The 569447-nt window shown below is 44.4% G+C and overlaps 10 protein-coding genes, 1 long non-coding RNA gene, 1 other non-coding gene and 1 pseudogene across 34 annotated transcripts; 7 read left to right on the top strand and 6 right to left on the bottom strand.

The window, feature by feature from the left end:
• The first annotated feature begins 4990 nt into the window (after nt 1-4990).
• On the top strand, nt 4991-20587 carry POLR1E (RNA polymerase I subunit E). Of its 2 annotated transcripts, XM_003407855.3 has the most exons (12): nt 4991-5145; nt 5676-5779; nt 7027-7103; nt 8382-8467; nt 10593-10651; nt 11406-11550; nt 13244-13351; nt 16165-16261; nt 16732-16865; nt 17742-17823; nt 18624-18755; nt 20246-20587. In XM_003407855.3, exons 1-12 carry the CDS (start codon nt 5070-5072, stop codon nt 20403-20405), a joined length of 1260 nt encoding a protein of 419 aa, XP_003407903.1. In that variant the 5' UTR covers nt 4991-5069; the 3' UTR covers nt 20406-20587. The 2 variants fall into 2 exon arrangements, with proteins under 2 accessions (XP_003407903.1, XP_023400892.1); XM_023545124.2 differs by lacking the exon at nt 4991-5145 and having other exon boundaries at nt 5154-5779.
• Nucleotides 20588-23066: 2479 nt separating this feature from the next.
• Nucleotides 23067-76930, bottom strand: FBXO10 (F-box protein 10). 4 transcript variants are annotated; one of them, XM_023545120.2, is made up of 12 exons: nt 76817-76930; nt 73926-74044; nt 46716-47306; nt 44066-44896; nt 41063-41212; nt 39594-39730; nt 33814-33884; nt 32035-32187; nt 30602-30871; nt 28430-28743; nt 27120-27301; nt 23068-25096 (listed from the first exon to the last, which is right to left on the bottom strand). In XM_023545120.2, the coding sequence occupies exons 2-12, from the start codon at nt 73998-74000 to the stop codon at nt 24922-24924; spliced, it is 2949 nt and encodes a 982-aa protein (XP_023400888.1). In that variant the 5' UTR covers nt 74001-74044; nt 76817-76930; the 3' UTR covers nt 23068-24921. The 4 variants fall into 4 exon arrangements, with proteins under 4 accessions (XP_023400891.1, XP_023400888.1, XP_003407902.1 ...); XM_023545123.2 differs by lacking the exon at nt 44066-44896 and having other exon boundaries at nt 23067-25096; XM_003407854.4 differs by lacking the exon at nt 73926-74044 and having other exon boundaries at nt 76817-76887.
• Nucleotides 76931-92264: 15334 nt separating this feature from the next.
• TOMM5 (translocase of outer mitochondrial membrane 5) lies at nt 92265-95873 on the bottom strand. Its single transcript, XM_003407853.4, has 2 exons — nt 95659-95873; nt 92265-92483 (listed from the first exon to the last, which is right to left on the bottom strand). The coding sequence occupies exons 1-2, from the start codon at nt 95777-95779 to the stop codon at nt 92449-92451; spliced, it is 156 nt and encodes a 51-aa protein (XP_003407901.1). The 5' UTR covers nt 95780-95873; the 3' UTR covers nt 92265-92448.
• A 5429-nt stretch (nt 95874-101302) lies between these two features.
• LOC100676593 (large ribosomal subunit protein uL24-like) lies at nt 101303-102015 on the top strand (annotated as a pseudogene).
• Nucleotides 102016-178107: 76092 nt separating this feature from the next.
• FRMPD1 (FERM and PDZ domain containing 1) lies at nt 178108-281171 on the top strand. Of its 6 annotated transcripts, XM_064291715.1 has the most exons (18): nt 178108-178187; nt 179701-180158; nt 193170-193809; nt 229485-229589; nt 242329-242486; nt 243311-243413; nt 245718-245763; nt 253535-253642; nt 257398-257493; nt 262312-262437; nt 263574-263693; nt 264777-264913; nt 265979-266105; nt 266238-266333; nt 266704-266886; nt 267664-267811; nt 274085-274897; nt 278601-281167. In XM_064291715.1, exons 4-18 carry the CDS (start codon nt 229489-229491, stop codon nt 280973-280975), a joined length of 4737 nt encoding a protein of 1578 aa, XP_064147785.1. In that variant the 5' UTR covers nt 178108-178187; nt 179701-180158; nt 193170-193809; nt 229485-229488; the 3' UTR covers nt 280976-281167. The 6 variants fall into 6 exon arrangements, with proteins under 6 accessions (XP_064147785.1, XP_003407900.2, XP_064147787.1 ...); XM_003407852.4 differs by lacking the exon at nt 193170-193809 and having other exon boundaries at nt 278601-281166; XM_064291717.1 differs by lacking the exons at nt 179701-180158; nt 193170-193809 and having other exon boundaries at nt 178113-178187.
• Nucleotides 184182-184288, bottom strand: LOC111749905 (U6 spliceosomal RNA). The gene has a single exon (XR_002785077.1). It is a non-coding gene; the product is annotated as a U6 spliceosomal RNA (small nuclear RNA).
• Nucleotides 281172-286201: 5030 nt separating the features above from the next.
• Nucleotides 286202-308966, top strand: TRMT10B (tRNA methyltransferase 10B). Of its 2 annotated transcripts, none has more exons than XM_003407851.4 (9): nt 286202-286288; nt 293693-293905; nt 294523-294631; nt 296676-296800; nt 297889-298041; nt 299661-299739; nt 300424-300491; nt 302116-302239; nt 302808-308966. In XM_003407851.4, exons 2-9 carry the CDS (start codon nt 293720-293722, stop codon nt 302912-302914), a joined length of 951 nt encoding a protein of 316 aa, XP_003407899.1. In that variant the 5' UTR covers nt 286202-286288; nt 293693-293719; the 3' UTR covers nt 302915-308966. The 2 variants fall into 2 exon arrangements, with proteins under 2 accessions (XP_003407899.1, XP_064147779.1); XM_064291709.1 differs by lacking the exon at nt 286202-286288 and adding an exon at nt 286295-293326.
• Nucleotides 308967-309015: 49 nt separating this feature from the next.
• Nucleotides 309016-313878, bottom strand: EXOSC3 (exosome component 3). Its single transcript, XM_003407850.4, has 4 exons — nt 313527-313878; nt 312638-312787; nt 310785-310936; nt 309016-309459 (listed from the first exon to the last, which is right to left on the bottom strand). Exons 1-4 carry the CDS (start codon nt 313851-313853, stop codon nt 309258-309260), a joined length of 831 nt encoding a protein of 276 aa, XP_003407898.1. The 5' UTR covers nt 313854-313878; the 3' UTR covers nt 309016-309257.
• Nucleotides 313879-315843: 1965 nt separating this feature from the next.
• LOC104845677 (uncharacterized) lies at nt 315844-331080 on the top strand. The gene is made up of 6 exons (XM_023545353.2): nt 315844-316009; nt 316091-316193; nt 322763-322895; nt 325431-325530; nt 327184-327314; nt 329451-331080. Exons 1-6 carry the CDS (start codon nt 315844-315846, stop codon nt 329742-329744), a joined length of 927 nt encoding a protein of 308 aa, XP_023401121.1. The 3' UTR covers nt 329745-331080.
• Nucleotides 331081-332153: 1073 nt separating this feature from the next.
• On the top strand, nt 332154-377192 carry DCAF10 (DDB1 and CUL4 associated factor 10). Its single transcript, XM_003407849.4, has 7 exons — nt 332154-332704; nt 340619-340732; nt 350017-350217; nt 358740-358942; nt 360649-360759; nt 363982-364127; nt 365041-377192. The coding sequence occupies exons 1-7, from the start codon at nt 332169-332171 to the stop codon at nt 365407-365409; spliced, it is 1680 nt and encodes a 559-aa protein (XP_003407897.4). The 5' UTR covers nt 332154-332168; the 3' UTR covers nt 365410-377192.
• Nucleotides 377193-383121: 5929 nt separating this feature from the next.
• Nucleotides 383122-394954, bottom strand: SLC25A51 (solute carrier family 25 member 51). Of its 9 annotated transcripts, XM_023545115.2 has the most exons (6): nt 394824-394954; nt 389973-390097; nt 388403-388462; nt 386957-387088; nt 385865-386051; nt 383122-385131 (listed from the first exon to the last, which is right to left on the bottom strand). In XM_023545115.2, the coding sequence occupies exon 6, from the start codon at nt 385086-385088 to the stop codon at nt 384195-384197; it is 894 nt and encodes a 297-aa protein (XP_023400883.1). In that variant the 5' UTR covers nt 385089-385131; nt 385865-386051; nt 386957-387088; nt 388403-388462; nt 389973-390097; nt 394824-394954; the 3' UTR covers nt 383122-384194. The 9 variants fall into 9 exon arrangements, with proteins under 9 accessions (XP_023400883.1, XP_023400881.1, XP_023400882.1 ...); XM_023545113.2 differs by lacking the exon at nt 388403-388462; XM_023545114.2 differs by lacking the exon at nt 388403-388462 and having other exon boundaries at nt 385865-386011.
• Nucleotides 394955-394987: 33 nt separating this feature from the next.
• On the top strand, nt 394988-429277 carry LOC104845642 (uncharacterized). 4 transcript variants are annotated; one of them, XR_010323062.1, is made up of 7 exons: nt 394988-395193; nt 395850-396013; nt 397787-402087; nt 412984-413053; nt 414344-414452; nt 415188-415479; nt 418840-429277. It is a non-coding gene; the product is annotated as an uncharacterized LOC104845642 (long non-coding RNA). The 4 variants fall into 4 exon arrangements; XR_010323061.1 differs by having other exon boundaries at nt 414344-415479; XR_010323063.1 differs by lacking the exons at nt 414344-414452; nt 415188-415479.
• On the bottom strand, nt 411373-557335 carry SHB (SH2 domain containing adaptor protein B). 2 transcript variants are annotated; one of them, XR_010323060.1, is made up of 7 exons: nt 556403-557335; nt 506604-506724; nt 461130-461345; nt 445245-445416; nt 437582-437701; nt 430537-430872; nt 412395-412498 (listed from the first exon to the last, which is right to left on the bottom strand). XR_010323060.1 is itself a non-coding variant. In XM_023545352.2 (6 exons), the coding sequence occupies exons 1-6, from the start codon at nt 557117-557119 to the stop codon at nt 412315-412317; spliced, it is 1530 nt and encodes a 509-aa protein (XP_023401120.2). In that variant the 5' UTR covers nt 557120-557329; the 3' UTR covers nt 411373-412314. The 2 variants fall into 2 exon arrangements, 1 of the variants encoding a protein (XP_023401120.2); XM_023545352.2 differs by lacking the exon at nt 430537-430872 and having other exon boundaries at nt 411373-412498; nt 556403-557329.
• Between the last annotated feature and the right edge of the window lie 12112 nt (nt 557336-569447).

The raw sequence follows: 569447 nt of genomic DNA, 5'->3' as shown, positions 1-569447 counted from the left end.
TGAAATGTCTGACTCATAAGGTCTGAGTTGTCCATGTGCATAGGTGTATAAGCAGAGTCTGCATCTGGGATATTAAGAGAAAGGGAAAGATAGAAGGAAGAACAGGAGAGTGATATGAAACAGAAATAGAAAGGCAAAAAAAGAGGCAGGGGGGAAGAAAGGAAAACGAAAGACAAGGCAGAGGAGAGCAGTTTTAAGATAGAAGGTGAGTCAAGGCATACACCGTGGGATCTGACCTACCTTTTCAAGTCTTCATTAGCGATATCCTGAATTGCCAGCAGATGGCGATATCACCCCAGGAAAGGACTACTCTGCCTCTCCCCCCGACCCCCCGCCCCGCCAAAATCGTTTTCCTCTGAAAAATGATAGGAACAAAGAACACCGAAGTGTCTAAGTTCCCAAGTCAAATTTTCAAACAAACATTTTGTAAAAATTCTGCCCATATTCCATGGTTTTGTATACTCAAGCTTTAACTGGAATTTCCTCACTGGCAATGGGTTTGGTTTACCTTACTAATCTAGAGGAGACCCCCCATAGATTTTTGCATTTTGGGTCACTGGCTAAATAGAGCTCCCTCCACCCTGCCTCAACCCTGCCTCAACCCGGTTATATATGCATATATATGTGTATGTGTGTGTATATATATATATGTATATATGGTGTATGTGTTTTAATGATTGTTAAACAATAAAGTGGTATACCACAATTCCCTCGTCAGCTACCTCACCATTAATGCTTTCCTTCCTCTGATAGAATCTGACATTTTGAAATCCTGCCTGTGGTAATTCTGGAATCTTTGCTCTCAGTAGGTGTGTGGTACTTTTCACTCTTCCACCCATCTACAAAGCAGCCAATTCTGAGAGCTTTCACAAACTTGCTCTGACTGACAAAGATGTGCTTTAAAAGGGGAACAACATGGCGCTGGGTGTTTTTGTTTAACATGGTACAACCAAACCCATTGCCGTCCAGTTGATTCTCACTAATAGCGACCCTATAGAACAGAGTAGAACTGCCCCACAGGGTCTCTAAGGAGCGGCAGGTGGATTCAAACTGCTGACCTTTTGCTTAGCAGCCAAGCTCTTAAGCACTGCCACCACCAGGGCTCCATATTGTACAACAGTGGTTCCCAAACCCTAAATGCACAGGAGTCACCTGTGCAATCTTGTTAAAGTGCAGATTAATTCTGCGTTTCTAACAAGCTTCCAGGTGATGCGAATGCTGCTGGTCTATGAGCCACACTTTGAGTAACAAGGCCATAGACTGCGACCCTATATAAGGAGAGGCCAGGGCACTTCTCTCAAGAATGACATTTGACTTTGTGTAGCCACTCCCGCCTCTTTGTCATCCCATAACTATGATTTAACTGTTCATGTGGTCATTCAACCCATCAACACTTACAGAGAATCTGCTATCTGCAAACCCTCTGCCAATTCATTTCAACCAATATCTTTGAGTTCCGGTCCTTGTGTGAGGCTCTCAGGATTAATCACGATTAAGACCCTTTCCTTTCTGTCACACATTCAACATTAACTGAGGGTCTACTCTGTGCCAGGCACTGGTCCAGGAGCTGCAGCTACAGCAGCGAACAAACAGGCATAAATCTTTTTATTGCTTAACCCCCAAATTATTTTTATTGTTTTAGTATTTATTGTTAACCCCAAATAAATTTAGCGAGGGAACAATCAGGTGGGAAACAGGCAAATAATTAGAGAACTAAGCTTATTTTTTCCTCTTCTTCCCTCACCGCGCCCCACCCCCCCCCCCCAATAAATCTAAAAGCCATCAAGAGGAGTCAAGCAAAGGTAGATTTCCACTCAGAGCAGAAGGAGAGCCTGCAGTGGTCTAGAACAGGGGTGCTGGAGCCTAAGGAGTGTGAAAAGGCATCCATGTGGAAGGGTGGCCAGGTAAAGAGTGTCTGAGCCCAGCTAGGTGTCTCAGTTATCTAGTGTTACTATGAAAGAAATACGACAAGTGGATGGCTTTAACAAACAGAAATCTATTCTCTCATAGTTTAGGAGGCTAGAAGTCTGAATTCAGGGTGCCAGCTCCAAGGGAAGGCTTTCTCTCTCTGTTGGCTCTGGGTGAAGGTCCTTGTCATCAATCTTCCCGTGAGTCTAGTACCTTCTCAGCACAGGGACCCCAGGTCCGAAGGATGTACTCCACTCCAGGCTCTTCTTTCTTGGTGGTTTCTTGCTCATTTCTCTCTTTTATATCTCATAAGAGATTGACTCAAGATACAAACTAATCCTGTAGATTGTATCCTGCCTAATTAACATAACTGCTTTTAATCCTGCCTCATTATCATAGAGGTTAGGATTATCAACACATAGGTTAATTATATCAGATCACAAAACAAAGGACAACCTCACAATACTGGAAATCATGGCCTAGCCAAGTTGACGCACATTTTTGGGGGATACAATTCAATCTGTGGCACTGGGCAGGGGTGCAGCTTGGCTGGGGTTATCAGAGTCTGAGCAAAGTGAAGAGGGGATTCATGCAGGTGGTGGAATGGTGTTGGTAATGGCCCAGTACAGGGTGTTAGAGCCTGAATGAAGTAAGAAGGGCATCCATGTCAGGTGGTGGTGGTGGTCATGGTGGTGGCAGGAGATGATTACTTACAGAGGATTGATCAAATAAGTGAATGTATTAAGGCTAACTGGAACCAGGTTTCTCAGCGTGAGAGAAAAAAACAAAAACAAAAAACCATTGCCGTCAGGTCGATTGCGACTCATAGTGAACCTATAGGACAGAGTAGAACTGCCCATAGAGTTTCCAAGGAGCACCTGGTGAATTTGAATGGCTGACCTTTTGGTTAGCAGCTGTAGCTCTTAACCACTATGCCAAGGGAGTTACAAATATGAGACGAAAGAAAACTAGAATGAACCCTTGTGGTGTTGGATTAGAATCAGAGGTCAGTGTGAACTCATGATTTTCAGTATATATATACAGATCTAGAAATAAAGACAGTTGTAAGCATTAATACATGTATTTCCTAATTTGGTCAACCAAGAGGGCCTGGGAGCAGTGGCATGCCAAAAGCAAAATATATCTAACACACAGATCTTTGTTTCTAAATTCTATTTCTCAGCAAAAATGTCTTAGAGAAATTTCTTACGGCAAAAATTTCTTAGAGAAATAGCTGATTGCAGGGTTGGGGCAGGGAAAGTACAAGATGAACTGGGATACTTTGTTGTGCCAGGAGGTAGGGACATGCTCTAAAACTGATGGGGCATGTCAAAAGGACACAGCAGGCAACTCCAAGGGATTTCCAATGGCACAATCTGGAAACATTTCAACACAGAAACAAATAATGATAACAGCAGATTTTAATCTACTGAGTAAGATAGGAACCAACAAGTCCAAACTGACATAAATTAATAAACTGAAAATGTGATGAATGAGACACTTGCATAGTCAGTCTCTAAGTACCTTCCACAAAATACTAACTACAAAGGGACAAAGGATAACTTCGTGGTGGAGATGTCTGGTTGACACTACCTTAATCAAGTGATCAAAGTTAGTATCACTAGTAATGGAGTAAGTCGAAATTATGTGCCACCTGATAGAATACAAGAACACAAATAGTTCTGCCAAAGATGTATAATCTGAAACTAATCATTTGGAAACATTAGATCATTTAGAAACCCAGAGGGAAGTTTTACAAATCACTGGCCTGTGATCATTAAAATGGTCAAAGTTATGAAAGTCAAAGAAAGACTGAGGAACTGTTTCAGATTATAAGAGACTAAAGAGCTATAACAACTAAATGCACCACGTGATTGTGGACAGGATCCTTTCCCTACGAACAAAGTTAGTGCGACCAATGGTTAATTTACATGGAGTGTGAGGATTACATGGAAGTAATGCATCCATGTTAATTGTCTGGTTTTGATGACTGCATTGTATTTAGGGAATGTGTTTGTCAGTAGGAAATACTATACAGTCTTCAGAGGCAATGGAATTCAGGTTGGCAGCTTACTCTAAAATGATCAGGGCAAAAAAAAATAATTACTCATACTTGCTCGCAATACTTCTGTAAATTTGCGATTGGGTCATTATAAAAATGTGGCAACTGCTCAGGTAAAGGGAAGCTCAAGTGCTAGGTTTTTTTTGGAGGAGATTGGGTGTCTGTGTAGGGGGTGACAGGGGTGCTAGGGACGGCTTCTTAAGGCTGAAACCTGAACATAGTCTTGAAAGAAGGCGCTTTGGAGAACCGAGAAGAGCCAATCCGAGTTCTTGCCCTTCAACAGTACCGTCTTTTGACTGGCAAGAGGAACCCCTGGCCTGGGTCCATGCTTTAGAGGCCCTGCTCTGGTAACTTCCCTCGGGGAGCGGGGTGGAATCCTCAGGGCCAAGGGGACATGCCCATCAGGTCCACCTCCCCTCTTAGGACACAACCAAGAATTCCCTGCCCCAAAGCTCTGAGCCTGTTCGCTTCTCCCCCTGATCCTAGTGTATGCTCTCCTAGCTCATGGGGGAGGTGCTGGCGGGGTTGTGGACGCAGCTTGGACTAAAGGGCTGGGAGCCCACATGTGTAGATGGCAACTCTTAGAGAGTGGGTAGCTCTCCGCCAGCTGCCACATTTAGTCGTAGCTGGAGGAGATCCAGTAGGAGAATTCTAAGTTTGAACCTAGTTTTTCAGGTCTCAGGAAGATATATTTGTCAATGTAGGAGAAATAGATCATACTTTATCCAGACCATGCTGAGCAGCTGGAAACCAAACACGAAGCACAGACTGAAGCTGCAGACTTTTGGGCGCCCTCAGCCCTAGTCCCACAAAACCAGTATAGTGCAGGGGTACAGTGTGCCGGAGACCACACCTGTCAGCGCCGAGCTGCTGCGCTGAGTGGCCGGGGCAGCGCGCCGACACGCTCCGGGGAGGAGCGTGCAGGGGGCAGGGCGATGTCAGGAGGGGGCGGAAACACGTGTCTCCGAGCGCGCGGGGCGGTGCCTCACGAGGCCACGCCCTTCCGGTTCGGCGCACTACGCGGGATACCACGTGTGACCTAATGTATCCGGTAGTCCAGGCTAGTTCAGCTTCGAGTTGTGGCCGCTAGAGGGGCGAGATGGCGGCGGAGGTGTTGCCGAGTGCGAGGTGGCTGTACTGTGGGGAGCCCGACGGTAGCCAGAGAGCTGTACTCGGTAAAGACTGCGGAGCTGGAGCGGAGTTCCCTTTATCCCACTTCCGGCTCTTGGTACCTCTCCAGTCTCCCGCGCCCCGCCTGGCCCCCCTCCCACCTGGGCCAGTATCCCTCTAGTCTCTACTTATTGGGGCTCATTCAGGGCTTCAGCGTCATCCTGCCACCCTGTCACCACTCCCAGCTGGATGGGGACATCCCTGCCACACCCTCCCCAGGGCGGTGCCCAGGACCCTTTAGTCCCCTCATCCACCATCTCTCCTATCTGCCCCATTTCCCTCTCTCCTCTGGGTAGGGAGCCCCTTTGTTTTTCTAGAACTGGACCAGACCTCCTCTGTAACCTCTATCCTCCCAGTCATTCCCTCCTGTCACAGGCTCTCCCGGGGGCTCCTCTCACCTGTTCATCCCTTCTCAACTGGGTCAGGACTTCCTTCCCCATCTCCATTCTTCGAATCACTTCCAGTGACTCCCCGTTTCCTCTTCACATACACTGTGGGTCCCCTTCTCATTCTGCTCTCGGCTGCAACCTTACAGTCCAGTTCTCCAATGGAAAGCTGCAGAATCCAGGCAACATGCACTTTACCTTGTACAAGAGTAAAGACTCCACAAACCCCAGGAAGAGGAGTCAGCGAATCTTAGTAAGTCATGGTTGCCAATTGCCTCCACTCTGCAGACCTCAGGAGGTCCCTTCGGTGTGGGTGGCTGTGAAGGGAGTGAGGGAGGAAAAAAGGGGGGCAGCAAATGGGCCTTTAAAGAACTATTCCTCCCCCCGCCCACCCACAGCTGGTGTGGGGGCAGGCTTGGCCATCCAGGTTTGGAACTTTTGGAGAAGTGATGACGGTTAATTCATTTGTTAATTCAACAAGCATTTACTGAGCACCTGCTGTGGCCCTGTGCTATAAGCTGTTGGGGGTAAAGCCAAACTAGACCTGGTGCCGCTCTGAGGGAGCTCATACTCTAGAACAGGGTTTCTCAACTGCAGCACTATTGACATTTGGGGCCAGATAATCCTTTGTTGTGGGCAGCTGTCCTGTGCATCACAGGATATTTAGCAGCATTCCTGGTCTCTACCCACTAGATGCCAGTAACACTCTTCCCCGCCCCCAACCCCCAGTTGTGACAATCAAAAATGTCAAACATTGCCAAATGTCCCATTGTGGTGGGGGACAAAATTGTCCTGGGTTGAGAGCCTCTACTCTGGAGGGAGAGGTGAGAATTGGATGTGAGGGACACTCATACAAGTAGACAAAGCTCAAGGCCTAAGGGAGAGAGTACAGGGCAGAGTGAGCTCAGAAAGGGGAGAACTCTCTGCTTGCCAGAATGCCTTCTTGGAAGAGGGTTCACTGGAGCTGAGCCCTGAAGGATGGGGGTAGGAGAGGCTGTCAGGTGAGATTTCATATTCCAGGTGAAGAGGATAGCAAGAACTAGTGCTTGACTGTGATTGGGGTGTGAATTAACCATTTCCGTGGTCCTAAGAGTACGTAAAGAGTAGTCATGGTAGAAGTGAACAAAAAGGATAAAAGAGAATTTGGATTCCAGGCCAAGGAGGTTGCCTGCAGAATCACCTTGTTGCATGCCTATGTATATGTGTTGGGAGCCCAGGGCCTTTCCCCCAAGTCCTATGGTGCACCTCGGCCAAGAACCTTTAATATGGTTAGAACTCAGCACCTTCTGGGGCTTACCTTTCAAAAGTTCTTTTGCCCTTTCCCCAGGGGTACCCCAGATTCACTTAAGAGATAGTGGGGCTGTACCACCTCCCAGTGGCTCTCTAGTTCTAATCCACTGTGGTTCTGCATTCTAAAGCTTTTGCAAATGTATAAAAAGGAGACAAGATGCTTAGTACCTTTTGACATTAAGTGGAGCTTTTTTCCCTTCTATATTTTAGGCAGCTGAAACAGACAGACTTTCCTATGTGGGGAACAATTTTGGGACTGGAGCCCTCAAATGCAACACTTTGTGCAGGTAGTGATGGGGACGGGCAGCATGAAAGGTAATGGGGGGGGTAGAGGTGGTGCCACTGGCACTTTTGTTATCAGTCTTTATCATAGGGGCAGCGGGAGAACGTAGGGAGGTTAACAGGTCCCTGTGTTCCTGGACCCAGGGATCCTCATACCAGCCTGTTAATATTCCTGAAAGAGAGAGATGACTTCTATTTGTTGAAAATTCTTAAACCGTGTTAATTTGTAATATTCTTTATTTATATCTGTCTTATTCCAATTGGCAGCTGTCTCTACAAATTTGGAATGTGTGATTAGTAGACCAGACCTTGCCTGAAGTTTGCCTTGGAACTAACTACAAGAAAAGGATTTAGTAGTGTTGAAGGCTCTGGGCTGGGAAGGAGGGGCCCAGTGTTTCCATCTAGCTCCGTGGTAGTTGACTGAGCGACACTGGAGAACTCTGCCTTTCACTGACCCTTGTCCTCCCTCTCTGTACAGTGAAGATTGTCCAGCCGAAACAGTCTACAATTCTCAGGGGCTGGCATAATGCAGATGGGGTCCCTGTGATGCTACCCAACCCATAAAAAAACCTGTTGCCGTCGAGTCGATTCCTATTCATAGCGACCCTATAGGACAGTAGGACTGCCCCATAGAGTTTCCAAGGAGCACCTATTGGATTTCAACTGCCAGCCTTTTGGTTAGCATCTATAGTTCTTAACCACTACGCCTCCAGGGTTTCCTTACAGTGAACCACAAACAAGGCCCTGTCTGAACTCCCACTAGACCACATCCTGATACAAGTCAGATTAATGCACATAGGCTTAAAAGTATTAACACACTGCATCCCCTCACAAAGATTCTCTAATTCAGAGTGGTCTTCTCCCCATAATCAGTATGGTTTTACTCATATGTGCCTCCGTAAAATTTATACATGCAGCAAATTATAGTGTAATTCTAGATTCTTCTACCTAAAAAGGGTTTCCCATTACAGCAGGGAGTCCAAAGGTGATTGACTACTAGAATCAACCTGGTGGCTTTTTTTTTTTTTTTTTAAACCCAAAACCATGTCATATCTTCTCCCCTTTCCTCCTTCCCTTCCTCCTCCCCATGTAGGGGATTGCTGCTATAAGAGAAGATTGTTATTTATGAGCAAGCGATGTACTCCTCACATGTGTCGGGGCAGAAAGAAGGCTGAGAACCTTTATATAGGAAAAAGGAAGTTTATAAACAATATCTTTTTTTTTTTTTTAACAATGTATTTTGAGTAATCCATTGTTGCTGGTATTATTCCTTCTTTATTCAGACACTTTATTGGAGTTTTGAACAAGACCTCTGGCCAAATGGAAGTATATGATGCGGAGTTGTTCAACATGCACCCACTGTTTTCAGGTAGGTCCTAGCATGAAGGTTCACAGAAAATTGTATGCGCTGTTTGGGTTTACTGGGTGATTTGGTTTGAATTTTTGATTTTCAAAGCACGTTTAGTATTTATTTTTAAAATGGTGCCTTTCTGCCAGTTTTTTTTTTATTATTATTTGAAAAACTTTTAAAGTTTTTTTTTGTTCAGCAAATATTGATTGATGACCTACTATATACCAGGCACCAAGCTAGGCACTATGGATGTAGTAGTAAGCAAGACAGACAAGAATCCTGTCCCCACAGTGTTTACGGACTTGAGATCAGAAACTAATATTAAAGTAAGTTGTGCAGTGGTATGAGCAGAATATTAGAATTTCTGATACCAAATTGATTTCCACTGAAGATATTTATCTTCATTCTTTACCGTTTTAGTTGGGGTAGAAGGTTTTAGAATCTCTGGTATGGTGGGTGAGTGCAGTGGCTCACAAGGTTGTACTATAACTTTCATGTTGATAAAAAGTCTCAACAATGTGTAATTTGGTAGGGGGGATGTATTTTTTCCCTAATCTATTGGGAGAAGTTGCATTGCCTCTATATTTTGGCATCTTGAATGCTCAGGGCTGGAGTGAGATCTTCATAAATTATTAATAGAGAGTCAGATTCAAAGGGCCTCTGTTCCCTAAATCTCAAAACTGGGGCCATTAGTGATACCCTTAAATACTGAGAACCATGGAGGAGGGAGACTGTTAGATAAGGAAGCATCGTTAGAACCATTGGTAGAAGCCGAGTGATACCTTCAGAGGCATTAGTTCTGACTTACTCCCTCAAAGCAGTGGTTCCATACCTTTTGAGTATCTGGTAATGACCTGGACCTTCCTGGAAGTGTATAAGCCTATGAGATTTTGCATACAATTTTAAAGGGCTCTTGAATCCCAAAGCCTACCCAGGAATTTCTTGAGTCCACAGTCTCTAGGTTAAGAACGCTCTGGTTTACAAACACACTACTTTTAGTAAAGTGGCTAATTTCTACATTTAATCAGTCTCCAAAAGGTCTTCTAAATTCCAAGGAGTCAAGGAAGATTGTTAATTTGTTGATTAAATAAATTTTTGTTTTTACATGTAAATTATTTTTAGATACTGGTTTTTTCTACCTAGCATGTATCTGTGTATGTGTGTGCATATGTATGTGTATGTATATGTAATATATACGTAGAGAGGGAAACTCTGGTGTTGTAGTGGTTAAGAGTTCAGCTGCTAACCAAAAAGTTGATAGTTTGCATCCACCATGCGCTCCTTGGAAACCCTATGGGGCAGTTCTACTCTGTCCTGTAGGGTTGCTATCAGTTGGAATGGACTCGGCAGCAACCGGTTTGGTGTTCTGGTTTTTTTTTTTAGCAAGAGAGAGAGATCATTACTGTGTGCTAGACACTATTCTGAGCACTTTCAATATGCTACATCATTTAACTCATATAAGAACCTTTGGGGTAGGTACTGTTACTTTTTTATACATGGTGAAACTGAGACACGGAGGTGAAATGACTGTGGCGGGGACATACTTCACATATATGTGTATGCATATGTGTGTGTATATATATGAGCTGGGGATTAAACTCAGGCAAGGTCACTCCAGAGCTGGTGCCCTTATCCACTACGTTATGTTGCCCGTTGTATGAATACTTCGTGGGAGAGCTTCATGTAAGTAATAGATATAAAAAACCAAGCCAGTTGTCATCGAGTCGATTCTGACTCATGGTGACCACGTTTGTACCTGTTTTTGGTATTTTACAAGGAGGGCAAAACTATGCATGGGAAAGAGCTGAGTGCTTGGGTTCTAATCCCATCTCTGCTATGACTCGGTGGGCTGATCTGGGGCCAATCATTTCATCTGGAGGCCTCATTTTTCTTATTTGTAAAATGAAGACGTTGGACCAGATGATCCATTCATTTGACTCCTTAATTTTTTCTCTGAATTCTTTTAGCTGTGTACTAAAACAGCATTCCAAAGATTCACAGTACAGTGTCATCTTAGGCTCTGGGAAGTCCTGCAGTAAAGACTGTTTTACTGAAACAGTTCATAAGTATTAAACACCATTATTATATGTAGGTCTTCCAAGCTTGCTTTTTTCTTCACTGTTTTTGTTTTGTGTTTTGGTAGATGAGTCAGTTGAGAGTGAGCTGCTGTCACAGAGTCAGACTAAAACTTACAGAGAAAAGGTAAGTGTGACAGAACTAAGGTCTGTGACCTCAAGCAAGTTCCTTCTAGGCCTTGGGTGTCTCTGTCAGTAAAATGAGTTGGTTGAACTGAGAGGTCTTCTTGGCTGCTCCCAGCTCATTCAGTCTGTGGTTCTCTGGACAGTTCTGACTGCAGTGGCCTCAGCCTCACAGAGAGCAGTCCTGCTCCATCTGGGTCAGCTGTGTGCCGGTATTGGGAACCTACTCTCAGTGCTGATACAGGCGTGGTGTAACACGTGTTTTTAGGATTTATTACAAATCTCAAAAAATACTGGTTGTAGCCTGGAAATTTTCACATTAAAACAAAGTAAACTTCAGGGTTTTTGAGTAGAAGGTTCCTACAGAGGTCATCTCCCCCCAGGTTGGTAAATACAATCCCTCGTGGTACATGGAGCACTGTATTGAGAAGGGGTGTGAGGCTCCCTCAGCCTCGGGGAAGGAGTGATGTCATCTGTTGGCAGTGTCTGTTGTGGGTGTAGGATGGGAGAATGTAAACTGTGCCACAGATTACCAGCTCAGTTCTAGTCAGGTCTTTTCGTTTTACAGATGTTGTTAACGATTTGTAAATAGCCCTTTACAGTTTATAAAACAAGCACTTATTCAAATCTGCTAGTATCACCTGATTTACAGGTGAGGCGATGATGGCTCAGGGAGCCTGTGAGAGTTTCCCTGTGTCACACAGCTAGAAGCAGCAGTGCCAGGCCTGCACCCAGTAACTGAGTTTTCTCTTCCACAGATGGATTCTTGCATTGAAGCCTTTGGTACCACCAAACAGAAGCGAGCTCTGAACTCCAGGAGAATGAACAGAGTTGGCAATGAATCTTTGAATCTTGCAGTAGCTAAAGCCGCAGAGAATATCATTGATACGAAGGGGGTGACTGGTAAGCGGCTGGGGCTTTGGGTAAGAGTCTGCCCATAAAGACAGCTTTCTCTTCTTTTGAGATCTTTGGCCTGCTCCACAATGGAAATGATGGGAATTAGAGGCTGGATTCTTTCTCTCACTGAGGGCATCCTCAGGACAGGCTCTGGAAGTAGTAGGAAACATGACAGATGGCCCTGCCCTCAGCGAGCTCACAGACAAGTAGAGGAGACAGACGTGTGAATGGATGTGTGCACCACTGTGTTCCTGGTGCCCTTGTTGCAGCCTGCAGGGCAGTGTGGGCACAGAGGAGGGAGGAGGCCTCAGTTTTTTCTGTTGAGTCACAGGGAGGCTTTGGTCAAAAAAAGCTTGATGCGATGATGATTGACCTGGGCCACTAGAGACACCCTTTCACTTTGAGATCAGCGGACAATGTGGCAAGGCATTGTGTCTTTGGACCTTTTTCTGGTCCTGAATTCCTAGGCAGCTCGAGTATTTAATTGTATTATTTAAACATGTATTTATTGTTAAAAGGCATTATAAGAACACAAGAGAAAGGTTATATAAAAGCAGTTTTTCCATTAAGAGTAGAATTTTAGTAATTTAAAAAAAATTTTCCACACCCTATGATTATATAAATATCTTTATATGTTTTCTTTTTTATACATTCAGTTTTATGTTTTTACATTTAAACCTTAACTTTGTGAAGTTTTTTTTTTTTTTTTTGCCATATGGTGTGAGATATGGATCTAATTTTATATTTTCCAAACAATTTAGCCAGTTGTTCCCAACGCTGTCCTTTCCTTTTGTAAAAGATGATTTAAAAAGTCTTTATCATGTGACTACCTTCCTAAAACACTTCGTTGTGTTGTTCTGTTCCCTTGTTCTGACTGCTTATCTGGTAGCAGTACCAGGCTGTTTTGATTATAGCAGCCTTATCATTTGGTTTATTGTCTGATAGGACAAATTCATCCTTATTTTCCACAAGTGTATATTAGCTTTTATAGCATGTTATTTCTTCCAGGTGATCTTAATTATTTTGTTAATTTCCTTCAAGATCCAGCTGGGGAGAGCCAACACCTTTATACCCGGGAACATAGATATAGGTCTCACCATTGATTCAAAGACACACTTTAATATCTAAGTAAAATTTTTTGACTTTTTCCTTTACTTCTGGTATTAAAGGACATTTAAAAAGAGAAACAGTTTACCCATATTCCTGTCATTCCATCAGACCAACTATTACAATTTTTTCTGTTTTCTTCTCCACCCTTCTTTATATGCATACTTAATTCTTACATGTTTATTTTTGCAAGGCAGTTAGAATTTTATATTCTGACTCTCCCCTCTCCCTGACCCTCTGGTTTCAATATGTGGAGAAATTTTCTGGACGTTAAACTGTTAAAGACTATTTTGAATCTCCCTCATTTCTAGCTCCTCTCATATGGTACTATATTAGTATATCTGTTTATCCCAACTGCACTCTAAGTTACTTGAGTGGGGAACCATAGTGCTTGGTTAATGTTTGTTTCGTGAGTGAACATAGTAGTCCTGGAACGGTCACCCGATGGGGAGGTTGGGTCAGGTTGGTGGAAACATTCAGACGAGGTGTTTGTGGACCAGTTGTGGTCTTGAGTGCACGGGTTGCAAAGAGTGTTGGGGAACCTGAAGCCATGCAGGGTGGTACTGACGCTGATTGATCCTCTTTTGAAAAGCTCTGGTTAGTGATGCCATGCAGGATGCCTTGCAGGATGGTTCTGTGTACCTTCCTCCCTGTTACGCTGACGCAGACAAGCCGGAAGACGTGTATAAATTTGAAGATCGTATCCTTTTTGCAGTAGAAAATCTGCCTTGTTTCACAAATCGGGATGTTTGCACAGGAATGGCACAGCCAGGCTCTGAGGGTGTCCGTGTTCCTGTGACCTTCACAAAGACTACATGCAAACCTCTGCAGTTGCTCCAGTGTTGTTCCTGGGAGGTCAGCTGGGCTTCCTCACTAGCTGAGGGATCTGCTTCAGCCCCAGCCCCTCACCCTGTTCTTCAGCAAGATGCCAAATGCCCACTGCTCAGACCTTGGGGCCCCTCTCCCTCAGCACTCAAAATGGGACTTGAGTCTGCCAATGCCCAAAGTCTAGAGCAGACTAATTTTGTAAAAGGAAGGATTGTAGCTTAGAATTTCACTTCTCAGGGGCCTAGTCAGATAGAAGATGCCGCAGTGGCTTTATGATAAGAAAGAGAAGGCAGAAAAGTCCAGGCATTTGATAGGTAGCCACTCTGTTTGCAGCTTGTTCACAGCAGTAACCTTGTTGACTTGTTTAGCAGGTAACAGCTTGTCTGCCGGGATGTGAACAGATCACACATTGCCCCAGAGTCTCCCATCAAAGCAGAGCTCCTTAGATGCATAATACTGTGATCATTTTTTTGTTTTTTCCATTCACATACCATTCTTGTGACAATTCCATCCTTTCTCCTTTCTCTGCTGTTGGGGTAGGAGACTTGGCATCCTCCTTATGTTAGGTTCTTTTATGCTGAAGGACAGTTTTAAGACCTCAGCTGTACAGAATCAGATTAATTGTAGTCCTCATTTCCTGACAGGTGTTAGTTACTGTTGGTTTGGGACAGTTTTAAACTCACTTTAAACTTAACTACTTCAGAGTTTCTGCCTTTACCCATGATAACAATTTCACCAGTAATAAGAATGGCCTCTCTGTGATACTTCCCTGTTTACAAAACACTTTGCAGCGTACTGGTTGCCCCTCCTGTAATGAGCCCAGGATGGCAGCAGGGCAGCGACTCATTCCCTACCCCTTCCTTTTTTCCTTTTTGTTTGGCAGTTTTTTTAAACAGCTTTATTGAGATATTATCACATACAACACAATTCACCCACTTAATGTGTACAACTCAATGTTTTTTAAGTATATTCCCAGGGTTGTGCAACTATCATTGCAGTCTAATTTTAGAACGTTTTCTTTCCCCCTAAAAGAACCCCCGTGTCCATTAGCAGTCACCCCTCATTCCCCACCACCACTCCCAGCCCCTGGCAACCACTTACGTATATCAGGGTATTGATGTTTGAGTTTTTACATGTTGGTTATTGGGGTAACACTGCTATAAACATTCATACACCAGCTTTGTGTGGACATACGTTTTCATTTCTTTTGGGTGTGTACCTAGTAATGCAATTGCTACATCATATGCTAACTGTACGTTTAACCCTTTGAGGAACTGTCAGACTGTTTTCAAAAGCATCTGCCATTTCACCAGCAATGTAGAAGGGTTCCAGTTCCACATCCTCACCACCACTCGTTACTGTGTGTCTTTGATTAGAGCCATCCTAGGGGCGTGAAGTGTTATCTCATGGTTTTACTTGCCATTTCCCTCATGGCTATTGATTTTGGTCATTTTTATTTATATACACACACACACGTACTTTTTTTTGTACTTTAGATGAAGGCGTACAGAACTAGTTTCTCATTAAACAGTATGTACGTTGTTTTATGACATTGGTTAACACCCACACGACATGTCAGCAGTCTCCCTTCTCAACCTTAGGTTCCCTATTACCAGCTCTCCTGTCCCCTCCTGCCTTCTAGTCCTTGCCCATGGGCTGTCATGCCCCTTTAGTCTCATTTTGTTTTATGGGCCTGTCTAATCTTTGGCTGAAGGGTGAACCTCAGGAGTGGCTTCATTACTAAGCTAAAAGGGTGTCTGGGAGCCATACTCTCGGGGTTTCTCCAGTCTCTGTCAGGCCAGTCAGTCTGGTTTTTCTTGGTGAGTTAGAATTTTGTTCTATGTTTTTCTCCAGCTCTGTCCAGGACCCTCTGTTGTGATCCCTGGATTTTGAGCATCTTTCCTTATTGTAATTGGCCATTTGTATATCTTTGGAGAAATGTCCTATTGCCTTTTAACTGATGAGGAGCTGGGTCTGAGGATGGCGAAGTGACTTGCCCCTGGTTGTACAGCTTAGTAACAGACAAAAGGACTAGAACCAGAATTGCTGGTTCCCTGATCAAAACTGTTTGTACCACAGCTGTGAGAGCACCTTTTGTTCTTTCCCATCATGCCTTTTAATTTAAATTGCTTGTATCTTCTCTTGCTTAAACAAAAGGTAGTTAGGATGGGCTAATTGGAGAGAGTCTTCAACAGAATATTGACGAGCTTGAGTTGATAACCTTGCCTAGGATTGTCCTAGACAATACCTGTACAGAGAGTTAATGCTGTGCTGCAGAGAGAGGTGACTTAGGGGCTGCCTAGGCCCACGTGGTGCTGAGGATGGGCTGTGGCATCAGATGACTTGGCTTTAAGCTCTGTCACTTACCAGCTGTGTGGCCTTGAACAAGTGTGTTAACTGCTGTAAGCCTCTATTTTCTTAACTGGAAAAATGAGGCTAGCCGTTCTTGTCTAGCCTCTTAAATGGGTTGCTTGTGAGGCTCAGATGAGAGAATGAATATGAAAGATTTTTGAAATATAAATATAAGTAGACTTTCCTGTCTCCGGAACAGGACGGCCTCAACAGCAAAGGGTTGACTGTACATAAAAAAGAAAAAAAAAAACGGGGGAAGAAATTAAGGGGATGGGGGAAGGGCTAGTTTGATGTTTCCATTTTGGTTGGATTGGGTTCTTGACCTGTAACTAGTTCTTTCCCCTGCTGAGTATGAAGCTCTTAAAAGTCCATCTGAAGCATTCAGGACTGTCACATCAGAAGAAATACTGAAGATGATTGAAGAGAACAGGTATCCCCACTTGGGCAGGTGGAAGGTCTGTGGGAGTGATGTTGGGACACAACAGCAGTCAGACATGAAGCGGGACCTTTGGTGTCAGTGAGGAGGCATGTCTGTCCAGCATTTGAACGTGAATGAGCCAGTGTTTCCTTGAATGTTTGGGCCTCCAGGCCTGTTATTCCAAGGCTGTCAGTGGTGTTCAAGGGAGAGAGTTGGTCTCTGGTATGTGGAACCCAGCACGGGGCAGAAGGGTGGTGAGTTGGGGCAGGAACCAGAGAAGTTGCCTAAAATATTTACTCTCCAGCCCTTTACTGACACCTGCACTAAGCCACACAGGTAATGTTGAGTGTGATGGCCCTTCATTGACTGTTGAATGTGTCAGGTGTGAGAGGTGCCTGCTGTTCTCATTATGAGGGAGTGAATGGTTTCTGACAGACCCCATCTTATCCTAATACATGCCTCCCTTTCCCTTCTTGTTTTAGACACTGTTCCTTTGTCATTGAAGCACTGAAGTCCTTGCCATCAAATGAGGAGAGCCGAGACCGCCAGGCCCGATGCATTTGGTTCCTGGACACCTTCATCAAATTTCGAGCTCAGAAAGTGATTAAGCGGAAAAGTAAGCCCATGACAGGCATTTTATTCTAGTTATTTTTCAGTCCATTATTTGCTTATAAATCTTAAATCAGCTGTAATGAGAGAAGAAAAAGGATTTGTCTGTCCAGGTCTTTATTTTTAACTGTGCAACACTGAGAGTCCTCTTAGTACCGCTGACATGCCATGAGGACATGCCATACTCTTTTCTCTGTCTGGCTCTCCCATTTTCTCATCTGAAAATGGGGAAAGGTGGGATTATATGATTGCTTAGAGCCTACGTTCATTGCCTCTGTTCTGCATTAGGCAAAGTATAGTATCCAGGTCAAATCAAATGAAAACTTTAAGGGACTGTTACAACAAACATCAGTTATGTAGGGAGAAAAAATCGGCCTTGCTTATGGAGGTTTAATGGGTTGCTTGTGAAGAGGGGTTGGGTTGTGTCAACTAATTTTTGTCTGGGAGAGAGCCAGTTTCTGATGGTAACCTCAGTGCTGCCTGTAGCTAGGGCCATGGGTGGCTCCCATACCCTCTAACTCGCCCAGAGTTGGAAACCTAGTAGGAGACATTCACGGTTTTAAGCACCAGGTGTATTTGGGTCATTGTTACTGTGATTGGGGACCAAGAGTACATTCATATTTTTTGGTGTTTGCTTTCGAACTCTCTAGGCCTCACTTGAGTCTGTTTTTTCATTTTTGCTCCCATGCCATCACAAACGTCTCTCGTGTGTATGATCTGAAGGCTGAAGTACACCTGAGCATACTGTCATTTTAAAGTGGCTGGCTGTGCTTCTCAAACCATATTACAGTGGCCCAGCTGTTGGTCGCTTCTCCCAGCTCATAGATGACACATGGCCTGAGGGTTTTGAAAGATGATGATTAAGCTCAACTTTGTGTTGTAGGTGCCTTGGGACCTGGAGTTCCACACATCATCAACACCAAACTCCTGAAGCACTTCACCTGTTTGACTTACAACAATGGCAGGTCAGGGGAGTTCATGTCCCAGTTTCTGCTTGTGAAGTAGAAAGCAGGTTGGGGGCAAGGGGTGGAAGTGGGAAGTAGGGGCTTGGCTTCAATTCCAAGTCCAAGATATACAGTGCTGAAGAGAGCACTGACATTTGGAAGGGTTCTGGGATCAAGTTTAAGAAACATTTGTATGTACTGTATTCTCCTTGGAGAAATTTACTTACATTTTTGGAATAGTGAAGGCTCTGGAAAGTCCTACAACAAAGACTTAATTTCACTTCACACGCTCCTTTCGAGGAACCCTTCCTAAAGTCCCAGAACTCGTGTTCTGTGGAAGGGCAGTGTTGCAGAAAAGGGCAGGTTAACGTGATGACGAGGAAAGAACCCCAGGCAGCGCGCTGGGGCTCCCTTCCTGCCATCTACTTGGATCGTGCTGCCTGCTCCTGCATGTGCTTGGGAGAGTCATCAGCAACTACATTTGGGGTGACTGTTTTCCCATCAGCCCTGCTGAGCAGATAAGGGACAAAGACTCAGGGGTCCTCACCAGTGAGAAGCTCTAACTGTGCCTGGGGAAAGTGTAGGGCTGCCTTTCCCTGTCCCACTTGGAGGGAAACACTGGGATTGGCTTACTGTTGCACTGTGTGTGAAGGCTCAGGCACCTTTAAAGGGACAAGGAATGCTGCCTCAATTCCTTCTCCCTTTCCCCAAGATGGTAAAACATGGAGTGCGTATGAGAACAGTATTAGATGTTTTTGCTTTTGGAGAAATCAACTTAAGAGTTTAATTTTGTGTTCCCTTTACTATCACTGATTCTGCAGTTTACGGAACTTAATTTCGGATTCAATGAAGGCAAAGATTACTGCATATGTAATCATACTGGCCTTGCACATAAATGACTTCCAGGTTGACCTGACGATGTTGCAGAGGGACCTGAAGCTCAGTGAGAAAAGGTGAGCACAACAGCATAAAAAGCTCCCCCGTGAAACTGTTGCCACCAAGTCGATTCCAACTCATAGCAACCCTTTAGGACAGAGTAGAACTGCCCCAAAGGTTTAGCTGGTGGATTCGAACTACCAGCCTTTTAGTTAGCAGTCGAGCTCTTAACCACTCTGCCACCACGGGGACTTAATGTAGCCACAAAACCATAATTTGGCCTTTGCACTAATCTTTGTGGGCTTGCATTTGTTCATTCGTGTTAAGAAGTTTGCCCAGATAATGGGCAGAAATGTTTCCATTTACCTTTATTAGTGTGACTATAATTAGTATGGTGTATTACTAGTTCCACTGGAAAGCATGAGGCACCATCAAGGGAACTGGGGACGTTTTGTATGGGAAAGACTTGGGACCAGGTGTGGGGATTCAGGAAGGTAGGGCCTGGGGAAGTTGGAATCAAAAGCTCTCACAATTTCGGTGAGTGAATGAATGAACAACCAGACACTACTGAGTTTCTTCTCTATACTATGCACGGTATGAATTCTGAAGTATTATCTCTTTGATTTTCCAAAAAAAACAATTGAGGAATCTGGGTTTCAGAGAAGTAAATGACTTCCCCAAGGTCACTCAGCCAAGAAGGGGAATAGTTGGACTTCAGCCCTCAGCATCCTGTTCCTTTATAACCAAGCAGCCTCCACTCTCTGGATTGTTGTCACTGGGGAGGAGGATTCTGTATGGCCCAGAGGAGTGAAACTCATGGGTGGAAGTTGTAAGAAAACCCAGTTTTTCAGCTTAGCAAAAATAACTTTTTCAGAGTCAGATGGAAGGGGCTGCCACGGGATTCGTTCAAGGCAAGGCGGAGCTGTTGTTTGGCAGGGATGCCACGTTTGGGCTTCCCTGACTGGGCTGGGAGAGTGACGGAGATAACCTTTAAGGTCCCCTCTAACTGTTAGCAGGGATTTAGACTGAGTAGAGGACAGAACTCCCCAGGGTCCTGAACTGTGGGGTCAGTTGGCCTTTGTTGGTAATTTAGGGGCATCTGATGTCCAAGGACCCTGATGGCATTTCAGGGGAGCCTGTGAAAACACCCTTGTATGGAGTCTCTTGCAGTCAATCTGGAATGTTAATTCTGAGGGTTGTCCGCAAATGGCATTCTCATAAGCAGTGAGTTTGAAAGATCAGAGAACAGATACTGGAGTCTGTAAAATTCTAGCACGTGCCCTACCCTAGTTGCATTTACAGCTTGCCATAGGAAGCAAAGAACATTATTAATAGGGATCTAGATAACCTGGTTTTCCATCACCTATATAGTTGTTTTCTAATGGCAACACATTTAAGTGAAGTTGTCCAGCTGATGGCTTTGAGGGGGATCTTGTCTACCTCTCTGCTGGGGCTTTGCTTAATGGCCACTTTGGGGAATTTTGGAGCATGAGTGTACCACTCCCTCCTGCCAAGCCTCACTGGGCAGTCACATTGAGGGGTGTGTCTCCATTTGTTCCTTCCTTAGGATAATTGAGATAGCGAAAGCCATGAGGCTAAAGATCTCGAAAAGAACAGTGCCTGTGGCGGCCGGCAGGGAAGAAGAGCACAGACTGGGCACCCTGTCCATCCCGCTGCCTCCAGCCCAGACCTCGGACCACCAGTCAAAACGGAGGAGAGTCACCTAGCTGTCTGCTTTCCACACAGAGCATTTTGGCCACGTCATAGCCACTTCTTCTGCTCATTTCCTCTTTTATTTTTAGAAAGAAAAGAAAAAAGAAGCCTTGCTTTGGTGCAGGTATGAAGCCAGAAGCCTGCATCTCAGTCATGCTTGTCTTAAGCAGAAATATAGAGTGATGGCCAGATTGGATTTCATCTCCCTCCTTTGGTTTTGCTGTGATCATAAATGGCATGCGTTACTCGTGTTGGTTTACGGGTGTGGGGATTTGGGAAGGTGGGGCCTAGAGAAGCTGGAACTAAAAGATCTCTCCAGTGTGAAACCTGGGCCAAATCTATGGGATGAAGCCTTATAAAGAGAAATGTGAAATGGCATGCTTAGGTCCGGAGGATGTAGCCTGGTAGGCTGGAAGAGAAGGCTTTAGGTTTTATCACTGGCTGACTATGGGTCACCAGTGGGGTGGGGTTGCCAAAACAGGCTAAGCTAATTTGAGGATACCTTAACCAGGTAGAGCCAAATCAGAGGATGTGCTCACTTCAGTTGCTCTGCATGGCCCAGACAACACGGAGGGCTTAGGTCAGCCCTGAAAGCCATACTCTTGAGGGGTATGAATCAATCAGAGTTCAGTACGGAAAACAGAAACTCTTCTAGGTATTTTAAGGGATTTATTACATAGACAAAGTGCTCTAAAGTTGTAAGGTCTGGAGTTCAGCCACTCATTTCTACTGCCTTGTCTGTCAACACTGCCAAAAGATGAGGAAGCTGGCCTCAATCTTGCTTCCTTCTTATCCAAGTACATTTGTAGGAACCTAATATGCCTCTAGAATCTTAGCAGCAAGGGAGTCTTAGATTTCATCTCTCCAGCCCCTGTAATTATAGGAAGGTATACTAGAAGGAGCTGGGAATGGATGCAGTCTGCCATGGGAGATACAGTAATCTGTGTACACAGGGGTGCTGTGAGTACTGGGACTGTGACATGGAGAGACTTAGGTTTGTGGCCAGCACTCGGTCTCAGATCTCCAAGGCTTTGCAGGTCAGAGCAGGTGAGGTCTGGTGCTCAGTGCTGGGAAGCCAGGGCTAGTGAAGGAATGGAGGCTGTCTCCCTTCAGAGTTCAGCTCTTTCTGAAAATGGGAAAGGAGGAACTTTATACAGCACCTGGGCCATCCATTAGGGTCAGGTGGAAATGGGTTGTGGATGAGTGTTGGAACAGGTGGTTCCCTCATGTTCAAGTTCTGGGATGCTGTCATCGGAGCCGCTTATGTGGCAAGGACATGTGTAAAGTACATGTCTTCCATACTTTTCATTTGTCTTTGATCCTGGATAGTGACCATGTGTGGTATTTTGTCTCCCTCCAGCAGAGGTGTGGACAGGAAATCCAGATAACTCTTTTTCTTCTCTAAGCTGCTGTGAAAATAAAGTATGGTACTCTGCATCATAAAACAAAATTCTGATGTGTCTTAGGGAAAAGGCCTCCTAATGTGTTTACGGCTAGAATGTGATTTCCTGAATACCTTCTAGATTCTGATGGGTTTGACGCTTTAAGGCTTAATTTCCAGGAATGATTGGACCACAGCTTGTGACCGGGCCCCTTTGGACAACCTTGGTCCTAGTGAGGAAGCACCTTGTCTTCAGACACATCAAGAGGGGTGGTACTGGCTGACTGAAAAGCAAACTTCTGTGTATCAGGAGGTTTGTGTCTCCTTAGGAAATGTTCAAAATGGGGCCCTGTTCAATGTGAACATGTCCCATGACAGCACTAAGCACAGTGCCTGACATGGAGGTGGTCCTGTCAAGTGAGCCATAAACAAACTGCACTTTCCCTCCTGGGCGGGGTGATTAGACAGTAAACATGTAGAATGGAACTGTACTAGGTTTCTTCTAGCTGGAAAAATCCATTTATTTACCAGCACATTCACGGAAGGTACCTTTATCTCATCAATCATCTCCCGATATCCTTGTTAAGGAAAGGGAGACAGGGCTGGATGTCCATGTCCTTAACGAGATTTGTAGTTTGTGGGATAACTGCTGTGGATGTTTGTAACAGAATGAAGTCCGCTCCCTGGAGGGAAGGCTCTGCCTGCGGCTCTGACCTCTTGGACACTGTTCATATTTGCCCAGGATCCTAACCTGGAAATAGCTAATTAGATGACATTAAAAATATATATTTTTTGATACAATTTCACATTTAGAGAACTGCAAGACTAGTACAAAGGACTCCTACATACCCTTTACCCAATGATACTTTGTCTCATTGTTACTTGCTTTGTAGTTTTTGGAACCATTGGAGATAATCTGTGGACATCATACCTTTTTATCCTTAAGTACTTCAGTGTGTACGTCCCTAATAAGGACTTTCTCTTATGTAACCACAGTGACTTTGGCAAAAATTGGAAGATGCCGAGTTGGGAATATGTTAATGGATCTGAAAACTCTTCGCAGAGGGGCTGTTACTGATCATCAGAAAGCCCCAGGGGGCAGGCGGTACTGGAATTACAACCCCTGACTGACACTAAAACCCTGAGAAATGGAACCATGGTGGGAACGAGCTGAATTGACAGGCTGGTCCCTGGCTTCAACTGTCCCCTTCAGAGGAAGCGGTGATGCCTCTGGGGAAGGCTATGTGGAGCAGTGCTGTGCCAGCATCCAGCACCTGGGAATGCTAGCATATACCCAGACCAAGGAAACCCCACAAATAACACAGTACTTTATTTGGTCACTGAGATTCTCATAAGCACTTGATTCACAGAAAAGTCATTTTTTACAAAATAAAGGCAGCATTTTGTACAGCGACTCACAGTGGGGCCACCAAAGAGAAGTGCGAAGGGCAGTGCTGGGGACAGGCGGGGCCGGTGCTGTTGTGCCCAGGGTCCTCAGGGAGAACCCAGTGCTCCTAGCTCCCTCTGCTTCCCTCCTGCCCCACCCAGCAGAGCAGCACCCAGGGACTGCCAGGACCACTGAAGTGTACGACAGCAACCCCCCCGCCAACAGGCTGGTGAAGGCCCCGCATGGAAGGCTGAGTGAGGGGGGAGTGTGCAGGCTGAGCCAGTCCTGCATCCAGCCCACTTCAGGCAATTGGGGTCTGAGCCCACCTGGCTCTGGAACCTTGACAGATTTATATTATGGTTCAGTAAAGCCCTTTGGGAGCCAGCCTTCCTTTCCTCAGGACACTAACCCTGTCCCAGCTCTGGGCTGTGTACTGGGGACACGCAGTAGGACGTGGCCCTGCCCTACCCTACCCTCGGGGAACACACAGGCAAGTGGACAGGACAGGGTATGACCCGGACAGCTCCAAAACAAGGCAGAAAGTGCGTGGTACCCTGAGAGGGAGCAGAGGGGGGCTATTGGTGCTCAGAAGAAGGAAAGAGCATTGTCGTCTGGAGGGAAGAGAGTGCTGTTTATAGGTGGCAGTGTTAAAGCTAAACATGGAGATGGCAGAAAAAGGCATGCCAAGAGGAAGAAAGCATGAGCCAAGGCACAGAGTGGGGAAACATGGCAGGGGCAGTAAGGCAGGTGATTATCCACGAGGGAGCATGGATATATACAAGGGACCCTAGGCACATCCATCTTCTAGTCTGCAAGGCTGGTGCCTGGGAGGTGCAGCCGGTGTGGGTGCTCTCATGTGGGATTTGAATCTGCAGCTGGCACCGAGGTACCACCTCCTGAGTCTAGGAGCAACCTGAAGCATCCCCGTACCTGCCCAGCTTGGCACCTGCCTGCACTCCTGAGCCACTTGAAGGAAGCTGTCCATGCACCCCTACTGTTTTCAGCATGCCCTCTTGTCATCACTGGGGGCTGCCTTTCAAGAGGGGCTCCCAGCCCCAAGCCCCTCATAGGTCTATGTCCAGGTCTAAGAGAACTGTCTCCTTGAGTAAACCAAACCCAACTCCTCCTGGCTCCACTGGCAGTTGGGAGGGTGTGATGGTGTCCCTGGTGGGATCAAGAGAGACAGGTCTAGGAAAGGGGAAAGTTCTAGGGCAGTTTTGTCTTCCCACCTCAGCAGAATTATTTCCCTCCCTCAGGAGTAAATCTGCTCTTCCCTGAGAAGAGTCTGTATTTGGTGTGAGATGTGGTTCCCTGTAACTCAACAGAAAAACCTGATCAAAGCCTCACAGATCGTTTGCGTTTCCCTGACCCTTTATAATCACAAGAGCTCAAATGACTGGAAACACACCAACTTTTGTCTTTTTTCGTCTTTTTGAAATGCATTTCTAAGTTTCTTCCTACTGCAGGTTATGGAGTAGAAGAGTCTTGGAGGTACCTTGTTTTTAAAGTCTGCAGGAGACCTGGGAGCCTGTTTTTTCACATGGTGAAGGGTGGTAGGTTAGAGGAAAGAGGCCTGGAGTCTTCTCAGGTACTACTTCTTCCCTTCTGAAGGCTTCATGTCCTTGCTCTTCTGAGCACCTGTCAAGGCCTGGGCCTGAGGGCAGGGGATGTGGCTGCTGTTCCAGGAGTCCTCTGACAGCACTGCCTCCTGCCTCACCTGCCCCTTCCAGGCCTAGACCTGAGATGGGCCAGGTCTTCATCCTTATAGGATGGTGCAGAAAATGCTGCGGTTGCTGTGGTAACCACCTTCCACACGGGCTGTGATCCTGGTAGCCATGGCTGCCACCTTCCGCCCATTATGGGCTGCAGAGGGGCCTCTAAGAGAGTTTTCAAGGTGAGGCCGTGCTGGTGGGTTCACCAGGCGCCACGTATCAGACCTGGAGGTGCAAAATGATAGTGAACTCAGAGGTGTAGTGCACTTGCTGGATGTCCTATACAGTCATACCTTTAGCTCAAGATCATTGGGCCCATATGTAAGCCTGAGTGTAGGTTTTATCTCCCAAGTTAGTGACAGCCCGTGGAGGCAGGACATGCATGAGTCTACAGGGCAAAAGTCCTATATTCTCGTTCCAGCTCTGCCTTCAATGCTGTATGTAACCTGGACAAGTTCCTTCTGTGGGCTTCACTTTTCCTGTCTTTAACTAAGTAGCTTTCTTTTTTTCTTTTTTTTTCCAGCTGCACAACTCTGAGTATTTATAGCTTTAATCATAATGACCCAAAACTAGAAACTACCTAAATGCTATGAATGAATAAACTGTGTGGTTCATCCATACAATGGAACAGTGCTCACCAGTAAAGAGGAATGAGCTACCTGCATGCAACACCGTAGATGAATCTCAGATGCGTTAGGCTAAGTAAAAGAAGCCGAGCTCAAGAGACTACACACTGTATGATTTATATGAATTTCTAGAAAATACAAATCAATAGGAATGGAGAACAGACCAGTGGGTTTCAGGGGCTGGGGTGGGGGAAGGGGCTGACTACAAAGGAACGTGAGGGGATCTGGAGGGCTGAGGGAACTCTTCTATACCTTGCTTATGATGGTTATGTGACTATAGGTTTGTCAAAACATAAAGAACTAAAAAGGGTGAATTCTATTCTATGTAAGTTATATTTAAACTAAAACAGATGATAACGTAGTGAACGATGCCAAGTTGTTAGGTCTGGGCTATATCCTATAGCCTGGGGTTGTCTAAAGAGGGAAAGAGGACGTGAATCCCAGGGAGTCCACAATGTGATCTGGGATGTGGGAAGAAAATATTAAAATTTCTGTTTGTTATTTTATACTTTACAAATTTCTATTTTGATATAGTTTATAATATAAATAACGTACTAATAGAATAAAACACATAATTTTGCGTAAATATACACGTGCCGGGGGTTTCCTCAGCATTTTTACTGTGGTTGGGTGCCGTCAAGTGGTTTCCGACTCATCGCGACCCTGTGCACAACAGAATGAGACACTGCCCCAGCCTGTGCTGTCCTCGTCATCGTGTGTGTTTGAGGATCGCTGCTACAGAAAACGAGGATCCATCAAAGGGTTTCACCGTGGAAGTGACACGACCTGATTGAGAATGATTGATCTGGCAGGCTGCATAGGCCAGCCTGTGGGATGGGTTGGAGGGTGGCCTAAAGGCAGAGAGACGAGGCAGGGGGCTGCTGCCACAGAACGGGTGATATTAACAGTACAGGGGTGAAAGCAACAACTATTATTATAACTGGTTTAACACCGCACTGACCAATACAAGAATAGAGACCATACGTGAGGGTGAGAGGTGCTGAAATCTGAACTACGGCAGCAACAGGGAGAGGAGAGGAGGGACCAGGTGCAAGACTGTTTTAGATGCAGGATCAGGAGGACCTGGTGACTGACTGTACTTTGGTGTTAGGGAGGAGGAGGAGGCAAAGATTTTGTTGCCAGAATGCTTCGTGGACGGTAATGTCATCAAAATGGGGACCACGGAAGGACTAAGGTCTGGGGGAGAAGAGTGTGAGGCAACTGTGGTATGCTGAGGCAGAGGTACTAAAAACAACACCAGCAGCAGCAACTAGCATGATAGATACTCTACTAGGCCACATGGTCTTACTTCACCCCAAATTGATGCTACAAAGCAGATAGCACTGACTGGATTTTACTAAGGCTCAGGTATGTTAAGTAACTTGCCGAAGGTCACACAATCACAAACTGGCAAAGCTAAGCTTTGAAACTATATACTCCCAACTTTTAAAACTGGTTCCCTCCCAGGGAGTAAGGTGCTGGTCCTCAGCCCAGGCCTTTATGTGACCAGTGCCAGAAGCTGGCAGAATGGCAGGGAGAAGGGCAGCCACAATCACGAGGCCTGGGCCTCGTCACCTCACCGTGGTTCTAGAAGGCTGTTTCAGGCAACTCCAGGCACTTACTTTTTCTTGAAGACCAGGAACTTATTGTTTTGCATGATACATTCTCGGTTGTTTGAGATCTGCTGAAAGATGGTCTTATTGGTCTTGCCCTGGAAGATGATGTTCTCTTGCACCAGGGCCTTGGCGCGACCCCGTACCGCAATGCCGTAGGCCCGGAATGAATGGATCCGGTTCTTTATTACCTGGGAGAGGCAGCCAAAACTTGTCATACCTGAAGGACTCCTAGACTGATAGGGGAGCCATCAGTTACAAAACTGAGAGTTAAGAATATGCCAGGTAGGTCATCACAGAGCCAAAGGAGCTCAGAGAAGGGATATCGAGGCCACCTGAGAGGCCCATGGAAGGCTTCCTGGAGGAGGTGACAGCTACAATGTAGAAGTTTACCAGGTGCAGAGCAGCAGTAAGGTGTTCTAGGAAGAAGGAACAGTGTGCAAAGGCCTTGCAGAAAGGATGGGGCCAGAAGCTAGGCCACTGGCAACCCAACTGAGCCTGTGTGTCCCTGGCCTCTTCTCCCACAGTGCTCTGACACACAGTCCAGGAATTCTTTACCACTTGTCTAACAGCAAGCTGGAGAGCTAAAAAGGAGCCTTTGGGACTGAAATTCTACAAGGGCTGGGATGGGTCTGTTTGGCTTACACTGTAACTAGCACCCAGCACAGTGGTTTGCATAACATGAGTGCCGCTCAGAGCTCACAGTCCTATGGGGCAAACAGATAAGTCAAGGGACAGACACAAAGCACTGTGGGAACTGCTCTTTGAGGTAGGGGTGGGCATGGGCACCATGGAAGCCCAGAAAAGGGGCATCTCAAACAGCCTAGGGAATCGGGGGGGCTTCCAGAAAAAAGTGACAGCTAAGCTGTAGGATGAAAGGGAAAAACGGATATTCCTGGTATACAGAGAATAGGTGTGCAAAGGCTCTGTGGCAGGACTTCTCCCCTTTAAGCACTACTATATACCAGTCCTGTGTGAGAGTCTTCTGATAGGAAAGAGCTGAAATAGCCCCAACCTTGACCTGGAGACCACAAAGATAGCTCAGGTTGCTCCCAACACTGCGAGTCTAGGAGGTGACCACCCACCCCTGGCTTCCTGCCGGGGAACTGCTGCTCATCCTTCAGGGCCCCATTCATATGTTTTGTCCTATGTGAAGTCTCACCCACGTCTGCCAGGCTGTTTCGGCAGGAGGGACAATGCCCCATGCTGCCCTGAGTGCTTAAGGATCTACTTCTCAGCAGAGAGGGCACAAAGATTCTTCCAGTGCTGTCCTCTCTGTCAGCACCACACGACACACACACACATGCACACATACACACCTTTGTGTCGGACCTAGGCAGCAGCTGCAGCCCACTGCCGCGGTTGCCAATGATGTCATTTTCAATGACGACAGTGCTGTCACCCTTGGTGATGATGCCATGGCCTCTGTTGTCATAGATACCATTGCCCCGGAGCTCCACCTTGCACTGGGCCTCGACCTTGACCCCGCTCTGACGGTTGCAGGAGATGCTGTTGTTGGCCACATGGGTGAGCTGGCTGCTCTGGGCCACAGTGATGCCTCTGTCCCCGTTGGCGTGGATCACGTTGGTGATGATGTGCAGTGCCTCGCCACTCTGCACGTAGAGTCCTGAGGCTGTACAGGGCGGAAGCAGGGAAGCACAGGGTGGTCCTAGGGTCAGGCCTGACAACACCAGCCAGGGAGAACCTTCCCTGCATCGTGCACCCAGGAGACGGGTGAGGAAGAAATAGCAACCCACAGAACCAGCCCTTGGGTCTGCAAGAACATTGAGAAAATCCTGGTCCTTCTAAACCAAATCTTTATTAAATGCACCCAGGGAAATGTGGTGCTGAAAGAGATCAGCCAGCCTACTGCTATTTGCACTTCACATGATGGGGGGCTCACTACCTCCTCAAGGCTGCCCATTCCACCCCTAGACAAACAGATCTGCCTACTAGAAAGTTTCTTTGCTTGTTTTGTTTTCCTTCCCAGACTGAGCTGGAATCTGCCTCCCTCCTGTTTTGGGAAACTTCCTTCATAAGGGAAATTCCCTATTTTTGAGTAGAAAAAGTTAAGTAATATGTGTCTAAAATGTACTAGAAAATCTGAAAGGGAGAAAATGGTGTTGAGGATTGTGTGTGCTTAGAGACACTATGTGTTAGTAGAAAACAGCCCAGACTCAGCAGAACTAGAGGAGCATGACGTGGTCAGACCTGGGCAGGCGCAGGGCGAGGACTCTGCGGTTGTGACACCCACCCACCAAAGAAGCGAGAAGAACTGGGGTGGCGTTGGGAGGAGTGTGTGCAGGCCAATGACTGGGATATACAGGCAGCAGTTTGAGCTGAGCCTGTAACGCGGAACCTCTTGGTAGCACCTGCCTGTTGATTTCTCCTGGCTTGGCTGAGAACAACAAAACGAAATCAAGCATTTGTGAATTTATGCTGCTTTGCCTGTGCAACTGGACAGGATGGCTACCCGGAGGAGACCCTGAGCTAGAAGTGACAGAACTCAATTTCTGACTAAGAGGGCTGGGGCTGCTGGCTATTGATCTCCCTGCCCTCCACCCCTCCCAGAGGAATGAGCTTACCTGGTGCAGGGATACCTTTCCCGACATCTCTCTATGGACAGGAAAGGGTGGCCATCTATGAAAGATGACTCAAGCCGCAGAAGCCAGGGTTCATCAAGACTGGCTGATTACCCGGGTCATCCGGGGAGCTTCTCAGGAGTTCGGATTCCAGGCCCCACCTCAGCCCTCCTGAAGGGTCATCTGCAGTCAGGGCCCTGGAGCCTGTGCTCTTAACAAACTTCCCTCCCCCTCAGTGATTCTGATCATTGGCCTGGAGTTAGACAAACTCCACAATAAAAACTTCACAATTCAATAAATACCAAACACCTACTACAATTTTTTAATCAAGTCTCAGATAACATGGACTTAAAACACGCTCTTATTTTTTGTACCCCTAAGAAAGAAAAATCATTGCCAATAAAACCATGACACATGATCAACTGTAAGACCCATCTCAGCAGAAATGTTAAAATGTGAAAAATGTGTCTGAGAATTGATTACCAAAGCTCAGGGCAGGGCCCACTGGGATGAGGGAGATTCGCTTCCTCCCCCACGTCCACAGCCTGTCAGAGCTGATAGAACAGCCACAGGAACAAACAGAGTCAAGGGCCCCAGAGTAAGTGTCACCGGGAATGGTTCACAAAGGAAAGGGTGGAGGGCTGCATTCAGATGGGCTCTGAAGTTTAAGTCAGTTTGGGTGTATGGATGGGAGAAAGGCAATTTCAGGCAAGAGAAACCACACGAGCAAGGCCGGGGGTGGGGAGGTGGGATGGAATGGATTCAAGTTCAGGGAACATGAAGTACAGAAGGCTGGGGCATCAGGCAGTGGCAGGAAGAAGTGGCTGATAAGGCTGGAAGGGCAAGCTGGGACCAAGAAGGGCCCGTAAGGCAGTGGAGTTCACGGAAGGGTCCTGGGCAGGGGCTCACCTCCATTGTGGTTAATGCTGTTAGACTCCACAAGAGCGACGGTGACGGGCCGGCGCAGCAGGTCGTCATCCTTCTCCAGCTCTGTCTCCCAGAGGATGGCGTCCCCGTCCTCACTGAAGTTCTCCTGGGCCCCATGGCCTCCAGGGAACTCGCTGGAGCCATCCTTCTGGCTAAACACTGCCACGCCATACAGGCCATTGTAGCTGACATGATTGCTGGTGACGTGGGGCAGGCTGGACGACATCATCCATACACCACAGCCCTTGTTAGCTGGGAGAGCAAAAGGAGCTGGTCACTGACACCAAACCATGAGTCAGGAAGCACCCAGTTCTCCCCAAGAGGGGCAGCAAAAAGGCACTGGCCTTGGAGATGCAAGTCCCTGATTTTCTACGTGGCCTTGGACAAGTCACTTTATGACTCTGGCTGTAGGCTTCTCCTTCATACATGGGTTAACAACAACCAGGCCAACCTCACAAGCCTGGGATGATTCCACAGGGCACAAAAGTGTCCTGAGAACTGTCAAGACCACTCTTCCAGAGCAGTTGCACATAAGCCTGTAGTGACAGTGCCCAAGGGGTCTTCAGAGTTCACCCAGCCCAACCCCTCCTTGCACAGAGGAAGGGGCAAGCACTGGGGCCACACTGAGTTTGACTCCCAGACCTACGACTGCCTAGCTGTGTGACCTCTCTGTGCCTCTATTTTCTCATCTTTAAAATTGGGCTAATAACTGTACCTACCTCAGAGGGCAGTCATGAGAATTAAATATGATAATGCACATAAAGAGCATAGCAGAACCGGCCTCAATAAATGTTCGCTACTGTCACCATTACTGGAGCCCTAGTGGCGCCAGTAGTTAAGCATTCTTAATGCATTTTGAATCCACCAGCCACTCCTTGGAAACCCTATGGGGGCAGTTCTACTCTGCCCTATAGGGTCACCATGAGTCGGAATTGATGGCAATGGGTTTTTTTAATTTTTTATTCTTATTATCAGAGATGCAGTCCAGAAAGACTCAGGCTTTTCCCACAGTCACAGAGTTAATGAGAAGAGTTCCCTCTTGGCAGCATTACATTTTCAGTTCTCTGGATCAAAAGAAAGGGTAAGAGTTAGGAGTTAGATCCCTACATGTCAGAGCTTAACTGACCCTGGTCTTAGCTATGATCCAGCTCCTGTCTTTTGCCGTTTTAAACGGGGATAAATGTTCTCCATCCCGCTGACCCCACGGGGTCAATCTGAGGATTACAAGATTTGTGAGAGGCTCTTACACTCTGGGAGGAGCCAGAAATCATTCCTGTCCTTCAGATGAGGTCTCTGAGGCCCAGGAACGGTGATGACTTTCTCACGACCCACAAGCTGAAGATGGAACCCAGCTAGAGCCTGGACTTCCTGTCTCCCAATCCCAAGCCTCTTCCCTCTGGGAACATGCCCCTTACCATAGATGGTATTTCCTTCTATCAGCCCTCGGCCTTCGTCTCCCACAACCACGCCATCTGAATAGCCAAAGCAGATAAGGTTGCTCCTGAGGACAGGGGTCCCTCCACGACGGATGTCCACACCTCCCCACTGATTCTCGCGGATGACATTTTCTATGGAGAGAGACAGAAAAGGAGGCTGATACCCAAGGGCCACTTCCAGTGCTGGCAACGAGGGCTGGGACAGCTGAGAGAAGGGACACTCTGGACTGGTCTTATGTTGTCAGCAACCAGCACTTGGAATCTTGTCTGCTGTCTGCACCCAACAACCCTGAAGACTGATGATTAAAAATAAACTGGCTTTAGGGTCCCTGGACCAAGGCCAGGTAGGGGCTCAGAGGTGGTTATCTAAGGGCAGAATCCAGCCATTTCATCACATGCCTGGGAAGGCGCTAGTCCCTGTCCTCAGCCTTGGCTCTGTATTCTGACCACACTCTTCCTTTCCTCTCTCTCTGGAAGCCACCACCTCTTGGGGAGTGGGCTGAAGAGGCACAAGTCAGAAAGGCAGTTCTAGGACACTGCTGCCTCAAGCATGGAGGCAGGGCAAACTCTCAGCTTTCTGGGGCTGAGGCACAATGGCTCACAAAGCCCTGTGTGACTGGCCCTTTCTGGCCTCTGTGACCCATCTGTACTACTTGGCCCTTGCTCACTGCACTCCAGTCACAGGAGTCATCTCTCTGTTCCTCAGGCATTCCAAGTGTGTTCCCACAGGCGACTCTGCACAGAAGGCTCTTTGCTCAAGCTCCTCTCTGTTACTGAGGTTCTGGCTTAAATGCCATGTTCAGAAAGGTCTGCCCTGACCACACAATCTTAAATCCCTCTTAAATCCCTCTGTCACCTTATTTTAGTTACCTGGAGAGCACTCACCCCCAGATACGACTTCTCTTGCATGTGTAAGCATGCTTTTATTTATGTATCTGCTCCCCACTCCTAATGTCAGCTCCTGAGGGGAGAGACGGTGTCTGTTTTGTTGACTGCTATATCCTCACCTCCTGGAACACTGCCTGCATACAGGAAGTGCTCAATAAAAGTTTGATGACTGAATGAAGGCTGGATTCAGTCAGGAGTGTTCACTGGACTGATGCTTGCTGAGTCCCTTCTCTGTGCCCGGTATGGCTGTGCTCTGTGCCAAGGCTCCATTAATGTACTAGGCAGACTTGATCTTGCCTGATCACACTTACTGCCTGATAGCAGAGGAGACTGACATTAAACAACTCACTAAGAAATTAAGTAACTGTCCTACAGAGGAGGTGAACTGGGTACAGTGAGTCTCGGTATAATGGGAGGTAAGGGAAGGCTTCCCCGAAGAAGTGATATTTAAGCTGAGACTTGAGGATGAACAGGAGTTAGCCAGGCAGCGGGGGGCTGGGGGTGGATTTCCAGAGCAGGGAAAAGCCCATACAAAGCCAAGAGGAGGGATTCAGATGACTTGTTTGGCATAAATGTTTCTGAAAGTATTACGTGAGCCACCAAGTAAGGTTCTGTTGAGTGCTGGGCCTGGCAGAGCAGACCCTCCTTCTATGCTAGGCCCTCCTCTTGATAAGCACAGCCAGTGTGTGGAGCTGGTATCCCTGAGGGCAGCCCACCATTCAGAGGAGGCGGCTAAAGTCTGGCAAGGTAAAAAGAGTGATGTAAGATCCTGCAGCTGGGAGGGAGTGAACCAGGGGGTGTATTTAAGGCGTGGGGCTGCTCTACCAGTCACCTTGGTGGCCACAGCTCCAGGCACTTCTTATCCCATACCTGTGATGAGGCCTTTGCCGTTCTCATTCACTGCTACGCCAGCAGCACGGCCCTTAAAAATGTGGTTCCCACTAGAATGGAAGGAGAGCAAGACAAAGAGGTGACACCAGGGCCCCACTGTCATCCTTCAAAAACAATGCCCCACCCACGGTGATTACCTTCTTTTGTGGCTCAAAATGGCTCACGTCCACAGAGGCATAAAGTACTCCCAAAGTCCTATGAGCCAGGCATTTAGAAACCTTTACTTGTCACTGAGACAACTTGATCAAAAATTTAAACCCCTAACTACGCCATCTAAGCACAATGATATCTAGTTCTCTGTGGCCACTCCTTACTGTCACGCACATATAAACAGTATTTTAAACAGATGTGAATACAGGGCCCAAGTCACAGGTAGAATACTTGGTCTTGGTGGTATACAGAATCCCTAGGAGGCTGTGTTAAGCTTGCTTAGGAGTGTTTTGTGTCCAAATCCCGAATGAGACACTCTGCCTATAACGAGCCCACAATCTTCTGTTTGTCTCCAACATCTACTCTTAATCTTATTTCCTGTCAACTCAATCATCTATCCACTGAACGACAACACAAAATTATAACACGCCTTAAAGAAGAAAACCAGATTTAAAAAGGGGGTTTTAAGAACATCAGAAGGAGAATTCAGTGGAAACACGCACCACCTAAATGCAACCATTCTCTTTGTATCATAGTGACAACGTGTATGTGAAACCTCGTGGGTCGAATTAGCCACAAATGGAATGTATAAAAAACATGCTCCTACTCAGAGACACACACAACCCCTTTACTGCCACGTAAAGCCCTCTTGAATGATTTCTTCAAAACCAGACAACTGGCTACGTTAGAGAACATGTTTACTACCTGTGAAAACAAGCTAATCATACCCAGACATTGGGAGAATTGTGTCTTCCCTGGAGGATACACATCTTCTGTTAGTAGGAATGCTGTGATCTCCTGCTTTACTGGAATCGCATCTGCTCACTCTCTCTTGAGCGGGCCTCCCACACCCCTGCTGTGTATCTCAGGGATTCAGGGCCAAATATTCAGCTGGGCCTGTCAGGGACTAACACAGGGCCTGGCACCCCACAGAACATCAACGATCAGGGGTTGACTGATTAAGTTTTTCCATCTCCCAGGGCAGGGTCCAAACGGCTTACTTCCTTGGCAGAAAAACAGCAATTTGTGTTATTTGATACTGGGAAAGCTGAATGTCAACTGCATCTACACTATAATGCATTTTGCAGTTAAGCAGGTGAAATTATCTGTTAAAAAGACCTGTTTATTTCCTCAGACAGATCTGAAGAGGCTGCTTTGATCTGGATACAATTCAATCAGAAGTAACCCTTGGGCTAGGGCATGTCTCGTCCATATCTTGTCCAACAGGCAGCAAATATGTGGCTGGTATATCTTTCCTAACATACCTCACTTACCTCCAGAGAGGGTCCATGGCCACCTGGAGGAATATGTACATGTATGTACACAGGGCAGAATAAAGATAAAAGAGGGATCAGAAAACATTAAAAAGGGGACAGATCGCTGTACCAAGGACCAAGGGTGGGATATTTACCGTATATGAGCACCGACTTAGCCCTGCACTTCCTGGCAGCCAAGGCAAAAACCGAAACACGATAGGTGATGTTAACTCTCACTGACTAAAAATATGCTGTGGTTTGCCCCATCCAGGCCACTTCAGGGATCTCAAAATTAATTCCCAGCATTCATTCTATCCCTGGGTCACAGAGTTAAGTGCCTGACTACCAAAGATTGGTGGTGTGAACCCAACCAGAGCTGCCTAGGAAGACAGGCTTGGTGATCTGCTTCCAAAAGGCCACTGCCTTGAAAACCCTATGGAGCAGTTCTACTCTACGCAGGGGTCGCAATCAACTTGACGGCAACTATCAACAACAACCCTCCCCTAGATCCTTACCTCCAATCACGAACAAGGAGAAAAGGAAAAAGCACAACCTATTCTTTCAAGGTCACTATGTTTACCAAAACACAAAACACTGATCTGATCATGCTATTCCTTGCTCAAAACCCTTTAATGATTCCCCAGAAACCAAAAGGTAAAGTCCAAACTTCTTTGTTTGCTGTATTAGTTTTCCATTATTGCTGTAACAAATTACCATAAGTTCAATGGCTTAAAACAACACAAATTATCTTCTAGTTTTGGGGGTCATAAGTCCAAAATAGGTCTTATAGGGCTAAAAATCATGATGTCTGCAGAGCTGCATTGCTTCTGGAGGCTCCAGAGGAGAATCCGTTCCTTGTCCTTTCTACTTTCTAGAGGCTGCTCATATTCCTTGGCCTGTGACCCCTGCTTCCACTGTCACATTTCCTTTTGACAATGGCCCACCTGCTTCTCTAAGGACCCTTGTGATTACATCAGGCCCACCTGGATAATTCAAGATAACCTCCCCAGCTCAAGGTCCTTAACTTAATCACATCTACAAAGTCTCTTTTGCCATATGAAGTAACACCTTCACAGGTCCTGGGGACTATGACATGGACATCCTTGGGGAGCCATTACTCTGCCCACCACACTTGGCATTTGAGGTCCTTCTTGTTCCAGCTTCAACCTGCCTTTCCAAGTGGATCTTTTACTCTGTCCTCCCAGGCATCCTGTCCCCAGACACACATTTCTCACCATTTTCTCAGACATACCCTGAATTTCACTGCCTCTGGGCCCAGAATGCCTTGTCCACGGCAATCTGATCCTATTTATCCTCTAAACACAACTCAGATGTTATCATGCGTCCTTCCCTGATGTACTCAGCTGAAACTGGGGCTGAGTTCCTCTGGTCCTCTGCACAAAGACCTATTAAAACACTCATTTCAGTGAGTTTTCTATCATGGTTTTTGTTGTATGTGTCTACCTCCAACATGAGACTATAAACTCCACGAAACAGAGACTATCTTCACACACTTTTTATATCCCTGTCCCTTTAGGTACAAGCATTTAAATGTATGTTAAGGGAATGACACAAACACATATTCTTATATTAAATAATGCAAAAGAAGGTAAAAGAGTTCTATGACCACAAATGTTTATAGCAAGCTGTTTATAACAGTGAAAAATAGTTGCTACAACTAATACGACTGGTTCAAAAATTACTGAATATTAACACAATGTAATGTTCTGAAACTTGTCCAAGTGATAAAAGCCATACAACAACATGGAAAAAGTACATATAAAACAATACAAAAGGAAAAAACCCAGAATAGATCTGTCGCACATTAATGACAGTTAATTTTCCTCAAGCAAAAACATAACTGTGTGAGTCTTCTGCTAAAAAACCTTCCACAATTCCCCGTTATTCTCCTCAGAATAAATGCCTCCTTTCTCGGCTTGGTCTACATAAAGCCCTCCTCATCTGGCTCAAGCCTTTCTTCCATCCCTCCTTCTCACTATGCTGCATGGCAGGGATGGACTGTCAGAGGCACATAAAAGGTCATGCTGCTGGATTCGACTGGACAATGGGCTGGAGAGGGATGCTAGTGAGGAGTGAGCTTCTTGGATCAGGTGGACACTTGAGACTATGTTGGCATCTCCTGCCTGGAGGGGAGATGAGAGGGTGAGGGGGGGTTAGAAGCTGGCAAAAAGTACATGAAAACAGAGAGTGGAGGGAGACAGCGGGCTGTCTCATTAGGGGGAGAGTAACTGGGAGTGTGTAGCAAGGTGTATATGGGTTTTTGCGTGAGAGACTGACTTATTTGTAAACTTTCACTTTAAGCACAATAAAAATTATTTTTTTTTAAAAAAAAGGTCATGCTGCAGTGACCACAGAGCCCAAGATTTCTGGGATTGCCCCAATTTAAAATATCTCATACCAGTGTCTCAGCTTGTGCCACATTTTCCTCAAGCCGCAATGGACTGTTAGTTAAACCCTCAGTCTGTTATGCTCTGCTGCCTTTTTCACGCTGTTTCCTTTACTAGGAATGCCCACCTCCCATCTCCATCACAGTCCAAGTTCTACCCATATTTCAAAGTCCAACTCGATTGCCACCGCCTAAATGAGGCCTTCTTACATCCTCCTAATCAGAATGGTTCTCTCCTTTCCTCTTTCTCTTGGTACCACTTTGACAGCATTTTTCACAGTCTGTCCCGTCTGGGATGGCAGATACACGGCCCCTTCCCACGCCCTCCCTACCCATGGCAGACATCACTAGTTAACCATGGCGTGCTTTTATGCCGAGGCCAGATAGAGCCTCACAGTCTTAACACTGCACTTCAAGTAGCCACTACCAACTGACTGGAGTTGTCAGGTGACTGGAAATCTCTATTGCATCTGTCTTTTTTTAAATTTATTGTTGTTGTTGTTGAGAATATACACAGCAAAACATACACCAATTCAACAGTTTTTACATGTATAATTCAGTGACACTGATTACATTCTTTGAGTTGTGCAACCATTCTCCCCCTCCTTTTCTGAGCTGTTCCTCCCCCATTAACATAAACTCACTGCCCTCTAAGGTTCCTATCTTTCGAGATGCTGTTGTCAATTTGATCCCATATAGTTTTTAAAAGAATACAATGCTCAAGGCAGGTAATTTTTACTAGGTAAGCTAAACTACTCTTTGGTTTTAAGATGACCTCGGGGGATATTTTTGGCTTAAGGTTTAAAGATCATCTCAGGGCAATAATTTCAGGGGTTCATTTAGCCTTCATGACTCCAGAAGTCTGGATCCATGAGGATTTGAAATTCTGTTCTTCATTTTCTCCCTTTTGATCAGGATTCTTCTATAGAACCTTTTATGAAAATGTTCAGTGATGGTAGACGGGCACCATCCAGTTCTTCTGGTCTCATGGCAAAGGAGGCAGCTGTTCATGGAGATAATTAGCCATACATTCCTTTTCCTCCTCCTATTCCTGTCTCTCTTTCTTCCTCTGTTGCTCTAGGCAAAAAGAGACCAATTGTTGTGCCTTGGATGGCCATTTGCAAGCTTTTAAAACCCCAGGCATTACTCAAAGAAGTAGGAGGTAGAACAGAAGCACTAAACACGTTATTAGGCCAATTGACTGGGATGTCCCATGAAACCATGACCCTAAACCTCCAAGTCAAGGAACCAAATGAGGTATTTGGTTATACATAAGCAGCCTCAGCAGTTACTTTTTTTTTTTATATAATCTTTGTAAATATGTCTATCGTACAACTTTTACCAATTCAACTTTTTACAGGTGCACAACTTATTGACAGCACTTACAATAATCGGCTGTGCAACCCTACCCTTAATCAATGTGATTTTTTCCATCATCATAAACCAAAATTCAGTACCCCATAAGCAATAACCTCCCCTTCCCTCCCTTAGTAACCACTAATAAGCTTTGGTCTCTATACATTCGCCTTTTCTTGTCTTTTTATATAAGTGAGGTCATAAAATATTTGTCCTCTTGTGATTGGCTTATTTCCATCTCTGTCTTAAGAGTTATTTCTATGCGTACATGTCCTCCAGACTAGAGCAAGCCCCTAGGGAGGAGGGTTTGCCACTTATTTACCTTTGTTATCCCTTGTTGTAAGTGCTCAGCAATGCTTACTGAACAGAATGACTGCACATAGTTAACTGGAAGGGAACAGAGAAACACAAATGCAGGTGTGTTACTGTGGTGGGATTATGGGTGAAGTTTCTGCTCGCATCTGAGAGTTGTTTTAGTTAAATATGTTTTCAAATTAAAAAAAAAAGACAGCGAGTAGAGAAACAGAGAGATGAGAGAGTTAAGAAGGGATCACGGAAGAGTGTGATGGTCTGGGTCCAGAGGTGCATACCTCACAACTGGGTTTCCGTGGTACAGAATATAAATGCCAGCTTCCTTATTTGAAAATATTTGATTGTTTCGGATGATGCCTTTCCCATTACCAAGGACGACAATGCCAGAGCGAAGGCCGTGGTGGATCTGATTACACTGCAAGTGAAGATGAAACACCAGAGGAAGGGTCAGTCACGCCAGTGAGAGGCAGAGTGCCCAACGCTGCCTACACAACTGGGCCAGGAAGATGCTAAGCTCATGCCAAAGTGAATGAGACCAAGCTGCTGCCCTGTCCTTCCTCCACAGGTGCACACAGCGAAGCTGTAAGGGAGAACAGGAATACAGAAGTCTTCACTGCCTCTTAGGATGTACTCAGGCTGACATTGACTGCGGAGGGCCCTTGCTCTTCACCTGCAAGGCAGGCTACTGAATGTTTGTGAGCCTCTAAAGAGTCCCCCAGACACACGATCATCTGGCCAGAGCCATACCTCCCAGGGTCCAAGGAGCCCACGTCTCAGAGTAGGGTCCAAAAACCAAACCAAACCCATTGTCATCGAGTTAATCCCAACTCATAGAGACCCTATAGGACAGAGTGGAACTGCCCCATAGGGTTTCCCAGGCTGTAATTTTCATGACAGCAGACGGTCACATCTTTCTCCTGTGGGGCAGCCAGTGGGTTCAAACTACCAACCTTCTGGTTAGCAGCCAAGCACTTAACTACTGTGCCACCAGGGCTCCTTCAGGGAAGAGTTAAAAAAAAAAAAAAAACCCATTGCTGTCGGGTCAATTCCGACTCACAGATACCCTATAGGACAGAGTAGAACTACCCCATAGGGGTTCCGAGGAGCAGCTGGTGGATTTGAACTGCTGACCTTTTTGTTAGCAGCTGAACTCTTAACTACTACACCACCTGGGCTCCACCCAATATGACAGAATGCTGGCCATGTGGTCCCAAGGGCACTACATCCAGAGAAGGGCGAAGGCCATTTGGCTTTTAGTCTGCTTCTCACTCAGGGGAGCGGCCTCTGGGAGCTCAGTTTTCCCATGGGCATATGGTCATAGAAGGTATATAAGCTAAAGGATCCGTAGAGATTACTCATTTCTAACACTTTGTACAAATAGGGAAACAGGACCAGAGTCACATAGTAAGTTGGTGGCAGAGTCAGATCTGAACTTCTGCCTCCCAGGCCAGTTGTTTTTCCACAGTGACTTAAATTTTTAGACAATAAAAAATTATAATAAAATTATTTCAGTCTGTTAACTTATAGCCTAAATTCAATCCCATACTTACCACAGGAAGCTAGCCATATCTCTTCCAAAATGATTCCACAGAAACAAAGACACACAGAGAAAAGCGCAGGAACTATTTGCAAACAGGAAGCAACATAAATTTGCGATGGCAACATTTGTTTAGATATCTTCCGAAAAGGTTTCTGAAAACCCAGAGCTGCTCTGAAAAGGAAAGGAAGCAAAGGCAGAGAAGAGTACCAGTATGAGTGGGTTGGACTTCTTCCGGATGTCCACGCCAGCCTCTGCGTTATGATAAATGTTGTTGCCAGCGATCAAGCCTCCACCCTCCAAGCGAAGAAAGATGCCTGATGCTCTGCAACGGTAAACGTCATTCCTGAGCATGACGATCTAAGCAGGAAAGAAGGATGGAATTAGAGAATCACCATTTGGCAACCAATGGAGTAATAATTGCTTTGAGGCAAGAATCATTGTGGAGGCGAGAGCTAATGGGTGAAAGGTTGATGAGAAGCAGGATATTTACATAGTCTCAAAGTATCTTCCCACAAATTTATTAGTAAGTTCAAAATACTTACTAAATTTACAGTGGAGAAAGTGGTAGACTTCATTGTAACCACATGTTCAAAGTTAGCATCTCCATTAAAAAAGGATAAATCAACATCATACGCCTACTGATATGACTGATGGACTGAGAACACTGCATCATTCTGTGGTATTCCTGCCCAAAATACGTGACCTCAACTTAATCATGGTGAAACATTAGACAAACCCAAACTGAGGGACGTTCTACAAATAACTGGCCCATACTCCTCAAATATGCCAAGGTCATGAAAGACATGGCAAGACTGAGGAACTAAGAGAGATTAAGGCGACACCAGTGATCCTGAATTGGATCCTGGACACACAGAGGATATTAGGACAACAGGCAAAATTTGAATGGGGTCTACAGAATAGAGGGTAGGCTTATATCAGTGCTAATTTCCTGTTTTTGAGGGTTGTATATGAAATGATTCAAAAAAATATATCAATATATCTATAGAGAGAATAAAGCAAATGTAGGTCAATTGAGGAATCTGAGTGAAAGGTATATGGGAATTCTTCATTCTAATCTTACGACTTTTCTGTAGGTTTAAAATTACTTCAAAATAAGTCAAAAAAATTACTATTAATATGGAAACTGTCTGTACTTTCTGCACAATTTTTCCGTAACCCTAAAACTGCTCTAAAAAATGAAGTTTAATAAAAAAGAATTGCTATGACCACATCATAGCCAGTAAGATAAATACAATAACAAAGACAATAATAAGTGTTGGTAAGGATGTGAAGAAATTTCAACCCTCCACATTGCTGCTGGGAATATACAACGGGTACATCCACTTGGGAAAACATTTTGGTAATTCCTCAAAAAGTTAAAAATAGAGTTACCATATGGTGCAACAATTTCACTCCTAGGTATGTGCCCAACAGAAATGAAAACATACGTCCACACAAAAACCTATACGCAAATGTTCATGGCAGCATTATTGATAATAGACAAAAAGTGGAAACAATATTGAGTGGATGAATGGATAAATAAAATGGGGGCATATCCATATATTGGAATATTATTCAGCCATAAGAAGGAATAGAGTACTGATGCATGTGACAACATGGATAGCCTTGAAAACACTATGCTAAGTAAAAGAAGCCAGACACAAAAGGCCACATGCTGTATGACTCAATTTATATGAAATCTCCAGAACAGACAAATCCATAGAGATGGAAAGTACACTAGTGATTTCCAGGGCAGGGGCAGGGAAATGGGTAATGACTGCTAATGGGTGTAAGGTTTCTTTCTGGAGTGATGAAAATATTCTGGAATTAGAAAGTGGTGACAGCTACACAGCCTCATGAATATACTAAAACTCACCGAATTATATACTGTAAAAGGGCGAATTTTAATGGTATGTGAATTATAGCTCAATAAATAATAATAAATTGCTATGGCATTTCAGTTTCAAGGGATAATTTTAAAAGAGTGACTGTAACAGTTTTATTTTAAAATGTCAATATTTTAAAAATACCAGAAATTATATCCTTTGAAACTATTTAAACAAATGATGAAAAATTTTAGATGCCAACTTAAAAATGAGTAATGGGGAACACAGTTTTTCAAAATTCTTTTAGAGAATAAAAAACCCACAGCCACTGAGTCAGTTCTGGCTCCTATCAGCACATAGGCAGAGTAGAACTGCCCGTGGGATATCCAAGACTGTGATCTTCATGGAAACAGACTGCCACATCTTTCTCCCGTGGAGTGGCTGGTGGGTTTGAACTGCAGACCTTTTAATTAGCAGCCAAGCACTTAACCACTGAGTCGCCAGGGTTCCTACTTTTTTAGAGAATACACAAGCAAAATTATTTGAAGATCTGTGATCTAGTTCATCTCCCTCACTTTAAGATGAGGAAACTGGGATCCAGAAAAGGGAAGTGACTTGTTCAAGGTCAGAGAGCATATTAATAATAGACCCAGGGCTGAGATCCAGAACACCTCACTTTCACTGTAGTGTCCCTGGTCCCTAGAAGTATAGAGAGCACACAGCAGGTTCTCCATACATATTTTTTGAACAAATGAATGAAAAAAAAAAAAGATGAATCTGTAGATTGCCAAGTAAACATATAATAATCTCAATCTCACAGCTTCTCAGTAACTATTCAAATAAGCATTTTATATTTATACTGCTAAATTAGTTGTCTGCTTTTTTTTAAATATAAACTTTTCGTAACACCATAACCTGTTTAGTTATTCCAGTGACTCTCTAATATACGTAGAATTTGGTATAATCATTAAAAATATTTTCTTTAACATTTATGATGAAAATTCAGTTTGTATTTTAAGAAACAAAGACACAATTTTAGAAGTACTGCCTGGGGCCAGATAGATTTGCAGTTCTGGGAGCTAGTGGCTTTAAAAAGAAATAGGGGAAATAAGTCATGCAGAGGCAGATATAACTGCATCTGACAAGAATGGTGGAATGTGAGTGAACTTTCTGATTCCAAAGGCGTCAGAGGATTTGCAGTTTGGCATTTTAAATTCTGAAGGTGCGGCAGACCTTTTCCATTCTTTCTCTCTGTTTAGTCCAGTTATGATGCATGGAAGGAACATTAGGTTAGGAGACCTGCATTCAAGCCCTGCCTACTTGAAGCTGCTGTGTGACCCAGTGAGGTCTCACGGGTCTGCAGAGTAAGTCCCTATGACGGCACCTTGCTATTGTGTATACACCGTACTGCGTAAGTCAGGTTCCGGAAGACATTTCCTTCCATCTTGGCTCGACCACAGGAGCAAACGAAGACACCCCCCTTCCCATCCCGGAACAGGCACTTGCGGATGAGGCAGCCCTGCACAGAGCTGGCCAGGGCCATGGCCTCCTTGTCCTTCTGCAGCTCTTGCTGCAGTGAGTTCAGCACTAGGCAGCTGGGCAGCTGAATGGATGCTCCCGGCAGTGGTGGACTCAGAAAAGAGCCCCCCAATACTGGGCGAGGGCCCTGCACTTGGTAGGACAGTCTGTACGTGAGCTGGTCCACGTCCTCATCCTCACCGCTGGGACTCAGGCCTCCATCACTGCTGTCTGGGGTCTGTGCCACCCTTTCCCCATCGCTGGCCACCTCTGCCTCCTGTGAGCCAGCCTTGGAGTCCTTTGGGGAGCTAGAGGCTGGGCTGGTGGGGCTTTGGCTGCCCTCAATGACAATGTCACAGGTCCTTGGGCTCCAGGCCTGGTCCCTGCTCTCTAGGTCCAGGGACATTAAAGAGTCAGAGTCCTCTGTGGGGAGGAAACTGGGAGAGGACTTGATAAGCCCTAATAGATACTTGTAGGCCCAGTTCTTATCTGCAGATGGGTGGCCCTCAACGGTCACAGAGTTGTTTTCACTGCCCACAAATTCACAGTTTTCCAGGATACAAAGGGGCACGTTGTGCAGAAAGATATGGGTGTTTTTGAAGATGCAAAACTTCACTTGGCATGTGCCTGGGCCATGGACCTGGATGTGTCCATTCTCAAAGTTGCAGTTGTCAAACTGGACATGACCCGATGTTGTCTGGGGAATGAAAATGAAAACATGAATATAACAGGGATGAGGTTTGTTTTGCTGATCAGTGCTTTTTGCTCTCTAAGGAGGGTGGATCATGGAAAGGCCACTAGTTCTGTTGATGTATTTAAGAAAGCAAGCCTGCTGGGCAGGACAGAGGCCCCTTCCCCATGAGGGCGTGTGTGTCAGCTGGTCCGAGAGGAACTGGGGAGCTGCTCTGCATCAAAGAGGGCAAATAATTTGGAGGTGCCCACCCTTCCCAGCTCTCTGAAGATAGTCATTGAAAACTGCTGTAAAATCACCCTTGTCTTGGCTTTTTTCACGCAAGGCCATCCTAGGCCCTGTGCTTTTCCCAAAGACTTGCTAGTTTTTATCTCTTTCGTATTCTTTAGTTAAAAGACGGTCACGGACCAATCAGTAATATATACCAAGCACTAAGCCAGATGGTGAGATACAAAGAAGTCTTAAGGCCAGGCCCCACCCGTTGAGGATATACAACCACACTTCTGGTGGGGAGTACGAGCTGAAATTAACATATTACTCTAGCAATAAATATATTGTGAAAAATGATGTGTCTGGACAGTACTCTTTCTAGAACCAAAATCTCCTTCTGAGTCTAAAGACCAGCTCATCGGTCCTTTGGAAACATTCCAGAGCTAAAAAAGCAGGCTTCTGAGCTTCCAGGAAAGCCAGCATGATGTAATTTTAAAAGTGCTTAGTGATCTAAGTACTGACATCACTAACTACCCACTTGAGAAAGTTATTTAGCGTCTCTGAGCTTCAGTGTTCCTATCCGCAAAATGAGGATACTGCATTTACCCTGTCAAACACAAGTGTTTGCTGTGAGGATCAAGTGAGGTTACAGATGGAAAGTCACCTAGGTCATGAGTACAGTACAGGCTTTGGATCCTAGCTCTGTCCCTTACTAACTCTGAGACCCTGGGTATGTCACTTAATCTAGTTGAGCCTCAGTTCCCTCATCTACGAAATTTGGAGGACACTATCTATGTCACAGAACTATAGGGAGAAATAAATGAGGTAATGGCTATAAAGCTTGTGCCTGGCACACAGTAAGTACATCATAAATGACTGGTAGTATAATGATTATCACATACATGAGAGACAATTAAGTTGTTATTGGTAGTCATAGTGGCAATATAATTTTTATTGACTGGATACATAATCTAGGTTTTACAATCAATTTCTAGGTAACGTATAGCTATAAACCGTTATACCACGAACTACCAACAGCTCAATATATGCTTTGTGGTGAACACAACTTCAGCTCTCTGTTCCTGTAAGGAGGAGTGTTAAATTAATATTTCTTGGCCTTATCTCTAGTCACCCTTGAGAAGTGACTAATCCTGGTAAAAGTTGGACCTCTCCTGACCCTCCATAGGGCAGTATTAATGTGCTGAAGGTCACTGGTCCTGAACAGTTTCTCCTCTCTTTGGCTCTCTCTGGGCATGCCTACTGAGATCACCTCACATATTCTCTGCTACCTCAGAACCTGGCTTTCCCACCTAGCTGCTCCACCTGTGGCTGTTGGTCCAGTTTGGAAAAGGAGTACCAAGCAATTCTGGCCTTAAGTCCAAGCCTCACTTCTTAATCCAGCTTTGCCAGGAATAAAGTAGATATTTTGATCTCTACTGACTTCTTTGTCTATTTTTCAATTGGTTCAGAACTCAGAGGAGTGTACGTGTTTAAGAATACCTGTTAAACTTTCAGTGCCAACAAACAAGGGATTACAAACCCACCAAGAGAAGGCCCAGGCCCTGGAGTCAGGCCAGGGACTTCTCAAGACCATGTATCTGATGTGGACACCCACCTTATACATGATGGGGGAGAACCACGCCGGCATGAAGACGAGATTGCACAGGCGTGTGGTTGAGCAGTGCTGATCAATGCTGGCTAGGAGGGCCACTTCACCCAGCTTCCCGCGGCCTACAATCTCCACAGGCACCTTCAGGATGATTTCCCCTTGCTCTTCGTACACACCTGGGAACAGCACAATCCGGTCATATAGGCTGGCCATGGCCAAGGCACTGCCCAGGCTGTCAAACTCACGGCCTGACCCGACAGTCAGTGTACGCCGTTCCCTTCTCCGGCGAAACAGAGAAAAGCAGACAGAGGACTCCAAGTCCAGGGCGTTCTTGGTCCATGTCCTGGAGGCAAGGTAGTGCTGCTTGAAGGCCTCCCTCCAAGACTCAGGCTCCACATCAGGCTGGTTGGGCCAGTTGGGGTGGCGACACTCGGTGCAGCCCAGACACAGCTGCCGCCACCGGGTGCTGTCGAGACTGAGGATCAGCTCGTACCAGGCCCTGCATACCAGGCTACAGCGGCCCAAGTCGGGAAGGTGCAGGTAGGCTAAGATCACACGCCACAGCTCCAGGGGGAGGCCACCAGCGTCCATGGTCGCCTGGGAGACAGACACAAAACGAGAGGTTTTTGTTTACTCTGCATACCTTTCCCCTTAAAATACCCTCTGCCATCTCCTGACCTTCAGGGTGAACAAGTGAACAAGGCCCAGCCACTCAGAATCCTTCTTTGGGATTTTTCTACCAGGAATTAACAGGAAGACTCTCTTGTCTCTTTGGTCAGATACTATAAGAGTATAACCAAGAGTCGTTAGAAGCCAGGCTCCCCACCTAGTGCAGAAATCCTTGTGGTATCAGAGCGAAGCAGAAATAGGCAGAGATGAAGATAAAAAGAGAAAGAAAAAAATGAGCAACAGGTATGTGTCCTGGTGGTACTAATTCCAGATGCCTGAAGATGCCCTGGAATCTGCAGCTCTTCCTTCAACTCTGTGAGCTAAATGACCTTTCAATAAATTCTCTTTTTGCTTAAGCTGGCTTTATCTGGGTTTTATAACTTAAGCTAGTCTCTAGACACTTAAGCATTATAGAGAAAATGCTGGGCTTCTGACATTTGCAACTCTCCCAGGTTCCTGTGACAGTGATATCTCCTGTTCTCCACTTACTTCTTTAGTTACACTTTCTCAGGCTTTTTAAGAGAAAAAATGTTCTTCTACTCATTCTCCACCCATTCTCTAGCTGAGTGATCATATTCATGCCCTTGGCTTCAACTACATATGTAAATGCGTGAAGTCTTAGTCATCTAATGCTGCTATAACAGAAACACCACAAGTGGATGGCTTTAACAAACAGAAGTTTATTCTCTCACAGTCTAGGAGGCTAGAAGTCTGAATTGAGGGCACCAGCTCTAGAAGGCATTCTCTCTGTCGGCTCTGGGGGAAGGTCATTAATCTTGCCCTGGTCTAGGAGCTTCTCAGCACAGGGGCCTCGGGTCCAAAGGACATGCACTGCTCCTGGCACTTCTTTCTTGGTGGTTTGAGGTCTCCCTCCTCTCTGCTAGATTCTTTTATATCTCAAAAGAGATGACTCAAGATACTACTTAATCTTGTAGGCTGAGTCCTGCCTCATTAACACAATTGCCTCATTAACATCATAGAGGTTAAGATTTATAACACACAGGATAGTCACATCAGATCACAAAATGGTGCACAACCATGCAATGCTGAGAATCATGGCCTAGCCAAGTTGACACACATTTTTGGGGGGACACACGTCAATCCATAGCACATGAGTACAAAATCTGAACAGCCAATTGCCTGTTGGGCATTTCTATTTGGACATTCCGCAGATACCAAAATCTCTATATCATGTCCAAAACGGAACACTGATAGAAGGCTATGACAGAACAGCTGGAGCTGGATTCTCCCTCTCACCATAAACAACTATAAAGCTGGACAATACATGAGGCAACTGTTTTCAGGCATTGAACAGTAAGCTGCATAGAACTGTAATCTTTGAGAGAAAGGAAGCTCAGGATGTGAGCCCCAGTGCCGCCAGCTTTCATCCTGGGGGCACTTTACTACTGTGTGAGAGGTAGAGGCAGGCAGAGCAGTAGGCTCACTGGGCAGGCAGGTCTCAGTTCTTGCTGCTGAAAAGGCTGGAATCTGTGAGGCAGGATGCCACCACAGAGAGACATACACACAGTGGGGGTAGGGATAAGTGGGCAGATTTTTGGCTGAGGAATGGGCTGCATATGCGCAGGGCAAGAATTCATCAGACCTGGCAGGGATGGCTGCTACAAAATTGAGAACCAAATGATGATACTAGAAATCACACAGAGCTGGGAGTCGTTGGTGTTCCAGTCCAGGTAATATGGAGCGTTCACGCTGAGACTCAGAAAGGAGGAATAAGTTCAAATTCAAAAAATAAAAATAAGCCTGACAGGATCAAAAGGTTCTGCAGTAATTTAACTGCTTGCCAGAATAAAACTCCACACTCTTTAAGAGAGACAACAAATTCTAGACTCCCTCAACATACCAGTCACAATGTTCAGTACTGAATCAAACACTATCAGACATACAAAGAAGCAGGAAAATCAGACACCCCCTCCCCAAAATAAAATCAGCCAAGGGGGTATGGGGGAAATGAGAGTTATTGCTGAGTAGAGTTTCTGTCTGGGGTAATGAAAAAAAATTGGAGCTAGCAGTGGTGAATGTAATCAATGCCCCTGAATTGTACACTTAGAAAAACTTAAAATGGCAAATTCTATGTCTTTAAAAAAGACATCATTGAAAAAATGAAAAGACGTGAAATAGAATGGGAGAAAATATTTGCAATACATGTGTCAGACAAATGGTTTGTATTCAGAATATATTAAGAAATGTTACAAGTCAAAGATTTTTAAAAAATCCAATAAAAATGGGCAAAAGTTTTGAACAGAAGCTTCATAAAAGAAAAATGAATAGCTCACTGCTCATCATTAGTATTCATTATTATTTAATTTGTATTAAAACCATAATGAGATGCCACTTCATATCCACTAAAATGGCTAAAATTAAAAACACTAACAGCATCAAATATCTGTGAAGACGTGAAGCAACCCTGATACACTGCTGGTGGGAGTATAAAATACTAGAACCACTTCAGAAGACTGACAGTTTCTTCTGCAGGTAAACATACACCTACCCTGCGACCCAGGAACTCCACTCCTAGATATTTACACAAGGAAAACCAAAACATGAGTCTACAAAAAGACATACAAGAAAGTTTATATATCAGCTTTATTCATAATAGCAAAAACACACACATACACATACGTGCATGCACGCATGCACACAACCAACAACAAAGAAATAAAAAAGACAACAAAACTGCAAACAACCCAAAAGTCCATTAACAGAGGAATGGGTAAACAAATTGTGATACAGTCCTACGATGAAATACTACTTAACAATAAAAAGGAATGAGTCAAAAAGGAAAAAAAAATGAACCACTGATACACACAATAACATGGAAAACTAAAAAATGATATGCTGAGTGAAAGAAGCCTGACACAGAGACTACATATTGCATGATTCTATTTAGGTGAAGTTAAAAAACAGACAAAACTGTCACATTTTTGCTGTATTCTAGCCATCATGTGTGTTGGAATCAACTTGATGGCAACGGGTATCTATTTTTACAAGATTGGAGTTTGACTGTAAATCCAGGTTTGTATCTTGCTTTTGTCACCCTCAGTTACAATTGTAAACATTACCCTTTATTATTAAATATTTTAAAAATGAAAAAAGGCAAAACTAATGTATAGTGACAAAAATGAGAAAAAAAAAAAAACCCCAAACCCACTGCCGTCCAATCTATTCCTGCTCATAGCCACTTTATAGGACAGAGTAGAACTGCCCCATAGTTTCCAAGGAGCACCTGGAGGTTTCGAACTGCCGATCATAGCACTTAACCACTACGCCACCAGGGTTTCCTAAAAATCAGAACACTGCTTGCTAATGAGGGTGGGGATTGACTTGAAGGGGTTACAAGAAACTTCTGGGGTGAAGAAAATAGTTTGTATCTTGATTGGTATGTTAGTTACATGGATATATACATCTGTCAAAAAATCACTGAACTGTAAGTTTCAAAACGTATGTACATTTTATCTCAATTTTAAAAATAGTATATATTATCAAATTGTCCATATTATCATCTCCCTCCACCTCTGCCCTACCACCTGTATTCCATGCCCTGATAAATGGCACCATCTCTTCTACTTAAGTGCCCAATCAGTAACTAGGGAAACATCATGATTTCTTTTTCTCCTTTCCTTTGTCCCTGTATATCCAGAGTTTCTAAGATCCTGGGTTTCTGCCTCCTTGAGCACTCTCACATCAGTCCCTTCCTCTCTACCATCTCTATCATTGCATTAGTTCTGGACTCACCATCTTTAGTTTGGATTACCGCAAGAGGTTCTTAACTGGTCCCCCTGGAACCAGTCCTGCCTTCATCCAATCTATCTGGCACACAGCTGCCACAGGGATCTAAAATATAAATCTGATCATGTCATTTGAGGGCTTAAATTCCTCAGTGCCTCTCCGTGGCTTTCAGGATAAAGCTTAATATACAAGATAGCTTGTCTATTTCTCTAGCCTCATCTTGGGCATTTGCTGCACTCCACCCATACTCTCTCCATAATACTGCTTCCAGAGGGCCTATCCTTATCCTCTCTCAGAAATTAAGTGTCTCCTCTGAGCTCCCATAGTACTCTGACAACGGTTCTATCACAGGATTTTTAAAACATAAAGAAAAACACAGAGTACACAAAGCAAATGTATAGTTTACAGAATTATTTATCAACCAAACAACCTTATCAACCACCACCTAGATCAAAATAGAGAATTTTGCCAGCCACCGCAGAAGCCTCTCCATGTGCTCCATAACCCAATCCTCCCTCAAAAAGTAAATGTAATTGTGATTTCTGTAACAATCACTTCCTAATTTCTTTATGGCTTTATCACTCAAGTAGGCATCCTTAGATACTATAGTTTCTGTTTTGTCCTTAGGTTTTTCAGACTGATATGTCTTTTATTCTCATTTCATCCACTGGTTCTCCCTTCACCCATTTCTTTTCTTTATATTAGCTGAGGAACCTAAGTACTTGACCTGAGTTTCTCACAGTCTGAATTTTGCTGACAGCATACTGATGGGAGATCAACTCATCCCCATGTCATCTGTATTTCCTACAAATTGGCAACTGGATTAGACCCAGGTTCAATGCCTTTAGTAAGACTACAGTGGTACTGTTTTTTGTTTTTTAACCAGGAAGCACACATCTGCTTGTCTCCTTTTTGATGTTAGTGGCCACTGATGCTCAATGCAGGGATTTGTTAATTTACTGAAAGTAACAAAATGGTGATTTCTGTGTCATTTGGTTTTGATTTATTAGCTGAAATAACTTTATTACCATGCTTCCCTTCATCTACTACTTGGTTACCTAGTGGCACAGTACACACAGGAAAGGTCAGCTTGATTCTTTCTTATTTCCTAGTTTTCAAGATAATGAACTGGTTCTGTTATTCTTTGAAGGTGACCAATTACTTATATGTTTGTGTGTGTGTTAACTACTTTTATGAACTCATGAATTTAAACATATTTGGTGGGTTTCAATTCTTTGAAATTCCTATTATTATTTAAGCTCAAATTGAACCATCTTTGGCCTCGAGTTGGTTCCTCAGTCCTTTTGACACAACCCCAGTAATATTTTATAGCTTCCTTGCTATCTGGTATGTCAAGATGTTCCTGGCTCATGTTCTACAGACCCTGCCCAGACAGGGTTTATCAGACATTTCTCTAAGAAGCTCCATATTTTTTAATTGAAATTTTTATTGCGAAATTGTAGATCCACATGCAGTTGTAAGAAATAACACAGCGAGATTCCTTGTACACTTTGCCCAGTTTCCCACAATGGAAACATTTTGCAAAACTATAGTATATCACAACCAGCACACTGACATCGATACAATCCACCAAGCTTATTCGGATTTCCCCAGTTTTACTTGTACTCATTTGTAAGTGTGTGTGGGTACATGTATGTATTAAGTTCTATACAATTTTATCACCTGCATAGGTTTGTGTATCTACTACGACAGTCAAGACGCTCAATAGTCCCAACACCACTCCTTGTGGTGCTGCCGTTGTGTAACCATACCAACTTCCCTCCTGCCTACCCTCCCCCGTCCCTAACTCCTGCAACTATTAACCAGTCCTCCATTCTAAACTGTTATCATTTCAAAAATTTATATAAATGGAATCATACAGTATGTAACCTTTTGGGATTGGCTTTTTTCACTCAGCGTAATTCCCTGGAGATTCGTCTGAGTTATTTCAGGCATCAATAGTTCGTTCCTATTTATTGCTGAGTAGTAGTTCATGGCTCCCACGTGTCTGTCAGTTTGTCGTACTGTGGGGGCTTGTGTGTTGCTGTGATGCTGGAAGCTATGCCACTGGTATTCAGATACCAGCAGGGTCACCCTCGGAGGTCAGGTTTCAGCTGAGCTTCCAGACTAAGACAGACTAGGAAGAAGGACCCGGCAGTCTACTTCTGAAAAGCATTAGCCAGTGAAAACCTTATGAATAGCAGCGGAACACTGTCTGATATAGTTCTGGAAGACGAGTCAATCAAATTGACTACATCTGTGGAAAGAGATGATGGAAAAGCTCAATATCATCCATCAGAACAAGGCCAGGGGCCGACTTGCTCATATGCAAGTTCAAGGTGAAACTGAAGAAAATCAGAGCAAGTCCACAAGAGCCAAAATATGACCCTGAGTATATCCCACCTGAATTTAGAGACCATCTCAAGAACACATTTGATGCACTGAACACTAGTGACCGAAGACCAGACGAGTTGTGGAATGACATCAAGGACATCATCCATGAAGAAAGGAAGAGGTCACTGAAAAGACAGGAAAGAAAGAAAAGACCAAGACGGATGTCAGAGAAGACTCTGAAACTTGCTCTTGAGTGTCGAGTAGCTAAAGCAAAAGGAAGAATTGATGAAGTAAAAGTACTGAACAGAAGATATCAAAGGGCCTCTTGAGAAGACAAAGGAAAGTATTATAATGACATGTGCAAAGAGCTGGAGGTAGAAAACCAAAAGGGAAGAACACGCTTGGCATTTCTCAAGCTGAAAGAACTGAAGAAAAAATTCAAGCCTCGAGTTGCAATAGTGAAGGATTCCATGGGGAAAATATTAAATGACACAGGAAGCATCAAAAGAAGATGGAAGGAATACACAGAGTCATTACGCCAAAAAGAATTAGTCGATATTCAACCATTTCAAGAGGTGGCATATGATCAGGAACTGATAGTACTGAAGGAAGAAGTCCAAGCTGCTCTGAAGGCACTGGTGAAAAACAAGGCTCCAGGAATTGATGGAATATCAATTGAGATGTTTCAACAAACAGATGCAGCGCTGGAGGTGCTCACTCGTCTATGCCAAGAAATATGGAAGACAGCTTCCTGGCCAACTGACTGGAAGAGATCCATATTTATGCCTATTCCCAAGACAGGTGATCCAACCAAATGTGGAAATTATAGAAGAATATCATTAATATCACACGCAAGCAAAATTTTGCTGAAGATCATTCAAAAACGCCTGCAGCAGTATATCGACAGGGAACTGCCAGAAATTCAGGCTGGTTTCAGAAGAGGATGTGGAACCAGGGATATCATTGCTGATGTCAGATGGATCCTGGCTGAAAGCAGAGAATACCAGAAGGATGTTTACCTGTGTTTTATTGACTATACAAATGCATTCGACTGTATGGATCATAACAAACTATGGGTAATACTGCGAAGAATGGGAATTCCAGAACACTTACTTGTGCTCATGGGGAACCTTTACATAGATCAAGAGGCAGTTGTTCGGACAGAACAAGGGGATGCTGATTGGTTTAAAGTTAGGAAAGGTGTGCGTCAGGGTTGTATTCTTTCACCATACCAATTTAATCTGTATGCTGAGCAAATAATCCAAGAAGCTGGACTATATGAAGAAGAACGGGGCATCAGGATTGGAGGAAGACTCATTAATAACCTGCATTATGCAGATGACACAACCTTGCTTGCTGAAAGTGAAGAGGACTTGAAGCACTTACTAATGAAGATCAAAGACCACAGCCTTCAGTATGGATTACACTTCAACATAAAGAAAACAAAAATCCTCACAACTGGACCAATGAGCAAGATCATGATAAACGGAGAAAAGATTGAAGTTGTCAAGGATTTCATTTTACTTGGATCCACAATCAACAGCCATGGAAGCAGCCGTCAAGGAATCAAAAGACGCGTTGCATTGGGCAAATCTGCTGCAAAGGACCTCTTCAAAGTGTTGAAGAACAAAGATGTCACCCTGAAGACTAAGGTGCACCTGACCCAAGCCATGGTATTTTCAATCACATCATACGCATGTGAAAGCTGGACAATGAATAAGGAAGACCAAAGAAGAATCGATGCCTTTTAATTGTGTTGTTGGTACCAAAAGAACTAACAAATCTGTCTTGGAAGAAGTGCAGCCAGAATGTTCCTTAGAGGCAAGGATGGCGAAACTGCGTCTTACATACTTTGGACATATTGTCAGGAGGGATCAGTCCCTGGAGAAGGACATCATATAGGGTCAGCGGAAAAGAGGAAGACCCTCAACGAGGTGGACTGACACAATGGCTGCAACAATGAGCGCAACCATAACAATGACTTTAAGGATGGCGCAGGACCGGGCAGTGTTTCGTTCTGTTGTGCATTCATGGTATGAACTTACCACAGTTTAACCAATGACCTATTGAAGGACTTCTGGACATATTCTAGTTTTGAGCTATTAAAAATAATGCTGCTATGAACATTTGTGCAGTTTTTTGTGTGAACGCAAGTTTTCATTTCTCTGTGATAAATGCCGAAGATAGAAATTGCTGGGTCGTATGGTAATTGCATGTTTAGTTTTATTAGAAAATAGTTTTCCAGAGTGGCTGTACTATTTCACAATGTATGATTGATATGGTTTCTATACATTTTCACCAGTGTTTGGTTTTTCGTTTTAGCCATTCTGACAGGTGTGTAGCGATATCTCGTTGTGGCTAATGATGTTGAACATGCTCTCATGTACTTATCAGCCAAGTGGAATCTTGTTCAGTGAAATGTCTGTTCATTTTATTTCCCTATCTTCTAACTGGATTATTCGTACACTTACTGTTGAGTTTTGAGAGTTCTTTATGATCTTTTAGATAGTAGTCCTTTATCACATACGTGGTTTGCAAATATTTTCTATGGCTTATCTTTTCATCCCCTTCACATGGGCTTTGGCAGAGCAAAAGTTTTTAGTTCTGATGAGGTTCAATTGATCATTGTTTTCTTTTATGAATTAAACTTTTGGTGTCAAGTCTAAAAACTCTGCCTAGCCCTGGATCCTGAAGATACATTGTTTTTTTTTTCTAAAGGTTTTATAGTTTTACATTTAAGTCAATGATCTACTTTAAGTAATTTTTTATTAAGGCATAATGCTTAGGGTTTTTTTGCCCTATGAATGTCCAATCATCCCAGTACCATTAGTTGAAAAGGCTCTCCTCCATTTCTCCAGGGTGCTTTTGCACTCTCATAAAAAATTAGTTGAACCTATTTTTTTCCTGGTTTAACAGAAGTAGTATTTTAAGACCATAATCTGTTTTTTTTTTTGTGTATTAGAGATGCTTATTTCTGCTGGGCTGGTTATTGTTTCTAAACATTTTCGGGGGACAGAGCTGTGTTCCTCGTTCCCTCTAGTTTAGTCTTTGTTTCTAAAATAACTTTTATTTCTAATTCTTTCTTCAGTTTTGCCACCTTATTTCTGAGATTTTCTAATTCTGATTTATGTTGTTCTGTCATGTCTTCTATCATTTTATCAATGTCTTTCAGCTCATTTGGAAATAGTAAGTTTCAGTTCTGATTGATTTTTTGAGCATATCACATTTTTCCAACATTTTGTTATGAAAAATTTTCAGACATACAGTAAAAGTGAAATTTCTTTTTTTTATGGTGAATACCCATATACTCCACCACCTAGAGTCTACCGCTAACATTTTACCATACGTATCATATGTCTACCTATCTTCTTATCTAGGAATCCTTCCTGTTTTTTTGACACAAGTAAAACTGCAGACAACAGTACACTTCCTTCTAGATACGCAGCATGCATATCATTTACATTTTTTCTTTTGGTATAAAATTTATCTTCGATGAAATGCATAAATCCTAAGTGTGCATTTGCAGAATTTTGACACATGCATTCATCTGTGTAATCCAATTCCCTACCAAGAAATACAATATTACCGTCACACCAAAAAGTTCTCTTAGTCAATTCCCACGCCAACCCCAGAAGGCAACCACTGTTTTGGTTCTTTCCATCACAGATCATTTTTGTCTGTTCTAGAATTTCATATAAATGGAATCATGCGGTATTACATTTTGTGTGTAAGGCTTCTTTCGCTCAGGACGTTTCTGAGATTCATCCATATTGTTGCATGTATCAACAGTTCACTCCTCTTTATTGCTGAGTACTATGTAATTGTATAAAATATTGACATATCACAGTTTTAAAGTGGATTTTCCTATTGATGAACAACTGAACCATTTCCAGTCTGGGGCTCTTATGAACAATGCTGCTATGAACATTCTTGTACAAGTGTTTTTGTGAACATATGTTTTAATTTCTCTTCAGTAAATACCTAGGAGAATTGCTGGGTCCTTTATCCAAAAGGAGTTGTACCATTTTACATGCTCGCTAACAACTAATGAGATCTAGTAGCACAAAGCGCTCCTCGGAAACTGGGGCAGTTCTACTGTCCTACAGGGTTGCTATGAGTAGGAATCGACTTGACAGCAATGGGTCTGGTTTTTCTGGGTTAGCTGCACCACACCCTCGACCAACATTTGTTGTTGTCAGTCTTTTTAATTTTATCATCCTGGTAGATATGTAACTGTATCTCATTCTTATTTAATCTGCATTTCCCTCATGACTACTGATGTTGAGCGCTTCTTCACGTGCTTATTGGTACTCGTACATTCCCTTTTAAAATTTTTTTGTTGTTGTTGTTGTTGAGAATATACACAGCAAAACATAACACCAATTCAACAGTTTCTACATGTACCATTTGGTGATACTGATTACATTCCTGTCATTGTGCAACCACTCTCACTCTCCTTTTCTGAGTTGTTCCTCCCCCATTAACATAAATTCACCGCCCCCTAAGGTTCCTATCTAATCTTTCAAGTTGCTGTTGTCAATGTGATCCTATATAACCAAAAACCAAACCCGTTGCTGTGGAGTCAATTCCAACTCATAGTGACCTTATAGGACAGAGTAAAACTGCCCCATAGAGTTTACAAGGAGCGCCTGGTGGATTCGAACTGCCGACCATTTGGTTAGCAGCTGTAGCATTTAACCACTACACCACCAGGGTTTCCTTGATCCCATATAAAAAAAAAAAAAAAAAAAAATTTTTTTTTTTTTTTTTTTTTAGCAGCTCTTAGAAGAGCTTAATGCTTAAGGCAGACATTTTTTTTTTTACTAGTTAAGCTAAAATACTGTTTGGTTTTAAGAAGACATCAGGGGATATTTTGGTTTAAAGTTTAAAGATTATCTCAGGGCAATAGTTTCAGGAGTTCATCCAACCTTCACGGCTTCAGGAAGTCTGGAGTCCATGAGAAATTGAAATTCTGTTCTGCATTTTCCCCATTTTGATCAGGATTCTTCTATGGAACCTTTGATCAAAATGTTCAGTAATGGTAGCCAGGCCCCAACCAGTTCTTCTGGTCTCACAGCAAAGGGGGCAGTTGTTCATGAGGCAACTAGCCACACATTCCACATCCTCTTCCTATTCTTGACTCTCCATCTTCCTCTGCTCCAGACAAATGGGGACCAATTGCTGTGCCTCAGGTGGCCACTTGCAAGCTTTTAAGACCCCAGGCACAATGCAACGAACTAGGAGGTAGAACAGAAGCACTAAACACATTATTAGGCCAATTACTGGGATGGCCCATGAAATCATGACCCTAAAATTCCAAAGCGAAAAACCAAATCCCACGGGGATTTTGGTTGTACGTAAGCAGCCTCAGCAGCTACTCTTATCTTTTGTCATTGTTGTAAATAATGTCTATCACACAACTTTTCCCAATGCGACTTTTTACAGGTGTACAATTTACAGCAATTACAATAATTGGCTGTGCAACCCTACCCTTAATCAATGAAAGCGTTCCATCACCATTCATGTATCTCCTTTTTAAAGCGTCTGTTCAAATCTTTGGAGCCCTGGTGGGACAGTGGTTAAGAACTCAGCTGCTAATCAAAAGGTCAGCAGTTCGAATCCGCCAGCCACTCCTTGGAAACCCTATGGGGCAGTTCAACTTTTTCCTATAGGCTAGCTATGAGTTGGAATCGATTCGAATGCAATGGGTTTAGTTTTTTGTTTTTTAATTGAAATTTTGGTCTACTTTTTAATTGGGTTCTCTTTTTATATTTGAATTAAAGGAGTTCTTTATAAATCCTTTGCCAGGTACATGTTCTGTGTATATTTTCTCCCAGTCCGTGTCTTGCCTTTTCATTTTAATGGCAGATTTTGATGACACGTTTTTAATTTTGATGAAGTCTAATTCATCAATTTTTTTATTTTATGGTTGTTGCTTTCCGTTAACTGATTTGGAAACCTTTGCTAATCCTCAAATTATGAAGATAATCTTCTAAATTTTCTTCTAAAAACTTTGTGATTTTTAACTTTTTTATATGTCTTGTTCTATGATCCATCTTGAATTAATTTTTGTCATGGTGTGAGGTGGTAGTTGAGGTTCCCTTTCTTCTATATGGATTTCCAGTTATTCCAGTACCATTTGTTGAAAAGACTCTCCTTTCCCTATGGATTCCTTTGGTGCCTCTGTCAAAAATCAAATGATGATAATATAAACCAAAACCAAACCAAACCCACTGCTGTCGAGTTGATTCCGACACACAGCGACCCTGTAGGACACAGTAGAACTGCCCCATAGCTTCCAAGAAGCGCCTGGCGGATTTGAACTGCCAGCCTCTTGGTTAACAGCTGTAGCACTTAACCACTATGCCACCAGGATTTCCGATGATAATAAATATGGGTCTATTTCTGAGCTTTTGAATTCTATTCCATCATCTATTTGTCAGTCCTTAGGCCAATCTTAACACCATATTTTCAGCACTGTTTAGTTCTGTCTTCTCCATTAGATTGTAGGTACCTTTAGGGTAAAAAAGTAACCCAGTGCCATTGAGTCAATGCCAACTCATAGTGACCCTACAGGATAGGACAGAACCACCCTATAAGGTTTCCCAGATTGTAAATCTTTACAGAAGCAGGCTGCCACATCTTTCTCCCGCAGAGCGGCTGGTGGGTTTGAACCACCAACCTTTCAGTTAGTAGCTAAGCATTTAACCACTGCACCATGTAGGATCCTCACTGGATTTTTTTTATCTCTGAAGACTCAATACCTGGGGTTGACTGCCTTCTCTACTCCAACTCGTTGGGGTAAGAGAAAAGACAAGGAGAGCATTTTAAGCTACCAAGTGTCTAGACTACCCCTTTCTTGGCCAGTGGACACATATGTCCCACCTGTATTTTCTGCCTCTCGAGTTTATTGGGCCGTTGCTTTCCCACTGACGCTACTTGCAGCCATCAGGAGGGGACCTGTATAACTGTGTGAAATGGAAGACAGTAAAACCTGCAAAAGCTGAAATTCGTGTTAGGAGGGAACCTGTCAAAGAAGGAAAACTCAAATATTTTCCACTAATAGAGAGCAATAAAAAAGTTGTAAGCTGCACCCTGTCAGAGGCAGAAAACTTGTGAGACACGGAAAAACAAGGCAGTGCCTTTGAGTTCCGGCTCTCACAGTCCAGTCTCAAGGACCTTCTCAGAGAACCCCTTCATCACACAGAAATTCTTGAAGTCCCACTGTGAACGTGAAATTAAAGAATAAAATTCCCTCTTATTCCTCAGTTCACTGAGCCTTTACAGAGTGTGGGGAATACTGGAACAAGAAGGAAATGATGCCTACCTCTACGTGACAGGAAATGGACACAGCTAATGCTCACATGGGATAGTAAGAATTAAGCACCACTGTAGCTTAAAGGGAAACCCTGGTGACGTAGTGGTTAAGAGCTACAGCTGCTAACCAAAAGGTCAGCAGTTTGAATCTACCAGAAGCTCCCTGGAAACTCTAATGGGCAGTTATACTCTGTCCTACAGGGTTGCTGTGAGTCGGAATTGACTCGACAGCAATGGTTGTTTGTTTGTTTTTTGCAGCTTAAATTGCTCAAGAGAAAAGAACATCTTTAAGCCAGATTTGGTAGGATTTTCCATAGCAGTGGCTCTTAAAACATGCTCTTAACCATCCATGTCAGAATCATCCAGGGCCTGTTCCTAGCTCTACTTCAGATCTCCAGAATCAGAATCTCTGGAATGGAATCAAGTATCTGCATTTTTAACAAGATCCCTGGTGACTGTGATGAAAATGGTCCCGACCACACTTTGATGCAGCATCCTCAATAAGTTGCTTTCCTCCTCAGCGTCAACCGTTTCAGCTGCTCCTGTACTGTGGGAAGACTAATAATGTTGAAGTCAGAAGAACTGGGTTTAAGTTGTAGGTAACCTTGGGCAAGTCACTTAACCTGTCTAGGTCTTGCTTTCCTCATATGTAAGTTAGGGATCTTGATACCTACCCTGAAGGCTGTTGTGAGGATTAAAGGATCTAATGCATACTGCGTGTGACAGTTAAGGCTGTGTGTCAACTTGGCTAGGCCGTGATTTTCAATGCTTTGGCAGTTGTATAATGTGATCACTTCCTTGTTGAGATTTGATACATGATCACTCTGCTGTGAGTAGCCAATCAGTTGAAGCGGAGTTTCCTTGGCCATGTGGCCTGCGTTAAGTATGGCAGATATTCAGGTAGGATTCGGGTGCTTTTGCTCATTCTGGATCCTGCAGCTGGCTCCTGTCTGTCTGACCTCCAGTTCTTGGCATTTGAGCTAGCAGCTTACCTGCAGTCTTGCCTGCCAATCTTGGGATTTATTGATCTTCACAGCCTGTGAGCCCCAGCCCTGTCGATCTTGGGTTCACCAGCCCCTGCAGCTACGTGAATCAGGAGAAGCCTCTTTCCTGACCCACAGACTTGGGACGTTACAGCCTCTACAATCACGTGAGCAATTTCCTTGATATAAATCTCTCTATATGTACATTTATTTATACACTTTACTGGTTTTGCTTCTATAGAGAACCCAGCCCAAGACACTGTGTTAGTAAATAGTGCTTCCTCACCAACTACTTCCGGTTTTCCCTTCTTCTGGTCACATGACAGGATTGCACTCCCTGGTTCCTCATGTAGTTGAGTAGGGTCGCGTGACTAGTACTAGCCAATGGGTTTTGAGAAGAGATGTGTTACTCCTTGACTGGAGCACTTAACTGCCTATGAGAGATCACCCAGAACCCTCTTTCTCTCTGGCACAGCAAGTGGCAACATTTGAGATGAAGGCTGTCCTGTTAGCCTGGGTCTTTGAGTGATTAGGATAAGCAGAGTGCTCCTGCCAACCCCAAGTGGACATACACCATCAGTGAAAAATAAACCTTTGTTTTGGGTTAAGGCATTAAGAAGTTGGGGACTGTCTGTTACTATAGCATAACCTAGCCAATCTTGACTGACAGAGCATGTGAAACTCTAAAAAGCAGTATTATTAAGCCCCCAAACACCTTGAAATTGCCCATTCCATGGCTGGTCTGCAGCAACTTCAGTATTCTTCCCAATTCTTCCACTGAGCTGAGAGTTAGTTCTTAGTTACTCCCTAGCTGATCTCAGTTCTGCTCTGTGGAGCGCCTGGCGTTCTGTCTTCCTACACATAATGGCCCTCTGAGCATGTTGGTAATGACCTCAAATGCCAGACTCAGAAGCTTGTATTCTGTCTACTGTAGGTTTCTAAGGAAGTGAGTGAGTGGCCTGATCAAAGCTATCTTTAAGGAGATCCATCCAGGAGAGGTATGTTAGGTGGAACAGTGAAGGCAGAAACTCACAATTTCACAAATATTAAACGACAGTCGCGGTGCTTCCCTTGAGATGATGTGGGAAGCGTCTACGTTGGCACCTGACACACAAACTACTGGGAAGTCACTTTTCTTGGGGTTCTGAGAAGTCTACACCACAGTGGAAAGCAACTGGCACTAAAGCTAGACTCTCAGGGGAAGATGCTTTCATCCCAAAGATTCCCAGAGGGCATCTTCTGTCCTTCAGCACTTGCCTTCCTCCACAATTGCCTATGTCCCCACCCTAGGTAATACCAGGGAGTCTGAATCTAGAATGAGGCCAAGAATTTTCTCTTCAGAACGTCCCTCTGAACTAAGATCAGGATTTCCTTTTAATCAAATGCCATATTCACTGTTCTTTCACTTGGTTTATTTACTACTTCTTCATGCTAATCCATGGGGATTGATACAGCAACAGGGATTTATATAACCAGGTAACACTGTGTGTTTTTTGTTTTTTTTTTTTTTAATGTATTCACGTTTCGTCCTTCCTTTTTGCCACTGGGGCCTCTAAGCTGTGGAATTAAAAGTAACAAATGTCCCCCAGGGCCTACGCACCTAGAGTGTGATGCCTGTGAAAAACTGAGAAAACAATAGTGGGAACCTGTTTGGGGTGGGAAAGAGCAGGTCCTGAGATGGGCCCCATAGTGTTCCATTTCTCATGTTTCCAAGAGTGTGAGAACTCAAGGTTTCTGTGTGGCACCCTCCAAACCTCCCACAAGAGGTATCCACATGCCTTCAGGCCACCTAGTGTCCCCAGCATCAGTGACAGAGGCACAGGCCACTCTTGGGAGGTGAGTCCTACCAGTCTCAGCTCTCAACAAGTAGGTTCTACTGTCTTCTAGCCCCATGACTTGAGACAAGGCATTTAGCCCCTCCAAACCTATTTCATCACCTGTAAACTGAGGCTAATGCTAGCCGCCCTTCTACTCTTCAGGAGGATTTTGAGAATTTCCAAAAAGAAAATTCATTTAGCAAGCAAGTATTCATTGATAACCTACTATGTGCCAGGCACTGCTTTAAGTACTGAAAGGCAGTGAACAAGACAAAGTCCCTACTTTCAGAGACAGATAATAAAAAATAACAACAACAGAGAGTTGGAAGCTGGCAAAATTGTCACGAAAGGAGAGACTGGAAGGGCTGACTCATTAGGGGGAGAGCAAGTGGGAGTATGGAGTAAGGTGTATATAAACTTATATGTGACAGTCTGACTTGATTTGTAAACGTTCACTTGAAGCTCAATAAAAGTTAATAAAAAAAATAATAAAAGAAAATTAAAAAAATAACAACATAAATGCTATGAAGAAAAATCAAGTGGATTAAGAGCTGTGTGTATGGATGCATGTGTGTGTGCTATTTAAGACAGGGTTGTCAAGCAAGATCTCAGAGGAAGCTACATTTGAATAGAGATCTGAACGACATTTAAGGCCATGGGATGAGATCACCTAAGCAGAAAGTGAAGAAAGGAGATCTGATGACCAAGTTCTAAGGCAATCTAACATCTAAAGGGCATGGGAAAGGATTCAGTGAAAGAAAATGGGAGCGAACACCCTTAGAAAATTGTACAGAACTCTGGTAAACTTAAGGCACTGAAATTAAAGGTTTTGCTTTGTCTCTGAGAAGGCTGGGTTCTATGGGCTGTTTAGTTTGCTAAGCATCCTGATGGGCTGAGACAGGCATACTAGGGGTTGAGATAGGCAAATTCAAAGAAGGAATCTGAGAGAATGTGAAGTTGGGAGCTGGGGATGGTGGCAGGGACCTAGGCAGCTGAGGGCTGCATGGTGGAAGGGTCAAGGAGAAATATCCTTGATGTTCCAAAGGAGAAACACCCTTGATGTTGGCAGTGTTAAAAAAGGAACTTTGGAAATGTCTAATACATACTTTTAAGTTGTTTGCTGTGGGGTGTAAAATGAAGTCTTTTCCTTAGCTCCCCCACGAAATCTCTGGTAAGATCTATAGAGCCCACTTATGCTTCTATGTAGGTGGGTTTGGGGGTGGTTTTTTTTTTTTAGGTAAAGGGGACATGAGGAAGTACTGAGTTATCCACAAAGACTGTTGTTGCTGGTTGCCGACGAGTCGATTCTGACTCATGGTGACACCATACGTGCAGAGTATAACTGCCCCAGAGAACTTTCAAGGCTCTGACCTTTTGGAAGCAGGTTGTCAGGCTTTACTACCAAGAAGTCTATGGGTGGGTTTCAACAGCCAACCTTTTGGTTAGTAGTCCAGTGCTAAGCCATTTGCACCACCCAGGGATTCCTCCATAAAGACTGGCCACGTGAAATGTGAGACAGCTTTTGCAGACTCAGAGGAGCCAGCTGACACAGTGCCTGAACACCTACTATGAGCAAATTCACTATGATGAATTAAGACACATTTTCTGTCCTCAACGAGCTTATGACTTTATGTATGTTTTTCTATATTTACTGTCGGTCCCTTCTGAATAAAAGATAAGCTTATTAAAGGCAGAACTCTGTATCACTGCTTTATATCATGCCAGGCACATGATAGGTACTCAAATAAATATCTGCTGAATTAACAGTCACCATTATTATTATTTTTATTATTATTTAGTATATTAGTATAAACCCAAAAGCCCATTGCCGTCAAGTTGATTTTGACTCGTAGTGACCCTATAGGACAGAGCAGAACTGCCCCATAGGGTTCCCAAGGAGTGCCTGGTGGATTCCAACTGCCAAACTTTTGGTTAGCAGCTGTAGCTCTCAACCGCTACACCACTAGGGCTTCCAAATATTAGCTAAGGCTATTTAAACCATTAGTTATAGAATTCCTACTGTCATACAGATCCCTGAGGAAAAAAAAAAAAAACCCAAGTAAATAAAACCCAAGTACTAATTCAACTCTTGCTATGTATAAGGCTGTGTGGTAAGCACTGCAAGAGGAATCGGATGAAGACCCCTACCCACAAGTCTGGTAGGAGATGTGCCTACCAAAAACACAGTACAAGGGAGAAAGTGCTCAGTGCTATAAAAGAGGGGAAGCCCTAATTTAAAGGATAAAGATATGACCTCTAGCTAGGGAATCAGCCAGTAGTAACAGCAGGTAACAAAAACAGTGGCACCTATTAAGTACTACTACTTGAAGGGCATAATATTAAGCAGCTTTCAGGCATTATTTCATTTCATTCTCTCAACAACTCTTAAAAGGCTTGCAACTGAAAATGTGTTCCTAGGACTTGGGAGCTTGTTAGAAACGCCAAATCTTGGGCACCACCCCATACCTACTGGATCAGAATCACCATTTTAAGAAGGTGATCATGGAACTCACAGGCACCATGAGTCCGAGAAGCAGTGGTTTAACGTATTATTGTCTTCATTTTATAGACAAGGAAACTAAGCCTGAGAGAACTTATGTGACAAATCACTTGCCCCCAGTTTTTTGCTAACAAGAGCACAGCCACCTTCTGAGGCCAGGCCTGGACCCAATGACTGTTTTTAACCATTAAGCCAAGCTTCATGGAAGGGGTGGCATCTGAGCTGGACTCTGAAATACAGGTAGGATTGGGGCATCTGGAAAATTGCGAGTTTGTAGGCAAATAAAACTGTGTCAGCAAAAGCCCAGAGGTGGGAAACCTCCACCTGGCTTAGGACACAGTAACAAGTTTATCTGGCTGCCAGAGTCTGAAGGGGTCAGTGAGAAAGGCCAGCTGGATCAGTTCACATGGAACAAACACTCTTAGCCAGTGTGAATAGTTTCTAGTTTATTCAGGGGGCAGTGGGGAGATGCTTTGAGTTCTAACACAAAAGGCCCTACTACCCCATGCTGCAATGATTCAGACAAAAGGGACCCAAAAGGCTTTGCATTCTATTTTGGGCCCTGCCCCTCCCTCACTGGGTAACCTTGAGGGTGGGTGGCTTCACATCTCTGCTCTGTCCTATGTTGTATTGTAATAATAATAAAGCGCTTATTTTCTACCTAAGGAAGACCATATCAGTATCAAAGTGGTAGAATTTTTTTAATGTATAAGAGGAAATGATCTAGGGCAGCTCAGAACTCTAGTACTGCCAAGGAAAAAAAGACTTTTATCCAACACTATGAGCCACACAAAAGCACCTGCATAAATAACTGCAAACTGAATTAACTGAACAACTGTAATGGGTTAATGATTTAAAATCTTTCCTCAAACCAAAGTAAATTTTCCTAGAGTTACTGTGAAACTGTTCTAAGGTGCATAAATGAAAAAAAAAAAAAAAAAAGAAACGTACTGCCGTCGAGTCGATTCTGACTCTATAGGACAGAATAGAACTGCCCCATAGAGTTTCCAAGGAGCACCTGCTGGATTCGAACTGCTGACCTTTTTGTCAGCAGCTGTAGCTCTTAACCACCACACCACCAGGATTTCCTTTTTTTTTTTTAAGGTGTGTAGAGAGTAAAATATTGTGAAGCAGGAAAGAGCCATGAACATACATACACCTACACACACATACCCATGACTGGAAGTGAGACAAAACTTAAGACTTTGAAGGGTGACATAAATTGAAAAGAATAAAAATCTAGTTTGGCTTTTACCATTTCTTCAAATCTTAGCTCCGTCAGCCGGAGAAATAACCAGCTGTTCCTCATTTCCAGCTCTGAAATTTGATGACATACACCAGAACGCTGTGCCCTGCTGCAAGGATGGTGTTTCCTGAGCGTAGTGCAGAGCCCCGAGGGCCCCTCTCCCTCCTTCAACCCACTGCCCATTCAGTGTGATTCAACTAGAAGAGAGCACCGGCCTGGGGATCCTAAGTCTGAGGTCCTACTGATTCTAACACTATTCACTGGGGACCTAGAGCAGGGCAGGGTAAGGGGTATTTAGGCCTTTAGACACTAGGTGCTTTTTAAATTTTTTTATTTATTTTGTTGTTGTTGAGAATACATACAGCAAAACATATACCAATTCATCAGTTTTTACATGTAAAATCCAGTGATACTGACTACATTCTTCAGGTTGCACAACCATTCTCACCCTCCTTTCCTGAGTTGTTCCTCCCACATTAATACAAACTTACTGCCCCCTAAGGTTCCTACCTAATCTTTTGAGTTGCTGTTGTCAGTTTGATTCCATACAGATAGATCTTAAAAAACACAATGTTCCAGCAGAAATCTTTTACTAATTAAGGTAAACTATTGTTTGGTTTTAAGAAGACTTCAGGGGGTATTTTTGGTTTAAGGTTTAAAGATTATCTCAGAGCAATAATGTCAGGGGTTCATCCAGCCCCCATAGCTCCAGAAAATCTGGAGTCTGTAAAAATTTGGAATTCTGTTCTACATTTTCCTCCTTTTGATCAGGACACAGGTGCTTTTTAATATGTCATTTTAATGAGCACTTACAACAAGCCAAGAGGTAGCAGTATTCTTATTTCATTTTCCAGGAGTAAATGGTGACTCAGTTTTTTACCTAGTGCTGTAAGCAGCACAGGCCCCTGGGTGGTGCAAACGGTTTGTGCTCGACCACTAACTGAAAGGCTGGCTGTTCGAACCCACCCAATAACTGCACAGGAGAAAGGCCTGGTCTGCTGCTGCTGTAAAGGTCACAGCCTAGAATACCCTGTGGAGCTTAGTTCTACTCTGTGACACGTGGGGCTGGAATCAACTCAACAGCAAAGGGTTTGGTTTGGTTTGGTTTAGTAGCAGCACAGCTGAGGTTCCTGATGGGGACTGGGTCCAAAGGCCCCTGCTCTTTCCACTATAACAACCTGCTTTCTAATTCCCTTCTCAGCGTCTTGGGTTCCTCACTTGTGAGAGGACCTTCGAAGGACCTTCTAACCACATCATCACAAACAAACTCAAAGACCATGAATTAAGAATGAATTTAATCCTGTAACTGCCACACAATACAGTACCACACAATGTCTGAGTTGGACGTGACAAAACAGTACTCTGTTAGAAAGCCTGGCTCAAAAGGTTTAGGACCTCAAGCCAGAATTTGTGAAAACCAAGGACAAATCTACCAGGTAGCAGATCTCTTGGCCAAGAGGAAGCAGTGCTCAAGTGGACCCCAACCAATCCAAAGTTATACTCCTCTGACTCTGGACTCCTCCCTGAGAGTTTGGAATGTGGAGAGGACTATCCAGGCAGTGTCTTTTCTGCCACCTCCTGCCTCCCACTCAGCAGCATACAGCTTCACCTTTTCTCTTTAATCACTCTCAGTTTAAGGCAATTCCATACCAAGTGATTGTTACTTTTCATGCAAAATTACACATCCGATGGAGTCACACCATCTTCTGTCTCAGCTTCCTCATCTATAAAAATGGGGATAATAATACCTTAGGGAGTTTGTTGCAAAGATGAAATGAGAATGGATGGAAAGCACTTAACACTGTGCCTGACACACAGTAAACACACAATAAATGGTAATGAGTTCCCTTTCTGCTATGTCTCTTTTATCTCCCTAAATTCCTATCTCTTTTTCTGTATTTCATTCTGAGCCAACCCTTCCCACATCCTAAAAGAAATGAAATTAATTACAGTCAATAAATTATGTGTTTTTGTTGTGAAGGCAGGGAACAGGAAGACTATATCAAAAAAACTAACCCACTGCTGTGCAGTCAATTCCGACTCATAGCAACCCTACAGGACAGAGCAGAACTGCCCCACTGGGTTTCCAAAAGCTGAAAATCTTTACAGAGGCAGACTCCCACATCTTTTTCCCACAGAGCCGCCGGTGGGTCTGAACTGCCGACCTTTGAGTTAGCAGCTGGGCACTTAAATCATTGTGCCACCAGGGCTCCTTATTCAATAAACGACATGTTTTTGTTGTGAAGGCAGGGAACAGGGAGACTACAGACAATGCAAATACAGGTTTCGCCTGCTATCCAAAAGTAGAGCATCCCTCTGAAACCTTTCGTAAGCTGAAATGGCATAAAGCGAAGAAGCAATTACCATTAATTTATCTGGGAAAAATTTTTGAGCGTTCCCAGACCCAAAAAATAACCTACTAAACCATATCAAATAACACATAAAACCTAAAATAACACTAACATATAGTAAAAAAAAAAAATTTTTTTTTTTTTATAGTAAAAGCAGAAATGATATGATAAATACACTTAATCTCACATACTCTGGACATGTTATCAGGAAGGACTAGTCCCTGGAGAAGGACATCACACGTGGTAAGGTAGGCAGTCAGTGAAAAAATGGAAGACCCTCAACACAACGGATTGGCACAGTGGCTGCAACAATGGGTTCAAGCATAGCAACGATTTTGAGGATGGTGAAGGACCGGGCAGCGTTTTGTTTTGCTATTCATAGGGTTGCTATGAGTCGGAACTGACTCATAGCAAGGTACCTAATAACAACAATATAAAGTAGATGCTAAGTGCAGTTCCTGGGAAAGAGCTTGGCGACGCCACTCTCGCTGCTCAGGGGGCATGTTGCCTCTTTAACAGCTCACTGTAAAACAAACACTGAACGTTATTTCTGCTTTTTGCCTTTTTTCATAAACGCAAAAATCTTCTTTAAGTTTCTTTCGGTTGGTGAGAACAGGTAATAATGTAGGTCTTTCGTAAAAGCAAAGTGGCATCAAACGAACTTTCGAAAAAGGAGGGATGCCTGTATTCACTACCAGGCCAAGCAGTGGTTGTAGACGACTCTTTATCATGACTCAGCCAACAAGCTACCAATGGCAGAGAGAATAAGTTTTGTTATTCAGAGCAGAATGGTTTGAATAACTACATCAGCAATAGAAATTCACCTAGGTAGACATTGCCCCCGAGTTCTGGACATGTGTTCTAGTAAAGTGTTTTGATTGCAAGTATAAATAAGGGAGGGCTTATCATAAGAGTATACGTGGACTATGGATAAGTATGATGGGATCTTATGGAAATCCACAGACAGGACCATTGTAGCACTGGGTCTCCCAGAGTCCAGAATGGAAAGTCTGGATACCTGGTAGCCCCATGGAACTTCAGCAGCTGTACTTTGTGGGCCTTTACTCATTACATGTCTCAGCCATTCTCCATGGACCAGCTCCATTCTCCTCTTACCTGGAGTCTACACAAACTTTTCTCTACCTCAATGCCCTTACTTCTTCATAACATCAGCTTGCCAGAGTTCCTCAAAGTCCTGACTCTAGCTCATAGATCCTCTCTCTACACCATTTCAGCTTCAACTTCTATGGCTAAGTGTCCTTCCTAAATTCCCAGTTTAAATTTCTGAGATATAATATGAATCTTTTATTCACTAGGTCACTTCACAGGTCACTGGTGAGCCTAGGAATTGGCTGTTCTTGGGTCTAATGTCCATCTCTGAGTATGTTTTGGCTTGTGGGTGGGGAATGGAGCAAGATATTATAGTAGAAACATGGCTATCTAGGGCTACCCCTTCATGAACAGGAGTTTTAGATTTGGAAGTTGCCCTTAGGGCTGTGGGAATGGTAAGCATAAGGGCTAACACGTTGACTCCATCTACAGATACTACACAGTCCCATACTAACCTCTGCTGCTATGGGCTATCAAGGTGTCCTCAGTCAACAATGCCAACATGGTGGGCAAAGGAACTGTGTGACCCGACTCACCACAATAACATAAAATAAAAATTGTTTGATCAGACTCACCACTATTTAAAAAACAAAACAAAACTTGTGAACGTTGGCTGAAATAATATTTGGAGGAAAATGAACAGCCTTAAATGAAGAGAATGGATAAAAATTAACGACCTAAGTATCCATTTTGAGAAATTAGAAAAAGAACAAAATAAACTGAAGTAGAACGGAGGAAAAAATAAAAAGAGGAGAAATTAATGGATTAAAAAGAGAGCAAACCTACCACAAAGGACATCAATGAAGACAAAAGATGATCTTTGAAAGAGCCTCTACTGAAATTAAAGAAGAACAAAAAAAAAAAGTTAGGGCACAAAAATAAAATCAGAACCAAAAAGGGGATGTCTCTACAGGTTTTGCAGATGTTAAAATAAGAAAATATTATAAACAACTGTAAATAAATTAAAAACCTTAGAAGAGGCATATCCTTAGAAAAAAGATTACTAAAACTAAGAAATGAAAAAAAAAAGTTTTATGGCCATTAAAAACACTGAATGTGTAGTCCAAACACAAAACAAAATCTCCAGGCCCAGGTGGCTTCATCACTGAGTTCTATCAAGCATTCAAGGGACAAAGCAGGGGAAATTAAAATGGATGGTGGAGGAGGGAGAAAATGGCTACACAGTTAAACCTCTGGACCAACTGTAGCACCAAGGATTATAGTTTGTCTCACTAACCTTCTTCTTGTAAGTTTTCCCAGAAATTCTGACCAATCAAAATCCTGGAGAAGCTGTGTCTAGATGGAGTGAACTTAATATAAGAAGAAAGTATAAGTGAATGGTGCAAGGGGTGGACTGTAGAGAATGCTATTGGTGCCCTACCCAGATCCTCCTTACAGGCTAGCACACCCACATCCCAGCTGTAAGTGCCAGCTGATAACTGGCAGATGCCCCTTTCTCCAGAGAACTGTCACTTCACCTAACTATATCTCTCTTCCCCTGCTACTCCTACCCTGCTTCCCTCATTCCCCTTTTCCTGAGCACCTCTTCTAATATATCACTTGAACAAGAATTCTCATTGAAGCTCCTGCTTCTAGAGTTCAGGATCTAAGACAATAACCATTTAAGGGAATGAAAAGACAGCCACCAAGTAGAACATACCTGTAACACAGATACCTGTCAAGGGACCACTAACCTAAATATATAAAGAACTCTATAACAAATCAGTAAGAAAAACTGAAAAATGAGCAAAACATGTGAATGCACAATTCACAAAACAGGCCATCCAATTTGCCAAAAAAAAAGTGCTCAGCATCAGTAGTAACCAAGGAAAGCAAATTAAAACCACAAGAGATATCATTATACACCCATGAGAACAGTTAAAAAATTTAAAACCCACAATACCAATTATTCACAATGATGTGATGCAACATGAACTCTGACATACTGCTGGTAGCAAAGTAAACTGGTACAATCTCTCAGAACACTGTTAGGCCTCATGCAGCAAAGCATTTTCACTCCGATGTTATAACTTTAGAACTTCATTGACACATAATAGAAAATGTCTAAGAATGTGCTTAGATGCACTGTTCTCAGTAGTCAGAAAACATGAGCAACTCAAATATCCATCAAAAATATATTGCAACATACTCATACCATGAAACACTGTATAGCAATGAAAATAAGTGACGTCACCTCATGAATAAATCTCACAAAATATTCCGCAAAAGAAGCAAGATGCAAAATATGAACAGTACAATTCTTTATGCATGAAGTTCTTAAAACTAGTAAAACTAAACTACGTTGCTTAGGGATGTAGAAAAAGGGGGGTAAAACTATGAAGAAAAGCAAAGAAATGATTATCACAAAAGGCAAGATAATGGCTTCTTCTGGGGGGCAGAGATTATGATTTGGAAGGTGATGCTATTGCATATTGGTGATATTTTATTTCTTGACTTACGTGGTGGTTACATATGTACTCTTATGACTATCTGTTAAACTATATATTTGTGTTTTTTTCTGCACATGTATTTATTATATTTCATAGTTTAAAACAAAGACAAATAAATAGACAAATTACTGCTTGATTCTCAGAAAAACTGACGGAACTACAAATCCTTCATCTTTAAATTAAAACCTTGCCATGCCAAATCCATACCAGAATGTGTGTCAGCTAAATTTTAAATGATGCCTACTTATCTTAAGCCTGTAAGTGGAGAGAGAGAATCTCCTGGTAGCAGAACTATGCTTTGTCAAGAGTCACCTGAGGACCCCTCTTAGATGGGAAATGTAAGGTGAGTAGGCACCCAAAGTCCTAGGGTAGACAGCTTGTTGAAGGTTGCCATTCCTGGTAGGTGAACCCTGGAGAGGAAGTGGAATCAATTTGCCAAAGGAATTTGGGATAGAGTTACAAGGGAATCTGAGCCCTTAACCAAGGTTTGAAAATAAAGAAATAAATCTCTTGAGTGGTCTGGGGTGACCCTAACCAAGGCTGCTAGCAGAAGAGAGCCCCATATGTCCCAAAAGGGAACTCACCAGGAGCCTGGGGGAACCCAGCCTAATGAAAGGATTAACACAAGGCCCAGGTGCAGTGCTTTGGGAAGAAGAGCTAAGCATGTGAGCATAAACTAACAAAGCTCTAACCTTGGAATCCAAGCATGGGATCATGCTGGCAGGGATCTGGTCCAATAAGGGCGTTGAGCAGCAGTGACCACACATCCTTGGACCGGTCAGGACAGCTCTTCAACAGTGATACCATGTAGCTGTGTCAGAAATAACAACGTGGGTGGACTGCTCAGACTCGCAGTTCTCTCTCTGGAGAGTGGAAGTAAGACTGACCCCTTTGGACTGTATGAGCTCCCAGGGGGTTTGGAGAGAGACATCTGAATTCTCACTAATAAGGGCATTAGGGTACTTGGGAGATTACTTGGAAAAATAATTAAATATTAATTATTATTAATATAATACTGTATTGGAACTCAACTGGAGAAATGAGACATACAACTGAAATAGACCAAATCTTAATCAAATATCTTTTTGTGTATGTACCTTTATGTACACAATAGCAAATACTTAGATATGAGGAGAAACTATTAAAACACTAAGCTAACAGAAAGAGGGTAATGAGAGAACTTAGGAGGCATTTCAGTCAAAGTCCATGATAGGTGACAAGAAGGTTCATTCATTAAAGCAAAATGAAAGAACAAATTGCTTCTTGAACCATCTATTACTACTATGTGAATGAGACTTGTTTCTTCCACATCTTCCTTGAAAAGTACCTCAGTACGCAATAGCTTCTTAGTTGCCCAGGACACCATCCCTCCCATCTCTGAGCTCTCTTGTTGGCTCACTATCTACACCTTTATCAGAGACTCCATTGATCTGTCCCTTGCACATGGTACAAGGTGGGTGTGTGCCCTCTGTTTTATCCCCCTAAAGGTTCTGAGGTCCCTAGGGCCACCGTCTATGTTTTTTATCTCTGTCTCTACTTACTCCCACTACTCTTGGCCCTGCTACCAGTGCACGTTTGTGGAAGGAAGAAGGGAGGGAGGAAAGGAGGGAGGGAGGGATGACAGCATTGCAACTGAAAAACAAAAACAGAGACCACCACCAGAAAACAGAAACCCACAGCCAACTGGTGACTGTTTGACCATGGATTAACAGCTACCTGTGCTATAAAAATACAACTGCCCTGATAACCATGGAAACCAAAATTCAGGCACGACAGAGAGGGCGGATGTTTTCAGAAATCTTAAAATAAAAGGCCTGAAATTAAAAACACAAAGAAATCCAAGTATTCCAGGCCAGAAGGAAATCCCTTCCTAAAAGCCCTGACAAAGTAGCATTTTCTCCCATATATAAAACCTCACCAGGCTTTCGCCCTCCTGCAAAGGATCACAAAACCATTCGGGCCTCTCTGTGTGCTCTGTCCCTTGGGGCCAGCTGCTACCTATGAAGCAAATTCACTGGCAGTTGGAACTTACTGTTACTATAATTTGTACTGAGGACCAGAAAGGAAATTTTTATAATCTCAAGCTAACATAGCTAGGTATGAAAAAAGCCCCATGGGGCAGGGACCCTGTCCATGCTATTCATGGCTCTATCTCCAGCTCCTAGTAGATGTACAAGCACACAGTAGGCGCTCCATAAATACTAGTGAAATAAATGAAGAATTAAGGTTAGAGCTTAGGGAAAGCACAGTGCCTGGTAAAACGTGCATTCTCTCCACCATCCAGTGCCAGCACTGTTGGGATCTGAGCAAAATCAAAGTCCTATCCTCATTCAGGGTCCAGTTTCTCCATTTGCAAAAGCAGGCAGCTGGATGAGATGGTTTCCCAGGCATCTTCCAGCTCTGACAATCACTTACTGTGCTTTTTTTTAGTGGCAGCACATGCCTGGCACTTTTCTTTCCCCTCAGAGAGAATCTGATACCCATCTGCTCAAGTAAATTAATGTTCCCATCCTGCCTGACTCATCTCGTAGGAACAACAGGTTCACATGCCAATTTTAAAAGGGAAGGCAAAGGGGCCCCAGAAAGAGTAAAGAGGGGAGGGTCCCACAAGCCCCCTTTCTTAGAAAATCAAAACAACACTGTTTTTAGGATTAAAGATCTAGAAGCTGAAGTATGATTACTGCTACTAAAAACTCCTCACGTGGAGCATTCTCTAGCTTGTTAATTTAATAATACTTGTATTAATAACACTATTAAGCACTTCTGTACTGGATACTGTTCTAAACCCTTTAAACTTAATCCTCACAGCAACTGCATGAGCTAAGTATTATTATTATTATCTCCTTTTAATAGATGAGGAATCTATCTGGTTCAAGGTTACACAGCTAATAAGTGGCAAAACTAAGACCCGAATCCAGGTCTGACTGACTCCAGAGTTCCAGTTCTTTAAATGGCTTTCCCTTCTGTTCTTCCCTGTAGTCCTATGAGGGAGCCTGGGCAGGGGTTGTCAGCTTTACTTTAAAGACGGAGAACCCGAGTCTCCCAGAAGCTTAAAATTTGTACAAAACTCATGAGCGCCGTAGCAAGTAAGGAAGCCTGGCCCCAAGCTCCCTCCTGGGTTCCTAGCTGAGGGGGCATCCCATCTGAAAAGTCTGCATCTTCCTCTTCGACTTCACTTACTTGCAACACCTCGGGGCTAAAGGCAACCGCGGAGATTCACCCTCCCGGACAGGTTGTTTTACAGGAGGGGAAACCAAGGCAGAGCTATGGCTCCAGGTGCAGGCAAACGAGAGAGCAGCAGCGCGGAGCCGCGGGCGACCCCAGGACAGCCTACACGGTCCCTTCAGGATCCTGATTCCCGAAGCCGGACCAGACGCTCAGCCTCTGCCAGGAGCCAGCAGCGCCTCCATGGCCGGTCGCCTCACGAGGCGCCCCAGGCTCCCCGCAGACGGCCCCAAAGGACACAAGCCCACTTCCCCCGGTCCCCCCCTGCTCTGGATCGGGGGCATCCGAGGAACGCGGGCGGAATAATTCGCTCGCAGCCTCCGCGAGCGCAGCCTCCACGAGCCCAGCCACCTCTTACCTCGCAGGGTGGTCCCCGGGCGCTGGCCCACAGCAGTGTTCGGCCGCGGCAGCCGCGGACGCCCCGAAGCCGCCCGCTACCCCCGCCGCCGCTGCACGAACCGCCGGGGAGCCGGGAGGACTGCGGCGCGCGGCCAGGGGCGTGCGGCCACGGGCGGGCAGAGGCGCCGGGAGCACCGCCCCTCCCGCTCGGGGGCGGACGGTTGCCAGGGGCTGGTGCCAGGCCGCTCCGTCATGTGACGCGCGAGGAGGGGGATGTTGGGAACTGCAGGCGGGCGCCCGCGAAATAGTCCAGCCGGCTGGGGCCTTGCTTCCAGCCCACCGCGGCAGAAAGGAACCCGAGCAACTTCTGCAGGAAGGGGGCGGTCCTGCTGCGGAGGGCGCAGGGAGGGGCGAGGGAGAGAGACGCAAAGGGGGGCGGGTGGGTCTTCAGATGCTGCTGCAAAGGCGAGCTTGTGCAAGGGCGATTAAGGCTTGTATTGCATGGCATCCGAAGGGGCAAAAATAGAACCGGTGGGCGGGACTTGTAGGGAGGCATGCTGGGGTCGATATAAATTAGATTCTTCCAGCTACTGGAGTTGGGTAACAGCGTGACGGGCTGTTTTAGGAGGTGGTGCTGTTCCTTGTAGGTGTGGCCATATGGACTGGGTTCATTCTCTCCATAAACTTGAGCACTGGCTATGGGCCAGAGAATATACTAGGAGTATATATTAAATTAATATGTGTAGCACTTAGCATCAGGCCTGCACATAGTAAATGCACTGTTGCTGCTGTTATTTTGGACACAATAGTGAAGAAGGTGATATAGCTCCTGCTCTCCTGAAGTTAATTCTCCAGTGGAGAAGGTAGATATTAAAATGATCATATAGAAGATGGCGGAGTAATCGGACGCGCCTACTGATCCCTGTTATAACAAAGACCTGAGAAAACAAGTGGAACAATTATATATAGGTCAAGCTAGGAGCCCTAAACATCAAAGGCAGAGTTAGGAAATCGGACAGAATGGCAGGGGGGAGGGGAAAACGGTTCAGAGGTGGGGAGGAGGGGCCGGACCTGACTCAGCAGGAGTCTGCGCCCCTCAGGCACGATCTTCTGGCGTGACCGCAGGGCTGACGGTAGTGTTAAGGAAAAGGTTTCCTCAGGGAGAGACAGCGAGCTGCAGAGTCTACTCACCTCGGGAACAGAGAAGAACAGCGCTCTAGGCAAAAGCTAAGTACTTGCATTTATTTTACCATGCCCCTGGCTCCCAAACTGGCTTCAGTGGCTGTCGATTTCCCTGGGCCTGAGCTAGGTTCTGCTGCACATCCTGAGCCGTTCTCCCAGCGATGGAGAAGGGATAAATTAACAGTTGGGGGAAAAGATTATCTGCCAGGTCCACTAAGCTGGGGAGCCCAGGACAAAAGCGGCTCTTGTCCATCCACAAATGGTCTGCAGGCTTTGAATAGCTTGCACCCCTACATGGACCTGTGTGGGCCTATTTCAGGAGATTAGGCCCTTGTCGGCAGACTGCTTGAGATTTGACTTCAGTTGTTTCCGCTGTGCAGTGAAAAGGTGGGTTTTTTGATGTTTGACACCACTTTGCCTATTAAACACGGTCCTCACCTACCCAAATCAGGGGCCTCAGGACTGGTGGCTCCACCATCACCTAGCCACTTGTGACAGGGGTCCAAGGATAGGTGGTCCTTCCCAATCCTTACAACCAAAAGCTTTGGGAGCCCATGGTCCAGCTGCAGAACCCACCCACCTGTGCACTCTAGGGAACAGTGACATGGTTTCCTCACAGACACTCAGCCCCCTGCCTTGTTCAGAGTGTGATCCCCCCACTGTTGCAACCAGATACCTGAGCCTATACCAATCACCACTGCCCGTCTAAGACTGTAAGATAGAGCCAGTACCACACACTTGATGACCAACTACCAGGACACTTAAGCTGAATCCATACAAGAAAAGTAAATGGACTCCTAGGCTCATATACCTGGTAGCAGCTCTAGCCATCTGGTTACAGAACATTAGTGCTTCAAAAGGCGCAAATAATCAAGTTAGCTCACTCAAGCAGCCTATTTGGGCATATCAAAACAAAACAAAGCAAGAAGCTAGGATACAGTAAGTAAATATAAAAGTAAATTAATACAATAACTTATAGATGGCTTGGGGGGATAGTGGTCAATAACAAATCACATAAAGAAGCCGACCATGATTGCTTCAACGAACTCTCAGAACAAAGACTCTTCCAGATGAAGATGTATTCTGGAATTACCAGCTGTAGAATACAAAACATTAATATACAGAACTCTTTTAAGACATCGGGAAGGAGATCAGGCAAAATGCAGAATACGCTAAGGAACACCAGATAAAGCAGTTGAAGAAATTAAAAAGGATGTTCAAGAACATAATGAAAAATTTAATGGGCTGCAAGAAACCATAGAAAAACAGCAATCAGAAATTCAGAAGATTAACAATAAAATTACAGAATTAGACAACTCAATAGAAAGTCAGAGGAGCAAAACTGAGGAAATGGAAGGCAAAATTAGTGAGACTGAAGATAAAACACTTGGTGACAATATATTTGAAGAAAAATCAGATAAAAGAATAAAAAAAAAAAATGAAGAAACCTTAAGAATCCTGTGGGACTGTATCAAGAAAAATAACCTACAGGTGATTGGAATACCAGAACATGGAGGGATAACAGGAAACACAGAGAGAATTGCTGAAGATTTGTTGGCAGAAAACTTCCCTGATATCATGAAAGATGAGAAGATATCCAAGATCCTCATTGAAACCCACATAAGGTAGATCTTGAAAGAAAGTCACCAGGACATATTATAATCAAACTTGCCAAAACCAAAGGTAAAGAGAGAATCTTAAGAGCTGCTAGGCATAAATGAGAAGTCACCTACAAAGGAGAGGCAATACGAATAAGCTTGGACTACTTGGCAGAAACCATGCAGGCAAGAAAGCAATGGGATAACTTATGTAAAGCATTGAAGGAAAAAAAAAAAATTGCCAGCCAGGAATCATATATTCAGCAAAACTGTCTCAAATATGAAGGCGAAAATAGGACATTTCCAGATAAACAGAAGTTTAGGGAATTTGTAAAAACCAAACCAAAACTACAAGAAACACTAAAGGAAGTTCTCTGGTTAGAAAATCAATAATATTAGCTATCAGCCCAAGATTAGAACACAGGACAGAGCAACCAGATATCAACCCAGACAGAGAAATCACAAAAATAAATCAAGATAAAAAAAATTCAAAACAGTTAACAGCGATGACATTATGTAAAAGATGACAACATTAAAACAATAAAGAGGGACTAAAAAATGCAGTCATAGATCTTTCATATGGAGAGGAAGTCAAGGCAGTATAAAGAAATAAAAGTTAGGTTTAAACTTAGAAAAATAGGGGTAAATATTAAGGTAAACACAAATGAGAATAACAATCCTACACATCAAAATAAAATACAAGATAAAAATAAAGACTCAGCAAAAATAATAACAACAATGAATAAGAGGAAAAGACAATTTATAAAGATAAACTACTCAGCACAAAAAATTAAGTGGAAAAAAGGAACTGTCAACAACACACACAAAAAAGACATCAATATAATAGCACCAAAATCATACCTATCCATAATTGCACTGAATGTAAATGGACTAAATGCACAAATAAAGACACAGAGAGTTGCAGAATGCATAAAAAAAAAATCCGTCTATATGCTGCCTACAAAAGACATATCCTAGACTTAAAGGCACAAACAAACTGAAACTCAAAGGATGAAAAAAAATACATCTAGCAAACAACAATCAAAAAAGAGCAGGAGTGGCAATGTTAATTTCTGACAAAATAGACTTCAAATCCACCACGAAGGCTAAGGAAGGACACTATATAATGATTAAAGGGACAGTATACCAGGGAGGATATAACCATATTAAATATTTGTGCACCCAATGATAGGGCTTCATGATACATAAAACAAACTCTAACAGCATTGAAAAGTGAGATAGACAGCTCCACAATAATAGTCAGAGACTTCAACACACCACTTTCACTGAAAGACAGAACATCCAGAAAGAAGCTCAATAAAGACATGGAAGACCTAAATGCCACAATCAACCAACTTGACCTCATACACATATACAGAACATTCCACCCAACAGCAGCCAAGTATACTTTCTTTTCCAACGCACAGAGAACATTCTCTAGAATTGACCACATATTAGGTCATAAAGCAAGCCTTAACAGAATCCAAAACATCAAAATATTACAAAGCATCTTCTCTGACCATAAACCATAAAAGTAGAAATCAATAACAGAAAAAGCAGGCAAAAGAAATCAAACATTTGGAAACTGAAGAATACCCTGCTCAAAAATGATTGGGTTATAGAATAAGAATGGGATAAATAAATTCATAGAATCCAATGAGAATGAAAACACTTCCTATCAGAACCTTTGGGACACAGCAAAAGCAGTGCTCAGAGGTCAATTTCTATCAATAAATGTACACATACAAAAAGAAGAAAGGGCCAGAATCAAAGAATTATCCCTACTACTTCAACAAATAGAAAGAGCAACAAAAGAAACCCTCAGGCACTAAAAGAAAGCAAATAATAAAAATTAGAGCAGAATTAAATGAAATAGAGAACAGAAAAACAATTGAAAGAACTAACAAGAGCTGGTTCTTTTAAAAAATTAACAAAATTGATAAATCATTGGCCAAACTGACAAAAGAAAAACAAGAGAGGAAGCAAATAACCCAAATAAGGAATGGGATGACACTTTGAAATGTGGCGTCTGGGGTCTTAAATACTAACAAGCGGCCAGCTAAGATGCATCAATTGGTCTCAACCCACCTGGAGCAAAGGAGAATGAAGAACACCAAGGTCACACGATAACAAAGAGCCCAAGAGAGAGAAAGGGCCACATGAACCAGAGACCGACATCATCCTGAGACCGGAAGAACTAGTTGGTGCCCGGCCACAATTGATGACTGCCCTGACAGGGAGCGCAACAGAGAACCCCTGAGGGAGCAGGAGATCAGTGGGATGCAGACCCCAAATTCTCATAAAAAGACCATACTTAATGGTCTGACTGAGACTAGAGGAATCCCGGCGGTCACGGTCCCCAAACCTCCTGTTGGCACAGGACAGGAACCATTCCCGAAGACAACTCATCAGACATGGAAGGGACTGGACAGTGGGTAGGAGAAAGATGCTGATGAAGAGTGAGCTAATTATATCAGGTGGACACTTGAGACTGTGTTGGCATCTCCTGTCTGGAGGGGGGATGGGAGGATAGAGAGAGTTGGAAGCTGACAAAATTGTCACAAAAGGAGAGACTGGAAGGGCTGACTCATTAGGGGGAGAACAAGTGGGAGTATGGAGTAAGGTGTATATAAACTTATATGTGACAGTCTGACTTGATTTGTAAACGTTCACTTGAAGCTCAATAAAAGTTAATAAAAAAAAAAAGAAAGAAATGGGATGAGCAATATCACAACAGACCCAACTGATATTAAAAGAATCATATCAGATTACTACGAAAAATTGTACTCTAACAAATTTGAAAACCTAGAAGAAATGAATGAATTTCTAGAAACACACTACCTACCTAAACTAACACAAACAGAGGTAGAACAACTAAATAAACCCATAACAAAAGAAGAGATTGAAAAGGTAATTTAAAAACTCCCAACGAAAGAAAGCTCTGGCCTGGACGGCTTCACTGGAGAGTTCTACCAAACATTCAGAGAACAGTTAACACCACTACTACTAAAGGTATTTCAGAACATAGAAAAGGACAGAATACTACCAAACTCATTCTATGAAGCTAGCATATCCCTGATACCAAAACAAGGTAACGACACCACAAAAAAAGAAAAGTACAAACCTATATCCCTCATGAACTTAGATGCAAAAATCCTCAACAAATTCCAGCCAATAGAATTCAACAACATATCAAAAAAATAATTCACCATGACTGAGTGGGATTCATACCAGGTATGCAGGGATAGTTCAATATTAGAAAAACAATCAATGTAATCCATCATATAAATAAAACAAAAGTCAAGAACCACATGATCTTATCAATTGATGCAGAAAAGGCATTTGACAAAGTCCAACACCCATTCATGATAAAAACTCTCAGCAAAATTAGAATAGAAGGAAAACTCCTCAACGTAGGTAACAGCCAACATCATCCTAAATGGAGAGAGTCTGAAAGCATTCCCTTTGAGAATGGGAACCAGACAAGAATGCCCTTTATCACTACTCTTGTTCAACATTGCGCTGGAGGTCCTAGCCAGAGCAACCAGGCTAGGTAAAGAAATAAAGGGCATCCAGATTGGTAAGGAAGAAGTAACTCTATTTGCAGAAGACATGATCTTATACACAGAAAACCCTAAAGAATCCTCAAGAAAACTACCAAAACTAATAGAAGAGTTGAGCAGAGTACCAGGATACAAGATAAACATACAAAAATCAGTTGGATTCCTCTACACCAACAAAAAGAACATTGAAGAGGAAATCACCATTTCAATACCATTTACAGTAACCGCCAAGAAGATAACATACTTAGGAATAAATCTAACCAGAGGCATAAAAATCGCATACAAAGAAAACTACAAGACACTACTGCAAGAAACCAAAAGAGATCTACATAAGTGGAAAAACATACCTTGCTCATAGATAGGAAGACTCATCATTGTAAAAATGTCTATTCTACCGAAAGCAGTCTATAGATACAATGCAATTCTGATCCAAATTCCAATGACATTTTTTAATGAGATGGAGAAACAAATCACCAACTTCATATAGAAGGGAAAGAGGCCGTGGATAAGTGAAGCATTACTGAAAAAGAAGAACAAAGTGGGAGGCCTCGCACTACCTGGTTTTAGAAACTTTTATACTGCCACAGTGGTCAAAACAGCCTGGTACTGGTACAACAACAGATACTTAGGCCAGTGGAACAGAATTGAGGATCCAGACATAAATCCATCTACCTAGGAGCAGCTGATATTTGACAAAGGCCCAAAGTCAGTAAATGGGGAAAAGACAATCTCTTTAACAAATGTCGCTAGCATACTGGATATCTATCTGAAAAAAAAAAATGAAACAAGACCCATACGTCACACCATGCACAAAAACTAACTCAAAATGGATCAAAGACCTAAATACAAAATCTAAAACGATTAAGATCATGGAAGAAAAAATAGGGACAAAGCTAGGAGCCCTAATGCATGGCATAAACAGTATACAAAACATTACTAAAAATGCACAAACACCAGAAGAGAAACCAGATAACTGGAAGCTCCTAAAAATCAAACACCTATGCTCATCCAAAGACTTCATCAAAAGAGTAAAAAGACTGGGTAAAAGTTTTTAGCTATGACATTTCCGATCAGCATCTAATCTCTAAAATCTATATGATACCGCAAAAACTCAACAACAAAAAGACAAATAACCTGATTAAAAAATGGCTAAAGGATATGAACAGACACTTCACCAAAGAAGACATTCAGGCAGCTAACAGATACATGAGGAAATGCTCACGATCATTAGCCATTCCACTGCCATTTTGAGTCAATTCCTACTCACAGTGACCCTATATGACAGAGTAGAACTGCCGCATAGAGTTTCTAAGGAGCGCCTGGTCAATTCAAACTGCAGACCTTTTGGTTAGCAGCCATAGCAATTAACCACTACACCACCAGGGTTTCCCATTAGCCATTAGAGAAATGCAAATCAAAACTACAATGAGATACCATCTCACGCCAACAAGGCTGGCATTAATCCAAAAAACACAAAATAATAAATGTTGGAGAGGTTGTGGAGAGACTAGAACACTTATACACTGCTGGTGGAAATGTAAAATGGTACAACCACTTTTGAAATCAATTTGGTGCTTCATTAAAAAGCTAGAAATAGAACTACCATACGATCTGGCAATCTCACTCCTTGGAATATATCCTAGAGAAATAAGAGCCTTTACACGTACAGATATAGGAACACCCATGTTCATTGCAGCACTGTTTACAATAGCAGAAAGATGGAAGCAACCAAGGTACCCATTAACGGATGAATGGATAAATAAATTATGGTATATTTACACAGTGGAATACTACGCATCGATAAAGAACAATGATGAATCTATGAAACATTGTATAACATGGAAGAATCTGGAAGGCATTATGCTGAATGAAATTAGTCAGTTGCAAAAGCACAAATGTTGTATGAGACCACTATTATAAAAACACAAGAAATAATTTAAAAAGAGAAGAAAATATTCTTTGATGGTTACAAGTATGGAGAGGGAGGGAGGGAGGGGGTATTCACCAATTAGATAGTAGACAAGAACTATTTTAGGAGAGGTCAGCACAAATGGACTAAACCAAAAGCAAAGAAGTTTCCTGAGTAAATCAAAGGCTTTGAAGGCCAGAGTAGCAGAGGCAGGGGTCTGGGGACCATGGTTTCAGGGACATCTAAGTCAATTGGCATAATAAAATCTATTAAAACATTCTGCTGCCCATTTTGGAAAGTTGTGTCTGGGGTCTTAAACGCTAGCAAGTGGCCATCTAAGATGCATGAATTGGTCTCAACCCACCTGGAGCAAAGAAGAATGAAGAGCATCAAAGACATAAGGTAATTATGAGCCCAAGAGACAGAAAGGGCCACATAAATCAGGGACTACATCAGCCTGAGACCAGAAGAACTAGATGGTGCCTGGCTACAACCTATGACTGCCCTGACAGGGTACACAACAGAGAATCCCTGATGGAGCAGGAGAACAGTGGGATTCAGACCTCAAATTCTCGTAAAAAGACCAGACTGAATGGTCTGACTGAGACTTGAAGGACCTTGGAGGTCAGGGTCTCCAGATCTTCTGTTAGGCCAAGACTGGAACCATTCCAAAAGCCAACTCTTCAGATAGAGATTGGACTGGACTGTAAGATAGAAAATGATGCTGATGAGGAGCGAGCTTCTTGGCTCAAATAGACACTTGAGACTATGTGGCCACCTCCTGTCTGGAGAGGAGATGAGAAGGCAGAGGGGGACAGGAGCTGGCTGAATGGACATGGGGAATACAGGGTGGAGAAAAGGAGTGTGCTTAGAGGGAGAGCAACTACGAGTACATAGCAAGATGCATATAAATTTTTGTATGAGAGACTGACTTGATTTGCAAACATATAAATAAACAGGTATTTAAAATTATGGTAAGTGCACTGAAGGAAAGAAACAGCTGCTTTAGGGGATGGGGGTATAATTTAAAATTAGGGGGCAAGGGAGAGTTTTCTGGGACGACTTCCAAGAGGAATGACTAGGAGTTAGCCGGGTGGAAAAGGCAAAGAAAGCCCATGCAAAGGCTTTTTGGGTGGGGTGGGGTGCTGGTAAAGGCAGGAAGTTCTCTTTGGGAAAATTGAAATACACAGCTTGTCTGGAGCTTTTTGAGTTAAGAGGAGAACTGTGTAAGTAATGTCAGAAAGGTAGGTAGGGGGCAGAGCATGCAGTGCTTTGTGGGCCATAAGGATTTTTAAATTTTATGTACAAAGAAGCCCTTGAAGAGGTGGAGAATGTGGGTGATATGCTATCTTTTTAAAAAAGACTCTGCCAGCTACTTGGTGGAGAATAGACAAGGGCAAGAGCAGAGGCAGGGAGATGGGTTAAGACTTGGACTGCAGTGACGGTAATGAGGATGGTGAAAATAGATGAATTTGAGGTATATTTTTGAGGTAGTAGAGTCAACAGAACTTGGCTTGATGTGGGGAATTAGTGGATTCCTAGTCTAGCTTGACCTTCAGAGCCAATGGAGGTGCTGTTTTTTGGAACAGGAACTATTATAAGGGGAACTTATTTGGAAGTGGAGATAAAAAAATTCAATTTTGACCTTGTTAAATTTGCGATAGCAGTAAGTTATCCAAGTGGCATGACCAGAAAGGGAGTTGGATATAACCAAAAATCAGATCCACTGCTGTGGAGTGGATTCCAATTCATAACAACCCTATAGGACAGGGTAGAACTGCCCCATAGGGTTTCTAAGGCTGTAAATCTTCACAGAAGCAGCTGGTGGGTTCGAACCGCAGACCTTTTGGTTAACAGCCAAGCACTTTAACCACTAAGCCACCAGGTCTCCTTATTTGGATATCAAACCTGCTGCCGTCGAATCTGACTTATCACAACCCTACGGGACAGAGTAGAGCTGCCCCACACGGTTCCCAAGGAGTGGCTGGTGGATTCGAACGGCCAACCTTTTGGTTAGCAGCTGAGCTCTTTACCACTGCACCAACAGAGCTCCCATTTGGATACAGACCTCTGGATTTTAGAAGAGAATGCCAGTTACATAAATCTAATTTATTGAGAATGTTGTGGAAAATAAATGATTACATCACATTGAGGTTTGGACTAGCGGACCTCTTTGGTCCCACCGACCTCTGTCAGTCCTTGGTTCTATAGAATGTATTCTATAAAAACGTACTGCATCTATTATTACCGTATGATGAAATACGGGTGTGGCATAAGTTACCACGCAGCTGTTCTCTTTTATAAAACCCACTGCAGTTGAATCAATTCCAACCCATAGCGACCCTATAGGACAGAGTAGAACTGCCCCATAAGGTTTCCTAGGCTGTAATTTTTACAGAGCAGACTGCCACATCTTTCTCCTGCAGAGCCACTCGGTAGGTTTGAACTGCCAATGTTTCACTTAGCAGCCAGGGACTTAACCACCATGCCACCAGAGCTCCCATTCTCTTTTATAAATGGGGTGGGGGGGAACCAACTAAAACTAAAGCCAACTATTTTAAGTAAAGATACAAAGCTATACACACCGTAGCCAGATAGGGTAGAAAAACCACTGTGACTTTGGTCAGATCAGAACAGTGGTGGTCTCACACTGCAATGAGCTTGATGATTTATCTTTTTATTGATGACTGGCAAAGCTATGAAATGTTTAATCATTTGTAAAATGCCCCACTGTATGAAACTGGTGGTCTAAATGTCTGTCAATAAGCAATCAAATAAGCCTGAGTTTCTACATTTGCGCAAGCCAACTTTATTTTGACATTTCTATAAAATAGCTAAAGCCTTTCAAAAGAGTGCAACAGCATGTTACATCCTAGTCCACAACTCTTTCTGCAAGAGCATGCTGTCTGTCTTTCCCATTAGTGGTGTGAGCATCACATGCCATATGGAAAATTTGATTTTATATAAAGTACTTAAACATAAGAACACCATTTGTGAACTGCAATTGAGCTCTCCTTTCTCTACCCTCGTCTCTCCTGTGTAAACCTCTATCCTATCATTTGCTATGTTGATTTTTCTTCTCCGTTAGACTAGAGGGCAAGACTTGTTCATCTTTGCACACTGGAACATAGTTGTTATTTATTGCCAGAGAAATGAGTATACGCAATCTCAGCCATGTAAACGTTATTTATCTTGCTTTAATAGAAAAGTGATTTGTGCAGGGTAAACATAGCAGACGTCTGTCATCCTTTCTACCCTAGATCTGACCTCTCTTCCTCCTTATTCCCCACCTATGTGCTTTATTGGGAAGCAGAGCATGCCTTTCACTGTAGAAGCTGAAATTCCAGGTATTTTCTCAGCTCCTCCATGTGACCCCGACTCTGCAAATTAAATATTCCCCAGACCTTAAATTGGAGTCAGAGACACAACAAAGTGGAGACTAAGGATATTTCTCCTTATGCCTCCTGATGACACTGTACTACATATTATCCTTTTAATAAATTATTTTTCTCCTTAACCTGCCAGAATTGGGTTTTGGTGTTTTCGACTGAGAAATTTGACTCATATAGTCACATAATTGTTTTAGTCACATAATAAATAGCAGAGCTGAGGTGAGGTGGATCGCTTTTGTGTGGCCTTTCTTGCCATGTTGTTATAATTCCCACTCAATGATTAGGTGGGACTGTGCAAATAAGGTAATCATGGCCTACCAAGGGGCTTGGTCAGTTTTTCCATCCTGCTAAGCTTAAGAAAACAAATTCCAGAGCAGAGAGGATCCCACCACCAAGGAAGAACAGCCAGGAGCAGCGAGCACGTCCTTGAGACTCAGAATTCCTGTGCTGAGAAGCTCCTGGAACCAGGAGACTGAGAGTTGTAACATCGAAGACAACGAGAAGCGGTGGCAGGAGACTAGCAGCGGGAGATGGTGTGGTGGGTTTCCTGGCCCACAGAGTGAGGAAGCTGAGTGCCATCGAGCAGGAGGTTTGCTGGAGTAGGGTGCCTCTGGGCACTTGATGGAGCTAGGTTTGCCAACCCATGGGAGCTAGAGCTGAGCACCTTTGGGCAAGGCTTACTGGCAGAGTGGGGTGCCTCCGAGCACTTACTGACAGAGCCTTGCACTTGCCTGAGCAGGGCAGAGGCCAAGGCGCCAGAGAGTGTGTCTGTGGGCAAGGCTGGGAAAGAGCTGTCCTGGTGGAAGAACTATATCCCAAGTGTTCCTGAACCTGAATTATAAGCTGTTACCTTCTTAATAAACCCCATAATCGTGAGTATGGTCTGTGAGTTCTGCGTGGCCATTGCAATGAATTATCGAACCCAGCAGAGGGCCATGCAAGAAACGGTTGGTGTCAGAATTGGTAAAGATGGTGGAGAGAGGAGGCATGTCTGACCTCTGCCTCACAGGCATCAGCCCTGGAGTGTTGATCTTGATTCTCCTTTCCCTCTGTGAAGGTAAAGGAGGTCAGACACTACCTCCATGCCGTTTTTTATAAGAGCTGAAGCTGGAACCAGGACTTCAAACTTCTAATTTTAGTGCTCTTTTCATATGACTGGAGTCCTAGTGGCACAGTAGTTAAGCTTGGCTGCTAATGAAAAGGTCAGCAGTTCGAATCTACCAGCTGCTCCTTGGAAACCCTATGGGGCAGTTCTACCCTGTCCTTATAGGGCTGCTATACGTGTCAGAATTGACTCGACGGCAATGGGTTTTTTCATATGATTATTCTCCATTTGCAAACAACCCACATTTTTTACATTACGTATTGATGACTCTAAATCACCCTTTGTTCACCAAATTTACACTTTACTCTATCAGCTGATTAGTGAGCATTTCAAGTGACTGCATGGTGGGGTAGCTGTCAGATTTCAAATTTTAATTTCAAATGCAGCACCATCTTTGTATAGCTGTTTGTGTAATTTATTTTACTTTTTACATTTTCCCTTTATAGACATAAGAGGGAAATGAAAATACTATTATTAATTACTATTTCTAATGTGACTGAGACAAAGATGGAAATTAATAGAGTGCTTAAAGCAGATCTTTAGCCTTGGTAGAATACTTGTTGGACTTAAGCCAACTGAGTTTTATTTATGAAGGAAAGAAATGAGTCAACTTTTATACATGCAAGTTTTCATGAATTTGTATAAAAAGCAGGCTACTATTTATCAGCACACATGCCAATCTGTCATAGACTGCGTAGGGGCACATATCACGCAGTTAACATCTGTTCTGGGTCTCTGTGTGACATCACAATATAGAGTAGGAAAGAAACCTTTTGCTTTATTTCTAATTTATTATTTTAGCCTTCCCCAAAATAGGTTACTGAAAGTTGTTCTTGTGTTCTGGATTTCCAGGGCGCTGGTGGTGCAGTGGTTAAGAGTTCAGCTGCTAACCAAAAAGCTGACAGTTCAGATCCACCAGCTGCTCCTTGGAAACCCTATGGGGGAAAAAGCAAAGATTTTAGCCCCATAAGACCCACTTTGTTCTTCCGACCTCCAGAAGTCAAAAATAATAGATTTGTGTTGTTTTAAGCCACCAAGTTTGTAGTAATTTGTCACAGAATAGGAAATTAATACATATTTGTAGCGCTCCTTCCTCCTCTTCTCCTTACCATGTCCTCTTCATATCCAGGGTAAATCCCATTCCTGTTCTTTTGGGAACTTTATTGTTCACTGACTACCCGATCATTACTGAAATCACTTTCTGATCCTGAATCATTTTCTCTATATATACTTTCTCAGCTATAACCATTGATTTATGTAATTATCATCTATCTACAGGTAATACATGATGTTTCTTTCAAGCCAAAATATTGGTCCATATTTGGGTATCCAAATGCCCACTCAACATCTCCATCTCCCAGGTAACTCAATTTGGCAGGTCCAAAACCAAACCCATTTTTTTCCTTGAAATGCCTTCCATAATTCAGTATATGTCACCATTAACCCAGCTGCTTAAGCCAGAAATAAGGGAGTCTTCTTTGATTCCTTTCTTTTCCTCATGACATATATACAAATCAGTACTGGTCTGCTCATCCACCCCCTTGAACTCCCCTTAAAATCCAGTATCCACACTGTATCTGATGTTAGTTTAAACGGGCAACTCTGAACTCCCTACCTTGATCAATACAATTCCTGTGTGAACCTCAAACTAAATCCTGATATAAAAAAGTCAGTAGACAATGTCTGAAACAGAAAAATCATGAAGTAACAATACAGTTATCCTATTTAGAGACATGGGGGCAGTGGTGGTTTAGTCTTAGAATTCTCACCTTCTATGCCAAGATCCAGGTTCAATTCCTAGCCAACGCACGAAGTGCAGCCACCACCCATTTGTCAGTGGAGGCTTGTGTTGCTGTGATGTTGTACAGGTTTCAGCGGAGCTTCCAGACTAAGACACACTAGGAAGAAAGGACTGGCAAACTACTTCTGACAATCAGCCAAAGAAAGCCCCACAGATCATAACGGTCAGATCCACAATCAGTCATGACAGGACAAGGCAGCGTTTCACTCCATTGTGCCTGGGGTTGCTTTGAGTTGGGGGCTGACTCCACGGCAGCTAACAATTTAGAGGCACAGAGGTAACTACCGATATAATTAGCAGAAAGAGGTGAATGTTGTTGCCCTGGGGAAGAAGGTTAAGGACTGTCCTCCTCTCCAAACTTGGAGACCTATCAACTTAAAAAATTTAAAGAGTTTTCCTTTGGTGGTATTACATATACACAGCATCAAGCAGTAACACTGTCTTTTACAGAGTGCTTGATATAATGTCTCTTTAGCAGGATTAGCAATTATTCTGGTCCAAAACAAAAGGAACCAACATAACGCACCTTGTAATGATCACAATATTAAAAATAGTCTCACCAGTGATTGTAGGTTTGCAGCAAAAAGTAGGATAAGAAAAATAAAAGCCCAATTGTTTCTTAATTGATAAATTTATTAAAAATACAGACTAACAGTCCTGTGCTCCAATGTCATTGTGGTTATGTGCTGACTTCTACAAAGCATAACTACCATAATTGTAAGGGATTCTTCATAAATACACTCTGGACAGAAAAAAAGGTAAACAGAAATGACTGCCAAGACAGTACCATTTTAGGCACAATTCTCTTATAATTAATACTTGCCAGAAAATGAAGTTTGACATTATTTACAATCATACCAACTATCACTGAGGCTGAATATCACAGGCATACAGGCACAATACGACCACAAGAAATCTTTTCATACTTTCCAAATAGTTTTATATTTTAGCTATGAAGGTCAGTAACCACAGCAAACTTGTTCTTAACAAGTAGAACTTTTAGGCCCATTCAAAGAGTCTCTTGTATCTTTCTGGGACCACTCATTTGCAGATGGGAGCAAATGTTCTTCTTATCATGCATTCGCACGTGATGCCAAATCTTCATATGCTATCCAACTTCTTTAAGATAAAAGGAGCTAAAAGAAAAACAAAGCGAAAATTAGTTTTCAGTTCTATTAGTCACAAGTTCCTTTAGAGAATTACAAGATCAGGAGGAAACCTCACAGGTATAGTTCAACAATTGTTTTTAAAACGACTCCAAGTGATGGTCAAGCCTCTGCATGAACAACCCAGCCAAGGAGACTCGCTGCCTTCCATGGCAGTTCATTCCAGTGTCATTCCACTATGATTATTATCAAGTTCATTCTTAGACTACATAAAATCTTTTCTCCATGCAGTTCTCCTCCTTAAGGCCATAAAGAGTATATTCAGCCCTCTTCAAATGACAAACTTTTACTTGTTTTGGTGATTTTTTTTTTAATCTATTAAAGGAACAAAACTACAGCAAACAAATGGACAAATTTTCACCTTTAAAAACTCATTTACAGAAAGCAGAGGGTATGGGAAAACAATACTAAACTACAGAACCAGAAGAGCTGAACTCACATTTTGGTATTCCTACTGATTAACTGTATATCACCTATGTGTTCCAGTTCACATCAGAAACAGCCCTGCCTCAGTTATTATGAAATCCGTTAAGATGGTATATATAGAAATGTCTAGGAAATTAGAAAGTGCTTTATGAAACTAAAAAAGTCATATTATTATTCTGTGTAAAAATGCTGTGGCTAAGAAAGCTAATAGAATGACCTTCTTTCTTAAAACTCATACCAAATTAATGCAACATTTTGTACTAAACATACTGATCTGTCACAGCTAAGTCAGCAGTATGCCAGTCTTTTCTACTAATTCTTAATTAGAAAAATAAAAAATGAGCAGTAATGTCCATCAACCAAAAGGGTGGCAGTTCAAATTCACCAGGCGCTCCTTGGAAACCCTATGGGGCAGCTGTACTGTGTCCTATAAAGTCACTATAAGTTGGAATCAACTCGACTGCAATGGGTTTAATGTCAACTGATAAATGTATAAACAAAATGTATTACAGCCGTACAATGGAATATTATTCACCCATAAAAAGGAATGAAATACTGATACATGCTACAACATAAACCTTAAAAACATGCTGGGTGAAAGGAGCCAGACACAAAAGGCCACACACTGTATAATTCCAATTATATGAAATATTCAGCATAGGCAAATTCAGAGAGACTGAAAGTAGATTACTGTTAGCCAGGAGCTGGGGGTTTGAGGGACAATGGGGAGTGATTGTCCATGTTTTTTTTGGGGTATGCAAATTTCTAGATTCGGATAATGGTCAAGGCCGCACAACCTTGTGAATATACTGAAAACCACTGAATTGTACACTTAACAAAGATTTAAAAAAAATTTTTTTTGTTGTTAAAATTTTCTTAAAATGCTGAGTCATCCAAATACGAAGGTCATTCAAAAGAAACAAATATTTTAATCGCAGCTAGGTCAAAGAAAACAAAAAAGGTAAGACCAGGAAAAAAAAGAGTACATTTGGGAGTTGCCAAGGCTGTTGAACTAGCAGGATGGTTCTGGAGTTTCTGTTCCCTTTGGTTTCCCCCTGGTGGAAAAGCAGAGTAATACCACAGAAAGTGAAAGGGGCATTGATTAAGGGAGACCGTGTCCTAAGTGGTGGCCCTGGTTGCTAACCATTTGGCTGCTAACCGAAAGGTCAGCAGTTCGAATCCACCAGCCGCTCATTGGAAACCCTACTGGGTAGTTCCACTTTGTCCATTAGGGTCACTATGAGTCAGAATCGGCTCGACTGCAGCAGGTTTGGTTGGGTTTAAGCAAGAAAAGGATATTGAAGTGATGAGAATGAGGAAATTTGGGGCAAGTTACTTCTGAAACTCATCAGTAAAAGGAGAACACTGATCTATAAAGCTGCTTCCAGCTCTAACGTTCAAGCTTGCCTGTGATCCTGATACCTTGTGTAAGTCACCTCTGAAAGTTGAATTCTCGTTTGCAAAAGGGTTATAAGAATCTTTGGCCTGGGCCACATAAATCAGAGACTACACCAGCCTGAGACCAGAAAACTAGATGGTGCCCGGCTACAACCGATGGCTGCCCTGACAGGGAAAACAACAGAGAATCCCGGACAGAGTAGAACAGTGGGATGCAGACCTTAAATCCTCATAGAAGACCAGACTTAGTGGTCTGACTGAGACTAGAAGGACCCTGGAGGTCATGGTCCCCAGGCCCTCTGTTAGCCAAGACTGGAACCATTCCCAAAGCCAAGTCTTCAGACAAGGATTGGACTGGACTATACGACAGAAAATGATACTCGTGATGAGTGAGGTTCTTGGCTCAAGCAGACACACTAGACTATGTGGGCAGCTCTTGTCTGGGGGAAGATGAGAAGGCAGAGAGGGACAGGAGCTGGTTGAATGGACACGGGGAATACAGGGTGGAGAGGAGCAGTGTGCTGTCTCACTAAGGGGAGAGCAACTAGGAGTGCATAGCAAGGTGTATATAAGTTTTTGTATGAGAGACTGACTTGATTTGTAAACTTTCACTTAAAGCAAATTAAAAAAAAAATCTTTGGCCTACCCTCCCTCAAAGGGCTACTGTCAAGACCAAGTAATGGAAGTAACTTTCTGTCATCTGTAAAATGAAATAAAATCTCAGGTATTATCATTAATCCTCTAGACTCACATCCTTCTCATTCTTTCAAAAAAAAAAAACACAATTACTTTCTCATCCACTGTACAGATAAACAGAAAGGGAGTAAAACTCTTGGATTTCAAAAGTCAGCACTGATAGAAGGGCAACTGCTACGGAGTTAGGAATCCTGGATTCTAGGTCAGGATCATTCTCAATCGCTGAATGACCTTGAGCCAGACACTTGTCTACTGTTGAACGCAGTTTCTTTGTCTGCAAAATGAGAAAGTTGCTCTGGGGTATAATCTTTGAGGCTCTTTCAATTCTAACGCTCTAATACCTGGACAACCCAGGATGATTACCCAACGCAGACCCAGCCACCGCGTGCTCTTCTATACCTCCACCGCAACCAGCCGACCCTAGGCCACGCGTGCCCCGGCCGCCCTCGGCGCGTACACGCTTTAGTCCCCTCCGCCCGAGGCCCACAGCCTCTCCTCCTCCGTCCACCAGACGCCTCAGATCAGCTCCTCACAGGCCCCCAGCGGCCAGCAGGGCCAGGGTCGGGTGGGCGGTGTCAGGGAGCTCCCTGCTGGTCTCACGGTCCCAGCCTGGGGGAACACTCACTGACTCGCAGCAAGGCCACGTAGATGAGAAAGTTCCGTATGGAGGAGATCACGTCCTCGCGCATCTTCCGTTTCATTTCCTCCGGGTCCAGCTTCGGAGCGAGGCCCTCGATCCGGAACATTGCGACTCTGCCTCACTAGCTTACAGCCGTCGAGTTCTCTCTCCTCAGCGGCCTCTTCGCGCCCGGAATTCGGCCCCATACCACTTCCTGTTCCCGCCCCCTCATTCACACGCGAGTCGACGGGACGTTACGAGGGACAATTCTCATCGTGGCCGAGTGGTTTTGAAGAATGACAGCCTGAAGGGGGCGGCCGCAACCTTAGCGACGCAGGACTTGGCGTTTTCCAGGCAGTTTATTTAATAACCTCACCAGGCGCGTAATGTTGCAAAATGCTTTTACACCCCTGAAAAGACGGTACAACATAAGTTGCAGGGCTGGCTCATAGGTATTATCATAAGTAATAATAAAATGATAATAGCTAACATTTATTGAGTACTTAACCCTCTCGCTTTACGTTAGTACGTCATTTTATCCTCATTCCACTCCATGAATTACTTTAATCTCCATTTTCCTAGATGAGAAAGCTGAAGCACAAACATCTTAAAACAACAGCAAAACTTGCCCAAATGTGCTTTAAAATACCTCAAGGGGGAAAAAGTGTTGGGGAAAGGGAGGTGAAACAATATTAGGAAAATATCAGAACCTGCTTAAACTGGTGATTAGTATATTATCTTAGTTAATTATTCTAGCCTTTCTATTTTGAGTATGTTTGAAATCTTCCATGAAAGTTAAGACAAAGAGGACAAAACTTGCCCAAGATCACACAACTCGTCAATGGCAGAGCAGGATTTGATAGGAGTTAATTCTGTGCAACGCTGGATACAATGTTTTTAACCTTTTCCATATGATTGCTGTGTTCTTATTTCTGCGGTTAAGTGATCCCTACAAATCATAATTTGGCCCAATAATACAGCATGTATAAAGCAGGTTCAAATTTGTTCAACATTTTACAGATGAGGAAAGGGAGGCCCAGAGATAGAGTGCACAGCCCAAAGTCACTTTGCTAGTGAGTGCCAGTCTCAGGGTTCTAACTCAGATAGTTATAATGGCAAGTTGAATCTCTTTCCCTGCACCCTAATGCTTCCTTGTAGTATTTAACAGTTAGTACTTGCATAGATGGGCATCCCTGAGTCAGAAGGTAGGGGGTTAATGCAACCAGGAGATTTCCTATCATGGAAACATCAAAACAATGTTAGTAGGCTGCTGCCCCAAATTATGCATGTCAACTATCTGTGTATTATTCTTAGACGTGAACCAGATGACTGAATTGCTCACATAATTTCAAACCAGAATGTTTCTTCTTGGTTGCACATTGCATAGCGACAGTGAATTTTTGAGAAATAGAACAGTAATTTACTATAGGAGCAACTAATAACTATAAGCATTTCCACCCATCTTCCTGATTTACAGAATCAAAAAAAAAAAAACTCATTAAAAAACATTAGAGCAAGAAAGGGAACTCAAGTGCATATGCAGGCTTTAGTAATCTCTTGCATCTATAATTCATGCCCTAGAATAGCAAAGGCAGCTCTGGAATGGGAGGGGCTGACTTCCAAGGAATAGCTATCAGCCAGTCTTTCCCCAGTGTTTGGAAAGCCCGCACTGGAAAGCAGTAAGGGCAACGGAAAGAATCTGGACAGGAAGACTGGAGATAGCTTCTAGATCTGGCACTGCTACTAACTAGTCACATGACAAGGGACAAGTCTGTTTCATTGTAACTCTGTTTCTTTAGTTGTAAAGAGAGGGAATATGATTAGATGCTCTTGAAAGCCCCCTCCAATTCTAACAGTTTGTGTTCTGCGTTCTAATTGTGTCATCCTGGACATTCTGGTCTGGAGTGGATGGATATCAAAATATTATCAAATGTGGTCAGACGTCAACCAGCAAGTGTGTTCCATAGTAAGAAGAATTCTAACAATAAGGCATAGTTCCTCCACCTAAATTGTGAGGCAAAATGGTTTGGGAAGGAATGAATCTGTCCTTATGTGATACCAGTAACTTAGACCTCTAGTGCTGAGTTTAGATCATCAGTTTACATATGGAACTATCAATTGTTTCTTCGTTACTGAGATGCTTTAGGGTAACTTGCCTAGATTCGTAGGGAACCAAAAAGGGGAGAAACTAGCCAAAAATCATGTTTCTTGGTGAAAAGAACAACCAGTTTTTAGTATTTGAATTTTATTTATCAAATGCCATATTAAAGCAGCACTGTTTACTGTGTAAGTGATACAGTGGCAAATGGCTAGCCTGTTAAAGGGCAGAATTATTCTCGTAACAATCCTCTTAGAAAGGTCTGGTGCTTTCCTGTCTGAATGGAGGCAGGAAGGTAGTGGGTGAAAGTATGGAGTAGTTATGTGTTGGGGTGAGGAATTGGTTCTGATAGTCTAGGAGGGCAAACTGTCCCTGTCTCAGAAAGGTTCATCCTGATGATCTCTGTCTTCGCCGTGCGTAATTCCTTTGTTTGTAATGGAAGAGGTTAGACTCCTTTCTTTTTTTTGGCATGTAGGTGGTGGTATTGTCTAATTACGATCAATTTTTTTTTTTTTTTTTTTTATGGGTGAGGGAAATTGAGAGAACATTCCTCAAGAAGTCAACCTTGGAGTGAGCTATTTCATATTCATATCTTATATCCCTCAATGTTATTCTCATTGGGATGACAAGGGGTTTGGATCTAATCTTTAGAGTCACTTGCACCTCTAAAATGCTGTAATTCTGTGTTCATCTTGCCTATTCTTCCTTCATGACCTTGAACTAAAAGCTAAAAGGAAAGGATTCACTGTGATTTGCCGTGAAAGGCAAAATTAAAAGTATACACACATAATTTAATACTGATATTTGTATTATTTAGTCTGATCCCAGAAGAAATGGTAGCTAACAAAATTGTCTTATTTTCCATTTTGACCTCAGGAGGGATTTAGGATCCATTTCCTTTGCCTTGACTTCCCAGTCAATATGTACAAGCATTCAATGTGTACAGCATTCAATGTGTACAGCCTACCCTTAAGAGAATTAAGAGTTGTAATTTCCATCACCGGGGAGGAATTTGTATTTGCAAGGTCAGAGATCAACAGATGACTCATGGTTGGGGAGTAAATCCAGTAAAATCATAGGACCCTTGTGGTTCCTAATTCAGTGGGAGCTATAGGCTTTGGGTATTGAACAGTTCAACCCCTTTATTTGACAGATGAGGAAACAGAAGCCCAGAGGGAAGCTAGTTAGAGTCAGAGCTAGCTGGGACTAGAAGAGGTCTCTGGGCTACCCACTTGGCACCTTTTCCTATCATATGTTGCTGCTTTTAATACTTTAACCATGAATATCCTCATTGACAATCATCCTCTCAGAGGTAAGGATTGGAAAAATGGAGTGTTGTTAACCCTCAGATTGGGAGGGACAGGATAAGCAGTAGCTGCTACTTACCAACATACTGGGGGGCAGCTCTTCTTTCCATGTTTCCACACCCATCACCAGTTGTCAGTCTGCTCCACACCTCTGGTTCCTCATTCCTTTAGTAAATGAACAAAGTCTATAATTCCCAAAATAAATTCAGCTTTGGAGTCCACTGAGGAGCCCTGGTTGCCTAGTGGTTAAGCACTCAGCCACTAACTGAAAGGTCAGTGGTTCGAGCCACTGGCTGCTCAATGGGAAAAAGATGTGGCAGCCTGCTCTTGTAAAGATTACAGCCTTGGAAATCCTATGGGACAGTTCTACCCTGTCCTATAGCATTGACAGGAGTCAGAATCAACTCGATGGCAATGGGTTGGAGTCCAGTCAGGACCCAAGATGAATGAAACAAAGATCAAGACAAAGGAAAGACACTTGAACTCTCAGGAAGAGTTGCTCTGTGATAGGTGTTAGCCACGTCCACACCCAGGAGATGGTATAACTTACTACCAGAAATTACTGTCTTGCAAGAGGCAGCTTCAGGAAGAGGTATGTTTTGAACCTAAAAGGATGAGTAGACTTTTGATAATCCTCACCTCATTGGTATTTGCTTTCTGCAATACCTCATTCCCTGTTCTTATTTTTAGGACTTTGTTGTCTGGATGACTCAGAAGTGTATGATCTCTCTCCAACTGGACTGTAAGTGCCTCAGGTACAAGGAACATGTCCTCGCTCATTCTTAATCCTCCTAACACTGAACACAGGTATTTATATATGGCAGATACTCAGGAAATTACCCTTTGAATGAATGAACTTAGTGTCTGCTAACCTTCAGAATTCATAAATCGGTGGCTTTGTGTATTAGGTTGTAAGCAAATTGTGCCCAAAATATATGCATTCAAAGTTCTGCATTCTATTTTTATATAGTTACTTATTCTGTCACAGTCTTAATACAACTTGTTTTTGTTTGGCTAAATAAAATTATTTAATAGTTTTAATGCATCACAGTTAAAGTCGAAGGATGAACTTTGAAATTTATTTGCTTTTACTTATTTATAGCAGTATAATTATATAAAATTCATATTATACTTTTAATAACTTGTTTTTTCACAAAAAGAACAGTTATTATTATAAAATTTAGAAAATACAGAACTAAAAAAGAAAATAACAATCCCTCATAGTCTTACAACCACTGTTGACACATTGGTGATAATTCTTTCAGCCTTTCTTCTATTCGTATGCATATGTAGTTGTCTGTCTCTGTCTCTTTATATATGTATATATATACTTTCTCACACATTTATATATTTTTTTTTTAGAAAAACCGACTATATAGTATATGCTTATTTTAACTTGGAGTTTTCATTTAAGTTATATTGACTATCTCCCTGTATCTTTAAATATTCTTCTAAACATCATTAGTAATGGCTGCAATGTATGCCATTATATGGATGTACCATAATTTAACGAAACCTTTATGCTTGGAAACCCTGGTGGTGCAGTGGTTAAGAGCTATGGCTACTAACCAAAAGGTCAGCAGTTCAGATCCGCCAGGTGCTCCTTGTAAACCCTATGGGGCAGTTCTACTCTACCCTGTACGGTGGCTATGAGTTGGAATTGACTCAAAGGCAACGGGTTTGTTTTTTTTTTGGTTTATTCTTGGGTATTTAGGTTGCTTCCACTTTTCCCCTATAAATAATATTTCAGGGAACATCCTTATAACGCTGTCTTTGTGTACACTTTGCATTTTTTCCTGATCATTATAATTATTATTTTAAATTCAGAGATATCAATTTTTCCCATTGACCCTCTTTTTTTCTGAGGCAAAAAGGCACATTCTGGTCAAGAGTGTAGGTGTTCCATTTCTAGACCTTTTGGAATTACAAACGGGGGGTGAGGCTTTTGTTTGTTTTATAAGAGGTTTGCTTCATTGTGCTGGAAGTTCTTAATATTTTGCAGCAGAGAAAGAAAAACATACTTTGCATTGACATTATTAGCTAGAAAAAAAGAGCACATCCGAATTTCCAGCTATCCCCATGCGGAGGTTGGAGGGTTGGTTTTGTACCCCCTCCCCACACACAAAAATACGTGTATATGTTATGTAAATATGCTTATACAGATGGGTAAAGTTTATTTCCTTTCACTAAAAACGCAGTGTCGCTTTTCCCTTTTGTGGCCATTGCTAAAGCAGCAGCGGCCAAAATGTAGTTCAATCCGTTTGTGGCTTCTGACCGGAGCAAAAACCATAAAAGGCATTTCAGTGCACCTTCCCACATGCACAGGGAGATTATGTCTTCCCTGTTTCCAAGGAACTGAGACAGAAATACAGTGTTCGGGCCATGCCCATCAGAAAGGGTGATGAGGTTCAGGTTCTGCAACAACACTACAAAGGTCAGCAAATTGGCAAAGCAGTCTAGGCTTACAGGAAGAAATATGTCATTTACATTGAACAGGTGCAGTGAGATAAAGCTAATGGCACAACTGTGCATGTGGGTATTCACCCCAGCAAGGTGGTTATCACTAGGCTAAAACTGGACCAAAGCCGCATAAAGATCCTCAAGTGTAAAGCCAAATCTCGCCAAATAGGAAAGGAAAAGGGCAAAAGTAAGGTAGAAACAACTGAGAAGATGCAGGAGTAAAATAATCTTATATACAACTTCCATTTAAAACTGCAAAAAAGAAAAAAAAAAAGCAGTGCCTGGGATATAGTAAATGATCAATCAATATTTATCAAGGGAAGGAAGAAAAGAAGGGTCATTTGCTTATTATCTTTTCAATATTTTATTGTGTTTTTGGTGAACGTTTACACAGGAAATTAGGTTCTCATTTAATAATGTCTATATACATTGTTCTATGAGTCAGAATTGACTTGACAGCAACAGGTTTTTGTTTTTTTATACATGTTGTTCAGTGACCTTGGTTACATTCTTCACAATACATCAGCATTCTCGTTATTTCCATTTTGGTTGATCTGTTCCCATTAATCTAGCTTCCCTGCACCCCCTTGGCTTTTCATCTTTGATCTAGGGTAAATGTTTTGATTATTCTGTGTCATATTTGGAAAACCAGAGATTCCCCCTGTAACCTAATGGAAAGATGCCAGCAATATATTATCTATCTAGTTCTCAGTGGCATACTGTCATACCATAGATCGGTGTTGCCAAAATGCCACTCACCTCATTGGTGGATTGTATTGCCACATCATATTTCTCAAAATCCATATTACCAACCAAAAATTTAAACACACTCAATTAGTAAGCATGCACTCCAATATTGAAAATACATGCCATCAAAAAAAAAAAAATGTAGTAACGAAAGGGTTAAAAAACAGAAAACAAATATTGGTGAGGATGTAGGGAGACTGAAACCCTTATTCATTCCTGATGGGACTGCAAAATGGTACAACCACCATGGAAAATGGCTTGGTGCTTCCTCAAAAAAACTAGAAACACAGGTACTTTAAGATCTAGCAATTTCACTCCTAAGAATATACCTTAGAAATCTGAAACAAATCTATCAAGGCTTCCTAACTATCACACAGGACAGCCATAATTATGCTTGCAAGCCTTATCTCAAAGAAATAAAGGGGAAAAAAGCAAAAGTTTACAAAACTAACACGTCTAGGCAGCATCGTCTAACAAAACGCTCAGCCTACACAACAGTGAGGCTCCAAGTCTGGTCTGCTGAGCTTAACACATTTCAGAAGGGACCCACCTTGACAATAAATGCATTAGAACTGTAATAACACCTTACTTCTGAGGTCCAAAGGCATAAAAAGTGGCAGGCATACCGTTTATGCCAATAGTAATGAAAGTAGTAGGAGTGAGATGGTATCTCATTGTAGTTTTGATTTGCATCTGTCTAATGGCTAATGACCATGAGCATCTTTTCATGTGTTTATTGGCTGCTTGGATGTCTTCTTTGGTGAAGGTTCTGTCCATGTCCGTTGCCCATTTTATAACTGGGTTTTTTGACTTGTTGAGTTGTTGGAGTTTTCTATAAATTTTGGAGATTAGACCCTTATCTGATAAGTCTTATCTGAAGATTTTTTCCCAGCCTGTAGGTTCTCTTTAAGAAGGATCACTTACTGATTCATTGATCAGAGGTCTACCTTCTACAACGCTGGACTTGCTCTCAACCCCATTTCAGGAGCTCTCTGAGAAAGCAGTTTAGTGAACTCCTTACTTCTAACCTCCTCCAGAAACAAAGGCGAGGTACCAGTGTCCATTGTACATGTACTGCCCCAGACTTTTATGATATTTTCAGGATGACGGACCTGCTTAATCAAAGCCAGTGAGTAGATACCCACAAGCATATTTTCTCATCTTAGAAAAAACAGAGAGCTTCCGTAGATAGGAATACATTTTTCCTAACCATTTTCTCCAGAGGGTTTCTTGAACAGTCATCCAAACCTTTTTTGTTGCTTGGTCCCCACCTCCGACATCCCTGCTTCTGCTTGGGCATCTGCAGTGACAAGGAGTTCACCACTTCTCAGCAGTTCGTTCAGCGTTTGAATAGGCAGCTCTTCTTGGTAAAGCCAAAACCTGCCTTTCTGTATCGGGTATGCACTGGTCTCAGTTATGTCCTCTGTAGTGTCAAAAGCAAATCTGTCATTCTTCCTCATGGATGTTTAAAGGCAGCTCTTGGGTCTTCCTTGATGCTTCTTTTCTTCAGGCTAAAAATAATTTTAGCACAATTCTCTTAAAATTTTCCAGTTTTCTCTCACCTGCAACTTAACTTTTCTAGTTAGCAGTGATGGATTTTCTGGTTAGCTGAGCTATCCAGCCCTACGCTTCCACACACACATTTATACACATAAGACACTTATACACATCTAAAAAACCCATTGCCATTGAGTTGATTCTAACTCACAGTGACCCTATAGGACAGAGTAGAACTGCCCCATAGGGTTCCCAAGGCTGTAATCTTTAGGAAGCAGACTGCCACATCGTTCTCCCACGAAGTGGCTGGTGGTTTGGACCTCCAAAGTTTTGGTTAGCAGCCAAACGCTTAACCACCATGCCACCAGGGCTCCTTTCTTACATACTTACACATCTCAAAAGGGGGAGCATCTTGGGTCCCTGGCAAGGATTTCTGAAACTCGAAGCCAGAGACATTTTCTGCTTACTCAGAGATTGTCCCTAAACAAGTGTGTGCCTGGGTTATCCACATGTTTCCTCAGGTCTCTTATAGTGGAGTTCCCTGGCCACCCATTTTAGTTATTGGCTTCTGCGCTGTGAAATGAAAGCAAGCCCTGGGAATTATTTAGGAAGAGGGGTGTGGTTGCAGTAGAAAAAACATGGGCTTTGGAGTGGAGTTTAGGTTTAAACTTTAAAGCTTAGATCCACCATGAAGTTGCTTTGAGACCCTTCTGCCAGATGCCAAACCTTTCTAGGCTTCTTTCTTTTCATCCATAAAAGAGGGATGCAGTACCCACTTCTAAGTATTGCATTCAGGACTAAATAATATAATGTACCTAAAGTCCCTGAGTCATAGTGGCTCATAAACACTAGCTACTACTAATAAGAAATAATCTTTTCTTGGAAAAACTAAATGGAAAAAAAAATTTTTTTTTTTTTTACTACAACAGTATCTACTACTATTTGTGATTTAAGTTATCTCTGGCCTCTGGTTTGCAGTAAATCTTTTTTAAAAGAGTAGTCTTTTCCCACAGTCCGCATGTCCTCACATCCTACGCATTCTGCAGCTCAAGGCTTCTGGCTGTACCTGTCCCCTTAAACTGCCTCCATCGAGAGTTCTTATTAACAAACCCAGAGGACCAGTGTGGGCCTTGACCCTCCTGCAGTATTTGACACTATTGGCCACATGTCACTTTTAGAAAAGCTCTCTTCTCTTAGATTTATTGATATCACAGTCTTCTGGGTTTCCTCCTGCCTCTTCGGTTGCTCCACAGCCTCCTTCTACACCTTTCATTTGGGTCATCTCTTAAATGGAAGCATTCTTTAAGGTTCTGTCCCAGACCCTTTTCCCTTCTCTGCTCATGGACTATCTAATCTGGCTTCAATAGCCACACTTACGCTAATGATCCAAAATATGTGTCTCCAGCTTATATTTGGAGCCCTGGTGGCGCAGTGGTTAAGAGTTCAGCTGCTGTCTTAGTCATCTAGTGCTGCTATAGCAGAAATACCACAAGTGGGTGGCTTCAACAAACAGAAGTTTGTTCTCTTACAGTCTAGAAGGCTAGAAGTCCAAATTCAGGGTGTCAGCTCCAGGGGAAGGCTTTCTGTAAAGGCTCTGGAGGAAGGTCCTTGTTATCAATCTTTCCCTGGACTAGGAGCTTCTCTGTGAAATACCCCAGGTCCAAAGGACATGCTCTGCTCCGGGCACTGCTTTCCTGGTGGTATGAGGTCCCAACTCTCTGCCCACTTCCCTTTCCTTTTACCTCTTGTAAGATAAAAGGTGATGCAGGCCACACCACAGGGAAACTCCCTTTACATTGGATCAGGGATGTGTCCTGAAGAAGTGTGTTACATCCCACCCTAGTTCTCTTTAACATAATGTAATCTTGCCTCATTAACCACAGGCAGAGGTTAGGATTTACAATACATAGGAAAATTACATCAATCACAAAATGGAGGATAGCCACACAATACTGGGAATAATGGCCTAACCAAGTTGACACATACTTTCGGGGGACACAATTCAGTCCATGACAGCTGCTAACCAAAAGGTTGTCAGTTCAAATCTACCAGTCGCTCCATGAAAACCTTATGGGGCAGTTCTACTCTATCCTGTAGGGCCACTATGAGTCAGAATTGACTCAATGGCAATGGGTTTGGTTTTTCTTTTCTTTTTTTTTTTTTAGCTCATATCTGTCTCCATAACAACAGTCCTATATATCCAAAAAACCTCTTGACTAATTAACCACCAAGTTCTGTCAATTCTGCCTCCATAATATCTCTGAAAGTCATCATATTCTTTCTGTTCCCTCTGCCACAACTTAAGTTTAAGCCATCCACCACCAACTAGTCTTTCTTCTGTCTTAGTGCATTTTCCACTCTGCAGTCTGAGTGATCTTTCCAACTTATCGTTTTTATAATCTCAGTCTCTTGTTTAAAATCCTTTAATTATTTTTCATTGCCCTCAAGAAAAAGTACAAACTCTTTGGCCTCATTTAGAAGCTCTTTTATTGCTCTAGCCCCTATCTTCCTTACTAACCTCATCATTTTCCATTCCTCTGCCCCCACCAAGGGCCTTTTCTTCACCCTTCCTCTGTCCCTCTCCTCTTTTCCTTCCCAACATCCCACCTCTATCCTTACATACTGAACTACTGGCAGTTCCCTGAACTCCTCAAACTCTCAGCTCTGGGTCTTTGCAGATGCTTTTATTTCTGATTAGAATTCCTTCCTCTACCTGCCGTCTAGCTAATTCTAATACCACTCAGCAGTCAGTTTATGCCACCTCCTTGTGTCTTCGCTATTTAGTTAATAGCCCTCAGGTGGCACCAATGGTTTGTTCTTAGCTACTAACCAAATGAGGTTTGAATCCACCCAACGGTGCCTCAGAAGAGAGGCCTGGTAATCTGCTTTTATAAGATAATGGCCAAGAAAACCCTGTGGAGTGCAGTTCTACTCTGAAGCACATGGGGTCACCATGGGTCAGAATCAACTTGCAGGCAATGGGTGTGGGTTTATTTAGTTAATAGCAATGTACCAATGTGATTCCTTAGTTATAACAAATGCAACACAGTGATATGAGATGTTGACAATAGGGGAAATTCAGTTAGCAGTGTATGGGAACTCTCCGTACTATCTTTGCAACTTTTTTTGTAAATCTTAAACCATTCTAAAATTTAAAAGATAATACATTTTTAAAATCTCCCCTCACCCTCCTGTGCTGATTTATTTGCTGCTGCTGCATATCTACAAGACCTGCGCCTACACCTGTCAAAGTACTTAGCACATATCTTGCCGTTGTCTATGTGTCTGTCTCCTCCACTAAAAAGGGGTTAGAATCATATCTTACCCTTTTTTGTTTCCCCAATGCTAACATAAGTAGCCCTGGTTGCACAGTGGTTAAAATACTGGACTGCTAAACAAAAGGTCAGCAGTTTGAAACCACCGGCGGCTCCTCAGGAGAAAGATGGGGCAGTCTGCTTCCGTAGAGATTTACATCCTTAGAAGCCCAATGGGGTTGCTGTAAGCCGGAATCGACTTGATGGCAGTGGATTTTTGGGGGGATGCTAACATAAAAAAAAAAACAAAACATTGCCATCAAGTCATAGAGACCATATAGGACAGAGAGAAAGAACTGCCCCCATAGGGTTTCTAAGGCTGTAATCCTTACAAAAGCAGACTGCCCCATCTTTCTCCTGTGGAGCAGCTGGTGGATTTGAACCACCAACCTTTTAGTTCTCAGCCAAGTGCTTAACCACTGTGCTACCAGGGTTCCTTGATGCTAGCCTATTTAAAAAAAAAAAAATCCGTTGCTGCCAAGTCAATTTCAACTCATAGAGACCCTATAGGACAGAGTAGAACTGTCCCATAGGATTTCCAAGGAGTGGCTAGTGGATTTGAACTGCTGACCTTTTAGTTAGCAGCTCACTTTTTTTACAGCTGTGCCACCAGGGCTCCAGAGTAAATATTTGTTGTTAAACAAGTTGATTTTTAAGGTGCAGTATCAAAGCTTTTGTTAAGGTAACTGGAAATTATAGGCCTAGAAAAAAAGAAAAGTCTCAGATGTTATACATGTCTTTTAGGCTCTACTTGCTTCTCAGCATGATGGACTTGGCCGACACGCAATGATGAATACACTTGAACATTGCTTGCATCCCTACACACTGTTTATGTTTCCAAGGGAGTCACATGACACTCTTTTCTCTGTGGGTAAAGCCCCGAGCCAGCTGAGCTGGGCTAGTTCACTCCAGGTAAGCTTTGCAGGTGGCTGGCACATCTTAGAAGGGTGTGGACTGTGTGTTGAGTACACGAGAGCTAACTAGGGCAGAGAGCAAAAAAACCAGTTGGAAGAAGAATGACACCATAGGGAGATGAATCTCCAGTTCAGCAATTCTGCTCCCAGCTCTTTCATTAATGAGCTATGTGACCTTGGCCAAGTGTCTTCCTCTTTGTAGGCTTCAGTGTCCATATTTGTAAAATGAGGGCTTGGATTGGCTGGTCTCTAAAGTCTCTTCCAGGATTGCTGCTGTATGATTTTGTGAACAGCTAGAAGTGCTCTGCGATTCTGTGATCAGCTGGAAGACTGTGGACACCAGTGGAAGGAAACAGGTAAGTGTGTATTAGGATCATGTGGCAACCGAACCATCAGTTCCAGGTCAGCTGCAGTTTTTGGACAGAGATTTGTGTAAGTCACCATGGAAGTAGAGGCCACTGGGACACAGTAGCTCACTCTTGTGTTTTAGAATTTAACCTGTATATTCAGGAGGAAGCATTTCCAAGGGTTAGAGTGGAGGGAGGGAGGTGGCAGAACAGTGGTAACTGTTACTTAATAATAACAACACTACCACATTTGAGGAAAGTTTTAATATTTATTGGCCAATAGTTTTGATTATTTGCTGTGCACTGAAATTGCCCAAAATTTAAGAGTGGGAGATGATACAACAAGTACCACCTGAAACTTGGCCAGGGCAGACATGATAGCAATGCACTGTTTTTGATGGAACTATTAAGTGAATAAATTGAGATTATTTGGAGTTTGTATATGAACCTGTGAACTCTCAAGTCATGGAAGTTCAGAATTGCCTTAACCAAATTGAGAAAAACCCAGAGTTTATTTTGAAGTTTACTTGTCTTAATTAGTTGGTAAAACAAAACAGACAAACAAAAAACCCACTGCTGTCAAGTCAATTCCGACTCATAGCAACCCTGTAGGACAGAGTAGAACTGCCCCATAGGGTTTCCAAGGAGTGGCTGTTGGATTTGAACTGCCGACCTTTTGGTTAGCAGCTGAGCTAAGCTGGTAATGGTTTTTATAATTGTATTAAATATTCCTTGGGAAATGCAAAGAAAAGTGTGTATTTGTCTAGTTGAATAAACACACGATAAGCCAACCATTACTAGTTAAAAGGATCTAGTCCCTGGTGGAGAACTTAAGGTGAGCAGAGAAGAAAATAACATGATTTTTAAAAATCCTGTGAGGATTCTTTTTGTTCATTGTTCATTGTTATCAGAATTTCTGAGAGCTGGGTAGAAACTCCTACCTTTGTCCCTAAAAGAACTAAAAATATGTGGGTACAAGACGTGCTCAGGAACACAGGCTCCTGGCTGAGGGTGACTCCTTCCAAATCTGGTGCTTCCTCTGTGTTGACCAAGAGTTTCCTCTCCTTCTTAGAAAAATACTTATGCAATGATTCACTTGGGTTCAGAGACGGTAGCCAATCTCAACCTCGTAAAGGCTTTGGGTTTGAATACTAGTGGACAAGGCACCAGCCAAATGTTAGTGTGGAAAGGTGTCATTCTTGGCTCTCAACATTGAGGTGGTCCAGGAGCAAAGACAAGAGATGAAGGTGCCAGCCAGATACAGAAAGAATTAAGGGGAGTGGGTAAAGCTTTATTCCCCCGGGAAGAGGAGCTGAAACACAAAAGTAATGATGGTTAACATTACTGAGCCAAGCTTTGTTCTAACTCATTTAATATAATTTTCACATCAAACCTCTGAGGCAAATTTTATTATTTACATTTTACAAATGGAAAACTCAGGTACAGAGAGGTTAAGTAATTCACCCAAGGGTATTCAGGTGGCAACTTGTAGAGCCAGATAAAAACCCAGGCAGTTTGTCTGCAGAGTCTTTGCTGTTAACTACCATACCCTAGTGCCTGTACAACCTTTTGAGTTTGTGTATGATTCTCCTCTGTGTCTGCAGCATCCAGCCCTGGGCTGGCCAAGCAATGGGCTTTGTTGAATGTTCCTGCTTTGAATAGAACCAAGTATGTCCAGGGGCCAAGCAGACTCAGCCTGTGTTTAAACCTGGTGCCTGGAGTCTGTGAGAGGCTCTGTTTGACTCAGCACAGGACTTGGAAGAAGAGAAATGCTAGCTAGTCTCTGGGGGCTGGCAGCAAAAGCTCTGTCCAGCCAACTTACGAGGCTTAATGGGCAGGATTCAGTCTCGCTGCACTGAAAGGGGGAGGAAAACCCGGCTCTGAGGAACCCACAGCTGAGAAAGGTGAGGAAGCAGCCTGGCCACTCCATAGCACATACCGAGAACCCTCTCTACACCAGCCCTGTGCTGGGCACAGGCCACGCTGAACATAGAGTTGGATCATACATATTCCCTGCCCTTGATGAGCCCCCATCCCAAAAGTGAGAAAGGCTGCCTATCTGGTGACCAGCACCACCTGGCGTAGAGTCAGCTCCAACTCATGGCATCCCCATGTATGTTAGAGTAGAACTGTGCTCTGTAAGCCTTTCCAATGGCTGGTTTTTTCAGAAGTAGATCATCAGGCCTTTCTTCTGAGGTGCCTCCAGGTGGACTCCAACCTCCAATCTTTCAGGTAGCAGCCGAACACATTAACTGTTTGCACCACCCAGGGGCTCCTACCTATCTGATGTTGTTATTGTTGTTCGGTGCCATCGAGTCAGTTCCGACTCATAGGGACCCTATAGGACAGAGTGCAACTGCACCATAGGGTTTCCAAGGAGCAGGTGGATTTGAACTGCTGACCTCTTAGTTAGCAGCTGAGCTCTTAATCACTACACCACCAGGGCTCCTACCTGTCTCATAAAAAAAAAAAAAAAAATTTTTTTTTTTTTTAATTACCTTAGGACCTCTGCCCTGGTTTGTAGAGGCAGACAAGACTAATTCTAAGTCCTATTTTTACTCTGGATGGAATTTAAAATTTTTTGCCCACTGTCCACTAGCTGAACTTGGGAAAGGTGATATGTAGCCTTCAGACTCCTGGATGAACTTTCTGGAGCAAGATTATAGGGCGTAAGATAGACAAAAGGTTGAGCAGACAGGACCCTCAAAAGGATTCTGCAATTAAAATGGCTAGAAAAATTGCTGGATGGGGGAAAGGGGAAGAAGAGAAAAATATCTGCTCTTATAGTAATAAAACACTAGGAACTATTTATTCTGGCAGGGAAAAGAGGGCATTTATTCTCTGTATTAGCTATGGGACCAGCTTTGGAACTACCAGAAATATCGGTAGTTTAGGGACTCATTTGGTGATGAGCCTGGTTTGCCTGGAAGGTCCCAGTTTATGCCTGTTGTACTGGTGGTATTATTTATAGCATCTGTTTAACTCTCAAAAGTATCCTGGTTTGAATGATAAATTTTATGGCCACCCAACCCACAGGCAAAAAACACCTATATTTTCCTGGCGGAGGTGAGTTTTAAATTTTAAGGCCAAAGAGATGTTGGGGTATAAGCATTTCTTGCTAGATAAGCTTTTCCTCTGTCATCACTGTGCCTGAATAAGAACAAAGCTCCTCTCTTTTCTTCCTCAGCTTGGCTGAAAAAACATCAAACTAAAATTTACTTAAAAATTAATAGAAAGCAAAAAGGAAATGGAAAAATACTTTAAAATAGAAAAACAGAGACAGAGGACAGATTCATTAAGTTCTTGCCACAGATTAACTTGGTTGGCTCAGTTTAAAGAGTTACAGTTCTTGGGTCTTTTTGTTCTCCCTCACCTAGATTTCGGGGCATACCTCTGGAAACAAGCTGGAGTGGGTGCCCTCGCAGAACCACAGATTAAGGGGGGGGGGTCCTCGGCCCCTCCCACACCCTGCTGGACTGTGGTACCCTGAGGTGTTAGTCCTTGAGGTGCACTGCTCTCCTGACTCCTGGGAGAAGCATTATTTTCTCACGTGGTGACTTCCCAGGAGATTGGCTTGAAGCATAGTAACAGTGAATTTAGCAATTACAAACCTGCAAAAAGAGTCAGGCAGAAGGAATAAAATTGGTATTTGATGGAGCTTAATTGAGCAATGACCACCTCATTAGCAGCCATCAGTTTGGTTTAAGTGACCTCATTTAAAGAGGTAAGAAAGCAGGGCTTTGAATCAGTTTGTTCCAGTTCCAGCCCCGGCTCAGAATTTGCATTTCCACCCCGGATATACACAGAATCAGAATCTACAGTTTAACAAGATCCCATAATAAATAATATATCAATAATAAATTTTGAGACCCACTGCTCCACTAATAAGGAGTCCCGGTGGCACAGCGGTTAAAGCAATCCACAACTAACCGAAAGGTAAGCGGTTCAAAACTACCAGAGGCTCCAAGAGCGAAAGACATGGCAGTCTGCTTCCATAGAAATTATAGCCTTTGAAACCCAATGGGGTCTGTTTGAGTTGGAATGAACTCAATGGCAGTGGGTTTACTTTTTTCATTTTGGCTCTGCTAAACCACACTAAACTACTAAAAAAAAAAAAAAAATTTTTTTTTTTTTTTTTTTTTTTAGTGTGGAGTAGTGGTTAAGTGCTACGGCTGCTAACCAAAGGGTCGGCAGTTTGAATCCTCCAGGCGCTCCTTGGAAACTCTATGGAGCAGTTATACTCCGTCCTATAGGGTCGCTATGAGTCGGAATCAAGGGCACTGGGTTGGGTTAGTGGTTCTCAGGAGCCCTGGTGTTGCAGTGGTTCACAGCTCAGGCTGCTAACCAAAAAGGTTGACAGTCTGAATCTACCAGCTGCTCCTTGGAAAGAAACCCTATAGCATTTGGTTTGGAGTGGTTTTCAGAATTGGTCACTAACCAGCAGCATCAGCATTGCCTGGGAACTTGTTAGAAATGCAAATTCTCAGCCGGGCTTAGAACCAGACTGGTTTGTAGCCCTGCAAGGAAATAATGATGTGGAGAGAGTTTCCCTCTGGGTTACTGTTCCTTTTCTCTCTCTCCTCCCTCACCAATACATCTACCTGTGCCTGTTTTTGTGTTGCTGTTGCTAAATCCATCAAATCAAGTTCTGTAACTGTACACCACCTTAGCCATCTATTTGTTACAGAGGCATTTTTGGACTGTTTGGACTGTTGCCATCACCTCTTTCCTTTGGCTACAGATGGGGATTAGGAGGGTTATTAACAGGCAGTTAGTGAGCATTAGGCCTGTCATCGTTTTTGAAGAGAATTACAGGGTCAGGGATTTAAAGTCAAAATTTAAAGAGATATAAAAAGAATGAGAGACCTCAAACATTGTTTAGTTTTTGATGTTCCAAGCTCACAGCTTCAAAGATTTAGAAATCTGTAATAAAACCACACCAGCTCTTGTTTCCACCTTGCCAACATGAAACAGCTAAAGATCACCAAATAAATTAACAAAAGATACTAAAGATGTGCTTCCTCAAGGAAATTTCCTCTGAGAAGCTTGCAGTTTCACCAAGACTAGTCGTGCTTTTGTGAATCAGTTCTAAAAGGAGCCAGATAAACACATGACCAGTGATAGCATCTTAGCTATTGAAGTGAGGCAGGGTAGTCAGTTCTCATGCTTCACTCCATTTAAACCTCTTGTGTCGCAGAAGCCATGTGAATGGTCTGGGGGTTTCTTCCCTGCAGTGTCCTTGCTCATATTTAATTTCTCCTGATAAACCGCTTCAGTCTCCACATCAAACCCCTTCCAAAACTTGAAATAAATTTTAGGTTGATGAAGTAACATACTGATTATTTCAGAAATATATAGGAAATGTGACGTAACCTACCCATGAAGACTGTATGCAAAACCCTTCAAAATTTTAAACTCTGGGAGCTAGAAACCAATTCTGAAGGTGTGCCATCGCTCAAGATAATTTTCTTTTGCAAATCATGTCTGGGAAGTGATACCAGAAACAATGTATCAACCTTAAAAGCAACCAAACTCATAAATTCAAAATAGTGATAGAAATGCCAACTGAGGATACTTAAATTTTAATAAATAGCTGAAAGATATTGAGGGCATACTTTGTGCCAGGCCCTCCAGTGAGAGCTTTATATGCATTGTTGTGTTTAATCCTCCCAGTAACAAGTATTACTATGTAAACCCAACCACCAAATTATGTAGGTATTATTATTATTATTCTAATTTTACAGATGAATATTGATATGGCCTGACCTCTCTTGCAAATTCCTGACCAGACATCCAGCTGTCCTCTCAACATGTCTGTTTGGATCTTTAATAGGCCTCTCAAGTTTAGCATGTCCAGAACTCAGGTCCTAATATTCCTCTTCCCACTGCCCTGCTCCCAGCAAACTTGCACCTCTGCAGTCTTCCTTATCCCCAGTCATGGCAACTCTGACCTTCAGGGTGCTCAGGCCAAAAACCTTGGCGTCATCTTTGATTCCTCTCTTTCTCTCACAACCCACATTCAATCTGGTTAGCAAACCTTGTTGCTTTACCTTCAAACTGTATCTGGAATCTGACCACTTCTCACTCCCCCACTGATACTACTGTGGTTCAAGCCACTATTCTTTTCTCGCCTAACCCAAAACCCAGTGCCCTCGAGTTGATTCCAACTCAGCGACCCTATAGGATCGCTATGAGTATATCTCACCTGGATGACTGCAATGACCTCCTTCGGTCTTTGCTCCTTTCAAGCAACAGCTATCTCCATGGTAGCTGGAGTGCTGCTATTATAATGCAGATTCCCCTCCAGTGGCTTCCCATCTGACTCAGAGTGAAAGTCAGAACCTTTACGATGGCTACAAAGCCACAGTAGCACCCTCCCCCATCCTCCCACCCCCTCCCCGTTTCATTTCGGACCTAATCTCCTGCTTCTCTCAGTCTCCTTCACTAGCTGTAGCAACTCTGGCCTCTTCGCTTTTCTTCAAAGAAGCCAAGCTGCCTCCTGGCCCAGAGTCTTCACCCTGTCTCCTCTGCCTGGAGTGCTTTCCCCACCACCGTACCTATAGGGCTCATACCTGCCCCTCCTTCATTCTTCCCCTACCTTTTTTTTACACAGAAGTGGAAGCATACTGTTTATACTATCCTATCTTGCCTTTTTCAGCTAATAATCTGTTTAGAGATTATTTCATATCAGTACATAAATACTTTTCTTATTCTTTTTTTAAAGAAAACCTGAAAAGCCACTACCCTCGAGTCGATTCCTACTCATAGCGACCCTACAGGACAGAGTAGAACTGCTCCATGGGATTTCCAAGGAGTACCTGGTGGATTTGAACTGCTGACCTTTTTAAAGAAAGATGTATTATATTCCACTTTCCGTACTAAAATGTATTTAACTAGTACCCTATTGACAGACATTTAGATTGTTTCTAATCTTTTTCTATAATAAACAATGCTGTAGTTAATCTCTTTGTGCAAACATCATTTCACCTGTATAAAAATGCATTTGTAGGATAACTTCCTGAAAGTGGAGGTGCTAGTAATTTCAATAGATGTTGCCAAATTTCCATCCATGACCGTTCTACCAATTTCCATTCTCATCAGTAATTTGAGAGAAGGTAGAAGGTCTTCACCTTGGGTTCACAGACACTGAAATTGTATGCAATCTTTTGTGCATATGTGATTCTGTACATTCTTCTGGGAAGAGCCCTGTGGCTGTCACCATATTCTCAAAGGACTCCAGATCTCTCAAAAGCTTAACAATCACTACTTGGAAGAAGGAGCCCTGGTGGTGCAGTGGTTAAGAGCTATGGCTGCTAACCAAAAGTTTAGCAGTTCGAATCCACCCGCTGCCCCTTGGAAGCCCTATGGGCAGTTCTACTCTGTCCTATAAGGTCACTATAAGTCAGACATGATGGCAACAGGTACCTTGGAAGAACCCTCATTCTCAAAGATCTGAATTTAAAGGAAGGGAATCACTGAAAACATCTTGTGTATTTACAATACAATGAATTGTTTAATTAAATATATGCATTTGTTTTAGTGGACTTGTGACCAAAGTGTATCAGTCCTAAGAGGAGTCAAAGTAAAGCTCATTACAGTAAAATTTATATATAACAAAAAATGTTTGAGCTTCTAGTTGATAGTTCTCTTCTTTCAAATAATGTAAAACCTGTATGCATAGTGTTGGGACTGTTATGTGCAAGATGTTGTTTTAGGAAACTTTTTGATCTAGTTCAGTACACAGAGCCTAATACAGAGCTTGGCACACAGTAGGCCCTCAGTTTCTGTCCTCTGTACATTCTTCTCCTTTCCCGCATTAACCTAGAATTTGCAGCATTTCATAGAGCTGGTCATAATGAGATTGGAACCAAAGTGGTTCTCTTGGCCAAGGAGAGAGGCCAGTGGTGATTCCAGATGGATCAGCCTGGATATGGGCTGTTGTGTCACTGAGACCTCAACACTATCATTCTTTCTTCTGGTTGGGCCCCAGCATCCGAGCAAAACATGCTTAGGCCTCAATCTTCTTCCTCATTTCCTCTACCATCTATAGGCCTAGAAACCCTGCCCTATATCCCAGGTGTGTTATGTGGATAAATCAGTAAGCCATAATTAATTGTGAAGTAAACATTAATTATTGTTATCACTGCCAGTTCCGGTCTGAGTTCCTGTCTGCGAGAAGAACCTGCTGGCACAATGGCTCTCTGTGGGAGTCCAGAACACCACACAAACCTGTGAGGGCTGTGTCCTCCTTTGCAGCATGTTAGGAGTACTTCGCAGTACTTGAGTTCACACTAGAAAAGTGTCTTGTTTGTTAAGTGACCACAGGGAGCATGATCACTGTCTTCAAACATCAGTAGAGCTGTCATGGGGCAGAGGATGTGGATTTGTCCTTCAGGGCCCCAGAGGGCAGAATTAGGACTAGTAGGGAGGCAGATGTTAGCCCAAGGGTAGGAAAAACTGTAATAGCTACAGCATTTCAACTATGGCACCAACTGCCTGAAAAAGCAGGGACTTCTTCCTAATCATGGAAACGTTAAAGCAGAGGCTAGATGATTTGTCATTTTCAGGTAATTTATTGATATATCAACTACTATATGCAGGGCGTTTGCCCTAAGTGCTGGAGGGACCTAAATGTGAAATAGGCAAGTAAAAAAAAAAAGAGAGCTAGGGGAGATGAAATCCAGCCAGCCAGCCAGCTAGCCATTCAGTGAGTATACATTGACATCTACTATGTGCTAGCTATCATAGCACTGAGGATAAAAAAAAGTGAAAAAAATAAATGAAAATTTTTGTTTCTTACAGGTGTAGATGAGATTGACAATAAGGAACCCCTGAAACATGAAGAATTGAGAATGAAATTAGGAAAAATTTATATGAAACAAAATAAATTGGCCAATAGGAATGTAGCTATAACTAAGAAATCTTAAATATAACAAATCATATCATACTTTAACAACATTAGTGTAAATAGGGTGTTCTTTCTGGAGCTAGAAAACAGGGCGTTAGAGGAAAAATATTTGTGAGTTTGTCCCTAGACTTGTCTGAAGATAGGATAGTTGACCAGGACTGAAGACATCAGGCTGTCACAGCTCAGTGACACTGCTGTTGAGATCATTCAACTCATACTCTTTCAAGCACCCTCACCTCTTCTCCTGGCTAATTCCTACTTACCTTTAGGTTTTAACTTAAATGTAACTTTCCCAGGAAAGCCTTGTCTACACCCTGACTATACTATGTACTTCTCCTTCATGGCACTTAGCACACCTCTAATTTATTAATTGTTTATTTCTTTAATGTTTGTCTTCCCCACTAGACTGGAAGCTGCATGAGGGTAGAAGCCTTGTCAATCTTAATCACCATCATATCCCATTGCCTGGCACATAGAGGTACTGACCAAATATTTGTTAAATGACCAAATAAATAAGTGAAATACTGAATGAATCTGATTTCCCAGGAAGGTTTTTCTATATGGAAAGAATGCTCTGAGCAGAGAGAGGACTTGTGTTTCTGGAATTCTTGGAGACCTTGTTCCCGTGGCGGTACTCTCTTATAAGATAGAAAGTGCAAGTGAACAGGAAATGAGCTATGGGACTTTGTATAGATGGGAAAGCAATCTTGGAAGGGGTTATGGAAGAGAGATCACCTGGCTTGAGTCTTGAATCAAAGATGGAGTTTACCATGTGGAGCTGAGAAGCAGAGGGAAAAATGTTATTCTAGGCAGAGATGGATGCGTTTGGAGTCCATTCAGGGCAGTAATGGAAAATAACAGGAGGAAGGCAGGCTGGAATCCCAGTGGGACAGGCAGGATAAAGAGTTTGGACTTAATCATCTGTTGGCAGGCTTTGCTGTAGAGAGAATTCCCGCATTAATGGAGGGTCACTTCCTTCTGTAGTCTTTCAAAATGCATAAACAATGACAAGGACTGGATGATAGCAGAAGTCCAGTTGTCTGTCTCCCAAAAGGCCCTCACAGTGGCACTTTACTTCAGTAATCTGCCATGGGCCAGAAAGTTTCCCATCAGGCTTAGAAATCTAATTTTTCGGCTCTCAGGGGTAGATCCAAGTTCACAAGGCTCATGTGTATAACCAGGATGTTAATTTAGTAATTTATGTGGAAACTAGAATCGTTGAAGGTATCAAATACTCAAGTCCTATGGCCAGAGAATTCTAGCCTGTAAGCAAGCCACATGAGAAGTTAAAATCGGCTGTCAGTTTATTTACTTATGATAATGAATGTAACTGCTGAAGGATGCCCAAGTTCTTTGGCTGGTATATTCATTTCCTGTAGGTGGATGTACATGGGAAGCCAAACTATAATCAGGTTGCTTGATAAGTTTGGAGTTAGGACAAGGGAATATCATTGATAGAATGCTTAGGGGCATCTGGCCTAGACCTCTATAATAGGAAGATACTTGTCACCAGAATTATCCTGGTCATCTTCTTAGCCAGAGCACCCAATGGCCTGGTGGATATTAGATGGGCAATGCAAAGGTTCACTTGTCCAACCTCCTTTTTTCTGTGTTCTCCCTTTTGACAGATGCCTTCCTTCCTTCTTTAGCTGTATTAATATTTTCAGTGAGATTTCGTAGAGTTTTCCCAGTTTGAGAACCATTCTGTTTCTTTTAGGTGATTTAGCAAATCTCTGCTTTAATCCATTATGTGTTGATGTCCTAGGTTTAACTCTCAAGGGACAATCTAATTTCTGGTTTTTCAAGGATCACTCACTGTTGCCCCTAGTACTGACAACATTTTCCAGCCCTGAGATTCTAGGACACCTCAAGCCCCAGATGGCTTAGAGCAATGTTATTTAACATTGTCAGGATTTCACAAACTAAATAAAATCTCAGTGATAATAACCACTTCCATTCCATTCATGAGCTTCTTTGTAATTAAAACACATTGTACACGTCTGTTATTTTATTCCACCTAAAAACTCTGGAGGTAAAGAGGGCAGGGATTGAAGCTGGTGATAGCCACGCATAACAAGAAGCAGAAGCAGAGCTCAGACCCTAGGCTACTTTCTAGTATACCCTGTTGCTTTACTATGAAAGAGGTGTGAGGATTCTTTTAAATATTTCCTACACTGAAAAGAAAAGTCAAACAACACTGTTGTTGAATTTGTCCACTTGAAGTTAAAGCACAGAAGTCAGGTATTGAGGCTTAGAGTGAAAGCCGTGTTTAACAATTCTAGTTTCAGAACTAGGGTTTGATTAGCAGTAGGTGTGCCCAATCCTATTCCCCACTTCAAGGAGGCTGAACCTCTGGATTAGACAGACCTCTGAAAGCAGAGCTGGCAGGAGCAGTAGGAACAGAGACCAAATCATAAACCAGAAGGCCCATCAGTAAGCCCAGAATTGGAGAAGAGGGGACCCAGTGTCTTTAAGGGATATTGCCACCAAGCCGTAGGAAAAAGTGAGCTGAATGGCTCCTCTCAGATTCAGGACTCTTTCTAGAATCAAAATACCCTTTCCGGTGAACACTGCTTGCTGTGTATGGATACATTCTTACTCTTTGCTTTCTTTCCCCAGACTTCATGCAAACCACCTCTGTTTATGATAATGACCATTATTGAGCACCCACTCTGTGCCAGGCTTGGGGCTAGACACTTTAGTTCATTATTTTGCTCATGACAAGCTTGAAAATAATATTGTTACCTCCATCCCACACCCAAGAAACTGTAACCCTTAGAGGTTAAGTAAATTGCCAAGGTCACTCTCTAGTATATGATGGAAATGGAGTTCTAAACCAGGTCAAGCTTTTTCACTGTGCCTTGCTGGCTCTCAATACATTCATGTCTCAGAAGGGGATGTTACAATTCAGGCCACTGGCATGGTGGCCTCTCTGTTGTTCTCCTGTCCTGCTGATCAGGGTGATGAGAACAAGAGACCCTCTGACCTCAGAAAGGCAGCAGAGTGTTGTTTGTGTTCAGTATGTACAAGAGCCAGACCACATAGGTTCAGATTCAGGCCCTACCACATGCCAGCTCTGTGACCTAGGGCAAGTCTTATCCTCTCTGTGCCTGTTTCCTCACATGTAAAATGCAGATAATAGTACTTACTTCATAGAGTTGTTGTAAGGATTAAATATGTTAATGTAAGTACAGTGCTTAGAAAAGCATCGGCACATAGTAAGTGCTCAGTAAAATTAGATAATAAGATAATATTATTATCTCTTGATTAAATTGAGGTCTCCTGACCTCTTGATTTAATTTGGAAGACATTGCAGCCTCGTTAACTCCTTAATTCTAAGCTATCCCTTGAGGTGGGTTACTTTCCAAATGGGTCATCTTAATCATTTTAATGGGTCATCATAACCATTTTAACAGATCCTGATGTATATATCAGACTTTGGAATACTGGGGTTATACCATGGGTGGTCCCTACAATTTCCCCTTAACCTAGAAATCCCTGCTTAAGGTGACGGGGAGTTTACTGTAGAGTTGCCCTACTGTGAGTCCCAGCAGCCCTCTGGTCTTTAGAAGTCCCCACAACAGCCCATTGTTTGTAGGCTATGAAGCTCAGCGGGCTCCCTAAGTCTTCTCAGCCAGTGACACAGATGTCTGAGCTGGCAGGAAAGGGTAGGGCAGCCCCAGCTGTCTGCGCATCCAGACAACTGCAGACCAGTTAAAATAATGCGTGAGCTAATTAAGGACTGTGATGTACTCCACTGTTTCCAGGTGCCCCATAAATGCCACATAATGACAGCCTTGGGCAAGGTCATTCTTTAACTTAGAATTGGATGACTTAGGTGACAGGATTAAAAGAAACAGGACAAGACACCTATATGACATAAATTCATACTTTCAAATTGAACTTTATTTAATAGAGTTCAATTCCACAAATACCTATGAAACCTGCTCAGGGCAGGGAACAATGTTGGGTATTATAGGGGACACAGAAACTGGTGACACTCAGGCCTTGCCTCGAGGATGGCAGTTCTCCATCTCCACTGCCGCTTCTCACCAGCACCTACAGTCTCTCTCACCTGGACCACTCGAATCACCTCTCCACTGGTGTTCCTGTGTCTTATCTTTCCTCAGCCACAATCCATGCAGAATAAAACTTTGGTTACATTAACTCTTCAACACAAAATAGTTTACTGCTGCCTAAATATTACAGGTAAATGGCTTACAAACATTCAAAACCCCTGCAGATTGGTCAAAATTAACTTTTCCAACTACATTCCTCTCCCCTACCATGTACCTTACCTGCCAGCCTTATTGGCCTACAATTCCCTCAAACACAGTATTCATTCTTTCCCCATCTTCCTGCCTTCCTTGAGTCTGTCACGAAGATGGTATGCCATCCCTGTTTATCTTCGACTGGAGAAATCTTGTTCACCTTTCAAAGCTCATCTCAAATGACACTTCTTCCCTAATGTCCTCCTCTAATGGGATGTCATTTATCCCCACGTTATCTTCCATTGCACTTAGTTTATCCTTCTTTTGTGTCATATAGTTTTCATCCTGCAAGGAATTGGTCTTTGGATTGACCTTGTCATCTTTTTCTCCCACAACCTAGCCTAGCACAGTGCTCATGTGGAGTGAATTAAACTGAGTGGAATGGAAGAGATAAACCCAGCCCACGGTGACTAATGCAAGCCAAAATGCCTCAGGGTTCAATGACAGAGCTACAAAGTGGAATAGAATTCTGGTTGGAGAGGGGGTGAAATTTATTCCAAATGGAAAGACTGAGAAAGGTTTCATTTTTCATGTAAACCTTTCCCGACTTCTCCTCCTCTGTGACATGTATTCCTCTTGTACCTGCCCCATCCTCCTTTGTGGTATTCACAGTTCAATATTACGATCACATGTTTGTCTGATTTATCTACTAGATTAGGCTCTTATAAGATCCTTGAGGACAGGATCAAGCCTTACATCCGTATTATATGCTTGGCACCTAGCTGGTGCTCAACAAATATTTATGGGAGGCGGAAAGAGACAGTTGGGGGAGGGAAGGGGGGGTTGCTTATGTAGAGATGGCGGAGGGTAAAGGATGCAGCGGAATTGAATCCAAAGAGGTACAGTCACATTTGGGGACCCCACCATATTGTCCTGGTGGATTAGCTTGATACAGCGAAGGTGCACACTAGCTACGTAGTGCTTTTTGTAGGTACTAATTGACACTGAGTAAACGGGGTGGGAGGGGGAAGCCTATACTCTCAGATCCGTTTACTCCCCTCCTCCCCCTGCATTCTGGAATGGTGCTGTGATACATTCCTCAATAGAAGATAATTAGGAGGCGGCTGGCAGCTGCACTCCACTTCTGCTGTAACAGAGGGTCATTGTGATTGCTGGAGGTTTCGCTAACAGAAAGATTAGTCAAATGGCCACTTAAGTAAAGGTAGCTCTTTTATAAAAAATAAAATAAAAGACTCCCAGACGAGGCTAAAAGTTCTTTTTTCTCTTGCCTCTACACAAATAGGCAGAATTAGGAGTGAGACACTCACTTTTATCTGCCTCCAACTTGGAGCATCATTGCGTAGTGGAAGGAGCAGTAGCTTTGGCTTTACTGACACCCAAACACAGCTAGCAGTTTTGCCATTTGCAAGACACACAATTCAATGCCTTAATCGCTGAGCCTCATTTCCCTCATACTCTATATATTTAAAGGAAGAAATGTATCTTCTTCATGGTACTGTTGTGAGAATTAAATAACATGTGCTATAAATAGCTTAGTACAGTGTCCAGCATAGAGAAAGCCCTAAGTAAATGCTAGCTATCGATCATGATTGTTTTAAAAAAGCAATATGGGCTAAGGATTCAACAGCTTAGCAAAATAGAGAGCTGTTATATGATATTTCAGAAACCCTGTTTAGATGTTCCAGCTGTCTGGTGGAGCAATCTTAGAACACTCGGTATGCCTTTTGACTCTTGTTTTAATTTTATACCTTCCATATGCCTGAATTTGTATGCTACAAAAATTGTGGTATAGTTATGTTCTTTTTTAGTAATCATGAAATTCTCTACTGACCTCGTTTATTCTCAGTTTGTTTCCTACTATCCTAGATTCTGTGTACTTCAAAGACATGATAAAGCATCTTCTTTATTAGAACACCTTAAAGGCTGTGTGTTTGGAATAGCTCTTTGAATGACCCAATTCCAAATAGACAGCAGTCAATGCTTTGAATACAAATTCTTGGGCGGGAGGAAGAGAGAAAACAATTGATTCATCATTATAATATTTGAGAATGGGAAGGGACCTTAGTGGTGAAGAATAGAGTAAGTGAGGAAGAGGACGGAGGTAGGGGACAGGAAAAGCCTACACTAGGGTAGGCTTTCAATAATTGTTTGCAGACTAAATGAGTGAATTGTAACAAGGTGTTAGACTGGAACTTTCTACAGAGAATTCAGGACACAATAGCTATCAGATACCAAGGTTATGCAGCAGACCACCCAGGAGAACTTACAAAAAGTGTTTAGCAGAAAAGTGATTGTATGACTTGTACTCTTGCCCACATCAAGAGCCAACGGATGTGATTGTTAGAGACTTTTGAAGAGGATTTCTTTGGAGGGAGTGATGGACGTGCTAAGTGCCACCCCCCAGCCCCAAAAGGAAGGGATGTGTGGGTGCCCACCTCACCACACCTCGACCAGAGCTTGAGCTGTGTCCTCTGCAGTTGGGGGCCCAGAGGACTGAGTCTGACTCCTGCCTCAGAAATTTACGGTCAGAGAACAGGGGTAGCTGATGCTCTGGCAGCAGAGCAAAGGAGAGTTGCTGTTGCTTTGTGATTGATCATACTCCCAGAATTTGTTCAGGCAAAGAGTGCTCCAAGGAGCAAGTATAGCGCCCTTCAGGAGAGAGCCAGCATGTGAGGCACCTTAGATCTGGTTAATAGGGAGTGAATAGGAGTCCATGGGTGGTGCAAATGGTTAACTTGCTCTGCTGCTAACTGAAAGGTTGGAGGTTCGAGTTCACGCAGAGGTGCCTTGAAAGAAAAGCCTGTGATCTACTTCCAAAAAATCAGCTATTGAAAACTCTATGGAGCATAGTTTTACTTTCACACATGTGAAATCTCCATGAGTTAGAGTCAACTTGAGGGCAACTGGTTTTCAAATAGGCCCCAGTAAGGGAGAAGATGAATATGGGCTACAGGGATTTCTAGGGCATGGGAAAGAGGAAACCTCCAACCTGAATAGAATGTTTTTGCCCACTTTAAGGGATCCTCAAGTGAGAGATCACCAGGGTTTGGGGTGGGGAATCTCTGCAGAACTCCCAAGACTATTACACAAGAGATAGATATAGACAACTGCTTGGCCTAGAGAGTGTGACACCATCTTACTAGGGTCACAGTGAAGCAAGCACTTTCTGCCCACCTCTCTCCTCCATCTCACCCCTTATCCAGAGGATCAGAAACCCCATTTAGCAAGATGGAAGTATAAGGAAGGGAAGAGGAGAAAATGCACACCCTGGTTTCCCACATGCTGAATGAGGTTGGCAGTTACTGTTACCACATGGATGCCGATAGTTTGTTTTACTGAATTGAAACTGTGCTTGTAATTGTGGCTTAAACTGAAGGTAGGACTTTTGGTTACTTAGGAGTGACGAGCAAAGTCCAGGAACATGCTCAAATTTGTATCTAGCAGCAGAGAAAGCCCCATTCCACCCTGGATAAATTTAAAGGGTCAGTGGGAGTAAAAATAGTGTTTTCATTATATTCCATGAGTTTGGGTTGTTCAGTTTGTTAGCTACAGAATGAGCCAATGAACAGATGGATAAAGGAATAAATGAAAGAATGAGTCTTGTTTGTATTAGGATGCACTCTGATTCAAATTTAGGGCTTTTAAAAATTGAATTCTTGTAACATTTTATTACCCTTGCAAAATACGTACTTCTAAGTGCAGATTATTCTGAAGCTCCCAGCTATGCTAAATTAACAGCTGTCTGTTTCCTGCTGCTCCCAAAGCTATAGCAAGTTAGGGTTGTTGTCAAGGTCTACTCTTTGCTTGTTAGGCCCCTAACATTGTTTTACTCTCTTAATGCATGCATGACCTGATCAAAGCTTTGGCCAGCTGTTTGGTTGAGAAGATGCTGATGTTGCATTCCCACCGAGGTGCAAATGAGTTACAGAGTTCTATATGTGCTTATTTCCAGGCACATTTTTGCTTTAACAGTGAAAGTGCCTGAGTTCAAGGAAGCAATGACTTCATGGTGGATTTTGGCCATCTGCAGCAGGCAATGGAGATTTTTTTAGGTGGGGGCTGCCCAGCCCTGGGAACCATTCTTGGTAAGCCCCTGTGCCTGGGCACGTGGGTAGCTGCTCAGGTTAATTCACCTCCATGCAGGATCTGCCACAGCATTCACCTGAAAAGGTGAGTGCAAAAACACTTTGTAAACTATAACATAGCATGCAAATGTGAGCCGGTATGTTTTCATTGTTCTTTAATAGCTGTAGCTGATAACAACAGATTTGTAAACTTCTTAAAAGGTTAGTTACCCACATGATGCTTCCATTGTTATCAAATTATGTCCTGGTAACTGGAATTTTTTTGAGTGTCCCAAAGGGTCAGAAGCAACCCTCACAAATCAGACACGCATAGTTCTAAAAACCAAAGGTCCAGTTCCTCATCTGCACTTCTTTCTCCCTGTCTACTTCTACCTGTCCAAAAGCAATCCTGCTTCAAATCCTATCAGTCCCATCTTGAAACTGAGGCAGAAACTCCTGCCTGGACTGAGTTTTTCTGAGTGTTAGAAATGATAAGAAACAGCTGTCCTCGGACTAATGCCATCATCCTTGTTAAGATTCAGTCATTCAGCTGTGGCAGCAATTGTATGTTAGATGAATGTCTTTCTAAATTCAATCACCCCAAAATAAATACATTGCAGCAGCCTCATTAAACAAAATTGGATGCATGGAGAGGATGGAGCTGACTGATAGGAAATGAGAAAGAAGTAGGATATTTCAAAGCTGCATGCATCCAGTCGCCCCTCAGAAACCTCTTCTAGGCTCTTGCTCAGCTTTAGTACATCCTCTCTCTTTCTCTTTTAAAGATGTTTGTGTGTATGGTGCCACTTGCCCAAAAGAGAGATCTTTTTTATTTTTGAAATGACATACAATAAAATAATATGTATTTTTATTAAGGGACAGTCATACAAAATAGGCAAATGTACAAATTCGTTTACCTACAGCATCTCATGAACGGCACTTAGCATACATTACCCAGCTTGTTCAATAGATCATTCAGATATTTTAAAGTCTAACCACATGATAGAGATTGTGTTAGATGCTGAGGGGATTGTCAAATTGAATTAATTCACGCATTAATTCATCCAGTACTTGCTGAGACCTACTCTGTCTATACTATGCCCTGTGCTCATTGTTAGATACCATCATGAACCAGACAGCCCCTGCTGACAAGGTGCTTAGAGTCAGGTGTGGGGCAGGAGGGGCACAGGTAATTGTACTGACAGGTTCAAAGTGCTAAGTGCCATAAGAAAGAGATACCAGTAGATCCAAGAGAGTTTGGAAGAGAACAGCGGCTATTTATCTCTGTAGGAAGACTGGAAATCTTCAGGCAGGAAGAGGTAGTGTTTGGGCCGAACCTTGAAGTCTGTGAAGACTTTTGAAACAAAGGCCTTTCTAGACTAAGCAAACAGTGTAAACAAAAATGCAGACCATACATTTTGGTGACGGGTTAGGGAACAGAAGAGTACAGAAGCTCATAAGGGAGTCATAGATAAATCTGGGCACATAGGTGAGAATGCTACATGCTGGGTAAGGAGTTAGAACTTTATTCTGTAGGCACTTGGGAGCCATTGCAGGAGTGATGTGATCAGAATTGTATGCCAGGACATTTAATCCAGTAGCAGACTATGGATAGAATTGATTGGAGGTAGGAGGCTCTAGAGATGGGAAGTCCACTTAGGAGAGCATCACTAAAGTTCAGGCCAGGGATAAACAAGGGTCTGAGGTAGGACTGTGGCAAATAAGCACTGGAGAAACAGACATTAATTATTAAAAGGGGAAAATCAATGAATTTGGCACTGTGGATGTTTTAGGCTCACTGTGTTCCTCTGGCATTAGCTCTATTTTTACAGGTTGGGGTTGTGTGGGAGAGAGGCGTGTCTGGGTCAGGATCCTAGCGGGAAACAGAATCTAACCCTAACTGAGGTGGTTTAAGAAGCTCTGATGAAAGGATTATTTGCAGAGGTGTGGGCAAGGTTAAGGGAACCAACAAAGGGCAAAGTGGCACCTAGAGATTAGCAAGGGTGCGAAGCTGTTAACATTCCTAAGGGGCAAGTGGGAGGAAATAGTATTACCATTTTCCAGTGAGAGCTGGAATCATGGAAGAGGAGCCGCCCAGCAGGTGGGACAAAGAAGGGAGCAGGAAAGAAATATCGCTGCCTCACTCTGTTATCATACTTTGAACTGCCAGTTCCTTTCATTGCCTGCTCAATTGACACAATGACTAGATAATGCAGTTATTGGGGCAGGCCTCTCAAAACACAGAGCAAGGAGAAATGGGCAGAAATATATATGGAGGAGAGAGGTTACAGGGGAACAAATGGAGAATAGTCAACATAGAGCGCTAAGTTGTGGCGTATTTTAGGCAATGTTTAATGTCTTGGAGCTTCTTAAGTCCTAGAGGTTTCAAATTTGATTCAAACGTGATAGTTATCACATACTTGGTAATAAAGCTAGTGATATAATCTAAGTAATGAAGGGTGAGGACCAGGCTTGGGCACATAATTTAACTGTTGAATCTCAGTTTATCCGTACAACAACAATATTAATTCCTGCTTTGCCTTCTTTGGAAGCTATTATGAAAATAAAATGAGATAAACAATGTAAAATTGTTTTTAAAATTAATCTTGGGTATGAATCACTAGAAAGACATGAGGGATTTTTATTGTCATCTGGGATCATTCTTTTTTGTTTGTTTTGGTTCTCTCCACCCTACCAGCAGTGTCTGGCCTAGAGGACTGCTCAATCAATGTTTGTGGAATTGAATTAATTTGAATTGGATTCTGAACACACCTTTCTCCCATGGCTCATGCACAGTCTCTTTCAATCAGTTTTGCTCCTGTGGGACTTTTCCCCTTCCTCAATATACTTCACTCCTCTAATAACACATCAGAAAAAAATCAAGACCACTCAGGATTAAAATAGTTGGGAGATATTAAACTTCACTCCATCCAGGGAGAATTCCTTCATATATGTTGTCCAAGTATCCCAAGTCTGAACAGGAGATTCCTTACCTGACCTTAGTCATTTCATTTCACAGCTCACAACAGCTACATAAACTGTGATTTGGACAAGGTAACAGTTTGAAGGATGAAAAGCCATTCAAAGTTGCATGAAATCTCTAAATCCCATGTGTGAAAAGACTCAGTTCTTGATCTGTAATTGCTTTTCTTAGTCTGATTCTCAATGACAGGCCCTAAATGAGATATTAGTCTGGTTCCATCTCTAATACTTAGGATTTTACATTCAATTCTCTGATTTTCCTGAAATGGGGTAGATAAAATAAATGCAGACAGAGAGCTCCCTGCTGAGAGGTCATTTGAGGAAAGTCCAGTATATTGCTTGCTTGAACAAGCATAATGAGACTACTGTACTCTCAGGAGTGCTCCCCATTTGCTGGTCCCAGACCAGTACAAATCAGTGAAGGCGACCAAGGGCCTATCTCTCCTGAACCCTGGACTGTTCCTAAATGCTTAAGGGGTCTTTTGGCCACGGTCCTGTCCCAGGAGCCTGTTGATATAATTGTTTTCAACGCTGACGGTGAAGGACCTGGAGAAAGTGTATAAGAAGCTGAAGAAACTGTAGATGTAGAGCATGGAGAAGAGATAACTGGGGTAGGGGGGCATGAGTATAGTCTTCAACTAGGTGAGGGGCCATCAGATCTTCACCATTCAACCATCTCAAGGAGTAGGAGAGGACAGTCTCTTCCAAAGAGCAGCACCACTGGTCAGCAGATCAACAGTGTAAACATTACCTGGGAACTTGTTAGAAATGCAGATTATGGGCCTTACCTCAGACCTACTGAATCAGAATCTCCAGGGGAACGGGTCCCTGAAATCTGTGTTTTACAAAGTACCTAGGGAATTTGAGAAGCACTGGTTTACAGCACAGATATTGCTTTGCTGAAGAGTTTGAAAAATTTGAAAGTTAAATTATATGCAGAGAGGTCATTATAAGTTTGACTTAATTTCCTTCAGCAATTCATGTGTGATTGGACTTTTCTATTGTCACTGCCAATTCCACCTTTCAGGCCACCTTTAGATGGGTTATTTTTTGCTAATTCAATTTTTCTTACATTTACCTTTTCATGCCAGAGTTGTTAATTTCAACTCTCGTGGTCCTGAAGAAGCAAAGTCCTTCCAATCTATTCTTTCAACATTACTCCATACTGCAGTTTTCAAAGTACCGCAATTTCCAGCTTCATCCCTTTTCTTCAACCTCAAAGTGTCAGAATTTCCTTCTTCTGGTCCTTTTCCTTCCTGGCTCAAGGGGCCAGGTCAAATCCCCAAGAGACCTCTTTGCTCCCTCCTTTAAAAATTTTTCGTTTGTTCTCTACCTTCTTAAATTTCTGAAATAATAGCTCTCCTGACAAAATTTTATTTCTTACTCTTTGTATCTCTGACATTTTCCCATGTCACTATCTATGAGAGTCTTAAGATTTAGGGTTCTCTCATCTCATCTCCAGTCATTGTTAGATTTTTGTTTCAAACAGTTCGATTTTCATCTTGCCTTCCCCCAAAGTGGGTTTCTCCTCACCTCTTTAGCTTTGAGATGCTGGATAGAGGAGGATATGTACTCGGGATTATGATAAAGTTGCCAGATTTTGGTTTGGAAAATATATAGCATATTCTGGCTAGAAAATAATGGGAAGAATGGGGGGTCCATAAGAATAACCAGCAGGGTACAAGCAATTATTCAGCTCTAACAAACCCTGGTGGCGTAGTGGTTAAATGCCACGGCTGCTAACCAAGAGGTTGGCAGTTCAAATCCGCCGGGTGCTTCTTGGGAACTCTATGGGGCAGTTCTACTCTGTCCTCTAAGGTCGCTATGAGTCGGAATCGACTCGACGGCAGTGGGTTTGGTTTTTTTTGGTTAGTCAACAAACATTCATTTAGTGGCTGAACAACGTATAGGATGCATATTAGGTGCTCAGGAATAGGACCACTGTGTATAATGGCTCAGTTAAAAATACTGGATAAGGCTCAGACAAAAAGGAAAACCCCAAATTGGCAGACCTGCCCCTTTGCACAAAGTGAACACTTGGAAAATCTGTTAGAATATGGCCCTTGGACACCCTTTTAGCTCAATAATGAATTCACTCCTGAAGTTCACCCTTCAGCCAAAGATTAGACAAGCCCATAAAACAAAACAAGACTAAATGGGCACTCTAGTCTAGGGGCAAGGACAAGAACCCAAGAAGGGAGAGGAAAGCTGGTAATGGGGAATCTAAATAAGGTCAAGAAGGGAAGAGTGTTGACATGTCTTGAGATTGCTAACCAATGTTACAAATGAGAAGCTAGTTTGCTCTGTAAACCTTCGTTTAAAGTACAATAAAAAAAAAAGGGGGGGGAATCTGCTAAACAAAGAAAATATTTTCAGATTAAAATGCTTTTGATTATATGTGTTTTTTCACCTAATTGCTGTGAATTTGGGTTTTCACAGAAAGCTTTTTGTAGTGTTTATGTTGCAAGTCTGTGTGCCCCAATACTTCCAGTCCCCATCTTCCTTCTTCTCCTGTGATAATGGATAGGGCAGCAGCAGGATGGAGTTTTACCGGAAAATGTGAAGAAGACACTTGGACTCAGGACAAAAAAGAACTTGTAAACATATTAGTCTTTGGGGAAATGTTACTGCAAATTGCTTTGAAGGATGTAGATGGAGAAAAAGGAGAGAAAAACTGAAAGGGGGAGGAAAGAGAAATCAAGTTTTAAAAGCAAACAGATATAATATCTTAGATTGGATGAATTTGTTTCGTTAATAAGCCTAATGATCCACGGAGTCTTGTTTGATTATTAGCAACTGTATTTAAATTTTTAATATAAAACTTTAAATGTTATAAAGTGCCCATCATCAGTCCTCTCTGGGTTGGCAACTAACGTAGCTATCTGAGGGTAGGACACACAGTGTGGCTTAACGAACCTGGTTTAGGAAAGGGAACTCAGGCCCAGGCCTACCTCTGCCATAAGCTCAGTGTGTGATCCTCACCAAGCCTCTTCCCTTCTCAGGGCTCCCCTTTCTTCTCTGGAAAATGAGTCAATTAGGTTAGTGGTTCTAAAAGTGTGGTCCCTGAACCCACAGCACCAGCATCACCTGCAGGTTCAACTGAATCAGAAACTCTGGTGTGAGGCCCAGCAGTCTGTCCTAACAAGCCCTCCCAGGGATTCTGATATATGCTCAGGTTTGAAATCCACAGGACAAAGTGATTCTGTGTTTTTATAGATGAAGCAGTTGATGCACATGCAAAGCAGATATAGGCCATTGAGGCAGATGTTGGTGCTCTGTGCCTCTAGTTCACAGCTGCTTGGTCATGGAGCGAAGCTCAGCTGAGCTGCCGAATGGGGAGCAGACTGAGTCACAGCCTCCATCCTTCCTTTCCTCCAGTGCCAGCGCAATGAGCACATGCTCAGGTTACTAGCGAAGCAAGGTTGCCCACCAACATTATTCTTTTCGAAGGTGAGATAAACCCCAGCAGACAATTATAATGTAATGTGCTAATTGCTATAACAGAGGCAAATATAAATTGCTACAGAGGAAGGGAGAAATTAAGTCAGTCTGAGTTTTTGGGGCACGACTGCATAGGGGAAGTGTTGTCTACCTGGGTTTTGAAGAATAGAGAATCACTAGGTAGATGAGGAAGGAAAGAACAGCATGTTCAAAAGCACTTAGGGTACACTTACAATGGATGACTTTTATGGTTTGCAAATTTTGCCTAAATAATGCTGTTTACAAAAATAAAAGAAAGAAAAGTGTTTAAGTGCAAGGTACGCTTGGGAATGACAAAGGAAATCTTTGTGCCCAGCCACGAGAACGCGTGTGTGAACGGTGAGAGATAAGGTTTGGATTATAATCAGATTGTGGAGTCTTGCAGGTCATATATGAAGTTTAGGTGGCTAGAAGATTAGGAGAGAGGGCTGAGAAGGAAATAGAGATTTGGAAGTCTGCAGGAGAGACTAGGAAGCAATGAGCTTGTTGCTATCAGCCAGAAAAAATTGTTGTCAGCACTAAATGTAACTCTGAGTTTCTTAGTAGTCTGGGCAAAAAGAAGTGTATGATGAGTTAGATAACGTTCATTTACTGAAGAAGAGACAAATTTTCTTAGCTCTAAACTCTAAGGAATTCCAAATGTGTACCTTGAGATCAGGATCGTTGAACAACACAATTTAAAATAATAATCTCACAAAACCTGTGGCCATTTCTTATGCTAACTTCTGGGTAAAAGTTAAAATCATAATTTTTGTAAATTTTTTTCTCATAACAAAAGTAATTCATGTCCATTGCAGTATGTATACTGGTTATAGAAAATAAAATCGCTTGTCAAACCAGTTCCCAGAGACACTGTTAACATTTTGGTATAAATTGTTCATGTACAATATGGGATTACTTAATACATCTACTTGAATCTGTACTTTTTTTATGCTTAAAATATATTAGGAATGTTTCCCGTGTCTTTAATTATTCTACAATAAGATTTTAATAAAATCCACTTACTCATTATACAATAATTTAAAATACTATTGCTGAACCTGTATGTTTCTTTGTATTTTTTGATCTTCTGTTCAATATGTTGACAAACATCCTGGTAAATAAATCTCTGGGTCTATTCATGTTTTTTTTTTTATTGTGCTTTATAGATGAAGGTTTACAAAGCAAACTAGTTTCTCATTAAACAATTAATACACATTGTTTTGTGACATTGGTTGCCAGTTGCATGACATGTTAACATTCTTCCCTTCTGGACCTTGGGTTCCCCATTACCAGCTTACCTGTCCCCTCCTACCTTCTTGTCCTTGCTCCTGGGCTGGTGTGCCCATTTAGTTCCGTTTTGTTTTATGGGCCCATCTAATCTTTGGCTGAAGGGTAAGCCTCAGGAGTGATGTCGTTACTGAGCTAAAAGTGTTCCGGGTGCCATACTCTTGGGGTTTCTCCAGTCTGTCAGGACCAGTGAGTCTGGTCTTTTGTGTGTGTGTGTGTGAGTTAGAATTTTGTTCTACATTTTTCTCCAGCTCCATCTAGGACCCTTTATTGTGATCCTTGTCAGAGCAGTCAGTGGTGGTAGCTGGGCTAGCTGTGCTGGACTCATTCTGATGGAGGCCATGGTAGTTGTGGTTCACTAGTCCTTTGGGCTAATCATTCCCTCGTGTCTTTGGTTTTCTTCATTCTCCCTTGCTCCAGATGGGGTGAGACCAGTGGAGTATCTTAGATGGCCATTCACAAGCTTTTAAGACCCAGATGCTGCTCAGCAAAGTAGAAGGTAGAACATTTTCTTTATACACTGTGTAATGCCAATTGAACTAGATGTTCCCTGAGACCATGGTCCCCAGAGTCCTTAGCCCAGTAATTTGGTCCCTCAGGGAGTTTGGATGTATCTGTGGAGCTTCCATGGCCTTGCCTCGGACAAGTTTTGCCAGCTTCCCCAGTATTGCGTACTGTCTTACCCCTTACCAAAGTTACCACTTATCTATTGCCTATTTAGCGTTTTTCCTTCCCACCTCTCCCCTCCCTCCTTACCACCAAAGATTGTTCCTTTTTGAAAATCTTCTACATTCTACTTTGGTGAGTAGCGTCTGGGTTCTTAAAAGCCTGTGAGCAGCCATCTAAGATACTCTACTGGTCTCACCCCTTCAGGAGCAAGGGAGAATGAAGAAAACTAAAGGTACAAGGGGAAGATTAATACAAAGGACTAATGGACCACAACTACCACGGTGTTCACCAGACTGAGTCCAGTACAACTAGATGGTGCCTGGCTACCACCACTGACTGCTCTGACAGGGATCACAGTAGAGGGTCCCAGACAGAGCTGGAGAAAAATATAGAATAAAATTTTAACTCACAAAAAAAGATCAGACTTGCTAGCCTGACAGAAACTGGAGAAACCCCCAGAGTATAGACCTGGACACCCTTTTAGCTCAGTAATGAAGTCACTCCTGAGGTTCACCCTTCAGGCAAAGATTAGACAGGCCCACAAAACAAAACAAGACTAAAGGGCTGCACCAGCCCAGATGCAAGGACAAGAAGGCAGGAGGGGACAGGAAAGCTGGTAATGGGGAACCCAAGGTCGAGAAGGGAGAGTGTTGACATGTCGTGGGGTTGTTAACCAATGTTATAAAACAATATGTGTACTGTTTAATGAGAAACCAGTTTGTTCTGTAAACCATCTAAAGTACAATAAAAAATGTTTTAAAAGCAATATTAAATTACCAATTTCTTTTTAGATATACTCTTCTTAAGAATTGAAAATCTTCTATCAGTTAACATCAGCCATACTGTGAGGAAGTGACTGAGACAGGCTGAAAAACTTGTATGAAAAGTCCAAGAAAATATAGAATAAAATTGGGAAAGTAGATAAAAGTAAAAACTGGGGTACATTCCAGTGGGCTAAAAGCTTAGGCAAATGTAATAGAGGAAAAGTGTTTCCTAAGAGGACTGACAGACTGGGAGACAGATGGTGATTTAAAAAAAAAAAATTGTTTCTTTTTGTATGTAAACCTTTTCATGAGTTTTTATAGTAGTGGTCTCATACAATATTTGTCCTTTTGGAGTTGGCTTATTTCACTCAGCATAATGCCCTCTAGGTTCATCCATATCATGCGATGTTTCACAGTTTCATCATTTTTCTTTATCGTTGCATAGTATTCCATTGTGTGTGTGTACCATAGTTTGTTTATGCATTCATCTGTTGATGGGCACCTAGGTTGTTTCCATCTTTTTGCTATTGTGAACAATGCTGCAATGAACCTGGGTGTGCATATGTTTATTTGTATTTGTGGTGTTTCCTGTATTAGAGTTTTGGGGCTGAAAGTGTCAGAAGCCCAAGTCAAACTTGTTTAAGCAAAAAAAAAAGAAAAAGAAATTTATTGTTGTAAGAACAGAAAAATTCAAGGATGTACTGGCTTCAGGTATGGCTGGGTTTAAGTTCTCAAACGACATCATTCTGTGCTACGGCTTTCTCTATCTCAGCTCCACTCTCCTCTGTGTAGGTTTCATTCTCAGGCGGACCCTGTCTTCACAAAGTAGTAGAGATGACCACTGACAGCTGCAAGTTTATATAGTCTTCATGAATCAGTAGAAGAGAGAGCATCTTTACTGATAGTGCCAACAAAGGACTTGAGGGAACACTGATTGGCCCAGCTTGGGCCACATGCCCATCCCTGAACCAATCATTATGGCCAGCACTGGCATTCTCTAATTAACCAGAACTGAGTCATTTGGGGAGCCACGCTGGCACAATGGAGCCATGGTGGCATAGTGGTTAAGAGCTCAGGTTGTTAGCCAAAAGATTAGCAGTTCGAATCCACCAGCCACTCCCTGGAAACCCTGTGGGGCAATTCTGCTCTGTCCTATAGGGTCATTAGGAGCCATAAACAACTCAACGGCAACCGGTTTAGTTTGATTTGGGTCATTTGGGGTGGAGTGAGCCACCCTCAAATCACATTGATAAACAGAATTACTAGTGAGTGGGAAAGGTGTGATTCTTCAAAGGAAGGGATGCTGGAGAGACTAAAACCAAAACATTTCCTGAGCAGAAATTTCCACAAGAGGGCTATTTAAATCAGAGGAAATACTTTTTTTTTTTTAGGCTTCTTTTTTTTTAATACATATAGTTAAGTTGCATTCCAGAAATTTATAATAATTTTCACTTTCACTAACAGTGTGTAAGAAAACCTGCTTCCTTAAACACTCATAACTACTGGGCAATACCATTCTATTTTTAAATTTTTTTTGCTTTTACCAAAGTAATGCTTCACAAAAGAAACCAATTAGAACCAGTGGTATGCTGTAAATTGGCTCTTTTTTTCAGGCGGAAGCCCTTATTTGTAGGCTTCACCAATTTCTGTGCTATAAACACTCCCACCATGGCTTCCACCACGATGGCAGTGTTTAACAGCAGTGTTTAATAAGAAACAGCAGTCTCCTGCTCCGTCCCTCCCCACCACCCAATTCTTCTACCCAAAGGGAACCACACTTAACTATCCTGCTGTCTGTTGTATTTATACCTTCCTAAACGACATACTATACTGCTTATTATGGTAGGATGAAGATTTAGCTCTTCTACGCTATCTCCCCACTTCCCACCTTCATGGTTCCCCAGATTTAACTATTTTTTAGTTAAATTGATAGTCAATGTTTACATTATATGACCATTCAAATTTTCTTCAGTGTTAAACCAAGAAGTATACTCCATCATGCCTTCTTGTACAATCTTTAGCTTTTCTTGGAGTTAATGATTTCCTTCGTGTATTTTTTCTCATTTGTTTAATTTTCTCTGTATCTATTAGTATTTTTCTCCAAATAATCCAAAATATCTTGTACACAGTTACAAATATTTTTGATCTGCTTAAATACACTAATTGTTCTTCTTTTCTCCCATGCAAGTTTCCCTCTCATAGTCCTTGTCCTTCCTCTGCCACTGTGGACTGGTTGTTCACTAGACCTGCTGCACACCTCTTGTCCTGGATATTTCTTTCAGCTTTTTCTTATTGTGGCTCTTCTGTTTTCTGAAACCCATATCTTCTTCCTTCTTGATTTACTTACTCTTAATTTTCTAGAGAAGCTCTTCTAGTTGCTTACTAAGACAAGGTACATGGAAAGTAAAATTTGGAGAATTTTTTTAAAAGTCTGAAAATACCTTTATTCTGTCCTCCATTTGGCTGATTATTTGGCTGTGTACAGAATTTTACAGGTCCCTTGATGGTGCAGTGGTTAAAGTGCTCATCTCTTAACCAAAGGGTTGGCAGTTCGAACCCACCCGCTGCTCTGTGGGAGAAAGATGTGGCAGTCTGTTTCCATAAAGATTTACAGCCTTGGAAACCCTATCGGACAGTAGTTCTACTCTGTCCTACAGGGTCACTTTGAGTTGGAATTGACTTGATGGCAATGGATTTGATTTTTTTGGGTATAGACTTTTAGGTAGAAAACAATTTCCTCTCAGAATTTTGGAAAATATTCATCCGCTGTCTTTGGATTCATTTTCACTCTTCACTATTAAAATGACTATTAAAATGGCCAGTTTGATAGGAGGGAAATGACAACTCATTTGGTTTGCTTTTTTAAATGAACTACATAAAATGCATATTGGCTGTCCTCTGTGGCAGCCTCTTTTTACCTTGCACCAGCTTCGAAGAAAGGGCTCAAACTTTCTTTACAGATCCTTTCTAAGGAGAAGCAATTTCACAAACCATTAATGTTCACTGTAGAATTTATTAGAGGTTTTCTAGAGGAAACAGAAGAGGAGGCTTATGTTGCACAGCATTTAGCATACAACCTAATTTCTCATTAGACATAATTTGTCCCTTTTTTGAATTTGTTCTTTTTTTTTTAAATTAAGGTATATTTGCATACAGTGAAATTCACCCCTTTTAATGTGCAGTTCTGATAAACATCTGCAGTCATGTTACCACCACCACCAATCAAGATACAGAACAGTGCCATCAGCCCCCAAACTACCCCCCCCATCTCTTTGTAGTAAACTCTGCAAAAACCCTGCTGGGAATTAGTTTGGAATTATATTGACTATATCTGTCCAGGGAGAATTGACATTTTAACAACACTGATTCTTCCAATCCCCGAACATGGCATATCTCTCTATTTAGGTCTACTTTCATTTCTTTCATCAATATTTTATAGTTGTCAGCATACAGATCTTACATATATTTTGTGATGTTTATACGTATATATTTACTTTTTAATACAATTATAAATGGTACTTATTTTTTATTTTAATTTTCTTTTTTTTATCACTAGTATATAAAAATTAGGCTCATTTTTGCACATTAGACTTTGGGAATTTTCTATGTAGACATTCATGTCATCTGCAAACAGAGAGTATTTTATATCTTCCTTTCTAATCTGTATTTATTTTCTTGCCATATTTCACCAGATAGACCTTCAATATGATGTTGAATAGAATTGGTGAGAGTGGACACCTTTCCTTGTTCCCGCTCTTAGTAAGAAAGCATTCTTTCTTTCACCATTAATTATGATGGTAGTTAGAGGTGTTTTGTGCCTGCCCTTTATTAGGTTGAGGAAGTTCTCTTCCGTTCCTAGCTTGCTGACAGTTTTTATTATGAATGGATGTTAAATTTTATCCAGTTCCTTTTCTGCATCTATTGAGATGATCAAATGGTTTTTCTTCTTTAGTTTGCTGATATGGTAAAACCCATTGATTGAATTTTGAATGTTGAACAAGCCTCGAATACCCAGGATAAACCCTGCTGGATCATGATGAATTATTCTATTTGTACATAGTTGCATTCAGTGTTCACGTTCCTTAGATTATCTTTCCTACATGGTGCTTAGCTTGACTGACTCTGGCTTTCTTACTTTGTGATCTTCTCCATTTCTCTCTCATTTCTATAGAAGGAATTTACTTTTGTCCTGGCTCCTCAAACCATGAATACTAACACCTTTCCTCCTTCTCATAATCAAAGGACTCGCCCAATACCAGGATAACCCTCCTTAGGAAGGTGATGGTAGGAGGGAGATTGCATACTTTTCATTCGTTTAGGTCTTATTATGAATTATTTATCTATTTTTTATTGGATAGTTATCTCATATAGATTTATAAGAGCTTTTTATTTATTAAATGATACTTCTGTGAAGTTATTTCTATGAAGTATCAAAATATGGTAAACCTAGAATGTAGCTTTCAGATGGCCTAACTTGATACAGGGACAATGTTTAGAAAATATAGGAATGCATGCTTAACAGTCCCCACATTTTTCATATTCAAATATATATTGCTTCAAGCACGCACTTGAGAGAAGCTGGATAAAAGATAATTCTAGATTTAAAGCTCCATTAGTGTCATAAATCTAGTTATTCTTCACAAAAAGAAATCATTGCCGGGAAATCTACTGAACTCTCTTCCCAATTTACCTCCTTTCCTCCCAATTTCACTCCTGTTCTAATAATGTGCTGAATTAAAAAGGGCTTAAAATTTAAATTGTTTTTGTTGTAGAAATAATGATTCCCCTTTTGGTTCCCTTTTTTTAGAAAGCTAGGTTTGAAGAGAAAGGGACTGAATCAGGAGGCTCTGAATGCTCATACCTCTGCAGGGACCAGGTCTAGGAGAAGTGATCTGAGGAACATCTAAAAAAAGTGAAAAGATCCAGAGAAATGAACTGAGCCAGAACTCGCAGATTGAATGGGCCTTGCTGAAGACATCAAATCAACACACAAATCTGCTGGCAAGAGCAGGGCTGATAATGAAAAAGCTAAAGGTCAGAGCTGAGTAGGACCAGAAAAGAGCCTGAATTACTTGTGAACTAATGAGGAAGGTTCTCAGATGAAGACTGAGAGCAGAGACCAAGTATGTGGCTATCTTTGTTGACTGTGTAAGGAGTGAGGTTCTCCCTGCTGAAGCTTCTGTTGTTGCTAAAGCAGTCATCTTCATGAACCTTGTGCCTATCACTCAGCACTTGTCTTTCCCTCTAAATTTTGAGTCCATAATATGGGGACTATGTAACTCATCTCTATAACTCTAGAAGTTGAGGCTCAGTGAATACTGGAATGACTGAAGGACTCTCTGAGGTTTTGGGAGACTTGGTGCACAGAGCACTTTGCTTTCTGGATAGGATGCTGGCCCAAACCCCAGTAACTGGTGCTGTGCTTAGTCATTTAGAACCCATGGGTCAGACAGGGATGGTGATGGAGATTGGACACCCTGTGATCAACTTACCGTAAGACTTTGACAACTCATTTCTCGTGTCAGGATTAGGTTCAGTTGCATAAGACAGAAAATCCAAAATAAAAGTGGTGTAAACACGTAATGGATTAATTTTCTGTCATGTAAAAGTTGTCTAGAGTTATCGGTCCAGGGCTGAGATGACAGCTGAGTAGCCATCAGGAACCCAGGCTTCTTCTTTTTAATGTAAATTTTTTACTAAAGTATTACACATGTACAGAGAAATGTACACATCTTCAGTGAAAAGCTTGATGAATTTCCACAAAGTGAGCTCACCCATATGACCAGCACACAAATTAAAAAAAAATAAACAGAACGTCACCAGCATCCCAGAGGCTCCTCGTGCCACCTTCCAGTCAGCAGCCCCACCCAATGATAGCTACTATCTTGACCTCTAATACATACAGATTAGTATTATCTGGTTTTGAACGTTGTATAAATGAAATCATTAGAATGTACCATTTTTGTCTGGCTTTTGTTCTAACCATTTTATTGTGAAACCACACACAGATACAGAAAACCACAAACAAATATGCAGTTTAATGAGTTCTTATAAGGCGAACACCCTTGTAACCTAGGTCAAGAAATAGAACTCTGCAGCCAGCCCAGGTGCCCTTCCATGGGTGAACCCCTTTATGGAGGAGCAAATGATCCATGGTTATCCCCATTGTTGTTCTAGTATATCTGTAATAGGCCACATGAACCAATAGCCCTTTCTTTTCCTTCTCAAAACAATCGTTTCCCAATTAAAAAAATAAAAAACTTGTAACCTCAGCTAAGAGTCTTTCGCCCCCATAACCTTGGTTTCCTCATCTGTAAAGTGAGGAGCTGCCCTCAAGATGTCCAGGGTTTATGCGGAATTTCAGAACAAGTGAGTCAGAGGTTGAGCTAGGAACAGAATTCAGACATTTTAACTCCCAGCCCAGGGCCGAATATATGCTTCTTACCTCCTGAATTGGTCCCACCCAAACACACAATGAAACAGAAAAGAATCCCTCCTTGCCTTTTCAGAACTGTGTAATATAATTATCCTGATTACTACAGAGACCACGGACTGCTAAGCATCAGGATTCATGTTCTGTAATGCTGATATTCTATAGCAAAATCCTTTTAGGCTCAATTAGCCTCATGGAAGATAATGGAGGCCAATTGATGTCTGTATTTTTAATATACAAGCAGTTGTTTAGACACCTTTTGTTTGTTTCTCACTGCTGCTTCATGGGAGAAGCAAGTACTAGGTAAAGGTGCTTATATAAAAATATAATATTAATAATCAAAATGTTGCCTGATTAACATAAATTCTGAGAGCACTAACATTGGGCAAGCCATTTAATACAGTTCCCCTGAATCCTGAGCAACATTTAAATAGGACCCAAGACTACAAACTTAAACAGCTAATCCATAGAATAAGAATTGAAAATACCAGTAGGCACATGAAAACATATTTAGCTTCACTAGTAATCAAATAAATGCAAATAAAAATTTTAAAATAATCATCTATTTATATATATATATTTATATATGCATATAAAATTAGCAAAGGGTTTGTTGTTATTTCTTTTTTTTGGTTTTTAATGATAATACCCAGTTTGGCAAAGGTGGAGTGTAGTTGGTGCGTGTACATATACAATAGAATCCTTCAATATTGCAACTCTAGTCTTGAATTTTTTCTTCAGTTCTTTCAGCTTGAAAAATGCTGAGCATGTTCTTCCCTTTTGGTTTTCTAACTCCCGGTCTTTGCACATTTCTTTATAATACTTTACTTTGTCTTCTTGAGCCACCCTTTGAAATCTTCTGTTCATCTCTGTTGTTTCATCAATTCCTCCATTTGCTTTAGCAGCTCTGTGGTCAAGAGTAAGTTTCAGAGTCCCTCTGACATCCGTTTTGGTCTTTTCTTTCTTTTTTGTCTTTTTAATGACTTTTTGCTTTCTTCATGTATGATGTCCTTGTTGTCATCCTACAACCTGTCTGGTCTTTGGTCGTTAGTGTTCAACGCATCAAATCTATTTTTGAGATGGTCCCTGAATTCAGGTAGGATATAATCAAAGTCATATTTGGCTCTTGTGGACTTGTTTTAATTTTCTTCAGATTCAACTTGAACTTGCATATGAGCAATTGATGCAAGCCTTGAGTTGCAATATTGAAGGATTCTCTGGGCAAAACATTGAACAACGCAGGAAGCATCAAAAGAAGATGGAAGGATTACACAGACTGAGTCACTCTACCAAAAAGAATTGGTCAACATTCAGCCATTTCAGAAGGTAGTATATGACCAAAAACCAATAGTACTGAAGGAAGAAGTCCAAGCTACACTGGAGGCATTGGCAAAAAACACAGCCCCAGGTATTAGCAGAATATCAAATGAGATGTTTCAACAAACAGAATGCAGCACTAGAGGTGCTCACTCATCTATGCCAAGAATTTTGGAAGACAACTACTTGGCCAACCAACTGGAACAGATCCATATTTGTGCCCATTCCAAAGAAAGGTGATCCAACAGAATGCAGAAATTATCAAACAATAGTATTAATATCACATGCAAGTAAAATTTTGCTGAAGATGATCCAAAAGTGGTTGCTGCAGTGTATTGACAGGGAGATGCCAGAAATTCAAGGTGAATTCAGAAGAGGACGTGGAACCAGGGATATCATTGCTAATATCAGACGGATCCTAGCTGAAAGCAGAGAATACTAGAAAGATGTTTACCTGGGTTTTATCGACTATGCCATGGCATTCAACTGTGTAGGTCATAACAAATTATGGATAACATTGCAAAGAATGGGAATTCCAGAACACTTAATTGTGCTCATGAGGAACCTGTACATAGACTAAGAGTGGTTGCAACAGAGCAGAGGTTGGAACAGAGCAGGGGAATACTGAGTGGTTTAAAGTCAGAAAAGGTGTGAGTCAGGGTTCTATCCTTTCACCCTACTTGCTCAATCTATATACTGAGCAAATAATCTGAGAAGGCAGACTTTATGAAGAAGAACGTGGCGTCAGGATTGAAGGAAGACTCACTGACAACCATCAATATACATATGACACAGCCTTGCCTGCAGAGAGTGAAGAGGACTTGAAGCACTTACTGATGAAGATCAAAAACTACAGCTTTAAGTGTGGATTACACCTCAACATAAAAGAAAACAAAAATCCTCGCAACTGGATCAATAAGCAACATCAAGATAAATGGAGAAAATAATTGAAGTTGTCAAGGCTTTCATTTTAGTTGGATCTAGAGTGAACGCCCATGGAAGCGGCAGTGAAGAAATCAAACAACTTATTGCATTGGCAAACCCGCTGCAAAAGACCTCTTTAAAGTGTTGAAAAGCAAAGATGTCCTTTTGAGGGCTAAAGTGTGCCTGACCCAGGCCATGGTAGTTTCAATTGCCTCATGTTCATGCGAAAGCCAAACAATGAATAAAGAAGACTGAAGAAGAATTGATGCCTTTGAATTATGGTGTTGGTGAAGAATATTGAATATACAATGGATTACCAGAAGAATGAACAAGCCTGTCTTGGAAGAAGTACAGCCAGAATGCTCCTTAGAAGCAAGGATAACAAAACTTCATCTCATGTACTTTGGACATGTTATCAGGAGGGACCAGTCCCTTGAGAAGGACATCATGCTTGGTAAAGTAGAGGGTCATCAAAAAAGGGGAAGACCCTCAACGAGATAGAGTGACACAGTGGCTACAACAATGGACTCAAGCGTAGCAACAATTGTGAGGATGGCGTAGGACCAGGCAGTGTTTCATTCTGTTGTACGTAGAGTCGCTATGAGTCAGAACCAACTCAACAGCACCTAACAACAACATATGCACAGCAAACCAGTACATTCCTCCTGGAACACAGTTTAACAGTGTGTGAGAAGTGCCCTTTGACTTAGAAATTTTACTTTAGAAATTTATTCTAAGAACATAATCAATGAGGTAGATGTTGATTTATGTACAAAGGTATTCATCATAGCATTATTTAGGAAAAAATTGGAAAGAATTTAAATGTCTAAAAATAGATAAATGGTTAAATAAATTATAGTTCATCTGCATGAAAGACTATTGTGAACCGTTACAAATCATGTTTTGAAAAACATTTAATGTGGAAAAATATTAGGATATGAGGTTCAGTCAAAAGAGTAAAATAGAAAACTATAAAATACAAAATGGGTAAAAATAGAAAAGGATACTTGGATGTGGTACGATTATTAGTGTGATTTCTAAACTCTTCTGAATTTTCTAAATTGTATACCATGGATGTATATTTTTTTAACCAGAAAAAAATTAACATTATATTAAAAAAGAAAGAAAAAAAAGAAAAGACCCAAGAAGGGCTGAGATAAATTTATGATGGTGTCTAGAGTAGAAGTGCTCAGAAAGGCCATCGAAGTCCACCTTTCCCCTCTGTTGTGACCCTCCCAGAACAGCTTGAAGAAAAAAAATAGCATGAAGACATCTTTAGCCAGTTGCAGATTTACCTTGCTCTTCCCCAACACCACTTGGGGTCCCTTCTTATCCCTTACCACAATAATCTGAACCAATTTGGCATTTCTCATGTTCTTAAATGTTTCATAAATATGTGTTTTCAAGCAGGCCACCCTTCCTAGCCTGGGTTTTAAACTCCCCCCTTCCCCAGCCACTCTGAATCCAGATTCTGCCACAGGTTAGAGGTGACAACGTGCAAAATGACCGCTGCCCCCTCCCAGAGGAAACGAAAAGCACAGGCTAGCCTTGCCTTGATAGTCTGGAGAAAGGGGCACCTCGGGGGATGCTGTGTTCCTGCCATTTCCCCGCTGGCTCAACTCTTCCCAATCCAAGGCAGAAACCCCAGAAGAGAAAAAGTCATCATGTAGCAAAGAGGTGACAACCACTCACTACACTGCATGGAGAGTGGTGCTCAGCTTTGGGTAACTTTGAGAAGTCACACGCATCGCTTCTGAGATAGTCGCGAGCCTTATCAGGTTCAAAGGAAGGGAACATAGACCCCACCCCACCTCCTCACTTCTCAACGAGAGAGGTGCGTCGAAGTCACGTGGTAAGAAGCGTGTGTGGGGCAGGAGCTATTGTAGCAGCCATCTTTGGAAAATGTAACCTCTCACGGACAGATCTTCTGCGCTGTCCATACTTCTAAAGCCAAACCAGTTGCCTTTGAGTCAGTTCCAGCCTATGCCTGTGTGTGTCAGAGTAGAGCGGTGTTCCGTTGGGTTTTCAAGGCTGTGACCTTTCAGAAGTAGATCAGCAGGCCTTTCTTTGGAGGCATCCCTGGATGGATTTGAACCGCCATCCTTTCAGTTAACAGCCCAGTGCCTAACCTTTTACACCATCCGGGGACTACTGCCCATACTACTTCTAGATCTTAGCTAATTTCCTGTCGCAGGGAATAAGGTATTTTGAGACCTTCACTGTGCCCCTTTAATCATTTATACCGACTGGCACCACTGGTAAGCTTGCTTTTTAGAGTCTGTATAAACCTCTTTTCTTCCTCCTGTCCGCTATTTTCTACTCCATTACTACAGCATTTCATAAAGATCTCATAAATTGATAGACTAGGAATATTTTAGAGAAGTCACTTCGTCTGTCCAGGCCTCAGTTTATCTGTAAAATGGAAGCTGTGTCACCTGTCCTGTCGGCTGGGCATGCTGGTTGTGAAAGTGCCTTGAAAAGTAAAAGCGCTACGCAAGGACAAATGGTCTCCCTGGTAAAGGGGGAGTGAAAAAATGGTTTCAAGAGGGAAAGGCGATCGATCATCCTGGTTTTTGCTTTTGAATAGTCTGCAACAACTGTGGGCTTTAATTCTGATTTCAAATCAAAGTAGTTTATGCTTTTAAATGGAAGGAATTTTTTGTTACAGGCAGTGTGTGCCTCTGCGCCCTGAAGAACACCTTAACTGTTATGGTCAGTGCCAGGGAGGCAGCTGCCCACTTGCGTGATTATAAACTCTCTGCCCACAGACTTTTAGGAACGGAACCCATTTTCATAAGCCTTTAAAAAAAAAAAAAAAAATTTCTTTTTCAGGGAGTCAAGAATGTCACCTGCCATGGTCCGGTGAGAGAGATTTTCTCAGTCTGTGCCTCAAAGTTGATAGAGAATATGGTCCTTCTACTTAATGGACTTACTAAAAATTCTACAAGTTCCTGTCTTAGTAAGGTCTTGGGAGCTCCCAGGGGGAACTGTTGCAGACTGTTAGAGCTGTTGTCCCATTCTACTCACTCCCTTTGTTGCAGGCCTCCACTGACCCCCTGACTTCCCTTCACTGCCCGGTCCCGGTCCCTGCATGCCCTGATCAAACAGGGTAGTGGAATGTTCAGCGACATCAAATGTGCCTTCTGTGTTCTTGCTGCTTTTTTTCTTGTCTTCTGATTATTTGGGACTGATGTCAGGTAAGACACACCAGCTAGGAGGAAGATTTCCTGGGTTAAAGAGAGGAAGGGTGGTTAATTATTCTCCACAGGGTTTTTTTCCCTTAGGATAAATTCTGAGAAAAGGCTTTACTAGATCAAAAGGCACTCACATTTTTAAGGCTTTTGATAAAGTTTGCCAAATTGTCAACTGGCACTTTCCCTTGGGATTATTGGTTTCAGTTAAATGTTTTTGGCTTTGTTCTTCAGGCACGGGTTGTGGCGGGGGGAGTGGTACTGGTGAGTGAGGATTCTTCACATAGGAATTCTAGAGAGAAATAGACCAGGAAACAGCACCAAATGAGTAATTTCCACTTTTGCTATACATATATGGGAAATAAAGTTCCTCTCCTACTTACCTAGAGAAAATACAAACAGGGCAGGCAGCCCAGAGCACTAGTTCAGGAAAACGTGGTTCATCAGACCCCAGAATATCCCTCTTTCCAAGGGTATGCCCATAACTTGGACAACGTTTGAGGAACTCAGGGTCCACAGTTAAGAGAAGTGTTTTCTTATATTCTTAAGATCAACCATCTTTGTCAATTTTTGTTTGAGGCCTACTAGGTATGAAGCACTGTGCTGGGTCTGGGCAGGAATAGAAGGATGAGTAAAATAACAATCCCATCTTAGATTTGCCCCTTACGGGTTTCAAAGGTACATTATCTCCATTTGGCAAAAAATAAACCGAGGTTCAGAAGACCAAGTCACTGTTTCATAGTCACCCAGCTAGTTAAGAACAGAACCTCGAACTAAAATCTAGGTGTTCTGTGCTAGATGTCCTTACTGATAGGCGTTCTGCAAGGTGTCCCAGTCTAGATACCTGCCATGTCGTAATGTATTCTCAGGTGCCCAGGAATAGAGGGGAAAGGAAACAACAGAGAGCAGAGCTGTGGGCCCCTTCCCTATTGAAATCTCAGAATTCTCTGGTTTCCATGTTTCCCCACCTATATTTATTTCCCAGGACTCCCTTTCAGATGTCGTATAGTCTAAACTGAACGCCTCACTACCTCAACAACGTTTTGCTTGCTCCTCTCTGTGCCTTTGATCATATGTTGATTTTACCTTGAATGCTCAGCCTCCTCTTGTTCATAACTTACCTATTTCACAAGCCCTAGTTGAAATGTTAGCTTTTCTTCCACCTTTCAAAATCTATCCTGATTTTCATAGTCCCTGCCCTTCCACCTCAAAGTGACCTCTCCCTCCTATGAATTCCCCGAGAGCAGAGATTTCTAAACTTTCTAGTTTCATAGTGCCCTCAGTAATTTTTTCAAAGCACCCCCAGGCAAAAATTAATACCTAATAGTTCTATACATTAAGTAGTTAGATCAAAACAGCTTAATAAATACTTATGTCCTAATAGTTCAGTAGTCATTTGAAATAACAATACATATAAATTGAAAGAAAAAATGTTTTTGTTTAATTTTAAGTAACTACAATTACGTACCAATGGGGTGTGTATGCTTGTTAGGTGCTGCGCAACTTCTCGAACCTTGGAATCAGATTGAGTACTGCCACGTTCCTTTCCTGTTCTATGTTGATTTTTGTACAATAGTTGCTTTTTATTATAGAAACTGTTAAAAACCCAGCTTTGCAAAGATATGATGTCAGAGAAAGGAATGTAGCGTGGTCTAATATTGAAACTGTGAACTACCTTGAGGTAGTAGTTTGTGCAAAGTCTAATAGATTTTGAGTATTGCTGGTATGTCCCTCAAATAATTAAAATTTACCGTCATAGCCCTGTGAGTTTACTGTAGCTGCCCAGGGCACCTCAGCCCACAGTTTGGCTCTAGAGCTTTTCAGTTCCTCCAGTGGCAACGAGTGCATTCTGCCTTCTGTGATAGTTATTTGAGGACATACATTATGTTTCCTATTAGAGTCTTTTGAGGGTCAGGACCATGTCTGATTCATCTCTGTGTCTTCCATAGCACCTCTCAGTCAAGATAACTAACTGACACATAATGAACACTTACTAGGGTCGGAACATCCATACATCCATGAGCTGAATGACTTCAAACTCCATAAGTTTCCCATGACACAATTCCACCTCACCTAGCACAATGCCTTACCCATAGACTCCTAGTCAAGGTTACTTGAATGAATTAATAAATTTGCATATACTTAATTTGGGCCACGCCTTGATTCAGGCCCCCAAAGCAATTCGCAGAACCCATTTAGGTCAAGGAGATGCCTCTACATGTCCAGTATGGGGTTGTGGCATAGCGTTTGATTAAACAAAGCTCTGCCACTTGCCTCTGACCTCAAACAAGTGAATTACCCTCTCTGAGCTTCTGTTCTCCTCATCTGTGAAATGGGATAACAATATCTAGCTCAAAGAAGTACTGTGAGGATCAAATGAGGTGTCTGCGTAAGAGAACTTTAGAGGACATCAAGGTGGAGTGCCTTAAGGGGTTACTGGTCAGGTGTGCAGATACCATTAATGGCACACCCCTATCACATGCCTTGGATAGAGGAAGAAGGAAGGCTGAGCAGAGGACTGTGAGGGAGGCGAGAGCTAGAAGGAGCTATTTCTGTCCCCAAGTGACCATTCTCTAGGCATAGGCTGGAATTCCCTCTGGAGCCACACTAATGGACACATTAGTATCAGTTGACAAAGTACCATATACTCTGAAATGTTCTCCTCTTAAGCTTCATGGGAAGTGGCAGGAATTCATGGTCCATCACAGGAAATCTGCCTTGGCTTTAGCCTCCAGTAAAGCATACTCCTAGATCTGCTAGGCTCTGGGAGGTCAGGCTGTGCCCCTGACTGCACGGTGATGCAGCAGACATCACTTATTTTAAGACAGAACATCTGTAAAGTAAAGTCATCCTTGTGTCTCAATTTTATGTCATAAAAACATATTTTATTTTAGAAAAAAAGTATGTTTTAACAATGGGTTGTTTTGTGAATGCTCTTGCTGTTGGGTTTCAGTTTAATCAACATACATAGTAGTCATTCATCAAGGTCCAGATTATGAAAACGTATCATGTCTTCAGTGTCCTTGATAAGTACATGGATTTTCATAATTCACTACCTTGTATTTATGGTGCTTTCCATATTCCTTTACAAGAAGTATCATCTTTTGTAAATATCAATCACTCTGCATAAAAAAAGGATGAAAGAAAAAAAACAACCAAACTCCGCAAATTGTGAAAGAAAAGGCAAAGTTAGGGTGTCAAGATCTGGGGTTTCACAATGCATAAATGTGGCTGCCATTTATTGAATGCCTCAAATCCTGTGGTGCTTTATCCTTATTTCATTTAATCCTCACAACCCCCTTCAAGGTCAGTATTATCTCTATGTTGTGATAAGAAAACTGAGAGGTTACATTAGTTATCCAAGGTCACAAAGCTAGCAACGGCTACACTGGAATTCAAGCCACATGTAATTCCACAGCCCAGTTCTTTTTCAGGATATCTCTTTGACTCAAAGAAGAGAAAGAAACACAATGTTGCACTATACAGTACATAGTATCAAAACATGAATAAAGCCTTGTTTTTAAGAAAATATATGTCATTCATGTCTCTATCCCACACTGAAGATGGGAGAGAGCACCTTCAAGACTCGACACTGAGCCTGGAGCCTTTCCATGCACTATTTCCAGAACCTGGGATCATAAAGAAGTGTTTTAGCTAGAAGGGGTCGAGGCTAGTGCTGCCTGCTTCTCAGTCCCCCAGTTCCCTTCAATCGGGGCTGCCCTATTTATACTGGTCTCCTACACCGGGCTTCTGTTTAATACAATTTCAACTGAATAAAGGATCCCATTGGTCTCCTGTCCCTCAAAATTAGAAAAACGCTGATGAAGTCCAATCCTCTGTTTTACAGATGAAGACGCTGAGACATAGAGCTTGATCAAAATAACCCAGAAAGATAGGGCAGGCCCTTTCCGCTTTAAGGTTTTAATTATGTTCACTACAGAAAAACTAGTGGGGTAACAAAGATGACCATCATGGGGAATATGTTCTAAAAGCCTCCCCAGCCTGTTGACCAAACAAGGGATGGTAGCACAAACAAACAAAAAAAAACCAAACCCAGTGCTCTCGAGTCGATTCCAACTCATAGCGACCCTATAGGACAGAGTAGAACTGCCCCATAGTGTTTCCAAGGAGCGCCTGGTGGGTTTGAACTGCCGACCCTTTGGTTAGCAGCTGTAGCACTTAACTACTACGCCACCAGGTTTAAATCCTGTCTCTATAACCTACGAGTTCGGACGGTCTTGAACAAGTTACTTAAAGTTGCTGAATATCTTCATCTTAAAAATGGACACCCTAAAGCAAAGAAGTTTCCGGGGTAAACTGAATGCTTCAAAGGTCAGCAGAGCAAGGGCGGGGGTTTGGGGACCATGGTTTAAGGGGACTTCTAAGTCAATTGGCAAAATAATTCTATTATGAAAACATTCTGCATCCCACTTTGAAATGTGGCGTCTGGGGTCTTAAATGCTAACAAGTGGCCATCTAAGATGCATCAATTGGTCTCGACCCACCTGGATCAAAGGAGAATGAAGATCACCGAGGTCAAACAATAACTATGAGCCCAAGAGACAGAAAGGGCCACATGAACCAGAGACTTACATCATCCTGAGACCAGAAGAACTAGTTGGTGCCCGGCCACAACTGATGACTGCCCTGACAGGGAGCGCAACAGAGAACCCCTGAGGGAGCAGGAGATCAGTGGAATGCAGACCCCAAATTCTCACAAAAGACCATACTTAATGGTCTGACTGAGACTAGAGGAATCCCGGCAGTCATGGTCCCCAAACCTTCTGTTGGCCCAGGACAGGAACCATTCCCGAAGACAACTCATCAGACATGGAAGGGACTGGACAGTGGGTAGGAGAGAGATGCTGATGAAGAGTGAGCTATTTGTATCAGGTGGACACTTGAGACTGTGTTGGCATCTCCTGTCTGGAGGGGGGATGGAAGGATAGAGAGAGTTGGAAGCTGACAAAATTGTCACAAAAGGAGAGACTGGAAGGGCTGACTCATTAGGGGGAGAGCAAGTGGGAGTACAGAGTAAGGTGTATATAAACTTATATGTGACAGTCTGACTTGATTTGTAAATGTTCACTTGAAGCTCAATAAAAGTTAAGAAAAAAATGGACACCCTACTACCTGATTGTTGGAGTGCTTGTGATAATTAATAAGTGTATTAAAAACATCTGCAAATAGCAGAAATCAAACAATGTATTGCATTGGGCAAACCTGCTGCTGCTGCAAAAAAAAAAGTTGCAAAAGACCTCTTTAAACTGTTAAAAAGCAAAGATGTCACTTTGAGGACTAAAGTGTGCCTGACCCAAGCCATGATATTTTCAATTGCCTCATATGCATGCAAAAACTGGATAATGAATAAGGAAGACCAAAGAAGAATTGATGCCTTTGAATTAGTGTTGGCAAGGAATATTGAATATAACATGGACTGCCCGAAGAATGAACAAATCTATCTTGGAAAAAGTACAGCCAGAGTGCTCCTTAGAAGCAAAGATGGCAAGACTTCGCCTCATATACTTTGGCCATGTTATCAGGAGTGACCAGTCCCTGGATTTTGTGGACTGAATTTTGTCCACCCAAAAATGTGTGTATCAATTTGGCTGGGCCATGATTCCTGGTATTGTGTGATTCTCCTATGTGTTGTAAAACCTGCCTCTATGGTTTTAATGAGGAAGTATGGGCAGCAGTTGTGTTAGTGAGGCAGGACGCAATCTGTAAGATTGGATTGTGTCTTGAGGCAATCTCTTGAGATGTACAAGAAAGAAGTGAGCAGAGAGACAGGGGGACCTCATACCACCAAGAAGCATTGTCGGGGGCAGAGCGCATCCTTTGTTCCCAGAGTCACTGTCCAGAGAAGCTCCTAGTCTGGGGAAAGATTGATGAGAAGGCCGACAGAGAGAGAAAGCCTTCCCCTGGAGCTGACGCCCAGAATTTGGACTTCTAGTCTACTAGATTGTGAGAAAATAAATTTCTCTTTGTTAAAGCCATCCACTTGTGGTATTTCTATTACAGCACCACTAGATGACTAAGACGCTGAAGAAGGACATCATGCTTGGTATGGTAGAGAGTCAGCAAAAAAGAGGAAGACCCTCAAGAAGATGGATTGACACAGTGGCTACAACGGTGGGCTCAAACACAGCAACAATTGTGAGGATGGCACAGGACCAGGCATTGTTTCATTCTGTTGTACACGGGATCACTATGAGTCGGAACCAACTCAACAGCACCGAACGACGACAATAGCAAGTGTTTCTTCCCATCCTCGGAGCTTTCCCATAGGCTGTTCTCTCTGCCTGGGAGCTCTATCTTCCTTTTACCCTTTAGGTATCTAAATTGTACTAAATCTTTAGTTGCCTTCATTAGGCTCCCTGAGTTTAAATCCAAACTGTGCCATTTGTCAATTGAATGATCTTTGAAAAGTTAACCTTAGTTTTCTCATCTATAAAATTGGGATACAAATAATATTTACTTTAAGACCAGGCCCCCTGTCTGGGAGCTCTGGCTGCTTACAGCCACCCCAAGATTGCCGCACTGAGCTCTAGAAGGGGTGGGGCTTGGCCAGGTGGAGAGCCGAAGCTTTCCTACCATTTATATGTCACCTTTTTCTTGATTCAGCATTCACTTAGATGTTGTAATTCTTTGATTGATTTCCAGAGTTTGATTCTATCGTTTCCACCAATTTCTGGATTTTTTTTCTGTTTTTCTGTGAATAGGTAGGAGCGTGCAGCTATTTATGCAGCTGTCTTGCTCTACCTCTGATAATAGTTACAGTGTTTTTGAGTGTATTGATTTGTGTAGTCTTTTTTAAAGTATATTACACATGTATAACTTACCAGTCTACTGGCATTGACATTTTACCACCTTGAGTGAAATTTAGAAACCTTATCTCCATTTAGATCTCTTTGTCTGCTCTAATTGTCTTAAATATTTCCTCCAACATGCATAATAACCACGTCTCACAATATTATAATTTTGTATCCACCATCGAACATAAATTTAAGAACTTAAGAGGAAACTCATTGCTGTCGAGTTGATTCTGACTCAAAGTGACCCGGTAGTACAGAGTACAACTGCCCCATAGGGTTTCCAAGGAGTGGATATGAACTGCTGGCCTTTTGGTTAGCAGCCGTAGCTCTTAACCATTACGCCACCAGGGTTTCCAGAGGATTCCAGTATTTACTAGTATTTTTATTCTTTCTTCATTCCTGTTAACTCAAGTTTCCTTCTCTTATCATTTCTTTTCTGTTTGAAGAATTTCCTCTGGCCATCCTCTCAGAGTAGTTTTGCTGGCCACAGATTCTAATAATTTTTATTCATTTAAGAATGTCTATATTTTATCTTCATTCCTGAAGGATACTTTTGCTGGATATGGAATTCAGGGAAACCCTGGTGATGTAGTGGTTAAGTGCTACGGCTGCTAACCAAGAGGTCTGCAGTTCGAATCCATCAGGCGCTCCTTGGAAACTCTATCAGGCAGTTCTACTCTGTCCTATAGGGTCGCTATGAGTCGGAATCGACTCAACGGCAGTGGGTTACAGAATTCAGAATTGACAAATCTTTTCTTTCAGCACTTGAAAAACAATGTGCCACTTCCCTCTGGACATCAAATTTTCATATGAGAATTTTTCTGTCATTTGAATTGGCGTTCCCCTATAAGTTACGTGTCATTTCTCTCTGGCTGTTTTCAGGATTTTTTCTTTGTCTTTAGTTTTCAGAAGTGTCTTAGGTTGGGTTCTCTAGAGAAGCAAAACCAGTGAAGAGTATAGAGAGAGAGAGAGAAAGAGGGAGAGAGAAATTTATCTCAAGGAAATGGCTCACACAGTTGTAGAGGCTGGCCCGTCCCAAGTCCGTGGGTTAGACATAAGGCTGAAGGCTTCTCCTGACTCAGTCAGCTGATCATAAGGAACTCCCCATGACACCATAGGTGAGACTGGAAGAGGAAAGGTAATGTGACAGAAGTGGAAACTAAGGGCTTTGGGCCATTTCCTCATACAACTTACTTGTGCCTTCAGTTTCTACTCAGACCCAATCTCATGTATACAACTTCCATTTAATAATGGAGTGGTATTGTGCATGTTCAGCTTTATGACTCTGTGGGTCAGACAACACCCAGTTCATGATGGGGAACTCAGGCCACATGGTGACTTGGTGGACCATGCTTAAGTATTCAGTCTTTACTGTAGCCCAGTAACAAGCCAAAAGCTGTTTCTCAAAAGGAGAATAATTACCTGCAGTAGACAGCAGGGCTTTACTCCAAAATCCTAAGAGTCTGTGCTGCAATTCACCAGTAGGGACCTGCTAAAGACTCCAAACAGCATCTCTATCTGCCACTGACACTTCGAGCACTTCAAGCAGCCTGAACCTGTTGCAGAGCCTTCCCTTGTTCTGGGTCCTATTCAAAACTAGCAGCTTTTTGAGGCACTTGATAAATTGGCTGGAGAAAAAAAAAAACTGGCTGGAGAAGCACACTCAAATGAGGGATGTTGCACCCAAAATCCAAAGCGGCCCATGAGGCATTTTGCCTCCTTTTTATTTGTGGGAGGGGGCAGATGTAACAACTTATCCTTCACTTTAGAAGGAATATCTCAGCATGCCCCTCACCACTGGACTCCTTGAAATTTCACTGAGGTGGAAGGTGCCTGAATTTTTCCGGGATTAATTTCCCAGTCTCTAGCATGCAAGTGTTTTACAAATAAGTCCAGAGTCATTGATACTTCTTCCTTACTGGGTCCAATCAGCATATGTCATCAATATAATGGACCAGTGTGACATCTTATAGAATGGAAAGGAGATCAAGGTCCCTGTGGACTAAATTATGACATAGGGCTAGCGAGTTGATGTACCTCTAAGGTAGGACAGTGAAGGTATACTGTTGGTCTTGCCAGCTGAAGGCAAACTGCTTCTGGTGGTCCATCGAAACCAGAATTGAGAAAAAGGCATTGGCCAGATCAATAACTGTATACCAGGTACAAGAAGATGTATTAATTTGCTCAAACAATGAGACCACATCTGAAACAGCAGCTGCAATTGGAGTCATCACCTGGTTAAGTTTGCAATAATCCACTGTCATTCTCCAAGATCCATCTTTTTTTTTTTTTTGCATAGGCTAGATAGACAAGTTTAATGGGGATGCAGTGGGACTCACCACCCCTGTATCCTTCAAGTCCTTGATATTGGCAGTAATCTCAGCAATCCCTCTAGTAACACAGTATTGCTTTTGGTTTACTATTTTCCTAGGTAGGGACAGTTCTAATGGCTTCCACTTGGCTTTTCTGACCATAATGGCCTTTACTCTACCTGTCAGGGATCCAATTAAGGTTTTGCCAATTTTTGAGTACATCTACTCCAATTATGCATTCTGGAACTGGGGAAATCACTACATGATAGATTTGGAGACCCAAGGGACCCACTGTGAGACAAACCTGAGCTAACTCCATTAATATCCTGACCTTCATACACCCTGACTCTGACCAGTGGGCCACAGTGGGAGACCAGTTTTGGGTCTCCTGAAATCAGTGTCATTTCAGAGCTAGTATCCAGTAATTCCCAAAGTGTGATTATTTCCTTTTCCCCACTGAACAGTCACTCTCATAAAAGGGTGTAGATCCCTTTGGGGAAGGCTGGGAGAAAGATTAACAGCATAAATTTTTGGCATTGTAGTGGGATCCTTCCTCAAGGAAACCAGTCTCCCCTTCGTTCAAGGGGCTTTGGGTCTGTAAACTTGCTCAAGTCTGGGAATTGATTGAGGGCTGTGAGTGTCTCTTCTGGCGATTTGAGTTACACTGCTGTTCACTTGACCTAAAATCCTTCTGCTTGTACAGATCAAGTAAATAGTAGATTTCCCATCTATTTCACTCCTAGGAACACCAAGACTAAGTAGCCAACGCCATATGTCCATACAAGTCAGACTATTCTGATCACTGCTTTAACTCTGCTGTCCATTAGAGTAACCACACCCATTTTGTCTTTATCAATTGAGTGCCACCACTTAGTCCCTAACACCATGGGGGCCAATCAGCCCCACTGTAGTTAGGTGTCTTAATTCAGTAAGGGCAGTTCCCACTGTCAAATCTGACTTACGTAAAATAACAATTATGATGACAATCTTCAAGGGTGCTGGGGCTCCCTTCACAAATTTATTCCTCACCATTGTGGTAAAAGATGTGTCCTCTGGGCACTCCATTTGTCAGTCTGTGAGTCTAACCTGATAAATCCACTCTAACATACCAATTTCCCTAAGCCTTTGGATACCTTCTTCTGCAATAACCAAGGCAGATCTGGTACTTCAACTTGATTTACTGTAGGCCACCGTGTAAACCATGCTTCAGCAAACCAACCAAAGAAACTATTAAATCCTTTCCTAACTTCTTGAGCTGAAACACTGAATGAAGAATCTGCTTAGTGGACACATACCAATAAACTCATACTGAACCAACTTTGTGTTCCTTTAATCATTATCCCACACCCTTAATAGATATTCTCACACATATTTCCCAAGTTTCTATTTGTACATAATTAGAAAAATGGAACAGTTCTTTTGGAGTGTAGTGTACCTCTTCCTGGGCCACATTTTTTACTTCATCTTTGAGGCTTGCTGAGACTTAAGTCTAGTTGTAGGTCTAGTTATAGCAAAAATGTGTGGTGTGGATGAGTTCTGGAAACATTGAGCAATGTCTTGTAAGGCATCTACCCCAGGCAATGCCCCCAGGCAATGACCCAGATGCTGCCCTAGGTGATATCTCAGACAAAGGCTCTTCAGACCCAGCTGGCTTAATCTGATCAGCCGGGGGTTGAGAGGGTAATGGCGTTACTGAGGAGAATGTCTTAGCAGACAAAGGTGGAGTAATCTCTTCAGATGGGAGTAGGAGGACTGGTTCTGTTGGCAGGATTGATTCAATGGAATCTAGGGCTTAATGTCCCCAGCTTCCTTATTGTCTACCCATATGTTCCCATCCTAAGTTTCAGAATCCCACTTCTTCCCAACCAAGTCCTCACTTTAACTTCAGACACCATTTGATGTTGGGAATTCAGTTGGGGTTGTAATTTAACCACTTTTACAATAAAACTCTGGGTTTGATTTACGGCAATATCAGCTCTGTTACGACAAGAAATAAGGCTTTCTTTCAAGGCATAAGTGGCAACTTTGAGGTCCTTTATGTGAAGCTTGAGCTGTGACTCTGAAACCCTGAGCGCATCTCTTTCTTTCACTACTTTGTCCAGGTAAAGTAGGACCAACAAACCAGCTTCCCTATACTTCTCATTCTGACAAAATTGAAGAAAAGTGTCAAACATGCTGTCACCTGATATCTCGCCTCTCACCAGTAGTTGATCTGTTGGTGGTGATATTTTGTGCATTAATATTGCCACCCAATGCCATGGATTAGCAGCACCCTCTTTACTACTGTAGACAGAGTCATCAGCTCCTTTAAGACTAATCAGACTTGAGAACCAATTTAGAAAACTCATCCTTAGAATTTTGTTTCTCTAGAACCACTCGTGGTTCAAAATGTCTTAGGTTGGGTCTCTAGAGAAGGAAAACCAGTGAAGCATATATGTAAAAACCAAAAGCCCACTACCATCTACTTGATTCTGAATCATACCAACACTGTAGGGTTTCCAAGACTGTAACTCTCTGTGGAAGCAGACTGCCACATCTTTCTCCCATGGAGCTGCTGGTGGTTTTGAACCACCAACATTTCAGTTAGCAGTCAATCGCTTTAACCACTGTGTCACCAGGGCTTCTTATATATATGGAGGGGGTGCAGAGATTTATCTCAAGGAAATCACTCATGTGGTTATAGAGGCTGGCAAGTCCCAAGTCCATGGATCAGGCATCAGGCTGGAGGCTTCTACTGACTCACATAGCTTCAGGGGCTGACAAACTGAAAATTGGCAGGTCAGATGACAGGCTGCTGGCTCACAGGCTTCAGAGACCAATGAATCCAAGATTGGCAGGCAATATGGCAGGCCACTGGCTCAAGTCCCAAGAAGCAGAGGTCAGATGATGACAAACCAGATGCAGTAACCAGAGCAAGCAAGTAAGCTTTGCCAGAATGTCCATATATAGAGAGAGAGAGAGAATGCAGGCCACATCCCTGAGGAAACTAATCTTACAACTGATTGGCTGATCATATCAGATCACATCGTGGAGGATGACAACATCATTCCATAACTGCCAAATTTACATCATTCCATAACTTCCAAATTGCATCATTACATAACTGCCAAACTACATCATTACATAACTTCCAAACTACTGAAAATCGCGGCCCAGCCAAGTAGACGCACAACCTTAACCATCACGGGAAATATAATTATTATATCTTGGTGTGGATTTATTTGGATTTTTCATTTTTGGGATTTGTTCAGCTTTTTGAATCTAGACATGTCTTTTAGAAAATTTAGGAAATGTTCAGCCATTATTTCTTCAAATAATTTTTCAGTTCCACTCTATTTCTCCTCTCCTTCTGGGACTCCAATCATATATTAGCTTGTTAACTTAGTTCATTTCTTCCAGTGATATTTGGTCATTTCAGGTAAATTCTATTGTTCTACCCTCGAGTTTACTGATTTTATCCTCTGTTATCTCCACTCTACTATTGATCCTATTCAGTGAGTTTTTTATTCATATAATTTGCATTTTATAGTTGTAGAGTGTCCATTTGGTTCTTTTATTATAACTTCTATTTCTTTGATGATATTTTCTGTGTTTTCATTTGTTTCAAGAGAATTTGTAATTGCTAATTAAAACTTAAAAAAAAATTTTATTGTGCGTTAAGTAAAAGTTTACAAATCAAGTCAGTCTCTCATACAAAAATTTATATACACCTTGCTATATATACTCCTAGTAGCTCTCCCCCTAATGAGACAGCATACTGCTTCTTTCCACTCTCTATTTTTGTGTCCATTTGGCCAGCTTCTGACCCCCTCTGCCCTCTCATCTCACCTCCAGACAGGAGCTGCCCACATGGTCTCATGTGTCTACTTGATCTAAGAAGCTCACTCCTCACCAGTATCATTTTCTATCCTATAGTCCAGTCCAATCCCCGACTGAGGAGTTGGCTTTGGGAATGTTTCCTGTCTTGGGCTAACAGAAGGTCTGGGGACCATGACCTCTAGGGTCCTTCTAGTCTCAGTCAGAACATTAAGTCTGGTCTTTTTAGGAGAATTTGAGGTCTGCATCCCACTGCTCCCTCAGGGCTTCTCTGTTGTGTTCCCTGTCAGGGCAGTCATCGGTTGTACCCAGGCACCCTCTAGCTGTTCTGGTCTCAGGCTGTTGTAGTCTCTGGTTTATGTGGCCCTTTCTGTCTCTTAGGCTCATAATTACCTTGTAACTTTGGTGTTCTTCATTCTCCTTAGCTCCAGGTAGGTTGAGACCAATTGATGAATCTTACATGGCTGCTTGCTTGCGTTTAAGACCCCAGACGCCACTCTCCAAAGTACGATGCAGAATGTTTTCTTAATAGATTTTATTATGTTAATTGACCTAGATGTTCCCTGAAACCATGGTCCCCAAACCCCTGCCCCTGCTATGCTGGCCTTCAAAGCGTTCAGTTTATTCAGGAAACTTCTTTTGGTTTAGTCCAGTTGTGCTGACTTCTCCTGTATTGTGTGCTGTCTTTCCCTTCACCTAAAATAGTTCTTATCTACTATCTACTTAGTGAATACCCCTCTCCCTCCCTCCCTCCCCACTCTCATAATCATCAAAGAATACTTTCTTCTCTGTTTATAACTATTTCTCAAGTTCTGATGATAGTGGTCTCATATTTCACTCAGCATAATGCCTTCCAGATTCCTCCATGTTATACAATGTTTCACAGATTCATCATTGTTCTTTATCGATGCATACTATTCCATTGTGTGAATATATCATAATTTATTTATCCATTCATCCGTTGATGGGCACCTTAGTTGCTTCCATCTTTTTGCTATTGTAAACAGTGCTGCAATGAACATGGGTGTGCATAAATCTGTTTGTGTAAAGGCTTTTATTTCTCTAGGATATATTCCAAGGAGTGGGATTGCTGGATCATGTGGAAGTTCTATTTCTAGTTTTTAAGGAAGGGAAAAATTGATTTTCAAAGTGGTTGTACCATTTTACATTCCCACCAGCAGTGTATAAGTTTTCCAGTCTTTCCACAACATCTCCAACATTTATTATTTTGTGCTTTTTTGATTAATGCCAGCCTTGACAGCAGTGGTTTTTTTAGTGATTGTTGGAGTGAGATGGTATCTCATTATAGTTTTGATTTGCATTTCTCTAATGGCTAATGATCGTGAGCATTTCCTCATGTATCTCTTAGCTACCTGAATGTCTTCTTTAGTGAAGTGTCTGTTCATATCCTTTGCCCATTTTTAATTGGGTTATTTGTCTTTTTGTTGTTGAGTTTTTGCAGTATCGTGTAGATTTTAGAGATCAGATGCTGATCAGAAATGTCATAGCTAAAAACTTTTTCCCAGTCTGTAGGTAATCTTTTTACTCTTTTGGTGAAGTCTTTGGATAAGCATAGGTGTTTTATTTTTAGGAGCTCCCAATTATCTAGTTTCCCTTCTGGTGTTTGTGCATTGTTAGTAATGTTTGTATAGTGTTTATGCAAGGTATTAAGACTCCTAGCATTGTCCCTATTTTCTTCCATGATCTTTATCATTTTAGATTTTATATTTAGGTCTTTGATCCATTTTGAGTTAGTTTTGTGCATGGTGTGAGGTATGGGTCTTGTTTCATTTCTTTGCAGATGGATATCCGGTATGCTAGCACCATTTGCTAAAGAGACTGTCTTTTCCCCATTTACTGACTTTAGGCCTTTGTCAAATATCAGCTACTATTACTTGAATGGATTTATGTCTGTATTCTCAACTCTGTCTCATTGGTCTGTCTATGTGTCTGTTGTTGTACCAGTACCAGACTATTTTGACTACTGTGGTAGTATAATAGGTTCTAAAATCAGGTAGAGTGAGGCCTCCCACTTTGTTCTTCTTTTTCAATAATGCTTTACTTACCCAGGGCCTCTTTCCCTTCCATATGAAGTTGCTGATTTGTTTCTCCACCTCATTAAAAAATGGCATTGGAATTTGGATCAGAATTGCATTTTATCTATAGATGGCTTTTCGTATAATAGACATTTTTACAATGTTAAGTCTTCCTATCCATGAGCAAGGTCTGTTTTTCCACTTATGTAGATCTTTTTTGGTTTCTTGCAGTACAGTCTTGTAGTTTTCTTTGTGTAGGTCTTTTACATCTCTGGTAGGATTTATTCCTAAGTATTTTATCTTCTTGGGGACTGCTGTAAATGGTATTGATTTGGTGATTTCCTCTTCAACGTTCTCTTTGTTGGTGTAGAGGAATCCAACTGATTTTTATATGTTTATCTTGTATTCTGATACTCTGCTCAACTCTTGTAGTCATTTCTGTGGTCTTGCTGAGGGTTTTCTGTGTATAAGATCATGTCGTCTGCAAATAGAGATACTTCTACTTCTTCCTTACCAATCTGGATGTCCTTTATTTCTTTATCTAGCCTGGTTGCTCTGGCTAGGACCTCCATCACAATTTTGCATCAGAGTGGTGATAAAGGGCATCCTTGTCTGGTTCCCGATCTCAAGGGGAATGATTTCAGGCTCTCTCCATTTAGGATGATGTTGGCTGTTGGCTTTGTATAAATGCCTTTTTTATGTTGAGGAATTTTCTTTCTATTCCTATTTTGCTGAGAGTTTTTATCATGAATGGATGTTGGACTTCGTCAAATGCCTTTTCTATATCAATTGATAAGATCATGTGGTTCTTGTCTTTTGTTTTATTTATATGATGGGTTACATTAATTGTTTTTCTAATGTTGAACCATCCCTGCATACCTGGTATGAATCCCACTCAGTCATGGTGAATTATTTTTTTGATATATTGTTGAATTCCATTGGCTAGAATTTTGCTGAGGATTTTTGCATCTAAGTTCATGAGGGATATAGGTCTGTAATTTTCTTTTTTGTGGTGTCTTTACCTGGTTTTGGTATCAGTGATATGCTGGCTTCATAGAATGACTTTGGGACCATTCCTTCCTTTTCTATGCTCTGAAATACCTTTAGTAGTAGTGGTGTTAACTCTTCTCTGAAAGTTTGGTAGAACTCTGCAGTGATGCCGTCCAGGCCAGGGCGTTTTTTTTTTTGTTGTTGTTGTTGTTAGGAGTTTTTAAGTTACCTTTTCAATGTCTTTTTTTGTTATGGGTTTATTTAGGTGTTCTACCTCCGTTTGTGTTAGCTTAGGTAGGTAGTGTGTTTCTAGGAATTCATCCATTTCTTCTAGGTTTTCAAATTTGTTAGAGTACAATTTTTCATAGTAATCTGATATGATTCTTTTAATTTCAGTTGGGTCTTTTGTGATACCGCCCATCGCATTTCTTATTTGGGTTATTTGCTTCCTCTCCTGTTTTTCTTTTGTCAGTATAGCCAATGGTTTATCAATTTCATTAATTTTTTTCAAAGAACCAACTTTTGGTTTTCTTAACTCTCTCAATTGTTTTTTCTCTTCGCTATTTCATTTAGTTCTGCTCTAATTTTTATTATTTGCTTTCTTCTGGTGCCTGAGGACTTCTTTTGTTGCTGTCTTTTTATTTGTTCAAGTTGTAGGGATAATTCTTTGATTGTGGCCCTTACTTCTTTTTGTATGTGTGCATTTATTGATATAAATTGACCTTTGAGCACTGCTTTCACTGTGTCCCAAAGGTTCTGACAGGAAGTGTTTTCATTCTCATTGGATTCTATGAATTTCTTTATTCCATCCTTAACGTCTTCCATAACCCAATCATTTTTGAGCAGGGTATTTTTTAGTTTCCAAGTGTTTGATTTCTTTTCCTTGCTTTTTCTATTATTGATTTCTACGTTTATGACCTTATGGTCAGAGAAGGTGCTTTGTAATATTTCAATGTTTTGGATTCTGTTAAGGCTTGCTTTATGACCTAATATGTGGTCTATTCTAAAGAATGTTCCATGTCCGTTGGAAAAGAAAGTATACTTGGCTGCTGTTGGATGGAATGTTCTGTATATGTCTATGAGGTCAAGTTGGTTGATTGTGGCATTTATATCTTCGTGTCTTTATTGAGCTTTCTTGATGTTCTGTCCTTCACCAAAAGTGATGTGTTGAGGTCTCCTACCATCATTGTGGAGCTGTCTATCTCAGTATTTAATGGCATTAGAGTTTGTTTTGCGTATCTTGCAGCCCATCATTGGGTGCATAAATATTTAATATGGTTATATCCTCCTGGTGTATTGTCCCTTTAATCATTATATAGTGTCCTTCCTTAGTCTTTGTGGTGGATTTAACTTTAAAGTCTATTTTGTCAGAAATTATTATTGCCACTCCTGCTCTTTTTTGATTGTTGTTTGCTTGATATATTTTTTTCCATCCTTTGGGTTTTAGTTTGTTTGTGTCTCCAAGTCTAAGGTGTGTCTCTTGCAGACAGCATATAGACGGATCTTGTTTTTTTATCCATTCTGCCACTCTCTGTCTCTTTATCGATGCATTTAGTTCATTTATATTCAGTGTAAGTATGTATAGGTATGAGTTTAGTGCTGTCATTTTGATGTCTTTTTTTGTGTGTTGTTGACAGTTTCTTTTTTTTCCCACTTGATTTTTTGTCCTGGGTAGTTTATCTTTATATATTGTCTTTTCCTCTTATTCATTGTGGTTTTTTTTTTTTTTTTTGCTGAGTCTCTATTTTTATCTTGTATTTTAGTTTAATGAGTAAGATTGTTAATCTCCTTTGTGGTTACCTTAATATTTACACCTATTTTTCTCAGTTTAAACATAACTTTTATTTATTTATATTGCCTTGTCTTCCTCTTCATATGAAAGACCTATGACTACATTTCTTAGTCTCTCTTTATTGTTTTAATGTTTTCTTCTTTTACATAATGACATCACTGTTTCCCTGTTTTGAGCATTTTTTTATCTTGATTTATTTTTGTGACTTCCCTATTTGGGTTGACATCTGGTTGCTCTGTCCTGTTGTTCTAGCCTTGGGTTGATATCTGATATTATTGAGTTTCTAACCAGAGACGTCCCTTTAGTATTTCCTATAGTTTTGAGTTGGTTTTTACAAATTCCCTAAACTTCTGTTTATCTGGAAATGTCCTAATTTCACCTTTATATTTGAGAGACAGTTTTGCTGGATATATAATTCTTGGCTAGCAGTTTTTTCCTTCAAAGCTTTATATATGTCATCCCATTGCCTTCTTGCCTGCATGGTTTCTGCCAAGTAGTCCGAGCTTATTCTTATTGACTCTTCTTTGTAGGTGACTTTTTGTTTATCCCTAGCTGCTCTTAAAATTCTCTCTTTATCTTTGGTTTTGGTAAGTTTGATTGTAATATATCTTGGTGACTTTCTTTTAACATCTACCTTATGTGGAGGTCAATGAGTATCTTGTGTAGATATCTTCTCATCTTTCACGATATCAGGGAAGTTTTCTGTGAACAAATCTTCAACAATTCTCTCTGTATTTTCTGTTATCTGTCCCTGTTCTGGTACTCCAATCACTCATAGGCTATCTCTCTTGATAGAGTCCCACATGATTTTTAGGGTTTCTTCATTTTTTTTTTAATTCCTTAATCTGATTTTTCTTCAAATATATTGTTGCCAAGTGTTTTATCATCAGTCTCACTAACTCTGGCTTCTACTTCCACAATTCTGTTCCTCTGACTTTCTATTGAGTTGTCTAATTCTGTAATTTTATCGTCAGTCTTCTGAATTTCTGGTTGCTGTCTCTATGAATTCTTGAACCTTATTAAATTTTTCAGTATGTTCTTGAATAACCTTTTTAATTTCTTCAGTGGCTTTGACTGTGTGTTCCTTGGCTTGTTCTACGTATTGCTTGTTCTTATTCCTGATGTCTTGAAGAGTTCTGTATATTAATCTTTTGTATTCTGCATTTGGTAATTCCAGGAAGGCACCTTCATCCAGAAGATGCCTTTATTCTTTTTTTTTGAGAGCTTGTTGAAGTGATCATGGTCTTCTTCTTTATGTGATTTCATATTGATTGTTGTCTCTGAGCCATCTATAAGCTATTGTATTAGTTTATTTTATGTTTGCTTACTATATCCTAGCTTCTTGCTTTGTTTTGTTTTGATATGCCCAAATAGGTTACTTGAGTGAGCTAGCTCGGTTATTTTTGCCTTTGAAGGTCTAACATCCTGTCACCAGATGGCTAGAGCTGTTATTAGGTATATCAGCCTAGGAGTCCATTCACTTTTCTTGTATGGATTCAGCTCAGGTGTACGGGCAGCTGGTCATCAAGTGTGCGGTACAGGCTCTGTCCTATAGTCTTAGAGGGGCAGGGGTGATTGGTGTAGATACAGACGTCTGGTTACAGCAGGGGGTCATACTGTCAGTAAGGCAGGGGGATGACAACCATCCCCCAAGTGTTTGTGAGGAAAGCACATCCCTGTTCCCTAGAGCACACAGGTTGGTGGGTTCTGCAAGACAGCCCCTAGGCACCCAGTGCTTTTGGTTGTAAAAACTGGGAGGTACCAGTTATCCTTGGACCCCTGTCATGGGTGGCTGGGTGATGTGAGTGGAGGCACCAGACCTTAGGCCCCTGATATGGGTAGGTTACCCTGTTTAATAGGCAAAGAGGTGTCAAACATCAAACACCCACCTTTCCACCGCACAGGTGAAATAGTTGCAATCTGCTAACTGAAGTCTATTCTCCTGAAATAGGCCCACACAGGTCCATGCAGGGGGGAAAAGTATTCAAAGTCCATGGACTGTTTATGCCTGGACAGGAACCACTTCTGTCCTGCTCTCCCCAAGTTAGTAGAGCTGGAAGATAGTCTTTTCCCCCAATTGTGAATTTATTCCTTTTCCAAGTCTGGTAGAATGGCTCAGAGTGCTCAGCAGGACCTATCTCAGGCCCAGGGAAATTGACAGCCACTGAAACTGGCTTGGTGGCATGGGGCACAGTAAAATATACGCAAGTACTTAGCTTTTGCCGAGAGTGCAATTCTTCTCTGGTTCTGGAGGTGTGAGTAGGCTGTGCAGCTGGCCGTTTCTCCCTGAGGAAAGTGAGACTTTACGCTACCACCAGACCACCACAGTCGCTCCTGGGAATGGTGCCTGAGGGTTCCCGGTGACATAGGTCTGGCAACTCCTCTCAACTTCTGAACCATCTCTCCCTCCCCTTGCTTCTCAGTCCATTTTCTAACTTTGCCTTTGATGTGCAGGGCTCCTAGCTTGTCATAAGTATAATCATTTCACTTGTTTTTTCAAGTCTTTGTTGTAAGAGGGATCACCAGAAGCATCTGACTACTCAGCCATCTTAGCCCCGCCTCTACTGAAATATTTTTATGATGGCATCTTTAAAATTCTTGTCAGATAATTCCAACATCTGTATCATCTCCATTTTGGCAGCTGTTGTCTATTTTTCATTCAATTTGAGCTTTTTCTGATTCTTGGTATGATGAGTGACTTTGTATTGTATTCTAGACACTTTGGTTATTATGGTATGACAGTGACATCACTAGAAGGGTGCAGGGGGTGCAGACCACACTGCGTGACACTCTCAGAGAGGGTTACACCAAAATGATTGTCTATAAAAATATCACTCTAGTTATAACAACAAAAACATTTTTCATAAGCCCAGCTTACATGTATCAATATACCTACAAGGCTAAAACTTTATGTTGATTTACTTTCTGAACCTTCTAATGCACTCTGGTCAGAACTGTCGTTATTACCCAGTTACAATAATGCTTGGAATCACAAGGTTTCATCGGCATGTACTATAAACATGCACTGTTGTTTACATTGTTGCTGGTGTTTTTATAGTCACTGATTTTGTAAATTTTCTGGTGTTTTAGCTACAATATTGTGGTAATTAGTTTTTGTGAACCTATATCAATAACTTTTTTGAGAATGAAGTAGTAATTAAAGGAAAAGAAGGAGCAATATATGGAAATTATGGTTTACAAGTAACATTAGTACAAAAAACATTACTAAGGATTCTGTATGATCTGGTATGACAGGATGTCCATAGTGGAGATTGGGTGACACCATGAATTACCACACTGGGTAACACCAACCCTAGTGACATCACTGTGTTATGAGGTTCTGGATCTTATTCAAATCTTCTATTTTAGGAGGCCTCAACTGATACTGTACTGCTGGGGGAAGAGGAACATCACCTTGGTACTTCTGGGCAGGAGTTGAAGCCTAAGCTCCACACTTAGCCTTCACTGACTGGCGAGCACTGAGGGGTTTGTGTGCCTTTTTTTCTCATGGTGTTTGGCAGGAATAAAGTGGTTATTGTCATAAAAGTTTCTATCTTGTTAGGCTGCCCTTTCCTGTTCCTTTGGCTAGAGAGATCAAGTTTTCATAAGGCTTTTTTTTTTTGGTCTGTTCCTGTTGGCATTTCCTAGTTGTAAGTTTCTCTAGTGCCTAGGCTGGGATATACAGGAAGCAAAAGGAAGACCCAGTGAATTCATTACCATGTTGTTCCTGGAGTCCTGAGGGCCCTAGTCAAGCTACCTTCTTCTCTCCATCGTTCAGGATCTTATGTTTGTTTATACATTATATCTGGGCTTTTAGCTGTACTTAGTAGGAGGAATAGGGAGAAACATGTCCCCCCTGTTTTGTCCAGAACTAGGTATGTGTTATAAAGATGGATTGACACATTGGCTGCAACAGTGGGCTCAAGCATAGCAACTATCATGAGGAAGGCACAAGATCAGCCAGTGTTTTGTTCTGTTGTACACAGAGTTGCTGTGAGTCAACAGCACCTAACAACAACAACACTCAGTGAGTCTTTTCTACCTGAAAACTCAAGTTTCTTAAAGTTCATAAAGCTTCTTCCATTATTTATTTGGTTATTGTTTGGTCTTTGTTATTTTCACTCCTTTTGGTACTCCTGTTACTTGCATGTTTCCAAGATTTCTCATTCCTGTTTTTTAACCTTTTTGACTTGTAATTTCCATTCGTTTGTATTTCTCTCTTGGTATTGTGGGATAGTTCTCCTTTTTTGATGTTTCAAATCATCAGATCAGTTTTCAGTGGTGATCATTCTGTTTTCACTTCCACAACTGAAGTGTTTGAATTTAGAAATTGTCTATTTAACTTCCCAAAACAACTTTTCCTCATTCTGACCATTTCTTTGTAATCTTTTCTTGTATTTCATTAAAATTCTCATTTTAAAAAAACCTTGCTTTTGTGGCATGATTTTTTTTAAATAATTTTTATTGTGCTTTAAGTGAAAGTTTATAAATCAAGTCAGTCTCTCACATATAAACTTATACACACCTTACTACATACTCCCATTTACTCTCCCCCTAATGAGTCAACCCACTCCCTCCTTCCAGTCTTTCCTTTCATGACCTTTTTACCAGTTTCTAACCCTCTCTACCCTCCCATCTCCCTTCTAGACAGGAGATGCCAACACAGTCTCAAGTGTCCACCTGATACAAGTAGCTCACTCCTCATTAGCATCTCTCTCCAACCCATTGTCCAGTCCAATCCATGTCTGATGAGTTGTCTTCGGGAATGGCTCCTGTCCTGGGCCAACAGAGGGTTTGGGGACCATGACCGCCGGGATTCTTCTAGTCTCAGTCAGACCGTTAAGTCTGGTCTTTTTATGAGAATTTGGGGTCTGCATCCAACTGTTCTCCTGCTCCCTCAGGGGTTCTCTGTTGTGCTCCCTGTCAGGGTAGGCATTGGTTGTGGCCAGGCACCATCTAGTTCTTCTGGTCTCAGGATGATGTAAGTCTCTAGTTCATGTGGTGCTTTCTGTCTCTTGGGCTCATAATTACCTTGTGACCTTGGTGTTCTTCATTCTCCTTTGCTCCAGGTGGGTTGAGACCAATTGATGCATCTTAGATGGCCGCTTGTTTGTGGCATGATTTTTAAGCACTTAACTGCTAACCAAAAGGTTAGTGGTTTGAACCAACCAGTTGCTTTGTGGGAGAAAAGACCTGGCGATCTGCTCCCATAAAGATTACAGCTTAGGAAACCCTATGGGAAAGTTCTACTCTGTCATATATGTTCACTATGAGTTGGAATCGAGTGGACACACAACAACAACATCACCATATAAACACTTCCTTTTAGTTTTTTTCAACTTAGTCTTAAAGCTATTGAATCTCCTTAAATGATCTCTGATCTCCTTTGGTTTCTCATATCAACACCTGGGCAAGCCACACTATTATGGTCCCTTTGGTAACAGCAGTTTAGTAATCATGAGAGGAAAGAGAGATGCTTCTTCTTCAGTAGCTTAGTGGTGAACTAATCTGGTTGGCTGGATCCACTTGGCTGAGCTGAGGTGAGAGAGGCCTCTAGGGTCTTAGGACACTCCCTACTTGAGTGGAGAGAGGCTGGGCTTTTCTGTGCCATTGTTTAGGTTGTATACTGCACAGGGTACCAGGTTGAGAGGATAAGTAGGAACTAAAATCCACTTGCTGAGCTGTTTGCCCTGATGTGAAGCTGCATCTGCCTGATGGAAGGGACCATTATTTTTTCATTTTCAGAAGAGTATCTGAGGGGGATTGCCTTTTATATGAAGATGAAGTGTGGGCTAGCAGTGGTCCTGGGAGGGGTAGTGTGGTCCAATTGTCATTTCCTTCTAGGGAGGTAGACTTCAGCAGAATCAGGGGTCCTTCCTCAGGACTATGTGCAGGAAGTGGGCAAGGGAAGTTCTTCCTCATCTGCTAAGGGGTCCCACCAGTTGGGGTCAGTTGGGCCCCTCAAGTATCCCCAGAATCAATGGCTTTCAATGCAAGCACACTTGCAAGGTAGGTCACTGTCATGGATTGAATTAGGTCCCCCCAAAAATGCGTATATCAGTTGGGCTGGGTCATGATTCCTGGTATTGTGTAATTTTCCTTTGTGTTGTAAATCCTGCCTCTATGATGTTAATGAGGGAGGATGGCCGGGCAGTTGTGTTAGTGAGGCAGGACTCAACCTATAGGATTGGTTGTGTCTTAAGGCAATCTCTGGAGATATAAAAGAGAGAAGCAAGCAGAGAGACAGGAGGACCTCATACCACCAAGAAAGCAGCGCTGGGAACAGAGCGTGTCCTTTGGACCCAGAGTGCCTACTCCTGAAAAGCTCCTCAACCAGGGGAAGACTAAGGACAAAGATCTTCCTCCAGAGCCTACAGAGACAGAAAGCCTTTGCCTGAAGCTAACACCCTAAATTTGGACTTTTAGCCTACTTTACTATGAGGAAATAAATTTCTCTTTGTTAAAGCCACCCACTTGTGGTATTCCTATTATAGCAGCACTAGATGACTAAGACAACCACTTTCCAGGTTCTTGGGCCTTGGCCCTCCCAGACACCACACTTCACCAGTCCTGTAATGGCTCTCTCTCAGATGTGTGTGGAATCTCCTTCATGTTCCAGCTATACTGTCTGACCCCTTCTATTCACTGTCTCACAGTTTGAGTCACCTCAGCGGGTAGCTGGGGACAGTGGAAGTCAGCTCCAGGATGCTGGCCCCGTCTTCAGAGAATCTCCCTAGATAGTCACCCTAGGATGAGTTAGGAAATGTCTCCATAACACAATTCTGTTGCAGTCAGTCATCTTTTTTCCTCCAAGGATGGAGCTCTGCTACCCAGGTAAGCCTGGATTTGAATTCCATTTACCAGCTGTATGAGCTCATACGAATCATTTGACTTCTCTGAGCTTGTCTCAGTTTATTCATCTCTAAAATGGGGATCATAATGTTTATCCTGGAGCTTATCAAGGGGGTGTTGAGAGAATATGATGATTGCGGTGTCTGTTTTACAAACTGTGAAGCACTATGAAAAAGTAAAGGGGACAAATAAAATGGTGATGGAGATTGTGGCATCTGCCCCTGGGGTGATGGGAAACAGATCCGTGGTGTGAAGCTGCAGTCACCCAGCAGAAGCTGAGCCTGTTGGAATTAGAACAGATGTAGCTGGCAATGGTAGGGTCACACTACACTGACCACACCTCAAGGGCATGCCTTCCTCCCAGGAGCTGATCCTTCCCCTTCCAGAAAGAAGAAAGAAGATTTTAAAAAGAGATAAAAAGTAGAAGGTGAAAGATACTGAAGTCATCCCTATATTTTCGAAGCAGTCTTTCAGAACACTCAAAGATTTATCACCTTAGAATGAGATAAGCATTCATCTGACAGGAGATATAAAGAGCTTGAACGTTTTTAAAAATTTTGTGATAATCGTTCCCAACTCCACACAAATATGCCATCTTCTCCCTCTGTTTCCAATTGAGTCGTTAAGTCCACCGCATTAGCAATAGAGCAGAGTACAGTGTTATCAAGGAGCAGAGAATGTGATTCACTGAAAAACCAAACCCATTGACTTTGAGTCGAATTCTCATAGCGACCCTATAGGACAGAGCAGAACAGCCCCATAGGGTTTCCAAGGCTGTAAATCTTTACAGAAGCAGATTGCCACATTTTTCTCCAACAGAGTGGCTGGTAGATTCCAACCTTTGACTTATGACTTTTGTTAGCAGCTGTGCGTTTAACCGTTTCAACACTAGGGCTCCTGAGAATGTGATTAAACCCATTACTCTCAAGTTGCTTCTAACTCATAGCAACCCTATAAGGCAGACTAGAACTGCCCCATAGTGTTTCCGAGGAGCACTTGGTGGATTTGAACTGCCGACGTTTTGGTTAGAAGCGGTAGCACTTAACCACTACGTGACCAGGGTTTCTGAGAATGTGATTAGGAATGGGAAAAGAAATTTAAGCAGATATGGCTTATATGTTTTTTTTATGGCTTATATGAGAGCTAAGGAAGCAATCCAGAAAGGAGACATATTTTCCACTAAAAATAGGTCATCTTTGAGAGAATGAATAAGTGACCAGGCAAGGTTTGGAGACTGTTGGGAGATCTCTCTTCACTAATACACAGATAATGGACTTTCTCACCTAACTCCCTGTTCTTGGTAGCTTCTAGTAAGCTGTACAATTCATTTTTGAGACATGAGCAGTGAATGTCTTCTTCTGTGTCCTAGAATCTTGGGAGTAAGAACATGCCTTTATGTCATCATTTCTCTCGGAAAGCAACAATTTAATTGTCCTAAGGAGGTCATATAATCCTCATGATAAGTGCTTGGTTTCTTTTGCAGACATCATCAGAACCTCTCTTTGTGACTAGATAACACGTTAGCTTCCTTAATCTGGAAGAATCATTCAACTTAGAATTCAAGGAACCATGGCTGTCATCTGGTATTGTCCCCTCATTTTACAGAAGAGAAACTGTAGCCCAGAGAGGTGATGTGACTTTCCCATATCCATACCGCAAGGTAGGACAGAACTAGATTCTAGAATTCTAAGGCACTGCTTTTCTATCAGCAGCTCACCAGAAACACTGGCTCTTCTTAATGGTCCTCCTGCAGTTCCCCAACAGCTCATGGTTCGTGAACTACCAAAGTCTTGCTTTAAACTGTCTTTATTATAGTTCTGCATTAAGATCTTTAATATTGAAAACATGCAATCAGTTTTAAAAAAAAAATCAGTTTACATGGTATAAATAAAACTCTTTTAATCAAAGGATTCCATTCCCCATCCAGCCTGAATTTATATTTATATCACTAAACTTCAAAAAGCATAATTCCGTAGTAGACTCTCAACCATGTTGAATGAATGAATGACTACCTGTAGGCCCATTAAACAATCGTGCCATTTTCTATCGAAAGAGACTTTGGAGGTCATTCAGTCCCATTCCACCTTTCTCCTGAGGCCTGTTGAGTGAGCGGACTTGGGCAAGTGGCAGAACCAGTACTGGAAACCATTTTTTTCCTGTTCCCCCTACCAGTGTTCTTTCTTTAACTCTGAGCTGCTTCTCATTAATTTGATTTGAGAGTATTAAAATTGCCAATTTACTTGTGGTTTGGTATGCAAAATCAGTGTTTCTAACAGTGAAATTTCTTTTTGAAACACCCTTCCATACAAAATGAAAGGGTCCGGCTTTTTTTTTTTTTTTTAACCATATGGAATTTGATCACTCTGAGGAAGAGCAGAAACTTGTCCTAAATCACTGCAGACAGTAAAGCTGAAATTTGAAGCAGTAAACTATTCTATTTTGGGAACAATAGATATGAAGTCAGGAAAAGTTAGGCATTCTAAGAAGGAAATTGTATAGAAAGATAACTATTAAGTAAGCTCTCAGAAGTATTTGAATGCAAAGAAGATTAATACAGATAAGGGAAGGTATGGGCACTTAGCAGATGACAAATGGCACACTCATTGCCATAGAGAAAGCAAACTTTTAGCTGAAATGGTACTTATGGGAAATAAATTCAAACCTCAGATGCTTTAGTCAGGAAGTCTCATTAGGATGCAACACAGTTTCTCATTATGGGTTATTACAGAGTGTCACTAAAAAAAGGAGGGATGTCTGAGAGGGACAAGGCACAACCAAACAGCAATATGAGAAATTTCAGTCTGGCTGCATCTTGTTCTATGTCAATATTGGATCATTTGATGCTATCCTCTCACCAAGAAAAGCAAAAACAGCGACAAAAATGGGGCTGAAAAGTGATGTACGTTGAAATGATGGCTATTAGAGTAAAACTGTTTTGAGATCCTTAATGTATATTTTATTCCTTGATTTATTCATCCATTCAAAAAATATGGAAGGAAAATAAGATATTGTCTTTCTCAAGGAGGTCTCAAGAGGACAGACATGTAGATAAATCATTGGAATGTGATGTGCTGGGTGGTTTATTGCAGGCATATACCAAGAGGCACAAAGAAGGGACTGGGAAGACTTTATAGAGGAGAAGATACTTTTGACCAAGATTTGAAGAATGAAGAAGAATTTGTCTAGCAGGTTGGAGGCAAAGGTGGAGAAATGAGGAAGCTTCCCAAAAGGAGGTAGTAACTTAATGCAAAGTATTTAGCAGTGGAATCTTAGGCAAGTGTCTTAGGCTGGGTTCTCTAGAGAAGCAAAGCCAGTAAAGCCTATCAAGGAAATGGAGTTCACTGTTGTAGAGATTGAAACATTCCAAGTCTCTGGGTCAAGATAGAGGCTTCTTCTGATTCACGTAGCCACAGGGGCTGACAAACCCAAGATTGGCAGGTCAGAGAGCAGGGCTCTTGCTCCAGACTGTGAAGAAATTTGGCAAGACTGCAGGTAAACTGCTAGCTCAAGTCCCAAGAACTGGAGGTCAGACAAACAGGAGCCAGCTGCAGGATCCAGAGCTGGCAAAAGCCCACGAGCCTTGCCAGAATGTCCATTATATTCGGTGTAGTCCACACGCCCAAGGAAACTCCCTTTCAACTGATTGACTACTCACAGCAGATCCCATCACGGAGGTGATCACGTTATATCATATCTTATCATGGTAGTGATCACACTATAACTTCCAAACCACTGAGAATCATGGCCCAGCCAAGATGACACACAGCCTTAACAATCACAGTAGTTTATTTTATTTCTGGAGCCTTGGTCTCTTTCTCACTAAAATGAGCATAGTAATCCTCACTGCATATAATTGATCATATGCATTACTAGTATTGCCAGCTCTGTAGTAATTCTCTTAACCTTTACTCTATGATGTTGGTATTCTTGTTATCCTCCTTTAAAGAGGAAAAAAAAAAATTGAGGGGTTATGGAACTTTTCCAAGACCATTGTTGTTAGTTGCTGTCAAGTCAGTTCTGACTCATGGGTACCTCATATGTGCAGAACAGAACTGCTCCACAGGGATTTCAAGTTTGTGACCCTTCAGAAGCAGATTGCAGGCCTATCTTCCAAGGCACCTCTGGGTGGGTTCAAACTGAAAACTATTTGACTAGTAGCTGAGCGCTTAACTGTTTGCACCACTTAGCACTCTATTTTTCAAGATTATTGTTAGGTGCCATCGAGTTGGTTCTGACTCATAGCAGCCATATGTACAACAGAATGAAACACCGTGTGATCCTACACCATTGTCACAATCATTGTGCTTGAGTCCATTGTTGCAGCCACTGTGTCAATCCATCTTGTTGAGGGTCTTCCTCTTTTTTGCTGACCCTCTACTCTACCAAGCATGGTGTCCTTCTGCAGGGAACTGGTTCCTCCTGATAACATGTCCAAAGTATGTAAGATGAAGTTTTGCCATCCTTACTTCAAGATTATACAGGTTAAAAGGTGGCGACATAGGGATTTTAACCCAGACAATTTGACTCCAGTGACTGCATTTTTTAGCACTATGCTCTATGCCTCTTATTACATGAGACAGTGTATGTAAAGCACTTAGCACAGTGCCTGGCACATAGTAATAAATAAATTGTAGCTAGTTTTACTATTATAAAATATCGTGTGCCTCAGGAACACAGGGCTTGTGATGTGCAGGCATGGGGGTGAGGTGGAGATAAGTCTCCAGTGTTAAGTGCTCTGCTAAAGAGTTTGGATTTTATCACAACGTTAAGGAACAACGGGTATGTTCAGCAGGAGAGTGACTTGTCAAAGCTGTGGTTTAAAAAGTTCACAGGCAGCATGTGGAGGATGAATTGCAAATAAGGAAGGCTGAGGGTTACTACAGCCTTGGCAAGAAATGGAGGCTTGAACTAAAGCAAATGGCAGCAAGATGGAGAGGAGGAGACATGTATAAAAGATGCTAAGGAGCCAGAGTTGACTGGACTTAGTGACCAGTAGGGTATGGAGACGAGGAAGAGGGAAGAGTGTTGGGTGTCCCCTTAGTTTCTGACTTAAGTGCCTAGGGGGAAGGTGGTACCACCACCAGTTGAGATACGGAGGCAATACAGAAGGGGCAATTTAGGGAAAAGATGTGAGTAATTTGGTTATTAATCTTTATCTACAACACACACTTTTTTGAATTAAGCTTTTTATTTTGAGATAATTGTTGATTCACATGCAGTTGTAAGAAATAATAAAGAAAGATAAAGCTTACTTTATCTCCACCATGGCTTCAGCATTTCCCTTGTTTTCATTTATTTCCCCTAATACTGCTCACCTTGGAGCAGAATTTGGTACACCATGTATAGAGGGCAGACTGATGAGGGAAGCCGACCCCAAGGAGCAAAGGGCTCATTTAGCCTGGGGATCTGGGTGGCATTGAGAGAAAAGGGAGCTTTGGTTGCAGGTACCTAGGAGCCCTTTTAAAGACCAAGCTCCTCAGAGGAGAGTTCTTGGATAAAGGCCTGGATTTGGGGATGAAGGACATAGAGGAGATAGGTGCTGGAGCGGCTTTCTTGATCCAGGCCAGGTTTGCTCCAAAGGGCTGCAATTTTTTTTAATAAGGAACATACTTGTTAAAATCTGTCTGTGCTTCACTCGATCACCAGAATGATCTAACATGCCCATCTGATAGTGTCCCTCCCTGTTCAAAACTTCCATGAACTACCATTGTTCTGAGAACAGAGTGCTAACGCCTTGGCCAGGAACTAGTGCTAACTCTAGTGCTTCTACTCTCCTCAACTGTCCTTCCCTCACTCAGATCTCTTTCTTCTTGGGTTCTTTGATCCTGTGGCGTCTGCTTGGAAGGCTCTCGCCTTTTTGTTAACTAGGCTCCGTTGGCCTTCCCTCCAGGAAGCTTTCTTCCCTTATTCAAGCAACCCGCGGCCCCTCTTGAGGCTCCCTTGGTACTCTGGGATCTCGCTACTATTACAGGGACTGAACTAGTCCACCGGGCTGTAAATTCCATGAGGGCAGGGCCTGAGCTTTATTCGATGCTATATACTCAGTGTCTAACACAGGGCATGGATCCAGTAGGTGTTCAGTAAATACTTCAGCACAGAAAAGCGTTCTTGGATAGAGATGTACACGTGGGTATGATGGACAGATAGGTGGTAGGACCAGAGCCAGGGCAGTGAGCGAGATAGCACAGAAAGTCAAAAGAGGGTTGAGTGCAGAGCCCCAGGGCACTCCAGCATGTTGGGGCTGGGAGCTTGAGGAGCCCTCACGGAGGCCACGAAGTGGTAGGAGAGGCGGAGGAAAAGTCGTCGGGAGTGCGTAGTGTCCCAGCCGCGGAAGGCAGAGTTCGCAGAGGCAGGGCGGTGGCCCGCAGTGCTAAATCGAGGTCCACCTCATCTGTCTCTCCTGGCCCCGAGGACCGCCGCCCCGGGTCCCGCGTAGCTGGGGCTCTTCCAACAGCCTTGGAGCCCGAGAGTCTGGGGGAAGGTGGAGTGCGAAGGCGTAATTTCTTGGCATTCTTCTGGATTCCAGTTCTGGCCTTGCCGCCGCAGCTCTGCCTGACCGTGTGTAGCCCCTTCCCTCTACCCGCCTCAGTCTCCCCGTGGGTGCTCGGCGGAAGCTGCGCGCCCAGGCAGGGAGCTGGGAAAGGCCGGGGAAGGCCAGAGCCGGGTGGGAGCGGGACCGCCCACTGCGGCGGGCCGGGACCTCCGGAGCCCGTGGAGGCGGCGCGCGGGGCTCCTCCCCCGGGGTGGGGGTCGCGGCGCCGGCAGCTGGCGGCCCGCAGCTGCAGCCTCAGCACCTGCCGCGGCCAGACGGCGCGGGCGCGGCCCGGCCTTGCGCGCCCCCTCCGGCTGCAGCCGCGGCGCGGGAGGCGGAGCCCCAGCCGAGCCCGAGCCGAGCTGCTGCCCGAGCCTTGGCCGCGTCCGTGCCCGCCACCGGGCGGGGCCGCCCCTCGCCGAGAGCGTCAGCCCGCCAGGTCCGCGTTCGCGCGGGCGGCGCTTCCTCTGCAGGTAAGGGCGAGGTCTCGGCGCCGCAAAGTTTTGGGGGCACTGCCGGTCCCTACGCCCCGGCCTGCACCTCCAAGAGCTGCAAGCTCCCTGCCGCTCGGCTTCCTCCGCGCCGCCCTCCGCCGTGCGCTCCGCCTGCAACACCGGCCCTGGGCGACCCGTGTCCGCCTGCCGTCCTAGTGTCCCCACTCCCGGCTCGGAGGGCGCGTCCGCGGGCTCGCACGGCACCCTGATCAGGGCCCGCAACGGTTAAATCTTCACATAGTATCGATTTGTTGCTTAAGTTTTGGAGATCTGCATGGTGTAGTGGAAAGAGCGGCAAACTGGGAGGCGGGAGACCTGGGTTCACGTGCGGCTGTGGCCAGCGCCAACTTTCTAGTCACCTCGGTCCAGCCCTCCCTATCTGGCCTTGACGCCCATACCCGGACTAAGAGGGGTACGCCAGGGATGATCACCTGAAGCGCCATGCCTGTATTGCAGTTTTGTGAGTTCAGGGTCCCCCTGAGTGTTTCAGCCCTGGGACCCCATAGGGTGGAGAGAGAACGTTGGAACCCACAAAAGTCAATTTCAGGGTCACGTCGTTAACCTGCGACAGCTTCCGCAGAGCTTTAGGAGGGGTGTTGAGTCAGCCCCTGGGAGTAGCAGATGTTCCCTGGGCTGGGAGTCGAGGACCTTGGCTTCTGGTGACTCCTCTGCTGTTCAGTGACTGTGTGACCTTGGGCAAGTCCCCTCCACTGGTTTCGCTGCCTGTATAATAGGGGTAGAGGGTACGCGCTAGATGATCGATGAGGCCCTTCCGTGTAAATTCTGGAGAAGAGTAACCTCCGGGTCTCAGCGCTTAGGGTCAGTTTGGGGTGGAAGCAATGTTTCACCAAGAATCCACCCAGCACTTGCAAATGGGCATTTAGAAAATAAAGAAGGCATTTGCAGTTTGCTTTGGGAGGAGTCCCAAAATAGACATGGCAAGGATTGGTGAATACACTCCTTGCCTCCCTCAATGCTTTGGATCATCATAAAATATTCAACGGCATAATGGTTTGTTTTCAGAGTGGCTTATAGATCAGGAAGTGTTTCTGTTTGTGAGTCGGTTATTTTTGTAAAACCTCAAAATGGTTGTTTGAAAAAAAAAAATAATGCACTGTTTGGGGGTCCTGATATAGAGGCCAGCATCTTTTTGTTTCTAGTCTAAAGCGATGGATGTTTTCCAACCAAGACGATTTAAAACCACTCCAGACTCAGCATCCTTTGGTGGGTATTTAACATAGGTATGGTTGAAGAGGCCTACAGTTTTTGGGGGGTTTGGCAAGTCCATATTTTCCAGGGACAGATGAATTCAGCCACAGTAAAACAAGCACCAGGTGGTTAAACTTTGACATGCTAGAAGGTAAACTTTCTTCTTTTGGCCAGTCTCTTGTCCCCTGTTGAGCTCCAGTTAGCATCTCTGGAGTCTGTGTGAAATGCATTACTATGAAAGGATTCTTACTGAAGTGATTTTATTATTTTATTTCCTTCCTAGACATCCTGGTTTTAAGTTTCAAGCTTTATGAAATCAGAGGACTGATGAGAGTGTGCTTTGTGACGGGAGCAGGAAAATGGTGGAGTTGTGGTACACATGTTTGCTGTTCCCAAATGATGCTCTTTCCTCAAAGCTAATCTGCCCAGAACCTTTTTTTTCCTCAAATGACTTCAAATGCCAAAAGTCTTTTTCCCTCTTCATTTTTCATTGGTTCAACAAGCACTTTCTCACCACTCATTCAGGAGGAAGCAAACATGAAAAAATCCACCAGGCCCTACCCTCTAGGAGATCAGGTTCTAGTGAGGAAGAAAGAGGATTATGGCGCAGGGTATTCTGGGATTTGTCACATGCGACCTGGATTCAGAGTGCCCTGGGAACACTCAGAACGTGAATTCCAACTGAGGAGACTGGAGAAATCTGCACCATGGAAGATAGAGGGAAGAAGAAGATTTCAACAGGTAGAGAGAAGTGGAAAAGCCATTTTTAGATCAAGGAACAGGTATAAGAAAAGGCACAGAGGCCGGGAAGCACAGAGCATGGATGGAGAACAGTGAGTCTGGTGGAAGCACAAGAGAAGGCAGAACAGATCAGAGCAGAGGACAATAAAAGGCAGTTCAGGAGGCAGACACATCTGGGCTTGAATCCCCACTGGTTTGGGGATATTGGGCTGATTATTAGATAGATACTGCCCAGCCCCATAGGGCTCATTTCTCATTTGTAAAAGGGGAATAATAATAATCCCAAACTCAAAGAACTAGATGAAATCATGTGTGAAAGTGCCTAGCAACGCGTTTGCGATACAATAAGTACTTGATACAAGCTTGAGGCCCTGGTGGGGCAGTAGTTAAGAGCCATGGTGTGCTACGGCTGTGAACCAAAAAGGTTGGCAGTTCAAATCCACCAGCTGCTCCTTGGAAACCCTATAGAGCAGTTCTACTCTGTCCTATAAGGTCGCTATGAGTTGGAATCAATGGCAACGTTTTTCTTTTCTTTTTTTACACAAGTTAGTTTCTTTTATCAGTGTGTTCATGGACAAGCTTAGTAAATGTTGTTAGACACTGTTGGAGTATATAAAGGGTGCTTTTTGTTTTTGAGTGTGTGTTGGGTTAGGACCTCACCACGATTGTACAGTGAGGATGAGTTCCTGTGACAAGGTGATCTATGCTCAAGGTGTCTCCTGAGCCTGGGGGAGCTTTCTGTTATTACGAGGGTGCTCAAATCAGACACAAGCATCAATAGCAGCCAGTGCCCTGTAAATCATGTTAGTGGTGGGAGGCCACAGAGGATTGATCAGAGCCTCAGTCCCTGCCGCCCACAAGTTTATCACTGCAGATGGGCACATGTGCCCAGGGACCCAGGTATGGGGATTTGACAGTCAGACACAGTTATAAATATATCAGCTTTGTCCTCATATCCTGGGAACTGGACTCGGGGTTCTGAGCTCTGGACCCTGACTGCCTTCTGCCCTAGTGTAGGTTGCTGGGGGAGGTGCAGCGGTCAAGGAAGAGAGTGAAGAACTAAGCTGCAATACCGTATGATCTTCTGTAGTACTATGTAGAATCCACGGTACTGCCCTTCATTTGTTCATTCAACAGTTATTCATAGAGTACCTACTATGTGCCAGAGACTGTTCCAGGTGCCAGGAGTCCATTGCAGCAAAAGGAAAGGTCCCGGCCTTCCTGGAATTTATATTCTAGTTGCAGAAACCTGATAAAATAGTAAACATATATTATTGTTGTGTGCCGTCGAGTTGATTCTGTCTCATAGCGACCCAATAAGACAGAGTAGAACTGCCCCAAAGGGTTTTCTAGGCCGTAATCTTTTTCTTGCAGAGTGGCTGGTGGATTTGAACTGCCGACCTTTTGGTTAGCAGCCAAGCGCTTTAGCTATTGTGCCACCAGGGTTCCTTTGAGAAACATAATAAACAAGTAAATACATAAATAATTACTGATTATGATAAGAGCTGAGAAAGAAATAAAATGGGTAATGTGAGAGAAAGTGATGTGGGGGAGGGGACACCATCTGAAGGTGGTCAGGGAAGTCCTGTCTGAGGCATTGAGACTAAAGGTGAGAAGGAGCCAGCCATGTCTAGAGCTGATAAGAATACAGACTTGCAGACTCTGGGGCCATACCACATGGACTTGAATACTGGCCCTTCCACTAACTAAATAAATTCTGTGATCAGGTTGTTTAATCTTCTAGGCCTCAGTTTCTTCATCTGTAAACTAGGGATAATAATAGTACCTGCCCGAAAGGGTCGTTATGAGGATTAAATGAGTTGATAAATGTAAAGTACTCAGAATAGTGCCGGGTATGTAGTAAGCACCAAATAAAAGTTAAATTACAGAACAAAAAACAAACAAAAAAAACCACTGCTGTCGAGTTGATTTTGACTCATAGCAACCCTGTAAGACAGAGTAGACCTGCCCCAGAGGGTTTCCAAGGCTGTAAATCTTTATGGAAGCAGACTCCCACATGTTTCTCCCTCAAAGCTGCTGATAGGTTTGAACCTCCAACCTTTCAGTTAGCAGCTGAGTGCTTTAACCACAGGCCACCAGGGCTCCACAAAGTTAAATTAAGGGGGAAAACTGTTCCCGGCAGAGGGAACAGTGAATGCAAAGACCTTGAGGTCTGGAAGGGCTTGGTGCGCTCCAGGACTAGACAGGCTGTCTGCACAGATAGTGCTATCCCTACCATTACTGGGGAGACTCCAGAGCAGGTTCTCTGCCCCTTGAATACAAGACTATGTTTTAGGCGTTTTGAAAAAAGGAACACCCAGCCACAGCACTCTGACCTACAAGATCAGGCCCAGAGTGGCTTGGCAAGCTGCCGTTGCTGCTTTGGGGACTCTCGCTGTAGACCCACTTCTTCAGAATCTCTTTCCCTCCCTTCTTCCTCCCCTTTCATTTTCCTTCTGTCTTCTTCCTTCTCTTTCCCTCTCTGCACCCCCCTTTCTTCCTCCTCCTCCCACCCCTCTGCAGGCCCTGAGAGTAGTACCCCTGGAGGTGCTCTTTAACGTAAAGGTTGATATGTAAAGGGGGAGCTTGAGTGGGGTTGAGCCTGTGGTGCCACCAGCCCTGGTACCAAAGCACTGTCCCTGCTAGGTCACAGGGCCATCATCCCACTAAACCCTCCCAGCCTGGAAACTCCACAGCAGGGATGGGTAGCCATCTATGACCGTGCCTTCTCCCTCAATCCTTCCTTAGTGAAATCCAGTAGTCACTAAGTCCCATCAATTTTACTTCCAAAATTTCTCTCAAACATGTGCCTATCTATCTATTCACTCTTCAAACATCAGGCTTCTGCTCTCTGTACTCTAAAGGATGACTCTGATCATGTCATACCCCTTCTCGGAGACTTTCAGTGGGTCCCCTGTGTATGGGTAATGCCATCTGAAGCCCCTTTGCCCAGCAGACCTAATGGCCTGTCTCCATCCCTTCCTTCAGTTCCCCTCCCCCTGCCCTCCACACATAATCCTCTAATGCACCCAGAGATCATGTGCCTCTAGGCCTCTAGGCATTTGCTCCTCCTTCTAAGTAGCCTGTGCCTCACTCAGCCTTGGTGGTCTTGCCTATGCCTGAAGGCCCAGCTCGAATCCTGCCTCTTCTAGGGAAGCTGTCTTCCTGATCCCCACATCCCAGGGTGTTCATCCTTCTCTGGTCTCCCACTGAAATTGTTACCTCCTGTGGGGGAGCCCTTGCAGTCAGTCTTGAGGGATTTTGTGTGTGGTCACTTGTATGTGTGACTACGCCCACAAGGAGCTTCTGGGAGATCTGGCATAATGTCCCTCTTACCTCCACCCCACAGCCCTTCTCACAGAACATACTCTTAGCACAAGGACAGTATACGTTTGCTGTCGTGGTGTGACAAAAGCCTGAAGTCTGAATTATTTGAGTTCAACTGGGAACACCACGCCAATGCTTAAGGGTTGTGGTCCTTAGCTGACCTCTCTTGCCACACTCTGATGCCTTGACATGGGGATCCTTCATTAGCTAAAGAATGATGCAACCTCAAAAATGAGCCTGAATTTCGCTGGGCAACACGGCCTATTTTAAATAAATATACGATGTGACATTTAACTCTTCAAGCTAGATGAATTTGGCAATAATTATTTACATTACAAAAGGATTCTTTACTATACCAAAAGATTTAGTCCGGAAAGCTTTCAAATACCAAACGTGCCTGTGTACTTAACACCATTCAGTATATAAAATCTTGATTTATGCACAGATGTTGTAGCTGTACTTCTATATTCTAAGATATATACTAAATTTAAGAGACATTCATGGAAACAGGAGTAACACTGGCTTAAATCTGTTCTGGTAACTACAGATTACATTCTGTAGCTCTGAAAATAGGAAGATTTTAAATTTTATTTACTTTTGTTATCGTTGCAAGTATGTAACAAAACATTTGCCACTTCAACGTTTTTTACATGTACAATTCAGTGACTTTAGTTATGTTCATCGTGTTGGTCAACCATCACCATTATCTAAGATATGAATTTGTGTCTCATTTTTGTGCAGGGGCCATGCTAATCTTCTCTGTGTTGTTCCAGTTTTAGAATATGTGCTGTCGAAGCAAGCACAGGGTTTTTTTTTTTGTTTGTTTGTTTTTTTTGACTCTCCATCTGCCGGACAGTGGGAAGCCTGATTCGGTGCTTGGCTAATTGGTTTAAGGGCAATAGCCATTATTTTCACCGAAGTGACATAGCATGTTCAAGGACCCACCTGATGTTTGGAGACCTTTTTGCAGTGGTTAGAAACGGTTCAGGTTTCTAATCATTTCATAAGCTGGCTGCTAAATGACGTGTGCCCTCAACACTGGTTCTTTCAGGGGGAAAAGAAAGCCCACCACTAATTACAGGCTAGAAAGGTAACAGTGGGAATCTTTTGACCTCTTTTGAGGAATGACCTGAGAACTTCAGCTGTTTCAGTAAAAGGGTGACATGGCAAATTTTCAAAATCCTGAACGGAAAGAGCTTCAGAGGAATCCACCCGGATGCAGCAGTGCTTATTCTCTGAGATCTTGACTTAAGAGAAGACAGATGCGCCGGCAAATGAGAAACGCCGTGCTTCCTGTTCTCTGAGTGTCCACAATGCAGGGTGTAGGCTAGCGCTTGTTAAGACCAGCACCCTTTCCCAAAAAACCCTCTCCAGGGGTAACTTGTGAACATTAACACATTTAACTTCTGAATTACTGCTCAAGTTTGTTGTTTTCCTTGTTCCACATGTAGAATTTAGAAGGATCCAAAAGAAAAATCAATTGCTAAAATAAAGTTGGGGGTGCTATTTGTTTTTATGGAAATAATTCAGTTGGTAGTTGGAGGTTCCCTTCTTGCTGATTTTTCTTAGAAAAGGACATCAAACCCAGGCTATCCAGATCTCCCCTGGTACTGGTGCAGGTGCCTTTGGCTCCTGGTCAGGGTAGAGGGTAATGTCTATGTGGTTATGTACTCTTCCCCTTCCTTCCTGCCTGAGCAGGGAGGAGGCAGCAAGGGGAGAGGCATTTTGTATGTAGGGGCAGGAAGAATTGGTTATTTCTTTCCCCAGCTCATTTCTAAGTAGTTTCCGTACTTTGTTCTTCACAAAAACTGTGTAATAAGTTCTCTAGTGAGAGTGTGCTCTGTCTATATGCTGAAAACCTAGATTCACATGTACGTTATGGGGTATTTAGCTGAGAGTCATAGACTCTCAAACAGGGTTACAGGTCAGGAGATGATCAAGTGCAGCCTTTGTCTCGTGCAGGAATCCCCCAGCATCTCTCTGCTCAGACCTGCCAATCCCCAAGCCACTGCTATTCTACTGATTGTCTGGTGGTATACTGATTATTAGAAAATCCTTCATAATGCTGAGTCAAAAACTTTCTCTGGGCAATGGCTGCCCCATGGCCTTGATTCTGTCCTTTGAAGCACCACACAAAAATCTGTTTCTTCTCTATGACAGCCATTTAGTTCATTTGGGCATTCAAACACAAGGATCAGGTCCCCAGAATCTTTACTTCTTTAGCTAAAATGCCCCAGTTCGTCCAGTCCCTTGAGAAGGACAGAGCCAAGAGTTGAACACAGCTGTACAAGTGGAAGTCCGACCAGCCCAGAGAAGGGCAAGATCATTACAGCCTCACTTCAGAATCTATTTGTGTTAGCACAGCCTGAGGTTGAGTTAGGTTCCCTCTGGGCCCCCCTAGAGTTTGCTGTTGGCTCTCTCTTCTGGACTCTGCACTGGGCCACAAGGGAATGGCATGTACTTTGGTGTCAGAGAGATGGACGTGTCTTTTGGGGGAGCACTATTCAGCCCACTACAGATCTCTTTGACTCTCTACTTTCTCTCCTTTTGCGACTGTCTTTTCCCTAGATTGTATTTGAAGCCACCTGTCCAGAGTCACTGGCCTCACGTCTTTATTCTGCATGCTTTGTGTCTCTTCCTTCCTTCCTTCAGCATCCTGGCTGCTGCCCTAGACGGTGCCAGGGCTGCTCCCTTCATCCCTGTTGCACAGCTGTGGGTGGGGCCCTCAGGGATTAGGTGGCCTGGGACAACACAGGTATTTCTGGTCCATTTCTTCATTTTTAGTGAAGCATGCTCTGGTTAGAGGAATTTTCATCAATGGGAAGTAGGAGCTGTCAGTATTAAAATATTCATTACCAGTCCTTAGTCTTAGGGAAGATCCTACAGTGAATGTATTCTAGATTGAGAAGGAACACCTAGAGGAAGACTTCTGTCCTTGCATTTTCCCCTTAATTTAGTCCAAGATTGGCTCATTAAACTTGAAGGGCATTACTTATATTTTCAGCGCCCAAGTATCTTTTTCTGTAAAAAAGCTGCTCCCATGCAGCTCTGAAAGTGTGTAATAGCGCGATCTTCATGCCCCTCAACTAGCCTGCTCGTGCCCTAGCCTGACTCAGAAGTTCCATGGTCCTTATGTGGGATCACCAGTCTACTCCTTCCCTCTTGGCTCTCCAGGTGCAGGTCACACTAAAATGTGCTTTTCTCCAAAATGTGTATACACCACTTTGTTTGCAGTTGACATTCCAGAGCTCCCAAAAAGCCTAGAATAAGCAGGCCAGGAGTGTTGAGTCTGGTGAAGTCAGTAGCAGAGCTGAGGAAAGGCAGAGAGAGGACAGTGGCCTCGGAGGATCTGGCCTATGAGGAGGGTGGCCTAGGAGGAACATGTCACTGCTGTAACCAAGATCACCGTTTCACATCTGCCCGGAGCATCCTCCTGAACTCCTGCTGTACACCTTTCAATGTGCTTTATTAAGAAAGGCCTGCACAGGAATGGGAGCTGGGGGAAACAGATGAATCAGTCCCTGCCCTGCCTGCAGCTGGCAGTAAGTCAGTGCTGCACATAGTGCTATGGTTTAGAGACTCTTGGGAGACCAGCAGGCTCCCGGGGGATCCAAAAGGCTTTCTGGAAGGACTGGAATTTGAACTGAGCTCTAATAAGTGAGTAAGAACTAGAGAAAAGGAAAAAGGCAGAGAGAACAATATACCCAAAGGTGCCCTCAGTTGTGTCCCCACAGTCAGGGCTCCTGATTGCCCCTTTCCTGGTCATCCAATCAGAGCTGAACTGGAGGAACTTCAGGCTTGAAGGAGACCTTAAGGACCATCTAATAGAACAGATAATCAAATGTACTGCTTAGAGCTCTAAGGACAGGAGGAGAGCTGTGATCCAGAGATCTCTGGTTCTCAGTTTGCTTGCTGGGTTTAAATAACAGTAATTTTCCATTTTGACATGGTTTGTTTGATATAGCCACTTTGAAATGTCCTCGCATCAGAATGACCTGCTTTGTCTGGGAAGTCTTTCCTAGGGTGAGCCTTTCCTCCTCTCTTCTCATTCTTCCTCCAAGATAACACTTCCCAGATTGCATGGTCATGGGGTGTTTCCATGTAGCCTTGCCTCACTTGCCTATGAGCTTCTCCAGGCCGGGGACCTAGCCCTGCTGTTTTCTCAATCCAGAGCCTAGAAAAGGACCTGGTCCAGGGCTAAGGCTCAGCATATATTGTTGAGTGATGAAATGAATCAATGAGTAAATGAATGAATGACTGTGTCTATGACTACTACCTTAGTTGCACCTGGCTCCCAGCTGCTCTCTTCTTGCTCTCTTTATAGTCGGCAGTGGTATCCTGGCTAAGTGAAGAGTTTAAGTGGACTTCTGTGTTTCTGCATGTTATACCTGCTCCCAGATTTGGCCTGGCCTGTCAGCCAAGTGCTAGCAAGGACTCTGAGGAATGGTGCCCACTCTGCAATTTTAGGGGGTGGGCAGGCAGCAGACCTATCCTCCAGCTCTGGAGCTACTGCTTTCTGTCCTGGGACACAGCCAAGTCTGCCTGTGAACTTCTTACATGGTCCAGCTGGCTCTTTCTTGGTATGCTGTAGCCTTAGGACTAGGGTCCGAAAGGCAGTGGGGTGCAGGGCAACGTTTGTGAGCTTTTGACTCATTCAGACCCAGGTTTACTAGTTTCATGACCTGAGGCACGTTATTTACTTGCTTATGTAATTGATTATGTGCGAGTGTTAAACTTATAGAAAAGAAGATACAGGGAAGACATGATCTCTGTTTTCTACCTCCACATGGTAAATATTCTATAAGTGTTAATTTTTTTTTTAATATTATCTGAAGGGTTGTCACGGAGAAGAGGTATTAGACTTGTTCCATGTGTTTGAGGCTGTCCAGAACCAAACTTAGTTTTGTTCCCTTTCCAAATTCCGTCAAGTCCCCCCCCCACACCTCCCAGTCAGCTATTCCTCAAGCTTGCAGCGTTGCTGAGATCTTTGATTTTTTTCTTTCTTTACTGATTGCCACTATCTTTTTGTGTGAATTTGAAGAGGTTGCTTCCCCTCTGTGGGCCTTGGTTTTCTATCTGTGGACTAGGTTATTTCTATGGCTTTTACAGCTCTGACATTGCATTTCATTCCACAACATTGATTGATGCTCTAGAATGTGGAAGATGATATTCAAGGACCTAGGGCACATAGGGATGGAGAAACAGCCCCCAGCATTGTAGAGGTCACAGCCCAGTGTGGGGACAAACAAGCCAATCAATGTGATGAGTGCTACTGTAGAGGGATGAATCCAGGGCTGAGGGAATCTCAACCAGAACAGGGAGAGACTAACCACTTGGGGAATGTAGGGATCTTTGCCCTCAGGGAAGAATTATCGAGAAATGTTTGTTGCCTGCATGAAACCATGAATAATGGAGAGGAATTCCTCCAAGGTGGCATCAGGATATTTGCTTTGAATTGGAATGATCAGTGTGAAATTCCCAGCAGAGATGGCACGTGTTAGGAGCCTTCTTACCTCTCCTCTCCACCTACCTTTCCTCAAAGAAAAAAAAAAAAAAAATCCAAATATGTTGACCTTTATGCATAGAAGCTCTTGGGGTGCGTGGCTCAGTTTAGCAAGTACCATTCGTGTGTCTGACTGAGAAATGTCTAGGTAGATGCAGAATTACATGCCTAATAAGAATTAATCTATCTTTGCCACAATTGTGTTCAGAAGCTAATTTTCAAAGACAGTGTCAATTTTCCCAGCTGTCTGGATGACAGTTAGATACACACAACCTGTACACGTATATCCTCTTGCTTGCATTTATTCTACACAATTTAATTTGGTTAGAGTCTATAAACTTTTATTGATTGCCTCTTATAAGTTTAGCCCAGTGTTGAGAGGCCAGGGGTACAAAAAAATGTATCACCAGCCAGAAGTTTCTTTTTCTAGCTGGATTAATAAGACTGAAACCCAAGAATCAGAGAAGGAAACTATCTATTCACTGGGGAATGCTGAGTAGGTTGGTATGATTGCCAGGATTCGACCCCAGGCAGACAGGTCTAGAGAGATGGATGGTGAGGATGGAGTCTGCATTGGAGATGGACCAGGGATTACAAGCCAGAGCACAGATGCAGGGGGTAAGGGTGAGGGACTGGAGAGGGGAGGTTGGGGCAGTGAGGTAGAGGGGAGAATAATTTAACGGATAAATTCAGCATGAGCTAATTTTTCAGTCTCATCCTCAGCCCTCATTTTCATGCTCTAAAAATGAAAACATTCCTTCAACACATCACGTTCTGGCATGCCTCTGGACCTTTGCTTGTGCTGTCCCCTTTGCAAAGCATGCCCCTTCCCTCCTCATCTACCAGTAAAACTCTTAGTTATCATTCAACTCAAGCGTCCCTCTGCTGTTCCAGCCTCATTGACCATCTCTGTCCTGGGTTCTCATAGTGCTTTGTGTATACTCCTCTCTTAGTATGGTGCCTGGTACATAACAGACATCCAAGAGACATCAGTTGAATAAATGAATGAGTGGATAAACAACTGTCTTAGCCATCTAGTGCTGCTATAACGGAAATACCACAAGTGAATGGCTTTAACAAAGAGAAATTTATTTCTTCACACTAAAGTAGGCTAAAAGTCTAAATTCAGGGCATCAGCTCCAGGGGAAGTCTTTTTTCCCTCTGTTGACCTTCTCGTCAATCTTCCCCTGGACTAGGAGCTTCTCCGCGCAGGAACCCTGAGTCCAAAGGACACTCTCTGCTCCCTGCACTGCTTTCTTGGTGGTATGAGGTTCCCCTCTCTGATCTCTTCCTTTCCTTTTTATCTCTTGAAAGATAAAAGATGGTATAGGGCACACCACAGGGAAACTCCGTTTACCTTGGATGAGGGATGTGATCTGAGTAAGGGTGTTATAATCTCACCCTAATCGTCTTTAACATAAAATTACAATCACAAAATGGAGGACAACCACACAATACTGGGAATCATGGCCTATCCAAGTTGACACATATTTTTAGGGGACACAGTTCAGACCATGACAATAAGTTTGTTGGGTTCTGTATTTGACTCACCTTCTGGAACTATGAAATATTTGTTGAGAGAGGAATGAAGGGCACTGAGTTGAAAATGTGACTGGCAGGTGCAGAGCAGGAAGACCGCTGGGCTGCCCCTGGGGTTGGGGTAGAGGAAATACGGCTTTCTGATGAATAGAAGCACACAGTAAAGAAATACTCTGAAAAAATATATAAGTAGATACTAAACATTTAGGGAGGGGGATCTACCTGAAGAATAATAATAATAAAAAAAAAAACTAAATAAATGCGCCAACACCTCCTTTATAAATTACTACATTAGAGGTGATGAGAGCAAGTAGCCCTCCCACTGACTGACAGAGTAAGATTGGGATAACCTTTCTGGAGAACTATATAAAATGCCTTAAAAACTTGTGTGTAGTATTTTACACAGCAGTGCCACTTAGGAATTTATCCTAAGAGAATAATTAGAGTTGTATATGTTTGTCTCAACATTGTTTGTAATAAAAACATTGCTAAAATAAACCAAACGTCCAGCAACAGAGTATTAGCTTTAAAAATGGCACTTCCATAAGGTGTAGACATCAAAAAAAATAATAATGTTATAGAATAATAAAGATATAGGAAGATGTTTACAGTATATTGTTCTAAGAAGATCAGGTTATAAACCAGTAGATACAGTAAGATCCCAGTTATATATTTACACACACAGACACACACACACACACTCAAACAGGCTAGAAGGGTAAATAGCAACTTGTAGATTATAATGGATGATTTTAATTTTTCCTTTCCAAAGAAGAAAAATTTTCAAAATTTCCTACCAGACACATGTATTACATTTGTAATGAGAAAGGGGCGGAGGGAGGAGTGTTCTTTAAGAAGGAGAGCTAAGTTTTTGGAGAGTATTGTTTGAGCTTCAGTGAGTTGAAAGCAAGATGGGCACATGATTTGTCTTGCAAATTCCAGACAGGTAGTGTTTTCAGAAGGAAGAGTGGTCTTGGGTCCATTTATGTGAGTATATTTATAGAAGTGAAAGCTTTGGGGGAAGGAAATGGATTGATTTTTTTTCCCCTTGAACTTTTGAAATTATTTTTTCCACTCCATTTGTAATTGAGCCGAGGGAGCTATTCTTATTTCTTCCTTTCTCGGGCACTGCGTTAGGCCTAAAAGTGTTAACTGGCTTAGGATGTGGATTTTGCTAAAATGATTCTCCTTGAAGTCTTCAAAGGACTCTCTCTCATGCTTAAAAATGGGGTGTCAAGGGAGACCACTTTTTGGAATCTATTTTGCTCTTCTGCCCGATGTATTTTCCCTTATATCCTTTGGTAACTTTGGATTTCCAAGTTGGAAACCACCCATGCATTGGTGTGATCGTGAGCCCCATCAGCCACATGTAAAGAGTTCGGGAGAGTGCACCTGTGTTGGGCGCTGTTGGAAAGGTTTATTTAGGGGCCAGTCTGGCATCACCCTATCCTGTGGACGTAACATTAGTCTGTAGAAAAACAGATCAGAGCTGGGTAGAATCTCTTTAAATATTAATTGAAGTGATGCCTTTTGCCACATTTCCAAAGAGCTTCAAGCGTTTCACAGACATTACCTCATCATTAATTTTCACAGTGCTCTTGGGTGAGAAGCTGATGGCAAGTATTATGGTCTCCATTTTGGGTAGAACATAGCAGGTATTTTGGACAGTAAAGTAATTTTAGGAGTTGTCCTGACCAGATATCAGTTGATAAAAGAAAGTAGTGGTAAGTTTTTTGGTGTCTTCTTTCATGGTTGTCCTGCATTACCCACAAATTATAGTATCTTCTTGCATTTTGCCCCACCGACATTTATTGAGTGCCTACTGTGAGCAAGGCACAGTGTTGAACACTTCTAAATAGGAGTAATATTTGAACCTCCTTAGTTTCACACTTAAGGCCTTTGGTGATCTGGCTTCTATCTGCCATTCCTATCCTGAATCCCTCAACCCTGCTTCATATCTCTTTGTCCCACACACCCTTCATTCTGAGCTGAACCTTTCGTCTTTAGGGTAGCCCTGTGCCGTCTTTTATTTATATACTTTCTATGCCTTGCCCGAGCCATGGCCTATAATGCCATCCTCACCACCTCTGCAAGTCTCACTGTCCCATCTTTCATGCCCAGTAACCTCTTCCACAAAGCCTCCCCTGGTAGGTCACCCCACTATACCCACATGTGGACGTGATCCCCTACCATCAAACTCCCAGGCATTCTACCATCCCCTCTGCTTTGGCCCTTACTGTTTCTAATTTGGTAGTAATTCAAGCTCCTTAACTGTGGGGATGGTTCCAGTTTATCTTTGTGTCTTTAAGCACCTCTTGTAGAAAGCGAGTACTTGTTGTAGAAAGGAAGGAAACGGACATAATTTCAGGCCAGAGGTCACCAGTTTGTACAGAGTCCTGTGGGGTGCAGAGAACAGAGGTCACTGATAGGCACCCACTCAACTTTTGATCTTATTTACTGAGGCCCCTGACTCCCTGCAGGCCTGTTCTGTCCTCTCTTTATATCAGTGCCTGCACTGTCTTTCATTTAACACTTGTGTGTTAAAACCATCCTCCTCTCATAACATTCTGGGAAGACACAGGAAAAGAAAGACAATTGGAGCAATTTTAAGAAGATTACCCCTGTGCTTATTTTCTTTTCAGCTTTTGCCATGCAAACCATCCACACTGCATGGGATCCGAGAACTGCAGAGGGCTTTCTTCAGAGCATTTTCCATTCAAGAATTGGCACGAGGGCTGAGATCGTCTTGTGCTCCACCTGTAGCTGGCTGTGTGAGGCTGGGCAGGTTATTTAATCTTCCTGTGGCGTCATTTCCCCATCTGTTAAGGAGGAATAATGAGCTTGGTGGTGACCTATCTCCCTGGGATGCTGTGAGACTTAGTGAGCTAATGCCATTGTTATTAACTTTAACCAAAAATGGCTGGGCAATACCAGTGGGAGACAAGGTATTGCTGTAGCTTGGACTACAACCATAAAATGGATGCATCATGAGACCTTTGGGGTCATCTTCTGCATTGCCCTCGGCATAGAGGAAGCCAGTTTGCCCATCAAGGACCTCTAGGGTTTTCTCTCTCAGCTTGTTCAAATGGCTGAAGTCTTGAGGGTGAGAATGGCATCTGGAGGGCTTCTGGGACTTTTGTGCTGAAAGGAAAGAAGCCAAATTCATGTTGAAATGTGTAGCTGCAGCGTCCCACATCCAGCAGTTAAGGAAGACCATGGTCCTGTGTGGAGTGGGGCCTGGGCCACAGACGGGTCATCCAACTTTGCCTGCATGGCACAGCGGTCAGTTTTACTTGGGCTTATTGACTCGCTATGGGAAGGTCATTTGATATTCACATTCTTGTGGCTGCAATCTTGGGAATGTGACTTTTTATCTTTAAAAATAGCTGTGTGCTGGGAGGCCCGGGAGCAGTGTCCTGGGATGGAGGGGTGGTGCCAGCATGGGGCTGCTGAGGAAGTGGGGTCGACTTCTTTCCTTGCAGGAGTCTCTTCAGCTCTGCTTGACTGGTGAGTTGATGTCTTTTCATTCTCTATGTCCCGTTTTCTCTAGACTCCTCAGAAAGGGAGCATTTTTTTTTTTCTATCGTACCTTCCCAGTATATATTTTTAAAATCATTTTCCACAGTGTATTTGTTTTTGAGCACTTAACATTTGTGAAACCTGTTGAAGTCAAAGTTCTTTTGGTCTTCATCACTGCAATTTGTTTGTCATGGGTTCTTCTCAAAACTCACGTCTGTTTTGTGCTTTCAGATTGTAGTATCTTTAATCATTTTATATATAGACAAGATGATTATTAAATACCATTGGAATTAAATTGCCAGCTGGCTTTCAAAATTGTCGAATTATAAGATGTAAGCCCTGAGACTGGAGATTTTCAGGTTAAATACCTCTGTTTCAGATGGTACAGTGAGTATCCTGAGAGGGTAACAGTGATAGAATCAGAACTTGAAGGGAGGTCTCCCGACTCCTTTGTCCATAACTGCTTGGCCTACCCTGTAGAGTTTGCGTGGCAGAAGGTACTAAGTAAATATTTGTTGAATGAAAGAATGAAATAACAAATAAATGAAAAACAAAACAAAACAAAGCAAAACACAGTACGATTAGTTAGAAGCAGTCTAATTTATCACGGCACTCAGAGAGGCAGCAAGTCTTGAAACTTAGATAATATACCTAAGTGATTGGAAAATTTTATCTATCTGCAAATCTCTTTAATACTTCAAGTTTCTACTTAAATCCCCCTTTACTTTCATTATTTACCCACTGGTCTTTTCATTCTGCCACGGCCTTAAAAACGCTATGGAGCAGTTCTACTGTGCACATATAGGGTTGCTATGAGTAGGAATCAGCTGGAAGGCGACCACCATCACCACCGTTTGCATGACATATGTTAAATGTGAGGGGGAATGTATTTGAGTTTATAATTTGTTAGGAAGGAGAGAACATGTTCAGAAATAACTACAATACAAGCCAGCTAGTGATAAATACATGAGGATCATCTCTAGAAAAAGTTATAGAAGCCTAGAGGCTGTAGAGGTCATGTGTTGTGGGGGAAAGCATCATGGAAGACTTCATGGAGGAGGTAACATTTGAGTGAGGCTTCAAAAGAGGTAGAATTTTGACATGGGAAGCTTGGGGTGGGTAAGGAACATCCTAGAAAAAATTTTTTTTTTTTTTAGAGAGGTGGAAAAAGATAAAGGCATAGCAGAGGCACTCAGTGCAATTTGTTTGTCTCAGGGGTCATTTAAAGGTGATTAGAAGGAAATGAGCCTAGACAAGTAGGTCAGAGCCAAAGGGAGACGGTCTTTAAGCCCCGCTTAGGAGTGTCTTCTTTATCCTGAAGGCAATGGGGAGCCATTGAGAGGACCTGAATAAGGGTGGGGCGTGACCAGAGCTGTGCTTTCTTTAGTAGGAGTTATTTGCCATCAGTGTACGAAGTAGATTGAAGTGTGTGCGGGGTAGGCTTTTGTTGTTTTTATTTTGTAATTATTTTGCAGCCTATGTTGATATATTGAAAAATTGCCTTAATGTTTTGTTAAGAGATAATTGCTTTTCTTATTATGGTCATTGGATTTTGATGTAAGCATTCAGGGCACAGATTATAGTCTGGAGAAATCCAGCTTTAATTTTATAATGGGAATCTGCGGGAAAATAGAATTTGCTTAACAGAAATAGCTTTATAGGAAATTTCCAGAATGAAGAAACTCACCTTTCCTTCCTTCTTTCCTTCCTCCCTCCATCCTTTCCTCTCTTCCTTTCTCCCATTCCCTACGTCCCTCCCTTTCCCTCTGTCTCACTCCCCGCTCCTTTCCTTCCTTTTTAGCAATTTATTTTAAACAAAAACTACTTATATTCATTTACCTGATAATGACCTGATAATTCCCGGTCACATAAAACCTGTAAGTATTGAACACTTTTCAAGTGTGGGCCTTTCTTGCTTCCTCCTACCCAGCCTTCAGAGCTGTTTTCACTCTCTGTAGGACTTGCTTTGTTAAGGCAGCTGAATCACACTCATTTTACAAGGGTCTGCCTTGTTCCAGTGGCTGTTTATATAAGACTAGTTGTAGGAATTTTGAAAGTCACAAATATACTGTTACTTTTGGTATTTGTAATATAGAGAAAACTCTGATACTGTTGATTTTTTTTCAGTAGAGCTGTTTTTATAGGGCCTGGGTTTTGGCTAGTTAGCACCATTAGTTTCAATCTTTCAACCAGTATTTACTGAACATCTATTAAGCACCGAAGAATCATGGTGAATCAGAGAACCTCGGCCCTGCCCTCACCGACCTTATATTTTACACATATATTTTTTAGCAGGGGATATATATAAGTAAATAGTCAAATATAGTTCCAAGAGAGGGAGAGTACTGAATATGGGAGTACCTGACGCAGAGTTGAAGATCAGAGAAAATTTAACAAGGGGGATGTAAACAGAGGCCTAAAAATCAGTTGGGGTAGATTAGTGAGGATGGCGCAGGACTGGCAGCATTTCATTCCATTATATATAAGGTCGCTATGGGCTGGAACCAACTCAATGTCACCTAACCTAAGGGCTGGGAGGTTTGGAGGGAAATGGAGAATGACTCCTAATGGGTATGGGGCTTTTTTTTTTTTTTGCTGGGTGGCAGGGAGGGGAATGATGAAATGTTTTAAAATGGATTGTGGGGATGGTTGCACAACTGTGAGTATACCAAAAACCACTACTTGTATACTTTAAATGGGTATATTGTATGTTATATGAATTATATCTCAATAAAGCCTTTTAAAAAGTCAGTTGGGGAAGCCAGGCAAGGAGGAGCGGGAAGAATGTACCTGGCGATGAAATGGCATGTGTGCAGGCTCAGCAGCAAGAGCGAAACTGGAAGAGGTTCAGCAGTGCTAGAACTCTCTGGGAGGTGATGAGTGGTGAGAGAGAGGAACGCAAGAGGCTGGAGAGGTGAGTGGGGCCTGAGCTGGTAGGGCCTCAAAGGCCTAGGAATAATAATAGCAGCAGCTTCCGTTTTCTGAGATCTTATATGTCAGGCACTATTCTAAGCACTTTAAGGAGGGCTGGTGGTACAGTGGTTAAGGCGATTGACTGCTAACCGGGTGGTTGGTGGTTCAAAACCATCAGTGGCTCCAAGGGAGAAACTTGTGGCAGTCTGCTTCTGTAGAGATTCACAGCCTTGGAAACCCTATGGGGTCACTATGAGTTGCAGTGGACTGGATGGCAGTGGGTAGGTTCTAACCATTTTATGTGCATTAACGAATCAATCCTCACAATAACCTTATGAGGTAGGCACTGTTGTTATCCACATTTTACCAGTGGGGAAACAGGCACCAAGTGGTGGAGTAACCTGCTCAGAGTCCCAGATCCAGTGAGTGGTAGACCTGGGTTATGAACCAAGGAGGTCTGGCTCCAGAGTTCACAGTAAGGACCCTAATAAATTATCCTAAACGATGGGGTGACATTAGAGAAAGGTTTTTTTTTTTTTTAAACACTTTTTTAAAAAGTGAGGTAAAATTCATATAACATACAAGTAACCACTTTAAAATGTATAATTCAGTGGCATCTGGTGTATTCACAACACTACCTCTCTCTAGTTTCAAAGCTTTTTCATTAGCCTAGAAAAACACCCAATACATCATAGAGTTTTATGCAGGGGAGTGACATGATCAGATTTACATCTTAGAAAATATTACTCTGTGGTGTGGGGAATGAATTGGGGGAGAGCAAGATGGAAGAAAGTAAGACCAGTTGTTGCAGTGACCCACGTAAAAGATCATGCTAGCCTGAACATGTGTGATGGCAGTGGGGATAGAAGGAAGTGGAAACTGGAGAGCTTTTGAGGAGGTCACATTAACAGGAGAGTTAATGTGGAGAGTGGTTGGATTTGAGAGGAGGGTACAGAGACACTCAGCTGGATGCCTGGATTGTGGACCTGAGAAGTTGGGTGAGCAGTTAGTTTAAATGGTGCTTATGATGTCCATGCCACAGGTATGCCCAGTGCAGGCTGTCACATGAGAATAGGTTAGCCCTCTGACCTCTCCACCAGTCAGAATCATGGAATTGGAGGTGACAGAAGCCTTAGAATCCTTCTAGATCTAGAGGTAGAAATGGAATTACTGGAAGGAGAAGGGACTTGGTGAAGGTCACACAGGGGACAGTGCCAGGGTCAAAATGAGGTGTGCACCTGCTAATGCTCAGGCTGATGTGCATTTGCCTGCTGCATTGCCGCTCCCCAGGGAACCTTGGCTTCATGCCTCAAAGCTTTGATTCTCTTCTGAGAGATTGTCTCTCTGATCCTAAAGAGAGCTATCATTGCTGCACAAACAATAATAATGGGAATTGAAATAAAAAGGAAAAATAATGTACTGCCTAAACCCAGCATCATCAGCTCAAACTTGTTTCGTGTTCCTTGCCTGCCTCTGCCCCAGCATCACCTTTACACAGTGGTACCCAGAGCATAGGTATGACTTTATAATCTCTGGTTTACATTAAATCAAATGATTTTTCTTGATCCTTGTATGGCTTCTGGTTAGCATTTTTCAGGATTCACAAAAAAAGATGTGCTGTCACTTAACCATTCTCCTGTTTTCAGTTGTTTTGTCTTTTGTGTTTAGGGATAGTGCCTCAGTGAGCACGTTGTAAAGGCTTTTCCTTTTTTTTTTTGGATTCTTTCCTTAGGCAAAACTCCCAGCCATGACAGTCTCTATGTCCTTTTAAAGTGGGGTGACCCAAACTGGACACTATTCTTTACTGAGGTCGGGGCAGAGGACAGAGCGCTTAATTGGGGCTTAATTTCTGGGTTTCTAGGCCCTGTGGTTTTCAGGGATCTCTGAATCGAATGGGCAGTCATTCACAGCTGTCACTGCCACTCTTAATGGCTGCCATTTCCTAATAGCTGACCCTATTCCCTGAGTCGTTTGCTGTAAACTGGGCAGTTCTACAGGAGGCAGGAGAGGTTTCCTGGCAGAATGCTTAATTAAGGCTTAATTAAGACAGCACAGTGGCCCGTTTGGCCTGAACTCTTGCACAGGGTCCTGATTGGCAGAGGGCACCTGGCGCTCTTGGCTGTCTGACAACGATCAGCTGTTCCCAAGCCCCATGCAGAGATGAGCAAGGCCAGCAGGCAGAAGCTGTTTCCTAGACTCCCTGGAGCATTTTAGACATCTTTCTTGTGGGCCCCATGCTCTGCCTTATATTGGTTAGGCCTATTTGTCTGTGTGTCTTATTCTCTCTATAAGACAGTGATCTGTCCAAAGGCACAATCCATGTCTGGTTCACCTCAGTCCTCCGTTCCAGGCCCTGCACAGGGCCTAGTGAAAAGAGGAAGCTCGATATGAGTTGACCAAACTGCATTGAGTTTTGGACCATATCCGTTGACTCGAGATGGCTTCAGACCCTTCAGAGGTAGTGCTAGGCTTGGAAAAGACCAGTGCCAGGTCTATGGAAGGGTGGGGACTTCAGATATGACCTGAAGATGTGGCCAGGACAAAGCCTAATGTCACAGGTCATGGGGCAGGAGCTCTGAGAACTGTGCCTTGGGCCTAGCTCTGGAAGCCATTCTTGGTTTCTTGTGCTGTTTTGGTTGATATTATTTTTTAACATGATCGGATTGGAATCCTGCCTTCCTTCCTGCAGACACATGGAGCCAAATCTCAATCCAGGAGGATGGTGAGCTGCCTCACACGGGTAGTTCTGGGAGTTCTCGGTCTGAATTTCCCTAGCATTGTAGGTGCTGTGGATTTTGTTTTTGGTGCTTGTTGTATCAAACATGCCCCTAGGCTATTAGAAATTTGTTGGCGTGTAATGACATTTGATAACTTATTTGATAGTGAAAAAACAAATCTAGACTGAGTTCACATACCACAATTTTGTTGAATAGGCCCAGATGGTTGTCAAGAGAATTTTTCTTAATAGATTCAGGACATTTTTGTATGAAGGCTCTTGTATCTCTAGGGTATATTCCTAGGAGTGGGATTTCTGGGTTGTATGGTAGTTCTATTTCTAACTGTTTAAGATAACGCCAGATAGATTTCCAAAGTGGTTGTACCATTTTACATTCCCACCAGCAGTGTATGAGAGTTCCAATCTCTCCGCAGCCTCTCCAACATTTATTATTTTGTGTTTTTTGGATTAATGCCAGCCTTGCTGGTGTGAGATGGAATCTCATCGTAGTTTTAATTTGCATTTCTCTAATGGCTAATGATCGAGAGCATTTTCTCATGTATCTGTTGGCTGCCTGAATATCTGCTTTAGTGAAATGTGTGTTCATATCCTTTGCCCACTTCTTGATTGGGTTGTTTGTCTTTTTGTGGTTGAGTTTTGACAGAATCATGTAGATTTTAGAGATCAGGCGCTGGTCGGAGATGTCATCGCTGAAAATTCTTTCCCAATCTGTAGGTGGTCTTTTTACTCTTTTGGAGAAGTCTCTAGATGAGCATAGGTGTTTGATTTTTAGGAGCTCCCAGTTATCGGGTTTCTCTTCATCATTTTTGGTAATGTTTTGTATTCTGTTTATACCTTGTATTAGGGCTCCTAGGGTTGTCCCAATTTTTTCTTCCATGATCTTTATCGTTTTAGTCTTTATGTTTAGGTCTTTGATCCACTTGGAGTTAGTTTTTGTGCATGGTGTGAGGTATGGGTCCTGTTTCATTTTTTTGCAAATGGATATCCAGTTATGCCAGCACCATTTGTTAAAAAGGCTATCTTTTCCCCAGTTAATTGACACTGGTCCTTTGTCAAATATCAGCTGCTCATACGTGGATGGATCTATGTCTGGGTTCTCAATTCTGTTCCATTGGTCTATGTGTCTGTTGTTGTACCAATACCGGGCTGTTTTGACTACTGTTCAGGACATTTTTAATAACCAACAAGTCTATGGAGAGGTAAAGAACTTCACATTAAATGGCAAGGGGAACTAAAGACCGCAAGATCTCATAATCTCAGAGTTGGAAAGGTCCTAACTGGCTTCCAGTCCAGCTTCTGGGTTCTTTGCATGGCTGTGTAATAGCAGGCAGCACCAAGGAGAATGTGTTCTTATGAAGCTTCTAATTGCCAAGCCTGTGAAACCTGTTCACAATGGATCTTTTGGCTGTCTTGGCTGTATTTGGCATGGTTGGTCACACACTCCTTTTTTGTACGATTACTATCACCACTATCTAGTTCCAGAATTTTTGTTACCCCAAAAAGAAACCCCATACTCAATAAGTGGTCACTCCCAATGCCCCAACCCCTGGAAGCTAGAAATCTCTGTAGATTTTCTTATTCCGCATATTCCATATACATGGAATCACACAAATATGTGGCCTTTTGTGTCTGGCTTCTTTTACTTAGCATTATATTTTCAGGGTTCATTCATGTTGTAGCATGTATTGGTACTTGATTTCTTTTTATAGGCGATAATATTCCACTATATGGATAGACCCCCATTTGTTTATCTGTTAATTAACTGGTGGACATTTGGGTTGTTTCCATCCTTTGGCTATAATAATGCTGCTATGAACATTTGTGTACAAGTTTTGGGGGGGTATGTACCTAGGAGTGGAATTGCTGGATCATATGGTAATTCTAAGGAGTCATGCTGACACAGTGGTTAAAGTGCTCAACTGCTAACCAAAGGTCTGTGGTTTGAACCCACCAGCCGCTCCACGAGAGAAAGATGTGGCAGTCTGTTTCTGTAAAGATTCACAGCCTTGGAAACCCCGTGGTACAGTTCTACTCTGTCCTATAGGGTCCACAATGGCAGCGGGTTTGGTTTTGGTATGGTAATTCTATGTTTAACTTATTGAGGAACTGCCAAAATATTTACATATCTTTTTTTGAAACTTTCTTCTCCCCAGGCTTCTCTGGCTGCCCTCAGGGCTCTCTGACCATTTCTTCTCTGTTTTCCTTCATGGCTCCCTTTCTTCCTCAGCCCCTGAAAGGGTGGTGCTACCCTAGGCTTGTTCATTCCTTCCTCAACTCTGCCCACTCAATCCTAGTGGTGCGCAACCCTAGCTCTACATTACAATTACAAAGGGCTCCTTTAACAAACCCGGCTCAGGCCCCACCTCAGACAAAATCAGCATCTCTGAGGGTGGTGGAGCCTGGGCCTTGGTGTTATTTAAAGACCTTAAGGCTTCCAGTGATTTCGATATTCGGCTTCTCCCAGGATAATCATTCACTGTCATAGTTTCAACCTGATGACTGTCCAGGTTTTACTTTTAGCTCCAACTTATCTACTGGTAGTTCCATGGATATCCCTCAGGCACCTCAAATTCAGCTATTCCAAACCAAACTCTTCATCTTTCCTCTCAAACATGCCCTTCTCCCAGTGTTTTCTCTCTTGGGAAAGGAACAACTATCGCCCAGTCACATGAACCGGAAACCTGGAGGTTGTCAGTGCCTTTTCTCTCTCTCCTTTTCTAATTTCCAGTTGTTTCATTCATTCAGCAGTTCACTGCCCAGTAGTCAGGACTGCGGACAATCTAGGAATTATATTAAGAAGACAAAAGAGACATGGATATAAAACAGTTGAGTAGTAATAAAGACAAGAGGATAACCTGGAATTAATTATAACAACTATCATTATTGAGTATTTTCTTTATGTCGTGCATTCTGTTAGTACTTTGTATATATTATCTAATTTACTAGGAGATAGGTGAGGTCAGCCCCATTTCACAGATGACAGTATAGGCCTACGAGGCTCAGGTACATACTTATCCAACAACACATGGTTAGTGAGTTAGAATTGGAATCCAGGTAACATCAAGACCTGTGCTTTTGACATGAGAGGTCACTAAGGAAGGGCTTTGAGCCCAGCAGTGCACCATTAAAGCATGGAAGGAGGGAAATCAGGATGTGACCACCAAATGAGACTATCCATGGCTATGAGAGTGCTTTGAAGACTAGAGGATGTTGCAATAACCTTGCAACCTTTTGCTCATGCCTCTGGCAAGTCACTTCTTCCATTTTGCTCTGAATTATGATTAGGTGCTTATATCTCTGATTCCCCTGGTGAATTACAGACAACTTGAGAGTAAGAACCATGCCTTGCTTATCTCAGTGTCACCCACAGCCTCTGGGAGGTGATTTACCTTTGTCCCACCCTCTCTTGTGGCCTTGCTGTGCACTGTGTGTTGGAGCTCCTGGAGGTCAGAAATTGTGTCTGATTCATCTCCCTGTTTCCTACAGACATTGGCACAAGATATTTGCACAGGGTTGAGCTAACAGGGCATTGTACAAAACTGATGAGAAGCTTGGAGGCCATAGGCATTTAGGAAACTGTAGTTTGTTTGAAAAGATTGAGAAATTTAGGATTTGAAAGGCATTTGAGATAATCCTTGCCTAACATTTTGACTTTACAGGTAGGGAAATTAAGACTCAGAGAAGGGAGGGATGTGACTGGAGTCATGTGTTTAGCTGGTAGCAGAGCAGGGACTTGATTGAAGGTCTTCTGTCTCCCTGTGCTGTGCTCTGTCCCTGCACTAGGATGGAGACAAGGGTTCAGCAACCACAGCTGACTCAGCAATGACACTTTGCCATCCATCTTTGAGGCTACTTAAGGGGCCCTGGCAAGTACAGCTGTGATGAGGTGAGGCCTTGCAGGTAGCGTCACTGTTAGCATCAGAGTTAGCGTCGCTGTTAGCGTCAGCCCTTTCCAGGGCTCACAGTCCATCTGATGGGGGCAACTTCCAGCTTTCCACTTGGTGTGGCCTGGGTCACTGTACACTCAGATCACTAGCAAGAAAAAGATACATCCCGGGTCCACATTAGTGCTGACTGTTCCTGCTGCTGCCCTGTAGCTCCCAGAGGGCCGTGCAAAGGCCATCTGTATTGAGCTAGATAAGAGGCTAAGCCCTTTCTATGAGATGTCTAATCCTGTTATGCAGATGTGAAATCTGAGTGGCATGACAATGGCCTGTGCCAGTGTTTCCCAAAGGCTTGTCTGTGTACCATGTGGGACCCAAGATGACTTTAGGTGGTACGTGAATGGACATTTTTTGTTTCAATAGTCGTGTATTTATTTTAATGTATACTAGGGTGGAAAAACCACATCTAGCATGATCAAACTTATGATTTTATGAATTTTAATACCTAAGATGAAGCTAAAGTAGTATCATATCATAGAATTCTTTTTATGCAGACTGTGTATGCTACAGGTGTGGTGGTCTGGCACTTTGCTGACATGACAAAGGTTGTTAGGGCAGTTTGGAATCAACTATCATTTGGGAAATGCTTCCCTGGGATAATGGTGATCCAGGGTGCTTTCCCATGGTCACCTCCTGCTGCTTTTTTTCTGCTAGGTGCAAGATGAGATGGCAGAAGGTGCCGGTGGCCAGAGCTCCTTTACATGACCGAGGAGCTTAGAAGACCCAGAGAACCAGCTGTGAGCCACTGGTTTTTCTTTGGTCCATAATAAATCTCCTCTCAGGCATTTTTCTATCAAAAAAAAGAGGTTTCTGTTGGAGAGAGAGGCTAAAAGAGAGAAGGGAAGATGGAAGAGGAACAGGAATGATGTGTAGTGCTATTCCAAAATAAGAAATGAAAAGAAAAAAAAAAACTATTTCCTTTAGCTTTTTCTCGACTCCGTTTATGACCACAGGCAAAATGACTTATGAAGTCAAAATATCAGGGCCTGTGTTGCAATGAAACACTAAACTGAGTAGGGAAGAGAGATTTCGAAATTTCTTTATGGGGTTGCCATTGCATTATATTATCCTATTATGGTAAAATAGGTAAATCCCCTTTCCTTTTGTCAGAACTGTCATTTTTCTGATCTCTTAAGCATCTCTTAGTTTGAATTCTTTTCAGGAAATTCATGCAGATGTGAGACTTTTGCCCATTTATCTCTTCCTGAGCTGTAATTGCTGTAATGAACCAAGGCAACAGCAAGTGGTTGACATTAGAAATGTAAACATAAGCTTCCTGAAGATATTTGCCAATAGCATTTTCTTTTGGTTTAAGAATATTCAAGAATTAAAGCTGCTTGTTATTCAGGTGTTTTGATCTTACTGTAGTATTTCAGTCTTCATAACTTGCCATTATTAATTCAACAAATATTGATTGAGGTCAGGGCATTCTGCTAGGGCCTGCAGGGATTGTAAAGAAACAAGATGCCTTTTTCCTACCCTCAAGGAGTTTACAATCTAAAGGGGGTTAAACAGGACCTAAATCCCTGAAAAGTTAGAAAACCCAAGACAATGGCATAGAGGAGGTCACAGGCTGAATGGGGAAGGGAGACACCAGAGAGCAAGACTGCGACTGGGGAACTGGGGTGCCGGGGGGATGCTGTGGTAGATAGACCATGAGCAGGGAACCCATCCTGGATGTTGTGGAACCTGGAGCTGAGTTTTAAAGATTATATAGGAATTGAATAAATCCCAGAGAGTGAGGAAATTGGGAACAAATGCACAACGAGGGGCTGCCTAGGGCTGTTTTGAGGGACTGAGAAGCATTGAAACAGAAATACTTGATGAGAGAAGGATAGGGCCCTGGGGTCACACAGACCTCTCAGAAAATCTCCCTCATTTGCTTTGAGGAAGTTCTTTAACTTCTCCAAGCCTTAGTTTCTTGTCCTCAAAATGGAATTATGGATTTCCACCATGTGGGATTGTCATTAGGAGTAAATGAAATGCCACGGTTGAAAATGTTAGTTTCCCTACTTCCCAGTTTGGTCAGGAGAGCAGTCTTTTCAGAGAGTGGTAGAAGATTGAGTTGGAAATCCTGAAAGAGGTGGGATTTTAGGGATGGGAAACCCTGGAGGACTTGAGTAGGGAAGCAATGAGATAATACAATTTTAGAACTAGAAGAGTACTTAGAGAAATTCAATGTTAAGATCCAAAAAAAAAAACCAAACCCACTGCCCTCAAGTCGATTCCGATTCATGGCGACCTTATAGGACAGAGTAGAACGGCCCCGTAGAGTTTCCAAGGAGCGCCTGGCAGATTCAAACTGCCGACCTTTTTGGTTAGCAGCCATAGCAGTTAACCACCACACCACCAGGGTTTCCAATGTTAAGATAAAAGAGATAACCAGGGGTTTGTTGACTTGTGGAATTCTAGGCTTAATTAGTGGCAAAACCAGTACGAGAATCCAGGTCTCCTGACTTCTAGTTCAGTGCTCTTTTCATCATTTCCTAGGTTTTTTCTAGAGCAATGGTTCTGAAAGTATAGTCCTAGGATTAAGATGAGCAGTTTAGCATCATCTGAGAATTTGTTAGAAATGTAAATTCTTGGGCTTCACTCTAGACTACTGAATCAGAAATTCTGGGAGCCCAGCAATTTGGTTGAACCAGCGCACCAGGTGCTTCCAATGCTATCAGGGAACCGCTGTTCTAGGTTTTACTAAGAAATATGGGAGAAAGATGTGAGAAAAGCAGGCTCTTTATAGGAGTTTGGGTATTAGTTACCATCAGAAGGGTGAAGCTGGGTGCTAGAGATAAACCTCTTTTTTTATAATTGAGATATAATTAATAAAATTCACCCCTTTTTAAAGCCCACGGCTCGGAAGTTTTTGTATTTCACAGGATTGTGCAACCATCACCACAATCTAATTCCAGAACATTATTATCACCCCCCAAAAGAAATTCCCTACTCTTCAGTGGTCACTGCCTATTATCCCTTCTCCACAGCCCTGGCAGCCGCTGATAAGTTCTCTCTCTCGGGATTTGCCTGTTCTGGACATTTCATACAAATGAAATAATATAATTGTTATGGATTGAATTGTGTCCCTCAAAATATGTGTTGTAAATCCTAACCCCTATACTTGTGGAAAAGGAGCCCTGGGTTGCACAGTGGTTAAAGCGCTCAGCTGCTAACCAAAAGGTCAGAGGTTTGAACCCACCAGCTGCTCTAAGGGAGAAGGTGGCAGTCTGCTTCCATAAAGATTTTTAAAAGGCCAAACCCATTGCCACAGAGTCGATTCCAACTTATAGTGACCCTATAGGAGAGTAGAACTGCCCCTAAAGTTTCCAAAGAGTGGCTGGTGGATTCAGACTGCTGACCTTTTGGTAGCAGCTGAGCTCTTAAGCACTGTGCCACTAGGCCTCCGTAAAGATTTATAGCTTTGGAAACCGTGTGGAGCAGTTCTGTTCTGTCCTGCAGGGTGGCTGTGAGTCAGAATCCATTCCAGGGCCAATGGGTTTATACCTGTGAATGCAATCCCATTTGGGAGTAGAGTTTTCTTTGTTATGTTAATGAGGCCATATCAGGGTACTTTGTGTCTGAAGCCAATCACTTTTGAGATATAAAAGAACAGATTAGGCACCGAACAAAGCAGACGCAGGAGGAAAACCCATACTATCTGAAGACTACGGAGGCAGACCCAAAACTCCAGCTGGTGAAGCCAAAACAAGGATTTTCCCTCAGAGCGGACATTCGGACTTCCAGCCTCCTAAACTGTGAGAAAATATGTTAGTTAAAGCCACTCACTCTTTGGAATTTCTGTTATAGCAGCACTAAGAAAGTAAGACAACAATTATATGGCCTCTTGTGTTTGGCTTCCTTCACTTAGCATAATGTTTTCAAGGTTCATCCATGTTGTAGCATATATATCAGGACTTCATCCCTTTTTATGGCAGAGATGGTTCTCAGACATCAAACTTATTGCCTCAAACAAATTTGGCATGGGTCACATAACTGAGCTCATGCTACCTCAGAAAAAGAGGTTTCTCTTGGGCACATGTGCGTAGAATTTTGTTTTCAAAGCATTGTCACAATGGTAATGGAATGTAAGCCTTAAACCAATCCTGGAACATAGCTGGACAGGGGTGATTAGATTGTTTTTATGGATGAGAAAACAGGCAGGAGAGGAAAGTGGTCTGTGCTACTCCAGCTTACTGCTGTGCCCTGCTCCTTGAAGCATGAGTAGGAATTTGATGGGTTGACGTGTAGGGGGTGTGGACTGGGCAGAAGAAACAGCATCTACAGAGGCATGAGGGTATGAGAAATGATGGCCTGTTTGGGGAACAACAGATAATTTCGTTTTGTGGGAGTGTACAATGTGAGGGAAATGAGACAGACAGGTGGGCAGGGGCCAGATCCAAAGGACTTCAACTGCCACCTCCAAAAAAGGAGTCAGTGGAATAGAATAGTTGTGTCCAGGCTTCACAGACAAACAAGCTAATCTGACTTTGAATTCTAGTTATTCCACTTCTTCCTGTATTCTCTTGGCCAAATTACTTAGCTTCTTCGTTCCTATAGTTTCCTTTTTTGTAAACTAGAATTGTTAAAAGTATTAAATAAGGTAACACATGTAAAGTGTTTAATCCAGTGCCTGGCACATACTAGTAGTATTGTTAATGTTGTGTTGTTAATATTATTATAATTCTTGAGCTCAGAATTTATCCTGGAGGTGAAGGGGAGCCACGGAAGGTTTTGAGAATAAAAGTGATACCATTAGAGTTATTTTATTTTGGCAGCCATATGGTGAATGGAGGCTAAAGCTGAAAGTTTGAACTTTGGCAGTAATACTAAGAAAGGAGAAGAGGCAAGAGATTAAGATTAACAAAATCAACAGGACTTGGTGACTGGGTCAAGGTGGGACATGAAACAGGTGGAAAGAGTCAAGGATGACTCCCCAGTTTTTTTTCCCTCCACATTCTTCCCCAAAATTTATTGCCAAGTACAGAAGAGAGGAGACACATAAATGGATCAGTTACAGCATTTTGAGACATTCTGTAACAGATATATATATAAAAGAGAAGGAAGTTTCAATTCTGCCAGAGGGAGACCCAGAGATGGTGATATTTCAGTGGTATTGAGGGATGTGTAGGAGTTCACCAAGAGGAGATGAGGAGGAGAGGCCTTTGAGGCAGTAGACACTGTGCAGAGGACCTCTGGCCTGTAAAGCCGTGCATGATCCAGCCTCTGCCTCCCTCTTTGTTCTTAGCCTCTCTTGCCTTCAGTCTTTGTACCCCAGCTACAGGGGCGGGAAAGGGCTTCCAGTGTTCGAGGAAGTGACTCCCACATTTTTAACTTGGGCAGTTAAAAGTTAAATGGTAGAGTCCTACTATAAGATATTCCTTCTTGGAGGAGAGAATTTGAGGAATACAGCAGGGAAAGCTGGTGAATTCTGTTTCAAATATAGTCAGTCAGCTCAGTTGCTTAGGGGACATCTTGGTAGAGAAACTAACGAAGCAGAAGGTTCTCAAAACATCTGAAACTGGAGATAAATGAGATTGCCTATGGAGGGTGTTTGGAACAGTGGGTCTCAAGCTTTGCTGTGCCTTGTAATCATTTTTTTTTGTGTGTGTAATCATTTGGGGGTCTTTAAAAACTACCAGTGTCTGTCTCCTACTCTCTTGAACATTCTGATTTAATCGGCCTGAGGTGTGACCTGGGATTTTTAAAAGCTTCCCAGGTGATTCTAACGTGCAGCAAAGTTTAAGAACCCCTGGTTTAGAAATAACAAGAAAAAAATAGCTACCATTTATTTAGATGAGAAGAGAGCTGAGAACCAAACCTTAGAATTAGAGGATGACAGTAAGAGCTTGCAAAGGAGGTTATATGGATTGAATGTGTCCCCCAAATGCCTCGCTCCTATACCTGTGGTTGTAATCCCATTTGGGAGTAGGGTTTTCTTTGTTATGTTAATAAGGCTATATCAGTGTTTGGTGTGTTTTAAACCCATCACTTTTCAGATACAAGAGGAGCAGATTAGGCATACAAACAGAAGGCACAATGGGTGAAGTTAGATGCCACACCTCATGAAAACTGCCAAGGAACCAAGGAACAGAAGCTGAAACGAGATAAGAACCTTCCCCCAGAGCCAACAGAGAGAGAAAGCTTTCTCCTAGAGCCAAACCCAAAACCAAACCCAGTGCTGTCGAGTCGATTCTGACTCATAGCGACCCTAAGAGCAGGTGCCCCGAATGCAGACTTCTTGCCTCCTAAATTGAGAAACTTAATTTCTGTTGATTAAAGCCACCCACTTATGGTATTTCTGTTACAGCAGCATTAAGAAACTAAGACAGAGACCAAGTAGGTGTAGCCCGAGAGGCTGAAGGAGACAGGGAGACAGATGTCACAGGAAGGGGATCAAGAAGTTTTAACACTTTTATTTATGTTAGTTTAAGAGAAAATGCTAGTTTGGCAATTTATTTCTCTCATTATTCAAAAGACTGGATATTTACTGTGCACTTTCTTTTCTTGTTTTATTTTTTCTTGTGTCAACAGTTGGTTTTTATCTTTGGACCTTGTGTATGTTGGATATTAAGCTTTGTAGGAAGGTTTATATATGTATATATATATTTTAACTGCTTATTACTGACATGTAGAAGTTCTACCCAAGAAGTTTTATGCCCCGTTTTGTGTTCCATGCATTCATTTATCATTTATTCATTTAACAAACACTTATTGAATTTATTAAATGTGTATTTTATGTTAGTGGGAGATATGAAGATGATTAAGACAAAAAAAGCCTTCAAGTTATTTATGATCTGGCCCAAAGCAGCTCACAATTTGGGTTCAACTCACACCTAAATCATAGAAGCTCGGGCTTCAAAGACACTTTTTCTACTCCCCATTCAATCTTGATTGCCCCGTACAGAATCCCAGACCTGCTTGTATTTTTTCTACTGTTACACGCCTCAATGATGAAAAGTTCTTTTTCCACTAGGGCAGCTCAGTGCAGTTTTGATAGCTCTGATTATGAAAAACTTTACAGTATAAGCAAAATGTGGGTAACCGTTAAAGCTTAGTAATGAATACATGGAGATTCTGAGACTATTCTGCCCGCTTTTATGTGTGTTTTTAAATTTCCTTAAGAAAAAGGGAAAAATGCCTTGCACTGTGTGAAAATTTGTCTTAAACTTAGATAAGTTGTTACTTTAGGGTCTTTAGAACAAATCCAATCCTCTTTTACGTATAAAGCTTGTTCCAATACTTGTTGGAAGACTACAGTCTTCACAACTGAACAATTTTGTTCAGATTATTTATTATCTCCAGTAGTTTGAACTAGAGTCTCATGTACATTCATGCCATTGACAGGCCCTGGTAGTTTAAGCTCTTCTTTTACTAGATCTCACATTTCTCTTCCATGTTGCTTTGTGCTAGTCAACAGCTCTAATGTTGTGATGATTATTCCAATATTGTTTTCTCTTTTAAGTGGATTGCTTCTATTTTTCTTTCTCAAATAATGTTAAATCACCTGTTATTTCTACATTTAAGTTTTTTTAATCAGACAGTATAATGAGATTACATAGTATAAATGATTTTCCAGCAGTTATGATGTGGTCATCTACGTCATTCTTTTTTTTTTCTATTGATGAGATAAAATATATTAATAGTTTTACGTGAATTTTTCTTACTTTCTTAAGATAAATTCAGCTTGCTTATGGCATATAATCCTTGTAGCATACCCAACCCACTTTCTGCTAAATTTTGTTGGCAGTAATTTTAAATGTACACAAAAGTAGAATAGTAGAATGAAAGCCCAAGTACCTACCCTCCCAGGTTCAAGAATTATTAATGTTTTCTGACTTGGATCTTGTTTAGAAATTTTGTGTTTCATGAATAAGATTGACCTAACTGTCCCTTTTTTTAGTGTAGTCTTTGTCAGTTTTAAATTCAAAGCTCTCTTTGCATCATTAATTTGTTTCAGACTTTGAAAGAATTAGCTGATAAAACAATACATGAAGTTCTCTGTGATTTTTTTTCCTGTAGATTTAAAAAATTTTCACTTTCTAAATTTCTTCAGCAGGTATTGATTTACTCTTAGTTTTTTTATCTGATTTTTTAGTTTTGGTTCTTAACTTTTGAGGGTAAAGGCGTTGAGCCGCTTCAGCTTCCTGAAGTTGATCAGCCTATGGGTGGCTGAAGATAGAAGTAATTTGTGGAAACCACAGAATAAACGAGCCAAGTACACCGGCCAACTTGCAGCCACCTCTCTCCACCAGGCAGAGAACAGCTTAGGGGCTGATGGTTTCCTGAGGTGGGGGCTGTATTTTACTCATCTGCTGTTCTTGGTTATCTGCACGGAGTGATTTTTCAGTGACTGTGTTTAGTGGGCTGAATCTTTTATGTTTTCAGCATATCCAAGAAACAACATCATCAACCCCTCAGGCTCTGAAGGCTACCAGGGTGTTTCATTGGTGAGAATTCTATTTTTATTTTCCTGGATGGGTCTTAGATTCTTTTCTTTTTAAGATCCTACTTGAAAGGTGAGTCTCCCACTGTGCCCAAGGAAGTGGTCTAGGAAAATCCCTTGATAGGTAAAGAATGTTCTTACATACCAAGGGGTTGATATGGAAATCTCCAGGGACAATGTTCCATGAGACTGACCTCAGCTACCCAGGAGTGTGCCCCTCTGGAAAATTGAAGGACATACCAGGTGGATTCTACAAAGATCCATTTTTAACATATCCTCCAAATTCACCCATCATACTTAGCTTATCTAAACCATTTTTTTGTCTGGGTTTACTTAGCTTATCTAAACCATTTGTGTATAGCATGTGCAGTACTTCCTAATATTTTCCCCAAATGTGTACATTTCTTTTTTCATTTCTTATTTTGCTATGAAATTCTAAAAATAGTTCATTGGTTTTGTCAATCTTCAGAAATCAAGTCATCTGTAAGTGCAATTTTATTCTAGTTTTCCAGTTTATTTCTGTTTTTATTTTCATTTTGTTTATTCACTCATTCAGCAAACATTTATGGAGCTCTGTTATGAGCCTGCAGAGGTGGATTATCCAGTAAGCTTCCCAGATCATCTATAGTGAACAGTTTCACATGGGTTTCACCACATCAAAGATGGGTCACTACAAATTAGTAAGTAAGCACAAGTAAGTCTGTGCTTACCTTGCTTACTAGATCATCCACACCACCAGGGATTGTAAATTTAAAGAGAAGCTTTGATTCTATAGGAAGGTGCTGTGGAGTTGGGAGAGAGACAAATGCCAGGCATACCTAGAAGCAGAACCTTTGATGTGGCAAAAAAATGTGAACTTCTTCACTACAGATGATTTGATAAGCAAGGTAAGCACAGTGCTTACCTTGCCTATTGGATAATTCACCCCTTTGTGCCAGGAAAGAATAAATAGAGAGAAGACGTGGTCTATATACTGAAGTAACAGTTTGATAACAGGAGAGAAGAAATAGTGAAAGAAAAACAACAAAACCTAAGCTGCCAAAAGACCTTCACCGGTAGGTTGAAAAATCACAGAATGACTCCTAAGGACATCTCTCAAAAGCAGTCTTGGATATCACTTGTAAAGAACAAATTAAGTCTATACCTAAATAATTTACTATAATATATATAAGCCTAATCTTTTCTTTTGAAAATGATCATTTTCTTCTTTCCCTTTATCTCTCCTTTTTTTTTAAATAGCTTTTAAGGATGATTATTTAATCTTTAGGAGCCCTGGTGGCACGTGATTAAGCACTCAGCTGGTAACCAAAAGCTCAGCGGTTTGAACCCACTAGCTGCTCCTCGGGAGAAAGATGTGGCAGTCTGCCTCCCTAAAGATTTACAGCCTTGGAAATCTTATGGGCAGTTCTACTCTGTCCTGTAGGGTCACTATGAGCCAGAGTCGACTCGATGGCAATGGGTTTGGTTTGTATTTAGTCTCTGAAGTTTAAGAACTTAAATTGATGTGCAAGGGGCTTTCCTTGAGAAACGTATCTGAGAGTTGCTTTTTGTGCTCTTTATATCTGAAGTGGAGAGATTTCTAGCCTTTCATTATTTGTTTAATTAAAATGTTGTATACTCCTTTTCTGTTTTCTCTGCCAACCCCTATTTTTGGTTGAATGTCCCCAACCTGATTCTAGTTCTGACAATTTCACTTGAATTGCTTTCATCTTTATTCAGTTTTATTTTAAAATTCTAATTTAGTATAAACGATTCTTGGCTCTTCAGTTTCTCTTCTATCCTTTGCTGCCTCTGTCGAGGTTTCTAGTTTCTCAATAGCGTAAACTAGTTTCCTCCAGTCTTTTATTATCACCTGTTATATCACTTCTGAAGGGTTTATATATTTAATTGTCTCTTCGTTTTTAAGATTGCTGTCACCCTGACATGGTGGTCTTCCTCTCTGTTTGCAAAATACCCTGAGTGAGTTGTGATTTCGTATTCACTTTGTTCCAGACAACTGGCAGTGTGTTCTGTTTAGGGGTTCGTGCCTGTAAAGGATTTTGATGTGCCCAGAGGGAGTGATTTAAAGTGCTACAACTCTAAAACCCTGTCATTTGAGGAACTGTTGCAGAAATTGAGGATGTTTAGTCTGAAACAGAGGTGGTTTAAGGAAAACTTGATTGCCATGTTCAAATCTCAGAAAGACTGATGTATAGGAGAGAACGCTGATCTAATCTAGGGTGGGCTAGTGGTCAGGGGCAGCATTCCTACAAAGGGGCTGAAGTTGCAGAGAAGTGGATTTCAGCTTTATGTAAAGAAACCTTCTAGCAATAAGCTGGGTCCAGCAGTAAATGAGAGAAAAATTAAATGCCAGATGACTTCTTGGCAGTGGGATTGTAGAGGAGATTCAAATGTTTGAGAATTATTTGGGCTCTTGTTTTCTTCCATTAGCCCAGCAATCCAGAGACTAATATTAAAACCATTAAGAGGTCATTTTCTTGACTTAAAACTCTTCTGCTCAGACCTTGCTGAGTCAGGGAGCACTTATAATGGCCTGGCTAATGTAGTCATTTGTTTGGTCTTTGGGGATCCCTGAATGAAGGTGCGTGCCTACCCACAGTCCAGATTTATAATGCAAATTAATTCTTCTAATTATGGCCATATATGTTGATATAAATCAATTAGTTAAATTGTATCTGGCAGTAGTTTCTTAACAACCCATTGTAAATAACCACTGCAGTTTGATGGCCTTCAAAAGAAATGGAAATACATGACATGACAGTCTTCAGTCTTTATGGATGTGTTCAATATCCCTGACAGCTCTGTAGTCATCTGGAGGCCGAAACAACTTAGAGGTCACAGATTCTGCGACTTCCAGTGCTGTGGTTACTTCAGGATTTCCACCTACTTCAAGTGATGTGCGTCTTTGAATTTCAAGACAAAACACAGCAAATATCATCTTGTCTGTTCCTAGGAATTGGAATTGTAGCTGAGACCTCAAGTTTCATGGGCAGGAGGAACTTCAGAAGTCATCTGGTCCAACCCTGTACTACATGAAAATGTTCCTTCTGCAGTACCCATACAAAGTTAGTTATGCAGCCTCTGCTTGACTACCTTCAGTGACCAGGTTCTTACTAATGCTTTTTTTTCTTTATTGTGCTTTAAGTGAAAGTTTACAAATCAAGTCAGTCTCTCATATAAAAATTTGTATATACCTTGCTATATCCTCCTAGTTGCTCTCGCCCTAATGAGACAGCACACTGCTTCTCTCCATTCTCTATTTTCATGTCCATTTGGCCAGCTTCTGACACCCCCGTCTTACTAATTCTGGGGGAAGCTCATTCTATCATCGGATCACTACAAACACTAGAGAAGTCTTGCTTTAGCCTGAGCTAGAGTCTTCTCTGTGGCATTCTATTCATGGTGGCCCTTTGACTGTTTTAAACTGTGATCAGATAGCCTACCCTCAAGTCTTTGTCTAATAAATATTCTCACATTTTTCAATGACTCTTCCTATGACTTGGTTTTAAGTTTCCTCACCATTCTAGCCCCCTATAGGGAGGTGCTCAAAGTGTGATGCTCAGACATAAGGCAAATCAAGTTAATATCCATATCCTAGAATTGCTAGCTGTTGCTCCTATCAAGAGCCTAGTTAAGGCAATTGATATTGGAAAATGATATCTCTTGGTCTTTGCTAGACATTTATTCTTCTGTCCTCTGTGATTAGTCTTTGTATTGTCAGGACACTAAAACCTGCATTCTTGATCCTCCATAGTAGCCTCACAGGGATATGATTTTGTGTCCTTGGCAAAAAAAACCCCAATAATTTAACCCAATAATCAGGCATTATTTTCCATCATATTAGCAAACATTTTTTTAAAATAATAACATTCAGTGTCTACAAATGTCTGTCCTGGCAGGAGTGTAAATTCCTTGGAGACAATTTGATAATATATATCCATTTTCTTAAAAACTGAACATATGCCTAGATCCCGTAATTTCACTTCTAGGAATTTATCCCAAGAAAATACTTGGGAAGTGGCCAGCTTTTATAATAATGAAAAATTGGAAACAACACAAATGTACAATGGCAGGAGATTTATTGAATAAATTGTGATATGACCAGAGAAAATAATGCTGTATAGCCATTTAAATGATTGTATAAATGATTAAATATTCGTATGAAATTATTTCTATGAAATATTAAGTGGGAAACATATACCATGTTTTTACACAAATAACGCACGCTTTCTACACTTGTTTGCCAACCATGCCCTCCCCCCATTAGGTATTTTCATAAGCGCCTCTATACTAATTTTTTTTTGCATATGGCTGTAAAAAAAAAAATAGCATAGCATGCTAATGAAAATGTCTCGGGGGAGGGTGCTTTGGCAAACAAATGCAGAAGATTGTGCTATTTGCATACAAAATTATATGCATGTATAAGCATAGAAAAAGAATGATAGTTGATAACTTTGAGAGGGAGAATTATAGGTGATTTTATTTTCCTCATTATACTCTTCTGTATGATTTACTATAAGCATATATTACTTCAGTTTTTAAAATTAGGTTAAAAATAAATAGGTAATGTAGTACTAAGGGTATACTCATAAAGGAGCCCAGGTGGCCAACAGTTAAATGCTTGGCTGCTAAACGAAAAGTTGGCAGTTCAGATCCACCCGGCGGCTCTGCGGGAGAAAGACCTGGCGATCTGCTCTCTTAATGATTACAGTGTAGAAAACCCCGTGGGTCAGTTCTGCTCTGTCATGTGGGATCACTGTGAGTCAATATCGACTGGTCAGCCCATAGCAACAACAAAGGCTTATAATGAAAATCAGTAGTCCTGCCCCACTTCTCCTTAGCCTCTAATCTTGCAACCTCTTTCAACTTGTCTAGCTGTTTGCTCTGGTATTTTCCTCCATATTTCTGAGAAATAAGTTTATATTACTATTTCCTAATTTATTAATTTTGGATATTGTCTAATTATTATGGTAGACTTTTAGCTTTCATGCCACTGCCCCTGCTTCCCTCTACTATATCTTCCCAACATCATTATGTCACTGTTTTTGTTAAATCATTTTTCATTGTTAACATTATGACAATGTAAATATTGTTCATTGCTGAGCCAAGTAGTGAACTATAATTTTGTTTTTCTTAGATTCCATAATTCCCTCTTTATTTTATTTGCTTAGTTCTTCATGTACTTGTTAATTTTTCCAACATCCTCCAACAGCCTCTCAGTGAAATTTTCTACACAAATACTCAGATAATCTATCCATCCCTATTTTTTTTTTTTTTCTTAAAACCTCATGTCTTCATGTTTCCCTGTAGGTCTGACATACAGGTGTTACCAAAGTACATCCCTTCATAGTCATCCTGGGTGTTCCTTTGCCTCTTGACTGTAATCCCCAATTTCCTGGATTCCATTTCTTCTTTATAGATTTACTTCCTTGTTTTGCAGGAGCACATCCTCTAGTAGCTTTTTGAGAAAGGGCATGTGAAGGTAAATTTTTTGACATTTGAACATCTGAAAATATGGCTGGGTGTAGAATTCCTTCAGAATTTTGAAGACATGCTTCAGTGTCTTTGAGCTTCCATTATTGCTACTGAGAATTATAATGCCATTTTCATTCCTAATTCTTTGTGATCTGTTTTTTCTCTGGAAGTTTTGAAATACTGTCTTTCTAGTTTCCCAGTGCTATTCCTTGATGTCTTTTTTCATTCATTATGCAGGGCAATTGGTAGATGTTCTGGAAACTTAGGTTCTTCATTTCAGAGAAATTTTATTAAATTATTTGTTAATATTCTTACCTCCATTTTCTTTGTTCTTGCCTTCAGAAACGCCAATTAGATGAATATTGGACCTCCTAGATTAATACTACACATTTCTAATGTTTTCTGTTTTCCCTGTCTTTGGTTTGGGGTTTCTCTTCATTGACTACGTTTCTCAAATTTTTAATTGAATTTTTTCTTCCACTTATTTTATTTTTAGTTTCTGATTTAGGAAATAATATTAAAATCTTTATTCCCTGTCCTTGAACATAGAGAATGTGACAGCTGGAGTTGGGCTCAAAAGAACTCACAAGGACTTACAGGGACATATCAATTGGTCCTTGAGATAAAGACAATAGATAGAATAATCTTAGAAAATATCTTTCAGGGAACTTTTCACATGAGCCAGAACGCAGAAGACTTTTCACTCTTGTCTTTTTCTATTAAAGTATAGTGAATAGAAATTTGTTGGACAAATGAAGACCCTCCTGACTGTCTCTACTGAAATCTATACCAATGATCTTTAAGAAAGACAATTCAAAACGTAGGATGACAGTTTCTAGCCAATCTGTAAAAAGGTGAAGCTTTAAATGGTTTTGCCCATTTGTAATGTTAATATGTACTGATGACTCTGTAACCTTCCTTGGACCAGGGCAGACATGGCTGTGGCAGCATGCTTGTCCGTTTTCCCACTGCTTTCTATTCTGTAATATCCTCTGGACTTGGGCAGACATGACTGTGGCAGCATGCTTGTCCGTTTTCCCATTCTTGCTTCCTGTTGTTGTTAGGTGCTGTCGAGTCGGTTCCGACTCATAGCGACCCTATGCACAACAGAACGAAAAACTGCCCAGTCCTGCTCCATCGTTACCATCGTTGTTATGCTTGAGCTCATTGTTGCAGCCACTGTGTCAATCCACCTTGTTGAGGGTCTTCCTCTTCTCCGCTGACCCTGTCCCTGTTCTCTACCAAGCATGATGTCCTTCTCCAGGAACTGATTCCTCCTGACAACATGTCCAAAGTATGTAAGATGGAGTCTCGCCATCCTTGCTTCTAAGGAGCATTCTTGTTGTACTACTTCCAAGACAGATTTGTTCGTTCTTTTGGCAGTCCATGGTATATTCAATATTCTTCACCAACACCACAATTCAAAGGCATCAACTCTTCTTCGGTCTTCTTTATTCATTGTCCACCTTTCAGATGCATATGCTGTGATTGAAAATACCATGGCCTGGGTCAGGCGCACCTTAGTCTTCAGAGTAACATCTTTGCTCTTCAACACTTTGAAGAGGTTCTTTGCAGCATATTTGCCCAATGCAATGTGTCTTTTGATTTCTTGACGGCTGCTTCCATGGCTGTTGATTGTGGATCCAAGTAAAATGAAATCCTTGACAACTTCAGTCTTTTCTCTGTTTATCACGATGTTGCTCATTGGTCCAGTTGTGAGGATTTTTGTTTTCTTTATGTTGAGGTGTAATCCATAGTGAAGGCTGTGGTCTTTGATCTTCATTAGTAAGTGCTTCAAGTCCTCTTCATTTTCAGCAAGCAAGGTTGTGTCATCTGCATAATGCAGGTTATTAATGAGTCTTCCTCCAATCCTGATGCCCTGTTCTTCTTCATATAGTCCAGCTTCTTGTATTATTTCTTCAGTATACAGATTAAATAGGTGTGGTGAAAGAATACAACCCTGACGCGCACCTTTCCTGACTTTAAACCAATCAGTATCCCCTCGTTCTGTCCGAACAACTGCCTCTTGATCTATGTAAAGGTTCCTCGTGAGCACAATTAAGTGTTCTGGAATTCCCATTCTTCGCAGTATTACCCATAGTTTGTTATGATCCACACAGTCGAATGCATTTGCATAGTCAATAAAACACAGGTAAACATCCTTCTGGTATTCTCTGCTTTCAGCCAGGATCCATCTAACATCAGCAATGATATCCCTGGTTCCACGTCCTCTTCTGAAACTGCCCTGAATTTCTGGCAGTTCCCTGTCGATATACTGCTGCAGCCATTTTTGAATGATCTTCAGCAAAATTTTGCTTGCGTGTGATATTAATGATATTCTTCTATAATTTCCACATTTGGTTGGATCACCTGTTTTGGGAATAGGCATAAATATGGATCTCTTCCAGTCAGTTGGCCAGGAAGCTGTCTTCCACATTTCTTGGCATAGACAGGTGAGCACCTCCAGCGCTGCACCTGTTTGTTGAAACATCTCAATTGATATTCCATCAATTCCTGGAGCCTTGTTTTTCGCCAATGCCTTCAGAGCAGCTTGGACTTCTTCCTTCAGTACCATCGGTTCCTGATTATATGGCACCTCTTGAAACGGTTGAATATCGACTAATTCTTTTTGGTATAATGACTCTGTGTATTCCTTCCATCTTCTTTTGATGCTTCCTGTGTCGTTTAATATTTTCCCCACGGAATCCTTCACTATTGCAGCTCGAGGCTTGAATTTTTTCTTCAGTTCTTTCAGCTTGAGAAATGCCGAGCGTGTTCTTCCCTATTGGTTTTCCATCTCCAGTTCTTTGCACATATCATTATAATACTTTCCTTTGTCTTCTTGAGAGGCCCTTTGAAATCTTCTGTTCAGTTCTTTTACTTCATCAATTCTTCCTTTTGCTTTAGCTGCTTGACGCGCAAGAGCAGGACATCCATCTTGGTCTTTTTTTTCTTTCCTGTCTTTTCAGTGACCTCTTGCTTTCTTCATGGATGATGTCCTTGATGTCCTTTCACAACTCGTCTGGTTTTCAGTCATTAGTGTTCAATGTGTCAAATGTGTTCTTGAGATGTCTCTAAATTCAGGTGGGATATACTCAAGGTCATATTTTGGCTCTTGTGGACTTGCTCTGATTTTCTTCAGTTTCAGCTTGAACTTGCATAGAGAAATTGGTGGTCTGTTCCACAGCTGGCCCCTGGCCTTGTTCTGACTGATGATATTGAGCTTTTCCATTGTCTCTGTCCCCAGATGTAGTCAGTTTGATTTCTGTGTGTTCCATCTGGCGAGGTCCATGTGTATAGTCACAGTTTATGTTGGTGAAAGAAGGTATTTGCAATGAAGAAGTCGTTGGTCTTGCAAAATTCTATCGTTCGATCTCTGGCATTGTTTCTATCACCAAGGCCGTATTTTCCAACTACTGATCCTTCTTCTTTGTTTCCAACTTTCACATTCCAATCGCCAGTAATTATCAATGCATCTTGATTGCATGTTTGATCAATTTCAGACTGCAGCAGCTGATAAAAATCATCTATTTCTTCATCTTTGGCCCTAGTGGTTGGTGCGTAAATTTGGATAATAGTCATATTAACTGGTCTTCCTTGTAAAAAAAAGTATGGATATTATCCTATCACTGACAGCATTGTACTTCAGTATAGATCTTGAAACGTTCTTTTTGACGATGAATGCAACACCATTCCTCTTCGAGTTGTCATTCCCAGCATAGTAGACTGTACGATTGTCTGATTCAAAATGGCCAATGCCGTCCATTTCAGCTCACTAATTTTTTTTTTTTAATGCCTAGGATATCGAAGTTTATGTGTTCCATTTCATTTTTGACGATTTCCAATTTTCCTAGATTCATACTTCGTACATTCCAGGTTCTGTTTATTAATGGATGTTTGCAGCTGTTTCTTCTTATTTTGAGTCATGCCACATCAGTAAATGAAGGTCCAGAAAGCTTTACTCCATCCACGTCATTAAGGTCAACTCTACTTTGAGGAGGCAGCTCTTCCCCCGTCATCTTTTGAGTGCCTTCCTGGGGGGCCTCATCTTCCAGCACTATATCAGACAATGTTCTGCTGCTATTCGTAAGGTTTTCACTGGCCAATGCTTTTCAGAAGTAGACTGCTGGGTCCTTCTTCCTAGTTTGTCTTAGTCTGGATGCCCAGCTGAAAGCTGTCCTCCGTGGGTTACCCTGCTGGTATCTGAATACTGGTAGCATAGCTTCCAGCATCACAGCAACACGCAAGCCCCCACAGTACGACAAACTGGAGACATGTGCTTACTCTGTAATATTTCCTTGGACTTGGGCAGACATTAGCTCTGGCAGTATGCTTGTCCGCTTCTCAACTTTTGTCTTTTTGAATATATGCCGAATAAAACTTTCTTTTTGCTTTATTAAACTTTGTGATGGTTTTTCCCCTACAACATTTCCAAGTATTCTTCTTCTCTGATCGTTCCCATTTTCAACAACAGAAAATCCTCTTCTTGTTTCATGAATGTAGTATCTTTCTGGAATCTAAATTATAGATTAAAACTTTGTTCTTCTGTTTCCTGCATTGTTTCTGCCTCTTTTGAGTTTCCATGTTTGTTCTGGTTTGTTTTTCATAGAATATGCAGGCTTTCCTCAAATATCCATTCATGTGTAAGAACTAGGCAGTAAAACAAATGATTGAAAGCTTTGTATAATGAACGGGGCCAATAGACTAACAGATTTCAATGCATGGTGATCTTGCAGCAAGTTGCCTTTTCGCTGGGGGAAGGCGTTATTATTGTCTGGTGCTGTTCTGTTCTGTTCTCCAGAAAGGGATTGTCTAGTCTCTTTCTTAGTATATAAAATCGTAGCTGCTAGTATTCTGGGAACTGGGCAAGGGAAGGGGATGGAGGTCTTGCCCCAGGATTGAGATTGTTACTTAAGCTTTCTATTTTCATTCATCTGCCTTCTATTGTGCCTGGTCTCTCCAGTGAATAGACTCTTGTCTCCAGTAAGGTAGGAAAGGGGAGTTGTATAGGTAGGCAAATGGAGAGGAGTAGGGCCAATAAATAGGATTGCTGCTTATAAAGATCTGTTTCCATATTTTCAGCTCTTTGCCTCATTCCTGCTTTCTGCTGTACCTGTTTTCCCTAGTTCCCAAACTATCTTAGGCCAAATCAGCTCATTTTCATCAGAATCTCCCTCTGAAGGCTCTTAAGTTTCTATCTCCTATGCTCTGAAAACTCAGTTACCTCTCCTTTAAAGGCTTCTAGTTTACAAACATTTGTTGACGTCTCTCATCTGTTGTCTTCTCTCCTGTTCTCTTTATCTTATGGGCTTATATCGTTTTTCATTCCTTTACCTCTTTTATTCTTTCACTGTGATTTATAGGGTTTAGGAAGGAGAATAGGTAAAGATACTGTTTCAATTCACCATGTTTAACTAGAATTCTACTGTTACCTTTATAATTAAAAAAATATGAGGTGCCTAAAACTAAAGACAGTACTCCACGTGATGTCCCCATTGCAGAATAAAGATAGACCAACACATTCCTTGATCTGAATGGAATTTGTTTTTGGCTGTAGTCTATGTCTGTGTTAGCTTTTTTTTTAATCCATTAATTTGTATTTGGCTTCCATCTGACTGAAATTCTTAACTCTTTGGACTTTCAATGTGATCAGTTCAGGTGTTCTGTTTTCATATATATGCCCTGGTAGGTAGATCCTCCCACCTCACCCACCCATTAAAAATTAGGTTACTTATTTCAGTATGTCCATTGCGTTAATCAGGACTTTAAATAGCAAGTAACAGAAACCCAACCAGTACCGGCTTCAGAAAAAATAGGATATTATTATCTCCTATAGGCAAACCACAGTGTGATAGACAGAATAATGAGCCCCCTAAAAATGTCCATGTTCTAATCCCCAGAACCTATGCATATGTTACTTGTACGTGGGAAATGGGACATTGTAGATGTTATTAAGTTAAGGATCTTGAGATGGGAAAACATGATCCTGGATTACCTGGGCGGACCCAGTGTAATCACAAGGGTCTTCATAAGAGGACAGCAGAAAGGTCAGAGCCAGACAAGGACATGCAGAGAGGAGAGAGAGAGAGAGAGGGGTGGAGGGAGGGAGGGAGAGATCGATTTGCAGATGATATGCTGCTGGCTTTGAAGATGGTGTTGCAGTGGTTAAGGGACTTAACTGCTAACTGAAAGGTCCACAGTTCGAAACCACCAGCAGCTCCCTGGGAGAAAGATGTGGCAGTCTGCTTTCGTAGAGATTTACAGCATTGGAAACCCTGTGGGGTCGCTATGAGTTGGAATTGACTTGATGGCAGTGGGTTTTTGTTTTTTTATATGTATACTAATGGTTTTGAAGATGGCAGAAAGGGCTGTGAGCCCAGGAATGCAGGTAACATCTAGAAGCTGGAACTTAGGTCTATTTCCTACTAGGGGTGTTGTTAAGAAGGGTTCCTGATATCACAGTAAAACTGGCATAGTCTTGCTTATATACCTCATAACACCTTTGGAAAAGCAACATGATAAAAAAGCACTTTGCAATCTTCAGCTAAGTCAAGACTTATAGAAGATTCATTTAGAAAATCTTTGATATTCTCTTTTTCATGTAAAGATAATTTCTACTGCTGGCTGTGGGATTCAAGAAGGGCTTCCTGGAAGAGGTGGATTTTTAAGCTGGTCTTTGAAAGCTGGGAAGGATTTGGGCACATAAACATAGACTGAAAAGGTACTTCAGTCCTAGGGAACAGCACCAGCGAAGCCATGGAGGCAGGAAAATCATAGGGGAAGGCATGAGTAGCGAGTAGTGAGTGGCCCAGTTTTGGGGAGATAAAGGTAGACAAGAGGTAGTAAATTGCATGGTATGTGCAGAGACTGGCGAGAGGTTCAGAGTAGTGAGGTTGTGGGGTAAATTAAGAGGAGCAGTGGAAGATGGGACAGTAGGACCAGTTGGGTGGATCAGACTATGAAGGGCCTTGATTGCCAGGCTGAGGAGTTGAGACTATTTTGTAAGCAGTTTAAGCCTGAAGGTCTTTGAATTGAGGAGAGAAAATGTTAACACAGAAAGGAATCTTGGAGGTTATTTACCTGTTAGCAAACCTGTTGCTGTCAACTCTATTCCAACTCATAGTGACCCTATAGGACAGAGTAGAGGTGTCCCATAGGGTTTCCAAGGCTGTAAATCTTCTTGGAAACGGACTGCCCCATTTTCTCCCACAGAGCGGCTGGCGGGTTCAAACTGCCAACCATTTGGCTGACAGCCAAGTGCTTAACCACTGCACCACCAGGGCTCTTTGGAGGTTATTTAGGCCAACCCAAGTTGAGGCACAAAGAGTGGAAGGGGCTTGCTTTACTGTAGCAAGTTCTTGGCCAGCACTGGCTTCCACATCTCCTGGCAGTTCCCCAAAGCTAAGGCAGTAGTTCCCACAAGTGGTGGTTTGCAGACCTGTCTGTACGCCTGAGTGCCTGCTAATCTCCAGAGTGAAAGCCCTGACTTTCTCTTCCTTTAGAAAGCCCCCTAGGGTCCTTATTCCATTTCTGTTGAAAGGAACCCTACTGCTCAGGCCATTCACCCTACAGACTGGAAGATCCTGAAGCTTAGTGATCCTGAGTACTGCATGTCTGCTCGGTTTACTCCCCCAGCTTCTACCTGGCTGGATGATTGTGCAGGAGCAGCTGCGGGGAGGTCCTCTAGAATCCTATCTTTAGATTTTTGACAATCCAGTGGAAGCCCTCTTGCCTGATGTAATTGGGAGCAATAGTAGGTCAATTTTTAAAAGTTGATTAAGGATCAAAGAAGATGCCAACAGACACATGAGGAAATGCTAATGATCACTAGCCATTAAAAAAAAAAAAAAAAAAAAACTTTTTTTTTTTTTTTTTAGAGAAATGCAAATCAAAACCACAATGAGATACCATCTCACCCCCGGCATTACTGGCATAAATCAATAAAACAGGAAATAACAAATGTTGGAGAGGCTGTGGAGAGATCAGAACTCTTATGCACTGCTGGTGGGAATGCAAAATGATACAAACATTTTAAAAAATATGTCACTTCCTTAGAAAGCTAGAAAATAGAAATACCGTATGGTCCAGCAATCCCACTCCTAGGAATATATCCTAGAGACATAAATGTCGTCACATGAATAGACATATGAACACCCATGTTTATTGCAGCATTGTTCACAATAGCAAAAAGATGGAAACAACCTAGATGCCCATCAACAGATGAAGGAATAAATGAGCTGTGGTACATATACACAATGGAGTATTACGCAATGATCAATAATAAAGATGAATCTGTGAAGCGTCTCATAACATGGAGGAATCTGGAGGGCATTACACTGAGTGACATAAGTCAATCACAAAAGGACAAATACTGTATGAGCCCACTGCTGTAAAAATTCATGAAAAGGTTTACGTGCCTGGGGAAGCTAGCACAACCTGTGCAAGACAAGCTCATAGTAACTCCGTAGACACATCCAAACTCCCTGAAGGACCGAATTGCTGGGCTGAGGGCTGTGGGGACAATGGTCTCAGGGAACATGTAGCTCAATTGGCATAACATAGTTTATAAAGAAAGTGTTCTACATTCTGTTTTGATAAGTAGCGCCTGGGGTCTTAAAAGCCTGTGAGGGGCCGTCTAGGATACCCCACTGGCCTCACCCCTTCAGGAGCAAGGAAGAATGAAGAAAAGTAAAGATACAAGGGAAAGATTAGCCCAAAGGGCTAATGTACCACGTCTACCCCGGTGTCTACCAGACTGAGTCCAGTACAACTAGATGGTGCCCGGCTACCACCACTGACAGCTCTGACAAGGATCACAATAGAGGGTCCCGGACAGAGCTGGAGAAAAATGTAGAACAAAATTCTAACTCAAAAAGAAAGACCAGACTTGCCGGCCTGACAGAGACTGGAGAAACCCTGAGAGTATGGCCCCCGGACACCCTTTCAGCTCAGATATGAAGTCACTCCTGAGATTCATCCTACAGCCAAAGATTGAACAGTCCCATGGAACAAAACAAGACTAAAGGGGCACACCAGCCCTGAGGCAGGGATTGGAAGGCAGGAGGGAACAGGAGAGCTGGTAATAGGGAACCCAGGGTTGAAAAGGGAGAGAGTTGACATGTCGTGGGTTTGTTAACCAATGTCATACAATAATGTGTGTGCTTACTGTTTGATGAGAAACTAGTTTGTTCTGTAAACCTTCATCTAAAGTACAAAAAAAAAAAGGCAGTAATTTTTTTAAAAAGGTGCCTGTATTTTTTAAATATATAAATGTACATTTATTTGCAAGTCTTTTGCTGAAGGTCAAGGTTATTTGGTCATGGATCCATTTTCCACATCTTCCTTTTCCTTGCCCTCCTGGTATAGATCCCTGTATTACTCTGTTGATTACTGCTAGATCCTGTTTGCCAATATTTTTATGTAGGATATTTACTTCGATGTTCATAAGGGAAACTGGTTGTATTTTTAACCTTATCATGCCCTTTTTTTTGGTCAAAATTGGTATCAGTGTTACACTGGCTGCTTAAAAAGAATTTGGAAACTTCTTTATGCTCCAGAATAGTTAAAATAGCATTAGAGGGAAAAACAGTTAAGCTGGCTAAATGCAATGTGATAGCCTGGATTGAACTCTGGACCAGAAAAAAAGACCTAAGTGGAAAAAAACTGGTGAAATCTGAATAAAATCTGTAGTTTAGTTAATAGTATTGAACCAGTATTTATTTCTTGGTATGGACAAAGATACAATGATTATATAGAATGATAGCATTAGGAAAAGCTAAACGAAGGGTATATAAGAACTCTCTGCATTATCTTTGCAGTATTTTTTATACATCTAAAGTGATTCCAAAATAAAAACTTAAAAAAATAAAACCCAACAAAACAAAACCAATCATTAGGTAAACTACATCTTGCAGATTTTGAAAAATTCACCTTTGAACCTGTCTGGGCCTGGGACTTTTTTGGAGGGTTAACTCTTTAACAACTTTCACTTCTATGGTAATTGTCTTTTTAGATTTCTGTCTCTTCTAGGGGAAATCCTGGTGGCTTAGTGGTTAAGTGCTACGGTTGCTAACCAAAGGGTCAGCAGTTCAAATCTGCCAGGCGCTCCTTGGAAACTCTGTGGGGCAGTTCTACTCTGTCCTATAGGGTCGCTATGAGTCGGAATCGACTCGACAGCACTGGGGTTTTGTTATCTCCTCTAGGGTCATCTGAGACCATGTACGTTATCCTGGAAAACAATTCATGTCATCCAGGTTTTCAGATTTATTTAAAAAAAAAAAAATTTATTTACGTAGTATTAAACAACATATTGTTGTTATGTGCCCTCAAATTGATTCACACTCATAGCAACCCTATAGGACAGAGTAGAACTGCCCTATAGGGTTTCCTATGCTGTGAATCTTTACTAGAGCAGATTGCCAGATTTTTCTCCCATGGGTTCAAATCACTGACCTTTTAGTTAGCAGCAAGCACTTAACCATTGTGCCACCAGGGCTTCTCTGTTAAAATAACGTGATCTCTGGTAATTCTGTTTCATTTCCTCTGTATCTATGGTTGGAAACCCTGGTGGCATAGTGGTTAAGTGCTATGGCTGCTAACCAAGAGGTAGGCAGTTTGAATCCACCAGGTGCTCCATGGAAACTCTATGGGGCAGTTCTACTCTGTCCTAACTCAACGGCAGTGGGTTTGGTTTGGTTTGTGGGTATCCATGGTTGTTTCCCACTAGCATATCATATTTTGGGTGGTTATTTATTAGCTTGTGAAATTAGTTTTGTGAATCGAGACTATTATTTTAAAAAGTGAAATGGATTCAAATAGAAAAATATTAATACATACTGTTTTATGAAACTTTAATCTCAAGTATATATATGTTCTTTCTTGGCAACCTGACAATATCTATCACAGCACAAATAAATATAACCTTTGATCCAGCAATTCAGTATTTGGGAACTTATCCAGATATATACTTGCATACCTATAGAAATGGTATGTGTACAACATAACTCAGTGCAACATTGTTTATAATAGCAAAAGATTAGCAATAACCCAAATGTCTATCAACAGAGGACTACTTTTAAAATTAAAGTACATTCATACAATGGAATACTCAGTAGTTGTGAAAAAGAATGAAAAAGTACTTCAAGTACTGATGTGGAAAGAGGTCAAGGATATGTCTTCTAAGGAGAAAAAGCATGGTGCAGAACCACGTGTATGGTGTACTGCCTTTTGTGTTAAGAAGAGGAAATATAAATATGATATTTTATTTGCTTGTTTAAGCAAAAAGAAGCTCTGAAAGGACAAATAGGGACCTGAGAGCAGTGATTTTGTTACAGGCATGGGGACTGGGTGGATGGGGGCAGGTAAGAATTGAAGGGAGACCTTTCACTGTATATCTCTTTTACCGTGTGGTTTTTGAACCATATGAATGTATTATGTATTTGAACCCCAAATATAAAATGTTGAGCAAAAGAAGCAACACCCAGAGAAATATGCACAATGTGATTAAGAGTGCTGCATGTATGTGCAGGTCCCAGTGCAGGCACAGCTGAACTGCGTTGTCCAGGGATGCACACATAGTTGGAGGTGGCTGCTGGGGAAAATAATGTAGTAAGGTGTCACAGTCACAGTCTGACAAACCTCATCTATTTTACTCCCTAATACTTATGTTTAGCTGTTTAAGAGATAAGGCCAGTCTCTTTACCAGAAGACTGTGGAGTCTTTAGGGCGGAGGGCTGCTAAAATTGATTAAAGTTGATAAAGCACCTTCGTGTTGATTTCAGATAGAAAGAGAGCATTAATTATTTGATTAAAAATTTTTTTTTTATTAGCATGTCTTAAAATGGGCAAATACAGGAACCATCATAATGAATTGTCACACTCCACTAAAAAAATATTTTTGTTAGCTTCTTAAGAAAACTCTTCTTCCTTTTAGATAAATGGAAGAGCTGGAGAGCAATTTATTCCAGACACGGAAAGCACACAGAATAGAACAAATGGTGGCAAGATGGCTTCGGCGCTCTCGAGACAGCTCGGCCCGGTAAGGCACCTGGCTTAGCAAAGATTTCTGTCTGTAACTGCAAAGGTTTGGTGTCCTGTGGGAGGTGGTTTGGCCACCAGTCCTGGCAGTGCCTTTGTACTCACACATGCTAACACACACACTTGTGTACACTCTTGCTCAGACACTCTCTCACATACTCACACACACACACACTTGCTCACATTCTCTCTCTCTCCTGCACCCTGTCTTAGTACTTGATATGAAGGTCAGGCAATCTGTTGTTTATATTCTTTCCCCTTCTTTGTTTCCAACAGCTGTTCCTTCCTTGCAGTCCCTATTTCATTCTAAACAAAATAAAATGAAATCAAATACAGATCTGATTTGACTGCTACAAGAGAACGTTAAAATATGTTCTGTTTTGAAGTGTACATTTTCCGTCTCAGATTTCCCATCTGGCCCTGCCACAGAGATGAAATATCATATGTCAGGTGTTTCTGAGACACACATTCTTCTGAAGGAACTGGAAACAGCTGTTCTGCTGCTGAGTAATAAACCTTGCTTGGGGTTGCACTGACCTGAGGCCAAGTCCTCTGATCCTCACACACTGAGTTGAGGTAACTGAACTGAACTGAACCTGTTGCGATCGAGTCGTTTCCAACTTATAGTGAGCCTATAGGACAGAGTAGAACTGTCCCATAGGGTTTCCAAGGAGTGCGTGGTGGATTCAAACTACTGACCTTTTGGTTAGCAGCTGTAGCTCTTAACCACTATGCCACCAGGGTTTCTGGGTTGAGGTAAGGCCAGTAAAATTAGCCCCATTCTTCCAGATGAAATACTGAGGTTCAGAGAGTGACTTGTTTAGGACCAAATTCCCTGGTCCCTTTGATAGGTCCCCATTTCTTGCAGGATGCAGTTTAAACATTTTTGATTTTACATTCAAGGCTCACCACGATGGAACAACAATCCTTTCCAGCTATTTTTGTCCTACTCTTTATGCCGTGGCTAAATTGAGCTATTCATTGTTAAACTACTACAAGCACCTCCTTCCCCTCCTTCTACCTGTGGACCTGGGCTTCTGTGCCTGATCCCCTCCTCCTATCTCCACATGTCCAGAATTTTTCCTTGTCCTCATTCCCTGCATCTACTCCACCAATAGCTTCTGTGAGTTCGCCTTCAAACGTATGTCACATCTGTGCACCGATCTGTCCCTTGGAGCACTGCCATGATCACTCTTGCCCTGCTCCAGCCCGTTCTTTACCCGCCATCTAGAGTATACTTTTCAAAATGTGAACTGCTTCTGTCCCACACCCTCACCCCCAGCTCCACCCCACCCCAAACCATTTAGTGTCCCACCTTCAATTGTGCCACAGTCTACAAGTCCCTTCATGATTGGCCCCTGGCCACCCCTCCAACCTCATCTTCATCCTCCTGTTTCCTTGCTCACCATTCTCCAGTTGATTTGGCTTCCTTTCAGTTCCTAGAACTAATCAAGCTCACTCTGGCCTCAGGAATTTTGCGCTTGTTGTTCAGTCGGCCAAGAAAGTTCTTTTTTTTCCCCTCTTTTTATGGCAGTTCTTTACGGCAGCTCCTTCGTATTCTTCAGGTCTAAGTTTCAATATCACCTTTTTCATGTCATAGTAAGGGACTGTATTATTTATTAAAATACACTTAAAATTCACATCCCTCCTTCTTCCAATGGCCTAAAGCTTTAAAACATGCAGGAACATTAAAATAAAGAAGAGAAATGTTATAAATAGATTGCAAACGAATTAGACATAGAATTTAGCATTTGAGTACTAACAGTAGCTCTGAGTTCCTGGTATCAGAGACAGGAATGAAGAAAGTACATTGAAAGTTTTTCTATAGTCCACAAAAAGGAAGCATAGAAGCTCATCTGTAGTCCTGTAATTTTACATGCATCCTTCAGCAATTATGTTGATTTAAAAACAACATGAAAACAGACTTTAAAAACTGACAGTCAGTTCAGTCAGTTGTACTTACTTTACTATGTAATTGGCAACTTTCCTGTAAATTTATTTAAACTTTATCTCTGGCTCTATACCGAGTGTTGGAGCAAATTGGTCAAAAACAACTGTTTCCTTTTCTAAACATTACTAAACAGATGGATAACTTTCATGTACCCAGGGTAATATTAGCACTTTATATGTAGCTTAAAACAGGTGTTTTACTTGGGAGGGGAGTGTCAGCTTTCAAAATTGCTTTGATTTCTTAAATCAGATTTTAAATTAATTTTCAGTGAGTGGTTATTGTTGGTTTTTGGTTATTGTTGCAATCATTAGTCAAATTGAGGTAGTGGCACTCAATTTGAATGATTGTGCTTGAGTGGATGTAAGCCTGATGACACCTATAATTATAGGAATACAGAATTATTCAGATATGATGAAGACGACTACTTTTTCACCTCTTGATTTCACATTCTAATATGAGAATAACATTTACAGTATTGGTGCTTTTTTAGAAATCGCTAACCTCCCAAATGATCTCTGTGACATGTTTTGAATTTCTGTATAAATAATGCAATATATACTGCTTAATAAGCTGCAACATAGTTTCATTACATCATAAACGAATTAATTTTTAACCATTCTGCTTTCAACTAAATTGTCATCTTCTTAACAGCTTTGCATAACTATAAAACTGATAAAATGAGAAAAACAGATCTAAAGTATACTTTTCCACTTACACCAATTTTTTCTTTCCTACATAGTGTCCATTTTTCAGGGACGGGTTATCCAATAAGCAAAGTACACGTGGGCTTACATGTGCTTACTTACTAATCTGTAGTGCACAATTTCGTCTGTTTTTTACCATGTCAAAGTTGTGGTGAAACCCATGTATTATAGTATTGTATATTTTATTATCTGTTAAATTAGGCATTTATTACTCTTCATTATCATTTTTTTACCCTTACCTTCCTATTCTTCCATATGACTTTAGAATAATTTTATTATATTATGAAAACAAACATAAAATTTACTGCATTCTCTTAGACTATATCTTGAAATGTTACTATCACAGAGCAAGATTTAAAGAAACAAACAACTTAATGTAGCTTGGTTCCTTCTTCATCTGTTTCCTGGTTTTATTCTTCAGGGCTTGAGAAGAACACTTCTGTCAGCTTATCTTGACTCTTACTTAATATGGTTTTGTTTTTGATCTTGACTCTTCCTTAATGCAGTAGTCCACCCTTATCCGTGGTTTCACTTTTTGTGGTTTCAGTTACCTGCGGTCAACCGCGGTCGAGAAATGTTAAATGAGTACTTAGTGTGATGAAATCTTATGCCTTCCTGTTTCATCACTCACATAACTTTTAATACAGTATACAGTCGTCCCTCGGTTCCATGGGGGGTTGGTTCCAGAAGTCCTGTGGATACCAAAATCCCAGATGCTCATGTCCTTTGAGGAATATTTGCATATAACCTACATACATCCTCCTGTATACTTTAAATCATCTCTAGGTTACTTATAATACCTAATACGGTGTAAACACTGTGTAAGTAATGACAAGACTTGAGGCGAATGTAGCCAAACAACTAGTACTGGACAAAGATTGAGGATCCGTGAAATGGTGGGAGGCCACATCATTTCATTCATGTGGATTCAGCATAGTGCTCGGCATGCAGCGAATTCAGGTTTTGTTTTTGGAACTTCCTTTTTTTTCCTGAGTATTTTTGATCCAAGGTTGGTTGAATCCACAGATGCAGAACCACGAATACAGGGTCCAACTGTATTGTTATAATTAATTGTTCCTTTTTATTAGTCATTGTTGTTAGTCTCTTACTGTGCCTAATTTATAAATTAAACTTTATCATAGATATGTATGTATAGGACAAAACATAGTATATCTAGGGTTTGGTACTATCTCTAGTTTCAGGCATCACAGGAGTCTTGGAACGTATCCCCTGCGGATAAGAGGACACCTACTGATAAACACAAGTGTGCAAGTCTGTGCATATGTATATACGTACCCACACATCTTGGTGTTAAAAGCCCTTACTGCTGGTGTTTAACACCTTGCAAATTTACTGTCTGTTACAACCACAAATAGTATGTTACTAATTAGAGGAATGGCCGTATTTGACCTTTCTAATATTCCTAATGATGCAGAAACACCCTTTCAGATACCAGGTTTTTTTTTTTTTTTCATGCTTCTTGACCCCTGGGCAGAGGCAAAAAGATCCAAGGAGGATGAGCTAGAAGGCTTTTAAAGTGCATTTGCAGAATTGCCATTATCTCCTTAATCCCCTTTTTAATGGAATAATTGAATAAATTCTCCTTCGTTCAGTAGTAAGCCTTCAGCCTAGATAGCACTGTACTCAGAATGTCTACATTGAATAGAAACTGTCACAACCGCAATAATAGTCCTGTGATTGTGACTACATGCTAAATTGCTTTCTGGTATTTCTGCTTTCTTTTAATAGACTTTAAATTACAAAATCCAGTTTGTATTATACCAGACTTTAGCTTTTAAAATCACTCAAGGAGAACATAATAAGGCATTTAAACATAGGTACAAAATAGTTTCTCCACATCTTGATGGAACTCAAAGGTGAGTTCTTTGTTGTTACAGGATAGGGGTCAGATATGTTTTCCGACATGTGAGAGAGCAGATTAAAAAGCCAGAGAATATTTGTAGCTTAATCTGTTTCTATCTAATATTTTTCTTTTTCAGTGTTATAGATCAGCTCAATATGTACTTATGACCCATAAAATACAGAATTAGTCTACATGAGACTATTTGCACAATAAATTTAACATAGTTTTTCTAGTTTTGCCTTAGGGTAGATCCAGTTATCTTACAGGAATTCTCTTGGTGTAACTGCAGGTCTTACTTTGTTCCAATGTAAAGTCATAGAAATGACCTTAGATTTATGGCTTGAAACCACTACACAGGCAGAAGGCATAAATTTTTGGATTATCAGTAGCTCAGTTTGATATTTATAAGATGCTTGAGACGAGGAACTTTTGTTACAAAGATCGTTTCCTTCAGCTTACTGTCAAATATTAAACCTTCTCTGAGAGGAGAGGCCATGGTTTGGCCAGGTGCTTAGAGAATCCCTTTCCAAACAAGAGCTGGGACATGGCCTTCGGGGAAAATGTCAAGTCCAGACGTTGGATCAAAGTCACTGACACTGTTCAGGGATTAATAGTCAACAGTGTGGGGCCTCATTTGTTCACTATTGCTTCGGAATGTGCCCTTCCAAATGCCAGAGTGTCAGGTAACAGAAGCCTACCCAGTAAAGAGCATCAAAATGGATGCTATTTTAACCGTGTGGTAAACTTTGTTCATTTTTTTGTTCTCCAAACAGTTATTATTAAGTCTTACTCTATGCCTAGCACCGAGTTCAGCACATGGGACAAGAAAGATAAGGTTCATGCTACACACACAACAGTCTAGAAAGAATAAGAGACTTCACACTGATCCTTACAAATATAATGTATATTTCAAAGAGAGATGTATGGTCTTTGTGGGTGTGTTCAGCAGAAAGAGAGATTTCCACCAGAAGTCGAAGAATGAGAAAAAGTTGAGCAGGTAGAATGTACGGTGGGTGTGTTGGGGGAATCTATAGAGAGTGTGTTTGTGATGGGGTAGGAAAGATTCTAGGCAGTGAAATGAGCTTGTGCAAAGGCCAGTGTGTTTGAGGGACTCAAAGGAGACTTGCTTGGCTGGGACAAAAATAGCAAGAATATGAATGACCGGGTCTTGGAGGCTGGAGTAGTGAGCAAGGACCATATTAGGCCATACTAAGGATTCTTAAATTTTATTCTAAAGGCCATTTGGTCAAGACATATGAACAGGTTTGGTTTATAAAATCAACCTGTTTGCTGGATGGAAAATCATTCAGGAGAAACGAGTGAAAAGTGCAGAAATCTGTACACCGGAGATATTTAGCTGTGGAGATAGAGAGAAATGGACATATTTAAAGATCTCTTGGTGTTGTGACTGATAGGCTATTAGGGGTAATGAAGAGAGTCAAGGATAATTCCAGGAGTCTGGCTTGAGCAACTGGGCAGAGGGTGATACCGCATACTAAGCTCTGGGACATGGAGAAAATGAGTCCTGATTAGGATAATAGTCATAGGGGCTGAGCTGTGTATGAAGTGCAGCAAATTTAAAATGAACTGTTACTTATATTCAAATTTCTGACTCATGGCGACACTATAGGACAGAGTAGAACTGCCCCAAAGAGTTTCCGGGAAGCAACTGGTGTATTTGAACTGCCGATCTTTTGGTTAGCAGCCTGAACTCTTAACCACTGTGCCACCAGGGTTCCTACTGTTTATTAGTGGTTGTTATATATATATTTTCACCTTTTGGTAATCATATTAGAGGTATTCTTTTGTGTCATGCTTTATATGTACAGTATTTTGCTCATTTATTCACCTAGTAAGCACTGATGCGTCCTGTGAGAAAACTACAGATGTATAAGATGTGATTACTGCTTCCAGAGAATTTAAAGACTATTAGGGAAAATGATACATGGAATCAAATGGCTGTCAGTGAAGGATGAGCCGCTCTGGGCCATAAGAGAGGGCCAGAGCTCAGAGATGAGAGAACTCACTTTGAGCTGGAGAATCAGAAAGGGCTTTTTGGAAGAGGTTGCATATGAATTGGGCCATGGCTTGGACTCACACTTACTTACAGGGGTGGCTGTGTGAGCTGAGGCCCAGAGACAAAACCGATGTACCAGATGAGATTAGTCTAGAGTAGACTTGGAAAGGGGAGTGGGTGGGTGGGTACTGTCCAGGGCCTAAAGCCTGAGGATGGAGGACCACAAGGGCAAGACTGAGGAGTTTGGCTTTTATCCTGTGAGTGATGCGGGACTATCGGGGCAGAGTAATTTGAGTTCTCCCTTAGGAAGGGGGTTCGAACATCAGCTTAAAGGATGCTCGGGAAGGACATTTTCTAAGCTTTGTTTCCATGTATGGCTAAAGTTTACAGGCTTGTGATACTTCATTGATGTAGAGTTTTGGGGGGTATTGCTTTGCTGTGCTCACTTTATCTATTCACAGTTGGGTTGTTTCTGGTTTTCCCACTATTCTGAATAAAGTTGTCATGAATATCTTTAAAGAATATTCAACCAGGTTTTTTTGAGTTCACACTCTGTTTAAGTAGAGGGTCAGTGAAAAAGAGGAAGACCCTCAACAAAGTGAATTGACACAGTGGCTGCAACAATGGGCTCAAGCATAACGATTGTGAAGATGGCGCAGGACCAGGCAGTGTTTTGTTCTGTAGTACATGGGGTCCTGTGAGTTGGAAATGACTTGATGGCACCCAAAAACAATGACAACTCTGTTTTAGGATTTAACTGGGCACCAGGAACACAGAGGTAAATGGATGTCATCCTTGTCTTCTAGGAACTCGTAAACCAAAACCTGTTGCCTTCGAGTTGGTTCCAACTCATAGTGACCCTACAGGACAGAGTAGAACTGCCCCGTAGGACTTCCAAGGAGTGGCTGGTGGATTGGAACTGCTGACTTTTTGGTTAGCAGCTGAGCTCTTAACCAGTGTGCCACCAGGGCTCATAGTCTAATACAAATAAAATTTGGGGTCATTACCTTGAGGAATGCTATTTGAAATGGTAATAGACGATCAAAGAGAATGATCAGATTTTAAAATTCATATTATAATTTTCCTGATTATTTTCTAGAGAGATTGAATAATCAATTTATAGTTACCTAGTGCCTCTATAACATACCACAAATGGGTGCCTCAACAAATAAAAATTTATTTAGTGCTGCTATAACAAATAGTACAAATAGGTGCCTCAACAAAGAAAAATTTATTTTCTCACAGTTTAGGAGGCTGGAATTCCAAATTCAGAGCACAGGCTCTAGAGGAAGACTTTCTCTGTCTCTCAGTTCTGGAGGAAGGTCCTTATCTCTGAGTTTCTGCTCCTGGACAGTCTTCATGTGGCTTTTTAGATATGATATGTGACATGCGTCTTCCGCTGCCTCTGCTTTCGTAATCAGCTCCTTTTGTATTTTGTAAGAGATCGGTTGAAGACACATCCTACAGTAATCCTGCCTCATTAATGTAACAAAGACAACTCATTCCCAAATGGAATTATAACCACAGGCACAGAGGTTAGGATTTATAACACATGTTTTTGGCAGACACAATTCAATCCATAACAGTCAGCCTCAAATCCAAGGGCCTGTACATGTTGGGCTTTATTTTCATTCACTTTTAATGCTGTAAACCAAACCAAACCCAGCCCACTGCTGTAGAGTGGATTCTGACTCACAGCGACCCTTTAGGACAGAGTAGAGCTGCCCGTAGAGTTTCCAAGGAGGGCCTGGCGGATTTGACCTGCTGACCTTTTGGTTAGCAGCGGTAGCACTTAACCACTATGCCACCAGGGTTTCTTTTAATGCTATAGTGGACACGTAATAGTACTTTGACTCCCTTTCAGTTGTGTTTTTTAAATAAAGTTGTGTATTTTTCATGTTATTTACCAACTTCTTTATGAAATCTCAATTTACTTGCTTTGAGCATTGAACATGTGAAACCTGGGTATTTACCTTATGTATTTATGTCCATTCTTAATATATTTGTGTTGTAAGCTTTTTGGGACTATTACTTTTAAAATGTATTATTTTTAGCAGCTTTATTGGGATATAATTCACATATCATATACTTTACCCATGTGTGTACAATGAACATTTGTATGGACATACTTTTTCATTTTTTTTGGTTATATACCTAGGAGTATAATGGCTGGGTCATATAGTAGCTCGGTGTTTAAGGAACTTCCGAACTGTTTTCCAAAGTGGCTTCACCATTTTTTATTTCCACCAGTAGTGTATGAAGATTCCAAGTTCTCCATATCCTTGCTAACACTTGTTACTTGTGTTTTCTATTGTAGCAATCCTAATGGGTATGAAGTAGCATCTCATTGTGGTTTTGATTTGCATTTCCCTGATGGCTAATGATATTGAGCATCTTTTTGTGTGCTTATTGGCCATTTGTATATCTTCTTTGTAGAAATGTCTCTTCAAATTCTTTGCCCGTTTTTAAATTGTGTTGTCTTTTTATTATTGGATTATAAGAGTTCTTTATATATTCTAGATATAAGTTCCTTATCATATATATGATCTTTAAGTATTTTCTCCAATTCAGTGGGTTTTCTTTTCACTTTATTGATGGTGTCCTTTGCAGCACAAAATTTTTTAATTTTGGTAAAGTTCAATTTATATATTTTGTTGCTCGTGCTTTTGGTGTCATATCTAAGAAAGCTTTCCCTACCCAAGGTCTTAAAGATTTACTCCTATATTTTCACCTAAGAGTTTTATAGTTTTAGCTCTTACATTTAGGTCTATAATCCATTTTGAGTTAATTTTTATATATAAGTGTGAGGTGGGGGTTATAAGCTTTTATCTCTTAAGTGTCTCCTTGAATTTTCCTACACTGTTACTTATTATTTGCATTTATATACGTATTTTTTAAAATTTCACATTCAAACCGTCCATCTTATCATCGATGCTATTCTGTATTTCCCTGATTTTCAGAAATGTATCTCCTCTCCAGAGCTGGCATAAAGGGGCCATATTTGCTTCTAGTTTTAAAATTTTTCTCTTTTGACCTTTTTGAAATCCATTACCTTGAATGGCACACGGTATTGGTGTGGTGATTTTTCACCGTGTTAAATTATTTCTAGGTCAAAAACCAAAACCAAACCCACTGCTGTTGAGTTGATTCCAACTCATAGCAATGCTACAGGACAGAGTAAAACTGCCCATAGGGTTTCCAAGGCTGTAAATCTTTACGAAAGCAGACTGCCACATCTTTCTCCCACAGCACGGCTGGTGGGTTCAAACCAATGACCTTTCGGCTAGGAGTCAAACGCTTAACCACTGCACCACCAGTGCTCCTTCTATTTCTGGGCAGCTAACTAATACTTTAAAGAATTTTCTAGAATCCCTGTTCAGTTTCATTGGTAGGGACCTCACCATGCAGTTGTCATTGCCTCTGTCTGATAGGAGCAGATTAAGATTGTGATCTGTAGGAGAGGGCATATGTCTACATCGTTTACTCTCATTCTTCCACCAGTGTCTACAGTATACTTTTTAAAATTACATTTAATAATCTTTTCATAGTTTAAAATTTTAAAAACAATCAGGAGTAGCTATGAGTTTTATTCAGTGTCAATTTTCATGACTTTCTCTTTCTTCCTTCTTGTTATATCTCGCTGCTGACCCCTCTCAGTATTACCCATGTGCTTCCTAAAAGAAATCCTCTCTCTAGTTCTAATCTGTGTGGGTCAGGACATCATCTGTTCAGACAGAGCTTAAATTGGCTCTAAGCGAGGGCCTCAGGGGCTCCTTGATGGAAAATGGGTGTGAGGCTCTGTACCTGGACTTGTCACATGCATTTTGGCACCATGGAAGCAGTTTTCCATATTTTCCTGATCTTTGTTGAAATATAAGAATACTATAAACAGCAAAGAGGTGATTTTAAGAAAAGGGAGGGCCTCTTGCATTACACAGAGTTCCTGACAGTATTTGGTAAATGAATAAGAATAAATGATAGAGCTTAACTGTAGAACACTGAGGGAGCTGTTTCTGCTCCACATGTTTGTTGTTTACAATGACGGTAAACACCTCATCCCATCACTATGCAACCTTCTTCAGAAAAGACCACTGAGTCTTAAAGGGAAAAAATCAGTTAAAAGCCACGGACAAATACAAAAATAGTTTAGGACTAGCTTTGTGGTTTTTGAGAGGTAGAAAATAGAAGTTTAATCTTACCCAGTTTTTTAGATATATAAACCAACCAAAAAAAACCAAACCCAGGGCCGTTGAGTTGATTTCCAACTCATAGCGACACTATAGGACAGAGTAGAACTGCCCCATAGACTTTCCAAGGAGTGCCTGGAGGATTCAAACTGCTGACCCTTTGGTTAGCAGCCGTAGCACTTAACCACTAAGCCACCAGGGTTTCCTTTAGGTATATAGAAAACATGTATGTTTTCGAAGATTAGTACAGAGGGAGTCTTCAGCATTTGGGGTTTCATATTAGAATCCTCACAGGCACAAAGTTGAAGAGAAGGAAAGTAAGTCATCATAAAAAGGGGAAAAATCACCAAAGAAACAATCCATTTATAAAATTGTTGTTGTTGTTGTTAGCTGCCGTTGAGTCAGCTCCCGACACACAATGGGATTGGCCTGTTGTGATCCATAGGGTTTTCGTTGGCTGATTTTCGGAACCAGATCATCAGGCCTTTCTTCCTAGCCTGTGTTAGTCTGGGAGCTCTGCGAAAACCTGTTCAGCGTCACAGCAACATGCAAGCCTCCACTGACGGGCTGGAAATCGAACCCAAGTCTCCTGTACGGAAGGCGAGAATTCTACCGCTAAACCACCACTGCCTTCATCTATAAAATTCGTCATCATCAGATATCCAAACTGAACAATTACTGTTCACGGTCTTTGCTTTTCCTCATCTGTACCTGTGCTTAAGCACTGTTCATTTACTCACTGTAAAAACGGCAGCATAGGGGCATCTGACCTCCTCTCAGTTCATGAGAGGGAAGGAGAATCAAGATCAGCAGCCTAAGGCTGATTCCTACGAGACGAAGGTCAGACATACCTCCTCTTTACAACCTTTTTACCAGTTCTAACGCCAGCTGCCCCTCCCGTGGCACTCTCTACTCTGCTGGGTTTGATAATTTGTTGCAATGGCCGCAGAACCCTTACAGACCATACTCATGATTATGGGGTTTATTAGGGAGTAACAGATTACAATTCAGGATCAGGAATGACTCAGGATACAGTTCTTTAGCTCCGCCAGTAAGTTTCCACCAGTAAGCCTCCTTCCTAATGGCGCTCAGCTCTCTCACTCCACTGTCACACACCCACTGTAGCTGCCTTGCTTCGTGGGCTGGGAAGTCCACCTGTACTGCCTCGCAGTGGTCTCCTGGTTCTGCTGCTGCCATTTCTCTGCTAGATTCTGCCATGCTTGCTGCCACTTCTCGCTGTCTCCAGTGTCACAGCGCTCTCTGTCTCCTGGGTCTAGGAGGTTCTCAGTGCAGGGACCCTGACCTGCTTCACTTCCAGCACTTCTTGGTGGTAGTGAGGTCCTACCTTGCCACCTCCAGGATGGCTCATTTTAAGCCTGCGGCATGACAAAAGTGACCAATCCCCCTTGTTAGGGTTCTGTATACCTTGTTTGCATGGTCCCACTCTCAAAAGGGTGCCATGAACCTTATTTGCATTATTAGCAAGCCATCCAATCCCTTTGGTGGTCCACAGCACCTTATTTGTGTAGTCTCAAATCATTTGAATCATTTAGTTTAAGTTACACGACCATGGCAAGAAAGGCCATATGATAGCAATATATTGTACCGTATGTGCTCACTCACTAGCCCACTCACTCAGCAGCAGTTAGTGAGTATCTTCTGTGTGTCAAGATCTGGACTGTGTAGGTATGCCCTAGACATCTCTCAAGGTGGAGCTCAAAAGTCACTTCTTCCAGGTAGCAAACACTTCCCTGATTCCTTACCCCCTGCCCTGCAAAGTTAAAACTGGTTTCCCCCTTCTCCGAGTACTCATAGCACTTACGAGTTCTCTTTTAGAGCATGGTGCTGTTCTACTTGGTGTTTTCCCAGTGGTGCTTGTGTCTTACCCTCTCAAGAGGAGAGTTGATGTCTGCTCAGCTTTGTATCCTCCCCCTCCAGAATGCCTAGGGCTGACCCTGTTTGTGGCCACTAACTGGAATCCTCCCTCTTTCTTTTTCACACACTCCTTTTCTTCCAGGGCTAAAGTTGCTGCAGCTGATGTGTCCCCCGGGAACCCAACCCAGACCCTCACCCCTGTGAGGCATACAGTAAAGATAGACAAAGATGCCCTCCTCCAGGACTATGGATTTCACATTTCCGAGAGCCTTCCCCTCACAGTGGTGGCTGTCACGGCAGGTAGGGGTTGACTGGGAAATGAGGAAAGAGTTGACTTCTTATGGGGAAACAGTACTGGTTCTCTGTCCTTTAACAAAATACAGAAAATGCTACCCCAGGAAGTTAGAAAGGGCATGCCTAATTCTCACCTAATTCTGTCTTGGGCTTTGCACCTTCCTTTGGTGCTGGGAGGGAGGGAGCCCCAAGTGTATCTGCTGCTCTGAACCCCAGACTCCCGCTGACCTCGGCTGGAGCTTTACCTACCCACAACACCTGGGCCAGTGAAGGTATTTGGATCAGCCGGCCCTCCTCTTTGAACCTCACGTGGTTCAAGCTGGGGAGAGTTTCTGGTCAGCTGGTAATAGAAACTATCGATTTGTTTTCACTTGAGTCTTTGTGAAACAGAGACTGTGCTGGGGTAGAGAGGAGCAGGCTGGGAATGTGTGGTGTTTGTTTTCACACTTCAGCTATGTATCAGTGTTAGATCTGAGACTAGTTAAAATCTATTCATTTCAATATATGTACATACACACACACCAGAGTTCTTTAGAGATGAATGTAATAGATCGACTGGCCAGCTCTGTTGATTTAGAGGGTTTCTGCTAGTCTTTCCCAGGACATTCTCTTAACATCCCTTGAAGTTGATGGATGGTGGGTACATTATCCATAATTTATAAACAGGAAAAATGAAATTCATGTGAGTGCAGGGTGGACTGGGGAGTAGGGTGGAGGGTGAGTCGGTGTCCTAGGGACTGGATCAGGCTGCCATTCAGGTGTGGTGCTGTGACACATAGGGTCTGAGCCCTCCTGGCGTGAGTGACAATTACTGCTTTTCTATCCAACAGGAGGCACTGCTCACGGCAAGCTTTTCCCTGGTGACCAGATCCTCCAAATGAACAATGAGCCTGCTGAAGACCTTTCCTGTGAACGAGCAGTTGATATTCTGAGGTACTGAATTGTCTTTTATCATCCACAAAGCTCCACAAATTATCACAAAGATGGGCCCCATGCATAACTGACCTCTCGTGATTTTAGTAAGCAAGAGCAGCCTCATTTTAGAATCCCAACTCTTTCTGTTCAGATGGCTTCTCTGTGGTGACTGCTATTATTTGCTCTCTTTCTTCTCCTACAGGAGAGCTTGGGAAGCATCAGAGTGCTATATTTACTGAACCGCTACTATGCCTAAAGCAGTGTGCTAGGCACTGTGGGGAGTGTAATGATGATTAACATATGTCTTACCTTCTAAAGATTTATAGGTTGTTGTAATAGATGCCAAAGGTTGAACTAAACTGATGGCCATATTTGTTTGCTCTTCTTTAACCCTTTTGATATTGCTTCTTAAATGTTTTTGTAGATTTAACCTGGTATGTAGTTTCACTGATATAGCATCTATCACCTTCTACCTGGTTTCATTGTGATTTGTGTCAATGCTTTACTTTCTGCTTAGGCCATGACCTTCTTGTGACCAAGGTCTGGTCCCAGAGTTTATCCACGTTGCAATACATATCAGAATTTCATTCCTTATAATGACCAAATAATACCCTACTGTATATGCCACATTTTGTTTATCCATTCATCTTCTGGCAAATACCTGGATTATTTCCACCTTGTGGCTATCGTGAATAATGCTGCAACGAACAGTAGTGTAGGTAACATTTAATTCCTGTCTGTTCACTGAGCACCTACTCAGGGCAAGAAGCCCTCTCGGACAAATGGTCTTCACTCCCCAGACACTTTTAGGCTGGTAGTGCAGGCACAATTCGTGTATACCCCTCTAAGAGTGAGGGCAGACACTGCATCAAGAAAAGCAAAGGAAGTGGCCCTAAAAGCTGAAGATTCCTCCAGCTTGGGCGATGGTATGGTTGACAAAATAGGGAAGGTCCCAGAAATATTTCAGCTGTGCCTTAAATGCCAGGTAGAATTTGGCCTCATGAAAATGGAGGTGAAGAGTGATTGATCTAGGCAAACTGTTGATAAGTAGCAAAGGCAGGAAGGGGGAGGAACAACAGGATAGGGAGCAGAGGGGTTGCTGAGCAGTTCAGTTTCCCCAGGCTTGGAGAAAAGCTCTGGGAAACGAGGCCCAGGTAGTTGAGGGTCTCAAATACCCGAAATAGCAAGTTCAGATGTTTTGCTCCTGGAAGAGTGAGACATTGAAGGCTGCTGAGCAGGGGCATGACTTGATGTGCACTGTGCATCTGTGCCTTCAGCCATATGCCATGTGTGAGAATCCCAAGATTGCTTGTATTTTAGCTTGGTTACCAGTGTGTAAAAGCAGCATGTATTATTCATTGCCACTTGTAAAGGGGAGGAGGGGCCAAACAAAATGATACAACAACAATACCAACAAAACCTCTCTAAATCCTCCAAATATCTGTAAGGCCAAAATGTCCTTTTGATAGCACTTGGGTCTTGGTTTATTGTGAATTATCTCAGAAGGGTCTGGTCTTATATAAAATGGAAAAGAGGCAACCCTCATACATTTAGAAACCTCAGATTGAGTTTATCCACTTGAGAAAATTACACACCAGCTGTAATTGGCCTAAATGTTCATATTGCAAGAAGTCAAATCAAATTATTTTGTAAACTGCTTATCTCTGTAGCAATGGCAAAGAAAAAGGAAAATATCATTCTATTTCTTAGTCCTGTCTGCTAATACAAAATTATCTGGTGGTTATCTGGTTGATTTGATCACTTTTAGAATCTAAGGCATAAGACAAAAAATGTCTAGTATCATGACTGGACTCATTACACTGACTTTGTGTGCCCAGAGATCATAAAATGGTTGGCTTTTATCTGATAAATGCTATCCACAGACATTTATTCTAGACAATGAAGCATTTAGCCCGAGTTTTCTGAAATAGCAACCTAAGTTATTTTTGTTGTTTTTATGCTTCCTCTTAAAATGTTTTTTGGACATAACTCTAGCTTGCCATCATGTCAACTAGATGAGTTCTCCATCATATGAAATTAAATTAAAGCCAAGTGCCTTTACTTGGTGGTATAGGTATCGACTAGTTGATAGAGATGGATGTCTAGGAATTTGTCCAGGTAGAAGGAGCACTTCTGGGGCAGCTTAAACTCCTTTGTAGACAGCTGCTGTCCCTCATGTCCTTCTCAATTTTGCAAAGAAGTTGCAGCATTATTCACGATAGCCACAAGGTGGAAATAATCCAGGTATTTACCAGGTGTAAACACACACACACACACACACACCCAGAATGACTAAAATTTTTTTATCTTTTTTTTTTCCAGGGAAGCTGAAGATTCTGTTTCAATCACAGTTGTTCGCTGCACGTCGGTAAATGTCTTTGTCCTGTATGTTAGTTTTACCCTTCTCTGGGCAAAAGGCAGAGGGTGACAGCTGCCAGGGAGTGGGCAGCCAGTCATCGTTGCCTGAGGACCTGCTATGCACAGGTGCTGTAGAGGAAACAGACGTGGGTCCAGGCCTTAAGGACTCATAATCCAGCTAAGGAGACAGACCTATGATTATGCAGAATGGGACAATGAAAAGAGTGCCAATCTGTAGTTTCAAAACAGGGGTGAGTGGTAAGACTTTGGGCAAGTCATTTACTTTCAGTTTTCATTTTTGTAAAATAGTGATTATGATGATAATTGCCTAGTCTGTCTAATGGGTTTTTATGAGCATCCTATGAGGTGTTGGATGTGAAAGTGTTTTGTAAGTTCTGAGGTTCATTGTGAGGCAAGGTGTGGCATAGAGGCTGCATAGGAAGGAAATAGCATATCCTAAATCACCACGGGCCAAGGAGCCCTTGATAGGAAAAATTATATAATTGATGTATAAGAGGAAAAACTACCAAGAAAGAAAAGCTTGTAGAACATTCTTATTGTGAGAGACTTTTGGCCACAAGTAGGCACAAAAATAAGTACATAGAGAATTTTAATAATGCATTTAATAATCTAATCTAATTAACCACATACCAGGCTACCAAGAAAACTTGATATATTACCAAAATAAACTATACAGGTCTCATTTTCTGATTATAATAAAATAGAAATTAATAACTGTCAAAAATTTAACTAAAACCATTCATTCGTTTGGAAACAAAAAAGTATCTTCTAAGTAAATATGGAGTCAAATAGAAAATAAAACTGCCATCATCTTAGTGATCTAGTGCTGCTATAAGAGAAATGCGACAAGTGGATGGCTTTAGCCATCAGAAATTTATTCTCTCCCAGTTTAGGAGGCTAGAAGTCCAAATTCAGGGCACCAGCTCAAGGGGAAAGCTTTCTCCTTCTGTCAGTTCTGGGGGAAGGTCCTGGTCATCAATCTTCCCCTGGTCTAGGAGCTTCTCAGCGCAGGGACCCCAAGTCCAAAGGACGTGCTTTGCTCCCAGCACTTCTTTCTTGGTGGCTTGAAGTCCTACTCCTGTCTGCTTGAGTCTCTCTTTTGTATGTCGAAAGAGATTGACTCAAAATACAACCTAATCCTGTAGACTGAGTCCTGCCTCGTTAACATAGCTGCCTCTAGTACCATAGAGGTGGGATTTACAACACAAAGTATAATCACATCCGATGACAAAATGGTGGACAGCCATACAGTGCTGGAAATCATGGCCTAGCCAAGTTGACACACATTTTTGGGAAACACAATTCAATCCGTAACAACCATTTTAGATACTTCAGAAAATAAAGATTAAAACTCTCCTCCTTAAAACTTATATGTAGTTGAAGCTATACTTAAAAAAGTAACATTTATAGCCTTAAGTGTTTTTATTATTTAATGAAGAAATAGGTCAATTAAATATTCAGTACAAGAAGTTGAAAGAAAAGGATAATAAGACAAACAATACAGAATATAGAAAATAACAAAAATGAAAATCTAAGTAATGCTTTGAAAAACAGAAAAATTGTAAAAATTGCTAAATAAGTTCAAGAGCTGATTTTTTAAAGGAGAATAAACAATGCTAAAATAGGAAAACCTTTAGGAAAAGAAATATGTGGGGCCTATTTGAAGGAGACTGAAATATTACTAAAGGATATAAAAAAAGATAATTGAATATAAAAGGAAATTCATGCCATGCTCCTTGATGGGCAGACTAAGTATTATTAATATGTCAGTTATTCTCATATTAATTTATAAGTGGTCATGCAGGTGTTAAAACATCCCTTTATGTAGCTGATTATCATCTCAATGGGGAACATCTTAATTAGGTGTTTTTTTCCTACTCTACTTCCAAGAAATGAAAGCAAAAGATAATGCTTGCTAAGTAAGGAAAGAGGAAAACTGCATATAGCAGTTTAAAAGGATACATCCTTTTAAATAATGAAAAGTATATGGAGAGGAAAATTATTATGTCCCAGAACACCTCTTGAGATTTCCACAAGCTCCCTCACCCCAGGAAAAAAAAAAAAACAAACCAGTGCTGTTCAGTTGATTCTGACTCATGGGAACCCCATGTGTTACAGACTAGAACTGCTCTATAAGGTTTTCTTGGCTGTAATCTTTATGGAAGAAGTGCGCCAGGAAGAAGGGAATGTTACTGCTGTGCTCTGGAGATCCCACAGGGGGAGCTGATATTAAATATAATTATTAGCCCAGTTTATATTCAGGCCCTCTGAGAAACGCCCTGAATATTGTCTGGTCCACTCCTGGGCCTCTCACAAGTGAAGCATTTTACAAACATTGCGAAATGATCATATATGTCTTGCTTCAGCAAGGAGGCCCCTTTTGACGAAGTAGATTCTTACAGTCCTCAAATGACTTGAAATTGATTTTAAAAAATTGATTAGGCATTATAAAATGCAAGATTGGTGTCTTTAGTTATCTAGTGCTGCTATAACAGAAATACCACAAGCGGATGGCTTTAACAAGCAGAAATTTATTCTCTCACAATTTAAGAGGCTAAAAGTCTGAATTCAGAGTGCCGGCTTTAGGGGAAGTCTTTCTTTTGGCTCTGGAGAAAGATCCTTGTCTCCTTTCAACATCTGTAGGCTTGGCTTCCTTGAAGATCCACGTGTGTCTTGGCATCAAGCTTCCTCTGGGTCTAGGAGGTTCTCAGCTCAGGGAGCCTGAGTCCAAAAAATGTGATCTACTCCTGGCTCTTCTTTCTTGGTGGTAGTCAGTTCCCTGCTTGCTTGTTTAATCTCTTTTATATCTGAAAAGAGATTAACTCAAGATACAGCCTAATCCTGTAGATTGTGTCTTTCCTCATTAACATCATAGAGGTTAGGATTCACAGCACATAGGATAATTACATTATAACACAAAATGGAAGGTAATTACATAATACTGAGAATCATGGTTTAGCCAAGTTGACACATATTTTTTGGGGACACAATTCAATCTATTACAGTTGGAGTATTAATCACTGCTTCTCTAGGACATAGAATTTTTTTAAATATAATTTTTATTGTGCTTTAAGTGAAAGTTTACAAATCAAGTCCGTCTCTCACATATAAACTTATATACACCTTACTACATACTCCCACTTATTCTCCCCCTAATGAGTCAGCCCGGTCCCTCGTTCCAGTCACTCCTTTTGTGACCATTTTGCCAGTTTCTAACCCCCTCTACCCTTCCATCTCCCCTCTAGACAGGAGATGCCAACATAGTCTCAAGTGTCCACCTAATATAATACAAGTAGCTCACTCCTCATTAGCATCTCTCTCCAATCCATTCTCTAGTCCAATCCATGTCTGATGAGTTGTGTTCTGGAATGGTTCCTGTCCTGGGCCAACAGAAGGTTTGGGGACCATGACTGCCGGGATTCTTCTAGTCTCAGTCAGACCATTAAGTCTAGTCTTTTTATGAGAATTTGGGGTCTGCATCCCACTGTTCTCCTGCTCCCTCAGGGGTTCTCTGTTGTGCTCCCTGCCAGGGCAGTGATCGGTTGTGGCTGGGCACCATCTAGTTCTTCTGGTCTCAGGATGATGTAAGTCTCTAGTTCATGTGGCCCTTTCTGTCTCTTGGGCTCATAATTACCTTGTGACCTTGGTGTTCTTCATTCTTCTTTGATCCAGGTGGGTTGAGACCAATTGGTGCATCTTAGATGGCCGCTTGTTAGCATTTAAGACCCCAGACGCCACACTTCAAAGTGGGATGCAGAATGTTTTCTTAATAAAATTTATTTTGCCAGTTGACTTAGATGTCCCCTGAAGCCATAGTCCCCAAACCCCCGCCCTTGGTCCGATGACCTTCGAAGCATTCAGTTTATTCAGGAATCTTCTTTGCTTTTGGTCTAGTCCAGTTGAGCTGACCTTCCCTGTATTGAATGTTGTTCTAGGACATAGAATTTTAAGGAAAAGTTTATTTTGGTTTAATGGCGAGTATCTGTATTATTTATATTAATTATAATGTATTAATTATTTGTAATCATATTAATAGTAATACTTAATGTCTTATTTAATCTTCACCACAGAAATTCCTATAAAACAGGTAGGTTTGTTACACCCCATTAACAGATGAGGACACCATGGCCTCACATACCCACATCCTCACATGAAAAATATGGTGGAGCTGGGATTCTTTTCCAGGTAGTTGGGCTCCAGGACCCATGCCTATTAACATTACGCTATTCTACCTCCTTAAACCCTGGTGCCTTCATAAAATGACATTGGATAACCCAGGGTTGGGGAGGTATTGTAAAAATGTGTGGAAACGTTAAGGAGCCCTGGTAGCACAGTGGTTAAAGCTCTGAGCTACTAACCAAAAGGTTGACAGTTCAAACCCACCAGCCACTCTGCACGAGAAAGATGTGCAATCTGCTTCTTTAAAGATTACTGACTTGGAAGCCTTGTGGGGCAGTTCTACTTTGTCCAGCAGGGTTGTTATGAGTTGAAATCGACTAGATGGCATACAACAACAGCAGCAGAAATGTTCTTCAATTTGTCCCTTTCAATGCCCTATTAGTTCAGCAGAAGCATGCACAGAGGGTTTTTATCAGCTCAGGTCTGCTGCTCCCCGGTGAACTAAGTTAGAACCCATGGAGAGCTTAGAAGCCCTAGAATAACGGGTAACTAATGTCCCCTTAAACTGTCTCCCAAATATTAGGTGGCTCAAGTGGACTTATATTGTTTAATGGTATGTTTTAGATGCCAGGATATGTGGTAGTGGAACCAACGTTCAGACATAAAAGTGTAGGAACCAGAGTGGGGCCTGTGTGTTGGGATTTCTATAACAGAGCTCATTCTTTCTCAGAGCAGCCAGTTTCATGATTTGGTGGTTCTAAACATAAGAAAGACTTGTCTTCCCTGTGACTCCCACCAACTAATCCTAGTTCAGAACAAGTCTACGTTGTATGTAATAGCTCTTCAGAGATTTGGGAGCATGGCCTTCTCTTCTCTAGGCCAAACAATTGTTTCATTATCTGTTCCTCATAAGATGTATTTTTCTGAGTTCTCACTTCCATGATAGCTTTCTGAACAGATTCCAATTTCTCGATGACCCTCCAAAATGATGGCTCCCAGAAATGAGCACAGCTCCATCTGTGGTCAACCAGTGCCAAGTACCAGGGGGCAGGTAGGAGGGTGCACTTCCAACATGCACCAGGAATGCTAAGGAAACCCAAGATTGGGTTAACATTCTGGCAGGGCCTACCACACTGTTGGTTTAGGCTAAGCTTGTGGTTGACCAAAAACTGAGCTGGTTTTCAAATAAATAGCTTCCAAGCCAGGTCTCCCCAGTCTCGTGCTTGTAGAATTGATTTTTTGATCCTAAGTGCCACACTTCACATTAATCCCTGCCAAATTGTGTTGCTTTGGCCTGGTGTTCTTTCATGCTGAGGTTTTATGGTCAGGGAATTGTGGGGCTGAAAGCCATGTTTATGTAGTTATCAGCTATAGTTATTCACCCTGTCAAGGAGCCACCTCTTCCCGAGTCTGGCCCAATTCCTTGTCTTCTCGCCACCCTTGTCCTCCTCCTGTTGATTTTCCTTAGCATGATCCATCTCTGGGACTAACTGTTGCTATGTCGCTGTACCTGGTGTGAGAGAAAACAGCTGCTGCTTCCCGCAGATTCCTTTTCTCTCTGCCTCTCTTCTCTGTCCTGGCCTGATTTCTCATTCCTTTGAGTCTTTTGGGTGGTGATGATTTGACACCTCTCTTCATTCTCTTCCTTTCAGCTCTTGACAGCCCCGCCAACTTAAAACACCTTTTATGTTTGTTCTGGTGATCTCCTGGCCTTTGATTATAGCAGTCCCTGGTCCACAAGTTTCCTGTGCACATCTCTTAGATTCTCAGTTCTTTGATCTTTTCTCTCAAATTTCTACTGCCTGAGATCTGATGACACCTTGCAGCTCTGTGTCATTCACAAATTTGGTAAGCTCACTTTCTCTGACTTCACCCAAGCCATTGCTAACATCATTGAAGAGGATTGAGCCAAAGGGAGCCAGCTTTGCTTAATTAGAATTTAAGAATATTTTGAGCATAGGTCAACTAGTTTTGAATCCACCTAATGGCTCTGCATCTGGCCTTCTCCACAGGGGTATTATAAGGGACCTTATGAAATACTTGGCAAGAATGAAAGAATACTACTGTATCTGCAGGACCCTGGCCAACCAATCTGGAATCTTATCTTCAGAAGAAAAATGAACTTGGTTGGCTTTGACTTGTTCTTGGTAAATCCATAATGTTGTTAGTAATCATTATCTTCTTGTCTAAAAGCTTTCTGATCATCTCTTGTCTTGGCTTTTGCCAAGAATTAACAACAAGCTTACTGATATGTGTTTTCCTGAATCCTCCATTTCAATTTACTGGGAAAATTAATACTTGAACATCTTTAGTGTCCTAATACTTCTTCCATTCTCTGTTTTGTGGGTGATGTCAACTGTCACATATCGTAGGTCCACCAGCTCCCTAGACCCACCTGGTATAGGACTTATGAACTCATTTGGAACTATCTGATAGTCTCATCATTAATTTTGGGTTGTAACTTTCTTTCCCTTGTTGCTTCTACCCCTTCTGGTTGGAAGACCATTCTGCTTGAAGAAGAAAGCAAAATAAAGTTTGAGAAATCTCTCCAGTTAAAGGGTTACCACATAGATGTACCTCTTCTCTGGGAACATTGGTATTTCCTCTTCCCTTTTTACTAAATATCTTTTTTTTTTTTAAGCAAGCTGTATATTTGAGCTACTGAATCATAGTTAGAAGTCTGAGCCACCTATAACATTATGTTTATCTTCTTGTGTTGAAATTTCATAGTCACTTGTTCATTTCATGTTCTTCTTGGTATTAGTCTGTCACCATTCAAGTCTATAAGTGTTGTTTCCATCAGTTATTTCTTCCTTTGGTTACACAGAATATATGGGTCAGAGCTCTATCTAACTCTGACACACATAAACATTCTAAAGGTCGGCCCAAAAGGCTATCCAGATCAAGAGAAAATAGGATGCCAGTCTGGGAAATACTATATCAAGATTTCATCCAGGAAGATCACATCCTTTGGGTCTAGATCATGCAAGATGCTGTTCTTCAAGTGTCACAACTTGGCCCAGTACCACATACTTATATCAGCTTTTGATGACTCTTCTCACCTTGGGGGAGAGAGGGTACCACCAGAAGACTCAAAGAGCGAAGAGGAGCCAAGGATAAATCACAGGGGTCAGAGCTTTAAGGATCCCTGTAGTTATTCTTGTCTAATTCCCACATTGTACAGATACAAAACTGAAACCCAGAGAAGAGGGGCAATGACTTGGCCAAAGTATGTCACATAGAGTTATTTATACACACACAAACACACCCACACACACCCCTTTGGTTTGCTTCCATAAAAATCTGTGTTTGAGGTAGTTCTTATAGCTGTTGAGTGGCAGAACTTAGGTTGGAGTTCAGGTCTTTTTGTTCACAGACAGGTTGTCTTTGTCTTCATCATAGCACAACCATTTTGCCACCATACTGAATCTTCAACTGTTCTTGGGCACATAAGAACATTGTCTGGGCTGAGATCCCTAGATTTTATGAAAACAGATCTTTTATGGGGTCTTGTCTTCTCCTGTATGTTTTAATTGAACCCACAACAGCTGTCAGAGTTTTTGTTTTTAAGAAATGAGAAGGCAGACAAGCATTCAATGAAATGCATTGTTCTAAAATGTATTATGTTTAATGTTTTGCAGGGAGTCCCCAAGTCATCCTTCCTGACTGAGGAGAAGAGAGCCAGGCTGAAGACCAACCCTGTGAAGGTGCACTTTGCTGAGGAAGTGCTCATCAGTGGACATGGCCAGGTCCGTCACTAGTCAGGGGATTGAAGTTGTGCCTTCTGGCACATAACTCCCTGAGACTCTGAAATCCTGCAGCACAGGAAAGGACACAGAGGGGGTGTAGTAACATTTGCTAGAGACTTTGTGCACCTCTCAGTAAGATTCATGCAGACCATGGACAGGTGGTGGCCAGGGAGAGAAGCGCTGGGTATGATTCTCTATTAGTCTGTGAATCTGTTCTCCAACCTACGAAATTTTGACAGAATTCAATTGGTGATTTGTTATTACAAATCTTTCTGAAGCTGACATAGTAGGAAAAGTATTGGGGAATTGCTTTTTTTTTAAGAGGCCATCATCTACTGAACCTCTCTTATGTGTACTTGAACTTTTATGTGTACATAATCCTTAGTCATTATCATAGCCCTGCAAAAGCTGGTATTTTAACAGATGAGGAAGCAGAGGCTGAGAGAGGTTAATAAAATTAACCTCTGTGATTACATAGCAAGGAAGTACAGGAGCCTAGGTCTGTGTGACTTCAGATGCAGAGAGTGAAACCAATAAGAGTTAATCATTGTGACCTACCTAGTCATATCTTCAAATGTTTAAAAGATGATAAAATTGGTTGTTAAAAATTCCCCCTTGAAACAGAATGAGACCTCTGCAGGAACACACAGCACCCTTGAAGAAACTGGGATAGTAAACCAACATTTTAAATATGTTTAATCTTGCTAATAGTTAAAGAAATACAAAGGAAACTATTAAGAAGTGCCACTTTATACTTATTAAATGAGCACAAATAAAAAATGTAAGCCCTGATGCTGAGGAAGTAGCTGTACTCAGGCATTAGCTGGTGGTTTCATCAATTGGTTTAATGTTTTGGGGGCAGGGTGACATCTGGTTGCTCTAGCAAATTCTGTCAACTATGCCAATTGTGCAAACCAGTCTAGGGGGACTAAGATCATCCACTTCTGGCACCAAATTGTGCGGTAGAGAACAAATTCCACTCCACACACCAGATGCATCCTATGAAAATCTCAGCTTCCCTCCTCTATTTAGTTCAGATCCCAGCTGCTCATGCAGCCCTTCTTTCTCTCATCCCTAGCCATCCGGGGCTAGGTCAGCAGGTGCCAGTTGAAAACTCGGGAGCCCACAGGACTCTCTCTACTTCTAACCAGCTGGCCCCTTTTCTTTCTCATCCCTATCCATCCAGAGTTAGGTCAGCAGGTACCGGCTACAAGCTCGGAAGTCCATATGACTCCCTCCACTTTAGACTGACCAGCTTCAAATTTGGGGTTTTCCTCTAACCCCTCAGGGTACTAGTCACAAGTCCAGGAGTTCACATGACTCCCCCTACTTCAGACTAGCTGACTCACCTGGATCCAGTAATTTGCTAGAACAACTCACAGAGCTTATGGGAGACACCATACTTGCAATAACAGCTTTAGTATAACAAAAAAGGATACAAATGAAGAGATGTATAGATTGAGGTCTGGGAAGAGTCACATAACAGAGCTTCCATGTCCCAAGGGGATACACTACCCTCTCACCAACCAGGAAGCTCCGTATGACCCTCAGGCTGTTATTGGCTTCACCAAGTGACCATGAAGGATTACATCATGCTTCATGAGGTTTAGTCAGCATCAAGCCCCCAGGTAGTGCCTCTTGGGCTGGTCAGCCCCAGTCATTACTTTAGGTGTTAGTCTGGCTCTCAGGAACCAAAACCAAAGGCCAAATGGCTTTCTGCAAAGTGATTCCACACATTGCAGGGAGCAAAAAACAAAACTTAATCCCATAAAAAGTGGTCCAGGATCTTATTCCTACTAATTTAATCTGAAAAATAATTTAAGTGCAAAAATCCATGTGTATATTTATAGTGGTAATATTTAAAATAGAAAAAAAAACCCTAAATGTCTAATAATAAATAGAAGAGTAAACCCACCCAGTGCCGTCGAGTCGTTTCCGACTCACAGCGACCCTATAGGACAGAGTAGAACTGCCCCATAGAGTTTCCGAGGAGTGCCTGGCAGATTCGAACTGCCAGCCCTTTGGTTAGCAGCTGTAGCACTTAACCACTACGCCACCAGGGTTTCCTTCCAAATAGAAGAGTGGTTAAATCAATTCTGATATCTCAACTCAGTAGAATATTATAAAGCCAGTAAAATTATAAACCTTAAACCCACATGGAGAAGTGTACATGAAATAAGTGTTAGGTAAAAAAGTAATGTGGAATTATGCATATTCTATTCTTGTAGCTCTCTAAAAACTATTTAAAGGTGTAGATAAATATTGGAAGAGGCCTTAGAGAAAAGGATGGTAGTTATTATGGATACGTTTGTTTGGCAAACATTTTAAATCACAAATAATAAAGGCAAATATTTCCCACTTGGGAAATCCAAAGATTAAGGTTTCTAAATGCCTGAAGCTAGGGAAGTAAAATGACAGCCAAATGAGCAGTTTGAAATTCCCTGTCCCTGATTGAGTGTGAAATGGCGCTGGAATGTGAACATATTCCTTTTTCTTCCTTAAAAAAGTGGTTTTAAAAAACAATTACGGAGTGAACAGATAGTGATTGGTATGAGTCTTGCTTAGAAGATACCAAAACCAAACCAAAACCACTGCCGTCAAGTCGATTCCAACTCAGAAACCCTACGGACAGAGTAGAACTGCCCCATAGGGTATCCAAGGCTGTAGTCTTTACAAAAGCAGACTGTCACATCTTTCTCCTGTGGAGCAGGTGGTGGGTTTGAACCGCTGACCTTGGTTAGCAGCCAAGCACTTTAACCACTGCACTACCAGGGATTCTCTTAAAAGATACAAGGCTCTTATATTTAGAAGATAGAAGTTTCTCTCATCTGAAAGAGGCTGTCAGGTTTCTTTGAAAAAAGTTTTGTCAGTTTCTTTACCCAGGTGGGCTTTATTCCCGAACTCATGCAGAGACAAATGCTGGGGGAAGATCTAGCTCCAATCTGTGGAATTATGGAACCTCTCACTGGTTCTGGAGGCCACCAGCCCCAAAGGCCCTCTTTACCTACAGCTAAACATTTAGAGCTTACCCTTTAGGAAAGCTGGCCCTGGGGGAATTCTCCAAACCTGAAGGTAATTGTCCCACTGCGCTGCCCCACCCCCGGAATTTTGGGTGGCAAGGAGTCACCAAACATGAACCATTCCTGTGCTTCCTTCCCAAAGAGCACTCCAAGAATGGCAGAGTCCCTTAGGAGACCTCATAAGTCCAGGGTGATGGTTCGGGTGAGTGGAAGCGGGGAACATTCCTCTGCCCTTTGGGTCCATCACTACAGGCAGTGCAGTAGTAAAGTCAAGGCGAGTGGGGTGGGTGGCTCTGAGGGAGCTTTCCACCCCACGAGGTAGGGTCCAAGAATCTCTGAAAGGCCTCTTTTGGACAGTGTGTATGCTTGCCATCTTATTTGTTAAATTGCAACCCTCAAGGGCAGCAGCGAGCAGTGAATGCCAGTTGGTGCTTGTGAGACATTGTACAGCTCATGCAGTGATATCAGCGTGCTCATGTCAGGGCCCACTCTTCTCTGTCTGTCATGTCTGACAGTTCTCAGGTATGATAACCTTTGGCAAAGCGTGCTTTCTCAGTGTGGCATAGGCTGAGTCCATTGCAGAAATCCCCGAATGCTAAGAATCAACCCATGGCATGGGGAGGAGGTTAGAGAAGGATCCTCATCTCCATACCGTTCAGAACTGGGACTAGCTGGGGATTGGTCACAACCAAAGACAGGAAGGGCTGGTTTTAACATGACTCTTGTGTTTTCCAGGGTAATTCTCTGCTGTGTATGCCCAACGTACTCAAGCTGTACTTGGAGAATGGACAGACCAAAGCTTTCAAGTTTGACGCAAACACAACAGTGAAGGTATTAAGAGTAACCTCTAATCTCTTTCCCTGTAAGGATTTGCCGACTGCCAGGCCCAGGCATCGTGCTGTTTAGCTGCTCTTCTGGTCTTGTCCAAAACCAAAAACCAAATCCAGTGCCGTCGAGTTGATTCTGGCTCACAGCGACCTTGTCTCATTGTCACCATGATCTGAGCACCTGCAATAAGCCAAGCATTGTGTTATCATTTCATTGCACAACCACCCAGCAAGGTGGTGTTTTTATCACCATCTTGCAGGGGAGGAAATTGAGGCTCAAAGAGGTGGAGTGACTTGCCCACGGTCATATTACAACTAGTCTCATAACCACTAGTTCACCCTTAACTGCTGGGCTTCCCTGCCTCTTGTGTGTGATTCCACCTGCTCCCCAAAAGACCAGAGCAGCTAGAAATCCAGGCAAGGGGTCAGAGGAGACCCAGGTCCCTGCATATTCTGTTCTGCATTGAAGTCACTTCAGCTTATACTGAGTCTCTCTGTCCTAAGATTCATTGAGCAGGGTACAGAGCTAGAGGTAAGGGTAGCTTTTGTCCTCAAGGAGCTCACAGGTAAGGGAGGGTGGATATTCAAGGAGTTCCCAGTAGCCTACAGCAGGTTGAAATAAGGGCCATAAAAAGAGGGACAAGGAAAAAGGCAGGGAGCTCTATCTGTTCCATCCCATCAGGGCATCAGACAAGGCTTTGTGAAGAAGCTGGCACATGAGCTGCACCTTGGAAGGCAACAAAGATTTCAGTAAAGGCAGGTGGGGACAGAGCAGTTGGGAGTGGGGGAGACGTCAGTCTGAGGGTGTTACATGAAGCAATGCAGAGAGCCAGTAAAACAGGATATTGCTTAGGAAATAGCAAACTTTCCAATGGGACTGGAGTAAGCAGTTTTCTTGGGAGAAGCGGGAGATGGCGCAGGCTGATTGCAGAGCCTCAGATGCCAGGCTACGGGGTTTGGATTTGATCTGAGCGCAATAAGAGATAGCACTAATAGTTTTTGAACAAAGGAGTAAATAGTGTTAGAGTGAGGCTACAGTGAAGGAGTAAACAATTAAGGGTGTTGTTTAAACATTAAAAAAACATGAGACGGTAAACACTGAGTCAGCTGTCCTGATGCTGGGGGAAGAACAGGTTCAGGTGGGCCAGTGGGCTAGATAGACAGTGGCCAAGACATATACATACATACACACATGCACAGGCACACAAATGTGCACACTGGTGTGCAGATGCACACACATACATACATGCACACTCATGCACATGTGCATATATACACACCCAGTGTTTTTCTCTGGTGCCTTCCTTTGGCAATTCTTAGATAACCCCAAAAGTCCTATCCCATTCGTACCTTCCTGAGAGTGTGACTTAGGAGACGCTGGAACAAGCCTTTCTGAACCTGGGAAGCTCCGAGCCCAGAGGAGGAAGTCTGCCCTTAAGGAAGAATGGTCTTGGTTTATTGAGTGTTTACTACATGCCAGGAGCCCTGGTAGCATAGACGTTAAGCATTTAGCTGCTGACTGAAGGATTGACGGTTTGAACCCACCAGCTACTCTGTAGGAGAAAGATGTGGGAGTCTGCTTCCGTGAAGATTACAGCCTTGAAAACCCCGTGGGGCAGTTCTGCTGTGTCCTACAGGGTCACTATGAGTCGGAATCGACGGCAACAGGTTGGGCTTTTTGTTTTTTTGTACTACATGCCAGACAGTTTTCTGGCACTTTCTTGAATATTATGTCATTTAATGCCCCTAATGATCTTGTGAAGTGACCAGTGTTATCCCCACTTTGAAAACAAGAAAACAAGCCCAAGAGGTCAAAAACCTGCCAAGGTCAGCTAGCTCATGACATGACTGCCTGCGAACAGGGCCTCTTTCTGAATCCTGCACTGGAGCTTGCTGCTCTGCCATGTGCATAAAACGGAAGTTTTGCAAATAAATTAGACAAGGTCTCTGCTTCTGTCCTTTTTGATCAAAGCGGATTGGAAAGGAAGGGATGATTTATTTAAAGTGTGTCCCCCTTTGGTGGCCAAGAAGGCTTGGAGGTGATTTACAATAAAAGCGTACATTACAAGGGAATGAAGCTCAAGATGACAGAGAGAGTTGGAGAAATGAGCTAGGACTTAGCTGCTATTATACTGGAGCAATCAACATTTTTTAAAGCAAATCTTTTAGCTCTTTGCAACACACAGAGAGGGATGTAAGCAAATCCTATGGGTAAAAAAGGAGAAATCACGGTCAGTTCATCACTGACTTCTCTTCCCCTCCCTTAGCAAGGGCAGTCCTTGTATCAGAAAACCCTCTTTTCCTAAATCAAACAAATTTTGCCATTCAACCCAGTGCCAGGCATTGGACTGAGCTGTGCTGTTGGTGGTACAGAAATAAATTACTCAGGGTCATACCCTGAGGAAGTCTGAGTCTTGGGTTGGGGCTGGGGCGAGGAGATGAGACCTGGGGACAACTCACTATGAAACAAAGTACAGTGTGTTCAGAATCATGAAAGCAGGGCAGAAACTGTGCGGTGCAGGCTCAGATGAGAAAGAGCTTCCAGCTGGGTGCCAAAAAAAGGTCTCCCTGGAGTGGTGGATCTGAGGAAGATTTGGAAAGATAGATGGGATTTTGACAGAAATGGGCCAGGAGTAGTGTGTGATTATAGCATCCTAGGGGTGGGAATTGACACCAACAAAGGAATGGAATGGAAAAGCCTGGAAGGGAACAGGGCTTGTGAGCAGGGTGCATTGGGAGAGGCAGCAGAAGATAAAGTGGGAGAAATTGGTTGGCACCTTATACTGAGAGTCTTGAATATTAAGCTGAGGAGCTTATTTTTTGTCCAGTGGGTCACTGGGAGCCACAGAATATTTTTGAGCAAGGGAGAGCATGACCAGAACAATGCTTTGGCAAGTTCCTCTAGACCAGGGGTCAACAAACTTTTTCTCTAAAGAGGAAGATGGTAAATATTATAAGTTTTGCAGGCTATACAGTCTCTGTTGAAGTTACTCAACTTTGCCATTATCGTGAATGGACATGGCTGTGTTCCAATAAAACTTTAATTACAAAACAGGCAGCAGGCTGGATTTGGCTTCTGAGTTGTGGTTTACCCACCCCTGCTCTCAATGTAAGGCAAAGGACAGATAGGTGGCAGGGAGTTCTATAGGACATCACTCTACAAAGCCAGGAGAAATATGTGGGCTCAAGCCAAGGTGGACATAGGAGAATGGAGACGAAGGGTCAGAGTAAAGAGACAGGCTTCCTACTGTGGCCAGCATCATGCCTGGCACAAAGTAGACACTGAATTAATGTTGAGTAAAAAAGGACTCTTCAGGACTTATTCACTTGATGCCTTTGCAGAGAGAGAATTCACAATCCTGTCATGAGGAGCAGGTAATACCTAATGGTTTGGGACTTACGAGTTTTGAGGTTCTGGTGGCACTTCTGTGATGAGTCTATGATGATTAGTCATACATTAAGTGAAAGTTTATTGAGTATCTGCAAGTGCCAAGCATCGGGAATATATTAGAGCATAAGACCCGCAAGGCTCGGAGTCTCAGTGGCGCAGTGGTTAAGAGCTACAGCTGCTAACCAAAAGGTCAGCAGTTCAAATCCACCAGGCACTCCTTGGAAACTCTATGGGGCAGTTCTACTCTGTCCTGTAGGGTCGCTATGAGTTGGAATTGACTCAACGGCAAGGAGTTTGGTTTTTTTGGTTGCAGCGAAAAATAATAAGCCAGAAAACAAGTATTATCAGATAGCATGTACTGAACACTTAGCATCTGCCAGGTACTACTTTTAAGTGCCTTATGTGAGGAAATTAACTTAATGCATACCATAACCCTATGAGATAGACGTTAATGTATCACCCTTTTACAGATGAAAAGACCGAGGCATAGAGAGAGTAAACAGTTTATCCAGGGACACACAGCAAGGACAGGTAGTCTAGATCTAGAACTCATTCTGTTAACTTCCCTATATAGTCCCTTACTAGACAGCATAGCTGTTATTGAAGAAAATAATAGTGAATAGCGATGAAGGAAATAAACAGGGTCCCAGGACAGAGAATAACAGGGACAATCACATTCAGATAAAGGGGCCAGGGAAGGACTCTCTGAAGGGGACTCTTAAGCTGAGCCTTGAAGAAAGAAAGAAACAGCCTAGTGAAGAGTAATGGGGAAATTGGTCTAGGTGAGGGAGTACCCTGTGTGAATGCCATGAGACAGTAAAGAGTTCATGTGGACAGAGGACCACTGTAGTAAGGGAGGGGGAAGTGGCATGGCAATTAGGCCTTATCATAGTCCAAATAGTAATTATCTCATTTGATCCTGTCAGCCACTCTGACAAGGAGGTGTTATTATCTTCCATCTTACAGGGGGAAAAACTAAGATTCAGAAACATCAAGTCATTTTTCCAGTCACATGGGCAATGAAATTCTGTAAGCAGTTTGAGATACAGACCAGGAACTCCAGAGAGGAGACAAGCCTGGAGACCTTGAAGAAGGAGGCAGAAACCCCTACTACATGGCTGTAGCCTTCCCAGTAAAGCAAGTGGGTGGCCATATGAGTGGTTCTGGAGCCCTGAGGAGAGGTGGCAGTGGGTATAGGGCTATAAGGGATGATAAGAAGTCCTACAAGTGGCCTGATAAGCTGGATCTGGTGGCCCTGTCAAGATTCAGCTGCCTGAATTAGCAGTGGACCCAGTCGGCATAGACTTTTCTCTCCCCACCTGCACCGAGGGACAGAGAGGTCAGGGAAGTCTTGCTTGGTGCCTAAACATGAGGGCCTGCCTGCTCCTCAGGAGTAATTGGGGTGACCCTGTGCCTCTCTGTTCCTGGTAGGACATCATCCTCACGGTTAAGGAGAAGCTGTCGATCCGAAGTATTGAGTACTTTGCACTGGCCCTGGAAGAGCAGTACAGCGTCTCCCGACTGCACCTGCTGCATGAGGAGGAACTCATCCAACAGGTAGGGAGGACAGGCTGCCTTTTCCTGGGAGGAACAGCTGGGCAGGCTGCACATCACAGCCAGAACCTTTGGGAACAGGGCTTAGCATGTCTGCAGTAAGTTTGATGCACGTTCTCGTGCTCCGGAAGGCACAGCGTACACTCGGCCTGGGAATAACAGGATGGTGATTGGGCCTGGCTTTCATCTGCTCCTGAGAGATATGCAGGGCACAGATTTAGGGTCCCCATTTTTACAGGTGGGAAAACAAAGGTTTAGAAAGGTAAGGTGACTTCCTCAAGGTAACAGAGTTATTAGAGCCCTGATCTTCTAAGTCTTAGGATTATTCCCTGTGCCTACCGCCTTTGAGATGTTAGGGAAGCGTTTAGTTCTGGGTTTAACCTCTTTTTGTGAGACTTTTTTACTTTTGTGGCAGGAGAGGGCAAACAAAGCCAGTGTGTCTGTACCCTGCATATCTTTTCAACCATTCAGTCATTTGTTGTGCCAACTTTGTAAAGCCAAACACAGGTCAGTTCAGTAAACCTTGTTGAGTGCCCACTCTTGCAAGGATAAGTAGGATTTCAACAGGTGGAAAAGGGTAAGGGGCTTTTTAAGCAGGGGCAGCATGAGCAAGACATGACCTCTTAGACACCACTCTGAACAGTCCTCATTGCAGATGAATTCTTATACCACTCACTCACCTTCTCATACTGTTGCTTGAATTTTTTTTATCACTTCTATTCCATTTAAATTGGAAAAGAAAATCAAACTAAATCTCTAAGTTAGTTTAAGTGAAATAAAGGCATGATGCAAATACTATTTGTGGAAAAGAAAAGAACATACATATATCGAAGCACTATATCCATAGGCTGTCTCAGGAAGGGCATGCAAGGAACTGGGAACATGTGTCCTCTAGAAAGAGGAACTAGAAAGAGGAACTGGGAGATGGGGTCAGAGGGGCCTTTGCCCTTTTGAATCTTTCACATTTTATTCCCATGGAAAAGAATGTCAAGCTAAGAGCAAAGGCCTGCAGCTGTCTTGAAAAGCATTATTGTCGAAATCCGAAGAGACTGTCTTTATTTTTTAAAGTCGTTCTCTGTAATAACTGCAAAGGGCAAATGCAGTTAGAAGATTAACGGTTATCTCCTTACCTATTGCAGGTGGTAGAAAGGGAAGAGTCACATGACTACCGCTGCCTCTTCAGGATGTGTTTTGTCCCCAAGGACCCCCTGGACCTCCTGAAAGAAGACCCTGTGGCCTTTGAGTACCTCTATCTGCAGGTGCCTGGGTCTGTGCTTCCTAAAATAACAGTGGCTATTCTCAAAGATGGCACATTGGATTAATTTGAACAAGAGCTCAAGGCAATTAAGCTACTCCCTGGAATTATCTTTTTCTGAAAAAGAATGGGCCTGATTATCCCTCAGAATTCCGTGTTCCATCACTGAGTTGCTGCTGTTAGGAGATTTGCAATATGAGGATGAAATGTAGACTTAGTCCTCAATGTAGATAATACAGTTTCTAATACCTTCTTAGAAATCTTTAGAATTATAGTTTTTATTGCCAAAAGAGGCTTTAGTGCTTCAAAAACCTCATGTTAGAGATGACAAAACGGAGTTTTAGAAAGGCCATATGATTTTCCTGGGTCACCTACTTAGTGGAAGAGCCAAAAACTGGTTCTCTGACCCCTAGCCATACTCTAAGGTGGGAAGCAGCATAATAAACCCCACCTTAGTTGAGATTTATTATGTTGTTTTCGTTCTGATGGAAGAGAATTATCTGGTAGGCATCACCATTTTACAGATGAAAAAACCGAAATGACATGAATTGACTTGCCTAAGTCTTACAGAAATTACAACAACAGCATTTTATATTTATATACCACTATGTGCTTTATACATGCTTTCATATGTTGTCGTTCTTGCCATGTGCCATTGAGTCAATTCTGACTCACAGCGACCCTTTGTGACAGAGTAGAGCTGCACTGTGGGGTTTCCTAGGCTACAATCTTTATGGGAGCAGATCGCTAGGTCTTTTCTCTCGTGGAGCCACTGGTGGGTTCAAACTGCTGACCTTTTGGTTCGCAGCTGAGTGCTTAACCATTGTGCCACCAGGGCTCCTATGGTTTCATACGCACATTCCAATTTAAATTTCACAGCACTGCATAAGGCAGATTTTATATCCTTATTTAGCAATGGAAGACACACCAGTGCTCAGAGAGTTTCAGTAGCTTAACCAAAGTCACACAGCCAAGGACAGGCCGAGCCAGGCCTCAAAGGTGTCCTGCTGCCTTTTCACCTGAGACCACTGGGAAACACAATCCATCAGTTCCTGCTTCCCACCTGCTCTGATCTAATCTCTCCTAGAGCTGCAGCGACGTGCTCCAGGAGCGCTTTGCGGTTGAAATGAAATGCAGCTCTGCGCTCCGACTTGCGGCCCTGCACATCCAGGAACGCATCTATGCATGTGCTCAGCCACAGAAGATCTCTTTGAAGTACATAGAGTGAGTGGCAGGAGACTTCTGTGTCCATCAACAGCAGCTGCGTTGCATTTGTAACTTGGCTGGCCCCTGGCCAAGATAGCCAGATTCCACAGAAAGCTGATACTTACTCACTTACCCATCTGTCTGTTGTCTTTCCGTCCATTTCCCCCTCTACCCTCTCCCACCTGGGCTGGTTCCCCCAGATGTCAGAACGTGGCAGTCCCTTTTAGGGCAGAAGCCAACTCCAGATGGAAGGACACAGGATCCCCCTTGTAAATTCTCAGTTCTATGGAGGATGTCTTAGGAAATCAGTTGACAGCTTCAGTGTTAAACTCTTCTAAGGGCAGGAATGCCTTGGAAATTAATCTTTCCTCGTAGCATGAGCCAATTCCTATTGTACTATCCCACTGGGACAGTTTCGGGATTCCAACACCTCTTGATTCTCAGATTAGGGTTTTACTTTTCTCTAGTCTATGTCACCCATGTTTGCTAAACCCTCTCACCAAATCTTAGCTCTGTCCTAACTGGAGATCAGAATCACATGGGGAATCATGTTTAAGAAATAAAACAGACCCGTGGTCTATCCCTGAAGTGTACTGAGTCAGATCTCCAGGGAGCGGGACCAGATAATCTGTATTTTTAACGAGTTTATGGAGACTCTAGGGAGTGCTAAGGGAGCACCCTTCTGAAGCCTGGCTTTGAGGATCCACTGGTGCTGTTATGTCCATGATCGTTGTTTGTCACAAATCTTTTGGTAGAAAATGGTCCAGAACTTCTGCTCTAATAGACTGTGGCACCATATCAAGAGTAACAAGTTCACGGATTGGTCAGTGGAATTTAGTTCCTGAATGACTGTGGAGGATTTCTGTGGAGTGTGTGTGTGTGTGTGTGTGTGTGTGTGTGTGTATGTGTATGCATGTGCACACATGCACAGGATATGTATATAGTTTTTTCTCCTGCTGGAGAAAGAGGCTTATCATTACAGTCTTGTGGGAGCTAAGTACTGAATCAAATGTAATTATGTTCTTCATTAAAGCCAAGTACACTGTAAAAATGGGTCTCATTGTCTCCAATATCTCATGGCAGGAAAGACTGGGGAATAGAGAACTTTATATCCCCAACTTTACTCCGAAACATGAAAGGCAAAGACATCAAGAAAGCCATTAGCTTCCACATGAAGAGGAATCAGAATCTGCTGGAACCCCGACAGAAGGTAATGTAGCCTCTGCCGACCCACCCCAGCTGTCTGTTGTGAAACCTCAGGGAGAGCATTTTCAACATTGCCTGGGTTTTAGGCAAGTGGACAACTCTGACTTCAACAATCTCATTTTTTTTTGTTTTTAAGCAACTTATTTCTGCTGCCCAGCTACGCTTAAATTATCTGCAGATCCTCGGAGAACTCAAGACGTATGGTGGGAAAATCTTTAATGCTACTTTAATGGTATGTAAATTTTTTTTATTAGAGAATTGTGGAATCCTACTGTTGTAAGGGACCCTAGAAGTCCTCTGAAAATCAGTGTAACTTTTAGCCTGAAATTCCTGAGGACTGTGCCATATACCGGGATTTGATTGAGATATTGGTTACTAAGATGTTGGCTAGTGTTTATCACGCTCTTGCTTGGTACCAGTCCTGTGGTAGAGCTGAATGAGACATGATTCTCACCTTCAGAGAATCTGAGGATGAACAAGGTACCTAACAAGACAAAGCAGAAGGTTCTCAGAGCCATGAGAGAGGCTCAGGGCTGTTGCATGTACAGTTTATTTTCACTAGCTTGTGAATGGAAACTAATCCCCCTTCCACCCTTCTGCAGTTACAGGATAGAGAATCCTACATTGCCCTACTAGTTGGAGCCAAGTATGGGATTAGCCAAATTATCAATAGCAAGCTTAATATCATGTCGACGTTGACAGAGTTTGCAAACATCAGCCGCATAGAGCTTATGGAAGAGTCTGAGAAAGTGAGCATGGTCAAAGTGTATCTTCAGGACATCAAGGTAACACAAGGGGAGAGATTCTGAATCCAGCTTCTAGAATTTGGGGCTAAATTAGTATGGGATGGCTTATGTGATTTTTGAATAATAATAATGTATAATATCCAACATTTGCTTAAGAGGCTAGATGGTCCATCCTGATCCATAAAAGGAAAGGTTTCCTGCACAGAGTGCATTTTCCCAGGCAGGTCCCGAAAGGTTTCTTTGTATAAAACTGAGCTGGACCATGTGCTTTCCTGATGGAGAAGTTCCAGTTGAGTTCAGAAACTTTGGTGGGTGCACCAGAGGATTTTATCACTTAGCTGTCCAAGCTATTCTGTGACTGGTACAGGGTACCTCCTAAGCCTATCTGAAAGGTCCTACATGTATCCTGATCTCATTTGATCCAACACCACCATACTGAAGAATGGTGCTTTATTCTCATTATCACCCTCTTCCTCATCCTCCACTTGCTACTGCTCATTTTTCTTTAAGGGGCCCATTGTATGAATGAATAGAGTGGGATTGGGTAGTTGGGATGGGGGCCTGGGAGTATAGGATGGAAGAGAGGCAGGAGACATTGTAGAAAGTAGATGGGAGGAACCCACTGTGTGGGTGTACGTGTGTGCATGTGCACTCTTACTTCAAGCCTTGTAGGTGAGAATGTGGAGGACCATAAGGCCTGCCTGTGGACCTTGACTAAATGTGTTTGGAATCTTGCATTGACTCCACGTGGCCTTGTCAGACTTCTGATTGTCTCTCAATCCTTTATAAATACCAGAACTCTCTTTACCTTCAAAGGTTCTGACTTTGCTGCTGGAATCCAACAGTGCAAAAGACCTAGCCTGCCTGATTGCTGGGTACTACAGGCTGTTTGTCGACCCAGTTACCTCCATTTTCATCTGGCCTGGAAACAAGCAGCAGGTGCACCGGGTGTCTGCTGAAGAAGGTGAGGTGCTGAGTCTTGCCCCAGTAAGGACAGGCCCATTTCACTGACCTTGTAGGTAAGGGTAGCATAAAGGAGGAGGTGAATTGAGTTGAGCTGAGATTTTAAACACATTTACCTTAAGAGGATGAGAGCTATTTCTCCATTTATTTTTCTATGTATTGCGTGATCTCCTTCCTAATCTTGTTCCTGATGTCTTGAAGAGTTCTGTATATTAATCTTTTGTATTCTGCATCTGGTAATTCCAGGAAGGCACCTTCATCCAGAAGATCCCTTGATTCTTTGTTGTGAGAGCTTGTTGAAATGATCTCAGTCTGCTTCTTTATGTGATTTGATATCGGCTGTTGTCTCTGAGCCATCTATAAGTTATTAGTTAATTTTTTGTTTGCTTATGGTATCCTAGCTTCTTGCTGTTTTTTGTTTTGATATGCCCAAATAGGTTGCTTGAGCGAGCTAGCTTGATTATTTTCACCTCTGAAGCTCTAACTTTCTGTCACCAGATGGCTAGAGATGTTATCAGGTATATCAGCCTAGGAGTCCATTCACTTTTCTTGTATGGATTCAGCTCAGGTGTACAGGTAGCTGGTCATCAAGTGTGTGGTACAGGCTCTGTCCTACAGTCTTAGAGGGGCAGAGGTGATTGTTGTAGGTACCAGTATCTGGTTGCAGCAGGGGGTCACACTCTGAACAAGGCAGGGGGCTGACAACCATCCCCCGAGTGTCTGTAAGGAAAGCACGTCCCTGTTCCCTAGAGCGCACAGGTGGGTGGGTTCTGCAGACAGACCATGGGCACGCAATGCTTTGGTTGTAAAGACTGGGAGGTACCAGTTATCCTTGGACCCCTGTTGCAGGTGGCTGGGTGACGTGAGTGGAGCCACCAGTCCTTAGGCCCCTGATGTGGGTAGGTAAGGACCCTGTTTAATGGGCAAAGAGGTGTCAAACATCAAACACCCACCTCTCCGCCACACAGCTGAAACAGTTGCAGTCTGCCAGCAAGGGCCTATTCTCCTGAAATAGGCCCACACAAGTCCATCCAGAGGGAAAAGGTATTCGAAGTCCATGGACCATTTATGCCTGGACAGGAACCGCTTCTGTCCTGAGCCCCCCAGGTTAGCGGAGCTGGCAGATTATCTTTCCCCTCCAATTGTGAATTTATTCCTTCTCCAAGGCCGGAAGAGTAGCTCAGACTGCAACTGTTTCAGCTGTGTGGCGGAGAGGTGGGTGTTTGATGTTCTCAGGCCCAGGGAAATCAACAGCCACTGAAGCCAGGCTGGGGGCTGGGGACGTGGTAAAATATATGCAAGTACTTAGCTTTTGCTGAGAGCACCGTTCTTTGGTTCCAGAGGTGTGAGTAGGCTGTGAGGCTGGCTGTTTCTCCCTGAAGAAACTGCAGCCAGATGCTACCACCAGCCACTGCAGTGGCTCCTGGGGATGGTGCCTGAGGGATCCCGGCGATTCAGGCCCGGCAACTCATCTCCGTTTCTGAACCGTCTCTCCCTACCCCTGCCGCTCAGTCCAATTTCTAACCTCGCCTTTGATGTTCAGGGCTCCTAGCTTATCATAAATGTAATCGTTTCACTTGTTTTTTTGGGTCTTTGTTGTAAGAGGGATTGCTGGAAGCGTCTCGCTATTCAGCCATCTTGGCCCTGCCTCCTCCATTTATTTTTTGGTAAACAGTTGATCTTTCTTCAATCACTAGGACTAAAGAAGCATTCTTTGTAGCTAAAAGTATCTTAAGGCCAAGAAATATCGTTGAAAGTCTCTGACTACCTATAACACTTCCTAAAACCATCTCTAAGATTCATTGCATTTTCTCATTATTTCCCAGCAAAAAGTGCTATCACTTACAGGTTCAGAAAGTACAGATGGCCAAACTTCTCCATCCATGCCTGTGTGCTCTTTTTTGCATTGTCTTGAGTTACTATAGAAATTTTCTCTCTTCTGTGTTTAGAAAAAGGGGGTAACTGGAGGCAGAAGGAACCTGAAATCATATCATATAAGGAATGAAGCAGTGGAGGGCAGGTAGATGAACACTTTCCTGGGCCAGCTCCCAGCTTCTATCAGCTTTGCTTCAGTATGTTGATGCAGCATCTTCCCAGTGATATGCTGATAAATGTCTAACAACTGGATCTGCAAGAAAATAAAAATCCTGATTTGAAGCAATTGTCTAGTTCCATGGTATAAACAGTCCCGCCATGGCTAATTTCAAGCTACCGACGTGATATCACTGAACATGAATTTGAGAAGAGATGTGCGGTAGCATACTATTATATAGTATTTTCTCCTTATAGGTAAAGTAAACTACCTCAGCAATACAGATAATAGTAAAATCATTAAGAAGGGTGAGTTTTGAGTACTCATTACCTCTGTTTTTAGTATGATTTATTCACTTGTAAGTTTATATAATTTATTTTTTTAATAATCATGCTTAATAATAAAGTAGAAAAATTCCTGAAATTTTAGTAATCAGATCTTGTGAACTGATATCAGTTAACTTCAGATATACCACTGAATTCTTCCTTCATCCCTGTTACCTGATTCTCTAGTACACTGAACAGGTGGAGTACATGAAAAATGATAATTCCTTCAGTTAGAGATTTCTTGAGAAAAAAATTTACATTTTATAGGATTTGGCGGAAGATGTTCTAAAAATCCAAAACCAAACCCACTCCGTCAAGTCAATTCCGACTCATAGCGACCCTACAGGACAGAGTAGAACTGCCCCGTAGGGTTTCCAAGGAGCGGCTGGTGGATTCAAACTGCCAAACTCTTGGTTATCAGCCAAGCTCTTAACCACTGGGCCACCAGGGCTCCAAGACGTACTCAGAGAATATTTATTTATTAAGCAGGAAAGAGAAAAAATAATGAATCAAGCATCTAAATCAAGAAATACAAGATAATAAAGCAACATAAGGAAAGTAAATCATTTAAAAAGTTGAAAGCAGAAATTAGTAAGTTAGAGGAATAAAATTAGAGAAACAGTAAATTCATCACTTTGAATATATGAAAAGTTTAAATAAACATTTGGCAAGCCTAATGAAGAAAACTAGAAAACGAAACAACATAAAGATAAAAGGGAACATGGCTATAGACATAGCTTTTCCTTGATTTTAGAGTATTTCTCAGAAACAAATCCACGGACAGGACCTGCAGCTCCATGAGGCAGGACTGTGTCTGTCGTGGTCATCACTGTGTCCCTAGTGGGACAGTAGGGAGATTCCTGGATACTTACACAGTAAGTACATGCTCAGTAAATATTGTTGAATGATATGTTCAAAATTTAAATAACTTTAAGAGAATACTATAGACAATTCCATGGTAATGAAATTGAAAATCTGGGTGAAATAGATGCTTTTCTAGTAAAAACACCTAATTTGAGGAAGAATGTCTGAACAGATGAATAACCACAGAAAAAAATTAAAACATTGGTGAAGAGTCATCTCTAAAAGGGACACCAGGTCCTGATGGTTTAATGGATGAGTTCTTTTAACCCTTCAAAGATTTCATGCTACTTAAACCTTCCCAAAACACTGAAAGAAATGAAAGACTCTCTGAATTTATTTTGTGGTGAAACATAACCCTGAAACTAAAGCCTGACAACACAAAAAAGTCAAAACATATTCCAATCCCACTTAAAAATATAAAGATAAAACATTAATACTTGCAAATTGAATCTGAGAGTACAGAAAAAGGTTAATACATAAAATGAAGATGTTTATCTGTATATTTATTATTTTTTGTTTTATTGCATTGTGTCCTTTTGAATTTTGAAGTTTATCAAGATCATCTTTATAGCTTAATATACAGTCCATTTTAGTAAATGTTTCATAGACAAAAGTATAGTCTCCGTGTGTAAGGTATAAAGTTCTAAATTCAGCTATGAACGTAATCTTGTTAATTAAATTGTTCAGATCCTCTAAATCCTTAGTGGTTGTTTTTTGTTAGTTTTTTTTTTTTCCCCTACTTGATGCCAGGAATCCAAGAATGTATTAATATTAGGGAATCCGTTCACAGAATTCATTACGTTAATAGGTCAACTAGAGAAAGCCTGTTCATTCTTACAGATACCAAAATGGTTGATAAAATTCAGCGTTTATTTCTGATTTTACAATATCTTTAAACCAGAAATAGAGGACTATTTCATAAGATCAAACTCACATATGTTTGTGAAACAAGCTGTCTCTATCATACATAAGTGGACTAATAGAGATATTTCAATTAAAATCAGAACTAAGATTTCCTACTATCACAAAAGTGTTTAACGTAAAGTTCTCCCCTATGCAATAAGACATGGGAAAGGAAGAAGAATAATAAATAGTAGAAGAGAGGGTATAAAATTATTGCTATTCATAGTGATGGGATTGTTTCCCAAAAAGCTGAAGAAAATAACTGAAAAACTAGTAGTACTAAAAAGGTACCAAAAAAAAAAAATATATATATATATATATATATATATATAAATAAAATAATGCTATGAGTCGGAATAGACTCGAAGGCAGTAAGTGTTCAAAAATCAATAGCTTCCATGTGTCCCATCAAAAATATGTTAGAAAACAGAATGGAGAATGTTCGTTTACAATTATATGCAGGAACATTTCCAGAGTAGGGAAATGAACAGGGCCTATGTGAAGAAAAACGCAAATTTTACTCAAGGATATAAAAGAAGACCTTAACAAATGAGAAAACAATAGATGGATGAGAGACCATATAGTTATATCCTCTTTGATTTTAAGAGTTAGGAATATTCAATATTTTAACATTATTTTATCTCTATATGTTAATTTATTAAATTTTATGGTATTCTAATCAAAATCCTAATGAAGGTTTATTATTATTGTTTTAATATGATGAAGTGGTTTCCCTGGAATAAGAATAAAATTTTTCTTAGAAGAAAAACAATAAGAAAGGATTAATTTTACAATAATTAAAATAGAATTAGATGGTACTCGTGTAGAAATAGACAATTAAACAGAACAGAAAATCTAAAAACAGACCTGAATGTGTGTGTATTTTTTTTAATAGCTAACATATTTTGAATACCACATACCAGTCTCTGAGCCAAGTGTTTTAGGTGTATTCTCTCATATAATCGTCAAAACACTCCTAAGAGGTAGGTACTGTTATCCCCCTTTTTCAGATGAGGAAATGAGGCTTAGAGAGGATAAGTGACTTGTCTGAAGTCCCAGTACCCTTTGATTTTGCAAGGCTGTAAATCAGAGTCTGTCTGTACATACGTTTTGGTCGTCATTCTGGTTTCCAGCCAGCTGGCTGAAGGGAAAGTTACCGTCATGGGTGCATGGTCTTGCTCTTAGAGGGTGCTACACGGAGTCTTCCATATGTGAATACAGAAATGAATGGGGGACCATATCTCAGAGTCTGGTCAGAGAGACAACACAGAAATAATCAGCAGGAGAAGTGCTGTTATGAAGGTCTGGTGGAGGGAGGGGCTGCTTCTGCCAGAACGGGCAGTAGGAATCAGAGAAGGCTTTCTAGAGGAGAAGGTATTTGAAGTAAATCTTGAAAAACATGCTAGAATTAACCAGGCAAGGAAGGGAAGAGAAATTGCCTGAGGCAGAGAGAACAAAATAGAGGCATGATACAAAGGGCATCTGTGAGACGCTCTCTGGTAGTTGGAGCCACGCCTGGGTAATGCTGTCCACAGCAAAGTGAGATACCATTAAATTTCCACTGTGTTTCCGTGAACAGACAGATCTCCTTAGACGTAGGAATGGAGGAAGTCCTGTCTTCTTGGGGTACTTCATATAGACGTGGGAAAGGTGGCCTGGTGTTACAGGGAGGACATGGGATTTGGAGTCCTGCAGGTCCTGTGTCAGTTGGAACGGCATGATCTTGGGCCAGTAACATTTCTGGACCTCAGTCTTCTCATCTGGAAAATGGGGATGATAATCCCTCCTCTGTCATCCAGCATAGGTAATGTGATTATCTAAGGAGATAATGGATGTAAGAAAGGCCAGAGGCCATGTAAGAGAATCCGTTGTGTTACCATCTTTTTCATTCTCTTTACATAGAAACTTGAGGTCAGGCCTGCTCCCAGGGCCTGGTGCAGACAGGGGAGAAGGCTTTGCTCCCTTGCTTGAAGTCTTCCCACAGACCTGTGCTTGAGCACAGCCACGGCTGTGATGGGGGTTCCCCCCTGCTGCCGCTTATCCCAGGACTGGGCCTCTGGAGACCAGGCAGCATGGGTGCGTGAGGACATACAGGCATTTGCCAGCCCCAGAATGCTGTTTTGTAACCTTGGTGTCTCCTATGTTGTAGGCTACGAATCCAGGGCCTGTAGCGACTCAGAGGAGTCCTCTGAAGTGGACTGTGTACTAGAACCTCTCTCGGACAGATGCCTGGTAAAGCTGGTACCCTGCACACCTCTCATGCAAGAGGAGGAGCAGGAGCCTCCTGGGGACAGTGCCATACCTGAGGTGGCCAGGAGAGGCCCAAGCATCTGCGGGGCCAGCAGCGTGACAGACAGTGCCGAGTCCGAGGCGTCCGACTCAGCTAACACTGAGAGCCGTGGCTGCAGGACCAGCGGCTCCAGTGAGTCCATGGATGCACTAGAAGAGGATGACTTGGATGCCTGCTCCTCCAGCAGGTCTGACTTCTTCCACTTTGGCTCATCAGGCTTCCCAAAGAGCCTTGATTCTGACAGCCAAGAAGAGAGAAGCAGGATCGAAACCAGCGACTTCCTCTATCTCCTGGACCTGGCCCAGAGAGCTAGTCCTCAGTGCCAGAAGACAGACTTTTCTGAGAGTCCAGCTCCTGAGATGTTCAGCTGGGGTCCAGAACTGAGCGCGGTCAGGCTGGACCCCAGGCTGTACGAGGGCAGCCGGGCCGACTACTACAGTCTGTGCTCCAGTGTCTCCTCAGCCAGCCACCTGAGTGACAGTTCAGAGAGCACAGCTTCCCGGCAGGGGTGTCCCCTGCTGGCCTGGGGGCAGCAGGGCTGGCCTGAGGCCCAGCCTAGCTCCACACTAGAAGCCTTGGCTCTGCACCCAACACTGGCCTTTGAGGATGGCAGCTCGGATGAGGAATACTATGATGCAGCTGACAAGCTCACACCCCCGGACACCCTCTCAGGTGAGCCCTTGCCAATAGGTCTGCAGACTTGCCGGCAGCTTCTGAGTACCCACTGGGGGCAGGGACCAAGCTTGAAAAAGAAACACATGAGTAAAACAGGGTGCTTGTCCTCTACTGAGAAGGCAGACATGGACTCTGTGGGCCAAATTACTGGCATCACGGCTTTGAGTCAGGGCTGCAAGTGAGATTCTGAGAACTGTGGGTAAGCAGAGGTGGGAGGGATTCATTCAATAGGGGGAATCAGGACAAGCTTCCCAGAGGAGGTGGCAAATGGGCTGGGCCTTGTGGAATGGACAGAAATTACACAGAAAGGAAGGAGACTGAGAGGAGTGGCTAGCAGAGGGAAGTGGCTGTGCTTTTACTGACCCTGAAGCTACAGTAAATGAGACCTCAAAGCAGGAAGATCCTCACTAACAGACCATCGGTGAGCCTAGAAGGCATTTTGGGGTTCAAAGTACTCTGACATCAGAAGGCAGGGGATGTGTTGGCCATGTTTTTTCCAGGTTGCTCGTAAAGAGTATGGAGTGTCTTTCAAAACAGAATGACTTTTCAAGTAGACCTCACTGACAGGCCATCGGTTTTTGCAGGACACGCACATTACTCTGAAGAAAAAAAGGAAAAATACCACATAGACATTGAGAGTGACTTTACTAGGAACTGCGAGAGCAGCAGCCCTTTGATTCCTGTTTCAGTCCTTTGCTCTTGCTCTGCTCCTCCACCAGTGGTTTCCAGTCCTTAGCGGGCCCTGCGAGGTTCTCTGAGGCTTTCTGTGACCTGGCCTCTGCCTGTCTCTCTCCTTCCTTCTGAGCCCTCTGTGCATTCCTGCCACCCCGACCTCTCTGCAGTTCTTTGAAAGTGCTGTACTCTTCCTCACCTTTGGCCTTTGCATACGCTGCTCTTTCTGCCTGAAACACTTCTCACCCTGATCTGGGCTGCTGATGCCCATGCAGCTATAGGTCCCAGACTGCCCAGAGTGGGGCAGGCTTTCTCATCTCTTTCACACGTTCTTACAGTACCCTGGGATTTTCCTGCCTGTCGCTTAGCACTGCCTCTAAGCATATATTTATTTGTGATTTTATGTTGCTGTTTCGTTCCCCTACTGGAGGACAACTCCTTTGAGTGCAGGAACTGTGTGTTATCTCACTCATTACTATGTTCCTATTAGACAGTGCCTGGCAGTTACTGCTAAATGAATGGATGAACTGTCCACCATCTACCCTGTGCCCCTGCAGAAAGGAAAAACCTATGGCCAGTCTGTGCATTGCTCCCCAGAGAGCCCAGCCAACTGCCATCCATGCCCCCAGCCTTGACCTGCTGCGCCAGCACAGTGCTGGGGGCAGGATAAGATGTGACAGAGACTATCAGGCAGGGGTCCAGTCAGGGACATAAGGCCCAAACTGGACACTCCCTTTTTCACAGGGAGCCAGTGTGGTTCTGGGGAGAGAACCCAGCAGTGGGACACCTGAGCCTGGGTTCTGGTCTGGCCCCTGACTCACACTCGGAACTCCTCCCTTTCTGGGTCTCAGAAATGCCTTTGGTCAGTGGCAGTAAGTGACCTAGAGCAGCAGCTCCCCAGCGTGGCTGGGCATCAAAATCACCCCACATACCTTGTTTGAAACCTATAGATTCCTAGGTCCTGACCTCATAGATTCTGATTTAGGAGGTCTAGGGAACAGTCTAGGATTTAATAAATTTTTAGTATGGGCTGAGTGAAATATAAAAGACAAGAAAAAGCAAATGTATAGAGAACAAAGTTTATTAGTGGTTACCAGGGGCAGGAGGGAAGGGAAAACGGGTACTTAATGGTGATGGAAATATCTCGTTGATTAAGGGTGGGGTTGCACAGTCGATTATTGTAATTGTGTATTGTAATTGCTGTCATTAAGTTCTACACCTGAAAAAGTTGACAAACAAAAAAGAGTAGCTGCTGAGTCTGCTTTTGTCCAACCAAAAACCTTATGGGACTTGATTCCTTGGTTTGGAGGTTTAGGGTCATGGTTTCATGGGACATCCCAGTTAATTGCCCTAATAACATGTTTAATGTTTCTGTTCTACCTCCTAGTTTGTTGTGTAGTGCCTGGGGTCTTAAAAGCTTGCAAGCGGCCATTCAAAATCCAACAATTGGTCTCTATTTGCCGAGAGCAACAGAAAAAGATGGAGAGTCAGGAATAGATGGAGGATATGGAATGTGTAGCTAATTGCCTCCATGAACAACTGCCCCCTTTGCCATGAGACCAGAAGAACTGGATGGTGCCCAGCTACCATTACTGAACATTTTGATCAAAGATTCTGTAAAAGAATCCTGATCAAAAGGGGGAAACTGTGAAACAGAATTTCAAATTCTCATGGACTCCAGACTTCCTGGAGCCATAAAAATTGGATGAACCCCTGAAACTATTCCCTTGAGATAATCTTTAAACCTTAAACCAAAAATATCTCCTGAAGTCTTCTTAAAATCAAGCAATAGCTTAGCTTAACTAGTAAAAAATGTCTGCCTTGAGCATTATGCTCCTGAGAACTATCTAACTCATTGCTGTCCAGTCGATTCCAACTCATAGCAACCCTATAGGACAGAATAGAACTGCCCTATATGGTTTCTAAGGAATGGCTGGTGGATTCTAACTGCCAACCTTTTGGTTAGCAGCCGAGCTCTTAACCACTATGTCACCAGGGCTCCTAACAACTATCTGTATATATAAGAAGTATCTATATGGGATTAAATTGTTAACAGCAACTTGAAAGATTAGATAGGAGACTTAGAGGGTAGTGAGTTTATGTCAGTGGGGGGTGAGAAAGATTACACAACTTGAAGAATATAATCAATGTCATTAAATGGCACATGTAGAAATGGAACATGTTATAAATGGTATGTGTTGAATTGGTTTATGTTTGCTGTGTATATCAACAACAACAAAATAAATTAAAAAAAAAAAATTTAATAAGGTGCAACCAGGCTGGAAATGACTGGTCTAAGTCATCTATAAGAGCCTTCTGAGTCTTTAAGTGCTGGGCTGTGATTCTAATTTCTTCTTGGTGATTCTAAGGACTTCCCTATTAGGGATAGGCATTGTGCTAGGTACTTTATATGCACTAATGTACTTAATCTGCATGATTGTACTGATTGGTACTGACTTGTGTTAACTTAAGCACAAAGCAAACGTCTTAGAAGGACTTAAGTTAGATCACAGAATTGCTGGCAAGGCTGAAGAACCGAGTTCAGACAAGGACAGCAACCTATCTGGGTAACAGGACTCCTCATCTGTATTGAAAGGATATTGTGGCTGGAAAGAATGGGCCCTACTATTATTTTAATTGGTGTGTTCAAGTTTGAAATTCTAGGGAATTTGTGGAAAATGGGCTGGGTCATAAATCTGAGCACTTGGCTGGTTGGATAGGGTACCTTCATTAATAATTCCAGAGTCTGTAATCAGTGGGGAGACATCATTCCCTGAGAATTTGGCGGACTGTGGCCAAAAGACAACAAATGGTCTTGGACAACCAAAAGTGAAAAAAAAAAATGTTGACTACAATTATTATCCCCACTTTTTGGATGAGGAAACAGAGGAGAGTATGATTTAGTTTGTCTGGGGCTACACACCCCAGACAGGATTTAACCCAGACAAGCCTGAGTCCTGAGCCCTTGCTCTCTAAAATCTCTTTGTTTTCCTACTTTTTATGTTCTTTTATCTTTCTTGACTCACAGGGCCCAGAGCTGTTTCTGCTCTAGAACCCAGTGCCACAAGCTTGCAGCGTAAGGCCGGTGCTTGCAACCCTGAGGACAGCCTGAATCCTGGGCCACATGGACCAGAGCCAAACAGAAGGGGAGGGGTGAAGAAGTATGCCAAGACCTTGAGGAAAAGAAGGTCTTTCCTACAGACTGACTATACCTCGCAAGTCTCATTTCCCCTGATGCCTTCAGCCTCCCTGGAGAGTGTGGACAATGTGTGCTACTATGACAGGGAGCCCTACCTGGCTCTCGGTGTACCCTCACCAACTGTGTCCTCCCTGCAGGACATGCAGGGCGAGCCTGGCCTCCTGGAGACCAAGGCCCTGGGGCTGCTGGCTCCCCTGATGGAAGCTAAGAGCAAAAACCCAGCCTCCAGGGTCATGGAGATGGAGCCCGAGACCATGGAAACCAAGTCGGTCATTGACTCTCGGGTGTCTTCTATTTCTGCCATTCGCCTCCGGGTTGATCCCAACCATAAAGAAAATTCTGGGGTTGCCCCTTTGACTGTCCCTGTCACCAGTTCCCCAGCAAGCACCCCTCAGTGTTCCAACCCAGGTTCATCTGGCCCAGACACTGCCCAGGCAGGACCTTCCCAAACCTTACCTCCATGTCAAGACCCCAATGGCACTGCCCCCAAAGAAGTGACCATGGAGCCTGGGGATAGCACTTCCCTCTTCAGTGCTGATCCTACCCCAGACGGGGTGTGTCTGGCCATCAATTCAGGGCCACATAATGTCTCTCAGGGAGACACACTAGAGCTCGGAGCAGTCCAGATGGAAACAGGATTGGGATCTTTGTTTATAAATCATATGCAAGAAACTACCCCCAAATACACAGAACCTTGGTTGTCTCCTGGAGACCAGCCCAGAAGTGCTGAATGTGGGATAAACTCAGGAGAGAAGATGGCTTCTTTCCCTACAAAGGAGGAACAGCAAGGACAAATATCTTTGGAAAGTGACAGAAAAGTTACAAACAAAAATGACACCAATTTATTTCAGGAGGATTCTGGGAAGGATTCAGGTGACCCCAGTGGTGACCTGTCAGATGCTGTTTCACAGGCCCTTGGTGTTAAGGGCCCAGCTGGTGAAATAATAGCCTACCTCTCCTTGGAGGCTGCTGTAACAGGGACTGAGCAGACCCCAGCACACCCCGCCAGGGCGCCTCAAGGACAAAGCAGAGAAACTCCAGGCCAAGCCTGCCAGACCCAAGAACAAAAATTATTGGCAGGGTTGGATTTAGATACCGATTTCTTACTTGGGGACCAGGCCACTCCATCAGCCCTCCCTCCAGAGGGTGTCAAGGCAGAGCTCCTTAACTGTGTGAGAGGGGAAGACACAGCCCCTGCAGACACTGTGCCACAGGTCTGTTTTAATCCAGGGCCGTTCCTGACAAATCCACCACTGTGTCCCCAAGAGGAGCCCGGCTTAGAGAATTCAAACACCTGTTCGCCATCAGAAAGCAAAGGCAAAAGCATCTGCCCTCCCGCTAGGAAGTCTCTCCTGTGTTTTGCCTCAGGAAACCATCCTGGTGTTTCTGCCAGGCCCGGGATGACCACGTCTCTGGGTTTTGCAGGCATCAATGATGCGGTGGCACCCAGGATTGGGATGGAGCAGTGTAGCTGCCAGTTCTCCTATGCCACATGTTTCCGTGGCCCACAGCCTGAGATGGAGGAAGAAGACAGGGACTCAGAAGCACACTCCAAGGCTCCCCTCACCTCCCCACCCTCTGCAGGAAGCCCGCTGGCCCTGCCCTGGCGGCCCGCCCGGGCCCACAGCTGCAGCACCGAACCCCTGTGGAGGAAAAGCCACATCTGGCCCGAGTACTGCTCCAGGGCACTGAGACAGCTGAAAGCTGCCCCCACTAACACTCCCGAGGGCTTCCTCCAACTCACGGAGAGTTTGCTTGAATTACAAGACATTTTGGAAGCTTCCTGGGGGGACGGGAAGAAACACCCCCCAGAGAAGTGTACTTGGCACTTTTCTGAAAGCTGGAGCCGTCTCTGCATGGGCTCCCAGAAGCTCCTGTCAAGTTGTCAGCACGTGATCAGAACGGACCAGTCCCCCGAAGAAATGCAGGGTGCTGTGCATGACACCTTCCAGCACCTGGTCCAGCTGGCCGGCCTGTGCTTCCAGCTCACAGACTGTAGCCGCTGCTCTGCCCGGCACAGGGAGGCGGCTGGGAACCTGAGGGATGTGGTGTACACCTACTGCCAGTTTGTGGAGGCCGCTAAGCTGACCTGCGAGAGAGGCTACCATGACCTGAGTGTGAAACTCTTGGCCCGTCAGTGCACGGCCCTCACAGCCTCCGTGTTCTGTTTGACCCATAAATTCCGGGCATCCACTGCCCTGTGAGCACGCCAACTGCCCAGGGGACCCTGCGGTGCCCTGGACGTTCCCTGAGAAGCCCCCTTCATTCCTCATATCCCCCCTTCAAATGTTTACTATTTAGAGTATTCAATAAACTGCTGCTTATTCTTGGCCTGACTCATATAGAGCGATGATAAGTTTGGGTCAAAAGCATTCACATTCAGTATTCACATTCTACATTCATTCACTGGATACCTACTCTGTGCCAGGCCTTGTTCTGGGAGCTTATTATATAAAGATGAATAAGATAAGACCGTGCCCCTGATCAGGATGGCTGCAGATCCTCTAGGGGTACAGGTAGATTGCCATCAGTAAAGTGTGTACTGTAAAAAGAATATACCGAGGGTGTATGGGAGCAAGAGGAAGTCACAGACTTTGTCCCAAGAAGGCAGAGATGAGGAAAGAAGGCAGGGGTCACTGAAAAACACAGTCTTGACTCCTCACATCACACCATATAAATAACCCTTCCATATAGGAATGAGTACATGTGATATTTGATAGACTCTACCTTCATTGTTAAGGAGTGCAAGTCCACTCTGACACACGTGGGGTCCCCATGAGTTGGAATCAACTCCATAGCAACTGGTTTACTGGTTTTTCAGTCCCTGGGTGGCACAGATGATTATAGCACTCAGTTGCTAACCAAAAGGTCAGCAGTTTGAGTCCACCCAGAGGTACCTTGGAAGAAAGGCCTGGTGATCTGCTTCCCAAAAACCAGCCATGGAAGACCTTAATGAAGCAGTTTTACTCCACATTCCACAGAATCAACTCTACAGCAACTGGGAACTGGGCTATCTTCACTTTCGGTTTTCAGCATCTGCACCAGGAGGCCTGATATTATTGGCTACTTCCCTGCAGCTTTTCTTTTCCCTGCAGCAAGCAGAGGTTTTCCCTAGGTGGCAGTAAGTTCCTTAGTTGCCTGGCCACCCACATTCAGGTGTGCTGTTTCCTCTGAAATTGACTGCACCCTTTAATTTTGCAACCTAGTTCCATTTAAATGGTACGTAAAAAGGCAAACATTAAAATCCAACTTTAAACTGAGTTAGATTTTCTCTTAAAGAATTGTATTAGAGCAAAAGAAATATATTTAGTGTTTTTCTCATTCACCCTAGCTAAGCCACTTAATCTTGGTGGGACCTCGGACAAGGTACTTAACCACTCAGTGCTTTGGTTTTCTTTTCTGTAAATTGGGGATACCAGTAATGCCCACCTTATAGGGTGGACATCTGGTAAATACTTAATCTGGTAAGTAATAAGTGTTAGTAATAACCACCTCCAACTTTTATGGATGCCTCTCTTAGTCTGAAACTCTTCCCTGTTTCTTGTTCTCAGACGCCAGCATAACTGATTTCAAGATAGCCCTGTAATGTCTTTTTCCTGGCTTCTCTGTCTAAGCCAACAGTGGTTCAGTCACCTACCTTAGGCTATTAGAGTTCAATAAAGGAGGCCCTTTGGCCGCCTGGCGTTCCTGACCAGTTGTGCACTCAGTGATGCCCCTGTGGCTCTTCTCTGTTGTGTGCCTTGAAGTCGATTCCAACTCATAGCAACCCTATGGGACAGAGTAGAACTGCCCCATAGGGTTTCCAAGGCTGTAATCTTTACGAGAGCAAATGGCTGGGTCTTTTCTCCCACGGAGGAGCTGGATGGGTTCAAACCATCAACGTTTTGGTTAGCGAGTGTTTAACCGCTGTGCCACCAGGGCTCCTTCTACTCTACCAAACCCAAACGCATTGCCATCAAGTCGATGCCAACACATAGAGACCCTATTGACAAAGCAGAACTGCCCCATAGGGTTTCCCAGCTGTAAGTCTTTATGGAAGCAGATTTACTAAATCTTTTCTCCCTCAGAGTGGCGGGTGGGTTCAAATAGACCTTTTGGTTAGCAGCCGAGCACTTAATCACTGTGCCACCAGGGCTCCTTTAGAGCTCTCCAATCTCTTCCTTCCTTCCTCCAGAAAAAGCAGGAAGAGAGATGGGCATGTTAAATCATGTATCTAGACTCTCTTCAATCAAAAGGAGAACAGTATTTTTGGAAAAGAGGAAAGCATATCCTTCCCATCGATTCTTACTGTTGTTAACTACTTATCAGTTCATCAGTATTTTTGCCAGGAGGAGATATATTATAGGCCCTTTTATTTTTGTAGAATACTGTGAGTAAAGTTTCAGGTTTTTTAACAGAGATTTGAAGTCATTTCAGGGCGGTCAAAAATAGGAACCAAATGACATCAAAATAATAGAAATTCTGTTATTAAACAACTTGAATACTTTTGCCAACAGGAGGCTATGAAGAACTAAATAACTTATTACATGGACACAATTTACAAATTGACAGGTTTAGGGAAGGATCTCAGGACTTCATATCAACCAGGGCTTGAATCCTGGCTGTGGCCTGTGTAATCACAGGCGTGTCTCTGGGCTTCAGTTTCCCTATCTGACAAAAGGAGGTAATACTGGTCTCCACTTAGCGAGGGCCTACAATGTGCCAGATGCCTTCCTTAGATACTTTGAACACATTTTCTCATCTACGTGACAACTCTGAGGAAGCAATTGTTACATATATTCAGAATTGTGAAAAACAATCTTAGAAAGCATAAAGAAAACTGAAAGCTCTGACACAGGTACTGAATAAAATGTTCATTTCCTTCTTTCTTTGCTTTCCCCACCCCTCAAATCCATTAATTTTCTTGGGTTGCTACTGTCTGGAGCTGGTGTTTTGCTCTGCAGTTCTCATGAGGAGCACTAAGTCCCAGAAGTGCTGGGAATCCCTCATTGCTTGTTGAGAAGCTGAAGTGCAGGGGAAGTTGTCCTGTTCAGCACCTCCTTTGAAACACGCAGCCCCTACATAAGATAGACAGACAGGAGCTGTCTACCCCACAATGCAAGAGTTGACTAAGAAACTACTGGACATTTACACCCCTCCTTCCTTTTCCCTGGTGGCATAGCAATTAAGAGCTACAGCTGCTAACCAAGAGGTCAGCAGTTTGAATCCACCAGGTGCTCCTTGGAAACCGTATGGGGTAGTTTTACTCTGTCCTATAGGGTCACTATGAGTCGGAATCGATGGCAACGGGTTTGGTGTTTGTTTGTTTTCCTTTTCCCGTCCACCATCATACTGGCTGATCCATTTTTTTTCAACAACTATTTATGGAACGTGCATGCCAGGTAATGTCTGATGCAGGATTGTGGATGTAAATAATCAGGTGAGGATCCTGTTTCCAGGATCCCTAGTCTAGGAGATGAGATGACACATAAAGATAGAGACCACGACATAAGGCATGGTGTGCTTAGGGCCACCAAAGCCCTAAGGTGTTGCAAGAAGTGAAAGTAGAGAGAAGTCATTTCTTGGTGGGGGCAGAGTAGTGATCAGAGAAGGCTTCCTGTAGGAGGGAGCATTAACTAAAGCTAGTATGTCAGGAAGTATTTATTGAGTATTGTGCATCAGACCCTGCATTTGGTGGAAAGGAAACTAGAATTTGATGTGTCAAGAAAGGAGAAAAATCATTCACTTGTTCTTTCTGTCAACAAATATTTACTACACAGTGGCATTGGGAATACAACCATGAACATGGCAGATGCAGTCCCCTCAAAGACTTTACAATCTAATAGGAATGACACAGAAAAAAAAAAAATCATGTTGTATAAAGAAAATGGAAACCCTGGTAGCATAGTGGTTAAGTGCTACAGCTGCTAACCAAAAGGTCAGCAGTTTGAATCTGCCAGGTGCTCTTTGGAAACTCTATAGGGCAGTTCTACTCTGTCCTATAGGGTTGCTATGAGTCAGAATCGACTTGACAGCAATGGGTTTGGTTTTGGGTTTTATAAAGAAAATGGAGTGCCAGATGGGAGTGGGATGAGCCAATCTTACCTAAGTGGTCAGTAAAGGCTTCTCTGGAGAGGGAATGCTTAAGCTGAAGCCTAAAAAATAAGGAACCAACCCTGGAAGAGAAGGAAAGGCATCTGTAAAGGCCCTTGGTGTGTTTGGAACTTTTCAAGAAGACCGTGTGTCTGTAGCATAGCAAGCAGGAGGAACAGTGATAGGAGAGGAGACTAAAGGGGCAGGCAGGAGCTCTGCTGTGCAAGGCATGGGAAAGGGGTTTAGATTTTATACCCAAGTATGATGAGCCACTGAGGGGTTTGAGCAGGGAGATACATAATCTATCTAGCATATGGATGGGGTGGGGGTACAGGGAGCAGTGAGACCAATTAAGAAGGGCTCTCAAAGGGGAAGTGGCCATGAGCTCACTTAGAGGTGAAGGGACACAGGTGTGGCAGGGAGGGGGCACATCGGGGCAGAAAGAGAGAAGGATATTCGGTATGGCTGAGTGTGAGGTTCAGGGACTGGTAGGTGTGGTGGGAGCTAAAACCTGAAAGGGCCACTGAAGAGGATTTGAGGCACTCTGCCTCCCACGCTGAGGAATTACAGCAGGCAGTGGGACGTAGGGCCAGCTCCTGAACAGAGAAGAGACATTAGAGCTGGGCTTTAGAAAAAGCCTTATGGGGGAAATTTTTAGTTTTAGGATTTAAAAAGTTGCTCTGGTATCAGATAAACGATGGATTGAGGAAAGCGTGGGAGGTCCAGGAGGAGCTATGTAGAGTCCAGTAAGGGGCCTAGAAGGGATCCAACTGGCCTGTGGTTTCCTGAGCCAGAGATATTTCTATTTCTGGTTCATTCATGGTAGTCTCTTTGAAAAGGTGAGACCCCAAGCATTGCAGGAGTAAAGGATAGAGTGGCTGATAGTCTTTATCAGGCGAAGGCTTGTGTAAGTAGCTTCATGTCTCTGAGTCTCAGTTTGGAGATATCAGGAGGGAAGAGTGGCCAGAGATTAGACTCTTTACCTGCTTAAGCTGGGATATCTCTATATTGTGAGCCTGGACAGCCAGGTAGTGGGGAAGGGGGCTGTGTGCTCAGGAAAATGCTGTGTCAGCTCGAGGGCCAAGGGTAGGGCATCGTGGTAGCAGGATGAAGCGTGGTTCGAGTCTTGGTTTTAGTCCAGTTTCTAATGCCCAGTTCTTGATAGCCAGCAAAGCACCTGGTCATGTGCAGCAGCCCTATGAAGTCTATCTAACAGACCAGGAAGCTGAAGGTCAGAGAGTGCCTTTAACACTGTGGTGGGAACACAGTTCCCTACCGTCACGGTCCAGTGGAAGCCCCAGCAGCGCTCTGGCCCAGCACTACAAGCCGTCAGCCTGAAAACTACACTTCCCAGGATGCTGTTCGAAGAGGGACCAGAAACCGGAAGTGATACGAAAGCGGAGCCAAGTGTGTGGTGCTACTGCCGCGTGAGGTGACCAAATCAGGTACGCCCGGGGCTCTTTTGGGGGTGCTGAGCAGGCGCTGGGGATCCGGCTAGAGACTGTCACCTCGCTCGCGGGCGAGGCTGATGCCGGGGAAGTAGCATTTAACATTTACCGGACCCAGGGTACCCCACCTTCCTGGTTCTTTCTCTTCCGGTCTCGCGTCTGACAGGCAGCCTGAGGACAGGCGGGACCCACAGGCGGGATATTCTCGGGTGTGAGGTCTCGATGTTCTGAAGGTGTCAGAAGCGTGGAGCCAGCTTCGGTAGATTAAAACTTAGAATGAAAAAATGAGAGAAGTATGCAAAGAGGGGCTGGTCCATTACTTAGCGCCCGTGTATACACCCATCAAGTGAGACCTGGCCTGAAAAAGTCTGAGGTCAACCCAGAGATGGGGGTGGGGGTGGAGGATTCATTAATTCAGCAAGTATGTATGCAGCGTGTACTGTGTACCAAGCCCTTTTTTAAAAGCAGAGGATACTACAGTGAAGAAAGCAAAAGCCCTTGCTTTCATCCTAAGGATTGGGGAGGTTCGGGCAAAAAATAAGATAAAGAAGTAAAAAATAGGCTGTGTTGCATGAGTGTAGTGCCAAGGTAGTCATGTAAATATATGGAGGGAAGAGCATTGCAGATAGAGATAACAGCAAGTGCAGAAGCCTTGAGGTGGAAATATCCTTAGTTTGTTTGAGGAACAGCAAGTACACCAGAGAGTGCAGAGGAAGATAGATGGGGGGAGATAGATCTTGATGAGCCACATAGGCCACTAAGGAATTTCCCTTTTACTGTAAATGAAATGGTGAACTGCGGGGCTCTGAGTAGAAGAGTGACATGATTATCAGACATTTGGGATGCTCCTATTCTGTGAGACTCGGAGCTGACTACTGGAATGTGCAGGTGAATCCTTAATCCTGTTTGGTCTATAAAGGTTCATAATCTAGTGGGAAAACATAGGCAGACCAGGCTAAATCAGATAATTAGAGCCCCATGAAGACAGATGTATGTCATCTCCAAATCTCCAGCATGTACAGTTATGGCAGGTGCTTAGTAAATGTCTGTTGAATGACGGGATAATTAGTTGAGTAGCCTCAATGCCCAGCACAGGACCTGGAGGCTCAGAGAAATTTTTTTTTTTTTTAATGCCTTAATTGAAAGTTTGCAGATCAAGTCAGTCCCTCATACAAAAACTTTATACACACCTTGCTATGTTCTCCTAGCTGCTCTCCCCCTAGTAAGACAGCACACTCCTCCTCTCCACCCTGTATTCGCCGTGTCCATTCAACCAGCTCCTGTCCCCTGCTGGCTTCTCAGAGAAGATTTTTAATGAAGGAATAAAAGTGCTAAATTTGGTCATAGATATATGCCACATGGATTAAGTAGATCCGTGTTTTTTTTTTTTTTTTTTTTGAATTGTGCTTTAAGTGAAAATCTACAAATCAAGTTGGTCTCTCATACAAAAACTTAGATCCGTGTTTCTGTGATGCCCAATTTCACCTTTGCTTTTTGAGAATCCTTAGGTGGTAGCTTTCTATTCAGTATTGACTGAGCTTCCATTCTGTGCCAGGTTTTGTGCTGGTCACTGAGGATACAAATATAAAAAGAAAAGGTTAAAATCAATTAGCTTCTACCTTAAGAAGCTAGAAAAAGGACATATTGAACCCAAAGAAAGTAGAAAGAAGGAAATAAGAGCTGAAATCAGTTAAATAGAAAATAAACAACAGAGAAAAATAAGTGAAATCGATAGTTGATTCTTTGAAAAGAGTAACACAATTAATAAGCCTCAGCCTGGACAGATCAAGGAAAAACAAAGATAAACCATAGAGGGAGAGACACACACATATACACAAAGTACAAATATCAGGAATGAAATAGGTGACATCATTATAGATCCTACATGTTACCCGTTGCCACCGAGTTGATTCCAACTCATAGCAAACGTATAGGAGAGAGTAGAACTGTTTCCTAAGGGTTTCTAAGGAGCGGCTGGTGGCTTTTGGTTAGCAACTGAGCTCTTAACCACTGTGCCATCAGGGCTCCATAGATACTACAGACATTTAAAAAGATGATATTTGTGAATAGCTTTATGTCAAATTTGACAACTTAGATGAAATAGACAAACAGTGAAAAATATAGGTGCCTAAGTAATTCAGGTGGGAGAGGAAAAAAATCATGCTGAGCCTCCTCATATCCATACGGGGGAAAAAAATAGACCTTAACCCCTACTTCACACCATACACAAAAATAAATTTGAGATACATTATAGACCTAAACATAAAAACTAAAACTATAAATCTTCCAGAATAGAATAGAGGAGAATATCTTTGTGACTTTGGGGTAGGCACAGATTTCTTAGAGGACACAAAAAACATGAACCATAAAAGAAAAAAAGTTGTTAACTTAGACTTGATCAAAATTTAAAACTTCTATCCATCAAAAGACAATGTTAAAGGAATGAATAGGCAAACCACAGACTGAGAGAAAATACTCTAAATTCATATATCTGGAAAAGAACTTGTATCCAGAATATATGACAAACTTCTACAACTCAATAATAAAAAGATAATTCAAAATGAGCAAAAGATTTGAACAGATACCTCACAAAGGAAGATAAATGATGAATGGCCAATAAACTGCATGGAAAAGTACATGATATCATTAATAATCAAAAAAATGCAAATTAAAACCACAATGAGACTCCGCTATACAATGGCTAAGATTAAAAACCCTGACAACAAATGTTGGCGATGAATGTGGAGCATCTGAAATTCTCAAACATTGCTGGCGGCAGTGTGAAATGGTACAATTACTTTGGAAAACTAATGGCAGTTTCTTATAAGTTAACCGTACCTATCCTATGACCCAGCAATTCTACTCTAAGGCACTTAGCCAATAAAAAAAAAGCCAATAGATGGTGAAAACATATGTCCACAAAAACACTTGTATTGAGAATGTTCATAGCAGGTTTGTTCATCATAATACCAAACTAGAAAAAATCCAAATGTTCATCAACAGGAGAATAAATAAATTGTGAGATATACACACACACACACACACACACATATATATACATACACATATTTTTGTACTTTAGGTGAAAGTTTACAGCTCAAGTTAGTTTCTCACAGAAAATTTTATACATGTATTGTCATGTGACACTAGTTGCAGTCCCTGCAATGTGACAGCACACTCCCACTTTCCACCCCGAGTTTCCTGTGTCCATCCAACCAGCTTCTGTCCTTTCCTGCCTTCTCATCCTGTCTCCGGACAGGAGCCACCCATTTGGTCACATGTATCTGCTTGAACTAAGATGCACACTCTTCACGAGTGTTATTTTATATTTTATAGTCCAGTCTAATCTTTGTCTGAAGAGTGGTCTTCGGGAATGGTTTTAGTTCTGGGTTAACATGGCGTCCGGGGGGCATGGCTTTGGGGGTTCTTCCAGTCTCAGTCAGATCATTAAGTCTGGTCTTCTTTTGTGATTAGACACTTTTTTCCTGCTTTATCAGGGACTCTGTGTTGTGTTCCCCATCAGGGCGGTCATTGGTGGTAGGTGGGCACCATCCAGTTCTTCTGGTCTCAGCCTGATGGAGTCTCTGGTTTAACTGGCCCTTTTGTCTCTTCGGCTAATATTTTCCTTGTGTCTTTGGTATTCTTCATTCTCCTTTGCTACAAGTGGGTTGGGACCAATTGATGTATCTTAGATGGCTGCTTGCAAACTTTTAAGACCGCAGATGCCACTCATCAAAGTGGGATGCAGAACATTTTCTTAATAAACTTTGTTATGCCAACTGACCTAGATATCCCCCAGAACCATGGTACCCAGACCCCAGCCCCAGCTACTCCGTCCCTCAAAGTGTTTGGGTGTGTTGAAGACACTCCTTAGCTTTTGGTTTAGTCTAGTTGTGCCGACTTCCTCTGTATTGTGTGTTGTCTTTTCCTTCACCCAAAATGATTCTTGTCTGCCATATAGTTAGTGAATTCCCTTTTCCTTCCCCTTCCACCCTCGTAACCATAAAAGAATGTTTTCTTCTGAGTTTCAACCTTTTCTTGAGTTCTTATGATAGTGATCTCATGCAGTATTTGTCCTTTTGCGACTGACTAATTTCACCCAGCATAATGCCCTCCAGATTCATATACATTGTGAGATGTTTCGTGGATTCTTCATTGTTCTTTATCGTTGCGTAGTATTCCATTGTGTGTACGTACCATAATTTGTTTATCCATTTGTTTGTTGATGGGCACCCAAATTGTTGCCATCTTTTTGCTATTGTGAACAGCACTGCAGTGAACATGGGTATACATATATCTATTCATGCGACAGCTCTTATTTCTCTAGGATATATTCCAAGGAGTGGGATTGCTGGATCGTATGGTACTTCTGTTTCTAGCTTTTTAAGGAAGTACCAAATCAGTTTCTAAAGTGGTTGTACCATTTTATATTCCTACCAGCAGTGCATAAGTGTTCCAGTCTCTCCACAACCTCTCCAGCACTTTTTGCTTTGTGTTTTTTGGATTAGTGCCAGCCTCGTTGGGGTGAGATGGTATATCATTGTAATTTTGATTTGCATTTCTCTAACAGCTAATAATCGTGAGCATTTCCTCATGTATCTGTTAGCCGCCCGAATGTCCTCTTTGGTAAAGTGTCTGGTCATATCATTTGCCCATATTTTTAATTGGGTTATTTGTCTTTTTGTTGTTGAGGTGTTTCAGTGTCTTGTAGATTTTAGAGATTAGACCCTTGTTGGATATGTCGTAGCCGAAATTTTGTTCCCAGTCTGTTGGTTATCTTTTTACTCTTTTGGTGAAGTCTTTTGATGAGCATAGGTGTTTGATTTTTAGAAGCTCCCAGTTATCTAGTTTCTCTTCTTGTGATATATTCTTAAAATGGGATACTACTCAGCAATAAAAAGGGAACGAAGTACATCCAGCAACATATGTGAATCTCAAAAACATGTTGAAGGGGAAAAGCCAGATTCAAAAGAGTACATACTGTTTGAATCCATTTATATGAAGTTTTATAACAAGCAAAACTAACCTATGGTTATAAAATAATGGTTGTCTTTAGTAGTCAGTGGGGATAGGATAGAAATTGACCTGGAAAAAGTACAGAAGGAAGTGAACTTTCTGGGGTGATGGAAATGTTCTGTATCTTGATGGGAGTGTAGGTAACACAGGCTCTATGCATTTGTCAAAACTCATTGAACTGTACTCTTAAATTTTTTGCATTTTACTGTGTATAAATTATACCTAAAAAATCTTAAAGATAATAGCAACTAATTGAAAAATATAATAGGAGTGTAAAAATGGCATGACGGGGGCGTCTGACCTCCTCTAACTTCAGGAGGGGGAAGGAGAATCAAGATCAACAGCCCAAGGCTGAGTCTTAGGAGGTGGAGGTTGGACATGCCTCCACCCTTCAACCTTCTTACCGATTCTGACACCAACTGTCCCTCCCATGGTACTCTCTACTCTGCTGGGTTTGATAATTTGTTGTAGTGGCCACACAAAACTCATAGGCAGTACTCATGGTTATGGGTTTTGTTAGGGAAGTAACAGGTTACAATTCAGTTCGGGAACTCTCAGGATACAGTTCTTCAATCGGGGCAGCTTCTTCTTAGCAGTGCCTGCAGGCAAGTGTCACAAAGCTTTTAGCTCTGCTGAGGGCGTGGAGGCACCCCACTCCACCAGTAAGGTTCTGCCCAAAGGCTCTCAGCTCTTCTATTCTGTGAGTTGGTAAGCCTAGCTCCTTTGCCAAGTGCCCGGAGGCACCCCACTCCTCCAGGAAGCCTCCTACCTGAAGGTGTTCAGCTGTCTCATTTCATGAGTCAGTGAGCCTAGCTCTGATAAGTGCCTGGAGGCACTCCACTCTGGTAGCAAGCCTCCTGCCTGAAGGCTCTCAGCTTTCTCACGCTGTGGGCTGGCAGGCCACCGAGCTTTTCCTGTTAGTCTCTTGCCTGTCTCCTGTTTCTTCTGCCTCTGCTGCTGTCATCTCTATGCCTCTGCTTCCCACTGCCGCTGCTATCTCTCTCCATATCCAGTGTTATAGCTCTTTGTCTCTTGGACCTAGGACATTCTCAGCACAGGGACCCTGTATCCAAAGGACACAATCCATTCCTGGCTCTTCTTTCTTGGTGGCGGTGGTGCTGAGATCTTCTCTTCCGACCTCTGGGATGGCTCATTTTAAGCCTAACAAGATGGCAGAGCTGACCGATCCCCTTGTCAGGGTTCCATACACCTTATTTGCATGCTCCCACCCCCACATGAGTGCTGTGTACCTAATTTACATTATTAGCAAGCTGTCCAATCCCCTTGGTGGGCTGTAAGCACCTCATTTACATAATTCTACCCAGTCATTTGGTGGGAATTACAAAGACTATGGCCAGAAGAGCCATGTTTAAGTAATTCACTGCACTACAAGGAAGGTAGTGTAAGTGATTTGAATTTTCATGTTTTATAGAGAGTCAGTGAATTTCAAAGTTGGTAAGTGAAAAAGTGTAAGCATATGATTTCAGGTTAGGTTGCCACTAGAGTTAGAAGGGTTAGAAGTGAGGATCGTTACTTTTCAGTATAAATAGCTCTTTTTACCACCTGCATATATCTTAATTATATTGGTTTATATTTTTAAAGATACACTTTTCCTAAAATAATGGTAGTGTGACTGAACTCAGAGGAGCAGGCATGGGCAGTGGTCATGCCACTCTTGGCGACACTTGAGCATAGACTAGAGCATTTCTGATTTCCATATTATTTCTTTCTCAGGAATTTTGAATACCACTTTGAGACTGTAATGTCATTTGTTATATGTATTGTAACATTGGTTCCCCATGTGTTTTTTACCTCAGCACTTCTGAGGGATGTTAAACATTTCCACTGGTGACTGTGGCTTTTTGCTGGAGTGATACTCAACTAAGTTGGAGGAGAGAATACATAATTTTAAAAGCCAATTCTGATGCATCACCAGCAACCTAGAAGAATTCTCTTGTCGTAGTTTTTGGCCAGCTCTTCATTCTCCCAGCATGTTTCTAGTACAGGAACTTGCACATAGTAGGTGCTCAATAAACATTTGCTAAAGTACTCATTTTGAAAATAAACTTTGAAATACAATAGCAGAGGTGACTTTTGCTATCTCTGACCCACCTTCATATCATAGAGTGCATTTCGAAGAACACTATAAATGGGTTGGTTAAGTGTCAGGAACTGCACTTGTCCTCTAAGAAGTGTATTTAGCTTCCTTACTACTAAATGTTTCTTTATCTGAATCATTTTTCTGGAAGGTACACATGTGTTTCTCAGTTCAATAAGTTTCAGTCAGTATTTTACACAAAATAACATTATTTGTCGTTTGAATATAGGGAGATACCTATGTATTTGAAATAATGTAATATCTCACAAAACCGTACCTTTTTCCAGTCTGGGTGATCAGGGCAGAGGAAGCACATGGACTGGAAATTGGAAGGGAGTGCTTGGAAAACAGAGTCACATGTGCCGCTGGGCCAAGAAGGCCTCCTGGAGGACGCAGGTGAAGATGGCGTTTCCGAAAGCTTCCAGCTTCTTCAGATTGACGTGGAATGTGAGAGCCGAGAGAGTGGGAGCCTGCCCACAGGCAGTGCAACCTGGTGCTCGGTGAGTGCAGTGCGCTGCTGGGCCGTGGGCTTTTGATGAGATCCCTGTTGTGAGAGTAGATACCAGTTATAAAAAGAGAAACTGGGAATGAGTTTTGTGTATCCCAAGTGATGAGTTTTATTATCTGGCTTAGGGTTTCAGTTCCATTTGAGTCATAAAACCAAAAACCAAACCTGTTGCCATTGAGTCGATTACTCATAGGGATCCTATAAGACACAGTAGAGCTGCCCCATAGGGTTTCCACAGAGTGGCTGGTGGATTCGAACTGCTGACCTTCTGGTTAGCAGCCATAGCTCTTAACCACTGTGCCACCAGGGCTCCTTTGAGTCGTAGGAGAAGTAAATAAGAGATCAAGAGAAATTTTTTGTACATGTCAGAAGGGTCAGGAAATCTCAACTTTAAGCCCTGAATTAATCTTGACCTAGGGAAGGTCACATCTCTTTTTCTGGGGCTGTTTTTTTTCTAAATTCAATCTAGTCTACATTTGTTTTTTAAGACTAATGTCCTTTTTCTCTCCTAACTTTAAAATAAATAATGAAGTAACTATTTCTAATATTCGTTTTCCTTTTTGGTGCTTATGAAGTTCTCAAACAATTTTGTTTTCTGGATAACGTAAGAAAAATGTGCAAAGGAAACAGAAACACTGGGAAAAGATAGTTGCAGCAAAGAAGAGCAAAAGAAAGCAAGAAAAAGAAAGAAGAAAAGCCAACCGTGCTGAAAATCCAGGTAACAATAAACCAGTTTACTGGTGTAATCATATTTATTTCTTAGCAAATTGGTGTCCTAGAAGAGTAGGAAAATATTTAAGTAAAAACGAACATCTGGAAGATATGGCCCATTGTCCTATTTGGTGAGAATGTAGTATCAAAGAAGGCAAAATTTAAGGCTGCCTTCATAAGCTGTCTAGTTGACGGCACTGGGTGGGGTTTTAGTGAACATAGAAGGAATGATACCAACAACTGCTAACATTATTCAGTGGTATGTGTTAGGTTCAATGCTAAGAATTTTGCTTGGATTACTCCAGGGAGTAGATACTGTTATCACCCCCATATTGTCGGTAAAGAGACTGAGAGGCTCAGCGAGATTAGGTAGCATGCCCAAGGTCATATAGTTAATGAGAACTAGGATTGAATCCCAGCAGTCAGCTCCAGAGCCTACTCTGGTATACCTAAATCTAGTGAGTGCGTACCTTGTACAAGTCCCAAGTTTCTCTTTATATGCAAAAAGTACTCACCTGGCTGGAGAGAGGTTTCTTTCTTTTTTTTTTATATATAATTTTTATTGTGCTTTAAGTGAAAGTTTACAAATCAAGTCAGTCTCTCACACAAAAACTTACATACACCTTGCTACATACTCCCAGTTACTCTCCCCCTAATGAGACAGCCCGCTCCCTCCCTCCACTCTCTCTTTTTGTGTCCATTTCGCCAGCTTCTAACCCCCTCCACCTTCTCATCTCCCCTCCAAGGAGGAGATGCCAATATAGTCTCAAGTGTCCACCTGATCCAAGAAGCTCACTCCTCACCAGCATCCCTCTCCAACCCATTGTCCAGTTTAATCCATGTCTGAAGAATTGGCTTTAGGAATGGTTCCTGTCTTGGGCCAACAGAAGGTCTGCAGGCCATGACCACCGGGGTCCTTCTAGTCTCAGTCAGACCATTAAGTCTGGTCTTTTTATGAGAATTTGGGGTCTACATCCCACTGTTCTCCTCTTCCCTCGGGGGTTCTCTGTTGTGTTCCCTGTCAGGGCAGTCATCGGTTGTAGCCGGGTACCATCTAGTTCTTCTGGTCTCAGGTTGATGTAGTCTCTGGTTCATGTGGCCCTTTCTGTCTCTTGGCCTCGTAATTACCTTGTGTCCTTGATGTTCTTCATTCTCCTTTGCTCCAGGTGGGTTGAGACCAGTTGATGCATCTTAGATGGCTGCTTGCTAGTGTTTAAGATCCCAGACGCCACTCTTCAAAGTGAGATATAGAATGTTTTCTTAATAGATTTTGTTATGCCAATTGACTTAGATGTCCCCTGAAACCATGGTCCCCAAACCCCTGCCCCTTGCTATACTGGCCTTTGAAGCTTTCAGTTTATTCAGGAAACTTCTTTGCTTTTGGTTTAGTCCAGTTGTGCTGACCTCCCCTGTATTGTGTGTTGTCTTTACCTTCACCTAAAGTAGTTCCTATCTACTATCTAATTAGTGAATGCCCCCTCACACCCTCCCTCCCTCCCCACTCTCTTTGACCACAAAAGAATCCTTTTTTCTCAGTTTAAACTATTTCTCAAGTTCTTATAATAGTGGTCTTATACAATATTTGTCCTTTTGCAACTGACGAATTTCACTCAGCATGATGCCTTCCAGGTTCCTCCATGTTATGAAATGATTCACAGATTCATCACTGTTCTTTATCGATGTGTAGTATTCCATTGTGTGAATATACCATAATTTATTTATCCATTAATCTGTTGATGGGCACCTTGGTTGCTTCTGTCTTTTTGCTATTGTAAACAGAGCTGCAATGAACATGGGTGTGCATATATCTGTTCGTGTAAAGGCTCTTATTTCTCTAGGATATATTCCAAGGAGTGGGATTGCTGGATCCTATGGTAGTTCTATTTCTAGCTTTTTAAGGAAGCGCCAAATCGATTTCCAAAGTGGTTGTACCATTTTACACTACCACCAGCAGTGTATAAGTGTTCGAGTCTCTCCACAGTCTGGAGAGAGGTTTCTTACTGAATATTATTTTTTTCCACTTTTATTCCTTTCTTGTATTTCCGTTTTAGGCATCTGCCCCCAGCACAGCAAACGTTTTCTGAAAGCCTTAACCAGAGAGAGACTTTTGGAAGCCAAACACACAGGACCAAGACTCTGTATTGATTTGAGTATGACGGACCACATGTCTAAGAAGGTAGAACATCCACTGAGCCCCAAATTCCAGCTTACAGGAGGGAGGGAGGCTCAGAAAGGAGCAACTTTCACAAAGAGCATGATCAGCTCCAGCTTCTGTGGCTTTGCAGTAAACCAGCAAGTGTTTGGTTTTCTGCAGTGGGCTTCTGAGTTCTGAGATGGCTGCTGTAAAGAATCTGAAAGAGAATAGACATCCTCCAGTTCAGTTAGCAAATTTTTACCTCATCATTCTGGTTTGAGCCTAATACCTTTCCCTGTCTGTCTGTGGTGTCTGCACTCTGGATAAACTCTTTCAGGTTCAATTCTCCAGAGACTAAACCTTGGGTCTCCTGCCAAGTAGAGGGTTACTTGCCAGGTTGTTTGAACGTTACCTGGTGGTAACATTGAATAGAGCTTTCTGTTTTCCATTGTTGTATTTGCTACTGTTTACATGCTTTTCAGAGAAGCTGGGAGAACCGCAGATGTGGAGTTATTACATGGAGCCTCTACCTATAGCTCTCTGAGAAGTCAACTAGGAATTCTCTACTTTTTATGTTAATTGTGATATCAGATTAAATCAAACTCAAAAGCCTTTTTCTCCTCCCTCCACTGAACTAAATCAGGCTAGATTGTGAAACCACCTTTGTAGAAGGATGATGTCTCTGAAGTCACGGTGGACTGAGGGAAAAGGTACCAAGTTTATCTCATGGAATATAGAAATCTCTGTATAGTAATCTAACCTCTTTGTAAAAATTTAAGTAGTAAGGATCACTTGGTAAGATTTTAGACAAATGTTAAAATAACAATTTCAAAATCATATTAGAAATTGTGGGAAGCAGCAGAACAGCAAGGCCAGAATGAGGCAGAATTTCCGGCTTTTCCATTAACTCACTCTTTCTGGGCTGTTACCGTCACCTGAATTCTCAGCTGTAAGGTGCGGTGCCGTAGGCGGTCCCATGTGCTCACACATCCATGTGCTGGTTTAAAGGGGGCCAGCCCAGTTCATGGGTTCATGAGAAGCATTCAGCGAACTTGCTGAGCAACCATTTGTTGATAATGAGTGTAGAGTGAGTTGGCACATTTTTACCTTTTGTCCTTATTTCGTTGAAGGAGTTAAGTAGACTGGCAGGACAGATCCGAAGGTTGTATGGTTCAAATAAAAAAGCTGACAAGCCATTTTGGATCTGCCTTGCTGGATTCTCAAGAGACAGTCCCCTGTATGAAGAGTGTTTGAGGATGAACGATGGCTTTTCTAGTTACGTGGTAAGTCTCAAAAGTGGTTGTGGGGTAGTAATAAATTTTTTACTTTTTCATGTAGAAACCAAAAACAAACAAACAAACAAACCCAGTGCCGTCGAGTCGATTCTGACTCATAGCGACCCTATAGGACAGAGTAGAACTGCCCCCATAGAGTTTCCAAGGAGCGCCTGGCGGATTTGAACTGCTGACCCTTTGGTTAGCAGCCGTAGCACTTAACCTCTACGCCACCAGGGTTTCCTTTAATGTAAAAAGATATCAATTATATGCTTTCACTTTTGCAATCTGAAAAATTCAGAACTTCTCATCAGTTGCTACATTTAAAAATTTTTTCTCATCTTTCTCCTGCAGTGGCAGACCAATATTACCAATATCTAGGAGTGTATTTTTGTGTCTTGTATACTGTATGTAGTAGGAGCCCTGGTGGCACAATGATTAAGCACTAGGCTGCTACCGAAAAGGTTGGCAGTTCAAACCCACCCAGCAACTTTGCGGGAGAAAGACCGGGCCATCTGCTCGCGTAAAGATTACAGCCTAGAAAGCCCTGTAGGGCAATTCTTCTCTGTCACGTGGGATTGCTGTGAACTGGAGTCAACTTGACACCACCTAACAACAACAAAAACCTGTATGCCAGACTGTGTACTCCAGGAATGAAGTTTTGGGGAAATGCCATGACTCCTTTCTTGTTTTCAGTAGTGCAAAATTGGGGAACTTGAATTTTGGGGGAAAGGAGAGAATCCTTTTGGAAGTGATGTGGATTTAAGATGAGTTTTAGGGAGAAGTTGTTCTGAGTGACCATATCCAGCTTGATTGGAAGGCAGGATGCCAGGTTCTAAGTTGAGCTCTTACGCAAGTGGTGTGGTTTAACCTCTCTGATCCTCAATGTCTTTATCCATATGATGGTAGAAGTGGAGTACTAAAGTACCCTTCAGCACGTTCCCTAGGATCTCATAGATGTTGTGGTAGATGTCAGGTGAGAATTTAGATCAATTCCTAAGATACGTCGGTAAAAACACCCTGTGTGTTGTCATTATATAGCTTAGACTGAGCAGTCATGGCCTTCTCTAGGGCGGCCCATGGAGGCGAGGAGTGTGAAGAGTGCACCTTTTGGTACTGCACAGTTAGTTGTGGTTGCTGCTGCCATCTTAACAGTTCTGTAGTGCACCCATTTCCTGCTTTACTTCCCTGTACTTCTTTTTATGATTCCTGTACACAGCCAGACAGACCCGCAGGGCCACAAAGTCCCTTTGCTTTGTTGTCTTTGTGCCTTGTTGGGGCTATCCCCTCCGCTGATAGTGCTTCTCCCTTTCGTAAGGGTCAATTTGATCTTTTTATAGAAACCCAGTTCCAGCATTCCATTTGCCAAAAGGTCCTCCCCAGTTTTGTTACTCCCTCTCCTGCAGCCTTGGGGCATGTTCTCTGTGCCTCTGTTAGGGCCCTATATCACTTTCTGTCTCATTTCTTTCTCGACTAAGTACTTGCTGAGCAGTGGCTGTCATACTTGCGGCCCTTTGGTGTCTCTAGAGCCATGCCTGATAGAAGCTAGATGTTCATTAAGTAGTTGTTGCGTTGTACGTTGTGTCTTAACCTGGTTCCCACTACGCTGGATTATTTGTATTTTTCAGCTAGACATAACGGAAGAAGACTGCTTTAGTTTATTTCCTCTGAAAACCCTTGTGTACCTGACTCCTGACTCTGAACACGGTGCGTACTTTATTACATGGATTTGTTTAACACATCGTTGTTAGCCCTTTGTTTCTTTACTCCCTGTGGCCAAATTTGTTAAAGACACCCAAGGAGTAATCAAAAAAAAAGGGAACGAGTATTAACTGCCCAACTCATGGGCAGATACTGCACTGGGTATTTTGCATATGTCCTGCCATGTGCACACAATGGCACAAATTGAGGGTCTCCATCCTCAGCTGGACCTTCCACTTTGCCTGGTGATCCTTTCCAGTTTCCTTTGTCAGCTCCCCCGTCTACCCTTCCTCTGTCTATGTTTATATATATATATATGCACACATATATATACTTTTTTATATATGTATATGTTTATATATATTTTTTACTATAAGCTCATCCATTTTACATAATTTTGAAGTTTATTGGTATTAAGTTGATCATAGCATTCTCTTCAATTATTTCATGCTTCTCTGTATCTTTAATTTTGTCTCCTTCCTGAATCCTAATTTTGATTTGGGTCTGATAATTTTTTTTTCTTAATTAGATATGCCAAAGGTTTGTCAATTTCGTTGGTTTTTTCAGAGATTTAACTTTAAAGATAGTAGACTTTAGAGTCTACTATCTTTTTGTATTTCATTTGTACTTTCTTTGGAATTAGAAATTATAAAACAAATTTTATCTAAATGGCTTTTATTTTTTCATTAGCTCTTGAAGATGTTGATGTAAACAAAATTTACATTCTTGGTGGACTTGTGGATGAAAGCATTCAGAAGGTGAGTATACCATTTAGGCTCGACAGCCGTATTTTGAAAAGTGGTGCTTACTTTTAGAGGCACCCGCCCAGTCATAATCTTACCCAAAGGGCTTAAGAACTCAGAGGGAACAGGAAGAAGACGACTTTTCTCCCTAGATTGGCCCTCCCACCTGTGGTGTTCCCTCTCTCCTCATCAGCAATGTCAGCAATCCTAGGCCTAATAGAATCAAGAGTCAAGAATTGGAATCTGAGTGTTTGGTAATGACATAAATAATCGTCATTGAGCTTCTTTCTTCCCTCCCCTCTTCAGTTCTGCAAGGATAATCCGGGCCTTAACCCAGGAAGCATTGACTCAGTATTCTTATCAGCTGTTTGTTCTTTGTGAGAGGATAGTTTGCTCTCCTCAGGCCAACTTCGCTGCTGACATAAGTCTTTTCCTATAACCTCACGCTTAGTGGTGATGACCAGATTTCTTTTGAATTGTAGTTTTATTGAAATAATTGGAGTGTCAATGGAATTTTAAGCTATGTTTCTTTTATACAAAGAGTTGTTGAGATAATTTTATTTACTAACCTATTTTGCATGCCTATGATATAATAGTTAAAGTATACAAAAGGGAGGAGAGTGAGAAGTAAGTCTCACTCCCACCTTTGTCCCCTAGTCTCCCTTCCCAGAGGCAACCACTGTTAAATTTTCTCTTTGTGTCCTTGAGTTATTCTGTGGTCATACAAGTATAAATTGTGGGTATATTTTATATATGTATATAGTAAGTGGCAGAGCCAGGATTTGAACCCAAGTAGTATGGCTCCGGAGGCAGTGCTCTTAACCATTGCATTAAAATGCCTTGTATGCCTTCAAAATCCCTTCCAAGCCTCACTTTGTTAATTATCCCAGTAATCTAAGCCTTTCCCTTTAATCATGAAATCTTAGAAACGTAGAAATCTTTCCAGTGCTTTTTACAAGTTAGCAAATGTAATGTCAACTTCAATTCATGACTCAGGGCCATCTTCTAAATGGCACCAGTTGCTGTACTCTGACCCTGAATGGTCACGATTGTTTGACCTTAAGTTTTTGTGACCCCTTTTTCCAGTTTTCAGAGCCCTTCCTTTTAATTGGGCTGTTTGCTCTCACATCTTAATGTTGCCTTGTTGCCAGTGGTATGCCTATCTTAAATCCTGTCTCCTTTTTCTCTAACTTGCTGCTAACAATTGGCTAAAAAACCCAAGACATCCAGAGTTGGGTCTCCATGCTCTGGGTTAGGGCCAGAGGTGCTTTCCTCTGATTGGTTAGACTGCTTGGATTTTGTGATGCAGACTGTGGCTGTTGAGGTGCCTTTGCTTATTTCCTGCTTGGATGTGATGCGGTAGTGGATAAGTGACCCCCAAATAAGTGAGGTGTTACTGCACAAGCCATTTTTTACTTGGGACAAGTAAATATGCTTCATTATCCACAGTTTCTTCCATTCAGCCACATGCCACTTATTTTTAGTATGTTTTATCCTTTAATTATGATTAACAGATGGAAATTGGAGTGATGGTAAATGGGGATTCTCACTATTTGCTATGTGTATTACAATGAGAATATAAAAACAATACTAATTTATTATTTTTATAAAAAGAAAAATACTTAACTGTGGTTTACAGAAGGTGACATTTCAAAAGGCCCGAGAACACTCTGTCCAGACAGCCCGCTTGCCAATCCAGGAATATATGATCAGGCGCCAGAACGGAAGAAACTATCACTCAGAGATACTGGCCCTCAATCAAGGTATGCTCACATGGCCCACGCCTAACAGGTGTTAGTTCTGGTGCTGCCTCTTCACGTTGTGTGTACGTGTAAGTGGCCCCTGACTCAGTCTTCCCTCTGACTGATGTGCTTGGGCTTTATTGTGTGCACCTTGTGGCACGCGTACTGGCCACTCAGAGGCATTCTTCATTTTTTTCCTGACTCCCAGCTATGTTAAAGACAGTTGAAATTGTCCCCTTAGCCTAGAATGCCGTACCTTCAGCCCCTTGGAGGACATCTTGGCTGGCTCCCCATCCTCTCTCGAGCCAGGTCAGCGTCCCTCCTTTCTGTTCCAGTTGTAGTGCACGTTTCTTTCTGTGGCATCATTGTCCATTCACTGGCCTGTCCCTCTCAGTGTAGGCTGAGGTCCTTGAGGGCAGGCAGAGCTGTGTCTTTGTTTGCGTCTGTCTGCCCAGGACCTGGCACCATGTGTGGTGCAGATTATGTTTGTTGAATGAAATATTCCAGAACAATCTTTTCCTCATTAGTCATTTACTAGTGCTCTCTTTCCTCTCTGTGGTCACTGTGTTCTCTGTTTACCCTCTAACAGTTTTTGATATCCTGTCCACTTACTTTGAGACTCGAAATTGGCCTGAAGCACTGAAGAAAGGTGTTTCTTCTGGAAAAGGCTATGTTCTTCAGAATTCAGTGGACTGATGGACAGCCTAAGACTGTAGTTGCAGGAAGCAAAGTACTGGAGGTGGAAGAATATATTTTTGTGGTGAGGGGAAGCCCCTAGTGCCTAGATGGTACCTCCTCCCTGCCGGGGGACCAACTAGCCATACTGCCTCACTCTACTAATACTTTTTTGGACCCTTGTATTACGTAAGAAGTAGCATGTTGTGACATTTGCTTGGACTTGGAGCCAGAAAACGTGGGTCCAAATCCCAGCTCCACCACTTTAGTAGCTTTGGGACACTGAGGCTCTAGCCTTAGTTTTTTTCCTCCAGCCTCAATTTTCTTAAATGAGAAGTGGGAATAATATTACCTACCTTTCAGAGTTTTGAGACTTAGTGTGTGGTGTCCTCAGCAAGTGGTCACTGTTACATAATGTTCTAGCATGGAAAAGGGTGGACATTTGATATATTATACATTAATATTGGATTGATTTTATTTTCAATTCTGACCTTTCCCAACCTATCTAATAAATCCATAGAATAAAATTAGGTCTGTGATAGCAACTGCCTTTTGCAGTTTCTGCATAAGCAAACCAGAGGCAGTAGGGTTTGGGGAATTTTCATTTCCCCAGTGATTCCATTTGTAATATTTGCTAACATCTGTTGAACACGTACTATGTTCCAGAGACTATGCTAAGGATTTTGTATTATTTTATTATCCCAACAACCCCATGAGGAAGGTACTATGTCATTATGTTTCCCGTTTTTTTACAGATGAGAAAATAAGGCTCACTATTTATTATGCATATTGCAGTGAGAATATATGCATGTATTATTTTTATAAAAAGAAAAATATTTAACTGTGGTTTACAGAAGATGACATTTCAAAAGGCCTGAAACTTGGTTAGGGTCCCTCACTAGCAAGTGGTGGAGACTGGATTTTAAACTTACACAGTCTAATTCCTTAGTCCCTAGGACAGAAGGGAAGCTGCTCAGCCAGGCCCCAGGGCTCAAGTAAAATACCCAGGACAAGCTCATCCACAATAAGGGTGGTTCACAGACTATAGTGGGAGGCTTGTTGAAAGTGAAAACTCCTACCTTTCCCTGCCTCCTTTCAGTGGGTCTGAAGTGGAGTCCAGAAATTTGTTTGGTATTTTCCCCAGTGATTTTGATACAGCTGGTCTGGGGACCATATTTTGAGAACCCCTATTGTACACTGCATTTGGGTACATGCTGCTCCTACTTCAGCCTGCTCTTTCCTTCCCTCATGTCTATGGCTACAGTAAAAATGATTTCCCATATAGATCATCACTGGAGTCTTGATCCATCTAGCAGTTAAAAGGAGACTTGAAAATATGAATGGCCCTCATTAAGAGATGCTAGAGAGGCCTTGAGAGAGCTTTCTGAGACTGGTTGGTCTGAGTTGGCCCCCTCAAGGGTAGGTTAGAGACATACCCCAGTATGGCCTTTGGAGAAACCAGGTTCTGTCACGGTATTCACTTCTGGACATGTATCTTACAAGAAGCCATTTTGTGTTCTGTAATTCAAGTAGAGAGAAGTAGCCACAGCCATGGCCCCTGTGTAATATCAAACTGCCTGTTAGTGAAGGTTACTCTAGAGCAGGGTGGTAAGTAGGTTTTGTTAGCCCTCCATCTTCAACTGGTAACTGAGCAGTAAGCAGTTATAAGGCCTCACATCAAATCCTAACACGAGTTCCCAGTCATCCATTCATACGCCATCAGTGTTATAGAGACTTTCACCTTATTACCACCTGAGAGCCCTTGCCTTAGTGGGGAGCATGACTTATTGTAATGCAGAGATAGTTTCTTCCTCTCCACTCCCACCCTGTCTCCAACTCTGTCAAATCCCTCTGTGTATCAAGTCCCAGCTCCTGGATGGCCTGCCTCAGTTTATTCTTCTTCTCACTACGCCTTGTTTCCACTCATTACAACTGAGATCATCCAGAACTCCGTTTACCAGAAGACCAGAGGTTAGCTCTTCCCAACCTGCTTTTCTCCTGAGGCTTTGAGCCAGTCCAGCATCTCACATCACAGCTGGTTAGAGTGTTATGTCCAGCCTTTTTTCTTCCTGATACAGTTCCTATTTTTCCTGGAACCCTGATTTACTCATAATTCCAAATCCACCTTTTTCTGCTTAAACAGATAGTAATTTTTGTCAGCACTCTATGTACCGAAACAGTGCGTGTATGTTTACACATACACATACCAAAGAGAATAGAACATCTGTTAAGTATTTACATGTTTTGTTTCAAGTGCCACCTTTGATTTATAATGGCTGACCAAAGTAAAATCTTTGGAATCAGTGCCAGGGTTCAGTGGGAAAAGGTGCCATGACCAAAGAGCAGGGGCAGAAGTGGCAGTGGCACAAATACACCTTTATTTGAAATCTTAGATCTTCGCTAGGATTGTAAGCTACCACAGCCCTGATGGAGTAGTGATTAAGAGCTAAGGCTGCTAACTAAAAAGTCAGCAGTTTAAGTTCACCAGCCATTACTTGGAAACCCTGTGGGGCAGTTCTGCTCTGTCCTCTAGAGTTGCTGTGAGTTGGAATTGACTTGACAGCAGCGGGTTTGGTTTTGGTTTTAATGTCACGGATCACATTTTATGCCCTTTTGTATCTCCCATAGAGCCTAGCTCATAGGAAGTGCCCAGATGTATTTTGATTAGGTAAATAAGTTTATATAACAGGGAATTAGCCCTAAAACTGCATGGCTTTAGATGTGTTATCTTTTATACATTTATCCATTTGCGAAAGACCAAGACTTTAGAGTTTAAATAATTGTACCATCACGAGTTTAATTTTCACTAAACCGACATAAAGTTGTGTGACTTTTTCCTTCTCTGACCATCATGTTTTTTCCTCCATTCACTAAAATACTGTACATGTGCTTTGCGGGGTCAGCCTGCCCTGATCTGTCCCTACTTAGAGCTCCCACAACCCTCTGTTCCTTCCTGTGGCTCTTCGCCTGTTCTCCCTTGAGTATGAGCCTATGAATGTCTTCCTGTCCTTCTGAGCCTTGTACAAACTAGATTCTTCATATATATTTGTTGAGTGATTAACATATCAAACTGAAAGCTAAAAACACAGTATTGATAAAATCCTAACTTGAAAGTAACCAGAAAACACATTGCATTTTGGCACATGAGCATATTATGACACAAATCTGAGATTCCCTTTTTTGTATCCTATTTATAGTTGCCTGTTACTCATGCTATTTTGTGTTAGTAAACTCTATAAATTAACGTGCTGGCCAACTGGGCTAAACCAAAAGCAAAGAAGTTTCCTGAATAAACTGAACACTTCGAAGGCTAGCGTAGCAGGGGTGGGGGTTTGGGGACCATGGTTTCAGGGGACATCTAAGTCAATTGGCATAACAAAATCTATTAAGAAAACATTCTGCATCCCAGTTTGGAGAGTGGCATTGGGAGTCTTAAACGCTAGTAAGTGGCCGTCTAAGATGCATCAATTGTTCTCAACCCACCTGGAGCAAAGGAGGATGAAGAACACCAAAGACACAAGGTAATTATGAGCCCAGGAGATGGAAAGGGCCACATAAACCAGAGACTACATCAGCCTGAGACCAGAAGAACTAGATGGTGCCTGGCTACAACCGATGACTGCCCTGACAGGGAACACAATAGAGAACCCCTGAGGGAACAGGAGAACAGTGGGATGCAGACCCCAAATTCTCGTAAAAAGACCAGACTTAATGGTCTGACTGAGACTAGAAGGACTCCAGAGGTCATGGTCCCCAGACCTTCTGTTAGCCCGACAGGAACCATTCCCAAAGCCAACTCTTCGGACAGGGATTGGACTGGACTATGGGATAGAAAATGATACTGGTGAGGAGTGAGCTCCTTGGATCAAGTAGACACATGAGACTATGTGGGCAGCAAAAGAGATAAGTCTGCAAAAGAGATAAGATGGCAGAGGGGGTCAGAAGCTGGCTGAATGGACATGAAAATAGAGAGTGGAGGGAAGGAGTGTGCTGTCTTATTAGAGGGAGAGCAACTAGGAGTATATACCCAAAAAGGAGTATATAGCAAGGTGTTTTTAAGTTTGTATGAGAGACTGACTTGGTTTGTAAACTTTCACTTAAAGCACAATAAAATTTTTTTTTTTTAATGTGCTGGCAAATTAAAAAATTTATTCTATACCACAAAAGAATCAAGATGTTAATTCTCTGTTCCATTCCCTCCCTTACACAATTTAATCCCTCAAGAGCTATGATAACTGGATCAATGCTATCAGTGACTTTTTATTCATTTAAAAACAGATCAGACTAGATGGGAGACAAGAACTATATTAGGTGAAGGGAAAGACAACACACAATACAGGAGAGGTCAGCACAACTGGACGAAACCAAAAGCAAAGACATTTCCTCGATAAAACTGAATGCTTCAAAGGCCAGAGTAGCAGGGGCGGGGATCTGGGGACCATGGTTTCAGGGGACATCTAGGTCAATTGGCATAATAAAATCTATTAAGGAAATATTCCGCATCCCACTTTGGAGAGTGGCGTCTGGGGTCTTAAACGCTAGCAAGTGGCCATCTAAGATGCATCAATTTGTCGCAACGCACCTGGAGCAAAGGCGAATGAAAAACACCAGACATGCATGGTAATAATGAGCCCAGGAGTCAGAAAGAGCCACATAAACCAGAAACTACATCAGCCTGAGACCAGAACTAGATGGTGCCTGGCTACAACCGATGACTGCCCTGACAGGGAACACAACAGAGAATCCCTGAGGAAGCAGGAGAGCAGTGGGATGCAGACCTCAAATTCTCGTAAAAGGACCAGACTTAATGGTCTGACTGAGACTAGAAGGACTCTGGAGGTCATGGTCCCCAGACCTTCTGTTAGCCCAAGACAGGAACCATTCCCAAAGCCAACTCTTCAGACAGGGATTGGACTGGACTACAAGATAAAAAATGATACTGGTGAGGAGTGAGCTTGGCTCAAGTAGACACACGAGCCTATGTGGGCAGCCCCTGTCTGGAGGGAAGATGAGAAGGCAGAGGTGGGGAGAGAAGCTTCCTGAATGGACACAGAGAATACAGGTGGAGAGGAGTGTGCTGACTCATTAGAGAGCAACTAGGAGTACATAGCAAGGTGTATATAAATTTTTGTGTGAGAGACTGACTTGATATATAAACTTTCACTTAAAGCACAGTAAAAACAGATCAGTTGGCGTATGTATACTCTGATTTATATAGAACACATCTTTAGGAACACATAAAGCTTCTTGGTCTTTATCAACATATTGATTGAGTTCTATAATCTCTGTTCCAAAGGAACTTCTAGATAAGCTTCAGGGTCCACAGCACTTCTCATATGTTCAGAGAAGCCTGTGACCCTTGAACCACTGACCTGGATCATTTGCCAATTTTCACCTTCACTCATAAAGTCTGCATAAAATATCAAATAGCATGAAAGAATTTCCTCTCCAACTCAATCACTAGCCTTTCCTTTTTTTTTCCCAAAATCTAGGCAGGTAGGTTTTTGTCTGGCTTCTAGATAATGATTTTAGCAAAATAAGATTTGGCCAGACTTGGATTCAGAGATCCTCATGATTGCGGATCATATAACAACAGAAAAGTGGTTATGCCCAAAATATCCTCTAACATCAGAATAAAATATTATGTAACTATTGAATCTTTATAGGAAGCATTAAGAGTGTATTAAACATTGTATGAAGTGGACAAAATATATTACAAAGTAGTATATAAACATAAATCATTTAATTTGGAAAGAAACATATATACCCATATGGTAGGTAAGAAAGTAGACAAACTGTGCCTCAGTTTCTTCAGTTAGGAGGATGTCTTCTGCAGAGCTAATAGGCAAATGAGTAAATCCAAACAAAGCACTTGGAACAATACTTGGCACATAGTAAACACATGGTGATTGTTAGCTATTAAATACTCACTGAATAATGAGATTACGGGGGGGTCTTGTTTGCTTTTTCATACTTGTCGACATAGCCTGAATTTTCTTTGGTGGCCATGTTTACTGTTATTATCAGAAAAGTTACTTTAATGCTGACTTCCAGTTTATGATCAAAGCTGAACTCTAGCAAAACCAAGGGAGATAACACCTAATAATAAATACACCATGATATAACTTTTTAATAAATTTATTGTAAAGAAAAAAGCATCATTATTTTATAATGATTTTCTCACAACAGCATGTGTAACAACCAGTAACTTTTTTATAAAAAAGTATTTTAGAATTCTAATCACACAATATGTATAATCATGTTGCCTTCTGAAGATATGGTGGGGAGAGGTTCGCCTGAAAAAAATTTTCCCAGGAAACCCATAGTCCCTTGGCTCAAACGACTCATATAACATCCGTATCTGTCAGCTTTCTGCCAATCTAGAGAAGATTTGTTTTCTTTGATCTGTTGTCATGTGTTCACAAGCTTCCAAAATGTTTGCCAAAATTAAAGTCTGCTGAATTGTTTTTGCCTTAACCCATATTCTTCCGTTCATTCCAAATACTATCTCCAGTGGATAGAGTTTTCCCACTTCCTGTATGATTTCACAGTCCGGAGCTAGAAGCCTGGTGAGGAAGAGGAAGAAAATGAAATTCTGATAAAGTGGTAGGTTGTGTCCTGATTCTCCTTTAGAAGGACTCCTTTTCTGGGTAGTTCTTCACAGTTACTTAAAGCCCCACCAACATTATTCCAGGAACTAAAGGAGGTAACTACATTCACTGCCCCTCTTCTAGAAGCTTTACACTTACGAATATATCAGAGGTCACATGGTGGACCATCCCCTACAAAGAAATCAAACTTCCTGTGTCATCCGTGAACTTTAAAAAAATATATATAAAATTCTGCTCCTAAATTGTCAGAACACCTTAATTCTAGATTCTAGAACCTAAACTTTTTTATTACCTACAATGCTAAAAAGAACACTTTAAGCTTATTTCCTGATCATGTTTTTAAGTGATACCCAGGTATTAAATTCAGTCTTGGAGAGGAATATTGGCTCTTTCAAACCACAAGGATGCTGCTTCGTTCAAAACATGCTTCTCTAATGTCCCAAACTAAGTCTCCCAAATCTACAGAATATGTAGCAAGAAGAGGCATACAGGAGAGGTCTGAACTTCAGTGGCTCTAGGCCTTTTAATATGGCACAGCTTTGGGTAGGTAAAGGTCTGAACACCTAAGAGAATATGCCTTAGTGGGAGCTATTAAATCTACCAGGAAACAATGGCAGGAGCCTTCTGTGAATATTTGCACAAGGTGCAGGATCGCAACCACTCCACTTGCATTTGACCACTATCATGAGAGAAATTTGGTGATTTAATTTTGTTCAATTCTAAATTGTACCTATATCCAAATGATTTAGAAGTGGGGGGGAGGCCAGTTTTTCACATTTGGCCTGAGTATATTAAAGCTACCGACTGTAACTGAAAGGTTGGCAGTCTGAAACCACCAGTGGCTCCACTGAAGAAAGATCTGGCAGCCTGCTATCACAGAGATTTACAACCTTGGAAACCCTATGAGATCACTAAGTTGGAATCGACTCAGTGGCAGTGGGTTTTATCAGCTACAGGGAACAGGACTTCTGGGAGAGAAAACACACATAGGGCAGAGGAAGAACCGGAGGCATGGAGTATCAGCCCAGGCCCCACACCCACACCAGAAACTATACAGCTAAGTACATCTGAATATGAAACATTCACGTTAGTGTATTCAAATTAAGAGGGGATGGGACTAAATTCATGACTTACAAACTGCTAAAAAGGATACTGATTTTTAGCTTTGAGGAGAAATTTAGACTTTGCTAAGTAGAATCCAAATCCTAAAGATTGGCCAGCTTTCCAGTAAGACATAATTGTAAAAGGAGACAGGCAAGCCAGCAGGCATCAGAACTTACTTTCTAATTAAGCCCAAAGTCACTTTAAAAAGCAGACCGTCCTGTCCAATCACGCCCATTCCATTGGCTCGTCCACAGCTGTCAATACAGACCATCTCTGGTTCCATATCTTTATTAGCAACCAGAAACTGGCCATAGATGAGATCTCCAACCTACAATAATCAAAAAAACAGCTCATTTCATCTCAGAAACCATCCTACAGGTCCTGCCATTGGTTCTTTCCCACACACAGGCAGCAATGGCAGCTACCTACAGTTCTGTGGCTAATGGACTGACTATACTTGAGGATCCAGTCACTTTGGAATTGAGTCTTAAAAGAAGACAGTATTAACACATGTACCTTCACCCTTTACCCACCAGGAAATCCCCAAACGGGAGCAATGCCAAGGCCAGACAACATACTCTGGGATTCCACTGTTCCTTATGTTAGCCGCTAGCTACATGTGCCTATTTAGACTTACATTTAAATTTAATAAATTTAGTTAATTAAAATATAATTCAGTTCCTCAGTTGCATTAGCCACATTTCAGTCCTTGATAACTACATGTGGCCAGTGGCTGTCAGTGAAGGTACAGAACATTAGCATCATCACAGAAAGTTCTATTAGGATTCCAGAAGGTTTATGGCTAGAGGAAGGAACTCCTGGCATGCTCAAGCAAAATAGCTGGAGCAACGATAAGCCACTGATATTTCTCCATGTAAGGTTTACTTAAAAATCTCATGCAGTGGAACTTCAAAATGATAATACTGAGGAAAGACAGTGAACTTGTTCTGTTTGCTCAACAAAACACTGACTCTGAGAACTACAGATGAACAAAACATTTGCTACCCTTCAGAAACATTTGGTCTTTGGGGGCAGTTAGGATGTACATATGAACAAAAACTTCATTCAAACCGGAATCCAGTAAGTGCTAGAACAAAGTTAAAGTGATTCAGGATTGGGGATGGCTTTACAGAGGTATCTGGTGTTTGGCTGGGTTTTGAAGAATGAGCATGTCCCACAGATAAAGCCTGAGCGGAGGTACAAGGGACAGAGGGCACAGCATCAGCAAAGGTACAAGGGCAGGAAATTATGGGTTTAGTGGTGCTATCAAATACTCTGGTGTGGCTCAAGCATGGCTGTATGCAAGATATAATTATGGATGAGGCAAGACCCCTGGGGTGTCATGCCAAGGAATTCTTTAGGCTTTGAAGAACATTCATGTTTTGAGAAAGGGAGTATGTAAGGATGTCAGCTCTGAAAAGCCTAGATGGAAGGATGAGAGTGTGGAGGCAGGGATGTTAATGAGGTCACTGACCAAGGCCAGTTAAGGGTAGCAAGGCCTGAACTCGCAAAGTTGAGATAAAGGGGGTAGACATGAAGATCAGAGAAACAATAAAGCAACTGAGAACATGCGAGGAGTTAGAAGGGGCAAAGAAACCACTCAACTTCTGGTTTGGATGGACAGAGGGCAGTATGGCTACACCGTGAGATGCCTGTCCCAGGGCCTACAACCAGGATGGATGGATGGCTGATACAGCAATTTGTGCCACTTGTCCATTCTCCCTCTCTGAGCCTATTGCTGACTACCTTGGTCAATGCCCGTGATACTGGAGATAACAGATAAAACCTTTCAATGCAGTAGAGATGTAACATTCCAAGAACAAATGCTGCAAACATAAAACACATATGTAGTCTAGTTCAAGAGCTGAAGCACCTGAAGGAACTCTTGGAAGCCTGAGAGATCATCCTATAAAACTAGGAAAAGTGGTCACGCTTTGGCAACAGTTCAGTAGCCTTCTGGATATTTTTGTATTCTAGATAATGGGTTTATTTTTTTCATACTTTTGAAACCAAAGGCCCCCATCATTACCTGCACGTTTGGTCTGTTTCTTTTAGTTGCACCTTCAAATGCCAAGTAAGATAAAGAAGCTGGCTCACTCCCTCCAACGTCAACTTTGAATATATCTCCAGATTTAGCTGTCACTATGCCAATCACATGGTCTCCTTTCACTGGGACATACTACAAAAGAAAACATGAAAGAACAGCCACAAATTAAATTTTTTCCAGCAAGTCCTTAGTGTTTACTTTGTTATGATTATCATTAAAATGTTTAGAAAATATTTTGCAATTCAAGTTATTTATACAAACTTTACAACAAACTTTATCACATACCACTTTCAGTAAATGAAAACCAGTCACATCATATTCTCTCAAGCTTGCAGCTTCTAAAAGTCTGTTAATTGGTGCCAGTATGCCATACCTGAATACCATCTTCAGCACCCTTACCAGAAAGTCTCCGGCTTCTGCTTGCACTTACGTCCAGTGGCACAGGGTTCCTTACTACCAAGGAAGCCCAATCCATTGTTCGACAATTCTGCCTACGAGAAAGTTCTCACTTATTCTGAGAGAAATTTAACTCCTCATGATATCCACTCATCAAGCCTGATTCTGTCCTCTGGGGCCTCAAAGAACAAGTGTGTCGCTCCCTGACCTTTGGGGTTTTGAAGACAATGGCCATATGTCACAGTCCTTATCTCCCTTATATGCTAAGGTTTCCACACGCCTTTCTCCCCTGATCGCCCTTCTTTGGCCACGTTCCTGTTGCTCACGGTCCCTCAAAGGAGATGGGAAGGTGGGCACAATCTCAAAATGACAGACGGTGTTTCAGGGTCCCCTCCTTTTTCTCTTCCAGGAAGTTCCCCAGGATAGGGATACCACTCTTGCTGGATAGGGATATCACTCCGGAGCCCCAGCTCACCCGCTTCTGCTGTGAGTCCACCCAGTAAACGCCGCCGCCGCCGCCACCGCCGCCGGGCTCCTTGTGACGTAGGCGGCCGCACTTGGTGACCAGCAGACGGTCCCCGGAGCGCCGCAAGCCCGGGCCGCACACTACGCGCACCCGCGAACGCGCCCCGGGGTTTAGGCGCAGCAGTCGTTCCCCAGCACCGCCAGGGCCTTCTGCGTCCTCCTGCTCCGGCAGCAGCAGCTCCTCACCCGGGAGCACCACCTGACCTAACACTGTGCGCGCCGCCCGGGCCTTACTGCCCGCGAGGGATTCGGCCGCAATAGCCGCCGCTTCAGCCATCCCAGGTGCCACCAAACACCAATTCCGGCACCGTGCTTCCACTTCCGGCTCTAAGGCCAATCGCCAGCCCGCTCAGCACTTTCCGTTTCCGGCGCTACGGGTCAGTGGGAGTGGTTCCTACGTCTGTGAAGCCAAATCGCCGTGAGCCGGCGGATACCCCAAAGGTGGTTGTGGTTCCTCCTGGTCCGCTGTCTATCTTGCGGGTGTTACGAGAAACGCTCAGCTTGAGTAGACCGCGGAGCCTGGACTTCCGGGTGTCTCGGGCCGCGTGTCTTGTGGCCGGTCGCACCGTGAGATACAAGATACTCCCTTGTATGGAATCCTGGGAGTTGAACAGAGGGGCTTCCAGAGTTGGGGGTCGGGTGGACTCATAGTCCCTTCCCCTCGAGCCTGCCCTCAGAACGGTGGCTGACCTTTTACCAGGAGAGGTATTTTCTTTCCAAACTAAAACCTTTTTGGTTGTTGCCAAGAAGGCGTTTATTCGCATTGTGGAAAACACAGAATTAATAAACATAACTTCTTGGTTTTACCCGTTTGTCTCAAGCTAGACCGTCAGCCCTAGTTCTGATTCTTTGTAGCCCAGGGTCTGGCGTGAAATAGGTAACACGTGTTGGATGAATGAATGTTAACATTTTGGTGTGTATTCTCGCTAGACTTATTTTTCTGCAAATATACACATCACATGCACAGTTTCACATAATTGAGCTACACCTACATGACGTGGGAAAATCAGTTAACTACAGTTAAATCCCTGCTGCTACTTACCCTGAGGCAGTTCACATCCGCCATGTGCTCCTTGGATACTCTGTGGGGCAGTTCTACTCTGTCTTATAGGGTCGCTATGAGTCGGAATCGACTCGATGGCAGTAGGTAGGTTTTACTTATCCTGAACCAACACTTTGGTTGCCCATGTAAGAAGCAGCTGAATTGCAAATTCATAGTACTTCAAGGCTTCCTGCTCTTATGACTCGGGGCTATTATTTGAAATCACTGTTTCCTCTGTCAACTGGCACCTCCAATTAGTGGTTGGTCAGATTCTCCAGCAGTTGTGAGAGCTGCTGGGAATTGGGAGGGCGTCGCTCTGACCGATGAATTTTAGGGGCCCCTTTGGAGCCCTGGTGGCGCAGTGGTTAAGAGCTCGGCTGCTAATCAAAAGATGGGCAGTATGAATCCACCTGCAGCCCCTTAGAAACCCTATGGGGCAGTTCTACTCTGTCCTATAGGATAGCTATGAGTCGCAATAAACTCGAGGGCAACTGGTTTGTTTTTTCTGGGTTTCTGTTTCTTCGCATCTTTTGAGGCACCCACTTCCAAAGTGAATTTTTTAGAATTTTAAGGTGTTTTTAAGACAGACGATCTCTAACACACGACCCAAATTTGGTGGGATGCTGGCGTGCCATTTTCCTCAGATGTCATGAGAGGCCAACTTTTGCTTTGCAGTCAGATTTTTGTAAGAACTGTTTTTGGTCAGTTTTCCTGGCATTAGTAGGAGCTCTCGGGAGAAAAAGGGTATAAATTCTGCTTCTCTCCTCCCTACGTAAACCCAGCTACAGAGGGCCTAGAACCAGTAGGTATTCGGTCTCAATCCTGTCCAGTCTAAGGGCATTCCAGAAGGATTCTCAGTGACTCTAGGCTGAGGCCGGGTACAGAGGGAGGCCGGGAAACGTTCCCTGCACTGTTCCTCACGCACCCTACATTGGTTGTGGGTTGTTTGGAAGAAAATCAGCCCAAACCTGCCAGGGGAGCTCTTTCAAGTCCACTTCCCTGTGAGCGCAACACTTCGAGATCCGTCTGGGTCATTCCCAAGTACAGAGATGAAGCAACAGAGGCCCTGAAGAGTGAGGTCACTTAGAGGCTGGAAGCCGGGCAGACGGGGGCGGGTCATCAGCGCCTCCCTGGAGACGCCCACCCCGACACACCCAGAAGGGGCGGTGTCGAGGGGGCGTGGTGCACGTGAGAAGGCAGCCTGCCTACTACGCAGCGAGCCACGATGTCGGTGCTTCGCCGCCTTGGCGTCCTGCGCCAGCCGGTGAGTGAGAGCGCGTGGGCAGAGCCCCCAGGATTCGGGTATTCACTCGCGTGGAGGTGGGAGACTGAGGCTACGAGCGAGTGTGTAGAACCTGGCTCGAGCTCACGGCCCCTGAATTCTGGGGAGCGTGAGACCTTTCTTGGGGTCCCTGGCGTTGCAGTTACAAAGATCTCATAACAACGCTTACTGTCTCTTCTGGTTGTAAAAGTGGCCGCGGCGATTGGCAGAATATGGAAGAAGCAGGCGGCCCCAGGCAGTCGGTGTGCGCTTTCTGGCTTCGAGGCCACGTTCCGCCCACAGGCCGTGTACCTGTGACTTTTACAGGCCTGATCGATCCAGGTGGATTAGGCCTCTTTGTTTGGGTGCTACTGGTTTGGTGCCAGTGTAGTAGAGGTGGCATCAAGTCGAGTGCCTTCTGGCATACCTCTTTCTTCCCTTTTCTGTTTCCCTGGGGGAACTGCCAATTGCCTTCTCGAAAGGTTGATCGTGGCTTTCCGGATATTTTCCCAGAACCGCGTCTTTAGAAACTTTGGACTTTGGAAGAGTAGCTTTTCATGGTTGCTTTTCTTTTTCGACTGGTAATGTTGGGTTTTTCCCCCCTTTTTCAATCAAAAACACTTGTTGAACATCCGCTGTGGGCCAGGAATTGACCTGAGGAGTCAGTTGAATCCTGATTTCTGCCCTGGGCAAGTTCACTGTCTACACATGACAGTACTGATGAGTTATGGTGGCTCCAGTAAAAACCTGATTGGGGTGTCACAGGATGAAATAGTTACCTCTATCTGGGTAGTCCTGATGGCGCAGTGGTTAAGAGCTCGGCTGCTAACCAAAAAGTCGGCAGTTCGAATCCACCAGCTGCTCTTTGGAAACCCTATGGGGGAGTTCTGCCCTGTCCTTTAGGGTCCCTATGAGTCGGAATCAACTTGACAACAATTTTTTTTTTTTCTTTTTTTAAGTCTCAGGGGAAGGCAGGGGACAGGGTAGGTATTCCAGTGGAGGGGATTCCTAAGTGAAACCTGAAAGTTTTTTAGTTTACTGGTTTCTAAAAATTACAAATGAAACCTACGTTGATTTATATACAGAAATTGTTAGTAAAAGAGTCAGTGGAAGTAATCATTAGTATTACTCAAATACAGATATAATCTAAAAGCATAAGTGCTTACAATTACCACTACACAAATGTACAGATGTTTTAATCACAAAGAATCATAACTTCTTAAACCTAGGACTTATGGGAGAAAGTAAAACATAAGGAAACTTTTTTTTCCCCTTACCAAATAGTTTTGTATGTGTTAGCAATTCCATAAAATTTTGTATGGTCCCCACACTCCCATCTGAAGAACTAAATTACATTACAAGCTAGGTTCTTTCTTATTTGGCTGGCATTTAAGCTTGGTCCTGGTGTATCACAACATAAAACCAATTGCAAATACTCAAAACTACAATAAGGAAATGAGCCCTGGTGGTGCAGTGGTTAAAGTGCTTGGCTGCTAATTGAAAGGTCAGCAGTTCGAACCTACCTGCCGGCTCCAGAGGAAAAAGATGTGGCTGTCTGCTTCCGTAAAGATTTACAGCCTTGGAAACCCTATGAAGCAGCTCTACTCTGTCCCATGAGTCGGAATCGACTCAACAGCAGTGGGTTTGTTTTTTTTGTTTTGTTTTCTAGTTCATATTTACTCTTTGTAATAGGTGTCATGTCACCATTTGGTAGTCATTTCATACCCTGTTTAACCAATTAAAATAATTTAAAACTTTTTTAAAAACATTTAAAAAATACAACAGTAAGGAAGTGGATAAAGTCCCCCTTCAAACTCCATTCTCTCTACTTCCTTAGGGATAATCACAGTTATCAATAGATTACATATCCATGTACATAGTTATTTAACTTCTCTGTACCTTAGTTTCCTCATTGATAGAATGACGATAACAGTACCTACCTTTGCGAGGAGGGAGAAAGGGCAGGGATAGAGTATTCCTGCAGGACAGAATAGCATGAGGTCTTGTATATGACTTGCTAAGTCATTTTGATTTTATCCTGTAGGCAGTGAGGAGCAACACATTTGCAAGAAAAACTCAGTCCCCAAACTACAGTGGAGAATGTTTTGTCAGAGTCAGAGCCCAAGAAATGGGCCTCCCTGCTCTTACTTTTCCACTCTTTTCCAAACCCTTGATCACCGTTCCGGCCCTTGTCACAACCTTCTGACTCATCACCCTCTTTACTCTTCAAACGTTCATCCTTCCTCCCTAAGGCTACTACCCATCTTTTCAAAATCCAGCTCACTTTCTTTCCTGCAAAACTCTCATGGCTTGCCTCATCACCTGCAGAAGAAAGTCATGTTCTACTGGAACTTGTCAGGAAAAGAACCCCGACCTCATAGAGGATAACAAAAAGTAACAGAACTCCAAAGGAAATGACCAAACAAACAAGCATGTTCACCTACTGCAGCTCTGTAGGTACCAAAAGTGTATGGAAAGATTCAGTGAGTCAGATCGAGAACTTTATTAGTCTGTAACACAACAAGCAGCAGGATCATCAGCATGATAGCACTGGTTCACCTGCCCCCAAGTCCAGTGGACTGAATTCAGTGTGCCCAAATGGTGACTATGCATGCAATGGGCTGCACCATAACTGAGGAATCCAGGGCCAAGGGCCCAACACCTTTTGTAACAAGCAGCAAGCAAACCAGCTCTCCTCCCCCAAGGAGCAAGCAGTCTCACACTGTGTTTGCTTTGACCTACTTAATTGCCTATATAACTAGCTACAGAATCTGCTGAGTGTCTGAGGACAATTAGGCCTTGTGGTTGGCATACTTAGCACGGACATGCAAGGACGCTTAAGGCCCATGGCAGATGGTCTCTCCCAACAGAAGTCAAGGCCTTTCACTATCTGCCCCAGCTTATCTCTGCTGTTTCATATCTCAGTGCATTTCATCAGCTCTCTTAAGTCAAATCATTGTGGACTATTTACCAAGTACCGTTTACTTCGGCATGTTAGTTGTTGTAGTTATCCTTTTAGCTACTGGCTCCCGTTTCTTATCTTTTGCTACACTGCATGCTTCCTGAGATGGGGAACTCACTGCTCTTTGCACACACAGTAGTTGCTCAAGATATGAAAGATGGATGAAAGAAAGAGCTTGAAATGATGAGAACTGCATTTGGAAAGTTGTGTGTCGTGATGCTATTTAGGGACTTTCCTAGGCTGTATTTACTGGGTGCAGACATAGATGGGTCTGTGGAAAAATTTCAAGTCTGCATTGGTCAGAGTCCAATTAGGAGACAGAAACTGCACAGTAATTTGAACAGAAACAGTTTAATATGAAGAATTATTAACTATAACAGGGCCTTGGAATAATAAGTGATTGGCTAGTAAGAAGTAAAGAGAGCTCTAAAAAATATAGGATTAGGAGATATAAGGAATAGCCACTATCCCTAGTGCTGAGATAGAGCACCCAAGGAAGAGTCTCTCCCCACCACCAGCTCAGGCTGATTGAGAATTTGTGGGAGAGGGGATGGCCATGGCTCACGGGGAAGGTTTGCCAGTGGAATTTGCTGGAGCTTTGCTTTCTAGAACTTGCCAGCACTTCTAGGGTGCTGGGGAAAGCTATTCATAGGGAAGTGTCTCCTGGAAGCCTCTGTTACAAAACTGCCTGATAGGGCACTAGGGAAAACTGCTGGCCACTTGGTGCTTTTGGCCACCAAGCAAAGCAGGAGCCAGATGGTGGAGAAGTTGCTATATTGCAGGAATGTGGCAGTGAGCACACTGAAACCAGGAAGTAAAACTCACTCCTTCTCCATTTTGTAGGCCTTCTACCAGCATCATAACAGCTGGCAAAGGAAAAGTATTTAAAAGGCCCAGATCTGTTTTCTCAGAGCAGGTGGTAAAGGGTGAATTTGGAGCTTAGAGGCAATTAATTGATAAATGGCACAAGGGTCTCATGAAGTTGGGAGATCAACAGACTTATCAGTGACAGTAGTAAGTAGAGTCTGTTCACGCCCAGATGGCTTCACTGGTGAATTCTACCAAATTCTACCAAACACTTTGAGAAGAATTAATACCTATTCTTCATAAACACTTCAAAAAAGGGAACACATCCCAACTCATTCTATGAAGCCAGGATTATCCTGATACCAAAACCAAAGACATCACAAGAAAAGAAAACTAGAGATCAATATCCTTTATGAATACAGACAGAAATTCTCAACAGAATATTAGCAAACTGAATCCAGTAACATGTAAAAAGGGTTATATACCATAACCAAATAGGATTTATCCCAGGAATGCAAGGTTAGTTCATCATCTGAAAATCAATACCAAATGATCATCTCAGTAGATGCAGAAAAAGCATTTGACAAAGTACAACACTCTTTCATGATGAAAACACTCAACAAACTAGGAGTAAAAAGGAACTTCCTCAATCTGATAAAGGGCATTTTTGAAGAGCCCTTTATAGAGATAACATAATACTTAATGGTGAAAGACTGAAAGCTTTCCCTCTAAGATCAGGAAAAAGACAAGGAAGTCTGCTCTTGCCACTTCTGCTCAACGTTGTACTGGAGGTTCTAGCCAGGGCAATTAAGCAAGAAAAAGAAAAACATCAAGATTGGAAAGGAAGAAGTAAAACCATCTCTATTTGAAGATGATATTATCTGGTATATAGAAAATCCTAAGGAATTGTTACAGATTGAATTGTGTCCCCCAAAAAGTTATGTTGAAGTCCTAACCCCTGTACCTGTAAACATGACCCCATTTGGAAATACACCCTGTCCTCACTTATCAACATAGTTAGGTTCCAAAGACCAGATAGTTATGCGAAATCAGTATTACGTGAAAATGGATGACCACATCAAATCACAGAAGGAGGATGACTACATCATTATATAACTGCCAAGTACATCATGACATAACTGCCAAACCATTGAGAATCATGGCCAAGCCAGCAATACTCTTGCCTTGCACCTTGGTGTTCATTACTGCCAGACGTACATCGTTAATGCACAAAATAGTCAGTAGATTTTTTACTACTATCATAACCAGGAAATGTTGGATAACAAGACAGTTGATAAGTGAGGAGGTGTATGGGTTTTCTTTGTTATGTTAATGAGGTCAAGCCAGAGTTGAATGGGTCCTAAACCTAATCCCTTCAAGATGGTGTTTATAAAAAGAGCAGGATGGACATAGACACATGGAGAAGAGATCATGCGAAGATCTGTCTATAAGCCAAGGAACCCCTTGAGCCACCAACAAGGAAGGATCTTCCCATAAAGCCTGTTATGGCTTAAATTATGTCCAGCCCAGGCCACCACTAATCTACTTTTTGTGTCTAGTTTGCCTTTTCCAGAAAGGAATATCCAAAATGGAATCACATAATATGTGGCTTTTTGGAGTCCTAGTTTCTTTCACTTAGCATGACGTTTGTGAGTTTCATCTATGTTGTAGCATGTATTACCAAGTCATTCATTTTTAGTTCTGAGCAGTATTTTATTGCATGGATACACATTTTGTTTACCCATTCATCAGTTGATGGACATTTGTATTGCTTCCATAATCTACTGATTGTAAGCTAACAGCCTGCAGATTTTATTTGTCCCATAGTACAAAATAATTTTTTAAAGTATAGTTTTTAATTTTTTATTATAAAGTTGACAGGCTAGTATTAATGAATCTCCACGAAGCCACCAATCCTACCACATCTTAACCCATGGGAAAAACAATTGAGTCAACATTTTATAATCAGGAGATTTTGATTGAAAATCTGGGTTTCTGATGAACCAGGCCAGGCCCCGTAGTACGGGTTCAAAGACTGGCAAGGAAGATGTCAGCTTCAGGTTGCTTTTACTTCAGTTTACTACCAAACAAACATGGCAAAGAGTCTGCACAGAATAAAAGATAATACCACCACCCCAGTGATGAATCTGCCAGGTGGAAGGGTCCAATATTTTGGGCTTGGTGCCCTGTGCAACGGGAAAGGGGGGCAGTGGCTGTGTGTTTTCTCAAAGGTGTTCACCTACAATCACAAGAGGCACCTACATTCCGTGCCAGGTACATAGTGCCACGTTCTAGTTGCTGCATCACTGGGCTAACAGCAGGCTTCACTTTGAACTCCACGCCCAGATTCTCTTGAAAATTATGAAGCTGAGGCAATACTAATCTTGCACCCCCTCATGGTAGCTAAGTCATGGCTGCCCCCATTGGTGAGAGATAGTGATAACATTTAAAATTTAGAGACAATGCCTGCAAAGCTCCTACCAGTGAGCCTGGTGAAGAAATGGAAGTTGTTCTTTTTAATGGTATCATTGACAGATAATGATGAAATCTTGGCTGTCATTTGGTAGACTTGAAAAGGCTGGAGAACAGCTTAATGGCCATGAAGAATCCCACAAGGTTTTGTTGCTTTAAGGTGGTAACTGAGCTGGGTATTAAGCTAAGTATTGCAAATATAAGTTACTTGGGCAACCATGCCCTCATAGTCCATCCCCATGACAGACATTGCTAGTTGATTATGACACTCTTTCTTGTTAATCCCAGGATTCCTTTCACAATTGTTCAAGGCGTGGACTTTTTTTTCTTTTAATATTTTATTTTTTGTTGTTATTGAAAATATGCATAGCAGAACATAACACCAGTTCAACAATTTCTACATGTACAATTCAATGATGTTGATTATATTCTTAAGTTGTGCAACCATTCTCATCCTCCTTTTCTGAATTGTTCTCAATGCAGGGATGGCTAATCAATGGGAGTTACCACAGGAGATAGAACGTAGTTGCCATTTTTCCTTTAGGCCTAGATATACAGACTGGCTATTCAGGCCATTCCTTTGATAACCCATCTAAACATACCTGTTTCCTTTCAGTCTCTTCTTCACCTTGTGACAAATAGGTTTTGGAAAGAGTTGCGCCTTTACAAGACTCATCAGGAAGAGGCATCTAAACCTATTGGCCGTTACCCCATTCCCTACAAGAAGGACCTGCCTTTTGACATTGTAGAGCTTATGGAGGAGACGGAAAAGAAGGTGAGACACTCACCTGGCACAGGGTCATAGCCAGTGCAGTTGTAGCTGGTGCAGACCTTTCTCAGCCTGAGTGGAATTGCTGGAGCTGGTTGCCCTGGCGTGTACAAGTTTCCCACTGTGGATGAGTCCTTCCTTTGGGATCTAATTGTATCTCAGTCAGAAAGACATAATTTTTTCCTCTTATCTTAGGCACAGCCCCTTGAATTCTAGAGCTTTTTTTGTCAGTTCATTTTCAGTCCTGTGTGCTCTGTAGTACAATAATACGGTATGGAGATACAGCCATTGAGAATATATGCCAGCTGCTTAAACAGCTCTTTCCTGTAAGGGAAAAAAAAAAAAATTTTTAGAAATTACATGTTTAAAAATTAGAAATACTAGAAAAATTAAATAAGCAGAAAATTTAAAAATAATAAAAATAATTTGTTATTCCACCGTCCAAAGTCAACCACTATTAGCATGTCATGTGTTTTTTCTTCCCTATTTTCTTTGTATAATTTTGTATACATCTTTAGTATATTTGCTAATAGGATGCTGTGGCAGACAACTGTTGGCTGCTACCCATCAGCCATTTCTTCTCTCCTCCTTTGACAATAGAACCTGGATATTGTTCAGATATCAGGTTGCCATGGGTTGAGGGAAGGTTGAGTCCTTTCCTTCACTGTCAGTTAACAAAAAAAATGAGATCGTGTCATCATGAATATTTTTCTAGCTCAAAACATTATTATTTTTAGTGACTGCATGATATAGCACTGTATTTTAGAGATACTGTAATTTATTTCAGCAATTCTCAAATCTTGGACATTTAGAACCTGCAATAGATGTTTGTACATATATCTTTTTGTACATCCTGAATTATTTCCTGGGGATAATTTTTAAAGCTGCTAAATTATAAGACCCTTCTATGAACATAAACATTTATTCTAAATATGTGTGTGTGCTATCTTGGTGGTATTATTTTGAGGATTTTTTTTCCCCCCAAACAAAATCTTGCATGGAAATCCAATACATAAAATAGATGAAAATCACAGCTCTTCTGATGGGTGAGGTTTGCAGCCTCAGCCTCTTCCTTAGTACCACCCTCACTTGTGGACACAGCCCCACCCTGCCAAGCAGCTGTCCCTGGCTAATATAAATGGCTCTTTACACTGTGGTTTCTAGACCCATAATGAACCTTTACCATCTGTTATCAGTTAGAATGTTTCAGCTGCAGGTAACAAAAAATCCAGTTCAGCTGGCTTAAGCAGTAAGGACAATTTAACGTTTCATATACAAAAAATATATATATATATATATATTTTTTATACAGCAGGTCCAGAGAACGGGTGATTCCAGGATTGTTTGATTCAGTCCTCATCAAGGACTAGGTTCTTTGCATTTTTTGGCTCTACCACAGTGTGATGACTCTGTCCTCAGACTTGCCCCCTCATGGTCACTAGATGGCTACAGCAGTGAAAGCATTATATCCTTGCAGAACTCCTAGAGGAGCTAAGAGGGCACACACTCCTCCTTCATCTATATACCTTTTACAGCAAGAGGAAGGCTTCCTGCTGCTTCTCCTCAGTTCTTATTGGCCAGAACAGTGTTACATGTCCATTCCTTAGCCAGCCACTGACAAATGGAATGGAGTCACCATGATTGGTTCACACCAATCAGGGTTCACCCTCTAGCATTGGTGAAAGGACTTAACCTTCCCTCAACCCATGGCAAAGCTGATATCTGAACAACTCCAGGTTCTGCTGTCAAGGAAGGAGGGAAGAAATGGCTGTTTAGTAGTAGTCAACAACTGTCTGGAAACCCTGGTGGCATAGTGGTTAAGTGCTACGGCTGCTAGCCAAGAGGTTGGCGGTTCAAATGCACCAGGCGCTCCTTGGAAACTGTATGGGGCAGTTCTACTCTGTCCTATAAGGTCGCTATGAGTTGGAATCGACTCGATGGCAGTGGGTTTTTTGGTTTTAACAACTGTCTGCCACAGCATGTTATTGGAAAATATACTGAAAACCCAAATGTCAGAAATCCCAGGGCTGCCTCTCTGGCGATGGCTTCAGGCAAGTCCTCAACCTCTCTGAGCCTCAGTTTCCTCATCTGTAAAATGGGGATAATGGTGCCTGCTTTATCTACCTTATCTGTCTTAAAGTGTTATAAAGAAGCAAAATTGAGATTGGATGTATGAAAGAACTTTGTAAAGTACTGTAATAATATCAAGGCTTGTTACTAATTTAATTCTTACAAGTAATAAGTACCACTAACCCTTCTGTGAATAGGTAGAGAATAGTAGAAATATCATTTGGTTTAGTTGTTAACATTCACTAAATTTTATAAAATAACTTATTAAAAAGAAACTATGTATACCTTTAGAAGTAAAACTTAACATACCCTAAAAGATGTATATAGGTTGTGCTTTGGGATCAAGGCTATATGTTCTTCTAAGATTGTATCTGGTACTCAGACAATATGGGGAGTACCCAGTTACTGTTTGCCCATTCTGCTCTTCGTTTTTATTTTACTTGTTTCCCTGTTTTTTTTCATTCCCTGCAGACAGGATTTTTACCAAATGTATTTAAAGTGTTGTCTTACCGGCCACTGGAATTCAGAGCCTTCTTCGCTTATTACAATGCCATCTACAACAAAAAAACAGGTAAATGGAAAGACACTGACTGGTAAATCATTCTTAGATGAGATCCAGGTGCCTGATTGCTAGTCTCCCTTCCCACATAGTCCCGGATCACTGAGGGGAGTAGGGAGAAGCTTGGAAAGACAGTAGTTGGCTCTGACGCCCTCTGAATTCTGAGGCTGAAGTCTCAATGTAACTTTATAAGTATATAACTGAAATACATTAGGTAATAACTCTGGCTCATCTTTCTCTCCTTGGGCTTGGAAGCCCTCCATGGTTCTCGATAGCCTGCTGAATATCAGTCATGGACTTCAGCCTGGGAGTCACGGGTTTATCAGTTAGGATTCAGGTTAGGCTGTTGCTACCCAGACCCCAAAATATACTTTTTTTTCTCTTTCACCTAATAGTCTCCATGTGAGCTGCTCAGGGTCTGTGTGCTGTTTACTGTCTGGGATTGCCCTTGCCTGCATGCTCAGGCTGGCTCACCACTATAAGAGAGCAGGAAGAGAAACAGGCAGCACTGGTGTGCATACATCCTTTCCCTCTGAGGTCATGACATGGAAGTTGCACACATCACTTCCTGTTATATCCCATTGGCCAGAACTTAGTCACGTGGTCACACCTAGCTGCTAGGGAAGCAGCGTGGCTATATGTCCAGTAAAAATTAAGGTATTGGATCACTAAAGGAAGACAGGGAGAGCAGGTATCGGAGACAGTAAGCAGTCTGTCATAATGGCTCTTCATGGCTGACATGAGCCTGCCTTCCCAACCACCATCTCCCTCAGTCCCTTCATACTTTGCCCCTGGGTTGTGTTTTCTCCTGCCTATGGCTTTGTGAATTTGATCTTTCCTTTCAAGTCCATTTCACCTGCCTTCATTTATGAAGGACTCTTCCTCCTCTGAATTCCCACAGCCCCTTTACGGGCCCTTTTCCAGTGGCATACAGAGCACTGTCTGCCTTATATTAGCATCATATCGCTCCAAGACTTCTGTATCATAGGAGGAAGAGACAGATCCTGTGTTCAAACGTAAATCTGCCATAAATAATCCAAGTGAACTTTAACAAAGTACTTAAATGTCTCAGAGCCTTAGTTTCCATGCCAGTAAGTGGTATTAATAGTAACCACTCTGCAGAGCTCGTGAAGATTAAATGAGGAAAGATCCCAGAATGGTGCCGGGTACCAAAGTGAGCTCCCCACCCTCAGCCTCTCCCCACCCCCAACGGTGGGTCCTCTAAGCTGAAGAAATCTCTCCCTTTTTTTTTCTTCCTCCTCTCTTAAAAGTGTTAGCTCGGCATATGGTGGGCCTCAGAAAATGTTTCTCAAATTTAGTAATTCATTCGACATATGTTTTCTGAGCATCCACCAAGTACCAGGCATTCCTGTGGGCATATAGCGGTGAACAAGTCAGAAAAATATCTGAACTTTCATACATATTTTAGAGAGAAGAAAATAGATGATGACCACTGAAGGAAATAAAAAACCAAGTTGACTTCAGGGACTGTTAAGAACCATGAAGAAAATAAAGCAGGATAGCTGGTAGTGATGGACTGGGGATGAATGCACAAGTGAACGGGTAGGTAGGTGGGTGACTGTTGCTAAAACTTGACTGAGCCAATTGGGTTTTTCTAAGCTGCTATCAAGCGCATATGGACTGGTGTCTTTTCTTCCTCCCCAGGCCACCTCAGCAGAGCTGACAAGGAGCTTATCATTTTGGTGACCAGCATAGCCAATAGGTGTCCATACAATGTAGTTGCCCACAGTGCCCTGCACAGGGTCTACTCAAAGAATCCAGTGCTCTCTGACCAGGTTAGTGCCTACCCCCCTACCCCCCAATGCCAGTTTCAGGGCCTCTCCATACCTGAGGAAGGGGCAAACCCCATGCCACTGTATGGTGCAGTGAACAAGATCTCGAGCTCTTCCCATTGCTTGAGCTTCCTTCCAGGTCCTGGGGCTGTGCCTACCTGCTTCTACCCATACATGATGTTTAGGTGTAGGTGTTAGCTGAGCACCAGCTTGGTGCCAGATATGATACTGGATATTTGGCATGCATTCTCTCAAAGGCATATGACTTCCCCTCTAAGGTGTGATCTTAAAACCATTTTATACTTGAGGTTCAGAGATTTAACGAGAGGGCATACAACTAGAATGTGGCAGAGTCCATTTTCAAAGTTTGCATTCTTTCTACTACATTGCATTTTCTAGTGTGATTTTAGTTCATTAACTAATTATTCTTAATGGATCCAAACTAGCTTCTTAGTTTTCTTTTATTTCTTGCTGCTGGTCCCAGGCCTTGCCTTTCCTGCCTCCCATTCTGGAACTGTCTCCATCTGTTCTTTTCTACCAATCCTGGCTATGAAATGAGTCTCAAGTCTTCTAGCTAGCAACTTACTCTCTCCTTGCTTCATCCAAAGCCAGGCCCTTTGGGTGTCAGAGGTCATGGTAATTATTCCAGAGAAGTAGACTGAGAGTAAAGACACAGCAAACATGGGTTTGTCACCAAGCTACAAGGTCCTGCGGACTCCTGCACTCCTGATCCTCTGGGCTGGGGGACAGAAATGTCTGTTCTCTGCTTTTATTCCTAAGTATGAGGTTCATCAGTCTCCCGACCCCCCAACCTCCCCTCCTGAACTTACCTGAGTGGAGACTTCGTAGATATTCCCCAAGGGCCTCCGTTGCCAGCCTAAAGATAGCTTCAAGACAGGTACGCCATCCCCTTTGCTCTGCTGAGAGTCTCCTGCCTACTCACGAGACCTTTGCTCATCCAGGATCAGTTTCCCAGGAATTGCCTCCCTTGTGACCACAGGGTGTGCTTTCACGCCAGGGTTAGCTTACCTAGTCTTCTATTTTTAGGTGTTTAGTGATTCCAGTAGGAGTCCCTGGGTGGTACAAATGGTTAAACACTGGGCTGCTAACCAAAAGGTTGGCAGTTTGAACCCATGCAGAGGTGCCTTGGAAGAAAGGCCTGGCGATCTGCTCCTGAAAGGTCACAGCCATGAAAACCCTGTGGAATGCAATTCTACTCTGAAAACACATGGGGTTGCCATGAGTTGAAATCGACTTGATGGTACCTTTTTTTTTTTTTTTTTTTTTAGTGGCCCTAATATTTTGCCTCAGCAAGGGTACTAATTAATAGTACAGTCTTTGGAATCTGGTATACTTGGATTCAGATCCCAGCTGTGCCACACTCTAGCTGTGTGACCTTGGGGAAGTCATTTCATCTCTCTAAACTTCAGTTTCTTTATTGATAAAATGGGGATGATGATAATACTACCACCTAGACTTTTTATAAGGAATGAGATAGTGAACAGAAAGCATTGAAGGCATTCTCGGACATAGTAATTAGCAAATGTCTGCTGTGGAGTGTGCAGATATTGTGCCTTGTTTGGAACTGGGTGCAAAGGGATAATTCTCTGAGCTTCACTTTTTTCATGAAAAAGTTGGACTTTTGGGTCCTTATATAGTAAGAGTCTATGAATCTTGGTTCTGAGATTTTTGATGCCCTTGGTGCTTAGGGGAGAAAGAGGTTGCTAGTAGCTGGGGTGAACAAGAAAGTCTTGACAGAGATGGTGCTGAGCCAGACTTCCAGGTTTGCATTCCACTGGATTCTACCAAGACAATTATGCTTCTGAGAAGTTTTACGTTGGCCTGACTTTGCCCCTACGGAGCCCTGGTGGCACAGTGGTTAGGAGCTCTGGCTGCTAACCAAAAGGTCAGCAGTTCAAATCCTTGGAAACCCTGTGGGGCAGTTCCACTCTGTCCTATAGGGTTGCTGTGAGTCAGAATCAACTTGATGGCAGCAGGGATTTGCTTTTTTTTCTTCTAGCCCCTTAATCTAACCTATGGTTTTGTTTGTCAGTGCCCATTTTGTGTTAGGTCTTAGGTTTTATTGGCTGTATTGTGATGAACAGAGATTCTGCTTTCTGACTGTGTGTTTTCTTTCAGGTCTGTGTGGATTGGAGAAAGTCTGACCTCCCTGCTCGGGAAAAGGCAATGCTGGAGTTTGCGCTTGCTATTTCCCAAGCTGACGACATAACAGATGACCATTTCAAAAAGCTCGAGGTGCATGGCTTTGACCGAGAGGATGCCTGGGACATAGCTGCCATTTCTGCTTTTTTTGCCATGTCTAACCGCCTTGCTCATTTTGTCAATCTTGTTCCCAACAAAGAATTCTATTTGATAGGCAGAACCAGTAATGTCAAAGACTCCAGGAGTGAACCTGCTGCCCCCAAAGTATAAAAGTCTGAAAGGAAAGGCCAGTGTTTATCATTTTAGTTGTGCTGCATTAAAAGGCATCAGTTTGGAAGTAATTTTTTTTTTTAAGCATCAAGTCAACGGGTAGGGAAAAAAGTAAATTTACTCCCTGCTTGCATGGTGAAATACATCCTATGACTTAGGGGTGTTCGGGGACGTGTGATAACCTGGGCCTACAGGGTACATTTCAGGAAACCCTGGCCAGTTGTTTACTTTTATTGTGATCTAAATGAAGCATCGGGACAAGGGGTTCAGAGGATGCTTTAGGCATTTCTGAATGAATTAATATCTAACTGAATTTTAGCAATTGAAACCAGTTATTTTTTAGCTTTCAAAAATGGTATTATATAGAAACTGGTCTATATAGACAATTTGAAATCAATTCCTTGTTAAGGTGGTTGTATTTAAAGGCTCTCAAAGGCAGTGGATAAATAGGAACAGGCACACACTCAGTTTAAGTTGTTCTGTCATCTTTAGTACCTCATCAGTTAATACCCATTTTTTTCCTACTGATGTAAAACCATGTCATTTTAATAGAATTTCAGTCATATAATTTATTCTTACTTCAGATTTTGGTAAAAATTGTTTGGAATAAGTGAGCACTCACATTTAAGTAGGAGCATAAGAACAAAAATACCAGCATTACCGAATGGCTGTGTGTTACAGCCACCACTGCCTTATCTTTGTGGCTACCTTAATGTTTCAAGAAGCATTCTCGCTGTCTAATTGATAGAGTCCCATGCAAGCCTACAAAATGTTTTTGTTCCCCATTTCTTTAGATTCCCTAAATTGTCAGTGAACAGTTGTTAATCAACTTTGGGGCTACATTATTTTAGTTTTGAATTGTTTGAATTGTGAAAACCAATTTCTCATGAGTTAGCATAAGCTAATTGCAGAGCTTGTATTTTTCTGTTAGAACTGCACCTCAAATATCTTGGAATATGTAACCTTTTAAAATTGAGTTTAATTGATTTTACCTATTTTAAAAGTTAACATTGCTGAATGTGTCATGGTCAAAGTTTTGCAGATCATAGGATTTTGGCCTTTGGCCATTGGCCATAAATGGGGGAGGGGGCAAGCAGAGGGCATCTACTTAAGTATTTGGTGCCGCCAGAAGTCATGGGTCATTAAGGGACATTTGATCTTAAAACATATCTGTACCCCTTCTACTCTGGGGGGCTACATGGGTGGTCTGTATCTCTCCAGCGAGATAGAGAAAAGGCTCGTAAGAAATGGCTGCCTTAATCATCTAGCTTAGGCCTCCTGCTTCTTCCCCTTTTCCCAGTCAGTTTCAGGGACAGGATTGCTGAATAACTGTTAACCTTCCTGGTGGGAGCAGCTGCTGAATATTTAGCCTTCTCTGAATCTGATTTCCTCTTCCAGTCTTCACGTTTAGCTCTATCCTCACAGTCACCAAACGTGAGCTTTCTACAACACAGTTCTTGATGAAGGCCCAGAAGAGTTGTTGTCAGTTTTTATATCTACTTTTCCTTGCACCTCAAGCTTCCCTTTATTGAAAACTTGGCTTCCCTTCCAAGAAACCCTGCAGGTCTTGTTAACCCATTTCTGCAAACAAGCTCTACGTACTTACCCCAGCAGCAGTGGTCCAGGGCCTTGCATCTGTCATGCTCTCCATGCCTTGTCTATCAGATACAAGCAGGACTGACTCTGGGTTCTGTTGCTTGTGAGACTGATTTTCAGGTCCCCAGCTCCCCTCAGTGACTTCAGGCTGGATATGTGCCCCTCCCTGGAGAGAGGAAAGCTTTGGCCTTGATACAAGACCTACTAGGCAGCAGCTGGAGTTGGACAAGTACTTAGGGCACCAATAAGCTTCCATATTCCAGGCATTGTACAGGCCAGAACTTTTCAGTGCAAAAGTTCTTAACCTGAGTGTAACTCCCAGGTGGAGTAGGCAGTATACCAGGCCACTTACTATGTGTGACTTACACCTATTAAGCTAAAATCCTTCTCTCACTGATTCTCAGTGTAAAGTGGGGATAGCAGTACATAAGCACACAGCCCATCCGACTAGTCAGGCCCCTTCAGACCCAGGCACACAGTCATGGTCACCTGATAACTACCGACAGATTCTCAGGCTCACCCGGCGCCCAGATGCTAACACTGCCCCATACAACCTGGATCCTGAGCATCCTCAGTCGCGCGCACCTATGGCTAGTCATTCTCGGGGTCCTACTCTACCAGGACACTTACCTGTCGGGACCACTACTCCCCACAGCCGGGCGGTGTCCCCACTTTCCCAGTCCTCCGCGGGTGGTGGCCGAGGGGTGGCGCGAGTTTCCCAGTCGACGGGATTAGGTCGCCGCACGCCGGAAGTGGCGGCTGGAGCGGGAGCGCTGAGGTGTCGGCCGGCGGGGCAGGGGCCCGGAGCGGGGGGCGGGGGCGTTGGTCATGTTTCCCTTTGCGCCCCGTAGCCCCGGTGGGGACGAGGCGGCCGGAACCGGGGATGCGGAGCCGGCGCACCACCGAGGGCAGGAGGCAGCCGCCGGGCCACCCCCACCCTCGCCCGGGGTTGGCGCAGCCCCTCCCCAGCTGTCCGCCAGGACTCCTTGCCGCCGCGATGCCCCCTCGCCGCCCCCGGCCGTGCGCGCCAGAGAGCTCGGGCCGCCTGGAGCTCCGGAGCCCTCGGCCGCATCTGCCCAGGGGGAGCCGTCGCCGCCCTCGCCGCCGCGCCGGCGGCCGGGGCCGGACTGCAGGGCCGAGAGCCGGGGCCGGCAGGGCTTCAGCGCGGGCCTAGGCGGCCCCGGCGCCCGGCTGTTCGGGTGGCTGAGACAGCGCAGTCTGGGCCGCGGGCTCTTCGTGGATCCGGCGCGGGACAATTTCCGCACCATGACTAACCTCTATGGTTCCATCCACCCCGCGGACTCGGTGTACCTCAGCACCCGGACCCACGGTGCCGTCTTCAACCTCGAATACTCGCCCGACGGGTAAGTGCGGCTCCCGCCTCTTGCCTGCTCCGCGGCCGGCGGACGCAGCCCTGGGCTTGCTGCGGCGTTTGCCCTCACACCCCCTGCACCTTCTGAAGCGCTTCATTGCCATTCGCCCGTTGAAGCCCCCTTACGGCCCTTCGGAGTAGGCAGACCCGGGCCTCAGTTGCTCACCTTCAGCACCCCGCGGCTCTGAGAGGAGAAATGCCTAAAGCCACACAGCCGGTCTGTCAGAGCCAGACTAGAACTCGGGTTGACTGGTACACAGTGGGTGCTCTGTAAATACATTTTGAGTAAATGTCCATTCTTTTCCTATCACTTTAGGCTTGCGTCCCTCTCACCTAAACTTGTGTCAGGACCTCTTGTTAGGTGCCATAGGATAGCGACCCCATGTACAACAGAAAAAAACACTGCCCCGTCCCGCACCATCCTCACAATCGTTGCTCTGTTTGAGCCCATTGTTGCAGCCAGTGTCAGTCCATCTTGGTTGAGGGTCCTCCTCTTTTTCGCTGACCCTCTGCTTTACCAAGCATGATGTCCTTCTCCAGGGACTGATCTCTTCTGATAAGGTGTCCAAAATATGTGAGACGAAGCCTCCCCGTCCTCGCTTCTAAGGAGCACTCTACCTATAGGTCTGCTAAGACAGGCTTGTTCATTCTTCTGGCAGCCCATAATATATAGTTTTCTTCACCAACATCATAATTCAAAGACATTGATTCTTTGATCTTCCTTAGTCTCTGTCCAGTTTTCACATGCATATGAAATGATTGAATATATCATGGCTTGGGTCAGGTGCACCTTAGGCCTCAAGGTGACATCTTTGCTTTTTAACACTTTAAAGAAATCTTTTTCAGCAGATTTGCCCAGTGCAGTCTGTCGTTTGATTCCTTGACTGCTGCTTCCATGGGCGTTGATCGTGAATACAAGTAAATTGAAATCCTTTACAACTTCAATATTTTCTCCACGTATCTTGATGTTGCTTATTGATCCAGTTGTGAAGCTTTCTGTTTTCTTTATGTTGAGGTGTAATTCATACTTTGAAGTCTTTGGTCTTCATCAGTAAGTGTTTCAAGTCCTCTTCACTTTCAGCAAGCAAGATTGTGCCATCTGCATGTGGCAGATTGTTAATGAGCCTTCCTCCAGTCTGCATGCCACATTCTAATCCAAGAAGTTGGACTGTATGAAGAAGAACATGGTGTGAGACAATATAGTTAATATAACTCTAACCCCATCAAGGCCTTTGATTGCTAGTCATTTGAATAGTTCATTCATTCATTCTCTCATTCAGCAAATATTAGTTGAGGACTTGATATATTCCAAATTCAGGGGTAACAGTAGTGAGCAAAACCGGCTAATAATGGCATTGCTTTCATGGAGCTTAGGACCTCTGGGTTCAACTAGATGTTAGGTAACCATACATAAGAATGCATAATATATATTTTCAAATTGAGATAAAGGGTTTGAAGGAAACTGTTGTAGACTAGGGTGTTCCAGGTTTCATTCTAGGGTAAATCCCTAGAATGAGTCAAAGTTTGTTAAGATTGGAAACCCCGGTGGTATAGTGGTTAAGAGTTATTGCTGCTAACCAAAAGGTCGGCGGTTTCAGTCTACCAGGTGCTCCTTGGAAACCCTGTGGGGAGTTCTGCTCTGTCCTATAGGGTTGCTGTGATTTGGAATCAACTTTATGGCAGTGGGTTTTTTTTTTTTTTTTTTTAATTGTTAAATTGCCCACTATAAGATTTATACCAGTTCTCTTTCTTATCAGCCATATATGAAAGTACTTGTCTCCTCATGGAGTCCTAGTGGCTTAAGAGCTCGGCTGCTGACCGAAAGGTTGGTAGATTGAATCTACCAGCTGTTCCTTGGAAACCCTATGGGGCAGTTCTAGTCTGTCCTATGGGATCGCTATGAGTCGGAATTGACAGGACCATGACGGGTTTGTCTCCTCATACCCTTCCCAACAACTGTATATTGTCATTCTTTTTCATCTATGTCAAGGTAACGGGTGAAAATAGCTCCATGTTTTAATTTTTTACTATTCTTACTGCATCTAAGAATATGTCCAACATTTGTATAATACTTAAAGTAATTTTACTGTTAAATGACATATCAATGTTAAATGAGATAATTTCCATATCTTTCAGTTACGTATGGGTTAAATCAGCTTAGAAGGAATTCTTAATGCAGAGAAGGAGAGGTGACACAACGGTGAGAATTAATATTAGGAATTTAATAAAGACCAGAATAGAAGGAATTTGGCATTAATTAAAAAATGAAAGATTCCACAGACTTGAAGGTTATTTCCAAAGAATTCCAAAGATGTTATAAGTGATAGCAACATTGTCCAAATAAGTGTATCACCTTATGAATGACTTTTTGAAAAAGGAAATTTGATAATGTTCATAGATTAGATAGTAGTATGTGAGACTTCCTCAAGCCATCCTCTGTGATAACACGTTGAGAGCACAGCAGTAGAGAGACTTGTGTATTGGAAATTAAAAGTGAAAAAAATTATTCAGAATGAAGACCAGAGAGACACAGAGATTGAAAATATGAAGGAGGTTTGGTGACATGGAGCATGGAGAAGAAATGTCCACCATATATTTAGTCAGTGTTTTTGAAGAAAATGAGAAAGAATGGGGAAAAAAAAAACCATTTGAAGAGATAATAGCCAAGAACTTTCCCGAATTGAAGAATGGCACCCGGCCATGATTTAAGCTGAACAAACCTAAGCAGGAATCCTCCCTACACGTATTATAGTGAAACTGCAAGACAATGAACATAAAGAGAAGATTTTAAAAACAGATAGGGAAAAGAGACCTTCAAAGGAGAGAGTGACAGTCAATTTGTCATCAATAACAGTGTAAAGAAGGAGACAGTGGTAATTATTTTCAATATGCTGGAGGAAAAATTGTCAGTCTAGATGTCTATACCCAGCAAAGATGGGTTCTTCAGTCTTTTCAAGAACAAAGATGAAGTAAAGACATATTTAGACAAGTAAAGCTGAGTGAGTTTACCACCAGACCTTCAATAAAGGAATTCTACGTTCGGAGAGAAGGAATGTGTTTTCAAATGGAAGGTCGGAGATTCTAGAAGAAATGAAGAGCAAAGAAACTGGTAACTATGTGTGTAAAACTAAATCTAATATTGTTTTGTGAGATTAACAAAAATGGAATTATGATAGAAGATAATAGCATATAAATTATGAGGGGATGTTCTAAACTCCTGGGTTTTCAGAGGAGAATTATGATATATTAACTTTAGACTTTAATACATTGAGCAGCATGTTGTATTCTTTCACCATACCTATTTAATCTGTATGCTGAACAAATAATAAGAGAAGCTGGACTATATGAAGAAGAAAGGGGCATCAGATTGGAGGAAGACTCATTAACAACCTGCGTTATGCAGATGACACAACCTTGCTTGCTGAAAATGAAGAGGACTTGAAGCACTAGTGAAGATCAAAGACCACAGCCTTCAGTATGGATTACACCTCAACATAAAGAAAACAGAAATCCTCACAACTGGACCAATGAGCAAGATCATGATAAATGGAGAAAAGACTGAAGTTGTCAAGGATTTCATTTTACTTGGATCCACAATCAACAGCCATGGAAGCAGCTGTCAAGAAATCAAAAGATGCAATGCATTTGGCAAATCTGCTGCAAAGGACCTCTTCAAACTGTTGAAGACCAAAGATGTCACCCTGAAGACTAAGGTGCGCCTGACCTAAGCCATGGTATTTTCAATCTCATCCTTTGCATGTGAAAGCTGGACAATGAATAAGGAAGACTGAAGAAGAGTTGACGCCTTTGAATTGTGGTGTTGGCGAAGAATATTGAATATGCCATGGACTGCCAAAAGAACGAACAAATCTGTCTTAGAAAAAGTACAACCAGAATGCTCCTTAGAAGCAAGGGTGGCGAGACTGCGTCTTACATACTTTTTACATGTGGTCAGGAGGGATGAGACCCTGGAGAAGGACATCATGCTTGGCAGAGTACAGGGTCAGTGGAAAAGAGGAAGACCCTCAACGAGGTGGATTGACACAGTGGCTGCAACAATGAGCTCAAGCATAACAACGATTGTAAGGATGGCGCAGGACCGGGCAGTGTTTGGTTCTGTTGTGCGTAGGGTCGCTATGAGTTGGAACCAACTCGACACCTAACAACAACAACAAGCATATTACAGTTTCCAGGGTAGCCACGGAAAGGCAAAGAGTATGTAATTTCCAGCCTAGTAGAGAAAAAAATATGGAATGAGAAAAAATTCCTAAAAAGGGAAAGAAAAAAACAAATAGAAAAGGTAAAATAAATAGAAAGCATGAAGAATGGCTGAAAATAAATCTAAATATTATTAATTATAATAAATATAAAAGTACTAAATGTTCTAGTTAAAAGACAAAAATTGTTACAGGGAAAAAATTAAAAGGATGGAGAAAAGGTATATCAAACACAAACATATCAAACAACAAAAGAAAGCTGGTGAGTCATATTAATATCAGACAAATAGGCTTCAAGGCAAAAAAATTTACTAGAGTTACAGGGTCACTTTATAATGATAAAATCTCAGGTTTTCTGGAAGGTAAAACAGTTCTGAACTTGAAAGAGTCTTTTAGATTTAAAGTATATACATTAAAATAACTTCAAGGAGAAAACAGACAAATTTATCATCATAAAGATTTTTAATACACATCTCAGTGCACCTCAGTTACTCAGACAGACAGAAACATCAGAAAGATACACAAAATAGGAACAACTCCACTTAACATCTTGCTCTAAAGGGCATGTATAGAATACCGCATTGAGAGATATTCAGCTTATACACGCTGGTTCAGTTGTACCAGTTGTTAAACTATTGGTATATGTCCATAGTGGTTGCATAGTTACTAGATCATGGTTACTTGAGTGTGTTCCCTTTGGGCTGTTTCACTGTGCTGTGTACTCACGATTTGTGCAGTTTTCTTGTATTTTATACTTCAATTTAAAAGTTTAAGAAACAGAATTAATATAGATTGCTATGTTAATATATTAAAGGAAAACATCATAGGATCATCTCAATAAATGCTGCTGCTGTTTGCTGTGGAGTCAATTCTGACTTACGGTTACCCTATAGGACAGAATAGAACTGCCCCATAGGGTTTCCTAGGCTGTAATCTTTTTTTTTTTTTTTTTAATTTTTATTGTGCTTTAAGCAAAAGTTTACAAATCAAGTCAGTCTCTCACACAAAAACCTGTATACACCTTGCTGCATACTCCCAATTGCTTTCCCCCTAATGAGACAGCCTGCTCCCTCCCTCCATTCTTTCTTTTCGTGTACATTTCACCAGCTTCTAACCCCCTCTACCTTCTCATCTCCCCTCCAGGCAGGAGATGCCAACATAGTCTCAAGTGACCACCTGATCCAAGAAGCTCACTCTTTACCAGCATTGTCCAACCCATTGTCCAGTCCAATCCCTGTTGGAAGAGTTAGCTTTGGCAATGGTTCCTGTCCTGGGCCAACAGAAGGTCTGGGGCCATGACCACCGGTGTCCTTCCAGTCTCAGTCAGATCATTAAGTCTGGTCTTTTTACGAGAATTTGGGGTCTGCATCCCACTGCTCTCCTGCTCCCTCAGGGATTCTCTGTTGTGTTCCCTGTCAGGGCAGTCATCGATTGTCCTAGGCTGTAATCTTTATGGGAGCAGATCCCCTAGAATGCTGGTGGGTTCTAACTGCCAACCTTTTGGTTAACAGCTGATTGCTTAACTATTGCACCACCAGGGCTCCTTCAGTAAATGCTAGAAAGCATTTTATACAGTTTAATATCTATTCATTTAAAAAAAAAAAAAAAAAGCAAACTTGGAATAGAAGAGAACTTCCTTAATCCAGTAATAATTATTGTTAGTGCTGTTGAGTTGATTTTCAACTCATCGTAACCCCACATGACAGAATAGAACTGCCCCTTAGGGTTTTCTAGGCTGTAATTTTTATGGGAACAGATTGCCAGATCTTTCTCCTGTGGAGTGGCTGGGTGACTTCAAATTGTTGACCTTTCATTTAGCAGCCGAGCACTTAACTGTTGAGCCACCAGGGCTCTAATCCAGTCCAATAATAGATATCTACCCAAAAAACCTATAGCAAATGTTGTACTTAATGGCAAAATGTTGAAAGTTTCTTGAAGATCAGGAATAAGATGAGTGCCTGCTATCAATATTTTTATTTGACATTGTACTGAAAGTCCTAGCTAGTGCAGCAAAGAAAAGGAGGAAAAAAAGAACTAAAAAAGAACTAAGCAACTGTTTGCATATAATGGTTGTTGACAAAGAAAACCTAAAATAATCTACAGAAAAACTATTAAAATATCAAGATTGATAGGTAATATTAAAAAAACCAGTTGTATTTCTATACACAAGCAACAAAGCAAAATTTTAAAAAGGACATTTATGATAGCATCAAAAAAAAAAAAATCAAGTACCCAAGAATAAATCTTAACAAAACATAAGCAGTGTCATTTGGAGAAAATTATAAAACTTTATTGAGAGAATTAGAAAAGGCTTAAATAGAGAGAGACCCTGTTTGTGGACTGGAAAATTCCATGTTATGAAGATGTCAATACTGTACAAACTTCTGTTTAGATTTAATGCAATCTCAAGAGCTGGATTTATGTGTATATTTAACTTTGTAAGTTGATTCTAAATGTATAAATGTTTATTAAAATAAACTTTGCACTAGGCAAGGCCTGAAATGAGAGAAAACAAAAAACATCAAGAAAAAGATTGTTTGACTCTATCAAACTCGTATGGTAGGATATGTGCCAGACCTTTTTCAGTACATTTTAAAGATACTGGTAAAGAAATAATTTTGTTGTATATGATCTTTTTTTTTTCCTCTGAGTAGCCTCATGTTTTTCTGCAGCTAGCTTTTTTCATTTAAAAATACGTTTTGGAGTTCTTTCATATGCATATAAAGCTACCCCTTTCTTTTTCACTGCTGCCTGATATCCCAAAGTATGAGTGTACCATCATTGCCTATATAATCAATCCTTCCCCCTTTCTGTGTACATTTAGGTTACTTTCAATTTTTTCCTTCTTCCAGTGAAGCAAGTGCTTTTATGCTTATTTTTAATTTTAAGTGATTATTTCTGTAGTTAGATATTAAATAAATATTTCTGTAGGTATATGCACAATTAAAATTTTAATAGATAGTTCAAAGGTGCTCTCCAAAGATAATCTGTACCAATTTATACTTCACTATAATGTATGAAACTCTCTATGAGGCAGTTCTGCTCTGTCCTGTAGGGTCGCTATGAGCCAGAATTGACTTGACAGAGTGGGTTTTTTTGGTATATAATGTATGAAGGGAGCCCTGATGGCACAGTGATTAAGAGCTACAGCATGCTACAGCTGCTGACCAAAAGGTCAGCAGTTCGAATCCACCAACTGCTCCTTGGAAACCTTATGGAGCAGTTCTGCTCTGTCCTGTAGAGTCACTATGAGTCAGAATCGACTCTTTTTTTCTTTTTTTTTTAATGTATGAAAAGAGTCCTGGTGGTGCAGTGGATAAATCTCTCAGCTGCCAACCAAAAGGCCAGCAGTTAGAACCCACCAGCCACTCTGAGGGAGAAAGATCTAGCAGTCTGCTTTCATGAAGATTCACAGGTTTGGAAACCCTGTGGGGCAATTCTGCTTTGTCCTGCAGGATCTCTAAAAGTCAGAATCTACAAGATGGCAGTAGGTTTGGTTTGGGTGTAATGTATGACCATACCATTTTCTACTACTCTTGCCAGCAGTGGATGGTATCAGTCTTTTAATTATTTGCTACTAACATGGACACAAAAGTTACTCATTTATTACTTGTGTAATTATAAATAAATGAGTATTGATAACCTGAGAGTACGAGAAAACTAAAGAGAAATGTGTTGCTTGCTTTCAGGTCAGTGCTGACAGTTGCTTGTGAACAAACTGAAGTTCTGCTTTTTGACCCTATATCTTCAAAGCACATAAAAACACTTTCTGAAGCTCATGAAGACTGTGTAAATAATATCAGGTTAGTATTGTAATGATAAATAAAGTGAACTTTATTAGTTTGGCCCCAAATATTCTGCTTTGGAAGTTAGTGAAAATTTGTAATACCTTGTCTTCCAGTGCTGTATGATCCACAATCGTGAATCCTGTCCCTTGTTAAACATATCCTTTTAATTACAAACTCACTATTAGCCATTTTGGATTGAAATACTTTTTTTACTTCCATATGATTTTACCTTTTCTCTTTGAATGTCAGGGTCATCGTTATGAACCTCAACCATTTATTATGCTAGTCCTGTCATATTTTGGGGCTAATGAGCTGTGTAGAATTACGACAGACCCATTGCTTAGCATCTCTCATACCCTTTCCCCCACCCCACCCCCCCAAAATCTAGACTATTGATGGAGAAAAACACATATGCACAGAGAAATTCTTTATAGAATTGCTGGAAGCTCTGTAAATTCTCAGTAATATGGGAAGTTAATAATAAACAGCTTGGTGGATTAATAGGCAGTCATTAAAATGATAATCATAGAGACTAAATATCAACATAGACAAATACTTGCAATAATATAGATTGAAATTGTGATAAAAATTATATAAATATGAAATTCAGCAGAAGAAAAGATTAGAAGGAAATATTGAAAAATGCTAATAGTGGTTGAGTTAGAATGGATGGATTATGAGTAATTTTCTACTTTCTAAATTTTATGTAATATATAACTTTTATAATTGTTACTTTTAATGTTTTAAAAAAGTAGAAATTACACCTAGTCAGAGTGACATACTGAGTTTTAATGTAATCCCTGTGTTTTAAATACATAGAACAATAGATTTAAGTAAATAGCACAAAGGATACAGCCTGGCTCTGAAACAACATAAACATCATTGTGGGCCAGAAATGGAACACAGACACAAAATTATAAATAGGACTGAAACCACACACCTACTGTGTTTTCAGTCTGGAAGCAGACACTGGCATCTAGTAATTTATCCCCTATCAGGTAAAGTGCTGAAGTGCTTCATGTGAGGTAGGAACCAGAGCCAGAGTTACAGGTTGAAACCAGAGGCATGATTGGAATGTCTGCCCCGTTTGTGAAAGGCTGAAGAAAAATAAAAGCTATTCACTACCTGGGCCATAGGTTTTAGTAGATAAAGACACAGCCTCATGACCAAGAGTATAATTAAGCCACTCATTGAGTCAGTGACTGAATCTGTGATATCTCCAATATTGTCATGAAACCAGAGCCCTAAAATGTCATTATAAGGCCTTGTTCTGGAGTGGGAGGCCTGGAAGGCCAAGTGAAGGCAACTATAAAACCATTAAACAGGAGGAAAGGAAAAACAAAAAATGTTTTAAAACCTTCCTACTCAAAGTGAGGCTATAACCAAAATCCCAAAACTTGTGAAGAAATTTAATAATCATAACAGAATCAACAACCAGAACAGACCCCTTCTCTGGATGAAGTTAATTTTATGGAGTAGTCAGACAAAGACTTAATTTTTTAAAATAAATTATTGTATTTATTTTTTTTTGACTAGGTAATACATGCACGTGGTACAAAATTCAAAAGGTACAAAAGGGTAAACAGTGAAAAGTAAGTCTATCTCCCACCTCTGTCTCCTAGCCACCCAGCTCCCCTCCCCAAAGGCAACCACTGTTACCAATTTCTTGCTGTCCTTTCTGAGATAGTTTATGCATGTATAAGCATACACACACACACATTTTTATATAAATGGTAGCATCCTACACATAGTATTTTGCCTTTTTCACTTAATAAAATATATTAACGATTGTTCACTTGGAACGATTTTATTCTTTTTAATGGCTACATGGTATTCTGTTGATTGGAAGAGACCTTTAAACATTTTTTAGGATGATTGAATAAATAACGGATAACTTCCGTTTAAAGAGAGCTCAAAATTATGAAACAAAAGACATGATACAAGAACAGGTTAATGTGGCAAAGAACAAAGTAGAATTTTTAGAAATTAGATGGGATAAATTTACCCTTTACACCATTGAAGAGAGATTTAGTGGGTTGAAAGACAGTACTAAAAAATTTACCCTTGGGAAAGAGGGGGAATGAGGGGAATTATTGCTTAGGAAACATTGAGTTTTTGTTCATGGGAATGGAGAATTTGGCAGCGAATACTGGTGGTTGTACAACCTGATTGATGTAATTAATTTCACTGAATTGTATGTGTGACCAGTGTAATATTAGCAAACGGTGTGTTATCTATAATTTCACAGTAACAGAAGGTCACCCAGAATGCTGAGAAAGGATAAAAATAAAAAAGCGTAGTTAAAAGACAAGGATTAATTGGGAGACATAATGGCTGAGAGTTTTTAGCATTAAAGAAGGACCTGAGTCCTCAAATCAAAAGGGAGTTCTAGGGTGTCAGCCAAATTAAGTAAAGGTAAATACACATCCAGAGAAGTTGTTGTGATATACTAGAATATCCGTGATAATGAGGAAATCTTAAAAGCTCCATATCAGGGAGGTCAGTTCTCTCCAAATCAGTATATACATTAAGTGCCATTTCAATCAAAATACCAACAGAGCTTCTTATAAAACTTGAAAAGCTGATTTAAAAATTCTTATTGGATAGCCAAGTACCAAGAATAGCTGAGACAATTTTGAAGGAAAATTAAGACGGTGGGAGTTCTTACCCTTCCAGGTGTCAATTGTAGTCTTGGGACAGGGATAGAATAAGTGGCCAATGGAATGGAATAGAGCTCCTGGTAACAGACTCATGCCCACATGAAAATTTAATATACAGGAGCAGTGGCATTACAGATCAGCAGGGAAAGGGTCAACTGTTCAATAAATGGAAAAGAGAATTTGTTATATATACGGGAAAAGTAAAATTAGATCTCTGCCTCGTACCATAATTTAAAAGACTTCTAACTAGATTAAAAACCTAATTATGATAGCAAACCTTTAAAGCTTCTAAACCTTTAGAAGAAAACATAGAATATATTTGTGTTCTAAGCGTGAGAAAGGCTTTTTTAAGATACAAAAAACAAATGATTAAGGATTGTTAAATTCAGCTGCAATAAAATTTAAATTTCAGTGTAACCAAAGACAACAGTGTGAAAAGATAAGCTATAGGCTAGTGAGAGAAGATATTTTCAGTGCACATAACCAAGAAAGAATTAGTATTCAGAATATATAAGGTAGCCCTATAGCAAAATGGAGCCCTGGTGATGTAGTGGTTAAGAGTTCAGCTGTAAACCAAAAGGTTGGCAGTTCAAATCCATCAGCTGCTTCCTGGAAACCCTGTAGGGAAGTTCTGCTCTGTCCCATAGGGTCACTATGAGTCGTAACTGACTGGACAGCACCTAACAATAACAACAGCATAGCAAAATAGGCAAAGATTCACATAAGAGAAACTACAGTGGACAATAAATACAGAAAGATTTTCAACCTTACTAGTTATGGAAATACAAGTAAAAATAACAATGAAGAAATAATAAGTGTTGGAAAAGATGTTGAGAAATAGGAACTCTTTGATATTATTGATGGCCTATAAATTGATAAAATTACTTTGAATAACAATTTAGCAATATCTGGTAAAGTTGAAGACCAACATATTTTTAAAGAAATTAATGCACATGTGAACAAAGAGATATATAAATAAATGTTCATTATAGCATTGCTAGTAATAGTGAGAAGTTGGAAACAACTTGAACGTCCACCAAGAGGAAAACAGATAAATAATGGTATACTTATACAATGGAATACTGTACAGTTGTTAAAATAAATGAACCAGAAGCATCAGCATCTGAGATACATCCCAGTAATTTAAGGTTGAGTCAGAAAAGCAAATTGTCGAATAATCTATACCGTGTGATACCATTTAGGTAAAGCTTAAAAACATACAAATATAAGCTTGATGAAGGCAGGTGTTTGTCTGTTTTGTTCTCTGCTGTATCCTTAGCACCTCGAACTATGCCGCACACGTAGTGAGTGCTTGTTAAATATTTACTGGATAAATTGTATGCAAAACAATATTATAAAATTGTTTATGGATACATACATATGAATTCATGGTGATTAGAAACTTTCATGGGGAATGAAAACAACTTTTGGATAGTGGTTCCCTCTGGAGACGGAGGGAGAGAGGGAGGGGAATGGATTGGGGAGGGGTATACAGGATATATTTTTGTTATGTACAATAAAAATCTAAAAGATAAAATGTTAAAATTTAATAAAGCTGGGTGGAGGTATCACAGATATTTGTTACATTCTTCATAATATTCTGTATGTTTCAAATATTTTACAGTTTAAGAAGTTATCTCAAGAAGAAAAGATTTGTTTGCCTCTTCTCAAAATGATTTTTTACTAATCTGCTGTTAGAATTTATGTTCTTTATCTATGTCAACTCTCATTTGCTGCTATTGGTGTGCCTGCAATAGCATCCCACACCTACAGATTTGAATCTGCTTCTTCTGATCTGTTGGTTAGAAAAATAGATTTTGAAGCTTATTTGGAAATAAGTGAATCTGAGGGGTCCTCTAATACGTGAACTTCAGTGTACATTACTTAATAATGAAAAACTAAAGCCAAACCCACTGCCGTTGAGTCAATTCCGACTCATGGTGACCCTATAGGACAGAGTAGAACTGCCCCTAGGGTTTCTAAAGAGTGGCTGGTGGATTCAAACTGCCAACCTTTTGTTCAGCACCCAAGCTCTTAACCACTATGCCACTAGGCTCCTTAATAATAATACTAACTTCCATTTTTTGAGTGTTTACCATGCGCCAAACCTACTGTGAAGCACTTTTCATACGTTATACTGTTTAATCCTCACAATACCCCTATGTGAGACAGATATTTTACCCCTTTTAAAGAATGAAGAAACTGCAACTCAGATAAAAAAAAAACTTGCCCAAAGTATTATATCTAATGACTGATGGAGCTGGAATTCATACTCAGTCCGATTAGACAGCCTCACTGTTCAGTTCAGAGATGTAGCTGTGCATTTTCTGATTTTGTTCCAGATAGTTGTTTTGTACTTACTTGGTAATGTTTTCTAGTTCATTTCTTAATTTTGTGGTTTGCTTATCTTGTAAAATAAAACACTGATAGTTGTGGAGAATATTTGCTCTTAATTCATACTTTGGGAAAGTAAGGAGAGAAGTCTGTAATTTAATTTCTTAAGCCCGTTGCATAGGTTTACTTCTCATTCAGGAGGATGTGAATTTAAGAGTCCAGTTAGCATTCAAGTCCTCCAATAATGAGATTGCCAATTATGATGACCTTGAGACCATCGTAACGTAAGAGTATTTACTTAATGATAAAACCCTTAAAAAAATTAGTACTTGTTAAATATCCCAGAATCTGTCTTCCTCCCACTGTCTCTGTTGGTCTCTTGCTGATTGTTGTATTTGAAAGAATATAGTGCAAATGCAGTGCTTATCAGTGACAACATGAAATTTCTTCTGCAAAGGATGTAAAATTTCCCAAATTCTGAAAGTGATGCTAGAGAACTGGCCACATTCATACAAAATCATTGACAAATGAGAATCTGACAGAGTTAGACTAGTTCCCAGTTAGAGAAAAGAAAATGACAGGAATGACGATAATATGGGGGCACTTCAAAGAATTCTTTGAATATCTCAGAGGACTATGGAAGGCCCTTGGGAAAACTGATGAAGTCCTTGAATATTTATACAGAAGTGACCTCTTTTTTTTGTAGTACAAAATACAAATGTGAAGTAAGGATGTCATATTTCTGCTATTTTAATTTCATTGGAAAATTTATGCAAAATACAAAGAAATGTGATTCATTCTTGCTTTAAGAATTTGCATATAGTTAAATAAATGAAAAAATTAATTTTTGTGATTTTTTAGTTTAATTTTTTTTAAGATAAAGACTTAACACTTTCATTTCTACGATGAAAAGTTAATATGTGTTTTAAGAGAATTTGCTTTCAGTTGCTTTTATCCTCTGCCAGTTATCCTCGGATAATTTATCAATTAATCCAGATGTCAGTTTATCTAGAACTGTTGTAGTCGTGAGTTGGGGTTCGATGGGGACATTTGGAGAGATTTCGGTATGCGTGGAGTGTCTCCAGTTTATTAGGGACTGTAGGTTATCGATATTTTGTAATTACTAACTTAACTAGGCTAGATTGAGTTTTAATTTGAGAAGATTGGCCTAAATCTCCAAAGATTTGTCTAATATGTCACATTCTCTCTGTCTGCTTACTTTCGGATAAAAATTGTTGTAGGTACTTTAACTGATCTAGTGTACATCCGTAATTTTCTAAAATTTATCTACTCTCTTTACCAGTGATTCTTCAGTACCAAAATTTTTAACACGCAATAGTTTGAGGCAAAATGAAAAAACTAAAGTTAAAATATTGAATTTTTCACTAAACTTATTCAATTTAAAACCATTAATTTTTATTCCATGATTATTCTCTCTGTATTTTTGGTATTAAAATATGCTATAAGGGAAAAATAAAATTGATAATATAAGGATTAAATTTTTGATATACTAGAAAAATCTATAAACCACATTGAAAGACACATATTTGGGGAAAATACATGCAACATATTGTATTTGAAAAACTGAGATATAATATATTCTTCATACAGAAAGAGATCTTACATTTCAACCAAGTAAAATCAGTAAATGATGTGAACAGCAATTCACCCAAAAAAAAAAGTAATCTGCCAATAATTCTGAAAAAAAGCTCACCTTTACTAAAAATAAAAGTTTCAACTTAAAGTAGGTATTTTTTCCTAACACTTGGCAGAAATTTTTTTTAAAAATCTGTGTGGAGTTGTTTGGGGAAATGGACAGTCACCTAACTGCTGGTAAAATTATATATTGATATGTCCTTTTGGAGGACAATTTGGTTTTCGGTATTGAAAGGCCTTACAATTTTTAAAATCCCTTTTTACTTGGCAGTACATTTTTCTAGGAATATACTTAGGGAAATAAATAGGGATATAGTCAATATTAGCCTATAAGGATGTTTATCATAGTGCTTTTTAATAATAGCAAAAAATTGGAAGCGAGCTAAACATCCAGCAATCATGTTTTTCTAAAAAAAAAGATTACAGCTCATCCAGGCAGTGAGCACTATTCAGTCATTAAAAATGATATTGCAGATAAAGCTTTAATGACATGGCAAAATATTTATAAAATTAGGTTTAAAATACAGAAATGAGACTAAACGTCAATACCAGTAGTTATTTTTGGTGGTGGATTTTTTTAATTTATTTAAAAGTCTGTTCAATGAAAATGTATTACATAATTTAAAAAGTTATTGGGAATCACTGTAGAATAAATCTGTGTCTGTCCTTACCCACACACAGCACCGCTAACTGCTGCTCTTCCCTGGAATACAGCATCTCTCTATATGCCTTTGTACTTTTGCTTATCCCTCAGCCACCTGGAGAGTTCCTGCTGGTCTTTCAAATTCAGTTCAGATGACACTATCACAGAGTCTTTTGTAATCTTGCTCTTTTCTTTGCTTATCCCATACAATGATTTTGTGTAACTATGTATTTACAGTGTCTTCTCCACTAGGCAATGAAGTATCTTATTCATTGATTTAATAAATATTTGTTGAGTATGTATTATGTGCCAGGCACTCTCCTGGGTATAGCAGATCTAACCTCGAACTAGGCAGACAGATTCTCCTTCCTTCAGAGAGTTTATAGCCTTGTAAAGTTATTCATTACACAGTAATGTTAAGTATTATGGTAGATATCTGGCGTGCTTTGGGAGCTTAGAGGATTGGTACATCTACTCCAGGCTGGGTAGAGAGGGAACACTGCCTGGAGTTGCCATCTGAGCTGAATGTTAAAAAGAAAGGAAGAATTAGCCAGATCGCAGGGCAGGGGGAAGAGGGCTTCAGGTAGAAGAAACAACCCATACAAAGGCCTTGAAAGTTAAAAACATGGTAAGTCAGGAAGGTCATTATAACGTTTGTGGATATTGGTTTGATTTCTGGTGAAAAAGAATTATGTATGATTTTGTCATGGAAGTGGCTCCAGAATTCACTTCTGCAAGAGATTAGATGTTCTATGTCATAACATGTTAGCAAAAGCATCCTAGTGTTGAATTAAGACAGAAATTCAAGTGTGAATGTTATTTTTTTAAGTATTTGTATAAATATATTCTCATGTGAGATTTTCAAAGAGCAAACTGAAGTCTCTGTTACAATTAAAACAGAGTTTTATCGGAGGAATAAATAAAACAATCTGGATCAGGCAGCGCTTAGGGAGAATTCACCAAAGTACTCTGGAGAGAGGAATTTTTCATAGAGTTTAAGCACAAAAAATTGAGGAACCTAGAAGGAAAAATTTTGATTGGTTAGTATTTGCAAAATAATCCTTTAACAGACACCAGACAATTACGAGATCCCTTAAGCATTGTTTTACTAATCATAAAGCTTGAGTCAGCTAACGTCTTGTTAATGTATGGATATTATGGGGGCCAGCCAGAGTAAGTATTCTTCCTGGGAGCATGCTGTGAGAGGAAGGGAGGGTAGGGGAGCCCACAGGCTTCTTGAAGTGTTCTGGCTCAGTGACTTTTGAGATTCAGCTCAGAATGAGCAGCGAACAATACAAATTGGAGTCTAGCCTACATCTTTCACAGATGCTTCTTCTTATGCCAGTCACCTATATATTTGGGGCTTCTTCACAGGATTGAGAGATTAATGTAAAATAATAGAAAGCCTGAATCATAGAGTATTTAATTAAGTCCATCACTTAATATTGACTGGTCCTAGTAAAATATTGCTAAGTGACATTATTTGGGTAATACCTCTAGGATTAATAGCAATTTGAACAGCAATCTTCGTATGTAAACTTGTTCTGAATAGAAAATACATTACTTGCAGCAGAGTAAACATTTCTATAATTTTTTAACCCTTTACATTTAACATTTCCCCCTCAGCATTCAAATCTTCAAAATCTTCCCCATCTCCTATTCAGTTATCTCTCGCCTTTTGTGTTTTCTATAGATCATGAAGCTCTTTTCTTTCCCTCTAGCCCTGTTCTCCATGTACCCACCCCTGTTTCCAGTTCCAAAAAAAATCAATAGTGTAAAGCAAATGGATCAAATTGCATCATGGCCCTCATTAAATCATGGTACCCTGTGATTATGTGAATTTTATTTACTCCTTATTGTATATCAGAATCACTGGGTTTATATAATCAGTTTGTAGTAGTTTTCTCTTTTTTGTTTTCTTGATTAGGCAATTTAGAGACTTTCTCAAATCAAGTTTTCTTTAATAAAAGATTAAGTGAACCAGTTTTTCTTTTCTCCTTTTGTAGATTTCTTGATAATCGGCTGTTTGCTACCTGCTCTGATGACACTACTATAGCACTGTGGGATCTGAGAAAATTGAACACCACCAAAGTATGCACTTTACATGGCCACACTAGCTGGGTGAAGAACATCGAATATGATACTAATACAAGACTCTTAGTAACATCAGGATTTGATGGAAATGTCATTATTTGGGACACTAACAGGTTTGTGAACAGGAGATCAAGTTAGGGTTGTAACAAAGAAAAATTGATTTAAAGATGGTGAACAAATTCTGTGTTCTAGCATTTATATCTTTTTAGGTGAAAGAAATTGGCGTTGGGAAAAACAATTGAAGAGTGATTCCATCTTTTGTTACCTACACTTATTTATATTTTGCTGATAAAAATTTTGGAGACAATTATATGAATGGAAAAGAGACCAAGTAGTATACTTCAGGATGAAAATTGGTTTATAAAATGAATTTCCTGAATTTAAGGGATTTAATGAAAAATATCGTATTTCCTTTGTGAAACTGAAATGTTTTTCACTCTTTGGTCTTTACTTCTAAATCTGTTTTTAAGTTTTGCGCTTTGTTTTCATGCATTAAAAGAGTAGTTCTCAATTGGGGTGGTACTGATCCCTAGGGGATGTTTGGAAATAAATGTGTGGGGAAGTTTTGGTTGTCAATAAAAAGGGGAAAGAGGAGCCATCTGCTGGCATTTAGTGGGCAGGGACCAGAATTTCTAAACATTTTGCAATGCACAAGACAGTGTGCACAGTGAACTAATTGTCGCACCTGAAATGCCAGTGACACCTCTGTTCAGAAACATTTCAGTAAAATATGTCCTTTATAGAGAAAGTGTTTGAAGAGTTCACATTTGAGAAATAATGAAAACATACTTGTTTCTAGCTATGATGAAGTAATACCCCAGGATCAGTCCTGAAAGATTCTTTTCAGAAGTCATATGTAAAAAGAAAGGGAATATCCTTAAAGATTCCTAGCTATGCTTATTGTTTAAGAGGATAGAACTGTTGAAGCTAGTTATGACCATGCTACCTAAACTTAACAAAGAGAATATTAGGAGGAAAAATGAAAGTCCAGTCTGTAATATGAATATAGATGTAAATATTCTAAAGAAAATAGGAAATTGAATCCTGCAAGATATTAGTCCACATCTCATGATTAAGTTGGGCTTATTCAAGGAATGAAAAGATGGTTTATAAAAAAATCTATTAATATAATTGATTACATTAACAGATTAAATGGATAAATCCATATGATTATTTAAATTTGGGATAAAAAGCATTGAATAGAATTAAATATTCAGTCATAATTAAAAATAAACAAAAGCAAGGACCTTATTACCAACCTTATAGAAATGAAAAGGATTATGGGGAATACTATAAATAATTTTTTGCCGACAATTTAGATGAAATAAACAAATACCTAGAGAGACACAGATTATTGAAACTAACTCAAGAGTAAATAGAAAATCTGTAGACCTTCAGAGCTATAGCAAGTAAAGAAATTGAATTGGTAGTTTAAAAATCTTCCCACAGTGAAAAGCCCAGGCCCAGATGGCTTCAGTGGTGAATTCTTCTAAACACAGACAGAATTAATGTTACCTGATTAGGGTCTGTGCCCTGGAGCAGTTGAGCCAATGAAACGTACTCCAAGTCAGAAAGAGTGAGAAAGTTTATTAAGGAGATGCATACATCACTGGGGACTTGGCAGCAACACAGGTTGTCTCTATGAAGTCCCAAAGAGCAATTTTACATTAGAGCTTATATAGAATCTTGCAAGGGTTACAAGTGTCTTTTTAAGTCCCCTGCCAGACACTTCTTTATTGGGCTAAAGATATATATATATCAGATACCTGGGCTCCAAATTTTCTGTGGGGTTGTAAGCCACAGGTAGTCCGGACAGCACAAAAGGTTATTTGCATCAGTTTAAAACAAAGACCAAAGTCATTAACATTTGGTCAAAACAAAGTCATTAACAGGTATGTGAAGGAGGCAGGCAGAGGAAGAACAACTTACAGGTTTATCATGGCCTTAGTTATGTTAAGCTCTCAGTTGCCCCTTTTGAAGAAGGAAAAAACATGCTGGGGAGTATTGGGGTCACAATAAATAATACCAATCTTTCACAAATTCAGAAAGTAAAGAAGAGAAAACTTGCAACTCATTCTCCGAGGTTAGTGTTACTGATGCCAAAGCCAGACAAAGACATAATAGCAAAAGAAAATTATAGCCTCGTGAATACAAATGCAAAAATCCTCAACAAAATGTTTGTTGTTGTTGTTGTTGTGTGCCATTGAGTCGATTCTGACTCATAGCAACCCTATAGGACAGAGAAGAACTGTCCTGTAGGGTTTCCTAGGCCATAATCTTGAGGGGAGCAGGTCGCCAGGTCCTTTCTCCCACAGAGTGGCTGGTAAGTTTAAACTATAGATCTTTTGGTTAGCAGCTGAGTACTTAACCATTGTACCACCAGGAATCCCTCAACAAAATATTTGCAAGCCAAATATAGCAATATATGTAGAAGATTTTAGGCCATGATGAAGTGGAATTTATCCCAGGAATGCAAGTTTGGTTTAACATCCCAAAATCAATTAATACATCATACTAATAAAGGAGAAACTCTAGACGATCATCTCAGTATATTTAGAAAAGCACTTGACAAACTCCCAACACTCTTTCATGATAAAACTAGGAATGGAACAGAACTTCTTCATCCTGATAAAAGGCATCTATGAAAAATCTATAGCTAAGATTATACTTAATGTTGAAAGACAAAATACATTTTCCCTAAGATTGGGAACAAAGCAACGATGTCCACTCTCACCATTTCTATTCAACATTGTACTGAACGTACAACGTTGTAGTAGAGGTGCAATCAGGCAAGAAAAAGAAAAAACATCCAGAAAGAAAGTAAAACTGCCTTCTTTATATGCAGAAGACCTGATCCTGTATGTAGGGAATCTTAAGGAATACACACACGCACAAACCCTAGTAGAACTGATAAACAAGTTCAGCAAGGTCACACAATATAAGATTAATATACAAAAGTCAGTTGTGTATCTGTTTCTTTGCAATGAATAATCCAAAGTGAATTAAGAAAATAGTTCCATTCCCAGTAGTATCAAGAAGAATAAAGTACAGTACTTATGCATACATTTAACAAAAGAAGTATAAGATTTATATACTGAAAACTATGAAACATTGCTGAAAGAAATGTAAGAAAATGTAAATGAATGAAATGACTTGTGAGTTCAAGGGATCTGGGAGTTGATCAAGGAAAAAGACATGGCCATGAGGTGACAGTGTTGTAAAATAATCTGTTTATGGGGGCAGGTGCTGTGACAGGTTTGCATAAGGAGAAAGTCCCTGATAACCTGAACCGTTCCAAGGCAAGGGCTGGGGAGGTGGGCATTCAGGAGGGGGGAAGTGCAAGGGAACTCCTGGGGCGAGGGGAGTCGAGGGGAGGGGGCTTACAGGTCTAGGTGATGTGGTTCAGCAACACAGTGGGAAGTACGAAGGGTAGCAGTGGCCTGGGGTCTTTTATAGACCGAATTTATCGAACAGATGTTGGGTGCAGTTTCACAGATATATGGAAAGCAGGTAGGCTCTAAATGGCTACAAGTTTGCTTATTTGGGCTATATTTAAAACAACTGGGTATATAACAATATATGTTTGGTGCCAGCAAACTTTCGAGCTTATAGGTCCCAGCTTGCTATGGAGAAATAACCCAGGGGCAATATACAGAGTCCATCTTTGGCTCATTTATATAACAGACACATTCTATGTTCATGAATTGGAATATTAAATATTATTAAGATGGCAGTTCTCTGCAAACTAATCTATAGATTTAACACAATCCCTACCGATATTCCAGTTGTGTTTTTTTGCAGAAACTGTCAAGCTGATTCTAAAATGTATATGGAAATGCGAAGGATAATCTTGGAAAAAGAAGCATTGGAGGACTCACCTATTTCCCACTTTAAAACTTGTTTCAAAGACATAGTAATTAAGACAATGGTACAGGTATAGGATAGGCATATAAACTGATGGAACAAAATTGAGAGTCTAGAAATATACCCTTACATGTATGGATAGGTGGTTTTCAACAAAGGTAGCAAGTTACTTCAGTGGGGAAAGGATAATCTTTGTCAACAAATGGTACTTGGACAATTGGATATCCACATGAAAAAGATTAATTTAGGCTCTTGTTTCACATCACACACAAAAATTAACTCAAAATGGATTTCGACCTAAGTATAAGAGCTACAAAACCAACCAACCAACCGGTTGCCGTCGAGTCGATTCCGACTCATAGTGACCCTATAGGACAGAGTAGAACTACCCCATAGAGTTTCTAGGAAGAGCCTGGCGGATTAGAACTGCTGACACTTATGGTTAGCAGCCCTAGCACTTAACCACTACACCATCAGGGTGTCCAAGTAGAAATCAAAACTACAATGAGATATCAGCTCACACCCACTAGAATGGTTTTAATAGAAAAGACAGATAATAACATGTATCAGCAAGAATGTTGAGAAACTGGAACTCATACATTGCTGGTGGGATATAAATGGTGCAGCCACTTTAGAAAACAGTTTAGCAGTTTCTTAAAATGTTAAACATAGAGTTACCATATGACCTAGCAATTTAAGGTGTATAGCCAGCCAGGAGAAATGACCACATGTAGTCTACATAAAGACTTCTGCATGAATGTTTATAGTAGCATTACTCATTATAGCCAAAAAATGGAACCAATTCAAATAACTGGTGAGTGGATAAACAAAATGTATATCTACGCAATGGAGTACTATTTGGCAATAAAAAGGAACAAGGTACTGATAAATGCTATAACGTCGATGAACCTCAAAAACAGGCTAAGTGAAAGAAGCCAGATGCAAAAGACCACTTACTGTGTGATTTGATTTATATGAAATATCCAAAAACGGGAAAGCCATAGAGATAGAAAGTAAATAAGTTTTTGCTGGGACTTGGGGTAGGAACAGAGAGTGACTGCTGATGGGCACAAGGAATCTTTTAGAGTGATGAAAATATTCTAAAATTGGATTGTGTTGATGATTACACAACCCTGTGATTTTACTAAAAATCACTTAATTGTGCACTTAAAATCAGTTAATTTTATGGTATGTAAATTATATCTCAATAAAGCTGTTAAAAATTTAACTAGAAATAGAAGGAAACTCATAAAAAGTATATACCTAAAACCTACAGCACATTTAAAAATGGTGAACCTTTAGAAGTTTTCTCCATAAAATCAAGGAAGTAGAATATACTCCCATTACTACTATTCACTTGTGTTTTGTTGGGGCATGAAGAGGGGTCCTAGTTGGTACAATAAAAGGACGAAAAAGAAAATATGTAAAGGTTGAGAAAGAAAAAAAATTCATCATTGACAAATGATATGAAAACAATAGTAGCAGTTTCTTAAAATGTTAATCGCAGAGCTACCATATGAGCTAGCAATTCCACTGCTAGGTACATAACCCAGAAGAAATGGACACGTATATCCACACAAAGACTTGCTGTATACATCTGTGGGGAGTGAGAGAGATATACCCTGTATATCAGGAGTCGGCAAACTTTTTCTTTTCAGGGCCAAGTAGTAAATATTTTAGGCTTTGCATGCTGTATAGTCTCTGATGGGCCATATATAATACATAAATGAATGGATATGGCTATGTTGCAACAAAACTTTCTTTATAAAAATATGCAATGGACAAGATTTGGCTGACAAGCCATAGTTTGCCAACCCCTGGTCTATATAGAAAATCCTAGAAAATGTTCAGACAAGTTATCAAACTTAAATCAGTAGTGTTCCTATACATCACTACCAACAACTTCAAAAGGAAATTTTTAAAGTATATAATTTTTAATAGCCAAAAAATTTATCTGGTGCATAGGAATAAATTACAACATAAAATTTATATGTATGTTTATAGAGAAAAGTTATTTTAGAAGACCTAAATAAAGTCTATGGGTGACAAACCAAACCTCTTCCCGTTGAATCAATTCAGACTCATAGTGACCCTATAGGATAGAGTAGAACTGCCCCATAGGGTTTCCAGGGAGCGGCTCCTGGATTCCAACTACCGACATCTGGGTTAGCAGCCATAGCTCCCCGTAGCTCTTAACCACTGTGCTGCCAGGGCTCCAAAAAAGGGCATCTGCCTGCCCGTTGGAGAGTTAAACTCCAGTCTCACAGGTGACAGGTGGGAATATTCACCACTGTACTCAACAAGGGTGGTGTGGATGAGAAGACTCCTCTAAAACTACAATAAGGGAATTTTTAGCAAAGAGTGTAAACTCACAGACAGGGAAATAAGAGAGGAAGCAGAACAAAATTTTAGGAGCTGGAAAGCAGATAGATGAGTGGTAATTGATTAGATAAGTTGACTTAACAAGTCCAAGAAAGGATCCCAAGCTTGCAGTGGGGAAAATTTAAGAATTTAAGACAATTTACAGAGTCCTCAAAAATCACAGAAACTGGCAACTCTGGGTATCTGTAGTAAAAGTAAGAATTCAAGTGAAAGATGTCTAAGAATTTATGTCTCCTCCCTTACGCCAGTCTGCTGGATAATTGACTTCTTCCCATTTCAGCGGAAGTTTGAAATTTTATTCCCTAAAGAGGGTAAAATAGAGAATTTCTGTATATGGATGCCAGGTACATTTGGAGGCTTTGGTATCTTAGCAAAATCTGGGAGATGAAGTGACTATATACATTCTCAATACTGAATGCAGAGATCCTCAGCCTTCATCCAGTTGTGATCCAAGGATATTGCCGTTGGGAGCCCCTAAAAAATGGCCCATCTAGAAAACCTATTATACTAGTGAACCTGGAGCCCTACCCACGCACTCAGAGTTCTCAGTCAGCTTCTTAGTTCCTCACTCTTATTCATAGGCAGACAGCCAAAAATAAACAGACATTTGAGAAAAGTTTCTAATGTAGAGACCCATACAAACAGGACATTAATACGTTCAGAAGTAGAAGACATTGCTTGAAACAAGAGTAGAATGAAATAGAGAATAGAAGTAGAGCGGATTTCTAAAATACTGTTATTGTTCTACCTCTTAACAGGCATGACGAGTCACAAGTGTTTATTTTTCTTTTAACCCTTTTGTGCTCACGGGTACCTCTAGGGACAAAGTACTTTTTCTGCCTCTGAAGGTTTATTGGGAAGCTGCTGTACCGCTGACAGTATGTGCTGCCACAAGGCAGGAGCTTTTATGACTGAAACGGAAGGAATGGGCATTTGGTGCAAATTACTGTTTTTACAGGGTATTGTATGATAGGACATTGTATTTTGGTAGGAAAAATAGAAATTTTGAAAAATTTTAATTGCACATATGTACCAATAGAACCCGGTGGGGGCTCTGGGTTATAATTAGGGGTACTTCTTATGTCCACTAAACACTTAGGGTAGACTTGTGCGAGGGGGCAAGAAAAGAATATCAATACTAAAAAAAAAAAATCAATACTACCTACCGAAAATTCAGACACAGTCATTCAGCATGCTTCCATTAATGAAAACACATAGTATCAACAAAAAATTCACAGCAGAAAATAATTGGTTCACGAAAGTGTTAAACTCTTCATGTGTTTTATTTATGTACTATTCTCCAGGTGTGATATGGTTCACTTTTTTTTTTAAAAATTTTTCAAAAAACAAGATAAAAGGGAGAATAAAGAACATAGGCGAGGAATAAAATCTATTGTAGATTTTGGTAAGGACCAAATAGAACTTCCCAAAACCCGTTGCCATCAAGTCGATTCCGACTCATAGTGACCCTATAAGACAGAGTAGAACTGCCCCATAGAGTTTCCAAGGAGTGCCTGGTGGATTTGAACTGCCAACCTTTTGGTTAGCAGCCATAGCACTTAACCATTACACCACCAGGGTTTCCAGATAGAACTTAGGTAAAAGAAAATACAACTATTGAAAATTTAAAAGCATAGGACAGGTCAAATAGCAGGTTAGACACAACTGGAAAAAAAAAAAAAGATTGGGAGATAAATATTGAAAAATTGTCCATCATACAACATATAGAGAAGGGGAGACAGGAAATTTAAAAAGCAGTTATGAATGTCTCAAACATCTATTTGGAGCTCCAAAAAGAGAGAATACAGAAAATAGATAAGAGATAATAATGGAATAATGGCTGAGAATTTTCCAGAATATATGAATAACATGAATCTTAAAATTTAGAAAGTGAATCCCAATAAAAATAAACAAATCTTAAGTTACATCAGAGTGAAACTGCCCCACTCTAAAGACAAGGAAGATCTTAAAACCTCCAGATGAATAGAAAGATTCAAATTATCCCAAGTAATTTTAGCCGGATAAAAGACTTAAATAGCAACAATGGCAAGCCAGAGCTTAGTGGAATATTATCCTCAATATGAGGAAAGAAATGTGTCAACTTAAAGTTATATACTCAGCTAAACCAGTATTCATAATAAAGACATTTTCAGAACAATAAAAAAGATTACCTCAACGAAGTCTTGAGGAAATTCTGAGGGATATACTTCAGGAAGAAAGAGAATGGCCCAAAAAGGAAGATTAGAGATGACAAAAGGAATGGTGAGCAAAAAAAATGTGTATAAATATACATTGTAAATTTTAGTTTAAGGGGTAAATAAAATATATGACTATCACTGAACCATTATATTTATAATTCTAGCTTTTATTGGTTTGATTTCTTCTGTAGGTGTACAGAAGATGGGTGTCCACATAAAAAATTCTTTCACACACGTTTTCTCATGCGAATGAGATTAACACCAGATTGTTCCAAGATGTTGATCTCAACTTCTTCTGGATATCTCTTGATTTTGCATGATCTTGACTTAACGAAGTCTTTAGAAGTAGGCAGCTATCCCATTTTGAGAGCAAGAAGAACTACATCAAGTTCAGGTAAGCTTTCCTTTCTTGATTAAAAAAGAGTTTTCTAAAGAATCGCAGACATAGGGATGGTGTATATGTCCATTCTGAGAATGGAAGAAGGGAAGGAAATTAAAAGACCTCCTCTGGAAAACTCAGTGATAGCTCCTTTCCAAAGAAGTACAATGATCTGTATAACACTGATTTGTACCTGCGTGTCACAAATGGTCTGGGAAGAACTACTAACTCTAAAAGTATTTTCTTGTAGCTGTCTGCTAACCAGAGAATCTTTGTCATTACTTCTGAAATCATCACTATCCCAAAAATTAGTGATGGCCCAAGGTAGTATCAATCTTCTTAAGCCCTTTTGGAATCCAGCAGGGCTTCTAAGTTGTGGTTAATATAGAAAGATTTAGCTTTAAGTCTATATTGTATCTGTGACTTCCAAATGTCCAGACACAGGTAGTTGATAACCATATTATTACATGACCCCCTAATTATCCTCCTGCTAATGCCCTCTCCTTCTCCTGTTGCTGCTTCTACCAGACTTAAGTGCACTTGGAGCTCAGAAGAACTAAATACTGTATTTGATCTATATTATGTGATAAAGACTATATTTCATCTACCTTTGAGATAAAGAGGGCTGGTCTGGGAACATTCTCGTCATTTATAATATTGTGATGATGAACAAAAACCCAGAAAAGAAGATTTAAACATTTGGAACACAGAATGTTCATAAATTTTATTAAAAGGCATCCTTAAATGGTTGGATAGCAGTCTTTCTCCTGTGTGCAGAGGGCCATTCCTGAAAACTCCTTTGGGACTATGTGGGCATAAGTGCATTGCAGTTGCCCAATATTACTGTTTAAAGTAGAAGCTTATGTTTTACCAACTTATTGCAAACAAGTGGTTTCATAAATATGCAAGTATAATTCTTTTAGATTCAGCATTGCCTTTTTTTTTTTTTAAACACTGATAATAAACTTTAGCTTAGTGAGAAATAGTGATTCAAAAGGTGTGTTTGGCCCTTTTTGATTCAAAAACAATACTTTTCCATCTTCTAAGGGTAATCGATAATTCTCCACAGACGTATGGGGCCATTAGAAAAGTGTGATGAAATGGAGATTCCTATTTGGAGTATTATATCAAACTCAGCTGTCTGATAATCATTTTATTTTTCCACGAATTTCAAAGATATTATTTACATAATTTCAAGAATGATAATAAAAGTTTTTAATATGTTTTAGGAAAGATCTATCAATTTCCCAGTAATGGGCCTTTTGTTTGGACTCTGTTCTAACTTAAACAACAGGCTAAACAGCTCACTTTTCATTTTCATTGAATTTCCTTGTTCCATTTCACTACAGAAATGATGGGGCAACAAAGATGCTCCTATATTTTTGGTTTTCATTTTTCTTTCACATAAGTCAATCTTTGATTTATAAAAGATTTTAAGGTGTAGATGGGTTTTTATGTGAGAGACTGACTTGATTTGTAAACTTTCACTTAAAGCACAAGAAAAATTATTAAAAAAATTTTTTAGAAAAGGAGTTGGCCTTAGAACATCTCAAAGAACTGTCTTGTCTCTTAATTATAGGCCAGTTTTATGTGGGCACGTACTTAACCATGATTCAGGTGGATTTTGAAAGTATGGTTTAAGTAGATAATTAAAAGTATGGCTTAAGTAGACACTATGTGAGTTATGCTAGGCTTATCTCAGAACTTTTTGTATTTTCAAGATTTGACCACTTCAAGTTCATCTGGTCCTAGAGTTTCTGGCTCACCTTGTCATCACAGTGATTCTAATTCACCTTCTGAGAAACACTTGTCTCGAGCCTCTCAAAGAGAAGGTAGGTTAAACGTTGGATTTTATAATCTTGCAACAACAGATTCTAACAGCTTTCTTTGGTTGGCTTTTAATCTGTAACAATAAAAGTCAATACCAATGAAGTTATTCCTTGCCCCTCAGTCAGCATTTTTAATGAAGCTAACCAAACTCTCCAGGGTCGAATATCTTGGGCTTAAATCTTTGTCGGAATTTGAGCTTTAATTTTATTACCTGGACTTAGTTTGGAGAGGAAGTAGTCAGGAAATGTAGATTCTGATCAGGGTTGTTGTGAAAATTCAATGAGATTGTGCATGTGAAAGTGCTGCATAAATAATAAGGGGATGAGTTTATCAGATGCTTGTGAAAGTTGACTGGTCCCCGCCCTTTAGGCTTTACGCTCTGCCATTTCTTTACCTGTGTAATTCCTGACAGCCTCAGAAGGGTTATGGGATGAAGTGAGCTACAATCTGGCCCCACTCTGCTTTTGCCAGTTTTTTCCCTGCCATTCTGGCAGAACTAGCTGCCCAGCCCAGCCCTCCTACCCGCTATTTGTGCAAACTCCACCCATCCTCCCTCTCCATACTAATGCACACCTAAGCTCTTAGAGCATTTGTTGTTTATCCTCCTCTTTGTGAACTGAATATCGATAGCCAGTATGTGTTTTTGTCATTTTGAATCATGGTTTGGAGACAGGCATGTTTCCTACCTCAGTAGTTAGGGCGGGGGCCATTCTTTTTTTAAATAATTTATTTTTGTTGTTGAGAATATACACAGTGGAACACACACCAGTTCAGCAATTCCTACGTGTAGAATTCAGTGACATTGATTACATTCTTCGAGTTGTGCAACCATTCTCACCCTCCTTTTCTGAGTTGTTCTTCCGCCATTAACAAACTCACTGTCCCCTAAGTTTCCTGTCTGACCTTTAAACAGGGACTATATTTCTTAAAGACTTCTGATTTGTTTTTTCTCTGGGTGGCCTCACCTGGTAGGTGCTCAGTAAATGTGTAGTTGTTTTGTACGGTTCCTTACTCTAGTAGAATAGTTCGAGAGCCCTTCTTAACCTAGAACCTATCCAGTTTCCTCTAGGTATTGAAGATTGTGATGTTTCACTTTAAGGTTAAAAGGTTTCTCCTTTAAATATCGAGATTTATGCCTAGAGGTGTAACATTTCTCCTTTGATTTGTAGCAGAAACTTCTTTCGCAGGCTCTTCCCCTTCTGCTTTGGCCGTGGGGACAAGCAAGGGCTCCTAATAATCACTGAGAGAGCCCTTTACTGACTGATTAAGCCTTCCACGAGAAAAAGAAACCGTTTGAGAAGAGAATAGTTAACATGCTTGCTTGTTATTGACCAATGGTAAACACAAACCTATGGCGGTTTCATGCCATAAAGAGTTGGGAATGGGGGAAGAGATGATGTGTGAGAGCCTGAAGAGAGAGAGGAAGACAATCAGAGGGTGGAAAAAGAGGAAGAAGGTTGGGAAGTGGGCTTATAGGTGAAATTGCTCTGGATGTCGGAAATCCTGGGTCTTCAGGCGTCACAGTATGTTAGCACCATCCTTTGGAATGCTAAACTCATTTCAGAATTAGAGTGCTATTTGTGAAATGAAATCTGCTGTGGATTCCTAGGGACTTAACACAAATAAGAGGGGAGCTGCTCTGGCTCAAGGGCAATTAGGGAGGCCTTTGACCCCTCTATTCTTTCCCACCCCATCTCCACCTTTGTCCCAGCTAGGTTCCCCCCTTTTGTCTGCTCCTCGAGGAATCTGCAGGGAGCACAGATAGAAAACCATTGCTTAGCTACTTAGAATGGGTTTCTTTTCTGCTTTTGCTATGTGTTTTCAAAACTAATTCTTGAAATAGAGTTTGTTTTTTCTCTAAAATTGTTAAAGTTCAACTACGTATGAAATTGTTACGTAGGTTTACATTGAGTTGTAACAACATAATTTGGAGCTTCACAGATTTCTGTCAATGTTTCAGTAATCTAAAAAAAAAAAACCCAGTGCCGTCGAGTCAATTCCAACTCATAGCCGTAGCACTTAACCACTACACCACCAGGGTTTCCTAATCTAAAGGGAATCTTTAAAAAGAAGGTAATACATCTGCCACCAGAAACCGGGGCTTTGAACCAGTTCATTGCAGTTCGAATCCCTGCTGAGAATTTGAATTTCCACCCCAGATATACTGAATGAGAATGTAGTATTTAACAAGATCCTCAGGTGATTCTTATGTATAATAAATCTTGAGAACCACTGCTCTACTACTAGTTCGCAGAATTGGTCCCTTAACCAGCAGCATTAATATTGCCTGGGAGCTTGTTAGGAATGCAAATTCTCTGCAGGCTGTTCGAACTGGAGCAAACTGGTTTGAAGCCCTGTGAGAAACAGTTCACAAAAGGTCTGAGAGACGGAGCTCATTACTTTTCAGAGTAACTCCTTGCACAGGCAGAGAAGCATTGAAATATTTCTCTTGGTACTGAATTTCTAAGCTGCTTCCTTACAGTGTATATGAAAGTGGTTCTCCACTCACCTGAGCCATATGACATACTCCCGTTATTAACGGTGGCTTATTACAGCAATCATTTTCATTGGGAGCTAGGCAGAAGGAAATTGTGGGGCATAGCAGAGTTGCCAGGAGCATGTGTGGTTGGCATTGTCTCCCACCCCTTATTTTGACATACCTCTATGTGAGGTGTCCTCCTCCACCTCCACCTCCAATGTTACAGGCCTATTCATTATTTATAGTCCTTTCTTCAGGGGCCATAATAAGTCATGCCCTTTGCGTACATAATAGCCTTTTATTTATTTAAAGGTAGTTTCATGGCTTCCAAGTATTTCTTTCTCAGGGCCGCTGGGATGAGAATTATATCTTTTACTTTCCTAGATTCCTTTCATGTCATATAACTTTGTGTCTAAATTGGAGAAAAAAGAGGTTTCTGAGATGTAGATAGACCCAAATCAAAAGGACCTCTCCAGCTTTCATACTTTAGCCCTAGGTCACTGGTGATTTCTGCTGCAGGAACTTGGACTCTTTAGTTTCTGGCATACTTTCCTCATGCTTTTACTCCAGGACACACTCACACCAGAACATTGAGGGGGGCATCATATTCTTTTACACGTGGTAGCATAAGGGGCAGACTAAGGAACAAAGGCGTGGATGGTGGCTGCCAGAAATCAAAGCTTTGATGAACTGCCTTAGTCCTTGGATAGTATAAATCCCACATCCTCGTTTTCTTTTATCTCAGGAGTTTCACCACGAAATAGTCTTGAAGTCTTAACCCCTGAAGTTCCTGGTGAGCGAGATCGTGGAAACTGTATCACGTCCTTACAGCTGCACCCAAAAGGCTGGGCCACGCTTCTTCGGTGCTCAAGCAACACTGATGATCAGGAGGTATGGGCAGCAGAGCTCCACCTTCACCAAAGCTGATTGGACAAATTGCCATTGCCATGTGTGCAGACCTTAAAGTGATCACTGGACATAGTCCCTGCCCTCAAGAACACAGTCAGAGATGGTGCTTCTTGACTTGCCTGTCTCTGTCCACTTGTATCATATATCTCTGTCCTCTGTCCCCAGCAAACTATTTTTCCTTCCCTCCTGCCTGGGTGGGGCAAGCTGGGAGCTGCTTTAAAGGCTTCATCAGCTCCAATTGTGCCCGCCTTCTTAATTCTTGCCTCCTTCATCTCACCCTAAAAAACCCTTATACAGTAAACATAGGGCTGAGATGTTTCAGTTAAGCGGGCTAAATATCAGATTTTGCTAAGCAAATTGAATATTAAAGTTTTCTCTTTTTAAAAACCAGAGAAAGCTCTGGGGAAGGAAGGGACTAAACTTATGATGAGGGGAAAAGGTTTTAAAGGACTGGACGATTCTTATCAGTCTGGAAAGTCTTCTGAGGATCTCACTAGCTCTAGAGGCCACAAATGAAAGAAGGCAATAAGAGCCTTTGAAGTATGTAGGGGGAGAGGTACTCTACAGCTTAGATGGTCTCTAGGAATGTTTTAAAAATATCAAGATTGTTGTTGCCCTCAGAAAAGTGAATGTATTACATTACTGCAGAAGTCATAGACAGCCTCAGGGAACAAAAGGTTTTGAAGCGTCATAACACAGAATAGCCTCAGCTTATAAAAACAAGAAGGTATGAGGCCTATAAACTCTGTTGGTAGGGAGGGGGGTAGCATTCATCTGGATGATTTCTTGCAACAATTCTGTAACTTTGGCATTCGGTTGAGCCTTTTAAAAGTAAGGAATACCTGTAATACTCTCTGGGGCTCTATAACTTTTTGTTACCCTTCTTTTCCCCTAGTGGACTTGTGTCTATGAATTCCAAGAAGGCACTCCCGTGCGACCTGTCTCACCTCGCTGTTCACTACGACTGACTCATTACATTGAAGAAGCCAATGTAGGCAGGGGTTATATCAAAGAACTTTGCTTCAGCCCTGATGGGCGAATGATTTCTTCCCCACATGGCTACGGAATCCGCTTGTTGGGATTTGACAAACAATGCAGTGAACTTGTTGACTGTTTGCCCAAAGAAGCCAGTCCCCTTCGAGTGATTCGTTCTTTGTACTCTCATAATGACGTGGTACTGACAACAAAGTTCTCTCCTACACATTGTCAGATCGCCTCAGGGTGCCTTAGTGGGCGGGTTTCTTTGTATCAGCCAAAGTTTTAGGCACAACGTACATCAAATAAGGAACTCTTCTGGTGTTTGACTCATAAATTACTTCAATTTAGGTGAAGTATTGTCTTTTTAGAAGATCTTGTAAGTTTGGGTCAAGATCCTGGTTCTCATGGGTCCATTAACACACCTGTGACCTGAGTACTTGGGCGTCCAGCATCATACGGGCATGTCCAAGTTTCAGACTCTATGCAGCATCATCTTTTTCAGCATTCCTCTGCTCCTGCTGACCCTGTGCCACTGAACTCTGGTTCCTCTGGATAATTTGCATGGTAGCTCTTGTCAAGTTTCCTCCTTTCTTTCTCCCTCTTTTTATTATTATTATTATTTTTTTTAATGTGAATTTTGTGGGCATTTGGCAGGAATTTGGGATGGGATAGGAGAAACCTGTGACACCAGCAGTGAATAAAACCTGGAAGTTTGATGTTGGCATATTGGTCGTTGAAACAATTTCATCTTCATGTATCAATACACTTGGCCTTTTAAAGTTACTATATTTCTCTACAATGAGCACAGTTAATTGTGTTATTCTCATGACTGTTAGTCTTGCAACAAAGTATCTTTTAAGTTTCCTGTTAAAATTATACAAATTTTTCACAGCAAAAGAGATTTTGTTTGCTGTGAAGTTCTAGAAAACAGATTGCCGCATCTTTTTGTAACCTGCTTTACTTGTATGAGGTTAAAATCTCTATTATCTGTCCTTACCTGGTATTTTGTTTTTATCAACAGAATTAGAAAGGAAAGGAGAGGAAGGAGTGTACATTGGTCATTTCTGTTGTACAGAAGAGGATTTTCTTATTGGTTAGTACAATATCTGGTCACAGAGTGATGAGAGCAATGTGACAGATTTTCTGTATTTTCTCTGCCAGATTATTTAAATCACAGAGAATGACATGTTATACTGTTGGGGTCAAAGCGGAGTCAAGAGTAAAGAGGTGGTGTTTTACTGTTCTTCGCTGAGCCAGGTGGCACAAACTCATCTATGTTAGTGAAGGGAGAACTGCGGTCCTCTTTTCAAGCTGATGTCGTAACTCTGGTAGACAATGACTGTGGATGCCAAGACTGCGCTGATATGAAGACCTTTTTTTGTGTGTCACTGTGGAACACAGCAAGTAAAAAGCATCAAGCAGGGGTCAAGCATGAGGCCAATTGCTCTGCTCATGTAACCCGCTTTCCTCAGTCCCCTCCACATTGAATGGCATTGTGTTTAGAAGGGATTTGCCATTGGCTGGAGTAAATTTCAGCCATGCTCTAGCCTTTCTCACTTAAATCACACTCTCTTAAGCCAAGTGATTCTCAACCATTAGGGTGCACAATAGTCATTGAGGAACTTGTGAAAAATGCAGAAACCTGGCCCCCACCGTAGGAGATTCTGATTCAACCAGGGAGATGACAGAAATCTGTATTTTTAACAGGAGCCCCAACTAATCTTTCTTCAGGTAGTCCCTGGATCGCAGTTTAAAAAACACTACCTTAAGGCAGTAAATATACTTCTGTATCCATTTGGTGCTTAACACAACTCCCAGAAGGTATTTTGATTTTTTTTTTTAAGTACATGACAGCAATTTTAGAGGTAGAAAATAACTTAAAATGGAATCAATCCCATTATTTGACAAATGAGAGAAGTTAAGTGTCTTGCCCAAGGTCACCCTGCAAAGTTAGTATCAGAGCCAGGACTACATTTCAGGTCTCCTAATTCCTTGCTCAGGGCAGTTTCTACTGGCTGTTAATGACCTAGGAACAGTTTATTCTGTCTTTAAGTTTTTTTGGGTTTTTTTAAGTTATATTATTGTGAATACTTTTAAACTGGCTAGTAGATTGAAAAAGGAGAAGCATAGGACTAGGTGCTGCGAATTTCAGCCATAAGAAGCAAAGTATTGTAAATCCTATAGAAATTTTTAAGGAACCCCAATACATGAATAAAGATGGCATTTCTTTGTAGGACCTATTGAGTGAACAGCCATTCACACACATGTGTATAAGTCAGATCTCACTTGACCAATAATATTGGCTCTAGGACAATTTTTAAAATTACATCATTTTACCACTGATGTTTAAAAAAAACTGGAAATTTTTCAGTCAAGAAAAAAATTACCACAAAGCACAATGAAAACATAAGTTTGCAATAAACTTTTTAAAAACACATATTTAAAAGAAAATTTTAGAGGAAAAAACACTCAATGTTATCATTAAAAACAAGCTACTAAATATAGTCACTGTATTGATATTTAAAAGAAGGTTCTATAAATTTCATCCCCTTTGGAAAGAGTTCCGTATTAGATACTGGACCCACATGTTGCCCAACTCTAAACTCACCCAATAATTCTGTAAACTCTAGAGAGTACCTATCACGTGTCAAATACTGTACATACCTTACTACCAACCTTCACAAAACTTTACAATTGTAGGTAGGTGGAATGAGCCTCAATTAACTTTGGAGGGCATAAAGGGTCAGAAAGGTTAAGTGCCTCACCCTAGTCACAGAGGTGGCAGCAGTGGGATTTGACCCAGGTCTGTTTGAGTCCAAAGCTTGTACTCTATCATTTTGCCCTTTGGTTTGAAAAGAATGGTAAATTGGCCTTTTGTTTGTTAGCAGTCCTCTGTAAGTTCTTTATTACAAAGCTGGCTTACCTTCTGCACCGTATAAAAGAACGTTTACAAGATTGACAATTTCCATGAGAATTAATACCATAAACTGCAAGGCATGCATACATACAGTCCACTCCTAACTAAAAAACCTCAAGCAGGATAAGTAGCTGTAAGGCATAGAAGAAAAATGGAGGATAAATAGTCTTGTATAAATGTCACAAAGATGAGAAGTAAAAATTAACTGCCAGCAAACTCAGCAAAACATTAACCTTTTTCCTCCTTGAGGAGTGTTCATGATCAAAAAGTTATCAAGGGATATTAATCAAGAAATTAAAGGGCATCACGAATACTATACTATTGAAGGAAATAACATCTTACCATTTCAAGGTCCTATTTTACTTAGAGTATAAAGTCTAATCTGGTGTTTTTTACTCTAAATTTTATTCAGCCATTTTTATTCATGATAATGGGTAAATATAACAGACTTTTTATTGCAAATTGTTCTATTTTTAAAAGCTTTCTGCAGAACAGTGTATTTATGGCAGTGCTATGTTGAATAAGTTAGGAAGATCAAATATACAGTAGTTCCTTATTTTCAACTGTAAAAATGAAGTGGCTAAAGCAGAAGAGACCTCTATTTTAGTCTTAAAAATGTGGTGGTCTTTTTCCCCAGAACCCCAAAAGCACATAAGCACATGTATATTTTGTCATTTCTCCTTGTTACATCCCTGAGAAGAGGTTATACCAAAAATTTTAAGAAAACAAGGAAAGGTAAACCACATCTTCCCACTCCTATGTCAGGGCATGTTTCACTCTAGAACCAAGATCATATTGTATCATTGCTAAAGCTTTGTTCTCTAGAAAGTGCAATATAGGGAAAACACTCTGAGAACCCTTTAGAATCTTAGTGTTTCCTGTATGAGGCATCATATGTGGTATTGGCATCTGTAAGTATCTTTTAAGCTTGTGTTTAACATGAGGAGTAGTCCGATAACTTACTGCTGACAATCATCCCCATTTAATGACCAGCAGTTATTGGGTGCTGTGAAAATTTATTCAACAACACCCTGCGCTGGTCATGAAAGAAACCATATATATGAATTTTTTGATAACTAATGCATATCTCTAAGTGCCAAAATTTAAAACTTGTAATTATTTTTGATGGAAGTCTTTCAGATATGTTAGTATACTTAACTTCCCTGCCTTCTTAAACAGCATGCTAAGTTACAGTTCACTTTTGCATGATAAAAGGTAAAGCTATATTCATAACGTGGTACTACAAATACCCAGTGAGCTCTAATGTGTGTAAAACACTTCATAAAATGAAAAGGGCTATAACAGATGTGTGTTATTATTAATCGTATCAATTACTATAAAGTGATTCAGCCCTGAGGTATGTATAACCATTTGCCCCAGGTTGCTGGTTTTCTTTTTTTTTCCCCTAATATCTGCTAAGTAGTTTGTTCTGTCTCCTGCCATACTACCATATGCCTGCTTGTAGCAGGCTGCCACTTCTTTCTAAAGTGCTGTATTCATCTGTAAAGAGCTGGGACCTGGGAGGACTAAGCTGTCAGAGTCCACAGTGAGAGCTGGACAAGCTGCAGGGGCAGTCTGAGACAGCTCTTTTTGTTCCTTACCACTTTTCTTACAAGTTCACAGCAACCTACTGGCTAATAGACGCGCCCTCAGCTGGTGGTTTTTCAGTTGCCACCAAGTAAAATACTACAAACTAAGGATGCTGCTAGGTTAAGGAATAAATAGCAATTTACCAAAGTACAGCAAAGCAACAGAAAGGCTCTGTATTTGCACAGCGGTCTTTCATGCTTTGAAAAAAAGATAGGAAGAATCCAGGAGAGAAAAAAAAAGAAAATCCAGATAGACTTAAGACAAGTATGTAGATACCACTAAACTTTGTCAATAGCCATTAAAATATTATACATTGTTACAAAGACAGTTTAGTCTCATGGCAAAATACTGTTGTGCCAAAATTTCTATCTAAAGATGATTCTAAATGGTGTTCTAAGAATTTCTCCCGTTCAAATGATAATAGAAATTATTGTCAAAAGGAAGTCTCAGATTTTTACCTTTATGCTGCTTTTAGTTGTGAATTAGTTATAGAAATATTGGCTATATCAAAAGCCTTAAGGAACACATCTTATGAAATACATAGCCTTATGTGTATAAGTGTCGCCATAAAATAAAATGTCATCCAGAGATAATAAAATAATTTTTGTAATTGAAAAATTTAAATCTGGTCCAAAGTCTTTAAAATATTTTCAACTTTCCTAAGTTTCTTCCTTATTCAGATTCCATGGTTTTTACTTTAAAATATAAACGTTTGAATTTTCTTTTAAATTTTACTGTATCTTCCATTTCCAAACTGTGCTTTCTGGTAAATTTTAGATTCACATTTTCAGGAAATTTGGAGTATTCCAGATAATATACTAGACACCCAGAAAGTTCTGTCACTAGGTTCTGAGGTGCTTGCTGTAAGCTCTTTTGCTAGACTGTAAGCTCCTTGAGGGCAGGACTGTCTTATTTATTCTTGTATCTCCAGTGTGTGCTACAGGACCTGACACAGAGTGGTTGTTCAATAAATATTTGTTGAACGAATCAAATGAACCGTTACCATATGTGGCCTCAGGCTCCCAGGAAGCCAGAATGTGATGTGCAAACCGTTCAGTACTAGAAGAGTCCATCATGATTATTATAATGAACAGATTGTGTTCATCAGGGTAGGATTTTTTTTTTTTTTTTTTTTTTGTGACCATAGGTAGTTAAGCATTTTTAGTTGATTTGGAGAACTGAAAAATGAGATACAATTTTTCACTCAACATTTGAATCCCTGCTATATGCCTAATCCAGTACGGAGGGACTCAGTTTTCAGAGGTATTTCATACGTGCAATTGAAGCAGATGCAGGGCTGGCTTCACAGACATGCAACCTGTGCAGTCACATGGGCATCTTGCTTAGAAAGGCCCCATTCTTGGTTTCATACTCTGCTGTAGCTGTCTTGAAAATTTTAATAAGTTTTTAAAACTGCATTTTCATTTTGTCCTATGCCCACAAATTATGTAGCTGGTCTGCGTAGGTTTAATCATCTTGACATTAGGGAAACAGAATAATGAGGGCTACAGTGTCTTTTACCTACTGCTAGTAAAGGAACTCACATCCATTGAAAACTAGCCACAAAGTAAATGATTTAGTAATTTTTAAAATCTAAAATTAAAAGTACCTCCCTCCCCCAAACTTTTTGACAGATCAAGTGTTCTTCACATCAGAATTAGAAGAGCTTCCTAAGAATATAATTGGCTTTTTACCTTTTCAACAGAATTATTTCAAGTCTTTCAAGTGGATGATTGTAGAATTGTAGGTGGATTTGTTTTATCTACGTACATAAAAAAACCTACATAAAATTTTAAGGATTTAATAAACCTTTGTATCAATATATGCACTGAATATTTTGGTACAAGTCTACCTCATAATGTGCTTTTAAGAAATAAATACTACTTTGAAACATCTGACACACTTTTTGTGTGTGGTTAACCTGTTTAACAAGTTGATCGCAAACTTGGTTTAAGTCCTAGTTTAAGCTTTTGTTTAAACTTCTAGGTGTGCATCTTAGACCAGAATCAAGCATAAGACTAACAGAGGCAGTGGCTTGGTGGTTCTTTTTACTGACACTCCATAAACTCTTTAGATGGTGCAATCCCTCTCAGACAAAGAGTTTGACTGTTCACTCCAAATTTTGATTATATATAAATTATACATATGCTATCGTACTGCTCTTTTATATGCATTACAAAACATACACAGAGAAAAAAATTTTTAAAGGAGATTAAAAAAAAAGACTGAAATTTTCTTCCTGCACAAGGTCCACCTTGTGCTTCCACTGAAACATTTCATTTTGTGAAGGCCACTAAAACAGAGAATTGGCGTTTTACACTAAAAACACATATACTAAGATCTGATCCAGTCACATATGCTGCTTAGTGTTCCAGCCATTTACAATTTCCATATGGATCATGTTTTATGAGCTTCATAAATTATTCAGTGAACACTGTATCATATCAATAGGAAGCATAGTTGATAAATTTTTGCTTGGCAAGCTGTATACAGTGATTGTTGTCATATAGATGAACTTAAAATATGTTACTTTTCACAGTGTTTCCTAGAGTGACATATTCTTGTTTTATTTAGCAATATGATTGATGGTTAACTTTACCATACTACTTTCATTCACCAGAAAAGTGACAGACATATTTGGGACAGTCTTTTTTTGCATGTTGCTCTTCTTATGAATTTATTTAACCATCAGACTGCTGGTGTAACCTGGAAACATTTGAAAATTAATTTGATTGTTCATGCATTTTTCGGAACAGTTGGTAGAAACACATATATGTATACAGTCATCCTCCATATCTGCGGGTTCCGCATCCACAGATTTAACCAACTGTGGATGGAAACTATTTGGGAAAAAAGTTCCAAAAAGCAACACTTGAATTTGCCATGTGCTGAACAGCACGTACTGTGCCAGTTTCCCACTGTTTCACAGACCCTCAGTCTCTCTCCAGCACTGCTTGTTTAAGCACTGTTCACCTCACGTCTTGTCATCATCCCCTAAACAGTACGGTATAACAGCTAGTTACATAGTGTTTACATTGTAGTAGGTATTATAAGTAATCTAGAAATGATTTAAAGTGGACAGGAGGATGTGTGTAGTTTATATGCAAATACTATGCCATCTTATGTAAGGGACTTGAGCATCCATGGATTTTCATATCTGCAGGGGTCCTGGAACCAATCCCCCATGGATACCAAGGGATGGCTGTGTGTGTGTGTATATATATATATATATATTTATCATGGTAAAATATATGTAAATAATGTTTACCATTTTTAAGCATACAATTCAGTGGCATTAATTATATTCACAATGTTGTGCAACCATCACTACCCTCTATTTCCAAAACTTTTTCATCATCCCAAACAGAAATTCTGTACCCAATAAACAGTAACTCCCTCATCTCCTCTCCCCTAGCCCATGGTAACCTCTAATCTACATTCTATGAATGTGCATATTCAATATATGTCATATGAATGGAACTGTACATTTTTCCTTTTGTGTCTGCTTATTTCACTTGGCACGCTTTCAAGGTCCATCCATATTGTAGCGTGTATTAGAACATCCTTCCTTTTTATAGCTGGATAATACGCCATTATGTGGATATACCACGTATTGTTGAACCATTCCTCTGTTGATGGACACTTGTTTCCAGGGCACTCATTTTTTTGTAAGTCATTTTAGAGAAAGATAGGGTGAATCCTTTTCTATTCAGGTTATCTTGTGAAATCATTTAGACGAACTGGTTTAGTAGCACTAGTTACTATTTCAGTTATCTCTACGGCTGATATATTTTGGGCTATTTAAAAATAGATTTTTTTTTTTTAATTTAAAAGAAAATGACTATTTGACACGCGGTGACACTCATGAATTGACAGTTTTTATTAGTTTCCTATTGCTGCTGTAACAAATTACCACCACTTCAGTGGCTTTAAAAACATAAATTTATAGTTTTGAGGTCAGAAGTCCAAAATGTGTCTCACTGAGCTAAAATCCATGTGTTAGCAGGCCTGTGCCCCTTCTAGGGCTCAAAGGGAGAATCTCTTTTCTTGCTTTTCCAGCTTGTAGAGGCTGCCTGCATTCCTTGCCTCCATCTTCGAGCCAGCAGCATACCGTCTTCAATCTTTCTCTCTGACTCGATAGTCTCCTGCCTCCCTGTTTCATTTATAAGGACTCCTGTGATTACACTGAGCCCACTGCATAATCCAGGATAATCTCCCCATTTTCAAGTCAGCTAAATAGCAGCCTCGTTCCATTTACAACTTTAACCCCTCCCTTGCCACGTAGCGTAACAGATTCATAGGTTCTGGGGATTAGCACATGCACAGCTTTGGGGGGCCATTATTCTGCTTGCTGCTGTGTGTTGGGTACTAGGTTTAGTGCTTCACAGGCATGATTTAATCCTTAAAACATTCTCAGGAGGTAGGTACATACTGTTATTTTTCCTGTTTTACAGATTAATTGAGGCTTAAAGATTAATTTACCTAAAGTTAAATAACTAGTAAGTTTCAGTTAGACTCATACCCAGATCTGTCTGACTTCTTAGCCTAACCTGTTTTAATAGTTCTGTCAGAAATGTTTACTGCATGCAAACTGAGTAGAATATTGTGATTGTGGATTGTTACGGTGTTTACACTATAAATGTATTTCAGCTTTACTCTAGGTAAAATTCTAATTGTGAAAAAGTTGAAAAGCCTCTGCTTCTGTGTTTATGGCCAGTAACGTTTTCAGAATTGTCCTCTAACATGTAGTGCTTTCTCCCCCGGGCTTTTCTACTAGGGGTTAGCTATTTTTGGTTTATAGCTATGTATGCTGCTCTTAAAAGTAGTAACTATTTAGAATATCAATCTGAAACAGGTATTCAAATCATGGCACATACGTATGTACGTTCTTGGAACATTATGTGTAGTTAGCTGCTGCATCTGAAAAAAGACACACAGATCAAAGGGCAAAGATAAACAGGATTAAAACTGCTTAAGGCTAGCACTTACGAATGTTCTTAAAGTTCTTGATCTGTGGGGCTTCAGCTGACAAGCCCATGCTCATAAATACGCTTTCCACAATACTGGGGTCATTGTAGGGACTGTCTGGTCTGTGTCAGTGTGGCTCTATTAAGAGGAGTCATCAGTGGTTACCTAGTGAGAGGGATATGGAAACTATGCATCAGCTCTGGAAATGTTTCCCACTGGGTGTAGTGGGCAGACACAGACGGCATGTCTGTATTTATGTCCTAGGCAGTCTTAGAATCACGTTCCCATCCCTGCCTCTCCCACCCCTCCGGGAACACTCAACAAGATGTCCCAGTACTCTTGCGGCAAAACCAGCCTTTGCATTGTTCTCTCCCTGGACATTACAAGCACCTGCTGTGATACCATGTTACCAGTTCTGACTTCATTCCAGTCGTGGAGTGTAACTCTTCATTCCTTGGAAAGGCTTCAGGTGATTCCCTCACCCCACTGCACCCCACCTGCTCTAGGGAGTCTTGAGTCTTCTTTTCACCCCAAGCACTGGGACTGTCCACACTATTTTTCTCCAGGATGCTACCTTCAGCAGAGGACAAGAAAAGTCCCCAAGCTCTGGCATGCATCAATTACCTGGACGGTTTGTTCAAACACAAATTACTGGGTCCGGCCCCAGAGTTTCTGATTTGGTTGTCTGGGGTGGGGGCCCTCAGATTTGTATTCTAACCAATTCTCACCCAGTTGAGAACCACTGATAATTGCAGTTTGGGCTTAGATTTGTAATGGTTTACAGATCCCATGGATCTCTATGTAGAAAAAGAAGTCAGTTTACAGAAATCTTAACTTTCTGAGGTTGGTATTATGGATGGATAACAATGTGTCCCATCGGCTGTGCCAGGCTCAGTACAATACCAGGTTGGTACTTCAGCTGAGGGCTAAGGTTTCCCTAATCTAACATGATATTTAGGTTACTGAGCAGTTAATTAAGCTAAGCTCATCTTAACCTTCTCAGGAACAGATCTGGTGCTGTGTGGTGTATGTTCTTACTCAAAAAGAGGAGAGCTGATACAGAAATTCTCATGGGAACTCCACAGACACATCCAAATTCCCCGAAGGACTGAATTGCTGGGCTGGGGGCTGTGGGGACCATGGTCTCAGGGAACACCTAGCTCAACTGGCGTAACATAGTTTATAAAGAAAATGTTCTACATTCTACTTTGGTGAGTAGCATCTGGGGTCTTAAAAGCTTGTGAGTGGCCATCTAAGATACTCCACTGGTCTCACCCAGTTGGGAGTAAGGGAGAATGAAGAAAACTAGATACACAAGGGAAAGGTTAGTCCAAAGGACTAATGAACCACAACTACTATGGCCTCCACCAGATTGAGTCCAGTATAACTAGATGGTGCCCAGCTACCACCACCAGCTGCTCTGAAAGGAATCACAATAGAGGGTCCCAGACAGAGTTGGAGAAAAATATAGAACAAAACTCTAACTCACAAAAAAGGACCAGACTTACTGACCTGACAGAGACTGGAGAAACCCTGAGAGCATGGCCCCTGGACACTGTTTTAGCTCAGTAATGAAGTCACTATGGGGTTCACCCTTCAACCAAAGATTAGACAGGCCCATAAAACAAAAGGACACTAAAGAGGCACACCAGCCCAGGGGCAAGGACTAGAAGGCAGGAGGTAACAGAAAAGATGGTACAAGGAACCCAAGGTTGAGAAGGGGAGAGTATTGATTGACATGTCATGATGTTGATAACCAGTGTCACAAAACAATGTGTACTGTTTGATGAGAAGCTAGTTTGTCCTGTAAACCTTCATCTAAAGCACAATAAAAAATAAAAAAAATAAAAAAATTCTCCTGGTGTGATCCACTCTGTAATAGCTGCAGCTGTCGCTAACAAAATATCCAAGATACTGCGTTCCCAACCGAAACTTCTACCAGGGCATAGACAACTCAAAACACTTTTTAAGCTTTTAAAAATTAAAAAAATAACTGTTTCCATTGAAAGCTGTTAAAATCATTAGTACACTAGACTGCTGCATTGACATTAACTTGTAAAAGCCCTTCACTATAGGGTTAGTTTGGGGGCAAAATGAAGGATCCAAATTTTATTGTCAAAGGATTACTTTCTAAAAGTTAAAGTATCAGACCTATTCTGAATACACTGTATTTATGTTTAAGCAGTTATTACCTAAGTAGTTACTTCTTGCATACTTAATGTATGTAATTAAAGGAAAGATTTCCTGGCATTTTTTGAAAATTGCAGTGTATTGGCAGGGAAATCAAGATCCTTAACGTGGTCCTTGCCGCTCAGGGTGGTAGACCTCACCTCTGGGACAGTCTAAGGAAGGTTAGGAGATCAGCCTTAGTTTTACCTACAAGCCCTGTCACAATCTGTGGGGGATATTCTGGACCTTAGGGAGGGACTGGGTGCTGTATCAGTGATTAGTGGTTAAAGAGCAGTGAATTACTAGGCCACAAGCTCTGTGCTCCCCTCTAGCAAGTACTTCTGAAGTGTCCGATGACTTCATGGCAGTCTAACTAGCAGGGCGTGCTCAAATCCTGTGGCCACTAGGTGTCAAGGGTCACAATGGAGGGCCCCGTGTCATCTGCCTGGCAGGCCGGATCTCTGCCATTGGCTCAGTCTTGTCACCAGGCCCATCATAAACTCTGCCCACTCTTCCGGTGGGGGGACTGTCTCCATAGTGATGGCAAAGAAGCCTTAGACCCGCCCACCTGACCTTCACTTTTAGTCTCTCAATATATTGCTGACATGGAGTATTGTGATAAATCCTCAACTGTCTCCAGCATTTTTTTTTTTTTTTTATGAAAATGTTTAAACATAACAGCAAAGTTGAAAGAATTTTGCAGTGGACAGCATTTACCGAGATTCCAATATTTTACTATGCTTGTCTGTCACTTACCTAATACTCTATCCATCCATCCGTGTCAAGTTTTGATGCATTTTGGATAAGTTGCAGACATCTCTACCCATTCTTCAAAAAGCCCTCTGTATACATTGTCACTAACTAGAGTTCAGTATTTTTTTATATAAAATTTACAATGAAGTGCATAAATATGAAGTGTACATTTTTAAGTTTAGACAAATGTCTAAACTTTTTTTTTTAATCCCAGGCCCCTATTAAGATACGGAATATTACCACCCCCACCCCCGAAAGTTCCCTCATGCCCCTTCCCAGCAATCTCCACCCTGCAGACAGATTTGCCTCTTCTAGAACTTGTCTCAGGTGGCAAATGCTCTGTATTTTCCATAAGCCTAGAAGCTTAGAACTCAGAATTATTTGTCTAAAAGGGCAGTTTGAAAGCACTAGTAAGATGTAAGACAAATTTTCTAAACAAAAATAAATGAGGGATTTTGCCTTCTGTTAGCTTGATTTGACATAAGCTGAAATACAATTGGTGTTGCTCCCAAACACAAAGGACATACTTTTCTGTTCTTAGACCATAAGTTGCAGCAGCTCTCAAGAGCTCTGAACAGCAGTGGCAAGCCTCTCATCTTGGACTTTGCCTTAGCTTTCTCAAGGCAGATAAAACCTGTTTTATCTCCATGTTCGGGACCTTGCCTCCTAACTTTTTACATTACCCTGCAGAAGAAAAAGATCTTTATTACCTCCATGTTTTGCATACAAATTACAAATGAAAGGTACTCCATAAAAAAAACTGCTTTTTCCTACTGCTCTTTTCAAAATTGTTAGTTGTTACTTAGTGGAAAGTGAGGAGTGGGAAGCCCAAGAGCCTTGTTAACCTGGAGTTTCCTGTTTTGTCATTCTTTTCCCAGAAAAGTATGAGAGGACGAAGGAAAATTCTTTTTTTTTTTTTTTTTTGCCCAAGGGAAAGGAGAACCCCATTTATCAGGAATTACTTATTACTATAGATTTTTTTATAGATACGCTGACCCTTAGAACAGAAATCTGTTCCTTTTGTGGGGTACTCTACATCAGGGGCAAGTAATTGCCTTGCCCACAAATAACTGTTTAACAATGACTCGTTCCCAAAGAGAACCTGAACTAAGCTTACCTTCTGTTGATGACAAAAGCTGAACAACTAGAGGCAGTGTCCCTTAAAACAGGTCACTGCCGTCCCAGCACTTCTACAAGAAAGCAGCAGCCAATGGCACACTATATTATTTTAAAGAATACTTTCTTCTTGGTCAACTTCATTCAGTTCAGTTTCACAATCCAGAAACTGCCAGTAATAAGAAAAATGGAGTGCCTGTACATTCTGACTTGTACACATTTTTTTGTCTCAAGTTGGCTAGACATTTTTCAGAGCAAAGGAGAGCAGACCGTGTTTTGGAGTTAAAGAATAAAGAACAATCTCCTCAATTGTTTAGCTTAGTACCTTGTCCTGAAATTAATATAAAAATTACTTTTTCCTCAACCTCCACGACCCATCAACGAATGAAGGTCAGATAGGATATTTCCAAACGCTGTGATCCTGAATATACACGTTCCCTCACCCCCTTAATATTTATCAGAAATCTAGCGGTTGTGACTCTGAAACAGTGTGAGCTACAGCAGAATCCCTACGTTACGGAGCTGGCAGTCTAAAGGGGGCAACAAGCATCAAGTACGCACAACATAATTAAAGCAGATAAGCACTATGAACAACAGGAACATGGAGGATTTTAAGAGCACGTAACAGAGGAGCCTGACCTAACCCTCAGACAGCTTCTCTGGGGAAGTGATGTTTGAGGCGAGCTCTGACAGGGTTCCCTGAGTCAATCAGCGAAGGCCACAGTTCAGGGCAGAGGCTGGGAGGCAGAACAGAGTATACCAAGCCCAATAAAATTAAAGAAGTCCCTGTGGCCAGAGTGCAGTGACTGGGTAGGGCATTTTTAGCTGGAGCTGAGTAAGAGGTTAGCAGGGGCTGGGCAGCCCTGTGCCTTGTAGGCCACGGTAAGGTGTTTGGTCGTTACGGCAGAGGAAAGGGAAGGTGTTTAAGAGAGTGACAGTTAAGAAAAAAAAAAAAAATTACAGCAATATGGACGGGAGACCAGAATTAACACGTAGATAAACTCTATTTTACTGTCAATTTCTACCACAAAATCACACATGCTCCTCTGGCAAAAAAAAACTTCCCTAGTTGGAACCTTCAGAAGATAAATGATTAAGCTGGGAGCGCTCTGCAGCTGTGCACAGCTCCCCTGGGCCCCCATCTTGGTCACACCTTGAAAAAAGCTCTCCATATGTACCCCCATATGTACTCTGCGGTCACGTGGGGTTGCCATGAGTCAGACCAAACAACATACAAAACGGCATTTCACCAGAAGATATGCAAGAGTGAACATTCCTTTTATCAATTCTAATTTTAAAGTTCAGAATATTACTTTCTCGTAGTGTTGAACTGCTATCCTAAATTGTAATTTTAAGAAAGCATTAAATGGCAACTGCTCTGTTACCTAGTAGTCCCTTATAATGCAACCTTAACTATCACAAGAGAAAAGGGAGCATCTTAAAATATAACAGGTAAACCAATACAGTGTAAGCTGATGTAACATCACACGCCCCTAACCTGTTACCTGCAGCAGATAGGAGCATCTAAGACAAGGCCAAAAACCAAGCCTGTTGCCGTGGAGGCCATTCCTACTCACAGCAACCCTACAGGACAGAGTAGAACTGCCCCATAGGGTTTCCAGGGAGCAGCTGGAGGATTCAAACTGCTGACCTTTCATTTAGCAGCCGAGCTATCTTAAGCACTGAGCCACCAGAGCTCCCAAGACAAAAGTACGTATAAGAAAACTCAAAAAACAAAAACTCAGACCATTTAGCTTGGGGGTTTTAAGCATGACCTTTCCCAACAAGGAAAGCCTGGTGGTGTAGTGGTTAAGTGCTATGGCTGCTAACCAAAAGGTTGGCAGTTCGAATCTGCCAGGCACTCCTTGGAAACCCTATGGGGCAGTTCTACTCTGTCCTATAGGGTGGCTATGAGTCGGAATCGACTTGACGGCAGTGGGTTTTTTTTTTACCCAACAAAAATTATTCATAAGCTGTATTTCCCAAGAAGTTTATACTCAGCAGGGCAGGGTTTATTGCATTTGAGAAAAACCTTTAAAACACAAAATGCTTTGCAGTTAAGCTATTTGGAAAATTAACTTCTGTGGAACAGCTGTTGATCAAGCAAGATGGGTAAGCAAAGGACGTGTTTTATCAGTGAAGAGACTAACTTACCTGCCACAAAAAAAGTGTTACTGAGAAACTTCCCAACCACAAGAGAAGACCAAATTGGATGGACTTTAAAAAACAAAAAAAAACTTTATTCCAAACAGAATTACCAAAAAAGCATATTAACTCTGAAACATTCAACAGATTTCATTTAAATGCATGTAGTCACAAAATTCAAAATAGCAAACAAAAATAGCTTTGTGTGCTTAACCACTTTTAATAATGGAACTTTAAGAAATATGTAGAGACCCTCACACAATTTGGAAGCCATTTAGGCAAGCAAATATTTATTAAGCAAAAAGACAGCATTAAAAACTAAAAAGTTCTCAAGTTTAGGGAGAATGTCTGGTCGTCTTTGATACGCATTTATCTGCACAAGCGGAAACAAGTATTTTATTAATTTGAAAAACAAACCAAGACTGAGTACTTTTCCTTTCTTCAAATGTCATCTCCCTCTAGCCTTCACTTTATCACTGCACACTCCAGTACTTCGACTACACTAAAGGGTTAGTTCAACATGATTGACTTAATGTGAAGCAAGCTTCTAGATCCCATTTCATACATCCTGTCTGCCACGACTCCCTCTCATGTTTGCACAGCCTTATACTGAATGTTACCATAGTAACGGAGCTTGGAAATTTCAGGTCTCCAAAGATGACTATATATACACTATTCTGCTTTACTGCACAATTCATAATATATAGCATGTGATTATACAACCAACCATAAGATGAATATGACTACTGAGACAAAAACATCAACTCTCACCACTCACAAAGTAAGACAAATATGTCACTATATAGAGGCTGTGTTTACTCTGTGGTGCAGTCCTGAGGGCTCATACCACCTCTAGGTGTGTGAAACACAGAATCTACAACATATTTTTAGTAGCATCAGATAATGAAGTACAGAAGGCAAAACCCAACGTGCTCCACGCTGACGAGCCATCTGTGCTGGGTATGTAACAGAAAGGCCACTTTTAAAGCTTCTCAAGTAAAATTATTCAATCATATTTGCCTTTTTAAAATTATTAAACTAATTTATACTGAAGGTAAAAGCTATTGTTAGAATCCCTTACTTACTAAGAACACATTATAACTTATTTTAAAATTCAGACAAAGCAGTTGGCTACCACAAATTCTGTTGAATCTTTCGTCAAATTTATGTCTAGAAGACAACACAAACCATCCTTGGTAATGTACTTGCAGTTTGGTCTTCAAAAGCTACAAAAAGTGAAAAGGAAATCCAAAAACGTTTGTTATAAGTTAAAACCCGTAAAAATATTGTTTTCAATGCCACATATTTGACACCGCATAAACCAAAGCATTCTTAGAATTTTCACTTCACTGGTATTTCATGGAAGTGCTTTAGAACTTAGATTTTTCATCACCTGCATGGAGTGTAAAGACAAAAGGAAGCCCCACAGAACCCAAGGCCCAAGGAAGTCCATTCCCCCGGCCAGGGCATAAACTTGGGCTAACTCCCGTGCCTGCGCTGGGACACTCAGCCTTGCCTGTGAGTACTCAGGGACTCAGACACATGAACAAGGGGGTTAGGCACCGCACTGCCTTCCTCATTCACTTCAGAAGCCAGGCCAAAGGATGCTTCTTGTTTTCAGAAGTCCTTAAATCTGCACCTTGGTGTCTAAAGTAAACTGCCATTTCCAACACATCACTGACAAGCAGAGCTGCTGCAAAGCTATCTGGCTTCATTTCCGCCAGGCAAACGCTTGTTGTTTCCTTACCCTTTACAGTTGGAAGAACGTTCACTTCATTAGCCAGCCATACTGCATTTAGAGGTAAACCGCTTTTTTGGACTATCTGCCAAGATACTTTGAGTAAACTACCGATTGAAGCCCTGATTTTATTTTGGTGGCCACATGCAGTTGTCCAGGATGGTGAACATGTGGAAATAAGAAATCAAACTATACCATGTCAAATGCTGGAGAACAGTCTTAACTATATAATATTTACAGAGGCGGGTTTAAAAAAAAAAATTTAACCATTTTTCCAGGATGTTTCTCACGTGTTCCTATTTATTCAATCAGTGCGTGAGTCATTTTGCTGTATTATATACCTGGAGAGAAATTTTAAACTGATTCCTTTGATGAATAAACTTTTGTCTCTATTAGGTAAGGGACCAGTGTGCTTACTAGAAACACCTAAAATTTAAAATAACTCTTCAGATGTCTTTTAATAGCTCTTATCATCTCAAACTTACTATTTTAATATCACAATTATAAATTGGGTTTCCAAAATGTCAGAATCCTAATAGTGGTCTCTATTTCCAAGAGTAAAATAAGGATAGCTAACACTGAGGTGGAAGCTATCCTGAGTGGTTTTGGTTTTTCTGTAACATTCAGAAATGGGGGGGGGAGGGGGGTGGAACCTTCTCATTAAGACTTCTAAAACAAAATGTTACAGAAGTAGGTTTTCTTTTTAAGGAGAGTTTCAAGAGAACAAGATACCTGAATACAAATTAAAAAAAAAACAAAAAAGCCCAAAATTATCAGTGGAAAAAACAAAAACAAGAACCCAAAGCCCTGTGCTAAACTGGCAGCAATAACTCAGAGAAACAAAGATAAACAGAGTCCCATCTACATGCAGGGAATATGGAGCTTCTTGACAGGAGGAAACTCCTGTACCAACACTTCAACTTCCTCATCTTTTGGCGATGAAATAAGTGAAGTCAACATAATATTACAGAAGGCTTTCAGGTCACACCCAGAATTAAAAAGAAAACTTTCAAACCTAGAAAGCGAAACGGGAACTTTAATTAGCTGCCTGATTCTATCAAGTCTAAACAGAAATAGTTTGGATAATGAGTACCTCAAGAGGTGCTGAGTTTCGAAGCTAATACAAGCAATTTATCATGAAAAGCCTATACCTAATACACTGTTTTTCTTCTCTGTTCTGCTCCTTTCTCCTCCCCACGTATGTGCTCAAGTTTACCCAAGACTATCCCCTGCAATTCCTCAAAAGAGCAGAGAAGCAAATAAAGGAGTAACAAAAAGAAGCCTAAGAAATCACTGGGCTACAAAAGCCTTTCTCTGGCTAGTCATGGCCACTTATACGTTTTAATACAGAGGGTTAAAGACTGTTTTGGAAAAGAAAAAAATCGTATCTTGGCTATTACATTCCCTGCCAAGGGCCATCAGATAGACAGCTATTAATCAAACCATTAGCCTAAAGCTCTCAGGTAATGATAGAAAAAAAAATCCTTTAAATTTCCTATTGAAACCTTTTATTCTGTTATTGTTGGTTTTTAAGGAAAACCACTTTGCCCATAATTCATGGTGCCCTGGACTTCTGACACCAACTTGTTATTTGGCCAACTGGGAACCAGACCAAATTGAATTCTTCTTAGAAGGCCTAGTCAGCTGATAAATGGCACTTAACTGATGATTTCTTTCATATAACCTTTAATAAGAACTCATAAGTCGCATTGATTATGCCCCAAGAGATGAGTGACCGATGGTAATTCAGATGGGCACCTCTGAAAAGATTTGTCAATTTCCTATCCCGTTCTACCCAGATTTTTTTGAAAACCCTAGGGAAAGACTGAAATTCCCCACCAATCTGAGACTGCATGCGGGTTTTTACAACATTAATCGGAAAAAACAAGAATCCCAACATGGCACCCAATAGGCCTCCACAGATAAAATCATTGACCAAATGAGCACTGTGAGATGTTGCAGTAGGCAAATACTCTTTAACGGGGCCTCGAAGGCCAAAAAAAAGGGCATTGCTGGATCCATTACGGAGAAGAATGGGCACCAAGCCTCGATAATACTCTCTAATTCCATGACATTTCAGCGCCTTGAAAGCCTGGTAAGTGTTTGTAAATTTGTCATGATGCTTGTGGTCTTGAAGCAATGTTTGAACTCTTTCCAATGGAGTGAAAATTGCTTCTGTTGTCCCTGCAAGTACTGCTGCCATGCTGCAAGTTGCAAACTCTGGAGTACTGATATGTTTACGGAGAAGGTAAGATAAATCCTCATACAGACCAAACATAAGTGCCAGTGTAGTGGTCTTCTGCATCAACGGGGGCAGGATTCCTCGATACAAGTTTCGAAATCCATCCCTCCGTAACTGAAGTATTGCGTCCCGGGTTTTGATTCCATATAGCTGTTGCCGAAAAAGGACCTTCTGAATGGGAAATGTGATCACTATGTTGTTGAAAGCTGCACAGCAGCCACACAAGTAATGCTTCATTTGACCAACGTTTGCAATGTGAGGCGAGAGATCTTGTTTTGAAGATGTCAGAATTGATGGCCTCTTTTCATGAGCTTCTGAATCCATCATGTTGCTTAAGATCTTTCTTCTTCATGAAGAACTTTTTTTAAACCTACAAATAATAAATGACATTGGGTAAACCTTTATATAGAGAGCTAAACACATGGATTTTTCCCCTAATCCTCCCTCCAATTTCTGAACACCATTCCATTTTTCCTTTTAGAGTAGATCAGTGGTTCTCAAAAGTATTGTCCGATGATCCCTGGAGGTACCTGATGCTCTTTTGGGGGTCTGGGAGGTCCTCCATTTACCAACTAGGTATGCGTTGAGGCTGGATTTTCTGCTTATATTTCAACCAAAATGACAAACATAGCACAACAAACTGAATGCAGGAGCAGATAGAAGATTCCATCTGTCTTTTAAGCCAGGCAGTAAGGAGACTTATAAAACACTCTTCTTTTTTGGGGGTGGGGGGGGGCGGGGAGGGGATTTTTTCATGTCCTATGGGAGACCCTCAGGAAAATTCTGAGATTTTCTGACACTACTATGTAATATTTTTCTTCCTTTTTTGTGTGAAACAAATGGAATTAAACTTTTTAAATATGCTACACAAAGATCTGTGTGCCCCTTTCCCAGAAGAGAGAACACACTAAGAAGAAAATGTAACATCTGCACAACCTCTGGCCCAAAGCCTCTGTGTGGAGTTCGAGTTGGTCTTCTGCCCATGTTTCTATTAGAAAAGATAAACTTGTCCTCAGTTGAGAAGAGTTATGCCTAAATATAATTGCAGGCCCGAAGTCGACCCTAAGAAAGATATTAAAGAGTCAGAAAATTATTCTCCTCACTGAAAGATGCTGGTTGTATCCATGGAACGTTAATGACAGCAGCAGGGCTCAGCCTTTCATTGTCCACACCCATGACCACGTGAGCCACACCACCTCTGGGTCCAAAACTTTGAGTTCCTTTGAAGACACCTCACCTTTGACAGAGGGCTGGAAGCAGTATGACATATCAGAATGTGGCTTACTACTACTGTGGATGCGAAATAAAGAGAAATGAAAAACTGTCCCCTGGTATTCCCAAAATTTGTTTCACTGCAATTTAAATAATCCAAATAAAGCCTGGCTCAGCGAATGAAGTTATTTCTAATTTGGCAGATACTAAAACAGTTAAAGAAACCCTGGTGGCATAGTGGTTAAGTGCTACGGTTGCTAACCAGGAGTTGGGCAGTTCAAATCCACCAGGCGCTCCTTGGAAACTTCATGGGGCAGTTCTACCCTGTCCTATAGGGTCGCTATGAGTTGGAATTGACTTGACTGCAGCAGGTTTTGTTTTTTTTTTTTTAAAAGCAGTTAAGATTATGAAAGTTACTTGCATGCGGGGCCAAAAATTCTTAAGCTTGGCTGCTTGCAGCTCCACTCACACACACATACACACACACACACAAAGCCATTTAAATGTAAACTCACGAAAGAAATGTGTATTACTTAAATATTAAAAAGAACAGAAGAAACAAAAAACCCAAAATCCATTGCCATCAAGTAAATTCTGGCTTGGTGACCCTACAGGATAGAGTAGAACTGCCCCACAGGAGTGGATTTGAACTGCTGACCTTTTGGTTAGCAGTCAGGCTCTCGACCACTGTACCACCAGAGCTCCACACTTAAATGATTAGAGGAAAAAAAAAAATCACTTAAATATCCAGACACCCTCTCCTCCAGCCCTCACCATCTCTAGCCTGAACTAGCGCAAAAGCCTCTTTACCAGTCGACCCGACTCTAGTCAGATTCATTTCACCCCTCTCCCTGCCCCACACCCTTCCAACTTAGCTATCATTTAAAAAATACCCAAAAGGACAGAACACATGTTTAAGTGAAAAGACAAAACAAAAACAAGGAGTACAAGATTTTAGAATCTTCTAATATCAGCAGAGTTACCTCGGTCTTTTGAATAGCGGCACAGTATTCTAGTAAACAGACGTACTATGTAAGTTATCCTGTCTCCTACTTATTCTGCTTTTTTGTTGTTGTCTTTGCTTTTGCGATGGGCATTCTCACCAGTGTATCTATCTGTAGGGAAAATTTTTAGAATGAGGGTGCTGGCTCAATGAGCAATACTTTTTAAAATCTGATAGCTACGCCAAATTGCCCCAAGAAAGACGATGACTTACATTCCCATTAAGTGTATGTGACTACCAGTTTCTCTACCACGGTCAGCACTAGGTATTCAACTATGATTTCTGCCAATCTCATGAAAGAAAAATCTCCTTCTAATTTACCATTTAAATTTTTTGAATAAAATTCAGCATTTTTCATTTTTATTGACCATTTAAATTTCCTTCACTGTAAACTGAGTTCATGTACTTCGCTCATTTTTCTGTTGGTAGTTATTTTTTCTCACTGATTTGTAAGGATGTCTTTGTAAATGAAGAAAATCAAGCATGGCAAATTTTCCCCCAGTTTGTCTACACCATTTTTGTGATACTGAAATTCTCAATATTAAACCTATCAATGTTTCTCTTGGCTTCTAGAGTATGTCTTTCTTAGAAGGCCTTCATGACTCCAAAATTATGAACAAGTAATTTCTACTTCCTTCTATAACTCTTAATGGCTTTATCAATCACCTGTACTTTAACATGGAAACCCTGGTGGTGAAGTGGTTAAGAACTACAGCTGCTAACGAAAAGGTCAGCAGTTCAAATCCACCAGCCGCTCCTTGGAAACTGTATGCGCAGTTTTACTCTGTCCTACAGGGTCGCTATAAGTCAGAAACGACTCAACGGCAATGCGTTTGTTTCTTTCTTTTGTACTTTAATCTTTCTGGAATTTCAGTATAAGGAGTGAGGCAAAGACAAGACGTCCCTGATGCCAACATCACTGTGGATGACCTCTTTTTGTCATTGGTTTGCAATGTATCTTTAAATGTATCTTTACCATAACCTAAATACCCATAGGCATTTGCATTTATTTCTGCTCTCCATTCTGTGCCATCAATTGCCTAGTATTTCTTCTCTTTTACCAACCTGTTTTAACCTGTTACAGCATCGGCATATATGTCATTATCTAGTAGGGCTTCCCTCTCTATGCTTTTTATCAGAATTATCAGTTACCTGGCTCTCACACTTTTTCTAGGTAAAATTTAGTAGTGCATTTTTGTCATATTTCTCCCAACAATTCTGTTGGTATCTTCCAGTGGAACCAAGTTTACAGGTGAATTTAAAAAGAACTATCATCTTTTCAAAATCGAACGTTACTTTACTAAGGTCCTATTATCTACTATTCCCATCCTCCCCAGGTGCTTCTTCTATTGGTCATCTTTTTACAAACCTTAGTAGCATTTAAGATTTTCTTCTGGAGTTATTTTCTTATACCCAGGAATTTTACCTTTTCAGATGCTACTACGAAGGGGCTTTTTCATTCCATCATTCTGTAACTATTTTTTGTCTGCATAAAAAAGGTATCAATTCTTGAGTATTAAAATCAGAACCAACCAACTTCAAATTAAATTCTTATTACTTCTCAGTTCTTTGGTGAATTTGCTTCACTTTACACAATATAAAATATCACTTGCAAGTAATTCTGCCTTCTACTTTATATATATCTTTCTTCCTCCTGTCTAAATGCAGTGGCAAATACTGCCTGAGCAAAATTCAATTATGGTGATAGTGAACATCCTTTTATTTTTTCTGACATTTGTGGGAACTCTCCTAGGATTATCATTAAGCATAATGCTGGCTTTTGGTTTGAAAAACAGGAAGTTCTTGTCATCTGAGTGTTCATAATTCAAGTCTTAGCAGTTACCAGGTTACACAGGGAAACAAGTCATCATGAAATAAAAATATCCACTGATGAATGAAGCCTCATAAAATTTATTCCCACTCAAATACCCCTCCCTATTTAACTCTAATCAATCCCTGTACACCTTTTAAGATTGTGCTGCAAACAAACATGGAGTGAAGAATGTCTTCATTATACTCTTATAACTTCATCAGACAAATTTTATATCTATGTTATACCCACAACTTCATTCTGCATTCATCCTAAGAATCAGTATAGCTGCAATTATAACTGAAACCCCTGCCTTCCACTATTTACTAGGAAACTGTGTTTCCCACTTAAAATGGATTCCATTATTCTAGTACTAATGATCAACTAATAACAAAGGACCCTTATGGCATTTTCAAACCCACGAAGGGAATAACATTAATTCCTGTTGCACTAAGCTTCAACCACCTCCACCCTCTTCCACCACCACTGAAATCAGTAATACAGCTTGAACTCTGGTCAACTGCTTTTCAGAAGCTACTGAAGTGATCATATAGATTTTGGAGATAGAGCCAGTGTAATGTTTAAGTGCACAGGCTCTGGAACCTACTAATTCCCTGGGTTCAAATTCTGGTTCCACCACGTATCTACTACATGACCTTCAGCAAATTACTCAAGGTCTCTATGCCTCAGTTTCCTTGTCTATAAAATAGGAATATTACCTACCTCACAGGTGGGCTCAATTCACTGAGTTAATACATGTAAAGCCCCCAGGAGAATGTCTGAAGTCTAGTAGGTGCTCAACAAAGGTGAGCTATTATTACTGCTCTTTTTTGGTATTGTTTATTTCATGTATTACATTAGGGTATTCCTTTATAACGAACTAGCCTTGTAATATGGGGATGAATCCTATCTGGCCATGACAGAACAGTCTTTTAAGTTCTGCTAAATTCTACTTGCTAATATTTTATTTTAAAATTTCACATTCCTTGATACAGTACTAAAATTAGAAACTGAATCTATTTATTTGTAATAGATTCAGTTTCTAATTTTAGTACTATATCAAGTCCCAGTGTCAATATTCGGCAGACTTTGTAAAAAGAATCATTGATTTTTTTACCCCTTCTTTATGCTAGAACAATCTAAATGGTATCAAAATTATCTTCTCTGTGAAGGTAAACGAATTCACCTGTAATACCATCTGGGCCTGGTGTTTTGGGGGATGGTAGCTTTTTGATAATTTTCCCAATTTCTTCCATTGTTACTGATCTGTTAGGTTCTCTCTCCTGGAGTCAATTTTGAATACTGGATTTCCTTTAAAAAAAAAAAAAAATCTGGTTATTTTATGTAGTCATAAAAAGCACTCGTATTTTTAAAAATGTTTCTAACTTTATGTATTTGTGTTCCCTTTTTTCCTTCAGAAGGCTAGCCAGTTTACACCTATTTTATAAAACCCATTCCCCACAAAAGATCAGCTTTCGAATATACGTTTTACTATTTTTTCAGTTTAAAAATTTTTTTTTTAATTTTCTCTTTGTATCTCCTTCCTCCTCCTTTGTCTAAGTTAGATGCTTATTTTAGTTTTTTTCCGTTTCATATTTGGGTGGTTAAGGCTATATGCTCTTCCTTTGAGTAAATGTTTTATTATCACTACTTTTTAAGAAATCCTGCCATCTTTTCTTTTACTCTACTTGCTTTTAAGTGTCCTATAGTTTTCAATTAGGTGGCCCATAGTTTGCAATAAAAATTAAACAAAAAGGTCCTAGAATGTTACCCGTTTCCTCTCTCTAAATGGATTTCTTAATGTACTGACCCTTTGTGGCTTAATACGATCAATTTTTTAAAATACTGCATAGATGGTTCAAATGAATCGGCCAGGGTATGTTGTCAGGTGCCATCAAGTCGGTTCCTATGTACAAGAGAACAAAACACTGCCCAATCCTGTGCCATCCTCACAATTGTTGCTATGCTGGAGCCCACTGTTGCAGCCACTATGACAAATCCACCTCGTTGACGGTCATCCTCTTTTTCACTGACCCTCTACCAACCATGATGTCCTTCTCTAGGGACTGATCCCTCCTGATAACACGTCCAAAGTGCATCAGATGAAGTCTCACCATCCTCACTTCTAAAGAGCACTCTGATTTGTTCATGGTATATTCAATATTCTTCGCCAATACCATAATCCAAAGACATCAATTTTCCTTCAGTCTTCCCTTATTCATTGCCCAGCTTTTGCATGCATATGAGGCAAGTGAAAATAACATGGCTTGGGTCAGGCTCATCTTAGTCCTCAAAGTAACATTTCTGCTTCTTTAACACTTAAAAGAGGTCTTTTTAAGCAGATTTGCCCAAAGCAATGTCATTTAATTTCTTCACCGCTGCTTCCATGGGCGTTCATTGCAGATCCAAGTAAAATGAAATCCTTGATAAACATCAATATTTTCTCTTTTTATCATGATGTTGCTTATTGATCCAGTTGTGAAGACTTCTGTTTTATGTTGAGGTGTAATCCATACTGAAGGCTGTGGTATCTGATCTTCATCAGTAAGTGCTTCAAGTCCTCTTCACTTTCAGCAAGCAGACTGTGCACCTGCATATTGCAGGTTCTTAATGAGTCTTCCTCCAATCCTGATGCAGCGTTCTTCTTCATATAGTCCAGCTTCTCGGATTATTTGCTCAGCATATAGACTAAGTATGGTGAAAGGATACAACTCTGATGCACACCTTTCCTGACTTTAAACCACGCAGTGTCTCCTTGTTCTGTCCGAACAACTGCCTCTTGGATCTATGCACAGGTTCTGCAATTAAGTGTTCTGAAAATTCCCGTTCTTTGCAATGTTATTTGCAACTTGTTTTTGATCCACAAAGTCAAATGCCTTTGCACAGTCAATAAAATGCAGGTAAACAGCTTTCTGGTATTCTCTGCTTTCAGCCAAGATCCATCTGACATTAGCAATGATATCCCTTGTTCCAGGTCCTTTTCTGAATCCAGCTTGAGTTTCTGGCCGTTCACTATCTATGCACTGCTGCAACTGTTTCTGAATTATCTTCAGCAAAATTTTACTTGGATATGATATTAACAATACTGTTCGATAATTTTCGCATCCTGTTAGATCACCTTTCTTTGGGATGTGCGCAAATATCGCATAGATGCTGGAAAAGAACTTGGCCAGGGTGCAGTGTGTGATCATTATTAACCAGAGTCTACTACATCCTTACTTATTTTATTTTGGTTTTCTTACTGTTTGACATGCAGCCCTGATGGTACAATGGTTAAATGCTCAAATGCTAACCAAAAGGTTGGTGGTTTGAACCCACCAGTGGTTCTGCAAAAAAAGATCTGGTCATCTGTCATTGTAAAGATTATAGACTAGGAAACCCTACAAGGCAGTTCTACTGTCCAACATGGTAGCTATGAATCAGCATCAGCCCGATGGCACACAACAACAACGTTTCAGCTGTTAGGCATGAATTTTTAAAAACTCTTATTAGTATTACGACTGCTAACTTAAGATTAACCAATATTAAAAAAAAAAAAAACTTCAGTGTAAAATTATTTTATACCTATGCACCACTTTGCTCTTCAGAATCCAGAACTAAGCAATGTCAACTTCAACAAAAATATTCAAGACTATTAAATTAAATACAGAAAGATATGTGCACATGATTAAACATTCCTACCATTTATGAACATGACGAACATTTAACTTTTTCATACTAAACACAAAATACATTTAAATTCTAAAAAGTCCAACACTTACAAGCGATTTAACTATAAAGATATATTCCTTAATAATACAAACCAAGTTATTTGTGCACCTGAACAATGATAAAAAAAGTTGTCTATTTTTAACAGAATGGTACTTGTATTGCTTTCTAGAAGTTTAAGAAAATTACCGTACATTTAGATTCTCAGGTAAAAAAAAAAGGGGCGGGGCCTAGACACAGGAAAAGGAATGGTATGACACCCTCCCAGACTTTAGATTTAAAACTTTTCCTCTAGTTTTGTCCTACACATGTGAATAGGTCCTTAATTCAGGGCAAATGGTAGTGTGCAGAGTATTCTTCTGCGGCAGGGAAGTTTAGAATTTAGCATGTTTATACTGTGAATGTGGCTAAATTTCTTTGCTAAACTGATTTCTTGGAAACCATGGTGGCATAATGGTTAAGTGCTACAGCCGCTATCCAAAGGGTCGGCAGTTCAAATCCGCCGGGCGCTCCTTGGAAACTCTATGGGGCAGTTCTACTCTGTCCTATAGGGTCGCTATGAGTCGGAATCCACTCCACAGCACTGAGTTTGGGGTTTTTTTTGGTTTTAATATGGACAATAAGTCCTTGATTTATTGTAAAATTTATTTTACTTTACTCTCATTTGCTATCTAAACATTCAATATATCTCAACATTAGGAAGCAAAGTTAACGAAGGTGACTTTCAAGCAACTGCAAGTGTCAAACTTCTGTGGCATAAAAAAACAGCAGTGAAGTCTAAATACTCGCAGTAACTTACAGCCACATGAATAAGCAAGACCCAGATGTGACCCAAGCACAAAGGTCTTTGTGCAAAAACTGGGGAGAAGGTGAATGTAACTCTCAAAGGATGCAAATTCCCCCAGTCAGCAGGTCTGAGTCAGCATTCAGAACAAAATAAGCTTGGGTTCTAGTCTTCGTTATGGGACTATCTTGCTACTTTTATAAATCAATGTCTACAATTTTAAAAAATCCATTTATCTGGGCTTATTTTTATTTACCAAATGAGAAATCATGAGTCACTCCGTTTACAGGTAAAAGCCGTGGTCTTTCCTTTAGACGCGCTAAAGGTGACTGCAGCCCCGAAACGCCTGAGATCTTGAATCACTATGGGACCCAACCGGTCCTAGCACCTTTTGGTGGTTTTCATGAAAAATTTTCAAAGCAAGGGTGGCGGATGCTCAAACTGTAAAGTCACTCACTACACATTTACCTCATGGGCTTGTTTCACAGCTTACAGGTAGGGAAACATAAGGTGGGAATTACGAGCAGATGGGTAGAACTGTATGGGGCAAAGTAAAGGTTATGCTGAAAGAGTAAAAATAGCTGAAGCATTTACATGCTCCATTTAGCATTTTTTAATGCCAAATATTTGATAGAGTTTACAATTAACAACATCCTCTGCCCCCAAGCCCCGAACGACTGAGCTTCCTATAACGCGATGCACCATGGTGTCGCAGAAAAAGCAGTGCCACGCTATATGGTTGAACTCACCGCTCTGCAGGCGTCCATTTCTCCCATCCGTGAAAAGGCGGGTGGACAAGACCACTAAGGCCCCTTCCCTCAACACAGTGAGGGGGTCCCCGAGATGCGGAGGCCGGAATTCCAGCCTCCCGGGAGGAAGGGGGAAGCCCTGGTGGCGTAGTAAGTGCTACGGCTGCTAACCAAAAGGTCGGCAGTTCGAGGCCACCAGGCGATCCCTGGAAACTCTACGGGGCAGTTCTACTCTGTCCTATAGGGTCGGTATGAGTCGGAATCGACTTGATGGCAATGGGTTTGGTTTTGGGAGGAAGTGGCCCCGCACCGCCGCTCCAGTCGCGCGTCGGCCCTAAAAACAGGCAAACCCCGGCCCCGCCCTGCGGTCTTAGCGCTCCAGGGAGGTGCCTCCCCTGCCTCGGGGGCGCCCCAGTGAAAGCGCTCCCTCCTCGCCGGCCCAGCCCCGCAGCCCCCAAGGAAGGGACTGCGGGGAAAGGTCGCTCGGGCAGCCGGGTGGCGCCTCCCGCCCCGGGAAGACTCCCGGCAGGCGGGAGAGTTGGAAACCGCGGAAGTGGAAAAATGCCTCCAGTCGCTCCGTCCCCGGAGGGCTCCGGAGAGGGTCCGCAGCCACTGGGGCCGGGAGAGGTGGCTGGCGCGCGCGCGTGAGGTGCCGCACGCGTCTGGGGGGCGCAGCGCGCGCGCGAAGAAGGACGGCGCCGGAGGGCCGATGGCGGGCGGCCTTTCTGACCTTTCTTCATGCTTCTATTCTCTCCAACCCAGAGGCGCTTGCCTCACGCCCTCAACCCACACTCACCCAGGGCCGCGGGCGTCCCAGCTCCACGCCCGGTAGCCGCCCGCCCGCAGGTCGGCGGGCGAGCCAGCTAGTACGCGAGCCAGCGCCCGCGCAGGCGCAGACCTCGACCGACCCCAGCCGGCAGGCGTAGCCTGACGCGCCCAAACGCCGTTCGGAAGGCGGCGGCCGCTGCAGTCGGGTCACGTGAGGGAGACACCGCCCAGCCGCCTCAGCCTAAACTAGCGAAGAGGCAGGTGACGCGGACTGCCTCCTCCCTGCCGCTGTTCCTGGCCGCCGCTCGCCACGGAGCGGCAGGCGAATGGGCAAGCCATCACACCTATCGTAAGGCACGAAGGCTCCGCAAGCCAGAATACCGTAGCTTTGGTTTCTGGTGAGTCGGCAAACGGTCGGGCTTTTGTTACCCTACGGTGGCCTCACGGTGCCAGAAACAGCCAACGCCTTATCTAGCGTGCTGCAAGAGGGGAAGTGGGAATTTTCATTCGGTAGATGGAAACCGAAGGTGGCACTGAAGATTGCAAGTGCCCCCCGCCTGACTACCCTGTGCTGCTTCGATACCAGTAAATCAGTTGCCTGGCGACCCCATGTGCGTCGGAGTAAAATTGTGTTCCATAGGGTTTTCAAATGTCTTTTCAGAACTAGAGAGCCAGGCCTTCCAGGCGACTTGAACCTCCAGCCTTTCACTTAGAAGCTGAGCGTGATAACGGTTTGCACTACTCAGGGACTCCCAGCCTTGGTTAGGTTTCCCGAAACCTTTGGAGTGGCTTTGTATTAGTTACCAGTACTGCAGCTCATGGAGCCGTGGTGGCACAGTGGTTAAGAGCTACGGCTGCTAGTCAAAAGGTCAGCAGTTCAAATCCACCATCCGCTCCTTCGAAACCCTATGGGTCGGTTCTGCTCTGCTCTGTAGGGTCACCATGTGTTGGAATCGGCTCGTCGACACATGACAACAGCAGCTCACAGAAGAATCCCTGTGAGCGCTCTAGGACTTAGAAATCACTTTGAAACCTTTTTCCCTTTGAACCTCAGGCAACCGGAGGAGTCTGGAAGGAACGCTGGACAGGGAGCTAGGAGTCCTGGCTCCTTCCTGGGAGTGTTGTTGGAGTAGTCACTGGACTCAGAGCCCCAGAGCCCTGTCTGAAAAGTAACTCCCGCCTTGCTTTCATCCTAAGGTGTTGTAAGAATTACTGGAGGTAATTTGTAAACTGGAACTCACACAACAGATGTGGGGGGTTGAAGGAAACAGGGAAGGTGAGCCTGGTGAACAGAGGCTCCTCTAATCTGTAGAATTAAAAAAAAAAAAAATCTGTAGAATATGTGTGCTTTATTTGGAGTTAGTCCAGCAACTGCAGTGATTTGAAGCATTAGTGGGGAATTCCAGGGATCGCCTCTAGGTGGTGCCCACTTCCCCCCAAAAGCACTTTGTAGATAACTGAATTCAAAAGTGTGGTGTTCTGCCTAACCCTGCTTCAGCTGGTGTGTTTAATTGCTTCTTGAGATGTTGGGGACTACTTCACCAAACGCTCTACTGAGGTACCTACTGTGTGCCATGTCCATGTCTAAGCTCCCTGGGGGACCTTAGAGCCTAATGAAGAATATAAAAACAAAGTTCAGAAGTGTGAGGGACCTTTTCCCTTGAGAGCCTCAGGAACGGTGTCAGAGAAGGTGTTTGGACTGGGCCTTGGAGAACGAAGGAGTGAAATTTGGACCAGTGGAGAAAGTCATAGTGGCAGAAATAAGATTGTAAAGGTCAGGTGGCGGGGCCTGGTAGCGTGAATCTTGACTGTCAGAAGCAGGCACCTGGCATCTAATTAGTGCCCAAGGGATATATTGTGGGCTCCACAAGACAGTGACAAGGCCACACAATGGTTTAGAAAGATTAATTGGGCAACGGTTGGAGAAAAGACATTTACCTCAATTTATGTTTGCCCCATCTTGTGTGTATTCCTATTCGGATGTATTATTCGAAAAATAAATAACCCAGGCAGGTATCCAGCATGTTCATAAGCATAAATAATTAATGTCAGGATAGAATGGAGAGGTTTTTCTCATGTGGTAAAACCTAAAAAAAAGATTGAAACTAAACACTCAGTTGGGGCATAGCAGACACAAAAGAATGAGAAAATCGCAGGCCGACAGAACACTCAGTTCTGGAGCTCGGCCAATCCGTTCCTTTTATGCCACAGGCCACAGCAGTAGGCCTCTGCACCTCGGGCTCTGAGCTACGTGTCCAAAACCCCCAGGCCCTTAATTGGCTCTTCATGGGCATAGGAGTGTTGGAGCTCAAAACCCTCTGTTTTGATTCAGCATTCATCATTAAGTCAGCCTTTCATTTCTCTGTCCTCATCCATTCGTTCATTCATTATTCAGTCTGCTCTTCATATCTCCAGCCTCTGTAACAGCTGTCAGACAAACATCCTCTAACCCAGCTCTGATCATGTCGCTTGTCAACTTAAAAACCTCTTGCCTCCCCCAGTAAATTGAATCTCCTTAGCATGGTGGAAACCCTGGTGGTGTAGTGCTTAAGAGCTACACTAGTAACCAAAAGGTTGGCAGTTTGAATCCACCAGGTGCTCCTTGGAAACTCTGGGGCAGTTCTACTCCGTCCTATAGGGTTGCTATGAGTCGGAATTGACTCGGCGACAACGGGTTTGGTTTTTTTTTTTAGCATGGCACATGGGGCTGTCTGTGTCCTGGCCTCCTACCTACCTGCCCGCCTTCATCTCACACTACATTTCCCAGCCATATGCAGTCTCTAAATGTTTTGCAAATCCTTGTGTCCCTTAAATCTGTTTCCCCCTTTTACCCCCAGATTTTTACCAATCAAACATGTTAATCCTTGGAGACCCCATCACTGCCTCCTCCAAAAAGCCCTCCCTGATTACCCCAGGCAACATCGATTGCCCTTGCCCTGTCTTTCGCATGGCACTGGTATGGAGCACTTCTGACATCCTTCTCTGTTACAGTCACCCACGACGGCGTCTCTCATCCCCACTGCCAGCTCCTCCGGGCGGGGCTGTCTGACTCCTGGCTTGTCAACCCAGTGCTCGGCAGAAAGGATGCTTTGGAGCTGTTTATGGAAATAAAGTACTGGTGCAGAGCAGAGCCTCTAAAAGGGATGGTCTGGTTACTTGGGGAAAGAAACATGGGAATGTTGCCAATGGAAGTTTGGTTACGTGCCCTCTGCTTCCCCCAAAGTACTTTCTAGAAAGTTGTCCACCAGCCCTGTGTCCACAAAAACAGCTTTATGCAAGCTGTCAGCGGAGTCTCAGCTACTGTGAGTGGCTCTGCCCAGATAAGGTCACCTTTGGTCATCCCTTAACAAGAGGTCAGTGACCTTCCTCTCTCTGCAGCTGACATTTCCCAGACCCTTGCAACCTTCTGGGCCTCTCTCTGCCACTCCCCTTTACACCCCTAGGCCCTAGCCACACAGCTGGTCACTTTGGATGCCCTTCCCTGGACTTTAGTGTCCTTTTACACACTCCCAAACTACGTAAGTTTTGTCCTCTGTGCCTAGAAGACCCTGCTTGGTTCATGACAAAGTCCGGTTTATCCTTCACTGCTCAGCTCAAACAGAGGCTTCTCTTTGCCCTTTCCCTGACCCAGACCTTGACCCTGCCACATCCATGCTGCAGGGCCCCACCTGAGCGGCCAAGCCCAGCCACTCTCTTCCCCCAAGGAGTCCTTTACCTGTTTTCAGCCTTTCTCTCCCCCTGGCTAGTCTGTGAACCTTGGGACATGGTGCCTTTCTTCACTCGTTTCCAAACCCACAATGACCTAACAACTCACATGTGCCTGTATATATAACACACATTAACCAGATAGAGGTCTTACCCTACAAGCCTGTGTGATTATTCTGTTCTGTTCATTTTAATACTGGTGGGGCCTCACTCAGTCAGTGATTCTGACCCCTGTTGCACATTAGAATCATCTGGGGATATTTAAGAACAAAAAAACCCTAGACCTGGGTCTATCCTCAGAGATTCTGATTTAATTGGTCTGCAGTGGTTCTTGGACATTAGTATGTTTTCAAAGCTCCCCAGGTGTGCTGAGATTGAGAACAATAGCACTAAATCCTTGCTTCCCAAATGTGCTGAAGATAAGAAACACATGAACTTGGCCAACTGCGTATGGTCCCCAGGCCTGCAGCATCGGCATCACCTGGGAGCTTGTTAGAAATGCAGAATCCTGGCCTGCCCCAGACCTGCTGAATCAGGATCTGTCTGTATTTAACAAAATCACCAGGTGATTTTTATGCATGTTACAGCTTGAAAAGCATTGACATAGATTCTAGGTTTTAGAAGGTTGGTGTGGTGCAGCGCCTTACTTAATACGGCCCTTTAACCCATAGTCTTCGTAACTCTAACCAAATGGCTGGGTGGGACTATACAAATGAGGTGCTTTTGGCCCACTAAGGGGCTTGGATAGCTTGCTAACAATTTAAAGAATGTGCATGGTGGGACCAGGCAAATAAGGATATACCTTATTTGTTAACCTATGATTGTTAAGGTTGTGTGTCAACTTGGATGGGCCATGATTTTCAGTGGTTTGGCAGTTACGATGTTTGGCAGTTGTATGATGATGTGATCACTTCCATGATGAAATTTAATATAATGTGATCACCTCCATGTTGGAATCTGCTCTGAGCCAGTCAGTTGAAAAAGAGTTTCCTTGGGGGTGTGGCCTGCATCCAATGTAGGTGGATTCACTGGCAAGTCTCGTGGGCTCTTGCTTGCTTTTCATCCTTCGGCTGGCTCCTGTTCATCTGATTTCTGGTTCTTGGGACTTGAGCTAGCAGCTTACCTGCTGTCTTGCCTGCCGATCTTGGGATTCGTCAGTCTTCACAGTCTGTGTGCCAGAACCCTGCTGTCTAACCTGCTGATCCTGAGTTCTGTAGGCCCTGTGGCTACATGAATCAGGAGAAGCCTCCAGCCTGACCCAGGGACCTGGGGCATTCTAGCCTCTACAACTGCATGAGTCATTTCCTTGACATAAATCTCTCTATATATTTATACACTTTATTGGTTTTGTTTCTCTGGAGAACCCACCCTAAGACAGAACCTTAAAGAGGAGATTGGCCTGTTTTACCATCCCACTAGGCTTAAAGGGAGACACTGAGAGAGTGTAGGAGCTATAACATCAGAGATGATAAAAATTAGCGACAGAGAAACGGTGGCAGCAGAACCAAGAGATCAGCAGGAGACTTGCTGGCAGGAGACAGTGTGGTGGGCTTCCTGGCCTATAGAGTGAGAAAGCTGAGTTCCTTTGGGTGGGAAGCTTGGTGGCAGAGTAGGTGGCCTCTGGGCACTTGAGCGAGCTAGGTTTGCTGTCCCACGGAGGTAGAGCTGAGCACCTTCCGGCTGAGGCCTATTGGTGGAGTGGGGTACCTCTGGGCACTTATCAGCAGAGCTGAAAGAGCTTTGTAACACTTAACCAAGCAGGGCAGAGGCCTGGCTGAGTTGCTGAGGGCCAGGGAGAGGCCTGCCTGCAGGCACAGCTGAGAAGAGGCTGTCCTGATCAAAGAATTATATCCTGAGCGTTCCTGAACCTGTGTTACTTCCCTAATAAACCCCATAATCGTGAGCATTGTCTGTGAGTTCTTTGTGGTCATTGCAATGAGTTATCGAACTCAGCAGAGAATTAGAGTGCCCTGTGGAAGGGATGATTGGTGTCAGAATTAATGAAGATGGCAAAGAGAGGAGATGTGTCTGACCTCTGCCTCATAGGAATCAGCCTTGGGATGTTGATCTTGATTCTCCTTCTCCCTTGTGAAATTAAATGAGGTCAGATGCCTCCACCACGCCATTTTAACAGTTGGTTAAAAAAATAGATCTCCAAGTCATTGCTTAGGAAGCACTGAGTTCCTTTTAACGGTGGTGGAACACTTTGGGAAAGGAAAACGGTAATGGTTGCACTGCCTGTGAAAGCTGGACAATGAATAAGGAAGACCGAAGAAAAATAGATGCCTCTGAATTGTGGTGTTGGCGAAGAATATTGAACATACCATGGACTGCCAGAAGAACGAACAAATCTGTCCTGGAAGAAGTACAGCCAGAATGCTCCTTAGAAGCAAGGATGGCAAGACTTTGTCTCATGTACTTGGGACATGTTACCAGGAGGGACCAGTTCCTGGAGAAGGACGTGGTAAAGTGGAGGGTCAGCGAAAAAGACAAAGACCCTCAATGAGATGGATTAACACAGTGGCTATAACAATAGGCTCAAACAATGATTGGGAGGATGGTGCAGGGCTGGGTAACATTTCGTTCTGTACGCATAGGGTTGCTATGAGTTGGAACTGACTTGAAAGCACCTAACAACCGTAGTTACACAATATGATGAACTTAATTATACAAGTAAAAATCATTGAATTGGCAAATGTTTTGTTATATTTTTACTTTGTTGTTGTTTTACCCTATGTGTTACAGAGTAGAACTGCTCCATAGGGTTTTCTTGGCTGTGATCTTAATGGAAGCAGATCACCAGGTCTTTTCTGCAGTACCACTGGGTGGGTTTGAATCGCCAACCTTTAGGTTAGCAGTCAAGCGCAAACCATTTGTGCCACCTAAGGACCTATATTTTTACTACAATAATAATTAAAAAAAAAAAAACTCCCCAGTCCTAACTCAGATCTACTACTAAATCAGAATTTCCCAGGGAGAGGCCAGTCGACCTATATGGATTAACACAGACCCCAGGTGATTCTTCTTAAGCAGTTTTGTGAAACAACAGCTCTACCTGATAATCAGACCCATAATAGTGACCTAAAGTTTAAACACAGGGGCCTGCAGGGTTCAGGAATGTGTGAGTGGATGAGCCTTCCGCCCAGGGGGAAGTGGGAGCCCAGGCCTAGGAGAGATGGTACAAACTGTGTGAGTGGATGAGCCTTCCGCCCAGAGGGGAAGTGGGAGCCCAGGCCTAGGAGAGATGGTACAAACTGTGTGAGTGGATGAGCCTTCCGCCCAGAGGGGAAGTGGGAGCCCAGGCCTAGGAGAGATGATACAAACTGTGTGAGTGGATGAGCCTTCTGCCCAGGGGGGAAGTGGGAGCCCAGGCCTAGGAGAGATGGTACAAACTGTGTGAGTGGATGAGCTTTCAGCCCAGGGGGGAAGTGGGAGCCCAGGCCTAGGAGAGATGGTACAAACTGTGTGAGTGGATGAGCTTTCAGCCCAGGGGGGAAGTGGGAGCCCAGGCCTAGGGAGCCCAGGCCTAGGAGAGATGGTACAAACCAAGAGGTGTGAGGTTCGTAGGAGCAGGGAATTGCAATCAGGTAAGGCTACCTGGAAGAGGTAACCCATAAAAGACGACTGAGATTTAAACAAGGTGGCTCCAGAGAAAGCGTGGGACCGGAAGGGGTGTGTAAGGTGGGAGACAGCAGGCTGCTCTTTGTCCCTGACCTTGTTCCTGTCCCCTACCTTTGCTTTTCTCTCCGGTACACCTGCAGGCAGAGCTTGTGCCCTCCGGCAGCTCTCAGGACTCAGGTTGTTGGCCTCTGGGTGGGATCATGGGACACCCTACTTGGTATCTGAGTAACATGTACTTGTGAAATACAAACATTTCTATCTAGCAAGGGCTGAGTCAGTAAAGCAACAACGAACGTTGGCATAATACTCCGTGGTTTTCCAAGCAGTTACGTGATAGCTATTTCCTCTGATTTTCACATCACTCACACGCTCAGAGAAGTCCGGTGACCTGCTTCAGTTTTACACGTATCAAGAGGTGAGGCTGGGACTTCGCCTCCTCCATCATTTTTGGGAACAGAGCTGGACATAGCAGCTCAGTCCGTAGCTGATGTCTTCGGCTTCCCTAGCGCTTGGGAAAGGGACTGGGCACCTGGTGAGTTGCGGGGAGGCGGGCAGGTTGGCCCTTTACTTTGTACAAGAACCGCAGGTGAACTTCTGATCACGCAAGTTGGGAAATGCTGAGCTAGATGCAGCACGTTGTAAGGTCAGAATAAAGGCCAGAATACTTGGGTTTAAATCCTAGATCCCCACTTCCTGATCACATACTGGGGCAAGGCCCTCCCCTTCTCTGGGCTTCGGTTTCCTGTCTACGGAACAAGGACCTTCTGGTGCTGAAGTACCCAGGATGGCAGACCCAGCATGGTGGGAGCTTGTTCTCCTTCAGGTGGCCAGTGTGGAGGGGGCCGTGGAGTGGAGGCTTGTGGTCACCTGAGGTTTTAAGTGTCACCCTCTTCTCTCGTACCTGGGGAAGAAGAACGTGGTTCCCTCCAGATCCTGCTAACCACCAGCCTGCAGCCCCACCACTAAACCCAGCTTCTGCTTTTCCTGTTGTTAAGTTCTGTTTAGCTGATTCTAGTCCATAGCGGACCCCATGTGACATAGTAAAACTGCCCCATAGGGTTTTCTTGGCTGTAGACCTTACGAAAACAGATTGCCACATCTTTCTCCTGCAGAGCCACTGAGTGGTTCAACCTCCGACCTTTTAGTTAGTAGCCACATGCTTAACCGGGGCTTCTTTCTGCTTTTTCTAGCAGTCACTTAACCTTATACAAGGTCAAGCATACCCAGAGTAAGGTCTCCATAAATGACCTTTTATCATTGTTACTTCACTTAACATATAGGTATTAAGCATCTGGTCCCAGGCCCAGTGCCGTCGAGTCAATTCCGACTCATAGCGACCCTATAGGACAGAGAAGCACTGCCCCATAGAGTTTCCAAGGAGCGCCTGGCGGATTCAAACTGTCGAGCCTTTGGCTAGCAGCTGTAGCACTTAACCGCTATGCCACCAGGGTTTCTGGTATGTGTCAGGAATTCTAGATTCCTGCTCCTCTGGAGTCTACATTCTAGTGAGTGAAGACAGTAAATAACGAACATCATACATGTTTAATATATAAGCAATAAAGACTTTGCTTAGGTTTAATATTTAAACAATAAAGACAATAAACGGTAATGGGGAAATAAATGGTAAATTCAATAATTATTTAAATAATAAACACAACAAATGTTTATTGTTTAGATAATAACTGTTGAATGTTAGAATTAATTTAAATAACAAAACTGGGATGTTAGCCAATGCCAAGGTGGGGGATGGGAGAACTCTGAGCAGGGCTCTGGATTTCAACCCAGAGAGTAAAAGGGCCTTAGGCTCTGATTCTTATCCCAGAAGATGCTCAGTAGGGCTAGAAAAAAATTTTTTTTTGTAAAATGGCCACCACTCCTCCTACAGGAAGCTTTCCTGGAGCCTTAGACCTTCTGGGTCTCTTTCCTTTGACATTCTGTGGCTGTATGGCCTCTGCCTTTCCCATGGCTGACATTATCTGCAAGTTGCCTCAACAATGCTAAAGGCGTATGTTAAATACTGTGTGTAGTCTTTGCAATGCCCCCGTGAAGTTGGTTCTCTTCTGCCACTTCACAGCGGAGGAAACAGAAGCTTGGAGAGTTTTGCAGCTTGCCCAGGTCACGTACCTGGAAAGGGGTGGAGAGGATGTGAGTCTGGCCTGCCCAGGGCTCCCCCTGGGTGACTGCTGTTACTCTTCTCATCTGCCTCTGGCACTCCAGGAGGGCAGGGCTCCCTTAGAGCCTCTCTGGGTCCCTTGTCCCCATCCCCCAGCCCAGGACCTCAGCTGCCCCCGCCAGAGGGAGCCCCTGCTGAATGGAAAGGAGTGTTTGAAATATCAGTGACATAGCTTCCAGCAGCACAGCAACACACAATCTACCACAATAAGACAAACAGACTCATGGTGGATAGCTCTCTCAAAGCTCTCTCTAGAAGACCTAATTTAAAAAAAAAAAAAAAAAAAACAGCTGCCATCTAGTTGATTCTGACTCATGTTGGCTCTACGTGTTGTAGAGTAAAACTGTCCTCTATAGGCTTTCATTGGCTGATTTTTTTTTTTTTGGATGTAGATTGCCAGGCCTTTCTTCTGATGATGCCTCTGGATAGATTTGAACTGCCAACTTTTTTGTTGGTAGCCAATCACTTAACCATTTACACCACACAGGAACTCCTAGAGACCCAGATAAATGGTCTGAGGACAGATCTACATGGCAGAAGCCAGACTCAGAATCATCCTTCACCCACAACCACAGAGGCAGTGACTCTGGGTCATGTGCCTCCTGCCTCCTTCCTTGAGATGCATCAGGGCCACCATGTTGGTCAATTCCTAGGCTACCATTCCCAGTGTGTTCTGTGGAGTCCATCTTCTTTAACTCTTGGGAGTAGGAACTCAAGGTGCCATTCCTGGCACCTTGCCTACCTGGTCACACCTCACCATGACCTGTTAATGATTTTCTTTTCCCCTGTTAAGGGGAATTGCCCAAGGTCATGTAAGGAGTGGCAGCTTTGGTGGCCAACTGTGGCTTCAGTTTGCCCAGGACTGCCCTGGTTTTACAGAGAAGGCCTGGTGGCACAGTGGTTAGGCACTTGACTGCTGACTGAAAGGTCTGCAGTTCGAACCCACCAGCCACAGTCTCTTTTCATAAAGATCACAGCCTTGGAAACCCTATGGGGTGGTTCTCCTCTTTCCTATAGGGTCATTATGAATCAGAATCAATTTTATGGCATCAGGTTTGGTTTTGGGTCCTGGTTTTAGCACTGGGAGTCCTGTGCCCTGGAAGCTCCTCAGGCTTGGCACACCAGAACGACTGGTCACCCTGCAAGCAGAGCCTAGACAGCCTCCTGTCCTCACAGCCTCCATTACCTGAGGGCTCAAGCTGTATTTGTTGAAAGAAAACTGCTAATCTTATGCCTCAGGTTTTAGGCAGAGTCCAAGTTGCTGAAAGTTCTCAAATGTAAACAAACAGCTTTTTTGGGGGGGGGGGGGCAGTCCCAGGCATGGCAGTGGAAGATAACTTGATGTCTCTCCAGAGGACAAGAAGCCTTGAAGATGTACTCAGCCTTTGATCCAGCAGTGCCACCTCTATTACAAATTTCTCGTTAAGAAAAAACCAAAAATACGAATAAAGATTTCTGTACAAAGACATTCCCTGCAGTTTTGGGAAAAAAAGTTAAGGTAGAATATCATGCAGCTATGAAAAAAAAAAAAAAAAGATATATTCGGAGATTTAGTGAGATGAAAGAATAGCACAGGACCTTATGTGAAAGGAAAAACGGAAGGTGTAAAACTATACAAACACAGTATGGGCCCAGTTTTTAAAATAGTAGTATGTATGTGCAGGGAAAAACACGGAGGAAATGCTTTACAATGTTAACAGCGCTTTTCTTTGAGTTTAGGGTGGCTTTTACTTTCGTATATTTTCCTGTAATGCACATTTATCGCAGTAAACTCATACAAATTCTATCATCAGAAAGTCAATAACTGAAAAAATACTGTGTACAATTGATCTGCAGTGAGCGGCTGTAATTCAGCCTGGCCTTCCCTCTCAGGAAGCAGGAATGAGCGAGGCTTGGGAGTAGAATGTGTCAGGGTTGCTCCCAGCTCTTGCTCATGTTTCCTCTGCCTGGGATGTCCTACTGTCTACATGAGGCCCGGCTCAGATATCACTTGCCCTGTCTTTTCCTCGCTTGTTTGCACATCTGCTAGCGCAGTTTGCGCATCTGCTAGCGCACCCATCGTCCACCACTCTGCACTGCCTGCCATTTATCTGTTTCCAGGCCTGCCTTTTCCTTCTCTGGGCCTCAGTTTCTGTAACAAGGCCTGGTGATGCAAAAGCTGTTTTCCTTTCCCAGGGACTGGCTGCAATGCCAAAGGAAGCCACATGAGGGCGCCAGAGCCACACTGGTGATTTCTTGCCACCTGGACAGACCGCGGCCCCTTAAACCAAAAAAAAAAAAAAAACCAAACCCACCGCTTGCCGTTGAGATTCGGACTCACAGCGACCCTACAGGACAGAGTAGAACCGCCCCCATAGAGTTTCCAAGGAGCACCTGGCGGATTTGAACTGCTGAGCCTTTGGTTAGCAGCTGTAGCAGTTAACTACTACGCCATCAGGGTTTCCCAAGGCCCCTTATCTCCCCAAACCGGAGATTACACTGGCACTGCAGACCTGGGATGCCTCCACTCAAGAGGGAGCCGGCCAGAAGGAATTGGCTCATAAACCCTGGAGAAGAAACCTCCTATCCCCAGTTTTTCCAGAGCCATGTTGGCCAAGGCTGGCCACCCTCAAGCACCCTGAGGCATGTGGAGGCGGACTTGCTGTGTGGCCTGAGCAAGCCACTGTCCCTCCCTGGGCCTGTTTCCAGCCTACTCTGGTGGGTCTCTGTGCCAAGATGAAGTGGGGGCAGGCAGGCATCCTGGCAGTCTGCCGTTTCCTGTAGTCTCTGGTTGAGGAAGATGTTTTCTGTGCTCAGCTTCCCCCTCCTCTTCGTCACCATTGCTTTTCAATCTGTTTGATACTCAATGTTTGTTAAATTGAACTTAAATGGGAATAAAAACTCTCCACAGCAGAAAGCAGGAGCTTAGAGGTGACCATCAGAAACCATTCCTCCTTCCCCTCCAGGAATTCCTGGCCACAAAGCACTGGCGCTGCCCTTCGCGCGGAATCCTGGTTGGGCCCAGGAGCATTTTTGGACGTGAGAACCATGTGCCAGAGCTTTGTCCGCCCTTGGACACAGGCATCCCATGGGCAAGGGCAGGCCACAGAGCAGCTGCTGTCTGCGTGAGCCCCCAGAGCTGCTTAGAGGGGACTGGAGTCAGAGGTGTGGATTCTGGTCAAAGAATGCAGGCAGGGAAGGAGAGAATGGAAGCCTGAGTCCTGAGGAGAGTGGAGGAGGTAGGGGGCTGGTGGGGAGAGGCAGGAGAGGTAGCGAGTCTATCCAGGGCACAGACCGAGGTTGCTTTCAGCTGTCTCGTGTTTACACCCTGGTGACAGGGTTGCCATGGGCAGGGCCCGAGACCAGAGGCAGGATACCCCATCCCACTCCAGAGGAGGCTTCCTGGCTTGCTGGGGCACCCTCTGCTCCCTCAGGCGCTGACGTGTGTGAAGGAAGGGCTTGGCCTGCAGGCCTTCAGGAACTCTCCCTGCCTCGGGCTCTGCACTCAGACCTGAGTGTTCTCAATGATGGTGTTAGGGCAAACAATGGGAGATTGTGAGCTAAAGTCAGTGCCCTCCAGAAAGTAGGAGGCCAGTCTTCAGAAAGACCAAAAACTACTTCCTGGACTTGAGAACACCCCTTCCCTTGCCCTGCCCTCTGTTCTTTTGCCTCCACAAGAGTGAAGCCCTTGGAGACGCAGCAGCCTTGCCATCTCCTCTCCTGGCAGACTATGCCACACTAGGCCTGTTAGCTCCCCTGATGACCCTACCAGTGTTACCTCTGTCTGGAACGCCTGTCCCTCCCTACTCCCTGGTGAACTCCTACTCATCCTCCAAAGGCCAACTTCTGAAAGGAGAGATCCAGTGCCCCCTAATCTGGGCTCCCACAGTACCGCAGACCCATCTCTACTATAAAAGCATGTATAATTGCGTGTTTGTTTTCCCCCCCCAGACTGGAAACTTCTTTAAGGCAGGAGGTGAGTCCTATTTACCTCTGTATCCGCCAAGTCTGAGGACCAGTAGGCACTCAATGAATGTTTGCTGAACAAATAATGTGTTTCCATTTTAATGAGCTCATTAGGGCTCAAACTCCTTTGTAATTAGGAAGCAGGAAAGTTCCTTTTTTTTCCTGTAACAATCCACCTCTGGGGGATGATGTCAGAATCTTAGCCTTTACAAAGCAGAAGGCAATCAAACTAGATTCCTGGGGCACATTGTTGCGTTTTTAAGAAATAAAACATGCATGCTCAGTGGGGTGTATTTAAACAAACCTGTATATTAAATGCTTCACATTAAATATACATCATTGTACAGTTTATCACACAGAATGAGAACTTACATTTCTGTGGCTGGTACCAGGCTCCTGGCAGTGATACAGCCTTGAGGAACAGGGGGAAGGGTGGTGCCTGTGTGTGTGTCTCTGGGTTCTGGAAGGTGCCCCTACATCTAAGGTGTGGACTGTACTGCCCCCCTCTGGAAAACTTGCCCCATTTAGTCTTTGCTGGTAACCGCTTCTGGAAGTGTGAAGAGGCCGATGTGGTGAGCTGGCCAGTGCCCGATTTTGCCAGGCCTGTTGTGGGCACCCAGGGCCAACTCCAGATGCCAGTCTGACCTGTCTGCAGTGCTCTTGCACACACTGTCCCCAGGGTCTAGGAGGCTGTCAGTCCTCGCTAGGCCCTTAGGCCAACATGATACCAGCCACTTCTCAGAGCCGGGCAGAACCTGGGGCTCAAAGCCATACGAGAGGAACGTCTGAGCCCCACAACTACAGAGGGCTCTGCCTTTTGACATGGAGGCTTTGCTGGAGGCTGGATCAGGGTTCCCCTTCGGATCAACCCCCTGGCCTTAAGGGGGCACCAGCCCAGAGCCACCCTGGGAGGAAACACACAGCTCAGCTCTGATTAGCCCAGCCTTCCTGAAGACTAAGCCGTTGCCACAACTTTCCTGTGCAGAGGCTGCCCTGTGATTCTCTCTCTCCAGGAGAGGATGTTGCATTTGCCAGATTCTTCTGTGACCTCAGATACCCCATGGAACCTTGGCTTGAGAGGCAGGTGGGCCTTCGTTGCCTCACAAGGCCTCCTTTCTTTCTGTGGATGCCATCTTGTTTGGGGGGCTGCCAGAAGAGCCCTTGACTCCTCAGAGCTCAAGGACGGAGCCGCTGAAGTGGTTGGTGTATTGTGGTCAATAATGAAGCTGGCAAGGAGGGAAAGAAAAAACAGGCCCGTGGCTCGGAGCAGCAAGGTCGGTTAGTGGCTGGTGGTTGTGTTCCAAGACAGAATGCTGAGGGCCAGATATTGTGTGGCAGTGAGCTTTTTCTTTTCCTCAAAGAAACCCAACTCATTTTTCCCCCTTTAATTGGCAGCAGATAAAAAAAAAAAAAGAAAGCCAAAACAAAAACCAAACTAACGCCAGTAACCTGAATGTGAGTGTTTCTGAAAGGGAAAAGCTGTTTCAATTGTTAGATGTCCAAGAAAACATGAATACATGCTGACAGAGGAAACAGTCACAATTAGAGGAAGAAGAGGGAGAGGTTCATAAAATTAAGGAAAAAAAATTCCTTTTAGCAGCTCTCATCCTGTAAGCTGGCTCCTCTGCCGGCTCCAAGGCCTAAGGGGAGCTGGAGGCGGGGCCTCAGGAAGATGAAGGAAGGGGAGGCAGGGTGGCCCCAGGCTAGAGGGCAAAGCAGCCCAGTTTTTACTCAGACCACAGCCTGGAGCCTTTCTTGAAGAGAAATTTGCTATGAAAATTGTCTAGAGAGGGACTCTGTGGCCTCAGGAAGTGTCCTGTGCAGGCCGAATCTGAGCTTGCTTGTCTGAGGGGAGGAGCTGGTGTGGTTACCCCTCCCCCCGCGCCTCTGGCCTCTAACGGGGCTTCCTTGGCATCCAGCCTCCTTTGGCACCTCTGTTCTCACGAAGTGCCAACTCCTCATTTATTTTCACGTTCACAAAAAGCAAAGTCGGAATCACTCCAGGTACGCCTGCCTTGAAGGATGCATTGGAAAATGCTAAACAGGCAAAGGATCAGGATTGGCTTCTTTGGAGGCTGACGCAGCCAGAGCCAAGGTGGCAGTCACGTCAGCCCAGGGAGGTTGGCTTGCCTTACAGGTGGGAGGGGGTGGGGGCCTGCTGGACCGATCAGCAAGGACCCGGGAGGATAACCAGCCTAAGCAGGAGAGACAATCACCAAGGAAACGGCATTGATGGCTTTGACCACAAACTGCTGAAATTCGTGGCAGCTGCCTAAAGTGCAGTGTCTAGTCCTGCCCCGCCCCAACTTGACAGGTGACCTTGGCATGACCTTGTCCCTCTTTGGGCCTTTGTCTCTTCAACTGAACAATTAGACTTACCTCCCTGTAAGGCCCTGGCAATGCTGATGTTCTAGACCTCTGGTGTTCAGACTCAGCCCCGTGCACCATTCCCACATGTGCTGGGGACGCTATCCCCCAGACTTCCAGTCCATTCAGACCAGCTGGGCAGGCAGGATGCTGTGTGCTTGGCCAAGGCTCCGGATCCCTTTCACACCATTCAGTAGGTGGAAGCCATACCTTTCCTGCCGCTGGCTGTGATTCTTCTATTTTTTCAATCCCCATCTAACTGCAGTGTGGCAGGTGGGTGCGTAAGGAAGGGGAACTGAGTAACAGGCAACTTCACAACCTTTTTAGGATCTGCCTGTGTGGGAAGAATCTCTGCTCCTTGGAGGATGGGGACAAGACAGGGGTGGTGTGTGTGCACACACGCATCAGTGACTGACAGGGCTCCATGTCCCGAGAAAGCAGGATTCTGCTGTCCTCCAGGAGCAGGGTAACAGGGAGGACATGCAGAGCCAACTAAAGACCATGGAGCCTGTCTGAGCTCCAAAGCCTGCTTTGCTGCTTCTGGGCTGGGTGACCTCAGGCATGCCACTTTCCCCCCTTTGAGTTTTCCTTTCCCCACATGCTTCATGGTGGGAACTGACCAATGAGTGGGAGGAAAGCCCTTTGTATACTGCTGGGTGCTGTGCACTGTAGGTTATTAACACAGACCGGGGGCGGGGACGGGGGGAAGGCCTGATTGTTCCATACAGGGCAGCTTCTGACTGTATCTGCTGCTGGAGCCTGAATGCAGGGCTGCCTGACCTTCCTGCAGGTTGATTCTCTGGGCAGACAAGCCCTCTGGCCAGTGCTCCTCCCATTCTGTGCCCCCACTGCCTCCACCCTGTTCACAAGGTAGACCCACTCTGGTGCCCAAAACCTGCAGGGGGCCTGAGATAGGGGACAAGCTCCCCACCCCCAGTGTTATATTACACAGGCCAGAGAAGACACCCTGCGCTGGGACTGAAAACAGCAGGGAGGCGCTGCCCCCTCAGAGACCCTCTGTTGTGTGTGTATATATATATATATATATTAAAAAAAAGGGATAAGCATATATATTAAACGACTATTTTATTTACACACCCTATTCATAAATAATTGAATCCTCTTTTTGACTGCACAATGATTCCTTGAAGATCTCCTACCGATTACATTAAGTGACTACAAGTAGATTAGTGGGTTTACCCACGTCTGTGTGTGACCATGTGTTCTCACTTATGTGCTCACACGTGCACGCACACACACATCCCAGAGCGGGGAGGTACCCAGGCCTGCTGACCCTGGGCCGGGCTCCCAGGCTCAAAGCACCAGCACTTGGCTCAGGGCGCCTTGGGGCCCTGGTGGGAAACTCTGCCCCACACACAGGTGTGACTTTGTGACAGCTGGAGAACAAAGAGACGCAACCCAGGGAGCTCCGCCCTCGGAGCTGCCCTGCCTTTGTTCATCCTGGAAGGCATCTCTTTGGATTTGCAAATATTTTAATTCACAGAAACTCAAGGAAGGGTGGGGTGGGTGCTGGGGTGGCATGTTCACCGTCCTTCACCAGCCCCCACAAATGGCAACAGCATTCTAGAGACATGCAGTGATGTGCTAGTACCATACACATGACACAGACTGGACACACTGGCCACAGGGCCGGGATGATGGCAGGGACCGCCAGTCCTCCAGGTCAGAGCAGGAAGGGCTGGCCTGCTCACAGGGTCCGCACGGCCACAGGGTAGAGCAGGGACAGATGCTCAGCCCCTTTGATGGGCAGCTTCCGGGTGGTGTAGTAGTGGATGACTTCTGGGACACTGTCGAACGGGGGGCTATTCTGACCCAGAACGTACTTCTCTTTGGTTTTGGCCAGTTTCATGTGCATAAAACCCTGGTTGCTCCTGTGAACAAAACACAGAGGTCATTAAGATGTACAGGATGGCAGAGGCCAAGGGTGCCACGTTGTGGAGGATGAGTACAGGGGGTGGGCCAGTGGAGGGGCAGGGGAGCACCGTCTTGGAGATCCACCCAACTTGGCTTTGAACAAGGCTATACTGTGCTCACACTCATCCCCCTGGAGGACGGCCTCTTGGGCACTGGGGCAGAGGCTAAATTCCCACTAGTATGCAAAGATTCCGCAGCTGTGAGTGCTTGCAACAGAAGAGATGCCTAGCCAAGGAGCAGCCGGAGTGGCACCTCCAAGCCAGGACCAAGGTCCAGGGCCACCCAAGGGCACATTCCAGTATTGATCAGGATCCAACACCAACCTCAATAGTTGGAGGCAGGTCTTCTGACACAGAGGAGCCGCTGGGGCTTCCTCAGGGGAAAAAAAAACCCAGTTCTTCCTACTCCTGGTGCTGACACCTGCTTAACCCTTGCCTGGCAGGTGCAAATCATGTATGTTCCATGACACTGTGACAGATGGGCACAGCAGGGTCATCACCCCCAGTCTGCAGGTGAGTAAACTGTATGCAAGGGATGGTGGGTGAGCTGTCCTCCAAAAACTGATGCATCTCTTTCATAGTATAGAACTGTCACGGGAAGGGGCTACCCACCCTGGGACTACATTTCCCAGCCTCGCTTGCAGCCAGTGTAGCCATGTGACTAGTTTTGACCAACAGGATGTGGGCAGACTGTGTGTACTTCCCCCAGCTTTGCTCCAAGCAGGCTCTTTGCCCTCTGTGCTTCCTCTCTGCTCAGTGAACTCACCTCAGTGTTTCCTCTGCCAGGAAGTCTTCCAGGACTCCCACGGCAGAGCTCCTTCCTTCCTGACTACACAGAGAGCACTCATGCCTCCATCAGCACTCACCTTCTGAATTGTAATTATTTGTCCATCTTCCAGTTCCCCTGAATGCTCCACAGGACTGACTCTGGTCTCTGTACCCACCATGCCCAGCTTTGGACTTGGCTGGGAAGAAGCATTTGCAGGAGGAAGGGCTGACGGTGTGCCCATGGCCCTTGTAGCCCACCCTGCACCCGCATGCTGGGTGGGACACAGCTCACTGATGGCAGGGGCTGCACTCCTCCTGCCAGCCAGCATCCACCAGCCCCAGTGGACCTCTCCCTCCTCAAGCCAAGGCTCCAGCCACATCAGGTCACTCACTGCTCCACCAACCTGCCTTTACCCAGGCTGCTCTGTCCCTGCCTGCTCGGCTCCAAGCTTGGCCTCTGATGAGCCTATTACTGCTATTATGATGATTTTGCGGCCACACCTGTGAATGCTTCACAGTTTCTAAAGCACAGTCCAGTCTACTGAGTGCTGATCACTTAGTGAGAAAGCTGGGGCTTCCAAGCCCTGCCACCTTCTCTAGTGTCTGACCCTGGGCTTCCAGGAGGCCAAGATCACCTCTTGCCTGCCGCCTCCCCCCCACCAAGGACAAGGCTGAGAGTACCGTGTGGACACATGGGAGCTGCAGCCTTTCTGAGCCTGAGCTCTTCTTCCCACCTCTGCTGCTCCTGCTTGAACACGTCGCTTCCATTCGGGCCTGGGTGCCCAAGCCCCCCAGTGCCCGCTCTGTTAATACATTAATTTGGGCTCCAGGATCATTTTCAAATGGGCAGAACAAATGCTTAATGAGGTGCAGGCACTGAGCAATACATCTGCTCATAATAATGTATTTAGAGATGTCACCCTTGGCTTAAAGGAAATCGTTTGGAGAGCAATTATGTTTCAAGAGAGAATAATTCCTGTAAAGAATTGAAATTTAAATCAAGATTTTTTAAGGCTGGCAATGTTCTAATTACAGAGCCTGTGGCAAGCTCTGCTCCTCAGTGAAGGGTCATTTCATCAGAGAATTACCTCGACGCCTCTGAGAAGGAGGAGGCGCGCTTGCTTAGGCCACTAGAAAGAAAACGGTATGTGCGTTAAATGAAAAATTTAAAACCCCATTGAGTAAACATGCACCTACCCACCCTGGGGAGATCACAAGTCTGCATCGACTTAGAGGGGACTCTCTAATGGCTTAAATGAAGCACTGGCAACCCCATGTGTGTCAGAGTGGAACTGTGCTCCATAGGGTTTTCAGTGGCTGATTTTTCAGAAGTAGATTGACAGGCCTTTCTTCCAAGGTGCCTCTGGGTGTGCTTGAACCCCCAACCTTTCAGCTAGCAGCAGCACTCATACCGTTTGCACCACCCATAGACTCCAAGAAAACAGTAGGAAGAGTTAAAAGCTCTGCTCTGGGAGGCCCCAGTGCTTGGTATAGCTGGACAGGGGCATGTAAGGAAGAGAGGACTCACTACAGAGTGGAGCTGCAGGTGTGAGTCACAGCTCAGGCAGCCAGGGCCATGTGACCCTGGCCAAGTCACTCTTCTCTGTGTGAGTCTAGCTTCACGATTCTTACTAGTCTGTGACTGGGGGTGATGTGCAGTGGGGGGTGCCATTTATTTTATAAGGAGGTTAAGGAAAGTAACTCACACAAGTTAAGGTGAGATTTTCACACTGGTTCTTTTTAAAACACCCAGCAAGAGAAGTGGGCAGTGATGGTGGCAACAGCTTAGAGCCAGAGGCGGAAGCAACGGTCCTCTGTTTCCAGGCCGTGGGTGTGGAATGGCCCCCAGGGCTACACACCGACATCACTGTCTTGACAGGCATGGGTGAGGTGGGCAGCTGCCAGGCTGAGAAGAGCCGCACACCTTCCTGAAGTCACTCCTGCCTCTCTGGTCGTGCTGTTTATGTTTATTCCTCCCATACACACCTGTTTAAACTCCTCGACCAGGCTATGCCGAGGGGACAGGAAGGTAATGAAGCTCAGAGACCAAGACAAAGCTGGGACCATCCCTTCCTCCTGGGATCAAGCACTGGCACTCTGCTGTTCTCTGGACCTTGGGTCTTCCTTGCCTCACTGGGCTTCTGCCCTTGCCCCCACTGCATTGTGGGCAGGTAACTGTATGGCGTCTGAGGTGCTGGGTTCCCTGGGATAAGCATACTCTGCTGCCTGGATGCAGCCTCATACCCTCCCCTCTGTTGCTGCCCACATCCCCAGTCCCGAGGCACTGGACACCAGCCTGTACCACCTTCAGGGCTAAGGCTTCCGGGCACTTCTTGTGAGCCAGGCTCTGGGCCCAGCACTCAGGCTCCAACATGGGAGGTGACCAGTTCAAGGTCACACAGCCATCAGTGGCCAGTGGGCCTTTCCCAGAGCTGGTGCTCCTAACCTTGGTGTGCTCCAGACCCAGGAAAGGGCCCTACTTAACCCTCCACAGCCCACATGAGGCCAAGCAAGGGGGCAGGCAAGAGCTGTCAGACCTTGAGCAAATGACTCCTGTCCCTGAGCCTCATCCCCACGGCACCCACTTTGCAGGGTGGAGGCAGATCAAGGAGACTACAGAGGGGCTGTGAGGGAAAGGCCAAGAGTGGCTCACACAGAAGGAGCTTGGGGGTCAGGAATAGCAAGTCCCAATATATGGTGCCCCCAGGAGTCACCAGCGATGGGTGCCAGGCGTGGGAACCCTATCACACAGGTCATGGGTCTGGAGAGGTGAGTAGGCTTTCTTTTCAAGACCTTTTGCTAATCCTTGACCACACCACTGCAAAGGCGAGGTAAAAAGCTCTGTCAACACATACCCAAGAGACCAGTAGTAATAACATATCCTGATTGGCCACAAGGTCCCCCTGAGTGAGATCCTACCTAGCAAAGGCTGAACATTTAAAAACGGCTGCCAGGGATGGCTTTAGTGACTCCCAACTCCACACAAAAAATGTCCAGCAGAAGAAGGGGGAAAAGCTAAAATTTCTATGGAGACAGAGGGCCACATCGGATAACTTGCATCTAATATGCACAGCGATGTTACAGCTGCTCTGTACATAGTGTTTTTGGAACTAAAAGATGGAGACCACCTCCTCTAACCCCCCTGGTGTACCCTGGAGGAAACTGAGGCCAGAGGGAGGAACACCCTGGCCCAGGGCACACTGCAAGGTGGGCTTGCAGCTGCAGCCAGAGCCCAGGGCCCTGCATCCAGGGCCAGGTGGGTGGGCTCTGGGCTGTGCCTCCCCTCCACCTGGTGCTGCCAGCCAGCATCAGCACCATCACTGCTTCTGGGAAAACCTCGGTCTCCAGGGAGCTCCAACAGGCTGCTGCCAACAGTGCATCAGCCCATCTCCTTTGATAGGACATCGTTCGAGAGCAAAGTCACAATTTGAGTGTCTCTAGCGGGTGACCTGTCTAATGAATCTCGTACAGCTGGCAGGGGCTGGGGCACTGTGGCTGTCACGGCATTCAGATTACTCATCATCATCAGAAAAAGCACCTCCTCATCACCACGGTTATCAGACGTGCCTGGTGCGTAGGGCCTAATAACAGCCCCGCCTTGCCTCATAATCGAGGCTTTAACAAAACATCACTCAGCCTGCAGCTGCTGTCCAGGAGGCTCGGTGCGGCATGTGGGGCCTCACCTCTCCCTTTTAGATCTAATTGCTTGATGCATATTTCATGAAGAATCCAGGGTAATAGTTATGTTGAATCACTTCTTTTCCTGATGAAATAGCTTAAAAATACTTGCATATAATATTTATGTGGGAGAAGGCAAGGAAACTGCCCTTTGGGACTAGCGTGTAGGACCCCGTTAGAAGAATGCACACTCAGAGGTGATTCCTGGTTCACCTCAGCCTAACAGGTGACTGGGGAGCTGCTCTCTTGACAGAAATGCCCTCAGAACATTGTACCTTGGCTCAAAAGCCACCTGTGGCTCCCTACTGTCCGCCAGGCACTGAGCTGAGCGATGTCTACCTGTTACACCAACCACTGCCAAGTTGGTGTAACTACCACTGTTTACAGCTGGGGAAACTGAGGCTTAGGGAGGTGTGGGCCTTGTCCCATGGGACAAGGTCAGTCAGGATTTAAACCTATGTCTACTTAACTCCAAAACCTGTGCCCTCTTCTTAGCCTGGCATTTAGGGCCCTGAAGCTACCACCAGCCTTGCCTAGCCTTACTCAACTACCCGGATGGACCCAGGTGTTCAGGTTTGCCTCTGGATGCTTTCTGACCCAAGACATGGCTTTCCCATAATTCGGTGAGCTCCTGAGGTCAGGAACCCTGCTCATTGTGACACTGTTTCTCAGGAGGCCCAGCCCATTCCCCTCAGGGCCCTGAGCACATGCCTGGCACACAGTAGGCTCTGTTTCTGAGGGAACTCGTCAAGGCCCTTTCTGTCCCCTGCTTACACACCAGCTAAGGAGAGACCACAACTCCCATGTACTCCTCTGGGAAGCCTCCCCACTCACTCTCCACTGAAAATGCTCCATCCTTGCTCTGAGTGCTTACAGAACCGCCAGCCTCAGCTGTCTCCCGGCATTTATCACCTGCTTTGCAATCCATCCATCCATCCACACTCCTCCAGCAGTTATCTAGTTAGGGTCTGCCCTGGGCCAGGGAAATGAGGCCCACTGCATCGTGTTATAAGCTCCCACGGTGTGCAGGGGGCCACTCTGCCCCCAGATGGAGTGGCTGCTTTGTCTAGTCAGCGCTTGTCCCAGGAAGAGCCAGCAAGGATGGGCAGAATGAGCTCAGGGAGGGGCAGAGCTGCAGGGGACTTCCAAAGGGCCATTTCTGCAAGGAGGGAACAAAGGCACACACCTCTCAGATTAGGAAGAAAGCCTTGCTTGCAGGAGACCACAGGCAAGAATGGGCAAACCCCTCTCTTTCCTTGGGATTCTAAAAGAAATCATTTTCAAAGTGCCCACCTGCCCAGGCCTAAATAATCCAAGCACAAACATGAGGTAAGTTCCCTCCTGAAACCAAATCCTCCTGAAGGGATGACAGGTGAGCCCGGTATCACTAACTATAGATGTGTGTGGCCGCATTCCTGGGGGCTTTATGTGCATCTTCACAGGGACCCCAAGAGATAGGTCTCCTTGGATTCAGTTTACAGATGAGGAAACACAGTCAGGGTTCTGCCACTGAAGGCTGAAGGGGGATTGAACACAAGTCCACCACACTGTAGAGCCTGGGTCACCTGGTGGTCTCTGGTGCACATGTCCTACTCCATTCTTGCTGGAACACACTAAGGAGAGGGAATGGAGTGTGATTTGGGCAAGGTGCCCCTCTGAGGACAAAATTAGCCAGCTGTTCACAGAGAAGAGAGGGCCCTGGGGTCTCCTGGGGAAGCACAAAATCCAAGTGTGTGGAACGCCTTGGTCTGGGTCCAATCGCTATCTACCCATGTCCTGGGATGGGATGTCACAGCAGTGTTTCAAAACAAATATTTCAACAGTTCAACTCTGTGGTCTGATTACTCACCCAGGGCCCACGCAGGTTCCGCCCGCACAGAGCCTGACCCGCCTCTCTGTGGCCGGAAGACCTTAAATGCTTCCCCAGCCCAAGACTGGAACAACCCTTCGGCTTCACACAGAGGCCAGGAATGGCTGACAGTCCATGAGAAGCCCACTGCGCAGATGAGAAAACTAAGGACCAGAGGGAGAAGCAACTTCCCAGGCCAGAGCACAAGGACACCAGGGCTTTCCCAAGTCCTTTCCACCTCTGTGATATAGGGGGAGAAGGGATGGGGGAAGCGTGGCACCAAGGCTTCTGCCACCGTGGAGATGTTCTAGGAGTCGAGGAAGCTGGGGTGAAGGGGCACACGAGGTCACATGGCCACGCCCCAACACCTGGATCCTGCCCACTGCCTCCTGAAACAGCTTCCCTGTGACAAGCTAAAGACACATATGCCAAGTTAATGCAAACAAATGTCTAAATGTAAATACTGCTAAGCCAAACGACTTGATTTATAGCCAAATAATGAGGCTTTCAATAAACGCATCAGCAGCGATTAGCCTTCCGAAGGCACATGGGCATTTCTCAAGCTCTAAGTTGGAGGCCCAGGGTGAAGGCCTTAAATAAATCATGATAAAAAGCCACCTCCAGGTAGGAGGAGAGCTGGCAGATTCTTGTCCTGGTGAACATGGAGAAGCATAAGGCTTCTCTTATGCCACACAGAATAGCAGGTAGGTCAAAATAAACCCATTTTGGGCAATTTTCTCAGGAGAAAACAGTGTCAAACAAGAGGTTTCTAATGATCGGGGCTGAGAGCAGAGGAAGTGAACCTCCCATCACTGGAGGTATGTAAGCTAGACGCTGCTGGATGATTTGCAGCCCCTCCCTCCCCGCATTGGTGTTCCCATCAGCCCTCAGGCTCAGCCAGCTGGGGATGAAAATGGCAAGCAGGGGTCGAGTCGGGGATGGGGTGAAGTTTGAAATGCTATCAGAGCTTCAGGTATGGGAAAGAGGGTCTAGGGGTTTTTATCTCTAACCGAGGGCCTCTCTAAGAACACAAAGTCCCGTGTATGCCTGGGACAGATGGGGCTGGTGGTGGTAGCTGGATGAGACCAAGCCCTGGATGGAAGTCAGATGCCTGGGTTTGAACTCTGACCCCACTGATGTCATTGGCTGGGTTAAGTCCTCTCTTACTGTGCCTCAGTGTCCCCATCTGAAGAAGGGGGAGGGGTCCGAACAGAGCTGAAGTTCTCAAGTGAGGGGCATCTCAGGGTGGTGGAGGCCACCCCAGCACCAGCCACAGTTACAAGGGACGGCAGGATGGTTCTGTCTCAGGGACGGGGAAAGGCAGACTCAGCACTGTGCACCGGGGGTCCCAGGGCTCAGGGATGGCATAAGGCAGGCTTCCTAATGGCTGTCCATGGGGATGGGCCAAGGGTGGTCCCTTCTACTCAGCACCTGCCCCTCCCAGCCCGCTTGCTCCTTGGAGCCATGGTTCTCAATCAGGGGTGATTCTTCCACTCCATCGCCACCGGGCAATGTCTGGAGACACGGGTGCTGCTGCAATCTAATGGGGAGAGGCAGGAAAGCCCTACAGGAAAGAATGAGCCTGCCTACAATGTCCACAGACCACTCATGGTCACCTGTGCCTCGAATTCTTCATTTATGAAACCGAGTAATGACTGAGGCTGCTGTCACAGTGGCCATGAGGAGTAACGAGAACCTCCGGGGAAGTGTGAGGCAGGACAGGTGTTAGGTCACCTTGCCCCTTATCTAAGGGCTTAAGACACAGCACAGAGTTTGCTAAACAGTCACTGGCTCCAGGCTGTTTCCAAGGACCAGCCCCCAACCCCCACCCAGCAGATCAGGGGAACAATAGGTGACATTTGAAGGAAGCTCTGGAATAGGGACCATGCAGGTGCTGGGCGGCAGCAGCCTTGGGATAAGGCCCAGTTGCTGAGGAGGTGCCTTAACAGGCAAAGGGCAGTTGGAGTCAACTCAAGTAAAGCTGGATGGTGAGACGGAGGCCCAGTAGGCAGGGAAGGTGACATGCGGACAGTGCCGCAAGAAACAGGGGCAAAGCAGCCACTGCCTGAGCCTCAGCACACTTGGGGAGGGTGGTGGAAACAACCAAGGACTTAGGGTCACCCAGACTTTGGTTGGAGTCCCCACTCTGCCACTTCTGAGCTGTGGTCCTCTCTAAGTCTCAGTTTCTTCCTTTGTGAAATGCAGCTTTTAGCAGCCACCCAAAAGGGTTGTCCTGAGGCCTGGACAGTGGATCTGCAAGTCTTGGAGGTGCCGCGGTGCCACGGATGCCTGCAGACACCCCTGGAGGTCCGCTGCTGAAAAGCCTCACTCCTCGGCAGCCCCCTCAGATAAGCATGCAGTGCAACAAGGGGCTCCGGTCAGACTTCAGCTCAGGAGGCAACTTTTTCTTCTTTTTCTTTTTTTAACGAAGAGTAGGGCCTTTCTGAAAACACTGATGCAAATGCAGGGCTCAGGGCTTAGGGCTCACATGGGCTTCATTTTCACCTCTCCTCAGTAGCCTCCTTACAAATGCTGCCCAGCTGGTTTGTCTTGCTGGCTGCCCCCTGACCGGGCTGCACCGAGTCTCCCTCTCCAGCTGCCCTGGCCTGCGGTCCATGGCCCTACTGGCAGCCCAGAAGCCGAGGATGGCCAGGCAGCTCCCGCCTGCTGGACCAGCTCCTCAGTGGGCAGCATGCATGGCTGGGTCTGTCGCCAGGTGACACTGGCCAGGTGTTTATTTCTATGGGATCAGTTATCTCCAACCATCAAGCAGCGTTTCAGGACACTTGCAAAACATGTTGTCATACATGGAGATCAACATGAAAACAACGAGGGAAGGGGCTTCTCTGCTAACAAATACTGGTCACAGATGGTCTGAGGCATTTATTAAGTGCCTACTGTGTGCATCACTCTGTAGCCAACTTTTCTGAGGGAGACAAGAAGCCGACCAGAGGCTTTTGAGACCTTTTGGTCCCCTGTCCTCATTTTGGAGACAAGGACATAGAGGCCCAGACAAGAGCAGAGGTGTGGAATGAATGGGGGGCCAGGATGCCCCTGTCCCCTCAGTTGTAGGGGGGTTTTCTCTGGCACTACTAGTGGACTCAGAGCCAGCAGTGATGGTGGTGTGACGGGGCAGGAAGAGAGAGGAAGGCAGCCATCCCCCACTGCCCAACTCTCCTCAGAATCGGTCATGGCCAAATCACCCTGTGCACCCCCGCCATCAAAACGTGAAGCTCACCTGCACCATCCTCCCAGCCAACTACCACTCTTCAGGCTCCCCCATAACTGACCAGGGTATTCATCAGCACAGCAACCAAAGAGGCTCACCACCCACAGAGCACCCCACCCAACGGTTTTAATTAAAAAAATAAAATAAAATAAGAGGAAAGAAGAAAATCCAGAGAGGCCTTTTAGAACTACAAGTTAAAACAGATCTACCCGCTCAGCTGCCCTGCGTCTAACCTGAGGGTGGTTTTCTTGTCCCTGGAATTTCAAAGGTGCACGGTTGACTGCAAGCCGCCCAGACACCCTGGCCAAGGCCTTTTATTAACCATCTGAGTATCAGTGGTGCCCTGTGGAAAAGCCCCACCCGTCCTTGGGGACCTGGGCCTCGCTTCTTCATCTGTGACATGAGGAATAGTCTACAATGCTCCCCAAAGCCCACTGGAAGCAAAAAAAAAGCTCTGAAGCAGACATCAGGGACCTGAGTCCCACCCTGGTTCCAGCCCTTCATTTCCCTGTCTGTAGAAAGAGGGACAGGACTAGATGCTTCCTAAGGTCTCGGCCATCTCTAAGTCTTTATGGAAAGCTTGGCACACAGGAGACATTCACACCACCTGCTGAGGAGTGGCTATTCCCATACTGAACAAAAGGAATCAGCCCCAGAGATGAAGAGGAGTGCAGGTTTCCCCAAGTGTACCCCAACGCCTGTACCAGAATTCCCAGGGGCCTGATAAGCCCAGAGCTCCTGGGCCTCTTTGGAACCAGAATTTCCTTCTAACATGCTCTCTAAGAGACTCTGACACATTCAAGTTTGAGAACCACCGTCCTAGTTCCAGCTGATGATGGAAACTGTTATTTTCAACATTTTAGTGTCCAGCTTTTGTTGCTTACCCCCAGTGCTGGGGAGCTCACTCCCCACCACAACAACCCCTTCCAATTTTAGACAGCTCTGCCTGTGGGAAAGTTCTTTCACATTCTGAGCTGTAATCTCACTTGCCACAGTTTACTGATGGCAGTCCAGCTGAGACCTGGCTCCTGCAGGCCACAACTACCCCTTTTGGCCTGGGAAGGGGCCTCAGAGACAGGAAGACAGGCATAGTAGCAGAGAGAGGCTTCTCCTCCCCACTTGTGCTCGCAGGGCAGAATCTCCTGTCCTCCCCCATCCTGGTCAGCCCCTCTGCTCATACCCCTGGCAGTCACTGGCTCTCATACAGTAGGGGCTGAACTGGACAGTGTGCCCTGAGGGCTTGTCCAGCTCTGCGTCCAGCAGGGCCATCAGCCCTGTGATCTGAATCTCTGCTGACCTCCTGGTCCACCTCTGTCTTCCACCTCCCTCCCAAGTCTCCAAGAACAGGATCTTATTGACATGCAAGTGTCACCAGACATGTACAACACCAACTTCTTGATTAGAACCAAAAGGGGAGCCGGTCCAACGACATTAAGAAGCAAAACCCCTCTGGGTCTGGCCACACTTTGGAGGTTTGGAAATGCAGTTTTGAAAGGTCACTGTCAGCCCTTAGTCATTGGGCTCGTGTTGGGCATTTATTCCGGCAGCCTCTTGACAACCTCTTTCCACAGGGTGGAAGATTTTCCCAAAATTAAATCTCTGGCTCTTTGCTCCCTAATGAAATTGATTTCTGCTCTGATACACAACAAAGCTTTCATTTCATTATTTGGCTAGGGTTTGACCACATTAATTACAGATTTTTTCAGCATGGCTGCAAGTAATTTAGTTCCAGAAAGTTACTTACTATCAGAACTGACTGCTTTTTAAAAACGCGGCACCAGAAAAGAGTCAAACGGTCAACTCTAGCTTCTTCATAGGAGATTTTTTTTGGTTCAGGTTGGAACAATCCAGGACAGGAAAAAGTATTTTCCTATCCTGAAGCTTTGAACCCAAAAAGAGATTATGCTAATCTTTGTGGAGACTCTGAATCTGAAGTTGAGGCGTCGGAGGAGCCCGCCGTCCCACGCGTTTGCTGTCTGGGCGTTTTACCGTTGCATGTGTCAGAACTCACATACGGCCCCAAGTCTGTAATCAGCGTTTTGGCACAAATTATATCTGCCTCGGGAGATACTCAGCAGGACCGAGGACTGCAAAAGCCCACCTGGCACTCTGTAATGTGTTCTCCCTGGGAGGCTGTGCTTGGCTGGGTGGGGCACACACTTTGAGTGTCAGGCTGAAATCCTAGGCACACTGCTCACTTTTTGCAAGCTGGGGGGGGTGGCAGGGCATCGTGGAGAGATGTAGGGAAGGTGGGGTGTTGGCGTGGCCGCAGGCCAGGCCCTCACCTCTCTGAGCCCCGTCCCTGAGGGTGAAGTGGGGAGCAAAGAGGAGCTGCAGAGAGCTGACCAAGGCAGCAGGGATTACAAAGCATGTCTCCATTCACAATCTCATTTATGCTTCACAATGATCCTGTCAGTCATTACATACTAATAGTTATACCGTTAGTATCCCCATTGTAGAGATGCAGAAACTGAGGCACACAGCTAGAGAGAGGCAGAATTGGGATTTGAAGCAGGTATTCTGGCTCCAGGCAGTCCACCCTTCTAGTCATGACCTTGTATGGTCTCTCTCTACTGATCACCCCCATTTAGATATGAAAAGCAGAGCCAAGGTCATAACACCACAGTCGACAAGCATCTTACTCTGACTCATTAAAGAAAGAAAATCTCTATTATAAAGGAGGTTCACTGTGGAAAATTTAGAAAACAAGCAAAAGGAGACAAAAATCACCTGTCATTTCACCACCCACAGACAGCTGTGAATCACAATTTGGCATAGTGCCTTCCAGTATTTTTCCTATACACATGTGTATGTATTTAATACATAGTTACAGAACAAGACTGAATTTTTTAACTAGATTTTATTACAATCATATCTCATTTTGAATGTCCTGTGTGATTATACTTCTCTTGTATAAAATCCTCAAATGTTTCCTGAGTACCTACTATGTGCCAAGCCCTCTGGGGATTGGAATGACATACGCTCAAAGAAATCCCTAGTCACAAAAGGTATGTAGTAGGTGCTAAATCATTTCAGACCACAGCCCTGAAGATCAAGGTCAACAGCCTTGGCTGTTGGAGGGCAAATTTAAAAAGTAAGGTTGCTGAGTTTATGCACCCTGGTGTTTGCCTAGACACTAAAACTGGGTGATATTTTATAAAATAGAAGAGAAGGGCCCTATCAATGCCAAGAAAAAAACCAAACAGTTGGTCACTCCAGCCAAGAGTAGGCTTATGTGGAGGGGACAACTGAAAACTCAAGTTGGGACCATCAGGAGAGGGGACCCAGAAGAGGCCTCCCCTCTAATCCTAAACCCAACCATTTTTGTGTTTCCCTGTAGCTTCCCTAATAAATTATTTCCCAGGTTTTCTCCTCTCACAATCTTATCCTTCAAGGCTCTGCTCAAGTGACACCTCTTCCAGGAAGCCTTCCAAGATGCCTGCACTCAGGCTTCCTTCCTTCCATCACAGCAATCATCTACCTGCTTGTCTCTTTGTCCAGACTGGAGGCTTGGGGTCTGATGAGCCTTCATCTCCCCACCCAGTTGAGGGCCTGGCACACAGTAGGAACAAAGCAGCAATAGCCACACTGCTGACTTGTTTGGAGGTCTGGCCCTGAGAAGTCTGTGCTGAGAATGTGGCAGGCTGATCCCCAAGCTACCTGGGACTGTGAGCAATGGGTAGATTTTCAAGGGAAAACAGAGGGGGGGAAAAATTTTTTTTTTTTTTTTGGGTTCTAATTAAAGCATTTCTAATAAGCTGGCTTTGCCAAACCCAGTTGTTTCTGATATTCCTCTTGGGTGAAGTAATCTTAAACTAATAGACAAAAATATTAAAAGCGGCGAAAACCACTCATGGCTAGAAGGGTGATGGAGGTTCTCACCGGGGGAACTGGCCAGGAGGGGGCCTATTGGGGGCACTAAGAATAGGATGCACCCAGTAGAGTGCAAAGGTGTGTTTGTGCCCGTGCACAGCAGAACATCATGTTTATGGCTTTAGCATTTGAACTGTGGGAGCGAAGATGAGGGCTGTAAAATCTGCTGTCCAATTTTATAAATCAGCCTCAAACACCAAAAAAGTTTACAGAGAAAACGGGAAAAGAAATTACAGTATTTATGGGGCTCAGAATGGTAAGAACCCTGGGATGGGACCTGGGACATTTGGACTCTGCCAGCAACTCACTGTGGGACCTAAGGAAGACCCTTCCCCAATCCTGTGCCTCAGTTTCCCCATCTGAAAGCCAAGCACTTAACCTGGAATGAGTCAAACCCCTTCTTCCGGCTCTCACGTGCCTAAAGGTCTGGGGAACAGCCAAACCCTGCATCTTGGTGTTTTACCATGTGAAGCTGGTCATTTCCAGCCCCGTCAATGCCTCTGGGAGGGGACCAAATCACATTTTCTCTGGTGCCTTTGAGTTGTTCACCCTGCTATAAGCAACACAAGACCCTAAATCACGACACCTCCCTGGGGTAAGCACAAGGCTCTGCTAATAACCCTACTGCCTTTGTGCAGCCTCTCAGTTTACAGAGAGCTTTTGCTTCTATGGCAGCCCTGAGCCTCGAGGCAGAGTGGAAACTGAGGCTCAGAGACTTGAAGCATTTTGCTGGGCGACTCTCTCTGCTGGAGGAAGCAGTGGGCTGTGAGGCCTGGCCCTCCAGCCTCTCTAGCGTCCTCCTCCATGCTGAGGCACCTTCACTGATGGCCCACCGCCTACAGCACCCCACATGGCCTCCCTCAAGTCCCCAACCACCCCACTCCGCAGATGGCTTTTGCAAAAATATTTTTAAGTCAGTCTTATCAACAAGATGTTAGAAATGTTATTGGCAAGAAATGTTTTTCTCATTTGGGGAGACCACCCAGTGCCTTAAAGTAAGCTGTCCCAGGGCATGAGGGGTTTCCTGGTGACGGGCGGCCGATTTCTGTGGGCTAATAGGAGATCGTTATAAGCCAGCCGGGAATGTAATCAGGGCGGTTCAGACACTGGAGGGGACCAGGGAACTCCACGCTGTGGGCCCAGCTCAGAGGGGAGACAAGCAAGCCAGGAACAGAAGGCTGACCCCACCCAGGGGCAGGTCTGCACTGCCGGGCCGGTGGGCGCACTGGAAATCAGACAGGCAACGGAGGCAGAACCAGTGCAGACGCCTCCTGCCTCGGGGTTTGGGGCAGCGATGGAAGAGGGGGTGAGTCAGGAGAGCGTGTCTTCCTGGGTCTTTCCCAAACTGACCTCTCAAGATCTACGTTGCAGCTGGTGGTACCACCTCCTACCCAGCCTCTGAGAAACCACCCCCATCAATCCGACCACAAAACCTTTCTCCTTTCCGCTCGTACTGCCCTAGTCTCTTGCCAAATTCTCACAGCAGCGTCCTGAGCAGCAACCCTTCCACACACACCCGCAGCCAGGCTGGGCTTCTGAGAACCTCCATCCTGCCAGCTGCGGAGGCCACCACCATCCCTGGGATCAAGTCCAAAAGCCTCTGAGCTGCCCTCACCTTCTGTCTCTGCCACCAGACCCCCAGGCACTCCCTAGTACCTGGGTGGAAACCGAGGGCTTCCAGCTCAGCTGGACCAAGAGGCCAGGGCAGGGTGGGGGGAGGGGGAAGGCAGGGAAAGAATGGCAGCCTGGGAGTCAGCAGACCCTGTGCCTGTTGCTCCCCGGCTACATGGCCTGGGACAGGCCCCTGGACCTCTCTGAGCCACAGTGTTCTCTTCTGTAGAATGGGGGCCGTAAGTTGTGCCTTCCTCTCTGGGTTGCTCGGGGGCTGGCCCTAGAAAAGCAAAAGGACCTCCACAGTTGGGTCCCACATCCTGATTCTGACAGTGCAGACCCAGATGGAATAAACTTCTGTTTTCAGGCTCCTACAAGCTGGGGGGAAGAGGCTTAAGGGTTCTTGGCCTTCTACATGTTGGCTCTGCCCTGAGAAAACACCAGAGAAATGGCTGGCAAGGAGCTCTGACCCAGGTCCTGCTTGGCCAGTAGAGAGGAGCGGGGGAGGCTTCTGTTCAGAGGCCCCTAGGCAGAAAGAAGGCCATGCACTCACTGGCCCTGTGACAGAGGTGAGAACCCAGTCTCCATGTACATGTAAAAATGAAGGTCATAATTCCTGCCCTGCTCCCTACAGCGTTACCATGGCAGGGGTGAGCTTGATGTCCACAGGTATCAGTAACCACCGCATTTAAGCATCTCAGCATTTAAGCATCTCAGCATGTCAGAGTGGCTGACAGGGCCCGACTTCACTGGACTGTTTGCTGGAGAATAAACCGAGGGCTCAGAGAAGCATAACTTGAACTGGGCTTTGCCTGGACCCAGGCCCCACAGCTCTGAAAACTGCACTGCAAACCAGAACTACAGTGGGATCACCCCATAAACTCAGATGAAAGACAAAACAAAACCACTGTGCCACCAGAGCCCCGGGAGTAGAATGGGGGATGGGGTGTGGGTGGAAATCAAAGCCTGGTCTGGGGCCCCACAGCTGGTTAGAGGTGAAGTCAAGATTTGAACCTGGGTCTCCTAGGCTTAAGAGCTCTTTCTACACTCCCTATCCCCACCACTCCAGAATCACCAGAGCCCCACCTGTGGAGCCCAGGAAAGGCACAGTGTTAATAATAAAGGCTGTGTCCTTGGAAAGTGGCCCTGGTGGTGTTAAGAGCTTGGCTGCTAAGCAAAAAGTCAGCAGTTCGAATCCACCAACCACTCCTTGGAAACTCTATGGGACAGTTCTACTCCATACTATAGGGTCTCTATGAGTCAGAACCAACTTGATGGCAACAAGTTTGGTTTTGGTTTTGTCCCCGGAAATGTTTTGCCAGTGGCAGGGGCTAGGCCCTTTTGTTTTAGAACCCTGTGCCTGGGTACATTTTCTCAGTAATTCTGAATAAAGGGAAATGCCATTGAATACTCCTCACGGTGTCCTCTTGAAGGCTCATTCTTTCATCCTGCGAGGCATCTGCACATTTGAAAGTTCACCGTTCTTGTTTAGGCCACTGCAAGGAGTGTGTGAGGAGCCTCTTTGTTTTGCCTGCAGCAGTGGCTCCTAATTGCGGTATTTCCTTTAAACGTTTTTAGAAGGAGAAAACATGCTGCATGCTAATTGAGCAAAAAGTTCATTTTTCCTCCATCAGCCCTGAAAGGATGAGTTTCCACGGCTGTGGGAAAGGGTGGGAGCCCTCCACATGGCGAGCCCAGCCTCCCTCCATCCCCAGTCCAGGCAGACTCAGGTGCAGCCAGAAAAACAAGGTCTGGTCTGGAGTCAGGAGGCAAGTGCGCTCTTCCCATCTCTGGGCCTCAGTTTCTCCATTTGTACAGGGTTTCTTTTTGTTCCCTACATCCCAAGTTTTCTGCTAGGCACTATAACTAGAGCAGCTTGCTGCAAATGTCCTTCCCCTGAAATAACGAGGAAACCAGAACCAATCTTGGGTGAAAAGATGTACCTGACTAGAAGGGAACAACAGGCATTCCTTTTGTTCCCTTCATGGTCATGCTATTCCTCCACAGCTCTAGATGTACCTGTGATGTCTAGAGCTGTGGAGGAATAGCATGACCATGAAGGGAACAAAAGGAATGCCTGTTGAGGTTGTCATCATCCCTAGCTACTGATGAGGAGCTGGGAGATCAGAGAGGTTAAGCGACTTATCCAAGGTCACACAGCTAGAAAGAGACAGCATGGATCTGACTCTAGGTCTGTGTAATTTGAAGTCTCGTCATGAGGATTCTCTCGTTGCAGCCAATGTAAACCATAAAATCCCATCACTGTAAAAGAGTGGATGTGGGCACGTGACAGAAACTTCTAGATCAGACCTTGACAACCCACATGGCCCTGGACCACAAAGAGCTCTTTCTCCAGCAATCTGTGGCTCTGTGAATCTATAATGAAGAGAGCAAGGCACCATGGACCGAATACTTACTGTGTCGAAGGCACATGCTAAGTACTTCACATATATTGTCTCTTTATGCAGCAACCCATTTTACAGATGAGGAAGCCTAGGCCCAGAGGGATTAAGTCTCTTTGCCCAGGATCGCCCTGCTAGTAAGTGGCAAAGCCGGAGTTCAAGAGCCCAAGCCTGTCTGATTTGGAACCTGTGGGATTGCTGCCTGGAGTTGTCCCTATCCTGGGGAGCGGGGGTGTGGGTGATGGGGTATATTGGAAATCGAGGATTGGAAACTAGGAGGCTTCCTCTCCTCCAGAGCTGTTTCCTCAGTATGGACTGCTCCTTACTCTGCCCACCCCCAACTGCCTTGGCCCTCCACCCCTTCCACCACCTGCCCTGTGACAGCAACAGCCCCTGATGCCACGTGCCCAACCCCTCCTCTCTCTGTCTCTGTCTGTCTCTCTCTCGGCTGCACCCCTCCTCCTCTGGGTCCTCGAGTATGTCACAGGGCAAGTGCACAGGATCCCAAGGTCCCTCTGATCAGGGCTGGGCAAGCAAAGCAGTGGAAGGGTCAAGGCAAGCAATAGCTGTACCCCACCTCACTCACCTGCTTTCCTTGAGGTTTCCTCAGTCCCTTGGGGACAGGGCGGGGGAAGGAGGCTGAGAACTGAAGTCCAGGCTTTTTGGGCTGGAGGTCATGCTGGGCAGGGAACTCAGCAGCTCTCTGCAGGCCCTGCAGTGGTCTCACGCAGCTGGCCATGTGTGCACCCTCGTATGGCTCACCCACGGGGCCAGCGGTCGCAATGAAACTGTAAGGGCTTGCAGCCTCGGATGCTGATCCAATGAGGGGATGCTCAGAGGCCGAGTGAAGTGAAGTCTGTGCTCCCTGCTGAAGGACGACCCCCTCCTCACCCTGCAAACCTTTATTCTTTCTTGCTTCTGGCTGTCAGCAGCAACAAACTAAGATTAATCACTTGCTTGCCCTACCCGGACCCAGACATGCCTACTGTTTGAAAACTCTCTCCTTCACTATATAAATCAACGAGGGAAGCAGAAAGGAAAGAAAAACAACCTTAACTCAAGTGCACCCCCAGTGCCCCCTGGAATGCAGCCCATTAGCTCTTCCCAGTCCCCGCTCCACCACCCCCTCCACTGGGGCCCCAGGAGGCACCTGCTCCATAAAGACTGGGTGCCTAGTAGTCAACAAACCTCTGCTAGTTCCAAGCAGGGTATACATGGATGTCATCAAGCAATTAGATGACAAACCATCCTGTCCCTCCTCCCCTACTGGAGGAGAAGTCGGGGCCTTCCCACCATCCCCAGGCCTCTCAGCACCTCATCATGTAACTAAAACTGGAAGCAAGTTTATGCACTGAGCCCCAAACCCTCATTTTATAGATGCAAGGTGGAAGATACTGGCCCAAGTTGTCTAGCGTAACACAGATACTGCCTGGATGCATCCCCTTGACTCGGCCCAGCGCTGTCCTCTCTGCTGCTCCCATGTTGGTTTCTAGAAGTTTGGGCAAGCTGGGAGGAGCAGGACCAGCACATGCCCAGCACCTGATGTGTGTGGGGTGCCGGGTGTGGGACTCGCCTAGCGAGCTGTGTGACTTCTTACAACAACCTAGGACAGTAGCCTACACCCCGTTTCCCAGGTGATGCTCAGGGAGGTCAAGTATCTTGCGTAGTATTACACAGCTTGTAAACATGGAATCAGGATTCAAACTCAGAGACTGCTGACTGTAGAGTCTGTGTCTTTCCCACTACACCTTGAAAAGGGCTGCCCTGGGTCTCCCCTATCTGGGATGCCTGCCCAAGTGGTACCCACCTCCTGGCCTGAAAACAGCCCCTTGCCAGCATCCTGGGGCTGTGCTAGCTCAAGGGGCATGTCTGCGGGCATGTGGGGGCAGAGGGAGGCCGAAGCTGTGTTCTCTCCTGGTGCACCCTAGTTCATTAATGGTTCCAGAATGCCGTTCTGAGATCATCATTGCGTCCTGCTGAAGCCTTACAGAATGGAGTCCTAATCCCTCAGCCGAGCAGTTAAAGGTGCACCTATCTTAGGCTCAGGTGAGTGTCTTATTATTGTCCTCACGCCAGCTCTGCACTTTCCTGCCTCTGTGTCCCTTCCCTCTGCCTCAACTGCCCTCTCTCCCCTGTCCATGGGTCTAAGACCTCCACGCCCTTCAATATCCATCTTCCTCCTTCTGGTTCCTTTTCTTGTTCCCAGCCCTGAGTATTTTCTATCTTGTTGCTGTTGGGTGCCGTCTAGTCAATTCCGACACATAGTGACCCCATGTGACAGAAAAGAATTGCCCCATAGGATTTTCTCGGCTGTAACCTTTAAAGAAGCAAATCGCCAGGTCTGTCTTCTGCAGAGCTGCTGGGTGGGTATGAACCACCAACCTGTTTAGCAGCCAAGTGCTTCACCTTTGTGCCACAAGGGTTCTTTTCTTCTACCTCAGGCAGCCAGAACACTTTCTACTAGTCTGTGAGTCACAGGTGTGAATGTCTCCACCCCTGCAGGCTCTGGGTTCCCTGAGGGCTGGTACTGAACAGGCAGAGCTGAGAGCGGCTCAGGCAGGCTCCTGCAGCGTCAGGCCCGAGTTGGAGCATGATGGGAACTGTTCAGACCCCTGAAATGTCTCCGAGGCCAGACTCGGGGCCGCTTTCGCAAGGATGCTGTGCAATGTGCCTCCAGGGATTTGAAGAGCAAAGAACCCTTCATGAGGAGGGCTGGATGGGGCCATTCCCTACAACAGGCTGGGCCCTCGTCAAAGGGGCAGGGGCTCACTGGCTGTGGCTTTCTACAGAGGTCCCCGAGTGCCACTTGCTGTCTGTTCTTCCGGCCCCCTGCCAGAAGCAGGCAGAGCCGGCCCAGTACTCCCCCTGGGCACCCTCCCCAGCAGCTATAACCCCTAGCCTTTGAAGTCCTGCTTCCCTCATCTGGTCTGGATTCCTCTGCAAAAACTCATGGAACTAGAACTTGCGAAGAGTCCTTCACAGCCCAAAGTGCCTGAAGAACCCTTTTAATGAGATTTTTCATCATTTTCATCCCTTTCCCACACTGCCTGTCTTTCCAGAGATAGGAAACTGTGTTAAGAGTTTGATATGTTTTTTGTCAGCTTCTAAAGGCTCAAGTTTTACTTCCCTGAGGCTGAAGTGAGTATACCCACAGGTCAGGGCTAAGTGTCGGGGGGCCGCATGTCTCCTAGCCTGAATTGTTCTGAGACCAGGGCCCTGCCGCCTGTCCATCCAGCTGCGCCAGGGAAGAGATCTCTGCAGGCAGAAAGGGCAGGGGGAGCTTTCAAAGGGAACCAGGCAAGAGCTCTATAAGGCAGCTTCACAGGTGGAGGTGTCTCCCATGGAGGGCTTCTGGGAAGCAGCGGGGCGGGTGTGCAGGTGCCGTCCTGGAACACCAGGCCTGCAGGGAGCCTTTGCCGGGGTGGGGGGTTGGGATCTGTCTGGTCCCTACAGTGGGAAGCAGCCACCATCTCTAATGTCAGTGTGGCCAACTGTCAGCTGGCAGCCTTAGGACAATCACGATTCCCCTCTGGGTCTCAGTCTCTCCATATGTACAGCACATGGATTGGACTAAACAGTTTGACACCTGAGGACCTTCTGACTGAATGTTAGAGGTGGTGGGAAGAGAATGGGCTGGGAGGCCAATGGCCTCTGTCTGCCCCAGCCTTAGTTCCGCTGTAGACTTTGGACAGGTCATTCAGTTTCCACTACCCCAAGAAGGGGAAGAGGGTGGCAATCCCTGTCCTTGTCATCTTGTAAAACTGTCCTAGGGCACATGTATAAACTGTAAAGTGGATGTGCCGGGAGGGAGGATAGGTGGGAATAGTGTTCAAGCATAAGGTGGGTGCCCAAGGACAGGACCTCAGTGAGTGGACCCTATACTTCAGGGCCCTCCATCACTCACAACTGAGACACACAAGAACTGCCAAGACTCTCCCACATCTCCCTGTCTTTCCCTGCCCTCCTACCCTTTGAGATTCCACTTCGCCCTCCAGTAGTCTCTACCTGGAGGGCTCTCGCCTCTCTTCAAGTTTCAAACATCTCCCTGAAGCTTCTCCTAACCCTTTGTGGCAGGGACCGCCCACCCACGCATCAAGTCTGGGCCTCCAGAGATCTCTCTCCTATGCCCAGCCCACAGCCTGGTACATAGGGCTCTGAGAAATACCTGCCAAAGGGAGGGCAGAAGGGTGGAGGGCTCTGCTCTCTGAGGCTGGCTCCCCCAGCCCCCTTCTCCACTCTAGAACACCTCACAGCAGGGCTTTGCAGCCCCAAGGTTCACATGAAAATGGCCAGAGGCGGAGCAGCAGCATAGCTGGAATTCCGATGTCAATTTGCACCAGGCAGTGTATGGGGAATGCCAGCCCCACCCTCTAGAGGGCGGCTGGCAAAGCTGGGGCTGACCCCGGGCAAAAGGGACACACAGGGCTGATGCAAGGGTGCTGGCTTCCTGGCTGCCAGCGGGGCTGGTCGGGGGGAATGAGGCTGCGGGGAGGCAAGCCCACCTCCCCTCAGCAGCCTGTCCCCCAGCCCCAGGATGGCCCAGCCCACCTCCCCAGGTTTGGGTGTCTTCAAGGGAAAGCTGACCAGATAAGGCTTCCCCCTCTGGCCTTTGGCGGTGGTCTCTAATGGCTCTGGACAAGTATGCAAAACTAAACTCTCCACTCCCAACTCCCCAGGGAGAGGCCAGTACCAAAGTCTCATTTCTGATAATGAGAGGTCAGATAGGACGGTGCAGGGAATGAAACCTGGAGCCTGATGGCACAGTGTTTTCATCCAGGGTCCTGGCAAAGGCCCTGGGTGGTCTCCCCATCTCCTTCCCCTCCTCTGGACTGGGAGAGCTCCAAGGACAAAAGGGTGGCTGAGCCAAGCGACAGGGGCTAGTGACCTTAGTGACCACCAATTCCAACCCATCCTGGGCAGAGGTGGACGAGGAGGCCAAGAACACACAGGTAGCAGGAGTGGCAACAGGCCCTTTCTGTGGCTCTTACACTCACTCAGCTTTCAATCATATTGCAGGGCCAACCCAGGCGATGAGGGGCAGGGCAGGAATAATACAAGGTGACGTTCTGACAGCACAGTGATCATTGCCATCCCAGTGCACAGGTGAGGACACCGAGGCTCCAAATGGCGAAGTGGTGAGCCCAGGCCACAAGGCCAGTGAGTGGGGTCAGGCGCGAACCCCACTGTCTCTACTGCCTGCTGCCAGGACATCTGGGCCTCCAGCTGCACGCCTATCACTTCAAGAACAGAACCAAGGTGCTGTCCACCCCACCACGGTGGTCCTACCATCTAGGGAATGGCACGAATCAGGGATGAAAAGGGAGCTACGCTCTCGGGACTGTGATGGAGACAATCTCCTGGAGACCCATTTCTGGGGTTGCAACTGCGAGCACTTGGTACAGGGGATTGAGAAGGGATCCTGAAGGGTATTCTTGGTATGGCTTCTTCTGTAACTGCTTAGCAATTCCTTCAGCGCCCCTTTGTTGGAACCTCAGCCCTGGCACTCCAGAGCACTCAGCAGGCTGTCCCCTGAAGGCAGGACTGTGTGGAAGTCACCACGGGGACTCACAGCACTTCCCCCCGGAATGGACAGGAAGCTCAAGCAGCTGACAGGGCCTTGGCCCTCATGGAGTGCCAGGCTTGGCATGGGGCACCCTGTCTCCCCTCCTCTGTGTATTCACTCCTGTCACTTCCTGACCCTGGGACTTTCCAGAGGGATGAGAGTCACAACCCAGTGTAACAAGTGCCCCAGAGTTTCTCTATAGAGCTGAAGAAGCCCAGGTAGAGGGCAGGCTGCCTCTGTCTGCAGGGAAAGGCTGGTGACATAGGAGCCCGCATCTCTGATGCCACCTGCTTCCTTTACCTCTCTTAGCCCAGAACAGTGCATTTCACCTTGATGTGGGAAGACAGAAATCAGAAAGCATCCCTCACTAGCACCTGGGTTGCAAGGTTATCTCTGAACAGCAAGGGGGTCAGAGGAGCTGCGTGCACCAGCGAGAAGTCAAGGACCCCACTGCCCCCGTCAGCATGGCCAGCAGTGCGGACCTCTTCCCCTCTGTGCCCCCTCCTCAATCTAATTACACTCTGCAGGCTTTGGTTGCCTCCTGCCCAGCCTCCTGCCTGAGCTGCGGTTTAGCATATTGAATTTCCTTCAGCTTCGATAACTGACCTACTTCTTTAAACCTTCAGGTTTGACGGTGGGCTGTGAAGGAGGCAGCTGCCAGCAGCTCTGAGAACAGCAGCCTTCCTGCTTGCTTCTGTCCCTCCCAGCCAGTTATATCCTCCTCAGGAGGTGGTCATCCAATCCTCTGGTTGCACACCTCCATTGACGAGAAGCTCACTACCTCTTGAGGCAGCTTCTCTAATTCTTGGACAGCTTGTTAGAAAATTTCCCTCTTGTTGAGCTAGAATCTGCCTGCCTGTAATTCCCCATCTGGGGTCACCCGGCCATGTCTGCTCCCTCTGTCCTGGACAATCCCTAAGAAATGTGTGGTCTGCCATGTCTCTGAATACCCTCCCTCCTCCAGGTGCCTCTGTGATGGCCTGGCCTCTGCCCCATCCTTGCTGTCCTCTCCTGTGCTTGTGGTGTCATTGTCCCCCTCTCAGGTAGTGCTGTTACTGGATGGAACCCAAGAGATGGTCTGAAACCCACTTTACAGATAGGAAAGCTGAGGCCGGGAGCAAGAAGGGATCTCCCAAGGACACAAAGTTGGTGACAGAATTGGGGGATAAGCCCAGGCCCTCCTGCCAGCACAGACCACCAGGAACAGTAGAGCTCTCTTCCTGGCTTGCTTTCAGTTCCACTGACCACTCTCAGAGGCCACGTCAGGGGCAGAGAGGCTGCTGGAGTGTGGCTGCCAGAGGCCCATAAACATGCCAGCTGTGTGGGCAGTGGGGTCAGTGTCACCAAGGATGGTGAAGTTGGCCTGCTCTCTCTGCTCCAGACTGACCCCAGCCCTCTGCTGTCCCAAGATGATGCACCCAACCAAGCCCTTTTCTAATTCTGGGCCTGCCCATCTTGACAGCAGTGCCTTGTGGGTCACAAAGACCTGACCGCTAGCAAAGTAGCCACAGGTATGTCAGCAGGGATCTTCCTGACTCTACCCTTCACAATCTTTGTGACATCATACCTGCCCAAACAGCAAGTGAGTGCCAGCTTCACGATGGCAGCATGGCACAGTGGGGAGTGGACAGCTGGCCTCCAGTCCTGCCCTGCCACTTGGGCCAGCAATGTGACCTTGGGCTAGCCATGTACGTTCCCTCTCTGAGCCTCAGTTTCCTCATCTGCAAAGTGGAGATAATATATCCCTCATCAGAGGATTCTGAGAGGGATGGGGTCTGCTGAGCACTTTATACAATCCGTGACTTGCAGCAGACATGAAAGCTATTCTTGGTTATTTAATGTAAATCCTAGGAAAAAGCCCCTTCTCTTCTGGGGAGGCAGAAATGGCAACCATAAAAACTCCTCTGGATCCTAGGAGAATAAGATCGAATTGAAAAACCAAGACTTGAGATAACTCGTGCTAGCAAGTTTCCCGGGGGTATGCTGGCGGGTCTTTCCGCCAGACGCGACGGCCAGGTGGCACTCCATCTGAGGCTGCCAGGTGGGCTGGGCCACGCGCTGTACTCACTTCAGGGAGAGGGAGTAGTCGTGCTTGCTGGTCTGGCTGTTCCGCACCAGGTAGCTGCACTCCTTGCAGAGTCGCAGCAGGCTCTCGGCATCGCCCCTGCTGATGGCTCCATGATACCATCTGGGGAGAGGGCAGAGAGGGGTCAGCACTCAGTGAGGACCGTGCTCCCACAGCCCTGACACCCTGAGGTATAGTCCTCTCACAGCAGGCTCTCGGCATGGCCCCTGCTGATGGCTCCGTGACACCATCTGGGGAGAAGGCAGAGAGGCGTCAGCTCCCAGTGAGGACAGCGCTCCCACGGCCCTGACATCCTGAGGTCTGCTCCTCTCAGAGGGAGGCTCGGCACCTCCAAGGGCAGCTGTCAGCGTGTCTCGGGCCTTCTCGTTACAAGGCAGACGTTGGTCTGTTTGTCCAACACAGATTTACTGACTGCCAGATCTTGGGGAAAAAACATCGAACAAAATCTACAGTATCCACCCCAACAAAGCTTACATTCTAGCGCAGGGAGTCAGACAGTAATCATGTAGTCCGCTGAATGATGATAGGTGCTACGGAAGAAAACAAGTTTCCCCATCTGTAAAATGGGTTTTATAGTGGTTGCGAGCTTGCAGTGGGGATTGCTGCTTTAAGGCAAGAATGGCCTGAGCACTGTGAGTAGGGGGAGTGGCACAGGATGAGGGCGGAATAGGAGGTGGGGTGCGGTTACCTGGCGCCTGTGGGCTAAGGGAAGACGTTTGGATCTTATTCTGAACATAATGGAAGGTGATGATGAGTTTGAAATAAAGATGTTACCAAAGATCAAACAGGCTGCCCCGAAGGGAAGCAGCCAGGGAAGTCTTCCGGAAAAGTGACGTTTGAGTATGGACAGGGAGGAGGCAAGACAGGAAGTCACGTAGGACGGCGGATGGAAAGGAGTATTTCTGGCCAAGGGAAAGGAAGCACATGCAAAGGCCCTGAGGTAGGAGCACACCTGGTGTGCTCTGGAAACGGCCAGGAGGCCAGTGTGGCTGGGGTGAGGCAGTAACGGGGGTTGGGTGAGAGGTGAGGCCCAAGAGGCTATGGGGAGGGGCCAGCAAGGATATGGCTTTCTCCATTTGAGTGAGCTAGGAAGCCATCAGAGGGTGCTGGTAGTAGGGACACGCTCTACCTTTCTGTGACATCTGTGGGGCAAGTGGACAGTACCCATGGCTCAGGATGCCAGGTGGCTGGTGCACGATGGCAGCACTGTGTTCCTGAATTGGCATCAATCAGGCATAGAGGAATACCAGTGTTGCTGCTTCCGGACGAAAGGGTCCAATGGGAGCCTCGGCAGGGGAAGTCCAACCCAGCTACTGTTCCCGACCCGGGGACACAAAGAAAACACAGATTTTTTTAGATTGGAAAAGCAGGAAGCAGAATTTCAGTGAAAGAGTAGCGACCATCCATGCTGGTGGTCAGCGGGCCTGCTCACAATGCACATCTCTCTGCATTCTGGTCTTGGAGGGGAAGGGTCAGTGATGTGGTGGGAGGGGAAGGGTCAGTGATGTGGTGGGAGGGGAAGGGTCAGTGATGTGGTGGGAGGGGAAGGGTCAGTGATGTGGTGGGAGGGGGAGGGTCAGTGATGTGGTGGGGGAGGGGTCAGTGATGTGGGGGGAAGGGTCAGTGATGTGGGAGGGGAAGGGTCAGTGATGTGGTCAGGGGAAGGGTCAGTGATGTAGTGGGAGGGGAAGGGTCAGTGATATGGTGGGAGGGGAAGGGTCAGTGATGTGGTGGGGGAAGCGTCAGTGATGTGGTGGGAGGCGAAGGGTCAGTGACGTGGTGGGAGGGGAAGGGTCAGTGATGTGGTGGGAGGGGAAGGGTCAGTGATGTGGTGGGGGGAAGGGTCAGTGATGTGGTGGGAGGGGAAGGGAAAGTGATGTGGTAGAGGGGAAGGGTCAGTGATGTGGTGGGAGGGGAAGGTTCAGCGATGTGGTGGGAGGGGAAGGGTAAGTGATGTGGTAGAGGGGAAGGGTCAGTGATGTGGTTGGGGGGGAATGGTCAGCGATGTGGTGGGAGGGGAAGGGTCAGCGATGTGGTGGGAGGGGAGGGGTCAGCGATGTGGTGGGAGGGGAAGGGTAAGTGATGTGGTAGAGGGGTAGGGTCAGTGATGTGGTAGGAGGGGAAGAGTCAGTGATGTGGTGGGAGGGGAAGGGTCAGTGATGTGGTGGGAGGGGAAGGGTCAGTGATGTGGTGGGAGGGGAAGGGTCAGTGATGTGGTGGGAAGGGAAGGGTCAGTGATGTGGTGGGGGGGAATGGTCAGTGATGTGCTGGGGGGGAAGTGTCAGTGATGTGGTGGGAGGGGAAGGGTCAGTGATGTGGTAGAGGGGAAGGGTCAGTGATGTGGTTGGAGACAGAGCCAGGAAGAGAGGCAGAGGTGGCGGGCGGGTGGGGAGGCTTCACTCGGACAGCCCCAGCCAGGGCTCTGGGTCCTGGCTCTGGCGCACACCAGTAGGGGTCTGGGACAAAATGCTGAACCTGACTGAATGGTTCTCTATCGAGTTAAATCCCTCCAGCCCCTTCTTGGAGTTGTGGGGATTAAATGAGATGACACACGGGATGACCTTATGCAGAGCCTGTACAGGGTGGGTTTCAACAAAGGCAGCTATGAGCATCAAGAGAAAGGGACTGAACTTGCAGACAGCCGCGTAACACCACCACTGTCTTGTAATTACTGTAGGTGCCTGTCGGCCACAGAGTCAGGGTTTTAAATTTCTAGGAGTGACTGGGGACACTGCCTCCTGTACCTGCCCAGGAGCGCCCTCCACAGAACCTCTGTGAGTTCTGTCACAGAAAGCCTGCTCAGAGAACTAGGGCGCACCGCCTTCCCTGTGCACTGCCTGCCATTCACCAGCAGTACTGGGAGCTGAGTGGCAGCACAGTGATGACATAATTAAAAGACCATTGCCGTCGAGTCGATTTCAACTCATAGGCACCGTATAGGGCGGAAGAGAATTGCCCACACAGGGTTTCCTAGGCTGAGATCTTTATAGAAGCAGACTGCCACATCTTTCTCCCACAGAGCGGCTGGTAGGTTCGAAACACTGACTTTTCAGTTAAGGTCTGGGCATTTAACCACTGTGCCGCTAGGGATCCTTGATGACATAATTATAACCTAAAAAAACAAACTCAGCTTTAAAAAAATGAAGGCTGGAGAGGAGATCTGAGTGAGTGTCCCTATGGGTAGCACTGACTCCTGACCAATGAGAATGTGGCTGATCTGCAGACTGCCTGGAAGGTGACCACTCAGAGTGTGGTCTCAGTGGTCCGAGGAGCAGGACACCTGGGTGTCTGGGGGGAAACGCACTAAGGGCAAAGGCAGGAAAGATGCAGACCACAGACCTGCCTCCTTTCTAAACTTATGTAGACATAAAGAACAATGAGACTTGGGGGATGCACAGGCTGCTATATAATTAAAACACTGCAGAGACACAAAAGCCCAAGGTATGCTTTAGAAAGGATACAGTACTGCAACCGGGAGACATAGTTAGACAAAGACAGAGCAGACTTTAGAAATAAGAGCTTTGGTAAGACTGTTCTCTAAGAAATTTCACCTGCATGACACACCTCCAGTGGCCTGACAAAAATGCTGTTTTATAAGGAAAACAAGCTCAGCCATTTGAAGCTGAGCTGTCCTCAGGGAAAGGCCCAGAAGTGGTCTTGAGGGCAAGCGCTGTTTGCTGCCCGCCCTACCCTGAGCACAGTGGCAAATCTAGGGAAGGCGGTGGTGGGCAGGCCTCCTGGGGCCTTGTTAAGGGTAATCCCTCATGGGTAAACAGGATAAGCTGCTGGTTCCTTCCTTGGCTGCTCTGGTACCCCACACAGAGAGAAAGGCCGGAGGCTTGGGGTTAGGGAATCAAAGGAAAACCAAACTGGGGGGGGGGGGTGGTGGAGAGAAAAGGGCAAAGGGCACTGGATCAGGCCAGCTGTCAGCAGGAGGCTGGAGACCAGGAGGCAGGATGGGCTTGGGTGGCCCTGTGGGGGTTAGGCTCTGCCTGGACTAAGAGAACCCATGTGGGAGGTCACCATGAGGAAGTGCTGGACCTTCTGGAGCTGGCCAGTCAGGTCAGAACCAGGGACTAAGGAAGACTCGACCAGCGTCATCTGTCCTATCCAATACCCACCTGCTCAGTCAGTATTTATTGACTACATACTACACCCTTGAGCTCATGGAGCTGATATGGAGAGATGGATAATCAGCAAACAGATACAGGAAACAATTTCTGATAGTGGTTAAGTACTGTGCCAGAATACAGGGTTGGTGATAAGGCAGTGACTAGGGTGGGAGGAGCAGGGGTTAGATGCTCGGCTGCTAACCAAAAGGTTGGTGATTTGAAGCCACCAGCTGATTTGTGGAAGAAAGATATGGCAGTCTGTTCCTGTAAAAATTACAGCCTTGGAAACCCTATGGGGCAGTTCTGCTCTGCCCTGTGGAGTCGCTATGAGTTGTAGTTGATTAGATGACAAGGGATTTTGGGTTTAGGGTGGGAGGACGTACCTACTTTAGGAGGAATGGAGGGGGAAGTCTCTGAGGAGATGGCATGTGACCTTAGACCTGCATGATGAGAAGGAGCCAATCGTGTGAACAGCCAAAGAAAAAGCATTTCTGCAGAGGAAATAGCAAGTACAAAGGTCCTGGGGTAGGAATGAGCTTGGATTGTTTACAAAATAGAAAGGTGGCAAGAATGGCCTAAGCACTGGGAGTAGGGTGAGTGGTATAGGATCAGGGTAGAGTGGGAGGCAGGGTCTGGTTACCTGGGACCTGTGGGAAGGCTGTATTTTGGAAGAGAACTGGCAGAACTTGGTAATGCATCAGATACTGGGTGTGAGGCAAAAAAAAAAAAAAAAAGGAAATTGAGCAACTAGACAATTGTGATGCTGTTCATGGTGTTGGGGAAGCTGGGGGAGTAGCCGGTTTAGAGGAGATCAGGAGCCTGGTAAGAGTGAGATATCCATTCCTCAGCCAAGCGGAGATGCCAAGAAGCAGCTGCATGTAGGAGTGGGGGCTCTGGGAGAAGAGTGGGTTGGGGAGATGCACTTGTGAGTCATCCAGCAGGAGGCTGAAGAGGCAACCCAGGGAGAGCACGTAGTTGGAAACTGAGCCCTGGGAAGTCCAGGCACAGGTCAAGTAGAGGTGGAGGAGCCAGCGCAGGAGCAGCCGGGGAGGCAGGAGAAAAACTAGAGCAGGGGGCAGTCAAATGTGCCGCCTGCCACTGGGGCACAGGAGGCCACCTGGAGACCCGGGTGGAGAAGGGGAGCAGGTGTGGTGGGTGAGGAGAGAGTGGGAGGTGAGGAAGGGTAGAGAGGAAGGCTGACAGTTTACGGAGACCTTGTTCATTCGCCTGATAGCTATTTATTACACACCTATTATGTGCCAGGTGCTGTTCTAGAAACTGGGGATACAGTGGTGACCCAGACATGTTCCTGTCCTCATGGAGCTTATGTTCTCAAAGGGGCCATGGCTAGAGTTAGGGGAGGTCAAAGTGAGATGATGTTATTTATTTATCTACTTTTAAGACATTAGTGATTAGAACTTGTTCACACACTGATGGGAACGACGATGAAGGATGGAGGGGGCGATAGGCTGCTTTCGGGCAGCAGGGGGAGGTCCCTGGGCAGCCCATGTACCAACCCAGGAGGGAAGGCAAGTGGTACAGGCATACAACCAGGTGTGACTTCCAATCTTCTACACCCCCCCGAGGCCAGGGCATATCTCGCAGTGCTGCAGGCACCTACCTTCTCCGCACTAGGGCAGAGTAGCTGGGGCTAGAAGCGGCTTCCTAAATGCTGAAGCATCATCGGCCTGGGCGGGGGACTAGGTGATCCTCTCTACCTGGGCCACGTTATGCCTCTAGGATGATGAGTCAGGGCTTTTGGCAGGCAGGGCAGCATGATTCCAGGAGATGAAAAGATGGGGGTGGGAAAGCTGGTCCTGACTCTGGACTTGGCTGAGGGCCTTGTCAGGAGGGAACTGGAAAGGGAGAAGTGCCCTCAAGAGCCCCAATCTCTCAGGACTAAGGCTTGGCCTCGGGGTGGGGAGGGGGCTGGCTGGACTGGCTGAGCCTAGACCCAGTCATGCCTGGTCAGGATGCACGCCCTCAGGCATCTCTGCCTCAAACTTTGTTGATAAAAAGGTGCAGTTTGATCAGAAATAAGCAAAACCTGCCACCCAATCTGTGTGGCTGTGAGAATTGATTAACACAACACCTGCTGGGAGTGCTCCCCGGAACTCAGTACCGCAGGCGCAGGGCCCTCACAAAGGCAGGCAGCTCAGCCTCTGTAGATCACAGCATATGCTGAAAGAGGGGATGTGTGGCGTTCTTCAGAGAGCCCTGCATCCTACTCATGGAGCCAGCATCTCCTGTGAGAGGATGCACTACTGGGCTGGGACCAGAACCCCGGCCAGAGACCAATACAGCACATGATAGGATGAGAAAGTCTCCCAAGGACCTGTGAGTGGTGTTGGCCCATCTCTTTGGCTTCATGAAGTGCCTACTCTGTGCCAGGTGTTGTGCCGAGGGTGGGGATAAGAGAAGAGTAAGAGGCAAGGGAAAAAATGGGAGTATGTGGGGTCTGTGTCCTGAGTCTGCGCTCGGAGCTGTAAGGTCCTGGCCAAAGCTCTGCACCTCTCTGAGCCCCAGTGTCTTCATCTATAAAACGGGGTGATTATAAGAAAACGATATACACGAAGGTACCTGTACAACATCTGCTACCCAGGCATAAAGAGCAGAAGCTCACTGCAATCCAGACGTGGAGTGGTGAGGAGCTGACAAACCAGTCTGAGGGCAAATTCACAGGGTGAATGGCAGGCTAGGGAGACAGAACTTGGCCCTGGAGGTGATGGGGAGCCACTGAAGGCTTCAGTGCCATGTAGGGACCTAAACATCCTGAACCTGGCTGAGGGCAGAGGTGAGGACTTTTCTGGAGGTGATAACCACGATGCTGGGGGCGAGGGAGGTAAAGGCCTGACTCAGCACAACGCTGGGGGGTCTCACGGTGGGAAAGGGGCAAGAGACATCGTGGGCAGCACAGATGGGACGTGGCCACTGCCTGGGCCCAAGCACTGGGCGAAGGGCAGAGGAAACCCAAATCGAAAGGGCTGGGGAGACTCAAATCACAGGGGCTGAGGAGACCCAAATCAAAAGGGCTGAGGAAACCCCAATCAAAAGCGTATAGGCTCTGCCCAGCTAAAATGCAGCAGATGTGGAGCAAAAACATCTCTCTAGCTAGAAAATAAATCAACTGGGAACAGGTTTTAGTTTACACTTAGCTTTCGAAGAACTCATCTGCTGCATGATGAAAGTAGAAACAAGGACGTAAGAGGAGGGAGGAGCCACGAGGACTACTCTGCAGTCCCTGCTGCTGGCATCAAAGGAAAGGGAGGAAGTGTAGTGTGGACAGCAAAAGCTCAGGGCTAGTAATCAGAGATGCGAGTTCCAATCCCAGTTCTACCACTGACTTGCTGGTGGCCCTGACCGTCTCTGAGCCTCAGCCAGCCCACTGTACATGAGGGTCAGTACATCTGTTCATGAGGCCCCTTTCACTCTGCCATTCTGAGTCTGAATTTTTAAACCAAGAAAAACAATGTAGGAAAGAGCAGAGACTGGATGAACAGGGAGTGAGGCTGAGTTTTGCTGTTAGAACTTACATCTGCTTCTCCAGGGGGACGGCAGGGTCCACTCTTTCTCCCAGGATCCCACAGAACTCGGGGCTCCCATGTTTGATGGGTTTGAAGCCCCCTCCGGGAGCACGAAGCTGGCGCCGCCGGTCCCGGGAAGGCGAGGGGGATGCCTGCCGCTTCTCGGTTCCGTTAAACTGGACTGTGGGGGGGGAGAGCGAGACAGCATGGTTACCTGGAGCTCAGCCCAGGGGTTACTGGGCAGTGCATGGCAAGGGTTCAATTGTCCTAGCCGGGGCTTTACAATTCACAGAGGCTGTTTCAGGCAATGGAAAAAACATAGCTCCAAAGATTGTGCCTTCTGCTTAGCGAAGGAGGAGGGAACGGATGAACTGTAAGTCACTTTCACCCTTGACATCCCAGGGTTCCACTGGCTGCAATCAGAGATTGGGAATTGCTGCCAATATAAAACCCATAGCAAACTTCCTGCCACAGGAGGTGAGACAAGAGCCCAGGTGCTTCAGCACAACCTACGAGGCTCTCCAGGACCCGCCTTGGCTCTCTGGCCAGTACCCCTTCATTCATCTCCTGCCTCCCACACTCAATTCCTTGCAACTTCCCGGAGGCATCTGCCTCTGAATGAGCCTTTCCCTTGCACAGCCCGGTGCTCCACCGAAACTGCCACGACACCCTTCTCTCTGTTTAGCCAGTCTCCATCTGACTGACTCCAACTGCCCTTCCGGGGTCACCTCCCCCAGGAAGCCTTCCCTGACTGTACCTCCTCCTCCCCAGACTCACCTCGGGCCATGGTACCCACTTTCCCTGCTTGGCTCCCATTAGACTCAAGCCCTTTGAGGGCAGGGGCTGCACCATATTTGCTCCTGTCCCCCGTGCCTAGTACAATGCCTGTAACATAATGGGTGCTCAATGAAATCCTGAGTCAAGAAACTTAATTAGCTGCTGTTTTGCTTTTTTGGGGGAAAAGTATCAGTTTTCATACCAGATAAACTGGATAAAACCTAATAACATCCTAGTCAACACTGTAATTCTCCACTGAATTAATTTATACATTCACTTCCAAGCTTAACAATATAGCTGTGTATTTAAGAGAGAACAGGTGGTGATGAGTGACAGGCTTAATTAGGCAAATCATTTCACCTAAAATGAACATATACAAACTCCAAGTGCTATGATTCAGTGGCAAAAAAAAAAAAGAAAAACAGAACAAAAGCTCCAAACACAAATGCTTTCATTCCTTCTAATTAAGTTTCTCCTTAATCTGCAATTTAAAATGGCAATACTTTTAATTTAGTGATTTTTCTGCAAAAGATAAAGACACAATCCCTCAAAAGAATATCTGCATTTAGAGAAAAAAAAACACCACTCCTGCGAGTCATTAAAATGACAGAACCTAATTAATTCCATCTATAGGCAATTAAAAATGGAACTTGGAATCCTGTAGAGGGAAGTGAGACTCAGAGCTGGTCAAGATGAGGCACCAGGAGCCCTTCTGACTCTGGCTCTGATGATGGGGACCAGAGTCCTGCTGGCAGTGGGGGTGGTGACCCAGTTAAAGACCTCTTAGACTTGGCCTACCAGCCATCTTCCGGCTCCAGAGCAGGTGAGGTGGCCCCTTTGTGATGTCCCGATGCCTTTCAAAAGGTTCTGGTGTTATGAAAGGATTCATCCTTCAACACCCAGCTCATGTTGTTCTTCTAGTTCTGAAGCTGGCGGTCCCCTTTCTACTTGTATTACAGAATTTATGTTGACTGGCCCTGAAGCCCTGGTGGCAGAGTGGTTAAGAGCCCAGCTGCTAACTAAAAGGGCAGCAGTTCGAATCCACCAGCTGCTTCTTAGAAACCCTGTGGGATAGTTCTACTCTATCCTATAGGGTCGCTATGAGTTGGAATTGACTGGATGGCAATGGGTTTGGTTTTGGATTTTTAGCCCTGAAGTCCAGTCCCTGCCAACAACAGAGACAACATCCCATGCTCTGTGTTACTCTCACCCTCACAACACCCCTGCACGTGTAACGGGGGAGGAAACGGGTGTAGAGGGAGGGTGGGGAAGAACTCCTCCAGCGTCTCAAAGCTAAGTGCAGGGCTGAGGTTTGAGCCTAGGACTGGGGCTCCAGGGCTCCAGCACCCGCCACTCTCAGGCCCTCCTTCCCCACAAGAAAACCTGCAGGGTGGGTGAGGCCCGACCTGTGCCTCGCTCACAGGCAAACTTGCCCTCCGCAGAGCTGCGCCTGATCCCCTGCTAAGAACCACCCTCTTCCTCTTCTAGGCGCTCATAGCACTTGGCACAACTGAATGGGTACCACACCACTCTCCCCCAATCAGCCTGGGCGTTCTGTGTGGGTAGCAACTGGGATTAGTCTCTTGTCTGCCCCAAACCTACTGCAGTACTTGGCATAGCCTCCTGTGACCCTCCCCTCACCCGGCATGCAGCTGGCTCAGTGAAGGGCTGATGACAGAAACAAGGTCAGGGAATGGAGGAACTGAAGTGGCTCAGTATCGTGGAAAGGCATGAACCTTGGAGTCAGGAACACCTGGGTTTGAATCCTACTTTCGCCATTTACTACACGACTTTGGGCAAGTATCTAAACCTCTCTGAGCCTAAGCTGCCTCATCTATAAAAGAGGGTTGGCAATACCTATACCTGAAGCGAGTGTGGAGGTGGTCAGGAACAGATGATGGATCAAAGTCCAGTCGGGCCCCTGGAAATGGTGGTCCTCACCCTCCTTACCCACATGGTCATACATCTGTGCTCAGGACAATTCACACTCGTGTACCCAAGAATATAAAGTGCCTGGTATCAGAAACCACCTTCCTCTTCCCTGATCCCTGCTGGAATTCCTCACTAGACTGGAGGCTCCAAGAGGACAGGACATTTTACTCTGTTTTGTTCAAGGCAGGACCCCCAATGCCTAGAACAGTGAATGCCTGATATGTAACAGGTGCTCAATATTTGTTGAACTAATGATCCTCTACCCAGGCCACCAGGACCATAAACTTCCATTCATTAGTCAAGAAGGGAAACTTAGGAGCTGGACTAAAACCGTTTTGAAAAATGGCTTAACCTTTACTTGGTGCTTCCTTTTCTCAGGCAGGCACTGTGCTGAGGACCTCATGTGGCTGTTCTCTTCCAACCCTCACTGTGGCCCTATAAGGCCTCAAAACTGAGGCCTGGCATGGTCAAGTAATTTGCCCACTGACTCAGGGTCCGGACAGTGACCCCAGGGGATAGAGACCATGCAATGGGAGCTGGAGGGGAGCCAAGGGGTTCATGGCCTTGGGCCACAGGTGAGGCCTGCAATGCTTTCCAAGTTCAGACAATCTAGCTGTGGGCTTCACTAACATCCTGCCTCTTCCTGGCTGCTCTGGAGTTAAGACCCTCCCAGGTCTCCAGTATAGGACATAGACCCCTTCAAGCAGAGACAGAGAGGACTGCAATGATTAAAAACAAGACTTTGTATGCACAGAGTCTCAGTGTATGAAGAGTTTTCCTGGGCCCCTCTATGGATGCACCCGAAAGGAATATGGGCCACGTCTGTCAGCCATGTGGAGCTGAAGAAGAAGAGCCTGGAGAGTTCTCCAGGCCTGGTGTTCGTTGATGGATATCAGATTATTATGAAGAAACAAGTGCACAGAGAGCAGAATCAAGGTGTCAAAGATGCCCCTTCCAAGCTGTCCTTGGTACCTGATTCCTCCACAGTGTCAACACCAGGACTCTGGGCTGGGGAAAAGCTGGGGTAGGCCAGGGGAGGAGCGGTACAGAAGGGTTGCGACCCTGTGTGTTGTGAACTCCCCCGGAGAGGGCCAGGAGGGGAGACTGTGCACTGGTTTGGGGAGGGGGAAGTGGGCTACATGATCCCAGGAGTCCACAAAAATGCCACAAACTTTTACAACAATGCATGAACACCTCTAGATGACAACTCTGTTCCCAGCACTACAACCCACTGCTGTTTCAGCTTTCAAAACATGCGTACTATGTTGTCTCATCTGATTCTCACAAGCATGCAAGACAAGCAGCATTCCCGTTTTACAGATGAAGAAACTGAGGCCCAGAGAAGTGAAGCCCCGTTCTCCCTCCAGTTCAAGAGAGCCCTCATTTTCCCTTTCTGCTCTGCCTGCCCGGTGAGTGCAAGCTCCTCTCCATCAGGTCGTAAGACAACAGACGGCTCAGCAAATGTTTGGTTTGCGTTTCCAGGATTGCCAACAAGAAGCCTCTGTATTCACCTCACAGACACACGGAGGCCCCAGGGCAATGAGGTGCCACCTGGTGTGGGAGGTGCCCGAGAACAGAGGTCCTCATTGTGAGGGGAGGTGGCTGGTGACTCCCTGCGAGGCAGGTCATTGGGAAGGCTGTGAGGCAGGTGCTGGGCTGGAGCCTGGGTTCCAGGAACAGTGTCCACACATGTACACCCAGGCCTGGGCCAGGAGGCAGGCCTGGCAGAAGGGGGAGTGGCTCTGTGCGTGTGTGTGCGCGCGCGCGCGCGCATTCCCCATGGTGAACAGGGATACCACTGCATGGTGCAAAGACCCTGCCCCTGGGGCTGCCGCTTGGCTACAGGAAACCTAAGGATAAATCCTGATGAAAATGACTCAATACCCTAAATGCAGAGGCCTTCACTGCTGCCAAAGCAAGCCATCTGCACCCTCATGACTCATTTTACATGAGAAACTGAGGTCTGGAAAAGAGACAGACTTGCATAAAGTCAACTGCTAGACTTGAACAGAGACTTGAACCCAGGTGTCCTGAATCCCGGGTGTCTCTAAAGAGATCAGCATAAGCCCGCCTACCATGCAATCCGTTCTCAAAATGAACAGCCGTAACAATGATACCGAAAACCAACATCTATTGCACTTGTGCTGTGGCCACGCACTGCACACAGATGAGCACACAGGGCTCTCCAAACAACTCACCAAGGCAGTGCCTATTACCATCTCCATTACACAGGAGGACACAAAGGCACAGGTATGTTAAGCAACTTGCTCCAGGTCACCCTGCTAGCAAGTAGCAGCACAGGGACTTCAATCCAGACTTCACGGCTCTAGCCCCTGGGTTATTGGGCACATTGCTAGTCCTGGGCCGGGCCCACCTGCCATGCCAGACAGAGGAGGCCTGCTCACTTGGCCTCCTGGTAGCTTCCCCTGTAGACACCCACAGACAGTTATTTAGAATCCTAAAAAGTGACACCCCTCCACCCCAAGTCTCAGAGGGCCTCCAGAGAGCAGGCTGGGCATTTGTGGAATCGTGTCTCCCCATCCCCACCAAAGCCCCGGCTCAGCTGTGTTCCTGCTGCTGCCTCAGATCAGGTGGCAGTGAGGGAGGACAGAGAGGGGACAAGCCAGGGGTTGGCTACAGACATAGCTCTCCCATGGCTGTGTGCCATCAACCCACACGCCAGTCTTTCCCACCCCCAACATGGCATCCCAGGCCAATCGTCAGACACACTTTCAGCTTCTCATTGGGAGTTTGACCAGAGGTGGTAACCACGGAAGTCACAGTCAATTATTACTGTCCCTTTCCCCTGCAGGTCTCCTCAGACCTCACCTGGAGAGGAGACAGGTTTACATCCTAAAAGAATGGATGTGAAAACAAACCATCTCTGTGGGTTCTAACGCATCTCCCCCTCCCAAGAACCTGGGACTGTTTTTCCTGAGAGCTGGTTTATTCAATAATTTAACAAATATCTGAGTGTTTATTATGTGCCAGGTTTATTTTGTGCTAGGTAGGGACACAGGCATGTAGGGTCTCTAACCTTGTAGAGCTTAAAAATCTCTTGGATTTTGGAGATCTTTGATTTGCCAAAGAGAAGAGCTAAGAGATATTTTACCAAGTCTTTGTGGGTTTTTTTCATTTTTTTCCCCAGGCTTTGAACCAGTTCCTTTCTGGTTCGAACCCCTGCTAAGAATCTGCATTTCTAACAAGCTCCTAGGCGATGCTAATGCTGCTGGTTAGTGACCAATTCTGAGAACTACTAGTACAGAGGTGGTTCTCAAAATTTATTATACATAAGAATCACCTGGGGATCTTGTTAAACTATAGATTAGATTCAGTATATCTGGTGGTGAAAATTAAATTCTCACCAGAGGCTCGAACTAGAAAAAACCCATCTTAAGCCCTGCTTTTTCCCCCTCACAGGAAATAAAGGTACTTGAAGGAACATTTCTATCTATCAGTATAATCAGCAGATGAGCCAAAGCTATTAAGGTTGGCGTTTTTCATTTCTTTTAGGTTACTAAATGAATTCATTCGTATGCCAAACAGAAACGCCAACTGGAAAAACCTGTCCCTCAGTAACATTAGCTAAAGGAAGCCAGTGATCTCAGTTCTCATTTAAACCCCCTTTTCTCGGCAGATCTGCTGTTCACACGTGTTAAACATTAATTACAACTGTTACTCATTACACAGCAAAAATCTCCCAGTACCAAAACAATTGTTAATTTCCTTACGGGCCCAAGGCATTCTGGGAAGCTATGCAATGGGCAGAAAGCATCATGGAGGCAAGCAAAGCCAACTGTGAGAAGGAGGTCAAAGAGCTGGTGGCGGGTGGGGGGCCAAGTCCGAGATTCCCCTAGGTGCCCTCCACAGAGGCTGAGCCTGTTTATTCTTTGCTCTGGAGGATGAGTCATGGGCTTGGTGGGAACAGCAAATCTGGCTTGGTGTCCTGATGAGCACAACATCAGTGTTACCAGCTTCAGGGCATTTGTGTTTGGCGGTGACAGCGACAAGTCATGAGATCGACATGGAGTGGGCTCAATGGTTTCTGCATCAACAGTAACCAAACCCGTTTCACAATGGTTCAAGATAAACGCAATGTTCAAGCCAGTCCTTTCTATGCTCACGATGTCAACACAGCAGTGCAAAGAACAAGAGTAATGGCTTTGCCATTTACGAGCTGTGTGACCACAGGCAAGTCACTCACCCTCTCTGAACCTCAGTATTGTCACCTGTGTGATGGGAGAAACACCCACCTTCATAGGGTTAATCTTTGTCAGGTTCATAATAAACTCAAACCAAACCCACTGCCATTGAGTTGATTCTGACTCATAGCAACCCTACAGGATGGAGTAGAACTGCCCCATAGGGTTCCAAGGAGTGGCTGGTGGATTTGAACTGCCAGCCTTTTGATTAGCAGCCATAGCTCTTAACCACTGCGCCACCAAGGCCCCAGATGTTCACAATAGTGGTCAGTAAATGTTAATTTCCTGTCTTTCCCCTCTTCCTCCTTACTAGCTTAATGGGATTATTTTAGTCAATTGAGCTGGCTCACAGATGACTCACAGTTCTTTAGGAAATAAACATACCTGGGACCGTTCCATTTCTCTACCCTTTTAGCCTCACCTGATGAGGCTAGGAAGGTGTCAAAACTCGAGGGCTCCCAGCTAAGGAGCGAACACCATAACGTCAGCAACTCTCAAGCTTACATTATTAATAAGTGTACACCTGGCTGTTCTGGAATATACCAATGTGCACAGGGTGTGGTAGGAGCACAGGGAAGGAGCCCAGCCCAAACCGGATACGGGTGGTGGGCAGGTCAGGGAAGGCCTCCTGGAGGAGATGAAGTTGGTATCACCTGGGTTGACCTGAGATCACCCCTCCCTAGCCCTACCCCAACACTGAACACATAGAACACTAACAGTGAGCCCTAGGCCAGTGGTTCTCAAAGTGTGGTCCCCAGATCAGAGCATCAGCATCGCCATCACCTGGTACCTTGTTAGAAATACAAATTATCATGCCTCAGCCACAGACCAAGGCTTTTTAAACCCCTGCTGAGAATCTGCCTAACAAGCTCCCAGGCAATGCTAATGCTGCTGGTTAGGGACCAATTCTGAGAACCGCTAGTATAGCAGTGGTTCTCAAAATTTATTATACTTAAGAATCGCCTGGGGGTCTTGTTAAACTGTACATTCCGATTCAGTATATCTGGGGTGGAAATGCAGATTTTCAGCAGAGGTCTGAACTGGAACGAACTGGTTTGAAGCCCTGCCTCAGACCTACTGAATCAGGAACTCCTGGGGGTGGGACTCAGCAATCTGTTTTACGCCGTCTCCTGGTGATTCTGAGGCACTTTCAATTGGCAAACCAACTAACCCATAAACAGATGATTCCTAGAGTCGGGACGGATGTGGCAGAGAGAAAAGGGACCCTCTCACATTCGGGGACCAGCGACCCAGCCCTCAGGAGGGACTGAATGGAGACTGGAAGACCCAAGGGGCTCATGGTTAGAACTACTGCTGGAACGGAGACTTGAGATTCCCTACAGAAGCCTGCTCTCCACGCCATCCATGCTTCTCAATGCCAAGCATAAATGGGAATAAGCTTCCTGAATGGATCCTCCGTGCCCTCTAAATACGTCTTTATGCAGTACGGTTTTCATATCAAATTCAATTTTATTTACTACAGCAAGCCTTCTCTGAACACCAATAACAAAATTAGGGCTTACAAAGTCTTTTCATCCAGATCTTCTTCCCTGATCATCACAGAGGTCCAGTGTGACAAAGATGCGACTTCCCATTTTACAGATGGGGAAACTGAGACTCAGGGAGATCAAACCACCTGTCTGAGGTCCTGCAGCTGGTGAGTAGTGGCGCCGGTATGTGAACTTGAGATTGTCTGACTCCTTCTATTGCCCTGTTGGGTCTCAGCATGCCAGACACCATCCTAAGCTTTCTAGAGCATAGCAACCTGCCAAGGAGCCAGTGGGGAAGACAGACAAGTACTCAAAATAACTATGTTGAGCACAGTTTGAGTCATCTGTCTTTTATCTCTGTGGGGAGGCAGACCCATCACTGGCTGAGCCCAGGACATCGCCTGAAAAGTAATTTCAATCAAGACACATCTTCAGATGGTGAGCTGCAATGAAAATAACTTGTTTCTCAAAAAGGTCTCAAGGGCCTCCTTTCCATACTCTCCTCCCCTTTGGCTCCTCGATCAAGAGCTTGCTTACTTCTCAGAGGCAACTGCAAATAATTAAAGATGCAGCTTTTAGCACTACTCATTGGATTATAAGGAAATGCTGAACCATCCTCTCTGTATGGTCTGCCTAGCTCTTCTATGAGGTCTTCAGCAGTTTCCCTCCCTACTCTGGGCCTCAGTTTCCCCATCTGGACCAGGGAAAGCATGGTGTGGGGTGGGAGCCCCTCCGGATGCTGAGTAATAGCAGAACTTGACCAACTCGTAGGATGACGCTGGTCACCCCCATGCAGGCACGAACCTAGGCACTTTGTTTCCTACAGAATCCTCAGCTGGAACTATTCAAGAGGGGACATACAGCCCAGTATGTATCGTATCAGCTGCAGATGAAGGGAGGAATCAGCGCAAGGGAGAGGAAAGGCACGCCACCCTTCCTGGGGGCTGTGGGAGAGCAAGGGCTCTAACAGGGAAGCCATATTTCATGCAGCATCTTGGGTAACTCAGGGAGGTCAGCCATCTAACTAGGTTTAGGGTACGGGCTCTGGAGTCAGAGTGTGCAGGTTCAAATCCAAGCTCCGCCACTGACCAGGTGTGGGACCCTGGGCAAGTTGTTTTTCCTTGGGCCTCAGTTTTCTCATCTGTAAAATGAGGAAACTAATCTCCCAGAGGGTTGTCATGAGGATCAAGGTGGACAAAGTGCTCCGCACAGGGGAAGAGCTCAGTAAACGTTAGTGATCGTGTCAGCACTCTCGCCAGGACCCTCTGCAGAGGGCATACCTGGCCTCATTTCATAGGCTCCCAGGACAGGCCCATTCCCTGTCCTTGCAACAGCCCTTCAGAGTGGAAGATACAAACTATGTGCCTCCCCCACCGTGGGTCTGCTTTTCGGGGTTATCCACCCCAGCTCCACAGCCCTGCCCTGCCCTACGCCCCTCCCTGTGTGGGCCACTCCTGTGGAAGCTCCATCTAATCATCTCACAACCAGGGCCCCCGTCCAGAGCTGTAGAGGCACCAGTCATCCTCACAGACGACAAGCCCAGGGGTGGTCAGATTTTGCACCCCAGCCTGTGCCACCCTGGGACTGTCATGTCATCTGAGGCTCCTCCTTGCTTGCTCACACAGGCCTTGTGGGCCTGGAGTCGCATCTGGCAGGGTGGGGACTGGGGGCAGGGCGGGGACTGGGGACAGGGCAGGAGGGCCATTTCTAGGCCCACCTGCTAGTCATGTAATTTGTTGCTGTAAAGACTCCTGGGGGGTGATTCAAAGGACACCGGGAACAGACTCCAGCCAGCTCTGGAAGGCAGGTGTCTCTCTGGGCTGGGAAGGGGCTAACAGTTTGATGGGAGCCACACCATCTCTCAGTGGAGGCAGAAGGCTGCAGCCCACTCCATACAGCCAGCTGTGAAATTTGAGCGGCATCTGTCCTGGGCTAGGATCCAACATAGGCAACTGTGTAGGATGGGGCATTGGCGAATGCCGGGATCAGCTTTCTGGAGAGGGGGCAGGCCATGAAAGCCTAGGACTCTTCAGAGAGCTTATAGTATTTCTCAACCACCCACTCCTCAAACCCTTAATTAAATATGGCCACAGAATGGAGACAAGGAAGACTTTCATTCTCCAGAAACTAGGACCACCTCACACCCTGTGATAGCCGTTTTCATGACAACAGGAAGTGATAATCGAGCCTTCCTGAAGCTGCAGCCCCCACAGTATAACCTAGAAGGGAAGAGCATGCAGCCGACCTCCATAAAGGCTAGTCTGGAGGCACTGGCTGAGCCAGCACAGGTGTGACAGCATAGACGAGGAGGGCTACATCCCTGGGGTACGCCACAATGTCCTTTTGAGAAGGGCCTCTTTCACAAATGCAACACAAGACAGCATTGTGGAAGGTGAGAGGCACTTTTGCTTCATAGATGGAATCATCTAGGTAATACAAAGATCCTCCTTTCTCCCCACCTTTGGCCAGCCCCACTGCTGGGTGAAGCCCTCTGTTATCCATCCTGTTACAACCAATCTCCTGCTTGCACACCTCCAGCGATGGGGAACTCATTATGTACATTCAGGGCAAAGTGGAATTCTTATAATTTACCCAATCTTAATTCCCTGTGACTCCTCCCTTCGTGGGCCCAGCTCTGCCCTTTTGGGTCTCCCAGGTCATACGCCACACCTTTGACCCACCACAGCCCTTTCAAAATTTGGAAACACAGAGTTCACTATCCAGGTTTTCTCATCCAGGCTAGACATACAGAGAAATCTGAGGGGTGGAAAGAAATGAAAACAATTCTACCCAACCAACTCTATCTCACACAGACGTTCCCCAGCTACAGATTCTGCACCCCAGGCTTCCAGAACTCATCGCAGAGAGCATCAGATAATAGAGAAAACCATGTGGGGCATCTCCACGAGGCACATGACATGGAGGATGGGGCCTAGCCAGACCCTGCCTCACTCCCCAGCCCCCCCACCACCTGGTCTGGACGCGTGCGCACGCCTGCACATGTGCATACACAGTCCTGAGGCTGGTGGGAACATCCTCCTCCACTCCTGAGCAGCCACACTGGGGGACGCCATTTACAAGTGGAACAGTGACAGTGCTTTAGCATTCTCGTCCAGCTTCTTTAAACTTGTCCTCGTTACCTGAAAGGTGGCCCATCCACCTCTCCCTCCACCTCCACTCGTTTTGTTGTAGCCTTTGAGTCAATTTTGACTCATAGTGACCCCACGTGACAAGGCAGAACTGCCCCTTAGGGTTTCCTAAGTTGTAATCCTTAGGAGAGCAGATTGCCAGGTCTTTTCTCTCGAAGAGCAGCTGGTGGGTTTGAACTGCCAACATTTTGGTTAGCAGCCACTGCGCCATCAAGGCTCCTTCCATTTTCACTCAGGGGACAGAAGATAATGAGGGTGCTTCTTGCTTGCATCCAACAGACTGTCCACAGTCATAGGGAGTGGCCTGCCTGTGGTCATGACTAAAGGCCGAAGACCACAGAATCGCTCCAGCCCCTGAGTCAGCCTCTGCCTTTTATGCCCTAGGAATCTGAACTGAGTTATCAAGCTTCTCCGGGAAAGCACAACTGGTATGTGCCTGGAGGAGGATACAAAAAGATTAAGCGACTTGATGAGACACAGATGTGAACATGACACTGAGCAGGGGCAGATTAACCAGTAAGCAGGGTATGCACGGGCTTACTTGTGTGTTCTTATTAATCTGTAATAACACCGATAAGAGCCACTTGGTGATCTAAATCCAAGTCCAAATGGATCTTGTAGGCTCAGAAACTCATTCTGAGGCAGTTCTACCTGAGACCTTCTAAAACCACCCTTGGGTAAAGGTGGGCACGTTCTGGCCTGAGTGCCTTGTGAAGCGATGATGATCCATAGGTGAGTGCTTCTGCTTGAACACGAGTCACCTGGGGAGCTTGCTTAAGCAGATTCTGACTCTGCAGGTCCGGAATGGTCCTGAGACCCTGGATTTCCAACCAGCTCCAGGCGAGGCCTATGCTGCTGGTCCAGGGACCACCCTTTCCACAGCAAGGCACCAGCCTACAGTAGCATCAATGGTAGCAAGAGCCTTTGAGTGATCTGAAAGTGGACAGTCCAGAGGAGGCTGATACTCACCAGCCTAGAGTACTATCTCACGTCACAGGCCCTCCAGCCCTATAATCAAACTAGTGTTCGCAAAGAGTGCCTCATCTCACACTCACCTGGGAGGAGCACAGCCTCTCATCAGCCATGCTAGAGGGCAGTTCTTGGTTTCCCTTGTGCCAGGGAGAGAGACTTAACAAGATCAAGCCCATTGCCGTCAAGTCGATTCCGACTCATAACAAACATGTAGGACAGAGTTGAACTGCCCCATAGGGTTTCCAAGGCTGTAAATCTTTACAGAAGCAGGCTGCCACATTTTTCCCCCTAAGGGGAAAAGCTGTTGTTGTTGTTGTTAGGTGCTGTTAAGTCGGTTCCAACTCATAGTGACCCTACGCACAACAGAATGAAACACAGCCCGGTCCTGCGCCATCCTTACAACCGTTGTTATGCTTGAGCCCAATGTTGCAGCCATTGTGCCAATCCACCTCGTTGAGGGTCTTCCTCTTTTCCGCTGACCCTATACTTTGCCAAGCGTGATGTCCTTCTCCAGGGACTGATCCCTCCCGACAACATGTCCAAAGTATGTAAGACGCAGTCTCGCCATCCTTGCTTCTAAGGAGCATTCTGGTTGTACTTCTTCCAAGACAGACTTATTCGTTCTTCTGGCAGTCCCTGGTATATTCAATATTCTTCGCCAACACCACAATTTAAAGGCATCAATTCTTCTTCAGTCTTCCTTATTCATTGTCCAGCTTTCACACGCATATGATGCGACTGAAAATACCATGGCTTGGGTCAGGCACACCTTAGTCTTCAAGGTGACATCTTTGCTCTTCAACACTTTATAGAGGTCCTTTGCAGCAGATTTACCCAATGCAATGCGTCTTTTGATTTCTTGACTGCTGCTTCCATGACTGTTGATTGTGGATCCAAGTAAAATGAAATCCTTGACAACTTCAATCTTTTCTCCGCTTATCATGAAGTTGCTCATTGGTCCAGTTGTGAGGATTTTTCTTTGCGTTGAGGTGCAATCAATACTGAGGGCTGTGGTCTTTGATCTTCATAGTAAGTGCTTCAAGTCCTCTTCACTTTCAGCAAGCAAGGTTGTGTCATCTGCATAACGCAAGTTGTTAATGAGTCTTCCTCCAATCCCGATGCCCCGTTCTTCTTCATATAGTCCAGCTTCTCGTATTATTTGCTCAGCATACAGATTGAATAGGTATGGTGAAAGAATACAACCCTGGCGCACACCCACCTTTCCTGACTTTAAACCAATCAGTATCCCCTTGTTCCGTCTGAACAACTGCCTCTTGATCTATGTAAAGGTTCCTCATGAACACAATTAAGTGTTCTGGAATTCCCACTCTAAGGGGAAAAGAACCAAACAAAACCAAACCCAGTGCCGTCAAGTAGATTCCGACTCATAGTGACCCTATAGGACAGAGTAGAACTGCCCCATAGAGTTTCCAGGGAGCGCCTGGCGGTTTTAAACTGCCGACCTTTTGGTTAGCAGCTGTAGCACTTAACCGCTACGCCACCAGAGTTTCCAAGGGGAAGAGGGTAGGCTGTAAAATGCATGGAAGAGACTTGGGGTGGCCAAGGGCCTTCAGCCACATGACTGTTCTCGTCTCTTGGTCAGGTGCTGGAATAGGGTGAGACAAGGTGTCCTTGAGGCACTCACAACCTGGCAGGTGAGACAACACCTACAGAGCTAACTCTGACATGGTGTGAGGAGTGTTCCACCAGTGAGGTGTATAGGAAGCTCGACAGGCCCTGAGATGCTGTAAGGAAGTCTGCGGGATGCATGGCTATGTACCAGCGGGGGCTGGTGGAGGGGACAGCGTTCAAGCTGGTCCTTGAAGGAAGCACAGAAGTTCACCAGTTGGGATAAGGCAGAAAGAACGGGACTAGCACAGAGCATGCTATGTCCAGGGAGTAGAATATTCTGGTCTTCTAGAAGGCACAATGAAGGGGCTCGGGGTGGGACAGGGCAGAGGCCTTGCTGTTGGGGGTTAGAAAGGGAGGAAAGATCTAGTTGTGCATGAAAAAAGGGGAGATTTAAGGCAAAGGAATTTTAAACAATTTAAAAATAAAACCTCTCCCTTTTTGACCTTCAATGTGGTAAGCATTAAATGAGTTGCTCAATGTCTTCTTGTTTTGCATGCCTGGACTCCTAAATGCATAAAAAAAAATTGCAACTGCCTTTTTGCCTCTTAACATTAAACATAAGCACTTCCCTCGGTTCTTATAAGCACTTTGTAAACATCACTTTTGAATGCTGCACAATATTCCACCACATGGATACACAAAAATTCAACCAATCCCGACTGCTGGGTATTCAGGTTGTTCCCAGTTTCTCACGACCATAAACACTGCCTTTTCAAAATTTCAGATCATAGCCTTGGCAGAGAGTCTAAGGGATGGAATTAGAGTCAGAAGGTGTGAACATAAGCCTGAGGCTTGTGACCCATGTGGACAGACTGGTTCCCGAAAGGGCTGTGGGAAAGGAGTTCAGTCACTGGGACTGGATACCCAGATTCTAGAAAACAGTCTTGGCGTGGGGAGGAGAGGAGGCCCTGGGTGCTTGTCGGGCTCTCTAGGCTAAGCAGGGGCACAGCTACTCTGGGGCTCTCCGGGAGGAGCTGGGTCAGCCTCTGAGGCTGTGCCCATGTCTCTGCTCTGCGAGGGGCCTGTGCAGAAGTTGGGACAGGAAAAGCAGTGGCCCTGGAGGCTGTGCAGGACTGGACCCAATCGTCTGGCCTTCACAGACCCAACAGGAGCTGTTCTGCAGACTGGTTTTCTCTCAGTCTCCAAGAAAGTTCTTTCTGAAATCTGAAATCCTGGCTTTGTGAACTAGAACACATGAACAGGACCAAGACACAGTCAGACAACAAGGGCACCTGGGACAGCTCTGAAGACTGAGGAGCCTGGAACCTAGACCTAGAATTTCTCCTTGGCTTGGCCTCCCCTCCCCTACTTCCCGCTTTCCTCTGGGGCCCTCATCATCTTTGCAGATGACAGTGTTTTCTTTCTTTTTTTTTTTTTAAGTAAGTCTCTTATAGAGGGGCCCCACTGTACTAGGTAAAAGGGATAGCTCAACTGGTTTATAAGGAGCACTGGTAGTGCAATGACTCAGTGCTCAGCTGCTAGCCAAAAGGTTCATGGTTCAAACCCACCAAGCAGCTCCACAAGAGATCTGCTCCCGTAAAGATTATAGCCTAAAAAACCCTATGGGGCAGTTCTACTCTGTCACATGGGGTCGCTGTGAGTTGGAATCAAATCCACGGCACCTAACAACAGCAAGCCCCAGAGTTTGTCCCAAGGGCCAAGTACTCTCTCCCTTGATCCAAAGTGAGTACTGAGTGCAGGTGAGCCAGCTGCCTTAGAGCAGGGCCACTGGTTCCTTACCTGCCAGAGCTGGGATGGTGACTCGGTTCCACTCCCACGGCTGGTCGTACTCATCGGCAGGCCTGTCATCATCCTGGGGCAGCTTGCTCTCCCGCAGCCGGAGGCTGACCGCACTCTCCGAGTCGGAGTCGACGCTCTGGCCTTCTGGTTCGTAAGGGGTGTCATACAGTTGTATGCCTTTGTGCTGGGACCGGATGCTTTCCTGCCTCTGAAATTCTGCAGGCAGAGAGGAAGGAAGCGAAGATGTATGGATGCTCAGCACATGCTTGCTCATATGGGATCTCTGCCAGGTAGCACCCGCAGGAGTTCAGAGCTCACCAGTCACAGAGGTGAGGACAGGCTTCTCCCTCGTTCCCTCCCCCCCCCCCCGCCACCATCCCCCAGGGCACTGTCCTGCTCTCACTGGGCCAGGCTTGTCCACACAGATCGCAGACTCTCACAGCTCACGGTAGAACAGGAAGGCTCACTGCCTCCTTCCACTCGTTAACCTCAGTCTTATAGGGCAGGTCCCAGAAGTGAACATGATGTTCCAGTGTGTTCTGAGACCAACCCAGGCACACAGAGCTCTCATTCCCTTGCTTTCCAGAAGAGTGGGGGTGTCCCCCCAGGGCAGTTCCCTGCCCTCTCTGGACTTTCATTCCCTGTCTGTAAACCGAGGTGAATGGACCAAATGATCCTCGAGTTTCCATCCAGCCCCCAGATTCAATTAAAAGAACTGAAAGCAAAGAGTTCCCCAGTGGACCTGAGGGTGCTGTTTTCTCCCCCCAAACCCTGAGTGACCCCTTCCACGCCTCTCTACCTCTGCCTCCCCCGGCCTGCCCGGTTCCTATCAGACTGAGGACATTTGAGGGATTTCAGAGCAGCTGTCAGGTTTCATTTCTGAATAAGGAAGGAAAAGCTCATAATCTTTCAGAAAGGATGCCATGGCTGGCTCCGGTGTGGGCTGCGGGGTAACTGCCTGTCTAGACGAGGCCCCAGGCAGCAAAGGGACATTCATCCCAGCTGCTGGTCATTCCAGTGGTAGCTGGGGAGATGGATGGCTAGAATGCTAAAAACCAGGTGCTTTCTAGTCAAACTGGTAAACTTCATTTGCTTTAATCATGAATACCTACTGTGCACCAGGGCCTGTGCTGGGGGCTGGGGAAGGCAGGGAGTTGGCTGCAGGGTCTCCTCTTAGGAAGCCCACTGTCGCCAGAAGAGATACACATATGCCTAAAATGCATTGCCACTGAGTCGATTTCGACTCACAGTGACCCTAAAGTACAGAGTAGAACTTCCCCATAGGGTTTCCAAGGCTGTAATCTTTACAGAAGCAGACCGTCACATCTTTCTCCCTCAGAGCAGCTGGTTCATTTGAACCCCCAACCTTTTGGTCAGCAGCCAGGTACTTAACCACTGTGCCCCGTGAGGGGCAGGGCAGAAGGAAAGAGAGAAGGCATTTGAGCTGACTGCTCCGACAAGGGGAAAAGGAGAGGGAAGGGCATTCCAGGAAGGGCAGGGCCAGGACAAGCATGGCAAGGTGGCAAAAGGGCAGGTCTCTGTCCACATTTGCTGGAGCACTGGACCCACGGAGGTGAGAGTGGAGGCGAGACTTGAAACCACAAGGGTGAGACTCACAGAGGGCCAGGAGAGCAAGGTGCTTAAACTTCTTCATCTTGAGGGATCCCCAAAACCAGAGTTCCAGTGGCATAAAGATATGCTGGGAGAGCACAGGAGTCTTGAGCAGGAGCAGCTGATAAATGAATGGCGTCATCCTTTTCCAACAAGAACACTGGTTTTAGGCTGGGCTTTATGACCCCAGGCTAGCTCAAAGGGATGACAAAAATCCTATCCTGCACACACGCCCTGATAATACTGACTGGTCTGGCACTGATCTTCATGTTTGCATTAATTAACTTCATTGCATTGTCTCCCAATGTCACTTGGTTGCATACTGCCTTCCCTGCTATTGCTGTTTCTGACTACCACCTGTGCTCCTATTTACCATTTCTGTTTATGCTGCCTCACTTTGAAAATTAAATTCATTTTTAAAAAGGAAACTTCCTATCACCACCCCATAAAGCAACAGTCTTTGCCAAAACAAACAGACGATAAACATTAAAAGAAGCAAATGAGAACAAAACCAACTAGCTAGAGACTACTGTCTCCTGGGAGGCCCAGCCTAAGGCCTGCTTTCTCTCTGCTGAAAACAGATTACCAAGTGTCGGTGGGCTGACAGGGGCGACTACCAAACTAAGACACTTTCTGTGACAACTAAGAACAATTCTTTCTCTCTCTCTCTGGAGAGAGAAGTCCCTGGGTGACACAGTTAATGAGCTTGACTGCTAACTGAAAGGCTGGAAGTCTGAGTACACCCAGAGGTACCTCGAAAGAAAGGGCTGGTGATCTACTGCCAAAAATGAGCCACTGAAAACCCTACGAAGTGCATTTCTACTCGCACACACGGGGTTGCCATCAGTCGAAAATGACTTGACAGCAACTGGTTTGGTTTGTTTTTTTTTCTAGGGAGAGAAGTAAAAACTTTCTCACTACATGGTTGTCAAGCTACCAAAAACCAAGCCCCCTGGGAGAAGGTGCCCCATACTCTGGTAAAACACGGCTTTAGTGGATCTAAGTTTTGAGGATTATGCTTCTCCTCATGCTGAGGGAGGAAGAGGAAACAAGAAGGGAAGAGCTATAAATAAGGCAGGACTTTGTCATGGCAAGGTGAAGACTAACTGTGAAGTACTGCTGGTAACTCTGTAAATCACCAAACCTACCGAACCACCTGACCTGACATTCCCTGCTCTGCAGGGTCATCTTCATTTTCATCACTCTTGCTGTGGTTCTAAGGAGCACAGTCTAGCCTCCTGCCTTTGGAGAATTCCAAAAAGAGGACATCAAGAGTACAGCTGGTAAGGCTACGATCCGGGGAAACCGACTTCCTCTTCATCCTACCTCACAAGCAGGACCGGCCACCCGTAACGTGCACTCTACAGTTTACAAAGCTCTTCTTATACAAATCACCATGTACTTCAAGGGCATCACAAAGCGGCTCACAGATGTTCTTCCGGGGGCCCCCAATAATCTGGAGTGCCCTCTCTCTGCCTTGCTCATGCTCGGAGCCTAGCTGCAAACAGATCCTCAGTGAATGTGGGTGGGGTAAATGAATGAGAACTGACAGCCAGAAACCACTCTTTACTCCCCAAATGGCAGTTAATTTCTGAAAGTCCCTGATAACAGTAATAAAGTACCTGGCATGATATGCCCAATGCATCCAACTTAGCAGTATACAATACTCAGAAGAGACTGACAGTCTACATAAATACCAGACTAAAAGGAAAACACGTGCAGCGAACAGATTAGCTATTAAATCAGAGGGACTTGTGAACGCACCTCTCACACAGGATTTACTGTTCCAGAAGCATTTGCATGTTACCGGAGCAATGTTAGTAATGGCATGCAGTTGGGACAGAGGGTGTTTTAATGGTGATCATTAAAATGAGATTCTCCCTGTATTACATGGTCAATTCCAATTTTCATTAAGGTCCCAACAATAGGGAACAGTTAAGTAAATTATGGCACATTAACTGGATGGAATATTAAGCAGCCATTAAAATGATAAATTTGAAGATTATGTAGCTACATGGAAAAGTGTGCATGAAATTATGCTAAGTTAAAAAGGAAAATACAAGATTGTTTATGTGCTGAGAACAAACTGTATAATGTGGGCTTTCCAGACAAGTCCTGGGCAACGTGAACAATGCCCCAAAGGGAATTCTACTCCTTGTTTAGAAACTGCTGAGAATGCCGGCATCACACACTTTGCTCATAGTATCTAAACTCTGGTGACCGTGCTGTAGTTAAGTACAGATACACATGGATAAAGAGCTGAAAACCTGATACAGGAAGGTAAACAGTTACTGCGTATTTTTGAAAGTTGTTTTAAGTAATGAATAAAGACACTAGTAAAGAAAAAAAAAAATGTAACTATGGCAGGAACACACGAAAGCTAATATGATTTTCAGCAGCCTGGGCCTACAGCAGCTACACCTGTTTAGGTAGCACTTGCTTTTCCCTGAGAAAAATGTCCATTTAGGGAGCATTTTCTTTCCTGGGAAAGATTCACCAGGAGTCATAGGCCACTACGCCAGGCCAGCTCTCCGGAGGCCGCTGTCTCTGTCTAATGACTAGACTATCCTCCTTATTTCCCAGACCAATCCATGATGGTCCAGAGACTGATCTAATAGGGGAGCCGGTGACCATATGTTTTAAGTCACAAGTTATCTGGACATCACCATCTATAAATTCATGGAGAATGACCCTTAATATCGGGTTGCAGGCTGTGATTTCATGCCTGTTAGGCAGCAAGCAGAGACATTAAATTGACAGGGTGGGGATTTCGTTTGACCTCGGGAGGAGAAAGGTTTTCAAGTGGAACTACATATGGAAAAAACGAAATCACAGAGCACTTTCTTTACAAACAGAGCATGTTAGAACTGGAAGGGATTTGCTCAACCCCTTTAGTTTCCCTATGAAGAAACTGCCCCAAGAGCACAGAGCCAGGAGGACTAGGTTAAGTGTACTGCCCAAGGATGCGGATTGCTTGAAGAGGGCTGCCGGTGGCAGGATGGAGAATGCAAGAGCAGGTGATTATTAGAGTGAGGGACCCAGGACCAAGCTCGGTGTGAACCAGGAGCCTCCTGAGTAGATCTGATAGGGCCTCAGAGTTTCTCCTTCCACAAACAACAAGCTACACTCTGCTCCAGTGTTGAACTCTGAGCCTTCCTTTTTTGCTTTGGCTGCCAGGAAGCTCAGAGCTAATTTTGATGCTTAATGGCAGGTGCCATATTAGCCTACATGTTAGGCAGATTCACCCCCCACCATGCAGATTTTGACTCCTTTTTTTTTTTTTTTTTTTTATTCTAACAGCCACATCATATGTATTTCTTTTTATTGTGGCAGTGGTGATTGTTGGGTGCCGTCAAGTGATTTCAACTCATAGCGACCCTATGTACAATAGAATGAGACACTGCCCGGTCCTGTGCCATCCTCACAATTGTTATGCTTGACTCCATTGTTGCAGCATCTCACTGAGGGTCTTTCTTTTTCATTGACCCTCTACTTTACCAAGCATGATGTCCTTCTCCAGTTTGGTCCCTCCTGACAACATGTCCAAAGTACGTAAGTCAAAGTCTCACCATCCTCGCTTTCAAGGAGTACTCTGGCTGTACTTCTTCCAAGACAGACTTTTTCATTCTTCTGGTCATCCATGGTATATTTAATAATCTTCACTAACACCATAATTCAAAGGCATCAATTCTTCTTTGGTCTTCCCTATTCACTTATTTTATTGTGGACACAGCCTCAAATCTGTATTTTAAAAGCAGATGGACAGACAACTAAATGAAAAAAATACATAATGTTCTTCATGGTAAGTATCTTTTGTCAGTAAGAAGACCAGAAGAAAAGAAACATTTTACCTCTTTACCTATCCTTCAGGAAGAGAAAAAAAGAGGCTTGGCTTGACTCTCTGGGAGACTAAGGCTATCAGCCAGCACCCCTGGCACACCCTGATTCTCCCACAGCACCCATATCCACCCGGCCTCACACTTGGCCAAGCATCTAACTGAATGTGCAGCACACGAGCTAGACAGAGATGAATGAGACACAGTCCTGGCCTTCAGGGAGCCCTCTGGCGAGAGGGGGCCAGAATTGCCAACACAGAGAAGGCTCAGGTTCCTTAACAGAGAGCAGATGCGACACCCGAACTCAGAAAACTAAGAGATGGTTTTCCGTTGGAGGAAATCGGGGAGGGCCTTAAAGAATTTAGACATGAGGTCATGGTTCTGTGGTGTGGCAGGGAAAATGAACATCTAATGGAGGAGAGAACAGAGGCAAAGGCACAGGGGCCATGAAGCATGAGGGGTACATGGAGAAAGGTGGGTAGATCAGCTGCAGATGGAGCTGGAGGCAGGTGGAAATGGATTTGTGGGTAGCCCTGACTGCCGCAGGTTGGCACTCCATGAGTCTAGAAGAAGAGGTGCCCTCGAACCTCTGGACAGGGTGGAGCTGGGCTGGCACAGATGTGTAGGAGCCTTGCTGGAAATGACAGACACTGACTTGAAGGTCCCCCACCTCTAATTTTCCTAGCCAGCCTCGTCTGGAAGCTGCACCAGGTCCCAAATCACAGGATAGGCAGAGGCCTCCCAGTCCCAGGTCTTGCTACCACCTCTCACCAAGAAACCTCTACTTAGCCAATGGTGGGTGTGCCTGGCTTTCCATCAGCATGTCCTCCTCAGCCAGCACTGAGGCTTGGGGTGACCATCTGATCCCTCCCAGGGTTCTGCAGCCACCTGGGATCCGTGCCCAAAATGCCAGGGATGCAGGTGAACTGGATTCAGATCTCCAAGAGAGCCCCAGCTGATGTCGGGAAGGGCTGGGTGGCTGGAATAGCGCACCTGCCATGAACCGCCTATACCAGCCCCAGGTGGGCCGACAGGTACACGCAGCACAGTGAGGGGCTGACAACATAGGCCCACCAAACTGCATGGGCGTGATTCCTGGCCACAGCGGGTACCCTGGGGCAGCTGCCCCAGTTTGTTCATCTCTAGAGTAGGCTCAGCAACAGTCCCCACTTCAGAAGGATGCTGTGGGGAGTAAATAATTCACAGACATCAAGTGTTCAGAACAGAGCCCGGGGCACAGAACGCACACTGTGAACGTTACTATTACTATGCCAAGTATGACTACCATGGGATCCCTTGGAGCAGTGTCTCCAAGACTCCTCCTCTGATCTGAGGCTGCCCTTTGTCAGTCCCAGAGCCACAGGAGTGGGGACTGAGGCCTGTTTAATGAGATCTGACAGGCCAACCCTCCGTAAGTGTTGAAATGGCTTCAATACCAACCTCTGAAACTACTTCCATTTCTGAGTCCACAACTTCTGATTCCAGCGGCTGCTTTGGCAACCTGACACACCCTCGTGGGAGCCATGCTTCGGATCAGCGCTTGTGCGTAACATAAAACTCAGGGAGGGCTCAGTGACCAGGAGTCTAATCCCACATTTTACAGATGGGGAAACTGAGGCCTGGGACGGGAAGACAGTAGTAGGGCCTAGGCCCAAGGTTTCCTAACTCCTGGATCTGGGCTCTTCTTCCTGCCTTTGCAAGACTATATTTTTTTTTTTATCAGTTTCTCTTGTTTGTAATATTCTGGAGGCGGGGGCATCTATTTTAGTCAGGTCTCTGAGGTGTTAAAAAACACACCAATGCCACAGACTGAGCGATGAGCTTCACAGGCGCATGGGACAGCTGTTCCTAATTAGACGCGCTGCTGAAACCCAGTCAAGTTCTAGGGCACCACGTTAAAGAGAAGACGATGGCTTTCTCCCCATCTGAAATGTTAAAACATCTGCTTTACCTCCCCCAACCGGGGTACTTCAACAAATGTCTGAATTCAGGTGTCCCTCAGAAGCACAGGGTTGACGGCCTGGGGCAGCAGGAGTCTGGGGTGGGGGGCAGGGGTGGGGGCCAGTGCTGCAGGCCTGCAGAGCAACTCAGAGACGGAGCTGGAGACAACCCAACACCTCACACAAGCAGCAGGCCCCACCTCCTCCTCCTCTATCTAGTCAAGTTTCCGGAGCTGTCTAGAAGCCCGGAGACTGACTAACTGGAGTTCTTTTACCATCCCTTTTCCAGGCATGCATAGAAACACCCAAGAAACAGAGGGTGAGCTCTGTGGAACAGTAACAATGGTCACATGGGAAGGAGCAGAAGAGGCCTGTGGTTGCCTGGTGGGACTTGTACTGCTTGCTCTTTTATGCTCAGTCCAGGGAAAGGCCCAGGTCTGGGAGTCAGGGAGCCTGGGTTTGTTCCCTTCTCTCTGGTCACTGTACAGTGATGGGGTCTCAGCTTTTGTCCTGATTTAAAAGGTCACAAAGTCCTCGCTGCAGGGCTCTCGGTGCTCTCTGAGATTACGGACGGGCCCTTCAGCAGCCCTGCCCGTCTCTCCACATGCTTCCAGAGGCTGCCCCTGTTCTGTGTATACCCCTGCGGAGACTCACTGAGGCGGACTCCCTTCCCCTGTTCCACAGGCCAGAGGTCAGACCAAATGGGTCTCCCTTTAAAGCAGCCACTCTCTCAGGAGGCCTTTTTATTCCACGACCACTGCAAGATATCGACTTGACGGCAACAGGTGTTTTTTTTTTTTATTGCAAGACCCAAATTCATAGCCCAGTTGGGGGGTCGGGGAGCAGCCTGCTTTTTATCTGGAACATCCACAGAGTCCTAATGTGTGTTAAGTTTGACCCTCTGCCCAATGTTGAAAACCCACATGACGGTAAGACAAGGCTCCTGTCCCCAGCCAGCACCCGCCAAAGGACTCCTGGTTCAGCAGAACACCAGCATATTCAGCATACACCAAGCTCCTACCTATGCTAGGTGCTACCCTGGTGCTGGGGGTCTATTATTGCTCATCCCCACAACACAGAGGCAGGTGTTACTGTCTTCATTATACCATGCAGAAACTGAGGTTCAGGCAGGCAGAGGCTGAGCTGGGACTAACTATGTTAGTTCTCACTGGCTCCATGTGCCCAAAAAGAGGTCCATGCAGTGGAAGGTCAGTGGAGACAGAAAATAAATCCAGTCCAGGCTTCAGGGAGGAGGTGGTGTTTCACAGAATTCTGAGTCCTAGTGCAAAGGGAGATGCCCTGGTGGTGCAAAGGTTAAACATTCAGTTACTAACCAAAAGGTTGGCGGTTTGAACCCGCCCAGCAGCTCTGCAGGAAAAAGACTTGGCAATCTGCTCACCTAAAGATTATAGCCTAGAAAACCCTATGGGGCAGTTCTACTTTATCACATGGGGCCGCTATGAGTCAGAATTGACTCGACGGCAACTAACAACAATGTCAGTGTGAAGAGAGCCTTCAAGAGGTGATTCTCCCTTCTGGCATCAAGAGGGCTGAAGGAACCACCTGGTGTCACAGTGAAGGGGGGAGACCAGGAGTAGAATCCACTCATGAAAAAGGAGGAAGACAAGGTCACTGGGAGGGAGGACAACTGAGGCAGACAAGCACAAGCAAAGTCACAGAGAAAGGAAGTTAGAGGGATTCTGAGTTAAAGATCAGATGGTTCAGGTGGCCTGAAGCTCAGTGCTCATGAGAAAGAGGAGACAGGGACTGGTTAGAAAAGGAGGTTGGGCCCAGGCTGTGTGGGTCTGGAATGCCAGGACGAGGGGTAGGAACTCTTAAGGATAGGAAATTGGAAAGTGTGGACAAGGAGCCTTCATCAGACTTGCACTTTCACAACAAAGTCCTTTGAGAAGTTGTCAGGAAATGCCAGGATGTGGTAATCAACGGATGAGGACTGAAGGTCCAGTCCCCCAAACAACTGGGGCTCCACCCTTTCAGTAGTGGACAAAGGATGCCCACCCTCCTGTAAATGGCCCCCAAGTGTGGAAAGGCTGGTACTGCCACTGGGGTGAGGGGCAGAGGCCAGGCTGTCCCCGGGGTCAACCCTGAGAGGGTGGAAGTCTTGGACCGCCACGCTGCAGGCAGAGGCCAGGGCCCAGCAGGGACTGTCTGGGGCCTCGCAAACAGGTCAGATGTGGGTCCAGTCTTGTGTCTTCTGAGCATCAACAGACCATACACTGCCGGTTGCCTCATGGGCAAAATTTTCCAGTCTGCTGGGCACAGGGAGGTCTCAGCTTGAGGGGCACGGGACAGCGGGAGGGGAGTGAGATGCTGGAAAGCTTTCAGAGAGGCTTGGGGCCACTCTCTAATGTAATCAAGCCACAGGGGTCAGGCTTTCGTGCCAGACCAGTCATGGCCACATCAGCACCCCTGTGGGGGCGTCACTACTTAAGAGAGCAACTTCACCTCCACATTCTCACGGAATGTCCCAGAGCGAGGCCCCCCGCTTCAGAGAGAGGCCAAGCAGGGGCTCTGACTACAGCCATGCTTCCTCACCACCTGGCAGATAAGGAATCTGCAGCTCAGACAAGCTGAATGGTTTGACCAAGGTCTCTGGGACTCAGCTGTAATGCAGTGATGCTACTACGCAAATGACTGCGTGCGAGTACACCCTTTGTGCAGGGCTGTGCTGAGGGCATTGCATCCACAGTCTCATTTCATTCTCAAAAGAACTGTTGACACTGCCATTTTACAGATGGTCACACAGTGAGTGACGGGGGCTGTCTACACTACCTTTCCACTCCAAGTTGGTGCTCCTTCCATTCCACCGGCTACAAAAATTCAAACATGTTCAAGTCAGCAAGGGAAGCAAGTCTTAGCCCCAGCTCAGCCCAGGTCTACCTTGCTGAGGGATGCCACCAAGTCACCTCCCCTCTCTGGTGATCAGTTTGCATCTCAGTCAGGGTAACTCAGGTCATCTCAGGGGTGCATTCCAGCCCCGAGGTCCCTAAAGGAATCACTATGGTCAGGCAGTCAGCAGAGCAGTATCAGGATGGTGAGAGATGCCCATTAAGGAGGTATTCAAGTACATTCTAGATGCTTTGGAGGAGGAACAACCCCTGCTGCTGGTCCAGTCTGACCGGCACTAAGCAAGTGATTACAAACTGGCAGTGGGTGCAGGGCACCAGCGTCCCAGGGCAGAGCCAGGGCCCTCTTCAGGACACAACCTGCCCCTCCACCTGTACCTGATGTACCTCAGGAAGGAAGGACTCGGCCCCTATCAGCTGTGGTAAGGCAACCCTTTCCACACGCCAAGTTGCCCAGTCAAATTGGTCAAACCCCACCCATACCCATTGTGCTGCAGTGGCAGCAGCCCTGGGGCTGGTCATGGGTCACTGCCTTGTGCCAACGGGTGTTGCTGGCATCATGCCCTGTGCCCAGTACAGCTGCCCCTGGCGGAAGCAACTTGCTGAGATCTGGCAAGTTCTCTGCCCCAGCTTTCCTCTCTCTGGAACTGCTTGAAGAGCAGTACTAATCCCCCTGGGGGCTTACGGACAACCTCAGCCTTCTGGACCAGGCCAGCCTGGCTCTCCACTCACCAGCTGCATGACCTTGGCCAACCACCTGGTCATCACAGCTAAGATTCATTGCAGGTGAGGCACGCAGGGTTTAACCAGATGATATTGGGGGACTTGGTGGCTCCAGAGTCCCTCATTTGGCTTCTACAAAGGGTGGACATTCATGCACGGCTCTAGTTCCAGGACTGTGGCTCCAGGACATATACAAGAGCACCTGCTCCACCTGTGTGGGGTCACTGACCTCTGCATCCAAACCACCTTCGAGTAAACTCGAAAGTCTGCTACACCATAGAACGAGAATTTGCGCAGAAAGAACCTCCGCCCCAGTAAGAAGTTATGCTTTCCTGCCTCTGTGAAGAGTCCTCTCCACATACTTAGCAAGTGTTGCCTTGGATGGGCTGCTTGTCTGTTTCTTCCTGCAAAGGCTGTGAATCTCCGCAGAGCAGGGGACAGGGTGATCTGCCATTTTTCCTGACCATTTGGCACTGGGGATACAGCGGAGCAGACCTAAGAGAGACCTGTAATTCCACTTTCTGGAGACTTAACAAGTAGCAAAGCCATGGTGGGACTAGAGATCTGGGACGGTAACTGTACCTGACCCAGGAATGACCACCTACTAAGGGCCAACCCAACTTTAACAAAAAGATTAACAGCAAGACCCCCTCCATACTGTATAGCACTTTATGGTCCACAAAACTCTTCTGTAGTACTTGGTTCTTATAACCACCTGGCTGTAGGCAAATCCTAGCATGCGCAGCTGGCCTCCCTATTTAACAGAGGAAATGGGAAACCCAAAATTGAAGAGCCTTGCTGGTTAACACACTCGGCTGCTAAGTGAAGGTTTGGATGTTTTAGTCCACCCAGAAGCACCTTGGAATAAAGGCCTAACCATCTACTTCTGAAAAATCAGCCATTGAAAACCCTATGAAGTACAGTTCTACTGACACGCACAGGGTCATCATGAATCAGAATCGTCTCAACAGCAACTGGTATCAAAGTCAGAGCAAGAAATCCGCAGAGTCAGAAATAACCCGGGGTTCACGGTTCCTAACCTAGCCTTTCCACCTCCACCTTTGTCTCCTGTACTTCTTGGATCACAGCACATAAAATCCTATTACGTGCTTTTGTTTTGTTTTAAACAGAACTGGAGAAGGGCAAGGTATGTGTAGATGCTACATACAAGAACCAGGAATCCTAAAAAGGCCACTGTTAAAATTATTTTCAAGTGGCTCTTTTCCCCGTCAACAGCTATTACAGATTACACCATCCATAAAACCATCCCAAGAATTATTTGGAAGGAAACATCTGTATAATGAATTTTTTATCATGGAAAAAACAAAGACAGCCCATCCTTGGGGGCCTAAAAAGGTGTCCTGAAGAGACTCAGTACAGCATGAAAGGTGTCATCGACTCTGGAACACAGGGGCAGAAGGCACCTTGAGATTCTGAGAGGTGACAGCCACCTCACCGCTGGTGAGCTTTTTCCAGCTGGCTCCCCTCAGTTCCCCAGCCTGAAATGTGGCTGCCTCAGAGCTGAAAGTCCCTGCAGAGTTTCAAGTCCTGGGTTCCTGTTCAGTTTGGGACACCATGGATTGAGCTCCCACAGGGAGCCAGGGCAGCGCCAGGGTTCAGAGATGAATCTGACTCCATCACTTCCTTTTCAAGAAGCTGAGACATTGTCCTTGGCCCCATGACCCCTCCTGATACAGCTCAGGGGCCTCGAAGGTGTTCTACCAGGTTACTAGCTACTTGCACACTTGGCTCCCTGTCCTAACTCTAGCTTCTGAGAGCTGAGTTCAAGTCCAATCCCTCTCCACACATCCCATGCGATTCCTAGCACCTGGCTGCATAGATGCTCAGTAAATATTGGTTTAAAGAACAAAATAAATGAATAGCCTTTTGCAAATTCAAAGAATTTAAGTGCACAGAAAAGTTACTTTTAAAATATGTATCTACCTTAGCCAGGGAGCTGCATTCATAAACTGGAAATGGCCTTTTCAGAAGGTAATTTGGTAGAGCTGACAAATTAAATACCCTATAACCTGAAGCTCCACTTCTAGGAATCTATTCTACAGAAATACTCAGGTTTAAAAAAAAAAAAACCATTTATGCATGCAAAAATAAACATACATGAATGTCTGCTACTGAATGTAAGAATGAAAAACTGGAAACAACGTAAAAGTGTATAAAAAAGGGAAAGTCTACGAATAGGGAAAGGCCTGAATACACTGTGCTACATCCATACTGTAAAACAATATAGAGCCGTTCAAACATTCTCATGTCCTTGGACAACACCTGCCGTGCAGATCAATTAGGAGGTCAGCATTTATGTAGGAGGAAATTCTGTGTTTCTTGATATGTAAGAGATATGTATTCTTATAAACAAATGGAAAAGGGCCAAAAGGAGACACCACAAATCATTCACAATTCTTGTCTCGGGAGAGAGATTTTATCTTTTTTACTTACTATACCTATACTTCGGTATGTAGAATTTCTTACCCAGAGCACATATTTGTGTGTGTGTGTGTGCGTGTGTGTAATCATTTAGAAATGTTTAAAGAAGGAAGTTGCAAACATGGCACCTAAAAACAATCCTCTTTAATATTATTGTTCGTGACAGCATGTGCTGATTGTCTACTCTGAAGCAGGCGCTGTGCCAGGAGTTTCACGTTAACCTGAGGAAAGATGAGGAAACTGAGGCCTGGACAGGAAGAGGAGATAACACTAGGTGGTGGGCAGAGCTGGCACTGTAACCTATCCACTTTCTTCAGAGTCTGTGACTGCTCTCCTTGTCCCTCCATATTGCCTTTGGGAAGTGTCATGAGTGTGGAATTCCCTCATATTCTAGTTAGCATTCCAGCGAAGCGGGCTTCCAAGCCACAGTTTCTGTTTTGGGGACTGTTTCTAAACAATTTCCATTGGATGTAATGTTTATACATTTGAAATTTAGAAAAAGGAGTTCAGAGCAAGTTGTTTTGGTTTTAAACTCTAAGATGTACATTATCATTATAACACGGCCCCAAACATGACCCTGGTCATCCACGGAGACACTTGATTTTTAAAGACACGTTAAAGAACTGTAGTTACAGTCTCAGCAATCCAAATGACAAAAGTTTTCCAAGAAACACAGCCACGAGGACAGGCCTAATCACTTGTGGGGACCCATGGTTTCATTGCAGAGGGCTCCCACTCCTGGGGGTTTGCTACCATTTCTTCTAAGCCATCAGTTAAGGTAATTCCCACTAACCAACTTTGATCAGCAAGCCCTGAGCCAAAAACCAACCTTAGATGGATGATAACAGACAGGTTGCCTTTTGGGGTGGGGAAAGTGGTGCTCCGGGATGAAGGAGGTCAAGACCTCGCTTGCTCCCCCCTTACAGGAGAGGCTGCCAACTGAAAGGTGGCTCCTGGCCGAGGAGATCAGAAGGGATTACAAGCAGCTTGACAGAGTTCTCATCCACAGGGCTGACAGGGGCCTCCATGCCCCAACAGGGAAAAAGACATGTACTTTGGGAAATGGACAGTTACCTGGGGGATGGGCCCACAAGTCCTGACTTTGGGGCTCCAGGAGCCAGAGGGGTGTGGGAGTGGGAGTCCGGGATGTGACAGTGGAGCTTCACTCATTCATTCCACCCCTTGCTCGCCCTACTTGGGTACCTATGGTGCTGGTTTCTAGGCAAACACTAGTCAATAAGATCTGATCCCTGCCCTAGGGCAGCTCATAGCCTAAAAGGCAGTCTTCTCTGGGGCTATTTAGTCAAATGTGTCATCTGGTCCAGTCCTGCCAGGCTAAAGAGGCTCACACTGCACTGGAGGAAACTGGGAGGCAGCAAAAGCTTCCAAGGAGGCCAATGCACTAAGTCTGGCCTCAGTCTGTGCCCTGTACGCGATCTCACGCCAGAAGAGGGGCTCGACTTTTAGACTGGGATCCTCATTGCCATCAGTTCAGTAAATGAACTGAACGATGCCAACACACCTTACCAACCACAGGTCCCATGGCAAGTATCATCTTTGGGGTGCTCATGAGCCAGAATCAAATGCTACAGATGCCTGAGATGGCACGGAATCAGGGTCTGGGGAGCAGAGTATGTGTATGTGTGTGTGTGTACACACATACAAGTACAAACATACTCACATCACATGCAGCAGTACAACTGTTTTCTCTTTACATATGGCCTTTCTGGCCCTGGGTCTGTAGTTCTCCCAGGATGATTTGCTAGGCCACAATCTTGTAGGAACTGGACAGTTTACTACGCAAATAAGGTAACTGTGACCTACAGAGGGGATTGGTCAGTTTGTGGTCTTGGTGGGAGGAGTAGGCTTATAAAAGGGCTAATGCCTCAGAGGTTGAGGGGGGTCTCACTACCATCAAGAAGAAGAGCCAGAAGCTGGATGCATCCTTGGACCCAGGGTCCCGGTGCTGAGAACCTCCTAGACCCAGGAGACTGAGAGTTGTAACACTGGAGACAGCATGAGACGGTGCAGTGGCACGAGTGGCAGGACGCAGGAGATAGGCTGTGGTGGGCTTCCCAACCCACAGAGCAAGAGGGCTGAGGTAAGCTTCCCAACCCACGGAGCCAGAGAGCTGACCACCTTCGGGCAGGAGCTAAAGACAGAAAGGTCTGCCTGTGGCAATGGCCAAGAAGGAGCTGACAGCTGTCCTGATTGAAGGCTATCCTGCTTGAAGACACTGATCCTGTCCTGTGTTGTTCCTGTTACTTCCAAGTTGATCCTGATCCCAAGCTGTAATCTGTTACTTCCCTAATAAAACGTATAATTTGTGTGGCCTTTGCAATGAATTATCAAACCCAGCAGAGACGTAGAGAGTCTGTGGGGAAGATGGCTGGCGTCAAAATTGGTAAAAAGGCTGAAAAGTGGAGGTATGTCTGACCTCTACCTCACAGGAATCAGCTTTGGGCTGATGATTCTCTTTCCTCCTCTTGAAGTTAGATGAAGCCTGATGCTAGCACGACAGTACACACATGCACACTCCAGGCCCTCTAGCAGCCTAAGGCTTCTCAGAGCCCTTGGACAGCAGGTTTTCTCAGCAGGGGGAGGGGGGCCAGAAAGAACTTCTGATCAGGTGTGTACAGGTGAGCTAGGAGTCAGCATGAGACAAGGTGAGTGACAGGTAAAGAGACTTTAATAAAACTATAATAAAAGCAGCCCATGTTACAAGCAGATACTAGAGATTTGCTGAAGATTCTTCCCCCTTCCTGTTTCCTGAAATCAGATGAGATTTAGCACTTGCCTGCTAGATTAAGTCTTGTGACCCAGTGAATGAGAACTGAGGGAGAGTGAGATGGGAAATGAAGCCTATTTGAGCATGTGAGTGTTTGTGAGTGTAAATGAGTGTGTGTGTGTGTGTGTGTGTGTGTGTGTGTGGAATTAGAAGAAAAAGGAAATCACAGGAAGAATAACGAAGCTAGCTAAAAATAAGGCAGCTCCAGCACTATAGCCAGAGACAGGAAATAGAATGCCAGCTAGGCAGGGAGGCCAGAGTGGAATGAGAGAAAATATAAACGAAAGTCCTCACCTAAAAATACCTGGGAACTAATGCGGACTCAGCATTGAAAATTTGGAATTCCTGATATGAGCCTGTGATTGTAGGCTTGCTTGGTATCCAGGGGTTGCCTGCAATCTGAAATTTAAGATTCTCTTCCAACTATGGTACAGGACTGAGAGCAATCCTAAGAACGTTCCTGTCTGTCAGCTCAAAGACCTACAAAAAACTTTGAACCTGAAGGGGCAGTGAGCAGAACTAGAGCAGGCTGGGAGCCTGGCTGAGCTGACCACCAGGGACCCTGGTCAGTCCCCTCCCTCCCAGACAGCTCCCTCATCTGTGAAGTGACCACATTTCAGTGGCCAATGGACCTCAGTGGCTCATTTATTTACTCAATCACCCTTTTTCATATTGTTTTTTGTTTTCATATTTTATACACACGGCTTTAGCAACATAGGAGTATGGAGGAATGGAACGTTTCAATAAGATCTGGACTTGACTCTCAGCCATGACACTTCCAAGCTGGGAGACCCTGGAAAGCCCTCCAACCTCTCTGGGCCTCCAGCTCCCAAGAGTCAGATAATAAACAGCAAAGCGCTGTGCATGCAAATACCCTTCTCTCCTGCCCTACCCTTCACTCCTTTCAGACTGTGATGTTTTTGAATAAATGTAAATATAATTCAAATGATTCACCTCCCACTTCCCTCATCTGTGTGGTGCTTCGACCCAAGGTTCTGATTTTGGTGGCAACGCTACATACCGCTAAGCACATTTTGGAATGGAGAAAACACCCAGTGCCATCGAGTTGATTCCGACTCATAGCGACCCTATAGACACAGGTTCAAATCCTGGCCCTGCCTTTTACCAGCCTGTGCCCTCCGGGGAGGGACGTGACCCAGGAGAACCTTGATACCCTCTGTTGTGGAGTGGGGAGGATATTAATATCAACTTCATGGGGCTGTGATAAAAATAAAACCAGGCAAAGGGCATAAAAGAGCTAAACCCTAAAACCCTATGCAGATGTAACATATGAAAGAACAGCCATACATGTGTACAGACACACAACTTGTTTCCAGCTGACATCTGGTATAAGTGACTCACCATTCAACTGGTGTATGGACACAAGGAAAAGTCATCTCGTTTCATTTTTCCTCCATAATATCAGTCATGTACAGTGCTTTTCACAGATGCTGAACAAATAGAGCCACCTACTACCTCAATATTCAAAATTTTTTAAATTCTTCCCCAAAAAAGAAAGACCCTAAAACCTGCAACAAGGTTCCGGGAAGGCAGTCTGATGCCCGGGTTCAGAAACATAACACGTTTCGCATGCCACCTACCACCGAACAATTTGGAAACACTATGGGAGAAGAAATTCCTTTATGCTAGATGTAAACCCCCTAATAATGGGAACCGAAGCTTTCTTCCTGAGTGTTTCATTAAGTATATCATCTGCCTATGTTTGGCACTTTTCCACTAGCTGGAAACCTACAAAAACTGATGGGGGATGACAGCTGAGCGAGTGCTGCCAGACGTGCTCCCCCACTCAGAAGCAGGGGTGGGAGAGGCGAGAGCTGGGGATGGAGGGGGAGGGTGGGCAGCAGCTGTCGCGTTACAGCTGCTGCCACGCAGACACGCACTTCAGATTTCACTCACGTTCCCCTGGCAGAGGCACCAACAGCAGGCCACATGACTGTGAGGCTTGTCCTCGTCCTGGGGAGACAAAGAGGTGCTATGCCTCTCCCAGGAAGTGCACCCCACCCTCCCTCGGAATCTTGAAACAGTCCTTTTAGTGCAGGCCCTGCTCCAGTGTTTAAACCTGCTAGCCTCGGGGCCTCCTATTCCTTGACCTGCCCACCACTGAGGAGGAAGAGGCCCACTCTTTTGAGCCTCACTGCCAGCTTAGGGTGGCTGACCACTGAGCCTTCCAACAGCCCTGGCCCTTGCCAGCCAGTCTGTCCAAGGTCCCCCACAGGCAGTGATTACAGCACGCTATGCCTGAGGGAGGACAGGACCTCAGAAGTCCTGGTAGGAGTCTCTCGTCCCTGCAAAGTCCATTAAAATCACATCCATTCAGACTCCACTCAGGGGGATGCCTTCTGCTTAGCTTGCATTCCTTCGTGATAGTGCCAAGTGCACTAAGAGCGGGACAAATGTCACGGCGAGCAGGGGGAGCAGAGAAGGCGGTGCTCAAAATTAGCAGAATTACCCTATTACCTAGCAATTCCACTTCTAGGTATGTAACCCAAAGAACTAAAAGCAGAGACTCAAACAGATACTTGTGCACCAGTGTTCATTGCAACATTATTCACAACAGCCAAAGATGGAAAGAACCCAAGCGTCCATCAACAGATGAATGCATAAACAAAAATGTGGCATATACATATAATGGACTAGTATTCAGCCATAAAAAAGAATGAAGTTCTGGCACATGCTACGATGTGAATGAACCTTGAAAACACTATGGTTAATATTAAGTGAAATACATGGAACACAAAAGGACAAATATTGTATGATCCCACTTACATGAAATATCTAGAATAGGCAAATATTTAGAGACAGAAAAGATTAGTGGTTACCAGGAGCTAGGGGTCAGGGGGTTGAGGAGTGATTAATGGGTACTGAGTTTCTGTTGGGGGTAATGAAAAAGTTTTGGACATAGTGGTGATGGCCGAAAAAAAATTAGGAGATGAACAAACTCATCCAGAAAACCCACAAGCACCTGCAGCGGCCCTAGCTACACACCAAAAGGGAGCAGACTAATTCCTCATCATTCTTATCTGCTCTGTAAGGAAGGTCACTAAGTGCCTTGATGGCTCCCCCTTCCACCTGCCAGAAGGAATGGCTCAAGATCAATTACTCTGAGACCCAAATCATCATCTTAGGCAGATGCCTTGCAACATCCAATTGGCTCACATCCAACAATTCTCTACAATAGGTCAAATCATTCTGTTTCCCGGGGGTTTAATTTGCAACTAATTCCTCTTACAGGGTTCACCAGGAAGCTCCCGCTGCTTAAAATTAGAAGTGGTGGGGTGCTTTATAGAGATTTTTCCATGTGATGGACAACCTGAAGTGGCTGTTTTGAAAAACGTCCAAGCTGAAATGACTGCAGCCACTCTGCCAGGTACCCACAGTCAGGCTGCCGTAGGGGGAACAGACACAGAACAGCCCCCCAAGGAGGCTGCCAGGCCACCTGTCCACAAAGCCTGAAGAGCACCTCAGTGTCCATGAGGACCCAAACTCCACCTCTGCCCAGCTGATGGGAAAGTGCACAGCTCTGCCTCACACCCAAGGCGTGAGGCTCTTGCCTGTTCACAACCTTCGAGCTCAGTCACAACCCACTCACAGGAGGGAGGCTCAGCAGCCTTGCGGCCTGTCCAGCCCTCGGCTAGAGGGTTCTCATCCCAGGTGCGTGTGCAGAATTCTGTAATTACGTGCACGGGAGCCCAGACCTGTTTTAAGTAATTCTGATGGCAGTGCTTACTCCTTTCAGGGGCTTGGACAGCCCTCCACAGACTGGGCAGTGGACAGCCTGGCAGCCACGCATTCCACCACACGCCCGCCGCGAGCCCTGGAATTTGCAGCCACACTGGACCCTGCAGATACTCTCTTTACATCTGGGGGTAGCACAGGCTGTCCTTGCCATCTGGGACGCCCTTCACTCTACCCCGCCCTCCACGCACAGTGCCCACCCCATCACCCTCAGCACCCAGCTCAGAGTCAGCTCAGCACCTATGAAACACTAGCAGGTTCCCAGACTCACCACACCAGTCTACTCCAAGCCTTGGCTCAAGTCGCTGTCTAGAGGCCCCTTTCTTCCTGGCCTGCCCGGGACATGACTATTGTCTTTCAAGACTTAGGTCAAGCTCCAGCTCCTTAGAAGCCAGCTTCTTCCCCTGGAAGCTGAGTGAGCTCGCCATTGCTGCAGGAACCTCCACTTCCCTGTCTGACCTGGTCCACGTCTGCCCACTGCACTGGGGGCTTGCATCTCATTTATGTCGGTCTCCACAGTATGCTGCATAGTCTGGCACAGCTGGGTGCTAAGTGATGCTGAAGGAATAAAACTCTCCTAAAGTACTGCCACCACACCTCCAAATCATCTTATCTTCCTGGCTGACCTTCTGAGAGGTCCAGGTGGTGAGCGCTGACTCTACTTTCCGCACGCCCCCTAAGGCCCGCCACCCTGAGGCCAGTGCCTTTCCTGGGAAAGACAGAGGCTGAGGCACTCCTGCTCCTTTACTCCAATGCCAGGCAGTCAGTCTGTCCAACAGCAGATGCCCAGGTGGATAGCAGCTTCTCACCATTCTGATGAGGGCAACTAGGGGAAGGACAACAGAGCCTCAGGGGCTGGAGGTCACGGGAGGAGATACTGCTGAGGGAGAGGGCGCTGAAATGGCAGTGGGGACTAAAAGAGCCTTGTGTCTTCCTGGCTCCTCTTCCCCACTGTGTACAACAAAGGAAATTGAGCTGGGGGGAGGGGAGGAGCAGGTATACCCCATGACAGGCCGTCATGACACTTTGCTGTGGCCAAGATTCTCCTCCTTATAAAGCACAGCCCTGCTCGCCGGCCTGCCTGTAAAGGGAGGCACGATGGGGACTGACAGAATCCTGTAGCTCTGAGATCTTGGAGTCATGGAGTCCAGGCACTGGGGACCGCAGTAGCGGCTCACAGAGGAGAGGCAGGGAGGCACCTGGGCCAGTCCCCTGTCCTTAGTCCAATCGTCCCCCTGCAGGCCTGGGCGTCTCAACCATAAACGGCTCCACCACCCAGAATGCCAACCGCCCCCTAGACTCTCAAGCATCCTCTCCCCGGGGTGAGAGAAACGGTTTCTGCATCACCTGCCTAAAAATCCTGGAGAGCAAGCCTCAAAGTCATTATTTCTGGGTGTGCTCAAACAGGACAATAGGACAAATAGTCCAAAAGGTTATTCCTTCAAAGGAAAGGCTTAGCCAGCTGTAGGAGAAAGGCCCATTTTCATCCCATTTGAACAAGCTCTCCCAAGTGCCAGGCCCTGTGCTGCTCTGGGAGCCAAGTGTGAGTCACTCAGGCCTCACCCAGCTGCTGAAGGAGACAGAGATGCTCACGAGGAAGAACTCCCACAAGGACGGAGAACAAGACAGAACAAAAGAGGAGGGAAGAGAGGGATTAAGCAAATCATGTAGGAGCAGGAGGCTCTGGAGCCTGGGGAGGGCTCCTCAGAAGAGGTGACACTGAGAATTTAGAGTAATCGCAGAAGCTTAAGAAAGGACATGCTGTGTTGGAGGTGTTTTCGGGAGTCCTGGATGTGGCAATGGGGGGGAGGGGGCGGTATGTGGCTTGAAGGCAGGGCTCCAACATACAAGTCCTGGAAAGTCTGTACATGAGTCTGGGGACCCAGCAGGTCTCTCAGCTGGGAAATAACACGATCAGGCCCTGCCTGGGAAAATCATCCAGTGACGGTGAGGAGGTGGGGCCTGGGGAGGGCTGGGAGGAGAGGCAGGCCTGAGTCAGCCTTATTCACTCACTCAGTTCTCAGACCTCTCCTTCTAGGTGGCCCTCTTCTCTGAGGGATTTCCCCAGGCCTCTCTGATGTGAGGAAGGAAGACAGCATGTTGTAGGGCACCCAGGAGCTCAAACACTCCTCTTCTTTGCTCCGCTGATGCAACTGCAAAGTGACAGCCCTTTAAAATACATTCAAATTTGCTTTAAGTAGGCATGGTGAAATTATTCTCCACTTAGAAGCAGGCTGCTGTGGAAAGACATCCCCCCAGGGAGTCTAGTGCAACTTTAGCTTGAAAACAGGCTCCCAGGGTGCTGAGTGGGAGCTGCTGACACCAAGCGTCATGGACTGTGTGGAGGTCTGAACAAGGCTGGTGACAAATAATCAAAAACCAGGTGCTACTGAGTTGACTCCACTCCCAGCGACTTCTCGTGTCAGAGTAGAACTCCGCTCCATAGGGTTTTCAGCGGTTGAGTTTTCAGAAGTAGATAAGCCAGGCCTTTCTTTCGGAGGCACCTCTGAATGAACTTGAACTTTCAACCTTTCTGTCAGCAGCCCCGTGCATTGTTTGCCATCACCCAGCGACTCTGAAAAATTCACCAAGGCACCTCTGAAACGGCACCCAAACCCAAGAGCCAGTACAAGGAGAGCGTGTCCCTGCGTGGCCCACCTGGTGGGTCTGCGTGTTTCATCGCTACCACTGCCTCTGCTGGAGTGGGAGACAACGTAAGTTCAGCACGGAAGTCAGCTGAGGATTAGAGAGAAGCCTTGGCTTTAGAAATGGGAAAACTGAGGCCTAAGGAGGGGCAGTGCCTTGCCCAAACTCAAACCAGGAGTCAGCAGCACTGGGATTAGCTCCTGAGCCCTTACAGCTCATGATTCTCCCCTCCAAGCCACACCACACCCTTCCCTCCCAAGCCTCTTCTATTCGGCCATTTAAAGATTTACAGGATTCTCGTGGTAAGAATCACAGCTTTGTGAAGGCTAACCTGAAAAGAGCCTGTAAGGCTGGGCCCACACACAGTAGGGCCTCCATATTGTCCACACCCAGGGTAGGGGTTCCTCCCCCTCTCTGAAGCCCCAGGGCCAGGCCCTCAGGACCCACGTGGGAAAAGTGAAGGAGACAACAGAACAATGTCCACCCAGAAAAAAGACCGTGAAAAGAGTAAGAGAGAAGGGTGCTTGCAGCAGGTCAGACCAAATCAGAGCTTCAGGACTTTACGGACACACCGGACACCCCAGGTTTGGGCTAAAGCAGGGCCTCTCAAACCATGGAACCATCTGTCCCCAAGTCATGGAGCTATTAAGATGCAGATTCCTGGGCTTGACCCTACGTGAGCCACTAGGGCTGGGGCCTAGGAATCTGCCTTTCAACATGATGTCAGGGCAGCTTGCCTTCCCCCTGATGCAGGATGGTGGGCAGGGTGCTGGGCTGACATTGTTCATATGCTTTAAGAGCTGGCCATGATGAGGGCTGCTCAGCCTGCCCAGAGGGTGGCTTCTAGGGGCAGAGAGCCCTGGCTGCACATCCTGCTGGGGCTCCCTAGCCTCTGCACCGTGCAATCCTGCGCTGAGGCCAGCGGGGCTACTTCTGCCTGAAATACTGAGCTGACCTACACATGCAACCCAGAAACTTTGGAGTGATGTACTTTCCAAAGCCTTCGAGGGCTGGCCCTTATCACAGCCCTATACAGTATATGACACTCTGGACCTTAGAAGCTTGCGACTGGGGGCTGTACTTGCCACATGTGACCCCACTGTGAGTTAGGGGTGGAGGGAGCTTGCAAAAAATAAATCACAAAAATTGCCTTCAGGTGCAGAAGCCTGGTTTTCAGGTCAAGGCACTTGGCTCCAGCCCTGGTTTCCTGTGTGACTTCAGGCAAGTCTCTTAACCTCTCTGAGCCTCCACTGCCACACCCATTTAATGGGGATAGCACCACCTGACCTTTCACCTCTCTGCAGTGGTCTGAGGATCAAATGGGCAAGGATGTACTCATTATGTAAAATACTGGGTTTATGGCTTTTGCCTTTTTTTTTTTTTAATCAGGAAAGGATTTACTGTATTCCTTCAGTTTTAGAGATCAAGTCAACTCAGAGGTAAAAGGGCATTATTTTTCACGTGTGGGCAAGAAAGAGCCTTCATCCTTATACCTGGCTCACCCTTCTCATCTAGGAAAGAAGGCAGGGATCCTTGATAGGCCACTCTGAATGGAGCTTTTTAAATTTTAAAATCTCAAGTGAACATGTGTTTATGTCAATACTTATCAAGGGAGATGGAACCACCCTTGTCAGCAGAGGAGACCATAGTCAAGCATGTCTCTCCCCTGGCAAAGTCACCGTCGCATAATCAAAGGGGATAATTATAGCTCTGTGTCTAGTGTCAAACCCAGGGAGGGCTCTTTCTACACATGGCTGTGCCTTTCCTTGCCCTGGGTGCTAAAACACGCAAGGCCTTTTGTGGACCAGGGCAAGCCCAGAGAGCTCTGTCCTTCAGTCAAGGGTGGGCAGCGTCCCTGGGCCAAGCCCCTTAGATGCTTTGACTTGGAAGCCTTGTCCAGGGAGAGCTGGGCTGGACACTCAGGTGGGTCTCTTGCAGTCCCGCCTCATGGCAGGGTGATACCAGATGCCGGAGACAACAGGGTGACAGGCAAGCCCCAGAGTGGGAAGGAGGGCGGCTGGCTTCAGAGGCCCAACCAGGCCTCGCTGCTACCCACTCCCCTGGAGGTGATATGCTGGCTGGCAGGCAGCTCTGTCTCCCCTCATCTACCACCAAATCAGGTACTGATTGACTCAAGCACTCAGCAGTTCACCGACACATCCTGCTGAGGCCTCTGTAGAGGTCAAAGGAGCTGAAAAGAAGAATAGAGATAACAGCAAGAAAGACAGAAAAGACCATCTTTTTCCCTGCCTCGTCTTTCCTCCAACCCATAAGCTCTGGAGGGCAGAAGTCGAAATGACTGTCTTTCACCCACCCTGGTCCCTCCAAGATCTGGCTCCAGAGCACAGGCTCATACTGACAGAAGAAAGGGGGACAGGACAGGAGTTGATGTCACATAGCAAAAAGAGCATCGGATTTGAGTTCATTTGAGTCTGGAGACCCTAGCTCAAAACCAGCAGGGTAACCCCATTCGGGTCACCTAAATTCTCTGGTCTTCAGCTTCTCTATCTTAAAAATGAGAATAACGAGAGCTACCGCCAGGGCTGTTCTGAGGATGAAATGAGATAATGCCTAAGAAAGCACTTTTTAGTTTGTAAAAGAAGAAATGAATACAAATGACTATAACTCCACATATACAATTTATGGCCAAGACTCTGGAAGAAATTAGAGAAAGGCCAACTAATCTGATTAATATTAATTAGAAGTTTCCACCAAAAACCCATTGCTGTCAAGTCGGTTCCAACTCATAGAAACCCTGTACAGGGCAGAGCAGAAATGCCCCAAAGGGTTTCCAAGGAGCGGCTGGTGGTTTAAACTGTGTGATGGATTGACACAGTGGCTGCAACAATGGGCTCAAGCATAACGACGACTGTGGGGATGGTACAGGACTGGGCAGTGTTTCGTTCTGTTGTACAAAGGGTTGCTATGAGTCAAAACCGACTTGACGGTACCTAACAACAACAACAGAAGTTTCCACAAACCCATGGATTTCATGAAACAAAGACAGTTGCTTCATAGATTCTTAAACTTGAGAACCAAAAAGATATTGTTCCCTGCAGATAGGGGGACCTGGTATCAGAGCAATTTGCCTACTCGTATATCCCGAGGGAAAGGAGCCCTCATGGTGCAGCGATTAAAGTGCTCGGCTGCTAACCAAAAGGTGGGTAGCAAACTGCTCTGCAGGAGAAAGATGTGGCAGTCTGCTTCCATAGAGATTTATAGCCCTGGACACCCTATGGAGCAGTTCTACTCTGTCTAACAGGATCGTTATGAGTCAGAATCAACTTGATAGCAGTGGGTCTGGTGAACCCTTAGGGAGTCCCTGGGTGGTGCAAACACTTAATACACTTGACTGCTAACTGAAAGGTTGGAGGTTTGAGTCTACCCAGAAGTACCTCAGAAGAAAGACCTGGCTATCTACTTCCGAAAAATTAGCCATCGAAAACCCTATGGAGCACAGTTCTCCTCTGATGCACATGAGCCAAGTTGATTCAACAGTAAACGGTTTGTGCGTGTGTGTACCCCTAGACTGGGCTTCTGCAGAGCAAGGCAGGGGGTGGGTCTTCCCCATGACCTAGCAGACGTGACAACTTCCAAGGGTGTCTGTCACAGCAAAGACTGAGGGATGCACAACAGCAAGAAGTCACCTGCAGTTCACAGGCAATGACTGCCCCAGACACCAGACTACACTGGCTGTCGGGGGACTTGTTTAGCAACAAAGAGTCAAGGAGGCTTCCTGGTGATGGACAGGAGCCTAGGCTAGGACTTCAGCCCTGAGCAGGCCCTCCCCCGCCCTGGACCTTCTGTTTCACTGCCTGTAAAACAAGGGGTGGACCAGATAACCCCCCAGTTTAACCTGACTCTAAAATGTTTTCTCTCAAAGGAAGATTTCCAGAGAGGGGAAAGGTTTTAATACCCAAGTTCAAGCTTTCCACAAAGCACCACATACAGTTCAGGTCAAAGTCAGCTAAAAACCAGACCATGGACTTTGAACACAGCACCAGCTTCTGCTGGCTTGGGGAGGCTGTGTCAGTCCCCAGTGGAAGGCTGTGAGGCCCATGGTTTCAATGGAACAATAGGTGATTCCACCTCGAGCTCAGCCCAAGAGATTAAACGCTCCTCTGCGAATGCTCAGAGCTGAGCCCAGGCCATAGGGTAGGGCTCAAAAGGCAAGGCGGGCTTTCTATTAGCACCGGAAGCCTCAGGTATTAATGACTAATCTTGGTCCAGATGAAAATGAGTTTCAAGTCTCGGGGTAAACAGGCTGAGTATATTAATAACAAACAAACATTTTCTCCTAATTTCTGGGTGTAAATAATAAAAATATTGGAAACAACACTTGGTGTCCTCTGAGGCTCAGTTAGACAGCAAGACCCATTTTGCAGAGCAGCCTGGGATGTGTTGGGCTTGGGGGTGAGGCCTGGGTAGAGGTGGGAAAGACACTGGCTGAAGGACCTGTCTTGGAGCGGTGTGTTTCACGATTCTAAGGCCCCCTGAGCAAAACATAGGGGCCTCCTTGGGGTCTATCCCGGGCTAGTCCTCCAGCTCCTCCTTCCAACCCTGCCTGAAACCTATGGGGCTGGACCATGCTCCCCTTTACCTTTGGTCCCAGCACCCTTACCACCCCAGTCACCAGGTGAAGTCTGTTCCCACCCGTCCCCAACCAAGAGAAGAGCCTGCCCTCCCCTACACTCCTCAATTACGTACAAGAAGGCTTCTATCCCCACACCTGACATAACTCACTGATAATAGTTCCTTGACCCCCACAGGCCCTAGACTGGCCCTCCTCAGTACAGGGCCCAGGTGGGCTCCACCTCTAAGCCCTGTGCTTAGTGTAGTACCCAGGTGGCAGGGGCTCAACAGATACTTGACAAAAGCCCCTCCTCATCTTTGCCTTGAAGGGAGGGAACACGAAGTCCTATGCAGACTATGTAGACTTGGGGTGACCCCTCTTTTTTCTTTTCTGGCTCTGAGCAACCCTGCCCCACCCCCAGCTCCAGGATTCCTGGGCAGGGCAGTCCAATGTTGAATATTAACTCTTAGCTTAGCAAAGAGTCTCTCAGGAAAAGCAGCTCTGAGCAAGAGAACCAGAAATAGCACAGAAACGGAAATAAAGCCCCAGAAGTGGCCAAGGAGGGAGCTGGGAGGGGAGTGCTGTCACCCACCAGTTATTTTTTGATTCTGCTGGGTTGTGAAGCTCTTGCAGAAGTGGTGCTCACCTGCTTTAGGCCTTTGCTTTTTTTGCTGCTGGAGGGCGGGGCGTGGTGGGAGCCAGCCTGGGATCCATCCAGCCTGACCCCGCCCAGTACTCCCCCTACCACCACCCCCAGGTGCAGGCAGTGCCCCCAGCCTGGTCCTCTCTCTACCTCACTGACTACCTGGCCTGCCTTGGCCTTCGGAACACAACTCCCCGGGTACCAGAACTCCTCCCTGAGGGCCGCAGCAGCTACTTGAGCCTCTCCCCTTCTTTTCTCACTCACAAAATGGAAACAATCCCATGGACTGCCTCGCTGGGCCTTAGGGAGGCTGAGGAGGGAAGCTCTGCAGGACATGAGGTCATGGGGCTCCTGAATACATACACCATCTGAGCAGAAAACTGAACGTTAAGTGGCCCGGTTCTGATTTTAAGAACTGTGGGCTTATGGGGAAAGAAGCAGGTCATCGAGGAAGGACATGTGCAGAAGGGCTTCAAGGGAAGGTGGGCCCTGAGCAGGGCTAGAAGGGTGAGGCACGGCGGAAGCAATGGTCCAGGTGGGCAGGAACTGAGTGAATAAGAGATGGACCAAGGAAGTAAGACTCCCAGCTCCAACCCTGCCAGGAATTGGTGAATTAGGGGAAGGGTCTGGGAAAGTCAAGTAAGGTCAGTCCAGAGGTAGCAGGCGAGATGCTAGTGCTGAAGAAAAGCATGAGGAAGGCTGTTCACGTGCGGAGGAGGGCTCGGGTACTCAGGGACTCCACAGACAAGGAGAGGTGGGGAAGTAGGGCACCAGGGGCCAGGAGGGGGCGGCAAGGATAGCACCATAAAGTGAAAGAGCCCTCAATGTGGTGATTGGACATTGGAAAGGGGGGCTTCATGGAGGGCTCCACGGTTGCGGGCTTGGGGACCTGAGTGTATTTGCCAGTCTCCACATGGCCACTAGAGGCCTCGCAGGTATCTACAGAGCCCCAGGCCGGCAGGTATGAGAACAGCATCAGTGAGAGGGACTTGGATCCGCCCTCCAGGGCAGAGAGATGAGTTGGTTGGGAAGAAGTAAGTCTTCATTTCCTACTGCTGCTCTAACACAAATACCACAAGTGAGTGGCTAAAAAAACCAGAAATTTATTTTCTCACAGCTCAGGAGGCTAGAAGTCTGAATTTAGCGTGTGGCTATAGAGGGAGCTCCTTCTTGTCTATTTCGGCTTCTTATAGCTGACCATTCATGGGGCTCCTGGGTTTGTAGATTCATCTGCCTCTATACTCATCAGATAGTATCTGTCTTCCCCCTTTCGGGCTTACTTGTCTGTGAGCCCTGGTGGTGCAGCGGTTAAAGCAATCAGCTGCCAACCAAAAGTTCATCAGTTTGAACCCACCAGTCACTCTGCGAGAGAAAGACGTGGCAGTCTGCTTCTGTAAAGATTTATAGCCTTGGAAACCCTACGGGACAGTTCTACTCTGTTTTGTAGGGTCCCTGAGTCAGAAGCGACTTGATGGCAGTGAGTTTTGGGGGCTTTTTTTGGTCTCTGTCCATGCTACTCTTTATATCACTTAAAAGTGATTAGGTTGGCTACACTGATAACGGCCTCATTAAGATAACAAAACCTTATTTCCAAACAGGATCACATCTACAGGTACGGGGTCAGAATTCCAACACATTTTTTGGCAGACATAATTCAATCCATAACAGAAGATTAAACCAGTTCTAGGCCCTGAGATAGTCTTTAATTTTTGGAAAGAGTATGCTGGTCACTTGTACAACATTCCACCAAAACCAGCAAGCTCCAACCCAGGGACACTCTTTACCAGAAAGTTCTCGTACCATTCCTCAAATGCCAGATGCCAACAGTCTGAGAGCAAGGGTTCCTGGCCTCTCTGCCTGCCCTGTGCTTCCTGCCCTCCAGGGGCTCCCAGTTTATCTAGCAGATAAATTAGAAAGCAACATGGTAAGTGCTGTATCAACATGAATGGCACCAAGAGTGACTGCAGCAGCTAAATCAACGAAGGACTGACAACTGAAGCTCGGGTCCTCGGGGTGAAGAACCCTTCTTTCTACTGCATTGGAGGTTGCCAGGTACAGCTTGAAGGCTGAGTACTGGAAAGGAGAAAGAGGAGGCAGCATTTTACTTATTGATGCCCACGCCATCTGTTTTGGAAAAGGACTGGAGGCAGTGCACCACATTAAAACACATGGATCAAGCCAGCTGAAAGAGCACTATCCCAAAGAAAAAGGAAGAGTGATGAACCTGAGGCACCTGCTAAATGAAACAGCATAAAAGGACGAGACCAAAGCCTATAATTGTGTCATAAAATGAAAACCTGATGTTATAGACTGAACTGTGTCCCCCCCCCCCAAATATGTTATAAATCCTAACCGCTAAGCCTGGGGTTAGGGTTTACAATCCCATTTGAGAATGGGTTGTCCTTGTTATGTTAATGAGACAGGATTAGTGTAGGGTGTATTTTGAGTCAATCTCTTTGGAGATATAGAAGAGATTAAACAGCCAAGGTAGGAGGCAGAGATGGTAGAAAAGAGGTGCCAAGCCACAGAAGATCGCCCAGGAGCAGAAGCTCAGAGAGACAAGGACCTTCTTCTAGAGCTGACAGAGGGAGAGCCTTCCCCTAGAGCCAGTAACCTATTCCCTGCCATTACCAGGCAGAGATCCCCAGGGGCAGAGAGGGGCCAGGGATAGGGGAGCTCGACAAAGTTCCTACCAGCCCTCTATGACTTAGTTTTCTCATCTGCAAATGGAAATAATCATACCTGCTTCCTGCAAGATCCTCAGGGAGATTCCTGGAATAATCTATAAAAGGCGCCCTTTAAGTACTGCTGTCATCTCTACAAGCTTCCAGAATGCCAGCCTGAGCCACAGCTGGAGGAGGGCACTAATCAATTAGTCAAATAATAGGGTGTAATAGGGTGTGGAGCACATCACCAAACCTGGTTCTTCAGACTCCTGGAGGGGCAGGGACTGTGGCTGGTAGGCTCCTTGCTGTTTGGAGCCCAGTTGAAGTGGTGGTCAGCCCCTGAACACTAGCTCCTCCCCCCAGACCGGGAGCCCAACCCAGGGCCCTCCTCTGTGGCTCTTAGGCCTGTGGGGCACTTCTAGGCCCTCATCTGACCTGAGGCCAGCATTGCCGTTGTTGTCTGTGCCATCAAGTCGATTCTGGCTCATAGCGACACTGCAGGACAGCGTAGAACTGCCCCATAGGGTTTCTTAGGCTGTAATCTTTACGGCAGCAGATTGCCAGGTCTTTTCTCCTGTAGAGCCACTGGGTTGGTTTGAACTATCGACCTTTCGGTTAGCAGTTGAGCACTTAACCAATGTGCCACTAAGGCTCGAACATACTAATAGGTGGAAAATGCTCCGTTCGAATCTCTCCCAAGCACCAGGCCAGCTGTTCCAACTCCCGGCATCCCACATCTGAACTCCTCCATAAACTTTCCTTCCCCTTATCAGCATAGCCCCTACCAGGTAACTGGCATTCCCATCCTCCCATTCACCCAGGATCCCACCGGTGGTTGTCATCCCAGCATCTCCTCCCCCTTACCCACTGCACCCAAATGGCTGGCAAGCTCTTCCACCCACATACCAATAGCGCCTACAGCACCCATGCAGCCACTGCTCTGGACCGGCCTCAGTCCTCTGGCCCAGATGACTGCAGTCTTCACAGAACTTGTCTCCTTGCCTCTGGCTGCTCTGCTCTGAGCCATCCTACACACCCAGGCGGGTTCATCTTCCTAAAGCAACTTCCTAACTGTGCCCCACCCATGCTTAGGAACTGGCAACATGCTCTGCCCAACACAAAGGGTGCTGTCTATCGTGTGAAAGACAGCAGGAGCTTTGCTGCTGACAGACCTAAGTCTCCCTGAACCTATTTCTGGACAGTTATTTCTGGCAGTTTCTGCTCCTTCAGGTCTTTGAATTCTCTTTGGGATTCTGAAACACAAGGATGGGGTAGGGAGCTGAGAGAAAGCTCCTCTCTAGTTTACATTCTTGTTCCTTTATTTCAGAAGGGTATATGGTAGAATGCCTGCTTCTCTCACCGCTGCCAAGGAAGGGAAGGGCTCAAGGGCTGCATGCCTGGGGGTCTGGGCCCTTGGCTGCGAAGTTCTCCGCAGGATTCCAACCAGCACCTGGGCCCTCTTACCTAGGAGGCTTGGTGTCATAGCAGCATAGGGCTCCTTGCTCCAGAGAATACCAGACACCCACCCCAAGTCTGAGTTCCTCCACTGAGGACAAGAACAGAGAGGCCTCTTGACTTTCAGAAAGCCCCTGATTTCCAGGCCTTGGTAATCCGGAGCCATAGTGACCAGAAGCAGTGAAGTATCAGGGACACTCCCTGTGCCAGAGTTCTCAGAAATGAGTTTACAGGAATCCCTGACAGGTAGCGTTCCCCCTCTTGGTCCTGCACACACAGTGTGAGCTCCATGAGGACAGGGCACAGAACAGCGACCAGCACTTAGCAGGTGCTTGCACATACCCAACCACTGAATGACTGTACGGCACTTTGTTCCCTGGTGGAGGCCCTGCGACTTTATACAAAAGGTTCTTGCAAAATAAGAAAAGCTATTTATAGAGAGTATTTGTTTATCATTTGTTTCCTTTCTTTTCATTTATTCTCCATACAGGTTTGGATTCCTGTACTCATTCAGTCAATCGATAAATACTTACTGAGCCTAGAAGGAAGAGCTCTGGTAGTGCAGTGGTTAAGCACTTGGCTGCTAATCGAAAGGCTGGTGGTTTGACTCACCAGTCGCTGCTGGAGAAAGCTGTGGCAGTCTGCTTCCGTAAAAATTACAGCCTTGGAAACTCCAGGGGGCAGTTCTACTCTGTCCTATAGGGTCGCTATGGGTCAGAATCGCTCAATGGCAATGGGTTTTGAGCCCAGAAGGAGAAACGAAAATGATTAAGACGCAGCCCCTTCCTTCAAAGAGCTCTCAGCCCAGCGAGGGAGGGAGGAAGATGCAGCACAGCCAGACATCCCACTATAGAGGGAACAAGGTACCAAGGGTACAAGGCACCAAAGGTCTGCAGCCCCACTCTCACTTTTAGGCCAAAGCCAGCTCCCTTCCCCACCTCCACCACTCCTTTAGCCAACGACGCAACTCAGGCTTTCTAGATCAATCTTTGGAGCAGGCTGGGAGGTCTCTGGGTTCCTGAGGGGTACCGAGCACTTCTGCAGACCAGCCCCGGGTCTGCATTCACTCAACAAATGTTTATTGCGCACCTACAATACACCAGGCACTACTTTAAGTACTTGGGTTCCAGCAGTGAACAAAGCAACCTATGTGCCCTTGTGAAGTCTACATCTTAGTGGTGAGACAGACTATCAACAAAATAAAATTTAAGTAAAATATATAGCATGCTGAGTAATGAGAAGTGTTAAGGAAGAAAATAAAGCAGAAGAGCAGAGAAATTCAAGATAAGTGGCCAGGGAGGGCCTCACTGGGAAGGAGCTTTGACTCAAGACCTTGAGTGTGGCTGGCTTGAAAGCCACCTTCTCCACACAGCCCCCTGGTCTTCAGGAGCCCTACTGCCTCTTCCTTTGTGCTCTCTCCAGTGTCATTTTTCTTGACTGGCTTTATACAACAGACATTAGTGCTTGTCTGGGTCCCTGTCGACAGCCCCATATGACAGGAAGCCTCTGAGGGCAGGGGCTGTCATCTATCACATAGGTGTGCCCTCAATGACTGTCAGCTTTCCTTGGCTTGTTCTAGTCCTATCACAATCTCCCTGAAAACCCTGGCCCAGGGTCAAGGGTCAAGGAACAAAGGGGAGAGCGGAGTATGAGTGAGAGAATGGAAAGCAATAACCACACTGGGCCCACTGGGCCCTGTGAAAATGCAGGCTTCACGTGCCCCTCCCCATTCAACATCCTGGGCCTGTAGCTCAGCAGGTGCGCTCCACAGAGCTGGGTGTGTGAGTATTGTTTCCCAAGAGCAGGAAAGTCATCGGGTGACTAATACAAAATGTATTTACACTTGATTATCCCCTTCCGGTCCAGTGGGTAGGTCATTCTGGTAAATGATAGACCGGCCAGGGAACTCTGCATAGTCCATGATCAAGCCTTCTATTCTGTCTGCCTGACAGAAGAATCTAAGGACAGGTTTCAAAACAAGTTCCAGGAGCCCTCGGTTAGAAGCCAGTAGGCCGGCTCGTAGCTCACTGCCTTGCGACTCTAGCTAGCTCACATCCCTCTCTCTGGGCCTCGAGCAGAAAGAAAATGCTGGGCTGAAAGGACTGCTCTTCAAGGGCAGTTCCATCTTGACACTCCCACCTGGGGGACAGCATGGCCAACAGGACGGGCTGCAGGCTGAGGGGCCTAGGAGACAGGGCGGACTAGGACAGAGCATGGGGTCTGCAGAGGCCCGGAGGTAGCAGGGACAGAGGAAGTGCTGGGGCTCAGGGTGCAGAGGCACCTGGGGGCAGAGTACACAAAGCAGGCTAGGTGAGCGAAACAGCAGTGCATGGACAGTTAGGGCAGAGTCCACAGGCACTGTGGAGCTGGGTCTGGGAAGGGCCTGGACTCAGGGGCCCAGATGGAAAGGACCTTTGCTCTCCCAGCTACCAGGACAGGGACACAGCTCTGCCTTGAACCAAGGGGCAGGGATGACAGTGAACATGACAGGAGGGTGGAAATTTCAGGTAGGATGGCCAGAGATGGGCTCTGGGACACTTGCCTTCCCTGAGAAGCACTTGTTTGTCTCCAGGGGGCTGTATTCTGGACGTAGAGATCAGCAGCCCCAGGAGTGAACCCTGGAGTCTGGCTGTCCAGAAGGGCACAGACCTGAACCTTCCAGCCCTGTCCTGAGAGCAGAGAGGGCAGTACGCAGGTCCTGGGAGGGTGTTGGGTCAGTTCTTCCTCACAACCCAGAAGCATTCCACCTGGCAAGACTTAGGCTGGTGCCATGTGGAGGTGAGGAGTCCCAGCGCAACCACAGGAGCAGGAAACTCAAGGGTTGCTAAAACCATTGCAGATCTATTAATTCTTTGGATCCTCATGACACCCAGCAAAGAAAGCTCCGACTCTGATTTCACATATGACGAAACTGAGGCCCACAGTGGGGAAACAACCTGCCCAAGGTCACAGAGCAGGCTAAAGCCAGAGCCAGGGCTAGAACCCAGGTTTCTAGAATTCAGGTTTCTGTGGACCCCTTTCTCCTCAAAGAGAGAGGTGGCAGTTGGAACACAGACAATTTGACATGATACACACCACAATCCCCTCAGAACGTGTGTTAACACGCAAGGAGGCAGCACCACAGGATGAGAAACCCCTAAGGGATATCCCATCCTGTCTTTAAAACCAGTGACCGTGCCTACGAGTGTACGGAGTTAGAGGACAGAAGGTAAGCTGTAAACAAGGTCACGCAGGGTAGCAGGGCTCTGTGTTAAATGACTTTCTTCTAATTTCCTCTTATTATGCTATAAAATTGATTTAATAATAAAAACATGCTTAGGACTTCTGAATGCATAATTACATATTAAAAATTATATGAAAATGCTTTTAATTAATGCTTAAGTGATTCATTCTATGAGATGACACTTTGAACACTTTTATAAAGGATGTCGCGGGGTGGGGGGAGTCACACCTACAAAGGAGGCCTAAGTAACTGTAAATTTCCCAGTTATTTCCTCGAACTCTCTGGAGTACAAAGAATTCTGGGATGGGTGTAAGAGTGGATTAGCTGCACGTGAGGGCTCCAGAGTGGCACTGCTTGAGCCTGCTGCACAACCTTTCCAGGACTCAGTATTCTCGTCCATAAAATGGGGGTGATAAAAGCACTTACACCTCACAGGCTTGTTGTGAGGATTAAATGAGCTAATCCATAGCAAGAGCTTAAGGCAGTGCTGGTGCACCACAAAGACCTCAGCAAAAGCTGGGACCATCATCACCACCTCCATCCTGGGAACCTCTGAGAATTCCAGGGGCTGAAGGCCTGGGGAGGGAAGACCTCGGCTGCAGAAATATTTGTTCCTTTAGGCTAAGTGGAGCTTTGTGATCCCAGTCAATCTTACATGCTCTTGCCATCATCTTCTCTGTCATTGTTCTGTCAAAAGCCTCATCTCCAGCCACTCCACCTCCACGCCTTTGATCAAGTCCTCCCCTCTGCCTGGAATGGCAGGCCCAGCTCCTACCCCTCCCACCTCCCCACTTGGGTTACCCAGAGTGGAAGCCATCATCCCTCCTGAGACCCTGGTGTTTGGCCTGCTCACCTCAGTGCACTGACCACCAAACACCCTCAATGCTCCGGAGGGCAGTGGTGGTATCTGCCCAGGTTACTTGGTATAATTTCCAACACAGCAAGGCCTGGCCTGGGCTCCAGCACCCTGCTGGTTTGGCAAGGGCATCACCCACCTCCAGGTAGCAGGGGTCACTACAGGGACTGCCAGAGAATTCAACAGCACAGAATATCACCTGACGGACCAAACAGGCCCTGCGCCCCCAATAACAACAACCCTGCACTTGTGCAGAGCTCCTTCTTCCACATGAGACATACAACAATGCTGTGCGCTCTGTTCTAAAATGAGGACACCTTGGCCCTCAACAGACTGAGCGTCCTGACCTACCCAGGCACCTACATCTGCCTGACTTGGAGTCCAGTGCCCTTCTCACATCACCAGCCAGGGCTCCTATGTCTGGAGCCTTAATTAAACCTAGGGGGTCAAAACTCAGGGAAGAAGGGAAAGAGTCAGCAGGAAGGAAGACTTGGAGGGGGCAGCCTGACTTTACTGGCTCAACAGGTAGCTTGGCATGGTGTGACACCAAACTCACAGACACTGCAGCTGGAGGGAAACCCAGAAATACTCTGATCTTTTCAATTTACAGACAAGGAAACCAAGGCCTGATGGGTAACAAAAACCCAAAAAACCAAGCCCGATGCTGTTGAGTTGATTCCAACTCATGGTGACCCTACAGGACAGAATAGAACTGCCTCATAGGGTTTCCAAGAAGCGCCTGGTGGATTCGAACTGCTGACCTTTTGGTTGGCAGCCGAGCTCAGTCACCATGGCATGGCAAAGGCCAAGGTCAGAATTTGATACTGGGAGGTGGGCCAAGGAAGGTGAAAATGGGAAACAGGACTGAACAATTAGCACAAGCCAGGCTGGTACTGAGAAAGGAAGCTGCCAGCCCCAAGAGATCCCTTCGTCTTAGTTATCTAGTGCTGCTATAACAGAAATATCACAAGTAGGTGGCTGTAACAATGAAAATTTTATTCTCTCACAGCCTAGGAGGTCACAAGTCTGAATTCAGGGTGCCAGCTCCAGGGGCAGGCTTCTCTCTCTGTCAGCTCTGGGGAAAGGTCCTTCTCATCAATCTTCCTCTGGTCTAGGAGCATCTTGGTGCAGGGACCCCGGGTTCAAAAGATACATGCTCCTGGCTCTTCTTGCTTGGTGGTAATGAGGTCCCCCGTCTCTCTACTTGCCTCTCTCTTTTATATCTCAGAAGACATTGATTTAAGACACAACCTAATCTTATAGATTTAGTTCTGTCTCGTTAACATTAACTGCCACCTATCCCAGCTCATTAATATCATAGATGTAGAACTTACAACACAGAGGAAAATCACATCAGATGACAAAATGGTAGACAATCACACAATACTGGGAATCATGGACTAGCCAAGTTGACGCACATTTTTTGGTGGAACGTAATTCAATCCATAACATTTCAACATTTGCCCCCCCAAAATTCATGTTCTTACCACATATTATAGTGAAAGTCTTAAATGAACTCCAAGTCCAAAATCCAAAAACCCCTCTTCATCTGTGAAATCTAGAATACAAGTTAGCTGCTTCGAAAGGTACAAGGGTGCAACAGGCAGGCACAAGCCAGACTTTTCCATTAGAAATGGGAGAAACGGGAGGGAAAGAAGGGTATAACAGGCACCACGCAAGTCAGCAGAACACATTGCATTAGCCCTCAAGGTCTGAAAACAATCCTCTGTTCTCTGAGACCATTTACACAATGGCCCTACCCTCCACTCTAGGTTTTGGCCACACTCTCTAGATTCTGAGTGGAGGTCCCTCAGCACTGGGCTTTAGTTCCGCCTTCCAGGCCCACTGGAAATGGCAACTCTGCTCCTTCGCTGTGGGTGACCCCATTCTCCTAGTTCATCTGAGTGGCGACTCCACCCTTTGAGACCTCAGAGGTTGTGGCCCTACCCTTTGAGACTGAAGCAGCTCTGCTTCCCATGTTTCTTGTCTCTTCAGCTTCTGCTTCCTGGCTCCTTGGCCTTTCAGCCCCTCGGGCCTCACTGTCCCCATCTGCCTTGCTGGGACAAGCATCCCATAGCTCTTTAGCTCCACTGATAAGTGCTTGGAAGCACCCCACTCCGCCAGTAAACTTTAGCTGGAAGGCACTCAGCGCTCTTGATCCATGGGTCGGCAAGCCTGGCTTCACCGATAAGTGCTCAGAGGCGCCCCACTCTGCCAGGAAGCCTCCTGCACAAAGGCACTCAGCTCTCTCACTCCATGGATCAGCTCTAGTGCTGTCTTAGGCCAGTCTCCTGGTTCAGCTGCTGCTTCTCACTGTCTGCACCATCTCCAAAGTAACAGCTCTCCTCATTTCCTTCTGAGTCCTCACCAGAATTGTCTTTAATGTTCATAATTCTACCAACAGTCTCTTAAGGCAATCTAGACTTTTACTATTAGGCACTTTAAAAACTCTTTTAGCCTCTACCCATTCAGTTTCAAAACTGCTTCCACATTTTAGGTTATCTGTTAGAACAGCACCTCACTTCCAGTACCAAATGTCTTAGGCTGGTGTCATGGGTTGAATTATGTCGCCCAAATATGTTCGTATCAACTTGGTTAGGCCATGATTCCCAGTATTGTGTGGTTGTCCTCCATTTTGTGAAGGATTTGTAAGGAAGGAATTGTAATTTTATGTTAAGAGGATTAGGGTGGGATTATAACACCACCCTTACTCAGGTCACCTCCCAGATCCAAAGTAAAGGGAGTTTCCCTGGGGTGTGGTCTGCACCACCTTTTATCTCAAGAGATAAAAGGAAAGAGAAGCAAGCAGAGAGCGGGGGACCTCATACCACCAAGAAAGCAGCACCACAGCAAAGCATGTCCTTTGGACCCGGGGTCCCTGTGCCTAAGAAGGTCCTTGACCAGGGGAAGACTGAGGACAAAGACCTTCCTCCAGAGCGGACAGAGAGAGAAAGCCTTCCTTTAGAGCTGAAACCCTGAATTTGGACTTCTAGCCTACTAGAAAATACCAAAATCAAACCCAGTGCCATCAAGTCGATTCCGACTCATAGCAACCCTAGACTGTAAGAAAATAAATTTCTCTTTGTTAAAGCCATCCACTTGTGGTATTTCTGTGACAGCAGCACTAGATAACTAAGACAGGTGGGCTCTCTAGAGAAGCAAAACCAGTAAAGCATATATATACATACACACACACACACACACACACACACACACACACGGAAATGCTGGTGGCATAGTGGTTAAGTGCTACAGCCGCTAACCAAAGGGTCAGCAGTTAGAATCCACCAGGTGCTCTTTGGAAACTCTAAGGGGCAGTTCTACTCTGTCCTATAGGGTTGCTATGAGTCAGAATTGACTTGACAGCACTGGGTTATATATATACATGGAGAGAGAGATTTACATCAAGGGAAACCGCTCAAACGGTTGTAGATGCTGGATCGTCCCAAGTCTGTGTGTCAAGAAACAGGCTTCTCCTGACTGACTTAGCAGCAGGGGCTGGCGAACCCAAGATGGGCAGGTCAGAGAACAGGGCTCTTGCTCACAGGCTCCAAAGATCGACAAATTCCAAGATCAGCAGGCAAGACCACAGGCAAGCTGCTAGCTCAGGTCCCAAGAACTGGAGGTCAGATGAACAGGAGCCAGCTGTAGGATCCAGAGCAAGCACAAGCCCACAAGCCTTGCCAGGATGTCTACTTGGGCTACATACCCAAGGAAACTTCCTTTCAACTGACTGGTTACTCACAGCAGATGCCATCATGGAGGTGATCACATTATATCAAATCTTATCATGGAAGTGATCACATTATCTATAGGACTGCCAAACCACTAAGAATTATGGCCCAGCCAAGTTTACACACAACCTTAACCATCACACCTTTCTATTCAAAGTCAGTTTCAGGTGCTCCCTTGGTGGGATTGGTCCTGGATGACAAATGACAATCACTGTATTCAAAGGCAGGTCACAGTGAATTGTGGCATCGTCTTGGAAGCTCAGAGTTGAAGGAGACCTCAGAAGTGGCTTAAGCCATTCATCCATCTGAGGCTTAACTACCTGTCATGTTATCTCTCAATGCTGGCTGTCTGCCTCTGCTTGGATACCTCTGGTGATGGGCAGCTCACTGCCTCACATGACAGCTTCACACATTTACTTAGTGGGTTTAAAAAGAAATCTCAAAAGGATTGACTATTTCTGAGCCTCAGTTTCCCATTCTGTAAAATGGGAAGCTTGGATTGGATCACTAACTTTCCAGTTGGTTTCCAGACTTCCAGGGTTTTAAGGAAGTGCCCCCGGAGCTGCTGCTGGGGTGAAAGAGGCAGTGGGGATGGAGGGTGAGGCCCAGGCAACCCATGGGCTTTTGGGCTCTGAGGTTCTGAGAAGAGCTGAGCCTCCATCTTGGAGTCAGAACATAACTCCTGCAGGAGACATAAAAGAAGAGTCTGTGGAAAGGGTAAGTTGAGGCAGAGTAAGAAGAGCCCCTGGAGAAAACAGGCATACTTCTCTACCCGCTCTATATCAGCCACAGCCCACTGGACTGGGCCAAGCTCTCTGTTCACAAAAGCATACCTTGCAAAAGCTCTCCACACTGGCTGCATGGAGCCAAGGGATGCAGAGGACAGAACTTCTTCACTTAATCGAGCCCAAGGTGGCCATGCAGGCGAATCTGCAAATCACGGCAAGCTGCATGGCACCAGCGGTAGGCAGGCTCTGGAGAGACCATCCTGCACAGCGGTTAAAATCAGGGCCTCGGAAGTCAGTCTCACAACTGACATATTAGCTAGCTCCCTTGGACAACTTACTAAACCCCTCTGTCAGTTTCCTCATAGGTTGAATGGAGTACAGGCAGCCTGTGAATTATGGCATATCTGAGCGGATGAAAAGCACTTACGACTGTCCGGTTTTTGTTTTTTAGCTTACCTAACATGCATATAATTAGAGAAGCGGGAAGCACCAACGTTGAAGCTCTAAGTTTATAAGTTTATATGTAATGTTTCCAACTCCCGAAGACAAATAACAATCGAATTTATAAAAATACTGATGATAAAAGGCAACAATAACGAAAACTAAAAAAAAAAACAAAAAACAGAGGTACTTATGTCAGAACTGACTTTGATGGAGCAGTCCGGAGGGAATACCGTCCTAAGTCAGTGGCTACCTGCACTCACCCCTCAAAGAGTAATTATGAGGGTCCAGTAAGAATTCCCACTGCACGCTGTAAACAAGAACTAGAGATCTTAGCTGCTGCCATCACTCTTGCTGTTAATGACCCCATTCCAAAGATGGGAAAACAGAGGCCTGGAATGAGCTGCCCACGGTCTAACTGCCAGTAACAGCAGAAAGCCTGCTGCTCTAAGGCCACTGCTCCACAGGCGGAACCTGAGGCCCATAGGTCACTTGGGTAGCAAGTGGCTGTCCCAGATCTGCCTGACTCCAGCCTGTGTTCCTTCCATACTAGCACACTGCCTCAGGCACAGGAAGGGCACAGTTCTCATCAGGGTCATGTTTATGTACCAGAGAGCACCTCCTATTACTATGCTCACTGATACACGCATCCTCCTCTGCCCCACTGCCAGCAAGAGCCTCTCATCCCCCGCATTCCTCCCCCGCCCACCAGAGTTTTGCATCAGCTCAGAGAGCTGCTTCCTAGAACCTTACACAGTCATGGCTCACCCTAGCCCAAGTCCACCCTGCCATCAATCACCACGGTGACGTGACACACAAAGAATTCTGAGATAGAGAGCTGCAGCTAGAATATCAAGCCGGAAAAGGTCCCGTTTAATCACCTATATCCTTAAAAACAAGAGGCCCTGCTGGTGCAGTGGTCAAAGCGCTCGGCTGCTAACCGGAAGATCAGAGGTTCTAACCCACCAGCTGCTCCGTGGGAGAAAGATGTCGCAGCCTGCTTGCATAAAGATTACAGCCTTGGGAACCCTATGGGGCAGTTCTATTCTGTCCTATGGGGTCACTATGAGTTGAAATCGACTCGACAGCAATGTATATGTGTGGAGTATCCTTAAAAATGAAGCACTTGGGTAAAATTTGGGCATAACCTCCAAGCTAAGAAAAAGCCCAGAGCAGCAAATACATAGATACTACTTTGGTGAGAGAATGCCAAAGGTCTTAACAGGTGCCTGGTTAACTCAAATTGCCCTGGCCCCTATAGAGCATGCCTTGTGAAAATGTCAAAGTTCCATAGGCCAAACTGACCCAGTAAAAAAGCCACTCCACTCTGGGGTCCATGGCATAACTCCAGTGGGAACTCCGGCTTCTTCCAAAAACTCTAGACAGTGGCAGATCCTCCTCACCCCCTAGAATCCTGAGTCTGGACTTCTAAACCATCATCCTGCCTGCAGCTCAGCAACATTTCAGCAGGACCTGCATCCAGCTCTCTGCCTCCATGTTCCGCAGACTCAGGCCCGAGGCACTCACTTCTTCTACCTGTGTGACCCCAGGGAAATGACTTATCCTTTCAGCTTCCCTTACCTGTAAAGTGGGACACTGTGAAGCTTAATGAGTGTATACGTTCAAGTACCCAGCACGGGCCTCCCCAGCCTCAGGCCCTGCCGTTTCCTGTATCCCAGATGCCGTAACAGCAAACACAAATGCTGCCCTTTCTTTAATACCCTCACCCCAAAGTTTCCCCTGCTAAGGAGAGGCCACTCTGGGCATTCTGCCAGCAATTCATTGTGAATCTTTGGACAAGTCCCTCGCCTTCCCTAGCTTCAGTTTCCTCATCTGTAAAAGCCCTTGCTGCCCTGGCATTCTGAATGTGCCAAAGTGTCCTAGGGTAACTCCTGCAACGGCTACTTTTTTTCTGCCCAGGTCAACACTTGCTGAATGCCATACTGGCCTGGAGCTGCAGGGAGGTACGCAGGCCCCGAGGGTTGGAGGCAGGCCCAGGGCTAGCACAGCCCTCAGTGCGCCCACAGAACTGGCGATTTGTCAGCCCCAGGTGGCGGGGATGAGATGAGGTGCTGGGAACGGTGTGACTGTGGCGCCTGAGAGCTCATCTGTGGGAGGACTCTCCACTGAGAGGCAGCACAGCAGACATGCTGTTGGAGGAAAGCAGGCTGCCCCCTGCACAGGATCCTGGCCCCGAGCACTAGCCCAGCGCTCTGCCTCCTACTGCCCAGAAGCTGCTTTACCAGGTGAGATGAGGAAGCCAGGAGTAAGCACACAGGGCAGCCCTCCAGAAGTCCGGCCTAAGTCACTCTGGGCAAACACTCTCTGCCTCAGCCCTTCACAAAGCTGCCAAGCGTCCTAAAGGCCATGCTGGTGACCACAAAACCACTTTCCATGAACAGGAAAAACACTAGGCAGAGACTCTCCTGGAGACAGAATCTGGACTTGCCCCCAGATCCTTCAACACCCCATCCCACATGGTCTCCACACCCTATGAGCACAGGTTTTCTCGGGCCCACCACACACCACATGCTCAGTAAATGTCTTTTCTTTCCTTTCTTTCTGTCTCTAATTTGAGAAGAATCAGGAACAAGTGCTCAAAGATGTAAATACACACACAAAAAAGTCCAGCTTCATCAACAACAACAACAACAAAATGCTACCACCACCGCCACCAGCAGCAAGGCCATAGAAAAAGGCATCTGCATCCTGAATCTTGAGAGATACAGGGTACCAATGCGACTGGTCCCAAAATTCTGGGCAGCTCTAAACCTGGCCACCCTACCCTGTTCATGTCTCTGCCCTGTGTGGGGGTCAGAGGGTATTAACCAGCACGGCCACTCTTCTGTCCCTAGTCTGTCCTACCAAGCCAGGAGAACCCACGTGGCGGCATTCTTCCCCGCTTCCATCTCCCTACCACCCTGTGACATGCGGGCCTGTCCAAGATGAATGCTGTCTGGTAACCACCCCCTCCCTAAAGATCCCCTGAGCATTATCCTGGAGTAGACAGGTTCCCAGGAAGCTGTAGATCAGCTACATTCTCCTGAGCACATTGCTTTGAAAGGGTTTCGTCATCAAGGCCAACGGGAAAACACACACAGGGCAACAGCCTTCGTATTTCCTGTAAACCTGTCACATTTCTTTATGCTTCTTTCAGCTCCCAAAGATTTGTGGGTACTTGGCCAGAAATACTTTTGTCCTCACTAATAATCTACTCTGTTCCCTTCTACTAGGCAATGAAAGCAAGGTAACCCAGCCTGCTTCCCTTTTTGCCCAGGCTGCTAGGAAGCTCCAAGTTAAGTTTTAGGTTTTAAATGCTGTATCTTCAGTCAGAAATCCCTGATAGAATTTTTTTTCTCATATAGGTTTGGTTGTGGATATTTCTACATATGTAACTGTAGGTGCTGCATGTGTATTAATAGAGATGATAGAGCACACAAGGGGCAGTCACGGAAACTTCTTAGACATAACCAAAAGCCTCGTGGGTCTAAGCTCAAAGGCGAAGACCACAGACTCGGGGAACATCTACGTCAATTGGCACAATAGTTCATAAAGACAGTGTTTCGCATCATACTTTGGTGAGGAGCGTCTGGGGTCTTAAAAGCGTGAAAGCGACCATCTAAGATATAACTGTTGGTCTCTTCCCGTCCAGAGAAAGGAGAGTGAAGAAAACCAAAGACTCTCAAGGGAGCAATTAGTCCAAAGGACTAATGGACCACATGAACCACAGCCTGCATGACCCCAAGACTAGAAAAACTAGATGGTGCCTGACTACCACTACTGACCACTCTGACTAGGATCACAACAGAGGGTACCAGACAGAGTGGAAGAAAAATGTAGAACAAAAAATCAAATTCACAAAAAAGACCAGACTAATTTGTCTGACAGAGACTGGAGGGACCCTCGAGACTATGGCCTTAAAACAGCCTTCTGACCTGGAACTAAAGCCATTCCCGGAGACCACCTTTCAGCCAAACAATAGACAGGCCCACAAAATAAACAATAACACCCGAGAGGAACATGTTCCTTAGAACAATTATATGAGATCAAAAGGACAATATCTGCCCAAACGCAAAGATGAGAAGGCAGGAAAGGGTAGAAAATCTGGACGAAAGGAAACAGGGAATCCAGGACGGAAATGGGAGAGTGCTGACACACTGTGGGGGATGCAATAAATGTCATGGGACACTTTATGTACAAACTATCAAATGGGAAACTAATCTGCGTTGCAAACTTACACCTAAAGAACAACAAAAAATTAAAAAACAAAGAATTTTCCCCTCTTCTCCACATTTACTTCTTGGTCCCTATCTTCAGCTAACTGCATTTGGTACCTTTGTATCCAGACTTTCACTGTGTCCTGTCAGTTTCTTCCTGAGGGAGCTGAAACATGAACTGATAAACCATGATAAGGATTTAATAACCACCATTCTGAAAGTACACGCCCCCTGCCCCCACTATGGCCAGCTGGGGGTGCCCAGGAGGCCCTGCTCCCTTTCTGCCTCCCTGTCGAGTAGCAAGTCCCTGTGCCAATAGCTCTGCTTACCTGTCATGATCCTCTGGGCTTCATAGGGTTCCATGTAGCCAGCACTCTCCCCCTTCCCCGCTTTGTTCTTGAGATCATTCTTGGCATCAAAGGGATCCGAGTAGTCATCGGCTATGGTCACCTGAAAGGAGGGGGACGGGGTGTTAGTCCACCTTGGCTTGTCTGTTTTACTTCTGTTCATAGCCATGCTTTGATCCAGCAAACATAACCTGAGCACCAACAGTATGCCCAGCCTGCGCTGGACGAGTAAGGAGAGGCAGTGAAGGCAGAAACCAGGCCTGGTGCCTGCCCTCAGGGGGCTCCCACCTCAGGGAGGTGACAAGTGGGACCCAAGCTGGCTGGCAGTGCTCCACCTCAAAGGAAGAGCCCCAGCCTGTGCGTGGAGGGGGGCCACTCCAGGGACAGTGACACAGGCCCCAGGAAAGGCACGCAGGCAGAGGAAACAACTACCGAAGAAGCAACAGAGGCAAGAGTATGGGAGGTGGGTTCGGGAATGTGACTAGCTCAGTTTAATGGAATGGAAATGGGGGAAAGTTGGAAACAAGAGCGCAGAAAGCCTGGAAATGCTGACATGCTCATGGTGCTGGCTGAGGCACAGAAGAGCCTGTCTAGAGATGATTGTGCTCAGTGTTCCATTTCCCCCAAATCTGGAACACAACCACGCCTTGAGTAATCAGACAACAATTTGGTGAAATGAATGCACTTAATGAGGACTGTGGTCCCAGACAGGCGGAATGAAAACACAAAGCAGCTCGGAGGTGGACAGTGGACTGCCAGGACCAGAAAGGGCCTTGGAAGCAATAAATCTGAAGGCCCTTCTATAACACATGGGGAAACTGAGGTCCAGAGAGGCAGGGGTATGAATAACACTATCAACCAGATCCTCTGCCTCCCACTTGTTTGTACTGTGGAACTCGGCCCATCTGGAAAAAGTTCCATAGAACAAAGAGATTCTCTGAGAGGGAAGTCTCATGAGAAATGAGAATCTGGGATTCTAAGATGCTGGAGACAAAGTTCCACATTTTTCCCTTGAGAAGGGTAAAACTTCTCAGAGGCTGAGAGTAAACACTGGCAGCTCTTCCTCCATTTTTTACCTCCCAACCTTTATTAGGAGTTCCTGGGTAGCGCAAATGGTTAATGTGCTAAACTGCTTAACCCAAAGATTAGAAGTTCGAGCCTACCCAGAGGAGCCTCGGAAGAAAGGTCTGGCAACTTCCTTCCAAAAAATCAGCCATTGGAAACACTACGGAGTATAGTTCTACTACAGAGTATAGTTCTACTACGGAGTATAGTTCTACATATGGGGTCACCATGAGTTGGAGACGACTCGATGGCAAGTGATGGCAACCTTTATTAGGGGTGAATTTACAGGGGAGGGGGGAAACATGAATCTACCAACTCCACTTGCCCACAACGCACCCTAGGCTCTACCACAAACTTGCAGTGTGACTTCATTATTGGTCCTCCCCGGTCACACATTTGGCAAAGGGCAAGTCCTCAGCCTCCCAGCCAGGGCCACCCAGCTGATGCTCCAGGGAGAGGACAGGTTAGCATTTCTTTCAACCCTTCAGGTTACATGAATTGTTATTTAAATAGTGGGTTTAATTAGAAACCACAGGAGCCTCCTTCCCTTCTTTGTTCTTGGGGTCATTCTTGGCATCAAAGGGATCCCAAGTAGTCATCCAGCTACTGGAATGGCTACCAGAAGGTAAGGCACTGAGGGGCCAGTAAACCCAGGGGAAGGGAAAATCCCCTTTTGTCTGCCTGGTAATGGCAGCAGCCCTGGCAGAGTGACCCCTGCGACAGGCCACCTCCAGTTTCTGGAAACGTTAGGCCCACAAAGGGACGGCGGGCAACAGCTGTCACTGCCGTGTGGCCAGGGGCTGAGGAGAGGTATGGCATGCAGTGGTGACTGCTCCCAAACCAGAGCCAACTAATCGGTGAGGACTACGGCTCAAGCACCCACCATTTGAACACTGCGGCCCTGCTGCCAGTACCTCATCCAGGCGGAGGGGCCGGCCTCTGAGTCTCGGTGGGGGCTGCTTCCAGACGCTGACACTGTAATAGCGGCCTTTCTTGAGACTCACTCAGCTCAAATGACGCCAGGCAGAGGGAAGAAGAGGGCGGGGGCTGCTGGGCCTGGCACTGTCTTTCATTTGAAATTTCTACTCTACCATTTGCAGAACACATTAGGGAGAAAATTATATATGTGAACCACTGTCAAACAGAACAGCTCTGACACTGATCTAACGTAAGGTCTGGGTTTAGGGGCTCAGAGTTCAGGGGACCAGAAATCCATATGGATAAAATGATGAACTTGCTGGATGACATCTAATCTCATTTCGCTCATCCTGGCCTTCATTTCTGTCTCTCTTTGCAACATGAACATTCTCCAACTATTCCGCGACGAGAAAGGGAACAAATATCTTCCCAAGAAAACAAAATCATTTTCAGGGATTAGCTGGGGAGTGGAGAGGGGGAGAGATGGGGCGGGGCAGCAGTCTCCCTAAGCTAGAAATCGACATTCCAGCCCCTCGCAGAAGAGCTCTGTAATTTGCAAACGCAGAGGCTTGCAGGATATAAACCACATCTTTGTTCGCCCTGGGAAGGGAGCTCTGTGAGGCCCCGATTCAGCAGGCGCTATCTATATTTCCTAATTAAAATGAGATCTGAGCCCAGGCTGTAACAGGGGCCCCCAGCTGCCTGCTCTGCTTACTTCCGTTTCAATAAGAATTTACAAATCCTAAAACCAGGAAAAGCCCCTGGTCTCTGCTGACATACAGTTCCAGTTATACCTGCTGACACTTGAAAATCCTTCCGTTTAAAAAAAAAAAAAAGTTTAGAATTCTGTTCATTTAAGAAGCAAATCGAAAGGTTCCTAAAATTTGTATTTAATCAATTTGGTTTTGAACTTCAAAGTGAGGTGGGTGGAGGGGAGGGGAGGGAATAGGAAGTTTCAGCAACCTGAAACTCGGCAAACACTACGCCCAACTGTCCGACCTTTTGCAAAATCATGTCGTCGTTTTGGGAGTAAAAATTTAACCAGGCTTCAGGAGAGACAAGTGGGCAGTCAGCCAGATGCCACAGGCACCAACCTAAGGACTACATGGTATGGCCACTGCGCAAGGTGTCAGGGCTCACTCTAAGTCGGGACTTCTCTGCAGGTCAGACCACCTGGGTTTGCAAAAAGCTTTCCTTTGAATTTGATCTTAGATTGGCCGGGACCTGACAGCAATCCGATCCCTCACGAGAGGCTTATTCACCATCACACAGGGCAAGGGTGGAGCAGCAGCAGAAAGGCAGGTTGTTGGTGAGTGGCCGGGTAGCCAGAGGGCCCCATCTTTTGCATTCTCTGCTCCTGGGATGCGTGCACTGGCCCATCTCTGGAAACAGGGCAGGGTTGTGGTGAAACCCTAGACGTGGCATTTTCTTGCTTTCAAATAAAACTGGAGAACTCAGTCAGCCCAATGCTGCAGTGGACTTTCACAGGTTCATAGAGCGGCAAAGCTGGGAGTCCATGGGAGACTCATTCCAATCCCCCTTGTTTTATACATGGCCCACTGCAGCTCTAAGACCTTGTCCGCAGATGCCCAGCAAGTCAGCAAAAGAGCCTCAGAGGCCAGTCATCACCTTCTAAGTCCCATGGGGTTCTAGAATTCCATCGTGCCAACTGCCTCTCTGACGTGGGTCTTTGACTTGGTGACAGACTTGGTGCTCATGCTTCCTTTATGTTATACACACGCTGCCGGAGGGTACCAGTCCCCTCCAGCAGTCCTCGTGTTTCTGTCTTAGGAATTTAGCTTGGTGATAGGAAGTAGCTTTCCTATTCATCCCCAAAGGAAGTACTAGAGGAATGGTGGTTGTACCACTCAGCCATGCTTCCATATGTACCAGTGAGCATTTTAGTTACTCTGTGTGGAGAACTGGGTCCTCTCCCCATGCTCTTTGTAGGAACGTAAACTGGTAGAGCCACTGTGGAGGGTAACTTTGGTAGAATCCATTAAAATCCAAAAACACACGACTTACTTTGGACATCTTATCAGGAGGAACCAGTCCCTGGAGAACAATATCATTGCTCGGTAGAGGGTCAGCAAGATGGATTGACACAGTGGCTGCAACAATGGGCTCAAACACAGCAATGACTGTGAGAATGGCACAAGACTGGGTGATGTTTCATTATCGACTTGACGGCACCTAATAACAATTTTACTTCAGCCCAAATGTGTACAAGGAGACATAGCCAGGGACGCTCACTGAAGCAAGAAATGAGGAAATATTGCAAGCAACTGCTATAGCCATCAATAGGGGAATTGCTAAATAAAGCATGCCAGTTCCTTACTATGGGATATTACATGGCAGGTTAAAAAACAAAAAAAACATTTGCTCTATATGTGCTCACATTGTTCTCCACGACATATTTCTGAATGGAAAAAAAGCAAGTTGTCAAATGACAGATACAACAAGAAGTCCGTTTATGAAACACAAGACAGACATCTTGTAAAAAGGTTGTAGCTCTGTGTAAATAAAGAAAACATCTGAGAAGATATCCACCCCAAACTGACACCTTTTCTGTGGGAGGAGACGGGGACAGGGACTGGGTTCATTTGGGGAATCAAAGGAGACCATCTTTTTTTTTCTCCCTTTTTTAGTTGTACTTTAAGTGAAAGTTTACAGTTCAAGTTAGTTTCTCATACAAAAACTTATACACACACTGTTATGTGGCCCTAGTTGCTCTCCCTATGATGTGACAGCACACTCTTTTCCACCCCAGATTTCCCGTGTCCTTTTTTTTTTCAACCAACTCCTGTCCGTTTCTGCCTTCTCATCTTGCCTCCAGACAGGAACTGCCTATATAGTCTCATGTGTCTACTTGGGCTAAGAAGCACACTCCTCACGAATATCATTTTCTGTCTTACAGTCCAGGCTAATCTTTGTCTGAAATGTTGGCTTAAGGAATGGTTTTAGTTCTGGGCTAACAGAGTCCAGGGGCCATGTCTTCTGGGGTCCCTCCAGTCTCAGTCAGACAATTAAGCCTGGTCTTTTTACTAGAATTTGAGTTCTGTACCCCACTTTTCTCCTGATCCATCAGAGACTCTCTGTTGTGTTCCCTATCAGGGCAGTCATTGGTGGTAGCCAGGCACCATCTAGTTCTTCTGATCTCAGGCTAATGGAGTCTCTGGTTTATATGGCTCTTTCTGTCCTTGTGAAAGGAGACCACCTTTAAAGCCAAAGCATTTTTAAAAGAAAGAGAACCTATGTATGTATTATATGTAAAAATAAACTTATTACAAAACACTTCTCTTCCACAGGCTATTTCTGGTAAGGAAGAAAGACTATTTTCCAAACTTGCTGGAAGACGATCTGGAACACTTGTACTAAAAACCAGATTCCTAGACTCTCTAACAGGTATATTTAACAAGCAACCTGGATGACTCTTATCAGGAAAGTTTGGGAAACATTATGCTAGAGACACCCCTCCTGCCCTGGAAAGTCTAAAGGCAAGCCTCCAGATATTCCTCTGGAATTTCACTTTGCCCAGAAATTTCTCAGCCCTGTTCAACAAAGTGAAGCAAGATACTCATCACATTAACTGCAGCTCCTTGCTTTCTTCCCTGGGGGGTCAACTGGAGTAACAGATAACACAACACATCTTGGTCCATCTCCAGGATCTAAGACATAGAGCTCATGGCATCCTCTGTGCAATCCTGCAGGGTGGCCCCGATTGAGCAACGTGGCCTGTGCAGGAGGGCAGGGAGAGGGCTACAAGACAAGACCCCCTCCCTGCCCCACAGCGAGCCCAGCTGATCCTGGCCATGAGCATGTGCAAGGCTCTCTGTTCTAAAGTGTAGATCCTCTAAGGCCAAATCTACCTGGCTCTCAGTAAGCTCATTCTGCAAAGATCACAGCCTCCAGGTAGGGCTGGTGGGAGTGCCAAGAGCCACTGCCCAAATGCACAGGGCATCCCTACTAAAATCAGGAGAGGAAGAGGAGGGATGAGAGAGGACAAGTAGCCGCCACCACATGACAGAGCCATCTTCCAGGGGTTTGTCACTCACAATGTCCCCGCTCCCCCACGGGTACCTCCTACATGCCACACCATCACCTCCATGTGCTACCATCTGTGGGACCAGCAGCACTGGAGCAGCCCCAGCTCTACCAGCGGCTTTACTGGCAAGAGAAGTCTCCCCGTCTGTGGGCTGCTCTCCCCATTGGAAAGTGAAAGGGTGGTCCCCCATGAGGCCCTGAATTCCTTCCAGGACCATGATTCTTCCCTGTTGTATTCCAAAGCAAACTACATGTGAGCACAACCTGGGGATGGCACTAAGGCAGTGTATTAGAACAGTCTCTTTTTTTAAGTAATATTTTACTGTGTTTAAGGTGAAAGTTTACACAGCAAATCAGGTTCCCATTTAACGATTTCTACACAAATTACTGAGCAATATTGGTCACATTTTTTCACAATGTGTCATCAATCTCATTCATTCCATTCTGGGTATACCATTTCCAGTACCGCAGTTTTCCCACCCCCTTACCTTCTCATCTTTGCTTTAGAGTAATTTTTGACCACTTGGTCTCATATAGACGATTTTTTAAAGGAGCTCATTAGTCACAGGTGATGAGCAGTTTTCGTAACAGTCTTGGGGTCATGAATCTCTTTAGGGATCTGACAACATACCCATTACACCCCCTAAGACACACACACACACACCCACAAAGTGTTGGGCACATCCAGGAAGGTCATGAGCTCCAGGTTAAGGTTAAGTCCCTGTGTGTTACAGCCACTTTAAAGGACAGTGAAGACTGGAGATGCCTCCTCTTTGCCTTCTGAACAACATGGTGAAACATGGCCATGAGGGGTTAACTCTATCGTACTTCAACCCACAGCACACACCTGGATAAAAGTATGGTGTGGGGTTTGCCTGGTCTGCCATGCAGAGGTGTGGGTGGCCAGCGAGACAATGGCAGCCCAGAGATCTCTGTCTTGGTTGGCCAGCCTAAAACCCAGAAGTCACATAGCCCTCTACAGCAGAGGCCGTCTCTGGTCCTCTCCCTCACTCCAAGGGTCAGTGGCGCTCCATGAAGGTAAGCAAACAGTGTGTGGGACAGGAGGCGGCAGTAGCCAGCAGGCTCCATGCCTCTGTCCCCACTGGTGGGCTGGGCACACCTGGAGCCCTGGTAGGCCTAAAGTCCACAGGTGGAGACTCCATTGCCATGCCACAAAGAGATGAGGTTCAACGGACAGGGACCTGGAGGTCTGGAAAAGGCTTCAAAGCACTGGGAGCTGCTCAGGAAACGGGCAGAGCAGATGCTCTGAGCGCACCCAGAAAGGATACCTAACAGCCAATAAAGGTACAAGGTGCCTAGGGAAACAGAGCAAGCTCCTGCCATCTGGGGTGTCCAGGCAGAGGCTCTGAGGCAGGTCTTTTCTGCTTGGGGGGAAAGGCCAGCTGGATGCCACCTGTCTGTGCTCTCAGTGCTGTCTGGGGGCAAACTCAGTGGGGAGGCCATATTCTACTTGGACATTCAGGTCTGAGCTGAACCCTGGCTCTCAGGACTGCCTGGGTGGGTGGCTTTTGCAGAACCCTACTGGGCAGGGGCAGGCAGTATTTACAAAGCCCCAAGGCTGACCAGTAACAGCTGGGCTGCAGCAGCTGCCTGTGGCTGTGCAAATACACAGAAAGGCGGGTGACCCACAGAAAGGACATGGCTGAGGCAGGAAGTTCCAGACCCGCTGAGCTGTGGCTCTGCCCCATGCTCGGTGGGTAACTCAGGCAACCCATTTTGTTTCCCTGAGCTTCCATAACTCATCTGTGAAATGGGCAGAACCCTTTGCCTTTTCAGTTTCATGTGGATGTTGGGAGGAACAAGTAATGAAGTGATTTGGGAAAAGTGTCAGTAGTGTACGAAGAAAAGGCTTTGTTACACAGCAAAGGGCACCTCCTGGGTGCCCAGGCCTGAGTCAAGTGCTGGGAGGTGCAAAAGTTGCTTAAGGCAGGTTCTCTGCCCAGAGAAGGTGAACATCTAGTTGGGGAGGCAAGTCAGAGACATGAGAAAAAAAACCCAGTAAAGGCCCTAGTGATCACACAGAGAAAACTGGTTGCAATTAGGCATGACAACAGCTGTCATATTTCTCAACCACAAAAAGATAAATGTTTGTGAAGGATCCTTTTTCTCCCTTTGATGCTTTGGATGAAGAGCACCTTCTAGTCAGGGCACCTGGCCGAGTAGTAGGGAGCCTCTGAACCCTCAAGGTCACCCTCACCTGAGTGTTGGGAGACAGCCAGTGTCCAGGGCTCCAAGGGGTCCACAGGCTGGGCTACCCAGGGCTGTGGGGATGCTGTGCACTGACGGGCACCTCTTACCCACCTCTTCCAGTCCTCGGCTTTGACCACCATAGGCCAACTCTCCTTACAGGCCCGCCAATAAATCATTTCTGACAATGATAAGGAAATTAATTTGGGGAAGATTAATTAGCTACATTCATGCAGTCAGCTGCAACTCCTGGAAATCAGAGGGTAGAGAGGGCACTTTTCCACACCAACTTAGAACCAGCTCCCTTTCTTTCTTCCAAGGTCTCCTTGAGTCATGCAGAGCCATCTCCAAGTCCTAGGCCCAATCCTTCACAAGAACAAGGTCCTGCTAAGCACCCTGCCCATATACCTCCAGCTGTAGGGAACACACTCACTTGGGACTGGCCTCACAATTAAAGCGGTCTTCCTTCTGCTGAGCTGAACTTGGCCTCACAGCAGCTGCCAGCCATTTCTTTGTGCTCTAGAATCACACTGACCTCACATACTGCATCATAAATGTGCCCCCTATGTCAGGAGCGAGGGGCGTTTAAAGTGGTCACCACTGGTCTTTCCAGTCCCTCCCCTCCCACAGCCCAGCTGCTTGCTTAGACACCTGCAGGCTCCAACTTGTTAGGAAAAAAGCACTCCAAATGACAGCCTCCGTCAGCTCTTTGCAGGCCAGCCTGCTCGAGTTCTCACTTGATCACTCTCTCTCTCTAGCTTGTGTGTGCATGCACACGCATGCGCACACACACACACACACACACACACACACTCAACTTAGCCCTCTCAGGGAGGGGTGCGGGTCTGGCCCAAGCCTGTTTTCCTCGAAAGGACGCTGTAAAGTGGCAGAGCACTGGACTAGACTCTTCAGCATCTCTCAAGCAGTGGGAGGTTATTTTGAACCCAGAAATAGCTCACGCCTAGAATTTCTACTTTCAGCTAGGGCCTATGGACAGAATTTGGCACATCCCTCATGAGGACAGAAACACACAGGCGTTTGCAGAGTCACTACCATGTAAGGTCAGAGCTGAGGGGCCCTTTGGAAGATGGCCTGGTCCAGTGGGCTTCAAACTCTTGTGTGTGTATGATTTATACAAAGGCAATCTTACATGGAGCCCCAACACACTCCACTGAAGGAGGCAGCATACTTCCCTGGTGTCACAGTCCACAGTCTTAAAACCATGAATCTACTGGGAAGCAGGAGGCCAGAGAGGGGGTGAGCTTATCAAGGTCAATAATAGAAAACAGATAATCAAGCCCACGTTTCACAATTCCCAGGTTAATATTGTTTCAGCAATAGTTGTATAGCTATCAAATTTTTCTTTTAAAGTCATCTCTAAAATTTTCAGGGTGTTATCCATCACAACCATCCCCCCCCCCCCCCCCGCAAAAAGCACTCTAACTCCTCTTATAAGGGCCTCCAACCATCCCCACCAATAAGTTCTTGAGGGAGGTGGGCACAGCCAGGTTCAGTCCACTTGGGGTCACTAACTGAGCTCAGTGCTGCCCAGCCCTCCTGTAACCCTATCAACTTACACCCACTTTCCCAGACAGTCCTCTCCTCCCGAGCTCCCTGCTCAAGGGGGTACAAGTATTCCTCTTGGGGTTTGAGACCACTGCCTAGAAAATGTGCTCAGATCAGCTCTGGGTCAAGAAGGTTAAAACCAGGATTGCCTTCTTCATTCTCCTGCAGATCTACATGCTGGAAGGGTGGGACAGTGTAGTGGTCGAGAGCATGGAGTCAGGTGCCAATGGTTCCACAAGTCGTTTGCGCCTCTGTGCCTCAGTTTCCTCATCTGTAAAAATGACAATGTGGACTGAATGAGTTAATATATGTGACATGCTTGGAACAGCACCTGGCACACAGTAAGTGCTCAATAAATGTGAAATGCTACTGTCATCTTCTTAACATACCATCCTATCTAACAGATTCCTTCATCAGGGGAGGAAACTAAGGCCCCAAGAGGCGCAGGGTACTGCCAAGTCACCTGGACATTCACTAATAAAGCCAGGCCTAGAATTGGGTCTCCAGATCCCTACCACGTCAATAAGGAGCCACAACTTCCAAGCAGACAGGTGACGTGAGAATGCTCATTAGCAGGGTGACAAAACCAGCCTCCCATCAGATCCCAACCACAGAAACTCAGTCAATTGTTGACCTACGTATTTATAGCCAGCCTGCTTCCAAAACGGGTTTGAGACAGCTAAGTTGGAGTCATTTTTCCTTTCCTGATAGGCATGGCCCGTCCACAGCTCCCTTCCCAAGAAAAGTACCAGGAATGCCCGTGAGGCTTTCTCACGGTAACAGAAAGCTCTTTACAGTGAGAAAACGTCTCCAGTGCAGTTTGCTCACAGCAAAAGTATGCAAAGCAAAATGGCAATGTCTAGAAGCTAGAGGCCTTTCCTGTGGGATATGGTCCCTTTAAACATCAGGCCTGCGTGTCCCATCCAGGACCTGGGAGCAAGCAGGTGTCACCAAGCGGTGCCTCTGCTTCTAGCAGGAGTGCTGCCAGGGTCAGGCGTGTGCTTTCTGGAGTCAGAGCTGAGAAGAGGCGGGAGCAAGGCTCCGTGCAGCACATGCGTTTCAGTGGCAGTGGCCAGGAATGCACTAAGTGAAAGGCCTTTTCTCTCTGAACAGCCCATTAGAATGATTCATGCACATTTCCAATCCAGGAGTTGAAGGCAGGCCAGGGCATCTTTAAGACACAGCAGTGCTCAACAGCTGCCCTCCCCCCATCCTCACTTGCTCTTTACTGAAGACACAGTTACCGTTTGAGGGCTCCCAATTATATTCAGCTGAAGAGTGGGTGCTCAATAATTGCTGATTCACTTTTTTAAATAATGCCATCTTCTTTTTGTCTCCTTCAGCAATCAAGCCTTCCTCGATGAATTCTTTCTTATTTGCAGCCACCTGCTCTCAGAAACTGTCCCTGAACCTCAAAGCACTTTCTCTCCTATCTATCGGTGCTTTCTCATATATAGTGAAGATACTGTGGACAGAGCTTTGTAACTTCATGCGAGTGTGTTAATTGTGTCAATTGCTTGTTCAATCATACTTACCTCGTGCCTACAACATGGCAGGCAACGTGCTCTGTGCCTGGCAAGCACAGGCAGGGGCGGATTATCCACTAGTGAAGGCAAGCATACTGCTGATCTTGCTTACCAGATCATCTGTATTGAAAAATTTTTACATGGATTGTTCACTACAGAATAAGTAGGTAGGCAGAAGTAAGCCCACGCTTACTGGGTCATCTGCAAAGTAAAAGAGGCTTTGATTCTGTAGGAAAGTGCTGTGGGGTTCTGAGAAAGATGCCAGCTATACCTAGGAGCAGAATCTTTGGTGTAGTGAAGAATGTGAAATTGTTCACTGCAGGTGATCTGGTAAGCGAGACAGCACTGTGCTTATCTTGCCTATTGGATAATCTGCCCCGAGCATAGACACCCTGTTCCCCTGCCCTCATGGAGCTTACAGTGCCCCAGGTAGGATGTTGTTAACTAGTTCCCCACCCCCTCCCCAGCAAATGGGAAAAGAACGCTGAGGCCAGGGCTCTTCAGAAAGTCTGCTGCCACAGAGTGAACAGACAGTGGAGCAGACCTATCAGGGAGGGCAAGGAGGAGTGGTCAGCGAACACCAGACCACTGAAACCCAACAGAGGGCTTGATTTTTAAAATGTTATAACTATAATGTCCATTTGATCTAGTGCTTCCCTCATCCTTCTGACATTTTAAAAATCAAGCCCTTCTTTGGGACACTCAATGGCTGGCTGTTCACTGACCTCTTAAGGGCGTGGGCTTCTCCTGCTCCTCTCCCCAACCCATGTCCCTCTCACTTTAAAGGCACATTCTAGACCACCATCGGGCACTGGTCTCCATGGAATGTCAAACAAAACATTACCTGATACTTGCCCAAAACAGTTCTTGACAGTAGCCTCATGAATCAGGCAGAAAACAGCCCGTATTTATTAACATACATTGTAAAATCCCCGTCCAAATGGATGGTCGTAAATCACCCGCCACCAGAAACATTATTGTCTGTGAAAGGAGGAAAAGGTATCTTGAACTGAATCTCAGACTTATCAATTTCAAAAGAGCAAACGTTGATCTACTGCTGCTGAGTAAATCAAGGGATGAGGAAGGCATGGCCCCTTGCTGATAACGCGGCTGTCATAAGACTTGGTTCACTGAAACCGTCCCAAACCACCACCTCACTTTCTCTCATCACACACTTCTTCGCTGGGCTGTATGTGACACACAGGGGCTGACTCCTGGCGGGAGGCTCTTCCAGGGCCAGGACCTGAGAACCTTAGACCAGGCCCTCCAAGAAGCCTTCTAGACCTCGAAGATTAGAACTGGAAGGAGGCTTAGAAGAGATGCTGCTGATGGGGGTTCTGCTGGAGCACCGGCTGCGTGCTTTTACACGCAGCGTCTCATTTCATCTTCCTAATTACTTCAATTTCAGATGAGAACACCAAAGCTTGGCAAGACTCAGTAATGTCCCCAAGGCCTCTGAGCTCATAAGGCAGTGCAGATAGCAGAGGCAGGAATCGACCCAGGTGGGCGTCACTCCAAAGCTGTGGCTCTTCTATGCTACCCATGACCCATTGCATACATTTCTAACGTCCCAGGTTTCTTCGTAACAGCAGGAGGAATCTCTAAAAGGGAGGCTTGAAAGGAAGAAGAGGAAGCCCTGCCAATCTGGCTCAGGTGTGCCAACCCTGGGCAAGGGCCACCCCTGGCACTCCCTCAGTCAGGGGAGCACTGGAAGTTTCCCTCTTCCGCAGCCTCCCTGTGACACCTGCAACCTGCCAGGGCCACACCTAGGGAAGCAGCCACTTCCACCTGCAGCCTGCTCAGCTTCCAGCTATCATACCTCCCTCCACCCCTCACTGGCCTCACCCGGCCTGCCTGAGGTGGAGTTTGACCTCCTTCTACTGCCCCCACATCCCAGAAATAGCGCAGTGTGACATGGGCCCTCGCTTACATTATAGGGAATGAACATCAGGGCTGTTTTGAAGATGCTCACAGCAATCCAATGAGGCAATGGAGGGGCCTCAGGGCACCCCTCCCGACATGCCCACACCTTTGCTCCTGGAAGCATCCCAGGAGGGGAGTGAAATCTAAACCTAAACACCAGCCCCAGCTTCACGAATGAAGAAGGTGGGCAACATGAAATCTAATACTTGTACAGTGCCCAGCATATAGTAAGCACTCAAAACACATTAGCTATTGTTGTGTTCAAGAAATGACTATAAAGTAAATCTAATGTTTCTCATTGCAAAATAGAGACAGTTTTATGGTAGGGCTAGTTCATTTTTTTATCTTGTTAGGGTGAGCCAGCTGGGTCTGAAAAAAAATCAAGCGTCCACACAGTGAGGAGCGAAGAGTCTGGGGATGTTGTCTGGAGAGGAGGTGGCTCCAGGATCAGGGTGGCTAGCCTGAAATCATTACAGGGCCCCTCTTTTTTCATAGCTCAGAGGAGGTGGTGGTGGTAGGGAGAGGGGAGGGAGAGTATCAGAGAGGGGGGTCTTAAAAAAAAGAAAGAAACCAAACCTGTTGCCTTTGAGCAGGTTCCAACTTATAGCAACCCTATAGGACAGAATAGAACTGCCCCCACAGAGTTTCCAAGGAGCAGGTGGTGGATTCAAACTGCCAACCTCTTGATTAGCAGACATTGCTCTTAACCACTATGCCACTGGGGTTTCTAAGAGAGGAATAAGACAAAAGTGAGCTCCCACTATTTTTATGGGCTCCTCATCATGCCTGTTTCTTGGGAGTATCACAGGTGATTTGGGACACCTGACTGGGGGTGTACTTGCTGTCCACTGTGGTCCCACTACCCCAGAGATTCCAGAAAAATGCACTCCCTGGAGACATTTAAACTAGTTCCCCAGCTGGCCAGCCATTCTGGAAGGGCTCAGATGGGGTCCACCTGAGTGGTCTGGTGACACTCCCATCTCTGCCACATTTTTATCATGCTATCCTCCAATTGGTGCGCAACAGAACAAACAAGCAGTCACCAACTCCCGATCCATCCTGGGTACCATAACTGGAACTGCTGTGGTCCCGCCTCCTCGGGCTGGCCCCTGCAAGCTGCACAGCTCCTGCTACCTTTCCCGGTACCCTAGCCAGGTGGGCATGCGATGAATAAGGCAGGGAGGGCCCTCGAAGGCTGCCCTTAGCCTTGTCCGCCCAGGACAAATTTGTTGTAAAATACTGATGCCCTCTCCAGAACAACCTCCTGGGTTTAAGAAGGGGAGAGGCAGCTTGGGTTTTAAAGAGAAAATTGGATTCCCATTCATGAACTCTCCACATGGAGGGCACCCAACAGGTAAAACAGGTTCTACTGTTGATTAATGAGCTGGAGTAATGATGGGGCTCATCCTTCGCCATTAAAAATATTAACCTTGTTCCCGGCATAGCAATGTCATAAAACTGAGGCCCACGAAGATCTTTCACAACCACACTTTCCATCTGCCAGGTGAGGGGCCGAGTGTGGGCCTCTGACCCTGGGGCTGAGCTGGGAAGGTACAGAGCCCTTTGGGAAGTCCGCTGACGCACCATAAAGCTACCACAGATGCACGGGCAGCAGAAACAACTTCATAACTTGCCACACATATGCAAGCACCATGGGGTCTCTGCCGCCTGGGGCCTTTATTAAAATGATGCGGTGCTCACACAGTGTAACATGGAAGCCACCCTAACCACAGGCCGTGTTGGCAGCAGTATGACTGTATGACTTCCACAACCAGGGAGATGACTGTCTCCCCCTGCTCTGCACAAATCAGAGGGCCACTGAAGAATCATGTTCGGCTCTGGGCCCTGCACTTGAATTATGCACTTTAGTTAAGAACTGTCGCCAGGATGATAGACAGCCTGGACTCCATGTCCCAAGAGCATAATTGAAGGGACCAACGGGTTTGGTCTACAAAAGACTCAAGGGTGTCTGTGTGGTGCAGGGCAGGTGGTTAATCCCTGGAAAAGGATGCAGACACATCCTGTGCAGTCACAGAGAGCAGAGAATGAGGACCAACCGGTAAAGTCATTGAATGTTAGGAAGAATGTTATATCAGACAAAGCGGTTCAAAAATGGAAAAGATACTTTGGGAGGTAGTGAGCTGGGAATCTCCAAGCAGAAACTGGCTGGGCATTTGACAAGTAAGAGGGCCTAGGCTACACTCCCTGCAACTGCAAACCCTGTGCTCCTCCTGGGGTTTTTAAGGTACCCCAAAGCATGGGGCTGGGGTAGGGGGCAGGGGAGCCAGTACTGAAAGGGCTGGCCCAACCTCATAAAAGTGCATACTTCCACAAGAAGCCCCAAGCCTTCCTGGTTTTAGGGCCCAAAGGGTTCTGCTCTGTGGTACAAGTGCCTCCTTTCCCAAAAGAGTATGAGGGTGGAGGGCTACTCAGTGGGAGGCCTCAGCCCAAGCTAAGCAAGCTAATACAGAACCTCTCCCACAACAGCATCTGAAAGGCTGAGTGCTATGGGAGAAGCAGAGAATGAACACCTGTCTTGGAATTCAGCAATGTCCAAGGTGGTCCTGGTCCTGGGGACAGAAGGACAAATACAGCTCAAATTTCCTCAAGGAGAGGACAGTCTAGCCCAGAGGTCAGCAAATTTCTGTGAAAAGCCAGACAATAAATATTTTAGGATTTATTAACCTCTGCTCCAACTACTCACTGCCACCATAGTGCAAAAGCAGCTACAACCAAACTCTAGCCTGTTGCCCTCGAGTCCATTCCAACTCACAGTGACCCTAGAGGACAGAGTAGAACTGCTCCACAGGGTTTCCAAGACTATAAATCTTTACCAAAGCAGACTGCCACATTTTTCTCCCGTGGGCAGCTGGTGGGTTTGAACCACCCACCTTTCAATTAGCAGCTGAGTGCTTAACCCATGTGCCACCAGGGCTCCTTGAAAGCAGCCATAAACAATCCATAAATGAATGGGTATGGCTGGCTTCCCGGGTAAACAGGGAGCAGATGGATTTGGCCCAAGGGCTGCGGTTTGCCTACCCTTGAGCTGTACATGAGAATCACCTGGGGTGCTTTTACAAACCATGTGTGCCCCACCACCAGCGGTTCTGAGTTAAATGGTCCAAGGCGGGGCCTGAGGCTGGGAATCACTCACTAGTCCCTAGCAGAATAGAGGCACATGTAAACACCTCACCATAATCCCGCAGGATTTCAAAAAGCCCATCCAGGAGAGAGGAAGAGACTTGTTCAAGGTCATAGAGTGAGTCAAGAGGCAAGGAATCCTCAGGTGCCTTCTTGCTCACCTTGAACTTCCCTGGGAAGGTGGGGACCCCAGAGACATACCAGCCAGTCACCCTGACCCACACGTATGCACTGGACACTGCCTTCTCCCCAGACCAAATCTCAGGAACAGAATGTCCCAAACATCCTCCTTTCCCTTTTGAGAAGCTGCGTTTTCACCAAATTCTTACCAGCTTATTAGCATCTGGGATGAAAAACAAAGAGGGTTGTAAAAACTATTTCCTCAGTCCTAACAGGCAGAGCTACAGGAAGAAGCTCCTTACCATGACACTTCTAAGGACCTGCCAAAACGTGCCACCTGCCCAGAGCTCTGCCCACGCAGGACTTGGGCACAAGGAACCCCCAGAGCCTTCGGGAATGTTGCAAGAGCTTGGCGGAGGCTGGGCGGCCACTGGTGGCGATGATCTCAATGTCTGCAGAGCAAATGAGCTCCAGCAGAGAGGGCAAACCTAGGCATCCTGAGGCTGCCTGCTGCCCTGGGAGCTTTCTGGGTGGCCAAAGAGCCCCAGACCCTTCCTCTCTCCACTGAGTCATGGGACAGTCAGGAGCTTGAGAGAGCAAGAATGGAACCAGCACATAATAATAACACAATACTAAAGCAGCTATTAGGGATGACACTCAGTATTCCTAATGCTCACAACAACCTTATGGATTGGATTCTTAGGTTATCCGCATTCTAGAGATTAAAAAAGCTGAGGCATAGGGAGGTTGGGTAACTTGCCTAAGGTCACCAAGGCAGTAAGCTGCAGAACCAGGATTCAAACTAAGGTGTTCTGTCCCCCGACCTGGGCTCTTAACCTTACACTCGAGGCTCAAAGGACTTTAGAAGTGATGTCACCTAATGTAGACATGAAAAAACTGGCCCAGAGAAGGTGAGGGGTGGTGTGGGATCACACAGCACAGGCACTGGGACAACCAGCTCTATGTACTACCCCACAGAGGGCCCAGCTTTTGGTCCTGCTAGGCAGACCAAACTCTCTCCTTTCCTGGAGAAGGGCCCTGCCACCTCCTTATGACACATAATAAAGGGTTCAAACAGGGCCTGCTGAACCAGAGAAAGAGCCAGCTCACAGAGCTCCTCCTGCCAGCCTGCATGGGGCATCGCTTGCTATGAGACCCCTGGCCACTCAGAAACTTCCTGTCCCACCTCAGTCTGGGTCCGTGGTCAAGAGGATTATGTGCCTTGTTCCCAACCTTGCCCCCCCACACACTCACTGGCCCCAGCTTCCCACAGGAGGGCCCTGCTCATGCTGTGCCCTCCTAGGATGCCCCCTTCTCTCATCACTGCATGTTCAGATTCTACCCAGTCTACAAGGCAGAGAGATTGAGGACACGAGCCCTGGCGTTAGATCTGAGTTCAAATCCTGACTTCACCACTCACCCTGGGATGCCTTACTAATAAACCTCTCTGGGCCTTGGTGTCTTCATCTATACAGTGAGGATATTAACAGAGCCCACCTCAGTACATGACAAACAGCCTCCATACACTGTTCTCTGAGACCACCACCCCAGCTAGAAGTGTGCCCTCCCTCCCCTGAGCCCCACAGCTCTGGCTGCACCTCCATTTGCCATCCCTGGGCCAACTTTGGGGCAATCCCTCGCTGGGCTCTGGGGTACAGGGCAGAGTGAGACACCATTGCTGTCCTGCAGAGCTCCCGGGCCAGTCAGGAGGACATAGGCTCACAAATAGCCATGACACAAGGTGGCTGGGCTAGAACAGGGGCCAAAAAGTGACATTTCACATCCTGTCACGCTGTACCGAGATTTTTTTTTTTTAATCTGGCTCTCTTCCCACTGACTGAAATAGTTTCACTTAACTCCTGACAAGTTGTACAAGAGTTTTAAAAACAATCAGGTCAAACCACATTTGGAGCACTCCAAACAGCTCCCAGGATCTTCTCTACCCCTAACATTACAATTGTGGTTTGGCCATCCAGCTCACTCCCACCCCCACGTTACGTCCCCATGCATATGTGCGCATGTTAACGCCAGGGTTAGCAGCCACAGACCAGGTAGGCGCACAGGCAATAGGCTTGAAGGGATCTTTAGACTCAGAGTGTCACAAAGCAGGCCTTATTCTATGAGGTCAGCAATGGACCTTGGAGCCCCTCTGCCCAGGTACCTGGTAACCAATACTCTTTCCAGGTTTATAGAACACTTCTGTAAAATCAGCTTGGGGGCAGTGTCTGACCTCTAACCTCACAAGGAGAAAGGAGAATCAAGACCAACAGCCCAATGTTGATTCCCATGAGGCGAAGGCCAGACAAGCCTCTCTTCGCCATTTTTACCAATTCTGACACCAATCATCCCTCCCACGGCAATCTCTATTTCTCTACTGGGTTCGATAATTTGTGGCAACGGCCACATGGAACTCACAGATAGTACTCACGATTATGGGTTTTTTTATGGAAGTAACAGGTTACAATTCAGGTTCAGGAATGCTCAGGATACAGTTCTTCCATCAGGACAGCATCTTCCCAGTTGTGCTCACAGGCATGCAGTCTCTGCCCAAAAGTACTCAGCTTTCTCACCCCATGGGGCAGGAAGCCCACTGCACTATCTCCTGTGGGTCTCTCCTTCCTTGGTGGTCATGGGTTCTCTCTTGCCCATCTCTGAAGTGGCTTATTTCAAACTCAGCAGGATGGCAAAACTAACCAATTCCTTTGGTGGGCGATAATTACCCTATTGCACAGTCCCATCCAATCACCTGGGTGGGAGTTAAAAGACCATGGTGAAAGAGGACACACAAAAGCAATCCATTACACCACAACTTCCCTGTCTGAATACCACTTACTCTCCCCAACAACCCATGACGTCATCTTATCATGATGAAGCCCTCCGAAACTGAAAGAAGGTCCCTGGGTGTCACAAATGGTTTGCACATGACTACTAACCTAAAGGCTCGTAGTTCAAACCCACCCACCAGCACCACCGAAGAAAGGCCTGGCAATTTGCTTCCATAAAGATGTTGTGGTCGTCAGATGCTAGTGAATCAATTTATACTCATAATGACCCCACGTGACAGAGCCGAACTGCTCCATAGGGTTTTCTAGGCTGTAATCTTTACAGGAGCCAATCGCTAGGTCCTTCTCCCATGGAGCTTATAGGTGGGATCGAACAGCCACCAACCTTTCAGTTAGCAACCGAATGCTTAACCGAATGCTCCACTGGGGCTCCTTCCATAAAGAAAATCCTAAGGAGGGGTTCTACTCTATAATACATGGGGTCGCTGTCAGTCAGAACTGACTTGACGGCAACAGGTAACAAAGTTAAACTGAGAGAGCTCCAGGGCAGGGCCTACAACACAGTAAGGCGTTCAGTAAATGGAAGGAAAAAAGAGAATTTTACAAGTGAAGAAAGAAAACAGGCTCAGAGAGGTTAAGAAACTTTGCCCAAGGTCACACAGCCAAGGAAAGCAGCAAGTCTGCCTGACTCCAAGGCTTCCTCTTGCCCCAGCCTACTGCCTTTCCCTCAGACACATGGAATGTGCCCACACCAGCTGTCCTGCAGACCTGGGAGCTGGCTGAACATTTAGGGGCCAAAGGAGACTAGGTGCACAAGAGTGAGAAGGGGAGGTGGTGACAGGAAGGTGTCCAGGAGGAGTAGGAAAGGCAGATGAAGCCCCAGAGAGGGAGTGTGTGCAGAAGAGAGAACAAAGGCAGGAACGGAGAGCTGGATGGATTAGGAGCCAGAGGAAGTGAGGAGATGGAAGTTTCTGAGACAGACTATCAGCTGCGAAGAACATGTTTCTGAACTCCTGAAGTTTATCAGACAGGGCTGGCGAGAGGGCGGGCTGGGCCGGACAATACAGCACAGGAAAAATTTCACCACAGACTATTTTTCCCCCTAGGAAAATGGGGATAATATGTTGTTCAAGTGATGAAAAGCATTCTTAAAATAAAGCAATTGGTCAAACACTGCTGTCAGGCCTTTAAGCCTTCAACATTGTTCCCAAACCAGACAACTGGAACCTTAAAACAAACAAACAACAAAAAAAACAAAACTCTTTTCTGTTTGCTCATTGTCTCCAAATCAGAAGGTAACTGATAAAACGGGCTTTTTTACCAAAAAGTGAATTTTGAATTATGAGCCCAAGAGGAAGCCAAGGCAAGACTTTATTAAATGTGGGAATTACTCTGTTGGTAGCCTGTTTGTGCCAGTGCAGATTTCAAGGCTGCAAGATCCAAAGATGAGGGGGGTCACGGTCCCAAGTGTGTGAATGAATGAGCTCCACGTTTCTTGGCTCAAACACTCTGGTTTTACTACCCTCTGCCCACTTCCCACCATTTACAGAGCAGAGGTCACAAAGCCACCACAAGGTCTTGTTGTGATCCTACTTCCTGCACACGATGGCCCAGCTTTCTAAACAACCTCTTTAACTTGATCACATAACCCACAGTTTAAAAATTTAGCAAGCAGGTCATTCAGAAACAACACAGATTTCAAAAAATACCTCAGGGAAGCTCAGCTACCTCCTAAGTCCAAGCCACTCCAGGCCCTGGGCCTACCATCTACCTCAAACACAACCCTGCAGGTGACTTAGTTCTGAAAAGGCTGGGCCCTCTCCAGAGTAATTCACAGCTGACAGGGTGAGGGGACAGAAGGAATTCTGCCAGGTGGCCTCCTGAGAGAGGAGTCTGGCAGCCTATGCCCTGCCCTCCACAAATCCCTTAGTCACAGTTTTATTCTGAGCAGGAATCAAGGATTTGAGTTCTGAAGCCATATTCTAGAGCTGTACCACGGACAGGATTGTCCCAATTCTTGCAGTGTGGCTGTTCAGAGGGCAAGACTTGCTCTTTTTCCTCCTCAGAAATTCCCAAACCACCACCACAGCTCTCTCCCCCGAGACAGACACTCCTTGTGGCACTCACATGCTTCAGCCTGCAAGAGGGTGACCTCCCTCAGAGTCTAAGACCATGCTGTTTCTGGTGGCTGAATTACCAGGTTCTAAATTTTTTTTTTCTCACGAGAGGCAGTTCAGACAGGTAGAGAAAAAGAGCAAGGCAGGATGGAGAAAGGCCCAGGTGATGGCCCTGGCAGGCCATGTATCTGACTTTGGGCAAGTCTCAGCTGCCTCATGAGTAAAATGGAGACTCTAGTCCCCTGAGGGCCATCAGGAGGTGGAAACGAAATGTGTGTGAAGGTACCATACGAAGGTCAGCTATTATCACCAAAGTCAAGTCAGTGGCCTCAGACATGCAATGTGAGGTAGAGGGTGTGGAAAGGGGCAGAACCAGCCTACAGCCTCTGCTAAAAGAGGTGAGATACTTTCTCTTAGAAAAGCCCTCCTCAGCCCCCAATCACTGTGTTCCACACCAGTGAGTGAGGGTGGGGGGCAGTGCTGGAATGGTCGGGACAGCCTCCCTGGAGAGATGGACAATCTGCCCTGGCACCAGGTGGGGGCAACTGCATTTGATGTGGGAGCATCAGCAATAAGGCCTCGGGTGGGAGTCGGGGGTTCTGGAAGGAGGGTGGGGAATAGTAAACAGACTGGTGTACAATGGCGGGTTTGCGTAGTGGGTGCATAGCAAAAATATTTAGAAATGGAGTTTGGGAGTAGATTTTAAGAGCTCTAGATGCTAAACGATTTGGGGTTTTACACTAAATAAGGAGAAACCACCCAAGTTTTGAAGCAGAGGCATAATGTGTTCAGCAAAATTAAGGGAGGACAAGCATGCAGACGGTGTGGGACAGGTATCCAGCTGCCCTGAGAAGTGACACGGTCAGGATACAAAAGACACCTGCTCCAGAGATGTTTAGAAGGAAGTTAACTTCAACAGGATCGGGGACCTGGCAGGACTAGAATAGATGAGGTCTGAGGCGAAAAATCCAAGCTTTGTTACTTCCACGCAGGCACACAAATTCAATGTGCAGTCACCACTGGGTCCTTTTCTTTTTCTACACAAACTGAAAGAAACCCTTCACCCCCTAGCACCTAGAAAGCCCTTTCATGAATCCAGACCCTTCATTTTACCTTGGCCCAGCAAAGATTCTATTTCTGCTGACCTTTCCCATCACCACACCTCCATATCAGTGAACCCACCATCCAGGAAGGAGCTCTGGATGGGTGGGGCAGAGCAACTACAACACATGAGCCGAGCCGAGCCGAGGAGTGAACAGCAAGGCCAGTGGCAGGACCCGCAGGCAGGGGCAGAAGAAAAAGCCAGTGTCAGAGTTTTGACAAGAAGCAAGGTCTGAACTGCACCTGCATTTGCTAGGCAGACTAGGGAGACGGAGGGAGGAAGGGTGTGCTGGCTACAGGGGCGGGCATGAGCAGAGGAGTAAAAATTCACAGGTTCCGGGAAGGCGGCTCCCTGGTGAAGCAGGAAAAGGAGACTGAAACCACCTTTGAAAAAAAAAAAAATTTTTTTTTTTTTTTCCCACCTTTGAGGGGGCCTTAAATGCCAGAAACTCAGCATTACCCCAAAAGACTTTGAGAGGCCATTGGAGGTGCTGAGAAGCCCAGTGAGAGGATCAGAGCTGTGCATTCACCAGAGGGATGTATGTGATGCCAGTGGGATGTATGTGACACCAGCTCTTTTCCAGAAGGAGGTTTAGGTGGGGCCGGTACTGAATGCACAAAGCACAAGAGGAGGAGTTAGGGCGGGAACCTCCCAATGGTCAGGAGGTAGCCAAAGTCTGCTTTCAAAGGAACTTTTTTTTTTTTTTTTTTTTTAAAGAAAAGGAAAAGAATGATTTATTATGTACACTGTCTAAACACATGAGCCGAGTTTAAGGGGTCACATTTAACCATCGGCGTTGATATTCCCACTTCTAGGCCTCGTCATCTGATGTTTCTTTTCAGTGCCTCTGGTTTCTGCACCTGAGTCCTCAAACTCTGCTTTAGGAGTGCTCTTCCAAGGACAGAACATGCTGGAACTGTGGCCCTGTAAGAAGCTGTTCTTCCCAAAGCCATTTCTTCTTGGTGCTCTGTCTTCATATGAAACTTCTAGCTGCCCGGTCTTCATATGAAACTCTTTGAGCTCATCCTCTGTGAAGGGGAGGCAATCCTCATCATTTTCTGGGTAATCTGCCATTCAAAGGTACTTCTAAATGGTGCTTTGGGCCTTAGTGGAAACAACCTCATTCTCTACTTATTCCCTTTCTGGTTCTTCAATTTTCTCCTAAGTTTCTGAATATTTATCTCATGAGGAAGTCATCAGTCGAACCTGCAGTCTGTTCTAATTATAAAACACATGAGGAGCACCAAGACAGACGAGGGGGATGTGTCAACATCTGGCTTCACAGGGGCAGCAGGACATCAAGGTTCAGAGTGCAGGCCCTAGAGTAGGACTGCTTGAGATCAAATGCCACGTCTGTCCTGTGCTGGATCACCCCAGTAAGCTATTGAAACCCCCTGTGCCCTGGTGTCCTCATTGGGGATACCAAAGTACCTACCTACAAGGGTTGTTCTAAGTATGAAGCAAAGAAGTGCTTAGCACAGTCCCTGGTACACACACAAAAAAAATAGTTGCCATGAAGTCGATTCTGACTCATGGCAACCACATGTGTGTCAGAGTAGAACTGCGCTCCATAAGATTTTCAATGGCTGATTGAAAATCAGCTTTTCTTCTGAGATTACTCTGGGTAGGCTCAAACTGCCAACCTTTCGGTTAACATCTGAGCACTAACCATTTGCACTACCTAGAGATTCCTCCTTGCACACAGTAGTGAATCTAGAAGTTGCTCACCCCTCCCAGTTGTCACTTAACTGCAAACCTCACCTCCAAAATGTGTGTGTATCCTTTAATTACTGAGGGGCAGTGCTATGTGGTGAGTAATACATAGAGCTGGGAGGCCCCAGCCCCATTTAATGCTCCCTTTTTTAACATTATGGTGACTTCATGCAATTCTCTTCTCTATCCCTAATGGGAACTGGAAATCCCTGCTTGGTCTGCCTCCTAGGGCAGTGGAGACAATAGTGAGGGGAGGGCCCATGGCAAATTGTAAAGTGTCCCTGACAGGGGGCTGTGCTCTCCCTGCCTCCTACTTCAGCTAGGAGTACCAGAAGGGGTCTGCCTCCAAGGGAGAGGCCTTTCCATCTTGCCTGTCTGTTGGCTTCCCTCGGAAATCACTCCTGACAGGCTCTTGGAAGGCAAGCCAAGGAAGCAGACTCCACAGCCAGAACAGCGGGGGCCCATTTCCAGCCTGGCCAAGCGTGGGCTTCCCTGGGGCTCCCCAGCCCAGGCTATACTTCAGATTCCTGTTAATTGCCCCCAAACCCGCCAAATGCCTGCCATGTGCCAGGCCAGGCCATGGTCTTCCCAGGGCCCATGCAGTGACAGAGGCTCATCCAGGGCCCATCAGAACCATTATCGCACAACACAGGTTACTGGCCCAGCCCTCGGAGCTGCTCAAATGTTCCCCTCCGCCAGACCACCCACAGCCCCACACTTTCCCATCAGGCCCAACCTGGACTTGCCGACTCCCATGACTTTGCCCAAGCTGTGCCCTCTGCCCAGAGCACCTTTCAGTCTTCCCTAGGACCAGACTGAAACCCACTCTCACCTCTCCCAGGGAGTCTGCCAGAATCAATTCGATGCCTCTAAATCTAATCATTTGGCCTTGCAAACACTGCCCTGCCCTTGGTTTCTCTCCACCTAACCCATGGTGCTCCTGTTCTGCATTTGCCAATGTGATATGCCAGGGGGCTCATCCACTAAGCATGTAGGGAACATAACCACTAAGACATTCCCCTCTGAACAGAATACCTATTCTGTGTACTTGCATTTATACGGACTGACATCTTAATAGTGCATTTCCCCATCTGAAAACCATGAATTGCATCCTCCCTGAAAAAGTGGTCTCTGGGGCAGAGAGGACAGAGCCACTTAGCTGTGGAGCAGCTGCCTTTAGCCCGGAGAGGCCCAAGGTTACTAAACCTGGGAAATGGGAGTTGGAGTGGGATTGGGGAACAGGGATCAAGAGTCAGTGGTATGCCCCTCCCCCCCCGTCACCCCCTCAGGAACCAACAACTGAGTCAGCAAGCCCTGGGAAGAGCTGGCCAGCACCTTTAATCCTCCCAGAACGTGCTGGCAGCAGGAAAGCTCAGAGGGGCAGGCCTCACGGCAGGGCCACAGCCCCTATGCTGGAGCCAGCGAGCTGAGACGGCGGCCCGGGGAGGTGGGCAAGCTCCAGCGCTGCCTGGCAGCCCGTAAATTACAGGGGATAGAGGCCGGTGGCCAGCTGCCTTCAAGGCCGGCCCTGCCTCTCTCCGGCATGAGGCAGTGCTTTGTGCAGCCCAACGCCTCATTATCTGGCATCTCAGCCGTGCCGGAAAGGGCAAATAATGGGGTGAGCGCAACACATGTTGCGCAGACATCCCTCCCTGCACAAACCTGTCCTGAGTCCCCGCTGCCTAAGGGGTGAAGGCACAATCAGCTCCTTGGTGTGGCATCTGAAGCCCTTCAATATTCTCAACAAGTCTTTCCAGAAAAGCATCCTCTAGTCTAATTCATTTATTCATTCATAAAATATTTACTGATCACCTACTCTGTGCCAGGTATGATGCTGAAGGAGCTGAAGGACCCCTAAGCCCCAACCTCCCTGAGCCCTGTGATCACACACAAGCACCGAGCCCAGAGTTTTGAGTGTAAGAGATGCTTACCACTTAGCAACTGCTGTTACCATTACTCCCACCTGCCCCTGGGGAGGGAGGAAGCTGCTCTTCCCAGATGCCCGCCCAGGAGTCTCACCACCACAGAAGGGCAGGCACCACAAGTCACTCAACCTGTTTGAGGTCCACTGGATGCCTATAATTTAGTGTCCTGGCTGCTCCGGAGGGCACTGGGGTTTCGGGTGGTTTCCCATGTTGGATTTACTACAGGTTCTGGGACTCTTGGGGGTTTCAGAGCACACCAGGCCCTCCCTCAATCACGCTCACTGAGGTCACTCTTCGGTCAAGCATTCCTGGGCCCACTCTGGGTCAGGCTCTGTGTGAGGTGCAGGGGCTTGCTTTCCAGCTCTCCAGGGTCCTGGAACTCTAAGGGGTGATGGGCACAGAAGCCATGCCATGGATGACCACTGCTACCATAGAGGCATGGACACACGTCCGTGGAGAAAGAGAAGGAGGGAAATTGGGAAGCCTCCTCAGTGGCAGGATGGCTGAGCTGGACTTGGACGGACAAAGAGGACAAGGGAATGACATATGTAATGGCACAGAGGCATGCGTGTAAGACCCACATCCTGGTGGAAGGCAAAAGGTTTCCAGCTGCCTCGCTAGGAAGCATCGGAGCAACAGGAAGCCTCTCAAAAAGATGAGGGCCAGCTGGAACACCACGTTATGCAGGCTGAGGGGTATTAAGCAATGACATGTCCAGAGTCACTTTTGAAAGACAGATGACGGATGGACCAGAGGGTCAAGCCCCAAGTGTATGTTACAGCAGTAACAATAAGCAGTTTGACAAAGTATCAATTTCCTACATCTTTCCAATAACACAGATATACAACATGACATACGACATGAACAACACAGTTGCAGAAAACATATGGTGCGTTTTTAAGACTTATGCTTTTTGACATGAGAATGGGGGTAACTTGTGTGCAACTAAGCATTGATCAAAGATCTTCTGGCACATCTAAGCCAGGGACAGCTTACAGGAAAGCAAAGGGGCGGGGGACCTCCATACTGCTAGGAGGTCAGAACAGGTTTGTATAAAACATGAAGAGAACAAGTCAGCACGGGCAGTGATTATAAGATGTGCTTAATGTTTTTTAAACCAGGGGGTCACAAAGCTTTACTTCTGTAAATAAAGCTTTATTGGAACATAGCCACACCTGCTATTTACATACTGTTTATAGCTGCTTTCGTGCTACAGGAGGAACCTTGGTGGAGCAGTGGTTAAAGTGCCTGGCTGCTAACTGAAAGGTCAGTGATTTGAACCCTCCAGCCACTCCGCGAGAGATGTGGCAGTCTGCTTCCATAAAGATTATCACCTTGGAAACCCTACGGGACAGTTCCACTCTGTCCTCCAGGGTTGTGGTATCACCTCCACAGCAAGGTGTGGGTGGGTTTCATGCTGCAAAGGCAGAATTAAGTAACTGCAACAGAGGCCGTCTTGCTAGAAAAGCCTAAAATATTTACTCTCTGTTCCTTAACAGAAAAAGTTTCCTGATCCCTGTGTTAGACATATCAGAACTTACACACCTATATGAGAACATAACAGAATATACGGGAATGTGCTCTTTCCAAGTGGTCACCTTGGGAGACAACATACTTATTCTAGGCTCCTACAGGAGTGGAAACCCTGGTGGCATACTGGTTAAGTGTTACGGCTGCTAGCCAAAAGGTCAGCAGTTCAAATCCATCAGGCACTCCCTAGAAACCCTATGGGGCAGTTCTACTCTGTCCTATAGGGTTGCTATGAGTTGGAATCAACTAGACGGCACTGGGTTTGGTTTGCTTTTTTACAGGAGGCCACAATTTCTTTGAATCCCTTAGGGTGGTAAATCTTCCATCCTCTAGGGTGGATTTAATTTCTAGAAACCGCCCAAAGGTTTCTTTTCCGAACCAATTCAGGTGAAAAGGTGGGCAATCATGCCAAGGAATACTCATGCAGGCTTGCCAGGGTAGGACGTGTGCCTTAAACACTGGGTGAACTGAAACAGTGGTGAGAAATGTGGTTTCACTGTAAAGTTGTGCAACTTTATTTCTTCTGTCTTATTAATTGGGGACAACAGTCATCAGATGCTTGGGCCTCGGCCTGGTGGTTAAAAACAATCCTCCATGGCTCTCTCATCTCACCTCCTGGGTGACTACCTCCTATAAGTCCAACAGCATCCCATGGGAGCCTGCAGTCTGGGGGTGGCTGTTATGGGCCGGGGCTGCTCTGGAAGTCTTTGAAAAAGACTGGGCCTGGTAACAGAGAAGGACTCCTAGCCACTTTACAAATGGGGACAATGGAGCCCAGAGCAGACAAGACAAGGCCAAAGTCATCCAGTCATTGAGTGGCAGAGCCAGAACCTCAAGGTTCAATTCACCCAGAGTCGCCATGGTGTTCTGGGTTTTGTACCAGGAGCTGTGGGGGCAAATCAGAAACAAATACATGTTTGCCAGGAGCAGAGTCCGTGGTAGCCAGATAAGACAGGCATTTCAATAAAAACAGAGAGAGATTTGCCTTGGGCACCTGCTCTGACCTCTCTGAGGCTCAGTTTCCTTTATCTAAAAATGGAAAACATCTTCCTTGCAGGATTCCTAGGAGGTTATAATGAGGTGATGCATCTAAAGCACCCAGCAGAGTGCAAAGCAGTTAATAATCTCACACTTGAGGGTGATATATTTTCTAAATACAAAATTCCACTACCCCTACCCAACACACACACACCCTCTTTAGCACGAGAAAGCCTTCAAAACTGCCAGACTTCACTGGGCACCTGCAATGTGCAAGGCTCCATTCTGCCTGCCTCCTACAGGGAAGTTAACAGAGGGGAAAACTGCCATCCCCCTGTGGAGCAGTGACATTCCCACCTGCAACATTCCCACCTCTCTGGGCGGCCTACTCCTCCAGCAGGACCAGAGTTGTAAACATGAGACAGATAAGAACTGATAAAAAGCAGGTTGCTCCTGCTTTGGGAGGCAGCCAAGGCAGATATCTTCCAAAGGGACAAGGAAAAATCTCCACCTTTCATGGGTCAGGAGTGAGCAGGTAATTAATGCCAGTAAATCCCCTCACTCCAGCCTTTCTTTCATGGGAGAGCCCAATGCGCCAGCGGGAGTTAGGCGAGACATAGGGTGCATGATGCAGCTTCATGTGTCTGGCTGGGCAGCTCTCCTAACAGATCCCTGGCCCAAGCTAAGGCTGGGGTCATGGACACAGACAGACGATGTCCTAACTGAGAGCACCAAGGGCCAGTGCTGGCACCAAACAACAAGCCAACCAGCAAGCTGGGTGAGCTTATATAACAAAGGGTTTGTCACCACTTCCTGCAATCCTCATCTCCCACATTCCAACACAATGAGGCACTCTCACAGCCCTGGCTTTGAAGTTCAACAACTCACTCAGATGATCTCCCCGCCAAGAGCTCTGCTGGAAGGCAGAGGGCTACATATCCTCACCTCTTACTCCCCCTACTCTGGGCTTGAGAGATCACTACTTGTTTCTCTAAATTTACCTTTGTGATTAAGTAAATAATACGTGTTTGTTCTTAAAAACTGAAAAATCCTCCAATCTTCCAGTAATAACCACATGTTCATATTTTGTTGTATTTCCTTTCAGCGTTTTTCCTACACAGGTGTGTGGGAGTGGGGTAGGGAGCGAAGACTACAAATAGGGATAGTTTTGTTTTTTTTAATTCTGCTTTTAAAAAGTATTACGCAGTAAGCATTTTTCCTCTTCACTTTTCTGCAGTAACTCAGCTTCTGTTGGACACATTCCTTCTCGCTGTCTACATATACCACACTTTCACCATTTCCTCTGGTTGGATATTTAGGTAATTTCCAGTTGTTTTTCCAAATGCTGTAGATTACTTGGAGCCCAGTGGTTTAAGAGCTCAGCTGCTAACCAAAAGGTCAGCTGTTCGAATCCACCAGCACTCCCTGGAAACCCTACGGGGCAGTTCTACTCTGTCCTATAGGGTCGCTATGAGTCGGAATCACCATCGCAATGGGTTTGGTGGTTTCTTTTTTTTTTCCGTAGATTAGTTGTCAGAGTCCTCGAGTGGTGAAAATGGTTAATGCGCTCGGCTGCCATCCAAAAGGTTAGTGGTTCAAGTCCACCAAGAGGCACCTTGGAAGAAAGGCTGGAGATCTTACTTCTGAAAATTCAGCCTCTGAAAACGCTATGGAGCAGGGTTCTACTGACACAATGGGGCTGCTGTGAGTCAGAACTGACTTGATGGCAACTGTTTTTGAACTGGTAGGTTACTTGTAACTAAATCACTGTGACTCTTCACTTTGTCCTTAGGATAAATTCCTAGGAGAGCAACTCGTGGGTCCAAGGGGAGCAATTTTTAAAGTTCTCCATGTTGCTCCCTCGCTGTTGTCACTCTTTCTGACCTGGAACCAAGTCTGCAAACTTTTTTTGGCAGCTTTGATTCATCAAGTGCTTTCACAGCTGCCTCCTCATCTGGCACCATGGCGGAAATGAACACTCATTCTAAAGATGGGAACAGGACTCTGAAAGGACTTGCCCAAGGTCACAGACCCCCAACTTGAACCCAGACTGACCCTGAGCGGAGTGCTCCTTCCACGTCCCACAATGCTTCTCCCACAGGTATGTGGGGTACTTCAAACTTGAGCCCACAACCTACAACACATACAGCTGACTACAATCCCCAAGTCACACCCTGTGGGTCTTTGGTCTTGGTGGTTTTAGGGCCACTTGTCAATGCCTGTCAATGTCCCAAATGTCCAACTGCAGACCAATGCGGGGAAACGTAACAGTCCTTCAGGGCTCCAGTAGTCTTCCTTTCATTCAGCAGTGTGGAAGTTTCCCTTTTACCACTAAAGAACCACGCCAGAAAAAAAAAAAGGAAAAAAAAAAACCCATTGCCATCGAGTCGATTCCGACTCACAGCAACCCTATAGGACAGAGTAGAACTGCCCCACAGAGTTTCCAAGGGGCACCTGGTGGATTCGAACTGCCGACTTTTGGTTAGCAGCTTTAGCACTTAACCACTACACCACCAGGGTTTCCCTAAACAAACAACGAGCAGAAAATGTCACCCTCACCCCCACCATGGCTACAGGAATAGACTTAACAATAGCAATCTAACTCACTTGTCTCTAATTTTCAGACTGTGAATGCAAAGTTACCGGAGATTTCACATTCAAACAAGCCTTTGAAATTCAAATATATGGATTTTCTAAGAAAGCCAGGCCTCTTTCTACAAGGGAAGGCCTGATTTTTCTTTTGAATTTTTTTAAAGAAAAATTTGGGGGTACCCAAAAATGTACGATGGAAACCCTGGTGGCTAAGTGCAACGGCTGCTAATCAGAAGGTCGGCACTTTGAATCCATCAGGTGCTCCTTGGAAACTCTATGGGGCAGTTCTACCACGCCCTTTAGGGTCACTATGAGTCAGAATCAACTTGACGGCAGTGGGTTTGGTTTTTTGGTTTAAAAATACATGAACTTCTTGTTTAAATATCCTTCAGAGATCTATTAAGGTGTCGATAAGAAATTTTAAAGTATAACATGACTCTGAATGAATGGAAGTGTACAACTGAATTTACTTTCAAAGTAAGACATGTACAGTACAGTCAGAACAAGGAGCCTCTGAACTTCAAGGAATCCAGCACTCTGGAGCACTTGCTAGTTGGTGGAGAAACAGGTAAAACCAGAAGAAACCATCAAAAGCGAGGGCGTTATATTTGTCGGAATAACCACTCCTGCAAAAGGTCAGGCAGGTACAGAAAAGCCATTGCTAATGAAAAAAGACAACAAAGACTGCCTCCTCACCTGGCCCACTACCCCCAACGTCCTGCTAACAAACTGAACCGCTTTGTCAGCACTCCTCCTTCAGGTGTCACTGTCAGCAATTTCTGCTTCCTCTGGAGGCTTCGTGTTTACTCATCTATGTGGGCTACTCAGAACAAAGTTTGCCCAGATGGGAAAAAGTTTCTCTGCCTTTTCAAAGCCAGTTCCACTTTTGCCCTAGTCTGCAGGTAAGGAAGAATCAGACACCAAGGTGGAGCCAAAAATCAGGGTGGGGTGGGATGAACAGACAAAAGGCAAGGCTCCATGATCTCTTCTGCTTGCTTTGGATTTAATTCACTCTTCTTTTTCTAGTTCCCTATGTGTCTGCACTTTTGACAACCTTCGGGCCGTAGGCCTGGGCGTGTTGTGCAGACTGTGACCATGTTCTCAGAGGTCCTGCAGGTGACTGTGAAGTGATGACACCGATTCCCACATCGTGTCACTCAGTCACACCACAGGTGCCTGGGTTTTCAGTCAGATTCAGAGCCCCGCAGAAGCCCACAGAGTAGGAACCGACTGATCACTTATTCCTCCAACCCATGGCACGAGCTTCCTGAGCTGGACTGATGGCAACATTACCCGGGATCCTTACAAAGAGTTTCTTCTGGATTGTAAAGTGACCTTTGCTGGCCAGAGTGGCTCATCTGATTCAGCAGTTATTGCGGAAGGAATCAGTCTGGAATCCTCAGGGGACTCTTCAATTGAGCTCCACAAATGTCTCCATCAAGGCTAATGCTTCTTCCCCTTTGGGGAGCTGAAAGAGCCTGAGTACTTGCTTTTTCTCAGAGAGCTTCTCCCCTTCGAGTATGTCCTCTACAGCAGCGTCCCAGACAGGACATCATTTGGCCCAGTGTCCCAGTGCTCCCCTTTTCCTTTTTGCAATGCATTCGGCTGCTAACTGATAGGTTGGCAGCTTGAGTGAAACGAGAGGCACCTCGGAAGAAATGCCTGCAGATCCACTTCTGAAAAATCAGCCACTGAAAACCCCATGGAGCACAGTTCTACTCTGACACACATGGGGTCACCATGAATCAGAATCCACTCGAAGGGAACTTCTTTTTTTCCCCGCTTCTGAGGACTCCAACTACAATAATAGCTTTCTTCTAACTGCTATCATTTACCTGGACATACTGGAATGCCTCTAACTCTGTGAGGTGCTTCTGCCCCCAGAAGCAATCCTCTGTTTCAAGGTCAGCTCTGTCAACGCACAGAGCAAACCCTGCCTGCTCCTTAGGCAGGCACACCTCCCTCAGGGATGGGCCTTTCAGTGGCTCTGCCCCCTCCTGCTCTGTGCTCTTCACAAACAAGCAGCTGAGGTGCCATCTGATTTGGAAAGGCCTCTTCCCACCCCACTCTGGTCAGAAAGGCCACAAGGTGGTGATGCACCACCGTATCTGACCTGGACTCCATGACAACTCGTCCATGCTCTGCCTGGCTCTGACAGAACGGCCAGATGCTCTGGTGGGCTGAGGAACTCAGAAACTCCCTCAGAGAGCATCTTCTGCTATTCACAACAGCAATCCAGAATAATCTACCCTCCTGGCAAGTGCTTGGCCAATTTCCTTCAGTTGACCAGTGTCACCTGAGAGCAGCCTGAGCAATCTTGCCGTGGTATCTCATAGCTTAAGGATGCAAACTGAGGTCAGGCCCTTGCTGCCTCTGCCTATAACACCTGATGTCCTCCTAACTGGGGCCCAACCCCACCCGCATCCTCTAAGCTGCAATGTACGGGTTTTCCTAAAGCACAGATCTGGCCCTGTCACTCTCCTTCTCCACCACCTTTGAAGGCTCTTCATTACCCACAGAATAAAGACCAATCTCCCTGGCTATGAGTTGGAATCGACTCCACAGCAGTGGGCGGCGGCGGCGGGCAGGCTCCATGGCCTGGCCCCAAGGCCTCCTGACACCGGCCCCATCTCCTATTTCTGCATCTCCTCTCTTGTGTCTTCTCACAGCCTCGACTTCAGCTACTTGGGGTCATTCACAGGCCCCCTCCTAGGATACCCTCCTCACATCTGCCAGTCTCTAAATACCCAGACGGTCCCCATCCATGAACACCCAGCTCCCACGCCACTTCCTCCTAGATGCCCTCGCTGATCCTCCCTTTGTCAGTGTTATCCTAGGGACATGTATGGAGAGTGCCTGGCCCAAATCATATACTTTATCAGTAATAGAGCAGTTTTTTTTTTTAATGGCTCTGGCCTCAGAATTCTGGGACCACCTGGTGCTTGAGAGCCAGCCTCTGTCACCCTTCTCTACAGCTGTGTGGTGGCTAAGGGCAGTCATAGGAGCCAGGCTGACTGCTTGGTTCAACTCTTAGATCTAGCTCTGTCCATTGTTAGCTATGTCACCTATGACAAGGTACTTAACCTGTTTGCCTCAGTTTCCCCATCTGTAAAATGGAACTCTTAATAAACCTACCTCCTAGGGAGTGCTGTGGGGACCAGTGAGTTAATATACATAAAGCACTTAGAACAACATGGTGATCCCACGTAGTGTTTTTACTTCTGCTCTCTGGCTGCAGAGAATCATAGGTTAGTCACAAATCGACCTGTCAAGACATGAACAGGGTCACTTTTTGAGGATGACATCACCAGGCCAGGAGAGGCAGCCCCACTGGCTTGGCTGTGTCTACAGAAAGCCTGGAGTTCTAGGCTTGGCTGAGGCCCAGGAAAGAAGGTGGTCAACATATAAAAACATTCATAATGCTTTTCCCACGTGCCAGATATGATGCTCAGCCACTTAAACAGGTGATTTTACTTAATCCCTATTTACTTCCTTGAACCTCATTTCCAAAACATTGTCCTCATCAGTGAAGTGGGGATTATAACGGAACCACCTCAAAGACCTGTTGTGAGGATCAAGTGTGGAAAGTGTTAAGAATGGTGCGTAGCACCAAGAAGGATGTCAGGCAATGTCATCTGTTATTGCTGTACCCACAGGACACAGGGGGCATTCCAGGCTCAAAGAAGTGAATCACTGGCCCTAAGTTACATACTGAGCTTCCATGCACCGGGGCTAGGATGTGAGCTCAGGATGTCTGACCACAAAGCCAGTGCCTGTTTCGCACCACCATGGTGGAGCACCATCAGGGTCCTGCCAAGTTTGACCCAAAGCCTCTGGGCATTCGGCCCCTGCAAGGGGTCAACAGCCAGGCCAGAGAATCCCTGGCCCCAGACACCATGCCATTCTCAGCCAGGCAACCTCTGCTCCACCTGCTACCTGCGCAGGATTGAGGTCCCAGAAGGAGGGATACCAGCTGCACTCATGGAATCTACCCCGATTGCTTCCCTCCTCTCAGTGCTCTGAGATGCCCAAATCTACCTGTGAATCTGACTCTGTTCCCCATCTGGTCACCTCCCTGCACAGTTAACTCCTCAGTGATAACCTCACCCCATCCACTGGGAACCTGCCCCAAGTCTGTCACTTCCTGCCCACAGGAAGCTCCTAGTCTTGGGTTCTATCAACAACCTCCACACTTGTGCTACTATTGAGCGACCCTTGCCCACAGGAACTGGTGTCCTGGCTGGGAACCTGACTCTGTGAGGAAATGTTACAGCCTGCAGCCTCCCTCTGCCTTTGAAGATATGATCACACATCAGAGGGTTGTCATGTGGAAGAAGGGTTCTCCTTGGCCTCAAAGGGTCAAACTGAGACAACAGGAGAATCTACAGAGAACGCGTTCAGCCAACAGAGTGTCCACAAACACCAGGTACTCAACAAACATGTCCTAAATTGGAGTGAACATCAGAAAACTTTCAACGCCAGCTGTGCAAAGGTGGCTCACTGGGAAGGTGACAAACCTCTTACCATTGGATGTTTTCAAGTATGGATGGAGTAGGGGTGGATTGGGTGGTTCCCAGGGTTTCCTGGAACCCCAAGGCCTAGAACAGTAGTTTTCAACTTCGGATGCATATTAGAGTCATCTGGGGGGCTTCAAAATCCCTGACACCCAGGCTTCATTCCCAGAAATCACAGTTTCATTCATTTGAGGTGGAAACCAGGGAACTGAAATTTCCAAAAGTTCTCCAGGTAACTCTAATGTGCAATTATGTGGCATGGCACACAGGTTGTAGTGAATTAGGCAGACAGCTTTGGCTTATCAGAACCATAAAAGACATTCATCAGTGTCCAGAAATCTGCATCTTTTTTCTTGATTCACTCCCAGTGAACACTCCTGAACTTAATCTGTTCCTTCGACACGTAGTCATTAATATCACAAACATCACCACAGACACTGCAAGATGGATTATCCTGACACTGGCCAGGGAAAGAGAAATGGGCAACAGGGCTTGAAAGGGCCAGGAAACAGAGGCTCAGAAAGGGTTGCTCACCCACTGAAGGATACCTTGGGAAGGGGGAGGCAGAAAAGGTAAGAGCTCTGTGGATGAGTATCATTTGAATCAGGCTTTGAGGAGTATGAAAAAAAAAAAATTGTGACCAAAATAATCTAGTTCCCACCTGCTACATCTTCAAGTCAAAATTCCATCTCCTACCCAAACACAGTCTATCCTGCTGACACCTATGCACCCACCTCACCCTCCAAGTGCTCTCTTCTCTACTAAGAGGGCCATTACTTGCCTCTCTATCCTGGCACCGTACTTTCTGTCTTGTATTAGAGACACGTATGGGCCTTTCTAATATCCATTCCCGGGCTCTGAGTTCTGAGGGCTGGGGCTTACTCATCTCTGACTGTCCCACGGGACTGGCACAGGGCTAGAACATGGTAGGGATCAGAAAAGTATTTGCTACGGCTGTAGTGCTACATCCCTTTCTTAACAAAAGTCACCGTGTGAAAGCGAAAACAGACCTGCTTGGATAAAGTCATCCAGGGAGGGCGAACCAGGTAACCCGTGACACCAAACACACCTGGGCATCCTGGCCCATGGTCCTGGAGGGGAAGCAGACTCCACCAAGGTAAACTGAGGTTTCCTGGCCACATCCCACCCATTGCATCAGGTGTGGCATCCAAAGATGAAGTGCTAAGACCTAGTTCCTGCTCCCAGGTGCCGAGAGGTTGAATGTGTAATAGCATGTGGATACCTACAGAGGAAAGGTGTCATTTTATGAAGGTAAGTCTTCCCCACCATTCCCATAATAGCTGATGGGACCTAAACACCGCTGGGGAGACGGAGTCAAAATATTTAAGTCTAAAACGACACTTGAAGAAATACAGACAGATCAAGAGTAACAAAGAGGATGTCCAGAAACAGACAAGTCATTCAGAAAAATAAAATTAAAATCTCACCTCATACCATGAAATCAAACTCCAGACACATTAAAATTTCAACGTAAAAAAAATGAGATCATGAAAATATAAGAAACTATAGGTAAATATTATGTTAAGCAAGGCTTTTCTAAGCAGCACATTCGGTAAACCACGAAGAACACTGAGACTGATTTAACAGAAGAAAACAATTCATTTTAAGCTGTAACAATCACCACACACAGAAATGAAAGGCAAAGTACAAACTTCTAAACAAACATTCTGCAACCCCATATGGCAGACAAGGGGCTGCCATCCCTAATCCCCAAAGAGCTCTTACAAGTCAATAAAAAGATAAGCCCTGCAGTAGAAAAGGATAAACAGAAGATATAAGGAAACAATTTTGGAAAAGAAACAAAAATAGTCAATTAATACATGCGTCAGTAAGTCAAGATATTGCAAGCTAAACTAAATGGCACTAGCAGTGTTGTGAAAGACTTGTAAACTTGTGAAGTCTTCTAGAATACAACCCCAAATCGTGTAACAAACGTTTTCACTTCTTCTGGAGCCATGGAGGCTGCAATCCCTGAAACTATTGCTCTGAGATAATCTTTAAACCTTAAACCAAAAAGCTCACTGCCTCCTAAATCTTCTTAAAACTAAACAATAGTTTAACTTAACTAGTAAAGATGTCTGCCTTGAGCATTGCGCTCTTTTAAGATCTATCTATATGGGATCAAATTGACAACACCAACTCAAAAGATTAGATAGGAAACTTAGAGGGCTGTGAGTTTACGTTAACTGGAAAGCAACAACTCAGAAAAGGAGGGTGAGAATGGTTGCACAACTCGAAGAATGTCATCAGTGTCACTGAACTGCACATGTAGAAATGGCTGAATTGGTGCATGTTCCACTGTATATACTCTCAACAACAATAACAAAAAGTATAAAAAAGTTTGGTTTTTTTTTTTACCTTCAATTTGAAAAATGTTATCAAAAATTTTGCCTTCTTATCCAACAATTCTCCGTCTCAGTCAATGCGGGGGTGGGGGGGTGGAAATCACATGCTTATACAAAGAATTAGTTACAAAGGTATTCATTACAGAGCTGTTAAATTAGTGAAAACTAGAAGAGTCTAAATATACAAACACAAGACTATGCGGTCATTAAATTACTGTTGCTGAAGGTTTCAGATAATGAAGACATCTTTCTACGTCTTTAAGTGAAAAGAAAATACATGGATACACACAGTCTTACTCAATTTTTGTGACGGGAAAATGGATATTTATGCTTTGAAAAAAGGATAGATGGGAAACAGGAAAATGTTAATGACAGTCTCTTTGAATTACAGAATTAGAGTTGGTTCCTAATTTTAGTTTTGCTCATTTATATTTTCTATACCAAACACGTCTTAAAAAAAAGACAATTGCCGTCAAGTCGGACTCATAGCAACCCTGCAGGACAGAGTAGAACGGCCCCACAGGGTTTCCAATAAGTGACTGGTAGATTCAAACTGCGGACCTTTTGGTTAACAGCTGAGTTCTTAACCACTGTGCCACCAGGGCTCCAGACATGTCTTAATTTTATTAAAAGGGAAAAATATTTACCACAGAGATAAACACTGAAATAGTACCTCAAAACCCAAGCTTGCCCCTTGCTGGGGAAGGAAGCTGCCTCAGCGTGTGGCCATCTTCCAAGTGCCCCACACACAAGGGCAGTAGGGGCTGTGCCATTCCAAGAATCAAATGTTGGCTTTGGAATGCACTCTGGACCAGAGTGGGATTACACGGCTATTTGACTTTCTGGGGATGGACGTCCAACAAAATGTTGGATGCGTCACCAGGAAGAACTTTCTGGTCATTTTCACAATTTAGACATGGCCTGGAGAAACCAGGGAAGTTCCATTCTTCCTACCTCTTTGCCTCCTCTCTGTAGCCCACATCCAAATCTTGTGTAAGGGAAAACTTCCAACAATCAAAAGTGCTCGTCAGTGAAATGCCCTGCGTACCAAAACAGCAGTAGGTTCTAACACTACCCCCTGGAGTGTGTTCCAAGAAGGCCTGACAACCATGCCACCTCTGATGGTGGCCAGCATGGGCATGCAACATGTCAGGCAGCCTCTTTTGAATCTGGAGAATTCACAGCACATTCAGACTAGTGGCAGGTGGAAACTTTCACACCGGACCCCCTGCCACCTTCCTATGCCGCCTGCAGATATACCACAGCATGCTCTGCACTCTGGTCACACCTGAGTGCACCCAGCAGAGCTCCCCTTCCAATCTCTGTCATCAAGGTCCCTTCCGTCTGGAATGTCCCATCCCCACTTTCCTCTGGACCCACCTCCCATGTGCCCTCCTGTTCCTGGTGGTTTCCCCATTTCTTCCCCCAGACCCAGACAGAGTTCATTCCTGTCTTCCCTGGGTTTCTCTAGGGCTGGGAGGTCCTGAGGTCATAGGACACCTTGCTCTGTATCCCCAGGACTCAGTTGCTCAATCTACTCCATCACTGGACTGTGATTGCTCCTCTAGAGTCTCCCAAGCTCAGCTAATGGCAACTGGTCCTCCCAGTGGCTCAGGCCAAAATCTTGGCATCCTCCTTGCCTCCTCTCCTCTCACACCTCACCTCCCATCTTGTCAGGAAACCCTGCTGACTCCACCTTCACAACATGTCACAATCTGACCTCTTCTCACCACCCATGACTAGCACCCTGGTCAGGTGGCTGCAGTTTCCTGCAGCTGATCTTCCCACTTCCTCACCTGTCCCCTTCAGTCTGTTCTTTATGAGGCTAGCAGCCAAGGTGCTCCCCTTCAAACTTTAGTCAGATCAGTCATTCCCCTGCTCTGAACACTCCCACTGGCTTCCCATCTAGCTCAGAGTTACAGTCAAAGAGCTTCCAATGCCTACAGGGCCCTACATAATCTCCCCAGCCACCACCTCTCAGCCAGAATCCCCTGTTCCTCCACCTGCTCAGCTCAGTCACACTGGTCTGCATACTATTTCTAGAACCACTCCAGGCACACCCCTGCCTCAGGCTTTTGCCCTGGCTACTCCCTCTGCCTGGAATGCTCTTTTCTTGGAGAGTCATGTGGCTCACACTCTCACTTCCTTCAGCAAAGCTCTCTCTGAACACCCATAAAATATCACCCCACCCCAAGCCCAGCCCCAACCTAGCCCCTTTATCCTGGCTTCACTTTTCACTATGGTCCATATCCTTGACAAACCACATTTGCTTGACTCCTCTCATTAGAGGGATTTTGATTTAAAAAAAATTTTTTTAACTGCTGTGTCCCAGCACCTAGATAGAACACTAACCGGCATCTAGTAAGTCTTCAATAATGCTAGTTCAATGAATGAATGAAGAGAAAGGACTTGTTGTGGGCTCCAAGGCTCAGTCTACTGAACAAGGTCCAGCAGTGGGCCAGTTGTATCCATCACTCAGCTCCCCTAGCCCCATAAAGTCACTTCTCTCCTCAGGGACCTTGGGAAGCCCCTTTCTGACCGTTACTCTTAAGCACTGCTTGGGAAGCACTGGGCCTGAGTTATTCCCCAGGGCCCTGACTCATTCTCTCTCTATCCCTTGGGCCCACCTCCAAGATCCTTCCTCCACAGCATAATGGGAAATCCAGAGAACACCCCCTTGGAGAAAATGGAAAGGAACTGAATGATTTAGAGGAAAATTCAGTTCTTCCTGGCTCAGGAGTTGAGAAAGCTCAAACTCTCAGGAAGTTAGTGCCTCTGAAAGTGAAACATTAATAGAAATATTACTGGAAAATACCAAACAGGAAGAGAAGGAAAATTCCATTGTGAAAGCAAGGTCCTCTGTCGATGCTCCTGAATGGATTCAGTAAACCATTTCAGAACCAAAACACAGAAAGAAACGGAAATCAATCAGGTTGTCACCCTTCCTGTGGACTCGAGCCTCAGCCAAGCCAGCTCCACATTACACCAGCACAAAGGGCAGTGGACTCAGAATGGGAGGTCAGCAGCCTGGCTACTGGCTCTGCCCGCACCTGCTGGGAGGTGGGCGTGGTCCATTCCTTTCCTTGAGCCTCCGTTTCTCCATCTCTAAAACGGGGACTATAAGCACCTGCCTCACAGGGTGGCTGTGAGAATCAAATTAATTACAGGTGTGAAAATGCTCTGTAAGCTACAGAATACTTATATAATTGTAGGAATCATTCTCTCCTATAATGCAAAGAAAAGATTTTTATAAAGAGGAACTCTAGACACAAATAAGAGAAAATTCAAGCATGAGACTGTGCAGCTTGAGGTGGAATGGCATAGTGGCTAAGGACACATACTCTGGATCTGGGTTCAAATCTCATCAATGCCACTTACTGGTTGTGTGACCTTAGAAAAGTTACTTAACCTCTGTGTCTCAGTTTTCTCACATGTAAAATGGGAATAATAATAGCATGGACCTCAAAGGACAGCAGTGAAGGGCAAAACTGTTAACACCTATCAAGCACATAGACCAGTGCCTGGCTAGAAAGTACCAATAAAATTCTTCGCTAATATTATTACTGTGAACAGCTGCTTTAATTCAAGTGACCATTTACTTTACTCAAGTGCCTCCTCGTCCAAGAAGCCTTCCCTGTTTCACTCTGGTGAGATGAACCTACTCCTCATCCTGCTTCTCCTTTGGCTCCAAGGAATCAAGACCATGCCCAGAACCAGCTCAGCCCCTGCACTTTGTAGATAAACTCTGCCTTACAGATCACGCCTGTGTTCCAGCCTTGGTTCCCGTGTCCTCACTAGAAGATAAGCTCCTACAGGCAGGCACTACGCACCCCCAGCTCATCTCTGTATCCACAGGGCTCCTGACAGTGACTTCCCTATAGATTCCTCAGTCAACACAGGCCAAACAGAAGTTACAAAGCCAGAGTGGCAGAGAACACTGCAGCCTCTGTCTACACTCTACAGCAACCCCAACATCAACACCGCCGAAACTCACAAAGCTAGCAGGGTGTGCTACCATCAGCCAGCCAACTCCAGCTCTGCTTCAAAGCCACAAATCCCACTTTATTTTGTAGGGCTAAGCCTGAACCACCCCCTCCCCACTGGTCATGACCACTTGGCTCTCTGGGCACAAGATATAAAAATCAGCTCCAAGCTGAATTAACCAGCAAAGAGTTTGACCACATGCAAGTTCAGCTTTGCCCAATGACCAGAGGAAGCCACACCTGTTTCAGATTTGCCTTTTAAAGCCAATTTTATGGTCAGAAATGCTTTGAGGGGAGAGAACGGGGTCAAGACTTGGGGGTTAAGTCTGGGGGTAATCAGTCATGTTCTGAGATTGTCAGATTAGGGAGGGTGGTCACCTGATCTTCTTTAAGGAAACATAAATTCCTTGCAGATAAGGGCCAAGATACTGATTGGTCTTTTCTTATAACACAGCACACGCAGCCTCACCAATCCTTGGAGGGAGGGAATGCTTGGCGTTAGAATGAGAAGACATGACAGTTACAAGACACGTTTTGTGCAGCTGTCCCTCGGGATGCACCAACTCCGTGTGCAGAATTTCTCTATAAAATAACTCAAGTGCTACATTAACATTTCATTTATGGAACTCAGAGGCAGATGGCGGAGGAGAACAGCCAACTCTGGGGCCTGCAAAGTTCAGGCTGAAAGGGGGGATTAGGGCAGGGGGATATGAGAATAGGAACATCAAGTGCAGGAGAAGACACATATTGTGCATTTCAGTAAATATCAGAGCTTTATTCTCTCCATTTAAATTGTGAAAAATAGTGGAGCCGACTGGTAAAAAAGGCTTTGAACTCAGACTACAGATGAGGGTCCTGGCTCCATCACTTAGTAGCTGTGTGATGTTAGGCAGGTCATTAACCTCTCCTCGTCTCGGATTCTTTACCCATAAAATGGGAGTAACACTGCCAATACTGTTACTGTAGTATTAATGGCCCCAATGATGGCTTATGTGTATCCCTGCTCTCTGCCATGGGATTACGCAGCTCCTCCCCGTCCCTGAATTGTGGCTGGCCTTGTGACTTCCTTTGGTCAACAGAATGCAGCTGAAGGGACAGTATGCCAGTTTCCAACCTCAAGAAACCTTACGGCTTCCGCTCTTTCTTGGAACCCTGCTGCCATCACATGAACAGACCTGGGCTAGCCTGCTGGAGAGTGAGAGACCACATGGAACAGAGCCAAACAGTCCCAGTCAAGGCCATCCTAAAGCAGCAGACCCCCACACATGTAAGAAAGCCCAGCTAGGATCAGCAGAGCTGCCTACCTGCCCCATACTGACCACAGAAGCAGGAGTAGGCTGAGCTGAGAGCAGAAAAATTACTCAGCTGACCTGGACAATAAAAAAAGTATATCGTTTAAAGCAGGGATTGGCACACTATAGCCCGCAAGGCCGACAGCCTCTTTTTGTAAATAAAGTTTTATTGGAACACAGCCACGCCCAATCATTTATGATCTGTCTATGGCTACTTTCAAGGTACAACGGCAGAGCTAGGTAGTAGTGATGGAAGACTATCTGGCCCTTCACGAAAAGTTCACTGATGCCTGGTTTAAAACCGATCAGTGCAGGGTGATATGTTATATAGTAATAGCTAACTGATACAGTGCCTAAACCTCTCATAGGGTGGTTGTGAGGATTAAATAACGAATTACCTGATTAGAATGAGGCCTGGAAAATATATTTCTCTTTTGGGGAATCCATGGGAAAAACTGGATTTGATACATAGTGTTTCTCTCACGGGAAACCCTGGTGTAATAGTTAAGTGCTAGGGCTGCTAACCAAAGGGTCAGCAGTTCGAATCCACCAGGTGCTCCCTGGAAACTCTATGGGGCAGTTCTACTCTGTCCTATAGGGTCGCTATAAGTCAGAATCGACTTCAACGGCACTGGGTTTTGGTTTGGTTTATTTCTCTCACAGGAGCCCTGGTGGTACAATAGTTAGCACTGGGCTGCTAACCAAAAGGTCAGTGGTTTAAATCCACCAGCCGCTCTAAGGGAGAAAGATGTGTCAGTCTGTTTCCATAAAGACTACAGCCTTGGAAACCCTTCGGGGCAGTTCTACTCTGTCCTATAGGGTCACTATAAGTCAGACTGTACTCAATGGCCACTGGTTTGGGTTTTGGTTTATTTTTCTCACGCTACTTTCGGGGGAGGAAACCCTGGTGGTGTAGTGGTGAGTGCTACAGCTGCGAACCAAAAGGTTAGCAGTTTGAATCCACCAGGTGCTCCTTGGAAACTCTATGGGGCAGTTCTACTCTGTCCTATAGGGTCGCTATGAGTCGGAATTGACTCAGTGGCAGCGGGTTTGCTTTTTTTGTTTTACTTTCAGGGGACAGATTTCAAAAACGAAAGTGTCCCAGGCCAACCTATACCTACCAAGTTTAGCTCGAACCTTTCCCATCACTTAACTATTTAAGAACTGGAGAACGTGGCTGTCGATTAAGCAGAAACGACTGAAACTCTTGTTTGAGTCTGGATTCAACCAAGCCCTACATCAATGATTTTATATGAAAAGAACCAAAAGATAAGACACAACCCCCCAGCAAGGCACATGAGACACTTTCCTTCCTTCCGGAGCTCCAGCCTCCCTCTGCAACCTCCACCACACCTGCTCTGCTGAACCGAAGATCATGCTCCCTCAAGCCTGTAGGCTTTGGCACATACTGCATGATCCCTCTGCACAGAGAACCACCTCCCTGCCTGGGGACTTCCCACTCATCCTTCCAGAGTCAGCTCAAAGGGCACCTTCCCTGCCTTCCCTCCAAAGCCTCCTGGACTTCCCAGGCAGAGCTAAAGCCCTCTTCACCCTCTGTACATACTCTGTGCTGGCACTCCTCAGGTTGAGTTATTGTCTCTTTAGCTGTCTCTGTCTTCCCTACTAGACCTTGGGAAGCTAGTATTCAACTGTAAACTGAGAAGTTTCCTTCTCGGAAAGTTGGCCACCATTTATATCTCTGAATTCCCACTGCCTTTTTTTTTTTTAGCAGGCAGCTCAGAAACTGTTTGCTGAATGTTAAAAACGAAATATATTATTTTTCCCTTAACCATGAAAAACATGTTATTTAATTCAACTCAGTGGATGGCAGCAAAATAAAGTGTTGATACACATTAGCATGTATTTAGAACTCAGGAAACTGATGTCATGATGCATCTTGACTTTTCTCAGTTGTGGTGGAAACGACATTTACTTAATTATGATTAAAGAAACAAGACTTCAGCAGAAAACATAACTTGATGAGACCTGTTTGGCTGCACAAAGGAAACCTACCAAGTAACTGGCTTCCACTGTTATTACTTTTTTTTTATAAAGCACCAACGGAAGGAATATCATTTCTACCTACTGCAGTTTCGTTTGCTCTTCCCAGGAGTTCAAGCCCTCACCATCTCTCACCCGGACTATACTGCCAATTGTCCCCCAGCTCTGATCCCCTTTCTCCCAGGTTTTGGCAGCTGTTTATAATCCAGAATGCTCCTCAACCACAGCTCTGAGTAATTCCTTTCAACCCAATCCTTGGCTCTACAGTCCTCAAGAACTCCCGTTTGTGGAGTCCAAACTCAGTTTGTAGAGTCCAAACTCAGGCCCCAACCTATCTCGTGTCATCTCCCATTCCCCAGACCCAAGTGAGACCTACCGTAAGAAGGCTCTGGTTTCCAGGAACACGCCCCTACATTGAGATTTTATACATATGCATGTATACACATACCCATATACATATACCCACACACACACAAGTACACACATACATGCACACAGTACTAATACGCAATAAGCACTCCCATGGCTTGCAATCACCCCTTCCGCTGCACTGAAATTCTTCTGTCTCTAGATCCAAATCAAAAGCCACCTCCTACTTGAAGCCCCCAACACTAAGTCCTACAAGACAAACTGGGAAACAAATAATTAAAATGCAATATGTTGATCTATTCCAGAGAGTGCGAGGCTTGGGAGCAGAGATTACTGACATCTTCTGCATCTTTGATGACCTTCCCTTCTAAGTTAGCTTTGTATTGAGAGATCTCTGAGCACAAAATAAGTGCTGGATAAAAGTTCACTAAATTGAAGTTAATGTTGTATTGGAGGAGGAATTAAATTGGTAAAATAAACACAGTCCCTCTTCCAAATGAGAAAATGCCCAAGACTGGAGGCAGGCGGTGGTGGGGGCAATATGACCATGTGTGTGCCCCAGGAATTACCTGGGAGAACAGGTAGATGCCTAAGTGTGGACATAAGGAAGCACAGGTACTAAGAGTAGCAGGAGGAAGGCCCCCAAAGAAACACCATGGTGGAGGTTGACACTGGAAGCACTCCTGCTCTAATGCCATGTAACTCAACTTTGGCCCAATGTCAAAAACAAGGACAAAGTGTTGAATTGGTGTATGTTCTGCTGTGTATATTCTCAATAACAACAAAAATAAATCATAAAACGAAAAACAAGCACAGACCCTGAAGGTATGGCAAGAACCCAGCACAGGACCCGGCACACAGGGGGCTTCAGAAATAGACCTAAGGGTTCTCATCCTATTCCCTAACAAGTGATAAAAGAAAGCTGGGCCTGAAACTAAGTGATATGCTAGATATGAAATTTCATGGCTTTTTGGGGGTGGGGCAGGAAGGCTCTGGAGTGTTTAGAGCTGGATCTACAGTTTGCCTGGCCTTCCAAAATCTGTCTGGCTGGACCAAACCAAAAACAAACCCAGTGCCGTTGAGTCAATTCTGACTCATAGCAACCCTATAGGACAGGGTAGAACTGCCCCACAGAATTTCCAAGGAGCGCCTGGCGGATTCGAACTGCCGACCCTTTGGTTAGCAGCCGTAGACGCCACCAGGGTTTCCTCTGGCTGGATATAACGTGAAAAACAGGCTGCCTCCTTTGACCAGGAATGGGTGTAGGTGTTGGCCTGGGATCAGGAGGCAGCCCCCATACTGATGACAGAGATGAGGACATCTGGAGTCTCTGCACCCCAAAGCAGCCCAGACCAGAGACCCAGAGGGAGCAAGATTGCTAAGAAGCCACCGCTGTTTTAGAACAATGGCTTTCCAATTGTGGTCCCAGGACCCAGCAGCAGATGCATCACCTGGGAACTTGTTAGAAAGGAAAATTCTCAGCTCCTACCAATACCTAATGAATCAAAAACTGTGGGGATGGGGCCCAGCATCCGTGTTTTCCCCAGCCCTCCAGGTGCACTGAAGTTTGAGAACCATTGCACTAGGACATCCTACTGTCTCTCCCTGGCTGCCGCCTCTCCTCCTGGTTAGAAAGCATATCTGGTAGCCGAAACTGCTCAGTCTCTGAGGGTGGGACAACTTCTCAAAAGATCAAAGGGCTCAAAGTCACAGCACAGTAGCTGAAATGCAGCCCAGAGAGATCTTTTCTAAAATCCATACTTGATTGCATCATGGTAGCAGATAAATCTCTTCACTGGCCCACTGCTCTTGGCTTACAAGGCCCTCCCTGACCTAAGCCCTGCTGTCCCTCTAGGGTCCTGCTCACTCTAATTCTAGCCACAGGGGACTTTACCTGCTGTTCCCTAAAGCACTGGGCTGTCTTCTCCAGGCAAACAGTGGTCATGACTTGCCCCACCATAATGGCTCTGTCTCTAAGGAGCACTCCTTGATCAACCCCCTCAACCCTCTTGAGCCCTCCTGTAATATCACAGGCCCCATCACAGCACTCATCACTGACACTGTGGCCTGCCACAGTATTCACTGAAGACCAACTCTGCAAGGGGCTCACTCCAGCAAGGGAGGCAGGGGACAGAGAAGACCCACAAGAAATATCTGGTGAAGGAAGGAAGCCAAGTTCTAAACACACTTGACATTCTAGCTATAAAACAGTATTTGAAATACTGTAAATGGCAAAAAATGTGTGCTAAAGTTTCAAAGCCATGAAAGGCTCTAGTGATCAAGCAGAACCATGTGCATGCAGCGGGAGAACGAGATTTGTCCACCTAGGGGGGTGGTCATGGGGTAACAAAGCTGGTGGGGGGGACAGGGAATTTAGGGCAGTTGGTTGCAAACCTCTTGGTGTGGGGTGGCTGCTGGGCTTTTCTCCTGCTCCGTTCCCCAGAACTCCCAGGTTCTCCCAGTCCACCTACCAAGCCAAGCTTGGGCTGCACATAAGACAGCAGGGAGCCTCTTTGTGTTTCCCTCACAGATCAACCATAAACCAGGCAGCTCCCAGGGAAATCTCCCCCCTCCCTCCAGGTAGCTTCTGAGGTGGCCACCTGGCTCCCAACTCCCAGTCATCTAGGTGTGACATCCTGGGAGCTTGGGGAGCCCAGTCCACATTTCTGAATGTATCCCTAAACTGGCCCCAGGGAGAGGTGGGATCATTTATGCTGTTCATGGTCTGCCCAGGAGGAAATATCACAAGGATCTGGGAGAGAGGAGAGTGGGCAGCGGAAAGATTACAGGAGGGGCGTCCCCTTACTCCCTTCCATAAAACAAAAAGATCGCTCTGTAACCACCAGCTGGCAGGTAGGAGCCCGTCTCCCTCCTGTCTGGACACCCAGGCTTGAAAGGAACTCAGACTCTTTATCAGTCTCCCCCAGCCCAGGCCTGGGAAAAAGTTTACCTTTGGGAGGAAGAGGGTGAGGGACAAGGGGCAGAACAAGTAGGGCAGCAGCCTGACAGCCAGCACAGGGCACTGCACACAGGACCGGGCTCTCTCACTGGGCCCTGGTTTAATCAAAACACTGCCCTTCACCAGAAGTAGAAAAGAGTATTATTTTATGGGGGAAGGGAAGGTGTCATGGGAGTGTGAAGGGGAGGGAGCCAAGTCTGGCTGTAATTAATTGGCTGCCTAAAAGAAGGGTAAAAATGACCAGATATGTTAGGGAGGGGGACTGTCACAAAGCACCCCTCCCCTGCATCCCTGGACAGTATGGAGTGGGGGTGGGGGTGGGGTCAGGAAGGAGGGTGAGGATGGGGGCTGGGTCTCCTTAAAGCAGACCGGCTCTGGGAGGCAGGAACCGACGGTGCGACACGGGGCGCTCTTGCAGGCAGCACAGTTTCAACCGGAAAAGCACGCGTGGGGGTTCCTGGTGCAGCTCCGGTACAAAAGGCCGCCCAGATTTTGGAAGCCTAGCGTGGGGGGTGGGGCAGGGCAGAGCATTTAGAGAGATTTACACATACACGTTTAGAGACAGCCCATCCGGCTCTGCCACCAAGAACGCCAAGCAATCTCGGGGCGAGTCCCTTCCCCAGCTCTGGAACTCAGTTTCCCACCTATAGAGTGTGTGAAAGGGAGACAAGAGTAAATGTTCTTTTAAGTCCGTGACAGCTCTGACTCTTCAAGACTTTACTCCTCCCGGGCCGGAAGAGCCGGCTAGATCCTTCTTCCTACGGCAAGGCTGGGCGAGGCACTCCCGCTCGGGCTACTTCCAAAGCGAGCACCAGGCTCAGAGAGGGGACGCTCTGGGAGCAGCAGCGAAAGGGAACGGGGTAGGGAGGCTGACAGTCCGGGGGAAGGCGCATGGGCGGGGGCAGAACAGGGAAGCTGTGTGGAAGCCGTGACCTCAGGATCCTAGCCTGAAGTTGTTGAAAGAGCTTGGAAGCAGGGCGGTACCTCAGCTTTTCCATGAACACAGTGGCCCAGGAGCCTTAGGATGAGGCCGAGGAGCACCTTACCTTGTCCTTCTTGCCGGCCCCGCTCTCCTCCGCGGCCGAGGCGGCGCACTTGTTGAGCAGTTTCTTGCTTCCGCAGGCCGTCGGGCTCCAGGTGCGGCCACCAGAGCAGGCGCCCCCCACGGGGTCCCCGGCGCCCCCGCCCGCGGCGCTCTCCACCTTAATCAGGCGGTGCTTGGGGGAGATGTAGCGCACCTCGGCCGGCGTGGTGGGCCGTCGCTCGCTGCTGCGGTAGAGGTGCGGCGACCCCGAGGACGACGACGAGGACGCGGCGGCGCCCGCGCCCGAGGAGGCACAGCAGCAGCCGGCGGCGCCCGACGCCGACGAGGCCGAGAAAGCCCGCTGACTCCCGCCCGGCTCCCCGCCGCCGCCGCCGCAGTAGTCCAGGCGGCACATGGCGCGCAGTTTGCGCAGCGACGAGCCGGGCCCGTTGTAGGGGTCCTCGAAGTCGCGCTCCTTCTGCGCGCGGTAGGCGCGGATGAGGTCGCTCGTGCTGCCGCTGTCGTCGGGCAGCGAGCCTGACGAGGCCGAGAAGCAGGAGGCGGTGCCCGGACCGCAGGACGCCGAGACCGCCGCGGGGGCCTGCGGCACGGCCTGGGGAGGCTGCGAGGGCCGCTCGCCCCGGCGCCGCTGCTCGCGGTAGTCTGGCCGCGGCGGCTGCGGGGGGCTCTTGGTTTTGCTGTTTCCCAAGCTGAAGTACTTGTTCAGCCACTTGGCCATGGCGAGAGGCCACCTAGGGCCGCGGCGCGGGAACCAGGTCCGCCGCCGCGGCCATCCGGGGGGCAGCGCTGCCGCCCAGGCCCCTCGGCGCCCCGGCCCCGGCGGGGGGCGTCCGGGGCGCCCGCTCCCGACTCCAAGTTCAAGTTCTCACCGCCGCCTCCTGCCGGCCGCTCCCAGGCTCCGGCAACTGCAGCGCCGCTGTCCACCTCCGCCGCGCGCCGCTCAGGCTTTGGATCTCATGGAGTCCCGGCCCGCTGCCCCGCGGAGAGCAGGAGGCCCTGGCCTCCCCCGCCGCGGACGCTGTGGCCGTTGGCCTCGCCGCAGAGCGCGCTCCTGTCCCGTTGGAGCCCTAGGCTCTGTCTCGGCCGGGATCCGGGGCTCCTGCGGGAACTTGTCGGCTTCCGCGGCCCCCTTCTTCTTTCTCGAGAGAGCAGGGGCAAGCCCGGCCCCGCAGCCGGCAAGCAGGCGGGCGGAAGAGCAGGCGAGCGAGCAAGCGACGGAGGGAAGCAACCGGCGCCCGACCGAGCCCACGCGCCCGCGCCCGTCCCGGCGGCGCCTGCCGCTGCCGCTGCCGCTGCCGCCGCCTCCCAAGCCGCCGCGTGTGTGACACTCGGGCCTCCAGAGCCGGCCCTGCGCTGTGGCCCCGCCCACCCCGGCCCGTGCGCGCCCCGCCCCCAGGCCCGCCCCGCAGGGGCCGCCCCGCCCACCCCCAGGCGCCCGGCCGCCAGACTTCTGCCCCAGCCCCGCCCCCCATGCGCCCTGTACTTGGAGGGGGCGGAACTCGCGGGCGGGTGGACGCGCCCCTCCTCCTCTGCACGCGCCACCTCCCACGGCCGCGGCGGCGCCAGCCCCCCGGTCTTGCCGGAGGGCGCTGGGGTCTCAAAGCTCTGCCAGCACGGCTTAGCTCTCGGCCCGCCGCTGCCTCGGAAGAGAGGTTGCCAGGTGAGCTAGCAGTGCGCAGAGCCCAAGCCTGCCCGCTGTCTCGGGGGGTACTGCAGTGCACTCCAGGGATCCCCACTGTTGGGGGTAGGGTGATTAACAGGGGACATTGTCACAGTTTACAGCACGGCCTTCACGGAGGAAAGGTGGTGCCGAGTGCCCTTAGGGACGGGGCGGCTACCCACTTTTCCTTTAAAGGGACTGAGCCTCCGGTTCATTCCCCGCGCGCCAGGTCCTCGGAGAAATATTTATGCTAATGAGCATATTAGCATTGCAGATGACGGATGCGGCCTACCGAGGCCACTGGGGCCGGCCGGGCACCAGTCGGAGAGCAAGGCTAAGGGGAGGTCGGAATGTTTGCCTTACCTTTTCACCTCTGAGGAAGTCTTGGTTTTAACCGCGTTCGCTGTTTACCTGGCAGAGCGAACTGTGGGAACTTTTAATGCCTAAGGTTGTGGGAGTTGACAAGGCTCCATGTTATTCAAGGCCCTCGGTTTACAGATGGAGAAACTGAGGCTCAGTGGAACATCACACAGGGACCCCGATACCAGTTCCCCAGTGTGGTCACGTAATGATGTCATTTCCACTAGTCTTTTCTTTGCAACTTCAGATCATGTTGTCCTCAAAAATGAGGAAACTGAGGCAGAAGGAGGGATATAGCTTGTTCGGTATATCTTTTCCTGGTGTTCACACCCAGGGGAGGCAGTATGCTCCAGAAAGCTGCCTGAAATTGAGGTAACTACCACTAGGGCCTCGTTGAATTTGGGTGGGCAAGCCCCAGAATACGCTTAACCTAAGGTGTGAGTACCTAAGAGCTGAGACATTCTGTAAGAATGTTGATTTATTAAAATGATAGCCCACTGGATGCCTGTATATTATAGATGTCATCTGGGCTCTTGGAGAGCCTGTTTTTCCTGTCCTTAGGAAGAGTGGGCCCTGTCAGGGCAGGCAGCAAGGCCAAGGGCCCTGTTGGCCATGACACAGCCTTAGCTATGCTGGAGCTGGAGGTCAGCTCTCTGTGTGAGACTCGAACAGAGAGCTCTTGCTTCTTCCTCTTGAACCCATCAAGACTCATGCCTGAGATTACAAAGATGAAGTATGAGAACCTAGACTCCAACTTGGGTCTTACTCTGAAGCCGGTGCACTGATCACTCAACCACACACAGTGATGCGGTAGAGTTGACTGCAGACTGACTCTTCAGGATCAAGCTGTTTGCCTTTTCCTCTTTGGTCAGACAGGATTGTCATCCTGTATGAGCCAAGTGAATTTTCCAAACCCACTCTCTGACCCCCCACAGTCACAGACATCCACACAACCACACAGCCTTTTCATTGCCTGAGATCCACTTATTTATCATTTACAAGAAATAATCTAAAACGTGTGTACGTCTGTCTGTGTGCACACACCCTTCGTGTGTCCCGAGGGATGGTGGAAGGACCGGAAGTTGACCTGGGCTAAGATGTTTGAGTATCCTTAGACTTAAATATCTCAAATTACTCTTTAAATCACCCTTCTGCTGTGTAAGCACTTAATTATCCTGCATGGAGGGGAGGTCCAAATAGAAAACCTGAGAGGCAAGGACATCTTCATTGGAAGCCCCACCTTTCAACCAACTACACATCCTCTCCTGCTCCTTCCCCTCTGATTTCTGCTCCCAGTCTCTTAGGGGTACAACAGCCAGATCCTGGCAACAGGCCAGGTCACCTGGGACAAGAAAGTCCTCTCCAGGATCTAGAAGCCTGTTCTCTGCATGTGGGTTGAACATGGAAGAGTTCCCTTTGCCTTCTCTAAAGGTTTGGAAAGAGAAGTTATGTTTCACCACTTCTTTTTTTCATTTCACTTAGAGCAGGCCGTGGGGTCAGACCCACTTTCCCATGTGATGCCCCTGCGGGGGTTATAATTTGTAAGCCAGAATTATTGTAATACTATAGCATTATGCCAAGAACTTCCAGAGCGTTTGTGTATCTGCGCAACCCCCAAATGCTCTGTATATAATTAACCCTCCACAGCATCCCTGCAATCTGGTATTGTTCCCAGTGTACAGATGGGGTAACTGGCTCAAGGTGGTGTTTACTTCAAGCAGACAAAAAAGCACATGGGTGTTTTCCTTTGGAAACCAGTAGAAATGTACCTTACAAGATTCAGAATCAGAAATAATCATTGTGAAATGAAATATAGGAGCTTCCAAAGAAAGATATTGGAGTAACAGGTGTGTCAAATGATTTCGGGAGATAGGGACTTGTAGGAAAAGGAGCAGAGCAGTATAGGGGTTTAAAGCTGGTCAGATTCTCCTACCATAGACCCAGCAACGCCGTTTCACAGAGGGAAAACTGGGACCAGTGAAGGGAAGAGATTTGAGTCAGGAGGCACAGCTGGGATTAGTACCCAGGATCTCAGCGTCACAAACCCAACACGATGCTAGCCTGTAAACTCTGTCCACCATTCTTGGCATTTTTATTTTTGTGCCCCCACCCCCATATATTCTTATTGGAAGTGTTGGCTATGACCCAGTTCTTGCCCTTGTCTCAGCTTCTCACTTTTGATCAAAAGCTCCCCAGAGGCCGCACCTTTATCTGCCCACTTTTGGGAGGAAAGCCATGCCAGCGGTAGAGGCCCAGAAAAATGGTGCCACCACCACAGACTCATTTACTTTTAAGAAGCATCATTCGTTCAGTTGAGTTGATCAGATATTAATGTCAGTTCTCTGTCTATGTACCAGAGACAATTTAGATGCTGGTTCTATCTCTCACCAATAACTGGACAAGACAAGTGGAATACAGGACAGAACAAGGTACAAAGTGCTATGGGACCATGGAGGAGAGAGTTTAATTCCGAGGGAAGTATGTCACGGAAGGTTTCCTAGAGGAGGTGATATCTGGGCTAGGCCTTGAAGAATGAGTAGCGTTTGGGTATGGGAAGTGTAGACAAGGGGATTCCAGGCAGAGGGAACAGTATAAGCAAAGACATAGAAGCAGGAACATGGGGGGTACCCCTTGGGCAATAGTAGTAGTCAGTCTGGTTTGAGTGGAATGTGAGTAAATGAGAGTTTGTGAGGGCATGAAATGGTGGGTAAAGGTAGAAACATAGGCTGTGGCCCATCAAGGAGAGTTTTGAATGCCAGACTAAGGAGAATGGAACTTTTATGTTGTAAGCAATAGTGAGCCATTGCCGTAGGAATAGGGAGTCTTTGAGCAAGGAAATGACCTAATTGTTTCTGCATTTTATAAAGATTGCTCAGTACATAGTTGTGAATGATTAAATAACATTGGAATAGTGGAAGAGTGTTAAGCCATTCTAAGAGTGGACTCTGCATGACTCCCAGGCCTCTGTCTTTAGGCTACCCATGAGTGGTGGCAGCCCCTTCCCAAAGAGGGGTAATACTGTAGGAAAGAGTAAGCAGCATTTTGGGGAGAAAATGTGGGCTCAGCATTAGCACAAATGTGATGTGCAGGACAAGGGTCTGGGCTGGAGGCATAGATTTGGAAGTCATTAGTGCTTTGCTGCTAACTGAAAGGTTGGCGGTTCAGACCCACCTAGCAACTCTGTGGGAGAAAGACCTGGCCATCTGATCCTGTAAAGATTATACCATAAAAAGAAAAAAAAGAGAGAGATTACAGCCTAGAAAACCCTATGGGGGCAGTTCTGTTCTGTCACATGGGGTCGCTATAAGTTGGTATCTATGTGACAGCACCTAACAACAGCAACGGTGCTTAGTGAAGATCTGAAACAAAACCCTCAGTCATCCTTGATCCTTTGGTTCACTACTGCTCCATCCAACCCATCAGCAAGGTGTATGTGGAATCTGACCACTTCTCACCACCTCTGCTGCTACCACTCTGGTCCAAGATACCCTGGTCTCTCAACTGGATTATTGCAGGAGCATCTGACCCGTTTTCCTGGCTTCCGCCTCAACACAACAGCCACTGATCCTATTAAAAGTTATTCTAATTATGTCCCTCCTCTGCTCAAATCCCCAATTAAATCCTGTTTCCCTAATAGTAAATGCTGAGATTCTTACAGTGACCCACAAGGCCTTGTCGGACCAGGCCCCCTTAAACTCCTGACCTCATCTCGTGCTCTCCCCTCTCTCCGCTCCAGTCACACGGACTCTTTGCTGGCCTTTGAACACTGGAGGCACACTCTTTCCTTGGGTCTTTGCACCTCTGTCTCCTCTCCTGGAATAATTTCCCCCAGCAATCCCCATTGCTGGCACTTCACTTTCTTCAGGTCTTTATTTAAATGTCATATTCTCAGTGAAACATTCTCTGGCACCATAACTAGAATTACAGGTCCCACTCAGCACTTTCTATTCCTGCTCTATGCTTTATTGTTCTGAGTATCACTTATCTCCATCTAACACACTGCGTATTTTTTGCTTGTTGTTTGTCTGGCACCACGATGTAAACTCTACAGTTGTCCATTGCTATATCTCCAATGTCCAGAACAGTGCCTGGCACATAGTTGTTGTTAGGTGCCATTGAGACAGTTCTGACTCATAGCAACCCTATGTACAATAGAACAAAACACTGCCCAGTCCTGTGCCATCCTCATAATTGTTGTTATGCTTCAGCCCATTGTTGCAGCCACTGTGTCAGTCCATCTCAAGAGTCTTCCTCTTTTTCACTGACCCTCTGCTTTACCAAGCATGATGTCCTTCTCCAGGGACTGATCCCTCCTGATAACATGGTCAAAGTATGTGAGATGTAGTCTCGCCATCCTTGCTTCTAAGGAGCATTCTGGTTGTACTTCTTCCAAGACAACTTTGTTTGTTCTTTTGGCAAGCCATGGTATATTCAATATTCTTCACAATATTGACACCACACTTCAAAGGTGTCAATTCTTGGGTCTTCCTCATTCATCGTCCAGCTTTCACATGCATATGAGGCGATTGAAAACACCATGGCTCGGGTCAGGTGCACCTTAGCCTTCAAGGTGACATCTTTGCTCTTCAACACTTTAAACAGATCTTTTCCCAATGCAATGTGTCTTTTGATTTCTTGACTGCTACTTCGATGGGTATTGAGTGTGGATCCAAATAAAATGAAATCCTTGACAACTTCAATCTTTTCTCTGTTTATCATGCTGTTGCTTATTGTTCCAGTTATGAGGATTTTTGTTTTCTTTATGTTGAGGTGTTATCTATACTGAAGGCTATGGTCTCTAACCTTCATCAGTAAGTGCTTCAAGTCCTCTTCACTTTCAGCAAACAAGATTGTGTCATCTGCATAATGCAGGTTGTTAATGAGTCTTCTTCCAATCCTGATGCCTCGTTCTTCTTCATACAGTCTAGCTTCTCGGATTGTTTGCTCAGCATACAGATTGAATTGGTGTAGTGAAAGGATACAACTCTGATGCATACCTTTCCTGACTTTAAAGCACACAGTATCCCCTTTTTCTATTCAAATGACTGTCTCTTGATCTATGTACAGGTTCCTCATGAGCACAATTAAATGTTCTGGAATTCCCATTTTTTGCAATATTATCCATAATTTATTATGATCCACAAAATTGAATGCATTTACACAGTCAATAAAACACAGGTAAACATCTTTCTGGTATTCTCTTTCAGCCAGGATCTATCTGACATCAGCAATGATATCCCTGGCTCCATGTCCTCTTCTGAATCTGGCTTGAATTTTTGGCAGTTCCTGTCAGGGTACTGCTGAAGCGGCTTTTAAATGATCTTGGCAAAATTTTACTTGTGTGTGATATTAATGATATTGTTCGAGTAATTTCCACATTCTGTTGGATCACCTTTTTTTGGGAATAGCCATAAATATGAATGTCTCCTGGTCGATTGGCCAAGTAGCTATCTTCCAAATTTCTTGGCATAGATGAGTAAGTACCTCCAGTGCTACAGCTGTTTATTGAAATATCTCAGTTGATATTCCATCAATTCCTAGAGCCTTGTTTTGCAATGCAATTCCAATGCTTTCAGTGCAGCTTGGACTTCTTCCTTTAGTACCATTGGTTCCTGATCATATGCTACCTCCTGAAATGGTTGAATGTTCACCAGTTCTTTCTGATATAGTGACTGTGTATTCCTTTCATCTTCCTTGGATGCTTCCTGTGTTGGTTAATATTTTCCCCATGGAATCCTTCACTATTGCAACTCGAGGCTTGAGTTTTTCCTTCAGTTCTTTCAGCTTGAGAAATGCCAAGCATGTTCTTCCTTTTGGTTTTCTATCTCCAGATCTTTGCACATGCCATTATAATATTTTGTCTCCTTGAGCTGCCCTTTGAAATCTTCTGTTCAGCTCTTTTACTTCATTATTTCTTCCACTTGCTTTAGCTATTCAACGTTCAAGAACAAGTTTCAGAGTCTCTTCTGACATCCATTTTTGTCTTTTCTTTCTTTCCTATCTTTTTAATACCCGTTGCTTCTTCATGTATAACGTCCTCGATGTCATTCCACAACTCCTCTGGTCTTCGGTCATTAGTGCTCAAGGCAACAAATCTATCCTTGAGATGGTCTCCAAATTCAGGTGGAATATACTTGAGATCGTACTTTGGCTCTCATGGACTTGTTCTAATTGTCTTCAGTTTCAGTTTGAACTTACGTATGACCAATTGATGGTCTGTTCCTCAGTTGGCCCCTGGCCTTGTTCTAACTGATGATATTGAGCTTTTCTGTTGTCTCTTTCCAAGATGTAGTCAATTTGATTCCTATATATTTCATCTGGCGAGTCCACGTATATAGTCACCATTTATGTTGGTGAAAAAAGGTGTTTGCAATGAAGAAGTCATTTGTCTTGCAGAATTCTATCATGGGATTTCTGGCATCATTTCTATCATCAAGGCCATATTTTCCAACTACCAATCCTCCTTTGTTTCCAACTTTTGCATTCTGATCACCAGTAATTATCAGTGCATCCTGATTGCGTGTTCAATCAATTTCAGACTGCGGAAGTTGGTGAAAATCTTCAGTTTCTTCATCTTTGGTCTTAGCACTAGGCATGTAAATTTGAATAATAGTTGTATTAACTGGTCTTCCTTGTAGGTGTATGGATATTATCCTATCACTGACAGCATTATACTTCAGGATAGATCTTGAAATGTCCTTTTTTACAATGAATGCAACACCATTCCTCTTCAATTTGTCATTCCCTGCATAGTAGACCATACGATTGTCTGATTCAGAATGGCCGATACCAGCCCACGTCAGCTCACTAATGCCTAGGATATCGATGTTTATGTGTTCCATTTCATTTTTGACAATTTCCAATTTTCCTAGATTCATACTTCGTACATTCCACATTACGATTATTAATGGATCTTTGCAGCTGTTTCTTATTTTGAGTTGTGCTACATCAGCAAATGAAGGTCCAGAAACTTAACTCCATCCACATCATTAAGGTCGACTCTACTTTGAGGAGGCAGGTCTTCCCCAGTCATCTTTTGAGTACCTTCCAACTGGAGGGGCTTATCTTCCAGCACTATATCAGACAGTGTTCTGCTGCTATTCATACATAAGGTTTTCACTAGCTAATTCTTTTCAGAAGTAGACTGCCAGATCCTTCTTCCTAGTCTGTCTTAGTCTGGAAACTCAGCTGAAACCTGTCCACAATGGGTGACCCTGCTGATATTTAAATACCGGTGGCATAGCTTCTAGCATCACAGCAATATACCAGCCCCCACAGTATGACAAACTGACAGACACAAGGGATGGCACATAGTAGGCACACAATAAATATTTGTTGAAAGAATGAGTGGACGTGAGTGGTTGAGATGATGGAGGGTGGACTAGCAGAGGACTAAACCCTGATGTGTTACCCCTGCCTGCTTCAGACTTGGGGCGACTGGCTGGCTGTTAGGTTTGGCCTGGATGGGACCTGTCAGACTAGCTGCATTTCTGAAGCAGATGTGTCCCCTAAGTGGAGGAGGCTGTAGTGATTCATCTGTGTCTCTCTAGCATCTAGTGGGGGCTCCAGGGAGAGTGTGGCATCCAGGTAGCCCCTTGGCACACAAGGCGAGGTTCTGCTGGCACTCATGCCTGTCCCAGTTGTCGCCAAGCCAGCTCTGTTGTTTTCTCTGCATCAGGTACAACTAATCTTAGGAATCTCATTACAGGTGGAAAGATAAATCCGCTATATCTAGATTAAAGGCTGTGTTTTGACCGTTACTGTATATTGAGCATTGAGCCGACAGTTTAATTGAGCTGTTTATGCCTCTGCCTTGATCTCTTCCCAGAGAATTTACAACTAATTCCGAGTGTCTCTGTGAATTAAGTGGGCCTCTCCCAACATGCTTTGCCTGTTGTCTGCCTGTGCCAAATCCCACTTGTCCTTGTGTTACCCAATTACGGACTCTCTCACACTGCTGTCTCTGGCCAGGACCGCTTCCAGCCCACTTCCTCCCTGAGATGACCATTAACGATATGGCCCTAAGAATGGCCAAACCCCAGGACAGGCTCTGTAATAACTGCAGCAAAGAATGGAGGTGGAGGTGAGGAGGGGAGGGAGAGAAGAGAGGACATAAATCACACTCAACCCTTTGAAGTCACCTCTGAGCAACTGACAAGTAACCCCCTAAGAATAGGAGGGTGCTTGTATGTTTAGCGCAGTTAAATGTAATAGAAGGAAAGGGTTCTGGATTGGAATCAAGGCTCCGGAATTATTTTCCTGGCTCTTAATTGGGGGCCTCGGTTTTCCTATTTGTAAAATGGGAGCTGGCAGATCATTGTTTCTCATTCTGTGTTATGGAGATGGCTTAAGGGTAGGGTTGCCAAATGTAGAAAAAAAAAACAACAAAAAACAAAAATGGGGATTCCTGCAGTGGAACATACTCATACTAAAATATTGTTTGTCTGAAATTCAAATACTACTGGGTGGTCTATATTTTATCTGGCAACTCTACTCAAGGGTCACTGTAGGGGATAAAGAGGACTCCCCACCCCTCTTCGGGCCTCTGTTAAGGAAAAAGACAAGAGCAAAGGTTCTCAACCCTGTTTGAACATTAGAATCACGTACCCTCCCCAACACCCCCACAAAAAACGAAACCTGTTGCAGTCGAGTCAGTCCAATTCGTGACGACCCCATGTGTTACAGAGTAGAACTGAGCTCCATAGGGTTTTCTTGGCTGTCATTTTTACAGAAACAGATTGCCAGGGCTCTCTTCCGTGGCACTGTTGGGTGGGTTCAAACTGATAACCTTCAGGTTAGTAGTGGAACGCAAACTGCTTGCACCACGAAGGGACCTAGAATCACCTACAGAACTTACAAAACTCCCTGTGACCAGTCTTTACCCCAGAACAATTAAATCACAATCTCTGGGGGCAGGTACAGGCATTGTTTAGAAAGCTCCCCAGGTGAGTCCAATGTACAGTCAAGTTCAAAAACCAGTGGTCCCTGAACCAGAGCACCAGCATTACTTGGGAACTTGTTAGAAATACAGACTCGTGGGTCCTACTGCCAGGCCCTTAGAATCAGGAACTGGGGGCTGGGGGCCCAGCAATCTGTTTTAACTAGCCCTCCAGGCGATTTCAATGTATACTAAAGACTAAGAGCCAGTAAACGAAACTATTTGAGGGTTCCTTTGATGACATTGGAGCCCTTTTGGCACAGTGATTAATAGCTGGGCTGCTACCCACAAGGTTGGCAGTTCGAATCCTTATGGGGCAGTTCTACTCTGTCCTGTAGGATTGCTATGAATCAGAATTGAATTGACAGCAACGGGTTTGGTTTTATTTTTTGATGACGGTGGAGCCCTGGTGGTGCAGTGGTTAAGAGCTCAGGCTGCTAACCAAAATGTTGGCAGTTAAAATCCACCACCCGCTCCTTGGACACCATATGGGGCAGTTCTGCTCTGTCCTATGGGGTCTCTGTGAGTTGGAATGAACTCGATGGCAGCAGGTCTGATGGCATTAGAGGAGCCCTGGTGGCACAGTGTTTAAAGTGCTCAGCTCCTAACTGAAAGGTAATGGGTTTGAACCTGCCAGCCGCCCAGTGGGAGACATGGGAGTCTGCTTCCATAAAGATTACAGCCTTGGAAGCCCTATGGGGCAGTTCTGCTATGTCCTATAGGGTGGCTATGAGTTATCAACTCTGCAACAACTGGTTTTTTGATGACAGTGGGGCTCTGTATCTCCTGGCCGGTCTACAAGTGGGTGCTAGGAAAGCAGATGAGTTAAATTGCCTTGCAGGAATGCATCTTAATGGTCAAACTGCCTGCCATCTGGCAATTTCAGCATAAATTATGGAGATTGCAAATGCACGGAATGCATTCCTCCTACCCACCAACATCAGTCCTAAAGGCCACCACTGGCACCTGGAGTTTATTGGTAATAGGATGAATTAAGCCAGGAAGAGCCAGAAGGTGGGCCAGAGGGATCTGAGTGCACAGGTCTGGCTTAGGCAGCCTGAAAAGCCTGTGGAGTCTGGGCAAGGAGCAAGGAGAAAGTGGAACACTTGGAGGCAAGGAACCAGGTGGAGTCAGAAGGTGCACCCCAAGGAGCCCGCCAGCAGTGAGAAGGGGGCCTCGGGATATCTCCAGGGCTGGCCAGGCTGGGTTGAGCACTGCTTCTGAGCTAAGGCTGGCTGGAGCAGGGGGTGTGAGAGGTGAAGAAGGAGGGCTGGCCTGTTTTAACGAGCAAGTAGTGATCCAGAATAGCTGCGTTTTCCTACAGTCAAGGAGGCCTTAAATACAACCAATCCAATAGCACCATTAGGTTTTCTTCTATGAGGACAGTCACAGCTTGGTTTCAGGGATGCCAGGTGCCCAGGATGTGTGATGGACCTGCCCTTGAGAGACATCTGCAGGACAGCAGCAGAGGCTGCGCGTTAGTCATTCTGTCCTGCCTGGGATTCACTCAGGGCCTGCCAAGTGCTGGGCCAGTGGCTGTGTGTAGAGCTGAATCCATAGAGAGCCCCAAATCACTGTTCTTAAGTGTGAGTTCTCAGCTCAGGCCTGAACAAACGCACCACTTAAACCGCAAATGTTCCATGTAAAAAAGGCACTTTTCTTCCGGGTGGGAACGTTGCAGTGACTCCCCTCCTCCTCCCTCCCTCCCTTCTCCTTCCTTCCACTTCCTTCCATTGAGCATCTCTCCCAGGCTTGGTGCAGACATGTCCAGATGTTAGAGCCACACACAGCTCCCCTACGAGGGCTCTGCACACAGTAGGGTACAATTGAAAAGGAAGGCATAATCACACCAAACACTGAAAATCGCCAGGATTAAATTTGTTGTTGTCATTAGTTGCCTACTCACGGGGACCCCAACTATGCAGAGTGGAACTGCTCCATAGACTTTTCCAGGCCGTGGCCTTTTCTAAGCAGGTGTCCCGGGCTCTCTTCACAGGTGCTTCTGGGTGGGTTTGAACCACCAACGTTTTGGTTAGTAGTCCAGTGCTAAACTATTTGTGCCACCCACAGACTCCTAAGATTAAATTT

The sequence above is a fragment of the Loxodonta africana genome, chromosome 9 (genome assembly GCF_030014295.1).
Source record: "Loxodonta africana isolate mLoxAfr1 chromosome 9, mLoxAfr1.hap2, whole genome shotgun sequence".
Classification (NCBI taxonomy): Eukaryota; Metazoa; Chordata; class Mammalia; order Proboscidea; family Elephantidae; genus Loxodonta; species Loxodonta africana.
Note: the sequence above shows the minus strand (reverse complement) of the source record. Positions and strands in the feature narration are given on the sequence as shown.

Coding starts and splice junctions, on each gene's coding strand:
- POLR1E (XM_023545124.2), top strand. CDS start 5,330: ATGGGGACATCCCTGCCACACCCTCCCCAGGGCGGTGCCCAGGACCCT. Junction 7,104..8,381: donor AAATGCAACACTTTGTGCAG/GTAGTGATGGGG, acceptor TTCTTTATTCAG/ACACTTTATTGGAGTTTTGA. Junction 8,468..10,592: donor CATGCACCCACTGTTTTCAG/GTAGGTCCTAGC, acceptor GTGTTTTGGTAG/ATGAGTCAGTTGAGAGTGAG.
- FBXO10 (XM_023545120.2), bottom strand. CDS start 74,000: ATGTGTGGTCACTGCTGCTCAACGCCCTTATTGGACCAGATCCCTGCC. Junction 47,307..73,925: donor TCCCATGCTTGGATTCCAAG/GTTAGAGCTTTG, acceptor TCTGTCTCCCAG/GCGACCATGGACGCTGGTGG. Junction 44,897..46,715: donor TCTCCCCCATCATGTATAAG/GTGGGTGTCCAC, acceptor TTCATTCCCCAG/ACAACATCGGGTCATGTCCA.
- TOMM5 (XM_003407853.4), bottom strand. CDS start 95,779: ATGTTCCGGATCGAGGGCCTCGCTCCGAAGCTGGACCCGGAGGAAATG. Junction 92,484..95,658: donor CGTGGCCTTGCTGCGAGTCA/GTGAGTGTTCCC, acceptor TTTTTCTTTTAG/CTCCTTTTATCTTAAAGAAG.
- FRMPD1 (XM_064291715.1), top strand. CDS start 229,489: ATGGAAGAGCTGGAGAGCAATTTATTCCAGACACGGAAAGCACACAGA. Junction 245,764..253,534: donor CAGTTGTTCGCTGCACGTCG/GTAAATGTCTTT, acceptor AATGTTTTGCAG/GGAGTCCCCAAGTCATCCTT. Junction 266,106..266,237: donor TGCTGGAACCCCGACAGAAG/GTAATGTAGCCT, acceptor TTTGTTTTTAAG/CAACTTATTTCTGCTGCCCA.
- TRMT10B (XM_003407851.4), top strand. CDS start 293,720: ATGGACTGGAAATTGGAAGGGAGTGCTTGGAAAACAGAGTCACATGTG. Junction 294,632..296,675: donor CAACCGTGCTGAAAATCCAG/GTAACAATAAAC, acceptor TTTCCGTTTTAG/GCATCTGCCCCCAGCACAGC. Junction 300,492..302,115: donor TGGATGAAAGCATTCAGAAG/GTGAGTATACCA, acceptor TGTGGTTTACAG/AAGGTGACATTTCAAAAGGC.
- EXOSC3 (XM_003407850.4), bottom strand. CDS start 313,853: ATGGCTGAAGCGGCGGCTATTGCGGCCGAATCCCTCGCGGGCAGTAAG. Junction 310,937..312,637: donor GAAACAGACCAAACGTGCAG/GTAATGATGGGG, acceptor TGATTATTGTAG/GTTGGAGATCTCATCTATGG. Junction 309,460..310,784: donor ACTTTGGGCTTAATTAGAAA/GTAAGTTCTGAT, acceptor CTTCCTCACCAG/GCTTCTAGCTCCGGACTGTG.
- LOC104845677 (XM_023545353.2), top strand. CDS start 315,844: ATGTCGGTGCTTCGCCGCCTTGGCGTCCTGCGCCAGCCGGTGAGTGAG. Junction 316,194..322,762: donor CGCCCACAGGCCGTGTACCT/GTGACTTTTACA, acceptor TGTGACAAATAG/GTTTTGGAAAGAGTTGCGCC. Junction 325,531..327,183: donor CATCTACAACAAAAAAACAG/GTAAATGGAAAG, acceptor CTTCCTCCCCAG/GCCACCTCAGCAGAGCTGAC.
- DCAF10 (XM_003407849.4), top strand. CDS start 332,169: ATGTTTCCCTTTGCGCCCCGTAGCCCCGGTGGGGACGAGGCGGCCGGA. Junction 340,733..350,016: donor GACTGTGTAAATAATATCAG/GTTAGTATTGTA, acceptor CTCCTTTTGTAG/ATTTCTTGATAATCGGCTGT. Junction 360,760..363,981: donor TCGAGCCTCTCAAAGAGAAG/GTAGGTTAAACG, acceptor CTTTTATCTCAG/GAGTTTCACCACGAAATAGT.
- SLC25A51 (XM_023545115.2), bottom strand. CDS start 385,088: ATGATGGATTCAGAAGCTCATGAAAAGAGGCCATCAATTCTGACATCT.
- SHB (XM_023545352.2), bottom strand. CDS start 557,119: ATGGCCAAGTGGCTGAACAAGTACTTCAGCTTGGGAAACAGCAAAACC. Junction 461,346..506,603: donor AGCCCAGAGGATCATGACAG/GTAAGCAGAGCT, acceptor CTCTGCCTGCAG/AATTTCAGAGGCAGGAAAGC. Junction 412,499..437,581: donor GACTACTCCCTCTCCCTGAA/GTGAGTACAGCG, acceptor TTTTGTTCACAG/GAGCAACCAGGGTTTTATGC.